The sequence below is a fragment of the Capricornis sumatraensis genome, chromosome 6 (assembly GCF_032405125.1).
Source record: "Capricornis sumatraensis isolate serow.1 chromosome 6, serow.2, whole genome shotgun sequence".
Taxonomy (NCBI): domain Eukaryota; kingdom Metazoa; phylum Chordata; class Mammalia; order Artiodactyla; family Bovidae; genus Capricornis; species Capricornis sumatraensis.
The window spans coordinates 16,065,715-16,594,428 of NC_091074.1; the positions used below are offsets into that span (position 1 = coordinate 16,065,715).

Here is a 528,714-nt window from a genome sequence, read left to right on the forward strand (position 1 = left end):
GCTGAGAGTTTGTTTTTTGATCCCTATTTAATCAGTCCCTGGGTCGGGAAGATCCCCCGGAGGAGGGCATGGCAAACCACTCCAGGATTCTTGCCTGAAGAATCCCATGGACAGAGGAGCCTGGTGGGCTACAGTCCACGGGATCACAAAGAGTCAGACACGACTGAGTGACTAACACTTTGACTTTCACTTGAGTCACTCACACTCACACTCAAACCCTGACTGAAGGGGTTCAGGGAGCAGGGGTGGCGCACTCAGGGAGGGCATGACAGCTCTGCACCCTCCCCACGCCCTGCCTCGTGCGTCTCCTCCACCGGGCTGATCCTCCTTAGGTGTTTTATCAGGTTATCGCCTAAAGGCCTCCCCGTCCTGGATGGCGCCAAGCGTGCCGTCGTACAGGTCCCAGACTCTGGGGACAGACCTGGAGGACTTCGCCTGGGCTCCCTCTCCTTTTCCTGGATGTTCCCGTCTCTTGCCCACATGCCCCGATCCCAGCCCTTCATCACCTGCCTCACCTCCTGCTGCAGGGCTCTCCCCGGTCCAGATCCCTCAGACTGGTGGTGGCTGGGTTCTCCTAAGACCCACAGTCCCCTTCATATGGGGTTCCTCAGCTGCGCCTGCAGCTCAGGCTCTGCACTATGCCAGCTGCTACAGGACGTGGGAGGGGGTTTATCCCCCTTTTCTAAGGGATCCTGGTGCCTTGATTCCTGCAGCATTAAAGGTAAGTCAGGTGTTTCCAGGCAGTGGAGTTGGACAGAGAATCAGCAGAAGGCCAAAGCATTCCTTGTAGATCAGCTGGTGAAGAATCTGCCTGCAACGCAGGAGACCCCGGTTCAATTCCTGGATCAGGAAGATCTCCTGGAGAAGGGATAGACTACCCACTCCAGTATTCATGGGCTTCCCCGGCACAGATGATAAAGAATCCACCTGCAATGCTGGAGACCTGGGTTTCATCCCTGGGTTGGGAAGATCTCCTGGAGAAGGGCATGGCCACCCACTCCCATTCCAGTGTTCTTGCCTGGAGAATCCCCATGGACAAAGGAGCCCGGCAGGTTGCAGTCCATGGGGTCGCAAAGAGTTGGACACGACTGAGCAACAAAGCACACAAAGGTGAAAACGCTCAGTGAGCAGTAACCGGACCGACAGGTTTCCAGATGGCTGCATGGGTGAGAGCCCAGCAACCTGTCACCAGAGCAGGAAGAAACACATCCCGTTTCCGGGTCTCTGCTGCTCCTGGCTTCAAGCAGGGGTGAGCTTCCGGGGCTCTGAATGTGTCCTTTTCATCCTGCCTGTGTCAGGTTCCAGGAAAGGAGAAAGCGAAATGCCATCCTTGGGTCTTTCCCTCAGAGTTCTCCTGGCTTCATGGGGAGGCAGGCGAGCATCCAGACTTCACGAGAACTAATAACAGGGCACCTGTCCTGCCACAGGCACTGTTTTTTCCCCCCTTTAATTAATCAATTAATCTAGCTGTGCTACGTTTTAGCTGCAGCACTCGGGATCTTCAGTTGAGGCATCGGGGATCTGGTTCCCTGACCAGAGATGGACAGCCCCTGCACTGGGAACATGGAGTCTTAGCCGCTAGACCACTAGAGAAGTCCCAGGCCCATCATTTTTAGCAAATGCTTTTATCTGTGCGAGGTTTCCCTGATAGCTCAGTTGGTAAAGAATCCACCTGCAATGCAGGAGACCCTGGTTCGATTCCTGGGTCAGAAGGGATAGGCTACCCACTCCAGTATTCTTGGGCTTCCCTCGTGCTGCAGCCAGCACAGCATGTAGGGATCGAGAGTGGTTGATGCAGTTTGAGGGGGAAAAAAAAAACAAACAAACTAGAGACAGAATTAAAGTTTTAAAGATAGGACCAGGGGACTCAAGACCTCTTGGATCAAGAGCCCTGTTCCTCAGAGCCACATCACTTTTATTTAGTGTCTTGGTAAGCAGAGAGTATCTGTTGTGCTAAAATGAAGTCAGCCTCCTGTGTCCCCAGTCACGTCTCCCATTTTATTGATTCAGTTCAGTTCAGTAGCTCAGTTGTGTCTAACTCTTTGTGATCCCATGGACTGCAGCACGCCAGGCCTCCCTGTCCATCACCAACTCTGGAGTTGACTCAAGCTCATGTCCATTGAGTTGGTGATGCCATCCAACCATCTCATCCTCTATCATGCCCTTCTCCTGCCTTCAATCTTTCCCAGCATCAGGGTCCTTTCAAATGAGTCAGTTCTTCACATCAGGTGGCTAAAGTATTGTAGTTTTAGCTTCAACGTCAGTGTTTCCAAGGAATATGCGGGACTGATTTCCTTTAGGATGGACTGGTTGGATCTCTTTGCAATCCAAGGGACTCTCAAGAGTCTTCTCCAACACCACAGTTCAAAAGTATCAATTCTTTGCCACTCAGCTTTCTTTAGACCAACTCTCACATCTATACAAGACTACTGGAAAAACCATAGGTTTAACTAGACGGAGCTTTGCTGGCAAAGTAATGTCGCTGCTTTTTAATATGCTGTCTAGGCTGATCATAACTTTTCTTCCAAGGAGCAAGTGTCTTTTAATTTCATGGCTGCAATCACCATCTGCAATGATTTTCAGTTCAGTTCAGTTCAGTTGCTCAGTTGTGTCCGACTCTTTGCGACCCCATGAATCGCAGCACGCCAGGCCTCCCTTTCCATCACCAACTCCTGGAGTTCACTCAGACTCGCGTCCATCAAGTCAGTGATGCCATCCAGCCATCTCATCCTCTGTCGTCCCCTTCTCCTCCTGTCCCCAATCCCTCCCAGCATCAGAGTCTTTTCCAATGAGTCAACTCTTCACATGAGTTGGCCAAAGTACTGGAGTTTCAGCTTTAGGGAAATCCCAGAGCTGATCTCCTTCAGAGTGTGCCGGGGTCCAGCCCCAGTGGATCCAGGGTGATTCGAAGGTGGGGACGGCATCGGCGTCTTTGGAAAAATACATATTTAATTACAGATATAGAGAGAGATTAGAAACGGATAGTGTAGTAGGAAGATTAGTGGAGAAAAGAGGCTGAATAACTTGGTCTACGTGGAATAGCATCCACGCTCCAGATGGGAATCCAGCCAGCAAAACGAGGAGCAAGAAAGAACGACATGGGGGAATCAGTCTTTCCGGAAACTGATCCGATTTATTTTTGGGTTTGCTTATATACCTTTTGTTACATATAGGGATGAATACAGAGTCACGAGGGGGTCAGCAGTCCTGACCTTTATCAAAATCAGGTGCTTTACATAAAAAGGTCTTAGGGATTTTATGATCCTTTCTTTCTGATAACCAAAAACTCATTTCTTCCAAAGGTGTTTTTTCTTAAACCAGGCACCACCCTTCAAATAAAGTTACATTCCTATAGGGTGAGGGTGTAGTGAGTTACAATCAAGAAAGGAATTTATTTAACCCAAGGTTAACATGATTAATCTTAAAGGTTAATACTTATTTCTCCTATATGCTAGTTATATTCATTATAAGGGCAGGGAACATGGAGATTTAGCAGCAAACATCAGCCCAACAAATGAAAATCCTTTCACCAATGTTCCCCTTAAGATCTATTTAGTCTTAAGATAGTGATAAAGTTACATTTTTACATAGCAAGGACACAGTGATTTATAACAAAGCACAGTGATCTATTACAAAAGAGAAAATCCATTAACTCAAAAAGTCTAGTATTGCTAACCTTAAAAACCACTATATTTCCTTTTCTATATTCCAAATACATTGATTAATATATTACCAGGTGCCTAAGGATATGGAGGCCTGGCGGCAATCATTGACTCAACAAGAAAAGGCCCTATGCTAATTAAGACTCTCAAAATACTCCAAAACTCTCTGTGCTGTTTATGGTTGAGAGGTAGTAAACAATCATGTGGCAGGAGTATGGATAATCCTGTCACACAAGCTAGTCTGCCAGCAGAGAGGTTTGACCTGAGACATCCTTGTCCCACCCAGAGCAGGGAATTAGCAGCAATTATTGACACAACAAATGAAAAACCCTTCACCAATATAATTCCTAACCAACCCACTATACTAATAATTTCTAACTCCCCAAAAGAATTTGCCTTTAGTAAGTCTAAAACATCTCTTGTCTCTCAGGTTGGGAGGCTGTAAACAATCACATGTGGCCGGACGAACCTATACAGGTGGGCTAGATAACCTTCAGAGGAGTCCGTAAGCTGAAACACTCTTGTCACGCCCAAGAATTTTTATTGCCTTGGAGCTGCAGGTTTACTCCTTCTCCGAGAGAAACGGTTATGGGGGAGAGCCCCCCGTAAAGTCAGAGGTGTAGGTGAGAGCATAAAACAGACTCTGGTTTGGGGGTTAGATGCTCGGGAACAGGGGGTTTCCTGAGGCTTGATCACGCCTTTGCGTATGCCAAGCCTCCTTCCTCATGACCTTTGCCATGGGCGGAGTTCCTCATGCTGGCCCCCGGCAAGAATGGACTGGTTGGATCTCCTTGCAGTCCAAGGGACTCTCAAGAGTCTTCTCCAACACCACAGTTCAAAAGCCTCAATTCTTCGGTGCCCAGCTTTCTTTACAGTCCAACTTTCACATCCATACATGACCGCTGGAAAAACCATAGCCTTGACTAGATGGACCTTTGTTGGCAAAGTAATGTCTCTGCTTTTCAACATGCTATCTAGGTTGGTCATAACTTTTCTTCCAAGGAGTAAGCGTCTTTTAATTTCATGGCTGCAGTCACCATCTGCAGTGATTTTGGAGACCCCCAAAATAAAGTCTGACACTGTTTCCACTGTTTAGCCCCCAAAATAAAGTCTGACACTGTTTCCACTGTTTAGCCCCCCAAAATAAAGTCTGTCACTGTTTCCACTGTTTCCCCATCTATTTTCTATGAAGTGATGGGACCAGATGCCATAATCTTAGTTTTCTGAATGTTGAATTTTAAGCCAACTTTTTCACTCTCCTCTTTCACTTTCATCAATAGGCTCTTTAGTTCCTCTTCACTTTTTGCCATAAAGGGTGGTGTCATCTGCATGTCTGAGGTTATTGATATTTCTCCTGGCAATCTTGATTCCAGCTTGTGTTTCATCCAGTCTGGCATTTCTCATGATGTACTCTGCATAGAAGTTAAGTAAGCAGGGGGACAATATTCAGCCTTGACAATATACTCCTTTCCTGATTTGGAACCAGTCTGTTGTTCCATGTCCAGTTCTAACTCTTGCTTCTTGAACTGCATACAGATTTCGCAGGAGGCAGGTCGGGTGGTCTGGTTTCCCATCTCTTGAATAATTTTCCACAGTTTGCTGTCATCCACACAGTCAAAGGCTTTGGCATAGTCAATAAAGCAGAAGTAGAGGTCTTTCTGGAACTCTCTTGCTTTCTCAATGATGCAACGGATGTTGGTAATTTGATCTCTGGTTATTGATTACTCTAAACTATCTTTGTTATTTTCTTGTACAAGGGCTATCACCTAGCTGGAGGTCATAGACCCACATATGCCTTGGGAAAACATCTTAATGTGTGCACAAGCAGTGTTATGAACTTGTGCTGACCCAGAGTTCCAAGGTCCACACTATGTTTTTCTTTAGCTTAGCAGGGAATGACAACCCCAACTGATCAACCCAATGTGCTTTTATCTGGGTTATGCTGTATTGCAATTATTTTGCTTTTATTCTTTTCCCATGGTGATTTTCTCATGGCTTAGCCAGAGCAACAGGCGGCTGACTATTAACCCCTGTACCCTTGTGGCTCACCTGGTAAAGAATCCACCTGCAATGTGGGAGACCTGGGTTCAACCCCTGGTTTGAAAGATCCCCTGGAGAAGGGAATGGCTACCCACTCCAGTACTCTGGGCTGGAAAATTCCTTGGACTGTATAGTCCATGGGGTTGCAAAGAGTTGGACATGACTGAGCAACTTTCACTTTTCACTTTATCTGTGCATATGAGAATTCCTTTGTTCTATTAACCTAGGAAAGGCCTTCCCTGGTGGCTCAGTGATTAAAAAAAAAAAAAAAAGTCGCCTGCAATGCAGGAGACACAGTTTCCATCCCTGGGTCAGGAAGATCCCCTGGAAGAGGAAATGGCAACCCACTCCAGTATTTTTGTCTGGGAGATCCCATGGACCGGATGGAGGAGCCTGGTGGGCTACAGTCCACGGTGTGGCAAAAGAGTCACAACTTAACAACAGTAACCCAGGAACTTCTGAAAGAGTACCTTGGATCAGGAAAAAAAAGATAGTAATTATGCACCCAACTTTTAAGTGAAAAGGGGGAGAAATGCTAAAATCAGTGTTTTAAAATTTCTACTGGGGATAGGAGGGATATAAGTGATATATGTTTTTAATTATGAAGTCAATCTGGGTTCCCTGATATTTGTTGTGAAAAATGATATTAAATAGCAAAACAGAAACACTCACTGAGTATTATTATTATTTATCAATGCAAAGAAATCTTCCCAGGGAGTTGTAAACCATCTTTAAACAGAAGTGTTGAAAACAGTTTGCATACAATTATACAAAATTCAGTATGAACAGGGACATTTTTTTAATCTTTTACTAAAACAGAAAGATTCTTAAAAATCATTTCTCCCCTTCAAACAGAATCCCATCTGTTTCAAGACTGAATAAATACATCAGCACAGCAGTTCATTTCCAGAGTTTATTTCCAAACATTGCAAAATTAGTATCAAAGCATATGGAAGATACTTAGCAAAAGTTTCCCCCACTCCCAAACTCAGTGACTTAAGGAGAAAACTAGAAATTGTCAAACTGTTGCAATATATATATTCTACCTCTTTCACTGACTGGAAATGTGCAATTCAGCTTTGTATAGTCCTCAGAATCCCAGAGACAGAGGAGCCTGGTGGGCTTCCGTCTATGGGGTTGCACAGAGTCAGACACGACTGACGCGACTTAGCAGCAGCAACAGCAGCAGCAAGACAACCAAATAGTTTTGCTTTAATATGAATGTGCTGAGTAATTTTAAGCAAAATATTTTTTCATTAAGGTATTTCGATAATGGTTTATTTAAAGGAGGAGAAGGACTGGAAATATTGATTCATCTTTCATTAGAGCCTTAATGTCTCACCAGTGAAGTGAGGAAACCCTGCCAGGCCCCCCTCTGATGAGCAAAAACTACACAAGAGAAGGAAAGTGTGGGCGGGGAGGGAGGCGGCCTCTGAGAAAGGGTGGTCCCTGAGCACAGTTGTGGGGTTGTGGCCGTTTCGTTTTTTGGAATTTTTGTTGGAGTATAGTTGACTTACAATGTTGTGTTAATTTCAGGTATACAGCAAAGTGAATCAGTTATACATATATATATATATTCACTCTTTTTAAGGTTCTTTTCCATATAGGTCATTACAGAGTACTGAGTAGGGTTCCCTGTGCTGAACTGTAGGTCCTTATTAATTACCTACTTTATGTATAGCGGTGTGCATATGTCAATCCCAAGCTCCCAGTTTATCCCTCCTCCTCTTATCCCCCAGTTGGTTTTCTTATACCCCGTAAATTACATGTTTACAGATATGCTTTCAAACATACCCAATGTTACTTTTTCAGGAAATGTTTAACTATGGTCTTGTTTCTAGTCCCCTGACTGAAGCCGCAGCCTTGGAAGTCAGGAAGCTGCAGCCAGGCTCATGCTATTTCTCACAGGTGAGGAAGTGGAGACTCAAGACAGGAAGTGACTCGGGCAAGATCCACAACCTCAGGCAAAGCGACGGCCAGAATTCATTTCTCCTCCAGGTGCAAAGCTTTTCCCCCAAATCAAACACCCCTCTAAAATCAGATTTTCACATTTTGTACTTATTTGGAAGACTTGTGGATTTCCAGTGTAGCAGACAGGCTCATGTTCAAGTGTCATGAAGAAAAGAAGGGAAACAATTAAAGTGTCACTGCCTATTTGCTAGGTGATCGGTCTCCTTTAGGTCCTTGGATTACGAATCCTGCAGACCTAGCACTCGGCAGGCTTCAGTGCACTAGGGGACAGGGGAGGGGGCAGAGCATAGACCCCCCTCCCCACAATGGGCAAGTGAGCATCTCTGAACAGCAGGTGAATGCCCCTGTAGAGTGATGATGGGAACACAGGCCTCCTTCCTTTTCCATCTTCCATTTCCATTTAAGTGTTTGTTTGGTTCTTAGTTACTAAGTCACGTCCACCTCTTACAGCCTGAGGTACTGCAGCCCGCCAGGCTCCTCTGGCCATGGGATTTCCCAGGACAGAATTTCCTAGGAAGAATACCGGAGTGGGTTGTCATTTCCTTCTCCATGGGATTTTCTAGGGATTGACTCAGGGAGCAAACCCATGTCTCCTGCATTGCAGGCAGATTGTTTATTGCTGAGCTACCTGAGAAGCCCTTCAGAGGATTAGTGGAGCTCTTTTGAAAGCTCATCTAAGAGTGCATAGAAGGGCTGTTGTAAGGAAGTCCTCTTTAGAAAATCATGTTTGGAATTGGTCTAAATTTGGGGGCCCAGTGCCGGAAGAGAATAACCCATGGTCCTCTGAGATTCACATCTCCAACAACTGAGTCCACCTGAAGGCATGGAGCCCCCAAACCTGCACATTTAGACAAGCTTCAGGAGAGCCTGACGTGGCAGGTAAGGGATCAAAGTCCCAGTCACTACCCCCTAGCTCACCAGCAGGAAGGCAATCAAAGTGAGAGATGTTCCCCTTGACAGTCAGATCATCTCTGATCTTCTTAGCTTTCTACCGGTAGTGTGTCTTCACGGAGAAGGCAGTGGCACCCCACGCCAGTGCTCTTCCTGGAAAATCCCACGGACGGAGGAGCCTGGTGGGCTGCAGTCCACGGGGTCGCTAAGAGTCGGACACGACTGAGTGACTTCACTTTCATGCATTGGAGAAGGAAATGGCAACCCACTCCAGTGTCCTTGCCTGGAGAATCCCAGGGACAGAGGAGCCTGGTGGGCCGCCATCTATGGGGTCACACAGAGTCGGACACGACTGAAGCGACTTAGCAGCAGCAGCAGCAGCAGTGTATCTTCTTAGGGAAAAATAAATTGGAAGTGATCATTTTTGACAGGTTAAAATCTCTTGAACATTGTGAACACGGGATTAACACACAGACAATTTTTTAGGCTCTGATGGGATAGTAAAGAATTCTTTTAAATTGGGAGATTATCTTTGATGGTCTTTAAAAAGTAATCTTTGGTCTTGGTCAAGGGAATGATGGAGTCTTAGGAGTGATATTTAAATTAAGTTTAATTTAATACAAATGTCACATATCTTCCCAGAAGTGGTCACTTCATCTTAATTAAGGAAACGGAAATGATTGTGACTTAAGTCTTCATTCTGTGATGTGGACAAGTTTAGGCAAACAGCAAAGATTCAGAAGGGCTACCACCAAACCTACAGCATCGAGAAGACGCTAAAGCCAAGTCATTTCTCCATGTGGCAGTTCAATATGAGCTGCGAAAATTCAATCCAATTAGTCCTTCAGCCCCACATCATCTAGACTCCTTGGGGTCTGGAACCTCAGGGTTGTTATAGCTTTCCCTGGACAGCCACCCAGGACTCACGAGCTCTTCCTCTGGCCCCTTCAGTTAGCCTGGGCAACTCTGCTCTCAGAACCGTGGAAGTTCAACATCGTTGTCACCAGCTCCGGGAGGTCAAAATCGTGCTTCCATCCCCAGTCCTTCCGAGCGTTGCTATCATCAAAGTTCATTGGCCAGCTATCCGCTAGGATAAGACATGGAAAAGAGCTTAAGTTATTCAGGCTGTAGGTTTGCAAAAGGGTCTAGAACACTTTAAATAAAGGCCAACATGCCATGAAAGAAACGTTCTCTTTGAAATCTCCCTTGAGCAGAGCAGAGCAGCAATTATGGGCACACACAGTCACCTTCTTAGACTAGAAGCCTCTATCTACTGCCAGGCACTGTGAGTTGTCACCTACTAGGAGAGTCCGCTGCAGACTTGTAAGGTGGGACTGCCATGTTCAGATGGCATGGCACTCACACAGGGGCACAGTCACAGCCTCTGAGAACCCAGGGCTGCTCTCATACTATGTCTGTTTGTTTGATATTTAAACTGGCAAGTGGTGAAATGCCGACAAGTTGTTTATTTGGACAGCTCTAGTCCACCCACTTTGGACATCATTTCCCAAAACTGTGCCATCTGCCAGCTCCGGTGCGACAGCAGCTCCTTCTTCCGAAGGTGTCGGGCCCCTGGGAAAGCCACTGTGCTCTTCTTCTCCTCCACGGTGTATGTCCTCGAGGACTCGCGCGGCGGACTGCAGCTGAACTTTGGTTCTGAGGTGGGTGCAGCGGTGTACCCACCTATGGCCTGTCGGACAGGATCCACGTTGTAGGCGACCTGGAGCTCTGGGATATGCTTGAGCACCTCCTGGGCCAGCTCCGCGGGGGTGAAGCTCATGGCGCTGATGTTGTAGGTTCTCATGGACAGGGACTCTGCTGGGGCCTCCATGACCTCCAGGGTGGCCCTGAGGCAGTCGTCAATGTACATCATTGGGAGCCTCGTGTCGGGTTTCAGGTTGCACTCAAATCTGCCATTCTTGACAGCTTCATGGAAAATCTGGACCGCATAGTCTGAAAGAGAAGCTTGTCTGAGGGTCATCTTATAACAAAAATTATGAGTGAGCCTCTTGGATTAAGGCAGTGGTTCCCAGATGTCTTAGTCTCAGAAACTCTCTGTGGGCTTAAAAATCACTGAGAGACCTCAAAAAGGTTTGATTAAGGTAAGTTATAGGAGCCTGGCGGGCTACAGTTCCTGGGGTTGCACAGAGTCAGACACAATGAGCAGCTGAGTACCTATACACACACAGCAGCAGCTACTGTATCAGAAATTAGCAACAACAACCATATCAGAAATTAACTGCGAACTTTAAAAAATATTTCTACACTTAAAAATGATAATAAGCCCACACATTCATATGTATGATATTACATGTGAAAGAACATAGATTCCAAGTAAGAGAGAATTTAGTGAGGAGAATGGTGTGTTTTCATTCTGAAAAACCTCTTTATTCCCTGGCTTAATAGGAAATAGTGAGCATCTCTGCTTCTGTGTTCAGCCTGCTATGCTACATACATCAGGCAGCCCGTGAGAAACTCCACAGTATACTTGAAAAGGATGGTGAAAAGGGCAAATAATATCTTAGTATTAATATGAAAATTGTTTTGACCTCCTGGATCCCTTGAGAGGGTCTGACTCAAGGATCCCCAGGGATTCCTAATGCCTTTCTGGAGAAGCACTGCATTAGGCAAATTTTTAAAAAGTAACCGGGACAGAGGAGCCTGGTGGGCTGCCGTCTAAGGGATTGCACAGAGTCGGACACGACTGAAGTGACTTAGCAGCAGCAGCAGCAAACCCAAAGGCTCTTTTAAAATCCCTTAAAAAAATTCCTCAAATTTCAGTTGAAGATATTCAAAGAAATGGAAAGAAAGCCCATGCTTCTGATTGAAAGAATTACAATAGTATTGTTAAAATGGCCATCCTACTCAAAAGCACTCTACAGATTTAATGTGATCCCTGTTAAATTACCTATGACATTTTTCACAGAACTAGAACAAGTAATTCTAAAATTCATATGGAACCACAAGAGACCCAGAATTGCCAAAGCAATCCTGAGGAAAAAGAACAAAGCTGGAGTACAAGCCTCTCAGACTTCAGACAATACTACAAAGCTATAGTAAAAATCCCTCGGACGTTGCCAAGTGTCTTTTATGTTACATCTCAGAACCCCTCATATGGGAAGGATCTCTGATGTGGAAGTTACTGAACATAATGCATACTCAAGTCCAAAATGATAACAATGTGGAAAACTGTATGGAGGTTCCTCAAAAAACTAAATATAGAGCTACCATATGACCCTGCAATTCCACTCCTGGGTACATATTCAGAGAAAAAGAAAACACTAATTTGAAAAGATACACTCAGTCCAACATTCACTGCAGCTTTACTTACTATAACTAAGACATGGAAGCAATGTAAATGTTCACCAACAGATGAATGGATAAAGATTTGGCTAATGTACACAACGGAGGACTACTCACTCATAGAAAAGAGCAAAATTTTGCAATTTACGACAACATGGATGAGCCTGGAAGGTAGTATGCTTAGTGAAATTACTCAGTTTGATTCTGGCACTGTGGGTGGTAAATTCCATTGGATTTACAGCATTGGTTGGGCTGCCCTGAACAAATTTAAGTCAATAGGGTTCAATGAGCTTCTCAGACGCACTTTTCAGAAAGGATGCGAAGACTCCAGCCAGCATATGGCTGAAATGACAGCAGATCCATCCCCATTGCACCAGGCAAATAGAAAGCTAATTTTACGTAAAAAAGGAATAAAACACAACTCTACCAGTTGTTCCTCCTCCAGGCTGGGAGTCAGCAGAAATGATTCCGGGATATCTCAGGCATCGGAAATCTAATCCATACCGGTAGTAATAATACTACGAGAAAGAGAAAACTTAACTTCAAAAAGAATCTTTTAAATCAGGTAGAGCAATGCAAAGAATTAACAGCCTTTTCCTCAAACATCTCCCCATACAGTCATCTTAAAATCCTCCTCGAGGAAATGAAGACCCGAGAACTGTCATTTTTCTTTAACAAATAACCCTGAAGTTTGTTATTGTCAAATAATCGCCATTCTGGTGATAACAATGTTAGACAACACAGTAAATAATAGATCAGCTGACAGTGGGGAGTTTCTGCCTTTCTTTGGAAGGAAGACCCTGCTCATTGTCCTGAACAAACCTCCATGATCCTGTCCTAGGAGGTAGTGCTGGGAGAGCACAGGGAAAGATGGTCACTGTGATACATCAGTTGAAGGGTCAGACACTGGCTAAAATGCCCTTTTATGGACATTTTAGTCAAGTAGTTAGGACTCTGCACTTTCAATGCTGAGAACCCAGGTTCAATCCCTGGTTGGAAAACTAAAATCCCATAAGCATAAGCTACGAGGCATGACAAAAAAAAGATGTGCTATACAAGTATAAAGACAAAGTGTATTAAAAAAGAAAACCAAAAGGACACTTGAAGTTATTTTAAAGTTAGCTCTAATAATAGTAATATCAGGAGCCTGGAAGAACAGTGCAAACAAGTAAGACGGGCAGCAAATGAAGGAGGGGTGCAACTCAGGGGGTATGCTTGAAGTGCTGAATGTTAGCACGGGCTGAGGATTCGGCTGGAGCTATGGCTACGGCCACCTGGCAAACCCAATCAGTCCCCGAGCATTTCTGGGGGCATGGATTGGAGGAGGGAGGAAGTCCTCTCCAAGGATGAATTAGCAGGTGTTTGAGACAAAAACAGAAAAGGAGACACTGAGTCACCTTGCCAAGCGATGCTTACCTCGCCCATAAGCTCAGCGTGGACCTTGGACACCCCATAGATGGTCCTGGGTCTCTGGATGCAGAGGTCAGGGGTTGGGTTCCGTGGAGAAGTAGGTCCGAACGCCCCGATGGTGCTTGGCACAAACAATCGCAGACCATGCTCTGCGGCAACGTCCAGGACATTGTGCAGTCCTGAAACAAGCAGCCATCATAACCTGGGAAACCTCTTCCCAAGGAACTGGGGAATCCGGCAAACAGGGCATCTGGGGCACGACCCAGAGACTCACCAGTGATGTTCACGGCTCTGGCCAGGGACACGTTTGCTTCCCCCACTGCGCTGAGCAGGGCGCTATAATGAAACAGCCAGGTGATGCGGTTGTTCACCACAATCTCCCGAAGATTCTTGTAATCCAGGATGTCGGAATAAATAAACGGGCCTGCGAGGAGCAGTGAATCAGGCAAGTGAAGGAGTTCAGGGGTTGAAAACTTCAACAGGTTTTCCCATTGATTTTGATTCCATTGCTACCAACTTGGTAACAACTATTCAGACACAACTCAGCATTTTTCTTATGCAGCATACAAAGCCCAACCCCCAGGTGATTCCCTGGTAGCTCAGATGGTAAAGAATCTGCCTGTAATGCAAGGGACCTGAATTGGATCCCTGGGTCGGGAAGAATCCCTGGAGAAGGGAATGGCTACCCACTCCGGTATTCTTGCCTGGAGAATCCCATGGACAGAGGAGCCTGGCGGGCTGCAGTCCACGGGGTCACAGAGTCGGACACGACTGGGCTACTAACACACACACTCCACGGTTAACACCTAAGTCTTACACAGGACTTATACCTGCCGAGCACCATTCTAAGGGCTTCCTGTACAGGAAATCCCCTACATAGGAGCGAGTGCATCCTGAGAGCACGTCCTAAGTCCCATTTGTTCATGTGTGTGTTAGTTGCTCAGTCGCATCCAACTCTTTGCAACCCCACGGACTGCAGCCCACCAGGCTTCTCTGTCCATGGAATTCTCCAGGCAAGAATACTGGAGTGGATTGCCATTCCCTTCTCCAGAGGAACTTCCAAACCCAGGGATAAGTCCAACAAAGTTAGCCTAGGTACCCAACTAACACAATCGGCTATATAGTACTATACTGCAATAGGTTTATAGAATTTTTAATGCAAATAATACATACATAAAAAACAAACAAAAAGTAAAACCTTTTTAATCTGACAGTCTAGCACCTTGAAAAGCACAATAGTACAGAACCACAGCTGGCATACAGAAGCTCGCATGCCATCTTTGAAAGTTTGCAGCTTGAAAGTAGGGGACTTACTGTATGTTTAACTCTCAAACAAACTTTGAGGTGAGTATTTTGTTGACGAGGAAACTGAGGCCAAGAGAGGTTAAGTAACTTGCCAGAATCAAACAGAATTAAGATTAAGAACTGGGATCAAAACCAGGCAGCTGGCTTGGGCTGATGCTGTTCACGCCAAACCGCAGGCACCTGGTGATTTCACTCGGCTTAAATAAGCTGCATATTTAAAAGGAATAGATAACATGGGTTTACAAAAGCCGAAAACCCACCGTGATATAAATAATCCACGAATTGTGGGTTCAACACGCTTGGTTAGGCTGGAGGTAGAGCCAGATTTCTGCAACGCCGACTTCCCCCACTTTCAGCACATTAACGCTCTTCCCTAAGGTGGACCACAAAAGACTGACACGGAACCAGGAAGGACTAGGAGATGTTATAAAGATATTTTTGATGAGGAAGTGATCTGGGAAGCCAGCGCCATCTTCCCTGGAGTGTCTTGAGGGATCCAGCTCTCCCAGACATCTTGTATTCAACCCAATGAAATGAGTTTTAATTTCTGACCTGACCTCTAGAACTTTAATTTCTTACGTTACTATTTTATGTAGGTTAGAGCAACAATAAGAATGCAAAGCACATATTTACCCAATAAAATATGTTCTCGGGAACGTCAAAAAAATAAAAAATACATAAAAACATCTTTCAGGTGGTAAACAATCCGACTATAGGAGTCTGAGGTCCGTGCGTGTGCACAGGTGTTTAAGTGCAAGCCCGTGCTGAAGTAGGAGGATTAATTTCTCCAGAACTTAAAGTTCCTTTTCCTCATTTCAGAACTTGATTTTTGTGTGCTTTCTCTCTGAGTTAAGTTCACTAAAAACTCTGAAAGGTAGGAATCCGAATTTTTATTCCACAGATATGGCTGCAGATTATTTCCAAAGATATTACTCCATGACTCTACATCAGGGTCTAATGAACTCCCCTGTCCTTGGGTCACCCGATCAAGCAGCGACTATGCCAAGGACATTTTACAGAACTAATGAGGGCAAGAACACGAAACTTTTTTTTCTTTTTTGGCCACACCCCCACAGCATGTGGAATCTTAGTTCCCTGATCAGGGATTGAACCCATGCCCCCTGCACTGGAAACATGGAGTCTTAACCACCTAATGACCAGGGAAATCCAAAAGCAGGAAACATTTTTAAGTAGCACGAGTGTGCCTCAGATACTCCTCCTCCTTTAATTCACAAGCCTGGTTATGAGCGATGATACGAATCCTACGGGCTGCCTCTCCGACTGCTCTGAGAGCCTCTTACCACTAAGGAAGACGTGTTCTGGGGGCTTCCGAATGTCAGACAGAATCACATTGTCCTTCCCGAATCGTTTCCTAAAGGGAAAATTAAACATACGAGACGGTATATTTGAGGACATACCAGGTCCTGTGAAAACCATCCTGCCCAGAGGAACTGCCATGTACTGCCTGGCCCCAAATCCCACCTTTATACGTGAGCCCTTCTTCCTCTCCATCCTCAACCAGCAACCCTGCGGTCCCAGCCACACTTGGGGCTGCATCTCCTGCTTACACCTTACCCCACCGTTGTCCATGCACCTGTCACCAATGTCCTCCCAGGGCCCCGGAGTCCTTCCCTCTTCCCCCCTGTTCTCCTCTCTTTTCCTTTTATCCCATTTTCTCTAAATCCCACCTTGTTCCTTTTCAGTTACTACATATTCTTCTCTCAGTCCCCAAACATCAAAAAACTGACTGACCCATTTGGAGGCAGGTCTTACTTTGCCCAACCTAGAATAGGCAGAGGGCAAAGGACCAGGACGGGGGACACTGAGTCAAGGACCTGAGGCAAAGCCTGTGATACTAAGAGGCACAATGAAATGCATTCCAAACAGTCATTTAGATATAATATCGTAAAAGACTCAGGAGCAAGAGGGGAGAGGACAGATTCAGTGGTTAAACAGGAGCAAAGAGAAACTTCACATACCCCCAAACTCAGATTTTAAATTTCAACTTTGAGAGCTCTTACCTCAGAAAGCTAGCAAGACCCACTCCAAGCTGGCCAAGACCCCCTGGATAAAGAAGAAAAAAATGAAACTTTAATTTAAATCAAACTAGTTCAATTATTCCCAGGATGTAATAACAGGATAAAACTCTACTGGTAATCTTAGCTAATTAGGTGAAGCCCCAGGATGGCCCGATGGAACTGAATCACCTTTTCCGAGCTAGGTCAGAGATCAGATCAGATGAGTTTCAGAGACAGAACATTCTCCAGCAGAGGAGTGGCTAAGGGAAAGTCAGGGAACAGGAAGAGAACAGTCACAGAAGAGCAAGAGCATCGCCCAGCCAGGAACTCACTAGCAGCTTTGGCTTTGTTATATGATGGGCTATGAAGCTTGTCTCCTACGGGTACCAGAACACTTAAAGTCACATGTAATCGTTTTTTTTTAAGGAAACTTTTTATTTTGTATTGGGGTATAGCTGATTAGCAATGTTGTGATAGTTCCAGGTGAGCAGCAAGGGGATTCAGCGATACATATACAAGTATCCATTCTCTCCCAAACTCCCCTCCCATCCAGGCTGCCACATGACATTGAGCTGAGTTCCATGTGTCATACAGTAGGTCCTTGTTGGTTATCCATTTTAAATACAGCAGTGTGTACACGTTGATCCCAAACTGTCCCTTCCCCTCATCCTTCCCACCCTACCTTTATAATCATAAGTTTGTTATCTAAGTCTGTGAGGCTGTTTCTTCCCACCCTACGCTTATAATCATAAGTTTGTTATCTAAGTTTATGAGTCTGTTTCTGTTTTGTAAATAAGTTTATTTGCAGATATAATAGTTGGATATCAACCTCTGGCGGGATTATCCAGAGCACCCTCCTCCATTAGACCTGCAGTGGAATAGGAATGGAGAAAGAAGGCAAAAACCAAGAAGTCACCCAAAAAAAGAGTAGATAACTGGGTGGGTGAGGAAGTGCTAAGAACATTAAACAAATGATTACAGCATCTTAATCTGCATGCTTACAAATGCCATTGGTGGACGGGGGAGAGCTGGGGGTCTAGGAACACATTTAGGGGGATACAACCCTAAATTCCATTTTGGGAGAAAGTGATCAGGCAGGAAGATGCAGGCCGTGGCATTTCCTGTGATCACGTGCAAGCAGGTGACTGAAACCAGCGCACTGGCAGTGACACTTGGAGGGTGCTTTGTTGGCGGCGGGAGGAAGGAATCAAAGACACGGACAAGACGCTGGGAGAGTCAGGGAGGGAGGTGCTAAGGGAGCCGACCTCACTTGAAACCCATTTACAGCAGAGGAGGAGGGGGTGGTGGTAGTGAGAGAAATATGCACACACTGAAGAATGTAAGATGGATAATGACGTGAAGTCAAGGCATGAAATTCTGGCAAATAGAAGACAATAAGAACGTGCTAATCAGTCAGCGGTGGGCTTGGGTCAGCTGCAAGGACTTGTGGGCAGACGGTCAAATGTGCAGTGAGCAGATGCCGAACTGGACGCTGGGTGGACACAAGGTGAGAGGGGTTGGCGAGCCAGTCTGTGGACAATGAGACCCAGGCTCCATGAGGTCATGGCGAGAAGTTCTCTGAGCCCCAGGCAGGCCCTGGCGATCTGCTCCGTCTCCAAGACACAAACATGCAGAAACTGCCTGGCTAGAGGAGCCTGGCCAAGGAAAGATGCGCCAGACTCCAGAGTCCACATTTTGTCCACACACCTTGGATCTTGAGCAGGGAAGGGGAACCAAGGCCCAGAGTAGCTTTTTCATCCCCAGGTTCCCAGGTCCTTTCTTCAGATGACAAAAGATTTGGGCAGGGAAACCAAGCCCTGTCAACAGTGACAAAATAAGCACCAGGGATTTGCACAATTCAGGAGGAAGCCAAGAGTAGATAGGGAGTTTCTGAAGAATACATGTTACCTGGTGGTATGTTAAGACATTCCAAAATCGAATATACAGCCACACACAAAGAAAATAATGAAGCCACAAAGGCGGGAGAAAGAAAAAAAAAAAAAAACCCAACCTGTAATTAAGACACGCTGCTGGTCTGCTTCCGAGAATGAAGTGGAGTGGAAGTTGGCATCCACTGGAATCTGCCGAGGAGAGGTGCCCAGAAGCCGACTGGGTAGGACAGAAGCCCGGCAGCCGCAGGCTGGGCTCTGCAGCATCCAGCAGGCAACCTGCCGCAACATCCGAACAACTGGCATGCTCTCTGTGACACACCTATAATGCAAAGGGAGCAGAGTTCAGAAAAGACACATGCATCCCAATGTTCATGCTTGGTTACTATTCAGAGTAACCGAGACATGGAAGCAATCCAAGAGTCCACCAACAGATGAACGGATAAAGAAGATGCGATTCATATATACAGCGGAATATTGCTCAGCCATCAGAAAGAATGGCCTCCTGGGCGGCGCTAGTAGTAAAGAAGCCACTTCCCACTGCCGCAGACTGAAGAGATGGAGGTCTGATCCCTGTATCAGGAATATCCCCGGGGAAGGGCACGGTGACCCACTCCAGTATTCTTGCCTAGAGAATTGACAGAGGACAGAGGAGCCTGGTGGGCTACAGTCCACAGCGTCGCACAGAGTCGGACACAACTGAAGCAACTCAGCGCTCAGAAGAGAATGGAACAATGCCAACTGCAGAAACATGGATGGACCTAGAGATTATCATACTATGTGAAGCCAGTCAGAAAAAGACAAATACTGTATGATATCATATGTGCAATCTAAAATATGATACAAAAACACATACCTACAAAACAAAAACAGATTCACAGATAGAACAGATTTGAAGTTGTCAAGGAAGAGCCGGTAGGGAAGGGAAGGAATGGGAGTTTGGGATTAGCATAGGAAAACATCTTACGGAAAAACAGGAATGAATTTTTTGGCCAATGTGATATTCTATATAGAATGGATAAACAACAAGCTCCTTCTGTATAGCAGGAACTATATTCAATATTTTGTGACAAATCATAATGAAAATGAGTGTGTATATATATATATATATATGTATGTATAACTGAGTTGCTTGCTATATCGCAGAAATTAACACATGCCTTGGAGAAGGAAACGGCAGCCCACTCCAGTGTTCTTGCCTGGAGAACCCCAGGGACGGGGGAGCCTGGTGGGCTGCCGTCTGTGGGGTCGCACAGAGTTGGACACGACTGAAGCAACTTAGCAGCAGCAGCAGCACATTATAAATCAACTATACTTCAATAAAATTTTAATAAACAAAAAAGCAGAGGTCAGCATGTAACTGCTTACCTTCCAGACCCCTCAAAACACAAACCATTTAACCATAACTAACACTAAGATCGCCAGCTCCCAAGCAAAGCCACGTCCTGGATTCATGAACCAAACTAAATAGGCTGCTGAGCGCGGCGACGGGGAGTCAATCTGGAGACGACCGTGAGCCCAGCCCCGTGAAGAGGGATACACGTTGCTCATGCAAAGTTCAGGCAAACAAAGGCTGGCTGAGATTCAGAACTGGAGCCACACAGTGCTACGACAACGGGCTCTAAAGTCGCCGTGGAGGTTACTGTGTACAGAGCCGTCCGTGCCAGGAACACCAAGTCACGGATCCAAGTGAAAGCCTGCAGTCTACCATCTGTCCACGTACCACTGAAGCGAAAATAGGTCCCGGACTAAATAACACAGCACCCTATGAAACTCAGATGTTAACATCCTTAACGTTATCTTAAGGAAGATCCAGACTAGAAAAGCAGATTGTTAAGGTAAAAAGATCCCCAGCAATACTGAGTAAGCCGTGACTAATTTCTGTTTCACGACCATCTCTTAAGAGGGGATAATTAGAAAGCCATTTTCTCCCCTCTTCCCAGATCATGTATATTTTATTGCAGTCCAGCTCTTCTTCCTCACCAGCTTTACCCAAGGTGAGCATGTCACAAGAGGGGATCAGAGTGCAGGGCTTACTCTACTGGTTCGAACAGCAACCTTCCTGCTCACCCGCCCCAAGGTCAGGTCTTTGCTCTCTGCACACTGCCCTGTGGCCTCCACCTCTGTCAGCTGTCAGATTTCCAATAGCACTGGTAGATGAAACTTCAGACAATGTATGTTAGTTTAGCAATGTGGACAATTCATGACTGAGTTGGTGCTTAGTCCACAACTATTACTAGCTAACATGTAAAGCTCAATACTGGCCACAGGCCCATGAACGCCCTCCTGCATTACAGCATTTAACCATTGCAACCACCACCCATCTCAGGGAACCCAGTTCTTAACCATCAAGCGGCACTACGGTCCCTATTATGGGATGGCTTTGATTAACAATGCATATACATTAAAAGCAAAACCCAAAAGCCCTCCACCCCTCTAAAGCATGTAGCTTTTCCAAGTCAAGATTATTGTCTTGCCATTTCCAAGTTTAGGTGAATGCTTTTAAGGTAGCAGCTCTTACATTTTCTGGTCTCAGAATTCCTTTTGCTGTTGTTCAAGTTGCTGTCATGTCCAACTCTTTGTGACCCATGCACTACAGCACACCAGGCTCCTCTGTCTAGTGTTAACATAAACGTATTTTATGAAAATATATTTTCCAAAACAAAAAACGTACTGATCTGAGTGCCACTGTTTTACATTTACTCATCTCTTTGATGTTTTCCTTAATAGAAAAACAACTGGATTTTTGCACCTGCTTCTAACTCAATCTGTTGCTTTGATGAAGTAAATGAAGAAAATCCAGACTCACAAAGCAAAGCAGTGAGGAAAAGGAAGCAGTATCTTAAAACCCTTCTCAGATAATTCTGGATACTCACCTTTGATATCCAGAACTCAACACATGCTAGTTTCTTTAAAAGTTAGCTGCAACACAGAATCTGATGACATTATCATGAAACTTTTGTACCTATAACATTAGAACCCACTTGTATATCTAATGCTTCAAACAGATCTTTTATTCCTGTATGATTTTACAATTCTATGCATTGGTCTTTTGGAAAATATTCGTTCAGTGAGTAATGCAGAACTTCTAACTGCCAACACACTTGACTGTACAATTGCTCGAAGTTATACTAGTTAATGTCACTGATCTCATCAGAAAATTCCTAAGTATTGAGAAGCTGTCAAGTACACAATGGTGGATACAAGTTAACCTGCAACAGATACCATTGGTTGTTTCCTTGACAGGTGCGCTAGGTTTATCTTTTTTTTTTTTTAAGAAAATGTTTGCCGATTATCCAGGTATGAATAATCATACTTTGTCAGTCATTCTTTCAGGTAAGACTAGTACTCTATGAAAAAAAAAAAACAAAGTGACCAGTTCAGCTCACAATTCAATCACAAAAAATGCTTAATCTCAAAATAACCATCATATTTCGATACACAACAAGTACATCCATTTACCACATGATACGCTAAAAAGATACATCTCAAGCCTCAAGGTTTAATAAAAATTAATCACTTTTTACTGTTTCATCAAGGGCATTCTTAAGTAAGGGGCTTCCCTGGTGGCTCAGTGGCAAAGAATCCGCCTGCCAATGCAGGAGACCCGGGTTGGATCCCTGGGTCGGAAGATCCCCGGGAGAAGGACATGCAGCCCACTCCAGTATTCTTGCCTGAGAATCCCATGGACAGAGGAGCCTGGTGGGCTACAGTCCACAGGATTGCAGAAAGAGTCAGACACAACTCAGGGACTAAACAGCAAGGGCAACAACAGGCCTTAAGTTTTCTACCTTTTATTTTTTTTACAGGAAAGCATATGGCAGTGAAGAATACCATGACTTCTTAGTACCAGGTGGTGCCACTGCCTTGATTCCTGCAAAGGGACCGGTACTTTTAGCCACTGTGGCTGGTGCACTGTCAGTGAAAATTCAACAGCTGCTCCAGGATAAACCATGAAATTAAAAAAAAATAATTCTATACCAAAGACTGGCACTATTTGTGTTTGCTGTCAAACATTCACTAAAAAGCTGGTCTTTGATGATTGGCTTGGCATTGATAGTGTATGAAAACAAACAGAACGGTAAGTCCAGCCATGACCATAGGAAGGCACATGCTCCTAGTGTCAGTTGTCATGTCTGCAGCTAAGTCTTTGACAAGTTACTGTCCCAGTGGCTGTGCTGAGGTTTTTCCATGCTTTTTCATCCAAACAAGGCTTTATTGTTTCTCCAGCCACTGCAATTTGATAATCTATCTTGTCATACTTCAACAGTTTTTTCTTTTCTAGTTTGGAAAGCTGTAATAAATAATGTTTGGCTTTTAAAGAGATCATCCTATCTACACTTCATTCATTCAGAACGGTTGGTCTCAGAATAATGCTATTGCCACCAAAATATTATTCAAAATGTTCTGTGGCGTCAGACACACAAGTTGAATTTCTAACATCTGTAAAACCTGAGGAAAGTGTTCATATTTTCATGTATTATTTAATTTTGTACATTTATCTGGGGAAAAATTCCTCTTTCCATGACTCAGAGGACTCTTGAGTCATTTCTCTTCAGCATTTATACACATAGATGGTATAACTTTGAGTTGAAAAAAATCAAGTCCTCTAAGCCAATGATGTATCCTTAAATAAAAAAATAAATTAAAATAAACTTTTTGTTATTTTTCCATATAGGCAAAGTCTTAACTTAGAATTTCAAAGCAATGACATATTGATATTAAAAGAAAATGGGCTCCAAAGATAATAGCAGAATAACAGCATGTAGCTAATAAAAATGCACAGAAGTGATAAGAAAAAATGGAGTTTATCTCTGAAAATGCATATATTTATACTTTAAGCCTGCTATCCTTAGAAGATTCTAGAAACACAAGAGTACACAAGCACACACCCCATTAGATCAGCAGAAAGGCTCATTACAAGCCATGTGGCCTCTAGAAGATTCCACCACATATCTGAGACAGAAACAATGAAAAAGGCAAAAAAATTTCTGAGTATTACTTTAAAAATAGCCTTGACCTCATGGACCTTACAAAGGTCTCAGGGAACCTCAGGGTTACCCCAGATTATACTTGAGAATAACTGTTCTAGAGTAAGGCTTGCTTTGGCAAGATAGTTATCAAACTTACAAATGGAAACCATCAAAGATGACTGGGGATCAGATGAAAGTCCATACACTTTCTCCCCTAAGCACTGTGCTTACTTTAATTCCAAAGGATGAAAGAGAAACAGGCCAACAGACTTTCCTCCTTAAATAACTGAGCGTCTCCCCAGCGCAAGCCTTGCTGGGGTGGTTGTTATACAAACCTTGCCATCTCTAGGCATCTACCTTTCTGCCCCAACCATAGCAGAGCTCAAGAAAGCAGTGGCATCATGAAGACAGCGAGAGAGACACAGGCTCTGAGCCCAGCTGGCTGTGATTGTTGGGACATGGAGCAACTGGTGAGGAATGGAGAGGAATAACACAGACCTCTAACTTGTGCATGAGCTTCCTGGAGGAGCAGATCAGGTAAGAAGACAAATGAGCTTGGTTTTGGACATGTTGGTTTTACGTGCCAGGGGCCAGTAAGGCTGCCTCTCCCAGGGAGCTGTGAGTCCCAATGAACCGTTCTTAAAGCATGTGAGAATTCAAACTCCATGTCAAACAGGCAGGCAGGAAAGAGAAGTATCAGGGGTTTGTCTACACCACAATAAACAGAATGTCCTCTGTTTTCAGAGAACATTACTTCCATTTCTTGGGGAAAAAAACCTGTAATTCAATTGTAATTTCTCTGGAGACAGATAATTCTATTTCAAAAATATTTAAAGAAACTCTAATTTGGAATATTGAAAACCAAGAAAATAGACCTTTTTTCTGAGGATGCATCATTGGTTTCCCTTAAGCTTGTGATCCTCCCAGATCTCTAGCTCACATCATTCTCAGCCACAGAGACAGTAAATAAAAATGTATTAGGTCATGTCTCCAGCACATTCATATGAAGCTACAAGCATCCAGCTCCCAACAGATGAATGGATAAGGAAAATGTGGTATGTCCACGTGATGGAATATTATTTAGCCTCGAAAAAGGAGATCCTGTCAAATGCTGCAACACGGATGAACCTGGAGGACATTATGCTGACTGAAAGAAGCTGGCCACAGAAGGCCAAATACAGTATGATCCCATCCATATGAGTGACATGAGTTATCTAGTCAAAAAGCATAGAAACAGGAAGTAGAAATTTAGTTGCCATGGGAGAAATGGAGAGGGGATACGAGTGCTTAATGAACAGGCACAGCTTTCATTTTGTAGGATAAAAAAAGTTTTAGAGATTCATTGTACAACACTGTGAATATACCTGACAGTACTGAATTGTACTCTTAAAAATGCTAAAAGGGTAAATTTTATGTAATATGATTAAAAACCATAATTTACCAAATTTTTAAAAATCCAGCCCCAAGAAATGGTCAGTGCATACATATATTACTGCGGAGCTAGAAACTTCACCCAGTGTAGATCAATGCTGCCTCAGAGACCCACGAAACCCCCAGCCAGTTCAAACACCCAAGCCCTTTTTCCCACCAATCCCCTTAAATGGTTCTTTGCTCTCTGCTTATAAACCTGCTGAAACCTAGCATTCTCATCCAGCCTTCAACCTTTCCTTCCAGTCTCAGGGGTCTCCAGAGTATTTATATTGCCCCAAACCCACATCCCCTGCCCCTCCTAGCAGGCCTTCTTGATCCACACTCAGTGAAACTGCTTTCACCAAAGGTCAGTCATTGCCCAGTTGACAATTTCCTGGCCCCAGGACCCTTTCCCAGGGCTGAACATGCCCATCTTCATCTCCCCTGAGTTCTCCCACCTCTCACTCTGATTTACGGATCAATAATGCCTGGAAAATCCCATGGATGGAGGAGCCTGGTGGGCTGCAGTCCATGGGGTTGCTAAGAGTCAGACACAACTGAGCGACTTCACTTTCACTTTTCATTTTCATGCATTGGAGAAGGAAATGGCAACCCACTCCAGTGTTCTTGCCTGGAGAATCCCAGGGACGGGGGAGCCTGGTGGGCTGCCGTTTCTGGGGTCGCACAGAGTTGGACACGAGTGAAGTGACTTAGCAGCAGCAGCAGCAGCAATGCTTATAACTGCTTATTTGCAAGGCAGTCTTGGCTTTATATCCTCCCGTTCATGAAATCATAAAAAATTCAGATAAATAAATGTGTCTTTTTTTTTTTTTTTTTTGGCTGCACCTTGTGGCATTCTGGATCTTAGTTCTCCCATCAAGGACTGAACCTGTGTCCTCGGCAGTGGAAACGGGGATGCTTACCAACTGGACCACCAGAGAAGTCCCCAAACGTGTACTCTTCACAGTAATGATCCAACGGGAAAATCTGGCACCTCAGCTACTGAGCGCTGAGGAAGTATCTGCTCTCCTGAACTCTTATTTAAGCCTCACAGTAACTCTGAAGCTGGGATCTTTTCTCCATTTTGCAGAATGAATTGACCCGCCCAAGGTCAGGCACATAATTAATTACCAAAGGGAAAGGGTATGTAAACCAGGTCCGCTGAGTTTCAAACAAACCCTCCTGCTAGCACCCCCACTCTTCCCTGCCAAGAGAAAACATCGGGTACCTAAGAGAGGGGACAAGAAGGACGCATCCTCGTGGTGGCGAAGGGGCCACCTTCCCCGCTGCTCCCCTCCCCTGCAGCTCGGCTTCTCCTCCTCCCCGCTCCCCAGGAGAAGAGTACCTACCAGCACCCGGGGTTCAAGGCCAGACACAGCCCTCCCTCCGGCGCGAGCCGGCATACACTACCTCGCCAACCTCAAGTTTCCCCATCCTTAGAAAGGGGACACCACATGCTGACAGAAGCAATTTATAAAAGCACTTAGCGAACTGCTAAAGACTCCATCAACCAGCTGGTAAAGTCTGGACTTAACGTGGGGATGATCTGAAAGCCAGGAAGGGTCGGGGGAAAAATCCTGGTGCTCTCAGCGTGAGCCATAGAAGGTCTCAGAGACAGTCTTGGCCCTGCGGAGCGGGCGCCCCGCACCTTCCCCTCAGTGCACACTGGCCTAGGAGAGGGAACCCCAAAAGCCGTGGAGACAAGGGCCGCTCGCGGATCTCCAGCCTTAGCCTCCCACTCTCCTATGGAAAAGTTGTGCGGGAGGAGGGGGCTCAACCTCCAGGGAAGACTGGATAAACCGGTTTTATGAGAAAAACCTCTCCTGGCAGAGGGTGCCCTTCCGAAACTTAGGAAGGGCCAGTAGCCGCCCCAGCCGATCGGAGCAGTACCCCGACCCTCCCTTGGCCTCCCAGTTCCGCAGCGACGGCCGGGGACCCGCGATCGCCCCGGGGAGCTCTGAGTCTGCGGCGCCCGGCCTTGTCACACCTATCGAACTAGTGGGGGGCAGGGGGGTCAGGCAATCCCGCGGCGTCAGCCTCCGTTTCAAAGAGGCTCAGTTCTCAGGATCAGCCGCGAGGGAACATCCAGTCCCACCGCACTGACCTTCCGAGGCAGCCGCCCAAAGATGCTGCGCCGCTGCGGCCCTGGAGACGCACGCGGCACGGAGACAGCGAGCAAAACAGAAAGCCCAGCTGGCCTTGGGCGCACCGCGCCTTTATCTTCTCTGCGCGCAAACCCGCCCCCAGACGCACCAATCTCCTTCTTCGGTCCTGGCAGCCTTACGTCAGCGTAGGGTTACCGCGAGGGAGGGCGCCGGTTGCCATGGTAACCGACTTGGCGGCGTGAGCCCCTCTCGCGGGTTCCGCCTCCCACCCTTCTTTAGGAGAAGTCGCGCACTGCCAGCCGAGCTTTCGAATCCGGCGAGCGGCGTCCCGGTTGCGGCAGAGCTAGACCGCAGGTCTTCGCGTCGGACTGTGCAGGTGAGGGTAGCTCAAGAGCCTCCCACCGCAAGGAACCTCGACCCTCCGGAGCCCCCGGGCACAAGCTCATTCCGGCGATTAGCGGAGGACTAAGGCAACCCACTCCAGTGGAGAATCCCAGGGATGGGGGAGCCTGGTGGGCTGCCGTCTCTGGGGTCGCACAGAGTCGGACACGACTGGAGCGGCTTAGCAGCAGCAGCAGGGGAAGAATGCGGGACGCAGAAAGGACTGGCGGAGTATATACCTGGGGACCAAGGTCAGGAGATACGGAAGGAAGGACCTTGAGCGACTCATTTCATCTTGGTTTCCCACGTGGGAAACTGATGCGAAATTGTATGACCTCCAAGGCCGCGGGACCAGCAGACTCAGCATCACCTAGGCGCTTGTTCAGTTCAGTGTGCGCATGTCTGTTCTTCCTGCTCACGGGGTGGGAAAAGCCTTCCTGGGAAGTATGTCACTCTCTACCTCTCTCTTTTCGGATTGATCAAAGGGATTGTAACCTCAAATGAGACACTTAAGTCGTCATTTATAATGTAAGCTGTACATTTGGGATCATGTCTATCTTTTATCTCTAGTGGCACAATGCCTAGCTCAATATAATATTTGTTGAAAAAAGAAATAGTTTTCCTTTTAGAATTTGGATTAGACTTTTGCTGTTTGGGGGCTTCCCTGGTGGGTCACTGGTAAAGATTCTGCCTGAAGTGCAGGTGACCCGGGTTCCATCCCTGGATTGGGAAGATTCCCTGGAAAAGGAAATGACAACCCACTCTGGTATTATTGCCTGGAGAATCCCATGGACAGAAGCCTGGCAGGCTATAGTCCATGGGGTTGCAAAGAGTCAGACACGACTGAAGCAACCTAGCACAACAACTTTGCTGTTTAGTATCTTACCTCTGATAATTTTTATTTTAATTCAGTTTATGGACTGACACTTAGCAGCATCCCCTGTGTATCATGGACTGTGCTTGTTGTTGAAGATGCAGGAGTCCTGTATAGGTTGCTGCCTAAATAGCAGGAAAACAACATTTCAGTTCAGTGGCTCAGTTGTGTCCAGCACTTTGTGACCCCATGGACTGTAGCATGCTAGGCCTCCTTGTCCGTCACCAGTTCCCAGAGTTTATTCAAACTCATGTGCATTGAGTCAGTGATACCATCCAACCATCTCATCCTCTGTCATCCCTTCAATCTTTCCCAGCATCAAGGTCTTTTCAAATGAGTCAATTCTTCGCATCAGGTGGCCAAAGTATTAAAGAGTTTCAGCTTCAGCATCAGTCCTTCCAATGAATATTCAGAACTGATTTCCTTTAGTATTAACTGGTTGGATCTCCTTGCTGCCCAAGGGACTCTCAAGAGTCTTCTCTAACACCACACTTCAAAAACATCCTTTCTTCAGTGCTCAGCTTTCTTTATAGTCCAACTCTCACATCCACACACGACTACTGGAAAAACCATAGCTTTAACTAGACGGACCTTTGTTGGCAAAATAATATCTCTGACTTTTAAAGTGCTGTCTAAGCTGGTCATAACTTTTCTTCCAAGGAGCAAGCGTCTTTTAATTTCATGGTTGCAATCACCATCTGCAGTGATTTTGGAGCTCAAAATAATAAAGTCTGTCACTGTTTCCACTGCTTCCCCATCTATTTTCCATGAAGTGATGGGACCAGATGCCATGATCTTAGTTTTCTGAATGTTGAGCTTTAAGCCAACTTTTTCACTGTCCTCTTTCACTTTCATCAAGAGGCTCTTTAGTTCTTCTTTGCTTTCTGCCATAAAGGGTGGTGTCATCTGCATATCTGAGGTTATTGATATTTCTCCCGGCAATGTTGATTCCAAATTGTGATTCATCCAGCCTGACATTTCTCATGATGTACTCCACATATAGATGGGGAAACAGTGGAAACAGTGTCAGACTTTATTTTCTGGGGCTCCAAAATCACTGCAGATGGTGACTGCAGCCATGAAATTAAAAGACACTTACTCCTTGGAAGAAAGGTTATGACCAACCTAGATAGCATGTTGAAAAGCAGAGACATTACTTTGCCAACAAAGGTCCATCTAGTCAAGGCTATGGTTTTTCCAGTGGTCATGTATGGATGTGAAAGTTGGACTGTGAAGAAAGCTGAGCGCTGAAGAATTGAGGCTTTTAAACTGTGGTGTTGGAGAAGACTCTTGAGAGTCCCTTGGACTGCAAGGAGATCTAACCAGTCCATTCTGAAGAAGATCAGCCCTGGGATTTCTTTGGAAGGAATGATGCTAAAGCTGAAACTCCAGTACTTTGGCCACCTCATGCAAAGTTGACTCATTGGAAAAGACTTTGATGCTGGGAGGGATTGAGGGTAGGAGGAGAAGGGGATGACAGAGGATCAGATGGCTGGATGGCATCACTGACTCGATGGACGTGAATCTGAGTGAACTCCGGGAGTTGGTGATGGACAGGGAGGCCTGGCATGCTGCGATTCATGGGGTCGAAAAGAGTCGGACACCACTGAGCGACTGAACTAAACTGACCGACTCTGCATATAAGTTAAATAAGCAGGGTGACAATATACAGCCTTGATGTAGCCTTTTCCTGATTTGGAACCAGTCTGCTGTTCCATGTCCAGTTCTAACTGTTGCTTCCTGACCTTGTTATAAATGCACATTTGAGGCTGCCTCTCAGATTTGCTGAGTCAGAACCACTGCGTTGGGGCTCTTGCGAGAACTGTGGTTTCACAAGCTCTCTAGATGGTGAGGATATGTGCTAAAGTTGAGAAGCACTGATCTGGGGCAGCGGTTCTCACTTTGCTGCAGATTAGAATCAGGGGGGAGTGATTGAAATAAATCAGTTACATTGTTGTGCGGAGGGGGAGGGGCACAGGATGTCCAGGCAGGAGTATTTTTTAAAGCTTCTTGAGTTAGCCCCACGTGCTGTCAAGGTGATAACCTCGGGTATACCCTAGAGGTATACCTCCCAGTGTGGCCCCTGGAGAATGCAGCCCCTAGCCAGGCCTACTGAATCTCAGTCTGCATTTGTAAGGGGCTTTCCGAGTAGTTTTTATGCATGTGAGGGTTTTGGAAAAACATCTGTGAGGCCTCCTCCAACATTAAGAATCTATGATTTTGTGAAGTATGTCTTTCTGTTTTACAGACTCTTAGAAGGCCCCATTTCTTCACCCTTTCCTCTTTGACATGATCTTCATTATGGGTCTTTAGTGCACTTGAATTTTGAAATTTTAATTAGATTTTGGCCTCTCGAGAGACCTAGGAGATTATCAAGGCCACTGTGCTTGTCTGTCAGAGGTGCTGCTCCTACTGCTGCTAAGTCACTTCACTCGTGTCCGACACTGTGCGACCCCACGGACTGCAGCCTACCAGGCTCCTCCGTCCATGGGATTTTCCAGGCAAGAGTACTGGAGTGGGGTGCCATTGCCTTCTCCATGTCAGAGGTGCAGCCCCACCTAAACCGGTAAAGAAATTCCCAAGAGACCAGGGGGACCCTAAAAACTGACTCAGCCACTGGATCACTGCCCTTTCTAATACACCGAATCATATCATGAGGAGTTACTTTTGGTTTTCCGCGAACGGTGTAGCGAGGTTGGAGATAATACTGAGCTTGCTTTGAGGGGGCTGGAGACAGGGATGTTTCAGAGTGGAGCAGCCCACTGAAGATGCTGCCAGTTTGGGAGGGGAAAGTGAGGAAGCGTACATTCAACCTTTGCTCCTGAGGACAGGGCAAGAAGAAAGGGTGATTCCCAGGGGACTGAAAGGTGAGTGGTTTCTGGGATGGGTGAAAAATGTTGTCTGCCATATCAGTCAATGAAAGATGTTGCAGTCACCAAGGCAGGTGCCCGGACTGTTCACCCTAAGGGGACCCAAGATGGCGAAAAGCAGGATGCTGGACCCAGATAGCTGAGGTGCAAATCAAAGGAATGATTTCAATGAACCCAGACTCTCGGATCTTCCCATACTTAGAATAGCACTAAATTTTTTAATTTGATGTTTGGCTTTTTTTTTTTCCAGATAAACAGTAGTCTTTTGATGTTCTGACTACTGAACTTCTATATACCCTGGCTTCTTTCTCCCTTACCTCTTTGGAGCAGCCCCTCTGAGCAATCCGAAGCTGCCTTCTGGGCTTAAGTCCTCAAAAATTCGCCAAATAAAACATGATTCTCAACTCTTAGGCTGTGCATTTCTTTTAGTCTACAGTTCTGATGACTATGAAAGGACCCAAACAGACTTCTCTCCTTCGCCTGAACTTGATGAGGACCTGGAGCTTGGTGCCAGCAGAGGCCTCTTGGGCCCATCCACCTCTTCAGAGACTCCAGAGGCATCTGGGTGTCTCCTCGTTCTTAAATCTCTTGTTATTGGCTGATGATCCTAAGTTTTATTCAGTGGTATTTAAATTCTCTGGAGGAGTCAGTTTCCCTTGAAACTTAGATTCAAGAAGAGGTACCTGGGTTGTCCTCAGAGAAAGACGCTGGGAAGATTTCTGCTCAGCTTAGACACCGAGAGGCTCATCCTCAGTTGAGAGACTGGGACGACTTTGCTCAACTGGAAGTCACTGGGCAGGGCTGGGCCGGGGAATGAAGTGGAAGACTGGCATCATTTGTCCTTGAATTGGTAGTTGGGATAGTTTGAATAGAGTTTGTTGAAATAAAAGTGATCTCAACAAACCAACCCTGGTATGGGAAACAAAGCTTTCAAAAGGAAAAGGAACGGTAGGTTCAGTTCAGTTCAGTCGCTCAGTCGTGTCCGACTCTTTGCAACCCCGTGAACCGCAGCACGCCAGGCCTCCCTGTCCATCGCCAAGTCCCTGAGTTCACTCAGACTCATGTCCATTGAGTCGGTGAGGCCATCCAACCATCTCATCCTCTGTCATGCCCTACTCCTCCTGCCTTCGATCTTTCCCAACATCAGGGTCTTTTCCAATGAGTCAGTTCTTTGCATCAGGTGGCCAAAGTATTGGAGTTTCAGCTTCAGCATCAGTCCTTCCAATGAATATTCAGGACTGATCTCCTTTAGCATGGACTGGTTGGATCTCCTTGCGGTCCAAGGGACTCTCAGGAGACTTCTCCAACACCACAGTTCAAAAGCATCCATTCTTTGGCGCTCAGCTTTCTTTATAGTCCAACTCTCACATCCACACATGGAGTATCCAGTCATAGAGTAGTCATCGATTATTGGGAATCCCTTTGGGGATTATCTGAGTTTTTCCCTCCACTCATTTTAGAAAATAGAAAACTGATGGAGTAAATTGTTCAAGGTCATAACTAAGATTACAACTCCATTCCTTTCCCTCCTTATCCAGTACTCTTTCTCTTGTACTATTTGTCATATATCAAAATTTTGTACTGATATGAGTGTTGGTGTGATACTTTCATTTATTAAAACGAGTAAGATGAAAGGGCAATAGTGAAACCATGTCAGAACTTCATTCATCAGTGTTGTGACTTTGCTGAATTAGGTAACAGTTTCTAAATACTGGAAAAACGATTCCTTAATTTTTTGTGCTATTTGTGGTGTAATGACTCAGACACGCATTCTCTTAGTAAGAATAAGACTCTTATTAAGTCTGATTCTCTTATTAACACAATCTCTGTCAACATCTGAACCAGAACTTGGCACACTTTTTCTGTGAAGGGCAAGAGAGTAACATGTTAGGCATGATGGGTCTCATATAGTCTGTGTCACGTTTTCTTCATTTGTTTCTATAACCCTTTTAAAATGTAACAACTCTTGATTTACAGCATCTGCTCATTTCCATGGTGTAAGTATTTAAACCACGACTGATCTCAGCCTACCAGCATGATGTCCCGCTGCATTTGGATTTGGCGAGAGATTGTACTGTGCCACACGGCAGTATTTCCTTAGGTAATATTTCCACCATAAAGGTAAGACTACAGTAACTAATCTCAAGAGCATACAGAGTAAAATAAAACATAGTAAAATACATAGGAAGTGGTGGATCTGGTTATTAACTACCTTTGTGATTTCATTTATTTAATTGTTAAGTTCATGTAATTTGATTTTTAATAATGCCTGTACTTAAGAAGCAGCTGACAAAATTCCTGGAAAGTTAACAGTCAGCTTCAGCCCTGGTAAGTTGGTTCAGACTGGCTTCAGCAATGGCAGTTGATGATGTTATTCCAAGGGAGGCTTCTAGCAGATGGGTTCACGCCATCATTGCTCTGTATTATAATAATACTCAAAATGGATTAGAGTTCTGAAATGTCAAGGTAGGATAGGTTTCATGTCTTTTCTGCTTTTTTTCAAAAAAGTTTAACTTGAAAGGAATTTCCAGTGTTAGAAAAATACTTTGTTGAACGGCTTCCTGGAGTTCTGAGAAAGGGCATGTTACTCTGGATCTTGAACTTAAACATAGAAGAGAGCTTTCTCATATTGCTCTAATGACTATGTAGTGATTCTATTTTGAGGTTTATTTTAAAACAAATCTGAACAGCCTGGTTACACAATCAGCCACTTGGTGTGGTAAAGATTAATTATCTGAATCCTGGCATTTTTTTTAAACTTGTGGTCAAATATGTAAACCATAAAATTCATCATTTTAAGCATTTTAAATGTACTCATAAAATATATTCTCGCTGTTGTGCAAACATTGCCACCATCTGTCTCCAGAAGTTTATTGTCCCAAAGTGAGACTCTGTATCCATTAAATAGTAAGTTCTCATCACGCCCCCCCTCCCAACACCCTGGCAACTATCATTCAACAACTTTCCGTCTCTCTGAATTTTGACCACTTTAGGTGTCTGCTATAAGTGGAATCATACATTATTTGTCCTTTTGTGACTTACTTCACTTAGCATGTTTTTAAGGTTTATCTGTATATGGCACATCAGAATTTCTTTCCTTTTTTTAAGAATGAGTAATATTCCATTATATGTGTCTGTCATATTTTATTTATCCATTTATTGATGGAAATTATGGTTGTTTCCACCTTTTAGCTCTTGTGAATAATGCTGTACTGTGAGAAGCCCCAAGTTTAGTTAGAAAAATCCACCCATGAACATGGATACTGTATGGCACCAGACAAAAATTCACTTATTGAAAGAATGTATATGGATATTTTTAGCTTACTGAGAGCCAGTTAGATATTCTAATAAGGCTTGGTTTGCAAACACTGTGGCATTCCTTCCATGTTTGAAAATGGAGCTATTTATTTTTTTTGTAAGATTTAAATACAATATGATCAATATCATAATGGCAGTCTAATCTCTGCTGTGAGCTTCCTCAGTGGCTCAGCGATAAATAATCCACCTGCCAATGCAGGAGACACAGATATCTGTTCGGTCCCTGGGTCAGGGAGATCCCCTGAAGAAGGAAATGGTAACCCACTTCAGTATTCCTGCCTGGGAAATCTCATGGACAGAGGAGCCTGGCAGGCTACAGTCCATGGAGGCACAAAGAGTCGGACCCAACTTAGCTATTAAACAATGTTTTGGTTATGTCTTTCTAAAATAGTTTCTCCAGATGTTTGGTTACTTGAGTTTTGCTAAGTTAAATTAAATGATGGGAATTCATTGAATTATCCAAGTCAGTTCAAGTAAGATAAAATACCTGAATGTTAATCGCTGCTGCTGCTGCTGAGTCACTTCGGTCGTGTCCGACTCTGTGTGACCCCATAGACGGCAGCCCACCAGGATGCCCTGTCCCTGAGATTCTCCAGGCAAGAACACTGGAGTGGGTTGCCATTTCCTTCTCCAAGGCATGAAAGTGAAAACTGAAAAGTGAAAGTGAAGTCGCTCAGTCCTGTCCGACTCTTAGCAACCCCATGGACTGTAGCCTACGAGGCTCCTCCGTCCATGGGATTTCCCAGGCAACAGTAGTGGAGTGGGGTGCCATTGCCTTCTCCGGGAAGACTTGCTAAACAAGTCTAAATTGACTTACCTTGTCTCCTTATGAGTGAGTGTGTGTGCTAAGTTGCTTCAGTTGTGTCTGACTCTGCAATGCTATGGACATTTGCTCCTTAGGAAGGGGAAACTAAAGATGTGGGGGTTTATTAGATACACATCTGGTACCACACTGAAGAAAGAAACTGTTGTTTGTTTCTAGAGGTTGTGGAATATTCCAATCAGGAAATGCTGGTATGGAGAAGGCTACAATTACTTGGTGCTTGGCAGTTTTTGCTAGAGATTAAGATTTTTAAGGATTAGAATTGTATATGTAATTGAAGCTACTAAAGATATTAATGGAAATATTTCATTATGGAAAGAAAATAGAATGTGGCATTTTCAGCAAAATAAGGTATGAAGAATGGAAAAACATTTTGTTAAGGGAAAACAATGACTGTGCCCTAGACTTAGGTGTGTGTTTGTTTTGGAGGTGGAAAAACAAACTAATAAGGATACAGAAAGTTGTGACTGGTTTGTAGAAGGAGAGCCCTATAAAGAAGCTTTGTAAATGGTCCAGCTGAGACTAGATTAAATTTAGTTAGAGAAGTGGATTTTGTTACAAAAGTAGGCTGATACAAGACTAGATTTTTGTCCCTCTCTAAGAGAACAAAGTTTTCTTGGAATAGAGCTTTTGGTAACAGATCATGAGTTTGTTTGCCTGTAAGACATTTGTATTTGCTTTTTGAAATCTTTTGTCACTGTAAGTGACTAAGTTGCTTCACAAGGACCTATGATCCTATTGGACCAAGTGTTTGAAAGCTATTTGGTATTTTTTGACAAACTGCCTGCCTGAATAGCAAACTGTAACTAAAGTTCTTCTGACCTCCAGCTCACTCTGGGATGCTTCAGAGGAACCCCGAACCCCGGGGGCAACTCAGAGAGGAAAATTAAAATAATTAGGCTTATTTGATATGTTAAATTACTTGAGAAGAATTGTCAATTGATTAGAGATAAACCTTATATTGTATGGAGAAATAACATTAATAGATATATTCTAAAATTTATATGGAATTCCTAAAAATGTGATATGTACTGGTATAATGTTATCAGTCATATTCCAGTTATCTTAAAATGTTGTATGTCACAGAAATATCCAAGTTTCTTGTCAATTGGCTTGTAATCAGATCTTTCACCATGCTATTTAAGTCTTTTGTGGTCTATAGACAATCACTGTTTTACTTTCTTTATAAAATGAAGATCTTCAAGAAAATTCAAAGAAGACTTCTTGATAAATGTTTCTGATAACTTACGACCATACTGCTGAACTGTGTGAGAAATTACAAAACTCTGATAGAAAACTTGACAGCTTCATCCAGATCAACAGGAATGAATTACATGGAACTGAATGAATTGATAAATATGATTTATAATTCTGTGATTTTTTTCTGAAATATACCAGCTTTTAATCTTTATTTTCCAGAAAAACCTTTACTCTTATGCTATGACTTACTACAAGTTGATAAATTGCCCCTTGGTAAACAAAGATGAAATGTATTTTTTTTTCTCTTTACCTGATCCTTCCAGAATTTGGCTTCTCCATCTGACTTGATGGTTTCTTGCAATCAGATTAGTTCTTATACTACCCATTATTTTAATTGGCTCTTTATTTTCAGTGTGTTTATGGTTTGTCTCTCTCTCTCTGCTGCCATATGACTTTATTAATGTTGCCCATCTGTATTACTCATATCCTGTCTGTTTTATAAGATTGTTGTCTCTTGCATTGCCCAATGTGTATCCAGGGCTCCAACAAAAGAGAGGTCATGATAGAGTTCATCATATATATAGCTGTACATAGAATCATTGTAATTGTGAAACTCTAGGTATGAGAAGAAGCAACAAGGGAGAACATTTCCTGAATCACAACAGACTAATCAGGCAATCTAGAGAATTTTAGATTATCAGTAAGGGCTGATCCAGAAAAGATCAGCACACCAGATGGCCTAGCAATAGAGTCTTCACCTGATTAGGAATAAAACTTCTTGGCACCACAGGACAAGATTGGTCATGAAATGCCTCTCAAATGTTAAGTTGAATTAATGACCAGTGTGAGGCGCCGTGGGTGAAAAGTATTGCCGTCCTCATCAATAAACAAAGGATGTTGGCAGCCACCAGCCCAGCAGCCGCAGCAGCCGCCTGGACTGTTCACCCTGCGGGGATTCAGGCTGCAGACAAGCAGGATGCTGGCCGCAGATGCTTAAGGGCCTAAGGAAGGAATGATTTCAGAGAGGCCAGACTCTGGCACCTTATCAAACATAGCAAGCCTCTACATTCATTAACTTGAGATGTTTCCTTTTCTTTAACAGTAATCTTTGATGTTCTGACTACCTAGTTTTGGGATTCCCTTGTGGCTCAGCTGGTAAAGAATCTGCCTGCACTGTGGGAGACCTGGGTTCAATCCCTGGCTTGGATCCCCTGGAGAAGGTAACGGCTACTCACTCCAGTATTCTGGCCTGGAGAATTCCATGGGCCGGATAGTCCATGGGGTCACAAAGAGTTGGAAATGACTGAGTGACTTTCACTTTCACTTTTAGGCTTCCCTGATAGCTCAGTTGGTACAGAATCTGCCTGCAGTGCAGGAGCCCCTGGTTAAATTCCTGGGTCGGGAAGATCTGCTGGAGAAGGGATAGGCTACCCACTCCAGTATTCTTGGGCTTCTCTAGTGGCTCAGCTAGTAAAGAATCCACCTGCAATGTGGGAGGATTTGATCCCTGGATTAGGAAGATCCCCTGGAGAAGGGAAAGGCTACCCACTCCAGTATTCTGGCTTGGAAAATTCCTTGGAGTATATAGTTCCGAGGGGTTGCAAAGAGTCAGACATGACTGAGCGACTTTCAGTTTGCTTCACCTAGTTATTGTTGCAAACTCCCTGTATCCTGGCTCTTCCTTTAACTCTTCAGCACAGTCCTGCATACCAATTTCCCGTTTTTAATTCTTTCCCATGACTTGCCCCTTTAAATTGTTGGAGGACAGGTACAACTTCAAGCCCAGGAGTCCTTGTGAATATGCTGCTGCCCAGAAGCCACAGTGTCAGGTCATTGGTGGGCCATATGGCTAGAAGGTGCAAGGATTTCTTGATGCCCAACTCTGATTTCTTCTGCAGCCAGAGCTTTAGTGGAAGTCCTGTTTAGGGGTTGTAAATGAGGGTGGAGCCATAAGAAACACCAAATGCCTGGGTCTCGTTTGGTCTGTTTCATCAGTGACTTTTTATCTGGAATGGGAGGGGCCTTGGTACAATATTGTGCGTCCAGAATCCTTATCTGTTTCACATATAGAGACAGCAACTCATCTTTCGATTCTGTTCTCATGGAGGTCATTACAGAGTGTTGAGAGAACTGGCCAGACGTGCTTGTCTATTAGCTGCTGTACATGTGACAGTTTGATACTGTTCATCTCAACGTCCTAATTGATTCCTGGCCTGCTTCATTCTCCGCTGGGAATCAGAAGCTTGGTTTTCCGTTGCTCAGTCTATTGGTTCTCTCCTGAACCAATGGACGGTGTGCACTTTTAGATACACGGGATTGCTTCTGACAGTGTTCTTTCTGATTCTGACTGACTTCTCTCAGGGGGATTATCTCTGGATTTAGCGATGTTCCTGTAGAGGGCATGCTCTCACTCTTCTGCACGGCTGTCACCCTCCGTCGTCTTCCTAGATGGCTTCTTTCTGCATTCATCTGTCCCTGGACGTTCCGTGTGCTGCCGTGTCCTCTGTGTCGTAAGTGGTGCTGCGCGGCCCACGTGGGTCATTTGTCTCTTTAAAAAGCTGGGTTTCTGCAAATATAGCCCTAGAGGTGGGTCTGCCCCCCAGGACCTTGTGTCTCACTTTTTCACGTGGAGCACACAGTTCTTGTGATGGGACGACGTCTGTTTCCAGTGCCGTGCTGGTTGCAGGTGTACAGCATCTTCCCCCATCTCCACCTACGTGTCTCTCCCTCTTGGCTTTCTTTGCCCGTGTAGGTTATTCCAGAGTGCCTGGTTCACCACCCTTGCTCTGCAGGAGGTCCCTGTTGAATCCCTGTTTTCTCTGTGTTAGTGGGTATGAGTTTCTCCCAGCTGTCTCCTCTATGCCCGCAGCCCCCCTTTTCCATTGTTGACAACCATCCATTTTGTGTTCTAAACCTGTGTCACTTTCGCTTTTGGAACGGTCGGTGGTGGGTGTGGATGTCTCTCCATCTCACCTATCAGTGATAGTGTGCTATGTTAGCGTTCGTCCTTCTGACCTCCCTGAGGTCACTGCTGGCTGCAGAAGTTCCTGTGGGTAGCATTATGTCCTTCCTTTGCCCCGCCGCGAGTCCCTCTTGTGTGTGCCTCACTTCTGTCTCCATTCATCTGGCCGTGCCCATCTGGTTTGCTTCCAATTTCGGGTTATTATAAACACTGCTGTGGTGCCCGCTGCGGTGCACGGGTCCTCTGGAATTCTTGTTTTCAAACCATACACTCTGAAGAGGGGGACTGCCCGATCACACGGCAGCTCATTGTCTGAATTTCTTTTAAAGGCCCTGCATCCCGTTGTCTTCCCCGCTACACCCTGGGAGGGTGCCCCCTCCCTTCACCTCTCTTGGCTTTTCTCGTCTGTTGATGTTCTGATGATGCCTGTTTCAGTGGGGCCTGGTGACCCCTCCTCCCAGTTTGCTTTGAATGTCTCTAATAAGTCGCCGTCCTGAACATCATTTTAGGTTTTTTTTCTTTTTTTCTTTAAATGGTGGGAATGGCAGTTGCCTGGTGACCATTTCTTCTTCCTACTTTCCCGTTTGTAACTCTTTTCCATGACTAATCCCTTGAAATGTTGGGAGGACAGGTATTATTTCAAGCTCAGTAGCCCCCCTGAATATTAAGTTCTGAGAATCAATAGTGTTCAGGTTGTTGTTGGGCCATGGGGCTAGAAGGCAGAAGGATTTCTTCATCCCTGGCTCTGGTTTCTAAAGCAGTCAGAGCCTCTGGAAGTCATGTTTTGGGACTGTGAAGGATGGTGTAATGTGCCAGACTGAACGCCGAATGCTTGGGTCTGGTTCCTGTTTTATGCCTTTTTCCCCCGCCAGAGTTGGAGTAACACTGGTATACGGTACTGTGGGACTCCAGAGTCTTTCTCAGTTTCAGAGTTCCATGAGACAGCTACTCAACTACTCACTGATTCTTTTCTCATGTATGTTATTCCTGAGTCTTGTCAGAATTGGCTTCGTGTCCATAGGTCCTGGTTGATTATCTATAGTATATGTCATAGTTCGTTTCTTCATCTCAACCAGCATAGTGGATCCCTCGGCCCCTTCATTCGCCTCTGTTAATCAGAAGTTTTTCTGTTTCTGTGTCTGTTTGTCATTTCCTGCATGTATTCACGATGTGCATTTCAGATTCATGGGATAGCTTATGATATTGTTCTTTAATTTTGACTGACTTCACTGGAAAAGGTCGGTTTTCATTCCAATCCCAAAGGCAATCCCAAAGAATGCTCAAACTACCGCACAATTGCACTCATCTCACACGCTAGTAAAGTAATGCTCAAAATTCTCCAAGCCAGGCTTCAGCAATACGTGAACCATGAACTTCCAGATGTTCAGGCTGGTTTTAGAAAAGGCAGAGGAACCAGAGATCAAATTGCCAACATCCGTTGGATAATCAAAAAAGCAAGAGAGTTCCAGAAAAACATCAACTTTTGCTTTATTGACTATGCCAAAGCCTTTGACTGTGTGGATCACAACAAACTGGAAAATTCTGAAAGAGATGGGAATACCAAAACACCTGAGCTACCTCTTGAGAAATCTGCATGCAGGTCAGGAAGCAACAGTTAGAACTGGACATGGAACAACAGACTGGTTCCAAATAGAGAAAGGAGTACATTAAGGCTGTCACCCTGCTTATTTAACTTATATGCAGAGTACATCATGAGAAATGCCAGGCTGGATGAAGCACAAGCTGGAATCAAGATTGCCAGGAGAAATATCAATAGCCTCAGATATGTAGATGATACCATTTGCATAGCAAAAAGTGAAGAACTAAAGAGCCTCTTGATGAAAGTGAAAGAGGAGAGTGAAAAAGTTGGCTTAAAACTCAACATTCAGAAAACTAAGATCATGGCATTGGGTCCCATCATTTCATGGCAAATAGATGGGGAAACAGTGGAAAAAGTGGCAGACTACTTTCTTGGGCTCCAAAATCACTGCAAATGGTGACTGGAGCCATGAAATAAAAAGACACTTACTCCTTGGAAGTAAAGTTATGACCAATGTAGACAGCATATTCAAAAGCAGAGACATTACTTTGCTAACAAAGATGCATCTAGTCAAAGCTATGGTTTTTCCAGTGGTCGTGTATGGATGTGAGAGTTGGACGATAAAGAAAGCTGAGCACTGAAGAACTGATGCTTTTGAACTGTGGTGTTGGAGAAGACTCTTGAGAGTCTCTTGCACTGCAAGGAGATCCAACCAGTCCATTCTAAAGGAAATCAGGCCTGAATATTCATTGGAAGGACTGGCGCTGAAGCTGAAAACTCCAATACTTTGGCTACCTGATGCAAAGAGCTGACTCATTTGAAAAGACCCTGACTGAAGATTGAAGGCGGGAGGAGAAGGGGCCAGCAGAGGATGAGGTGGTTGGATGGCATCACTGACTCAGTGGACATGAGTTTGGGTGAATTCCGGGAATTGGTGACGGACAGGGAGGCCTGGCGTGCTGCAGTCCATGGGGTCGCAGAATCGGACACGACTGAGTGACTGGACTGACTGACTGCACTTTGCATGATTAGCTGTGGGTATAATGGTGTTCCTGCTAGTGGCATTCTCTCGTTCTTCCTCATGGCTGCGTCGTTTTCCATCGTTCACAGATCACTTCCTGCCTCTGGACTCACCTGTCCGTGGACACTCTGAGTGCTGCCACATGCTGTTGTAAACGGTGCTGTCTGGGTTTCTCCGAGGACACTCTTTAAGAGGTGCGCCTGCCCAATCACCCTGTGGCTGAAAACTTTCACCTTTTCAGGGCCCTTCTCTACTGTTCTTCACAGTAGTTGTTACATCCCGCTGCGCCATAAATTAGTTCCCTTTTTCTCCACAGCCTCTCCACCATTTATTCTTTCCTTTTTTTTTTTTTTTTGTATTGACTTTTTGATGATGGCTTTTCATATGGAACCAGTTTATTCCTTTTCAAATGAAATTATCCTGTGTATGGATTCACGATATTGAGCATGTTTCATGGACGTTTTAAACTGTTAACAAGGAAACTAGCATTTACCAGTTGTAATTAGTTTCCAAGTCTTTTCCTTCTGCAAAAAATTATTTTTGATTAGTTGTATGAAAATTGTTTGACAGCAGGTATCATTTACAGTCTAGTAGTCCTTTTCGGACACGACTGAGCGACTTCGCTTTCACTTTTCACTTTCATGCATTGGAGAAGGAAATGGCAACCCACTCCAGTGTTCTTGCCTGGAGAATCCCAGGGACGGGGGAGCCTGGTGGGCTGCCGTCTATGGGGTCACACAGAGTCGGACACGACTGAGGTGACTTAGCAGCAGCAGCAGCAGCAGCAGCAGTCGTTTTGAATCAAAAGGAATAGGTTTTAGGTTCCTGTTGTTGGAAATGGCCACAAGATGGCAACATTTCTTCATGCACAACTCTGGTACTATGCTAACGAAAGCCTTAGGGTCAGTTTGACTATCTGATTCTACCTTAGGTTGAATATACCAGCTGGAACCACCGTCAGCTTACGTCTTATTACTTCTTCTTTTTTTTGATTTTTCATTTATTGTAGTACATTTGATTTACTGTTGTGGAGGTTGTAGGTAACCAGGGTCTCATTTAGTTATACACATATACATATCAGTTCAACTTTCGCCTTCTTTGCACATATAAGTTATTACACGGTATTAGGGTTACCTGCTTTCCTATATAGCTGTTGGTTCCTTGCTGACAGTGTTCTGTATCAGTGTGATACATTACTCCCAACCTCCCAATGTATCCCATCCTGCCTTCCCCTTTGGTAACCATGTCTTTCACTTTCATAGATTAGTGGATTGGAATCAATTTTTCCATTTCACATACAATTGATATATGATGTTTGTCTTTTTCTGACTTACCTCACTTAGTGCTGTACACCACATTGTTTCCCAATTCATAGGCTACTACAAATGGCATTCTTTCTTTTTCATGGCAGAACCCTATTATATTGTGGCAATGTGTCACTTCCTTATCCATTCATTTGTCGATGGACATTTGGTTTGCTTTTGTGTTTGGGTATTGTAAATAGTGCTATAGTGCATGCTTGGGTGCACTTGTTTTTGAATTCTTATTTTCTCCTCTTATTCTCTTAGGAATGTGCCTGTCTGATCATATGCGAGCTCTGTTTTCACCATTTAGACATTCTTTCATAATGTTCTCTATAGTGTTTGTTACCAATCACATCCCACCAGCATTATAGGAGGGTCCCCTTTTCTAAGCTCCCCACTATACCATTCACTGTCAGTAGCTGTTTATGGAGAAGGCAGTGGCACCCACCCCAGTGCTCTTGCCTGGAAAATCCCATGGACGGAGGAGCCTGGTGGGCTGTAGTCCATGGGGTCGCGAAGAGTCGGGCACAACTGAGCGACTTCACTTTCACTTTTCACTTTCATGCATTGGGGAAGGAAATGGCAACCCACTCCAGTGTTCTTGCCTGGAGAATCCCAGGGACGGGGGGAGCCTGGTGGGCTGACGTCTATGGGGTCGCAGAGAGTCGGGCACGACTGATGCGACTTAGCAGCAGCAGCAGCCTTTTTTATAATCGCTATTTTGACTGGTGTGAGGTGATATGTGTAATTTTCATTTTGCATGTCTCTAATAATTCACCATAACTGAGTGCCTTTCATGGAATTTCTTTTCACTACATACTGAATAAATATATTTTCAATATCTACTCCTACTTCTTAGGAGATACCTGTGAAGTTTAGGTGCAGGTCTACACATACCTGCAGATGTTTCACCAAAACAACAGTGACGGTACACACACTCTCTCTCTCACACACACACACACTCAAGGGTGTTCAAGCCTATGCTGACTTATGAAGTATTCCACCTGGGTGAACAGTATGTGGGAGATCACTGCACTATTTGCAACTTTTCTACTGATGTGAATTTTTTCACAACATAAAGTCCAGAAATATATGAACTGTCAAGTGTTAGTCGCTCCGTCGTGACCAACTCTTTGCGACCTCATGGACTGTAGGCCATCAGGTTCCTCTGTCTTTGGGATTCTCCAGGCAAGAATACTGGAGTGGGTTGCCATTCCCTTCTCCAGGTGATGTTCCTGACCCAGGAATCGAACCCAGGTCTCCCGCATTTCAGGCAGATTCTTTACCATCTGAGCTACCCATGTATATAGCAATTTTAATTAAGACACTGCAAAAACCTTTATAAATATTTGGGGAAACGTCAGCCTTTGAATGTATTCAAATTTTATTACCACTGTCTATAGATATTTAACACTAGCATTTGTGCAACAGTCCTCTTCGGCAGAGGAGGATCTTAACACACAAATCTTACACACTAAAAATAGCTGTACCATGTTCAACAAGACTGTTTTTTGATTCAGTAAACCAAGCTTGACAGAGCAGCCAATTCAAGAGAAATGATTCCAGGACATAAGTGAACTTACCACTTAAAGGAACATTACAGATTATACTAAAATGTTACACAGACTTAACGAAAGTTCGTCATTTTCTCCTCGACGCAGACAGGTTCACCATGTAGAAACCTGTACATCACAGCACTCGGAGGTTTTTGCAAAGCACACATTATAGGTACGTTTTCCATACAGTGCAATTTTTATTGTGTAAGACATGAGTAATAGTGCACTTAAATCCAACAGTCACATTCAAATATATCAAGAGTAAACTTCAAGTACCTGGTTATTGAAGAAATACATACTGTTATTATTTTTTTTAATAACTTGTGCAAGTACAAGATTTTCAGTGTAGATGGTAATAATGTATCTATAAGGATTCTAAACAAGAGAACGCGAGGAGTATTTGTCTAGAATAATCCACCTCTCTAAAAATATGTGCATTTGGAAAACTGAAGCAAACGTCTTGGGCTGACAGACACAGGCAGTGTTACACAACTTTTTACAATATGTATACTCACAGATGGTTAAAGAGAACTGCTCTACAAGACAGTGAGCTCTCATCAGGAACCATTTTCCAGGACAATGTAGCGGACCTACTGTTATCTTTCACTAATTAAACACAGACGACAGTTCTGCATTGTGGTTCAATTATAGGACATTAGTTTTTCTTTTCTTTTTTTTTGAGGGGATTTAGATATCAAGTTCAGACCTTCTAAAACCTAGCGCAGAGTTTCAGAAGGTCTCCTGGGGTTCTAGTAGAAGGGAAGAAAATGCTGTGGATGGTAGACTGTCAGGATTGAGTGAAAACAAGTCGTTTTTATTTCAGAAACCAAAAATTGGAAAATAACCCTTCCCTATGACCTGAGCGTAAATATGAGTGCAGCAACCAGTCTTCTACAGTTTTTTGTTGAGATGGTGAATTACACAAAAATACTACTTATAATAACTTAGTGTACATGCTCTGGGGGCGGGGGTGGGTGGGTGAAGTCTGTGTCATGTTTAAGAATAAGAAATGACTCATCTATGTTGCCCTGAGGTATAGGATAACCTGGATCAGATGGGCTGAATGACTTCATTCTCTGGAAGATTTCAAAGCTTCCAGAATAGAGGATTAACTATTCCAAATATTGCCCATTTGTTTTGGTCCAGGAAATACCTCTCTGATAAAGGGTGCTCGTAATAGACGTGTGTCGTTTTAATTCATAAAACCTGGACATGGGTAGGTCCCCAAACTGTGTCTCAGGTGAAGGTCTGACAGTAAGTGGGCCTGATGCCCTAGCTAGGACTGACCATTAAAGCAGCTACTCGTGAAACCAGAGAACTACAAGAGCTACGTCTTTCAGCGGTTTTCTTTGTAACGCAGCACAACATTCCTCTTGTTTTTCACTTCGAGTGACAATTACTGGTCAGATCTTTTCCAGGATACGGATTTTTTTTCTTCTTTAACTTAGGAAGGACTAAATCAAAGACTAATATCTCACTTAATTTCATCCTTTAAAATGAAAAGCAGTGACTTGTCTATCACCTCTACAAAATCAGGCTGTGGGGTTCAAAGAAAAGTTTTAAAATAAGATACATACGAAAGTATGTATGTATCTTAAATGATTATTGTCTTCCAAAGTTGTCCCCAAAATCACTTTAAAATCTTGCTTCAAAGGCCTAATATTTCTTAGGTTTAAAACAAGCTATAAAATTATCTTATTTCTATCAGGTTTTATAATTTCTGCTTATTTTCTTCCCATTTAATAAAATCAAAACAAAAAAAATGAAACAATTACTGACAAGTCTTAAACCACCCAAAAAGTTTCAGCATTTTGATATAACCAAACTGTTTCTTCTGATTAAAAAAAAAATTATGAATTTAAATCTAAAGATCCCTGTACTGCAGCAGTCCTTTCTATTAAAATATTCTTTGTGGGGGGCTTACTGTTTTGCACTCCAAAAATGGAAACCAGCCTTCACAATGAATAAATACAGAAGCTCCACGATGCACATGAACTTGATTATACGTCACTTAACGCCTGTATGGGGCAGTCTGCAGTCTCACTAATTGAGCCACTATTCTCTTCATTATGAAAGTTTTTAAAGCCGCCTTTATCAAAGACAGTTCTCCAAACTTAACCTTCAGTAAGTATCTTATTAATATATCCACTGTAATTATTCTTTTCATCCAAGGGATGAGTAATTTAATAGTATTACTAAAAACCCTCTTCAAAATTATATTGATAAAACACTTGTCTTTGTCAGAATTCTAAAGTTTGGAAAAACCTTAGTATTTACATTAATAGATGACCCCTTTGAAAGTGCACTGATACAAAAGTTTGCTTTTACTTCCTGTAAACAGAACTATAGTTTGGACAATCCCTAATTATAAATTAACACTAAAACACAAACTTGTCCAAACTGCTTATGATTGCTGTCTCAATAAGAGAAAGAAAAAGAAATGGAAACACTATGTTATCATCATACTCTGGCTCACATGTGAAATGTTCATCAGGAAGACAGGTATACGCTGATGGCATACAGGTTCTCCATGACCAAGCCTAAAAAAAAAAACGCCCTCTAATGTTTCCACCCACAGAAACCTCATGGCCAATGCCAACCAACATTACTACTGAGAGTGGCTTCTTTAAAAAAAAAAAAATCACTAAAAAGTCTCTCGTTTTCCTTAGGGGTCAGTTAACTGAGAAGAAAAAGGCTCCTTCTTCAATTTTGAGGATCCATTAAAAAAGCTAGAGTGTTTCCTTTTTAAAAAAATTAACAGAGACATTTCACACAGCACACAAATACCTATAGCAAGAAAGTACATCTTTGCTCCTTCCCTCATTAGCCTTTCTTTGAATGCCCCAAGATTCTTAACTATAATCAAGAAAACAGGCCAGGAGTAAAACTGAGCTTAGAGAAGAAAGACAAATTTACCAAAAAGAAAGCTCCAACTGTAGATTAGTTGTCTAGCCTTTTGCTCCCAGTCTGAGGAAATGGGGGAAAAGACGTCTTGGCAACTCTTTTGGAGACAGAAAGTATTTGCTGCTTTCTGCAGCTTCTGAATGTGGCCATAGATTTTGTTAGAGTTGATTTTGAAGAACTAAAATTTCAATTTGATACATAACTCTAAACCTGGGTTCAGTTTTGGTGTGTTTTACAATGAAATGGTTATATATAGATGGGATTGAAATGATATTAAAGATTACCCTTTAGCTGTCCTCTTAAGGGAGAACTACAATTCAAAGTATTTGTTAAAACGAGCAGTGCCACAAAGTAGAAATGCACATGGAAAGCACCTAATCACAAACTGTTAGAGTCACAGGCAAAAACCAGCCTAAGGCATAAAGTTGTCACTGCTTCTATAACACTGAAAACATTTCAAATTGGCTTCTGAAGTTTAAAGCATACCTGCATCATGTTCATAAACTTCCACTTAAATTATATTTGCCTAATGGACAAACCAGCAGAGTCGAGATAAATTTTCAAAAGGCTCAAGGGAGTAAGAAAATCTTAACCTTAGTATTAGTAAACTTAGAATATTTAAAAAGAAAACAATCAAGCACACTTCTGTACATAAACCAGTGCAGTAAGAACTTCAGACAAGGGCAGTGCATCTCTGGTTTAAGGTAACCGTATTTGTAGCTTAATTGTAACAAATGAACATCTATTTTAAATGATGGTTTAATGTTACATCCAGCATTTGACACATTTAAAATGTATGACCAAAACCCTGAAGAACCAGCTGGACACTACTGACACCTTATCAGTAACAAATTTCTCCTTTATTTCTAAATTGCACATACTTTTAGTGTCTACCGTTAAAATAAACTTAGTTCTTCTTAATGTAAATACCAGAGAACTTTAGCTGTTGCCCTTGTAAAAATAATTTACCTTGAATAAATATTCAGCTTTTGTTTTCTTGACAAACCAGAACGAGGACACGAATTCAGCTCTTGTCAGTCCAAAACTGTTTTAAAAGAAGAAGGGCTATTTTATGTGGCAAAGATATTGGAAATAGCATGTTAAACACAAAAGTCTTGGTTTACCAGCAATTTCAGGTTTGAAAAACATTTCTATATTTGGAGTGCTTAAAAAGTCTGATCCTTTTTTAAACTAACAAATATTCTCTAAAGAGAATAGTCATATCCTTCACTGGTCTGGAGCACTGTTTACAAAGTAGATGCAGAGAAAAGCTTACAATGAAATGGTGTATAACACAAATGGCATAAAATATATAGGTCACCTGTTTCACATAAAATGACTAGCACCTCCTTCCTGCTCCCAAAGTGGAGAGCCCCAACAGGCCACGTGTAACATGAGTAATTATAGTAAGTTTCATTCATAAAGTATTGAGGAGTCCATTACATTAGAAGGTTCTCACTTCTAAAGCCTTACGTTCAAGGCTGAACGTGTGACGGTGAACTGAGGGCAGAGGAGACAGAGGTGGGCTACCACTCTGCACGGTTCTGCAAGGGCTGCGGTGGGTAGGGTTCAGGGGCTCTCCTGCACCCCATCCTCAGTCTCCAGTTCTGCCAACTGCCTCCTAAGGAGATTTACTTTCGCTTGCAATTCCTTGTTGTATTCTATGATGTTAACCATTTCTTCATATGCTTCATCCAAATACTTGGAGGATCTGTTCCAGCGTAAAAAAATACCTATTGAATCCACGAAAGAAGAACAGAGGGAAAAAGATGCACACCATGGGTTAGCATTATACTTGTTGTGGTTAATACATAATCCCATGTCTTATCACCCTCTTCTTTTTTCACAATTCACATCTGTGTTTTATTATACTCTAAAATGTACAGCAATCTGAGGTACTGAAAGAGTACAGTTGAATAGTGTACAAGAAGTCACCATGTATGTGCCTGTTATTCAAAAAAACCCCATAACATTATGAAATAGATCAAAACGCAGTTCTGGTTATATTCAGGAATACAAACTAACCATTTACAATGCCATAAACGTCACAGTTTCACAATACGAATATTCTTTTTTTAAACAATCACAGAACTTTATCCAGACCTGTAAGACCTCCTATAGGTGTGGAATCATTTTCAGAGGGAGAGTGGCAGTTAGAGCAAAAGCAGGGCCACACAAATTGTTTAAAAAGCAGGAACTTCAGCTCTCTCTCTCCCTCTGTTTCTTAACAGACCGTCTTCCAATTCTGTAGGCAACTGCTTTTTCCCCCAGATAACATTAATTATCCTTTTATTATGGATAAAAAGACATTTTCTCCCGTACATACATATATGTTATTGATATCAGCTCAAAGTGATGGCTCAAACATATTCAAATCAGGAGGTACAAATACTTCCAGACTGCAGCATGCATGTACCAGTTAGCAACTAACTTACCAGTAGCTGGTACATTCACAAAGATTTTTATGAGTTATCAGAACACTTTCCATAAACCAAACTGCCATGCACCCTAGAGAGTCCCTCTGTATGTGTCCGGATACTACTTACATTCTTATCAAAGAAGGGAGATAGAAACAGAGACTAAAGGCCGACCTTGTTGACTTTTCTATTGCATGTATTTTTAAAATCCTGTTCAATACAGGAGTTACTTACTGTTAATGGTTAACTTCGGTGCAGATATAAACAGCAGAGAGACATTTAAGGCCACAGTGGTGGTGGTCTACAATCCATGTACTTACCATGAGAGTATTTTTATCCAACTTAGCACTTCATCCAGTTCTAAGCTGAGGAGGCACTAAACATACAGGGAAACCTTGTCCTTAATGGGGCAGCAGGAGCACATCCATGTAAGAAATCTTCTTTTATCACTGAATCCCTGAACTTTCGATGAGGTTTTGTAAAAACCAGATAAACTGTCCTTCAGGAGCCATCTGGCTCTCAAGTTTGCCTTTCCTCCCAAATAACTAGCTTCTCATTTCTGTTATTAAACATGACAGTGTCTTTTAGGTAAACTGTCTCAGAGTTCCTGAACAAGAAGTAGAGCTGTTGTCTCTCATTTAAGCGGTCACTTCTCCTGCACCTGTGACTGACTACACGAGTAAGGAGAAACAGTGAGCGGAGGCTCAGAGCCCCGGGAGGCTCTAAGGTTGAGGCCACTTTCCCACAGGGCCAAACATGGGACACCTCGACCGGTAAGATTAGAAGCATAGGCTGAGCGGGAAGGAGGCAGCTAATGACAGATATCCCATGCAGAACAAGCCAGGAGAGCTGACAGCCAGAGAGGTGACAGAGACAGGCTCCGTGTCAACCCCAGAAAGGAAGGCAACCCGAGCCCCCTCACACATAAAGTGGGCAGACAGTTCCCACAAAAGACTTGCCCTTGGGAGTCTCACACAGGAGAACACAGTAAAATAACGGACGTGGACGGTACTTGAGTTTACCAAACAGCTGCCATTCCTGTGTGTATGCCCTTGTTTAACATGAAGATGACTAAACATGTACTTGCTGCTGCTGCTGCTAAGTTGCTTCAGTCGTGTCTGACTCTCTGCAACCCCAGAGATGGCAGCCCACCAGGCTTCCCCATCCCTGGGATTCTCCAGGCAAGAACACTGGAGTGGGTTGCCATTTCCTTCTCCAATGCATGAAAGTGGAAAGTGAAAGTGAAGCTGCTCAGTCGTGTCCAACTCTTCGAGACCCCATGGACTGCAGCCTACCAGGCTCCTCTGTCCATGGGATTTTCCAGGCAAGAGTACTAGAGTGGGGGTGCCATTGCCTTCTCCAAAACCACCTTCAAATTGATTAAAAAGAAATTAAATGGTATGTTATACCCTTTGTGTAACGAATAGATAATATATTTTAGATAGGTTTTTGGTAATTTTTTAAAAAACAAGCTTTAGTATTTAAGGTATGTGAAGAACTGACTCATGGGAAAAGACTGACGCTGGGAAAGATTGAAGGCAGGAGAAGAAGGGGCAACAGAGTTGGATGAGATGGTTGGGTGGCATCACCAACTCAATGCACATGAGTTTGAGCAAGCTCCAGGAGTTGGTGATGGACAGGGAAGCCTGGCATGCTGCAGTCCATGGGGTTGCAATCAGACACTACTGAGCGACTGAACTGACTGCATTGAGTATTTAAGGAGATAAGCTTCAGAATCTGAAAGCAAGGCAGGTAAAAACTCTTCTTTAGACATGAAAATCAGGTCGGGATTATTCCACTTAAACAAGACATCTGCATCACCACCTTGATGGATGACATTATGTACATTTTATGGAATCTTACTAAAATGGACTAGCTCATTAACCCTTCAACAGCGTTTAACAGAAGAATCTGTCCTAAAGACTAGCTGATAAAGAGAACAGAAAGCATCTCCTCAGAGCTTACAGTTTATTCCTGTCCCAACTATCCATCACTTTCTTACACAGAAAGTAATATACTTTCCCTCACCCCCATTAGGATGACCTATCAAAGATGGGGGGAGAAACAGGAAATAAGTATCGACGAAGATGTGAAGAAACTGCAACCCTTGTCCACTGCTGATGGGGTTGTAAAATGGTATGAGTGTTATGGAAAACAGTATGGCTGTTCTTCAAAACATTGAACATAGAATTACTGTATGATCCAGCAATTCCAGCATCAAAAGCAGGGTCCTGAAGGGATATTTGCATGCCTGTGGACCAAAACGTAGAGGCAACCTAGGTGTCCTTTGACATATGAGTGAATAAGCCAAATGTATACACAATGAAAAATTACTCAGCCTTAAAAAGGAAATCCCATCACACGCTACTACATGGATAAGCCTTGAGCACAATAATTACGTTCAGTGAAAAATGCAGTCACAAAAGGACAAACACTGTTTGGATCCACTTAGATGAGGCAGCAGGAGTAAGCAGAGTGATGGTTGCCTGGGGCTGGACAGGAACTCTGAGAAGCTGCTGTTCAATGGGCAGAGTCGTCAAGTTACACGGCTGGACAGGGACTCTGAGAAGCTGCTGTTCAATGGGTAGAGTCGTCAAGTTACAGGAAGAAAAGTTCTGGAGACCTGTTTCACAACAATGTGATACACTTGACCATCTCTGTGTACAATTAAGTATTACGTTGGTAAATTTTGTGTTTTTATCACAATAAAAAGAAGTAATGTACCTTCTTATCTTGAGAAAATATCTGATATAAACAGCAGTATCCATTTACGCTTGTACCCACAGGCAGTCAAGAGAACATCCTGGACTATCAATAAAGGGTTTGCAAAGGATGCTTGACTTACCCTCCCACAGCTGAAGACTCTGTGGAGCAACAGAGGGCCAGATGACAAGGTTGTTGGCTTCAAAGAGAGGGTTGGTGAACTTACTCAGTTCACTGGGCCGGTTGACCCAGGACCACAGAGACATCGTTTTCTGCTGCAGCTTCAACTTACATCTGATCAAGAAAGAAAACTGCTGTTAAACCAATTAATGTATGATAACCACTATTAAATGCTGCTTCTATTAGGACCATTTCTTTTCTCTGTACATTGGAAGGCAGAACACAAGATTTTTTAGCAGAGGAACAAAATGCTGTCAAATTGAAATATTTGTCAGCATTTTTAACTGTCAACAATTAGCTTAACTGAAGAAACAGAAAATCTCAACAGACCTATAACGAGTAAATAAATCTGGCTCCGTATTGGATCTGTTTCTTTTACTTTAATTTTTGTATTCGATTCCTTTGGCCACAAGTTAATCACTAAAAAGATGCTGCTTATAGCTTGAGGCATACATAATGGCCCATCTCTGGGAACCCTGCCTCCATGTCTGAATGCTCAGCTAAAATATATTCGTTTTGCTCCCAGGAAACATCCTTACCAGGCTCACCAGTGAATGGCTGCAGAAAAGAAGTTAACACATCCCCTCCCAAATCTGACTGGAACCAGGAAACATTTCAAACAAGCCACTTTTTCCAACTTTGCCTCCTTAGCTCCCCCGCTTTGTTTTCTAAAAGTTCCCAGCATCCACACCCAGGCAAGACACTTCTTTGGGACACTAATACACCATCTTCCTGCTCTGTTGGCTTTTCTAATAAAGTTGCTAGTCTTTGCCCTGACAACTTGTCTCAGTTTATGGGCCTGTGGTGTGACAAGCAGTACAGTAAGACATTTCAACTTGAACAAGTTAATCCTATCTCAGCTCCATACTATCATCAAAGAAAACACTCAGAGCAAATACCCTTGGGATACAGAGCAGTATAAAATATAGACACACCAATTAGTCAAACTGATCAGGTGAATCGTGTGGCTTCAGTTAACTATCGCCAAAACACAATGAGAAAACTATGGTGACAGAATTTTCTAGAGCAAATAGTTCTAAATTTTCCCCCACAAGAATCTATAAGAAAATCTGATATTGAAATATTTGCCAATTCAGCTTTAAAGTAAAAAAGAAAGAAAAATGTCCTGCTTGAATTTTAAACTGGTAAAGACTCAGTGATTCCATTCTTTTGTGAAGACTGTTAATTGTTTACATTTATTAGTCAGCTACACGATGCCAGCTACCAGTCAAGAGACCAATCCTGTCTCTCACGCAGAGGAAGCCCTTAGATTGAACCCAAATGAGAAGATGACCAGTTAAGCATCTTTTAATGATCATTCTGATATGAATCTTCTAATTAAACCTATACACTTGATGGCATCTGGGTTATGAAGCGAGACTTGCACTCTGGGCCTGAGGACAGTTTCTTGGTATGAGAGACACAATCGAGAACAGGAGCAGGAAGACCTGTACTGTGGCCATACTTCTGGTGGCCAAATGGCTGGGTGTCCCTGGACGATCATTAACTTCTCTGGATATTACCTTTTTACTCTATGAAACTGCATGGAAGGTAGAATTAGATTACACAGTTAAGCTTCTTACAGGTGTCACATACTATGTTCTTATAAAAGGAAAGTAACATCTTAATGGTTGCTTAGTTTACTCCAAGCTTTTTAATCAGTGTGTGGACTCACTCTGATCTAACGGAACAAAATCTAGGACATGCTCCCATCTAGCACGTGACAGGCTCGTAATAAGCATGCAGCATCCGGACTCATACAGAAGGGCTCTCAGCCATGCTGACGGTGACCACCACCATCTTTTAAATATCGATAACGGTAACAGAAGCGAATCCTCGTCTCTTTTAGGAAATAACCAAAACGACTGAAAATGGCCCCCACGTGAACAGTGTACCCACCTTTCACTTTCATTGTTGCCCAGAAATGTTCCAAACTGTGAGGCATAGGCATGCTCAAAGAGCATGATGAGGAAATTCTCATTGAATTCAAAAGAACAAGGGAACTGACGAAGTATCTGCCACACACAGTCCAAGAAGAGAAGAAACACAGGTGACTCCCACTTCTGCTTGCTATTGCAGTAGGCTGACTGTGCGCAGCGCTGCTGGAATGGGTGACCAGCCTACGAGGGAAGGTGGAAAGGTGGCAGTCATATCCTAGTGAGACCACATTACGGCATGTTATTAACAGTTTCACACAGCTGCAACAAAACTGTTACACAGAACATCCTATGATTTGGGTGACAGATAGACAACCTTCCACTAAGGGAAAAGACAAGATTTCCAAATATCAGGCTGACCAAAAAGTTTGGAAAAACTCGAAATTTTTGGCCATCCCAGAACTTAACAAGGCTACACAGTTAGCCATAAGAGCTGTGGTTGTTCTTGGAATATCAAATAGAATAATGGACTTCTGTAATAATAAACATAATATAAATCTCACTAGGTTGGTGAAATCTGGAGCAAAGTCAAAGAACGTTAAGTTCTGCAGGTACAAAATAAAGGTCAGCTCTCCCCTTCTATCCAGCCAGAGTGCTGTAGCCTGGAGTAAGCTCCATAAACGTCACCACTACATAAAGATAAATACGGGTTTCTCATAGACAGATTTCATCAGGTCACTCCTGATATTAAGTCATCTTCAGAAAACTAAGATCATGGCATCTGGTCCCATCACTTCATGGCAAATAGATGGGGAAACAGTGGAAACTGTGACAGACTTTATTTTGTGGGGCTCCAAAATTACTGCAGATGGTGACTGCAGCCATGAAATTAAAAGATGCTTGCTCCTTGGAAGAAAAGTTATGACCAACCTAGACAGCATGACAAAAAGCAGAGACATTACTTTGCCAACAAAGGTCCATCTAGTCAAAGCTATGGTTTTCTCAGTAGTCACGTACGTCGAAGAATTGATGCTTTTGAACTGGGTGCTGGAGAAGACCCTTGAGAGTCCCTTGCACTGCAAGGAGATCCAACCAGTCCATCCTAAAGGAAATCAGTCCTAAATATTCATTGGGAGGACTGATGCTGAAGCTGAAACTCCAATAATTTGGCCACCTGATGGGAAGAACTGACTCATTTGAAAAGACCCTGATGCTGGGAAAGATTGAAGGCAGGAGGAGAAGGGGCCAACAGAGGATGAGATGATTGGATGGCATCACCGAGTCAATGGACATGAGTTTGAGTAAACTCTGGCAGTTGGCGATGGATAGGCAGGCCTGGTATACTGCAGTCCATGGGGTCACAAAGAGTCAGACAGGACTGAGCGACTGAACTGAACTGAACATATGAAAAGAAGTTACTGTCATGAAGACATCTGTAGGAATACTTTTATATTAGAGACAAAGCTCTCCTTAGTTTCCCTCTTCTCAACAAAAGAACTGAAGAGTCTGCCATCTACTGACCAAAGGAAAATTTCAAATCATTTGGCTCTCTGGCCTACCCAGAACCTGAGTATTGATGTTATCCCTGCAATTACATCCTTCTAGGTATTTCACAGACTTGTTTTATCTTTGGATCTTTAATGGCAGCCCACTCCAATATTCTTTCCTGGGAAATCCCGTAGACAGAGAAGCCTGGCAAGTGGCCTCAGTCCATGGGATCACAAAGAGTCGGACACGGATGAGCACACACAGAAATCATGCGCATTTGTTTGCTATGCTCACAAGGAATGTAGCTGTGTAAGATCACCATATACTTAGGATGGTCTGACTTAAAGGACCGCTGTCAGGGTGGGTGGATGTGGTAAACACAACAGCATTAACACATAATAAACATGGATTGTAACTGGAAGGGCTAGAAGAGAGAGAATTCTCCTTCCAAGTTATATCTAAACATTTGCTTTCAATCACAGTTATATACTAAGTGACACAGTGCACAAACATCTGAATTAATCTCTAGCTTGGAGGATTTCCGTCTATTTTACGAGACCTTTATTTTAGCTGCCCTTCAGCATCTCATAGGCCAGCACTGTGCTGTGTCCAAGGAGTAAAAGCTGCACTTGGCAAGGCTCTCTGAACTCAAAGACGTCACTGTACTTGGGTCTAGTTCGGGAAACAAAGCGTGACAAGAATGGATGAACTTTATCTGTGGAGGAAGTTAGGGTCCCAAAGACTCCATGAAGCGACAGTGAGCTGGGTCTTACAGGGTGAGAAGGGCTTCCGCCTGGCTGGGGGAGAAGGCAGGATGGGGCCAGGTGAGAAGACAGAAGGGATGAATTTTATCTGTGGAGGAAGTTAGGGTCCCAAAGACTCCATGAAGCGACAGTGAGCTGGGTCTCACAGGGTGAGAAGGGCTTCCGCCTGGCTGGGGGAGAAGGCATGATGGAGCCAGGTGAGAAGACAGGAAGCACTGAAGCACACGCTTCCTGCTTACAAGTCCCCACTCCTCCTCACACGCTGGTTTGTGTCTTTTACCTCTAAACAGACTAGGCTCTGTGAGACAAGACCGTGCTTTACACTCTTTGTGTTTCCCTGTAGGTAACAAGAGACAACTAACAAGCGTTTGCTAGGGGAATAAAGTGCCAAACGAACAATACGAGCAAAGAGGGAGACAAAAGTGGAGAGGCAGTAAAGATCCCAGACATTTACTAAGAGGAAGATAGAGGAGCTGTCCCCCAGAAAAGTGGACGTCTGAATCCATCAAAGTTTCATGTATCCATTCCCACAAACCAGGATCAAACATCAATTACGAGTAGCTCCTCTGTGCACAGAACAGCTTTTCTCACCTGCAGCCACTCTCTTTCTATTAAGGCCTCAAAGCCTCGGATGGTCCTGCTTCTTGGTTCCAAGATGATCTGGGCCAGGGAGGTAACCTGAAGTGTGGAATCAGTTCCTTCTGTTCCATGGACCAGTATGGATGCTCCTTCCCTGTAAGGAAAATCCAGAGAACTAATGGGACACTCCCAGCACTGTCAACTGACTGCTAATAATAAACATTTCTTGAGAGTAACAGTTGAAAGCCTTTTGCATTCTGCTCTGTCTGGTAGGTTCAGATCTAAATAAGGTACATGAAGAGAGCTTCCCTTGGGGAAAATATGGAAGCATGGTAAGTCCCAAATTTCACAGGGCAAGAGCTCTCTGAAACTTCCTTTCATTATTTTTCAGTTTAAGAAAATAGAAATTGTTAGATTCACAACTTAAGGATTTGTATAGAAAAAAATAGGTCCTTGAGTACTTAAAAAATCTGTGTCATGGATGACATGTGTATGTACATGAACAATTAAATGCCAGACTCTTCACATAAATGTCACAGATACTGAATGGCACTGACTATCTTATAAAATAATGTGAACATAAGATGGACTTCCCTGGTGGTTCAGTGGTAAAGAATCTGCCTGCCAAGGCAGGAGATGCAGGTTCAACCCTTGGGTCGGGAAGATCCCCTGGAGAAGGAAATGGCAACCCACCCCAGTATTCTCGCCTGGGAAATCCCACGAACAGAGGACTCTGGCACACTACAGTCCATGGGGTTGCAAAGGATTGGACATGACTTTAGCAACTAAACAACAACGAACATAAGTTACAGAACAGACACACATGGTGACCCGATACATAAACACAGGTCTGGACGGAAGCAAGCCTAGTTGGCAGGAGCTGCCCACACCAGAACCCTAGTACTTACCTGTCAAGACACTGCGCAGCCAGGCAGGCAGTTGTCAGAATCTCTTTGATGTGAGTCAGCCAGTTGGAGGCCTCCAGTTTACTGAGCCATCGGTCCATGTTTTGTGTTTGGTCATTACAAGATTCCACGAGTTTGATTAAGCTCTCCTGAAGAATGTGATACCTTTGAGAAATAAGAAAAAGTAAATAAGAAGAAAAAAAGATAACAGAAGACAGAACAATGAAGGAAGACACCAAATAAAAAACTCAGCCTCCAATATATCCAAGAGCAAGAGCAGCTCAAAATACTCTAAAAATATTTACCTTGCTATGTAATAATTTATAGGGTTTAGGATTATGAAACTAATATTTAAAATTATCTGACTGGGGAGAGCGTCAGAGCCGTGCACTTTGTGACCGGTCAGAGACAGCGCCCCTGACGTCAGCACCCTACTCCCATGGGCTCACTCTGGACCCCTATACTGTCAGCAGAGAACCCAAGGCCAGCTCAGATCGAATTATTAGTCCCAACTCCCACCCCTTCACCCTCCCAGAAGCAATTTTAAACCATTAACTGCAAGCATAAATGAGATGATACAGGTGGAGGAAACAAGATGTGGAAGTTAAGGGAGTATGGGGAAATTAAATGTCTAAGTATTTTTGACTTAGGAAAATGTAGTTGGTCTGTAGCATCTCTTTTCAGGAGGTTTGGTGACCACTGATCTAAAGCAGAAGAGATCTCACGTGATGAAATTTCAGAGCTAAGAGAGGAAAAAATGCTGTTCGACTAAAACTCACTTGTGAGCATCTACCACGAGTTTTCTGCTTATCTCACAGAACACAAGGGCAAGATACCCAGCCAGTTTTTGACTCAACCTAATATGAAGGCTCCTTTGAAAACTTGTGATCTTCCAACAGCTAAGAGCTCACCCACTCTGATTAGCTTCAAATAAGGGTCCATACTGTCTCCTGAATCTTTTACCTCTCAATGGACTTGTGAATCCGCCTCCACTGGGGATAATGAGCTTCTTGCTCAAAGCCGCCTCCTTTGGCTCTAGCCTGCTGAGCTACATTCAGAGGCCGAGTATCAATGATGTAGCCACGCTTTCCTGCCCTGAGGGTGGCATTTATCAGCTTCTCATCCTCTTTGCAGCGCCTCCCATTTGTGCCAGTGAGTGGCTGACCACTTCGCATAATAACCTGCAAGGATAACAGAGTCTAAAATTTAGTAATAGCTGCTTTCAAAGTTCCTGAAAACAGAAATGAATTAAGCTAGATTAAGAATGTCTCAAAAAACAGTTTTGTGTCATTTCAGAGATGAATTCAATCCTGAAACGAAGAAATATTTCTACGTATTAACAACAGTTTAAAAACAGTAAAACAAAAATAAGACTTGGCATTCTTTTTTTTTAAATTTATTTATTTTAATTGGAGGCTAATTACTTTACAATATTGTATTGGTTTTGCCATACATCAATACTAACGCATATATATGGAATTTAGAAAGACTTGGCATTCTTACATGATTTTTCTTCCCACTGTGTCAAAATACTTTCACATAATATAGTTCCTCTTTAAGATCAAATATTATAGTTCACTTAGTCAGTGAATTAGTCATCCGGTAGATCCAGGCCCGTAATTAAGACAATAATAATGGCCTAGACACCAGGAAACTTTTGCTTCAGCTACGTAAACTTAGGGTTGGCAGATTTTATCAAGAATTATAAAGAGAAAAGGAACCAGTGGTAAAATTAAAAAGGTTATACACTATTAAGCTTGCTTTGGGAATCATTTTCAATGTCTTGAAAGCTACTTGTTATCTATTCTTTATTCTCCAGTGGCTCTCTTTCAATATTCCAGGACTTAACCACTCATCTCCAAAGACCAACAACTATATACTAGGTTGGTCAGAAAGCTCCTTTGGGTTTTTCCATAAGATCTTAGTTATTTGATACTTTTCTCAAGAAGGCAACATCTATTATACTGATCTCTTCCCTGGTGAATGGTCTGGAATTATTTTAATCTCATCCCATAATATATACTGTTATCTTAACTACTTTGAAATTTAACATAAGGAAGGTCATCCAGAATGGCAAACTCTGACTGCATTTACCATGTAACTGAACAATAATATATTCTGAGTTGTTAAAATGCTTTATGGTGAACCCTAGTTGAAGAGAAATACTGCTCAGCAAACAAGATAGGTGACCTAATTAAAAAAAATCTCTTTATCCGAAATATCACAATTCAGAGGAAAAAGGAAAATAGCTATAACTTATTCACTAATTTACTACTGGATGCAAAATGAGAAGCAGAGTTTACTGACTGAGAGAAAACACGAGGAGAAAAATGAATTCAGAAAATATTTAGGAAACAAATACACAATGAACACCTGCCTATTCAATGGTCGACTCCTGTATTTACTTAAGTTGTGATTAATGATAATGTGTCACTCGCCTCCCTTTTGAAAATAAAAATGTCTGCAGTCTGGTGAGAATAATTAAAGTATCATAGGGCCTCCCCCGGTAGTCCAGTGGCTAGCACTCGGAGCATCCACTGCACAGGGTGCAGGTTCAGTCCCTGGTTGGGAGAATGGAGACCCCACGTGCTGCAAGGCACAGCCAGGGGTGTGGAAAAAACGTGTCAGATCATTATTTCAGTCAGAGAAGTTTGTTTGCTACCAAAGAGTGTCATTTTCAGTGTCAGATAACATTAGTTCCCTTTGTCCTGAGTCCTGAAGATAAGCGTTCCTGGGCTTTTCTAAGGCTAAGCAGCATTATGGAAAGAATTCAAAGTCATATCCTGATCACAGAAAACATTCTACTCCTGATTCCCGAAAGTTTAAACAGAAGTCAAATTCCTGGCAGGAGAGACTAATCACTTCAGTGAACAGGTACACAGAAAAGGTGAACAGTTCTAAGAACCTCAAACCAAATCTTCCAGTTGACCACGGAGCAGTATTTACTGTTCACTTACCATTCCATTCTTTTTATGGTAATAGCTGAGAACTGGGAAGCGGCCTCCATGGCGGAATGTGGCTACCTTCCGAAGTGCCTCATCGTCGACGGCTTTGGGGACTATGACAGCTGGAGGGTAAGAGGGGCACACAGCAAACTCCTTATTGACATAGCTTAACCTCCATTCACTGATCTGAAAGACACAAAATACTTTAAAGCTAAGCAGGTACCTCAATCTCAGAAAATAATCTAAAAACTTCTATTAAAGGAGCTTAGAGATTCATTTTCATACAATGAAGACACCATCTCACAGGAGTTTAATAGGAGGACACCTAGCCTTCCTTAAACACTTTCAGAAAACACGAGCTCCATTCTTCAGAGCCAGCTTCTTACAGGGCTAAGTATCACTAGCTCCTAAAAAGTTCCTCCTCGTATTGAGCAACATTTATTGCTCTGTGACTTCCTCTATTTTTTTTTAGCCATGATTTCCCTATTTCACAAGGCAGCCAATGGAATATATGAAAGATAGCTGATTCTCCTTTAGTCTTCTATTATCCAAACTAAATATGTTAATCATATTCATGAGCATCATCTCATTCATTCTTGTCTGGGCACCAGTGGTGCCCTTAAAGTACAGCGACAGGAACTGCAGCACTATAGCCGCAACTGCAGATAGTGCTTGACCAGAGCAGAATGGTGCTACTATCTACATCAAATCCCTTGCTCATTTCTGCTGTTTAACAAAGGAGGAAAAATGAGGAAAGACTGTTAACATCATTCTTCAAGCAATAACAGCTTACTACTGAGAAAGATTATACTTATGAGTCAGTGAAATAATTTCAGACTCAGCAAGCTAAGGATCAAAAGTACACACTATAAAACGATCAAACGACAACTTATTTCTAACATGAAAAATGAAAGCCACTTAAAGACTGTAAAAAGCTTTTTGCATGAAAGTTTGATCTTTTCCTGGAAGTCAGAGTCAGCCTAACATACTGGCCACGGGTCGTAGTATCAGGAGGATAAGCCAAAGCATGTCTAATACACTGTGCTCGTGGTCCTGCTCGGTTGTGTCTGACTCTCTGCAACCCTATGGACTACTGCCCGCCAAGTTCCTCTGTCCATGGAAGAGAGGAACCTGTCAAGGGTGGGGACTTCCTACTCCAGGGGCTCTTTCCAACCCTGGGATTGAACTTGAGTCTTCTATGTCTCCCGCACTGCAGGTGGATTCTTTACTGCTGAGCCACTGAGGAAGCCCCCTGATATACTGTAAATGTATTTGAAAAAACCTTTTAGAAGATGCAGTAACATTTTTAATTAAATGTTTTCACTGTTCAAACTTATGCACATTATTAATTTAAAAGATACTTTCTAAAAGAGTCAATAATTTTTCAAAAAAAAGAAATATCCCTAGTTTCTGGAAAGTTCTTCCTCATATTGAGGAAAATTTATTGCTCAGTAACTTCCTGTATTTTATTTTCTAACCATGATTTCAGTACAAGTTCCCTATTTCACACAGCAGCCTATGGAATATATGAAAGATAGCTGATTCTCCTTTAGTTTTCTATATCCAAATTAAATATATTAATTATTCTCATTCATTCTTATCTGGGTACCATTTACTTTATTAATGGTACTCAAAGTATAGCAATAAGAAGACTGCAATTCCAGATAATACTTAACCAGAACAGAATAATGCCACTATCTCCATCAAATCCCTTGCTCATTTCTGTTATTTAAAAAAGGAGAAAAAATGAGGAAAGCCTGTTAACAGCATTCTTAAAGCAATAACCGCTTAATACTAAGAAAGTATTCTGCTCATCTATCATCTAATTCTCCTTCCCCAGAGGAACCATTTTCAACTCGTAGATTTTTAATGATTTTGAGTGTTTTTACTGCTAGGCATTCCTTACTGGTTTCCTGCTCTAGAGAACGCCGTGGTTCTTCACTGACCTGCAACACCACTTGTGTCAAACCTCCTAGTAACTTTCCGCACACGGTGGGGCCTGCATCCGTCCCACTGGCCTAGCTGCAGTGAGTCTCCGGCTTTTAGAGTAAGCTTGGCATTCAGGAGGCCAAGTCTCCTATATCCTCTTCCCTCCTTCTTGTTCTTCAAGAGACTCTTGGTTTCCCTTGATCCTTTGCCCCTTTAATGTAACTTTCTATCAAATTCCATGTAAAATCCCACTGGGATTTTAGAAAGATGGCACTGACTATATAGACTGATTTGGAAACAATGACATCTTTATAATATCTAATTTCCTTGTCTCTGGGCATAGTATCCTTCCACTTTTAAATCTTAATTTTTTTCAATAAAGTTATAAAATTCTCTCAATGAACATCCTGCATATCTTTTCCTAGGAACCTTATTTTTTAATGCATTTTAGTTGTATGTCTTCAAATTTGTGTCTGGTGTAGAGAAATGCATACAGTTTCAAGATTCTTTCAGTTTCCTATGTACAGAAACATATAATCAACAACTAACAGCAATTTGTTTCTTCATTTCAATCCTTATACCTTTTATTTCCCTTCTTGACTTCCGCAGCTAGGTGTATGATGGTGAGCGAATCTTTGTCTCACTCTTGAACTTACAGGGAATAATGAAAGATTTGCGTTTTGTATGTTTTTACTTTTGTAGTTACCCTTTATTAGATTAAATAAATTCCCTTCAAATTCAACTCTGCTAAGAGCTTTTATCATGAACAAATGCTTAATTTATTCAAACTGTTTTTTCTCTTCTAATTTTGTCTTACCACATATGTAATTTGTCTTTTCTCTTTGGTTAATTTTGTGATATCTCTTTGCCTTACTGTTCGATAGCAGAAATCAGTATGTCTAAGACTTCCTTTTCATTGTCCCATGTGGTATTTCTGGGATACCTTAGTCTAAGGCTTTGTGACTTTCTGATTTTGAAGATGACAATCTCCACTAGCATGTATTTCAATGCTGCCTTTCTTACAACTTCTCTATTATCTTCTTGAATTTCCATTTACTAAATATTGAACCTTCTTCTTTTACCATCCATGCATGCATCTACCTTCTCTATCATTTTTTCCATCTTCCGTCTTTCTCTGTCCTGTTTGAGTATCTATATTCCAGATCACTAGATTATCATTTTTAGTTATCTCTAATCAGCTACTTAACCTTTACATCAAGTTGTTTTTTTCTCTTCTTTTAAGTCAACTTTACTGAGATTTTACTATTTTATATGAAAAATAAACTAGATCCATTTAGAGGACACGATTTTATGACTCTTGACGGCTGTACCCACTCATAAAACACCACCACAATCAACATAAACATTTCAATCATCTTTCGCAAAAATTCCTAGTACATTTTTACAGTCTATACCTCTCCATCCACACCCAATAGTAGGAATCACCATCTGCTTTCATTCACTTTTAGTGTTATACCTAAGAAATCTTTGCCTAGTCAGGGGTCATAAAGATTTTCTCCTGTACTTTCTTCAAGAAGTTTTACACTTTTAGCTCTTATGTTTTGGTCTATATTTTCAGTTATTTTTTGTGAAATAAAAGTTTAGATCTACCTTTTTTACATCCAATTGTTCCAATGCCATTAGTTGAAAAAACTATCCTTTATCTAGAGATTTGTCTCAGCACCTTTGGCAAAAACTGATCACAGAGGCAAGAGTTCTTTTTTAACCTTCTGTTCTGTTCCATGTATCACTATATTTATCCTTATGCAATATATCACATTTTCTCAAGACTGCAGCCTGAGAGTAAGTTTTGTAAATCGTTCAGATTTCTTTTTCCCCAAAGCTGTTGTGGCCATTCTAGTAACTTTGCAGTTTCATAAAAATTTCAGGATAATTTTGACAATTTCCACAAAGACACCTACTGGAATTTTGACAGGAAGCTGCACTGAATCGATAAACCAGCTTGGAGAGAATTAGCAAACTACACTCCACAACCCAAATCCAGTCCCTTACTTGTTTTGTAAATGCAGGCATACCTTGAAGACAGTGCTCACCTGGAAGACCACTGCAATGAAATGAACAGTCCCCTAAAGCGAGTCACACATTTTTTGCCTTCCCAATGCCTGTACAAGTTATGTTTACACTATACTATAGCTTATTATGTTTGCAACAGCATTATGTCTTTAAAATTTAAAAAGTACCTATCTTAATTTTAAATATTTTATTGTTAAAAAATGCTAACCATCATCTGAGCCTTTAGTGAGTCATAATCTTTCTGCTAGTGAAGGATTCAAAATATTGAGAATTACCAAAACACAAGAGCGATATGAAGTGACCAAAAGCTGTTGGAAAAAATGGCACTTAAAGACTTGCTCGACACAGGATTGCCACAAGCATTCAATCTGTGAACAAAATGCAATGTCTAGGAAATACAGTAAGATGAAACACAGTAATTCAGGTGTTCCTATAAAACACCTTTGGAACACAGCACCACTCACTCACTGACGTATTATGTTTTCATGATGCAACAGAGTGGAGTAACTGCAACAAAGACTGCATGCCCCACAAAGCCTAATATGTTCACTGCTGGGTCCCTTACAGAACTCCGTCCACTATTAACCATATGGTCTCCCAGTCCATGAACATATATCTCAATTTATTTAGATATCCTTTAACTTCTCTCAGCAATGTTTTGTATTTCTCAGTGTACAGATCCTGCCCTTTTCTTAACTTTCTTACCAAGTATTCTATTCGTTTTAAGACTGTGCTGTGCAGTGCTGAGTCGCTCAGTCGTGTCACTGACTCGTTCCTGAGCACTTATACCAAGCAATCTTGCTAAACTTACTAGTTCTAGTTATTTTATTGATTTCTGCTCTTATTTTTTTATTTTTTCATTCTTTGCTCATTTTTTCCCCCAGTTTCTTAAGCTGGAGCTTAAGTTGGTGAGCTTATTAGACCTTTTTTCCTATTTCATATCAGTGCTTTAACATCATGTCTCTCTAAACACTGCTTTAGCTGTAGTCTACAAATTTTGATATTATCATTCAGCTGAAAATATTTCCTAATTTCCAGTCGGATTTACAGACTATTTACAAGCATTTCCTTTAATCTAGAAAGACTCTGGGTATTCCTCAATACCTCGTGTGCTAGTCACTCAGTTGTGTCCGACTCTGTGACCCCACGGACTGTAGCTCGCCAGGTTTCTCAGTCCATGGACTTCTCCAGGCAAGAATACTGAAGTGGGTGGCCATTCCCTTCTCCAGGAGATCTTCCCAACCCAGGATCAAACCCGGATCTCCTGCATTGCAGGCAGACTCTTTTATCATCTGAGCCACCAGGACTAACTGATTTCTAATATAATTCCTCTGTGGTCAGAGATTATATTCTGTATGGTTTCAAGCCTCTGAAATTCATTTAACAGCCCAGCGTTTGTTCTCTCTTGGATAATGCCATGTGCTCTTGCACACTCTTTATTCTGCAGAAGTCGGGAGTAGTACTCAGTGAACATCAGATGGTGCTGTTCAGATTCTCTTTCTACTCATTCTGTTGTTTTATTTAGTCTAGTTGTTCTGTTACTTGCTGAGAAGGCAGTTTAAACAATCTACTGTGACCACAGAACTTTCTTTATTTTCATCAGTTTAGACTATAAAAATATATATCATTATATTGTCCTGATCAATTTTATCATTATGGAATGATCTCTTTATTTCATAATATTCTGTGTCTTGAAGTTTTTCATTTTAGTCTGAAATTAATAAAGCAACTTCTTTTTTATACTCATTATTTTCATGGCAAATTTTCTCCACCCATTAATTTTCAATCTGTCTCTTTATATTCTAAATGCATCTCTTCTAAAAAACTGCAGAGGGAGGAACACTCCCAGATTCATTCTACAAGGCCATCTGATACCAAAACCAGACGAAAAGAAAAATTACAGACCAAAATCACTGATGAACAGAGATGCAAAAATCTTCAACAAAATACTAGCAAACCAAACCCAACAACACATTAAAAGGATTATACACCATGATTAAGTGGGATTTATCCTAGGGATGCAAGGATTCTTCAATATATGCCAGTCAAACAATGTAAACAGAAGAATAAACCTTCTTGGCACATGATCGTCCCAACAGATGCAGAAAAGTCTTTCAACAAAATTCAACACCCATTTATGATTAAAAAAAAAAAAAAACTCTTCAGAAAGTAGGCATAGAGAGATCTACGTGCAACATAATAAAGGCCATATATGACAAACCCACAACAAATATTATTCTCAGTGGTGAAAACCAAAAGCATTTCCTCTAAGATCAGGAACAAGACAAGAGTGTCTACTCTTGCCACTGTTTTTCAACATAGTCTTGGAAGTCCCAGCCACAGCAATCAGAGAAGAAAAATAAAGGAATAAAAACTGGAAAAGAACAAGTAAACTGTCACTGTTTGCAGAAGACATGACACTATACATAGAAAATCCTAAAGAGGCCACCAGAAAACTACTAGAGCTAAGCAATGAATTTAGTAAAGTTGCAGGATATAAAATTAATGCACAAAAAGCTCTTGCATTCCTATACACTAACAATAAAAGATCAGAAAGAGAAATTAAGGAAATAATCCCATTTAACATTGCAACAAAAAGAATAAAATACCTAGGAATAACCTACCTAAGGAGGCAAAACACCCATATGCAGAAAACTATAAGATATTAATGAAAGAAATCAAAGATGACACAAACGGAGAGATATATACCATGTTCTTAGACTTCAAGAATCAATATTTTTAAAATGACTATACTACCCAAAGCAATCTAAAGATTCATTGTAATTCCTACCAAACTACCAATAGCATTTTTCACAGAACTACAGAAAGTTTTACAATTTGTATGGAAAGACAAAAGACCCTGAACAGCCAAAGCAATCTTGAGAAAGAAAAACGGAACTGGAGGAATCAGGCCTCCTGACATCAGTCTATACTACAAAGTTACAGTAATCAACAGGGTATGGTCCGGGCACAAAACCAGAAACATAAACCAGTGCAACTCCAGGGACGGAAAGCCCAGAGATAAACCTATGTGCATCTGGTCACCCGATTTATGACAAAGGAGGCAAGAATATACAATGGAGAAAAAACAGCCTCTTAAAAAAGTGGTGCTGGGAAAACTGGACAACTATGTGAAAAGAATGATATTAGAACACTACCTAATACCATTCGCAAAAATAAACTCAAAATGGATCAAAGACCTTAATGTAAGGCCAGACACTATAAAATTCTTCAAGGAAAATACAGGCACAACACTCTCTGACATAATTTGCAGCAGTATCTCTTTGGATTCATCTCTTACGGTAATGAAAATAAAAACAAAAGTAAACAAACGGCACCTAGTGAAACTTGGAAGTTTTTGCACAGCAAAGGAAACCATGAACAAGATGAAAAGACAGCCCTCAGAGTAGGAGAAAATATTTGCAAATGCAGCTCAATATAAAAAACAAACAAACAAACAAACAAAACAACCCAATCAAAAAATGGGCACAAGACCTAAATAGCTCTTTCTCCAAAGAAGACATACAGATGGCCAACCAACACATGAAAAGATACTCAACATCACGAGTTATCAGAGAAATACAAATCCAAATTACAGTGAGATATTACCTCTTACCTATCAGAATGGCCATCACCTATAAACGATGAGGAAGATATGGAGAAAAGGAAACCCTCCCGCACTGTTGCTGGAAATAGAAACTGGTACAGCTGCTATGGAGAACAACGTGACGGTTCCTTAAAAAACTGAAATAAACTACCATATGACCCAGAAATCCCACTGACTTCTTTCTCAGGTACTTATCCAGAGAAAACCGTAATTCAAAAAGACACATGTAGGTCCTCCCTGGTAGTCCAGTGGTGAAGAATCTGCTTACCAATGCAGGGGGCACAGATTTGACCCCTAGTCTGGGAAGACTCTATATGCCACAGGGCAACTGAACCCACGCGCCACATCTACTGAAGCCCCTGTGCCCTGGAGCCAGTAGGCCACAGCAAGAGAAGCTGCTGCAACGAGAAACCCACATGCTGCAACCAAGGAGTAGCCGCCACTCTCCACAACTAGAGAAAGCCCACACGCAGCAACAAAGACCCAGCACAGCCAGGAATAATTGATTTTTTAAAAAGACACGTTTACATTCACTGAAGCACTATTTACAATAGCCAGGACATGGAAGCAACCTAAATGGTCATCAACAAAGGAAAGGATAAAGAAGGCGTGATATGGCCCATCCCCTAGAGTAAAGGAAATAAAACCAAAAATAAGCATATGGGACCTAGTTAAATTTAAAAGCTTCTGCACAGCAAAAGAAACTGTAAACAATGTAAAGAGACAGCCCTCAGAATGGGAGAAAATAACTGCAAACAAAGCAACCAACAGACATTCATCTCTAAAATATACTGGCAGCTCAGTATCAGAAAAACAAACAACCCAATCAAAAAACAGGCAAAAGATCCAAACAGACATTCCTCTAAAGAAGACGTACAGACACCCAACAAACAAGAAAAGATGCTCAACACTGCTCATTATTAGAGAAATGCAAATCAAAACTACAGTGAGGTTATCAACCTTGCACCAGTCAGAGTGGCCATCATCAAAAAAATCCACAAACTACAAATGCTGGAGAAGATGTGGAGAAAAGGGAACCCCCTGGCACTCTCAGTGGGAATGTCAACTGATACAACCACTACAGAGAACAGTATGGAAATTCCTTTAAAAACTAGGAGTAAAAACTACCATATGACCCAGCAATCCCACTACTGGGCGTATACCCTGAGAAAACCATAATTCAAGACACGTACCCCAGTGTTCACTGCACACATTTACAGTCACCAGCCACTTAGATGTCCACTGACAGATGAAAGGATAAAGACGCTGTGATACATACATATATACATGTACACAATGGAATATCAGTCGTTAAAAGGGATGAATTTGAGTCAGCTGAAACAAGGTGGATGAACCGTGAGCCTGTTATATGCAAAGAGAAAATAACTGTAGTATGTTAATGTGTATAAATGGCATCTAGAAAAATGGCACTGATGAACTAACTTGCAGGGCAGGAATAGAAACATAGATGGTCTTGTGGATACAGAGGAGGAAACGAATCGAGAGAGCAGCACTGACATATACACACCACCACGTGCCAAAACAGCTGCTGGGGAGCTGCTCTGTAGCGCGGGGAGCCAAGCCCGGCGCTCTGTGGCACCCGCTCTGACAGCCTAGAGGGGTGGGATGCAGGGGGAGAGAGCCTCAAGAGGGAGCGGGGGCATACACACACGCCTGATTGGTGGTGCTGTATAGCAGAAACCAACACAATACGGTAAAGCAATTATCCTCCAATTAAAAAAAAATAAGTTTAAAAAAAAGAATGAATGTGCAAATAAACAAAGTTATCTTTATAACAACAGGCTCTCTAGAGTTTATAACTCATGCAAAAGTTATCTAGTTAGGCCCTTCTGAATACAGCCTCCAAATAAAAATAGGACGAGCTGAAAAAAGAAAAACAGCGGTACATATAGACAATGGAATATTACTCGGCTGTAAAAAGGAATGGAACTGGGTCACTGGACACTAAGAGGAGAGTGGGGGTAGGATGAACTGGGGGATTGGGGTTGACGTATACACACTACTGCTACTATGCAGAAAACAGATGACGAATGAGAACCTACTGTACAGCCCAGGGACCTTCCTCAGTGCTCTGCGGTGACGTAAGTGGGAAGGCTATCCAGAAAAGGGGACACGTACAAGAATGGCTGATGCACTTCGCGGTACAGCAGAAACTAACACAACATTGTAGAGAACCTATACTCCAACACAAATTATTCAAAAATAAGAACACAAACTGCATCTCTTTAAACAGCATATACTTCAGTCTTACTTTTTCTTTTTTTAGCTGCATCAACAGCTTGCAGAATCTCAGCCCTCTGATCAGGGATTGAACCCAGGCCCTCAGCAGTGAAAGCCTGGAATCTTAACTACTAGGCTACCAGGGAACTCCCTTGCTTTTTCCCTTTAATTCACTCTGACAATCTCTGTGTTTTAATTGGCGTGTTAAGCTCAGTAATAGTAACTATTGATATTGCTGGATTTCAGTAGAGCCTTTATTTTGTTTGCCCCTTCATTTTTTTATTGCTATTTCTTCTTTCCCACTTTCTTTTGAATTACTTTTTAGAACAGCATTTTAATATATTAACTTTAAATCATATCTCTTAACATTTTTAAGTGATTGCTCAGACCACCTTTCCTGCCTCCTGAGAAACCTATATACAGGTCAAGAAGCAACAGTTAGAACTGGACATGGAACAACAGAGTGGTTCCAAACTGGGAAAGGAATATGTCAAGGCTGTATATTGTCACCCTGTTTATTTAACTTATATGCAGAATACACTATGCAAAATGCCAGGCTGGATGAAGCACAAGCTGGCATCAAGATTGCCAGGAGAAATATCAATAACTTCAGATATGCAGATGACACCACCCTCATGACATAAAGCAAAGAACTAAAGTGCCTCTTGATGAAAGTGAAAACAAGAGAGTGAAGAAGCTGGCTTAAAAAATTCAACATTCAAAAAGCAAAGATCATGGCATCCAGTCCCATCACTTCATGGCAACCAGGTGGGGAAACAATGGAAAGAGTGTCAGACTTTATTTTCCTGGGCTCCAAAATCACTGCAGATGGTGACTGCCACCATGAAATTAAACGACGCTTGATCCTTGGAAGAAAAGCTATGATCAACCTAGACAGCATATTCAAAAGCAGAGATATTACTTTGCCAACAAAGGTCCGTCTAGTCAAAGCTTTGGTTTTTCCTGTAGTCATGTATGGATGTGAGAGTTGGACCATAAAGAAAGCTGAGAACCAAAATTGATGCTCTTGAACTTTGAGAAGACTCTTGAGAGTTCATTGGACTGCAAAGAGATCGAACCAGTCAATCCTAAAGGAAACAAACCCTGAATGTTCACCGGAAGGACTGATGCTGAAGCTGAAACTCCAATACTTTGGCCACCTGATGTGAAAAGCCGACTCACTAGAAAAGACCCTGATGCTGGGAAAGACTGAAGGTAGGAGGAGAAGGGGGCGACAGAGGATGAGATGGTTGGATGGCATCACACACTTGATGGACACGAGTTTGCGCAAGCTCCGGGAGTTGGTGATGGACAGGGACGCTTGGTGTGCTGCAGTCCATACGGTCGCATGGAGTTGGACACAACTGAGCCAATGAACTGAACTGACTCTGATTACTTTTACTGAACTGAAGTGACAAGGACAATGGTTCTCAACTAGGGGTGATTTTGCCTCGAGGAACATTTATTAATGAGTGGGGGTTGGAGAAGACCACTGCTGACATCTAGTGGTAGACCAGGGATACTGCCAAACACCCTACAATGCACAGGACAGCTTCTCACAACAAAGAATTATACAGCCCAAAGGTCAACAGTGCCAAGTTTGAGAAACTCTGCTCCAGGGATTATAATATATACTGTTAACTTAAACATTAGCCCATGTTACATAGTATGTAAAAATCCTGAAACTGTATAGGTCTATGTATCCATTCAGAGAGACAGGCATACCAGATCACCTGACTTGCCTCTTGAGAAACCTATATGCAGGTCAGGAAGCAACAGTTAGAACTGGACATGGAACAACAAACTGGTTTCAAATAGGAAAAGGAGTACGTCAAGGCTGTATATTGTCATCCTGCTTATTTAACTTATATGCAAAGTACATCATGAGAAACACTGGGCTGGAAGAAGCACAAGCTGGAATCAAGATTGCCAGGAGAAATATCAATAACCTCAGATATGCAGATGACACCACCCTTATGGCAGAAAATGAAGAACTAAAGAGCCTCTTGATGAAAGTGAAAGAGGAGAGTGAAAAAGTTAGCGTAAAACTCAACACTCAAAAAACTAAGATCATGGCATCCGGTCCCATCACTTCATGGGAAATAGATGGGCAAACAGTGCAAACAGTGGCTGACCTTATTTTTCTGGGCTCCAAAATCACTGCAGATGGTGATTGCAGCCATGAGATTAAAAGACATTTACTCCTTGGAAGGAAAGTTATGACCAACCTAGACAGCATATTAAAAAGCAGATACACTATTTTGCCAACAAAGGTCCGTCTAGTCAAGGCTATGGTTTTCCCAGTTATACGGATGTGAGAATTGGACTATAAAGAAAGCTGAGCACCGAAGAATTGATGCTTTTGAACTGTGGTGTTGGAGAAGACTCTTGAGAGTCCCTTGGACCGCAAGGATATCCAACCAGTCCATCCTGGGGGAGATCAGTCCTGGGTGTTCATTGGAAGGACTGATGTTGAAGCTGAAACTCCAATACTTTGGCTACCTGATGCAAAGTGCTGACTCATTGGAAAAGACCCTGATGCTGGGAAAGAATGAGGGCAGGAGGAGAAGGGGATGACAGAGGATGAGATGGCTGGATGGCATCATCGACTTGATGGACATGAGTTTGGGTGGACTCTGGGAGTTGGTGATGGTCAGGGAGGCCTGGCGTGCTGTGGTTCATGGGGTCACAAAGAGTCGGACATGAGTGAGCAACTGAACTGAACTGATCCATTCAGCCACCCCACACCCTTTTTTAATGACATAGTTTCTGTGTAACATTTCTACACATACCATAAACACCACAAAGGCAGTGCTATAGTTTTTGTTTTAAATAATCATACATATTTTAAAGACATTAAAAAGAAAAAATAGCTTGTTTATTTAATTATACCATTTCCAATATTCTTCCATTATTTTGAATATTCAGGTTTCCCTCTGGTATTATTTCCCTTTAGTCTGAATAACTTCTTTTAACATTTCTTATAGTGAAGGTCTCTTAGTGACAAGTTCTTGGTTTCTTTTTATCTGAAAATGTTGTCTCACCTTCTTCCTTGTAAGATATCTTCACCAGATACAGAATTCAGGGTTGATAGGCTTTTTACCTTTCAGCACTTTTTAATAAAAGTTTTGTTGGGACTTCCCTGGCGGTCCAGTGGTTAAGAATCTGCCCTGCGATGACGCAGGGGTCAAGGGTTTGATCCCTGGTCAGGGAAGAAGTTGCAGAGCAACTAAGCTGGACCACTGCAAGTACTTAGCCCACATGCCTTGGAGCCCACGCGCCATACCTCGAGAGCCTGTGGCCCACAGCAAAAGGCTGCACACAACGCAATAAAGGCCCCGTGTGCCGCAGCTAACACCGACACAGCTGAATAAACTCTTTAAAAATAAATAAAGTTTAAAACATAAAAGTTCTATCAAGTAGTCTCCATAAATTCCGATGAACAGTCCACAGTCGTCTGAATTATCTCTGTATGTAATGCGTTGTTATTAACTGGCAGCTTTCAAGATCTTCATTTGACCATTGTTCTTTGACAATTTGACTACCATGTGCCTAGCATGATTTTTCTCATACTCATCCTGTTTGGGGCTTGCTGAACTTTTTGGACTTATAAAATTGACCAAATTCTTAGCTTCTGAACATGATTTCTTTAAATATTTTTCCTACCTACTGTCTATTCGCTCCTGGATCTGTAATGACACACACGCTAGCCACACACACATTTTGCTCCACAGGTTTCTGAGGCTCTTTTTTCCATAATTTCTCATCTCCTTTATTTCTCCAAATAATTTCTATTGCTCTAGCTTCAATTTCACTGATTCTGTCCTGTCATCTCCTCTCTGCTATTTAACCAAGTGAGTATTTTATTTCAGATATATATTTTCAAAAAATGCTGAGAGGTTCATTTGACTCTTTTTAGCATTTCTATTTCTCTGTTAAGATTTCCTGTCTTGTCCCGCATTTGAAATATATTTACCTCTATGGAAAATAGAGCAATTTTAACAGCTGCTCTAAAGACCTTGAATGATCAAGCATTTCAGCATCTGGGGCGTCTTGGGACTGGTACTTGTTGACTGTCTTCCTTTCTTTTTTTGACAGTCTCTTTTTCATGAGAATGGGTCATAATATCCTGACTCAACTTTGGATTATATCCTATATTCACTGTGAATTTTATGTTGCAGAAAATCTGCATTCCATTAAACACCTTTGAAGAGTGTTTTATGCTGGGAGCCAGCGTGAGGAACCCTATCCGTGACAAGGTCATGCGGCAGACATCTGACGGGCAAGGCAAGTCAGATCTCAGAGTGTCCCCCTGGTATTTCCTAAGCATGTACCTACCTGCCAAATCAAAAATCTGCCAGCCTTTGTACTCTGCTTTTCCACTCTTCTGACACACTCTGGAAAAAGTCAACTCAGGGCTTTAGTCTTCTTCATTTGAAAGGGATGTTTCAGTTAAACCCCCTCTAATAACTCTCTAGCTTGCCTAACAGGTTCCCCGAACCTCTTACAGCTTGTGAATTGCTTACAGCCCCCCAACCACAAGAGGCACAAAGCTTAAAGCATCTTAAAGACACAGAGCCTCTTCTAAAGAGCTAAAAATCATAATGGTGACGGATTTCACTGTTGACTCGATTGCTGCCAGGCCTCCATATTCTTTATCTTTTAGGCAGCTGGGAGGATGTTAATCAATGTAAACGGGATATGGAAAAAGATATATAGTAGTTTTGATGTTAGCAACACTAGACTTTTGAGTTAATTACTTTTCTTTTGTTATAAATCACTGTACTCCTTTTACTTGTTATAAATTGCTGTATCTTTGCTATGTAAGAATGTAACTTTATTTAGTATTTTCTGAGAGTGGCACCAGACTTTGGGAAGATCAACACAAATAAGTCTTCTGGTTGACAAACCCTTATCAGAAAAAAAGGCTGTAAAATGTTAACTGGCCCTTTTGGCCGGAAGATGATGTAAATCACCTAAAGACTTGTGTATACAACTAGGTATACAGAGAGAAAAGCCTGGTTTTGATAAGAGTCTGGGCTGCTAACGATGCATAATTTTGTATTACCCATTGATCTCTATGTACAATCAAAAAGGTATAAAAGGCCTTTCTAGACAATAGAGGCCGGGCCAGTCGCTGGACTGCTTTCCCCCGTGTCTTCTCTTTACTCTAATTTCTGGCTGAATTCCCATCTGGGGCGTGGAGGCTCACCATGTCTACTTACTTGCCCTGGCTTCTAAGATCTGTATGAGAGGGAGCCCAAGGCGGGGCACCCTCCGATATTCAAACGGACGCCGGTGGCCTAACGTAGATGGTGCAAAATTCTTGTCTCGAGGTTTTACTGGCTTTCCACGTAAACCAAGTTATTCAGCCTCTTTTCTCCACTTAATTTTCCTACTACACTATTTCTTCCTAATCTAATCTTTTATTAATAAATAAATAAGTTTTTCCTCGCCCACGCCATCCCCGCTTCGAATTACCCTGGATCCACCGGGGCTGGACCCGGGCAGTTTTACAAGGAATTAGCTTGTTCAGACAAACCACAAACTTCGTAACATCTGAGATGCACGGCAACTCAGATCTTAGTTCTGACTGTCCCCGGTCTGCCCCAAGCAATGGTTCAAGAGTCAGCCAGAGATTCAGGATTCCATACAGAATCAAAGTTCCCCTCATGTGGCTCTCTGGTTCCTTCCACCAGAGAGAAAGTGGGCTTTCCATTAGATTGTTAGCTGTCCGGCACCATCAATGCCATTAACTGTGAGGACTTCAGGAGAAAGCCCCCAAAAAGGAGATTTACTCTGCCATTCACTTCCTCTAAGTTTCTCCTCCCCTCCCTCTAAAATATGCTGCTTTCTGTTCACTCACCAGAGCTTCAAGTTTTTCTGCTTTATTCATAGTTTATCACTGATATCTGCAGGAGATCTTGTCAGACAGGGGCTACTCAACCATTACCTTATCATCGTCTTTTTTGTATATAATTTCCAAAGTGGTCGACTGGGGAAGTACAGATATACTGTATATGTGCATTTCAGCAAAGTATCTGAAATAGTATTTTGTTATATCCTAGAATAAAAGTATGTTAAAAGGGGAGGAACTCTTACAGATCATTTGTCCAACACTGTGATTTTATAGACATGGAAACAAAGTCCCAGAAAGTCAAGCAGTCAACATTAATATCTGGGATGCAATGTAAACAATTTGAGAGAGAGTTTGAGTACTCTGTCTTCTCAATACCACCTATCTCTTTCGGATATAGCAGAGAAGTAGGGACTGGCTAATACTATTCATAAAGTTTTTTAGATGATCAAAAAACCTTCCTTAAGGAATACTGATGAAGTGATACATGTCTACCTGATGGTGGATTTCAGTGATATAGACTTATCATACCTTTGTCCTGTCCTGCACAAATGCACACATTCCTGTATTTATTGACTTGACAAATACCTCCTGCTTGCAAACCATGTACTAAGAATGCAGCAGGGAACAAGAATGGCCTGGTTCCCAGCCTCCTAAAGTTTGTATTCTAGCTCAGGAGACAATATACAATGACAAGAAGCTTTCACACTGGTGACCCCTCCTGCTTGAAACTTGCTCTTCCCTTGGCTTTTTCCTCCACTTGCCCTCACATGGTTAGTCCTCGGCCCCTACGGACAGATGTTTTCCCTCAGTAATCTCAACTTCTGCCTGTGATTCTCACAATGTACACAACGTATACACTGATGACTCTCAATTTTTCATTTTTAACAGATTTCTCAAGCTCTAAACTATCTCTTATACGTATTCAATGATGTGCACCACACAGGCCCTTCGAATTTGCCATCTTCAAAACTGAACCCAACTCACTCCCTGTCATGCCCATTTCTCTTTCTGTCTTTCCCATCTCAGCAGTAAAACCTAGACGCCACTGCCTGTTTTACCTCTCACCTCCAATGAGTGGGTTACCAACTCCTTTTAATTCCACTTCCTGAAACTTTCTGCACTATAACCCCTCTGTTATTGATCCAATCATTATTTCAGTAGCCTCCTAAGCAGTTTCCCAGCATTTTGCATCAGAATTGCTTTGCTCTAACATAAATCTAATAATGTCATTTCCTCTGTGTCTTCGTTAGTAATTTAATTCTGAAAGAGGCCAATGCAACTTTGGGCTACCTTAAAGTATCAGCAATAGTTCCAATCTACACTAAATGTTATGAGGACTATCTTTTATGAGAATTAGTGACAAACTGAAGGGCTTGCCAAGAAAAGCAATCAAGACAGGGTGTGGCCCTGAGTTCAGTGGTATGAGAAAAGGCTGAAGTAAATACTCATATTTAATCTATAGAAAAGAAAACTTAGTGGGGACATAACACTTCTTAATTTGAAGAACAATTCACCGTAGAGGAATAAGGCAACCTGAGTACCACAGGCCACATCAGAAACATGGGGCCTGAGTGCAGGGACGTCAGCTCAGCATCAGGAAGGTAACCGACTGGGACACTGTGTGACGCTGCAAATCCTCTTGCAGTAGAGACCGCAAGCAGAAGCTGGACACGTCATGGCTGCTGTCGGCACACAGGACTTCTGAACAGAACAGAAGACTGAGCTGAACGCTGGCTTGCTGAATGTAGACCTAGAGTGATTCGCGTATGGCACCTAACTACAAGATGAATGATTCACACTGACACTTTTTGGATAACCAGGAAAATCACCCAGACATCTCCCTTCCTGATCAAATTCGGACTGCTGTTTTCCACCTAGGAAGTAACTACGGATTCCTCTAAGGCAGCCGTCAGGTAATAGTCAGCTGATGTGAAAGAAAAGCATCGTGCATTTGAGAATGTTTACTATGTAGTTTTTAATGCTATAAAGACCTTGAAAATAAATGTAAACACAGGTAGCACAAGCTATATAAAAATACTCTATGCGCAAGAATATAAAATTCCCCTTCTTTTTTCACTTTGCTGCTATGGACGTCTTTGTTCTTTAAATTTCATGGCACCTGGTCCCTACTTGTCGATCCTCTCAGGACACATTTACAGAGGTATAGTAGAAAAAGTTAAAAAAAAATTTTTTTTTGGCAGACCTAAAGCATCTACTTATTGGACAACTCCAGGTTCTTTCTTAATGAGATACAGCCCATTTCTTTTTTGAGGTATCTGTATATTCTGGCCAGCCAAGAGTAAAGGGGAAGGCACACTCAATGCAAGACACAAATGTTTCTCTTTCGGTTCAATCAAAAAATCTTTGTAAGTAGAATCCCACTCAGGGATTGGTTCAAGATGGGACAGTAAGAGAACACACACTCAGCTCCTCCTGAGAGAGCACTGAAATCACAATTATTGAACAACCATCAGGAGGAGAACGCTGGAATCCACCAAAACAGATGCCCCATGTCCAAAGACAAAGAAGTACACTGGTCTTAGTAATCCAAATCATGAAATCACAAAAACTATCCCACAGAAAGAAATCGATATACATGGTTTTCTGATGCTCTCTGGGGTACACAGTCAGTTCAACAGACTTCTGGTGGGATGGCTCAGAACCTAACTACTATATATAAAACTGCTTCTATGGAACACTTTTAAAACATCCCCAAATTAAAACAGGTCAGGACTATCTTTATGAAGATCTTAATGCTTTACCAGCAAATCTACTAGAAGGAAAATTACTTAAGCTGTAGCACTGAGAACAATTATGCAAATCTTTGAATGGCAGAGGCTGCAGCGCTAATAGCTAATAGCTTCTTCTTTTACCTGTCAAAAGGAAGCGATCATTTTCACCAGTCAAGTGCTGTGTTATTTCTCATTACCCATTAATTCTCTCAAAAGTTACTCACAGCTGAAGAGTAGAGTTCAAACTCTTGCTCAGGAAGGAAAGAATGCCAGCCATCTTCTATCACTTCAAACATGGGCCGGTAAAAGAAAGGGTACATCAGAGTGATGGAGTCCAGGGTAGATAATGCCTAGGGGAAAAAAGAAGTAAAGAGAGAAAAAAGGAACGTGTCACAATTCCAAACATTTTCTAATTGCCAAATTGATATTCATCAAATATGGCCTAAAATGATGGACACCTAGTACATTTCTCTAACATTATATTTATCACTAGATACAATTATACCTTATTTTCAGCCTCTAACACGGTGTCTGGCACATAACACTCAATTAGCATTTGCTGAATGAGCAAAAGAACAAAACAATGTGCACACCTATCCTAGAAGAAAAATGAAAAAAACTTCTTCTTGAGACCATGTAATAAGGCCTAATGAAAAGGTCCAAATATTTCTGGGGATTAGAGAACAGGATGCAGTTAATCAGTAAGGCCTTGGCTCAAAATCCAGTTATTAACTACATATGTAAATTACTTAAAATCAGAGTTTCTGAGCAATTGTAAAAAAAGCTTAGTAGCCAAAGAATTTGTTGGACTCAAATTCCAGATGCCAGCGCCAACAGTGGTATTATGTAATGCGGCCACTCCATGCCTCAGCTGTCAACGGAGGAGATAACTTCACAGGGCAACGCCCAGGGCTGTTGAGGCATTAAGAGAATGTGTGCAGCAGGGCTAGAACAGCACGTGACACAGAGCAAACTCTAATTTCAGCTGCTGCATGCTCCACGTAGCCTCCATCAGTGTGAAACTCCCTCCATCCCTAGAGTGATCAGATGCCCTCACACCTTCATGCTACGCTAACCACTCTCAAACCGGGGCAGTAACTCCGTGGTCCCACAGTGAGCCTACAGGTCATCTGAAGTACAACGCCAAGGAATCCTGACTAGATGAGGAACTGAGAGATGGAACGTCCCCTGTCACCTGGCAGTTTCATCCTTCTGACAGGGGAGTGTTAGAAAGCATTTCTATGGCTAGAAAAACAAAGGCACGAAAATCAATCAGCACAATTCAAACTGCTGTAATTTTGGAGACACTCAGCTGGAGGGGTGCGAGGGGCCCAACATCATGCTAACACCCCCAAGCTCTCAGAGTAAAGCTACCTCTTTCTAAGTCACAGAAAGATCAGGTCAGTAGAACCTTTATTTAATTTTTAAATTTTATTATTTTACTACTTAAAAAATATTCTTTGCAATATTAAAAAATTTTTTTCAGCATTACTGCAGTATAAATTGATAAATAAAATGTAAAATATTTCTAACGTACAATGTGATGATTTGATACACAAACACACTGTAAAAGAGTTACCCCCTTGAGTTAATTAACACATCCATCACCTCACATATTTACCCTCTGTTGTTGCTTTTGAGAACATTTAAGTTCTACTCTCTTGGGAAATTTCAGTTACATAATATAGTGTTTTCAACTATAGTATATGTTATACATTAGATTCTCAGGTCTTATAACTGAACATCTGTAGCTTTTACCAGCCTCTCCCTATTTCACCCACCCCTAGTCCCAGGAAACCACTTTTCTACTCCCTGTTTCTGTGTGTTTCCCTCTTTTATTTTTGAGATTCCACATGTAAGTGATACCATGCAGTATCTGTCTTTCTCTGTCTGGCTTATTTCACTGTTTGTTCACACCATTGTTCATGCAGCTGTTTCAACTGGCAGGACTGCTTTCCTTTTGACGGCTGAATGATATTCCATTGTATGTGTGTACATGTGTGCACGCATTGCGTGTATAATTTTCTTTATTCATCCATCCATCAACAGACACTTAGGTTTTTATATTCTTTGAATATTATGAATAATGCTGCAATGAACATGGGAGCACAGATATCTCTTTAAAACAATCATTTTGTTTCCTTCAGATATACACCAAGAAGTGGGAATGCTGGATCAATGACAGATCCTTTTTTAATTTCTTGAGGAACCTCCATACTATATCAATAGTGATTGGTACAATTCTTATTTTAAATCCATGTTCACAAACATTCCAGCAGGCAATAAGCACTCAGACTTGTCATGATTACATTTCATGTACCTAGAGACAGAACTTTTCCTTTAAACACATTAATGCGCAAAGAAATAAAGTCATTTCAACCCTAAAATACAACCGAAACTACACAGAAAAAATGGTTCATCAGACTTCCTGCTATAGTTTAGAAAACTGAGCACTTGCCAGTTATTCTTCCAGTGGGATTCTACTTAGGGTAGCAGATTTTGAGTATATGAATTTTGATCACAAAGAATAGCTCAACTATGCTTTATAAGAATTCACTTATTACTACCAAATTACAACAAGCTGTATGGAGGGACAGAGGAAAACTGGATGCCAGGAAAAGGCTAGAGGCCAAGGGCACGGTGTGCATGTCCCATCCTGGGAAAACAATCAACGGAGCATTCATTTTCTAAGGCCACGTTACAAGAGTGGCTCAGAATTTGCGGCTGCTTCTCAGCCATAAGGGCTTCTCCATAGTCAGTCAGTTTCTACAGAGTTTTACATAATATTTAATATGTATAGCCAAATAAGCAACTGATTAGTGTCAAATGCTAACGAAGAAGCTAAGTAAATGCCATCAGAGTGGGGTAATAGGCTTTTTTGCCCTGTTTCTTCACCACAGGCAATTTCACCAATATCCACCGGCTATCTTACAAGTTATAAAAGGGATAAGGAAAAAAAAATGTGCATGGGTCAGTGAAAACCCAACCGCACAACTGAGAAAAAAAAAATAACACGCTCAGCTGAAGTGGGTGAGCGGCATTACCTGGCCCAAAGAGCGAGACAGCATTTCCCTTCAAGAGCCTAGAAGGTACAGTGCGATTCTCACTCATGCCAACAAATTCAGCCAAGTCAACATTCCTATGTTATTTCCAATGATGAATATGTAACACAAAGTGTTCGGCTCATCTTCTTGTTTCCATAAGAAAAATTTAGCAAAAAAGCAGAAAGAAAAATACTACATGCCATTTTCTCAGCACCATAACAGCTCCTCTATTTCTGGTCTTTTGTTTAGAAGCCAAAGGAAATCCTAGTTACAGGTTTGAGCCTTTCTGCCTCCCTTTAATAGTTAAGCCAAAGGCAGTTACTCTGCACACAAAGCCCGTATTAGGCACTAAAAGACAGAAGGAAAAACACCTCAATGTGTCTCTATAATTATCCAGAAAATACTATAAAGTTAACTGCTATAATTTAGTGGTAATGATTTAAAATAAAGCAATTTTAAAAATGAGTGTATACCAAGATAGTTGATTAAAGTGGGAAAGAAAATGGTGTGTCCCTTGGACTGCAAGGAGATCCAACCAGTCCATCCTAGAGGAGACCAGTCCTGGGTGTTCACTGGAAGGACTGATGTTAAAGCTGAAACTCCAATACTTTGGCCACCTCATGTGAAGAGCTGACTCATTTGAAAAGACACTGATGCTGGGAAAGATTGAGAGCAGGAGGAAAAAGGGACGACAGAGGATGAGATGGCTGGATGGCATCACTGACTCAATGGACATGGGTTTAGGTGGACTCCGGGAGTTGGTGATGGACAGGGAGGCCTGGAGTGCTGTGATTCCTGGGGTCACAAAGAGTCGGACACGACTGAGTGACTGAACTGAACTGATTCAATTTAAACACTAAATTACCCAAGTAAAATGTCTATTATTTGTAATCTGGACATATGTTCACTATCATTTCTATAAATATAAAATGAACACATCCTATCTCAAGCAAACATGATATATGGAAATTCAAATTTACTAAAAACAAACAAAAGACTACAATCATTGGTGATAATTACTTGCTTTACAAAAGAAGTAAGATTTTCAAAAAGTCTCAACATTTATAAACACACAATGGAATATTATTCAGCCTTAACAGGGAAGGAAATCCTGTCACATGCTACAACATAGATGAACCCAGAAGAATAAGTAACATTAATAACTGCTCTAAGTCAATAAAATCTTTTTACATTCCTGTAACAATGATTCAGGGTAAGGCTTTCATTCAGTCTTCCAGATTTGAGTCACAGAACATGACTCAAATGATATTTATCTAAAAAAGAAACATAAGAGTTACAGTGAATCAGAAAATAAAGTTCCTTCTTTTATCACATTTTATTTCCAAAACACTTACCTCAATGGAACTGGCTATATTCAAACATTCTTCCATTCCAGGAATATCCAACTGAATAATTCGAAAATCCTTACATTTTATGATGATGGTACCCAGTGGTCCCACAAATCTATAAAAAAAAAAAATCATAAATTATGCTTAAGGACATATATACTCCCAACTCAAAGTACATGATTACTTCTTCAAAAAGAGGTGGTTAGTCATAATTACCAGCTATACAGGCAGATCTCCTTTTATTGTACTCACTTCATTGAGCTTCCCAGATAGTGTGTGTTTTAAAGATTGAATGTTTGTTGCAACTCTGTGTCCAGCAAGTCTGTTGGCACCATTTTTCTAATAGCATTTGCTCACTTCTTCTCTGTGCACCACATTTTGGTAATTGTTACAATATTCCAAGCCTTATTATTGTTGTTGCTATTTTGTTATACTTGTTATGGTGCTTTGTCATCAGTGAACTTTGATATTACTACTGTAGCTGTTTTGCGGCACCAGTAACCATGCCCATATATGAGAGCAAATGTAACTGACAAATAAGTGCCTTCTGACTGCTTCACCAACTGGCTGTTTCCCCATCTCTCTCCCTCTCCTCAGGCCTCCCTATTTCCTTAAACACAACAATATTGAAATTAAGCCAATTAATAACTCTATAATGCCCTCTAAGAGCTCAAATGAAAGGAAGAGTCACACATCTCACTTTTATACCAAAAGCTAAAAAAGATTAAGCTTAGTAAGGAAGCCATGTCAGTTGAAATAGGCCAAAAGTTAGGCCACTTATGCCAAATAGTTAGCAAGTTGTAAATGCAAAGGAAAGTCCTCGAAGGAAATTAAAACTGCTACTCCAGTGAAAATAAGAATGATAAGAAAACAAAAAAAGCCTAAATGCTGATAGAAAGTTTTACGATCAATCACCCGTAACATTCCCTTAAGTCAAAGCCTAATCCAGAGCAAGGCCCTGATTCTAATTCTCTAAAGATGGAGACAGGAAAGAAACCTATGAAAGAAAAGTCTGAAGCAAGCAGAGGCTTGTTTGTGAGATTTAAGGAAAGAAGCTGTCTCCATCACATGAAAGGAAAGCAGCAAGTGCTGATGTAGAAGCAGCAGCAAGTTATCCAGATACAGTTAAGGTAATTCATGAAGGTGGCTGCATCAAACAACAGATTTTCAACGTAGACAAAAGAGCCTAGCGCTTTCCTAGTGGCTCAGTGGTAAAGAATCCAGCTGCCAATGCAGGAGACACGGGTTCGATGCCTGGTCCAGGAAGAGCCCACATGCTGTGAAGCAGCTAAGCCTATGCACAGCAACTACTGACCCCGTGCCCCAGAGCCCGGGAGCCACGAGTGCTGAGCTCCCGCGCCGCAATGACTGCAGCTCGTGCGCCCTAGAGCCTGTGCCCCACAGCAAGAGAAGTCGGCGCGATGAGAAGCCTGTGCACCGCAATGAAGAGAAGCCCCTGCTCCCCGCAACCAGAGAAAAGCGCAGCCCAGCAAGGAAGACCCAGCACAGCCAAAAATAAAACTTTTTTAAAAAGCAGCCTTATATTGGAAGAAGATGGCGTCTAGGACTTCAACAGCTAGAAAGAAGTCAACGCCAGGCTTCCAAGATTTTAAGGGCAGATACACTCTCTTCTGAGGGGATAATGTGGGAGGTGAATTAAAGCTGATGCCAATGCTCATTTACCATTTCCAAAGTCCGAGGGCCCTGAAAAATTGAATCTACTCTGCCTGTGCTCTATAAACGGAACGACAAAGCCGGGATGACGGCACATCTGTTTACAACAGGGTTTACTGAATACGTTAAGCTCTCTGTTGAGAGCCACTGTTCAGAAAGAAAGATTCTTTTCAAAACACTACTACTCACTGACAACGCACCTGGCCACCTCCTATCTGATGGAGACATACAATGACATACACATTGTTTTCATGCCGGTTAACACAGTGCCCCTTCTGGAGACTGTGGATCCGACTTGATTTTCAAATCTTATTACTTAAGAAATACATTTCATTAGACTATAGCTGCCATACATAGCGATTCTTCTAATGGAACTGGGCAAAGTAAATTGGAAACCTCTGGAAAGGACCCACCATTCTAGATGCCATTAAGAATATTCGTGCTTCACGGGAAGAGGTCAAAATATTAACATTAACAGGAGTTTGGAAGAAGTTGATTCTAACCCGTGGATGACGTTGAGGGGTTCAGGACTTCAGTGGAGGAAGTCACTGCAGATGTGGTGGAAACAGCAAGAGAAACAGAAGCCGCCCCTGAGGATGTCAGTGAGCTGCTGTGGCCTCATGATAAAACTCTAATGGGTAAGGAGTTGAACCAAGTGTTTTCCTGAAACGGAGTCTACCCCCAGTAAAGACTGTTGAGATGACAACAAGGAAATCTGAATATTACGTAAGGTTAGCTGATAAAGCAGCAAGAAGGTTTGAGAAGACTGACTCTAATTTTGAGGAAAGTTCTACTGTGGGGAAAAATGCTATCGAACAGCACTGCACGCTTCAAAGAGATTGTTCATGAAAGGAGAGAGTCAATCAATGTGGCAAATTACTCTCGTCTTATTTTAAGAAAGTGTCAGAGCCACCTCAACCTGCAGCACCCACCACTCTGATCAGTCAGGGCTCATCAGCATTAAGGCAAGACCCGCCACTGGCAAAAAGGTTACAACTCACTGAAGGCTCAGATGATCACTGGCATTTTGTTTAGCAATAAAGTATTTTTTAATTAAAATATAATTTTTTCAGATATAATGCTGTTGCACAGTTAACAGACTACAGTACAGTGTATCACAACTTTTATATGCATTGGGAAACCAAAATATTCACGTGATTTATTGAGCTGGTCTCCAGACCACCAAACATGCAACACCTCTGCTGCGTGGCTGCATTCAACGTCCTTCTCGCTTATTAGTTTAATGAAGGAAGAACCTCATGCCTCCATCATTAAAATTTGAGCCATGAATTACTTAAAATACATATATTAAAAATTTTTAATATATAAAGTCATTCACACTAGGCCAATTCATTTTGTGGAGATTATTAGGAGTCTTACTTCAAAGAATAAGAAAAATAAATCTGTAGTTCATGTATTGTTTGTATAGAGATATTTCTGAAGCATAGGAAAACTATTCTTTTTTTTTAATGTTGTTTTAACGAACTGATTTGGCTGTTTGACCTTGGTTGCAGCGCACAGGAACTTCCTTGTGTCACGCAGGACTTTCCATTGTGGCACACAGACTCTCTCGCTGTGGCTCATGGGCTTCGTTGCTCTGCAGCATGTGGGATCTTAGTTCCCTGACCAGGGATAGAACCTGCTTCCTTTGCATTGCAAAGCAGTTTCTTAACTACTGGACTACGAGGGAAGTCCCAGGAAAACTATTCATTTCAGATTTTACTTCCTTCCAAATTTGCAACAATTTGAAAAATAAATTTTTTTTTCCAGTCTTTAAAACCTATTAACTTGCAATATCTATTCTAAGTCAAGGAAAACTTCAGAGTAAATGCCATATCTAATCATAAATTTTGTTATCAGTAAGTTTTAAATAAATTTATTTTACCTTAGTTGGGATTTTTGTCTTCCTTTTCCTGTTGTTTTCTTTTGTCTACACTTTTTGATAATTCTGATTTTCCTTTTGCTTTGCCACCAATTGCCCCAATTCTGCCACATTAAAACTTGTGAATATGATTTCTTATACTGATCCAGAACTGGTAATTTTATTTATACTGTGCCTAATTTAGGAAGAAAACTACAGCTACTCTTCCTGAATTCTGCAAATACCCCCATGCCCAACATCACTGCACTGTGAATTTGGATAAGCGAAAGTTATCAACATGGGTCAAATCCTTGCAAAGAAAATTCCACCAGATATCCACAACTGATCAACACAGTGGAATGCCTCTTATAAAGTATATTTTGAAAATTCATATTCTTGTCACTTCCACTTCTGGCAAAGTTTGAATTTCAGGGACCATATTTACTGTAGTACCTGAAACAACCAAAACAAGGAGGCAAAATATAAGGAAGAACTGTTTTCAAGACGCTGAACATCAAACAACAATTTTCAAGACATCGAAGAAAGATCTCTGGGAGATGAGAAACAAGATGAGTCTGATGATTGCCCCAATGTACTGTTTTGAGATTTTCCAAGTTATAGTGTCGGGAGAGAAGATTTGGGTGGGGCTGATAGTCTGAGAAGACCATCTATATTAGGAAAGAAGGAAATTAATGAAGAAAATTTGGGTCTCAAATTAGTGACCTCAGATTCCACTATACTAGAAATATACCAGCAAGTTGAATCCAAAGCAGAAAATATTAAATAACAAAGATAAGAGAGGAAAAAATTGATGAAAGAGACAAGAGAAGATTGTAAGCAAAAACAAAGCGAAAATGACTGCTTCAAAAGATCATTTAAGAGTGATAATCTTTTCGCCAGACTGATCAGGAAAAAAGAAAGTCACAATCTAACAATGTCAGAAATGAGAGAGGTTACAATCACATAGACTCCACAGACACTAAAAAATACTAAGGGACTATTAGGAACAATTTTATGCCAATAAATTCACAACATAAATGATATGGACAAATTCCAAAGAAGACACAAACTACTAAAGATCATTCAAGAACAAATAACCTAGTTAATTCTTTATCTGATAAATAAACTGAAATTTTCATTAAAATGTTTCCCACAAAAAAAACTCCAGTCCTGGGTGGCTTCACTGATGAATTCCATAAAATATTTAAGGAAAAAATACTATCAAGTCAAGAGAGATTCTTCCAGAAAACTGAAGAAGAAAACTCAATTCACACCTAAACTCTGGCATTTTCCTAACACAAAAACCAAAGACATGACGAGACAACTACAGACCGACAGCCCTCATAAACTAGATGTAAAATTTCTAAACAAAACATTAGCAAGGTAAATCCAACAATACATAAAAGGATAATCACGAGTAACTGAGGTTCATTCCAGAAATGCATGGCAGTTATAACAAAGTAAGTTACTGTATTAAACTGAAAGAGAAAGACCATATGCTCATCTCAACAGATACAGAAAATGCATGACAAAATCCAACAGCCATTCAAGATTTTAAAATGAAACGAAACAACCCAACTCTCAGCCAACTAGAACAGAAGTGAACTTCTTCAACCTGAAAAACAGCATTTACCAAAAGCAACTCTGCCACTAAGAGTATACTTAATGGTAAAAGGCTGAATGCTTTCTCACTAACACCGGGAATGATACTAAGATCTCACTCTCACCACTTCTATTCAACACTGTGAAACCAGGGGCTTTCATGGTGGTCCAGTGGTTAAGAGTCTTCCCGGCAATGCAGGGGACACTAGTTCGATCCCCGGTCCGGGAAGATCGCGCGTGCTGTGGAACAACGAAGCCCGGGTACCACAACTAGTGAGCCATGCTCTACAGCCTGTGAGCCACGACGCGGAGCCCAAGTGCCACAGCGGCTGAAGCCCGAGCACTCCGGAGCCTCGCGCTCTGCAAAGAGAGAGGCCACCACGGTGAGGAGCCTGTGCACGGCACTGAAGAGTAGGCCCCTCTAGCTGCAACTAGAGGAAGCCCATGAGCAGCAACAAAGACTCAGGACGGCCAAATGTGTTTTTAAAAAAAGATTTTTTAAAATAAAAACACTGTACTACCAGTTACACCCAGTGCTACGGGGCAAAAAAACAAGATAAGTGGCATCTAGGTTGAAATGGAAGAAATTACACTGTTTTTAGTTGTAGATAACAACTGCCTATTTAGAAAATCTGAAGAAAATTATTTTTAAAAAAGCTATTCAAGTAAATGAATTTAGTAAAGCTGAAGGATACAAAAATATTCAAAAATCAATAGCTTGCATATCCACAGCAGGCTAGTAAGCAATTTATTTGCTCTCTAGAAACAAGCTGGCTTCCTGCCAAGAAGGAGACTCAAGATCAACCTCTGGGTCAGGAAGATCCCTTGGAGAAGGAAATGGCAACTCACTCCAGTATTCTTGCCTGGAGAATGTCATGGGCAGAGGAGCCTGGTGGGCTACCGTTCATGGGGTTGCAAGAGTGGGACACGACTAAACAATAACAAAGCAACAATAACAAAAGAAATTAGCTAACCTGGAGAGTGGCAAGCCCTAAGAGGACAATGTGTCATAAAATACAGAAGGTTAAAAACTTGACTAATACAAATAAGGAATAGGAAGTGGAAACTGTAAAAACACCACTTGCAACAGCATCAGAATATGGAAGACATAGGAGAACTCTAAGGAATGATGTAAAAGACCTAGAGTGAAAACTGTGACACGCCGCTGAAGAATATTGGAGGCCTAAGCAAGCAAATGGAGTAACAGACTTGTTCACAAGTCAGAATACTCAATATGAAGATGTCAGACGTTAGTTCTCACCAAGTTCATCTGTCAACAGATTCACCACAATCTGGATCAAAATCCCAACTGGCTGGGACTTCCCTAGTGATCCAGGGGTTAAGAATCTGCCTGTCAGTGCACGGGCGATGGGTTCAATCCTGGTCCAGGTAGATGCTCCCATGCCATGGAACAGCTAGGCCGGAGTGCCACAACTACTTAGGTGAACAGTAACCGCAGCCACGGAGTCAAAAGATGCTTGCTTCTTGGAAGGAAAGCTATGACAGACCTAGTCAACACATCAAACAGCAGAGACATCACTTTGCTGACAAAGGAACGTATACTCAAAGCTATGGTTTTTCTGATAGTCACATACAGATGCGACAGCTAGACCATAAAGAAGGCTGAGTACTAAAGAATTGGTGCTTTCAAACTGTGGTGCTGGAGAAGACTCTTGAGAGTCCTCTGGTGAGCAAGATCAATCCAGTCAATCCTAAAGGAAACCAGTCCTGAAATTCATTGGAAGGCCTGATGCTGAAGCTGAAGCACCAATACTTTGGCCACCTGTGATGTGAACACCTGACTCATTGGAAAAGTCTCTGATGCTGGGAAAGAATGAAGGCAAAAGGAGAAGGGGGTGATAAAGGATGAGATGGTTAGATAGCATCATCGACTCAATGCACATGAATTTGAGCAAACCCTGGGAGATACTGAAGGACAGGGGAGTCTGGCATGCTGCGGTGCATGGGGTCCCCAAGAGATGAACATGACTCAAGGACAGAACAACAGCAACACATTAAAGGATCATACACCATGCTCAAGTGAAGTTTATCCCAAGAATGCACGCATTCTTCAAAACACACCAATCAATCAATTTGACATACCATGTTAACAGATGAAAGAATAAAGATCATATGGTCGTTGCAACAGATCCAAAAAAAGCTTCTTGACAAAGTTTAACACCCATTTATGATAAGAACTCCAGAAAATGGGCACAGAGGGAACCGACCTCAACATAACAAAGACCATATATGACAAACCCACAGCAAACGTCATTCTCAATGGTGAAAAACAGAAATGAAAGCATTTTCCCTAAGATCAGGAGCAAGACAAGGATGTCCACTCTCACCACTTATTCAACCCAGTTTTAGAAGTCCTGGCTCCAGCAATCAGAGAAGAAAAAGAAATAAAAGGAACACAAATTGGAAAAGAAGAAGTAAAACTGTCACTGTTTGCAAATGACATGTTACTATCCACAGAAAATTCTAAAGATTCCACCAGAAAACTACTGGACCTCATCAATGAGTTTGATAGTTTCAAGATACAAAAGTAATGCACAGGGCTTCCCTGCTGGTCCAGTGGTTAGGGATCCGCCGGCATTGCAGGTACCGCAGGTTCAGTCCCCGGTCCGGGAAGATCCCATGGATTAAGGAGCAACTGAGCCTGTGCACACAACTACCAAGCCAGCCCCCTAGAGACCGCAAGCCACAACACTTGAGCCCATGAAGTGCATCAACCGAGCCCCACGAGCCTAGAGCTGAAGCTCCAAAGCAAGAGAGGCCACCGCGACGAGAAGCCCAAGCACTGCAGTTAGAGAGCCCACACGCAGCAACAGAGACCCAGGGCAGTCACAGACAGATGATGAACGCACGGCAAGTGAGAGTAAGGAAGCAATCCCATTCACCATCACAACAAAGGAGTGCAATACCCACGAATAAATCTGCCTAAGGAAAGAAAAGACCGGTGCTCAGAAAACCACAGAATACTGATGAAAGAAATGAAAGCGGACACAAACGGGTGAAAAAATATACCATGACTGATGCCGAAGAATTGATGCTTCTGAACTGTGATGTTGAAGACTCTGGCGAGTCCCTGCACTGCAAGGAGATCGAACCTGTCAATCCTGAAGGAAATCAGTCCTGAATATTCATTGGAAGGACTGACTGAAGCTGAAGCTGCAATACTTTGGCTACCTGATGCCAAGAACTGACCCATTATAAAAGACCCTGATGCTGGGAAAGATGGAGGGCAGAGGAGAAGGGGACGACAGAAGATGAGATGGCTGGATGGCATCACCGACTCAATGGACACGAGTTTGAGCAAGCTCTGGGAGTTGGTGATGGACAGGGAAGTCTGGCATGCTGCAGTCCATGGGGTCGCAAAGAGTTGGACTCAACTGAGCGACTGAACTGAACTGCTACTACCCAAAGCCATCTACAGATTCAATGCAATTTCTATCAAAATTAATGGCAGTCTTCAGAGAATTAGAACAAAAAATTTACAATCTGTAAGGAAACACAAAAGACCCCGAATAGCCAAAGCAAAGTTGAGAAAGGAAAACAAGAGGTGGAGGAATCAGGCTCTGCAATTTCAAACTACGTTACAAAGCTACAGTAATCAACAGTACAGTCCTGGCACAAAAACAGAAATATAGACCAATGGAACAAGATAGAAAGCCCAGCGATAAAGCCAAGCTCGTGTGATCACCCGATCTATAACAAAGGAGGCAAGAATATACAATGGAGAAAAAAACAGTCTCTTCAACAAGTGGTGCTGGGAAATCTGGACAGCAGGAATGACATTAGACCACTCCCTAACACCATACACAAAAATAACCTTAAAATGGATTAAAGACCTGAATGTAAGATCAGATACTACAAAACTCTTAGATGAAAACAGAAAAAAAATCACTCTGCCATAAATCACAGCGAGATCTTTTTTGACCCACCTTCTAGAATAATGAAAATAAAAACAAAAAATAAATAACTGAGACCTAATTAAACTTAAAAGCTTTGGCACAACAAAAGAAACCATAAACAAGAAGACAACCCTCAAAATGTGAGAAAGTTTTGCGAACAAAGCACTGACAAAGGATTAATCTCCTAATACACAGCTAATGGAGCACGCTCGCTCGCTCTCTCTCTCTCTCTACATATATATATGTATATATATATATATATATATATATATATATATATATATAAAATAATCCAATAAAAATGGGCAGAAGACCTAAACAGACATCTCTCCAAAGAAGACATACTGATAGCTAACAAACACAAGAAAAGATGTTCAACATCACTAATTCTTAGAGAAATAGAAATCAAAACTACAATAAGGTATCACAGCTCACATCAGCCAAAACAGCCATCTTCAAAAAAATCTACAAACAATAAATAATGCTGGAGAAGGTGTGGAGAAAAGGGGCGCCCTAACAGTGTTGGTGGGAATTGGCACAGCCACTGTGGAGAACAGTATGGAGGCTCCTTAAGAAACTGAAATACAGACCTACCATATGACCCAAGAATCCCACTATTAGGCGTGTACCCTGAGAAGAACATAGCCCAAGAAAACCTAAGTATCCCAAGGTTCGTGCAGGTGCAGCCCTGTTCACAACAGCCAGGACATGGAGGCAAACAGGATGGCCATCGAAAGATAAACGTATAAAGATGGTGTGGCGCAAATAAACAAGGGAGTGTTACGCAGCCAGGAGGTGGAATGGAACTGAGTCAGTTCTGTTAAGGTGGAGGAACCTAGAGCCTGTCACACAGAGTGACCCGAGTCAGAAACAGGAAAACACACATTGAATATTAATGCATATACAGGGAAACTGGAAAAATGGTACTGCTGGACCATCTGCAGGGCAGGGACAGAGGTGCAGATGGAGAATGGCCTTGTAGACACAGCCGGGAGGGGCAAAGGGGGACAAATTGAGAGAGTAGCACTGATGTATACATGCTCTCGTGTGTAAAACTAGCCAGCAGGAAGCTGCCCTGAAGCCCAGGGAGCGCAGCTCAGCGATGACCCTGGGTGGGCTGGGGGTGGGAGCGGAGGGGTGGAGAGGAGGGGTGGGGCGGAGGGGGGGGGAGGGGAGGGGGGAGGGAGGGTCCAACGGTGAGGGGGCACAGGAATACATATGGCTGACTCACACTGTACAGCAGAAACTAACACAACATTGTAAAGCAATTATATTCCAGTAAACAGAAAATAAATACAAAACAAACAACGAATAGTATTCACGCGGCGGAAGCCTCTGGTGGTCCAGGGTTAGGATGTCCTGCTTTCACTGCAGCAAGTGCAGGCTGAAGCCCCGGCTGGGGAACTGAGATCCTACCAGCTGCACTGCGTACCCAAAAATAAGTAAGTAAATTAAAACAGATTCATGAGGAAATGCAAATGACTTCAAATAACCAAAGCAACTACGAGTAAGAACGAAACTGGATCTCTAACACTGTCTAATTCAAAGATCCTTTAACATCGTGGCAGCAATGGCATCAAAGAGACCAACACAACAGAGAAGAAAGTCTAGAAAGATACTCACTTACATATGGACAAAGGAGTGCGAAGCAATTCACTGAAGAAAGGGCAGGCTTTCCAAGAAAGGGTGTCACAACACTGAGATAGCAATACGGAAAAAAGACTTTGGATCTTTATAAGAACCATACACAAAGCCAACTAAAAATGAACCATATATCCAAAACCCTAAAACTATACAGCTTCTAAAAGAAAACATGGGAGAAAACCTTTGTGACCTTTGGTTAGGCAAAGATTTCTTAGATAAGATATTATGAGCCTAGTCTACAAAAGAACTACAAATTGTATGTCTTTAGATGTTTAAAAGACACAGTTAAAGAGAATAAAAAGACAAACCACGGATTGAGAGAAAACATTTGTGAATCTTATATTTGATCAAGGACTTGTACCACGATACACTTAAAAACAAACAAAAACCTCATAACTCAGTAAAAGCAAAGGACTCTGGAAGACAGTGGAACCAGAAGAAGAAAGAATCTCTCTTCCCACCTGGGTAACAACTGCACTGCCAGAATCTCTCTGTGTAACTACTCTGGAACCCTCATGTCTATTAAACTTCCAGGGAGAGACTTGGATAATAAATTGCAGTTAGTTTTGGGTAAATTCAGCTCTTAATAAAAGAGCAGCTACCCATTCCCCAGCCCTAGCCCAGTGGCAGGCAGCTGTGCACGTGTTCCTAGAGCAACACTTTATAGGAGCCAAGACGGGAAGAGAGAGCCCTGTTCTTCAAACACCAGAGATCTGTGCTGTGGCCGCTGACTGCTGATTCTGATCACAGAGGTGCAGAGAGGCAGCCAGCCACTGTTGTTGAGATTTCTGCCGCTATCGTAAGCTGCCCCCACCTCCAATCGATGACTTCCAGTGGATTTAGACAGTCGGCTCACGCCTCACTTCTCTTCATTCTTCACTTCTCCTCTTTCAGGAACCAGACATTAAAGATCAGGACATTTGAAAACAACTGTACATTTAGGGAAAATTAAGAAGTAACTGTGACTGAACAAACCCAGGCTCAGCAAAGACCTGAGAAAATCTTAACTTTATACCTCAGGCTGATCCTTGGCATAGAGACATCCCATAACAGTCAAAAAAACAAAAACAAAAGAAACCCCCCCAAAACAAAAAACATCAAATCCCACGGAAGAGGGAAAATCTTATCTCCAGAGTCACCACATTATTAGGTTCAAATGTCCAGTGTTGAGCAGAGGAAAAAAAACCAAAATGCAGAGAAATAAGCAGAAGAGCACAGCCTGTTCAAAAGGTGACTATAAATCAACAGAAACTGTCTCTGAAAAAGACTTGATGGGAGATGATGTATTAGACAAAGACTAAAATAACAGTCTTAAAGATGCTCAAAAAGCTAAAGGAAAATGTGGGTAAAGTCAAGAATATAATGTGTGAACAAAACGGAAACATTGATAAAAGAGATAGAAAACCTAAAAGGAAACCAAAAAATTCTGGAGCTTAAAAATTTTAAGAACTGAAATGAAGAGTTCACATGAGGGATTCAAAAGCAGAGTCCCAAGAGGCAGGAGACAAAAATTAGCAAACTTGAAGATTAGAAGATAAGACAATGGAAATTATCAAGTGTGAAGAACAGAAAGAAAAAAGATTAAAGAAAGATGAACAGAAGCTAAGGGACCTATCAGATACCAACAGGCCGACCAACACACACAGTGGGCGTTACAGAGAGAAAAGACAGAGAAAAGGGCAGAGAGAACATCTGCAAAAACAATGGCTGAAAATTTCTCAAATCTGCTGAAAGCTGTGAATATGAACAAGAAGCTCAATGCAGTCCAAGTGAGATTAACTCAAAGAGACCCACAACAAGAACTCAAGAACTCTGGACCCAGAAGACAGGTGGCTGATATATTCAGTGTTAAAGGAAAAACTGTCAACTACATATCTGATAGCCTGCAAAACTGTCCTTCAAAAGTGAGGGAGAAATTAAGGCATTCCTAGATAAACAAAAGCTGAGGGAGTCTCTGAGCACTAGACTTGCTCTACAAGAAATGCTCATGGGAGTCCGGCAAAGGGAAATGAAAGGGCACTAGACAGTAGCTTGAAGCTGTATGAAGAAATAAGATTTCAAAAAGGTAAACACATGGGCCACTATAAAGGTAGTATTACTATAACTATGGCCTGTAACTGCATGTTTTATTTTATACATGATTTAAGAGACTAATAACTTTTTTAAGAAATAGATTATGCCCTCAGGCTCAAAGCATAAAGACATAATTTTATGACCTCCATGGAAAGGGATAGGGACAGAGCTATAAAGGAGTGGACTTTTTGTATTTTTTGAAGTGGTTGGTATAAATTCAAATTAAGAGTACTTTAACTGTAGGATGTTAAATTTAATCCCCATGGTAACCATAAAAAAAACAGCTACAGAATAAACACAGAAGTAAATGAAAAAATTTTAAACATTTCATTGCCATAAAATCAACTACACACCATAAAAGACATTAACGCAGGAGATGAGGGGCCGAAAAAGCTCTAAGGCATATACAGAACAAACAGCGCAATGGCAAACAATTAACCGAAATGCAAGAGGGTGAGACTCTTCAGTTAAAGGACAGATATTGACAGAGTGGACAGAAACATATGATCCAACTGTATACTCTCATAAGAGACACACTTGTGATCCAAAGACATAGACAAGCGAAATTGAAGGGATGGTGGAAAAAGATATTCCAAGCAAACAACAACCAAAAGACAGCAAGGAAAGACTTTACTAATGTTAGAAAAAATAGTTTATAAATCGAAAATGGTTATAAGAGACGAGGGACATTATCTACCAATAAAAGGTTCAACACAACAGGAAAGTATAACAATTATAAACATTCACACATCTAATGAAGATCAAATGTATGAAGCAAAGTCTGACAGAACTAAATGGAGTAGTTCTACAGTAATAGACACCTTAATGCCTCACGCACAATAATGGACAGAACAAACAGACAGATACAAGGGAACAGAGCACTTAATACAATAAGCTAACTTTCAACTAACTAGACCTAGCAGATATACACACGCTGCCCAACAGGACACACACACACAGAAAATTTTCCAGCACAGACTGTATATGAGGCCACAAAGCAAGTCTCAAGATATTTGCAAAGACAGATATGGCGGCTTTCCTGGCAGTCCAATGGTTAAGACTTTGCCCTTCCATTGCAGGGGGCATGGGTTCAATCCCTGGTCAGGACGGGGGTGGGGCTAAGATCCTGCATGCCACAGAGTGTGGTCAAAAAAAAGATAGACATTATACAAAGTGTCTTCTCTGACCATATGGGATGAAGTCAGAAATCAGTAACAAAACCCAAGCCTCAGTAAATTTCAGAAAACTGAAATCATATCAAGCATCTTTCCCAACCATAATCCTATGAGATTAGGTATCAACTACAGAAAAAAAAAAAAAAACCTGTAAAAAAAAAAAAAAAAAGACATATGGAGGCTAAACAATATCCCTGTAAATAACCAAGAGATCGCTGATGAAATCAAAGAGGAAACAAAGAAGTACTAAGAAACAAATGACAACAAAAACACAATGATCCAAAACCTATGGGCTGCAGAAAAAGCAGTTTTAAGAGGAAATTTTATAGAATACAACCCTACCTCAATAAAAATATCAAATAAACATCCTAGCTTTACACCTAAAGCAATTAGAAAAGGAAGAACCCTCCTCAAAAAAAAGTAGTAGGAAAGAAATCATGAAGATCATGGCAGAAATAAATGGAAAAGAAATGAAGAAAACAGCAAAGATCAATAAAACTGAAAGCTGTTTTTCTGAGAAGATAAACAAAATAGATAAACCATCAGCTAGACTCCTTAAGAAAAAAAGGAACGACTCCAATCAGTAAACTTAGAAATATGGAAAAGGAGCTTACAACTAACACTGCAAAATACAAAGAATCCTAAGAGACTGCTTTGAACAATTATGTGCCAATATGGACAACTTGGAAGAAATGTATAAATTCTTAGAAAAGTACAACCTTCTCAGACTGAACCAGAAAGAGAAAACACGAACAGATCAGTCATAAGCACTGAAATCAAAACTATGGTCAGGACTTCTCTGGTGGTCCAGGGGTTAAGACTCGCACTCCCAATGCAGGCAGCCAGGAGTTCGATCCCTTATCAAGAACTAGATCCCACATGCTGCAACCAAGACCCAATTGAGACAAATGAATAATTAAAAAAAAAAAAAAACTATGATCAAAAATCTTCCAACAAACAAAAGCACAAGGCCAGATTGCTTCCTAGGAGAATTCTCTTAATATCAAACATTCAAAGAAGAGCTAACACCTATTCTTAAACTGCAGACGAAAGAAAACTTCCAAACTCGTTCTAGGAGGCCACCATTCCCCTGATACAGAAACCAAAGATATCCCACACAAAAAAGAAAATTACAGGCCAATATCACTGAGGAACATAGATGCAAAAATCCTCAAACAGAATCCAACTAGCAAACAGACTCCAACATCACATTAAAAAGGATCATACACCATAATTAAGTGGGGTTTATCTCAGGGTTGCAAGGATTCTTCAATATACATGAATCAATCCACGTGACATACTATATTAACAAACTGAAAGATAAAAACCATGATAATATTTTGATAGATGCAGGGAAAGACAAAATTAAACACCCAGTTACGATTAAAACTCTCTAGAAAGTGGGCATGGAGGGAGTCTACCTCAACATAATCAAGGCCATATACAACAAACCCACAGCAAACAACTGGCTCAATGGTGAAAACCTGAAAGCATTTCCCCCTAAGATGAGGAAAGACACAAGAGTGTGGCTTCTTGCCACTATTATAACATGGTCTTGGAAGTCCTAGCCATGGCAATCAAAGAGAAAGAAATAAAAAGAACACAAACTGAAAAAGAAGACGTAAAACTGTCACTGTTTGCAAATGACATGATACTATACATAGAAAATCCTAAAGATGCCACCAGAAAACTATCAGAGCTAATCAATGAATTTAATGCAGTCACAGGATGCAAAATTAATACACAGAAATCCCTTGCATTCTTATGCACTAACAATGAAAGCTCACAAAGAGAAACTAAGGAAACAATCCCATTTATTATTGCAACAAAAAGAATAAAGTATCTAGGAATGAACCTACCTAGGGAGACAAAAGCCTGTACACAAAAAAGTATAAGACAATCGTGAACGAAATCAAAGACGACACACACAGATGGAGACACCGCCCGTGTCCTTGGACTAGAAGAATACTGTGAAAATAGCTATACTACCCAAGGCAATCTACACATCCAACTCCGTCACTATCAAACTACCAATGGCATTCGTCACAGATCCAGAACAGAAAACTTTACAGTCTGCATGGAAACCCTGAAGAGCCAAAGCGATCTTGAGAGAGAAGAACAGAGCTGCAGTAATCAAGCTTCCTGGCTTCAGACTATACTACAAAGCGATAGTAATCAACAGAGTACGGTAATAGCACAAAAACAGAAATATCAATGCAGAGAAATAGGCCCAGAGATAAACCCATGCACCTATGGGCACCTTATCTTTGACAAAGGAGGCAAAAATATACAACGGAGGAAAGAGCTTCTCTTCAATAAATGGTGTTGGGAAAACTGGACAGCTACATGTAAAAGAATGAAATGAAAACACTTTCTAAAACTCTACTCAGAAATAAAATCAAAATGGATTAAAGAACTAAATGTAAGGCCAGATACTATAAAACTCTTAGAGAAAAAAAAAAAAAGAACACTCTTTGACATAAATCACAGCACGATCCCCTTGACACACACCCTCTAGAGTAATGAAAGCAAAACCAATAAACAAATAGGATCTAATTACACTTAGAAGCTTTTGCACAGCTAACTGCTAAGTCGCTTCAGTCGTGTCAGACTCTGTGCGACCCCATAGACAGCAGCCCACCAGGCTCCCCCGTCCCTGCAATAGCCGGGACACAGAAGCAACCTAGATGTCCACCGACAGGTCAGTGCACAAAGAAGATGTGTACACATATGCAATGGAGTATTACTCAGCCGTAAAAAGGAATGAAATTGGGTCATCGTAGTGATGTGGATGAACCTAGAGTCTGCCATACTGAGTGGAATAGGTCAGAAAAGAGAAAAACAAATACTGCATATTAATGCATATATGCAGAATCTAGAAAAATGGTACCTATTTGCAGGGCAGGAATAGAGATGCTAATGTAGAGACTGAATTTTTGCACACAGCAGGGGGAAAGAAAGGGTGGGACAAACTGAAAGTACAACCGATATACGTGCACTGCCAGTGTAAAACAGACAGCTAGTAGAAAGCTGCCAAATAACACAAGGGGCTCAGCTCGGTGCGCTGCCAAGACCTAGAGGCGTAGGGTGGGGGCGGAGGAAGACTCTAGAGGGAGGGGGACACACAGATACTTAGAGCTGATTTATGTTGTTGTTCAGCAGTAATTAAGACAATATTGTAAAGCAATTATACTCCAAATAAAAACTCTCAAATTGTGAAAATTAATACATTTTTAAATAACCAACAGAGCAAAGAACAAATCACAAGGGAAATTATAAAGTACAGACAGAAATGTGAAAACAAAAACACAATATTACAAAACTTGTGGGATGCAGCGAAAGCTTTACATGTTACATATACATATATGCATAAAGCCCCTTGATGTATGAGAAAATCAGTCAAGGGTAGGCTGTTAGACAATGGTTTTAGGAAAACTGGCTTGCTGGATGGAGGAAAAAAACAAAGTTGGATTCTTATCACACTTGAAATGAATGTAGAATCAAAATGGATTAAAGATCTAAAAATGAAGGGTAAAACTATAAAGCTAATATGGAAGAAAATCTAGGAGAATATCCTAGTAATACTGCAATAAGGAAGGACTTAAGTAACACTTAAAAAGCACAAACCACAAAATATTGAAAGATTTTGCATTAAAATCAAAGACTTCTCTTTAACAAAGGGCACCACCCAAGAGTCAACAAATGGGTGAGATATATGGAGAAGATATTTGTAATGTCTAAGTGAAAAATTAATATCTACAAAATACCTAAGGAACTGGCCGGAAAAGAAAAAAAAAAACCAAAAAACCCAGTTTCTAAAAGCGGGCCAAGGAAATTCACAGGCAGTTCACAGAAAGGAGAAAAAAAATTAATGATTTGCTAACAAATCATTGCCCTTCTACAATCTATTTTCTGCCAGCAACCAGAATCATCTTCTAGAAGTCTATCAAATGCTACACTTTCAAGGTTTCAGCTCTCCAAGGCTCCCCATGAAAACCACCCCAGGGGGGCACATCAGGCCCTACCCAGCCCGGCCACTGCTGAAGTGTCTGCCGTCTCCCTGCGCGCACTGCCCCCCTGCCCCACTGGCCTCTCTCCTTCCTCCGGCACGCCAGCCATGGCCCTGTCTCAAGTCTCCGCATGCACACTCCACTGAGAAACACTTACTCACTGGTAACGAGAGAAGCACACTTAAAACAAGAGACACCATTTCCCAGGCACCACACTGGCAGAAAGCTGAAGGAGAACAATACCAAGCGTTGCTAGGAACACGGTAGAAATAAGAATCATGGTGGGAGGGGGCAAAGTGGAACAGGCATTTTGGAGAGTCATCTGGCGTTCTCTGTGAGGTGACCCGCGCATCGGCTTTCTGGCTGAGCCCACCCTAGGCACGGTCTCAGGGAAACTCAGCTGAAGACTAAAGGGACCTGAGTGAGGACGTTTACCAGAGCTGTTAGATTGTAGGGAGCTGGAGACTATCTAGAGGGTGGGATAAGTGAACCACTGGAGGCACTTTGCATGGTGGGCTACGTTCATGGGGTCACAAACAGTCAGACACAACTGAGCGACGAAGCCCAGCACAGCACAGGCACTCTGGAATCTAACACCGCGATCAGAAGCAGTGAGACAGACGCACATGCAGCAACATGAAGACAACTCGGAAAAAGAGTACTGAGTTAAAACGCTGACAAACGGAACAAGGTCTACGACAAGATAATCCTACTTCGGTAAATCAAACTCCCACGTGCACACGTGTGCACACCCACACACACCAGTGCTCTATAGTTTACAGTGATAGACACCCATCTGAGGGCGAGCTGCAGCACTGGACATAGTTGCCTGCAGTGCTTGAGGACAAAGCGCAAAGAGAGAAAATCAGGGCTGCAGACGACCAACAAAAGCAAAAAAGACTTTGCAATGAGCCAGTCGTGAAAACGGTGAGCCATCAACCGACGAGGAGTAACCCAACTTTCTACCATAAAAACAAAAGACATACTATAATGTGAACCTTGTGTACAACCTTGGCTGCGGAAGGGATTAAATAAAATTCTGTGAGCACTGTACACAAACATATTCTACGAGCACGTCAAACATTCAAATATACTGGATATGAGAGGGGCTTTCTTCCTCACGGGAAAACACTGAGGTTCGGGGAGGTCAAGCGGTTCGCCCAAGGACACCTAACTAATGAGAGGCAGGGCGGAAGGAGTCCGTTTCACTCCCGCTCTTCCTCTCACATCCCATTTACAAACTCACAGCAGCTAAAGCTTCGAAATACATCCAGGACTTCCCTGGTGGTTCAGTGGTTAAGAAGCGGCCTTCCACTGCAGGGGACACGGTTTCCATACCTGGTCTGGGAGGATTCCAAGCGCCACAGAGCAGCTAACCCTAAGCGCTGCAGCTGCTGAAGCCCCTGTGCCCGAGAGCCCACGCTCCACAACAGAAGCCACGGCGAGGAGGAGCCAGGGCTCCGCAACCAAGAGGAGCCCGTGGGCAACAGTGAAGACCCAGTACGGCCCAACATTAACAAATCAATTAAAATACCCCTCAAACCTGACCACGGTTGATCACACTACTTCTGCTTCCACTTATATGTCAGCATCATCTTTCACCTGAACTACCCAACTGTCTACCTGGGCCTTCTGCTTCCACTCTTGCCCTTCTCCCATCCGTTTTCTGCCAATGACCAGAGTCATCTTCTAGAAATCTATCAGCTCCTACACTTTCATGCTTTCAGCTCTGCAAGGCTTCCCATGAAAACCATCACAGTGGCATCTCAGCCCCCGCGTGATCTGGCCACTGCTGATCCCTGCAACCACAGTTTCTCTGGGCGCCCAGGGCCCCGTGCCCCATCCCGTGCTCACTGCCCTCCTGCCACACTGGCCTCTTTGTTCTCCCTCCCACAGGCCAGCCGCGCTCCTGTCTCAGGCCTCTGTATTTGCATTCCCTTTGGCTGGAGCTTGGCTGGAGCTTGGCTGGAACGCGCCTTCCTCTGATATTCAGTGCAGGCTTCCTCGCTTCATTAATTCAAAAGTCGCTCGTCCTCTCAAACATTCCTTCTAAACACACTGCCTCCAGGCACTCTCCATCCTCACATCTGACTTTTTTTCCTTCCTGGCACTTACTACCTGACGCTGTTACATATTTATTTGTTGACTTATTTGAATGTCCATCTCCTCCCCAGTATTCAAGCTCCTCATCTGTCTCAGCCACCACTGCATGTCCACAGCCCAGGCAGTGCTCACCATACAGAAGACACAAGGAAGTAACTCTTTTCTGAAAGCAACAACTCAACGAACGCAGATCTTACCACCTAGCTCACGCGCTTTCCATTACATCATGCTGCTTCCCAGGTAAAAGTGTGTGCAATCTGTCATCTCTCGAAGGATTAAAAGGTCCTTATCGGAAACTTTCATTTAAGCCCAACCAGGCCCAGCATGTGGTAAATGCTAGGTAAATATCAGATGACAAAACAGAAAACAAACCACAGGAAGAGATAAAAAAGAAAGAGAAGAGTTGACGGCACGGAGAAACTCTGATTTGTATTCTGTGTCCCCACTCTCCACTCAGTGGTTAAGTCTTTTATTTCCTAAGTGCCTATCTGCCCATGCCACAGATAGGAGCTTTGATGGAGATAAAAATTAACCAAATTCCTGCCCTGGCTTCAAGGAGCTAACACATACGTAACCACCAAAGCACAAATTTTACCAAATGTTTATGAGAGAGGTATAAAGAGCTATAGGATTTCAAGGGGAGGAGGGTTACTTTTAGCTGTGTGAAGCGAGTGGCAGACTGAAATGGTTACACTGAGTACCGATGGGTGAATAATGGCTGGATGATAGCCTATATACCTCCTGCAAGGCAAGACCTATATTTTATTCATCGCGCTGTCTGTAATGTTTCACAAAATGTCGGAAACATAAGGCATTCAATGAATGTTTAACAAATTTGGGAGGCGCAAGCATTCGAGGCAGAAGGAAGCGCGTCGGTAAACTACAGACGTGAGAGAATGCAGGACACGGATGAACCAAAACGAAAAGTGAGGACTGACTGGTCAAACGGGTTCAGGAAAGAGAATGGCAAGAACTGAACAGGGAAAAGTAGATTAGGGCTAGAACGAGGACTGCCATACACGACAGACTAAGGGGGCTGCCCTGGGGGCTCGGCTACAAAGAATCTGCCTGCCATGCAGGAGATGAGGGCTCCATCCCTGGGTCTTCAAGATCCCAGGAGAAGGAAACGGCAATCCACTCCAGTATTCTTGCCTGAGAAATCTCATGGACAGAAGAGCCTGGTGGGCTACAGTCCACGGGGTTGTAAGAGTCGGACTTGACTGAGTGACTAACCACCACCACCATAAAGGCAAAAAAGGCACACTGAAAACTTTTACACAGGAGGTGCTCTCAGGAGTCAAACGGGAGTCTGCTGCTTGAAAATAAATCTATCATCATTTTACTCATATTGTTTAACTTTTCCTATCAGAAATAATTTTCTTTTAAGGCATAACCACTTTGGGAATCTCCTCCACCTCCAAATTCTGCTACTGCTGCTGCTAAGTCGCTTCAGTCATGTCTGACTCTGTGCGACCCCATAGATGGCAGCCCACCAGGCTCCCCCATCCCTGGGATTCTCCAGGCAAGAACACTGGAGTGGGTTGCCATTGCCTTCTCCAATGCATGAAAGTGAAAAGTGAAAATGAAGTTGCTCAGTCGTTTCTGACTCTTCGCAACCCCATGGACTGCAGCCCACCAGGCTCCTCCGCCCATGAGATTTTCTAGGCAAGAGTACTGGAGTGGGGTGCCATTGCCTTCTCCAAAATTCTCCTGAGAACTAACCAAAAAAACTATTGTCATTCATTTATACTTTAGTCTAAGTTGGATGACCAAATTACCTTCTGGCTAAAGTACACAAAACCATTGGGGAAATGGTAATTTTGACTACAGATGAACTATAACTTTTAGCCTCCTGAGACACTACCCTGGAAAGAGAGCCTGGGGTGCAAAAAAAAAAAAGTCAATTAATGAATACCTTTGTTTAAGAGCCTATTCTGTTCTTTGCAAAAGCACAGACAGTAAAGAAAATAAAACACATTCTAATCTTCCAAAAGACGCTTACTCCCTGGAAGTAAAGTTATGACCAACCTAGGCAGCATATTAAAAAGCAGAGATGTTACTTTGCCAACAAAGGTCCGTCTAGTCAAGGCTAAGGTTTTTCCTGTGGTCATGTATGGATGTGAGAGTTGGACTGTGAAGAAAGCTGAGCGCCGAAGAATTGATGCTTTTGAACTGTGGTGTTGGAGAAGGCTCCTGAGAGTCCCTTGGACTGCAAGGAGATCCAATGAGTCCATCCTAAAGGAGATCAGTCCTGGGTGTTCATTGGAAGGCCTGATGTTGAAGCTGAATTGGAAAATACCCTGATGCTGGGAGGGATTGGGGGCAGGAGGAGAAGGGGACGACAGAGGATGAGATGGTTGGATGGCATCACCGACTCGATGGCCATGAGTTTGAGTGAACTCCGGGAGTTGGTGATGGACAGGGAGGCCTGGCATGCTGTGATTCATGGGGTCGCAAAGAGTTGGACACGACTGAGCGACTGAACTGAACTGAACTGAATCTTCCAAAATGGGAAGTCTTAAGTTGATGATCCAGAAGGAAAGAAACAAGGAGAAATATGATAAACTGAACATTTCCGAGAGGAGGGGAGAAGGGTTTGTGGAATTTAGACACTATATACTGAATTCTTTCAGTTTTCCTCAAAAGTTGCAAGTAAAGACTTTGTAATCACATTCACTCACTTCATGAACTATGATGGGCAATTAACATTCAAGGAATATGATGGTGCAAGGAAAAGAAATTTAAAATGAAAACGTTGCAAATTCACCCAAATAGTGTTATGTACCAAAAATGATAATCACAGTAACAGCCATACGGTAACCCAATCAGAATGAACGGAAACCCGGTATCTCAACTGGATGGTTTCAGCTTTCTAAAACTCAAACCCTCAGTCTAGGCCAGAGCGAGGGTCGTTCTGCTGACTGGTTGGGAGAGGGGACACAAGGAAAACGCTAGGACGGGTTTCCGCAGACAAGCATCTGAGTTGCGCGCAGAACTGGGGATGGACGGGACCAGCACTCACCGCTTGTCGATGGCGTCGATGTTTGAATGGAGAAGCCACAGCTCCTCTGTGTTGTCCTGCCGGGAGGAGAGGATCAGGTGGTGGCCAGTCAGACACAAGGTCCCCTCGACGGGCGGATAGAAAGGGCGGTGCAGCACCACATTGTCCACCCGAGGGGTCTTGATCAGCTCAGCAAATTCCATGTTCTCCAGCGGCCGGAGCCAGGGGACTGCGGAGTCCAGGAGGCGCAAAACGGCTCCACCGCTCCTGGGCTGGAGGCACTGATCCCGCGCCCAGCAGGCAGCAGGGGCGGGACCCGGGCTCGGAGGCCGCGCCCCGCCCCAGGCTGGGGTGGGCGCGGCGAGGCCTCTGGCCACTGTCACTGGCCCGGGGAAGGCCCGGGCTGGGCCAGGCTGGGCGCCTCTCCAGCACCTCTAAGTAATCTCAGGCCCAGGACTTGGGCAAAAAGAACGCTCTGCGACAGGCCCAGCCGCTGCCGCCTCCACCTTGAGATCTGGCTTCGGGTAGCCAGGCTGAGAGAAGGAGAAGGCCGCCCAGGGCCACTTTCCAAGTCCAAGACGCTATGCACTCCTGGCGGAAGTAGCTACTCACAGCGAGAACTTAAAGCAACTGCGGGCGGAAGCGACGAACTGAAAACAGGAAAGACGGGACAGTCCGACGCAGAAATTGGTCCCCACCTAGGTGCGAAGAGAATGTCTCCGGAAGCACAGCAGGAGTCGAATATTTGTGTTCCTAGCAGAAAAAGCTCTGCCTGCATGCCCTCTGCTGCGCCCGCTACTCTTACAAATATTCCATAAGAGAAAATGCAGGAGAAAAAGGAACGACGAGAGGAGGTCCCTGACCTGCCTGCCTGCACTTGAGCAGTTATCCCTATTCAGCGAGTGCGATTGCCGTAAATTTTGGCGATTTTCATCCTTTCGCCGTGAAGAGATAACATTTGGGATCGAGGCGGTGACTGTGACCACAAAGAAGGGACCAGATGGAAGGGAGGAGCCGGCTGGACTCGCACAATCACAGAGGGCGAGCGCAAACGTGCTGTGACCTTGAACAAGAAAGAGAAGCATACAAACGCTAGAAAACCTAGATAGAAATATACACAATCCTCAGAAAAGGGAGTAATCAATCCTCAATTCAGTTCAGTGGCTCATTCGCGACTGAACTGAACTGAACTGAGGTCAAGGATAAAGAAATACCATGGGGCTCACATTCAGGACGCCAGTTTCCAACCTACACTTTCAGTTCAGTTCAGTCACTCAGTCGTGTCTGACTCTTTGTGACCCCATGGACTGCAGCACACCAGGCTTCCCTGTCCATCACCAACTCATGGAGCTTACTCAAACTCATGTGCATTGAGTCGGTGATGCCATCCAACCATTTCATCCTCTGTCGTCCCCTTCTCCTGCCTTCAATCCTTCCCAGCATCAGGGTCTTTACAAATGACTCAGTTCTTTGGATTAGGTGGCCAAAGTATTGGAGTTTCAGTTTCAACATCAGTCCTCCCAATGAATATTCAGGACTGATTTCCTTTAGGATGGACTGGTTGGATCTCCTTGCAGTCCAAGGGACTCTCAAGAGTCTTCTCCAACACCACAGTTCAAAAGCATCAATTCTTCGGCGTTCAGCTTTCTTCACAGTCCAAATCTCACATCCATACATGACCACTGGAAAAACCATAGCCTTGACTAAATGGACCTTTGCTGGCAAAGTAACATCTCTGCTTTTTAACATGCTGTCTAGGTTGGTCATAACTTTTCTTCCAAGGAGCAAGCATCTTTTAATTTCATGGTTGCAGTCACTATCTGCAGTGATTTTAGAGCCCCCCGAAATAAAATCTGTCACTGTTTCTATTGTCTCCTCATCTATTTGCCATGAAGTGATGGGACTGGATGCCATGATCTTTGTGTAGTAAACTTACACTTTACTCATGCTCTTTTCAACCAAAGCACAGGAAGACAAGTTCTTCATCCCTCATGATTGCTGCTGCTGCTAAGCTGCTTCAGTCGTGTCCAACTCTGTGTGACCCCGTAGACGGCAGCCCATCAGGCTCTTCCGTCCCTCAGAACAGCAAATCAAAACTCCAATGAGGTTGCCCCTGCAACAGCAGTCAGAAGGGTCATCGTGAACAAGTCTCCAAGGAGAAAATGCTGGACACAGCCTGGAGCAAAGGGAACCCTCCTACACCATAGAGAGAAAAGTAAATTGGTAGAGCTGGATAGAGGGGAGTACAGAGGCTGGTTAATAAACCAAAAAGAATGCCATCAGACCATCTAGAGATACCACTGCTGAGCACAGGTCCTCTAGAAACCCAAACTGGAAAACATGCTTGCACAACAATGTTCATAGCACCACTGTTTACAAATGGCACACTGGGAAACCAACCAAATGTCTGGCAACAGATGAAAGGATAAACTCCAGGTATCAGCATACAATGCAATTATCATTCAGCTATGGAAATGAATGCCAAAGAAGCTAAAGTTGAACGGTTCTGTGAAGACCTACAAGATCTGCTAGAATTAACACCAAAAATAGATGTCCTTTTCATCTTAGGGGACTGGAATGCAAAAGTAGGAAATCAAGAGATGAGTAACAGGCAACATTGGCCTTGGAGTACAAAATGAAACAGGGCAAAGGCTAACAGAGTTTTACCAGGAAAACTCGCTGGTCATAGCAAACACCCTCTTCCAACAATACAAGGGACAACTCTACACATGGACATCAGCAGATGGTCAATACTGAAATCAGACTGATTATATTCCTTGCAGCTGAAGATGGAGAAGCTCCATACAGTCAGCAGAAGAAAGACCAGGAGCTGACTGTGGCTCAGATCATGAACTCACTGCAAAATTCAGGCTTAAATTGAAGAAAGTAGAAAAAACCACTAGGCCATTCAGGTATGACTTAAATAAAATCCCTTATGATTATACAGAGGAAGTGACAGATAGATTCAGGGGATTAGATCTGACAGAGTGCCTGATGAAATACAGACAGAGGTTCAAAAATTGTATAGGAGTCAGTAATCAAAACCATCTCCATGAAAAATAAAAGCAGAAAGGCAAAATGACTGTCTAAATGGGCCTTACAAATAGCTGAGAAGGGAGACTCAAAATGCAAAGGAGAAAAGGAAAGATATATCCATTTGAATGCAGAGCTCCAGAGTATAGCCAGAAGAGATAAGAAAGCCTTCTTAAATGAACAGTGCAAAGAAACAGAGGAAAAAAATATAGAATGGCAAAGACTAGAGATCTCTTCAAGAAAATGAGAGATACCAAGGGAACATTTAAAGCAAAAATGGGCATAATAAAGGACAGAAATGGTATGAACCTAACAGAAGCAGAAGATATTAAGAAGATGTGGCAAGAAGACACAGAAGGACTATATAAGAAAGGTCTTAATGCCCCAGATAACCGCAATGGTGTGATCACTCACCTAGAGCCAGACATCCTGGAGTGTGACTACAAGTATGCCGTAGGAAGCATCACTATGAACAAAGCTAGTGGAGGTGATGGAATTCTAGCTGAGCTATGTCAAATCCTAAAAGATGATACTGTGGAAGTGCTGCACTCAATATGCCAGCAAATTTGGAAAACTCAGCAGTGGCCACAGAACTGGAAAAATGTCAGTTTTCATTCCAATCTCAAAGAAGGGCAATGCCAAAGAATGTTCAAACTATCGCACAATTGCACTCATCTCACATGCCAGCAAAGTAATGCTCAAAATCCTTCAAGTTAGGCTTCAACAGTATGTGAACCAAGAATTTCCAGATATATAAGCTGGATTTACAAAAGGCAGAGGCATCAGAGATTAAATCATGAAAATCTGTTAGATCATAGGAAAAGCAAGAGAATTCCAGAGAAATACCTACTTCTGCTTTATTGACTATGTCAAAGCCTTTGACTGTGTAGATCACAACAAACTGTGGAAAATTCTTAAAGAGATGGCAATACCAGACCACTTTATCTGCCTCCTGTGAAACCTGTATGCAGATCAAGAAGCAACAGTTAGAACTGGACAAAGAACAATGAACTGGTTCAAAATTGAAAAGGAGTACATCAGAGCTGTATATTGACAACCTGCTTCTTTAATTTACAAGCAGACTATATCACGCAAAATGACAGTTGGGAAAAGCTAAAGCTGGAATCAAGATTGCTGGAAGAAATATCCATAATCTTAGATGACAACACTGTAGTGGCAGGAAGCTAAGAGGAAATAAAGAACCTCTCAATGAGGTCAAAAAGGAGAGTGAAAAAGCTGGCTTAAAATTCAACATTCAAAAAAATAAGATCATGGCATCAGGTCCCATCACTTCATGACAAATAGATGGGGGAAAAAAATGGAAACACAGACTGACTTTATTTTCTTGGGCTCCAAAATCACTGTGCACTGTGGCTGCAGCCATCAGGTTGAAAAGTGATTGCTCCTTGGAGAAAAAAAAAAGCAGTGGCAAACCTAGACAGCATATTAGAAAGCAGAGACATCACTTTATTGACAAAGGTCTGTAGAGTCAAAGCTATGTGTAGTCATGTATGGATGTATGGATGTACATGTACAGTAGTCATGTACGGATGTGAGAGTTAGACCATAAAGAAGGCTAAGCTTAGAAGAATTCATGTCTTGGAACTGTGGTGCAAGAGAAGACTCTAGAGAGGTCTTTGGACAATAAGGAGATCAAACCAGTCAATCCTAAAGGAAATCATCCCTGAATATTCATTGGAAGGACTGATGCTGAAGCTGAAGCTCCAATATTTCAGCCATCTAATGCGAAGAGCCAACTCACTGGAAAAGACCCTGATGGTGGGAAAGACTGTGGGCAGGAGGAAAAGAGGGTGAAAGAGGATGAAATGGTTAGATGGAATCACTGACTCAGTGGACATGAGTTTCAGCAAACTGCAGGAGATAGTGAAGGAAGCCTCGCGTGCTGCAGTCCAAGGGATTGCAAAGAGTCAGACAGGGCTGAACAAATACAACAACTGGCACAATTCAGTTTTTTTTTCACAACCCTCAAGCAGAGCTTCCACTAAACCTCTGACTTCAGAACATACCAGAACTGGGTAGGAAGAAATCCTTCCTCCTTCTAGACATATGGCTGGACAGCAACCTGAAAACTATTGCTCTGGGAACATCATATTCACAAGGACTGCTGGGTTGGAAATCATACCTGCCAAAAAAGCACCAATAAGGATGCTCACCAAGGCAAATATTACAGATGTGCAAATCAAGCTCTGACCAAAGGTCACCTGGACTACTCAAATGGCCATGAGCAGAATACTGACAGGAAAGAAAAGCTGAGTGAGGTCAAGGAAAGGGGCCCCTTCCCGGAGAGCTGGTGCAGAACAGGCATTAAGGACACTGCCATCAGGTGCCTTGGAAAATCAGAAAGCCAGCCACCCCACGCTCAGGCAGTCCTCCTCCACAGAGGACACAGTTTGAAAACCAGAGTTCCAAAAGATACAGGCACGCAAACGAGCACGGCAGCCTTGAGTACACTAACCAGGACAAGGAAGCATACCAAATGGCATGGACAGATGAATGGAGAAAGAGGTGCTGCCCCCAAAATATGGAATATGCCAGGGCCAGACAAAGGAAGGACCTGATCACATCCCTAGTAACCTATGTACGCAGAGATGACCTTAGTGCGTAAGTAAGAAAGACAAACCCTAACATCCTGTGATATCAGTTAGATGTGGCAAGGAGACACTGATACATAGTAACTTCTGGGTTTCAAAGGATGTCTACTCTCAAAGAATTTACATCCCAAGACATCGAAAACACAATTTCGCCAGACACCAGGAAGGCAAAAGACAAGTTCAACCAGTAAATCTTACTCCCACCTTTGAGAGTTTTAAAAGGCCTGTGATAACCTGCTCACACTCATGAATTCTAAGACACAATCCAAATGAAAAGTACAATGAGAGGGATCAACTTGCTCCAGTGTGAAGGCCCTCGTCAAAAAGTCTAGGGAGAGAAAATGAAAAAAAAAAAAAAAAGGCAGGAAAGAAGAAATGGTGGAGAGGCTGATTAGAAGAGGGGAAGCCTTTTATGTTGCATCTGGCACGTAAATGGTAGCAGCCACGGAAAGAACAGAAGAGGAATGCCCTGAAAAGGTGAAAACTCAGCAAGCAGGTGATGTGGCCCACCCAGCTCCAGGGGTATATTTGGAGAAACCCAGCTTTCAAAGAGACAAGTGACTCATGCGGGCACTGTGGCACCATTTACAACACAGGGGACATAGCCACGTGTAGCACACAGAACGTCCACAGACACACGAGTCCAGAAGGAAGTGATCTGCGAGCATGATGGAAAGTGACTCAGCCGCGAAGAAGAAGGAAAGAACGTCCTTTGCTGGAACATCGTTCTATCCAAGGGTAATCCTACTAAGTGAAGTCAGTCAGAATCGGAAAGAACCCTATCAAAGTCACCGCAAATATCTAAAAGTGCACATCACAAACTGATTCAGGAGAAAGCATTCAGACTGAGCAACGGAGAAACAAATTTCTGATTGCCAGAGGAGAATGAAGGAGGCCTGGGAGAAATTAGGACGTTGAGATGAACAAAGTCAAACTGTCACATACACAGGAGATACTCAACCAACACTTAGGCACACCTGGCCAGTTCTCTCAACTCTCTGTAATGACCTCCATGAGAACAGAATCCAAAGATGAGTAGCTATCTCTCCACGGAAAACTCCTAAGGACTCTGGAATCCTACAGGACACACAATATTGTATCAAGGCTCCTCCCATTCCGGATAAAAAGTAATCAAATGAAACAGACCAAATGAGACCCAGGCATTTGGTGTTTCTTACGGCACACTCCATCCTCACTTACAGCCCCTAAACGGGACTTCCACTAAAGCTCTGGCTGCAGAAGAAACCAGAGTTGGGCATCAAGAAACCCTTGCACCTTCTAGCCACATGGCCCAACAACGACCTGACACTGTGGCTTCTGGGCAGCAGCATATTCACCCGGACTCCTGGGCTTGAAATCGTTACCTGTCCTCCAACAATTTAAAGGGGCAGGTCATGGAAAAGAATATCAAACAGGGCAAACTCTGAAGGATCATGAGGCAAACACTACGACTCCAATAATGAAACAAAAAAGCACCCGAAATGATGCTCAGCGAGGCGAATATTAGACGTTTGCAAATCAGACTCTGACCAGGGATCAATTGGCCCCACTCAAAATGGCCACGAGCACAACATCGACAGACAAGAAAAGCTAAAAGTGAGGTCAAGGAAAGGGAACCCTCCCAGGGCACTAGTGGGGAACAGCCACTAAGGACACTAGTGTCAAGTGCCTTGACAAGTCCAAAAGCCAGCCGCCGTAGGAAGGGGCAGTCCCCCACCATATGGTATACAGTTTGAAAACCTGAATTCCAAAAGACACGCTCACCCAGATGGACATCGCCACCTTAGGTACACTAGCCGGGACACGGAAGCATACCAAATGGGCACGGATGGATGAATGGAGAGAGAGGTGAGGTACACAGAAGATGGAATATGGCCCAGCCAGGAAAAAGGAGGACCTGACCACATCCCCAGTAACCTATGCACCGAGAGATGGCCTTAGGGAGGGAGCAAGAAAGACAGGCCCTAACATCGTGTGGTACCTCTTAGATGTGGCGAGGAGACATTGATGCCCATGAAAGACTGCTTCACAGCAGTGAAATCCACATATGGATTGAGAACACAAACTGATGGTTGTCAGTGAAGGGAAAATGTAGCAGGAAGGGTCAAACTGATACCCACTAACACATACAAACTAGCCATTCAACCAGAACCTCTTGGAGAGCAAGACTGATGAACTCCACACTGTGTAATAACGTACATGAGAAAAGAACCAAAGATGAACAGACTTAAGTAGGTGGAGAACAGACAATGCTGTACACCTGCCACAAACACGGCTTTATAAACACACGGTACTCCAATAAAAAGCTGTATGTTCCATTTGGAGAAAATACAAAAATTAAGGAGACACACGTTCCTGGAGCCGCCTTCTGACAGAGGGCATCCTAATTCACAAGGAGAGAACAGGAATGTGTCTAAGTTTCTGCTTATCTTAGAAACAGGAGCAGGAATGGAAAGTGCTGCAGCCTAGCAGACATGCCCCCCAGTAGCAACCTTCAACCTATTGCTAAGTCTGTGCCCCAAGCACTTATGCTGAAGAAGCTGAAGTTGACTGGTTCTATGAAGACCTACAAGACCTTCTAGAACTGATACCAAAAAATAGATGTCCTTTTCATCATAGGGGATTGGAATGCAAAAGTAGGAAGTCAAGAGATACCTGGAGTAACAGGCAAGTTTGGCCTTGGAATACAAAATGAAGCAAGACAAAGGCTAACAGAGTTTTGCCAAGAGAATGCACTGGTCATAGCAAACACCCTCTTCCAACAAGAGTCGACTCTACACATGGATGTCACCAGATGGTCAATACCGAAGACAGACTGATTATGTTCTTTGCAGCCGAAATGGAGCTCTATACAGTCTGCAAAAACAAGACCAGGAGCTGACTGGGGCTTAGTTCATGAACTCCTTATTGCAAAATTCAAACCTAAATTGAAGAATGTAGGGAAAACCATTAGGCCATTCAGGTATGACCTAAATCAAATCCCTTTACAATTATACAATGGAAGATTAGATTCAAGTGATTAGATTCAAGGGATTAGATCTAATAGAGAGTCTGAAGAACTGTGGATGGACATCTGTAACATTGTATAGGAGGTGGTGATCAAAACCATCCCCAAGAAAAGGAAATGCAAAAAGGCAAAATGGTTGTCTGAGGAGGCCTTACAAAAAGCTGAGAAAATAAGAGAACTGAAAGACAAAGGAGAAAAGGAAAGAGATAACCATCTGAATGCAGAGTTCCAGAAAATAGCATGGAGAGATTAGAAAGCCTTCTTAAGTGAACAAGGTAAAGAAATAGAGGAAAGCAATAGAGTGGGAAAGACTAGAGATCTCTTCAAGAAAATAAGATACCAAGGGAACATTTCATGCACAGTTCAGTTCAGTTCAGTCGCTCAGTCGTGTCCGACTATTTGTGACCCCATGAATCGCAGCACGCCAGGTCTCCCTGTCCATCACCTACCCTCGGAGTTCATTCAGACTCACATCCATTGAGTCAGTGATGCCATCCAGCCATCTCATCCTCTGTCGTCCCCTTCTCCTCCTGCCCCCAATCCCTCCCAGCATCAGAGTCTTTTCCAATGAGTCAACTCTTCACATGAGGTGGCCAAAGTACTGGAGTTTCAGCTTTAGCATCATTCCTTCCAAAGAAATCCCAGGGCTGATATCCTTCAGAATGGACTGATTGGATCTCCTTGCAGACCAAGGGACTCTCAGGAGTCTTCTCCAACACCACAGTTCAAAAGCATCAATTCTTCGGCGCTCTGCCTTCTTCACAGTCCAACTCTCACGTCCATACATGACCACAGGAAAAAACCATAGCCTTGACTAGACGGACCTTAGTCGGCAAAGTAATGTCTCTGCTTTTGAATATGCTCTCTAGGTTGGTCATAACTTTCCTCCCAAGGAGTAAGCATCTTTTAATTTCATGGCTGCAATCACCATCTGCAGTGATTTTGGAGCCCACAAAAATAAAGTTTGACACTGTTTCCACTGTCTCCCCATCTATTTCCCATGAAGTGATGGGACCAGATGCCATGATCTTCGTTTTCTGAATGTTGAGCTTTAAGCCAACTTTTTCACTCTCCTCTTTCACTTTCATCAAGAGGCTTTTTAGTTCCTCTTCACTTTCTGCCATAAGGGTGGTGTCATCTGCATATCTGAGGTTATTGATATTTCTCCCGGCAATCTTGATTCCAGCTTGTGTTTCTTCCAGTCCAGCATTTCTCATGATGTACTCTGCATAGAAGTTAAATAAGCAGGGTGACAATATACAGCCTTGACGTACTCCTTTTCCTATTTGAAACCAGTCTGTTGTTCCATGTCCAGTTCTAACTGTAGCTTCCTGACCTGCATACAGATTTCTCAAGAGGCAGGTCAGGTGGTCTGGTATTCCCATCTCTTGAAGAATTTTCCACAGTTTATTGTGATCCACACAGTCAAAGGCTTTGGCATAGTCAATAAAGCAGAAATAGATGTTTTTCTGGAACTCTCTTGCTTTTTCCATGATCCAGCAGATGTTGGCAATTTGATCTCTGGTTCCTCTGCCTTTTCTAAAGCCAGCTTGAACATCAGGAAGTTCACCATTCACGTATTGCTGAAGTCTGGCTTGGAGAATTTTGAGCATTACTTTACTAGCATGTGAGATGAGTGCAATTGTGCAGTAGTTTGAGCATTCTTTGGCATTGTCTTTCTTAAGGATTGGAATGAAAACTGACCTTTTCCAGTCCTGTGGCCACTGCTGAGTTTTCCAAATTTGCTGACATAGTGAGTGCAGCACTTTCACAGCATCATCTTTCAGGATTTGAAATAGCTCAACTGGAATTTCATCACCTCCACTAGCTTTGTTGGTAGGGATTCTAAGTCCCACTTGACTTCATATTCCAGGATGTCTGGCTCCAGATGAGTGATCACACCGTCATGATTATCTTGGTCTTGAAGATCTTTTTTGTACAGTTCTTCTGTGTATTCTTGCCACCTCTTCTTAATATCTTCTGCTTCTGTTAGGTCCATACCATTTCTGTCCTTTATCAAGCCCATCTTTGCATGAAATGTTCCCTTGGTATCTCTAATTTTCTTGAAGAGATCTCTAGTCTTTCCCGTTCTGTTATTTTCCTCTATTTCTTTGCATTGATCGCTGATGGGCTCAATAAATGACAGAAACGGTATGGACCTAACAGAAGCAGAAGATATTTAGAAGAGGCAGCAAGAATACACAGAAAAACTGTACGAAAAAGATCATGACCCAGATAACCACGATGGTGTGATCACTCACCTAGAGCCAGACATCCTGGTATGTGAAGTCAAGTGGGCCTTAGGAAGCATCACTACGAACAAAGCTAGTGGAGGTGATGGAATTCCAGCTGAGCTATTTCAAATCCTAAAAGATGATGCTGTGAAAGTGCTGCAGTCCATGGGACCTGTCTTAGGGACTTCTGAACAACAACCACATGAACAGCAGACAGCAGCAGAGTTCAACAGTAATGAGAGAGGCTTTCATTCTATTAGAATAATTAAGTGAAGCTGTTGGTTAAACAAGTTATTACCCAAACTGCCTGGAAATAAGGGTCTCGGAGGATTCTAATACAAATAAGATGGTGTCATTTATAATGTAGTTATTACATTTATAATGTAAAACATCAACACCTCATAGATAATGTTATCATCATTTCATGTGATACTTGAAACATCTAGACATTATTCTACCAACTAGTCCACTAGCATGCATTAAGTGCCTACCTGCTTATCGCCACTGCGGAGAATGGAAACAATAGATCTGACATGGCCCTTGTCTGTGAAGAATAATGTCTGCTCTATGGAGGACAATGCAGCCTGCACAAGAAATGAAGAAAGCAAGACAGTCAGTGCTAAATTATGACATACGCTACAAAGAACGCCATTGATGAAAGAGTAAAGTTATATCTGTATTGTTTCATTTTTGTTTTACTTCTTTAAAGTAGATGAACATTATCAACCAACATTTACATGGCAACATGGTCATCTGTTAATTGCATGAAAATAAACAAAAGCATTTTGAGAGATTAATAGGCTATGAGGAATTTATTAAAAGCACATGTTAAAAAAGGAAAAAAATGATGCTTCCTTTAAAAACTGCATATGTTATATTTTTTATTATTGTTTGTAAATTGCTCCATATCTTTTCTATCAATAATATTCATAGAAGGAAAAAAATGAAGTACACATCTACGTTCCTGGCGTTGTGTTTCTCCATTCGGCATTGAGCAGTTAGTAGAAATGAAGATGGTCTGAAGACAGCAATGCTGGAAAGCGACAGCCAGAAGTAGTAGGAGCATCTCAGTGGCGTCATCCACTGACGATCAGCTATTCTCCACGTGCTCTGTAATTTTGTGTTGACTCTATGTGTCTGGAATGAGCTGATAACCTTGTGCTGTGTTTTTCCTGTGTTCTCCGACCGTTCTCCAAGCAAATCAGTCGCTAAGTTGTTGATGGCATCTTCTGGAAGCTCTTGAATTCCCCCACTTCTCTCCTTCCCCAGGGCAACTGCCCTAGTTTGTTACTTGACAGGAGAAGCGCTCAGCTGGTCTCCTTTCTTCCAGAGGAGTTCTCCTCCCATCTATTTTCCGCTTGGCAGCTGAAGCCCTCTCTGCTGGTCTAAATTTTTTTCTTGATTTGTTAAGTGCCTTCACAATTTCGTCCCTTAGGCAGCCATCAGCATTGCAGACCTCATCTCTCCTGTTTCTCTCCATCAACACACCCATCCCCCACCCTCATTCCTTGCAAATTTCACACCAACCATGTTTAAACAGCTCACTGTCAGCTCTTGAGACTTTTCACACCCAATTAGACCCTTGCTACCACGAGGAGGTATAGAACAGGGGCGAGCATAGCATTCCCTGAGAACTTCATTAGGAATTCTACTCCAGGGGCTTCCCTGGTGGCTCCGCAGGGAAAAATGTGACGGCCAAGGGACTGTCAAAAAAGTCTTCTCCAGCACCACAATTCAAAAGCATCAATTCTTTAATAAGGAAGAATAAATCTGACTCCGTATGAGATCTGTTTCCATCGCTTTTGCTACAAGAATGTTGCCTAGAGCCTGAAATATATCAGGACAGCCCCAGTCTCAAGGCTCTGACCTTTAAGGTGTAATAGTTTCCCGTTCATATAGAGATAAAAAGTTGGGGAACCAAGAACCGTTTGACTTGCCAGAGGTTTACAGGAACATTGTGAGCAGGCCTGTTGGGGCAGCTTCAAGAACAAAGGGTTCCAGCACCAAGAAGTATACAGCAAGCAACCATACACCCATCCTGTTTTAGTATAAGAGAAGGCTGGATTTTAACTCAGGAAAGATGGTTCTTTGAGACACTAGTTCACCATCACCTAGGTCTTCTGGCTTTTCTAATACAGTTGATATTCCTTGCCCCAGCAACTCATTTCTTGACTTATTGGCTTGTCATGAAGTCAGGAAAGAGTCGGACACCACTTAGCAACTGAACAATAACAAGAGGCCAGCGGTACAAGCTTGGACACAGGAGCACAGTGGCCTCGGCACAGACAGGCTGCATACACGACAGCCGAAAATGTCAAGAGTGAATATTCCCAAGAGCAAAGCAGAGCTGCATCAACTTTGGCAGATGTCACATCATGTCATTTCCACTGCCCTCTGTGGATCTTAAACAGTCCTAAAACCCACTCGGATTGGAGGGGAGAGGACACAGGCTCCATCTCTCAATAGGAGCAGTGTCAGAAAACGTCTGCTGCAGGGACCCAGCTGACTGGGAAACATACATGTATGAACTTCCCCTGCGCACATGCGCAGCTGGAGAGAGGAACAGAGAGAATACTTGGAAAGTCAGGATACTGAAAAAGAACTGTTCTACTCATAGCCATAATGAAGTGAACTAAGAATCTGCAATTACATACAATTGGCTGTAATTAAAAGAAAGAGACATGTCTAAAATAAAGGCATAATTAAGAAGTAGGAACATTTACTAGGTGGGACTGTCAACAATGCAAATTCAGTGATTACTGTCGGGTTTATTTTATTGTCACTGAACCTAAATTGGGATTGCTGTCCAATTACGTAGGGAGGAAAGCCTACTTTCAGCTCTTAAATCTACCCCTCCCTAGCCACCCATTTTTCTTTCCCCACACTATTTAGGGGAAGCTGTGTATACAATTTAAAATGTGACATATATCTTTTTTTACCTTTTTATTTTATATTGGAGGACAGCCTATTAACAATGTTGCAATAGTTTCAGGTGAACAGCAAGGGGATTCAGCCACACATATACATGTACCCATTCTCCCGCAAACTCCCCTCCCATCCAGGCTGCCACAAGGCATTCAGCAGGTTCCATGTGCTATACAGTAGGATGTTATTCGTTGTCCGTTTTCAATGCATCAGAGTGTACGTGTCCATCCCAAATCCCCTATCCCTTCCCCACGCTTTTCCTCCCTGGCAACCAAAAGTTCATTCTCTAAGTCTGTGAGTGACATATAGTTTTGTTTTCAACCCTTTATTTAACAGACTGTGACACCTGTCCAATTTCCCCTCTCATCATCCCTCGCTTTCTTTCCTTTGTCCTTCCTCCACCACCCTTTCCTTTCTCATCTTACTCTGCTCTTCTCGCCATCTTTTTTTTTCTCAGAGATGACCACCTTAAGAGGACCTACAAGTATCCCAAAGATGACTCAGTAATTGCAAGGAGAACAGCACGTCTCTGTACTGCAGAGAGCTGGTGATGGTCACGGTGACCACACGTTGACAGTGCCAACACACTGACATTCTGTGCCTCCCGATATGAGGCAAGGTCGGTCTCACAGCAGCACCTGGGATATGTTCTCGCCAGACACACTTACCCCAAATCTGGGCATGAGGAAAACATCAGACACATCCACAGGGTGGAATATACTACCAGGCAATTGACCTGGGCTCCCCTAAAAATTCAGTGCCACAGAAAACAAAAGGAAGAGGACATGCAGATTTGAAGAGGTGAAAGAGAAAGAACCACCAAATGCAAGGCTAAAAACTTGATTCAGTTCCTGATATAAACAAAGAGTGACTGCAACAAGACATTTTGTGGGGAATGTTGAATATGGATTGTATACTAGATGATATAATTGAGTCAATGTTAATGTTTTTCACACAGGATAATGGCAATGTGGTTGTGCAGGAAAATGTCCTTTTTCTCAAGAGACGCATACTGAAATATTTAAAGATGAAGTGTACATATACACACATGTGTGTACACACACACACACACACGAAGTGTGTACACACAGAGGATGAAAATATGGCAAATTATTGACAACTGGTTCATCTGGGTGAAGGGTTTAAAGATGTGCATACCATTCTTGCAACTTTTGTATACCTGGAAATTTTTTTCCAAGTTAAGGTTGAAAGAAAATCAAAATAAGAAAACAGTACCAGGGACTTGCCTGGCAGTCCAGCAGTTGAGATTCAACACTTCCACTGAAGCGGGCACAGGTTCAGCCCCTGGTCAGGGAACTAAGATCCCACATGCAGCACAGTGCAGCCAAAAAGTTAAAAAAAAAAAATCACAAAATATAATCCCATTATATTTTGACACAATATAATGGGCATTAATGCAATTTCTGGGAGTTTCCCTGGTGGCTCAGCAGTAAATAATCTGCCTGCTAAGCAAAGAGTAGGATACCACTTAGCAACTACACAACAAAAACAACAACAAATGCAAGTTCTGGCATTTGACAGCTAAACACAGAACACACTTGGAGATGCGGCTTAGCATGGCATGTTGTCTGGAGTGGCCTGGCCTGGCGATTCAATTTTAATATGAGCCTGGACCCAGGGAAGCATAATTGCTGACCTTTTTGAGGATGTCTGGATTCCTAAAGCTCACCAAAGACCAGAAGACTTGGCAATAGCTAACTGCTGCTGTGAACTTCATTGGTGCATTGTCGGGAGTTACTTGTAGGAATTCAGATATGAGTTGTTAAATCATACATTCATATTTAATGCAATCTCTTCATCAGTTAGAACTTCTCTCCATGTGACAATTCCAAATCCCCCAATCCACCAATCTTTCCTTTTCCTAACTCTCTCCCATGCTAAATCTGCCCTACTTGGGTAGACTGCAGGTCTCTGCCAGTCGGTTGGATGGCATCACCGACTTGATAAACATGAGTTTGAGCAAGCTCCAGGAGCTGGTGATAGACAGGGAAGCCTGGCATGCTGCAGTCCATGGGGTCGCAGAGTTGGACACAACTGAGCGACTGAACTGAACTGAACCAGCCTTACTCAGCATTACTTCCTTCCCTGCCCAGACCCCGTTCACTGGTCAATAATTTCCACCACACTCTTTAGCAGCCTTAACTCTACCTGCACGAAGGGAAGGACTGCATTTCCTTTACCCCTGTAGCTCCAGCCATGGGCATATAATAAATATTTGATAAATATACCTGAATGAAGTTGAATTTTCTAATCCAACTCTCTCATTTTATAGATGAAAAAATTAGGCTCAGAGATTTTAAATCATTGATCTAAAATCAAATGACAGATACTGTGGACTAAGTTTTTCATTTTTTCTCCTCCAGTTTTATTGAAATATAATTGACATACAGTAGTGTATCCTGGAGAAGGAAATGGTAACCCACTCCAGTATTCTTGCCTGGGAAATCCCAAGGACAGGGGAGCCTGGTGGGCTATAGTCCATGGGGTTATAAAGAGTCAGAAATGAGTGAGTGACTAAACAACAAATAACAGCACTATATAAGTTTAATTGTCCAAGAAAATGATTTGACTTACTTACATCATGAGACAATGACCACACAATAAGTTCAGTGAAACATCTATCATCTCACACAGATACAAAATAAAATAGAAAAAAATATTTTCCCTTGTGATGAGAATTCTTAGGATTTACTTTATTAGTGACTTTCTTTTTTTAAATTTAAATTTATTTATTTTAATTGGAGGCTAATTACTTTACAATATTGTATTGGTTTTGCCATACATCAACATGAATCTGCCACGGGTATACCCGTGTTCCCCATCCTGAACCCCCCTCCCACCTTCCTCCCCGTACCATCCCTCTGGGTCACCCCAGTGCACCAGCCCCAAGCATCCTGTATCCCGCATCAAACCTGGCTGGACTGGCCATCCGTTTCTTATATGATATTATACATGTTTCAATGCCATTCTCCCAAATCATCCCACCCTCTCCCTCTCCCACAGAGTCCAAAAGACTGTTCTATACATCTGTGTCTCTTTTGCTGTCTCACATACAGGGTTATCGTTACCATCTTTCTAAATTTCATATATATGCGTTAGTATACTGTATTGGTGTTTTTCTTTCTGGCTTACTTCACTCTGTATAATCGGCTCCAGTTTCATCCACCTCATTAGAATTGATTCAAATGTATTCTTTTTAATGGCTGAGTAATACTCCATTGTGTATATGTACCACAGCTTTCTTATCCATTCATCTGCTGATGGACATCTAGGTTGCTCCATGTCCTGGCTATTATAAACAGTGCTGCAATGAACATTGGGGTACATGTGTCTCTTTCAGTTCTAGTTTCCTTAGTGTATATGCCCAGCTGAAGGCAGTTCTATTTCCAGTTTTTTAAGGAATCTCCACACTGTTCTCCATAGTGGTTATACTAGTTTGCATTCCCACCAACAGTGTAAGAGGGTTCCCTTTTGTCCACACCCTCTCCAGCATTTATTTCTTGTAGACTTTTGGATCACAGTCATTCCAACTGGCGTGAAATGGTTCCTCATTGTGGTTTTGATTTGCATTTCTCTGATAAAGAGTGATGCTGAGCATCTTTTCATGTGTTTGTTAGCCAGCTGTATGTCTTCTTTGGAGAAATGTCTATTTAGTTCTTTGGCCCATTTTTTGATTGGGTCATTTATTTTTCTGGAATTGAGCGCAGGAGTTGCTTGTATATTTTTGAGATGAGTTGCTTGTCAGTTGCTTCATTTGCTATTATTTTCTCCCATTCTGAAGGCTGTCTTTTCACCTTGCTTATAGTTTCCTTTGTTGTATAGCAGCTTTTAAGTTTAATTAGGTCCCATTTGTTTATTTTTGCTTTTATTTCCAATATTCTGGGAGGTGGGTCATAGAGGATCCTGCTCTGATTTATGTCAGAGAGTGTTTTGCCTATGTTCTCCTCTAGGAGTTTTATAGTTTCTGGTCTTACATTTAGATCTTTAATCCATTTTGAGTTTATTTTTGTGTATGGTGTTAGAAAGTGTTCTAGTTTCATTCTTTTACAAGTGGTTGACCAGTTTTCCCAGCACCACTTGTTAAAGAGATTGTCTTTTCTCCATTGTATATTCTTGCCTCCTTTGTCAAAGATAAGGTATATATGACAAACCCATAGCAAACATTATCCTCAATGGTGAAAAATGGAAAGCATTTCCCCTAAAGTGAGGAACAAGACAAGGGTGCCCACTTTCACCACTACTATTCAACATGGTTTTGGAAGTTTTGGCCACAGCAATCAAAGCAGAAAAAGAAATAAAAGGAATCCAAAGTGGAAAAGAAGAGGTAAAACTCTCACTGTTTGCAGATGACATGATCCTCTACATAGAAAACCCTAAAGACTCCACCAGAAAATTACTAGAGCTAATCAATGAATATAGTAAAGTTGCAGGATATAAAATCAACACACAGAAATCCCTTGCATTCCTATACACTAATAATGAGAAAATAGAAATTAAGGAAACAATTCCATTCACCATTGCAATGAAAAGAATAAAATACTTAGGAATATATCTACCTAAAGAAATGAAAGACCTATATATAGAAAACTATAAAATGCTGGTGAAAGAAATCAGAGAGGACACTAACAGATGGAGAAATATACCAGGTTCATGGATCAGAAGAATCAATATAGTGAAAATGAGTATACTACCCAAAGCAATGTATAGATTTAATGCAATCCCTATCAAGCTACCAACGGTATTTCTCACAGAGCTAGAACAAATAATTTCACAATTTGTATGGAAATACAAAAACCCTCAAATAGCCAAAGCAATCTTGAGAAAGAAGAATGGAACTGTAGGAATAAACCTGCCTGACTTCAGGCTCTACTACAAAGCCACAGTCATCAAGACAGTACAGTACTGGCACAAAGACAGAAATATAGATCAATGGAACAAAATAGAAAGCCCAGAGATAAATCCACGCACCTATTAGTGACTTTCATATGTAATATACAGCAGTGTTAAATATATTTATCATGCTGTACATTGTATCTCAAGAACTTATTTATCTCATAACTGGGAGTTTATACCTTTTGACTATCTTCATAGAAGATAGTCCTTGCCACTGGTAACCACAAATCTGGTTTCTTTTTCTGTGACTTTGTTTGTTTGTTTTTGAAGTATAATTGGCCTACGACACTATGTTAATTCCTGTTACACAACACAGTGATTCAACATTTCTGTGCATTTCAAGATGATCACCACGATAAGCCCAGTTACTATCTGCCATCGTCAAAGTTCCTGCATAGTTACCGACTGCATTCCCTACACTGTATGTTTCACGCTTGTGACTCCTTCACTTTGCACCTGGAGGTTGGTACTTCCCTATCTCATGCCCCTGTTTCTTTCTCCCCAACACTGCTCCTCTCTGGCAGTCACCTCTTTGTCTGCTGTATTTACAACTCTTTTTCCTGTTTTGTTATGTTCGTTTTGTTTTTTAGATTCCACATATAAGTGAAATCATACAGTATTTGCCTTTCTCTGTATGACTTATTTCTCTAAGCATAAGTTGTTACAAATGGCAAAATTCCATTCTTTTTTTTTTTACAGTTAAGTAATATTCTATTTTGTGTGTACATGTGTATAAATACACACACACAGTGGGATATTACTCAACTGTAAAAAAGAGTGGAATTCTGGCATATATGTGTGTCTGTGTATATGTATTAATAAATACTACATCTTCTTTATTCATTCATCTGTTGATAGACAGTTATATTGCCCCTCTATATGTTGGCAATTGTAAATAATGCTGCAAAATCCATTTTTTAACCTTTTTTTTGTCAATGTTCTTTCTACTACCAATGCTTCCTTCGCCATCATTTATTTAGTCTAGCTTAATTTTTAATTTTTGAGATAAGATAAATGAGGAATAAGGAAAGAATGAAGAACCAGTTTGTCCTCAAATACAAACTAATGACCCAGGATTTGTCTCCATAGTCTGGTCTCTGGTCTATGTTTCCTCCAGCTCCTCATCCCCAGGGGAGTGGAGGTATATGTGACCAGACACCAGAAAGAAGTAGTAGTTCTCTCCTCTGTTTTTTTAGGCCACACTGTGTGGCATGTAGGATCTTATTTTCCCCACCAGGGATCAGCCCCATGCTCCTGCATCGGGAATTTGGAGTCTTGGCCACTAGACCACCAGGAAAGTCCTTTCTGCTGCATTTTTAATCAGTTCCTCCCTGGAAATAAGTCTCTAGCCCCATGATTCACTTTCATTTTTTCTCCTTGTTTTCTGTGTGCGTGCGTGCGTGCATGTGTGTCCCTCAGGTTTTTGCTTTTAAGGAGCAATGAACATCTGTTTTTCTCAGCTTTCAACTTGAGAACATCTCCTCTCCTAAGACTTAAGAGGACATTCTGTCATCATCAGTGTCAAAGATGAACAAATCAGACACTACTTAAAGTGTTAAGGGAAGATTTAACCAGTGATATACTACTGCAATGAGACTTCCCGGATGGCTGAGTCATAAAGAATCTGCCTGCAATGTAGGAGATGCGGGTTCAATCCATGGGTTCGGGAAGATCCCCTGTGGTAGGAAACGGCAACCCACTCCAGTATTCTTGCCTGGAGAATCCCATGGACAGAGGAACCTGGCGGGCTACAGTCCATGGGGTTGCAAGAGTTGGACATGACTTAGCAACTAAGCCACCACCCAAAGTGCTGCAATAGGTAAGAAGATCCAGAGTGAGCTGAACTTTATTTGTTCAAAGGTGACTTGATGTTTTAATGTATTAAAGGGAGAGTAAGATTATTTTCTTAATTTCTCTAATATTTCATTGTTAGTATATAGAAATACAAGAGATTTTTGTATACTTATTTGTATCCTACAACTTTACCAAACTCATTGATGAGCTCTAGTAGTTTTCTAGTGGCATCTTTAGGATTTTCTACGTATAGCATCATGTCATCTGTCAACAATGACAGTTTTACTTTCCCTTTGAATTCTAATCAGGCCCTCTGAGCCTTCTTCAACTAAGCCTCAGTGTTGGCCTCTAATAACTGCAAACTTTCATCACAAGTGACTTCCTCTGCCCATCTGTCCTTACCCCACCCATATTTGAAGTCTTGAATAACACTAACCTGATTTCTTTTTTTTTTATTTAATTTAACTATTTATTGATTGATTTGGCCACATCAGATCTTGGTTGTCACACAGAGGATCTTCAATTGCAGTATATGGGATTTAGTTCCCTGAAAGTTGCTCAATTGTGTCTGACTCTTTGTGACCCCACAGACTATACAGCCCATGGAATTCTCCAGGCCAGAATACTGGAGTGGGTAGCCTTCCCCTTCTCCAGGGAAGGGAGACAGTCCTTTCCCAACCCAGGGGTCGAACTCAGGTCTCCCGCATTGCAAGTGGATTCTTTACCTACTGAGCTATTAGGGACACCCCTAGTTCCCCAACCAGGGATCAAACCTATACCCCCATGCTCCGTGTATCACGAGCACGGAGTCTTAGCCACTGGACCACCAGGGAAGTCCCAACACTAACTTGATTTCTGACAGCTCAAGGCCACAGCCCTGAGATAACCCTATTCACCTTAAAGCTCTTGCCTAAAAAACCTCAAACCTAAAAAGAATTTAGTGTTTGTTCTACCTGAAACTTGATGACAGGCCCTGACCTGACTTTACAGAACATTTCCTAAAAAGGGCCTACAGTTGTGAATCCTTCCTCTGTCCCTTTGATATATATATGTATCTCCTACAACTAAGGAGTATCTTTCTCAAGGACCTGCAAGCCACTCATTTGAAATGCAATCCTCAGGAAGGAGAGGCCCCCATCTCTCAGTCTGTGGGGGGATAGGATACCATCCTAACTTGATAATTACCAACTAACAAACACAGAGACCTGATCACTGAACTGTGTCCCCCAAAATTTATGTTTTGAAGTTTTAAACCCCAGGACCTCAGAATGTGATTGTTTGTAGATGATTAAAGTTAAACAAAGTCTTTGAAAAGTGTTAGTTTCTCAGTCATGTCTGACTCTTTTTGACCCCATGGACTATAGCCCGCCAGGCTCCTCTGTGCATGGGACTTTGCAGGCAAGAATACTGGAATGGGTTGACATTTCCTCCTCTGGGGATCTTCCTAACCCAAGGATCGAACCCAGGTCTCCTGAATTGCAGGTGAAGTCTACAGTGGCCCTAACCCAATATGTCTAGAGCCTTTTTTTTTTCTTGTTTTCTTTTTTTGCTACATCCTACAGCATGTGGGACCTTAGGTTCCCCAATCAGGGATCAAACCCATGCCCCTGGCATTGGAAGTGCAGCGTCTTAACCACTGGACTGCCAGGAAGTCCCTAACATGGCTAAAGCCTTTACTGCTGCTGCTGCCTTTACTAGAAGAGAATAATTGGACACAGAGAGGCAAAGGGAGGGCCATGTGAAGACACAGGGAGAAGGCAGCTGTCTACAAGCCACAGAAGAGAGGCCTCAGGAGAAACCAACCCTTCTGACACTTGACCTTGGACTTCCAACCACCAGAACTATGGAAAAAATAACTACGTGTGGTCCTTTATTAAGTCAGTCCTAGAAGACTAATGTAGATGGTGTTTTTTATTAAAAAAAAAACACACACACACACAACAACAACCTGTATAACAACAAAGATTAAGAACTAATTGACAAAGGTCAACCAAGGGAGCGCTGGTCCTTCTCACTCCCCCATCTTGGTTCTTTAGGCGATGCTGTAGTATAAACTGGTTGAGGCATCCCCATTATACTATCCGTTCCTCAGCCCTTATTCCTTCTGCCTGTTCAGCTGGTCTCCTGTGGATGTTATTTCCCCCTCTCTTTCTTACCAAACTGCACTCTGAAAATGACTGCCCTCTGGTTAAAGTTGTACTATGACCTGGTGTTTACTTCTCCAAGACAACACTTCCTAGCATCCCTTTCCTTTGTTGGCATTCTTCATTCCAGAAAGAAAGTCATGAAACGACAACCTTGAGGATCACCAGAACCTATTCCAGAGCCACCCAACGCTGGTCCTAATGATCTCAGCTGGCCTCTGAGGAAAGAAGACAGCAAGACCACATCAGCCCTGATCCTTATCTCCCACCCTGAAACTATAAGACCCCTTCCTCATTCCCAGGAAGGAGGGCATGGTCTTGCAGGCCTGCCCAGGACCTGCTGGGACCCCCCCTTTGCTGCGCAAAGTGATAAAGCTCTTTTCAACGCCTTTCTCCATGCTTTCAAAGCTCTTTCTCCATGTTTCTGTTTGGCACCAGGGAACAGAGCCCAGGTTTTCAGCAACGATGACACAGGTCTCATCTGTCTAATGTTTGGGTCACAGCTCATCAGCTTGTTCTTATAGCCTCCCCATCTCAGTGGTAGCCTCATCCTGGACACAGTCTTCCATGTCTGTTTGCTGCAGGAGAATCACTAAAGGAGCCCGGGGAACATGGCCTAAGCAGAGCCTGGACCCCTAAGTCTGGATCACTTTACCAGAGGGCATTCCCTGGGGACAACTGTGTGGGCCAGGCTGTGGCCCACAGGCAGTCAGCTGCAAGAAGGAAGTGGAGCCCTGCCTCAACACTTACCACCTGTGTGAACTCCAGCAACTTACTGAGCCTCTCTGAGCTTCAGTTTCCAACCTATCCAATGAAGAACACAGACCTTCCAGAACTATCAAGAGGATTAAATAAAATCACATAATTATTTAAAATACATAAAAGTGGCCAGGGACTTTCCTGGTGGTCCCATCATGAAAACTGCACTTCCAATGCAGGGTGCACAGGTTCCATCCATGGTCGGGGGACTACGATCCCATATGCCGCCAGACGCAGCCACAAGTAAATAAAAATAAATAAAAGTGCCCGGTACAGGATGTGCTCCTGCTACATCTCAGCTATTAGCAAAATTAAAAGCAGGGCACTGTTGTTTGCAGTTCAGCTGGCACCTTCTCTTTTGATCCTAGCACTGTTCTCAGAAAACTTAAACGGTTTGTGATTGTGAGAAATATGGATCCCCTCCCCTTTAATGGATTCCAGGAAAGGGTGTTTTGATAGCCCACCTCCTCCAAGGTGACCTGTGCAGGTCCTCTAGGAAGGCAGGTCTGAGGTGCAGGATGACGGCCCTGCAGGCACAGACACTGCCCCCCTATTTTTTTTATTTCCCACATTGTACAGCATGTGTGATCTTAGTTCCTCAACCAGGGATCGAACCCACACTCCCTGCATCCTTGCATTGGGAGGGCAGAGTCTTAACCACTGGGCCACAGGGGACATCCCAAGACTGCTTTCTACACCCTGCTTTTTGACTGTTTTTGCTTGAGAGCTTCCTCCTGTGTGTCCTCATCCCCTCAGCATGACCTGTAGGAGGTGTTTCTTAAACTGTGGGGGACAAAACATTTACACTAGGATTTCCTGGGCTAAACCCTGGGCTCTTCCCAAAGCCTCCTGAATCAAAACCTCTGGAAGCCTAAGCTTGTTCCACAAGCTCCCCAGGCAATTCTGAAGTTATAGCATGTTCAGCACTCGGTGGTGCGTGTGTATGATGGTGAAGGTGGGGCAGTCACTGGATGAGCACGTACTGAGTGTCCGGCCCTGGCATGCTGTGTCTGTTTCCTGTGGCTGCTGTAATCCACTACCCCATACTTAGTGGCTTAAAACAACACACATGTAAGCAAGCAGAGTGGCACAGTGGAAGCATGCTGGGTCCACAGCCTAGAGGCCGATGGATTAAAACCATCCTCTGCTATTAGGTTTTTGCACTTGGTCCCTTTTTGCTAAACTTTCTTCCAACTAAGCTGCAAGCACAAAAGCCAAATCAATTTCTAGATCTTTCAGTGTGGTATAGATAGACAATAGAATGTTACTCAGCCATAAAAAAGAAAGAAATGTCATTTGCAGCAACATGGGTAGACCTGCAGATTATCATGCTAAGTGAAGTGAGAGACAGGAGTATCACAGGACATCACCTACATGTGGAATCTATAAAAATGATACAAATTAACTTATTTCAAAATGGAAACAGACTCACAGACTTAGAAAACAAGCTTATGATTTGAGGAAACTTTGAGGAAAGAAAAAAATTAGGAGTTTGGAGCTAACATGTACACAGTACCATATGTAAAAGGAAAAAAATAACCAGCAAGGACCTATTAAATAGCACAGGGAAGTCTACTCAATATTCTGTAATAGCCTAAATGGGAAAGGAATCTGTAAAAGAATAAATATGCATTTATGTATAATTAAATCACTTTGCTGTATACATGAAACAAACACAACATTGTAAGTCAACTATACTCCAATTTAAAGTAAACATGTTTTAAAAAGACAAATGCTGTATGATATCAGCAAGGTGGAGATAAATAAACATAGATGTCTTCTGAGTAGAGGGGCAGAAAACAAGAACAAGGATATCCAGGCTTCATTGTGTGGGCAGGGGCGGAGGTGGGTGCCAGGAGCCAGTGTGAGGAACTCTGCCTGTGCCACAGGTCATGAGGAAGGGGCTTCAGCATATGCAAAGGCGAGATCAAACCTCAGGAAACCCCCTGTTCCCGAGCATCTACCCCCAGAACCAGAGTCTGCCTACTTTACTGCTTCATGCTCTCACCTACATCTCTGACTTTACGGGGGGCTGTCCCCCACCACCTCTCTTGGAGAAGGAGTTAACCTACAGCTCCAGTTAATAAAAATTCCTGGGCGTGACAAGAGTGTTTCAACTTAAAAACGCCTCTGAAGGTTATCTAGCCTGCCTGAACAGGTTCGTCTGGCCACATGTGATTGTTTATAGCCTCCCAACCGTGAGAGGCATGAGATGCTTTAAACTTTCTAAATACAAATTCTTTTGAGAAGTTAGAAATTATTAGTATAGTGGGTTGGTTAAAAATTATACTGGTGAAGGGTTTTCATTTGTTGGGCCAATATTTGCTGCTAAGTCTCCATATTCCTTGACCTTATACACATTAATGAATATAACTAGCATATAGGAGAAATAAGTATTAACCTTTAAGATTAATCATGTTAAACCTTAGGCTAAGTAAATCCCCTTCTTAATTGTAACCCACTACACTCTCACCCTATAGGAATGCAACTTTATCTGGTACCTTTGGAGGGTGGCACCTAGTTTAAGAAAAAAATCACCCCTGGAAAAAATAAGTTTTCTGGTTGACTGACCGTTATCAGAAAAGGCCATAAAATGTCAGCAGGCCTCATGGCCAGAAGATGATGTAAAACCCCCAGACCTTTGTATACATTTACATGAAGCACCTGATTTTGACAAGGGTCAGGTCTGCTGACCCTGCGTGACTTTGTATTCATCCCTATGTATAACAAAAAGTATATAAGCAAACCTGAAAATAAAGAAAACAGGTCAGTTTCTGTAAAGACTGATTCCCCCGTGTCGTTCTTTCTTGTTCTCCGTTTTTCTGGCTGAATTCCCATCTGGAGTGTGGGTACTCGCCAAGCCTGCTAATTTTCCCTGGCTTCTAAGACCCACGCGAGAGGGAGCCCAAGGCGGGGCACCCTCTGCTATTCAAGTGGGCGCCGGTGGCCTACGTACTTGGTGCAAACCTCTTGTTTCGAGGTTTTATTGGTATCCCACGTAAACCAAGTTATTCAGCATCTTTTTCTCCACTAATTTTCCTACTACACTATTCTTTTCTAATCTCTCTTTCTGTTTCTAATTAAATGGCTTTGTCCTAGGATGCCGATTTCATCTCCGCTTCGAATTACCATGGATCCACTGGGGCTGGACCCTGGCAGAGGGGGGAAGAAAAAATAGAATACTTAATAGATGTAACTTAATTACAATATGTAGGTTGTAATAATGGAGAAGGCAATGGCACCCCACTCCAGCACTCTTGCCTGGAAAATCCCATGGATGGAGGAACCTTGTAGGCTGCAGTCCATGGGGTCGCTAAGAGTCAGACGCGATTGAGTGACTTCACTTTGACTTTTCACTTTCATGCATTGGAGAAGGAAATGGCAACCCACTCCAGTGTTCTTGCCTGGAGAATCACAGGGACGGGGGAGCCTGGTAGGCTGCCGTCTGTGGGGTCGCACAGAGTCGGACACGACTGAAGCGACTTAGCAGCAGCAGCAGCAGGTTGTAATAAAATCTGTCGCTGTTGTTGTTTAGTTGTTAAGTCCTGTCCTACTCTTTTGCAACCGCATAGACTATAGCCCACCAGGCTCCTCTGTCCATGGGATTTCCCAGGCAAGAATACTGAGTGGGTTGTTATTTCCTTCTCCAGAGGATCTTCCCAACCCAGAGATAGAACCCATGTCTCCTGTGTCTCCTCCATTGCAGGCAGATTCTTTACCACTGAGCCACCTGGGAAGTTCAGAAATTCAGTTGCTCAGTCGTGTCCAACTTTTTGTGACCCCATGAACTGCAGCATGTCAAGCTTCCCTGTCCATCACCAACTCCAAGCTTGCTCAAACTTATGTCCATCGAATCACTGATGCCATCCAACCATCTCATCCTCTGTCATCCCCTTCTCCTCCTGCCTTTAGTCTTTCCCAGCAGCAGGGTTTTTTCCAATGAGTCAGTTATTGGCATCAGGTGGCCAAGGTATTGGAATTTCAGCTTCAGCATCAGTCCTTCCAATGAATATTTAGGACTGATTTCCTTTAGGATTGCCTGGTTTGATTTCCTTACAGTCCAAGGGACTCTCAAGAGTCTTCTCCAACACCACAGTTCAAAAGCATTAATTCTTCAGTGCTCAGCTTTCTTCATAGTCCAACTCTCACATCCATACATGATTACTGGAAAAACCATAGCCTTGACTAGATGGACCTTTGTTGACAAACTAATATCTCTCCTTTTTAATATGCCATCTAGGTTGGTCATAGCTTTTCTTCCAAGGAGCAAGCATCTTTTGATTTCATGGCTGCAGTCACTGTTTGCAGTGATTTTGGAGCCCTCCAAAATAAAGTCTGACACTGTTTCCAATCTTTCCCCATCTATTTGCCATGAAGTGTAGGACTGGATGCCACAGTCTTAGTTTTTTGAAGTTAAGTTATAAGCCAACTTTTTCACTCTCCTCTTTCACTTTCATTAAGAGGCTCTTTAGTTCTTCTTTGGTTTCTGCCATAAGGGTGGTGTCATCTGCATATCCAAGGTTATTGATATTTCTCCTGGCAATCTTGATTCCAGTTTGTGCTTCATCCAGCCCGGCATTTCACATGATGTACTCTGCATAGAAGTTAAATAAGCAGGGTGACAATATACAGCCTTGACGTACTCCTTTCCCAATTTGGAACCAGTCTGTTGTTCCATATCTAGTTCTAACTGTTGCTTCCTAACATGCATACAGATTTCTCAAGAGGCAGGTCAGGTATTTCCATCTCTTGAAGAATATTCCATAGTTTATTGTGATTCACACATTCAAAGGCTTTGGCATAGTCAATAAAGCAGAAGTAGATGTTTTTCTGCAATTCTCTTGCCTTTTTGATGATCTAGCAGATGTTGGCAATTTGATCTCTGGTTCCTCTGCCTTTTCTAAAACCAGCTTGAACATCTGGAAGCTCACTGTTCATGTATTGCTGAAGCCTTGCTTGGAGAATTTTGAGCATTATTTTACTAGCGTGTGAGATGAGTGCAATTGTGCAGTAGATTGAGCATTCTTTGGCATTGCCTTTCTTAGGGATTGGAATGAAAACTGACATTTTCCAGTCCTGTGGGCATGGCTGAGTTTTCCATATTTGCTGGCATATTGAGTGTAACACTTTCACAGCATCATCTTTCAGGATTTGAAATAGCTCAACTGGAATTCCATCACCTCCACTAGCTTTGTTCGTAGTGATGCTTCCTAAGGCCCACTTGACTTCACATTCCAGGATGTCTGGTTCTAGGTGAGTGATCACACCATCATGATTATCCGAGTCATGAAGATCTTTTTTGTATAATTCTTCTGTCTTCTTGCCACCTCTTCTTAATATCTTCTGCTTCTGTTAGATCCATACCATTTCTGTCTTTTATCGAGCCCATCTTTGCATGAAATGTTCCCTTGGTATCTCTAATTTCCTTGAAGAGATCTCTAGTCTTTCCTATTTTATCATTTTCCTCTATTTCTTTGCACTGATCACTGAGGAAGGCTTTCTTATCTCTCTGTGCTATTCTTTGGAACTCTGCATTCAAATGGGTGTATTTTTTCCTTTCTCCTTTGCCTTTAGCTTCTTTTCTCAGCTATTTGTAAGGCCTCCCCAGACAACCATTTTGCCTTTTTGCATTTATTTTCTTGAGGATTGTTTCAATCACTGCCTCCTATAGAATGTCATGAAGCCACCTGGGAAGCACTGTAATAGAATCCTAAAAAAGTACTGAAAGCAAACTTTTCTATTCTAATCAAAGGGTAGGAAGGGCTTCCAAATTTGATTTTAACCTCTAAATGGAAGTTAGTCTTCATTTAGGGTTTTTCCCATTTCTAAAAATGCTGTGGATTATAATTTAAGTCTATAACAAAACAATCTATAAGTTCTAGAAAATGGCTTACTTTTATATTTACATATGTAATATTTTTATATAATTGATGAACTTCCCTGTAGCTCAGATGGTAAAGAATCTGCTTGCAATGCAGGAGACCTGGGTTTGATCCCTGGGTCAGGAAGATCCTCTGGAGAAGGGAATGGCCACCCACTCTAGTATTCTTGCCTGGAGAATCCTATGGACAGAGAAGTCTGGTGGGTTACAGTCCATGGGCTGGCAAAAGAGACACAACTGAGCAACTAAGCACACAGTACACATAAAATTTATAGTTCAAGAAATTAGAACAGTTCCTCAAACTTGGTAGGAATGGAATTTATTCTAAGTTCTGACTTTCTGTATTTAGATGGGGTTGCATTTACAAATCAGCTATTAACACACTCTTATTAGCAGCCTCAGATTACTTTTATCTGGACCCAAACTCAGTCCAAAATCCTAAAATCTACTCATCATCCTAATCCCCCATCTTTATTCAGGCCCCACCATTGTGGAAGAATCAGGAATAAAAACAGTGAAGAGTAAATAGATCCTCAGTCATGAAGCTCAGTGGGGAAAAGCTAGTGTAAGACAACTGAGGAAATGCAGTGAATAAAGCAGTATAGAAAAGGTCATTTTGAACCTTTTGTATCAATAGGAGTCAGGGCTGGGGTGGGTAGCAGACATTAATCAAACATATGAAAGCAATCTGTTAATTACTTAATATTTGCTTTTGTGCATCATTTTGTTCCTAAAGCTGAACTCCAAGTTCCCAACACATTCATTTAGTGCCCATTTTCTATTCTGCCTTTTCTTATGCTATTTGAATCTACAGAAAAGGTTTAACCTTGCTTCAAACTAATCACAATAATAAGATCTAGCTTAAATAAAGTTCTAAATGTAAAAAATAAAAACTCCCACAAAACTTTTGCTTTCTACATTACGTTATATGGCAGATTACAAACCCTAATAACGCTTTTGTGTAAAACACCTATAATTATCTATTTTTTTTAAAAGAAAATTTAAAACCCAACATACTACTAAATGCATAGCTGGCCTGGGAAAAAAGTAAAAGAAAACTCTCAAAGACCAAAAATTATGGAAATCATGAAGTCAGAAATGTGAGCAAGGCTATAGAAGCAGTTACCGTTCAAGGAAACTTTGGGGGCCTGGAGTTTCCATCTGCTAGTTTGCTTGAGGGGAAAGGAGATGAAGTCTTGCACCTATACAGGTGGTTAAGTCTACCATCTGGAAACCTTCATTATATGGGACCCTGAAAGCCACATTTCATTGAGTAATCCAGGGGGAAAAAAATCCCCTTTGGATTTTTCCCTTACTCTCTTAAGGAGATAGTAAGGAAACATCTCTCTTGACTTTAACTCTGGGTGATGGGGAGACAAATATATTTAAGAATTTGCACTTCACCCTCAGACAGGTTTAGGGCCAGAATGTATACTGTCTGAGAGTCTTGAGAACACCAAACTGATAATTTTAAAACATCCTTAATTGCTTGTATATCAGGTTCTGCACAAGCAAACGTGACTATTTGCTCAAGGAATGCCCTCAGACTCAAGTCAAAGAAGTGTCACAGGTGGGTTCCACCGGACACAGTCTCATAACGACAATTTATAAGACACAAGAGAGAACAAGCCACAATAGCAGGAGTTAGGAGGAAGAGGAGAGAAACATTCATGAAAGACTGAGGACACTGGAAAGGAAAGTAAATATTTTAATACGCTTGTAGAAATAAAAGGGAGATAGTGAAGGACAGGTAAGCCTGGTGCGCGGCAGTCCACGGGGTCACAAAGAGTCAGACATGACTAAACAACAATAACAAGAAATAAAAGGAGGTGCTAGAAGTGTGACTTTGGAATATCGAATAAGAAAGAATTTTGCAAGCTTGCAGGCAATAACTTGGATCTGCTACAATCTGTACATTTTACAGTTAGTACTAATCTTAACAATTAGTTCCTAGAAAATTGAGAGCATCTACTCAGTCGGCTACAAAGACACGCTGAGATCCGGCCAAAAAGTTTTATTTAATGCTTAGACCAATATAACATTTTATATGCAATCATCTTGGCAAACAACCTCATGTGAACAACCTAATTCTGCATTAAAAATCCTTCCTCCAAGATCCTCATGGAATCTGTTATTTGACTGTTGACTACATGTACTGTAAAATTTTGCCAGGGCTCAATTTTATTGCTCATTTGTTTTTAACATTTTTGGAGGTCCAACATAGATCATGCAGAGTACATCATGAGAAACACTGGGCTGGAAGAAACACAAGCTGGAATCAAGATTGCTGGGAGAAATATCAATAACCTCAGATATGCAGATGACACCACCCTTATGGCAGAAAGTGAAGAGGAACTAAAAAGCCTCTTGATGAAAGTGAAAGAGGAGAGTGAAAAAGTTGGCTTAAAGCTCAACATTCAGAAAACGAAGATCATGGCATCCGGTCCCATCACTCCATGGGAAATAGATGGAGAAACAGTGGAAACAGTGTCAGACTTTATTTTGGGGGGCTCCAAAATCACTGCAGATGGTGACTGCAGCCATGAAATTAAAAGACGCTTACTCCTGGGAAGAAAAGTTATGACCAACCTAGATAGCATATTCTAAAGCAGAGACATTACTTTGCCGACTAAGGTCCGTCTAGTCAAGGCTATGGTTTTTCCTGTGGTCATGTATCGATGTGAGAGTTGGACTGTGAAGAAGGCTGAGCACCGAAGAATTGATGCTTTTGAACTGTGGTGTTGGAGAAGACTCTTGAGAGACCCTTGGACTGCAAGGAGATCCAACCAGTCCATTCTGAAGGAGATCAACCCTGGGATTTCTTTGGAAGGAATGATGCTAAAGCTGAAACTCCAGTACTTTGGCCACCTCATGTGAAGAGTTGACTCATTGCAGAAGACTTTGATGCTGGGAGGGATTGGGGGCAGGAGGAGAAGGGGATGACCAAGGATGACATGCCTGGATGGCATCACTGACTCGATGGACATGAATCTGAGTGAACTCCTGGAGTTGGTAATGGACAGGGAGGCCTGGCATGCTGCGATTCATGGGGTCGCAAACAGTCGGACACGACTGAGCGACTGAACTGAACTGAACATAGATCACCCAGAGCTTGCCCCTCAATTCTGGACCAGGGGACATTTTAGAAACATGAAAAAGGTCTATGTGTCTATCTCTTGATCTTCTCACCTGAGAGGCCACTAATAACCAGAGTCCAAGTTGCTGCAATGATTGGGAACCACTGAGTTGTCACCGGTCAGAACCCCTACAAATGGTCATGAGATCGTCGAAGCTGGATGGTGAGCAGATGAGAATTCATCATATGCTGTTTCTACTTTTGTATGCATATGGAAATTTCCTTTAAAGACTGAAAACGAGGTTCTGCTATATCTACAGAACATGTCTCTCAACGATAGCAAACTGTACATTCTTCCCACATGCATATGAAATATTCTCCAGGATGGTGACTCAGAGGTTAAAGTGTCTGCCTGGAATGCAGGAGACCAGGGTTCGATCCTGGGTCAGGAAGATCCCCTGGAGAAGGAAATGGCAACCCACTCCAGTACTCTTGCCTGGGGAATCCCATGGAGGGAGGAGCCTGGTAGGCTACAGTCCATGGGGTCGCAAAGAGTCGGACATGACTGAGCACTTCACTTTCACTTTTCACCATAAGACAGACCTTAATAAACTTAAAATGACTGCATTAAACTAGTACATCCTCTGACCAAAATGGAATTAAATTAGAAATCAGTAATAGAAAGTAAGTTGGAAAATTCACATATATGTGAAAATTAAATAACACAGTCCTAAATAACCAATAGACCAAAGGAGAAATAAAAACAAAAATTTTTAAATATTTGGAGATGAATGAAAATGGAGATACAAAAACCAGAACTTATGCAGCTAAGGCAATGCCTACAGGAAAATATGTAGCTGTAAATGTCTATATGAACAAAGAATACCTGGAAGTCGGTTCATGTAATACACAATGTCAACAGAATAAAAAACAAGGGCCACATGATTAGCTCAATAGAGGCAGAAAAACTTTTTGATGAGCTCCGATACCCTTTCTCATTTAAAAACAACAACAAACAAAACCATGAAGCAAATACACAGAGAAATTTCTTCAAACTGAGAAAGGGCATTGGTGAAAAATCTACAGTTAACATCATACTTAATGGTTCTGAAAGGTAAAAAATAATACAAAATGCTTTTGCCACTTCTATTCAACATTGTACAAAAGGTTCCAGTAAGGCAATTAGGCAATAAAGCAAAATGTCATCCAGATTAGAAAGGAAGACATAAACTTATATCTATTTATACTTAACATCATCTTCTATAGATAAAATCCTGGAGAATTCATTTTAAAAAGCCCCACAACTGCCAGGGTCCAGCCCTGCTGGATCTAGGGAATTAGGAGGGGGGACGGAGTTTGCGTCTAAAAAAGGACTATTTAGTTAGAAAAGAGAGATTAGGAAAGAATAGTGTAGTAGGAAAATTAGTGGAGAATAGAGGCTGAATAACTTGGTTTATGCAGAAAGCTAATAAAGTCTCAAGACAAGAAACATGCACCACCTATGTAGGCCACCGGCTCCCACTTGAATAGTGGAGGGTGCCCCGCCTTGGGCTCCCTCTCGTGTGGGTATTAGAAGCCAGGGCAAGTAAGTAGACATGGTGAGCCTCCACGTTCCAGATGGGAATTCAGCCAGAAAATAAAAGGAGAAAAGACCACACGGGGGAAACCAGTCTTTCCAGTGACTGGTCCATCCTTTATTGTCTGGGAAAGCTTTTTATATTTTTGGTTATACATAGAGATCAGTGGATAACACAAAGTTATGCAGCGTCAGCAGCCCTGACTCTTATCAAGACCAGGCTTTCTCTCTGCATACCTAGCTGTATACACAAGTCTTAGGTGATTTACATCATCTTCTGGCCAGGATGCCTATTAGCATTTTATGGCCCTTTTCTGATAAGGGTCCGTCAACCAGAAAACTTATTTGCCTTAAAAGTGTTGTTCTTACTAAAGTCTGGTGCCACTCTCAGAAAGCACTAATTAAGGTTACATTCTTACATAGCAAGGACACAACAATTTATAACAAGGAAATAGGAGTACAGTGATTTATAACAAAGAGAAAGTTCATTAACTCAAAAGTCTAATGTTGCTAACATCATAACTACTATATTCCTTTTTCTATATCCCAATTACATTGATTAATATCCTCCAGGTGCCTAAAAGATAAAGAATATGGAGGCCTGGCAGCAATCATTGACTCAACAGTGAAACCCATCACCAGTATAATTCTTAGCTCTTTAGAAAAGGCTCTATGTCTTTAAGATGTTTTAAGCTGCGTGCCTCTCGTGGTTGAGGGGCTGTAAACAATCACAAGTTGTAAAAGTCTCTAACTGTCAGGCAAGTTAGAGAGCCATCAGAGGGATTTGAGCCGAGACACTCCTTTCATGTGCAGGAGACCAGTTGGAGCTCAAAGTTAACGTTTTCCAGAGAAAGGTGGTCGGGGATAGCCCCCTGAAATGTCAGAAGATTATAGTGTAGCAGACAGTAAACAGACAGATTTTGGTTTCGGGGTAGATGCTCAGGCAGAGGACCCCTTGAGACCTGACTCGCCTTGCCCCATCAGGTCTCTCCGCATGAACTTGTCATGGGTGGGATCTCCCGTACTGGCTCCCGGCACACAACTATTAGAACTAATAAGTTCACCAGGATTATAGGATACACAATCAACACACAAAAATTCTTCTGTTATTTCTATATGCTTTCCATGAACAATCTGAAAATAATTCCATTTACAAAAGTATAAAAAATAGGAATAAACAAAAGAAGTATAAAATTTATATTTTGAAATCTAGAAAATATTGTTCAAAGAAATTTTTAAAAATCTAAATAAATAGACATCTCATGTTCATGGACTGAGCGCTTCAATACTGTTAAAAAGACAACATTCCCCAAAGTGATCAGGTTCAACATAATCACTACTGAAATCCCAGTTAGGTTCTTTGCAGAAACTGACAACCTAGTTATAAATATACTGATAGATAAATGCATCCCATATAGTTATATGGAAATGTAAGGGACTCAACCAAAACAATCATGAAAAAGAACAAAACTGGAGGAATCACACTTCTTAAATTCAGATGCTACTGCAAAGCAGTGGTTATCCAGATAGCATGATATTGGTACAAGGATAGATATATGGATCAGTGGGGTAGAACTGAGAGTCCAAAAATAAACTTCAAGAGGGAGGGGACATATGTGTACCTATGGCAGACTCATGTTGATGTCTGGCAGAAATCAACACAATATTGTAAAGCAATTATCTTCCAATTAAAAATAAATTTTAAAACAAATAAATAAGCATGGCCATTCAGTTCAGTTCAGTTCAGTTCAGACGCTCAGTTGAGTCCAACTCTTTGCGACCCCATCAATCACAGCACACCAGGCCTCCCTGTCCATCACCATCTCCCAGAGTTCACTCAGACTCACGTCCATCAAGTCAGTGATGCCATCCAGCCATCTCATCCTCAGTCATCCCCTTCTCCTCCTGCCCCCTATCCCTCCCAGCATCAAAGTCTTTTCCAATGAGTCAACTCTTCACATGAGGTGGCCAAAGTACTGGAGTTTCAGCTTTAGCATCATTCCTTCCAAAGAAATCCCAGGGTTGATCTCCTTCAGAATGGACTGGTTGGTTCTCCTTGCAGTCCAAGGGACTCTCAAGAGTCTCACCACAGTTCAAAAGCATCAATTCTTTGGCACTCAGCCTTCTTCACAGTCCAACTCTCACATCCATACATAACCACAGGAAAAAACCATAGCCTTGACTAGACGGACCTTAGTCGGCAAAGTAATGTCTCTGCTTTTGAATATGCTATCTAGGTTGGTCATAACTTTTCTTTCAAGGAGTAAGCGTCTTTTAATTTCATGGCTGCAGTCACCATCTGCAGTGATTTTGGAGCCCACAAAAATAAAGTTTGACACTGTTTCCACTGTTTCCCCATCTATTTCCCGTGGAGTGATGGGACTGGATGCCATGATCTTCGTTTTCTGAATGTTGAGCTTTAAGCCAACTTTTTCACTCTCCTCTTTCACTTTCATCAAGAGGCTTTTTAGTTCCTCTTCACTTTCTGCCATAAGGGTGGTGTCATCTGCATATCTGAGGTTATTGATATTTCTCCTGGCAATCTTGATTCCAGCTTGTGCTTCTTCCAGTCCAGCGTTTCTCATGATGTACTCTGCATAGAAGTTAAATAAGCAGGGTGACAATATACAGCCTTGATGTACTCCTTTTCCTATTTGGAACCAGACTGTTGTTCCATGTCCAGTTCTAACTGTTGCTTCCTAACCTGCATACAGATTTCTCAAGAGGCAGGTCAGGTGGTCTGGTATTCCCATCTCTTGCAGAATTTTCCACAGTTTATTGTGATCCACACAGTCAAAGGCTTTGGCATAGTCAATAAAGCAGAAATAGATGTTTTTCTGGAACTCTCTTGCTTTTTCCATAATCCAGGGCATGTTGGCAATTTGATCTCTGGTTCCTCTGCCTTTTCTAAAACCAGCTCGAACATCTGGAAGTTCACAGTTCACATACTGCTGAAGCCTAGCTTGGAGAATTTTGAGCATTAATTTACTAGCGTGTGAGATGAGTGCAATTGTGCGGTAGTTTGAGCATTCTTTGGCATTGCCTTTGGGATTGGAATGAAAACTGACCTTTTCCTGTCCTATGGCCACTGCTGAGTTTTCCAAATTTGCTGGCATATTGAGTGTAGCACTTTCACACCATCATCTTTCAGGATTTGAAGAAGCTCAATAGGAATTCCATCACCTGCACTGGCTTTGTTCATAGTGATGCTTTCTAAGGCCCACTTGACTTCACATTCCAGGATGTCTGGTTCTAGATGAGTGATCACACCATCGTGGTTATCTGGGTCGTGAAGATCCTTTTTGTACAGTTCTTCTGTGTATTCTTGCCACCTCTTCTTAATATCTTCTGCTTCTGTTAGGTCCATACCACTTCTGTCCTTTATCGAGCCCATCTTCGCATGAAATGTTCCCTTGGTATCTCTAATTTTCTTGAAGAGATCTCTAGTCTTTCCTATTCTGTTATTTTCCTCTATTTCTTTGCATTGATCGCTGAAGAAGGCTTTCTTATCTCTTCTTGCTATTCTTTGGAACTCTGCATTCAGATGCTTATATCTTTCCTTTTCTCCTTGGCTTTTCGCTTCTCTTCTTTTCACAGCTATTTGTAAGGCTTCCCCAGACAGCCATTTTGCTTTTTTGCATTTCTTTTCCATGGGGATGGTCTTGATCCCTGTCTCCTGTACAATGTCATGAACCTCATTCCATAGTTCATCAGGCACTCTATCTATCAGATCTAGGCCCTTAAATCTATTTCTCACTTCTACTGTATAATCATAAGGGATTTGATTTAGGTCATACCTGAATGGTCTAGCAGTTTTCCCTACTTTCTTCAATTTAAGTCTGAATTTAGTAATAAGGAGTTCATGATCTGAGCCACAGTCAGCTCCTGGTCTTGTTTTTGTTGACTGTATAGAGCTTCTCCATCTTTGGCTGCAGAGAATATAATCAATCTGATTTCGGTGTTGACCATCTGGTGATGTCCATGTGTAGAGTCTTTTCTTGTGTTGTTGGAAGAGGGTGTTTGCTATGACCAGTGCATTCTCTTGGCAAAACTCTATTAGTCTTTGCCCTGCTTCATTCCGTATTCCAAGGCCAAATTGCCTGTTACTCCAGGTGTTTCTTGACTTCCTACTTTTGCATTCCAGTCCCCTATAATGAAAAGGACATCTTTTTTGGGTGTTAGTTTTAAAAGTGTGGCCATTATTATATAATAAATTTAAATGGAGTCACCTATAAAAGTATTGTGTCTGAAACAAGTATAATAATAGGCTGGCTTAAACTAACGGGTTTTGCGTGTATGGGAACAGCAGTCAAGATGGGAAAGGGGATGCCTGACCTTTACACAGACAGGCGTGATTAAGCAGGTGTTCAGGGGCTGGGCAATTGCAAAGAGCAGGACAAGGGTGAGTGAGATAAGCTCCAGTTCCTAGTATTGTAAGTCCTCACTTTCTGAGCTACGTGACCTACATGATCCAGACCTTGCAAGGAGCAAGCTGAGTTACAGAGGCAGAATGAGCAGGAGGTTATGTAAAGTTTTAACTTTTCCTCTTCAGCAGTGGGGGATGGTAATGACTCTGCCACCCCCTCCCCAATCTCAGTGATTAACTGAGATGACTTCCCAGTTTCCCTTTAGCAGCTTTCATGGCTGAGCAGAATCTAGTGAGGTTTGGGGAAAACATCAAGTCCACCATCTCCCCAGATTGCCAGCCTTCTGATTAAAGGTACCTCTCCTTTCTACCAACATCTGTGAGTATTGATTTTTAAGCAGCAAGCAGCAGGACCTGATCTGATAACAAAATGTCCAGAACAGAGAAATCTAGAGAGACAAAAAATGATTTTGGTGATTGCTTGGAGCTGGAGGTATAAGAGGACGTGAAGACAATAGCTAAAGGATGTGGAATTTCTTTTTTCAAAGAAAAGGTTTTTTTCAATGTAGATCATTCTTTTAAGTCTTTATTGAACTTGTTACAGTATTACTTTTATGTTCTGGTTTCTTTGCCCTGAGACATGTGGAATCTTAGCTTCCTGACAGGGGATCGAACTTGCACCCCCCAGCACTGGAAAGCAAAGTCTTAACCAATGAACTGCCAGGAAGTCCCTGCTGCTGCTGCTAAGTTGCTCAGTCCTGTCCGACTCTGTGTGACCCCATAAACAGCAGCCCACCAGGCTCCTCTGCCTCTGGGATTCTCCAGGCAAGAATACTGGAGTGGGTTGCCATTTCCCTCTCCAAGGGAAGTTCCAGGTGGTAAAAATATTCCAAAATTGATCATGGTGATGTTTGCAGAGCCCTTTAATATACTAAAACCTAGTGGTTTGTACAGTTTAAATGAGTGACTGTATGGTATGTGAACTATATCTCAACAAAACTCTTACAAGGAGACAGAGAGAGAGGGAGAAGCTGTTGGTAAAGGCAGAGATGCAAATTAATGTAGGGTTAATACTTAACCTGCATTAAGCCATGTTTCAGAGAATATGGTCTAAACTTGCATGTCCAGCAGAAATTTCAGGGATAATGGAAATAATCTGTGCTGTCCAATAGGGTAACCACTAACCACATGTGACTGCTGAGCAATGGAAACGTGGCTAGAGAGACTAAGGAATTAAATTTTCCAGATCTGTTGGTGTTTGCTTTATGGATTGTTCTGTTCTAAGGAAACAAACCATAATCCATAATGTGATGGAATTCCAGTTGAGCTATTTCAAATCCTGAAAGACGATGCTGTGAAAGTGCTGCACTCAATATGCCAGCAAATTTGGAAAACTCAGCAGTGGCCGCAGGACTGGAAAAGATCAGATTTCATTCCTATCCCTAAGAAAGGCAATGCCAAAGAATGCTCAAACTACCGCACAATTGTACTCATCTCACACGCTAGTAAAGTGACGCTTAAAATTCTCCAAGCCAGGCTTCAGCAATAAGTGAACCGTGAACTTCCAGATGTTCAAGCTGGTTTTAGAAAAGGCAGAGAAATCAGAGATCAAATTTCCAACATCTGCTGGATCATGGAAAAAGGAAAGGAGTTTCAGAAAAACATCTATTTCTGCTTTAGTGACCATGCCAAAGCCTTTGACTGTCTAGATCACAATAAACTGTGGAAAATTCTGCAAGAGATGGGAATACCAGACCACCTGACCTGCCTCTTGAGAAATCTGTATGCAAGTCAGGAAGCAACAGTTAGAACTGGACATGGAACAACAGACTGGTTCCAAATGGGAAAAGGAGTACATCAAGGCTGTATATTGTCACCCTGCTTATTTAACTTCTATGCAGAGTACATCATAAGAAACACTGGGTTGGAAGAAGCACAAGCTGGAATCAAGATTGCCAGGAGAAATTATCAATAACCTCAGATATGAAGATGACACCACCCTTATGGTAGAAAGTGAAGAACTAAAAAGCCTCTTGATGAAAGTGAAAGAGGAGAGTGAAAAAGTTGGCTTAAAGCTCAACATTCAGAAAACGAAGATCATGGCATCTGGTCCCATCACTTCATGGGAAATAGATGGGGAAACAGTGGAAACTGTGGCTGACTTTATTTTTCTGGGCTTCAAAATCATTGCAGATGGTGATTGCAGCCATGAAATTAAAAGACGCTTACTCCTTGGAAGGAAAGTTAAGACCTAGACATCATATTAAAAAGCAGAGACATTACTTTTTCAACAAAGGTCCATCTAATCAAGGCTATGGTTTTCCCAGTGGTCATGTATGGATGTGAGAGTTGGACTATAAAGAAAGCTGAGTGCCGAAGAATGGATGCTTTTGAATTGTGGTGTTGGAGAAGACTCTTGAGAGTCCCTTGGACTGCAAGCAGATCCAACCAGTCCATTCTAAAGGAGATCAGTCCTGGGTGTTCTTTGGAAGGACTGATGCTAAAGCTGAAACTCCAATACTTTGGCCACCTCATGCGAAGAGTTGACTCGTTGGAAAAGACTCTGATGCTGGGAGGGATTGGGGGCAGGGGATGACTGAGGATGAGATGGCTGGATGGCATCACCAACTCGATGGACATGGGTTTGGGTGGACTCCAGGAGTTGGTGATGGACAGAGAGGCCTGGCATGCTGCAGCCCATGGGGTCACAAAGAGTCAGACACGACCGAGCGACTGAACTGAACTGAAGGAAACAAATCTCTTACCAAAAGACAGAACAATACTCATGATTTTTACTCATTCATACACTATAGGAAAGATCTTACAACTAACCAGAAAAATGGAATCAGTGTATCAGTTGTCAAGGTCTTCTGAGGGATAACTTGGTAATTCATCTTCAGAAAGCTCTTAAATTTAAAGATGTGACAGCTCCTAAAGTCCAGAAGTTGCCTTAAGTCTCAGCAGGAACTGACAGCTACTCCCATTCTGCTTTCCGTGCCTCCTGCTATGGACTGAATGTGTCCCCCATATCTCCATGCTGTGTTCTAAGGCCCATTTTGATGGTGTTAGAAGGTGGGCCTTTGGAAGGTGATTAGGCTGTGAGGGTGAAGCCCTCAGAAATGGGATTAGTGCCCTTACAAGAGAGGCCCAGAGAGCTTCCAAGTTTCTTCCATCACATGAGGTCACAGCAAAAATGAACCTGGAGGTGGGCCCTCCCATGGCCAGACTACCACCCTGATCTTGGGCTTCCGGGACTGCGGGCAATAAACAAACCGTCTGCTATTTATAAGCCACCAAGTCTGTGGTATTTTGTTATAGCGGCCTGAAAGGACTAAGATACCCTGAGAAGGCAATTCCCCTCACCAACCACTCACTGTAACTGTGATAGGAAAATCAGGTTCTCATTCAGCCACACCCTTTCTCAAACAGGTCTTACACAGATGGGTCTCTGCTATCAACCAACACATACCCATTGGAAGCAGGCCTTGAATGGAAGATCAGGTGGTAACAGATAAACCTTTGTCATGAGTTAGGTGCTATTTTTAAACCTAATTAAGAGCCCTTAAATTAAAAAAAAATCTCCATTAATTTATGAAACCTATAATACTAGCCAATCCATGTTGTACCAGATGTGAGAAAAAATTACATCTCAATGCAGCTTCCAGAATGGTTCAAAAATGCACACAGGAATCACCAGGATAGCCTGTCTGCCCAGGGAGTTAGCAAATGCAGTTGGAAATTCAAATTCAATACAGTTCCTACTTTGATGATTTTTGGCAGTTAAAAAGAACATAAATAAACAGTGCTGCGATGAACATTGGGATACACGTGTCTCTTTCAACTCTGGTTTCCTTGGTGTGTATGCCCAGCAGTGGGATTGCTGGGTTGTATGGCAGTTCTATTTCCAGTTTTTTAAGGAATCTCCACACTGTTCTCCATAGTGGCTGTACTAGTTTGCATTCCCACCAACAGTGTAAGAGGGTTCCCTTTTCTCCACACCCTCTCCAGCATTTATTGCTTGTAGACTTTTGGATCGCAGCAATTCTGACTGGCGTGAAATGGTACCTCACTGTGGTTTTGATTTGCATTTCTCTGATAATGAGTGATGTTGAGCATCTTGTACCCCAATGTTCATCGCAGCACTGTTTATAACAGCCAGGACATGGAAGCAACCTAGATGTCCATTAGCACACGAATGGATAAGAAAGCTGTGGTACATATACACAATGGAATATTACTCAGCCATTAAAAAGAATACATTTGAATCAGTTCTAATGAGGTGGATGAAACTGGAGCCTATTATAAAAAGTAAGCCAAAAAGAAAACACCAATACAATATACTAATGCATATATAAGGAATTTAGAAAGATGGTAACAATAACCCTGTATGTGAGGCAGCAAAAGAGACACAGATGTATAGAACAGTCTTTTGGACTCTGTGGGAGAGGGCGAGGGTGGAATGATTTGGGAGAATGGCACTGAAACATGTATAATGTCATATGTGAAACGAATTGCCAGTCCAGGTTCGATGCATGATACACGATGCTCGGGGCTGGTGCACTGGGATGGTATGGGGAGGGAGGTGGGAGGGGGATTCAGGATGGGGAACACGTGTGCACCCATGGCGGATTCACGTTGATGTATGGCAAAACCAATACAATATTGTAAAGTAAAAAAAAATCAGAACATAAATAAGCAAGATAAAGAATCTTGAAGACTCCCCAAAGAGTAAAAAAGTTTAAAAATGATGCCAAAATACTTAATGCTTTAAACATGCTGGCCCTTTAAGAAAAACTCTTTAGCCATGAGAAATAAAATTTGTTTAATTAAAATTAAATTAAATTAAATAATTAAAGAAAATTCCAATTTGTTGGAGAGAGTCAAGTTGCAAATTATGTACTGCAACCACCTATATATACATGTATTTCAAATAGTTTAAAGAAATCAGTCTTCTAGAAACTGAAGCATCCAACTAACTCCCTTTTTGGAAAGGGACATTTCCAATACGAAGACTTAAATTTAACACAGTTATTAAAACATGGATTAAAAGGTATATTTTTACAAACCAATGTGCATATACTTAACATCTATAGCTATAAACTTAAAAATGGTTAACACAATTTAGGAAAAAAACATATATTACCCTAATGGTAAAAAAGGTATATACTATCCTAATTAGTAAAAAATTAAAACAATGTCTAAATAAATCCTTAATAAAAATATGAAAAGTACTTCTGCTTTCTAATACTAAACCAATTCTCTCTAAAAAGCTTTTGGATCAGAAAAGAAAATAAATGTAAGAGTTTAATAACAGCAGTTCCTTTTGATAAATTACAAGGAATAAATAAACGCAATTCAGCATTTGGTCAACAACTACTCAGATAATGGTTCCACAAACCCCGTATTCACATTTTAAGAGTTTTAATATTATTTAGTACAAGAAAGTTATATAAAAATCTATATTTCAAATTTACCTAATACTACTAATAAATTATGAATTTTGGTTTTTAAAAGTTATACATCTGATTTTATCATAATGTGAAATCTAATTTAAATATAACATCTTAGTTATGCAATTTTTATCCTACCACAAGCTTGACTGAATAGGATGTCCTAAATTTCTTATACTTGTCAGGTTATCATTACTTACATGGTGTATTTAAGACGGTAAATACAAGCCAGAGTATTTCATGAGAGTTACAAATAATGGCTTCATGCAAAACCCTGCAAGTTATGCAAACCAATGGACTCACCCCACCTTTTCTGCCTGGATAAGGTTTACAGTGTTGCATTTCCCATAAGTTTTTAATAATAACCATAATTATGTATTTTTTAATGTCAACAGATCTCTAATTGACCTGAGACCTTAAGTTCCAACTGAGGACACTGGGGAGTAATCTCTATGTATCTGGAAAATTCCCAAAGAAAAAATTTTTAATTTATAAGAAAAAAAAAACTAAGTTCATGTTCAGATGGTTTTGGCCTATGTATTCCTGCCATATAAACACATACATCTTTATGACATGCCCAAAGAAAGTAAAAATTATAAACATTGCTTAATAATGTTCTTGATAAGAGTTTCAAAGGGTTAAATAACTCTGGCCTTTAATCACTGTTTGGGTACAAGGCTGTTGGGAGCGAGGCATGGAGACACTCTGGGAGGAAGCTGTGATGGGCCCTGAAAGCCTGCAGACAGAGGTCTCTGCCACAGAGGGACAGCCCCTGTGCTGGACCAGTCCTGGGCCATCACAGGGGAGGGCGGTGCTTGTTAGGAGCAAGGTGTCCACCTGGAGCGCGGTACCCCACTCTTTGCATGAGTAAATGAACAATGCCTGGCTGATCCAGTGGTGGACTGTGAGCTGCCAGCCTCGCTGTGGTCCCCTGCGCTCCTCGGTGACAGGTGATGGCTGTGTGCTGTGCCTGCCGCATCCCCTGGAGTGTGCTCTGGCCTCTCTTAAGGTCTGCTGATGTTTGTACAGACTCAGTGTAGGTCTTGGATACTCCTCACTTTATGCAAATTCCTAATAGTGGTAATATTACCCTCAGGACTAGTTACTATAAAATATATTAGGTCAAGACAATGGACACTTCCTGTTTTTTGATACCTTTGCTTTTATCTTAATAAACTGATCATTTCTGTTTTTAAATTAATAGACTCTTTATCTCCCTCCTAACACTTTTACCCTACCCTCACCGACTCTGAAGTATCCCCTATTATTTACATCTTTCATTAGTGGGGTACATTTGTTGATCACCAATACTGAAGCATTGTTAACAACTAAATCCACAGTTTACATTAGTGTTCACTCTTAAGTCAGCTCAGTTCAGTCACTCTGTCGTGTCTGATTCTTTGTGACCCCACGGACTCCAGCACGCCAGACTTCCCTGTCCATCACCAACACCAAGCTTGCTCAAACTCATGTCCATGGAGTCAGTGATGCCATCCAACAATGTCATCCTCTGTCGTCCCCTTCTCCTCCTGCCTTCAATCTTTCCCAGTAGCAGGGTCTTTTCCAATGAGTCAGCTCTTCACATCTGGTAGACAAAGTATTAGAGCTTCAGCTTCAGCATCAGTCCTTCCAATAAGTATTCAAGACTGATTTCCTTTAGGATGGACTGGTTGGATCTCCTTGCAGTCCAAAGGACTCTCAAGAGTCTTCTCCAACATCACTTTCAAAAGCATCAATTCTTTGGCGCTCAGCTTTCTTTATAGTCCAAATTTCACATCCATACATGACCATTGGAAAAACCATAGCTTTGACTAGATGGACCTTTGCTGACAAAGTAATGTCTCTGCTTTTTAATATGCTGTCTAAGTTGGTCACAGGTTTTCTTCCAAGGAGCAAGCTTCTTTTAATTTCATGGCTGCAGTCACCATCCATAGTGATTTTGCAGCCCAAGAAAATAAAGCCTGTCACTGTTTCCACTGTTACCCCATCTATTTCCCATGAAGTGTGGGACTGGATGCCACAGTCTTAGTTTTTTGAATCTTACGTTTTAAGCCAACTTTTTCACTCTCCTCTTTCACTTTCATCAAGAGGCTCTTTAGTTCTTCGCTTTCTGCCATAAGGGTGGTGTCATCTGCATATCCGAGGTTATTGATATTTCTCCCAGCAATCTTGATTCCAGTTTGTGCTTCATCCAGCCTGGCGTTTCGCATGATGTACTCTGCATAGAAGTTAAATAAGCAGGGTGACAATATACAGCCTTGACATACTCCTTTTCCTATTTGGAACCAGTCTGTTGTTCCATGTCCAGTTCTAACTGTTGCTTCCTGACCTGCATACAGATTTCTCAAGAGGCAAGTCAGGTGGTCCGGTATTTACATTTCTTGAAGAATTTTCCACAGTTTGTTGTGATCTACACAGTCAAAGGCTTTGGCATAATCAATAAAGCAGAAATAGATGTTTTTCTGGAACTCTCTTGCTTTTTATATGTTGGCAATTTGATCTCTGGTTCTTCTGCCTTTTCTAAATCAAGCTTGAACATCTGGAAGTTCTTGGTTCATGTACTGTTGAAGAAAATTTGGAGAATTTTGAGTATTACTTTGCTACCATGTGAGATGAGTACAACTGTGTGATAGTTTGAACATTCTTTGGCATTGCTTTTCTTAGGGATTGGAATGAAAACTGACCTTTTCCAGTCCTGTGCCCACTGCTGAGTTTTCCAGATTTGTTGGTGTATTGAGTGCAGCACTTTCACAGCATCATCTTTTAGGATCTGAAGTAGCTCAACTGAAATTCCATTACCTCCACTACCTTTGTTCATAGAGACGCTTCCTAAGGCCCACTTAACTTCGCATTCCAGGATGTCTGGCTCTCGGTGAGTGATCATACCATCGTGGTTATCTGGGTCATGAAGATCTTTTCTGTATAGTTCTTCTGTGTATTTTTGCCACCTCTTCTTAATATCTTCTGCTTCTGTTAGGTCCCTACCATTTCTGTCCTTCACTGGACATATGTCCATCATTATTGTATTATACAGAATAGTTTCAGTGCCCTAGAAACTCCATTCCTCTAGTTTTTAGTTTAGTTTTAATTGCAGTTGAGAACTCTTTTTTTTTTGGAACTCCCACTATCTTTGGTTTTTCCCCAAATGGTTACTAGGTGGTGCCTAGACAATTGGTACACATACCCTGACTCTAGGAACATACACAGGTCAGGAAGGCAAGAATTAACACCTGGGGGCTTCCCTAGTGACTTAGTAAAGTATCTACCTGACAATGCAGGTTCGATCCCTGGATTGGAAAGATTCCCTTGGAGAAGGGACTGGCCACCCACTCCAGTATTCTCGCCTGGGAAATCCCATGGACAGAGGAAGCTGGCAGGTTACTCTGCATCCATGGGGTCACAGAGTATCAGACACGATTGAGCAACTAACACTTTCCCAAAAAAAAAAAAAAAACCAGTGTGGAAATCATATTAAATGTTCATTTATGTAAATACTGTCTCACCTCAACCAGCATAAGCCTAGAATGTCTATAAAGGTGTGACAAAGGCATCGAGCAGGGCTGCTGAGGCCATGTTAGTTAGGTTCCGTCTACTTATGGAATATGTCTTTTCAAGTCAGTGCATTTCACTGGGTGAAAGCACCCCCTTGTCGCAGGGCACCCCTTTATCCTGTTGCAAACACATTGGTACAGTATATTGTTCCTTTCATCCCGGAGAACACCTTCAGTGCAACCCACAGACATGCTTCTCTTTATGGAACAAGTTCTTTCCGCTGTCAGGCAGGCTGCAGGGCCAGTTTATAGCAGCAGTATTTATGACAGCTAAAAGGCAGAAGCAACCCAGTGCTTCTGATATAAACAAAAATATACTCAAAATGGCTTTAAGCCTTAAGCATAAGACAGAACACGATAGAACGCCTAGAACATAGACAAAACATCCTCTGACAAATCACGGCAATGTTTTCTTAGGTCAGTCTCACAAGGCAACAGAAACAAAAGCAAAAATGAACAAATGAGACTAATCAAACTTATGTTTTTCCACAAAGGAGATTATAAACAAAACAAAAAGAAAATTTACAGATTCAGAGGAATTATCAATATTTGCAAATGATGTGGCCAACAGGGCTTAATTTCTAAAATATACCAACAGTTCGTACAACTCGATAACAAAAGACAAACAGCCCAATCAAACAATGAGCATAAGATCTAAATAGACATTTCTTCAGAGACGACATACAGATGGCCAAGAGGCACATGAAAAGATGCTCATGGCCGGTAATTACTAGAGAAATGCAAATCAAAGCTACAATAGGGTACCACTTGCCACTGGTCAGAATGGCTGGTGAGGTTGGTTTTCTTCTCTGTGAAGCTGGAACTGGGGGAGTAGCAGTATCCGCCCTGTAAGATTTGGGGAGGAGGGGCGGAAAGGACGGGGAGTTACATGGCGACAGGGCTTCAGTTTTGCACGCTCAGAGTTCTGGAGATGGATGGTGGAGATGGATGCGCAAAAACTTGGATACACTTAATGCCACAACAGTGTACTCTTAAAGACAGTTCATTTGGCAAACTCTATGTTATACATATTTTACAATTTAAAATCATTTATAAAAACAAGAAGTGGGGGGATAAGGAGCTCATTTCTACACGGTGCCTGGAAACATACCCCTAGGCTGTCTGCCGTCCAGGGGGAGGTGGGGACTGGTGTTCATTTCACAGCATTAGCTGGTGAGGGTCAGACACTGGGCTTGCCCTCTGGGCTTCAGTTTCCTCACCCCAAGACTGAAGTCACTGTGAGAAGTAGAAATAGAGCATATACAACTGTTAGACATGGAGGCCCAGCCTCAACCGGCTTCCCTAGTGGCTCAGTGGTAAAGAATCCACCTGCCAAGGCAGGAGGCAGAGATTCGATCCCTGGGTTGGCAAGATTCCCTGGAGGGGGAAATGATAACCCTTGCCTAGAGACTCCCCATGGACAGAGGAGCCTGGTGGGCTCTAGTCCACAGAGCTGCAAAGAGTTGGACATGGCTTAGCAACTAAACATCAAACAATAACCACCCAGCCTTAGTAAACAGTAACAGTTGCTGCTAGCCTGGAAGCTACCAGGGAGCGGGGTTGACTCAGCCGCCAGGGACTGGCACCCCAGACTCAGTAGGGTGGTATCCAGATGCCCCTCATTTTGGGGGCTGGAACTCGGCTTCCAGGGCAAGCCAGAGGGGCAGAAATTTTGCAGCAATGCCAACAAGAAGGGACAGAATTGTGGTCAGTTTCTCTGGAGGGGTTAAAAACTCACCAAGTTCCAGTGGAGGGCAGGTCATGACATCTTGACTTATTTTTGAAGCACGTATTTAGATTTCACAAGAGGCATGGGGTCACAGCCAGAACGCACTCGCCGTGGGACTTTCAACTCGTCTCCCCGCCGCCCGATCCTTCCAGCTCCAGGCCTAAACTGCTGTTTGTCAGTTGCTCTGAGTTCTTCCCAAATAGGGCTGCCTTAAATGAAGGGGGCAGGATTAGGCCCGGGGAACGCGGCCTCCGTGGGCCTGAGGGTGGTCAGGGGCCAGAGGAGCATGCATCAGTGGCTGGCACAGCCCTCCCAAGTCTCTCCTTCTCTGAGACGCTTCCCCAGCCCAGCGCTGCTCCCTGCTTCTCTAAAGCAGTGTCCAGTTTCCTGATAGAAAAGCCTTCCTTCAATTTTTGAGTGGCTGTCAGCAGCTGGCCACCTCCCACAAAGGGAAAGTGAAAGTTGCTCAGTCATGTTTGACTCTTTGTGACCCCATGGACTATACAGTCCATGGAATTCTCCAGGCCAGAATACTGGAGTGGGTAGCCTTTCCCTTCTCCAGCGGATCTTCCCGACCCAGGAATCAAACCTGGGTCTCGTCCGTTGGAGGCAGATTCTTTACCAGCTGAGCTACCAGAGAATCCCCTCGACAGAGGGAGGTGGACAGCAAATTGTTTGAGATTTAAGACCCAGGCGGACCTATTATAATTAACACCTGGGGTGGATCATTTTTTAAGACATCCCTGTCTGTATACAACAGAATTAATTTTAGTAACAATCATGTAATATTTCATTATTCAAATTTAGAACAGAGTTCAGGTATGAACTAAATTTTCACTTGCCAATAGAAAATATTAGATCTCACAGTTCCGTATTTTACTGTGTAAAAATTTTTGTTGTTGTTGAGATACAATTGAATATAACTTTGTAGTCTGCGCTTCTTGGGTGGCGCAGTGGTAAAGAATCCTCCTGCTAACGCAGGAGACATAAGAGACTGGGGTTGGATCCCTGGTTCAGGAAGATTCCCTGGAGAAGGAAATAGCAACCTGTTCCCATATTCTTTCCTGGGAAATCCCATGGACAGAGGATCCCGGCAGGCTGTAGGCCGTGGGGTCACAAAGAGTCGGGCAGCACACACCTGTACTATGAGACAATCACCAGGATGAATTCGGTTACCTTCCATTACCACGCATGGTTACCATTTTTTCTCTTGTGAGGAGAACTTTTAAGATCTACTCTCTCAGCCACCTTCAAGCGTACAAAACAGTATTGTTAACAATAGCCACCATGTTAGACCTTACAGAACTTGTTTATTTTATAGCTGGAACTGTTTTAAATTTTACACACAATCAAAACCTCCAAGTTTACGGTATCATGTGGAATGCAAACGTGAAGTAACTCAAGGCCATGCCTTTGTGCAATGCCTGTTATCCCTGTGTTATCATGCGTTATTTTGAATTGGCTATTAAAACAGGTGTTGGAGACAGTTGCTGCTGCTGCTACTAAGTCGCTTCAGTCGTGTCCGACTCTGTACGACCCCATAGACAGCAGCCCACCAGGCTCCCCCATCCCTGGGATTCTCTAGGCAAGAATACTGGAGTGGGTTGCCATTTCCTTCACTGGAGACAGTTACTGGTCAATAATTAAATCCCAAGCTCCAGAGGACATCCAATGCTTAAGACTCTGTCCTTCTACTTTAGAGGGACCGAGTACCATCCCTGATCACCCAGGCGCAAGGTGTGGCCAAAAAACAAAAACGAAAGCCCGTCCGCCCTCCCTTCCCCTCCGCCACAAGCTTTCAACCTTTCTGTATCAAACGGAACTTACCCTGGACTGAAAATGCACGAAGCTGAACCCACCGAGCAGGAACTTCGGCACAACGGGGAGTTCTCTGGATAAACTTTCAGATAGAATACAATCATTAACGGATAAATGAGGAAATGTATTGTGTTGAAGCTTACGTATGTACTAATAAAACACCATCTCACCTGCCAGAAGTTGTTTAGAACTTGAAACAACGAGAGTTTGTTTGTTTGTTTTGGTGGAAGGGGGAGGATTTTATCACTGACATTATTTGGAATTACTGGCACAGGGTGATCTAAAAAAAATGAAGTGACTTTAGCCTGTATTATTGTGTTGAATTCTCCGCAAACAGAGCATCCCTTGCTGCTTGTACCAGAAAAGGCTGCTCCCCAGCTCTTCCCTTTGCAGCTGATTTTAAAAGGGGGCCTCGGGGCTGTGAGATTGCACATCTGACTTCAATTAAATGAATAGTTTCCAGTTGAGCGCTTTTATTTTAGGTATAGGACCTCCCAGTGAGGCAGGGGAAATGAATGGAAAGTCACCACATCCCATTTCTCAGATATCAGTGCTGAGGATTTTTAGAGTATGTTTTATAAATTGAGAACTTGGGAACAAGACAGGACAGCAGTTTTTTCAAGCTGCAGGACGGTGTTTGGCACGCCCTCTGGTGGAAAGATTGAAAATAGATCAGATCCTGTATAAATTTTAAAGTTAAGCTTAAACCTGTTGCGAAAAGTAGACTCACTGGAAAAGACTCTGATGCTGGGAAAGATTGAAGGCAAAAGGAGTGGGGTGCAGAGGATGAGATGGTTAGATAGCATCACCGACTCAATGAACATGAATTTGTGCAAACTCCAGGAGACAGTGGAGGACAGAAGAGCCTGTGGCAAAGAATCCAACATGACTTAGCAACTGAACAGTAGTATCTTTACATTGGTTATTAAGTGCCCTGCTCTGGCTACAGCTTTTACCTGTATTATCTCCTCCTTACAGCTGATTGTAAATTAGGCATCTGATTCCAGTTTTACCAATTATAGGACTAATTCAGAGAGGCCATGTAAATTAACCAGCACTAAGGCAATGGCACCCCACTCCAGTACTCTTGCCTGGAAAATCCCATGGACGGAGGAGCCTGGTAGGCTGCAGTCCATTGGGTCGCTGAGAGTTGGACGCAACTCAGTGACTTCACTTTCACTTTTCACTTTCATGCATTGGAGAAGGAAATGGCAACCCACTCCAGTGTTCTTGCTTGGAGAATCCCAGGGACGGAGGACCCTGGTGGGCTCCCGTCTATGGGGTCGCGCAGAGTTGGACACGACTGAAGCAACTTAGCAACACAGCTAACATGGAGAAGGTGATGGCACCCCACTCCAGTACTCCTGCCTGGAAAATCTCATGGACAGAGGAGCCTAGTAGGCTGCAGTCCATGGGGTCGCAAAGAGTCGGACACAACTGAGCAACTTCATTTTCACTTTTCACTTTCATGCATTGGAGAAGGAAATGGCAACCCACTCCAGTGTTCTTGCCTGGAGAATCCCAGGGAGGGGGGAGCCTGGTGGGCTGCCGTCGTCTATGGGGTCGCACAGAGTCGGACATGACTGAAGCGACTTAGCAGCAGCAGCAACACAGCTAACAAGTGGTAAAAGTATGGTTGAAACTAGTTTTGTCTCATTCCAGAGCCTGAGCCCTTACCCATCACGGACTGACTTGCTACCACCTACACAACTGAGAGCCTGGGGTCTTGAAGAGTGCCTACCCCAACCCGTGCTTCTAAAACTGTATGCTTGCACAATTGTGGTCATTTTGATGTTCACTTAAAGGTCGTGATTTGCTCCCAAAGAGTCACTGTGGCTTGGTTTGTCACTCTTCTATTTTCGTTGCTTTTACGTCTTAACGTGTTCTGGCCAGTTCGTGGTAATGGCCTTTTGTCCAGCAATAGTAACTCTCAGACTTCAAAGAACATTAGCAACATACCTCATCTCTGACGCCCTGGCCACCTCGGAGCCACAGAACTGAAGCAAGCTGGTTCTGGGAGTCGCTCGGGGTTATCCAATTTAGTGGATTCACAAGGTGTGCATCTTGAAAGTCCACGGAGAAATTTTTGGCTGTCACATGTTCGGAGGTGCTGGAAGTTCAGGACACTGGATGTTTATCATGCCCAGGACAGGTCACCCAGGAAGAGTTTACCCAGGCCCCATGAGACTTTCCAGCCTCCTGCCAGACATTGTGAGTTAGAACATCTGCTCCAGCCAGTGATGGGGCTTCAAGATTCGGGAGGCCTTTTCTGTCATTCACCCCTTCCACATCCCATGTTGCCACGAGGAGCTGTTTGGATGCTGTGCTTACACATAGGCCTGGATGATTCGCAAAGTCCTCCTTTCTCATTTTCCTCTGCAATTTATAATCTTGCTCAACGTCTTATCCCTACTTAAGATATTTTCCTCTTTCTCCAGCCGTGTTCAAATAAGTCAGCTCTGTTAATACTTAGCACTAACTTTTATCCCTTTGTCTAACTGTTCTTCAGCTTTCTCATTCTCTGTCTTTCTAGGAAATGGCTCCTAATCTTTGATTTTTTTTTTTTTTTTTACCACTCTGCAAGGCCTGTGGGATCTTAGTTCTCTGACTAGAGATTGAACCCAAGCCCTGGCAGTAAGAACAGTAAAAGTAAAAGTGAAGTCGCTCAGTCGTGTCCGACTCTTTGCGACCCCGTGGACTGCAGCCACCAGGCTCCTCAGTCCATGTGATTCTCCAAGCAAGAATACTGGAGTGAGGTGCCATTTCCTTCTCCAGGGGATCTTCCTGACCCAGGGATCGAACCCGGGTCTCCCGCATTGGAGGCAGACGCTTTAACCTCTGAGCCACCAGGGAAGCCCAAGTCTTAATCTCTGAACTGCCTGGGAATTATCATCTTTGACTTTTCTTAAATCTAAGCTTAGTCATTGTAAGTCAGGGCAATAAACCATTTCTTAATGTCTCACAATATAGTACTGTTTTAAAAATAGAGTGTATTAATACAAACTTTGAGGTATAGGAAGGCCAACAGGCCCAGAGATGAGTGCCATTGAATTGATTGTTACTCACAGTTCCCAAGAGGAGGGCTACCACACGGCATGGGGGAGGGGCACACAGGGAAGCATCAGTGTGGGCTAGGAGGCAGAGGAGCAAGGAGAAAATGAGGGCTAGTCTTCATCGTGGTTCCCACGGCAAAGCAGCGAGTGAGTCAGGGGAAGCGGGCTTAGGAGCTGGCCAGTGTGCACAGTTTCAGCGGCTCTGGGCACAGGGCTGTCCCTAGGGCTCTGGTTCTGGTGTGACTGGGAGAAGGGAACTGTGGTCTATCGGGAATGTGAGAGCCTGATAAAGGTGGCTGGATGGTGGGCTCTGGGCTGGTTGGTGTGAATTTTAAAATCCTGCTCTTAGGACTTCCCTGGCAGTCCAGTGGTTAGGGCTCTGAGCTTCCACTGCAGCAGACACGGGTTTGATCCCTGGTCAGGGAACTAACATCCTGCATGACTGTGGCATGGCCAAAAAAGAAAAAAAAAAAAACAGAAAACCCTGATCTTGGGCCAGTTGCTTACTATCTCTAGGAATAATATCTCCAGCAGCCCTGGGAGGTCCAGTCTCTCCAGGTGCAAGAATGCCCCAGATGCCAAAGCATCAGAATACAGACAACAAAAGATACATTTAGTACACTGCCCAAACTTTTACTGATTAAAATGCATATAATTTTGTTACAACCTATTCACTTGAATTTCCCACTTAGGTTACAGTTGGGCATCAGAGTGGTTTTTAAACATTATGTCTGTAGGTGGTTATAGCTATGATTTTCATTTTAGAACCACAAAGATGTTACCAATGTTTATTTCAAATCAGGAGGTAGGATCAAATGAGACTGGGAGCCACAGATGTTTTACAGATGAGGAAACCGAGGCCTGGGGACCCCAGGTGACTCTCCCACAGTGGGTTGTAAGAAGTGCTGGCTTCAGGCTCAATCTCCAGGATTCCCAGGACTTTCTTTGGCATTAAACAGCCTTGACTGGGGCTTCCCTGGTGGCTCGGATGGTAAGTAATCCACCTGCAGTGTGGGAGACCTGGGTTTGATCCCTGGGTTGGGAAGATCCCCTAGAGGAAGGCAAGGCAACCCACTCCAGTATTCTTGCCTGGAAAATTCCCATGGACAGAGGAGCCTGGTGGGCTGCAGCGCAAGGGGTCACAGAATCGGACACGACTAAGTGAATAACACAGCACAGCCTCAACTAAAAGCTCTGAATAGGCAGTGTGAACGTGCTCTGCAGATGCCCTCAGTGAACACTGAGGATAACTCTCTAGTGTGAAGGCCAGCTCTAAAAGTTACAGCGAAAATGTGCCAAAATAAAGTCGATATTTCGTTTCTTATAATCCTGGGGAGACAGAGCACCTGTGTTCCATCGGGTGTATCCTCTCTGCCTTTCTCTCACTTCCTCTTCTTCTGTGTTGGTCGAAGAGAAGCAGGGGTCCGCTCTGCCTTTCTGACCATCTTAACAGTGGGACTTCTCCATAGTCTTTCCTCACCAGCCAACAATGGGACCGTCATGGTCTCCCAAAGACTTCCCAGGTCTGTTGACACCCTATGCCAGCACTTCTCACATTTTCCTGCCAATTGTCTGGGGAGCCAGGAAAAATGCAGAGCTGCTGTTTCTAGCCTGTTCCTGGGCGAGGCTGAGGCCCCTCCCACGGGGTACACGTTCAGTAGAACAAGTCAGTAAGACTCTCACATGAGATCTGAGGGTAGTCCTCAAAGGCATCTGAAAAACTTGAAAAATACGGTTTTCCAGTCCCATTGAAGAGCTGTGCAGTCGTAATCTCTAAAGGCAGAGCCTGCAGTAAGACTTTTGATTTTTACTTTTACTTTCTGTTTTTTGGCCACGCCAGGCAGCATGCATGAACTTACTTCCTTGACTAGGGATCAAACCCGTGCCCTCTGCAGTGGAAACACAGTGCCCCAACCACTGAACCACCAGGGAAGTCCAAGGAATAAAAAATTTTAGAAACTCTCCAGATCACTCTGATAACTAACCAGGTTTGGTAACCCTCTCCCCTCAACCACCACCCTAAAATGTTGACCCAACATTTATGGATACTATGCAGACATTGTAACAATCTGAAATTGGCTTTGGAAGCAAGCACCTTGCAGGCTGCTGCAAACCTAGAGAGACTGTGATGTATTTCAGGTCAAATTTCAAGAACTGTACCTTCCCACGCAATTACAGGACCAAACCAGATGGGAAAATGGTCTAAAACAATCTTGTGATATTAATACCTTTATTTATACATCTCTTGAGATGATCAAAGTTGTTGCCAGAACCCAAATCGAAACATTCACTGCATTAGAATTTAAAAATTAGGGCACTGACGTGTATCTCGCCTGAGACTCATATTTGTATAATTATGAGTGGCCTGCATTTTCTTGGCTCCATCTCTGTCTTAAAGGCTGGACATTATCCTGCCCTCTGCCCACTCTTACAGAGGGCAATTCTTTTTTTTTTCATTCAGCAAACATTTATTGGGTTCTTACCTATCTGACCACTATTGTAGTAGTCCTGGAGATGAATGATAAATGAGGCACAGCCCTGGCTATGTGACTCTTGCAGCCTAGTGTAGGGCTTAACAAACTACAGCCCAAGGGACACATCCAGCCTGATTTTGTAAATAAAGTTTCATCGGAACAAAGTCATACCCACTTATCTACATGTTTTTTATGGCTGTTTAAAAAAAAAAAAAACTAGCTTTGCTGAGATATGGTTCACACACCACAAGATTCACCCTTTTAAACTTTACAATTCAGTGATTTTTCGTATGTTCACAGAGTTGTGCGACCATCAGAATTATTTAATTTTAGATCATTTTCAGCACCCTCAAAAGAAACTCTATGCTCTTCAGCAATCACCTACTCCTTCTCCTTCCCACCAGCCCCTGGAAACCATTCATAAACTTTATGCCTCTATTGATTTGCTTATTCTGGACATTTCATGTAAACTGAACCATAGAATACGCAGGCTTTTGTGCCTGGCTCTTTTTCACTCAGCATCATTTTCAAGGTTCATCCATGTCGCTCCAGTCAGTTCCTCTTTATATGGCTCTCTGGCAGCTTCTGCACTGTATATTAGCAGAGTTACATAGCTGGAACTGAGACTGTGTGGCCAGCAAAGCCTAAAATATTTGCCAACATTGATTACATTTTATCAAAGAGTTTGTGACCCACAGTCTAAGGTGAGGGGGGAAAGGCATTTTAGAATCTTAGAGTTGGAGAAAAGTTTATCAGCCATGTCTCCCTGACTCTGGAAACTTTATTAGCACCCATGCTGGCTATCTTAGTGTGTGGAAAGAACATCTGATAGTCTTTTCTTTTAATTATTTTTTATAGAGGGGATGTTGGTTTATAACATTCTATAAGCTTTATGCGGAAAACATCATGCCTTACTTCTGTGTACTCTACAGCTTGCTGCTGCTGCTGCTAAGTCGCTTCAGTCGTGTTCAACTCTGTGCGACCCCATAAATGGCAGCCCACCAGGCTCCCCCGTCCCTGGGATTCTCCAGGCAAGAACACTGGGCTTGGTTGCCATTTCTTTCTCCAATGCATGAAAGTGAAAAGTGAAAGTGAAGTCGCTCAGTCGTGTCCGACTCTTTGCGACCCCATGGACTGCAGCCCACCAGGCTCCTCTGTCCATGGGATTCTCCAGGCAAGAGTACTGGAGTGGGACTCTACAGCTTGCTCACCAGTAAATATCTAGTTTCTGTCCATCATGGAAGCAAATTCTTTTTTTTTTTTTTTTTTTTAAGTTACTTATCTATTTGGCTGCACTGGGTCTTAGTTGCTGCATGTGGGATCTAGTTCCCTGACCAGGGGTTGAATCGTGCCCCTGCATCGGGAGCCCGACGTCAGCCATTGGACCACCAGGGCAGCTCCATGGAGGGAAATTCTTAAAAGAGTCTCTTCCCCCATCTCCAGAGAAGGAGGAAGAGGGAAGAAAGGAGACAAGCAGTGGAGGATCTCCCCAAATGAGAATGCAGCTACAGACTGAATGTTTGTGCTCCCCTAAAATTCATATGTTGCAAGGCTAACTCCCAGTGTGCAGGTGATGGGGGCCTCTGGGGTTGATTAGATCAGGAAGGGTTGAGCCATTTTCCCTTCCTCAGCTTGAGAGATAATGTGGCTGTCTATGAGCCTGAAAGAGGTCCCTCACATCGAATTTGCTGGCACCGTGATCTTGGAATTCCCAGCCTCCACAACTGTAAGAAATAGATTTCTGTAGGTTATGAGCCACCCGGTCTCTGGTATTTTGTTACCACAGCCTGAATGGACTAAGACCAATGCCCTTCTGAGCTACAGAAACCCTTAAAAAATTGTTTTCCCAAAAGAGCACAGCAGAGAACCACAGTGATGGACTGTGCCCGCTACAGACAGAATTTACCCAAAATCCGACAAAGAAACAATGCTGCAACCCAAACGGGTGGGTTCAGACAGGTTTCAGGCTGCTGAGAAAACTTTGGAAATGCCTCTGTGGTGGAGACAAGTCGCTCCAAGGGCAGGGTCTTCCTTCCTGCCCAGCATGCCATGTAGTCGCAAGTGTATGATGTCTTCAGGCCCAAACTGCCCCAGAGCAGATGATAAATGAGTGTTCTCGGGGTGGGGGGGTGAGGGGTTGTTCCATGCTCCAGGCAGCAGCTGCTCAGGACTTCCAGTAGCCAGTCCTGCAAGAGCTTGATCCCAGGCTGCACCCGGTGGGACGGGGTCAGCTTCATCCACCCCGCCTCCCCAGCACCCAGCATGGCACTTGGCTTGTGGCAGCTACTCAATGAGCACGTGACTGATGGACTCACTTGAAGGTGAAATGCTTTTTTAGGTCTAGAAGTGCCTGTTGGGGGTCTGTGTGTGTTGGAAAAGAATCTCCAGACATGATGCAGAATGTGAGAAGAAGGAGACACGGTCAGAACAGCGGACTGGCTCAAGGTAGAGCTGGCTCCTTTTGTGGGCCAGTAGCCGATTTTTAGAGGCTCAAGACAGAGAATATTCCTACTGGAAGGGTGGCATTATGTGACGGGTTAGGATGTTACAGAGTGGGTAATAGGGTGGGCATTTTACCTAATACGGGGTCAGGGAACTGGCCAGTTTAGATGCCAAGGCTCACGGCAACAGTTGCTGTAGGGCTTGGTTAATTCTGAAGGTTTTATCCTGTGGTATAAGGTGGAACATTTTCTACATTTTTTCCTAAACTTTGATTCAGGCATCCTTTAAACAGAGAAGGAAATGGCAACCCACTCCAGTATTCCTGCCTGGAGAATCCCAGGGACGGGGGAGCCTGGTGGGGGCTGCCGTCTATGGGGTTGTACAGAGTCAGACACGACTGAAGTGACATAGCAGCAGCAGCAGCTGAAGGCTTTGCCTCTCAGTGTCTGAGAGCCAACTGTTTGGAAAAGACCCTCATGCTGGGAAAGACTGAAGGCAAAAGGGAAAGGAGGCGGCGGCAGAGGATGAAATGGTTCGACAGCATCACCAACTCAATGGACATGAGCAAACTCTGGGAGATAGTGGGGGACAGAGGAGGCTGGCATGCCGCAGTCCACGGGGTCGCAAAGAGGCAGATGCCACTTAGTGACTTAAGAACAACAAATCTGAGATCAGCTCCCACCGGCTGAGAGCCGCCCCATGCAGTCTGGTCTGAAAATTCAGCACTGAGGTCAGTGCTCCATATCTCATATCCAAGAAGGTGAAGGGTGTTGAGGGGATTGGAGATGCAGTTTTGAAGGACAAGAGCGTCCCAGGGCAGTGTTTACTGCAGATTCTGGGGCCTCCCTTCCTCGAAACTTCTTTCTATGCCCATTGAGAGCCTCACTATGCCTGGGAAGTGGGGATGGGCAGGGGAGGCGCTCCTCTTCCTGAAGGTGCCGCGGCGTTTGTGTGCTCCCAGGCGTTGAGTCTATCCAGGGAGCGGGTATGTGGGCCTGCCCCCCTCAGAAAGTCACTCAGGGAGGAATGTACTTATTTGAGTGAATGTTTCCCGCCCCGACTCCCCACCAGACAGAAAACCTCTTCCCAGCATGGAGAGTGCCAGGGGGCCAAGGCAGTGGCCGAAGCTCTACTCTCTGAGGTCAGAAGCCCAAGTGCTTCAGGGGAGACCCAGGCCACGTGGGTCTCCTCTCCACTCCCCCCAGCCTGGGGCAGGGAGGATGAGAAAAGCCACTCCCAGTGCCAGGGTGAGCGCTCCCTTCCTGTGGCCCTGAAGGTCTTTCAGGAACCACGAGTCAAATCCACGGACAGAAACCTAGGGGCAGAGCTGATCAGACCAGACCCAGACCAGAGAAGAAGCTCAAGACAGAGCAGGGACCCTGACTCACCTCCGGAGAAGTCCTCCTCTGATGAGCTCTCTTTACGGGTTAAGGCGAGGCTTGAGTCCCAGGGACCTGGGCCTGAGGGGAGGTGCCCCGAAGGGCAGGTATAGTGTTACCAGTTTAAAACGTTGGGAGGAGTCAGGGGAGGGAGTGGAGAGAGTGGGGGCGTGGAGGCTCTGTCTCTCCTTCCGGGATCCTCGACACACCCCCACTTGATGGAACCTCTCTCCCTCCCTTGGAGGAGTTCCACGTGGGGCCACACTTCTGTGGGGAAGAGGGGCTGATGGATTCCCTTCCAGCCATGTTCCTTTCTCCTCCCAGATGACACAGTTAAAAAGTGGAACATGTCCAAACAAGCAGACATGAGTTGAGATGAACATTGTCGTGAGGCTGGTGGAATAACCCATTGGTCAAATCTGCTTGAAACAGTTAAATCCAGACAAGCCCCTGGATGCCACTGCGTGGGATGTGCCCCCCTCTCAGCCCAGGTTCTGCCTCTTCCCTTCCACCTACCCCCACCCTCCAGGAAAGAGCCCAGGATGAGGACTGCTGTGTCAGATACTGCCCTGATCCTAGGACAACTATGAGAACTTGTCATGGGACTTCTCTGGTGGTCCCTTCCACTGCAGGCGGCACAGGTTCGATCCCTTGTCTTAGAACTAAGATCCTGCATGCCAGGCAGCGAGGCCAAAAAGTGAATAAAAATAAATTTACGTAAGCAACTTTAAAAGATACAGAAATAAATAAAAAAATTTAAAAAGCATGTGCCCTATTGGAACAATAAATCTTTTTGCTGGTTGTCAGTGGGTTTCTGATGAAGGCAGCTTGTCCCAGGGATTCACTGGCAGAATTTCTAGCATAAAGTATTAGGGGGAAAAGTGTTGTCTTTGGAAAATACAACCTAGAACTTTTCTGTCTCTCCCTGCCCTCGTCCCCAATTTCTAAAATATTCATTTATTTATTTGGCCCACTTGGGTCTTAGTGCGGCATGTGGGATCTAGCTCCCTGACCACCAGGGATTGAACTCAGACCCCTGCGCTAGGAGCCGAGTAGAAGCTACTGGACCACCATGGAGGTCCCACCCACCATCCCCAATTTTTAACACTGAGTTTTCTCTCTAGCTTCTGCTCCTTGCATCTACCTGGGATTTCCCCCTACGTGGCCCCTATCCTAACCTTTGGTTGCCAGCCTCCATTCAGATTCCAAGAGTCAGTAGTTTGGGGTCCAGGGTGTTTTTTCCTACCTGAGTGTTATTGTGGGAGTGGGGGTGGTGGTGTCAGGAGGCAGTGATGCCCAGAGGGCCCACCCACTTACCTCCTTAATTCCCCTGTCACCTCTCTTTCTCTTCTGGGGGCGGGGGTCACCAGCTGCTGCTGAGAAGCCTTTGGTCCAGTCAGAGGCCACTGAGGCTCACAGGGCTGCTAATAAGCACCCAGGATTTTCCACTCCGTGCTCCTCTGCCCCTCCCCCACCATGAATGAAGGAAAAGGCACACGTACACACATGTTATTAAAATGAACTGTTTATATTATCTCAGTTGAGTCAATACATTATAATGTATTAAAATGGAAAGGTACAAAATTGAAATAAATACTTTCTGATTCATGTATAAATCTTTTTTTTTGTCAAGATGATTTTTATCGTCAGTACATGTCACAAGAAAACATTTAAAATGACACTGAAACAATCATTTGAATCATGGTGCATGGAGGAAAAAGGTAAAGAAAACAACTTTTGGCTTGTTTTGGCATGAGACTTTGATACAATTTGGGTTCCCCAAGACCATGTGAAGGGTGATAAAATAGAAATGCTCAAAACCGACTTAAAAAAATAAACAGGCTTTACAAAAACCCTCTTTTTTTTTTTTTTTTTTTTGATGAACCCAGCCACTTCTCTACATGGTCTGCACTTACAGAAGATACATTCAGTATTGTCCACGGGAAGACAGCAACTGCCTTTCGTTTTAAAGAGCTCGGTGGAGGGGCTGAAGGGATGTGCTGCTGCTGAAGGCGGGGAAGGTGTGCAGGAGAACGGAGAGTCTAGACAGTCTTCAGGAACGGCTCTGAGAATGAGGAGGGGGTGGAGGGTCTCTGGAACAAGAGTTGGCGCAGAGAGAGGTGAGTTGTCCAGATCTGAAGCAGAGCAAATGTGCAGGGTGGAGACAGCGGTCCGTAGGGAACGTTTGGGCGGGGGCTGGGGTTTCGGGGTTCGGGGGGTGGGGTCTTCCTGCCTGAGCAGTACTGGGTTTCCCCTCAGCCTGGGAACATTTCTATCTCAGCAAGAGGCTCACCCAGTGCTTTGGGGACAAGGCTGGGGACTCTTCAGGCACAGCAGCGTGGGGGAGACCAGGACAGGTGTGGGCTCAGAAATGAACACCACGCAAGGGGCTTTCTCCTCTGGTTCTAATTGCTTGGTAGGTGGTTGTTAAGGCAATAAGGACTTTAGCAAACTAGAAATTAAGGGCAGCTAAATTCAGCCAGATGAAAGGTAAATAAAAGGTAAGAAAGTGTTAGTCACTCAGTCGTGTCCAACTCTTTGGGACCCCATGGACTGTGTAGCCCACCAGGCTCCTCTGTCCATAGAATTCTCCAGGCAGAATACTGGAGTGGGTTGCCATATCCTTCTCCAGGGGATCCTTCCAACCTGGAGATTGAACCCAGGTCTCCTGCATTGCAGGCAGATTCTTTAACGTCTGAGCCACAAGGGAAGCCCTAAGCAAAAGGCAAGGAGTCTCTTTCTCCTCAGCTACCTCCCTGCCCCAAGCACAGGAGGCCTCAGCTCCCAAAGCTCCGAGCATCCAGTGTGTGAAAGCCCAGGGTTTGGCCTTTGGAAGGCTCTGTGGACCAGGAGGCTCAGGCCTGGCTGGAGGCAACTTCTCTCCAGACTCTCTTTCCTGAAGTCCTTTCGGGAGGGCAGGCCTTCCGTGGTCACCCAGCCGGGGAGTGGAAAGTGGAAGCACCAAGGTTCGTGCAGAGTTAGGGCAAGTCCTTTGCTGTAGACTACCTGGCCGATCCCAACGGCCTTGAACTCTGAGTGTCCTGGAAAGCAAGGCCTGACGCTCAAATGCCCCAGTGAGACCCATGCTCTGCTAGAGGGCAGGACTAGCCCTTCAGGATTCAGAAATGTTTCCCCTACATCAGATGGAATGACAATTATGAAGTCCATGGGAGTTTGAGGTCCCAACAAGGGTTGTAAACTCATGGCTGGCTCCTCGGGGGTTTGAAGGAAGCGCCTTCGATCTGAATGCACTCACAGAGAAACATACAGAAGACTGAACAAAGCAGATGGAAGAACCTCTTCCTTTGCCCTTATTCTGGAGGGAAGGAACCAGACCTTGAAATACTATGCAAAACATAAACCTTAAGAGTTGCCTCCATTCTGGGCAGGCTGGCTGGCAAGATGCAGGATAATCTGACTGTGGAGGCTTAGAACTGAAGAACTGGCTCTCAGACAGTTTCTAAAAGGTACAGCAACTCACTCCAGCAAATGCAAGCTCAGTAAAGAAGCTAACCTTCCCTCCATCCTGTAGCACCAGGTTGCAGCCTAATGCCAGAGCTCGCCATGAGATGCCTGGGGCCTGAAGACGCAATGGCATGGACATGGTGGCAGTGATCTAATTACTCAGCCTCACCTCAAAACGGGGCATTCATGGGGAAATGACGTGCAGAAGGAGAAATGCCAATTGCAATGGTCAGCTCTCTGGGGACCAGTGTCCTGCCTGACTTTTCTCTGGTAGAAGTCACACTATTTTGGTTCTAAGAAAAATGGGTGACATTTCTTCCAGGAATCCAAGGATTATAATGACAAATTCATAATAAAACCAATGTGATCTCGAGATGTGGGGTGCCAGATGAAACAAGATTGGTCAAGAGTTGATTGCTGTTGAAGTCTACCGCTAGGTCTGAGGGACTTCATCGAACAATTTGATTTTCGTTTGTATTTAAATATATGTTTTGATTTTATTCACAGTATAAAACAAGGCCCCTTGGATGTTCTCTAACTTAACCTCTCATTTTACAGAGAGAACCCAGTGTCCAGAAACACAGGGGGTGTTCACGCAGCATTAAGATACATTGGTTGGACGTTTAGATTGTTTCCATGTCTTGGCTACTGTAAACAGTGTTGCAGTGAACGCTGGGGTGCATGCATCTTCTTGAATGATGGTTTTCTCCGGATGGGTGTATGCACAGGAGTGGGATTGTTGGGTCATATGGAAACTCTATTTTTAGTTTGTTAAGATACCGTTATACTGTTCTCCATAGTGGCTTTGCACCAACAGTTTAAAGAAATCCAAAAGTGCGGGGATATATGTATCTGCGTGGCTGATTCACTTTGCTGGACAGCAGAAAATAACACGACACTGTAAAGCAGTTAGACTCCATTAAATTTTTAAAGATATATTGATTGGATTCACATCCTTAAATCAATGCCACGTTCTTCAGCTCTGCTGTTACCATGTTGAAAAGCAGGTGGCTGTGTTTTTTTAATTTAAATCCTGCCTATTAGCCTAAGAGCCGTAACTGCCAGGTGCCCTTCTCCCATAAAGCTGTTAGGGGGTGCGTTCTCTGAAGGCTGTCTTCAGGCCCAGCATTTCTAAGGCGCTCGCTCTCCCCTAAGGTTCCAAGTGGCCACTTGAACATTTACAAGCAGCTGCTGTAGCTGCTGCTTCTCGGAGGAGCCACCACCAGGAAGGACACGGAATGTCCTTCCTGAACCCCTGGCCATGTGCAGTTTTCTCTGGAGCTTGATAGAGGGCCTGGTGGGGGAAGGGGGTATCACATTTCTGACCAGGGTAGGGGTATCAAAGGCTGGCATGGCAGCCTCTGAAAGGAATGCTGCTACTGCTGCTAAGTCGCGTCAGTCGTGTCCGACTCTGTGCGACCCCACGAATGGCAGCCCACCAGGCTCCCCCGTCCCTGGGATTCTCTAGGCAAGAACACTGGAGTGGGTTGCCATTTCCTTCTCCAATGCATGAAAGTAAAAAGTCAAAGTGAAGCCACTCAGTTGTGTCCAACTCTTGGCGACCCCATGGACTGCAGCCTACCAAGCTCCTCCATCCATGGAATTTTCCAGGCAAGAGTACTGGAGTGGGATGCCATTGCCTTCTCTACTGAAAGGAATAAATCCCTTCAAAAATCTTCAGTTCAGGTTCCTTGATCTCTTTAGAGAAATGGCACTGTAATCTAATTGGAATTAAAGATATGAATCCATTTGATAAGAAAAAGACTTTTAAGAACTAGAGGCTAAGACGAGGGAGGCTGAACATTGGACTTTCCTCACAGTGATGACATGAGTAGGGAATCAAGGGGCCTTGGTAGCAAGCCATAGACTAGTTTGAAAATTAAAATAGAAATGTTCTATGTACGTCCTTGTAAGCTTATGAGGACACACCACAAGGAGTATTTTCCCAAAGGAGAACAAGCCAAGTAAAACAGGCAGCTCCAAGGTCCCAAAAGGAGGAAGGTGAGGTGGGAAGTCCTGTACCGTGTTTACAAGAGTGACGCCCAGGGACGTTCTGGGTCCACCATTTTACACAAGGGAACCACGCTTCAGATTCTTGGGGTTCAGCTGAGAAAAAAGTTAGCAGAGAGGTGCACAGGGAAAGAAGAAAACAAGAAATTTATAGTAAGAATTATGAATACTTGCCTGGATGAAAAAGTGTGGCTTCCTGAAACAGCTAACAGAAACAATGGTATGTTCTAGGGAGATGAGATGCTATGGGTATGGAAGACCTCCAGGAAAGCTGACGTGGCTGAAGGAAAGATGGGGTGACGGGGTGGATGGACAGACCACTCCCATTATTTAGAAAAATCTGTTCTGGCAAGAAACTTAGTACATTTATAGATGTCAATTCTGCTGTTTCTTACTCTCATTGTTCCTCCTTGTCCTTCAAAATATAGGCAAGCAAGGCATCAGCTCCTTTTTTATTCCAAACCCTACCCTCTTAACTCGGTTTACAGACAGCCCGGTGGGGAGAGGGGCTGTGTGTTCACATTGACTGCAGTAACTGAGAAAACAGACTTCTTTTTTCTCTTCCCCGGAAACTTACATAGAACATGGTGGTTTGGGAAGTATCATCTGAATTTCACAAGTTAAAAGACGGTCTCTGAACTGCCGGTTACAGTCAGGAGAGGGGAGAGGAGCATGGTGGTTGGGGACCTGATGCAAATGTATAGCTGTGTTTCTTTGGGGAAATTACTTCCACTCTCCAGATTTGAGTTTTCTCATTTGCCATTACGTAGTCTCCCTTGACTCTGAGGAACTATAGCACGTGCCCCTCAAACCTAATTTTAAAAAGCCAATATATTTTGAAAAACATCCACGGCAATGGTCAGTAATGAGCTTCAGTGCCCACGGTCACAAATGTCCAGCAGGATGAACAAGGGAGGTTGAGCTCTTAGGTCTGCTCTCCGCAGAGCGGGAGCAGCAGCAGGTGCCCGCGTGCACCTCACCGGCTGGCAGAGCTGACATTTCGCTGCGAAGCCGAGAAGCCTGAAGGCCTCAGAGGACCAGCTGTGTCTCTGGGTTTGAGGAGGAAGGAAAAGCCCATCTGGAGACAGGTCCGCGAAACCAAACGTGCTGGAAACACTGGTGCTTCTAATAGCAATGTCGGTGGCACAACAATGCTGTGCATGTCGGTTCCTAGCAGTGGGGGTAAGGAGATAGCGCAAAGGAAAGTCCTTGTGCTCCCTGGGGAAAAGCAAGCCCGTGATTCTGACTCGAGTAGAGGAAACATAGGATTCCAGGGAAGAGAAAGTCAATTCCATTTGCCAGAGACATTTCCTCCCAGTCCCACCTCCTTCCAAGCTGGGGAGGAGCCCCTTCAAGAAAGAGAAGATTCTAGAAGCCAGGGTAATGTCAGACCAGGGGCTCGTGCCCTTTAAGACGTGACACGCCTTTCTCTTGAGCAAGCCCTGGTGTCCTGAGAAGGGCAGGGAGGCTGCCAGCACGGCCACGAGACTCCCTGCAGCGCCGTCTCTTATGATCCACTCTTGCTCTGAGCGCACTGAAGATTCAGGAAGGTAGAGTTGCCTCCCCCTCAAAAAGCATGTCCTCATCTTACATCTGGGGAAACTGAGGCACAGGAAGGGCACACAGTTTTCCTACAGCTCTCCTCCTGATCTAGTCACACACCTGGGAGGAAACCCCTGGGTCTCTCTCTCTGAGTCTTTTGCTATCTCCCCTTGCCTTTCTGCTTAATTCACATTTGAAGTCTATCTGCTTGTCTATCTATAATATATGTACTATTATGTATAAAATATAAATAATTTGTAGATTTCTGTCTAACTCCCTGTCCTTTTCTCCTCCTTTTTACATAACTAGGTTTAGCGGGGGAGGGTGGGAGGGCAGTGGAAATTGACGTTCCATGGCAAGGGAAAACCACAGTACTGCTCAGAGGAACAGCCTTCTAGAATGAGAGATGACAGCCTTTGTCTATGGGGTGGGGGGTTGCTTCAGGTCTGGACGGTACAGCAAATCAAATGGAACACAACTCAGCAGAAATCGACAATGGAGACATCTGTGCCAGACGACATGAACTTCCACAACCTGATTTTAAGGAACAGTAAATACAATAGAGATAGATAGATACACTATGCAGAATCTTGAGTCATAAAACAAGTTATAAATAGAATTATGCTAAATTAAAGACGGACATCGCAGGGAATAGTCTGGTCAACAACCAATCACCATTAGAATCAAAAAGTAAACCGGCCTTTTCACTGAGTACCTCCACGACGTTTCTCAATGCACTAAGTACATTTTAACCATGCAAAAATACACAAACATCTTAACTAGGTTTTGTGTTTTTTTTTTTGTAAAAAAAATCAAACACCAACGTTATGCATTTTTTTTGTTAATTATATTGGTTAAAGTAACAGCCAGTGGCTGCCAAGTATCAGATACATCATATACATAGTTTTATACAGAATCTGGACAACACAACATTACACATCAGAGAGAGAAAGAGAGAAAAAGAGAAAGAGATTATTGGTTCCTTTGTGGGTTTGTTGTTGTTGTTCAGTAAAAAAAATAAAGTAAGATATGAGAAGCAATGCTAAGAAGGAAAACACTTCAACAAGTTAGGAATACATAGGGAGAATTGCTAATAGAAGTACAGGAGGAGAAGAGTTCATAGTTAGGTCTGTGTCTAGAATTTTCTTCACTAAGAAGCAAAAGAGCACAACAGGTGTATTGGTTTGGAAAAGCAGAAAGAGCAATTAACATCATGCTGTCTGGTTTCCAGCACGTTTCCAGCAAGGAGAAAAAAAAAAACCATAATCACAAATTAATTTCACAAGTTTTGTTTTCAAAAATGTCCTCCCTTACCCAGGAAGCTGGGTAGTACAGGGGTGAGGGGAGCTCAGTTTTGAGAGTCCTTGGCAAAGGTTTGGCCAAAACAGTTGGCCTTAGATTAGCTGGAGATATGAGCTGTCTGTGGGAATTCACGTGATGGAATGCGACGTCGGCTCACTGGGTCCCCAGGCTCCCTGTGCCAGCCGGTGATCTGGCCGAGGGAGCACTCAACCCCCAGACAGGTCTGCTAGCCAGGCCCCAGTCCTGCCCCTGAAACATCTGTCGTCAGCACAATCCTAAGAATTCAACCTGGAAAGAAACAAGACCTTGAACACAAACTATGGAAGCACCACCGTGGTCACGGTGAGATACAAAAACGTGAGAATTTAGATGTAATCAAAAATACAAAATCAGTTTCAAGAAGATTTGCTTTTTGTTGTGTTTCGAAACCATTACAGTGCAAGGGTTTTCAAATTACAGTAAAAGTTATGTGTCTGCTTACAGTAACCAGAGTAAGTAGCTGATTTTGCTCTGCTGGAATCAGAGGTCCCTGATAAGTGAGGATGCACCAGTCTGAAAGCAACCCAGGACGAGAAATAGATGTCTCAACAGAAACTCAGGTCATGACGACGGTCTTCACCCCTTGGAACAGTAACAAAAGATGGTGTCCTTTGAACCACTCATTAGTATGAGTGTCTTCTTCCGTTGAAAATAATAATAATAATAAGTGGATGGTATTAAAATTCCAACCAGAAAAGGACTGGAAACCTGGGGCTGAAGGGTAGAGCGTCTGAAGGGGGTTTCTCACGTCACTGAGCTTTCCCATCATACTTAAAAGAATTGGTTTAGCACGAGCCTCTTTGGGCACTGCCGCTTTGTGCTTTGGCCTTTCATCCCAGGCTACTGGAAGAGGAGGAAGCACCACCTCATGGGGTCAAAGGAAACTGTGATGGAGGTCACGCCCTTGAGCCATCAAGAATCGCCTCCTAGGAAAGGACCATGGAACTGCGAAGCAAGGGCTGGGGTGGGGGTGGGGCGGGCAGCGACCAAGGAGCCCTTGTCTGGCCAAAGGGGCGGCCTCTGTCAAGCTCAGTCTCAGAGCCTCAGGTTCTGGGAAGGATGCAGAGGAAAGAGTCGAGAACCATACATCACACCTGAAAGGAAGAGCCACCCAGGGCGTGAAAGAGAGCCACTTCATGCAGCTCAATGAAGTGACAAGTGACAACCTTCCTGTTCACGCTGAGGGATGGAGAAGAGGGAAGGGTGATGCGGAATCAGGCGCTTCCATTCTAGAACTGACAGTCGGGATGGGTCAGGGGCAGGAAGGCGCCCTGGAGAGCCTCCAAGAGCCCTTATCTCTGTCCCAAGAGGCGGGGGCAGGCACTGGCAGCTGTGGGCACGGACCTCAGGCCAGAAGACTGCCGAGCCCCTCTCCCTCCCGCCCCTCTCAAGCCTCACCCTGAGTTCTTCTTAACTCAGTGGGGCAAACTCTCCCCAGGTCTGTTGAAATTAAAAGGGGATAATTATCGACAGCCATGGCGGGATCAGGGCCTGGGATCTGCCCATCCTCCGTTGGGGATTAGCAGCCCCGTCTCCCATCCCCTGGGACGTGACTGGGTGGTGGGATCCACCTGCCTCCCGTGAATGACCTGTGTAGGTGAGTGACGCCTTTACTCACACCTACACCTTGTGAAAAAGAAAAAGCACACGTTCCTCCATTCTGTTAGAAAGCGTCCCACCTTTGATATAGAATGTGAGGCGCCCAGGAAGAACACAATTAATGGTTGTAATCCGAGAGGAACTTCGGGCACAAATTCTGCTACATTCCTCGAGATGAAGAGACAGTTCTGTCAGACCCTGCAGGCTCAGCGCCCCCACACCACGCTGGCTGTGCTCCCCGGGGGGCGGTGGACCACCATGTTCAGCCAAAGCATGAGGCTTCCCCCAGCACGCGTCCCTGGCTTGTTCTGACCCCAGGGGCTGTGGCATCGGGCAGAGCCTGTGTGTGTATCCCTTGCTTTTGGCACAAGGTGCTCACAGGTCCTCACTGCTTTGCCTATAAAAGACCCTGCACTCCCTAGGCTCTCCAATCCCATTTCCTACCCAGCCTTCCCTGGGGGGTTTAGGGGCCCAACCTGACCTATTATCGCACAGCAGTTGCCTAGAGACATTCTTTGCGTTCTTCCCCCAGCTCTGAAAGGCCTGGCCTTCTGGGGCACAGAAGTGGTGGGACTCCAAACAAGCTGCCTGCTCATACCTCTGGGCGCCACTGAGGGGCTGGTCACTTCCAAGTCAACTTAGGTCTACAGGGACCGCAGACTGCAGGTCTCCCCTTCAAAGGAGGATTTTTAAAGGCGCGAGCTGCTTTGCCCAAATGGCCTCAGCCAATGCCCCTGTTCTTTTTGAGATGAACCCTGAAAGGCCTGCCTAGCTACATCTATTCTTGCCAAATGGTGTGTCTCTGATCTGGCAGTGGGTCATTAAAGTATCATTTGAGGATCGTTGATCACAGGTGTACTTACACGAGTGAAGGGACAGGATAGAGTTAGGGAATGAGATGATAGACAGAGTGGCTTAAATGCTGAAGAAATACTCCAAGATTCCTCTGGGCTGAGTTCCTGTGGGCAAACTCAGGCAAATGTGAAGCCTGGTGAAAATCTCCAGAACTGGGCTGCAATTACCCATTTTCAGTTCCTGAGACGGTTTAACACTGCTGACCATTAATTGTGGAGCTGCGCTGGCTGAAAGAGATTCCCAGGAATGCAGCCTCGGAGAACAGGCGCAGTCAGCCCAGGGACAGTGGTGAGGGAAGTGGGTTTGGTCAATAAGCTGACTGACCTCAATACAGCTGATTCTCCTCTTGTGACCAGCAGACGCTCTGGTCTGGTCTTTCCCCCAATACACTTAACCTGCTTAACATCAACAAGAGAGGGATCGGGGGATGCAGAATGTTTTTACCTTCAAGATACATGTTTTGAGTATGTTTATAAAGATGGTAGAAATTTGGCTTCCTCTTCTGAGCAAGAGAAAAATAGGGCTGAATGATTCAGGAGATGTTTACCTTCCTTTTAAGGACGATATCCCGGTTCTTAAGCTCATAAACATGAGGATGAGTTTAAAAAGGAGAAGCTAAGATATTTTTTCTCCTGGGTGTTTTTTTTAAGAAGTTCACAGTCTGGAGACAAGGAGCTTCATAGACATATGTTGAATGAGTTTGTGTGTTGATAACAGAATTCTGGGTTGAGAAGGGCCCTTAGGAAGTGTTGCTTTCATTTTGCAGGAAAGAGATTGTACTTTAGCTGGTTCAGTGGATTGGTGGTGATTTCAGCTGCCTTGTTACTGCAAATGGATTCTGGGGAGGTGGGACCCTGTTTGGAAGGAAGATGGGGCTGGAGGCAGCTCTCCTTGGCCCTGTGATGGAACAGCGCAGCTTCCTAAACAATCTGCGTCTCCATCACGGAAGTCCCTCCCGGCTGCTCTCACTCAGCCATGCTTAGAGCAAAGCACTGGATATAACAACTGGCACACTTACAGTGGTCCGGTTTGCTGAACTGAACTAGGAGATTAAGAAATTTAAAATAATTTAAACCCACTATTCCTCATCACTGTTAAACAATGAGGACTTTAAAAAAAAAAACTACCACCTATTGAATAATCTGTAGCTTTGAAATGAACTTACTTGGAGGTTAACATGTAATAGTTTAGAGATGGGCATCTGGTTAGTGGCGACTGCAACAGATATGCTATACCTGTACTTCAAAAACTCTTTTGATTATGCACCTCAAGATAAGTATCAGCATTCACCATGAAAACAGAACAGTGTACCCAAAAGAACCGTTGTTAAAAGGAATGAAATACAAATTCATCATTGGCCTAAAGGGGCATCATAAGAGTGAATGTCTTGCAGGGATCAGCCCAGGGTTTTGTATTTCATAGGAAACCTTGAAGGTTAGCTGACTGTGTCATGCCATTGTGCCTCCTTCTCCTCTTATCTCTTCCTAAGATGACAGCCTTCTCTCTTGTTCTCTACAACCCATGCACACATTCATAGCACACTGCTGAACCTATACTCTGTAAACCCAAAAACTCAGGATGGAGATATATGTCCGTGGACATGAAGAAATGATGGCTAAGAATAATAGCTCAGGGGGATGGGGTAGATATGTTGAGTTTTTGGTCTCTCCTCTCCTGGAGGTAAAGAGGTCTGCTATGGACTAAACATTTGTGTCCCCTGCCCCTGTCTCATGCCCAAATTCCATATGTTGAAATCCTAATTCCTGATGTGATGGTATTTGGAGGTAGAGCCCTTGACAGATAATTGGATTTAGATAAGGTCATGAGGGTGGGGCCCCTATGAATGAGGTTAGTGCCTTTATAAGAAGAAGAATGGACCAGAGCTCTCTCTGCCACATGAGGACACGCCTATCCCTTCTCTAAGGGATCTTCCTGACCCAGGAATCTAACCAGGGTCTCTTGCATTGCAGGCAGATTCTTTACCAACTGAGATATTAGGGGAGCACAGCAAGGAAGCAGCCACCTGCAAACTAGGAGGAGAGCTCTCACTGGACACCAAACCTATGACATCTTGATCCTAGACTTCCCAGCCTCCAGAACTAAGAGAAATAGATATGTGTTTTCAGGTCCCCTAGCTTATGTTACTTTGTTATAGAAGCCCAATCTAAGACAGTCCTTTCCTAAATTCCTTATCTGCATCCCATCTCAATCTCCAGATCAAGGCTAACATGACTGCAGGTGAAGCAACTTGTTTTCTTTCTCAAGCAATCTATCTTAGGGAAAGGGGAGTCTTCGCATTACTCTTCTCGATTTTTCTCTTCTTTCTGGTCAAGCCATTTTCCCTAAGACAGCACTGCTTTAGAGGAAGACTCCTGCTGATCTTGCAAGAGGTATCTGCTAAAAGTGGCAGTCAAGGGAACCAATATATTGGTGTCCACTGGGGGCTACTTTTTAGGGAAAGGAGAAGAAGAGTAGGGGACACATTGTGTTGAGGTCCTAAATCCAAGGTGTGATACCCATAGGGGTGCTCTGCAATCTTTCAGAAAGACCAGTGGAGGCAAAGAGCTGACAACACCCCCATCATCTTCTCTCCCTTAGAGCTCAAAGAGCTGTATCTGGACCCATCACTTTAAGGCTTACCCTTCAGCACTTGACATACAGGTTCTAGTTCTCTGTCCAGACTATTAATTACTTGAGGACAAATTCTACTCCAGTGCCTCGGCTCTTTTCTAGTTAAAGGATGAGTGAGTAAATAAGGAGACTAAGTTATGAATGAACAGGCTGGTCTTGAGTCAAGAGTCCTGAGCCCTTGGTTCTCAGGGAGGAGCTCTCCTTCTTATCAGGAGAGACTACTTCAGTTTTGACAGCTGACCTGAGGCAAAGCAGAGTTAGGACCAGGGTTCTCCAAGGTCTGTGGGGCAGTCTGTCTGGAAGCAGCAACTCTTTTTGAATACAGAGGGTTTCTTTTCCATATGTTGACTCAAGCTGATAACTGAGGGCCCCCTGCTCTTAGTCCATTTCACTCTGAGTTGTTTATACACAAGTCAAGCCATTCAGTCTGCTGCAGGCTGAGATAAATGTCCCATCATAGGTGGACCCTCAGAGTTCTATTAGGCAGCAGGAAGAAAAGAAGAAAGGTAAGATAATCCCACCAATTTACATGAGGGGTGCACGGCCATTCAGTCAAGACACCCGAGCCCACACCGTGGCTTGTCTTTCATTAATCAAGGGAAGTTGGGCAAATGATTCAAACCCCAATGTCTCTTTCCTCCTCTGTAAATTAAGGATCTACATTAAATTCCCCCAGATAATAAGAGCACAATTAACATATCCTTAAAAATGATTTGTGCGAAACAGCAGCCCACCTTTTTCTGAAAGGATACTGGACTGCTATGGTTAGGGACGCAGGCGGTCATCACCCTCCCCATTGTCAAGAGACTCCAGGCCATGGATTGGCAACAAAGACTTATTTTATGGAGGTTAAAGAGAGAATGACTAATGAACCAGGCAGACCTATACTCTGTAAACCCATACAATCAGGGGATTCCAATGAGAGGACCAAGCCTGTTTATTCTATTATCAGGGTCTAATGTTCAGAACAGCCACCCATGCATGTCCACTTAGACATGCTGAGATTCTGAGGTCTGTACCAAAGGCCAGGCCACTCTGATGGGGAAATGTGAATTCCAGGAAGGCTGGGAAGGGTCTTGTGCTTGCCAAGCTTCTTTGTACCTTGTCTCATCCAAAGTCTGAATGTGTGTTTTTTTCTTCTTCTCAGAACATAAAAGCATGCTAAAGAAACTGTGGGGCAATCTGTGTGTAGGGCTGAAGAAATTGGAGGCCACTGGGGAAAGGGTCAGACAAACCCTAATTTTTCTTGGCCTCCTTTTCATCAGTACTCTTTTCATGGCCTCTGGAAAGGCCCAGAACCACTGCACGAACTATAGAAGCAAGCGGGCGTTTCCTCCGATCCCAAAGACTCAGCCCCCTTTAGCATATGCTGAGCCCACAGCGACCAGCTCCTAGCTGCTACAGGGCGCACCCAAAGCTGGCAGAGGTCTAGTCACTCTGGGAGGCTGCAGGGGTCTTAAAATACCCTAGGATGTTGGACTGACCAGGGCTGAACCAAAACTTTTTAAGAAGCAGAGAGTGGGCTCTTTCGTGTCTCCTGGGCAGCTTTGAGCTTTCAGCAATCCCATGCAACTTTCAAGCCTTCCTGCCCTTTGGCTTTAAATCAGACTTGGAACGGTTGATGGACACCTTCTAATCCTCTGATTTGCCCTCACCTGCAGAGATGTGGGGCCCATAACCCTGTCACCACCACCTGATGACCTTATTCCTTCTGGCTTCCACTGCACTGAGAGGACCAGAGGAATGGGTTTTAGACACACCGAAGCTGCACGGAACTAGGCTTTGAGCCAAGCTGTGCACATGAACACACATGCGCACCCCTTGAGCCCCGCTTTGGAAACTCTGGAAAGCCTTCAAGGAGGGAGAGGGTTTAGCCGCAAGGGGACTCCACTCTCTGAATCACATTACCAATTGAAGAGAAACTGGCTGCAGTTTGAAGGACTCTTCTTTCAACGAGGCTTGGTGAATGTGAGCAGACAGTGGCATTGCTGGAAACTGTCGTGCTTTCTTATCAGAAGGCAGCCAACATCTCGCATGAAGCAATGATGTCACCCGACTGTAAGCAGGGTCAACCCAACTTATCTATCTTTACATAGGAGCCTTTGAATCCCAACTCAAAGGCCAGTCTTTTTGCAGCTTCCTCTTCTCGTTCTGATCGGAAGCGTGGCTTCTTGTGCAGGATGCCCCTAGCACTCTGCACGCCCTCAGGTAGGCCTGTCACTCTACCATGATCATTTATGTACATTTCTTGCCTCTCATACTTAATTCCTTGAGGTGTGTTTTCTCTTTAGCGCCCCTACCATTCTAGCCCTGCTGTCGACAGAGTAGGTGTTTGTTACATATTTGAGAGCCAGCTGACAAACCAAAACTGAAGCGGGAATACTGTCTGGCAGAAAAGCTGCAGCGAGGTGAAATAAGTTCATCATCCACCCACCTGGTCCTTGCAAGGGGCATAGCACATGGCAGACCTAATGGACCAAGATCAAGACGTCTCCACCACGGCTGTACCACACTTCAAACGCAGGGTAAGAGACATTCTTGCATCCTTTGCCACATCCCACTGAAATACACTTTCCACCTCTAATTTCAAAGTGACTTCAAAGTACCTCAGGCAAACATAGAAGTCATGCTTGCCTCAAAACAGGCCACCAGAAAGCAGCTAGAGATTCAGAAGTGGAGTCCAGGTTGGAGATTTCCCCAGAGGTTCAAGAGCAAGACACAACCGTGAGCAGGACTGAGAGCAACTCTATCTAGAATGATCACATCCCGGGACAGTGCCCTCTCCCTTCTCCAGGACAGAGAAGCGTCCAGACTGGTAACAGTGAAAGGGAACGCATAGCAGCCGCAGGTCAGTGCACATGCTTCCCACAACAACCCAATAACAACGGTCAAGGCCAAAGACTAACCCGCTGTGCAGAAAACACCTTTTTACAATGAGGTGAAGCTTAACTCCCTTCTCTCCATCCTCGTGCTCACTCTGTCATGCTGGAAATTCCCTCTCAACTAAGGGAGCTTTGCCTGTGGGCCAGGGGTGGGGCACCACATGGACCATATTGGCTGGTCTGGCTCAGAGGTCGTGTCACACCCTCTCCCAGGGTTACCTTTAGAGCCTGGTGCATTTGGGTTCTTTCTCTATAAGAAACAGATTAAACCTGGTGCCTAGGACCATGAACACGCCTACCTAAAATGCCTCTGCCCCAGCCACAGCAAGGAGTTCCTTCTGTTCACCCTGGAATCTCCTAGCTACCTGTATCCTGGTGGCGATTTGGAGGTGCAATGGGTCTGGTCATCCAGGAAAGGTGACACCAAGTGTGGAAATGCCCAGAACCTACATGGAGAGAGAAGTCAGCCCAGGATCCAGAGTTTGGAAGGGTCTCCAGCAAACAAGGTCTCCCCTATGGGAAAGTGAGGGGCTTGAGATGAGTGGAAAGACAGAACAAAGACAGGAGGGTGTGCAAGGCTCCGTAGTTAAATTTCTTTCAGCACTGGGTGAGCCGGAAGGTGGCGGTGCAGGAAAGGACCCCATAGAAACTCACCTACAGGTGGGCTCCTCTGAATCTACACCAGTTATGTCCCCCAAGGGAACAGGGAATAATTAGAATTGTGCTTTCTAGTACCTAAAAAACAAAGCAAAACACTTCTTAAACAATTATTTCAAAAGAAATTTTGGAATCTTGGGAAGCTCAGTGAGGTGGCAGATTCCTCAGAACCTAAAACCAACTTTGGAAGTCTATCGTCATTGTGCCTATGTGTGTGTTTTGTGTGTGGGTGTGTGGATATATCATTGATTTCCACTCACCTACTTAAGGTATATAGATAGATTGATAGATAAATATATATTTATCATTAGATTTTTTTCCCCTTCAAGTCAACACCAGTGTGTTCCATCTTCAGTACACATTTTATCTGCATTTTGATTTATACACAGACCATTATACCGTAAAAAGAGAGAAATAGCTGAGAACAGGCAAGGTATAATCTAGCCAGAGCTGTTGAAATGCCGGTTCGGCATTGTTAAGGAAAAAGGCAAACCTCCCCAAACACAAGTGAAAATGTCTGTTCTTAATACACACAAGCAATTCCTTATGATCATCAGAAGGAAAAAAAAAAAAAAGGAGGAAAACAGGACATAATATGAAATTGAATTGTAAGCATTTTTCTTTTTTTGTAGTCATTGCATGTGTTTCAAGGGAAAACATGGCATTTGTAGAAATTAGCTCCCCTACTTCGATTACAACTTTTCCCTAGCTCCCTGGAGCTGGGGAATTAAAAAAAAACAAACAAACATGTACAGAGTATCACTCAAGTATCATTTCAAAGGCTCTTTAACTTCCAGACCTTTCTTTATCCCATTGAAAACATATTTAATGAAGTTGAGAAATGTCTTCCATATTTTGGCAAAAGATACAGAAAAATACGAAGTTTCTAGGACTCATAACCTGAATTGCTTAGTTAAAAGAAAGTCATTGTGTTCAAATTACAGAAAAGGGGAGTCGATTGCAGATAATCCACCTTGAAATTTCTATTCAAGTTCCCTTCACCCTGTATTGTAATTGGTCAGGATTCTTCTGTAATTGGGTCTTTACGGCATCGCTGGCTTGTCGACTACAAACATTCCCAGGGTGCCATTCCTCTTAACACATGGTATAGAAGAGGATTTCACAAGGCTGGAGGAGATGTAAGGCTGGGCACAGGGTGGTTCACCACCAAACAGCACAACGCAAAGAAATCAACCTAGAGAAAACGGTGAAGTCGAAATGTCGAAAGCAACCGAGACGGATGAGAATGCTAGGGAGTTCGTGGGTACCGTATTCCATGCCAAGAGACTGAAATTAGAAACAGAAAGCTGGGACATAAACCAAAATTGAAAGCTTCAAAAAGTCAAAGCCAAACCAATGTTTCCTTTTTCCCCCTGCGCACGAACCTTTTACTCTAAACCCAATGGCATTAAGACCCATCATTTTATCTGGAAGATTCAAGTCTGCAGGGACACGTTTCTTCCATTTGATCACACGAGTCCACAGAAATAAAGCACCTTTGGAACCAAGAGTTGTTCAAGAATCCTAATGTCTTATTCAATGTGTCGAAAAAGCACAGTTAAAATAATTAGAAGAATTCATCAAATGACAAACGATAATATCGATTCCGGGTGAATCAGCAAAAGGGCTCCCAGGACAATTCACAACTAAGAGGACAGAGCACAATAAAAGGCTGTGACATTTCATGAATAGTCTGTGTTATAGCTTTGAACTTTATTGCAAAGCAAAAAATATATATTTATATATATATATATTTTTATCTACATTTCACCTCTGACATTGTACACAACACGAAAGCACAGGAAACCAAAAAACTCATAATGAGGTAGATACATAACACTTACAGATGAAGGAGACTAAAGAGTTTAAATTTGGCTTAATACTGTGGTCACCAATGTATGCATTTTCAACACAGCAGCAAGCGTGGATTCACAGGGCAAGAAGCCCAGTGATCTCAAACCCCAAAATAAGCCCCATTAAAAAAATACCTGTTTCAAAATGAAAAAAAAAAATTTTTTTTTAAAAGTCAGGGAATCATGTGTGTTCAATTACAAGCCCTGGTATAATAAAGAAAGTTTGTATTTTTGCTTTTGTGCCCAGGAAAAAATATATAATTATATAATATATCTCTCTATATAATTTTCACCTATGTAATTAGGAGTAACCTGTCCCACAGGGCTCTGCTCTGGATCCCTGCAGGTGGGGGTGGGGCAGCCTCGGGGGTGGGGCAGCCTCGGGGGTTCAGCGCCTAGGGGTTGACAGTATATGCACCCTTGCCTCTGCAGCCATTGCGCCGGGGACCGCTCGTCTCGGAGGGCCCTGGACACATGCCTGGAAATAGCTGGCAATCAATTCAGCTGTGACGTCTCCAGCATGACTTTACCTTCCGAGGATCCCCTGCTCTCCTAGTGGGTGAGGTCAAGAGCACCTACTGATTTGGGTTGCCGGGATCGTCCCTTTCCCTTCATCACTTCCCTGTACAGCCTTTCCAAAAGAGAGCTTAAAAGGCCACCGAGAAGGTCATCTTCAGCCTTGGTTTCTACTATACACGCATTTTGCACTGTAAAATGCACTGTCAGGCAGTGGTAGCTGATGAAAAAGCCAACTAGTCCTTGTCTGATGTCTTGGATGGGAGAAGGATGGAGTGAGCTAAGGGACCGGGAGAGAACACCTGGCTGGTGGAGGCAGACAGTGGGAGGACAGAGCCGTGAAACGACCAACCAAGAAAGGGTCGGCTCAGCCAAGTGCAGGCAGAGATCTCAGGGGCTCCAACCAGAAGGCGCGGGAGTAGCTCGGGCTCGTGGCTAGTGACTCTTAAGGCCCTGGAGACCCTAGAGGAAGCGCGGAGGAAGCAGGGCTCAGAGACGCCGACGGGGCAACAAGCGAGCTTGGATCAAGCTTCCAGGGACTACAGTAGGTATTTTGTCTCTGCTTGTGATCCTGCTTTGGATGGGATTTGTGTTGCTGGGAAATAGCTGGGAACGGGTCAGCTCAGGCAAGAGGGAAGACAGAGCGGTCCAAGAGGAATGCCTGTTGAGTCTGGGAGACTCAGGATTGGCGGAGGGAACAGGGTGGAAAGGCTGGTACCTGAACGATGGTGCTTCAGGGAAGCTTAAAGTCAGCCCGTGCAGGGCGGGACCCAGCCCTGCTCTCCAGGATGGGGGCGTTGCTGCACTGCCCCATCTGTCTGTGGACCCATCTTTCTCCTCTGCTGGACTGCAGATCCCCTAAGAGAGCACCTTTCCCCTCTGCCGCCCCAGTGCCTAGCACAGTGCCTGGCATGTGAAGAGCATCACCCAGGCAGGCTTGCATTTTTAGAAGATGCAAGGAGAGAATAGTTTGGGGAAGAAGGGAAGGGGCCACAATGTTGTAAGAACTTTAAAGACCCTATATTTTCTCCCCCAAGACCATAGGAACCAAGAAGATAGGAACCTACTCCTATCTTCTGAAGTACATCTCAAGGCAAGAGTCATGTTTGAATTTTGAACAAAAAAACATCGTCCCGAGAAGGAATAACACAGCGGCAGAACACAGAGCGAGAGGAACTAAAAACAGTTCATCTGAGGACGTGCAGAAACCAAGTCACAGCAAAGTGAGCAGCCATCTCCAGCCTGGAGCTGGGCTGTCGGGAGGGGACGAGGTCGATATATTTTAATTTTGCATCATTTCAGGAGACAAAGACAAGGTGAGCTTATGACCATCACTCTCAAGTGATTCCCAGTCTTGCTCCCCTAGGAGTTCCCGGGAAGCGGTGGTCGAGGGCTCACTAATCCAGGGACTAGGTCCTCCCTTCCCTCAGAGACGGGAAGCAGAAGAAATCAGCCTGCTGAGCAACAGACAGCTTCGGAGTCCTTACAGGAGGGAGCTGTCTGACTCCAGGCATTCAATAAGGAGTATTTTCCCTCGAGGGGAGGCCTTGAGGAAAGTCTGATACCATTTTGTCTATGACTGTGTGGACAAGCCATAATCAGGTGGCGTCTGAGTCCCCTCCAAACCCTGAGATTCCATTGTTCCTTTGTGCCCTGAAGAAGCCCCAGCTCTGCCCAAGGACTGGGTTGTTTTTTTTTTTCACAGTAGGTAACTGCTCTGACTACAGCAGGATTAAGGTTGTGCGTGTGTGGTGTGTATATGTGCACATGTGCGCCCAGGAGGCATCAAGCTGACATAACTAAACAAACATGTAAGTTAGGAGGCTGACCTACGTTTGTGCGGAAACAGGACCTAGGGCTCTTCTCTCCCCTCCCCAGCTTTCCCTACTCTGCCCTTTCCTGCCCAGGTGCTCCTCCTCTCTCATTTATCTTGTTTTCCTCCCTTAATCAGTTCACACAGTGAAAACCACTTTTTTCAGCCTAGTATTTCCACGCTGGTCATTTCATCCCTCAGCTTAGGAACTTACAGTGGCTCCCGACGCTCATCATCCCAAAAGCCAATGGATCGGTTTCAGTCGTCAAGACGTTCGTGACTGCATCTGCCTGCCTTGCTATTTTCGAACCTTTCTGGTTGGGACCCACAACGGTGGTCACCAGGCTTACTTCCATGTTTCAGAGACGAGGAAACCGAGGCTCGAGGAAGACAAGTGACCGGCCCAGGAAGCGGGGACAGGGAGACGATGTAGGTTCCCTGGCTGCCCACACCTACAAACACCGCTTCTCTCCGAATGCCAGGCTCGCACGGGGACTTGCCTGTCGAGAATCCTCCTCCTCTCTGCCCTGTCACAGCCAGGATCTTCAACAGCCTTCTCAGAATTTTCCCAGTGAAGGTTAAGTTTCTGATTCTGTCCTAATTCCTACTGGACCCTTAGAGAAATAACCCACTTGTCTGGAGATCACCTCTCCTTTCAAGATCGATCACACAAAACCAGCCACTACAAAACCCCACGAAAGGAGACGCAGAAGTTCTCAGGACACCAAAGCAGACACCATCTCTCCAAGAACTCACGTGGGAAACAGGCATCCTTTCCCACGTGGATACCCTGTTTCGTAAACTGTCATTAAACTCTTAGTCCTCTAAAACTCACTCTTCTCCTAGTCTCTAGGGCCATCTACAAGGAAACAAAAGTGCCAAGACAGCCTTGGTCCCAAGCTGTCCCTGCCAGGCACTCTTGGCTAGCTGGCCTCTGTGAACCATTGGGAAAGGGCACAAAGAGAAGCCTGGAAGACCAAGACCCAGGTCTGACCCCCAGATGGACCCATGGCTGGCCACAGGACCCTTGAGCTCCCCACGCCTCAGTTTCCTCATCTGTAAAATGGGGTGGGGTTCCTCATCTTGCCAAAGGTTTAGATGACATCACTGTTCGCAGGCACCAGGACACGGCCTTCCATACCGTTGGCCTCAGTTAGGGTGAGCTGCATCTGACGCCTCCAGCCCTCCGGGAAGGTTGATATCACCTGCCCACAGGTCACACTGATGGGACTTACTCTGACATCCTGAGACTCCAGGAATCCTAAATACTCTTTTCCTCTAAAGCAACTGTCCCCTTCCCCCACAAGAGGACACACAGCATCTCAGATGAGGCTCTTCCTCCACCACAGACAGGGCTCGGGGCTGCACCTGACTTCTCTGGCCAAGGCAAGAACTCTACATGTCTGGGGCCGGCACGGTCTCAGATACCAATCAGTGGCCACCATCCACCTGATGGAGGGTCAGCTCCTGCTCCACAGTGGGACTCATCCCCTGAGGGGGAAGACTCTCCTGGGCAAAGGTTCTTTGTGCTTCCAGTGAATCATTCCCTCTGAACAGGCACAATCACCGGGTGTAGATCTGTGGTGGAAACTCAGTGATGCCGCAGCCCTGGGAGGTAAGCATGTCCCTTCCCAGAGAGGCTGCTTCTCACAGCCCCAAAAGAGGCACTAGACACTCTGACCAGGCCATGGTGGAGGAACCACGGATGGAGTCCACTTTCCCTTGGCCCTGGTTCATTTGCCCTCACCTCTGAACATCACGGAAGACCCGGAGCCTCTGAGTCCTCCAGGCTGGCCCAGGGCCTGAGCTCAGATGAGCTGATGGAGAGGAGTGGGGTCGCAGGGTTCACAGGGTCCCACCAGCCCCTCAGTCACTTTTTAAGCAGGGCCAGGCGTTGAGAAATCTCCTGGTATCCTGGCATCCTGGCACTGATTCCCTAGATGTTTTCTGAGCTGTAGAGACGAGCTGGCTTCTAGGAAAGACTCCTAGGTCTGTGTCAGATAGGTCTGAAGGTCTTCAGAATGGTACTTCCAAGGGTAAAAGAACTCCTCTTCAGGAGGAAAAGAGAACTAATGAGTGATAAATTCCAGGGAGGGGTCTTAGCAGGAGTGAGCTATGGAACAGGACAGAATGCAAATGAACAGCACTTGAGTAAGATCCCCTGAGTCGCTAAGAGTCTGTGCAGGATGGGAAGGCAGGGAATGAGGCCAACAGGGAAAACGCATTCTTGTCAGAGGACCGACCTTTCTCATTCCAGAGGAATTCCATTCACGCTCCCACCAGCCACGGGGTGGAAGCAGGTTGTGCTGGAGCAGTTAGGCAGTGTCTGAATTTATCTTTTAAAAAGTGTCTCGGATGGCTCGGCCACCTTGTGCAGGATGTGTAAACTGTGTGCAAAACTCAGCCTTGTGCAGATAACCGGAGAAGTTGAGAAGCTGCCTTCTGCGTGCAGGGTTGCCCCTGCCTACATTGTGCTTTGTCTAACCTCAGGATTGCTCTTCTGCCCAGCAACTCCTCTGTTACAGCTTGTGAAGAAGGGCTCGGCCAAGATGGCTCCAGGGTGGTTTGTAAGTGAAACCTGGAACCGCTCATCTCCAGAGCTAAGGCTGTGTTGCAAATACCTCCAAGTGACATGCAACCAAGGGCTGACCTTTTCAGTGCTTCAGGGGTCAAGTTCTTGGAGACGTCCTTTCTGTCTGACTTTCGGACTGAAAGCAGAGGCAGTAACCCCACTCGGCGGCTGCCAAGGGAGGAGAGGGGGAGCAGGAAGCAGCGCAGAGGCAGGGCACTGGGCTTTGGCACTGGGTGGAGTGCGTCAAGTCGGTGGGAAGGGTGAGGCTGGCATAAAGCTGGGTAGGAAATACGAGTTCACCCTCTGGGGACAGGTTACTCCATATAGAGGCCCACAAATGAGGAAAGAAAAATCCCCGGATCAAATCCTTCCCAGAGTAGCTGGCTCCCTGCCGGGGTCTTTATTCAGGACCAGGGTGTAGGTGCTAATTTAGCTGCAGGTCCACAAACATCCCCACCCCTCCCCCACCCCCACCCCGAGGTCACATGCTCATTGTTCCACTTAAGCCAAATTTTTTTTCTTGCCTTAAGTCAACACATCCCCCAAACATCCTATAAAAGTTAGACTTTATCAAGAAAATAATTATTTTGAATAGATAAGAGGATGGAAAGCTTTTTTGTAAACATATAACCGAAATGTAAAAATACACATCAGTTCACTTACAGAACCAAACAGGGTTACATCGAATCATTGAAAAGGAAAGAAAAGGAAAGTGTTCTTGGGAGCTCTTAAATTTAGGAAAAGAATCACTGTAGCATGCTCACCTTGAACCAGAGGTTGGATATTGTGGTTCTGGTACAAAGAAAAATCTGTGCGGGAGATGGAGCGCGGAGGCGAAGGCGGGAGGGTTTGCATAGTTGTGAAAACAGTGGCTTCTCATCAAGGTGAACAAGTGCGTCGTCTGATAAAATAGCATTTGATTATTTTTTTTTTCTGTTCATGTCTGTTTACGGTATTTTTCTCTGTTCATCAGACATTTCATCCATGGAAGCATATATACAGTACACACACACGCATGCGGACACTAAACTCTGGAATTACACAGCCGTACTTAAAAGGACCCCACACCACTTGTTCCAGGCAAAGTTTCTGTATTTACTCATCTGCTTGTGCTACAGTCTAACCCTATTTCTTGTCAAAACTCATCTTTCTCTCTTTAGCGAGGGAAGGGGCAGGTGAGAATGGGGGCATCAAGGAAAGCACCAGAAATGGTTCTAGTCTCTTACTGATCTTCTGTGGAAATGCCTCATGTTTTGCTCAGGGGTTCACTACTTCCTAAGAGATGGGGGGAAACAACCGCCTCTTTCTTTGAGCTTTTTTGAGGTAAACATGATTTGTTAACATCTTAGGCAGCGGACGTTTACAGTGCTATCAAGAAACCTTAGAATAAGAGAAAACAACACCAAAATATAACATCAATGCTCCAAACAGTTAGAAAGCACGTCTGTGTTTTCATTGATTTCCCTGTCCTCACATTCAACCAAACTCCTTCTAATACCATATAGAACAGGACAGTAATAGACTTATTTCCTATACCATGCTAGGGATTCCTTATCCCATCCCACCAGAAACCTCTCTTGCTCACGTACTAACAGTTGCGAACCAACTGAAAATGAAAAGAAAGATGAACATACTTTATGCTTTTTCATTCTTTCTATCTGCCTCAAACATATATATATATGTGTATATATATATATATGATAGTTTACATTAATATAGGAAATAGTGAAGGTTTTCTAGTTACATTTTATACAGAATCACTGCATCTTATCTTTATTTTCTATTCTCTCTTTCTTTTTTTTTGGATAAACAATTGGCTATAACAATCTATAGTAAGGCTTCACAGAAAGAATTCTGCATGTTTTGTTTTTCTCTAAGAACCAAAGTTTATAAAATGAGGTTTGATTCTAGCACCTTATACAGTATTAGTGATGTTGTTCCCTTGGGAGAAATTAGCACTACCCAACCCTTTAGGTGAGGTCTATCAGTTACGCGGTTTTCAAAGGTATTGCCGAAGGGAGGACGTACAATTCGGTGGAGATGGACGAGCAGGCGGGGAAGAAAGCAAAACTTCAAGATAGCAACGTACAAACTAAGTCTTAAACACATGCCAAGTTGCTGTCTCCAAATTAATCATGATTTCATGTTCGAGGGCCATTGATGAATCCTCTGAAGTTACCCTTCCCCGTGAGGTAAGGAAATATGATGTCTATTTGAGATGGGGAGACTGAGTCTGGGAGCCATACCCAGAAACCGGTCTGGGTTAAGTCACAGAGTCAGAGACCCCCAACCTCTAGCCTTTTATTCCCAGTCCCCCATCCCCTTTGATGGGTGGGTCGAGATTTTGGAAAAGCAGCCTTTTGGCCACTGATGAGGAAGCAAAAGCAACAAAGAAATTTTGAAAATATCAGCACCAAAGGAAGTACAAAAAAGCAGCTGCTCTTGGCTCCCTTCGCAGACGTTTCATGTTTATGGAGACAGCGACTTTTACAAGAAAGGAGAAGACAACTCATCACTGGAAGTAACCTAGCTCATTTGTTGGCGTCCTTCCCAGAAGTCAAAACTCTCCCCCAGAGCTGTGAGTTCCCGTTGAGTAGTGTCTATTTTTGCAGAGGAGTAATCAACTCCCACCAAAGCTGCATCAGAACCTCAGTTATATAATTATTTAATGAGAGCGATATCTCTATCTCTTATCTATTTATATACGTATACATTAAGTCTTTTACTGCACTGGCACGCAATTCCAAGGAGAGGCCCTGACACTGCCGTTTGCTGCAAGTGGCTGCCTTGTCTGGAGAAACACAAGAAGCACCACAAGAAAAGGCACCACGGGGTTTCGAGAAGTTAAATAATTGTTTGTTGTCGCTGCCCTGACCTCGCCGTGGTGGGGCAACAGAAGAAGTCTTTCCTCTTTAGCAAGAACCCTGGAGCCAGTGATTCAAACAGGAGCCCAACCCACGAGCATCTACTCATTTCAACTCACCAGGGAGAGAGGGAAGAAAGAGCCTGATGCGGTTCCTTTTACGGACACGTCTTTTTGGCCCATAGGAAAGAAAAGCCTTTCCATTTTTAAAAAGAAAGTGAGGAGGTGGGGCAGGGGGAGGAGGGGACTGAGACACTGAAAACCGAGCTCTCCTAACGAAAGTGAGAATCGGAACAAAAATCTTAAGCTAAGGAGAGTCTTTTTATGGACATCTGTCTTTCTAATATGTTTCCTTGGTGGCAATGCATTAGCACACACACACACAAAAGAGAGATGAAATGAAGGAATGACATCCATAGGCACTGTTAGCCACAGATAGCACCGGCTCTAGATTAAATGAGGACAGAGAGATGTCCACACCTGTCCACAGAGCTGAGAACCATGAGTGTTGGCTTAGAATCTACATTAGAATTACTCCATCTTTATAGACTGGCCAAGAAAATTGGAAGTTGTTGGCCATTCAGAGCACCAAGAATGATGTGTGCCACTGGCAAACCAGAAAAGGAAAGGGGCAGATGGCAGAGTGCGTGGGAAATGGCATCTTAATTTTTATTAGTCACTTGCCGGCCTTGAAATAGCCCTCCCTGTGTTTCTCGTTCTAGGAGGGGAACCACACTCTCCATGGGGATGGGGAGCCTGTACTTGCCGCAGAAGGTCTGGACCTGACGCGGGGGCGGGCAGAGCCATCCTCACCAGCCACATTCTTTCTGTCATGCCTGGTCGGGGCTGGAAGAAGGGATGCCAACTGGTCATGCCGGTGTGACCTGCAAGACTTCTGGGACTTGCTGTTTAAGCCCATGATGACAGGATGGGGGATCCTGAGACTAAGATCAAAAGGCTTACTTGCAGGGACCCTTCTTTCCAAACCCTGGTCAATGCAACAACTCAGGAGGCTGCTCAGAGGGAGTCTGACACTGTAGTCTCAGTGACAGACTTATTTAAATTGAATTATTGCTTTTCCTTCTGGTTCCTTGAATTGGTTTTTTTTTTCCCCTTAAGTTGTTCAAGTTCTGATGTTTATCTATACCAAAAATGATACCCCCATTTCAGTGTGAGGAAAAATGAATTATTCCTACCATTTTTCAGCAATCTGTTCATCTACACCTACTTTGGGGTCGCGGCCAAGAGGGGCAAAAAAAGACTCTTGCCCGAAGAGACCTCTGTTTGCAGACAGCCCCCCTCTAGCATCTTCATGGGACAGAAAGAAGCCACCTGGACACCCCACCCTCCCCTGCCCCCAAGCCTCCATTCATCGTATTTTCAACCTACACGCCTCCTGCAGTAACAGACCTGAGTGTTCAGGAGACTGACTGCCCATAGTTTTAGGAGAATGGTCTCTGCCCATGTGTTCCTTCTAGGGGTTCCCAAAACTTCCTTCTTGATGGGAGATGCATTGCTGACCTCTGAGCCCACTGCCTCTCCACAGACCCAGAGCCACTGGTGTTCTGACCACAGTCCCCGCAACCCCAGCGAGGAGAGTTGGGATGGGTGAGTGCAGTGCGGTTCTGAGCCGCAGGGACCGGGAGGGCCAGGCCCCAGGCTTCCCAGCTCCTCCTGCCGCTGCCAACCAGAAGAGATGGCAGAGGGAAGGAAACCCACATCGGTCACTACTTCTGCTGCCTATATGAGACCATGGCAGCTAGAGTGCTGTTCTGTAGCTCTGGAGAAGGGGAATGTTGGCGGACCTGGCTCAGAGATCTCCCCTTACTGTCAGAGTCGAGTGCTCCCTCAGCTGGAGGGCCTCAGCATTTGCTCTGTGTCTCTATGCATTGAGTGCTAAGTCATCAGTCGTGTCCAGCTCTTTGCGACCCCATGACTATAGCCCACTAGGATCCTCTGTCCATGGGATTCTCCAGACAAGAACACTGGAGTGGGTTACCATGCCCTTCTCCAGGGGATCTTCCCACCCCAAGAATCAAACTTGCATCTCTTTCGTTTCCTGCATTGGCAGGCAGGTTCTTTTCCAGTGACACCTGGAAAGCCATCTACGGTATTGGGTTGTCCAAAAAAGTTCATTGGAGCTTTTTCCACGTTATCAAAATCTAAATGAACTTTTTGGGCCAACCCAATATTTATCATCCTGCCTTCCACTAGAGCGCTTTGACTTTCCAGCTGAGTCATCGTGGCCAGAGTGTGTTACAGCTGAAAAGAACATTTTGGAAACAAGCTGAAAAGAACATTTTGGAAACAAATAATTGGTCCAAGATCACACTGAAATCCAATGGGAAGTCTTTATCCTTAGGATGGGTGAATGCCATTCTCAGCCTTTACACTTTCCACGATTCAGTCAATGTCTTCCCTCCCTTGGTTCATCACCCATGGGCAAGGACTGTGTTGTGCGTACAATAGGTGCTCAGTTAATGAAATTAAATCAAGCTTTAAGAACTTCCTTTTGCATCCAAAGGGGCCCATTAATTAATGTAGCCTAGGTCACCTGCCAAAGGCATAAGGCCTTTCCCTGGCTTTGGCACAGGTTTCCCTTAAGCCTTTCCTGGACAGGTCAGGTGTAATGAAGGGCAAGGGCACCTCCTTAGCCCTCTCCCCACCTCTGGCTAAACCACTTTCCCACAGACCTACTCCGGAGAGATGGAGCTAGAAGTAGGCTCACTTATATTCCTTTAGGTTGAGAATTTGGTCAACAGCAAGGTGGCCGTAAACCACCGTGGGAGGTTCAGCTGATGGGCTTAATCCGCTGTCTAGAGATCACTGTTATTTTTGACATCAGCAAACTCAAGAATAAGAGAAGGTCTGGTCTGAAGTTTTGAAGCTATATTTACTCACACATCCACTTCTGGGAACATGGGGAACAGGATCAAGACGAGATACACACGGGAGAAGGGCGAGTCTCAGAAGGCTGACTAGAACTCCTGCAGCCAACTCCCACTGGAAACTGCCAGGTTCTACGACCTTCCTTTTATAAACGTGTGCCTGATCATTGGTCCAGTGGGGAGCCAATAGTTGGAATCTCCAAATGAATGGGGTTGATGACTCTGCTTAGATCCTCCAAGATACCTCCCAACCAGCTTCTCAGACACTGCTCACACTCAAGAGTAACCAAGAGAATATTTTGTTAGCCCTTTAGGGGAAATTACAAATTTTATGCCCTCTAAGCTTTGATTTACCTGAGAATTTAAAATAGTTCTGTTCTTTAAAGAGCCAGTTAGGAAGTCATCCGTTTCACTGGGGTTAAAAGGAGAACAATGACTGATAAAAAACTATCCAAGAGAAACTGAAAAAATGTTAAGAGAACGTCCTAGAAATTAACCATCATCTGAGGAAGAGAGACTGGATTCCAGCCTTCTGACCCTGCAGGCAGATGCACCTGGGAGAGCCAGTGACTGAGTGACCGTGGAAATGCCCCCCACATCCCTGCAGGGTGAGATCAGTGAGGCCAGAGATAGGACTGTGTGGCCTTTCCTGGGCAGACAATGGAGTTAGGGATGCCGAGAAGCTCTACCAGCTGGCAAACCACAGTGACTACTTGCAAATGCCGGGAAATGGCAGAAACTTGAAGGGACCCTATTTTTCTTTCTTCCTTTTGCCCTCTTTTTGCCCTTCTTTCTTTTTTCCTTCTTTCTTTCCTTTCTTCCCTTCCTCCTGCCTCTTCTCCCTCTCTCCTTTCCATTCCTTTCCTGCTCATATATTTTCTGCAGTTGTGTACATTTTTTGTTTGTTTGTTTTTAAAAAAGCCACCTGAGACCATCCATGGCTGTATTCCCATCTGCCAGGTCCCACCTCTGCATTTCCCTTCTTACACCCCAAGGAGGTGCTTTCCTGTGACACCCGTAGGAAACGGGCTTCCTGCTGATGGGTCTGGTCACAAGAGTCCATTCAGGGAAGAGATAACAGAACTATAATAGGCTGGGGACTGGCGCTGGGGCGAAAGGGACCCGAAAATGGGGGGAGGAAGGGTCCTGTGTGCTCCCGAGGCGGTAGTCTGCAGCAGCTGGCCACCTGCCACACCACCCAGGGTCGGGAGACGTCCACATGTGACAGGTCAGGGAGGGGACCCCAAAAGCTGCTCTTCTGGAGAGAGCTTGGAAAGTTTTCCAGGGGTCTTGTTGAGACCCGTGGTTCTCTCCCACCTGACAGGGGTCACAGAGGCAGCTCCTGTCTGGATCCCAAACATTCTCAGTTCACAGCTCCATCCCTCGCTTCCTGCGCAATTCCGGTCAGAGCAGAAACCTAAAAACAGGAAGCAGGGCAAGAGAGGTTTGTGACTCAAAGCACAAGTGCAGTATCTCTTCCCTCCAGGTAACCCCCTCAAAGTTCTCCTCCCCTCTGTGGAAGGACCCCTCCAGCATAACCAGACAGCCTGGCACTTTGGGTCGCGTGCATCCTGTCCCTTTTCTACACCATGCTCACCGGATTCTTCCCAGCTCTGTCCCCAGACTTGTGGCCATCTCTGCGTTGGGGAGGAATGTGGTAGCCCTGCTCTGAAGTCAGTTCTGCCTCCTAAAGGCGATTGATTGCCCTGAAATGTCTCTGTCTGTTAGAGTCACCAGGAAGGGAGTCACATTCCCCGAGTCCCTGTGGGCCTCACGAGGTAGCTTTATGCCATCTGCAGATACTCATACTGCCTGGCCAAACCCAGGGGTCTGAGTTTCCGTGGCCAGAGTCCCTGGCACCAAAGGACATCTAATGCTGCCTGGACTCCAAGCAGTAACTTCCTGTCTCCCCTGTCCCCCTGTGTGTCCCTCTCCTTCCTGCTCTGATGGCCACCACGCTAACAGTCAGAGTTTCCAGGCATGATCTACTTTCTAGAAAGCGGGGAGCTACTTAGTCAGCTGTGGCGCGAGTCTCTGGTTGTCCTGCGGACCTGCTTCCCGTCCCGGGGGGAAGAGATGCAGGAACATTATGGCTCAGGGGAGCCCAGCATGGCCCCGGCCAGGGAGAAACAAAAGTCCATCTAGGCGAGGTCTATTTCAAGTCCAGCAAGAGACCTAACATCAAAATACTTCATTTCAGCAACTTTTTAAGCCCTTTAAGAAAAAGATACACACAAATACATATGTGTTTGTGCACATGTGTGTGTGTATATATACAAAGACATACACATCTGTATATATGCACACACATGTTCCTGTGTCTAGATGTGTCTAAGCAGCTGATGATGTAGTTAGGTGATCATGGACTTAAATCAGTTTCCTCATTTTTGACCAATCCACCATAATCTCAAAATCTCAGATCACCTCCTAGCTTATGTGTCCTCTCTCTCTCTCTCAAGCATTTCATAATCACTATAATTCCAAACAGGTAAAAACGAAGCCCTCAGTAACTAGGAAGTTAGCCTCCCCTGTGAGATTGGAGGGGACCCTACCAAGCTATGAGTTATCATGTGCACAAAACTTTCTGCTATTTTGATGAGAAAATGCCCTAGACAGCCTAGGGGACAAGAAAACTTGTACTTTCCCTTGAGAGCTCAAGTTGGCCTCCAGAGTTATCAGCCCCTTTCTCCCCCACTCCCACCCCATTGCTCAAGTCTCCACTGGGACCCAGGGCCATGCCTTTTAAAGACATATGTATTTCAGTGAAGGAAGAAAGAGAGCCTGTCCTTAACCCCTGGCAGGCTGGGCCAGAGGAGAGGGTGGGGCACAGCTTGGAGTCCTGCAGGGTTGGCGGAAGCATGCAGCGATGCGGGCACATCCAGGCAAGGTGGGGGGAGAGCCCTGAAGGGACTGAGTTTCTGACCAGCAGCCCCACCCGGAATCTGTGTGTGCTTAAGGATGGGCTTCAGGGAAGGAAGGCCTCTGGACTCAATGCCAGGTTCGGGAGCTATCTCGAGTGCAGGCTAGAGAGGGGCACAGCAGTGGCCAAGGGTGATCTGAGGCTCAGCAGCATCACAGCTGCAACCTCTCATCCTCAGGGCCTGGGTTGGAAGGACAGGACCCTGACACCCTCTCTCCCCGGTACTACCTTGAGTTCCTGAAGGAACTCACATAGGGCCTCTGCATCCTGCGTCCATGGTGGAGGGGACCACTGTGGACTGCTGAGTGCCATGCCTTTTCTCAGCAACAAAAGAGCTACTTTTCAAACCATATAACCTTCCCTTTCTCTTTGTCCTCTTCCCTCTGAAAGGCAGAGAAAAGGCTTCTCTTCTTTCCCTAAAGACTGGCATCATCTAATACTTTCCAGAATAAGTGGTTTCACTCTGGTTCTGAGACACTGAGGATGCCCCCTCCGAGCTCTGAGAATGATCTTTCTGTGGCACAAAGATTTCAGAGGATTTAGGGAGACGGCCCAAGTAATACCAAAAGAGCACTCCCAACACTACGGAGGACCCAGGGCACTTCTGGAAGCTTCGAGGTGGGGCTTGGATTTCCAACCTGCTTAGCTCAGTTGGGAGGCTTTGGCTCTTTGTATAAACTAGTGAACCTTCGGCATGGCGCTGGAAAAATCATCTGAGATGGGCTATATTTTAGGCTACTTGATTCCTGGAGTGCATTTTGGAAAGGATGAACTCTGCACATGGAAAAACAAATGAGGGACTTAAAAAAGCTTCATCTTATGGGAGGCAGCTAAGGAACTGAAAATCCCCCCACCCTGGCACCACCAGCGAAACAAAAACCCAAAAGGCAGGTGCATGTCTGCTTTCTTTCCTAGTGAAGACCCTTGTTTGGAAAGCCAAGACTTGCCAGCAAACAACAGTGTACCAGACTCTCCAAGGACACAAACTAACCAGAGAGCACCCAGCTATTCCAACACAGCACAAGCAACCGTTCTCTGGGTCAGGAGAGAGGAGATGAAGGCGGTGGCAAACTGAAGCTGAGCCCGGAGCAATGGCAGAAAGAATGGAACCTCATCTGCTGGTCACAGGACACGCTCGCTGAGATCTGCCTTCATTTTCCCCCAAAGGAAGAAGAGTAATCAATTATTTGTTTGCTTCTCAGAAAAGCATTCTCTGATGGAACTCAAAAGGATTTAAAGCTCTCCCTTTTTGCCCAAATACCTGGGGAAAAAAAGGAGGGTAGCCTTTTGGGGGGCAGAAAGAGAACATCTCTCTTGGCCCATACTGAGAAAACGCTGTTATTCTGCCCTCTTATAATCGCTTTAAAATATCTGTTAATCAAAAAAGAGAAGAGGGACTGGATATCTTCCCCTCTCTCGGCAGCACCCAGCGTGGTCCCTGGCACACAGCAGGTGCTCGGTGAACGTTTAGAAGGATTTGAAATAGGAAGCAAACTTGACAACAGTGATATTTCTATCCTCAAAGTGCTTTCCTAGGCATTAATGACGATCCTCACAACACCCCTGTGAGGTAAGTAATACTCTTCTCACTTTACAGAAAAAAGAATTTGGCCCCAAGAGTGACTTCACTCAGGTCTGCAGAAGGATGGAGTCCTGGGTTGTTGTTACTGTTTTTTTTTTACTTCCAACGACGTGATCTGTTCATGAAAGCGTGCCTTTCCTGTCCGTAGACGCTTTCTCTGACCTTCTATTGGAACAATGACGCTTCAATACGTCACTCCCTAAAAAATCAATTTCCTCTATTTGAAAAGAACATGCCTTGGTATTTCTGCCCCAGAGCACATAGGAAGTAGTGATTAGACAGACCGGTGGCCACTGTTTTCTTTCCACGAATTTCTGGGAGCCCGCCTCTTCTTGATCATTCTTCCTACCCATCCACTGAGTCATTTTGTTCTTCCGAGGCTCCAATACTCATTCAAATGAGTATCATCCAAGTCCTCATTCAAATATGGCATCCAGTTCTTCCGCCGTCCATTCCCGTCAAAAGAGCAGTGCCGCTGAGAACGGGCGCCTCATGTTTTCCTTCCTCTGGTTAGCATCAGAAATACTTGTGGAAAGAAATAATTCCAGCACGATTTGGCCTATCCACAGAATGATCAGATATAAAATCAAACAGAAGTCATTACTGAATTCCAAACTGTGATCTGGTCCCTTGTGCTGTCAAAACAATAATATTACTTGAGAGCAGAGTCAGAGCAGGTGGGAAAGAGGTCTTGTCAGGGCTGACAAAGAGCAGGAAGATTTGCAGTAGCACCTGGGCCCGTAGGACAGGCTTGGGTGGTGCCTTTTTTTTTTTTTTTTTTCCGGTGAGAATTTTTATACCAGGATACAACCTGAACTCCAAGGAAAGGACCAGAACCAGAGCTAGGTTGACTGAGCTACAATGGGTGAGGCTTCTAGAATTTTCCTCTCCCAGAAGGTTCTCAGAGCCCATAGAAAATCTGTGTTGCAGCTGGTCCTCCTGGAGTCTGAGCGTCACTGCCCACTGCTCCCACCTGCCCTCACTCTGGTGTAGATCCTAAGAAGTACATGGAGGTTCTTAGGATGGGTTTATTTTCCTGCTCAAAGGGTATCTTTATAGTTGGATTGATAATAGTCACCCCATAGTAAAAAGAAAAGAAAAAAGAAAAAAAGGAAAGAAAAACTCAGGTAAACATTGCCAATTCAAATGATGAGGGGAAAAACTAGCCAGATTTGGATCAAAACTATTAGCGATATCCACCAACCCCTGTTTGTCTCTGAATCTTTGCCTGCAGGCTCCATTCAAAGCACACCAGGGAATGAGTAAAATCTGCCATTGGGACCCACATTTTGACTGAAGGGTTCCCCCCCCCAAAAAAAAAACGCAAAGTTTTGCTTCTGTATTCTGCAAAGAGGCAAAGAGAAGACCAGTCCATTTGATGAGATGAGCCTCAACGTTGAAAAAGATTATAAGGAAGAACAAAAGTGAGAGATATTTCCTAAAGCGCTTTCAACCACCTTAAAAACGATGTCCAAATCCTCTCCTAATTCACCCATTCTCTTCTCTGCCCAAAGCTCAGTGAACATCAGGTTTTCAAATGGATCCTTCCCACAATCTCCAATAATTTAGGAAAACTTAACATCAGGACATTTAGTTTTAGAATTACAAGCGGCTGGCTTGAGCCAGGGGACCCCCAGTCGCCTGACCAGAATACCATTGTGTGGGTTCACAGTGCTGGGAAGTATTTAAAAACTACAAGTTTGTGAGACTTCACCCTGTCCAGCTACGCTGCTCGTCCTGGGGGCTTCCAGGAGCTTCTGTTCCTGGACAACCTGTTACCTTTCTGCGGTTTCACTTCCCAAGTAACAAGACCGCCACTGGTCCTTATACAATGCCTTCGCTCCAGGCAATAATGACTGAATCCTCACAGCATCCCTGAGCAGGAGTGAAAGAAGCCGGCCTTCTTCCTCTCCACTTTACAGATGGAGAAACCAAGGCACCAAGAGGTGAAGTGAGTTATCCATGATCACAGTGGGGACCCTGAATCAGCCTGTGACATTTCCTGAACTTTCTGGGTCAAAAGATGAGCTTTTCTTGGAGGTCAATAGCTGAAACAAATCTCCCAGTCCCAGCCCGGCCTGAGGACCCCAGATCCACATGGAGGATGGAGAACCTGACCAAGGGGGGGTCATCCGCTAGGTGACCAGCTGTCTGTATCCACCATGTCAAATGGCCAAAGGCTGCTTCTAGAGAGAGGCTCACTGGATGACCACTTGGCACTGTATCCAAAGGAAATTATTCCTTTGTTTTTTGTTTGAGGATGGATTTTTAGGACTAGAACCTCCTGGATGAGCACAAGTGAGCTGACTGACTTCCATTTCTGGTTCAGGGGTCTTGTGATTGCTGTTAGGGTTTGGGAAGGGCAGGCATCTCCTATTGGGGTTTGCATATTGTTCTGCATTGGATGGGGGCAAACCAGGGCAGGGGCCCCTGAGGTCCTGCCTGCTCATTTCCGATTTGGTCTATTCTTAGCCCTTGACACAAGGGGCTGGCTGTGTGCAGGGGGAACCCCTACGGTGTCCGTCTGCTGCCCTCAGGAGCTGCCATTTATAGGACTCCCGACCTTTGGCTCCAGAACATACCTACCTCATCCTGCCAGCCACTGCACGGAAAGGTACAGGGAGGAAGAAGGCACAGCTCCTTTCCAGGAGGAGGGGAAGAAGCAGATGATGCCCAGCAGAGTCAAGTAAGGCAGACGGAGCCAGGTGGGCAGAGGAATAAAGCTGCAGGCAGATGAAGGCAGTGCCCTTGTCTTCTGATATTTGGCCAATAGCCTAAGATGCAGTGTTTTGAGCAAGAAATGAAACCTTTAAAATAGCTAAGGATGGGCAAAAAAGAGGCTTAGTCTGCCACTTTAGGAAATAAGACTAAGCATCATCTTTTTCCCAGGGAGGGGCTTTGAAAAAGATCTCTGAGTGGGCAGAGTGGCCTTTTCACAGGTTTTGAAACTGAGATAGGCACACACTGATTTAGGGTGCTCTGGGGCAGTCCTCTTATGAGCTTGTGGTTTTGTAGCCTGCAATAGGCTGACCACCACCATGTCCACGTCCAGGAGGCCGAGCTGTGAATGAGAACGGAACGTGGCTTATCCGGATGGAATGTCTGTTTCTATGCTGTGTGTGTGACTGTCATGTTTATATGTTGGTGGCCAGTGTCGGATGAGGAGATGGTGATCAGACTTTAACCTTGAGCAATCTCCCATCTTTGTCCATTTCACATATGTCTGGACTCTCGTAAAAAGCTCATGTTGATTTAGGTTCACTTCCTACAGGACACTTGTGTGTGCGTCACGAGGAAGGTGGCTGGACAGAGTCTAGAAACCAATCAACATTTGAGGACAAGATGAACAGAACTAACTGGTCCCTCTAAGGTAGGTCCAGCCCCCCGGGGGCTAAGTCTGCCCTCTGCAGCCCCCTCTTCCCCCTCATGCAGAGGTGCTCTCTCATCTCCCCTGAGCCCCTTGAGATTTTTCCAGGCCATTTTCTGGTCTACACTGGGAATCAGGAGAATTTCATTGCAATGAGCCTTCTTCCCTTCACACTCTCCAAATATAGATTTCCCCTTCCCCATGCCAAAGCTGGTGATGTTATTTTAATATTTTTCAGTTTGGCAAAGAAATCACAGATTTTAGTATTTTGATAAGAAAATCAAGTGAACGTGCACAAGGTCTTCCTGAAAACCACCACCCAGAGCTGTTGTCACTACACACCGGAGGCCTTGAAAGGGCTCCGTTTGAGTAAGAAGCCACTTCCCTTGGCAAAGACAATGCTATCACATGTGCCGAGGGACTGCTAGGGGACCCGCTCCCCAGCTGAGAGCTGGGAGCAGGAATATGACCAGCCTTCTTCAGTTTAGGACCTGACACCCTTTCTTCCAGCCCAAAGGCTCAGAGCTTGCACACTGCCGTCCTTTTCATCCCTATGTTCCTAGATAATGGAGAAAGAACATTTTGCTGCGGTCTGGGAGCATCAGGGTCCAGGGCTCATTAGAGCTCCCCCAACCTCCAGGAGCAAGGAGCAGAGCAGAAAGGGAAAAAGGAAGAAAGCTTCCTCCATCTGGCTTATCAACACAGTGAGTGGAGTCTCTGTGGGTGCATACAGGGCATCTATGCCCATTTAGAGGGCTGGACAAGATCAGCATCAAAAACCTCTTATTTGGCCCCTGTGACCCTGTGAGAGGGGGAGAAAGGAGAGGGAGAATGGAGAGAATGATGTCATTCGGTGCTTTTTAAGAACCCATAGGTTCTGATGCCTCCGGCGGGACATGCCATTTGGCTGGTGGAATCACCCTCAGGACCATGGACCAGACAGGTATTTGGATTCTTTCAAACCTCCCTGAGACTCAAAGGGGCTGTGGCTATTGAGGGGATGGGTTAGGCCCCAGGGTGTCTTACTAGATTTTGTGCCTGGGGAGTGGCGTGGGGGAGTTGTGGGGGAGAGAGAGGAGCCCCTGGGATATAAGGAAGTGTTGTCTCTCCCAAGAGAGAGGGAGCCTGGCTCCCACAGCGCCCCTGGTTCCCAGCCTGTTTAGACAAGGCTGACCCTGCAGAGCAAGGGGAACCTTCTGACGACAGAGTGGAAGAGTAGGTTGGAGAAATGAGAAACTCTGGGGCTGGGTAAGGCCAGTGGGGGCTCATCCGACGAATGTAAACCCTCTTAGTTCTCATTTTGGATCCCACAGGCCTGTGACAATGAGCTCCGAGGACATCACCTCGACTGAGGGGACCAAGGCTTCCTTTCTTGAAGGGGCCCAAGAAGAGGCGGAGCTACCGAGCAAGGGAGAAACAGAGCTTGAAGAAATGATGTTAACAAAACCAGCCCGATTTTAGAGCTGCCACCATATTTCTGAGAAGGGAAAGAAGGACTAAATTTTCTGCGGGGGAGCTGTGGGCAGATTTGATGGGGGATGCAATGAGGAAAGAGAGAGTTTCCGAGTTTATTCTTTAGCTCCCGGTACTGTGTGTTTATCTCCCCGGACCTAAATATTGAGCCTTGTTAATTAGTTTTCATTAGGAGCTCCTGGGCAAAAGGTGAGCGCAGGGATTAAAAAAAACAACAACAAACATCATAAAGCGTCCCCTTGGGGAGCAGCCCATGAGCTGGTGCCTCAGCGCCCGTAATGGTTTGTCGGGGGTCAAGTGGATTAACTGGGGTGGGATTCCGGGGGTGGGTTGAGGCCCTCACTTCTCACGGGAGTGACAAGACAGGGAAACTCTCTTTATGTTTCCCGGGCCCCCATGATGTTTACTTCTTTCTTGACTTCTTTTTCCTGTCTCTTTGCAAAACCAGACTTCCCTGTTACTGCTCACAAATGCGTATTTTCACCCTTAGGAAAGGCCGTGGCACGACAGAAGGCGTGGACCGTACTGACAGGGGAGCAGGCGCCCTCCTGTCTGAGTCCTGTGGAGCCCAGTCCAACCCCCGTGGAAAGAAAGGCTTCCCGAAACATCCTGTGGTCGTCCCCTCTGTTCCCAGTGGCTAAAGCACCCCGAGGGCCCTCCCTGAGTCACCCCAGCTTTGGGTGCTCCAGGTCAATGGACATCAGCAGTTTTCTCAGTTGCATGAAACACACACACGCATGCATACACACACACCCCACACACACAAGTGCGTACACACTGGATGTGTTTTAGTGAAATAAAGGTGGCAAATCAAAGTCTGTGATCACCTCGAAATGAAAAAGAGAAAGGAACTAAAGCTAAGAACGGATGAACAAGCCGAAGTGGCTGAGGTCCCAGAGGGATGCACCAGGGACAGCGTCAAGGACCGCTCTGGTGGCGGACATCCGAAGCGCTGAGGCAGACGAGAGCTGGGACCCCAAGCAAGCAGGGAGGATGCGGAGAGCCCCCTCAAATGGCCTCACCTCCTCTGGCCTCTGCAGAGTAAGCACTGAGCTAAGCCCTTGGTAGGGAAGCAGAATAGTAAAGAAAAGCACCTCTGACCAGACTGGAACTCCCAATCAACCAGCGAGGGGCCCAAGCCCTCGGGCAGGTGGGGACTGGCCAGGAGGGTCCTCCCGGGGGCTGGTGTGCTCTGTGCGGAGCGCTTCCTGGACCCTGCCGCGCCCTCCTGCCCCTCCTCTGCCCTCCTGCTTGCTGCCAGGGGGACCACAGGGGACACTTCGGGAAGGGAGGGGGCAGGACGGCACTGCAAATCTAGTAATCATCAAGGAAATCAGAGGAGTCTGAACAATTTATGAAGGATGTAGTTTTACAACCCAACTGACATTTAAAATTTGTGGGTTTTTTTTCTGTTTTTGTTTTTTTTTTTAACAGATTTAGATAAACAATGAAGGGAGGGAGGAGAAGCCTTTTTGAATAATATTTTTTAAAAAATCCACAAACATAAAAAAAAAAGGTCCTCAGTTTTTGAACTTCTCTTAAGAGTAGTTCAGTGTGAGGCCTTGCACCCTAAACAGTTATATCTGGAATTGAGAAAAAAATCACAGCTACACACAACAAAGACTAACAGTATTTTTACTTAAAAATATTGTGTGTGTATATATAGAGAGACTTGTATATATATATATATATATATCTTTTTTGTGGAGATTTTTTTCCTTTTGTGATTTTTTTCTTTTCCTTTTTTTGTTTTTAGTGCCCAAGTAGAGAGATGATGGGATTGAAACGATGCCCTAAAACAAAATATTCCTTACAGGAGCAATACTTTGAAAAATAACGTTTAAAAAATGATTTGAACATACTTTCAACACCTCAAGAAATTCAGCTTGGTACAATGAAAAAATAAATAATTGAATCAAACCTTCACCCGAATGACACGCCTTCTAAGACCCAGAGTATGCTGCTGCTGTGTCTTGCCGTCAGACAGAAACTCAAGATCAAGCCCCATCCCCTCCCCAGCTTCCCAGCCCCTTACACTTGACCTTAGCCATACCCAGAATCTCTCTTATATCGCTTTTTCTACATTTCTGGCAAGACCTTGCAGCAGACACACACACACGCACACACACAAACACACATAAACACACACACGCACACACACACATATGTGTGTGTGCGTGTGTGTGTGTACTGTGGGCACACACAGACACACACACACACATGCAACACACAGAATTCCCCACTCAACCCAGATGCACCAAGTGAGCTGAATAACTTTCAGCCAACCACAATGGTGAAAGACAGAAGCACCAAACAGTCTTTGAAATGGGTAGGTTATTACAATTAGATTTTTTTTTATGTTCTAATTTTCCTCTTGTGTTAACTATTTTTAAAAAGCACAAATGAAAAAAATGAATTCTTTCCAGATCAATTTAAGGCTTCCCACCAAATGGAAACAGAAGAGGCCTTACCCAATATCACATGTGATAAATGTATACCTTTCACGGCCTTAAAATGACAGAACAGATCATTTTTGCCAGTCACTGATTAAGTATTGTGCCTTTAAATTGATGTCGTTCTTTTTGCTACTATGCTGAGTTTTATTATTACTGATTCTCTTTGATGACGTATATGGAAATCTCCTTTAATTTGCTTTAGAATTTCCTATTCTTATCGAATTATTAGAGTGGCTTCTTTTTTTTTTTTCTGTTTTGCTTTTCACCAGGAAACAAATGTGATTCTTACTAGGTGAACACTGAAATGGCACCTAGTTGGCCTTCAAAGAGCTCTGCCAACCATCTGAGTTTCAGATGGCCTTCTGGCTCCTAGAAGGGTATGAGAAGTTGGGGGCAGGGACAGGAGGAGAGGGAGAGAAAGCAAAAAAGAGGGAGGGGTTTCAATGCTTTTGCTTTGGGTCAATTTGTTTTCTTCAACACAAATAATCAGATAGGAAGAATGATTGCTTTGAGTTTTATCCATCGGTTGTTTTTTTTGTTTGTTTCTAGATTGGTTTCATTTGATTGTTTAATCCTCCCTCTCCCGGTGCAAAAAATCACCAGAGAGTTTTGCATGAGAAAACGCGACAGTACTTAATGAAACTCAGCACCTAAGGGCATAAGGCAGTTGAAGGTTTTGTTTGTCTGTTTTGTTTTGTTTTGTTCTTTCAATCAGCACCAATCCCGGAAATGATCTACACTTGGTGTAAGGTATAAAACTGTGTGTGTTTTTTTTCTTTTGGAGTGGAGACAACTGCTCCTTTTCCACCCTATAAACCATAGTGTGGGATTTTTTTTTTTTTTCAATACTGTTACTTATGTGTAAAAAACAAAAGAAAGGTTTTCTTTTTGTTTTTACTTACAAAACATAGAGAATATCTTTGTATACATACAGCGACTGGAAAGAAAGCTTATCTGAAGGGGTTGTGACTTATTATTTTTTTTTTTTTGAGCATTGGTGGTGGTGGTGGTGGTGGTGGTGGTGTTCTGTGTTTTGGGGGAAGGGAGGGTTATATTTCTTGCAGGCGGCTTTACCGCAAACCACACTTCAGGTCCCCTTCTCAACTTGGGTCAGGATGCTCTCAGAGCGAAGACTCATACTGTAGCAGCTCATAAAGGAGCGGTCCGTCCCGATACCGGATGCCCACCGCGGTGGGCGTGACATACTGCAGAATGTTAATAGTCCTTCTCAACCTCCTGTCTACAAAATGAGCATCCCAAGCTGGGTATCTCTTTCTTGGCATGTCAATCTTAATGAGGGGCCCTTCTGGGAGGTAAGGACGCCCCGTCGGGGTAGCGGGCCCCATGGGTCTCACTTGGAACACGGGCAAGCAAGTGTCAGCCGTGAGGTCCTCCTGTTGTTCCGTTACGGCTCTGGTAGGCGTGACCTGGGCCCCCCGGTACCCAGGGGTCTGAGGCGCCATGGGCTCAACATCGGGGGGCAAAGGGATGCCCCAGAGCAGCTCGGCACAACAGGAGCTGGCAAAGATCTTAGCTCGCGGCCCCATGGGATGCAGCACGCCGTAGTACAACAGCATCATTGCAATCCCAGCCACAAAGCTAATAAAGACACAACACAGTGCTGGCACCGCAAAGAAGTCAGTGGTCTCTGGGTTTCTGTAAAAATACCAAAGGAACGTCAAGGCAGCATTCTCGGTCAAGACTATCGTATAATAGGCAAACATTCGATATCGAGTCCGCCCTTCCTTGACGTTAAACCAGCAGAAAATGTACACAATCCCTACCACCATGTTGAAGAGGATCTCCTCCCACTTGGACATGCAGAAGTCTGTTCCGCCATGGATGATCCAGAAGGCCATGGCACACCAGTGGACCACCACGAAGATCCCGAAGTAGAGCTGGAAGATGGAAGCAAAGAGGGCAAAAGAGATAACTCTGGATGAGATGGTGAAGAGGCGCCAGAAGAGGTGGACGAGGGCCCCTCTGTAGCTCATGCTCTTCTTGTCGTCCCTGGAGTCCCGCAGCAGCTTGTGATAGGAGGCTAGCACCCAAGCCAGGGACAGCAGGGAAGTCACAGAGCAGACACCTGCCGGAAAGACACAAACCCACACAGTCAAAACCGGGGACGTCCACTGCCAGGCACTGCAGGGCTGCCGGGCCAGGGAGACGCCCACACACACACACACGCACACACACGCACACGCACACGCACACGCACTGCAACCTAATGGAGGAGGGGAAAGCAGCAACGCATCAGGAACCAAGCTTGGAGGCCACGGCCGCTCGCTAAGCTGACAGCTTTTGTGAAACCGTGTCAATAACCCAGTCCAGAACCTCTGGAGATCCACAGCTGCAGGCGGACGCTGACGGGCTTTGCCAAGGGGTTGGGGAACCTGGACCGCCTGGCTGGCTCATCACCTCTGCTGTGGGTGGGACCGCATGTGTTTCCATTGCAAGAAATCATAAGCTCACCGCGGGGTCCATGTCCTTGTCACTAGCAGGCTGTGTTCTCAGAGGAGCCAGCGGAAGGGATTATGGGGTGTGAAGACCAAGAGCTTACTCGCTGCCCCAAGGTGCACAGCTCTCCTCTCAGAAGGTGCTTGAGTCACCCTTTGCCTTCTCATAAGCTCATCCAACACCCCAAGGAGCCCTCAAAAGGCTCTTCTCCCATTGAGCGTCTTCTCACCCGCTCCCCGTGCGTCCCTGGCGGCTCTGCTTGCCGATGCAGGAGACTTGAGTTCGATTCCTGGCTCAGGAAGATCCCCTGGAGGAGGGCATGGCTACCCACTCCAGTATTCTTGCCTGGGAAATCCCATGGACAGAGGAGCCTGGTGGGCTACAGTCTATGGGGCTGCAAAGAGTTGGTCACAACTGAGCAATTAAACAGCAACAACAGCTACACGCCCACTCCCTAAGGCCACTCTGATCAAGGACCAGGACAGCCTGTGTTTCTTGGGCTGCTTCCTCACTCACTCTTGGCCTCCCCATGGTGCTTGTTGCCTTCTCCCTCCAACCACTGCTCACGGCTCCTTAAAGCCTTGACGGTGAAGCCCGGTCCCTCTCTGCCTCCCTCCAGAGATGGGAGGGAGCAGGGTAACTCGGGTTTTGGGGATTCTTTGCCCCTCCCTAGCATGGTGAGCTCTCCAAGGCCTCTGCATGTTCTTCCCTCCAAGTTTCCTCAACAAGCAGGTGAGCGTGTCTGATCCCAAGTGATATTTGAATCCCTGTAGAGCAGCTTTATTTAGGGCGCTGCCTATCTGCTATTTGTAACTCAGTCAAACTGAACACATTAAACAGTGACCAGAGTCTCTCCAAATCCACCCACCAGCAGGCAACCATTAGTCCGACGTCATCATGAATCCCCTCTGGAGCAAGACTCCCCATCACGCCTCTGCTCCTCCAAGCATCATCTCAGTCTACCCAGCGCAGCTTTTGTTTTCCCTCTCTCCCCAAATTCCAGAACGAAATGCAGCTCAATTCAGCTGGAGTCCTGAATACTGCCCCTAGGGCCACATCTCCTAACCAGATCCGGCTCCCCCGCCCCAGAGCACGATTTCCACGATTTCCCTTCGGCGTTCTTCCAGGCTGGCATCAAAGCCACCTGGTCATTTTCTCTCTTCAGCTCCAAGGTCAGATCCAGAAGCCCTATTCTTAAGACTAAAGCAGCAGGCCCAGAACTCCAGCCTTCTGCTTGTTTTCCCCTCAGCCCCTGTTCACCTCTCCACTCCTCTCCCAACCTCAGTGAAGGATCAAAGTCCTTTGTCCCTTTACCCTCCCACCCTCCCCACACCCTCCCCTGCACGGGTTCTTCCTCTCCCAGCCCCCTCACCCCCTGTTTTCCAACATTTCTAGAAGCTGGGCTGGTTTGCAGCTTGCAGAACATCAGAGTCTGATAACAAAAACGATCTTGTTGGTGGAAGCAGAGAAAAAGCCTGAAAGGTTAACTATTACAATAAGTATGCATGGCTCTTCTGAGCATAACCAATGCGGAAAATAAACAGAAGAAATGATCCCAATTTCTCCATCGAAGCCAATGTTGAAAATGCCTGCCAATGCTTCTATCACTCTTCTGGAAAGTTCTGAACACAGTACTCATGTGTGTCCTGTTTGGCCTGTTGTCACGCAGAACATTTCCACCAGCCTCTCCTGAGGCCACGAGGTGTCTATGACCATGTCACAGTGGTCCCGCTAACCTTTGAGCCTCCTGCATGCCTGTCCTTTGGGAGTTGGGGCTGGGAGGGGGATGGGTCCCCTTGGGAGTCACATGACTTGGGCTGTTGGTTTCTGAAGGGCAGGCAACATGCCAGGCTTATTACCAGACACCGGAGCATCCTCAGAAAGCTTTGTGACGTCACCTCGCTTCCAGTGAACACTATCACTTTTTCTTGATACTAAAAGGGATGCATCTTGGGGGTGCTTCCACCCTCAGTGATCAAAGGGAAGTTCCGCAGCAGCTGCATGGGAAGAAGGCTTGATTTTCCTGTTCCTTCTAATAAAGCAAAATGTATTACTTCCCCTGTCCACAGAAAAGCATGAGTGCCGAGCTCATGAAATAAGAAAAGGCAGTTTAGCTTTTGCTGAAGCGCGGTCTAATCCAGTCTCTGAGTGTGCTCTCGAACAAACTTGGGATGCAGAAGCAGGACAGGCCCTCAGCTGTCACAGTCCTGATTTCATTGCTTGGCGTGTTGTGACGGTAGCCCCGTCCATGCCACATAACTAGCAAACCGGAATTGAAACGTCCACTGGCTGCATGTGGTGAAGCCACATCAATCCTCTGTCGTCAGTGTAGCTTCTGGGTCACCTACGCCGCTTCCAGATCTGTTCCTTCGGGTGGCCTCAGGGTGTTACAGAGACCACTCACCTCTGAGCCAAACTGTTTGCTGCCTCAGTCCACGGTCAGTGCTTCTGGAAGTCCTCTCTAGGATGCTGTGTTCCCCAAATGTCATAAGACATCACTGCTGAATTACGAGGAGAGGTTCGGGAGACGGTCACGTGCAGGACCGAGCGCTAGCACTCGCCTGGGGGTCTGCAGGTCTGCTGATGTCCGGCCCACATCTTACCTCTCTGCCTTGTTCATGTCCAACCTGGTGAAGCTGTAGATCACTAAACATTATATTATCAGTGGCTACACAGACCCCTCACTTCAACCCACTCACCCCACAGGAAACAGGCATCCTAGTGGAAAAAACACACCTATGATTCACTGAGCAGGAATCTTACTGAGAGGAACACTGTGACGTAGGTACTGGCTATGGGCTGCGTCTCCATCTCCTCCCCTCCCCCCAGAGTCTTAGGTTGAAGTCCTAACCCCCAGGAGTTTAGTATGTGACTGTATCCTGAGACAGGCCTTCAAAGGGGCACTGAATTTAACATGAGGTCATGGGGGCTGGCCCTGATCCAACACGACCTTATGAGAACAGATCACTTGGGCCCATGGAGATGCCAGGGGTGCGCTCATACAGAAGAAAGGCCACCCGAGGACACGGAAAGAAGATGGCCATTTCTATCAAGAAGTAGAATCGAGATTTAAACTCAGACTCTTTGGCCTTAAAAAGTAGCCACTGTACGGAGAGACTGTACTTCAGATTTGGTCTTAGAAGGGGCTGGGCGCCCTGGGAGTGAAGGATCTAAGCCTTTCTTGGAGAGTGGACAGGAAGTGTAGCACTCACGGGTATCTGAGAGAGGCCCCTGATAAAGGAGCTGAAAACCAAATCCAAGTTCTCCTCTACCTTCCTCAGGAAAGGAACATGCAAGCCACAAAGAAAGAGGCGACCACCAGAATTAGCTGAGATCACTCTTCTCCTGTTAAGTGATCAAAATTATCACTCTTCAAAGGCCTGACTCCCCTCTTGTTAGGTGATCTCTCTTCAAAGCTCTGACTCTCACTCTTCAAAGGCCTGACTCCCCTCTTGTTAACTGATCACTCTTCAAAGGCCTGATTCTCACTCTTCAGAGACCCGACTCTCACTCTTCAAAGGCCTGACTCCCCTCCTGTTAAGTGATCAAAATGATCACTCTTCAAAGGCCTGACTCCCTTCTTGTTAGGTGATCTCTCTTCAAAGCTCTGATTCTCACTCTTCAGAGACCTGACTCTCACTCTTCAAAGGCCTGACTCCCCTCCTGTTAAGTGATCACTCTTCAAAGGTCTGATTCTCACTCTTCAAAGGCCTGACTTGCCTCCTGTTAAGTGATCACTCTTCAAAGGTCTGATTCTCACTCTTCAAAGGCCTGACTCTCCTCCTGTTAAGTGATCACTCTTCAAAGGCCTGCCACGTATTTCATTACAGAGGGAGGGGGTGCAGGGCTTTCCCTCTGCAGTGGTTCACTTGGAAGATTTCTGTCTGGCCCGAGGTCAACCCCAAAGTCAGCATATGACCCTGGCCGAGACCCAAGCCCACACTGTGCTCAGGCTGGGTATGTTTATGATCCCTCCCACTTGCAGCTCCATCACCTTCTGCATTTCAAAGGTCAGGCTGGAGACTGCTGAACACTCCCCGTTCAGCCATGATGAGTTCCAGGCAGTGACCTTCATGTCTTGCTCGTTTTCCTGGTGCAGCCCACGAGGGGTGGGGGGTGGGGTGCGGCTGGCCCACTGGGAGACCTGAGTCCAGCCTCACCAGCTGGGAGGTCACTAAGTCAGGGCCTCCTGGGGGGCCACCCCCGGGGAAAGGCTTGGGTCTCAGGGCTCTGATCACCAGACTAAGCATCTAAGGTTTCTAGAAAGAGGACGTCTGTACCTCAAGACCAATGAAACGGAGCATGACGGGCACAAGTGTCAGTTGGACATCTTTGACTGGGGAGACCCTTAAACCCAGTACGGTCACCCTCGGGTGGCCGACACGATGTTTCGGCCAGAGTTAAGGCTTCGGTCCTTCTAAGGCCTGCGGGCCTCTCAAGACACCGCCTTGAGTTATGAGTGCACCCTGCCCAGTCCCCGCTCACACTCCTCAGCGCCCCCTTCTCCAATGGCCTCAAACCGAAGTTCCTGTCATGCTGCCAGGCCTTCGTCCTGGGCCCTACTCAGGACAGGCCCTGGCTGCTCTGAGTCACCTCCAGCTAGCTCCTCACATCCGCTCTGCCCCACGTGCGCCAGGCGCAGTCCCACCACAGGACACGTGCGCCAGCTCTGTCCAGCACCTGCATGGCCCTTTCCCAGGTCCCCAAGGGTCACTGCACGAAGGCTTTTACCAGAGCCTGCCTTCTCAGCCAGGCCATCGCCAGCCAGACACTGCAAACTGCAGCTCCCAGTACCTCCTCCCGCCTTCCAGCCCTTCAGTCCAGTTCAGTCGCTCAGTCGTGTTCGACTCTTTGCGACCCCATGGACTGCAGCATGCCAGGCTTCCCTGTCCATCACTAACTCCCAGAGCTTGCTCAAACTCGTGTCCATTGAGTTGGTGATGCCATCCAACCACCTTATCCTCTGTCATCCCCTTCTCCTCCTGCCTTCGATCTTTCCCAGCATCAGGGTCTTTTCTAAAGAGTCAGTTCTTCGCATCAGGTGGCTGAAGTATGGGAGCTTCACTTCCAGGCCGTACTTCCCACGTTAGTGTCATTCACCATCCCATACACTCTCTGACTCCTTCCCTTTTTCCTTAAGTATGTTCTCACCTTGATGCAGGTGAGCCCCTCAAGGGCAGGGCAGCAATTGGTCTGGTCCTTCTGAAACCATGTGCAAAATCGCAGGGGTATTTTGATTCTCAAAGGGGCTGATGGAGAAATGAGCCCACCAGCTGTCTCACCCTCCCACCATTATCCCTAAAAGCGGAAAAAGAGAACTCCCGGGGAGCTTCCATTTATGTGTGTGTCTTTCAGAAGAAAACCTTGAGGGCAGAAGGCAGAGGTGAGGAAGAATGATACCCACCAGGAGTTCCCAGTACAGCAGGCATTGTGCCAGACACTTTGCATAAATTATTCCCTTTAATCCTGACAATAATCCCCTGAAATGCTTACTGGTACCCCATTTTATAGGACAGGAAACCAAGGCGCCAGGAGGTAAAAGGATTTGTCTAGTTTTAAGGCTTGAAGCGTGTACTTGTATTCTGATGGTTCCTCTTTGGGGCCATGCTGATCCTGGAGGGACGACCCTTCTCAGGTTTAGCAAATTCCTAGAAACAGAAAACAAGAGGTGCTTTTCATATACAAACCAACCAGTCCAGAACTCACACCTCCTTCACTGGGCCCTGACACTCTGGGCCACTTTTAATGTGTCCTAAACACCTCAGGGCCAGGTACCAGACAATCAGGGACAGCCTTGGACCCCAGAGTTTTCTGATATTATTCAGACTAGCCTATCCCAAGCCCCCCAAGATGATGCTGGCCTCTTCTTGGGAATCTGTGACAAGTGATTTTTTTCAGTGACAGCTGTCTCCTGATCTATTGGCCTTGAAATGCCCAAACAATAACAAAATCTGTCTTTTAAAACTGCTACAACATCAGCAAACTGCTGGTGAGGGAGCTTCCAACCCAGTACCTCCAGCTCCAAAGGCCCCAGTGCCCTGGGCTTACAAGCTCCAGTAGCTCCCCTTCTCCCATGGACTCACATGCAAGCGCCCATTGACGGTGCCCAAGACCTCAGGGTCTATGCCCTGCTCCTGGCCCATGGTCTAGTGATATTAATCCACTCACAGAGGCAGGAGAGCACTGTGGTTCTGCCAGCTGGGTAAAGGCAGGCTTTAGAGATTCTAGAACAAATGTCAGCCACTCAGCTGGCCTGGCAGAAGCCTCATGAATGCCAGAATTCTGGTGGGCCTGGAGCACACTGTGAAGGAAGCCGTCTGCCATCACTGAAAAGTCCCGGTAAATCTACCCTCACTGAGGGGCAAACAGCTGACAAGACTCAAAGCTCTGATGCTCCCAGAATGATAGCTATTGAATTGTACACTTCAAATGAATGACTTGTGCAGTATACAAACTATATCTCAATAAAGCTGTTTAAATATATATATATATTTTTTTTTAACAAAGAAGAAGAAAAGATGCTCTGCTGACAAGACCTTGGGCAGGGCTGAGCTATGGATGCAATGAGGCATCATGCCCCATCCTCCCAGCCTCCTGGCTGCTCCCGAAACACTGGGGTCGCTTTCTTAGCTCAAGGCCTTGCGTTTGGCTGGCTCCCTCCCTGCTCTACATCTTTGCTCAGAGGTCCCCTTCCTGCTCCCTCACTGAACGCTGGACACAGCTCTGCTCCCCTGTGGCTCTCTTTCCAGCTTTAGAGCCCTCTTTACCATTTTCTAATACAGAAGACAAAATATTTGTTCTGTTCCTTGTCCACCTCTCTCTCCAAGACACATAAGCTCCATGAGCGCAGGGCTTCCTGTCTGTTTTATTACTCTTATCTGCCCCCAGCTCCTGGAACTATGCCTGGCACATAGTAGGTGCTTAGCAAACAGTTACTGAATAAGTGGTCACATAGTTACTGCTCAGGCTTCTGAACTGGCAGCTCTCAGAGCCTCCCCCTTGAAGCACCGCTGGTCAGCCTGCTCGATGTCCCTCTTGTTATAGCATTCGACGCACAAACATGCTCAGGTGGCCAACTGTTATTTCATCTGTGCTAACTGTTGTTGTTTAGTCGCTCTTTTGTGACCCCATGGACTGTAGCCCACCAGGCTCCTCTGTCCGTGGGATTTCCCAGGCAAGAATACTGGAGTGGGTTGCCATTTCCTCCTCTAGGGGATCTTTCTGAACCAGGGATGGAACCTCTGTCTCTTGTGCTTCCTGCACTGGGAGGCGGATTCTTTACGACTGTGCAGCCAATGAAATTGATTTACCCTGCCTTTCTCATAGCTTTGCTACTGCTTTAAGGACTCTTCCTCATATGTACATCCTGCACTTTCTTTTGCACTTAAAAAAACCAAAGAACTCTACTCTTTTTCTCTTGCTTGTTGTTAGGGGCAACCTCAGCCAAAAGTCCTCAGAATGGGATACAAAGTCAAGTTACACAGATGCACTGAAAGTGTCATGTCTCTGTTTAAAATCCTTGCAGATTCTGTTTAAGAGTGTAAGGTTTTAATGTTCTGTTTGATAAGAAGCCACTGGGAGCTGAAGCAGGGCTGTGAGCTGGAGTTCGTTGTTCAGGGAACTCTGTGTGTAGACAGCAAGCAAGTATCTGATGGGAGAGAGGAGGGGTGACTCCTCAGAAGGAGACAGAAACAGCTAGAGAGAGATCCTCCTCCAGGGAAGTGAGAGAGGCCGAGTCTGTGTTCTGGTGGCAGAAGGCAGGCATGCCCCTCTTCATCGCAGCTATCTGTGAAGATGCAAGGCAGCCAGGGGAAGCACACATCTTCCCCTTTATTATTCTAGGAGGCGAAGACACAGTCGTGGGATGAGCACCCTGAAGTCCAGACAGGAGGCTGGAAGATCTTTGTATCAATCTGGCCCGAAGCCCAGGAGTATCAGAGCCAGCAGCTAGCTCCAGCTCAGCACCGGGGCGGGGGTGGGGGGTGGGGGGGGGTGGGACAGTAGGTGGGGAGTCAGGGAGGAGGGGGCTACCCCTCCTAACCATCAGGGTTAGGCCAGGTGGTGGCCAACATCACATAGGATCGGGGCACCAAAACTCCCTATCACTGTGTGCAAGGCAATCCATTACCCGATGGTGTTTGACGCAGTGGAAATTCACAGGTTGGTGTAAAGCTCAGATCTGTCGCCTTCAGGCCATACAACCACATAATTGCCACCTTCTGGGCAGCAGCTTTACCCAAGTGCAAATGATCAAGTAACCGACTTTGGGGAGTCCCAGGTGGCTCAGACGTAAAGAATCCACCTGCCAATGCAGAGACCGTAGAAGACATGGGTTCGATCCCTGGGTTGGGAAGATCCCCTGGAGGGGGAAATGGCAATCCACTCCACTATTTATGCCTGGGAAATCCCATAGACAGAGGAGCCTGGTGAGCTACAGTCCCTGGAGTTGCCAAGAGTCTGACGCAGGCAATGTACCTCTGTACACTGAGCAACTGAGCATGGATGCAATCAACTTTTGTGACCCAGATCTGGAGGATAACAACCGATGTCCATACAAGCAGGACTGGAGAAAGCACTTTTCACATTAGATAAAAGAAATCTCCCAAGAGGAGAGAGGTGGTCATCTTTGATCATGGGGAGAGGAGGGCGAGCAGGGCCGGTTAACCAACCACACAGCTGGCCCTCCTTCCCCTGAGAAGGGGAACGTGGAAGACTGGTCCTCACGCAGAAGGGACAGCTGATCAGGAGAGGGAGCTGACGCCTCCTCCAACAGGCACAGGCAGGAACAGCAGAGAAAGCGGATGGACACCTGCATCTCTGTGGAGTTTCCTATCAGCTCTTGCAGGAAAAAGGAGCAAGCGTGAAGCGGGAGGGTTTCTGATAGAAGAGGAGCCAGCAAGTGAGCTTAAGAAAGAAAAAACCAGAAACTTCCAGTGGCCCAGTGGTTAAGACTCCGCACGCCCAGTGCAAGGGATCCAGGTTTGATCCCTGGTTGGGGAGCTAAGATCCTACATGATGCACAGGGGCAGCTCAAAAAAAAAAAAAAAGACGACGAAGAAAACTAATTAGGGAGGTTAACACCAAAGGGATGGAAAGACAGAGGCCTATTTAAGAGTTCAATGTTTGTCTAAAAGAAAACCAATGTTTAAGGATACCCACCGAAGGACAGGTGTGTTTGCAAACCCATTCCTGACACAGCATCTTGCCTATAGCAGAGCAGATGCCTGACACGTGGCAGGTGGGAGGCCGCGAACAACAGGTCACAGAGTCGTATAAGAAGGACACCACCTCAGTGGGGGCTCAATCCCAAAAGGCAGGCTCAGGCACTGTGTGGGTGAAGCGAGGGGCACTACCCCACCCCGGGCAAAAGCATCAGAAAACCCCCAAAGTCGGGAAAGGCGACAGAGCTGCTAACTCAACCCGATCCCCAGAGAGCATCTTTCATCTCAACATACCCCATCTCAGCCTCCTTCCATCACCACCTCCCCCAGGCCTGCTAGGTGTTGCTGATTTCTGCTCCAGAGTTGCCTGCCAATCCGTGCACTTGGCTTCCTCTTCCACGCACTCCAAGCCAATCGTTTCAGCCCTGGAGCCCCACAGCTGCCTCTAACAGGTGCTCTGGGCTCTTGGTTTCCTCCCTGCACACCAGGAAAGGGATCTTCTCTAAAAGCTAATCTGGCACCAATGCAGGAGACACGGGTTCAACCCCTGATTCCAGAAGATCCCGCACGCCCTGGAGCAACTAAGCTGTGAGCCACAGTTACTGAGCATGTGCTCCAGAGCCCAGGAGCTGCAACTACTGAAGTGCCTAGAGTCGGTGCTCTGAGATGAGAGAAGCCACTCTCCATAACTAGAAAAAAGCCCGGGGAGCAACGAAGTCTCATCTCAACCAAAAATACATAAAAAAATAAAATTAAAAAAGCTAATCTGGGACCTCCCCAGTGTTTTAGTGGCCAAGACTCTGCACTCCCAATGCAGGGGGCCCAGGGTCAATCCCGGTCAGGAAACTAGATCCCACATGCTGCAACTAAAATTCGTGCAGGCAAATAATTTTATTCTTTTTTAAACTAATCTGATCACATAGCTTTCTACATAACCCTTCCCACTGCAGTTGGTACACACCCAAGTTGTCAGGCCCACGCCTTCCTCTCCACCCTCCCTACATCACTCTCCTTCCCCTGACTGCTGACCCGCAGCCATGCTGAGTCCCGTCATATTCTAGAATCAGGCAGCCTTTTCCCACCCCAAGGCCTTTGTATATACAATTCCCTCTGCAGGGAAGGTTGTTTCTGCTCCTCCCATAGCTGGTTCCTCCTCATCGTTTATACTCAGGCTAAGTGTCAACTCTAGAGAAGCTTTCTCTGATGTGTGTGTGCTAAGTCGCTTCAGCTGTGTCTGACTCTGTGCAACCCCACGGACTGTAGCCCGCCAGGCTCCTCTGTCCATGGGATTCTCCGGGCAAGACTACTGGAGTGGGTTGCCATGCCCTTCTCCAGGGGATCTTCCTGACCCAGGGATCCAACCCATGTCTCTTATGTCTCCTGTCCTAGCAGGCGGGGTCTTTACCACTAGCGCCAGCTGGGAAGCCCAACCCTGCACAGATAAGCTCTCTGCACACCCCACCCCAGGTACTGCAGTCCTGGCATCATGTTTGTTTGCTTAAAGCATTTGCCACAATATGCTGGCTATCTAACTGCTCCTGTTATGTCTCCCAAGAGAGAGTGGAAGATTCATGAGGGCCTGGACCACCTCTGTTATGTTCCCTGTTACCCTCTGCAGGCAGTGTGGCGCCTGACTGAAAGCATCTTTGTGGACCGGAAGACTGTGTCATGTACCCGTAAGACACCCGCCAAAGTGCTGTAGACGGGCACGTGCAGTTCACTAGATCTTCACAACCACCCAGAGGAGTTATTATGTCCACTTTCCAGACGAAGAAGCCCAGTTAGGAGATCAACTTGTAAAGCCAGTACGTGGCGGAGATGGAATTTACACACAGCTCTGGTGGACTTTTCTCACCATGCGGGTACGCCTCCCCATCCCTGCCATAGCCAGGAAGACTCTCGAAGCTCCCAGCGGACACCAGGCTCATTACCAGTGAAAAATGGCATATGTTACCAGGTAAAATGTATAATCTTTATCTTCACTTAAATTTGACCGGAGACATCTAATTTAAGGAGGACTCCAAATGACCAAAACATTTAAACGAAAGTGAAGGTGAAAGTCGCTCAGTCATGTTCGATTCTTTGCGACCCCATGGACTATATAGTCCTTGGAATTCTCCAGGTCAAAATACTGGAGTGGGTAGCCTTTCCCTTCTCCAGGGGATATTCCCAACCCAGGGATTGAACCCAGGTCTCCCGCATTGCGGGTGGATTCTTTACCAGCTGAGCCACCAAGGAAGGCCTATAATGTCTGCATAATATCTGCATGATTTAATATTACCACTACGATTGTATTTTGAATTGATAAGCATCAAAGAATTGATGCTTTTGAATTGTGGTGCTAGAGAAGACTCCTGAGAGTCCCTTGGACTGAAAGGAAATCAAACCAGTCAATCCTAAAGGAAATCAACCCTGAATATTCATTGGAAGGACTGAAGCAGAAGCTGAAGCTCCAGTACTTTGGCCACCTGATGCGAAGAGCCAACTCACTGGGCAAGACCCTGATGGGGGGAAAGACTGAGGGCAGAAGAAGGGGACGACAGAGGATGAGATGGCTGGATGGCATCACTGACTCAATGAACACGAGTTTGAGGAAACGCTGGGAAAGAGTGAAGGATGGAGAAGCCTGCTGCGCTACAGTCCGTGGGGTCGTAAAGAGTCAGACACGACTGAGCGACTTAACAAAAACAACCAGTTTTATGGGTAAATTGGATATGAATCCATCTTTCAGGCTGACTACTGTAATGTTAACCCAGTTATAAAAGAGGAATCAAAGGTGGAGAGGTGGCATAAGGAGAAAAAGTGGAAGAGGCTGGTATCTGGCAAGATCCATGGAAGACTCACCTATTACAAAAACAGCAATCTACCTAAGCGTCTACTAGCATTAATCCTGCAAAGTGGACAGGTGTCACCAAAGGCCACCAGCTGGCCATGATGCCATTAGTAACGTGTGGTCCAATTCTACCGTCACCAACAACAAAATGGCCAGATGCTGCCTGAGGCCCTTGACATTCATCATGTCATAAATGTTCAGAACAACCCTCTGTGGTAAGTACCAATATTATCTCCATTTCAGAAATGAGAAAACTAAGGAACAGAGAGGCTCAGTACCTTGCCATAGGTCACACAGCTGTCAAGCAGCAGGGGGAGTCGCCCCGTCTTTCCAGGCTGCTGCCCTGCAAGAACGCACAGCGTCCACGTCACCAACAAGCCCCTTCCAAGTTCGCAGACTTGGCTGTCCTCTCCAGATGGTGTGGAGCAAGGGGGGGTCCCACTGGAGAGTGCCCTACAGGTGCCTGTGGACTTGGTGACACCCAGGGCCCACTGGAGCAGCTTGGGAAGCCAGGGGCCCAGAGGCAAGGACCCAGGAGGCCGCAGGCCCCAGTGGCCAGGGACCCTCTGCCCCAGCTCTCTTGCTACTGTGGATCATACACACTCACATCCTCTGGAGTCAGGAATCTCTGCACTGAGTCCCTTTAGCAACATCTCTGCTTGAATGCTTCCCATGACGGGAAGCTCACTACCTCCTGAGACAGTCTCTCTGTCTCTGGATGGCTCCCGCTGTTTGAAATGGCTCCATAACCATCTCCTGGTAGCTCCCTCCTGCTCTTTGGAACGACCATGGTTCCCCTACATCCCTTCAAATGCTGGGGTTCACACAGCCTTCATCTTCCCCAGGATGAAATGTCCCCAGTATCCCCCAAGCATCGTGATCTCCAGCCCCTCCTTACCCTGGACCTTTGCCCCAATCAGAACTCCAGCCCCACTGAAATAAGTTCTGACATGACTTGCAGGCTGGTCTCTGCCCTGACATCAGCAACCCAGGGTGACAGTGCGCTTTGACCAGAGGAGTCCCACCTAGAAAGGGCTTCTTGGGTAGCCGGGTGGCTCCCAAAGGCTTCCTGCTGCTGTAGAAACCAGTGGTGTCCAGACCAGCCCCTGGGCGCTTGGAGACTATCTGGAGCCGCAGGGGCCTGGAGTGGGGTCGGCGGGCAGGATACCCTGGGCTCTGGACCCCCACCCACCATCTACCTAGAACACAGCTGCTTCAGCCTCTTTTATAAAAGGGGCTTATTCATTTTGTAAACGCGTTTGAAGCACCACGGCTCAAGAATGTCTAAAACCGCTGATGCCGCGTGACACGATTTAGCCTCTTGGGCACGTGCTGTCTCCCTCATCCGGTGTGTGCAAATGCCGCGGCTCAGGCCAGCGCCAAGATAAGGGGCCTTTTCCCTGGGCTGGGAGACCCAGGCCCCCTGCTCTGCCGCTCCAGGGACACGGGAGACCGGGCTCTGCTCTGCGCACGTGAAGGCCGCGCAAGCGCACACGTGACGGCGGCGGTACGGGCGCGCACACGGGGGCGCAGAGATGCGGCGCCGGGGACTCGGGGATCCGACGGGCGACGCCCCTGGAGTGTGCGCGGAGGGCGGCCCCCAGCCCCGGGGCGGGGGTGGGGGGACTCACAGGGCAGCGTCTCGGCGCGGCTCTTCTGGATCATTATGCAGAGCTGTAGCACCAGTTGAGGGGCGCTTTCCAGGAAGGTCTCCAGGAGGCGCAGCATGTTAACGTCTGCATATTCGTACATCATAGCCCAGTAGAAGCGTCGCTGGTGTTCCTTCTGCCTCTGGCTCTGAATCCCCAGGTACATGGTGCGGATATACCTGCGAGAGACGGGACAGAACACACAGAGAGGCATGGGTTGGGCGGGGGTTCTGGAAGGGCCAGGCCCCTCCAGGGCAAACCAGCCGCCCCTCCTTGGTTCTGAGGTTTTCCAGGGGCTTGGACCAGCTCTAGCGGTTCTCCCAGGCCACGAATGAGGTACTGAGGCTTCAGGGTGGGGTGGGGTGGGGTCAGGCCGGGGAAGGGGGCCTGGGCAAGTTGTCCCCTCCCCCACCTCGGCTTGCTCATCTATACAGTGAGAAATGGAAGAGGGGGACCCAGCGGCCTTGCAGGCCTGCCAAGGAAGTACCGCAGGTGGGCTCGCTCAAGTCCAGGGTCCCAGGGGGAAAATTCCAGGAGGGCTTCCACCTCTCTGGAGGAGGAGGGAAAGGAATTAGCATTTATGAAATTCCTACTGAGGATCACTGGTGGGCTGCCCGGTGTGGCCTGGGTCCCAGGCGACAGGCAGAAGTAAACCCACGTGGGACAGGCAGGCAGGGCTCCCAGGCACAGGCTCCAGAGGTGGATGCGGGAGCCACCAGGAGCTGGCCGAGGCTGTTGGACCCCAAAACTCGTGTGTGCCCCGCTCCACGCTAGGGGGAGCCTACAGGGGCGCCTCCGTCGAGGTGTGGCCCAGGACTCAGCCACACAAACACATGGACCCCACTCCCTCCGGGAAGGCCACAGGGCCAGCGGGGCAGTGCCGGTGGAGGGCGTGGCTCTGGGGGCCTGGACTCACCACCCCAGCTCTGTGTCTTTGCTACTCTTCTTTGCCATAGGGGAGTTACAGCGTCATGAGGCTGACGGGGAGCTTGGGGAGATGATCCAAGTGCTGGCCGTGGGTCCAGGCCCGCGGAAGAAAGCCCCCATGCCCGCTGCAGTTCTCCCTAAACCATAGACGCTTTCTCCAAGCCACAACAAGGGGAGGATGGACGGCATCATCTAAGCCAGACTTGGGAAGATGCCCTGGAGAAGGAGATGGCAGCCCACTCCAGTACTCTTGCCTGGGAAATCCCATGGGCAGAGGAGCCTGGCGGGCTACAGTCCATAGGGTCACCAAGAGTCAGACACAACTGAAGCAACTTAGCACACACAGAAGCCAGACTCAGTCAGCAGCCTCTGGGGCCAAGCCCAGCCCAGAGGAGCTGGCAGCGCCAGGACCAAAGCAAGGTTCAGAAAGCACAGTGGGCCCCATTAGGATCAATCTGGGTCACAGATAACAGGACAGAATAACACGTGTGTTCCTGGCCATCCCCTGGGAATGTGTCTCGTAAACCACCAAGCCAGAATCACAGAGGTTGAGAGCGTGGCTGACCCCCTACATGGTCCCTGCTGTCCCCAGGCACCCCATCAGGGGCCCACTTAGGGGTCTGTCTCTATCGCCACTGCCAGCCTGGTCCCCGCCATCACCCCCTCTCTCTTGGATCAGAGCAGAAGCCTCCTAACTGGCCTCCTAGGGCCCACTCTCGCCCCCAGAACAACCCTCTCTCCGCCCAGCAGCCAAGGCACTTTGTCAAAATCACAGACGGCCCTCCCTGACTTCCCCTCATGCTCAGAAAAAAATCCCACCCCTCCCTCGGCTCCTGGGCCCTGCCGGCCCCCCAGCCCCATCGCTGGTTCTCTCCGTGACGTTCTCGTGTCTTGTCTATCTCTCATGGACACGTGAGCTTGTCTCTGTTCACACTCTCCCCCGGGGGGCCCTGTGGAAGAAGGAAGACTCCTGTCCCCCAGGGCCGAGTCCCCCCTGCAGGACAGCACTGTCACAGCACTGCAAAGGCAGGCCACTTGCCAGGTACACCGACTTTCTAAGAGGCTCCCAGAGAAGGGCTCTGTACCCCCCTCCTTGAAGCAACGGGAAAGGTGGGCACTGCCCAGGAATCTCACGTGGATTTCACAGCAGACCGTGCTTTGGAAGCAGAGGTGAGAAAGCCTACATTTGCAAAATAATACAAAACTACAGTGATGCTCCTATGTAAGTCCAAACTGGTGGGCCTCCTACCTACGGAAAAGACCTCGAAGAAGACCCATCAGGAGGGGCTGAGAGGGACGCCTTACTTCCTACATATACACTCCTTGCGGTGAGCGGAGAACAGCCCTGCAGGAAACTTCGGGGAGGGAGGCGCTGGAACAGGAATGGTGTCAGGCTGGAATGAACAGTGCACGGCTGCCAGCCCCACCGGGCACCACTGCGGGCCAGGCGTGTCCCGAAGGGCCTGTCATGCCCTGCGGGGCAGCTCTGGTTACCGTCACTTAACACCTGGCAGAACAGAAGCTCTGAAGCGAAGCAGGGCGTCGAATCCTCGTCTGCTCCAGGCTCTGTCGCTCACTGGCTGCGCCGCTTCCCATGAGTCACTGCCTCTCTCTCGGCCTCAGTCCGTAAGTTCCCAAAATCACCGGACCAGGGGGAGAGGCCAAGGGAAGGAGGGGGTGTCCGGGGGGTTGCTTGTTGAAGCTGACCTGGAAAGCTATGGGGCCACTGAGAGAGAGGGGCAGAGACTGAGAGACACAAGAGACGGCAACAGAGAGAGATGGAGACAGGTGGAGAGAGACAGGGAGAAAGAAACAGACCCGTGCACAGAGAGAAGGGAGACGGACAGAGAGCTCTGGAGGAGACAGAGAGAAAGGGACAGAGGAGAGGGAAGCTATGTCAGAACTGCGGGCCCGAAGGAGACCGACTAGACGGGGTGACCGTAGCAGTGGGCTGGGCGGGGGAGCCCGCTCTAAGGACGCATGGTCCCAAGCAGTTGGAAGGGGCTGGGGAGCCGGACTCCAGGACCCCGGGCGGCAGGGGCGGTTGGATCAGGTTGGAAGGTGGCCTGGGGAGACAGGGCAGGAGGGGTCGAGGGTGCCCTGGTGAAGGGGCTGAAGCAGGGCTTCGAGTCCAGAGGCTCCACAGGGCACCCAGAATAGCCATGTGGCCAGGAGAGCCTTGGTGCCCTGGGTCTCCCAGGTCGGATATGGTCTCTCTGCTCCTAAACTCCTCTCTACTCAGATGTGGTACCTGCAGCGCACAGTGCCGGGGGGCCACAGACTCCCTCAGGGGCCAGACCACAAAGCTCTACCTTCTCAGGCCTACTCTCGCAGACCACAGCCTCTACCTCCCCCAGCCTCACAAGGGGGCCCAATGGGGGAACGATCATGTCTCATAACCCAAGCCTATCTATGCATTCAGGTCCCCAGGCGAGGTCACACCAACACTCAGGTTCATGCAGGTCAGCCTCGCCAGGGCAAAGGGACCTCCTGCTCTGCCCTTCCGTGCCCCTGTTTCCCAAGCCACTAGCCCCTCTGTCCAGCACGGCCAGAGAAATGGAAGACAACGAGCCCAGAACACGTTGGTTCAACCATAACATCTGCCAGAGAAACCAAGCTTGCCTCTGTGGTAGCATCCCAAGATACGGGAGGAGATGAAGGTAGGAGTGGGCAGGACCGGAGCCACTCCCCACCCGTAAGCAGACAGATGCTTGAAGCCCAGTGTGCACTGGGGTCAAGTCTGAGACCAAAACTGGTTATCATGCCTCCTGGGACACCGGCTCACTTAGCCTGCCACCACATCAGAGTCCAGTTCAAAATTGCCAATCAAGGGCCTTCCACCCAATCCTCTGGATCCTGCACCCTCCTCTTCTGTCCTCAAGTCCCGGGGTCCCTGGTAGGCCTTAAAGAATCCAGAGTGGGGTCTTGATGACCTGTGGGGAAGCCCAGCCAGCAGCCTCTTCTTGCTAAGCTGTCAGCCCTGTGCAATGACAGCCGTGGCCCATGGCCACAAGGTGGCGCCAGACCCTAAGCCACGCAGGAAGGCTGCTCCTCCGCACCGTGATCTCACTCCCAGCCGGCAGCCTCCCAAGGCCTGCACCTTTCAATGCGGCAGCATGGGGTGCAAGGGGGCATCTGGCCAGGCCGGGGGGCAGTCCCAGAAATGCCATGTCCCCACGAGAAAGCATCTGCAGGAGACACAAGGTGGCTGCTGTTCCCTCCCCTTCTCCCTCTCCTTGGCAGGTGCCAGAAAGCTCACCTCCCCGAGAAAGGCGGTTTTGGCGGAAAAACATCCAACTCTCCTCCTCCTGACTGGCTTCCACCTGGATTCTGTGTCACCTGCTGTCACACTGTTTCTCTCCTAAGAACATTGGATCACGAAAGGCACGGATCTAAAGGCAGGCAGGCAGCCGTCCTTGTGGAGCGAGGACTCAGGAAGCCTGTGTCTGGTGTGAGGTCTGCAGGGCTGCTCGACCTTGGGCAGTTCACCCATCTCAGAGGGGCAGGCCGAAGGATCGCTAAGCCGAAGGATCCTTTTATTAACTCCATCTTTCTCTGGCTTCTCAGAGCCTAAAGAATGGCCAAGCCTCTTGACAAGTAACACCCAGTGTTTGTGTGGCGCTCATATGTGTCTGGCACTGCTGTGAGCATTTTGTATTTATTAACTTAACTTACTTAATCCTTGCAACAGATGTATAAGGTGGTTGCAATGTTATCCCCTCTTTAACAGATGGTAAACTGAAGTGCCAGGGTTACGAAATGTGCTTCGGTTTACCCAGCTCAGTAAGGGGTTGAGGAGGGCCTCAAGCCCCGACGTCTGCACGGGGGCCAGCAGTGCTTGGAGTTCCCACGCACACAGCTTTATGAGGTAGACCAGTTGTCTCCTTCCTTCTGACCTTAGTGCACCTTGCTTGCTTTTACTACAGTGGAAAACCATGGTTTGCTGCTAACACCTAGGTTCTTTTTCAGTTCTGTTCCTGGCTGTGTTGCACCTCCTACCCTCATGGAGCCTCGGTGTTCTTGCCTGTGCAATGCCTGGCCCAGAGGAGGACCCTAGGACATGGTGAATGGATGGATGCATGTTATCGTGGTCCCGTAGAGGGCCTCAGGGGACTCAGATGAGGCAGTGCCTGTGAGAACAGACGGGAGACCAGAGGCCAAGGATGGCACCTATTACTGACCCCCCACAAAGGGCTCTCCTCCTGTCTTCCCTTCAGCCCATTCTCCTTATTCCTCTTCCAAGGCTGTCTCCTCCCCTTACCTCATAAACCACAGACCTGTTTAAAGTTCCTTATGCCTCCAGGAGAACTCTCTAGTTCTCTGAGCACATTTTTACCTTTTATAGCGCACTCTGAAGGAGACATATCTGTCATCTTTTCCTCTTTGGTTCATCTGAGACTCAGAGAGGCTGAGTGATTTCCCTAAAGTCACACAGCAAGTCATGATTGAGGTCCATCAGAGGTCTTGGCCAAATTATGTTGCCCCACTGGCAGGTAGCTAAGGGAAGCTAGAAGCAGGAGGCTGAATAATTTCACCTGTCTGGACCTACAGTACCCTGCTGCTGCTTATGACACATTGTGAAGTCTCTATTGTGGAAGGCAACCCACCCTCAAAGTCCCAAACAGGGCTGAGTCTAGGTTTGGGGGGACCTGAAGCTTTGGGAATCTTTAAGAGAAAAAGTCTACTAAACACTGAAAGTAGAAATACGGGCAGCATCAATTCTGTACATTTTTCCCCCAGAAAAATAAGAGAAGAGAACACTTCTGTATTCACTTTATGAGGCCAGCATTACTCTATCAAAGTCAGACACGTACCACACAAGAAAATAAAACTACAGACAATATCTCTTATAAAAGTGAGAGTGTTAATCACTCAGTCATGTCCAGCTCTTTGCGAGCCCATGGACTATAGCCTGCCAGGCTCCTCTGTCCATGGAATTCTCCAAGCAAGAACACTGGAGTGGGTAGCCATTCCCTTCTCCAGGGGATCTTCCCAATCCAGGGACAGAACCTGGGTCTTGTTCATTGCAGGCAGATTCTTTACTGTCTGAGCCATCAAGGAAGCCCCATCCCTTATAAACACAGATGCAAATACCTTTAACGAAATGCTAGCAAATCAAATTCAGTGATATATAGAAAGAATAGTATTTGATAGCCAACTGGAGTATATTTGGGGAATGTAAGGCTTATTCTGTATTCAGAAATCAATTAATGCAATTAATGATGTTAACAGGTAAAACCACACACTACATTAACTGATGCAGAAAGAAAGCATTTGACAGAATTCAACATCCACTGATGATTTTTTTTAAAAATTCTCAGCAAACCAGAAATAGAAAAGAGCTTTCTTAACCTGACATAGATGAAGGACATCTATAAAAATTAATAGTTAATATCACACTTAATGATATAAAGACTGAAGATCTTAAGATCAGGAACAAGGCAGTAATGTCTACACTCACCATTTCTATTTAACATCATGCTAGAAGTCCTGGTCAGTACAGTAAGTCAGGGGAAAGAAATAAGATTATACAAAGTGCAAGGAAAGGGGCTTCCCTGACGGTCCAGCAGTTGAGAATCTGCCTTCCAATGCAGGGGACGCAGATTCGATCCCTGGTCAGGTAACTAAGATTCCACCTGCTGTGAGGCAGCTGAGCCACAACTATGACCTGACGCAGCCAAAAATAATCAATCAATTAAATTTTTTTTTAATTGCAAGGGAAGAAGTAAAACTGTCCCTATTTGTACATGATATGACTATCTGGATAAAATCCCCAGGAATAAAAAAAAAGGTTCGCAGAACTAATTAGCAAGTTTAGCAAAGTCTCATGATAGAGGGAGACGGAGGAAGGAGCCTGATGTGCTGCAGTCCACGGGGCTGCAAAGAGTCTGACCTGACTTGGCGACTGAACAGCAACATGATACAAGGTCACCGTATGAAAATGAATGTATTTCTATAGACTACTAATGAACAATTGGAAATTGAAATTAAAAATAAACACATGCTACTTAAACGAGTTCCCTTAGGGGAAGGCAGGACAGGGGAGGGGGATTAAGAGGGACAAACTATGAGGCGTTAAGTAAAAGTCACAGGGATGAACGCACACCACCAGAAATACTGTCAGTACGCCGTAGTAACTTTGCTCAGAGTATAATCTACAAAGACATCGGATTACTCTGCTGCACCCCTGAAACTAGTATACTACTGTAAGTGACTTATACATCAATTTAAAAAAACTTTTATATTTTTGTACTATTTAAACACAAGCAGCCCATGCCTCCGGGGGCATGTTGACCCTCGTCATGGGTGGGCGTGGAGCAGTCTCTCACAGGCACACGCACACACCAACACCACCACCACAAACGCTTCACACAAACACCACACACAGACACTCATGCACGCCGCACTCACAATGGGGACACACTGCTACGTGTGTACATGCTAACCACACGTGAAGGTCACGCACCCTCACGGCCACACGCTGTGTCCTATGCAGCAAGACACACATGCACACGCTGCCACGCACCCGAACACGCTGCACAAGCCCAGGCCCTCGCTTGTACAGACCCCTGTGGCCCATGACCCTATCCTGGTGTCAACAAGCTCCAACCTGGGATCCCTGAGGGGTGGGTCCTGCCTGCCCCCTGGCATCGCAGCTGGCTCAGAGGACGGACACAGAGGGGAAAAGGCTAAAGCACATCACTTCTGGGAATCTTCCACTTCTCCACTGGCAGCCGGGAATCGCCAGAGAGAGGGTGCTGCAGCCACTAGACAGGGGAGAGCGGAAGCAGGGCTGTCATCGTGGGAGGAGTCCTGCCCCCGACATCCAGGACAGACTGGGCCAGCTGCTACCTGCACACACCCCCGAGGTCACTGACACCTGAACTGCGCAGCCCTGGCCCTGCTCACACCTGTCCTGCTTCACCTCCACCTGAGCCTGGCAGATCGGGGAAGCCTGGCTTGCGGTCGCGGTGAAGGCGTTGAGAGCTGTCATGATGATGCCTGATCTGCCCTCCCGTCAGGCCCCTCCTTCTAGGCGGAGGGGTTCCTCCCCATGCGTCCTCTGCATCGCTGACTGCATCCCAGGGGCCCAGGGCCAGCTGGCTGTGCCCCCAAAGCATGGTGGGCAGTTTCAGGGTTCTGGGCTGCGTGGCGCTTGTGCAGGAACCTCGCTGGTCTGCGGTCTGTCACCTGCTCAGGATGGAAGCTGACCCGGGTCCCCAGGCGTTAACGGGGGCTCCAGGGCTGTGGTGTCAAAAAGGGGGTGCTCCCACCTGTAGGATACTGACTCCATGCCCAGGTGGGAACCCCTGAGAGTCTTCCCTGGGGCCCCAGGTCAGTACAGAGAAGAGTCCTTCAAGCTCTCCTAGGCCGTCACAGATCTGGGGGGCACCCAAGCTGTGGCAGACAGGATCGGGGTTCAGCCCGCCTGCCTAACCTCTGCCAGATACCGATACTCCCATTTTTACACATGAGGGAAATCGAGGCTAGCCTGGATCCAGTGACCCGGGGGCTCCCTCGTGGCTGTGCAGTGTGGCGTCCAACCTCCTGCCTCCGCCCCACCCCGCACACACGTGCTCCCCGCCCCTGGCCACACCTGCTGGCCTCCAGTCCCAGGCCTTCCCGGCATGGCTCGTCTCCGTGTCTTGGCTTCTGCTGTCCCCATCATCCCCCAAGGGCCCAGTTCTCCCCACGTGCCTCACTCCATGCCCAGGTCACAGCATTTCCCTTCCCCACCCCTGTTACGCTGGGTGCTCAGTACAGTAATAGCTCCTATTGGTGGGGTTCTTCCTGCATAACAGGCACAGTGTGGACCTTCTACACATATTGCATCATTTAACCTGAGAACGTCACGATCATCGGCAGATGAAGAGACCGAAGCGAGAGGAAGCCCCAGGCCGCGGCTGCCAGCCTCGTCCAAGCACTGGACTCCAGAGGCGGTGCTTCTAACCCAGAGACGCTACATCCTGCTGTTCCTTATCATGTCCCCTTCCCTCTCCTCCCACTTCACTTTCAATTCTATGAATGAGGTCATCTACTAGCCCCGTTTTATAGAATCAGAAAACTGAGGCTCAGGGGGGTTACATAGCACACCAGGTTGGAAAGTCAGATTTCAGCCTTGATTTGATTAGCGGCGCCACACGCCTGGTTTCCACTCCTAGAGGCCCCTCCCTGCTCACAGCCCATCCGTACTGGAGTCACAGACCCAGGGGCCTCTCCAGCTAGATCTTAACCCCGGGGTTAAGCTGCTGTACAGCCGCTGCCGCTACCCCACCACGGGAAGCATCCACGCAGAGGGTGCTACAGTGCATTTATCCCCTGCTCTGGTGGTCTCGTTTGATCAAAAGATGCCTGCAACACCACCTTCAAATTCATAACATACACGTTCCCCGAGGCAGATGGCCAGAGCGGGTGCGAGGAGAACAGTTAAAGCAGGAATGACCTGGGCTGCAGACAAGAGAGGACCTACCAACCAGCCTGGCAGGACAGCACTACGACAAGGCTGGTTCCTGCCCTCTCTGGACAGCTTCAGAGAGAAGCGAAGCTCCGGGGCTGTGCGGGGTCAGAGGCCCACAGCTCACAGAGCAGAGGGGCTGAAGCTGTCTTTCCAGTGTATCACAGGCACGGCGCGGTGCACCCAGGGCCCACCTGGGCATATACACATGGGTGTCCACACAGAAGTCCTAGCCGAGGACCCCCTCACACTGCCCAAACGCCGATGTGGGCGGCTCACGGGGCCCCTAAGCTGGCACACTGGGAAGAGTGTAGCAACACAGCCCCAGCTGAGGGCTCTGGGCCCTCTCTGAGTGTGAGGATGGATTCTGGAAACTTCCACTGCCTGGCTGGCCTGGAAGCCCCCCACCCCTCCATTCCCCCCACTCCGGCTGAGACGTCTTCAGTTCCCAGGGAAGGTGGAGGGGCCAGATGCCAGCTCAGCCCTGGGGAGCAGCGCATCAAATCGGAACTATTTTTAGCCCTGCTCTCCAGAGTCTAACATCAGCTGAGCAGTGGTGGCCGGCTTGGGGCACGCATCTAAGACAGCATGTCTTAGCGGGGGCCCAGGGAGATGATGGGGAAAAGCACCCCAAAGCTTCAGGGAAGGGAGGTGGCTGTACTGGGTGTCACCCAGTCATCTTCCTGGGTGTCAGGTGCTGGTGGCAAGGTGGCCTCAGCATCCCTCAGAGCATGGGTGTGAAGCGCCCCACCTGCCTCAATTCCCCACTGGCACAGGGGGGCCCGAGGGATTGCTTCTTTTCTGAGACTCTGCAAGACACCTGATTTAAAGAATCAAAACGCCTTTGCAAACATACATGTTGGAGGCACGCTCTCTGTTTCTCATCAGCTCCCAGAAGGACAGAGAGCCAAGTTTTGAGGTGTGGGTTTATCCCTGCACACCTGGTGCACGGCACACTGCTGGACGCCTGGTGGACATTCCGTGTTTGTTTCATGAATGAGTGAACCAACTGGTCAGCCTGTTAGTCAAATCCTTGCGCCCTGGGAAGTGTAAAGCGCAATCTACCTGGTCAGGTATAAGGAAAACCCCTCTCTTCTCCAAGCTCTGTGTCAGCTCAGAGTGTCCACAGGGGGCGTCCAGGAGCTACAGCCCAGAACAGAAGCTGGAGCCCTCTTCCCTGCTTTTCTCCGGCCTCCCCATCTGCCCCCAACTCGTCCTCAAGCTTCACTCTCTGGCTTGCTAAGTCCCCAGTCCTGAATGAACAAGGGACTGCCTTTCTTTCTTAAGCAAGTGAGCAAGCCCGTCGCTGGCCCCACCCAGCCTTGTGAGTCTCTGTGGGTCTCTGCTGGAAGCTGAAACCGCTGCTGTGCCCACCGTGGAAAGGCCGCTTCACTTTCATCAGGATGAGAACTGAAAACTCTGACGATGGCCTTCCAGCGCTTGCTTTGTCTGCCTCTTGCTGGAATGGATTTACTGGTCTGCACCCGAGCACTATGGGAGGAGGTTGGCCCTGCCCAGCGAAGGCCACGTTCAGAGTCCCTCACCACCTCAGCAGGGATCCACTGGCCCAAAGTAAAGTCACGTGCACTCTGGTATGAGCTCTGAGTCATGTGACCAACATATAAGCACGAGCCTGCCCAGGGCAACGGCACTGAGGGTCCCTGGGCCCGGGTAAGAGGACACGTCTGTGCCTTTGTCGGAAGCCTCGGGTGCAGGGTGAGGCCAGCACATCCCGGTGTCCCTTTTCTACCCCAGAGTGGTGGTGGTATTGTTCAGTCGCTCAGTTGTGTCCGACTGTGACCTCACGGACTGCAGCCCGCCAGGCTTCTCTGTCCTTCACCATTTCCCAGAGTTCACTCAAACTCAGGTCCATTGAGTCTATGATGCCATCCAACCATCTCATTCTCTGTCGTCCCCTTCTCCGCCTGCCCTCAATCTTTTTCAGCATCAAGGTCTTTTCCAGTGAGTCAGCTCTTCATATCAGGTGGCCAAAGTATTGGAGCTTCAGCATCAGTCCTTCCAATGAATATTCAGGGTTAACTTCCTTTAGGATTGACTGGTTGGGTCTCCTTGCAGTCCAAGGGACTCTCGAGAGTCTTCTCCAACACCACAGTTCGAAAGCATCAGTTCTTCAGTGCTCAGCCTTCTTTATAGCCCGACTCTGATCTGTACATAACTACTAGAAAAACCATAGCTTCGACCATATAACTTGTTTCCAAATCTCCACATCTGAGTGGACAGCAAGTGGACACCCCGTGTGGCAGGGTGATGATTGTGGTGTGGGCAGCAGTGACTTGGATGAAGCCACAGAGCCGGGGCAGCCCCTCAGTGTGTGGGCGGGGGGAGCTGGCTGCTTCCACCCGGGCTGGAGGAGGGGTGGGGCGAGACGCAGCATCTGACCTGGAGCTCAGATCACCTGCCAGGGAGGCGTTTCTGAGGTCACTGCCCCCCCCAGCCCCCCGTTTTCAGGCAGCAGCACCACTTCTCCGGCCCACGCCAGATGGGGTTTGAGAATAATAACGCACAATATAATGACGCTGGTGTCTCTCGCTGTGTGGGTACACTTTGTGACCCCTCTGACACACCTGACTTTTCCTCATCGCCTTCTTAAGGTCCCAGCAAGGTGGTCTGGACTCTCCCCTGAAGTCAGGGTGGAGAGCAGGGCTCCCCCAGCAGCACAGGGCACAGGCTGTATGAGCAGAGACAACCCCGGGCCCTGCCTCTTCCCGTGGCTCTGACCTCTTGCTCTCGTGGCCGGGAAGGTATATCACTCATGGAGCAGTTACCTGAGAGGTGTGCTGGAGGCTTCCCACGTGCCGGACACAGAGCCAGGCACGGTCCAGGCCCGAAGGAGCTCCTGTTCAACAGGGAGAGGAGAGGGCACTTAGTCAAGGGCCAAAGGCTATGGACTGCACGGCCCCCCAAAGCAGGAAGGGCTCTGGGTAAAGAAGAGGAAGTTCCCAACACAATGGGGGAAGCGGGGAAGGTTCCAGGAGGAGGTGAAGTCTGGGCAGAATCTCAGATACTCAAGGGACCAATTCTACAGGCCATAAGCCCCTTTTCCAATCCCGTCTGCCTTGACCCAGCAGGCGTGGGGCCAAGCTTATGGGTTCTTCATCGTGGCCCTCTCCTGAATCTGGTGAGAGATAACCCATGGGGCTGAAACTGGGAGGTTTCTGAGGTCAGGAGCTGGGTCATCCTCACCTTTCCATCCTCCCTAGCCCAGGAAAGAATGGATAGACGGATGGGTGGACTGACGGTCGAATGGATGAAGAGGGAGTGGCTGGGACCAGAGAGGGTCCGCATCAAGAGGGAGGAGCCGCTGTTGAGCAGGGGAGGGTGGGACTCCGCCCCCTCCAGCAGGTGGGCTGGGCCTGGTAGTGGGGGCGTTCCGCTTCACTTTCAGTCACTATTCCTTCTCCCTCCTGGTGGCTCAGACGGTAAAGCATCTGCCTATAATGCAGGAGACCTGGGTTCGATCCCTGGGTCAGGAAGATCCCCTGGAGAACGGCATGGCTACCCACTCCAGTATTTTTGCCTGGAGAATTCCATGGACAGAGGAGCCTGGCAGGCTACAGCCCACAGAGTCACAAACAGTCGGCCACGACTAAGCGACCAGCACGCCATCCCTTCTAAGGCCTGCTAAGAGGATGCCCCCTGAAGCCAGTGTGGCCCAGGGCACCCTCCCAGCCAGGCCTCAGGTGCCGCATCCCCCATGGGCTCCCGAGGCCCAGAGGCAGCAAGCGCTCCTCCGAGGAGCCAGTCAGAGCTGAGAGCACCCATCCCGGGCCAGCAGCCCTGGGCAGGGCAGAGGGTGGCTGCAGCAGGGCCCGGGACCCCAGGCCTTTCCTGTCCTCCCCGCTGGCCAGGCCCGAGACGGCCAGAATCGCATCAACACCTGCGGCCTCTCCTGCCATCCACACAAGGGGAACGGGGATCTCTGTGGAGCCTCTTGTGGCTTCCTGCACGGGCGAGTGGAGAAAGTGGCGCATCCACACAACCGTCTCTGGTCTAAGAGCGCGTGATAAGAGCGAAGAGCTTAGGAGCGTCCCTGGTGGCGCAGTGGTAAAGAATCTGCCTGGCAACGCAGGAGACGCGGGTTCGATCCCTGGTCTGGGAAGTTCCCACATGCCTCGGAACAACGAAGCCTCTGCACCTCAACTATTGAGCCTGTCCTCTCGAGCCCGGGAACTGCAACTACTGAAGCCTGCATGACCTGGAGTCTGTGCTCTGCAAGGGAAGCCACCACAATGCGAAGCCATGCACTGCAAAGAAGCGTAGCCCTCGCTCGGCGCAGCTAGAGACAAGCCTGCACGGCACCGAAGGCGCAGCACAGCCGAAAACGGAAGCGGAATAGAGAGCCTAGCCTTCCCCTCAGACACAGAAGGCTCAACTACTAATTCATACCTCAGCACACTCGGAACAGAATCTCAGCTACCAGAGCATATGACGCAGCTGGCCAGCACTGCAGACCCCCTGTTCACTGACTAAACCACCCGCCTCCCAAGGTCGTCCATGAGCAATTGCTGATCATTTTCTATAAGGCAGGCAGTTTGCTGGAAGTTTCTCATGGGCCATTGTAAGTAGCTATCATGCCTGCCCCATCAAGCAGGCACTATTACTGGGCTATTCTCTACATCAGCAACCTGAGGCTGGCCCAGAGATGGCACGCTATGTGCCCAAGGTCACACAGCAAGGATGGAGGAGCTGGGAGTCACACCTGGGACTGGCTGAGTCCCAGAATCTCAACAACATGTTTCCCTGTGAAGATGCCTTCAAAATCACAAAGTAAGTTAGTAAGTGTCAGTCGCTCAGTCATGCCCGACTTTTTGCAACCCCATGGACTGCAGCCCACCAGGCTCCTCTCTCCATGAGATTTTCCAGGCAAGGATACTGGAATGGGTTGCCATTTCCTTCTCCAGGGGATCTTCCTAACCCAGGGATTGAACCCGGGTCCCCTGCACTGCAGGCAGATTCTTTACCATCTGAGCTGCAAGGGAAACTCCTCAAAATCACAAAAAGCTACCCAATCGGAGCCCACCAACATCCCCAGGGACAGCTATGCCAGGCAGCTCCTTGTACCAGCTGCTCTGGAAGCCAGGAGAACACAGGATCTTAAGCCCACACCCTTAGAACTCATGTTTCAGACTGAGGTAGAGAATGACCGAAGGAGCAGATAATTATGCACCGTTATGCCCAGGGTGATAAGTGCCCGGTGTGAATAAAGCAGAGGGTAGAGATGGATGTATGTGTCCAGGTGGAGCTCAGGCCGGCGTGGAGCTAGGGGCTGAGCCATGAGGAAGGAGCAGACAGTCCACAGCTCAGGGACAGAAATGGACTTGAGCAGCGGTTGTGGGAATGCTGGGGACCTGCAGGCTGGGCAGGCATGTGGGGACAGGACGACCTGGGGCTCATCACAGAGGAACTTGGTTTTAGTCCCAAATAACAGGTATAGCGTCTTGTACACTGCACATCACATTGTTTCTTTCTGATCTTTGTGCCTTGGTCTCTCCGCTTCCTTACATGGGGCTGGGGTGTGAGGGGTGGCAAGTGACTGCCCATGGGTTTGGACTGCCCTAGTCCTTTCTATCACTGAATAATACTCCATTGCCTAGGTCCACTAAGTAAGGAAGTCTTAGTTGCTCAGGCATGTGCGACTCTTTGTGACCCCATGGTCTATAGTCCGCCAGGCTCCTCTGTCCATAGAATTCTCCAGGCAAGAATACTGGAGTGCTCAGCATCACTCATGATCAGAGAAACGCAAATCAAAACCACAGTGAGGTACCATCTTACGCCGGTCAGAATGGCTGCAATCCAGAAGTCTACAAACAATAAATGCTGGAGAGGGTGTGGAGAAAAGGGAGCCCTCTTACACTGTTGGTGGGAATGCAAACTAGTATAGCCACTATGGAGAACAGTGTGGAGATTCCTTAAAAATCTGGAAATAGAACTGCCATATGACCCAGCAATCCCACAGCTGGGCATACACACCAAGGAAACCAGAATTGAAAGAGACACATGTACCCCAATGTTCATCGCAGCACTGTTTACAATAGCCAGGACATGGAAGCAACCTAGATGTCCACCAGCAGATGAATGGATAAGAAAGCTGTGGTACATATACACAATGGAGTATTACTCAGCTGTTAAAAAGAATACATTTGAATCAGTTCTAATGAGGTGGATGAAACTGGAGCCTATTATACAGAGTGAGGTAAGTCAGAAAAAAAAACACCAATACGGTCTATTAATGCCTATATATGGAATTTAGAAAGATGGTAACAACGACCCTATACACAAGACAGCAAAAGAGACACAGATGTAAAGAACAGACTTTGGGACTCTGTGGGAGAGGGTGAGGGTGGGATGATTTGGGAGAATAGCATTGAAACGTGTATATTATCATGTGTGAAACAGACGACCTGTCCACGTTTGATTCATGAAATAGAGCGCTGAAAGCAGGTGCACTGGGACGACCCAGAGGGATGGGATGGGGACGGAGGCGGGGGAGTCCGGGATGGGGGACACATGTACACCCATGGCTGATTCATGTCAGTGTATGGCAAACACCACCATGGTATTGTAAAGTAATTCATCTTCAATTAAAATAAACAAATTAATTAAAAAAAAAAAAAGAATACTGGAGTGGGTTGCCATTCTCTTCTCCAGGGGATCTTCCTGACCCAGGGATTGAACCTGGGTCTCCTACATTGCAGGTGAATTCTTTGCATCTGAGCCACCAGTGTTTATTCATTTATTCATTGATGCCCATGTTTGGGTTGCTTTCACTTTTGGGGTTATTTTGAATTACGCTACTGTGAACGCTGGTGTGCCAATTTCTGTGCGGCCTTGTGTTTTCAGTTCTGCTGGGCACAGAGCTAGGGGTAGGACTGCTGGGCCACATAGTAACTCTAGGGTTAACTTTCCGCAGAACTGCCAGACTGTTGCCTAGCGCGGCTGCACCATTTCCAGGCCTGCTCTAATGTCTCCACGTCGTCGCCAACATTTGCTATTATCTGTCTTGAATGTTAGCCATCCTCATGGGGGTGCACTGGTATCTTGTGATTCTCGCTTGCACTTCCCTAATGACTAATGACGCTGAGCACCTTTTCATGTGCTTGCTTACTGGCCATTTGTATATCTTCTTTGGAAAAACGTTCCTTCAGATCTTTTGTAGTTTTGTTATTAATAATCGACTCACTCATCTCTTTATCACTGATTTGTAAAAGCTCCCTGTGCCACCTACACACTAGCCCCTTGCCAGATATGTGATGCGCGAGTATTTTCTCCCATTCCGTAGCTTATCTTTTCACCTTCGTCATGATGTCCTCCGAAGCATGAAAGGGTTTAGTTTCGATGGTGTCCAATTTGTCTATTTTTCCTTTTGTCGCTTGTGTGTTTGGTGTGATATCCAAGGAGGTTTTGCCTAACTTAAGGTCATGAAGATTTATTTCTGTGTCTTCCTCTGAGTGTATTAGAGTTTTGGCTCTTATGTTTAGGCCCGTGATCCATCAAAGTTGGTCTTTAGGTAAGATGTGAAGTGAGGCCCAAGTTCATTCCTCTGCTTGTGGAGGCCAGCTGGCCCAGCACCACTTGCGGTAAAGACTATTCTTTCCCCATTTAACTGTCTTCGCACAGGATTTGTTTCTGGACAGTTCTGTTCCAGTGACCTACCTGTTTATCTTTATGACACACCGCTGTCTTGATTGCTGTAGCTTTGTAGAAAAAGGCTGGAAACAGGAAGGGTAATTACCCCAGTTCTGTTCTTCTGTCTCGTGATTGCCTTTCTCTCTCTGCTTTCTAACATTTATTGAGTGGACATCTATGTCAGATGCAGGTCTAAGTGCACTGTGGGTATTAACTCACTTAATGTGACCTGTGAGGCAGGGTCTACCATAGTCCCATTTTACAGATGAAGAAACTGAGGCAGAAACTGCCTTTTACCCACTAAACTCCTGCACAGCAGTGCAGGCTGGTCTCTTGGGGGTTTCCAAGACTACCCTCTGAGATCACCGACTTGGTTCCCAGCTCCTCTTAGCCCCTGCAGCTGTGTTGCTCATAATCATACTGGAATACTGCCACCCTGCTTACAGGGAAGTCACTCCCAGAAATGTCTGCTTGGGACTCTGTTAGGGGCTAAACTGTGTTCCCCCAAAACCCGTATGGTGAGGGCCTAACCTCTCAGACTGAGTATCCTTGCAGATGAGATCTTTAAAGAGGTAATCAAAGTAAAATGAGGCTATAATCGTGGGCCCTGACCCAACATGACAGGTATCCTTATAAGAAGAGGGGATGAGAACACCCAGGTAGCACACAGGCTGGGGGGGTACCACGCAAGGACACAGCAGGAGGCGGCTACCGGACTGAACTGTGTCCCCCCACCCCGCCCCTAATTCCTATACTGAGGCCCCCACCCCACAGTGACAGCATCTGGAAGTGGGACAGTTATGGAGTGGCTGAGGTTAAATAAGGTCTCTAACCTGACGGGCCTGGAGACATCTCCCTCTCCCTCTGTGCACACCCAGACCAGACAGAGGGCCATGCGAGGACATGGGGACAAGGCGGCCACTTACAAGCCAGGAAGCAAGGCTTTGGCAGAAACTAACCCCGCCTGCACCTGATCTCAGACTCCCAGCCTCTAGAACTGTGAGAAGATACGTTTTTGTTGTTTAAGCCTCCAGTTGGCAGCACTTTGTTAGGAAGTCTTGGCAAACCAGCAGAGTCCTGGGCCTGTCCCTGGGGAAGAGGCATCTCTGTCTGTTCTTTCGGCTGACAGCTGCTGCCTGCTGCCAGGGCCAGGCCTCGTGGTCATCAGGCCAGGAAGCAGGTGGGTAGGTATAGTGAAAGTTGTTTAGGCATGTCCGACTCTCTGCGACCCCGTGGACTGTAGCCTGCCAGGCTCCTCTGTCCATGGGGTTCTCCAGGCAAGAATGCTGGAGTGGGTAGCCATTCCTTTCTCCAGGGAATCTGCCTGACCCAGGGATCGAATCCGGGCCTCCTGCATTGCAGGCAGATTCTTTATCATCTGAGCCTCCAGGGAGGCCAGTTCGGGTGCAGAGTGTGGGTCAAAGGGCTCTGAACCTGGAGGTTCAAATTCTGATTCCCTTTGACTTCATTCCTTTGACTTCAGCCAAAGGAGGTAACACATTCCATCTCATTTTGCAAGAATAACAGAAAGTTAGAAGTGGAATGGGCAGGAGTCCAACCAATTCCTTTACAAATGAAGGAAACTGAGGCTCCAGAGAGGAGCCTGGCTGTGATGATCCACCCCAGGTCTCCTGACTCCCAGCCTGTTGTTCCGCACCGTCTGCTGCCTTTGCTCATGGGGTCTCTTCTGGGGTGCTGCGGGGGTGGGGTGAGGGGAAGGGACAGACAGGAGAGCTGTCACAGCAGGACTCTCACAGTTTGCCTCGAGCTGGAAAGGAAATCAGCCTCACCTTCCTTAGTAGCCCGAGGCACAGACTCCCCCGTTCACCATCCCCCCTCGCATCCCCGGCGGTGGTCCTTTACCTGGCTCCATTCCCCAGTACTATCTGCACCGCCCGCCCTGGTGGATGGCAGGGATGGACGCTGGCAGCTTGTCACGCTTCTAGCCCTGCCTTGGTCTGTCTTCTCAGCCCTGGGGGGCCAGTTCCACCCTTCCTGCAAGGTAGAGCCTGACCCCACTCAGAGGAGGCATTCCCCAAGAAGGCAGAGAGCTCACCTGAAGGCGAGAGGGACACTGGGGCACAGCGATGCTCGGACTCCACCGGAAGAACACCTGGAGGTGCAGAGCCAGGCGGGCCCCAGGGGTGAAGGGTCTGCAGCCACGCAGGGGGCTGCCCAGAGAAAGCAGCGGACACCAAAGGAAGGGGCGGCGGTGGAGCTGACCCTCACAGCAAGGCGGCCGGCTGCCCCTCTGCTCCTCCTCAGTGGGGTGAGGGATTGAACTAGAATTTGGAATTAAACTGCCTTCAGCTTCTTGAGGACAGGTAAGGCCTCTCTTACCCATTCCTATCAGAAGGGAGACCCCCTTCCCTCCAGACAGGCCCTTCCATTCAGCTGGGCATCGTACGCCTGGAACAAGCTTCCAGCAGCAGACTTACGGTCCCCCGTGTGTCCCCCCACCTCACTCCCTCCCCTTGGCAGTGACAGGCTCCCCGGGACTGGGGGAGGAAGCGTTAACGTCTGGCGGGCTCCCAGGAGACAGACAGGCAGGCCCTGAGGTACCGATGCCGCAGTCAGTCACTGACAGGAAGAAGAGATGAGAGGGCTGTGGGACAGATGGAGGCTCCAACTGCCTGCCAGGAGCCACAGACTCCCGCTCCGAGGCCCCCTCTCCCTCTGTGCGGCGTGTTCTCATCCCTCCCTGATGTCCAGTCCCTCCAGTCATCAACCGGGGACCTTCACCCCAACCCAGGGAATGTCTCCTTCCCTCCTCCGAACCAGCCAAACTGGGGACCGAGGGAATCTGCTCAGATCTGAGTTGGTTGTGGTTGGTCCAGGAACTTGAACTAAACCAACTTAAGAGCTGACATGCGTGCTAAGTCACTTCAGTCGAGTCCGACTCTTTGTGACCCTACGGACTGCAGCCTGCCAGGCTCTTCTGTCCATGGGATTCTCCAGGCAAGAACACTGGAGTGGGTTGCTGCTGTGCCTTTCTTCAGGGGATCTTCCCAACTCAGGGATGAAACCAGTGTCTCCTGCATTGATAGGCAGTGTTCACCTGGTATGCCTAATCTCAGAATGACCCCCTAATATTATTATCCTTTTCTAAGCTGATTTTGTAACTGTTAAAAAAAGAAAAAAGCTATTATAGTTAGATTTGTAATTAAACATGGACATTTCCAAATGCACTAGGCCAAAACAAACTGGAGAAACCATAGTGATTTGTAGAATCCATTGGTCCAGGGATGTGCCGTGTGACCTTGGGTAAGTCCCTCGCCCTTTCTGGGCCTCAGTTTCCCTCATGTGCATCAGGCTGGAAGATCTAAATGGCTCTTAGCCCTGCTTATCTAATCCCCGAATCTCAAAATAGTCTCCAAATGGACTCTGCAAGCCCTCCGTGAAGTTCAGTACTCGGCCTGGATGATAACCAAGACAAGTCATCTGGAAAAGGAATGTTCTCTCTGTGCCATCTGTGAGGAGCGTGGGAGACAGGCCCGAACCCCGGGACTCAGGCAGCCTGCGGACTCTTTGGAGCCGGCACTAATGTAATTATGTGATTAGGACATTCACCTCGGTTTTCACTGTGCTCCATGTGGTTAAATCAAAAGTGACAATGAGCTGCCTGGTGGGTGACGCCATTCTCCCAGAAGGGCCCACGGAAAGTTATTCTAGGCGGGGTCATCCTCAGAGCTGGACATCCACTGGCAAGATGGGCAGTTTCGGAGGCATCTGTCACCTGGGAAGGAGTGTGCCTGCTGGTGTCAGGGTGGGAGTCACAGAAGTGTGGGTGGAAAGGGTTGGGGCCACCCTCTCCCCATTCTCCCATTTCCAGATGGAGAAGCAGGTGGGTCACTGGCTGACAGAGGCGGTGCCATTTCAGCTGTAATTCTCATCTTTGAACAGGCTGGCTCACTGCTTCTCTATCCCACCAGGAGGGAGGAGCTCAGCGGAGAAAGTGACACTGAGTCGGAGAGCCTCTGGAGAGGGCACAGGGCGAGACCTCAGGACTGATGACTGTCCCGGGGGGCAGCCGGGTCTGCGGTCAGCAGCCATGCCTGGGGGCAGTACTGCTTTGTGAAGTGGGTAACTCCTCCCGGGCAAAAGTCAGGTCTACGCTTCAAGAGGAAAACACAGCCTGAGAAGGGGGCCTGACCTCCCTGGAGGCTGGAGGACAGCCCTCTCCAGGGCTCCCGCAGCCAGAATTGGGGTGCTGATGCCCTGAATGCCCCTGCTTGCTCTGTGGCTCCTGCCTGTAGGCTCACGCAGGGATGGGCCCTCCAGGATGGCCGGAGGGCTCCTCAGGCGCCTCTCCTCCTTTCCTCCTCCCGCTCTGCAGTGAGCTTGGCGTGGAGGCTACAGAAATGACAGAGGAACTGGGTCTCTCTCTGCTGCCGCCAGTTCCCTGTGGCCTCGGGGCGGGGGGGTCAGGACCAATGGTTTGACACTATGGGGAGACTGGTTTGGCCCAATATCTCTGTCAGCTGGGACTGCTCTAACCAAATAAGAGGGCAGGCGCAGGACTTAAACAGCAGACAGGTGTCACTTCTCACAGTTCTAGAGGTGGAGAATATCCAGACCAAGGTGCCAGCAGTTCAGGTCTTGGTGAGGACTCCCCTCCTGGCTTGCAGATGGCCACCTTCCCGCTGTGTCCTCACACGAGTTCAGAGCTCATAACAGAGCTCTGGCCTCCTCTTCTTTTTTTAAATGAACCATTTTTTAAAGTCTTTACTGCATTTGTTACAACATCGCTTCTGTTTTGTGTCTTGGTTTTTTGGCCACAGGGCATGTGGGATCTGAGCTCCCAGACCAGGGATCGAACTCACGGCCCCTGCACTGGAAGGCGAAGTCTCAGCCACTGGACCACCAGGAAAGCCTCCTCCTCCTCCTCCTCTTATAACGGCACAAGGCCATCGCAGAGGCCCCACCCTCACGGCCTCACTTAAGTCTAGTTTACCTCCCAAATGTGGAGACTGTCACCTTAGGAGTTAAGGCTTCCACACGACTCCTGGGAGGACACAGCACTCAGTCCATACCACCCAGTTCAGAGAAGATAGGAGGAAATCACAGAGGAGTCAGCTATCCGTGGAGCTGGATGCTCGGTGTGCCTTCAGCAGGGATGGCTGGGAGGGGCCCCTTCCAAACAAATGGCTGGAGCCATGAGGGGTGAAGGGAACAGAATCCAACCTGTCCCTCGCTCTCATGTATGACCCTGAGCTTACAACAGCCCTGCGGAGTGAAGTGAAGCCCTTCTCACTTCATGCCCTGGCGCCCTGCTCGCCTCACCCTCAACCTGCCTGCAGTCCAGGCTGCCTCCCGACCGGCAATGCACGCAGGTCTCTTCCCAGGCAGGTGCAGTCTCTTCCCAGGCACGTGTGTACTGGTATAGTTTCCTCCAGGAGATCAAAGGAAGCCTCAAGCGCATTAACCTACGAATATCAGGCGGAGTTTGAGGCCTACCCTTGACAGCCAATCCCTGGGAAAGGAGGCATATGTTCCCAAAGGCAGAGGAGAAACAGATTAAAGTGAGAACTGAGGCCTTCCCTTTGATCAGGAGAGGAGAAGAGAAGAAAGCAAACTCAGGAATTTTCACTGTGGGTCAGACGGTCTGCCACTGAGCCGTGGTTGTCTGATTTGATCCCCAAATAGTCCAGCCAGAGAGGGTTGTTCTCCACTGACAGGCAAGGAAACAGACACTCAGAGGTGTGAAGGATTGGCGGCTCTGGCAGTAAAGAACTGCCTTCAAGGCAGGAGACGTGGGTTTGATCCTGGGGTCAAGAAGATCCCCCGGAGAAGGGAATGGCAACCCACTTCAGTATTCTTGCATGGTTAACTCCATGGACAGAGGAGCCACGGGGTCGCAAAGAGTCAGACACGACTGAGTGACTAACACACACAGAGGAAATCGGAACTTCAGGTCTGACATCGAAGCTGCCTCAAGTCCCAGGACCTGCATTGTCACTCTTCTCTCCCTCATGCGCTCCACCACTCACACCGTCATCAGCCAGTGCTCGACGGCCTGGGACACAGCATGATTTGTCCTAGGAGCTTGGGATACAGCTGGCATTCTAGTGGTGCGAGAGGAAGAAACACCTACACACACACACACACACACACACACACACACACACACAAACCAGTAAGTCTTTCCAAGAAAACAAAACGAGGGCCATGTGACACAGAGCGGCTGGGCATGCCCAGGTTGGACTGACCAGTAAGCAGGGCTCTCTGAGGACAGGACGTGCGTCCTGAGTACTGAGGTCCAGGGTTAGAATGCTGCAGGCAGAGGGCAGGGTAAGCGTCTGGGCCCCCAGAATGACTGAGGTGTGATGAGCAGGGGACAGCAAGTGCTATGACACCAGGTCGGAGAGGAAAGCAGAGGTGGCCTTCGAGCCCCCATAGGCAGGTGGAGTTTTCCCCAAATGCAAAGGGAAGCCTTTAGAAGGACAGGATTTAAACAGCAAAGTGGCAAGATCCAATCTACTAATTAAGAAGATGGTTCTGGCTTTTGTGCGCCCACCGGTGGGGAAGCTGGACACCACGGGGCTTCGGCCACATTCCCGAGAAGAGAGGGCAGTGGCCTGAGTGACAGTGGGCAGAGAGGACAGAAGTCATGACGGAGAACGGCTTTTAGGCCCAGAGCTCTGCAAGTCCCTACCTGCCTGGCCAGGACTGGCCAGGGACACAGGAGTGAGGGACGGGACTCACTGTGAGCCCGAACCTGGAACCCCTGACATGTGGAGGGAGAGGTGGGAAACCTCTGATGAGCTGAGTCAGTGAAGAAATCCAGGAGAATCTCAAGACTGTCCCTTCGGGCAGAACCTCCCACACAGACACCCACGCAGATGGAGGAGATGAAGGGCTCCAGCAGCCGTCATCGGCATCCTGGCCCAGGGGGCCGGGAAACAGGGGCAGGACCTTTGATTTGCCTCCTCTCAATTTTTAATGTGGGGAAGTGGGAGTATCGAGAGAAAGAAGGCAGGCCAGTGACCACGGCTGGAGCCTCCCCGCCCGCCAAGGGCCACAGGAACGCTTATTTCACTGACGATAAACTGGGGTATTTGCATGCGTCTGACACAGATGCCAGTCTAACTATGCACCACCTTTTTAGAGTAAAAGCTTTACCATTTTTTCCAGGGAGAGCGTTAAGCACCTTCTCCCTTAAGTACTGCTCTGACTGTGCTGTTCTCTGAAGCACAATGAAAGATCTTGGCTTAACCACCACTTTCACTTCTGATGGGGGGACTGGTGCCCAAGCGGGGAGCTGGGGGCGCCTCCTGAGAGCATGGAGGGGACTTATTTTCAATCTTCTCTAAGAGGTAAGAAAATGCAAACCATAAGTAGGCTTAAATGCTTTTTCTCCCAAAGCATAATATTACCATACAATGGAGAGGTTATTAAATCACATAATACGACTCAATTCTGTAACTTGCGTTGGGTGACCCTTCTCTACATCTCCCCCAGCCCAACCCCAACCCACTTCCTTGAGGGAGCTGGCCCCACCTCTGGATGCCCCAGCAAGCCAGTGTGTTGCGCTCTCACATGCCCGCTTTATCATTGCTGTTGTTTAGTGCTAAGTCATGTCCAATTCTTTGTGACCCCACGGACTGCATCAAGCCAGACTCCTCTGTCCTTCACTATCTCCCACAAGGTTGCTCAGATTCATGTCCATTGAGTCGGTGATGCTATCTAACCATCTCATCTTCTGCCGCCCCTTCTCCTTTTGCCTTTAACTTCCTCCAGCATTTCCCAGGCCCCAGACCCACAGTCTGGCAAGCTCTGGCCTTGTGGACAGCAGATCCCTGGGCCCTGTGGCTATCAGTCCACCCTAAGCCCTTCCTACAGTGGCTGGGCTGAGTTCTGACGCGGCTCCACCCAGTGGGCACGGCTCTGAGTCGGGTCTGTTCCCTGGATCTGCTCACCATAGAGGCAATAGGCTGCAACAGAAGGCGACACGTCTCCTGAGCACCTTGGTCCCCGAGGGCTCAAGGGCCCCCTAGACACTCCTACATGGGGAGCTGCTGGGCTCGCTGTGAATTTTCAGTGTGGATCAGAGGCACCTAGCACAGTGCCTCTTTAAGCAAATAATTTGCGAGGACTACAAGAATAGGGCGATCCTTCTGGCTTTCTGGTCATTTTACATGGTAATCGCAGGCACTCAGGGGCCCTGTGGGAGCTGTTCTGGATTACTCTCTTTCCAGAAGGAAAACCAAGACAGCAAACAGCTCACTCGAGACGTGGGGGAACTGAGGGCTTGGGGCCTGAAATCAGCATCTCTCCCAATCCAGCAGCTGCAGGGCGTTGCCGGGGCAACAGAAGGCTGTCTGACAGGATCTGACAATTTAACTCTTACTCTGCACAAAACACGAAAGTGAGAACAATTTAACAGATGTTCTTGCTTCCGACAGTTCACACGACGGAGAGAAGCTTCTGACGCATCTGCTCTGGGCCAAGTCAAGGCACTTCCCATTTCCAGGTGGTGCTGTCTCACACCCCCATAGATGCAGGCTGCCCGCTTCCTTAAACTGATTTCAGGATCTCCAAGAACTAGTCGTCCTCCAGGAAGCCAAGCTTGCCTTCCAGCCCAGGGGACTGAGGGGTCTGAGCTGGGAGCCTTTTCAAGTACAGCAATGCCAAGAGGTCTACAGTGGGGGCTCTCAAGCTTCAGAGTGCACCAGTATCACCTGGAGGATGAGGAGAGGGTTGCTAAGCTACAGATGGGAGGGGTTTCTGGACCCCATCCCCAGAGTTTCAGATTCACTGGGGCCAGACAATCTGCATTTCTAACAAGCTCCCAAAGGATGCTGCTGGTCCAGCGACCACTTTTGAGATGCTGGTCTGTATGACCTGGCCACTCAGGGCACCATTCTGTGCCAGCAGGGTGGGCATCAGCCAGGCATTTGTCAGGCATTCAAGTTCTCACGCCCTGCTCTCAGACCTCTGGGAGAGCATCTCTGGGGGCAGGGGCAGGGGTCTGGGTTTGAACTCACCCTCCAGGTGATTCTGATGCTCCTTGACATTTCAGAGGGGCTTTCCTGGTGACTCAGTAGTAAAGAACCCGTTTGCCATTGCAGGAGACATATGAGACACGGGTTCAGTGCCTGGGTCAGAAAGATCCCCTGGAGGAGAGCATGGCAACCCACTCCAGTGTTCTTGCCTGGAGAATCCCATCAACAGAGGAGCCTGGCGGGCTGCAGTCCCTAGGGCCACAAAGAGTCAAACACAACAGAGACTAACACACACGCTTATCATACACACACATACAACTTAAAAATAACTACACCAAGAGCCACACTCCGTAAGTCCCTAGGGAGAGCCCGGTAAATCTCTGGGAGCGATCTGCCTAAGTTTTTGCACGTGGAGTTTGCAGCAGTTAATTTGGTCATTTGCTAGAAGCTTTGCTCTTTCTCATTCCTTGAGAATGTACCTGATAGACGAGGCTTCAGGTTCGATTCTTCCAGGTCAGGAGGGTATTACTGCACATTGTGCAGAAGGGTTCCTTGAGAACACATATCACAGGAGCAGAGACCAAATCAATAGGAGCTGATGGGCCACCCATTCTGAAAGAATGAACTTGACCCATGATCTCAGCTAAGAATTTAAAGTAACCCAACGCTAACTGCCATGGGCGTCCCAGTGTCTCAGTGACCATCACCGAGTGTAAGAAAACCACGGCGGAGGAGTAAGGCACTACATTGAGCATTCCTCCCAGGACAGGCATGGAAATGTCCACTGCCCAGAAAGCCTGTGAAGCATCCCCTATGTTTAGAATCTGTGCCTGCCGGGCTCCACACTGCGAACAGAGGAAGGAGTGATATTACGCAAGCCTCAATGTACCAGACTTTCCACACACTTTCTCCTTCAATCTTCCCAATTGCCCTCTGAAACCTACTTTATCCCCACTTCACAGATGAAAAAACTGAGGCCCAGGGAGAGCAGAGGGCTGCTGGTAATTCTTCAGCACCACTTTGCGTTGGTATCATGAACAAGTGGCTTTCCAAATAGGCTTTCCTTTTTGGAGATATTACTACCATTCCTTTTTTTCCCCCCAACAAGTAGGAAATTGAAGTTCAGAGAGGTGAAGCTATTTGCTTAAGGTCACATAGTAAATGAATGATAAAGCCAAATTGGAAAACATATCTTTCTAACTGCCCAGTGAGGCCTCCCTTTGTGTCCCAGTTGCCTCTGCGAGACGGTGGGGCAGAAGAGACCTCCACCGGCAGCTAGCTGGGGCTCTGCAGATGCTAGCAGACTCTGATATCTCAGTCTTAAGAGAACAGCGTGCTGTATATTTCTAGCTTTAACAAATAAACCAAGAATTAGAGTGAAACATGTCTCCTTAGGCGCATGGAGGACTTTCTACTGGTAGAAAGATGGATGGACAGACAGGACAGTCACCCAGTGGGACCACTGCTGCCTGATTCTTTCCTGGGTTTCTCTTCAAAATAGCACTTGGGCAGCACAGCATGGGACCACCAGTTTGGCAGAAGTAGATATCCCAGGAGAGGTCAGAGTTCCTCTCTTTGGCCCTAAACCTGGACCACAGGCCCTGCCAGACTCTGGTCTTGAGGAAGCCCCAGCCACATCCTGGGCTCTGGCCTTGGCAGGAAAAAATTATTTCTTATTTCACTCCCATCTGCAGCTTTGGTGGGGGAGAGGTGCCAGGTGAATAGCTGCATCGCCACCTAGGGTGTCTAGAAAACAGTCTCACTTTCATCATCATTCCCACTTCTCCATCTTACCAGGAAATGTCACCTTCACGAGATTCTATTTCCTCTCCAAGAGCTGCCTCCCTAGAAAAAGGCTCCATCTGTACCAAGCAACAGGGGAAAAGAGCACAGAAATCAACGTCAGTACATCAGGGTCCGTGAGGGGAGGGGAGATGGTGTTTGTCCCCCAAAATTCACATGCTGAAGCCCTAGCCCCTTGCTGTTGTTCGGTAGGTAAGTTGTGTCTGACTCTTTGCAACCCCATGCATGCCAGGCTTCCTTGTCCTTCAAACTCACCATCTCCCAGAGTTTGCTCAAACACATGTCTATTGAGTCAGTGATGCCATCCAACCATTTGATCCTTGGCTACCCCCTTCTCCTCTTGCCCTTAATCTTCCCCAGCATCAAGATCTTTCCAATGAGTCAGCTCTTTGCATCAGGTGGCCAAAGTATTGGAGCTTCAGCATCAGTCCTTCCAATGAGTATTCAGGGTTGATTTCCTTTAGGATTGACTGGTTGGATCTCCTTGTTGTCCAAGGGACTCTCAAGAGTATTCTCCAACACCTCAGTTTGAAAATGTCAATTATTCAGTGCTCAGCTTTCTTCATGGTCCCAATGCGATGGTATTAAAAGGTGGGGCCTTTGAGAGGTGATTAGGTCAAGATGAGGTCAGGAGGCTGGGGTCCACATGATGCAATTAGCGTCCTTAAAAGAGAGGAAGAGAGCTCTCTTTCCTTCCCTGAACACACTGGAAGGGCTACGTAGAGGAAGAAGACGGCTGCCTGCAAGCCGGGAAGTGAGCCCTCACTGGGAACCCAATCTGCTGGCGCCTCGATCTTGAACATCCCAGCTCCCAGAACTGTGACAACTAACTCTCTGTTGCTTAAACCACCCAGTCTATGGTCTTCTGTTACAGCAGCCTGAGCTAAGACAGACGGGCCGTTATAGTTCAGTGTGTACAGAGTCTCCACGGAGAGGATGACAGAATCCTGGAGGTGTGTAGTGGTGACAGCAGAGAAGGTTAAGGGACTGAATGCCGCTGAACAACATGTGGTTAAGGCAGCACATCTTATGCCGACCTTGCCGCAGCTTACACGAGAAACATTTCAAAAGAACACTTGGGCTCAAAACTCACACTAGGCTGGGCGGCAGCCTAGCATCTCGGAGCCTCAGTTTCTTCCTCTGTCAAGCAGTCCCATGATGCCTGACCTTGGCAAGGCTCCCTCAGGTAGGCCAACAGCTACAGCGTACAGGGAGGAACTCGCAACCCAGGCAAAGAGTCCCTGGGCAGTCCCCACAGAGTCCTGTGGAGGGGGTGTGGCTGATACAACCCACACAGCTTCACGAAGAAGTCACAGACCGACCTGCTTCCCCGAGCAGGAAGGGCACAGTGGTGCCAGCTGCCCAGGAAAGAAAGCAGCTCTGGCAGATCCCCCACCTCTTGCAAAAGTGACATTCAGATAAAGCTACGCTGGCAAGCAGATACAAGAAGCAACAAATCCCCACCCTTCATGCCCTGAGTGGGCAGGACCCAGAGCCCTCCCCCTGGGGAATGAGCGATGTAGGAAAGGCATCTAACCTCCGTGACGGGGCTAGGATCAGGTGCTTCCCTGGTGGCTCAGGTGGTAAAGAATCTGCCTGCAAGGCAGGAGACCCAGGTTCGATCCCTGGGTCGGGAAGATCCCCTGGAAAAAGGAGCGGCAACCCACCCCAGTATTCTTGCCTGGAGAACCCCATGGATGGAGGAACCTGGTGGACTACAGCCCATGGGATCGCAAAGAGTCGGACACGACTGAGCAACTAACACACATCAGAACGCATGACAGGCCCTCGGCTCTGGACAGCTCCTATTTCGGCAGCTGACAGTGATACAGACTTTGGAGCAGACACTGTCACCTCCATCTCTCCAGCTTCCAGAGTTTTGCTCTCCTGGTTCCACATCTGAAACCCACTGACTCGAGCCTGCTTCCCATTCCATTAGAGGGAGTGATGGAGATGAAGGAGATTGGTCCCTTGTTCCCGTGTACCACCTGGGCCCCCAGGGATGTCCTGGGATGCCTATCCCTCCCCGCACCACCACTTAAACCATAACTTGCCTCAATTCAGAACAGATTTATAGGAGAGAACAGATTTACTGCCCGATATGCATATTTAATGACCTTCAAAGATAGTTCATAAATACACCATGCAATTTATTGGTATTTAATGTTATGCATTAATTAATAATTTTTTAAACCATCCAACATTTGCCAGTTTGAAAAACTTAATATGACATTCAATAACTCTTGTCAAAACTTAATAAATTTCCACGGATTTATACATCCTGGGGAATATACCCCATCTAAAACAAATTAAATAATGCATGTGATATGGTGGGGGGGCAGCGCAGGACAATTTATTAGAGCTTAATTTAATAGGAAATAGGGGTATTTTATGAGGTTCTTCTTAGAAACTCTTGTGCATTCTCTTCCAAAGACAGAGAGCAGCACATGGGCAGCCTGCTCACCATGGCCATGTCAGCTGCAGTGATAGCCTCTGACCCAAACACAGAAGGAAACGAGCTGCTCTTGCCCGGCCTTCCCAGCTCTGTCCTGGGCCCCCTCTCTTCTCTGCATTGCTTCCTGGCTTTGACAAAGGTGTTTATCCTGTGTCTCCATGGGTATGCCCACATCCACAGGCTGCTGGGGCTTCTCCACCCCTATCAGTGCCTCCGGCTCAGTGCGGCTGTGAGGCACTGGGCACCAGCTACCCTCCCTGGCCCCAGAGGTGGCTAGACAACTCTCCCCTGACCCCCCAAAGGCTGACGCACAGCCTTGTCCTGCCACTTTCTGCCTAGGAAATCAGCTGGCTCCGGTGGCTGTAGGACCTTCCCAGATGGTCCAGTGGTAAAGAATCTGCCTGCCGACGCAGGAGATGTGGGTTCTATCCCTGAGTCAGGAAGATCCCCTGGAGGAGGAAAGGGCAACCCACTCTAGTATTCTTGCCTGGAAAATTCCATGGACAGAGGAGCCTGGTAGCTACAGTCCATGGGGTCACATAGAGTCAGACACGACTAAGCATGCACCCACGTGGCCTACGGGCAAGGCCACACTTCTGAGCTGGACATTTCAGGCCTCCCAAACATCTCCCTGCCACCTTCCCAGCCACAGCTCTAAGTGACCCCATAAGAAGGTTCCCTCTAGGCAAATCCCTCTGCTGCCATGACCAGCGCTGGCTGGGCCTCCCACTGCCACACCCAGCCAGCTGACCTTTCCCTTGCCTGGAATTCCCACCATTCCCCTCCTCCTATTCAAGTCCTCCCTGAGTATCAGGGTTTAGCCCCATCTTCCACCTTCTCCCTGAAGCCTCTCTGAATCCCCAGCTGAATAAGAGCTAGTCCTCCCCTGAGGCCTCTGGGGGTCTCACGGCATGTCTAACCACCTCTCTTCCCACTCTCTCTCACCAGGAAGGGTGTCAGGAAGGACTGAGGCCCATTCACCCTGTCCCCCCACCCCTGCGGGGCCCAGTGGGGCTCAATACGCATTTGCTGAAGTAACACATAAAGAAAACCAACAAATGCTCCTTTGTATCTGCAGGAAAAGGAAGCAAGTTCCAGAGTCCTGGTGGCTCTGGGTACATTCAGTCCCCGCCAGCAGACGGCAGCCAGCACGTTCCAGGTTCCTGGGCGGCCCTGTCTGGAATCTGCCAGGGAGACGAGGCAGCAGCGTCACCACATCAGACCCAATCCCTCTGACATCTCCTCTCCTGCCAGCCACGTGCTGTGCAAAGGATCCTGTCTCTCTAGCCACCTTGAGACTGGAGGGACTAGAGTCATGGAGACTTCTGGGGAGCAGTAGGAACCTCTAAGCTGTTGCAGCAAAAAGGATCCCAAAAGTATGTTAATAGGGGAAAATGCCAGATACATGCAGCTATTTTTTTCAACTTTAAATTCCTACCCCATCTCCCCCCAAACCCTTGGTCATCTGCTACCATTCATCCACTGTCAGGTAGGCCCAGGTAAAAGGATGAATGAACAGAGAGAAAGCCACAGCTCATACACAGACACGGAGACAGACCTGTGTGCTCATGGATGTGGGTCTGACTGCACACACAGGGTGTAAATCAATTTTCTGAGAGTGAAATCATTAAGAGGTCCCACAGCAGGATTCAGCATGAGAGTTCCAGAACATCTACTTCTGCTTCACTGACTACACTAAAGCCTTTAACTGTGGATCACAGCAAACTATGGAAAAGGCTTAAAGAGATGAGAGTACCGGACCACTTTACCTGCCTCCTAAGAAACCTGTATGCGGGTCAAGAAGCAACAGTGAAACAGGCATGGAACAACTGACTGGTTCCAAACCGGTAAAGAAATATGACAAGGCTCTATATTGTAACCCTGCTTATTTAACTTCTATGCAGAGTGCATCATGTGAAATGCCAGATGGATGAATCACAAGCTGGAATCAAGATTGCTTGGAGAAATATCAATAATCTCAGATATGCAGGTGAAACCACTGTAATGGCAGAAAGTGAAGAGGAACTAAGAGACCCTTAATGAGAGTGAACGAGCGAAGTGGAAAAGCTGGCTTAAAACTCAGTTCAAAAAACTAAGATCATGGCTTCTGGTCCCATCACTTCATGGCAAATAGAAGGGGGAAAAGTGGAAGTAGTGACAGATTTTCTTTTCTTGGGCTCCAAAATCACTGCAGACAGTGACTGCAGCTATGAAATTAAAAGATGTTTGCTCCTTGGAAGGAAAGCTATTGTAAACCTAGACAGTATATTAAAAAGCAGAGACTTCACTTCGGTGACAAAGGTCCATAGAGTTAAAGCTATGGTTTTTCTAGTAATCATGTTCGGATGTGAGAGATGGACCATAAAGAAGGCTGAGTGCTGAAGAACTGATGCTTTCAAATTGTGGTGCCAGAGAAGACACTTGAGAGTTCCTTGGACTGAAAGGAGATCAAACCAGTCAATCCCAAATGGACTGAAAGGAGATCAAACCAGTAATCCCAAATGGACTGAAGGAGATCAAACCAGTCAATCCTAAATGGACTGAAAGGAGATGAAACCAGTCAATCCTAAAGGAAATCAACCCTGAATATTCATTGGAAGGATTGATGCTGAAGTTGAAACTCCAATACTTTAGCCACCTGATGCGCAGAGGAAACTCATTGGAAAAGATCCTGATGCTGGGAAAGATTGAGGGCAGGAGGAGACGGGAGAAGCAGAGAAAGAGATGGTTAGATAGCATCACTGACTCAATGGACACAAAATTGAGAGAACTCAGGGAGAAAGTGGGGGACAGAGGAGCCTGGCATGCTGCAGTTCATGGGGTCGCAGAGTTGGACATGACTGAGCAACTGAACAACAGCTGCAGGATCGATTCCACCCATTGTCCATGTGGTTTGGGATCCATGGCAGTACCGAAGTTGGCATGGGGTCTTCTGAACCAAAGCACCTCACAGAACCAGGAGACACAGGAGAGAAGGACCAACCAAGTAGAGAGGACATTTCCAAGACAGAGCCAGCAAGCCCTGGTGGCAGATCAGACACGAGGGTGAGGACAAGGCTTTGGGAAGGAATGAAGGAGTTTCAGGAAGTGCCCAGGTCCTGCTGAGCTTCACTGTCAGAGGGATGGGACAGAAGTAATTTAAGAACAAAAGAGAGTAGTTTAAAACAAAAAAAGTAGCTTAAGAACAAAAACCGTAAAGTCTGCACATGTGAACTCAACTCTTTATGACGTCCCTCCAACCAACTCTCTTCCAAAGGCAAATGGCGGTGGGTAAAATGGATACGGGGCAACAAAGCAAAGATAAATAAAAAGATACAGGGAAAACTGCAGTTTCCCTTTGATTTTTCCCAGTTGAAAATCACTGCCAAGAGAGCAGATGAACTGTTTACTTTTACAAGACAGGGAGTCTGGGGAGATGCACTTTGTGTCCCGGTTTCTCTAAGATGCCTTCGTACAATGAATGTGAAAGCCACAGGGACACCTGCTAGCCAGGTGCAGCCCCACCTGGAGAGACAGGACATGCGGTGCTTTTTATGAGCGACACCCCTCCCACTCTGCTGCTCCAGGACTCCACTCACGGCCACTAACCTGTGTTTGATCCACCCCCAAGGCCAAGAAGGAATTCTGGTGGCTGTGTTGCGACAAAGAGGAAAACACGGAAAATGTTCTCTTGGCTGTCCAGGTAGCCTTGAGGGAAAGGCCACAGCCCAGGAGAGATCCTTCCAGGGTCAGTTTCATGAGCTTATAAGGAAGGACTTGGGTGCAAGTGTAGGAAAGAATCAGCAGTTGCTTTGTGGCTGGAATTAGAGGGCCTGGCATTTCTCTTGTGGCTCAGCTGGTAAAGAATCCGCCTGCAATGTGGGAGACCTGGATTCGATCTCTAAGTTGGGGAGATCCCCTGGGGAAGGGAACGGCTACCCACTCCAGTATTCTGGCCTGGAGAATTCCATGGACTGTATAGTCCATGGGGTCGCAAAGAGTCGGACATGACTGATGACTCACTTTCATTTCTCTGAACCTCCACATGCTATGATCTTCACTTGCAGATGCTGAAGTGGCTGAGGGAGAGTGGAGTTTGGCACAAACACCAGAAGGTACTGGGAATGGGGAGTGACCCACGGACAAGCTGGGAAAAGAGCCCCTGGGGAGGGTTGGCACCACTGGGATCCCATCTCTGCTCCTTTCTCACTGTGTAACTTTGGGCAAGTCATTTAACTTCCCCGTTTTCTAATTTGTACAACAGGGGTACTTGCCAATTACCTTAGGGGTTCATAAGAATCAGATGAAAGATATATGAATTATGTCCTGCAACTTATAAATAATATTGTACAAATGTAAGCTCTGAGGTAGATCTGGAGAAGAAAACTAAGTAATAAAATAAACCTAATTCTAAATCAGTCCTAGCTGTTCACTGGAAGGACTGATGCTGAAGCTGAAACTCCAATACTTTGGCCACCTCATGCAAAGAGTTGACTCACTGGAAAAGACTCTGATGCTGGGGGGGGTTGGGGGCAGGAGGAGAAGGTGACAACAGAGGATGAGATGGTTGGATGGCATCACCAACTCAATGGACATGAGTTTGAGTAAACTCCGGGAGTTGGTGATGGACAGGGAGGCCTGGCGTGCTACATGGGGTCGCAAAGAGTTGGACACGACTGAGCGACTAAACTGAACTGAACTGAAGGAAAGTAAAAGCAGAATTAATTCAATAAAGAATTAATAAATCAACATTTTATTTTATAATTTTTTTTTTTTACCACATCATGTGGCTTGTGGGATCTCAGTTCCCAGGCCCTGAACAGTGAAAGTGTGGAGTTCTAAACACTGAACCATCAGGGAAGTTCCTCAATGATTTTTTAAATGAGTTGATACATAAATTTAAGAGCTGTTTCTTTGAGAAAAAGTAAAATAAATTGCTATCTATCACAATCAAGGAAAGAAGGGAAGAAAGCAAAGTGCACAAGATAAGAAATGGGGTGAAGAAACAATGACTTATTTGCTCCACGCTACACAGCTAAACCTGCAATCCTGAATGAAATGAACTATTTTATAGAGATGTACAAATTACCAAAACCAATCTTTAGAAAGATATAAGTAAAGAAAATAATGATCATAGAAAAAAGTTGTTAGAGAGTTGAACCCACTAAAAAAACTGAGCCCAATTAGTTTAACAGAAAATTCTATTTAATCCTGAAGAAATAGACAACCGCCCTGCAATTTAAACTATTCTGGAGCCCAGAAAAAGAAGGAAAGCTTACAAAATTTTTTATAAAGCCAGTAAAACACTGGCAACAAAACCTAAAAAAAACCACATAAATTAAAACTATAGACCAACTTTACTTAGAAATAGTATTGCAAACTCAAATAAGATATTCACAAACAGAATCCTTCAGGACAGTAAAAGACATATCTCAGACAAACAAGCTATGTATCCTGCAAACACAAGGATATGTTAAGAAGTCTACTACCATAACCTTCCATACTAATGGATCAAAAGAGAAAAATCATATGATCATCTCATAGACACTGAAAAAACACTTTATAAATTCAACAACCATTCTCAATCAAAATAAAACTCTTGCTTTCATCTTAAAATACAATAAAATACTTAACTTGCATACATGATCACACATACACACCTTCCTCAACTCAAAAGGCTGCTTCATGCCTATTTGGGAAACATTCGAAGTATCACAAGAATGCTTTGAAATGCCAAGAAATACAAATTTTTAGCATTGGTCTGAAGGTACCAGTGAACTCAAACTAGAGACAGAGAAAGAAAAAACTATAAAAACTAGAAAGGAGAAGGTAAAATTATTATTATTTTCAGGTGAAAACCCCAGAGAATTAAATGATAAGTAAAGGAATCCAACTGGGTTGTTAAGTACAGAATTAATAAGCAATAGTCATCAGCTTTCCAAATGAAAACAACCAGTGAACGAAAATGCTGTATAATAGTAACACAAAAGCTAAAATACACAGAGATATACTCACTGGGAAATACGTATGAAGAAAATATTAAAACTTAACAAATGGAAAGGCATTCTGTGTTCCTGACCAGGAAGTTCCAACATCACAAAGATTTAAAATTCTCCCTAAGTCAATCTGTAAATTTCACTTGACTCCAATAAAAATACTAACGGATATTTGCATAACTAGATGAGCAGGCTCTCAAATTCACATGGAAAAATGAACAAATAAGAATACTTAGGAAATTTCTGCAAAAACAGGAGTAATAGCAGACTAGTAATAAATGATTTTAAAAAAACATTACAGGGGACTTCCCTGGCTGTCCAACAGTTAAGACTTCGTCATTCAGTGTAGGAGGTGTGGGTTCTGGTCTGGGGAGCTAAAATCTCATATGCCTTGTGGCCAAAAAGCCAAAAACATTAAAAAAAAAAAAAAAGAAGCAATGTTGTAACAAATTCAAAAAAAGACTTTAAAAATGATATACATCAAAAAACTTTTTTTAATTACAAAGCTATATAATATTAATAGTTAAAACAGTGTAGCCCTGACAAGGAGAAGGAAATGGCAACCCACTCCAGTACTCTTGCCTGGAGAATCCCAGGGATGGCAGAGCCTGGTGGGCTGCAGTCTATGGGGTCGCACAGAGTCAGACAAGACTGAAGCGACTTAGCAGCAGCAGCAGCAGCAGCCTTGACAAGGTATAGTCAGATCTACTGAATAGAAAGGCCAGAAATAGACTGAAAAGCATATTGGAATATATAATAAACCTCAAAGGCAACATTTATTTCGAGTCAGTGGGGACAGGGAGGGATTACTCAGTAAGTGATGATCACACAGGTCTTTGCGTGTTAAGCAGCTCCAGTCGTGTCTGACTCTTTGCGACCCTACGGACCATAGCCCATCAGGCTCCTCTGTCCATGGGGATTCTCCAGGAGAGATGACTGGAGTGGGTTGCCATGCCCTCTTCCAGGGGATCTTTCCCACTCAGGGACGGAACCCGTGTCTCCTGTTGCTTTACACTGCAGACAGATTCTTTACCACTGAACTACCAGGGAAGCCCCACACAGATCTCTAGAACCCAAGAAAAGTGAAAGGTGGACACTGCTTCACAACATACACCAAGTAAATTTCAGATGGAGCAAACAGTTAAACATAAATGGAAACGGTTAGAATTAGGAAACTATTTTATAATCTCATCATTCAGACAGCCTTGCTAAGTACGACACTATGCCCTAACCCCATAAAAAGAATCTGCAGATGTGATTTTTAAGTAAATTTTTCCATGAAACAAAATACCATAAAATCAAGACAAATAATCGATTGGGAACAATTTCATAACTCACATTAAAGATAAAAGGACCACTATCATCTTTATATGTCAAGACTGTGGTATGATGGAGAAGTTTTAAAATACTTTTTTGCTACAAAGAGGTGGTAGAACTCTGATCAAAAGAGGGGAGGCTTTTGGGTTTTGAGCAAAAAGAGGAAGTGGAAGGCAATAGACCAGCAATCCACAACCATTTCGTGGAAGACAGGTTTTCCACAGGCCAGGGAGTGGGGTGTGGATGGTTTGGGGGTGATTCGAGCACGTTACATTTATTTTGTACTTTATTCCTATTATCCCATCAGCTCCACCTCAGACCATCAGGCATTAGATCCCAGAAGTAGGGGCCCCTGCAGTAGACGGTCAACAGTTAAGAGAAAAACCTTTAGGATTAGACACACTTAGGTTTAAATGGCAGCTGTACCACAGATAGGCTGGGTGATCATGGCCATTTTTGCTTGTAAATTCACCGATCTTCAGTTTTCTTATCTGTAAAGTAAGGATGTACATGCGTGTTAAGTAGCTTCAGCCGTGTCCCACTCTTTGCCACACCATGGACCGTGGCCTGCCAGGCTCCTCTGTCCATGGGATTCTCCAGGCAAGAACACTGGAGGGGGTTCTTGAACATTGAAGAGCCATTTCCTCCTCTAGGGGATCTTCCCGACCCAGGGATCAAACCTGTGTCTGCATTGGCAGGTGGGTTCTTTACCATTAGTGCCAGCTAGGAAGCCCCAAAGTAAGGATACTAAGATCTTTTCAACAGGTTTGCTTTAAGGATTAAACAAAATGTATGTGATTGGATTAGCTGCATGCAAGATATATAGCAATCTACAAATAGTACCTATGTATTAAGAAAGTAATGTTTAACCAGCTTCAAATCTTTTTAAGAAACTCCAAAACATGATAAACGCATCTATGTAGAGATGACCAATTAGGTGCCACAACACTATCTCCTGGAGAGGTGCCTTCTGCCCAAGAAATCTAAAATGGCATTGCTGGCTCATCAATTCACTCAGAGTCTCTCAATAATCCATTTGTTAAGAGCAGCATCAGCATCAACAATTTACAGTTGAGAAAATGGGGAAAGCCACCATTCCAGCTGTTCAGGCCCCAAACCTTGGAGTCAGACTTGAATTTTTTCTTTCATATCCATAACCAGTCTATTATTATTTTAGACTTTAAACATATATCCTGGAGAAGGCAATGGCACCCCACTCCAGTACTTTTGCCTGGAAAATCCCATGGACGGAGGAGCCTGGGAGGCTGCAGTCCATGGGGTCGCTAAGAGTCGGGCACGACTGAGTGACTTCACTTTCACTTTTCACTTTCATGCATTGGAGAAGGAAATGGCAACCCACTCCAGTGTTCTTGCCTGGAGAATCCCAGGGATGGGGGAGCCTGGTGGGCTGCCGTCTATGGGGTCACACAGAGTTGGACACGACTGAAGCGACTTAGCAGCAGCAGCAGCAAACATATATCCATATTTCAACCACTCCTTACTAGCCCTCATGTGACTGTTTTAATCCAATACCTTTCTCTTTCACCTGGATTGTTACCATGCAATAGATCTTCCCTGAAGGAAAAAAAAAATTGCTACTTTTGTTCCCATAGTCTATTCTTCACTGAAATGAGAAGGATCCTGTTAAAATGTGAATCATCTCATCTCTTTAATAATCGGCAGTGACTCCCCATGTCAGTGAGATCACAATCTAGAGATCTTCCTTCAAAATCCAAAGAACTTACTTCTGCACAGCAAAGGAAACCATCAACAAAATGAAAAGGCAACCTACAGAATGAGAGAAAATATTTTCAAATCCTGTATCTGATACAGGTTTAATATTCAAAGTACATAAAGAACCCACACAACAGCAAATAATAATAATAATAATAATCTGATTTAAAACTGAGCAGAGGAACTGAATAGACAATTTTAAAAAGAAGATATTCTAGTGGCCAAAAGGAATATGAAAAGATGCTCAGCATCACTGACTTGGCAGGCAAATGCAAATCAAAACCACAATGACCTCTTATACCATACCTGTTAGAATGACTATCATCAAAGACAATAATTAACAAGTGTTGGTGAGGATGTGGAGTAAAAGAAGCCATTGTGTACTATTGGTGGGAAAGTAGATTGGTACAGCCACTACGGAAAAACAGTATGGGAGTTTCTCAAAAATTAAAAATAGAACTACCATACAGTCCAGTGATCCCACTTCTGGATAGACTGTCTGCTGCTGCTGCTGCTGCTAAGTCACTTCAGTCGTGTCCGACTCTGCGACCCCATAGACGGCGGCCCACCAGGCTCTCCGGTCCCTGGGATTCTCCAGGAAAGAACACTGGAGTGGGTTGCCATTTCCTTCTCCAGTGCATGAAAGTGAAAAGTGAAAGTGAAGTCGCTCGGATAGACTGTCTAAAGAAGTGAAATCACTATCTCAAAGAGATATTTGCACCCACTCCATGTCATTGGAGCATTATTCACAATTGCCAAGATATGGAAACAGCCTAAGCGTCCATCAGCAAATACATGGATAACCAAAATGCAGGGACTGTATATAAAACACCATATTACGCGGCCATGAGACGAAAGAAAATTCTACCACTCGTGACAGCGTGCATAGAGCTTGAGGGCATTATGTTAAGTGAAATAAGCCAGTGTTGTTGCTGCTCACTCTCCGAGTCGTGTCTGACTCTTTGCGACCCCATGGACTGCAGCACGCCAGGCCTCCCTATCCCTCACCATTTCCTGGAGTTTGTCCAAGTTCAAGTCCAGCGCATCGGTGATACCATCCAGCCATCTCATCCTCTGACGCCTCTTCTCCTCTTGCCCTCAGTCTTTCCCAGCAGCAGGGACATTTGCAGTGAGTCGGCTGTTTGCATGGGTGAGCAAAATATTGGAGTTTCAGCTTCAGCATCAGTCCTTTTAGTACAGAAGGACTAGAAATAAGCCAGTACAGAAAGACAAATACTGCATGATCTCACTTATATGTGCAATCTTAAAAAATCAAAATAGAACTCATAGAAACAGAAAGTGGAATAGGTTGCCAGGAATTAGGGACTGGGAGAAACAGGGTGAATTTGGAAAAATGGTACAAACTTTCAGCTCAAGATCAATAAGGTCCGAGAATCTAATGTGCAATATGGTGACTAAAGTTTAAAAAAAAAAACAAAACCCAAAGTTTGCATTATGGTTCCCAAGACCCCTCCCCCATGATAGCAGCCCGATTTCCTCTCTGACGTCCTCTCCCTTGTCGGCTTCCCCCATCCAGCCTGAACCGCCTCCTTGCTGTTCCTCGAACATTCTAGGTGAGCTTCTGCCCCAGGGTCTTTGCAGGAACCTGCAACACTCTCTCCCCAGCATCTGTGTGTCCCACTCCTCACTACTCTCAGGCCTTTTTACTCAAGAACCCCTTTCTCTGGGTCACGTGTACATGAAGTTAATGATGCTCTCTTCTCTACTTTGGAGTGTATTTAAAATTTTCCATCCAAATATTAGTTAAGTCAGTTTCTTGCTGGAGTTTTCTCTGTCTAGCCCATCTAAAATTTTAGCACCCTCCCTCCAACAATATTTCACATCTGCATCCCCTGCTTTGATTTTTGCTCCTTGTTACTAACATTTTCTTTATTTATTTTATCTATTATCTGAATATAAGCGCCATGAGACCATGAGTTTTGAACCTGTTTTGTTTGCTATTATCTCTCCATTATTTAGCACAACTCCTGGCACACACACAAAAAGCTGCTCAATAAAGTCTTGCTGAATAAACAAGTAGGTGAATAGACCCCGTCATTCTCCCTAAGACATCCCGTGATGTGTAGCTGTGTGCTCAGTTGCTCAGTCGTGTCTGACTCTTTGAGGCCCCGTGGACTGTAGCCCACTAGGCTCCTCCTGCTATGTCATAGCATTTTCCAAGCAAGAATACTGGAGTGAGTTGCCATTTTTTACTCCAGGGGATCTTCTTGACCCAGGGATCGAACCAACACCCCCTCATCTCCTGCACTGGCAGGCGGACTCTTTACCACTAGACCACCTGGAAAGCCCCTAGTGATGAGGAATGGCGAATTCCTTTTGTTTGGTGAATCCTGGTCTCCTTTGGAACCTTCTGCTTTCCGTGCTTTGGAAATCCCCAGCAGGTCGTACAGACATTACGTAGACCTACAGGCACCAGTATCGCTTCCAGGAGAGCTGAGAGCCCCACTGCCATGTAAGCGTCACCCACAATCTGAAGGAGCAGGCCCCTAAGCTCTTCTGTTTCCCCATCACCTTTCTGCTTTTCCATGCAAGGTGCACACGGATCATGGGAGCTGAGGCGCAGACTGTATAGATGTCATTACACATTACACACAAAGGTTAAGGACTCTGGGCCTGTTCTGAGGCCCATCAGTACCTCAGAGCAAAGAGGTGGAGAATGGATCACAGCCATGGGAGCTGGCACCACCTGAGGACGCCAAAGGAAGAAAGAGGTCAGAGAGAGACTGGTCCCCATTCTTCTTCACGAAATAAACTTGCAAAGGAAAAAAAAAAAGTCATGGCTCTCTGAATTCAAGGTCTATAATCTGCCACAGGCCCTGCTGTGGACCTAAGGTGCAGAGTTACCCTTCTGACCAGTGATTGTGGAGTGTTTCCCAATGACAAGAAGTCACAGCATTCTAGGTCACTCACAGGAAGAGACAGAGGACAGCACCCCAGACATGAAGGACTGTCTTGACATTGGCAATGAGATTCAGCCCTGACAGTCACTGAGCACCACTGGGAACCAGCCACGTTCTTCTGTTGATTCCCTGCAACTAGTTGTATGAAGTATCAAGACAGACGAGGGGGTGCATCTACAGCCTAGTTAATGGGCATGGGCTCTGACGGTTATATTATACAGAGAGTGGGGTAATGTCCAGGAGAGCCGACATCAAGGTGAGAGCAATCACCTGGAGAACCCGGTAGTTAAACAGAAAGTGTGAGTGACTGACTCATCTGCTTGAATTAAGGGCAATGAACAGTGAGATAGCACCAAGGCTGACAGAAAGACTGTACATGGGTCAACGCTTTTCTTATCATTCCCTTGGTTGAACTGTTTGTGATAAAAACAAGACAGCCAGAGGGGTCATTATACAATGATTTACAGTTGGATATGAGAGTCAGCTGAAAGTCGGCTAAGCCGAAGTCTCAAACCATGTGAGACACGAGATCGCCAATACCTACACGAGATATAATTTTAAACACCAAATCCATTTCAGTAGTTGAAAGAAGTCATGAGGAAGGGAGAGGAGGCTAAAATAATAGCTCTTAATATAGTACAGTGGCTGGAAGAATAGGTTGAATCCTGGCTTTACTATCTGCTGGAACGGTACATTTAGTAGCTGGATAGGTAACATTTAGCAGTTGCTTGGGGCTTCCCTGGTGGCTCAGAGGGTAAAGAATCTGTCTGCAATGTGAGAGACCCCGGTTTGATCCCTGGGTTGGGAAGATCCCCTGCAGCAGTTGCTCAGCCTCTCCAAATTTTAGTCTTAAATTAATCACAAATGGGGCGATACAGGCACCTTGCAGAACCGAAGTTATGAAAATTAATGAGACCATGCACATAAAACATTTAGAATAGAATCTAGTACTATTATTATTGCTATTGAGAAAGTATTATTATTCATAACATTGTAATGATGTGGGGGGGGGAGGCAAAATACACATGCAAATATCCTATCTAGGTTGCAGACTATTAGAAAAAAAAAGTTTCCTTATAAATGGGAAGTTGTCTGGAAGAGATTATGTGAGACATGATCTAGCCAAATCAGTCCCTCCTTCCTGGTATCTTTTCACTAACTACTCTCTGTTACATGTGATGGCAACAGACAAAGTGTTATGATTCCGCCCTGATCAGTAGGTATCTATGTGATCAGATGGTCTGCAGAGAAGATCATGAACCAGAAAATCGGGTTCTGGTCACTTTTGCACCATGTGACCTACAGGAGGTTACCATGCTCTCCTAGAAAGCAATGGCGTTCCTTGTAAAATTCTGATTGAGATCATGATACTCCTCACCTCATAGAGGAGGCTATAAAAGGGACAGACCCATTTTATATAAACTTATTTATGTGTGTGTGTAAAGTTTCTGAAACAGCGTGGTATCTGGATGGGCAGTGGTTATGCTTGCAGTGATTTTCAATACAGTGTCAGCAAAGAATTGCTCCTGTACACAGGAGTCTCTATCTGGGGCTTTTAGTGTGGGCTGCTGCTGGCTGTGGTGCTGAAAAATCAGCTCTGTGCGCCCACCTTCCCCACCAAAGCTGTCCTTAGTCACAAGCCAGTATGGTTGGGAGATAGGATATGGAGCAGGATATTTCACTGTAGCTCTTCTTAAACCAATAGTATCAGGAGTTGCTGACCATGGTTCTGAAAAGCCTTCTCTGGTCCAGAGAGTTGCTGTCTGTGGTCACAACCCACTGTGGCTCAGACTTGTTCTCAGTGTTCAAAGATTTGCTCTAGCTGAAGTTGCCTTCCTGAGTTCCCTTGAGAGTTCTAGTTAGTTCTTCCTTGATCCTCTTGCTAACAGACTAGCCTGGGGGTCATGCTGATTCAGAGGAATCAAAGAAGCCAGTTCTATTTCAGGATTAATTTGGATGTTATCTGAACAAGATGAGTCTATCTTTTCTGGGTCCTCAGGATTGCTATGGGACTTCTCCGTTGGCTCAGCAGTAAAGAATCTGCCTGTCAATTCAGGAGACTCAGGTTTGATCCCTGGGTCGGGAAGATCCCCTGGAGGAGGCATGGCAACCCACTCCAGTATTCTTGCCTGGAGAATCCCATGGACAGAGGTGGGCTACAGTTCATGGGGTTCCAAAAGAGTCGGACATGACTTAGCAACTGAACAGCAAAAGCAAAGAAAAGGATTGCTACAGGTCTCAATTAGCAGCAAAACAGCTCAAATCAATATAAAAGCAGACTCTAGGGGGCCTTCTACACAAAGAATGGCCCAGGTTCCAGAAAGGTTCTCTACGGACTTGAATAAGCAGTCACTGAACCTCTGGACCCAGACCAAGAACCATGGTTTCCAGCCTAAATTTCATCAAAGGCAAAGTCGCAGGATTACTGTCTTCAGTAACTGATCTTCCATATCTCTCTCTGTTCACTCAACTTTCTTCATTCTGTGAAAGACAGCACTTTTTTTTTTTACTCCTGACTGTACATCTAGATTGGAATTGGTTCAAACACTGTTTTTCTCTGGTGAGTATATATATATGTATATATGGAAAAGCTTAGTGAAAAAAATGTGGGAAAATAGAACTGGGTAATTCCATTCTCCATTTAGATGCTGGCTCCACATTTCAGCTTCCTACTTATAAACAGGTGGTTAACAATGGATATCATGAGACAGCCATGTGATGCATCCAGCAGGAAGCACAGAGCTGGGCAGGAGTCCTACCCACAGGCCTTCACAGTCTAAATATCAAGCTCTGCACTCTTCAGGGAATGGAGATCTATAAATAGCTGAGTAGTGACATCATCTTCTTCCAGCCTGTTGTTGTTCAGCTATCAATTATGCTTTTTAAAGAGCTTACAAAAAAATTAATAGATGGTAGGAAATTCTACAGCATTGTTTAGCCATAAACACACACACACACACACATCCTGCAGGCCAACAGATTTTAGTGGCTACTTATTAGAATAAAAGGGCTTCCCTGATAGCTCAGTTGGTAAAGAATCCGCCTGCAATGCAAGAGACCCCAGCTGGATTCCTGGGTTGGGAAGATCCCCTGGAGAAGGGATAGGCTACCCACTCCAGTATTCTGGCCTGGAGAATTTTGTGGACTGTATGTATAGTTCATGGTGTCACAAAGAGTCAGACATGGCTGAGCAACTTTCACTTTGTATGCTTATTAGAATAAAGGCTTCATCTAACCCACTCCTTTGAATGTATGCTGGAGATCTTGAGTCTAACTAACCCCTAATGCCCTCTTCTTGTCTAAAGGGGCAGAGGGCTTCTCTCAATAATTCCTTGGCACTGTCTCTAAAAAAGGTCTCTATTTCTCTGAACAGTGAGAAACTTGAAACTTGGGTTCAACTTTGAGGGAGTAGCAGCCTGTGATCCTTTAAAATACATCTGAGACTTCCCTGGTGGTCCAGGGGCTAAGACTCCACGCTCCCAAGGCCAGGGGCCCACGTTTGATCCCTGGTCACAGAACTACATCCCACAAGCCACAACTCACAAAAACAACCAGTGTGCAAAGATCCAGCACAGCCAACTAAACAAACAAAGTATTTTAAAAATAACAATGAAATATAATAATATTAAAAAGTAAAATAAATCTGATGTGTTAATGGGAACTCTCACCCCTCTTGTTCATAAAGTGAGGTCCAGACAAGATATAAGGAGGAAGGACTTGGGGAGGAGAGCCTCAGCTTTCAGTTGACCTTGAACCGATTTCCCGACCTCCTCCATCTTGCTAACCAAGCAGCGACTGTGCATCAAACAAGTCAACTCTATATCTGGAGAGCAAGCCTCCGAAAGGGCAGGTGATGCTGTGACTGTCCCATGGGAGATGGAGAAGGGAGTGGTCCTTGGGGTATAACCTCTACAGCCTGGGCAGAGCATCACCAAATAGACACGGGTGACCTCAAGCCCCGCTCCACTAAATTCCTGCATGGTGCCACCCTTATGCTGACCTGAAGCCAAAAAGCCTCTTGGAAGGTCAGAGAATGTCACCTTTCCCCAGTGACCTTGGATTCTTACATTTCCTTTTTAAAAAACGGTGTCTCCGTTATAGGAGTAAGAGAAGAGGGTACGTGGGAAATCGAGAAAAGATTCTGTTTAAAAATGTATATGTGCGTGTATCTACATTTATATAAATAGCAACCGAAATGGAACGTGGAGGGGCCCGGGCTATTTTAAGGACGAGCTGCAGTCGTAAAGTAATCTCCTGAGTGATGCTACTTTCTGGCCGCGCGCCCTCGCGTCCAGGCGAGGCTGTGGTGCTTTTTATTCTAGTCACATTGAATGCCTCTTACGAATCCATCCATCTTAATCAGCACCTACCACTCGCGGCATCTCTGCAGTCAGGAAGCAGAGAAGCAGACGGCAGTGGGGGACGGACGGACGGGCTGCGAGGGCAGTGGCGAGAGGTGACGTCATGAAGGAAGGAAGAAGAAGGGGGTAGGGCAAAGAGCTGCTGGGGTGGGGCAGGAGGTGCAGGCCCAGCCACGGAGACCCCTCTGACTCCACCTCTCTCGCTGTGAATGGACCCTCCTTGGCAGGTGTGACTCAGCGAGGCGGGGGGGGGGGGGGGGGTGCTGAACGGTGAGGCGAGGGGGCAGGGCCTGCGTCTTCAGCAGGGGGCATATCGCAAAGCTCTGGCTCAAATAGCAGGTGCCCCTGCAATCGAAGCTCCTGATAAACGGGGTTGGAAGGGGGCGCAGAGGAGGAGAGAGGGCCAGTGGCTGGCCCTTGTATCTTCCCTCTGCTCTCTCCTCCCCAGCCTCGGCCTCATCCCCTCCCTTGCCTGGAGCCCTGCCATCATGGAGCAGTCCTTCCCCCAGCCCTCTTGACTCCTGACACATTCGAACCCCTGGCTCCTCCTCTGTGGTCACTCGGGAGGTACCCACTGGCGTTTCAATCACCCAAAAGCCAAGTTCTTCCAAAGAGCGTTGAGGGCTCCCCGGTCCACTCAGCCATAGCCACAGGAGCAGCCTCACCTGTACCTCACTCCACACCTGCAACCTCAGCCCACCTGCAAGCTGTCAGGGTGGGGTCTGGGGTGAATTCTGAGCTCTGCAAACCCCTGTGTTCACCCGGTCTGGGTCGGCCCTTGTCACGTGGCTGTAATACCACTTCGTATTTCACTCACTGCTGCAGCCGGAAACACTGGACACTGCGTGCTCCTTGGCTCGGCATCTGAAAGGCCTGCCAGGCCCTGGCTCTGAACTCATCCCCCAGCAGGGAGCTGAGGCCCCTCTAGAAACATTCTCTAGCTGAGGTCCCTCCAGTTGCATCCCTCTGTGATGCAACGTGGCCACCCGCCAACATCACCACGCCAGAGGCTCCAGGGAGACCAGCGCCATCGGACTCAAGCCCGGGCTCATCACATACCTCCAGACGCTGTCCTTTGGAGTGGCTGCGCTGCCCTCACGGGGCCAGCCCCTCAGGCCTGGAACCGAAGCGGGTGGCCACATTGCCTCACGGGTGCTTCTAGAGGGACCTCAGCTCCCAGATAGGGTTCGAGGTCCCAGCCAGGGCCTGACAGGCCTTTCAGGCGCCCAGCCAAGGAGCAAACAGTGTCCAGTGTTTCTGGCTGCAGCAGTGAGTGAAATACCGGGCGGGATTTTGGCCATATGACAGGCTGATCCAGACTGGGCGAACATAGGGGGATCACCCTAGTCTCCTGGAATCTGGTGCTTCCAGGCAGGGCTGGGAAGTCTTGAGAGGTTACACCTGTGTGTGCAACCACATTCACACACCATTTATCATATTACCCACAAATCTCACATTGGTTTGGCTCCAAGTGTTGGGATCTTTTTGACAACACCTCATCTCTTTGAGTCGGGCACGACTGAGCAACTTCACTTTCATTTTCACTTTCATGCATTGGCGAAGGAAATGGCAACCCACTCCAGTACTCTTGCCTGGAGAATCCCAGGGACAGAGGAGTCTAGTGGGCTGCCGTCTATGGGGTCGCACAGAGTCAGACGCGACTGAAGCGACTTAGCAGCAGCAGCAGCAGCAGCAGCATCTCTTTGCTGAACCTGGTTAGGTGAGGGCTGAGTGAACGTGATGGATCAATGAAAAAGGTGCGATTCACACTGGCCACGTGTCCTCCAGCAAGTCACCCTCGTGGGCCTCAGTTTCCTTACGTGCATGCTCACAGAGGGTGAACTATATCTACTCGAAAACCCCTTCAGGACTAAGTTTTGGGAGCCTAGGCTACAGATGCACAGAAATCTAAATGTAGAGAGAAATTTTAAAGGCGGCAATGGCTCAAAAATTAAGTGTTTTCTCTGGTCATCATTATCTGTTAGCAACTTCTCAGATCAATGACATTTTTCACGGATACTGACTAAAATATACCTTTGTAACTCACCATGACTCTCTCTGTTCTATTAAGAGGCTCTTCTAGGGGTGAGTGGATCAATGGGCACACCGCATTTTATTACATCTGGGTGCCCAAAGCTCCAGACGTCACGTTCCTATGTTGCCAGTGGTCCTGTCCTCTTCTGTCCACTCCTGACAATATTTTCGGATGACCTCCAGCTTAATTCGAGCAAAGGCTTTGAGCAGCTTTTCTACAGACGCTGCTTTTCTCTTAAATGTTCTCCACATACGGCGGAAGTTAAGTGTGAAGGAGCAGAGCGTGCCTCGATTCTGCTGAGAGCAAGAGATAACATTTTCCCCAACGACAGGTTTCCTTTGCAAGTTTCCTCCTTGGAAAAGAGTGAAACTTGAGACCCACCCATCCCTGTTTTCTTAGCTTTTTGTCTCCTGGTGGTGTCAACAGAAACGTGCAAATGTGGTTGAGTAAAGACAGCTCCTGTCCACGAGAAAAGGACTGGCCTTAGGGGAGGGGAAGCGAAATAAGCAAAGTCTTCCTCCACCAACTAGACAGCTGTGTGTGCATGTTTTGGTTTTTTGGCCCCAAGGTATGGGGGATCCTAGCTCCCTGACCAGGGATCGAAACTGTAGCCCCTGCACTAGAAGGCAAAGTCTTAACCACGGGGCTGCCAGGGAAGTCCCTCGTATTTTCTATTTTCACTTTATTAAAAATGATTCCACTCAACAAAAACTTAGGGGCATCCAGTATATGTCAGGCACCTTGCTTGGTCCTGGGACCACAACAAAGAGTGTGCCAGATACTGTTCTAAGCGTTTTGCCTGCTTTAGCTCCCTCCATCCTCACAACCTCCCCATGAAGCAACTACAGGGAGGTCAAGACAACGGAGCACAGATTAACCGGAAGCCAGAGAGCTAGTAAACAGAAGAGCCGGCGTGTGCACCCAGCGGCTGTGCTCTCAGCCACCTCCGAATATTGCAGACCTTGCTTTCTCCTTCTAGCCGGTGAAATGCCATTTGAAAAAATAACCAGGGGCTTTCCTGGAGGCTCAGTGGTAAAGAGTCTGCCTGCCAAAGCAGGGCACACAGATTCGATCCCTGATCCAGGAAGATCTCACATGCGGTGGAACAACTAAACCCGGGCACCGCGACTGCTGAGCCCGTGCTCTCGAGCCCAGGAGCTGCAACGGCTGAGCCCACGTGCCGCAGCTGCCGAAGCCCGAGCACCCAGCACCCATGCTCTGCAACGAGAGAAGCCACCACCATGGGGAAGCTGCACGCCGCCACGAGAGAGGAGCCCCCGCTCTCCACAACCAGGGAAAAGTCCATGCAGCTCTGAAGACCTACCACAGTCAAAAATAAATAAAATTACTAAAAAAAACCTAAGGCATTTCTTCTAATAGAATTTCTTCTTATGTAAGAGGAGACCATTCGGGGGGAGGGGATAGTACGTGCAACGGCCTGAGGACACGAACATCTGTAATGGGGCATGAAAATCCAGGAGTGTGTGGCTGGCTGAAGAATACTGGGTGGTGTGATGTTAACGGTATGTGTCAACTGACTGGGCCATGGGGTGCTGAGACATTTGCTCAAACATTATGCTGGGTGTGGCTGTGAGGGTGTTTCTGGATGGGATTAGCATCTCAATCAGTAGACAGGAGTAAAGCAGATTGCCCTCCCTAATGTGGGTGGGCTTCATCCAATTAGGTGAAGATCTGAATAGGACAAAAAGGCTGACCTTCCCTGAATGAGAGAAAACTCTTCCCACCTGACAGCCTTTGAGCTGGGATGATGACTTTTTCCTGCCTTCAGACTCTCACTGAAACATCAGCTCAGGTTTTGGGCCTGCTGGCCTCAGACTCAGACTGGGATTACACAGCAGCTCTCCTGGGTCTCCAGCTTGCCAGCTACAGACCATGGGGGCTCATCAGGCTCTGTGACTGTGTGTGTCAGTTCCTCATAATAAGTATCTCCTTGCCTCTGTCTCTATTTCTACTGGTTCTCTTTCTCTGGAGAACCCTGGTCAAGATGGGTGCGAAGTGCTGTGTGCCTAGTCACTCAGTCATGTCCGACTCTTTGCAACCCCATGGGCTGCAGCCTGCCAGGCTCCTCTGTCCATGGGGATTCTCCAGGCAAGAATATTGGAGTGGGTTGCTGTGCCCTCCTCTAGGGGATCTTCCCAACCCAGGGATCGAGCTCAGGTCTCCCACACTGCAGGCAGATTCTTTACCACTCAGCCACCAGGGAAGCCTGGGAGGTGCTGGGGGAAATGAAAACAAGAGGCAACCTGTGTTCAGATAAGGAAACGTGGCTGAGATCACAGAGGACCAGGAAATGGACAAAGCTGTCTCTTGTCCCTCCCAGAGAATTCCTGTTAAAACGAATGGCCAAGGTTTAGACTCTTAGAGCAGAAAGGTAGGCATGACCAGGGTGAGTAGGGGATGACTGGGGCTCAAGATGACGATAATCTAGTGTGCCACGAGGCATCTGTGCCCCCAGTCACAGGATCCAGATCTGGGGATGGAGGGGGATTTTTGTTGTTGTTCAGTTGCTAAGTCATGTCTGACTCTTTGCAACCCCATGGACTGCAGCATGCCAGGCTTCCCTGTCCTTCACCATCTCCATGAGCTTACTCAAATTCATGTCCATCGAGTCGGTGATGCCATCCAACCATCTCATCCTCTATTGTCCCCTGCTCCTGCATTCAATATTTCCTAGCATCAGGGTCTTTTCCAGTGAGTCAGCTCTTCGCATCAAGTGGCCAAAGTATTGAGTTTCAGCTTCAGCATCAGTCCTTCCAAAGAATATTCAGGACTGATTTCCTTTAGGATGGACTGGTTTGATCTCCTTGCAGTCTCTCAAGAGTCTTCTCCAACACCACAGTTCAAAAGCATCAATTCTTCAGCGTTAGAGAGGTCCTGATTCCCCTCACCCCCACCCCGCCCTGCCATTGATGGAAGAGAAGGCTGAGGTCAGGGAGGGGAGTGCAGGTCCGGGGTGACGCCTCTGTGCGTGACAGAGTGGGTGTCACAACTTCCCCCTAAAACCCAGTCTGGAGCTCACTCCCCAAATCGCCCATCCTCCCACCGGCCCAGCTGGCTCCACCTCAGACATGTCCAGGAAATCTGCCCCACAATACAAGGAGGAGAAAGACGAAGCGTGGCCACACACACACACATATGCCTTGGTTGTCGTTTTGAGCCTAATTGTTTTAACACCAGCTGTCAGGTCTGCAAAATTCTTCTCTGGTACCAGTGACCTGCAAGATCTAGAATAACAAGGATGTGTTTAAAAATAGTCTGGATTCCTAGAATTCAGTTCTCCTTCTCACTTGCCCTTCTCCATCTTGCTGACAGGCCTGGTAAGAACTCCACTTCAAATTTATGAGTACAAAGCCAAATGCTGTGATTCAGATTTATTAACAGCAGTAGAGAAAAGTGGTGGGCAAGACACAGGGACCCGAGCTCATTTTCAGCAAAGCAGGCTGGAAACTTTGGCAGACACTCAACCCCACACCCCAGCAGAGTCGCCTCTCCCAGTTCTCCAAGCTGGGGCACCCATTTATACCACTGCCCCCAATGGGGATCCAGTCCCCCCGGGCCCTCACAGATGAGCCAAGACCTGAGCACCCCTTGGTAGTGAGACCACAAGCTCCCTGCAGCCCAGACCCCCACAGACTCTGCTCTTTCTGCCACTGAGCAGCATGGCAGCAAAGTCTGAGAAGCAGACGATTTCAAGGTCAGGTCCTGCACAGCTGCCAACCAGCCAGGGGACGTGACGGTCAAATTCCTAAGTCTCGCACGGTCTCAGTTTCCCATCTGTAAAACCTGGCTCCCATGACTGTCCTAAGAATAAACATAAGGTACAAAGGTACCCCACACCCCACAACTGGCAGGTAACAGAAACCCTTTTCTTCCCCTTCCTAAGCCCAGCTGTCTCACTCTTTCAAACACATCTTGATAACAGTAAGTAAGGGGACTTTCAGTCAGCTCATGGCATCGCGTTTATGACATGGAGAACCTGGAGGCAAGTTCAATACCCAACGCTGAGGAAATGGCCAAATTATGATTCATCTCTTCTATGAAGTTATGTGCAAGCGTTCAAATTCTGTTTTATTGACATGAGAAAATGCTCAAAACATGATGTTAAGAGAAAAATCCAGTATGCAGATTGTATTTATAGTATGATCTCAGTAATGTGAATGAAAACACAAAAATAAAACTAGGCGAAATGTTGACAGATATTTCTGGGCTGAGGATTTATCAGTGAGAGCTTTCTCTTTATGCTTCTTTCTTTCCAGAACAAAAATGCTTGAAGAAATGAAGCGATGGCCACCAGATTTCTAATTTCAAAAGAGAAGAGTTGGGCCAACACAATGAGGGGCAAAGAGTCTCTTCCTGGACAACAAAATTTATTTAAAGTTCTGAATAAACGCTGTTTTACATATCTGACCCAACAGTGAGGCAGCCCAAGGAGATGGAGAAATGAGTCTTGTTCTGGACCTCTTTAGGTTGTGCATAAATGAGTTGAGGGGAAGCTTTTAAAGCAACTGACTCTCTTCCTGTGGATGGGGTAGGCATCAGTGTGTGTAGACAGAACCCATCAGTGTGTGTAGACGGAACCCATCAATGTGTGTAGATGGAACCCATCAGCGTGTGCAGATGGAGCCCCATCAGTCAGTCTCAGGACAGCTTGAGATACTCAGCTCCAGGCCAGCATGAAGTCAAGAGCATTGTCAAGAAGGCTTCTCCGGACCACAGGATTTAAGGTCAACTGGGAGAACTTTCATGTACTTATACACTGACAATTTAGAGAATTAAGAGAAATGTGAAAGAGGAAGTTGTCTAAATGCCCAGACCAAGAGCAGCTAACAGAGATGTCCATCTGTGAGGACAGCCAGAAAGTTCTATCCTTGGAGAAGCCTTGAGGAACACCTAACCCAACACACTCAAGTTACTGATGAAAAATACAGCCTGACAGAGGTGAAGTGATATTTCCCAGAGCTGCCAAGCCAAGAAGCGTGTTCGAATAACCTAGACAGCATACTAAAAAGCAGAGACATTGCTTTACTAACAAAGGTCCATCTAGTCAAAACTATGGTTTCTCCAGTGGTCATGTATGGATGTGAGAGCTGGGCCATAAAGAAAGCTGAGCACCAAAGAATTGATGCTTCTGAACTGTGGTGTTGGAGAAGACTCTTGAGAGTCCCACGGACTGCAAGGAGATCCAACCAGCCCATCCAAAAGGAGATCAGTCCTGAATATTCATTGGAAGGACTGATGCGGAAGCTGAAACTCTAATACTTTGGCCACCTGATGCAAAGAACAGACTCATTTGAAAAGACCCTGATGCTGGGAAAGATTGAAGGCGGGAGAAGAGGAGACAGAGGATGAGATGGTTGGATGACATCACCGACGCGATGGACATGAGTTTGAGTAGGCTCCGGGAGTTGGTGATGGATAGAGCAGACTGGCACGCTACAATCCATGGGTCGCAAAGAGGTGGACACGACTGAACGACTGAACTGAACTGAGAAGGTACAGGAACCAAGCCCCTGCACAGCCTTACTGCCCTGGCGCCCTCTAGTGACAAAAACGGTCATTGCAGCTAAGCAGTGTTGGGATTCTCCAGGCAAGAATTCTGGAATGGGTTGCCATACCCTCTTCCAGGGATCTTCCTGACCCAGGGATTGAACCCACATCTCTTATGTTTCCTGCATTGGCAGGCTGGTTCTTTACCACTAGAGTCACTTGGGAAGCCCATATGATTTGTACTTCATCACAATAAAAAACAATGAGACGGGTGTGCATTAATACAGAAATATGCGACAACATTCTGTTTAACGAAAAACATAATCTGTTATGTTAAACATACATATTTATGCTAGCACAAATATTAAAAAATATGAATCAAACTGTTAACAGTGATTATTTCTGAACCATGAGATGCCATTTTATTGTCTTCCTTTACATGCTTGTGTTTCTCGGTTTCTACGATGGACGTTGTAACTTACAATAAAACTGTTTTCAAAGATAGAAGGAAGAAAAATGTGGGAGACAGAGACTGATGGAATGATTGACTCACTAGGGAGTGGAGTGAGAAATGGGCTGGGGAGGAAACGAACAGAAGCAGGAGAGCCAGTGATGTGGCCTTTGCCGCAATGCATGAATGAATGAATCATTCATTCACACAGTGCCCACCGTGGGCAGCCCTGGCTTAGAGAAGAAGGCATCCGCCTGGGGACTACTGGGGCAGAAGGGGCCACAGTTTTCATTGCTCACTCCTTTCTTTGTATATTGGATGCTCTAAGACACATCAGTCACTGAAGACACAAGTATGACCAAGATACTTTATCTGTCCTCCCAGAATGGACTGTGATGGAAAATAAAATACATTCTATGATGTGAGAGAGAAAAATAAGCCACCAAGTGATACAGAGCAAGGCATCCGTGGGCGTACAGAGTGCTGGGAGACAGGAGCCGAGTAAAAGGGGACTTCTCTGCAAGCTGGCACCTGCAGACCCATGCTGGCCAGATCCAGAGGAGCAGAGTCTGGGGTTTCAATCAGAGGACACAGCATGTGTAAAGGCTCAGAGGTCACAGAGAGCCTGGCGCTTCACTATGACAGGAGCTATGGGATTTCTTCCCTTGAAGAACTTGCAGAACAAGCAGGCATTCCCGTCTGGGAGTTTTCAGTGGCTGCTTCTGCAGGTTAACCAGCAAGAAGCCATCTCCCTCTTCTCCCTTAGTTTACAGAAACTAATCTCTGTTCCAGCTGCAAAGTGGAGAAAGTAGGCTCTTCCTCCAACCCAGGGAATGAACATGATTGGTTTAAGTCAAGCAATTACTCCTGTTTCTCTTTTCTGGTGATTAGTGTAGAAGTGGACATATAACCAAATTCTGGCCAATGAACCCTAAGAAGAACCCTGCGAGGTGGCTTCCGGTTAGGGTTTTGCTCCTCAGCAAAATGAAGGAGCTGCTAAGGAACAAGTTCGTGTTTTATATCTGTTCCCTTAGATCTGTTCCCTGGGATGCTGCTCTGATCATGGGAGCTGTGGCAGCCACTTCATGTGCATGAGGGTCAGGCTAGGAGAGTTGCAGAGACAGGGGTCCAACACCCTAACATTTTCCAACTACTAAACAGTTCTTAGAAATGCCCATCTCTAGCATTCTGTTATGTAATATAATTAAATGCCTTTCTCAATAAGCTTCTGTTAGTTGGTTATTCTGCTCCTGCTGCTAAATGCATCTTAAGTAATATGCCAGCCTCAAGACCAGATGATAATATGAAGGTTTCTGTGGGTCTGGCAGTAAAGCCTGGGTCCCAGGGTTCATCTGATGCCTGGAGCCAGAACTTCCCTTCCATTAGGTCAGCCGTCCCCTGCAGCCTTTCACAGGCACCAAGACATAAAGCTGTTAACATTGTTGCCAGCCAGCTATCATCATCACTGCCATCAATAGTGATGAGCCGGGTGCAGGACAGATTCTACCAAACCCACAGAGGAAGGCGGGCTGGTGGAGTCAGCTCTTCTCTCCCCCAAACAAAGCACACTTGGTGAAAGAAGCAGGAAATGAAACCAAAGGAAAAACATCCACTCAGATCTCATCTGGTCGTTGTGGGTACAAGGGCGGCCACATCAGCACCAGGGACACCGCTGCCTTCCTCCCAGGCCCCCTTGCTCCTCTTCCCCAGAGGCAGAAGAGGTAACACTCAGGTGACTGCGGCAATGGGCAGGGCAGGATCCTGAGACCACAGGGGTGGGTGGCAGCGCTGGGGTGCGCAGGGCTCCGCTTGAGAGAGGAGAAGGAAGCACGCGTCCGCCTTCTTCAGGGACTGATGTTCACTTCTGACTGTGAGGTCCACCCAGGGAGCAGGACGACGCAGCTCTGCTCCAACCAGGTTCTGCCGTAGTTTAGCCAACCTCTCTTTCATTTCCTTCTCGTGTGCTTGCCCTGCTCAAACACCCTCCACGGCTCCTCCTTCTACAGCATCTAGCCCGACCTCTTCTGCCCGGTCCTCCACCACGTCCCCCACCATGCCAGCTTTGTCCCCTACTTGGCTCCAGTGTGTACCCAAGGCCAAAGGATGATGTGGGCTCTCAAGCAGGGGGGCCGACCGTGAAAACCCTGTGAGCTACATCAGGGGTCTCTTCAACTCCCTCTCTCAGAGAGCTGCCCTTCCCCACTTCCTGTCCAAGGCCCACAAGGGCTCCATGCCCGGCATAACACATCCATCTGGGCCCAGGTGCAGCTGCGAGCCCCAGAGAAGCCATGGGTCAAGCTGCTCAACTCATACCCCCAGATCCTAAGAATCCAATCCCGGCCTGGGGCTCTCTAAGCTGAGGGACACTGGCTTACCTCATGAAGACCTTCTAGCTCAAAAAGAGCAAAGGCCTGAAGGACTATCCCTCTTAAGCTGTAGTCTGAAGTTGTGTACAGCAGTCATACATGGATGTGAGAGCTGAGCCAGAAAGAAGGCTGAGCACTGAAGAACTATGCTTTCGAACTGTGCTGCTGGAGAAGACTCTTTTGAGCTCCTTGGACAGCAAGAGGATCAAACCAGTCAATCCTAAAGGAAATGAACCCTGAATATTCATTGGAAGGACTGATGCTGAAGCTCTAATCCTTTGGCCACCTGATGCAAAGAGGTGACTCCCTGGAAGACACTGATGCTGGGCAAATTGAAGGCAAAAGGGGAAGGAGGCGGCAGAGGATGAGATGGTTGGATGGCATCACTGACTCAATTCATGAATTTGAGCAAACTCCAGGAGATGGTCAAGGACAGGGGTGCCTGGCGTGCTGCAGTCCATGGGGTCGCAAAGAGTCTGGCATGACTGACCGACGGAACAACAGCAACAAAAGCTGTGCAAGGGGTTTGTTAGCACAGACGCAGAGTCAGGCCCCAGATCACACTCTCCCCAAAGTCAACAGACGTGGGCTGGTCCTGTTCTGTAGCTCCACGCTCAGTCACTACATTGTGTCTGACTCTTTTTCAACCCCATGGACTGTAGCCCACCAAGTTCCTCTGTCCATGGGATTCTCCAGGCAAGAATACTGGAGTGATGGCCAACACACACATAAAAAGGTGCTCAACATCGTTCATTATTAGAGAAGTGCAAATCAACACTATGATGAGGTATCACCTCACACCAGTCAGAATGGCCATCATTTAAAAATCTACGAACAATAATAGCTGGAGAGAGTGTGCAGAAAAGGGAGCCCTCTTGCACTGGTGGTGGAAATGTCAAGTGATATAGCCACTATGGAGAGCGGTACAGAGATTTCTTAAAAAACTAGACATAGAACTACCATATGACCCAACAATTCCAGTACTGGGCATATACCCTGAGGAAACCATAATTGAAAAAGACATAGGCACCCCAATGTTCAAGGCAGCACTTTTTACAATAGCCAGGACATGGAAGCAACCTAGATATCCATCGACAAATATGGATAAAGAAGTTGTGGTACATTTATATATGCAATGGAATATTAGCTATAAAAAAAGAATGCATTCAAGTCAGTGCTAATGAGATGGATTAACCTAGAGCCGATTATACAGAGTGAAGTAAGAAAGAGAAAGGCAAATATTGTATAAGTATGCATGCGTATGGAATCTCGAAAGATGGTGCTGATGGTCCTACTTTCAGGGAAGCAATGGGAACAGATTTGTGGGCACAGTAGGGGAAGGAGAGGGGGGGACAAACGGAGAGAATAGCAGGGAAACATATACGCTACCATATGTAAAATAGAGAGCACGTGTGAATTTGCTGTGTGACACCAGGATCTCAACCCAGAGCTCTGTGACAACCTCGAGGGGTGGGATGGGGTAGCAGATGGGAAGCGGGTTCAGGAGGGAGGGGACATAAGTATCCCTGTGGCTGACTCACGCCGATGTGTGGCAGAAATCAACACCATATTGTAAAGCAATTATCCTCCAATTAAAAAAAAATAGAAAAAAAAATTGGAGCGGGTTTCCATGCTCTCCTCTTGGAGCTTTTCCCAACCCAGGGATCGAACCCTTGTCTCTTATACCTTCTGCACTGACAGGCAGGTTCTTACCTCTAGGGCCACCTGGGAAGCCCCTCGGCCTCTGGCAAATCGCTCTAAGGGTAAATCAATCTCACTCCCGCCCCCCTCCACCTCTCTCTCTCTCTCTCAATGAAGAGACAGAGGGTCTGATGGAAATAGAAGGAGCTTTGGAATAAAACAGATTTGAGTTCAGAATTGGTTCCATTCATGCTACAAAATAGGGCTTCCCTATAGCTCAGTTGGTAAAGAATCCACTTGCAATGCAGGAGACCCTGGTTCGATTCCTGGGTTGGGAAGATCTGCTGAGAAGGGATAGGCTACCCCATCCAGTATTCTGGCCTGGAGAATTCCATGGACTATATAGCTTAACATTCTACAAAATGCCTGACCAGTGTTCCTCAAAACAGTCAAGGTCACCAAAAAAAAAAGTCTGAAAGGCAGCCAGTCTAAACAAGTCTAAGGAGACATGATGACTAAAAGCAACACCATGTCCTGGGTGGGATCATGGAAGAGAAAACGGATGTTAGGAAAAAAAAAAAGGTAACATGATAAGGTATGGATTTTGGTTAATAACCATGAATCAATACTGGTTCATAAACTGTGACAAATGTTCCACACTAACGTGAAGCGTTAACAATACGAGAAACGGGGTGTGGGATACATGGTAACTCTCAGTAACACCTCTGCAGTAATTCTGTAAATCTAAAACTAGTCTGAAATAAAATGTTTATTAAAAATATGATAATAATAACTGGTCCTGGGCACTTAATAGTGGTATAACTTTGGGGAAATGATTTCCCCTCTCTAAGCCTCAGTTCCACATTACAAAATGGGATAAAAATATCTATGTCGTGGGGATGATGGAGTACCTATAAAATGCTTTCACAATCTAAACTCATTAAACAATCCTTAAAATCCTAACCAAGAAATGTATTTGATTCACTGTTAGCAAGTAATCAACCCATATCTAAAATTTCCATTTTCCCCCAAAACGTCCTTTATAACTTTAGTTTTGGCCCAGTACCAAGGCTCACATATTCCATTATATTGTCCTTTAGTGTGAAACAGTGGCCCCCTCCTTCTCCCTTTTTTCTTCATGACACTGACACAAATTTAAACCAGATACTCCCAGGAGGTCAAAGAACAAAACCTGTCCACCGGAGTGGGAGGTGAACTCTGGCGTAAGCGATGTGGCCATTTGTCACTCATAATCCCGTTACGTCATGTCCTGCCTACCACATGCCGTGCATTCCGCTAAGGACATCATATGCATTGCCCCTATGATTCTCAGCCATCCTGTCAAATTAAGATGACTATCCCTATTTGACAGACGAGAAAACGGAGGCTAAGAACAATTAAGTGACTTGCCAAAGTCCTACAGCAGTCACTAGTAAAGCTGGAATTTGAACTCTGACTCAAAACTCATGTTCTTTCCCCAAAACCAAAACTATAGTCCTTTCAGGGCATGCATGTGAAGTTGTTCAGCCATGTTCAACTCTCTGAGACCCCGTGGACTGTAGCCCCCTGGGCTCCTCCATCCAGGGGATTCTCCAGGCAAGAATACTGGAGTGGGTTGCCGGGCCCTCCTCCAAGGGATCTTCCCCACCCAGGGGTCAAACCTGCGTCTCTTACGTCTCCTGCACCGGCAGCTGGGTTCTTTACCCCTCGCGCCACCTGTCCTTTTGTTAAGGGAAGCACACTGATTGAGACTGCCCACCATGGCCAGGCACCATAGTAACCATTTGCATGAGTTGTTTTATGACAGGAGATCCTGATAAGGAATATGGAACTAATAAGCCACCACCAACCGAAGAGTTCAGGAAAGGTCTAAAGGAGACACCACGTGTCCGTCTCCTTTCCAGAATCCCTCTCGCTAGCATCCATCTTGGCTGAGCGATGCTTGCGCCACCAGGAAAGACTCTGAATTAGAATGACTGGCCAAAGACCACCCGGAAACTAATCCCATCACCATAAAACCCGAGACTGCGAGCCACGCGGCAGAGCAGTTCTCCTGGGTTCCCTTACCCTACTGCTCTCCACCCGGGTGTCCTTTCCCAATAAAATCTCTTGCTTTGTCAGCACATGTGTCTCCGCGGACAATTCATTTCCGAGTGTTAGACAAGAGCGCAGTTTCGGGCCCTGGAAGGGGTCCGCCTTCCTGCAACACTTTCAGGGTGCTCCCGTTTACTGGGAGAGACTGGCATGGAAACAGGTTATTGCAACAATACAATGACGAAAGAGCCAATACTCAAGGAAGTGGAGGATGCCACAGGGACCAAGAGAAGGGAAGCAAGGAGTCTCAAGGGAGACCAGAGAGCCTTTTCAGGTGAGGGAGAGGGGGAGAGCCAGGTGGGGCTGTGGGGGAATTCTACCCTGCCGCCAGAGGGGAAGGGCCTTCGCCAGAGGGCACAGGTGCACGGTGGGCAAGACGAGAAAGCAGGTGGCACCAGGCTAAGGGTTCCTAAAGTCTTCATTCATGTTTCTATACGCTCACTCATTCATTCACTCACCAAATGTTTATGGGACTTCTAAATGCCAGGTCTGTCTGAGATGCTAAGGATACAGCAGAGAATAAGGGGACACAGCCCCCGGTCACATGGAATTCACAATCTAACCAAGAAGGAGGTAATAAATAAATAAGCGACATGGACGGTGGTAAGTGTAGGGAGAAGAATAAAGCAGAAAGTGAAAGTCGCTCAGTCATGTCTGACTCTTCACGACCCCATGGGCTGTAGCTGCCAGGCTTCTCTGTCCATGGGATTCTCCAAGCAAGAATACTGGAGTGGGTCGCCATAACCTCCTCCAGGGGATCTTCCTAACCCAGGTCTCCCGCATTGCAGACGGACTCTTTACCAGCTGAGCCACCAGGGAAACCCAAGAATACTGGAGTGGGTAGCCTATCCCTTCTCCAGCGGATCTTCCCAACCCAGGAATCGAACCAGGGTCTCCCGCACTGCAGGTGGATTCTTTACCAGCTGAGCTACCAGGGAGGTGACAGGGAATGGCTGGGGCCAGAGGGCTGCGATTTTCAAGAGACAGAAAGGCCTGGTTGAGATATTTGAGTAACGATCTGAAGGAGGCCGTGAGGAGGCTGGTGGTGAGGGTGGCAGGGGAAGAGCCCTGCAGGTGGAAGAAGCAGCCGAGGCAGGAAGGGAGGATGTGCCCAGCGGAGGGGGCTGCACTGGTGCCTGCTGGAGATACACACTCCTGCCAGAGGGCTCCGTCTGGCAGAGGCAGGCTCCAGACGGCAAAGGACTAACACTCAGACCAGCAGTTCGTCCCCACATTTACTGAGAGAGACACTTAATATGTGGCCCCCTTTTGTGATTTCACAGTGCCTAGACTTGGCCCCGAGTCTGTGTTGTTGATGGGAATCAGTGTGTGTGTGTGTGTGTGTGTGTGTGTGTGTGTGCTGTTGATGGGAACTAGTGTGTGTGTGTGTGTGTGTGCAAGCACGCGCACTTGTGTGCACTCAGTCACTAAGTTGAACCCGACTCTTTTGTGGCCCCACGGACTGCAGCCCGCCAGGTTCCTCTGTCCGTGGCATTCTCTAGGCAAGTGTGCCGGAGTGGGTGGCCATGATGGGAACCAATGCCATCCGTTCATCCAGAAGGAGAGCAAAAGGAGCAGTCCCCACCATATATATATGGAAACCAGTGCTTGTATCCACCTCTACAGATGCTCTACCCTTACTTTGCAGGATGAATTTAACAAAAACTGAAATGTACTGCAGAGGGGTTCCTTAAGTAGTAGGGATTTGCTATATGTCTGTGGTCTTCCCTGATAGCTTAGTGGGTAAAGAATCTGCCTGCAATGCAGGAGACCTGGGTTCAATCCCTGGGTCAGGAAGATCCCCTGGAGAAGGGAATGGCTACCCACTCCAGTACTCTTGCCTGGAGAATCTCAGAACAAAGGAATCTGATGGGCTACAGTCCAAAGAGTCGCAAAGAGTCAGACATGACTGAGCAACTACACGCATCTGAGGGCTGTAGAAGGACCTCTAGGGTCCCCCGTCCATGGCCCTGTCTTCCAGCCCATCTGTACCCAAGCCACTCATGTGGGGGCTCCCCACGAACCTCCTGCAGCATCGGCTCCAGTATCGGCTCTCCTCCTCCTCCAACAACCAGGCCTGCAGGACAGACCCAAATCCATCGCAGGCCACTGCATGGAACCTCAGCTTTGTCCACACACACCTTCTTCCCTCACACAGCAGACAGGCCTAAGAGGCCAGGAGGGATGTGTGAGGTTCTTCAGATCCATCATAATCTGAGTGCTTAAGGGCTCCCCAATGCCCTGTTTAGACAATCCCCATTTTCTAACAGCCGGTAAATACTCTGAGACCCGGTCAGCATTTTTAAAGGTCCTTAAATAGCTCATTTGCATAATCCATATTTTCAGAGCCCTAAAGCATTTGTCCTGCCTTCCTAATCTCAATCTTTATTGTACATGAGGGAGAAAGGGCTCCCCAGGAGGGTAGAAGCCCTTCATATCCCTTCTGGGAGGATTGATTCTTTTTTTTTTTTTTAATGACCACATTTTCAAAAGCAGGCACAGAGCTAACCACAAAAGGAAAACATTTAAAGGGAAGCTGTTAACCTGTGCAGGCTTGCAAATGTTCTTTGAAGGCAGGAAACCCTGCGGGCTCCTGAGGATGCTAATTACACACTGGCCCCTGCAAAGGCTTCTGTGAAAGCCGGAGCCCTCCCCCTGCCCAGACTGGTTCCCTCCTGGAGCCACGAAGAACGCAGGCTCGCCTGAACGTCTCTTTCAGGATCACCTTTCCAGTTTCCGTCTCAGCTCAAAGCCTTCCCTGTGGAAAGGAAAGGCAATTTGCCAGGAGAAATTTCGGTGTCAGGAAATTGGGGGCTGTTCACAACGAAACGGGGGGAAAGCCTTTGCCCAGTGAGTAACAGGAACATTTGATTCCTGCAGGAGAAAGCCGCAGGAGCTAGTAAGGAAAAGCCACCAGGAAGATGAATCCAGACAAGGAAGACCCCTGCTGCAGCCCCTCCACTCTCTTGGATGGAAATATGACCTGTCCTGTTGGGAAGGACCTCCAAAATCCAAAACGTCTACAACCGCAGTGAAACATGGACACCGCGTCCCTCTCCCTCCAGAATACCGAGCCAAAGAAACCAGGCCTTAGAAGGTACAGACTGTGTGGTTTTCTTCCTGCTGACCTTCTAGGACTGATAAAAGCAAACCTGCTACGATGAGAGAAGCTAGGTTTACCCTGGAATTGGGGCTGGACAGAAGACTTGGGGGGCGCTTCCAAGGTGCAGGTGAGAGCTTGATCCAGGTGCTGTTACCTGGGTGTGTCCACTCTGGAGATATGTACAAAGCAATATACCCTCTCTTTTCTTTTTTGAGGTTATCCAAATTGGCTTCCCTGGTGGCTCAGACTATAAAGAAGCTGCCTGCAATGCAGGAGACCCAGGTTCAATCCTTGGGTCAGGAAGATCCCCTAGAGAAGGGAATGGCAACCCACTGCAGTATTCTTGCCTGCAGAATCCCATGGACAGATGAGCCTGGTGGGCTACAGTCCATGGGGTCACGAAAAGTTGGACACGGCTAAGCAACTGACACACACACAGATCACCTTAGTTCCAGTTCCAACTCTCCTCCCTCCCACCCCCCTACTCCCTCACCCCTGGTTTCTCTTAGAACTACTCTCAGATCCCCTCCCAATAGATACACCTTTGTTCATCCAGGAGCCCAGCTACCTGTGAAAAGGGACACTCCCACTCTGTCTAGACTTCTGATTTAGGAAGGATGAGAGGTATTTATAGTAACGTAGACATCTCTAAATGGGTTGGAGGCTTCTTTGCCATTCTTTGCCCCTTAACTCCCAGACCTGGTAGAAATCCACTTTGGAGAGGGATGGCTAATGGGGGTGAGGAGTAGGAGTTAAGCACAAAAGCAGCTGGCAGAGAAACTCAGCCAGGTCTGCCAAAGAGGGATCTTTCCCTGTTGAGTGTCTTTGAAGCTGGGAATGGGCACTGGGCCAGGTGGCGCCCTGTTTCTCCAGCCTCCGGCAGACTGCAGGACTGGCTGAACTTGAGACCCACTGCCAAGCCCTCCAGGGACCGGCTGCTGCTCAGAACCAGACGGAGGGGGCAGAGAAAGCTGGGGAGGGGGTTGGGAAGGGAGATGAAGGGAATGACGAGGGAAAGGCGAGAAACGAAAGGAGGAAGAGGGCTATTTGATCTCCTCTGAGGGCCAGCAGGGCGCTAGTGGGTGGCAGTGCAACCCTGTAAACGACATGGCCTCTCTAAATCTCGGGCTGCTGAGGCGGCGGTAACTGGGGAGGGCAGAGGAACTCAGCAAATCCGTCACTAACATCCTGCTCCTCCCGCTGCCCCCACACAATCCCGCCCCAGCCCACTGACCTCGCCCCTGCACCCTCCATCCCCAGGGCACTGCTCCCGCCGCCTCCTGCACTCCACGCAGCCGGGCCAGCCCAGGGATGCGCGCCCAGGAGATGGGGCAAGGGCGGGAAGCTGCGCAGGGAGCCCGATTCCCCGGTGGGAGCTTCCTCCGCCCCCACCGCGTCCCCTTTGCCCCCTGCCCTCACCCCCGCCCCCTGCCCCGGATGGGAAGAGTCCGCGTTCCGAACCGCAAGTCAGCGCCGCGGCCGCGGGTGACGTCGCGCGCTCGGGCTGGCGACCCCGGGTGAGTGTGCGCCGGGGACGCGAGCACCCCGCTTGATCCCGAGCCCTCCGCCCCGGGAGCCCCGTGACCCTTCCTCCCGGCTCTTCTCGGCGCCGGTCGCCTTCGCCTGCTTCTCGCCCGGAGTCGCCAGCGCTGTCACCAAGGAAGCCTCAGTCCGCGCCCCGAGAGCGCCCCCCGAGGGCTGACTGCGGATGCGCCGAGCTCTTGGCGAGGGCGTCGCAAAGCCCCCGCCTCCCTGGTCTTGGCCATGGATGACATCATCCCCCTGGAGCCCTCGCCCCCGCGCCTGAGCTCCTCTGGTGCCGCCTCTCCTGCTCACCTCTGCTGGGAACCAGCTCATCGTTCCTACCCACCGGCTCATCTCTTCCCGAGTCCAGCCCGCAAGACCCAGAGCCTGGCCACCCTTCTCTTCCCTAGTTTTCCAGTTTCTTCCCAGCTTCCACCTCCTCTTAGATCCTCCAGCGCCCAAATGGTGAGCGAGTCACCTTTCAGATGACAGACTGGCAGATAGGGACATGGTCAATGGATGGGTTGATACACATAGATGATAGATAATTATATGATAGAGACGTATACATAGATGCCAGACAGCCAATAGAGACGGGTGTCTCTATAGACATATAGACAGATGATAGCAATAGATGGTAATGGATAGAACAGCAGAAGATCCATGGGCAGATGGAGAGAGATGAATGTACACTGAAGGGGCAGCCTAGGACCTCAGTCTGGCCAGGTCAGCACCCAGGCTTTCACAGCTTGCTTAACAAATGAAGCTGTAGCGTTCCAGCTGCACAAGCTGTGCAAACTGTAAAGAGCTCTGTGCCCCTTTCTAACTAACCACAACAGCAGTTTAGCCTGGAAGCCCAAGGTTCTGCTTGTCGGTGGTTTGGGCACAGCTCTGGTTCTGCCAGGCTTGCCTACTGACATCAGTACCCTAATTCATCCTTTCGGTCAACACGCATCCACTGAGCCTGTTGCAGCTGCACACTTGGGTCCTGTCACCCAAGACCAGCTGAGCATGTGTCTGCTCACGAGGGGCTGACCTTCTGGTGGGCGTCAGACCCCCCGACACACACATAGGTAAGTCCATGTGATAGGTGCCCTGGGAGAAGTCAAGAATGGAGAATTAGGAAGCATTGGAGGGAAAGCATTTGACCTGGGTCTTGAAGAGTGGGTTGGGAGTTTCCACAAATACACAAGGATGCACGCATAGCAGTGGAGACCTTGAGTGACAATTCCTGAGATGGGTGATGCTGGGTAGCAGATGGTGTTCAAGAGAAGAGGAGACGGTCGGTTGGTGCCAGGTTGAGAGGGGCCCTGACCACCAGCCTATTTGCTCGGTTACCGGGTGACACAGGGTAAACCCCCAGGCCCCTGGGCCAGAGCTTCAAACTGTGGACACAAGACAGTCTGAGAGTTCTCTACTGGAGAATCACTGGCTGTCACAGGGTTACAGGGCTGTCAGCAGGCCCGCCATCTGTCTGACTTAGATCCCCTCACCCTTATCCAGGCACAGCCTCCCTCTCAGGGTGACTCAGCTCCTGGCTCCTTCCTTTCCTGCCACCCGCTGAGACGTGCGACCAGTTACCATAGCGATCGCAAGGCTTTCGGTTCATACCTGAGACCTGGATGTCTAAATTGCTCCTGAAAGGAATGCCTGGGCACAGCTGCTCACCTGCAGAGGTGTGTGTCAGATGGCATCTCAGGGCTCTCCATCCCTGTGTGAACTCGGGGTGGGTGCAGCAGTAGGGACAGGGACAGGTGTCTCCACCATGGGGACTCTAGGCTGGTTCTTCTTTCCGAAAGATTCAGGTCTCCAGAGGGAGGGGGACAAAGCACCTGGAGGCAGCAGCTGAGACCAGGTCTTTCCACCATTCCAGGTCATGGCATACATGTGTACCCTTGGAGAATACACTTGGGGGAGATGCCCGCTTATTTGTCAGATGGTATCATTTTCATCAAAGGCTTCCCAGGTGGTTCAGTGGTAAAGAATTCTCTCACCAATGCAGGAGACACAGGAGATATGGGTTTGATCCCTAGGTTGGGGTAGATCCCCTGGAGAAGGAAATGGCAACCCACTCCAGTAATCTTGCCTGGAGAATTCTATGGACAGAGGAGCCTGGTGGGCTACAGTCCATGGGGTCCCAAAGAGTCAGACACAAATGAAGCAACTTAGCACAAACAAACAAACAAAAAATAAGAGACTGGGGCTACAAGAGTAGAGGGGCGGGACCCCTTACTCATGGACTTCTGGACCAATTGAAGGGCACTTCCTTCATCCCAGCTGTCTGAGCTGAGCTGCCTAAGGGGAGGTGGGCTGCTGGGCATTCTCTTGTGCAGATGGAGACAGGGCTCCCTGGCATCAGGGAGTGGAGGTAAGAGACCCAGGAAACAGGCTAGTAGAATGCCTGGCTGGTGCTCCCAACACACCCAGGCCCAGCCTCAGGGCATGGAACCCACCAAGTGGAGCAAGCAGTTAGCTGCAGGCTCCAGCCTTCAGGACACAGCTGGCCGAGGCTGTGGCGGCAGCCCCCAGAGACCCCAGCTGAGCCTACACACACAGCTCCCAGAGGGAAGGCTAACGTGGTTAATTGGTTCCAACCTTCAAGCTAAGAGCACCAGCATTGATTGGGCACCCAGGGGGCTCAGAAGCTAAGACCTCGGAGGATGCTTCACTTCCTTATAGGCTTGAGCCCAGCAAAGAGAAATATGATCAGAGGTCGTGGCGCTCACGTCCCAGCTGCGCTGAAGCATGGCAGAAAGGCGGTGGGTTATAAATAGTGGAGCAACCACTGACAAATCAATGGTGAGGAGGGAAGATGGCTCTCTTCTGCAAGGCGGGGCATGGCCACCTCTCCACGGAAGAGCCAGACCTGATCAGAGCAGCTGGGAGAAGACAGTGAGCCTCACGCCTGCTCCCCGCAGTCCTGGTCCCCTGGCCTGTCTCATAAGGGCATGCATCTGCCCTGACTTCCCCAACACAGGAACTTGCAGGGTGGGGAGAGCGGGAGGGCACTTGAAGCCAAGGCCTTGGCATTGAGCTTGGGCTCCCGGTGGAGGCGGGGATGAGCCCTGGTTAATGTAGTTTAAGGCAGGAAGGGGCACTCTGTGCCCCCACCCCCACCCTTCCCCTGTCACTCATCCATCCCCACCGGAACCTCAGCCACCACCCAGGCTTCCCAATCAGGTTGTTCAAGAATTAATCCAACAAGTAATTTGGGAAGGTCATGCACACACTGCTATATTTAAAATGGATAACCCACAAAAACCTGTTGTATAGCACATGGGACTCTGCTCAATGTTATGTGCCTGCCTGGATGGGAAGAGGGTTTGGGGGAGAATGGATACATGTATAGGTATGGCTGAGTCTCTTTACTGTTCATCTGAAATTATCACAACATTGTTAATTGGCTATACCCCAATATAAAATGTCTTTGGTGTTAAAAAATAATAAATTTAAAAAGATAACATCAAAAAAGAAAAGAGAATTAATCCAACTAGAAAGAACTCAGTTCCTACTCTGTACTTGCTGCTGCTGCTAAGTCGCTTCAGTCGTGTCCAACTCTGTGCAACCCCATAGCTGGCAGCCCACCAGGCTCCCCCGTCCCTGGGATCCTCCAGGCAAGAACACTGGAGTGGGTTGCCATTTCCTTCTCTAATGCATGAAAGTGAAAAGTCAAAGTGAAGTCGCTCAGTCGTGCCCAACTCTTAGTGACCCCATGGACTGCAGCCTACCAGGCTCCTCCATCCATGGGATTTTCCAGGCAAGAGTACTGGAGTGGGGTGTCATTGCCTTATCCGACTCTGTACCTGCTGCTGCTGCTGCTAAGTCACCTCAGTCGTGTCCAACTCTGTGCGACCCCAGAGATGGCAGCCCACCAGGCTCCCCAGTCCCTTGGATTCTCCAGGCAAGAACACTGGAGTGGGTTGCCATTTCCTTCTCCAATGCATGATAGTGAAAAGTGAAAGTGAAGTCGCTCAGTCGTGTCCGACTCCTAGCAACCCCATGGACTGCAGCCCACCAGGCTCCTCCGTCCATGGGATTTTCCAGGCAAGAGGACTGGAGTGGGGTGCCACTGCCTTCTCTGACTCTGTACCTAGCTCTGTGCTAAGGTCCTTGTGATCCACCCTGTAAAATGGAGGTGGTTCCACCTGTGCTTCCACAGGGTATTTGTGAGAATCAAACAAGAAAACAAATGCCATGTGCTTACAGCCTGTGAAGTGTTACAAGGCATGGTTTTGACAAGAAGAAGCCCTTTGGGTGCTTCCAAGAGAGGAATGTGCCAGCCCCTAAGGGACCCCTTCCCTTCCCTTGGTCCTTGCGATCTCAGTCAAGGAGCCGTTGGTTGGCATTTATGGGCCAATTTCTCAGGCCAACTTTGTACTTACTCCTAATAGAAGGATTTAGGATATATTTTAAAGACTCTTATAAAAGCATGCTTCTCCAGAAACTTGCTGTATGACCTTAAGCAGGTTGCTGGCCTCTCTGTGTGTCAAGTTTTCTTATCTGTATAATCTGTAAAACTAAGATCATGGCATCTGATCCATCTCTCCATGGCAAATAGATGGGAAAACAATAGAAACAGTGACAGACTTTATTTTCGGGGGCTCCAAAATCACTACAGATGGTGACTGCAGCCATGAAATTAAAAGACCCTTGCTCCTTGGAAGAAAAACTATGACCAACCTAGACAGCATATTAAAAAGCAGAGACACTACTTTGACGACAAAGGTCCATCTGGTCAAAGGTATGGTTTCTCCAGTAGTCATTTATTGATGTGAGAGTTGGACCATAAAGAAAGTTGAGTGCTGAAGAACTGACGCTTTTGAACTGTGGTGTTGGAGAAGTCTCTTGAGAGTCCCTTGCACTGCAAGGAGATCCAACCAGTCCATCCTAAAGGAAATCAGTCCTGAATATTCATTGGAAGGACTGATGCTGAAGCTGAAGCTCCAATACTTCGGCCACCTGATGCGAAGAGCTGACTCATTGGAAAAGACCCTGATGTTGGAATAGATTGAGGGCAGGAGGAGAAGGGGACGACAGAGAATGAGATGGTTGGATGGCACCAGTGACTCGATGAACATGAATCTGAGTAAACTCTGGGAGATGGTGACAGACAGGGAAGCGTGGCATGCTGCAGTCCATGGGGTTGCAAAGAGTCGGACACAACTGAACGACTGAACTGAACTGAAATGGGGATAATAAGATTAACTGAGAACTCCCCTGGTGGTGGTGGTGAAGACTCCGAAATGCCAATGCAGGTAGCATGGGTTTGATCCCTGGTCAGTTAACTAAGATCCCACATGCCGTGCAGCACAGCCAAAAGATTATTTTAAAAAAGTCCTGTCTTACAGGACTGCTGTGAAAATCTGGAGAGTTAGTGCACATGGAGTGCTTAGAGTAGCCGCTGGCTCACACTATGTAAAGGAGAGCTGCCTAGGACGATGCGATCCTGCTGGTGGGAAAGGAGGATTCAAGCTCACCTTTTATAAAGGATCCGGAGGAGCCCAGTGGACAAATGCTTGGCTTTAAGACACATCAAGCCCTGGTCTCCCCACACCTTAACCCATCTCTCTACAACAGCTTCCTTGGGGAGGAGACTCTCTTACAAACTCAGCCTGGAGACTCTTGAGTCCTAGGACACCGCAGACTCTCAGAAAAGACACAGCACCGCCTCCCAGGGGAAGGACAAGCAAATACAGAACCCATCTTTTCTCCTACAATCAGGTGGGTGAAAAGGTTGGATTTTGTTGTGATGGGGAAGGGAAGAACAAGGCATAGAATAAAGTGACAGACAGCTGGGAGCTCCTAGATGTGCAGCCTGTTGTTACATTCCATCAGATTAAAGATGCTCCTAGCACAGAAACCCACGGGCAGGGGCTCTGCCTCGTGTAAGTAATGGTTCCAATCATGACACAAACAGTACTCAGTAATAATTTACTTCTTCAGAGCCCGGCACTATTCACAGTAGCTCCTAGCCTTCTGCCCCCTCAAGCAGAGAACAGCCCTCAGCTCATAAACTCAGAGGAAGCTGCAACCAGGAACCCAAGGTCACATGGGATCCCCAAGGCTCCAAATCTATGGAGACTTTGTTGTCAAGAACATCAGAATTCATGACTGCTATACATGCTTGGTCCTGACATACTGTTAAGTTCCAAACAGCATCCAATCAGAGCCTCAGGTCTCCCCTCCCTGCTTTACTGCTCCATTCTATTATGCGAAGACTGAACCAGCTTCCAGAGATACCAATGTGATAAGGCAGAGTCCCTGCCTTCGAGGGCTTCCCAGGTCTTGCCAGTGGTAAAGAACCCACGTGCCAATGCAGGAGACGCAAGAGACATAGGTTCCATCCCTGGGTAGGGAAGATTCCCTTGAGGAGGTAATGGCAACCCACTCCAGTATTCTTGTCTGGAGAACTCCATGGACAGAGGAGCCTGGCGGGCTATAGTCCATGGGGTTGTAAGAAGTCGGACACAACTGAGCACGCACACTGCCTTCAAGGAGCTCTTATGGTAAGCCTATCTCCTTGAACTTGGCCTTGTTCTCTGCTGCTGCTGCTGCTGCTAAGTCGCCTCAGTCGTGTCCGACTCTGTGCGACCCCATAGATGGCAGCCCATCAGGCTCCTCCGTCCCTGGGATTCTCCAGGCAAGAACACTGGAGTGGGTTGCCATTTCCTTCTCCAATGCATGAAAGTTTAAAGTGAAAAGGAAGTCGCTCAGTCGTGTCCGACTCTTAGCGACCCCACGGACTGCAGCCCACCAGGCTCCTCCGTCCATGGGAGTTTCCAGGCAAGAGTACTGGAGTGGGTTGCCAGTGCCTTCTCCGGCCTTGTTCTCTACAGACCTCTTTCCTCCTGCCTGCCTTCTTCACCACCATCACCACCAGCTGGTACTGAAAAACTGCTGCTGTGTCCCAAGCAGCATTCACTTAACCCTTACCTCCCGCTGAAAAGGAACAAAGCCAAGAACCTTGAGGAGCCTACAGCCCACTGGGGAACTTTTCAAGAAATGTAACCAAAACAGCCGTTGCCCTGTCCAGGCAGTGTATCCAAGACAGACTGGTCCCTCTCCTAAAAGGAGTCCAACCCTTCTCTCCGTGTGACGATGCATGGAACAGACAGCAGGGGCCAAAAGCACCAGCAGCCCTCAAAAGGTCCTGCAGAGCAGCGCTCCCAGGAGCACTCCTGGGGAAGGCTTGCAGGCCGTGGCCGAGCTGGCCCACCTGCTTGGTCCCCGTGCCCATTACTAGCAGGAGCAGCGCGGTGCACTCCAGTATTCGTCCTCTGCATTCAAAGGGCCCAAACTGCTGCAGGTAAGCAGTGGCCACGGGGTCCCACTGGGTCCAAGGCAAGGTCCACCCCAAGTGCAAGAGCGATGAGGAGGGACTTACCTGATGGTCCAGCAGTTAAGAATCCGCCTTCCGATGCCGGGGATGCAGGTTAGATCCCTGGTCGGGAAACTAAAATCCCACATGCCCCAGGGCAACAAAGCCCACATGTTGCAACTGCTGAGCCCACTTGGTCTAGAGCCAGCATGCTACAACAGAAGTTCCCACATCCCAGTGCAGCCAAATTAATTAACTAATTTTTAAAAACGTGTTAAAAAAAAAAAAAAGAGTACAAGATGACATTAGACAAATCCCAGAAGTCAGGTCCTGGATGCAGCATATGGGACAAAGACTGAGCGTCAAAATGCCCACCTGAGTCCTCAATCAAGGGACGAGGTGGCCAGTGGGAGCAGAGAAGGATTCATATGCTTCCACCTGTTTTCTTCTCTCTTCCTTACAACACAACAAAGGTTGATTAGTCCCCTTTTACAGATGCAAAAACAGAGGCTCAAAGGGGTTCTGTGTCCCAAGGCTCCCCAATGGTTAAATGGAATAACCAAGACACATGGGTTTTTTTTTTTTTCTTAAATCCCTAAAGCCTGAGCTTTTTCAACTATGCCACGCACGTAGCCTACAAAAATAGAGCGATCATTTCCATTTCTATATTTTCTATTAATATTTAATTAATCAATATTTAATTCATCAGGCACCTCTTAAACATCCTCTGTGTCCTTGGGTCGCAGCTGGGGATCCCCAACCCACGGCTCCTGCCTCCCCAGGCCCCCGAGAAAGACACGCCCACCACCCCTCCTTTCCTCTCGCCGCGCAGCCGCCTCGGCGCTGACTGCGCAGCGCTCCCAGTTACCCCGCTGAGGCAACTTCAGCTCCAATTTGTTCAAACTCCAGACCAAAGGCTCAGACTCAGCCTCTGATGTGCTGAACAAAAACCAGAGACAGGAACCTGTCTCAATCAGTGAGTCAGGGCGGCGGTGAGAAAGTGCCGGGGCGGAGATGGCCGGCGCTGGGCTCTCGCAGTGTCCCCATTTCCCCAGGTCGTGCTGGCCCCACGGTCCTGCCCTGGACGCGGCCCGGGGTTCGGGGGGGGGACACTGCTCTCAGACCCAGCATGTGCTAGAATCACCTGCAGACCCCGACCCACCGCACTCTGCCCCGGAAGGGGCGTGGCTGGGGAGTCCCACAAGCAACCCGCCCCCGCCCTCCAGGCATGTGATACTCGTGGTCCCTTGGCTCTAGTTTGAAAGCAAAAGTCAGGGGTTCGAGGCTGGAGCAGGCGGAGTGGGGGCGGGGGGATGGGGGGGTAGGGGGGTGGAGTCGGGGTGTGTGTCACTGGTGGAGATTACTTTCCAAAGAGATGCTTTTTATCGTAAAATCTAAGATGGTCCCTTGAGGATGAGCGGTAGGAGAGGCTCTATCTAGAGTTGAAATCCACACCTACAGAAGATGTCCCCAGTCTCTTTCCGTTAGCATTTCCCCAAAGGCACCCTCTCCACAACAGAGCCTTCCTCCAGATAGGACTTTCTCCCCTGCATTGGGCAGCAAGGATGTCAAACCAATCAATCCTAAAAGAAATGATCTCTGAATATTCCTTGGAAAGGCTGGTGCTGAAGCAGAAGCTTCAATACTTTGGCCACCTGATGCGAAGAGCCGACTCATTGGAAAAGACCCTGATCCTGGGAAAGATTGAAGGCAGGACGAGAAGGGGATGACAGAGGACAAGATGGTTGGATGGCATCACTGACTCAATAGACATGAGTTCGAGCAAAGTCCGGCAGGTGGTGAAAGACAGGGAAGTCTGGAGTCCATGGGGTCGCAAAGAGTCAGGCACGACTGAGCCGCCGAATAACAACTGCATCACCTAAAGCTGCACCGCTCCCGTCCTGGGGCCAGCCTGTCACTCGAGGCCTTTCTTCATTACCGAGGCGCACTGTCTGTCCCCAGCAGAACGGGTAGAGTAGGTGGGAATATATTAGAGCTGCTGCTGCTGCTAAGTCGCTTCAGTCGTGTCCGACCCTGTGCGACCCCATAGACAGCAGCCCACCAGGCTCCCCCGTCCCTGGGATTCTCCAGGCAAGAACACTGGAGTGGGCTGCCATTTCTATACAGAAGGGAACTGAAAACCTTAGAGGAAGGGACTTCCCTGGTGGTCCACTGGGTAAGACTTCGCCTTCAATGCAGAGGGTATGGGTTCCATCCCTGGCAGACAAGCTAAGATCCCACATGTCTCGTGGCCAAAAAACCAAAACATAAAACAGAAGGCATATTGTAACAAATTCAATAAAGACTAGAGAAAAAGCTTTATAGGAAGAAGAGGGTGGGGAGAATCATGATTGCAGTTGAACCTAACACACCACACACATCATCACACATAGTCCTCTACCAAACACGTTTACACGTCTTAAAGTACGCATGAAATATCACCTACAGTGGATTTCCAATGCCCACCCTTTGCTCCATGGAACTGGTTTAGGAATTCCCTCTTCCAGAATTGTCATGAAATGTTGATAAATTATGTTTGCCTTGTTATAGACACTGTGTCTATTAGGAGAGGTGTGTGTGTGTGCGCGCATGTATCTGATTCTCTGTCCAAGTGTTTATCCCTTTTTCTGCTTTTGTGACTTTGGGTTGTTGATTCCTGTATCCTGCCTCCACTGGTCCTCCCTAGCATGTCTCTCTCTGGCTTCCTGTGGGTCTGGGCAACTGAAGGTACTGGGTGGGGGGGCGGGGAAATGCCCCCAAATGAGGGCTCTGACTTGAACAGAGAGAACACGGGGCTCCCAGGTTCTACAAGGCCTTTGAACTGATTGGAGTGTGTCATGTGGGGGTGAGGCAGAATTCATTTCATCAGAAGTTCAAATGCCTGGGACAGATTTCCAGACACTTTTGTTCCAGCTTCGTGTCCCAAACACACACCTATCTGCTGGAGCCCTGCGCTCCCCTCTGCCAGATCCATGTCTATGTGAATAAAAACTTCAATCCACTGGTTATGTTTGATGTCCCTGCTGCCTTTCAACACAGTTTTTACATAATCTGACTTTAGAGCCTTTTCTTTATAATATGCTTCTTTTCTAAAAAGGAACCGATACTTTGGTTGATGGAGTCGATCCAAAAAAAATGCTTATTGAAAACCTGCTTGCACCGGCTAGGAGCTAGACACTCAGGGGTGCAGGGAAGGGCTGGCAGGGAGATTGAGGGATGCACGAGACACATCTTTTCCCTCCAAGAAGCATAGAGTTGGGGCAGCATCAAGGGAGGTGGTGATTCACACAAACCAACTCAAACGCATGCCCGGCTCGGATGAACACTCCAAAAGAGGCGAACACACATTGCTTCAGGAACAAAAGCCTAATTGCTGTGTTTGCACGGGCCTGTGATTGCAACGTTGTGAATTCATGAGTTAGAATTAATGAACACACAATCATGGTGCATGAAATAAAGCTCTGGATCTAATAATGCTAACACACACTAGGTAGAGGGTGACCAGACGAGCGGTTAGCAGAGCTCCGGGCTGTGATGCCATGCAGGGAGGGAGGTAAACTGCCTCTGCTGATGAACCGTTGTGTTCTCCAGCATGGCAGCCTCTGGCTGCACGTGGCCAGTGAGCCCGGGAAAAGTGTCTGGTCCCAACTGAGATACATGCCCGCCAGGCTCCTCTGTCCATGAAATTTCCCAGGCAAGAATCCTGGAATGGGTTGTCGTTTCCTCTTCCAGGGGATCTTCCAGTCCAGGGATGGAACCTGCATCTCTTGTGTCTCCTGCACCGGCAGGCAGACGCTTTGCCACTGCACACCCCTACTAAACACACCAGATAGCAAAGACCTAGTCCAGGGACTTCCTGGCGGTCCAGTGGCTAAGACTCCACGCTCCCAATGCAGGGTGCCTGGGTTCAATCCCTGGTCAGGGAACAAGATCCCACATGCTGCAACTAGGAGTCTGCATGCTGCAATGAAGATCGAAGTTCCCGTGTGCTGCAGCTAAGACCTGGCGTGGCCAAGTCAATAAATATGAAAACAAACAAACCCAAAGATTTAGTCCCCCCCAAAAGTGGAATTGTCTCATGAACAAATGTTATGCTGATTCCATGTTTAAATGATCATTTTTTACACACTGAGTTAAATAAAACTTCATTTTACACCATTAGTCGCCCAATGGTGTGTGACTCTGAGACCCCATGGACTGTAGCCCACCAGGCTCCTCTGTCCGTGGGATTCTTCAGGCTTGGAGTGGGCTGCCATTCCCTTCTTCAAGGAATCTTCCCGACCCAGGTCTCTTGCACTGCCGGCAGATTCTTTACCATCTGAGCCATTCACTTCACCTACTTCTCTATTTTTTTGAATGTGACTACTAGAAAATGTAAACTCCCAAATACGGCTCGCATTTCAGGTCCATGTTATAATTGCTTGGCCAGCACAGACCTACGACATTCATATCCATTACATCATTTAATTCTCACCATGATTCTACAAAGTAGGCGTTAGCCCCATGTTAAAGCGAAACTAACCACGGCTCAGAGAAGTGGTGAACTGGCCCAGGTTGCTCCACCTAACTCACCTGGGTCAGTGGCCCACGGGCTCACCTGCTTCCTCACCTGCGCTGCAAGGCTCACCCTTCCCAGACATGCTGCAGTGAGAACAGACGGAGTGGATGGACTCGCCTTTCAGGTGGGGTCAGTCACCATTCTGTGAACCATCCTAAAAATAACCGCTCCATCCAATGCTCTCTGACCTCAAGGCCCAGGGTGACAGTCCTCGAGGCTGGGCCGGGAACCCCTTCTCCTGGGAGCTGCCCGCACACCCCGGCATCATGGTGCCCAGCGGCCATCAGCAGATGCTGGCCAAGCCCTCCGAGAGCCTAAGTGGCTCCTGAGGGCACCTCCCCCTCCCTCTTCTCTCTGTGCTGGATGCTGAAGTCTCTGGACAGTCAGTGCTCAAATAACCGCTTAATCAATTCACTGTTGAAATGAGGACTGCCTCTGCATAGCCACACTCCTTTTTACTGGTTTTCAAATAACCAGTTTATTTTTTAGAGCAGGTTTAGAGTAAAATTGAATGGAAGGTATAAGGGGTTCCCGTACAGTCCCTTGAGCTTCCCTGATGGCTCAGGTGGTAAACAATCCACCTACAACGCAAGTGGGTTCAAGCCCTGAGTTGGGAAGACTCCCTAGAGAAGGGCATGGCAACCCGCTCCAGTATTCTTGCCTGGAGAATTCCAAGGACAGAGGAGCCTGGCGGGCTACAGTCCATGGGGTTGCAAAGAGTCAGATATGCTTGAGTGACTTTCACTTTCTTTCTTTTATATAGTCCCTGCTCCCCGTACGCACAGCCTCCCCTGCCACCACCATCCCCCATCAGAGTGGTCTGTCTGTCACCACGGAAGAACCTATGTCATAGACACCCAATGCGTTCATGTGTATGCGCTCAGTCATGACCAGCTCTTTGTGACCCCATGGACTGCAGCCCGCCAGGCTCCTCTGTTCATGGGATTCTCCAGGCAAGAATACTGGAGTGGGTTGCCATTTCCTCCTCCAGGGGATCTTCCTGACCCGGGGATTGAACCCAAGTATCTTGGGTCTCCTGCACTGGTGGTTGGATTCTTTACCAACCATGCCACCTGGGAAGCCCAAAGTCCATAGTTGACATTACAGTTCACTCTTGGTGTGGTACACTCTGTGGGTTTGGACAAATGTACAATGACATGTATTCACCATCACAGCATCACACAGAATAGCTTCAGCACCCTAAAAATCCCCTGTGCTCCACCTATTCAACCTCCCTTCCTCCCAGCTTCTGGCAACCAGTGATCTTTTTACTGCCTGCATACTTTTACCTTTCCCGGAATATCATATAGTTGAAACCAAACAATACACAGCCTTTTCAGATTGACTTCTTTCAGTTCATAAGATGCTTTTAAGTTTCCTCCAGTCTTTTGGCAGCTTAATAGTGCATTTCTTTTTATTGCTGAATAATATTCCATTGTCTGGATGTACCACAAGTTATGTATCCATTCACCTGCTGAGAGACATTTGGTTGCTTCCAGGTTTTGCCAATAATGAATAAAGCTGCTATAAACAGCCATGTGTGGGTTTTTGTACGAACATAAGTTTTCAATTCCTTTGGGTAAATACCAAGGAGCACAGTTGCTAGATCGTATGGTGAGAATATATTTAGTTTTGTGAGAAACCGCCAAACTGTCCTCCAGAGTGGCTGCAGCATTTTGCACGCCTAGCAACAGCGAATGAGACCACAGCACCTCTGATGAACCGACACCATGTTTTCTGGTTTCGGGCAGGGGGAGCTCTTTCGTGCTCCCTGCCTCCTGGGGCCAGACCCAGCTACCCAGTCTTGCAGATGCTTCTGCAGGCTGCATCGAGCACTCAGTGTGCTAAGTAACTTTCCCCCCAATAATGATTATGCTAATACAAGCACTTAATAAGAGCTGGATAGCAGGCAAAGCTCCTCCCAGGCACCAGCCCACCAATCCTCACAGAAGCCCTGTGGGGCAGGGCGGGGTGGGGGGGGGCTGTCATTCTTTTCCTTTATGTAGACTGTAGAAACTGAGGCTCTGGCATGTCCAGTGGTTTGCCCAAGGTCACACCATTGGTCAGTATCAGTGGTGGGATTTGAACCCTCTGCAGATGACCCCTGGGGGATGTCCTTGGTACCTGTCTCTCCCTCTCAGCTGTGAGCTCCTTAAGGGCCGGGACAACACTCACTCACCTGAAATCACGCCTGTACCTGGGGCCTTCCCTGCAGCCATAAAACGATGCTGACTGAGGCCTCAGTGACCCTCCAGTCCTACGTTCATGGGCACTGCTCTTTCCTCTGCATGAGCTATCCCTAAGAATCCCATCCCGTTTCTCAGCCATTCCCTCCATGCCCCTTCCTCCCAGGCCCTGCACCCTCACAGCCCCAGTCTTGCTTCTGGGCTTTGACCCCTATGTCCTACACCGCCCGGACCTTGCGTGAGGACCTCCGACTCCCCTTAGGTCCCTGACCGTCCTTGGGGCTTCTCCCTTTAGAAGGCCTTCACCGCCCCATCATAGTCTCTGCTATGGGTTGAATGCTGGTGTTCCCCCACCCCACAAATTCATGTGCCGAACCCTAAATCACAATGTGGAGGTGGGTGACCGGGGGTGATTTGGGTTCCAGGAGGTCATGAGGGCCTTAGAAGGAGAAGGGACCAGAGCTCCCGTTCTCCATCACAGGAGGACACAGCTGGAAGGCAGCTGCCAGTGAACTGTTAATAAGAAGGTTCTCATTAGAACCCAGCTATATGATCTCCCTGACCTTGGACTTCTAGCTTCCAGAAACTAAGAGAAATATTTTTGTTACTTAATCCCCTCAGTCTATGGTTTTTATTAGATTAGCCCAAGAGGACTAAGATGTTCAGCATGTCAAGCAGAAGAAGTCATGGTCGCCCTTGCCAAGGCACCCACCTCTACATCCTCAGTGGGATTCCTGTTGCCCTCCTGCCCATCTGAAACCTGGGATTCTCTTAACCCCTCCCTCTTGCTCATATTTTTGTCTCTCAGTTTTTCCTTCAGATCTTCTCTTGGACTAATCCTTTCCTTTCTAGCCCTGCTGTGTCATGCTGGTTGGAACTATTTTCCATCCACTTTGGAACAACTGTTATAGTCTAACTGGTCTACTAGTCCGTCCTACACACAAATCTGCAATAATAATAACACTCTAGCCACACACACACATCACTCCACGACCTGCTATGGCTCCTGAGTGCTCACTGGATTAGGTCCATTCTTTATTCAACATTCACGCTCTGCAGTAATCCAGGTCCCCACCCCATGCCTGTCTCAGCTCACTCTGCACATGTCTCCACTCCAGCTCAGTCAGCTCCCTGTCTCTTTCCTGCCCAAGCGGGGCTCCTTTCTATCTCTGGGTGGCTCCTCATACTGTCCCCTGGCCTAAATGCCCTCGTTCCTATTCCCTTTCCATCTAGATACCAACACATCCTCCAGAATGGTCTGAAATCCAGCCACACCAGGACAACTGTCCCGGTAACATCAGTCTCACAGTTTTGGTCCTTCCAGACTGCCCAAATCAAGAACCCTGCGTGGGCATTGTTCTTTCTCCTGACACCTGATAGCTGGGGTCCCTTGTGTACCAACAGGGGATCTTACAGGGAGGTGTGTGTGTGTTAGTCACTCAGTCGTGTCCGATGCTCTGCGACCCCATGGCCTGTAGCCTGCCAGGCTCCTCTGTCCATGAAATTCTCCAGGCAAGAATACTGGAGTGGGTTGCCATTCCCTTCTCCAGCGGATCTTCCCAACCCAGGAATCAAACCTAGGTCTCCCGCATCGCAGGCAAATGCCACCAGGGACAAGGCACCGGAAAATCCTCAGACTGAGGACCCTGATCAACTCAAAGGTGAAAAATGATCCTAGTGACAACTCCCAGAAAAATGCAACCTTCCTCTTGAGAAATATAGCACATGTCTGAATGACAACCACCAGCAATGACCCCCTGCTGAGAATCTGAGGCCTTGCAAGTCAAGCACCGTTTCTGGTGGGTAGGCGGGTTGGGGGTATGGACAGACAACTCAGGGTTGGGGGTATGGACAGATAGGCAACCCAGTGAACATCCTTGTGCCTGTGAGGACAGGACCACACTCCCCTGGCCCGGCGTCCTGTTGGGCAGGAGGGAGCTGGCTCTGCTGGGTGTATCAGGAGACTCACGGCACAGTCTGCTAACCAGCCACAACTACAATCTCCAAGGTGTGGAAGGAAGGTGGGGACGATGTGACGTGAAACCTCCTACTTCAATGCCCTCATCCGAAAGCACCCAGATCTGGAGACCCGCCGGGGAACGCCTCCCTTCAGACCCACCATCCAGCACACGTCACCACCATTTAACAGATATGAGCTGGGCTTCCCTGGTGGCTCAGTGGTAAAGAATCCGCCTGCCAAAGCAGGAGACACGGGTTCGATTCCTGATCCAGGAAGATCCCACACGGTGCAGAGCAGCTAAGCCCATATGCCACAGCTACTGAGCCTGGGCTCTAGAGCCCAGGAATCGCAACTACTGAGCCCGAGTGCTGTAACTACGGAAGCTCATGCAACCAAGAGCCTCTGCTCTGCAACCAGGGAAGCGACCGCAATGAGAAGCCTGTGCACTGCAGTGAGAGAGCAGCCCCCGCTCTCCACAACTAGAGAAAAGGCCACGCAGCAAAGAAGACCAGCAGAGCCAAAAATAGATACAATCATTAAAAAAATAAGATAGGTATGACCCAAGTGCCAGGCCTACGGAAAAGCTCCAGGTGCTGTCTCATTTAATCGTTACAAGAAGACTATGAAGTAGGTGGTCTTGTTGCCATTTTAAAGACTAGCCAGTGGAGGTTCAGAGGGGTGGCATGGCCAGTACAAGCAGAGCTGGCACAGGGGGTGCAGAGCAGCCACCTCCCCAGCTCACGGTGACCCTCCCATCTCTCCAGCTGCCACGCCCCCACCACAGGGGTGGGCCCTGCCGGCCTTGAGGAGATGACCCTATCTACTGGACCGCAGGCAGACTGACTCAGGCTGGGCCAATCAGAGTCACTTCCCCAGATCCCTCCCTCTCACCAGAAGAGCACTTGACCCAAGCTGAGCCCTGAAGAACCTGACCCTGAGAGAGAAAAGCCGAGGGGGTGAGGGGAGGGAAGCGTCTGGGGCCCTTTGGGCTGCTCCCTCAGTCCATGGTGGTCCCCAGGCCCAGAGGCCCACGGGCGTCACATCTCATGGTGCTGTCCCACCTCCGCGCTGTGCTGGCTCCGTGGTTTCTCTTACGTCCAGAAGGTTGCTTGGCACTGAAGTCTGAGCACACAGCCCGGCAAAGACCAGCGCGGCCTGCTCAGCAAGTTAGTTCCATGGTGGAAAGGACCACTCTACTCCCACCATGGAGATAGGTCACAAGAACCAAACTGCAAGGCTATGAGGGTCCAGGAAGAGCCTAGAAACGAGCTTCAGGACATTTAGCAGCTGTCTGCCAGCACGGGAAGACCTCACAGACACACAGACACACAGACACAAACACACATACACACACACCCCCTCCCAAGGGAGTCACAGTGAGCTGGTCCAGGAAGAAGAGAGGGAAGAGAGAGGCAAGGCTCACACAGCCAACTCCAGGGCACCAGCAAGGACCCCGGTGGAAAGTTCATGCTCAAACTGAGTGCCACCTCCTCCCCCAACACCTCCCTCAATTCCCGGGCTCAGATGAACCTCTCATAGGGAACTGGGGCTTTATTCACCGTTCTTAGTCAATACAGCTCACTTCTTACTCAACGTTACAGTGAATACATATACGAATCTTCACCCCCTTCATTGTTTAGTCGCTCAGTCATGTCCGACTCTTTCGTGACCCCATGGACTGTAGCCCGCCAGGCTCCTCTGTCCATGGGATTCCCCAGGCAAGAATACTAGAGTGAGCTGTCACTTCCTTCTCCAGGGGATCTTCCCCACTGTGGGATCGAACCCGCATCTCCCGCATTGACAGGCGTGTTGTGCACCACTGAGCAACTCAGGAAGCCCCACTAGTCTGTGCGGAGGCAGAATCTGTGACTGACTCATTTTTGTAATCGCAAAGCCCCCAGACCCAGTCCCCAGCCTGTGGGAAGCAAGCGTGGCAGGATTTGTGTTGAATGAGTGCACACCAGGCGGGACCCCCATCCCGCCCGTGCCCTGCCATAGGGGTGTCCCCCCCCCCAGGGCTTCTGAGAGGGAGCTCCTCTGGGGGACGTGAGCCAGGGCTCGGCACCAGGTCTCTGCTAACTCCCGAGCTGCGGGATTCTGGTGCCCCTCTAGGAGAATCTTGCCTTTGCTCAACTAGTTTTTCCCTTTGCTTCCTTCACAACTTGGCACCAGACGTAGGGCTGAGAGCCAGATTAGCAACGAAAACTGTCAAGAAATATCTCCCCTCCAGAAAAAGCAAGGGAAAACAACATCTTGGTGGGTTTTTCCAGGGGAAGAAAAAGTGAAATAGTCTCTTTCTGCCTCCTCTGTGTTGGCCTAAAATGGCAGTTTTGCAGAGGGAAAACATATTTCTTCTGAGCAAAGCTGTTTGTGGTGCGAAAGATGGAGTGTGTGTGCTGAGCACAAAGACACAAATTGGCCTGAGGCTCAGCTACACAAGCTATTTTCACAGGAGTTTATGTGGGGGAGGGCGAGGTTGAAGAAAGGAAAAGTAAAATCTTTGTTTTGTGAAAATGAAAAGAAAAATGGGAGCCTGGATCAAATTCAAACTGGCATCTGATATGAAGGAGGCTTGTAATAGAGCCGTGCGGGTGAAAGAATGGGTACTAAGGGGAAGCCCCCGATGTGCCCACTCCAGACGCAGCCGGTCGGCTTGGCACCTGAGCTATCCATAGGCTCTGCTCCGGGGCACGGCCAGGCATCCCTCTGAACTCTGCCTCCTGCACTCTCAATGTGCCATATCACAGGGCACTTGAGAAAATTGAAGGGGGGGCTTCCTTGGTGGTCCAGTGGCTAAGACTCCCACGCTCCCAATGCAGGGGGCCCGAGTTCGATCCCTGGGCAGGAACTAGATACCATAGGCTGCAACTAAGAGTTCACACGTCACAACTAAAGATCCTGCTTGCTGCAACAAAGATCGAAGATCTCGAGTGTCGCAACTAAGACCTGGCACAGCCAAATCAATCAACCAATAATTTTTAAACATTGTGGTAAAAAACTACAATGAAGTATCACCCCACACCAATCACAGACCATCATTTTAGAAGTCCACAAATAATGCATGCTGGAAGGCGTGTGGAGAAAAGAGAGCCCTCTCACACTGTTGGTGGGAATGTAAATTGGTGTAGCCACTATGGAAACAGTATGGAGGTTTCTCAAAAAAAATATTAATAGAGCTACCATATAATCCAGCAATCCCTCTCCTGGGCATATATTTGGAAAAAAACTATAATTAGAAGATACATGCACCCCAAAGTTCACTGCTCCAGTATTTACAATAGCCAAGCCATGGGAGCCACCATGATGCCCAACGATAGATGAATGGGTAAAGAAGAGACAGTGTATATACACACAACAGAGCCCCACGCAGCCACACTGAGATGGAATGAATGAAACACTGTCATCTGCAGCTACACAGATGAACCTGGAGATTACCATACGAAGCGAAGTAAGTCAGAGAAAGACAAACACCATACGGTATCACTGAATGTAGAATCTAAAGTATGGTATCAGTGAACTTGTTTACAAAACAGAGTCACAGACATAGAAAACAAACTTGTGGTTCAGTTTAGTTCAGTCTCTCAGTTGTGTCCGACTCTCTGCGACCCCACAAATCGCAGCCTGTCAGGCCTCCCTGTCCATCACCATCTCCCGGAGTTCACTCAGACTCATGTCCATCGAGTCAGTGATGCCATCCAGCCATCTCATCCTCTGTCGTCCCCTTCTCCTCCTGCCCCCAATCCCTCCCAGCATCAGCGTCTTTTCCAATGATTCAACTCTTTGCATGAGGTGGCCAAAGTACTGGAGTTTCAGCTTTAGCATCATTCCCTCCAAAGAAATCCCAGGACTGATCTCCTTCAGAATGGACTGGTTGGATCTCCTTGCAGTCCAAGGGACTCTCAAGAGTCTTCTCCAACACCACAGTTCAAAAGCATCAATTCTTCAGTGCTCAGCCTTCTTCACAGTCCAACTCTCACATCCATACATGACCACAGGGAAAACCATAGCCTTGACTAGACGGACCTTAGTCAGCAAAGTAATGTCTCTGCTTTTGAATATGCTATCTAGGCTGGTCATAACTTTCCTTCCAAGGAGTAAGCGTCTTTTAATTTCATGGCTGTAGTCACCATCTGCAGTGATTTTGGAGCCCCCCAAAATAAAAGTCTGATATTGTTTCCACTGTTTCCCCATCTATTTCCCATGAAGTGATGGGACCAGATGCCATGATCTTCGTTTTCTGAATGTTGAGTTTAAGTAAAACTTTTCACCCTCCTCTTTCACTTTCGTGGTTACCAAAGAGGAAAGGCAGGGGAAGGATAAATTAGGAGTTTGGGATTAGCAGGTACAAAGTACTATACATATAACAGATGAACAACAAGGTCCTGCTGTCTAGCGCAGGGAACTATACTCAATAGCTTGTAATAATCTATAATAGAAAGACCATGAGAAAGAAATATATATACACATACATATGTCTGAATCACTCTGCGGTACACCAGAAACTAACACAATATTGTAAATCAACTATACTTCAATTAAAAGGAAAGCACCTGCCTCAAAGTCAACCTGGACCGGAGTTGCTCAAAGAGAGTCTGAGAACCACCTGCATCAGAAAGCTCTCTCTGCAGGTAAATTATGCAGATTCGCAGAGGGAGCCAGGACAAGACCCAGATCCTCCGATTCCAAGAGCTGGGTGCTTGTCACCCTAGGCTCACCTGTGTGACGTGCTGAGTGCCAACTGTCTGCAGACAACTGTCCAGAACCACAACCAAATGTGACAAGGTTCCCGCCTTCAGCAGGCACACGCCTGGGTGGAGGAGGAAAGGAGACTCTGGGAAAGTGGTGGGGCCAAGGCCAGGCAACAGAGGAGGGGGTGCGCTGGGGCTGGGTATGGAAGCCGGAGCCTGCAGGGTCTCAGAGGTGCAGGATGGCAGGTGCAGGAAAGGCACTATAACTGAGCTTTGGGGGGCGGGGACTGGGCCAAACAAAACAAAGGGCAGGACACTGAGGGCAGGGAGGACAGCATAAGCCAAGGCCAAAGGTAAAACATCGAGCACGTTTATGGAAAACAGGAAGAAACTCCAAGTGGGATGCAGCTGCAAGGGGCATGAGGCCAGGGAGCCAGAGACACGGGCCTCGTGCTGGGCTGGGCAGCCGGCTCTGACCTTGTAAGTCACAGGGAGCCCTGGGAGGCATCCGAGGAAGGGAGAGCTGTGCATCTTAGGAAGGTCAGCTCGACAGCCACTGAAAACTGGACAGAATAGGAGATGACCTGGGCCCCTATGGGTGCCAGCACCCAGGGAGGCTAGTGGCTGCGAGGTTCCCGGTGGGACAGCTGCAAGCTGCCAGGCCTGGCTATCCTCTTGCCTCCCCGCAGCCTCTTGTGTGAACGGGTCAGGTCAGAAGGGCATATGTGTGACACTGAATGGACATAGCACACTCACTGGCATATATGCCCCCAGCCCAGCCTTGCCTGTCCCCTTGCAGTGACAAATAACATGGGTTTCTCCTGGGGAGCACTGCTGATGTGCCGGCTCCCAGCTGGTGCTCCCAAGACTCCGAGCTTCAGACCCATACACACTTAGTAGGCAGCAGTGTGACCTAGTAGTCAGTCATGGATCCCCTCTGAACAGTCTACTGATCTGTCAAATGCGGACGGTTATACTTACCTTAACGAGCTGCCCTGAGATCGAGAGACAAAACAAGACACGTGCAGCCTAGGGCCCAGCTGCACCGTCTGGAGGCTGCTTGGATGATGATGGTGACAATGACAATGATGACGTGGCACCCACCGTCCGGCTCGCGCCATTGGCATCACCACCAGCGTCAGCTGTGCCATCGAGGCCGCTTCCCATGTGGGGGCAGCTCCCACTCCTCATCAGCCCACAGGAGCCAGGAGATCAAGACACCCACAGAGCTCGTTGCTTCAGGCCCTGAGGTGAGTACAACCCCAGGGGAGATGGAGCATCAGGCCGCATCTCAGCACCCACCCATGCTTGACCCCCAGAGGCAAGGGATCAAACGGGGTGAGCTGGTCTCTGTTGTTGCTGTTGCTTCATCACTCAGTCATGTCTGACTCTTTGCAACCCGTGGACCGAAGCCCACCAGGCTCCTTTGTCCATGGGATTTCCCAGGCAAGAATACTGGGGTGGGTTGCAACGCCCTCTTCCAGGGGCTCTTCTCCACTTAGGGATTGAACTCAAGTCTCCTGCACTGCAGATGGATTTTTTACTGTCTGAGTCACCAGTGAAGCCCCCTTATCCTCTAAGCCACATATTAAATTTGGATATCTCGGGCAGCCACTGAAAACTTTAACTTGGGGCACGTTCACCTGATATTTGTGCAGTGGGGCCCTGAAGCCCCTCGTGCTTGAACTCTTTGGAGCATGGCCACGGCTGTGTAGAGGTCTCAGGTGAGGACAGAGTCAGACATGCCCAGCCCTGTTAAAAGCAGCAGCCTGGGTGCTCAGACAGTTCCTGTGGACTGCATTCAGCAAACACGTGTATAAAAGCCTGTAACAGGCTAGGCATGAATGGCAGCCACGCAACCTCAGAAAAAGTACAATCCACCATCTCTCCTCATTCCATAGATAACGTTCATGCCTTTTGTGAGTTTTTGTATTGATTAGTATCCCATTCACAAGCACGAGAAGGAATGGACGTCAGAGATTCCACTATGAAAAGATAATTAAGCAAAACCCTCCATCATGTTACTGGATCTGTTTCACTCAAGAGGAAATAGCTCAACAATTATCAGTCGAGCTCTTAGAAAACGCTTACTATTTACAGCTGCAGATGTGAGCTGATGAGGATTTTCTTAAGACTGTGTTACACATACGCAAGACGGATATACTGAAATGCCAAGACTGATGTGTAAGCCTATTAACTATAATCCCTGATTTCAAATCTCTGCTTCACCACAATGGACCCATTTTTCTCATTTACTGATTTGATCGAAAGTGAATATTCTAAGTCTTACGTGCATGCTCAGTGCGTGCTCAGTGCATGCTGTTTGTGACCCCATGGACTGTAGCCCACCAGGCTCCTCTGTCCATGAGATTTCCCAGGCAAGAATACCGGAGTGGGTCGCTCTTACCTTCTGCAGGGGATCTTCCCGACGTCTTCTGCATCGGTGGGGGGATTCTTTACCACTGCACCACCAAAGAAGTCCAAGTCTTGAGGTAGGGGATCCATTTTTATGGGAACACATTCTTTGTATCTGTTTTGTATTTTGAGACTTTGTGTCAGATGTATTTTAAGAAAAAAAAATGCCTCTGCTTTCAAATGTTAGAAAATTACTACTTTAGGCCAACCCTCTCATTTTACAGGTTAGGGGTCTGCACCCCCAAGAGGTGGTGAGATTCAGCCAAGGTGATACAGGTACTGTAAAGTATAATTAAACAGGGACCAGGGAAACATTTGTTGTGCAGGGGACACTAAATAAATGGAGGGGGAAGGGAAGAGTACACTTCAGGGACACAGAGAAGTAATCTGAGCCATTTAATAAATTAAGCGGTTTTCATCCATCAGGGATTTGGAGGAATAACTAGCTTTGTTCAGTCTGGCCAGAGGGGGTCAGGTGGGCTTCTGTAGCTTAAGCTAACTGTAACTTAAGCTATGTTCATCCATCGTCCACCAGGAAAGCCCCCAAATCCGCAGCTCTCAGCTCACACACACCCTCTGCTCCAGGGAGGGGAGGCCGTTCAGATTTGGCCATGGTGACCAGTTCGGGGAGCCCAGAGCCCAGCTGGAGCCAGCAAGAGTTGAGAGACTTTGGGAGAAGAAGTGTGGAGCGTGGTAACTACCACAGAGGCCCAGAAAGGAAACGATCACCACTCGACCCCACTTTACCAAGGAAAAGCCAAGAGGAGGAAACGTGAAAAGGTATTCAAGTCACAGAAGCCCACTGCAGATCACACTTAGAGGCGGGCAAGAGAAAAGAGGCAGAGTGTGGGTCAAAAAGCAGAGGGGAGGACTTCCCTGGTTCCAGCGGTTTAAGAATCCACCTGCCAACGCAGGGGACACAGGTTCGATCCCTGGTCCAGAAAGATTCCCCACGCCAGGGGGCAACTACGCCTGTGTGCCACAACTACTGCAGCCCACTTGCCCTACAGCCCATGCGCTGCAACAAGAGAAGCTACTGCGGTGAGAAGCTCTCGTACTGCAACAAGAGAGCAGCCCTCACTGGCTGGAACTAGAGAGAGCCTGTGAGCAACAGCAAAGGCGCAGTGCAGCCAGAAAAGAAAAAAGCAGGTGGAGGCACCACTGACGGAGTGAGATTGAGGACCTGGGGGCAACAAGAAGTGAGTGGCCAGTGTGTCTGGGTGGAAGCACTGCAGCCTTGAGGGCCCTGCAACCATCACGACCAGGTCAAGTCCACCCTCCCCTTTCACCAGACACCCCCTGTGCAGGGGAACAAGCAACTTAGGGGCTGGAAGAACGTTAAGGGACCTCTGTGTGCCTCTGTCCTTTACAGATGAGGACAATGGAACCCAAATGGACATGGCTTCAGCCAACAAAGCGCTTGGAGCAGAGACCAGCCCACCATCCCCGGCAAGCAGGAGGAAGGAGACTGCTGGATGAGTGGAGGAGCGGTCACCTCGACGAGCATGTGGGCCAGCTCCTATCTGGACTCACCCCTTCCCCTGTGTAGCCCCCAGCGGGTGCTTGAAGCCTTGTTTACTGAATGAGCCAGTGATCGTTCCAGGCCCTCCCTGTGCGTGAGCTCCCACTCGGCAAGCTCACACCCAAGTCCACGGAATGCAAGAAAGCTGCTCTCCAAAGAGCCAAAGGACATCAGGCCGTTAGCTGAACAAGCTCCCCATTCACTCCTTAAAAGCATTACTTGCTAACTGCTGATGCACTGAATTATTCATGCCCCGACAGCTGGGGTTTCCCACCTTTCAACAACCACTGACCTCTTCCATCCTCGCTCCAGCCAGCCAGCCACCTCCCTTGGTTTAGGGAGCTGAGGAAGTATGAAGAAACGTAACCCCGGGCAATTCCTTAGAAAGGCCAATGCTTTGCAACAAGAAGCCCAGGGCGGGCAGTGGGCAGAAAATAAGAGATCCCACTTTCCACTGCCTTCCTCAGAAACAAACCCCTGCCTGCCTCCTTCCCTTCCTCCCTTCTTCCTAGGCCCCCAACAGCCTCCTGTCTTCCTGTTTAATGGGTATCACTGGTTGGGGATGTCGCTTTCTCACGGGGAAAACCAAACCTCAGAGTCTGGGGGCTTGAAGAGGCCTCCTAGATTCAGGGGGCTGTGCTGGCCATGCAGACACATAAGGCATTTCTTGGATGTCTGTTCTGGTCTCTTTATGGACATCAGCACCTTCTGTACCCTCCACAAGTATCTGAGGCAGCGGTCCCTTCCCCAGTCAGGGTCCGAGTGTAAAGGCTGCTTAGAGACTAGGAAGCAGTTCAAGGTACAGAACCTCTCTATAATAAATTCTAGAAATGTGTTTCATGAGGATTTTATAAAAATGCGGGGAATGTTGATAACAGAATATTCAGGAGAAACAAGCAGAATAGAAAAGGGTAGGAAGAGCGTGATACCCACACAGCTTTTGAAAATCATGTCGACGGTGCGGATGTTAACAAAGCACAAGAGAGGAACGAGAGATGGAAGTCGATGACCTCCAAGTAGGAGGCTGTGTTCACTTAGAAATCGATGTTTGATTTCTTCCGAGTTTCATCCCAGGAGAACACACTGTTGCCACAGCCTGGGGGTGGGGGCGTGGTCCGGGCCCAGAGCCCTGGAGACTGGGAGGGGCTTGAGGGCCCAGGCTGGCGCAGGGAAACCCTGGGCCTCGTACCATTGCTAGAATAAGACATTAAAGATGGTTTTCATATACTCACACTGTTCCAAAATTTATATGTATACAAAGATATATGTTTATATATATATATACATACACACACATAAAAAAACTACATATATAAATACAAAATGATACATAGCTCAGACGGTAAAGAATCTGCTTGCAAAGAATCTGCTTGCAATGATCAAACCTGGGTTCAATCCCTGGGTTGGGAAGAGCCCCTGGAGAAGGAAATGGCAACCTACTCCAGGATTCTTGCCTGGAGAATGGATAGAAGAGCCTGGTGGGCTATAGTCCACGGGGTTGTAAACAGTTGGATACGACTAACACACACACACACACACACACACACACGTTCTATACATATGTGTGTATAAGGTCCTCCTGACACTCCCCCACCCAGGCCACAGCCACACTCCATCCCTCCAGATGCCCTTCATTTGCACAGAAGCAAAGATGAATACACGGTCTGATTTCCCCATCTTTTTGCCAACAGGAAGCACTGACCTGCACGCTGCCCCTTTCGCATCACCCCGCTCTGGCCATTTACACGGGGGCCCCTAGTGAGGCTCCTGTCCGGGCCCCTGCTACTGCAGACATGGGTCAGCCTCCCTGGGCACCACCAGCACTCAGGCCCCAAGGAAGCCCTACACATGACTTTCCCAGCCGGGTCTGCAGAACTCAGGGAAAGTGAGGGGGAGGGACCAGGGGCCCCATCAGCCCACCCTGGTGGAGCGTGGCCCGGCTCCCAAACTGCAATGCAGTGGTGGTCCCAGCCTGTGGGTCACGCTGCCAGGCCCCCAGGCACCGCAGTGCCCCTGCCAGCCTGGTAGACCAGGCCCACCCGAGGGGCTCCTTCTCAGGGAGAATCTCCATGGAGAGCCCGGACATGCTGGCTCCCCAGGGACTCCATGCATTACGAGAAGATAAAAGATTTAAGCCTACAAAACATAAAATGTTAACTTAATTATCATAAATAATACATGCCCAGGACTTTCCTGGTGGTCCAGTGGTTACAACTCCATGCTTCCACTGCAGGGGGCATGGTTTCATCCCTGGTCAGGAAACTAAGATCCCATATGCCACATGGCATGGCCTAAATAAATAAATGAAACACGCCCAGTGCATTTCTGCTGAAGAGGCGGGAAAAGAAAAAAGACAGACACTCTAAGCAGGAGGACTCACAGAGGGGATGAGGGTGAGAAACCAGGGTGGGCGAAGTCTCCCAGACAGGCCACAGTGGAAACCGGGAAAGCAACCTTCTTTCTCCCAGGTTGCCTGCCTCCTCCATGCAGCCTACCTTGATTTCTCACTTCTGCACCTACCTAAGGCTCTCTGGAAGTTCTGCCTTGGGGAGCCAAGTTTTGGTTATGGGCACCCTGGTCTCTTTGCCCACCATCTACAGAGCTCCTGGAGGCAGAGACTGGATCCTGTATACCTTTGAATATGTCCTCCTGTAGACAGAGTCAGCCCAGGAAACTTCTACCAAATGAATGAGCTGCCTCCCCCGTCCCAGTTCCAATGGCCTCTCTCCATCACCACAGCCAGCATGGAGTGTGCTCTGTGGCTTATTAAACATGTCTGCAAGTGTTCTCTCACATCACCCTCACACCAGCTCTGTCTCATAAGTAGACAGGGTGATGGTTTTCCCATTTTACAGGTGAGGAGACTGAGGCTGGGGAAGATGAGCAACACATTAGCTTTCTAATTTCAGCTCCAAAGATCTTTGGTTCTCCATACAAATATTTTATTTGTTCTTTCCATTACATTTTCCACCCTAAAATCCCTCTTACAAATATTAATTCTATCCATCTGGTTCTGACTGTACCAATAACTCCAGTAGGGGAGGAAGGGTAGGTACCCCATGCCAGCCCCTACCTCCTCTGGTCTGTGGGACTCATTATGCGGTTGGTTGTTTAGTCACTAAGTGGTGCCTGATTCTTTGCTACCCCATGGATTGTACTCGCGAGGCTCCTCTGTCCATGGAATTTTCCAGGCAAGAATACTGGTGTGGGTTGCCATTTCCTTCTCCAGGGGATCCTCCCAAGCCAGAGATCAAAGCAGGCGGATTCTTTACCACTGAGCCACCTGGGAAGCCCGTGGGGCTCATTAGAGAACTACTCAGAGAGACGCTGCGACGACTAAACCCTGGTGACTGGGAGTGTTAGACTAAGGAATTCATCTGGAGGGCTCAGCACTGCACAGGGGCTGCCCCAGCGGCTCCAGCAGCATCCTCATCATGCCCACAGGAAGGACTCTCCGGCTCTGGGAGACGGGGGCCTCCAGCAGACCCAGAAAGCAGGGCCCCTCCCTGCCAGGCTGGATCCCGGGGACATGCCCGGAAGGTTCTCAGGGGTCTTCACTGTGGCTCCACTGTCACCTGGCCTTCCCCAGCCAGGGCACACGCCCGCACACACAACTGTACCCCTCGACACTCACCGTCCCACCCGACCAGCTGCCCTCAGACCTGGGCTCTCCTGACACCAGGTGGAGGGCACAGCCCCCCAGAAGCGGAGAACATCAGGAGCTTTCCTGAAAACCTCTACAACTTCCAAAGATTTCCCGAGAGCCTCCTGTACCTCATAACTCAGATCAGCAAACCAGCAGGAACGGAGGTCAGATGACCTGCCAGCCTGTCTCTGGAGGAGGCAGGCGGCAGTACGCAAGACAGACGAGCCCATGGAAGCACAGTTTCAATGGCAGCGGACAGACAACTAGCCACTAAGCAAGTAATGAGATAGTTTCAGAGAGGGATGAGTGCCACGCAGGAGATAAAGCCCGGGGATGTGGCAGTAGCAGGGCAGAGCCAGCTTTAGGGTCGCCAAAGGCCAGGCCAGCACTGCAGGACCTCTGAGAAGAACCTGAGGAATATGTGAAAAATACGGATTCCTGGGACCAGCTCCTGAGCACTGGATTTTCTGGGTAGAACTGGGAAGTCTGCATTTTCCCAAGCATCCCAGGGGATGTGGATGAGGCCAGAGGTTTGGGAAGAACTTCTCCAGGCCTCTTCCAGGCTGAAGACTCCACGGGGACCAGGGCCCCTTTCTGGGTTCCTCTTGGACTCACTCAAGGCCCAAGGCCTTTAGGATTGGAACTACTCCTTGGTTTGTGAGACCCTGACTCCAGGCAGCACTCCTAGCCAGAAGTCTGGGCAGACCCTGGCCTCTGCTCGGTTCCTCTGTGGCAGAGTCCCCTGAACCTCCTACCTCATTTCCCCCAGCTCGGCTGCCCATCAGTGAATGAAGCAGGCCTTGGCTGGCTGCCCAGGCACACGGTGGAGGCGGTGGCTGCAGGCTTTTATCAATGGGATCAACAGGGCATCTGCCGGGACTGATGCGGGACAGGATCCTTGTGACGGTGCCCTGGCCAACATTTTGGAGGTCACCCTGCAGAAGTGGCTGGCCTTGGCGGCAGGAAGCTTTTCACAGGGAGGGTAAATGGCTCAGGGCTTTGGGGAGCTTGGAAGCCCTCCCTGGGATAGTCATACTGTTTGCTGGCTTGCCTCAAGGCAGCTTATTCTTGTGAAAGTCTTTTCTGGGGTTCTCCTGGCTAGAACAGACCCATTTGGCCTCATGAAATCGTCCCTCGGTTTCTCCCCCTGCCTTCACTTGGTTCTTATTTGGTGAGAAGCCAAAACCTCTATTTCTCAGGACAGGGTCAGACAGAGGGCTGGTGCCATGTGTCAGTCTGTTTATTTGCAGGAAGATCGATGCCTGAAGCAGAACCAAATCCTGGGAACACAACCTTGGGCCTGGGGCTGGCTATGGCTCCCCCGTCCCTTCCCCAGGCCTCTCTGCAGTGGCTGCAGAACAGCACTGTCCAGGGTCTGGAGACCGAAGCCTTGCAGGGGCCCCAGCTCTGCCAATGCCACCACTACCAATTCTGTACTGGGAAACCCGAGAGAAGGGGACTGAACAAGAGAGAAGGAAAGTAAGCAAGCCAGCCTTGACGCTCAGACCCACCTCTGCGAGGACACCTGTGCAGATGCTGGATGCCCCCACCTTCCCCAGGGACTCATGGGGGCAGCTCCAAGGGAAACACCTGGCCGATAAATCCCCAAGGGTGTGGCTAACACCATCCTCTAGTAACAGCTGAGAAATAAGAAAGAAAAAGAAAAGGTCAACCAGGGCTTTCCTGGTGGCTCAGTGGTGAGGACTCTGCCTGCCAACGCAGGGCACATGGGTTCGATCCCTGGTCCGGGAAGATCCCACGTGCAGTGGAGCAACTGAGCCCTCAGCTGTGCCATCCCTGTTGAGCTTGTGCTCTAGAGTCCACGAGCTCAAACTACTGAGCCCACATGTCCTGGAACCTGTGCTCCCCATAAGAGAAGCCACCGCGATGAGAAGCCACTCTTGTCAAAAGTCAGCACAGAACTTAGTCTTCCCAAGTCCAAGGATCAGCTCTCAGGACCCGTCTTACTTGGCCTGTATCAACCATCGGGCATCACTGTCTGTTGAAAGCCATTTTTCCCTTGGTGTCCAGACAGCCTTCTAGGCTTCTTCTAAGCTCACAGGCCACTCCTGGCCTCCCTGTAGCCTGCTCCACTCCCTGTCCTTCAGGAGCTGGAGAGCTCAGAGCTGAGCATGTGTCTCTCCCTAAATGGTCTCATCCACACTTCATGTTCAATATCACCCACACACTGGAAACTCCCAAACTTATGTCTCCATGTCTCATGTCTGCCCAAACGTCTTCATCCACTACTGCTGCTATGACAAAAATACATAGTTACTGTGGCTTATAAACAACAGAAATTTATTCTTCATGGTTCTGGAGGCTAGAAGACCAAAATCAGGGTGTCACCAGGGCCAGGTTCTGGTGAGGACCTCTTCTGGTTGCATCCTCATTTGGTAGAGAACAATGAGAGAAAGTTCTCTTCTAAGTGACTTTATAAGTGACCCTTATAAGGGCACTAATCCCATTCATGAAGGCTCCACCCTCATGACCTAAGCACCTCCTAATGCCAACCCACCCTGCTGGTGGGTAGGGTGCATGGTTGGCCTCATCTAATCCACTGAGGGCCCGGACAGAACAAAACAGCAGAGGAAGAGTGAATTCTCTCTCTCTGGTCGAGCTGGGACACCTGTCTTCTCCTGTCTTTGGACATTGCTGCTCCTGGGTCTCAAAGGCCTTCAGACTTGGACTGGATTATATACCACCAGCTTTCCTGGGACACTGGCTTGCAGATGGCAGACTGTAGGAGTCCTCAGACTTCAGAGGTGCATAAATCAATCCCTCACAATAAATCTTTCTCTATATCTATATCCTATTGGCTCAGTTCTCTGGCAAACCCTGACTAATATGCCCTCCTATAGTGAAAGGCCTCCATGGCTTCCTATTAACATTTAATGCAAAGTCTCAGTTCTCTTCACGGCCTGCCTCTCTATCCCTACAGGTCTCCCGTCCACTCTCTGCTCCAACCACACTGGCTTCTTTGCCAGTCCTCACATGTTCCAAGCATGTCCCCACTCTGGGACCTCAATATTTGCCGTCCCGCTGCCTGGAGGGCTCATCTCCAGACCGTCTCAGACCTCATGTGCCCTTCCCATCACTAAGGACACCGCTTAAATGTCACAGCTTAGATGTCTTCCCCTGACCTCCAGCCTCACAGGTGCTGTCCCCTTCCCTGACTTTTTTCTCCACAGCACTTATCATCATCCCAGATTAAATGATATACTGGGTTTATTCATGGGCTTCCCAGGGTGGTAAAGAATCCACCTGTCAATGCAGGAGACACAGGCTGAATCCATGTCAGGGGTCAGGAAGATCCCCTGGAGAAGGAAATGGCAACCCACTCCAGTATTCCTGCCTGGGAAATCCCACGGACAGAGGACCTGGCGGGCTATAGTCCATGGGGTCACAAAGAGGTGGACACGACTGAGTGACCGAGCAAACGAGCAAGTATTTGTTTATAGCCTTCCCCATGAGACCCCATGAAGGGGGAAACCCCTGTCTCGTTCACCACCGTAAGTGCTTACAGCGGACCCTGGCACACAGACGGTGCTTGATGAGTACTTGTCGAAGGAGGGAGTGGGTGGAGGGATGATACGCTGAGGGCATCTCTTTCAGCCTGTCCAGCTTTGCCGTCTCTCTGGTTTTCTCTACCTGCTCGCCCCGCCTGGAGTCACGGTTGGCTTTCTCTCTTCCCTTCTCCCCGTTTCCTGTCAGGATCACCTCACCTACTCGGGACTGGCCCAGAAGGAAAGCTTAGGGATCTCCATGAACCAGGCCGGCCCCAAGCAGGTATCACACAAACTCCTCACCTCTGAGTCCCGAATCACCGCAGGCGCCTTCTCTTCAGGAAGCCCTCTGGGTCCCCTGACGCTGCTGGGCTGGGCTGGAGACAAGAGCACTGCTGACGCCCTGCAAGCCTGATCAGCTGCCCATGCTCCGCGGCGCCCTTCCAGCCGCCCCTCAAACTCCTGGTCCAGGCGGAGCAGGCTGGAGAAAGCTGAGAGTGACCCGGTCCACCTCCTGGTCTCGAGTGAAGGAACTCGGCCCCCATGCAAAGCAGACTCTCCCCATCCGTCCACCCACTTTCCTTGCGTCTTCGCTTCCCAGAAGTTACAGCAAAGTCTAACTATTTAGCACGACTAGCTGCCTGTCCTGCAGAGCTCCCAACGGAAGGTGAATCACCAGGGCGGAGACTGGATGTGCCCTGCTCACCGCAGTATCCCGGCATCTGGCACTTAGTACGGGCCCCGTGATCAGCTCTTGAATTAATGAATGAAGAAGAGGGAAGTAAGCTGCCTGTGAACACGCTTCAGGGAACTAGAAGGTGACAAGAGGGAAGGGAAGCGAGAGGAATGCAGCGCCAGAGTACTCCGACTCCTCGGGGGAGAGCCTCAGAATAAAACCTCACGGACCAGGCAAGGACCCAAGCCCGGTTCCTGATTCCCGGGCAGCACGCTTCCCCTGCTTTCCACTCACGGCTTCAGGGTCCTGCTTTCAGCACTTGCACCAGCATCATCTGTATGTACCGAGCACCACGCAGGTGGCAGGGGTGGGGAGACACAGCAGGGCCCCCAACAAGGCCCTCACCCTCCCAGCCTGAGCGTCCTGGGGAAGGCAGATGGTGTGCTTGCCTCCCGTGTGCTCAGAGAGGTTATGTAACTTGCTCAGGGACACACAGCCCCACAGCAGCAGATGCCAGGTTTTGATCCATGCCTGCTTGCCTGCCCTGTGTGCAGCACAGCCACGGGCCTGCCCCCCCCTGCCCCCGGCCCCCGCACACACCTCCATCTCCTCCCGTTCTTACTCAGCCCCACGGTTCCTGCTCCCTGCACTTGCTGAATGAGCCAAGGTCGCGTCCACATGGCCAGAGTTGCGTGCTTTGTCCTCAAAACCGGCAAATCAAGAGGCAAACAGGTGTGGGACCCAGTGCCCCAGACAAGAACAGAAGGCAGGGCAGGAGGGAGAGACGGTGGAGGGAGCCAGAGAAGGCCTGGCAGAGGTGGGGCTGGGGCCCAAAGATGCAACCACTCAGGGAGGAACGCCCCCAAGTGAAAATGAACGAAGGTAACTGCCAGGGAAAGAGCTTCTGTTAAATGCCTTTGTTCCCATCACCTGTAACAGCAACAATGATGCCCGCGCATGCCTCTGTGCATGCGTGTACACACACATGCGTGTGCAGCTCCTCTGGTGCCAAGCCCTTCCTTGTACCCAGAGAGCCGCCAGCCTGACCGAGAGCTGCGGGGACAACTGGCCTGAGCTCTACTGAGAAGGGTGCCCTCTGCCCAACCAGAGCTTCCGGGGTGTGTGCACCACACCATCATCATCTGCCCTCTGGCCAGTTACCAGGGCCCTCAGCATCAGCCCCGCAGGGCTCAATTCTCACAGGCAGAATCATCACTTAGGTGTTCAGACTCAGAACAGCTTGGTGGCAGCGCTGCAGGGGCTTAACATCAGGGGTGGGCCTTGCAGAGGCATCTGGGGGCTGACGCCCACTAGCCTTTCCCCTGCCCCGCCGTGCCTGGGGTAGGCGCAGTGTGTCCTCTTGGATAAGCCACTTCCCTCTCAGAGAAGTGTTCTTTTTAGTTCTCAGCTCTTTAGTTCTCCTCAGCTCTAAAGAAGGGAGGGCAAGCATTGGGAGGCGGGGTCATTTGGTTTCTAAGTAACCTCAAGCTCTCCAGCACTGAACGCTTCACACCCTTCTAACAGTCGCTGTCCCCGTGGACCTAGGCAGACCCGTCAATCACAGGCAGGGATCAACCCCATCCTCCTGCAAGCTGGCCCTGGGGACCTGGACCTTGGCCTCGTTCCCAGACGGTGCAGGGGAGTGGCCAGCAGCAGGACCGCACTCATCCCCAGGCCCCTGCTCCCCTTCCTGGCTCCTGTGGGCTCCCACAAACAGAGGAGCTCCAACCGGCCCCTGGGCAGGCAGGAATTTATCAATGACTCCTTCTCTCTGGGACAGCTGTCACTGATCGGCTCTGTGTCTAGCCTTCTGTTCCTGAGAATCCCCACGGGGACCAAGATTCGCCTTGGGGATAAAAATAAAAACACCCCCAGTCCACAAAATCTCACTTTCCTGCTTTCTAACAAACACACCACAACCCAGGAGAAAGGAGGAACCTCACCCCACCTAAGCAGGGAGTGGGGTGAGATATTCTCTAGCTCCTTCAGCTCTCTAGAATTCAGGGATTTAGAGTGTCCTCAAACATATACAAACATGCACACATGGGCAAGCTCCAGCAGGAACACGGGAAAGCAAAAGAGCTGCTGGACCGCTGTGCTACAAAGGTGGAGTCATGCAGTGCTTTCCCTTCTTTAGCGCTAATGTTGTAATATTACTGTTCCATGAGAAATGAAATAGGATGGGAAGAGTGAACAGGGAATCCAAGGGTCCAAGTTCCAAGAAGACAGGCTGTCATGATTCCTGGGTAGGTAGCACCCAGCAATGATGTCTTAAAAATCAACGTCTTTTAGTGAAGTTAGCAGCTAAAGGGAATGAAACTTCCTTCCACAGGGAGGAAGGCACCACGAGGGGAGCCATATCCTCCTTCTTCCACTAGACACTGCGCTTCCAAGTGCAGCAACATACAGGCTTCCAAGTGCTTGGTCCAAGGTAAGCAACATACGGGCAGTGAAGGCTGAGCAGGGTCAGAGAACGAGAAACACAGCTCAAGGAATTACATCTTAACTGCTGACTCCCCACTGACGACCCCTAGAAGTCATGAGGCCTGAGTGTGAAGCTGTGAGCCCCGGGAAAAAATGTTACCCATGTACAGGTGTTCAGGTTGCACACTGCCCAAGCATGTAATGTCTTGGGGTGGGATGTTTATTTCACAAACATATACCAAGTTATCTGAGAGTATGTGACTCTGGGTCTCCTAGCTGAGTCCCATAGCAGTAAGAGAGAGAGCCCTTCTACATACATCCATATACATCATTCATTTGTACACGCCCATGTTCCGGCACTGTATCCCAACTATGTTCTGGGAGGGACCTGAAGCCACTGCCTTCTCCTGCCTGCCCCCTCAGGAAGCCCAATTCCTGTTCCCTCTGAGAGAACAACATGGAACAGTTCCTCACCTTGGTGGTGGGTGGGAAGAAGTGAGGGGCGTGCAATGGATAAGGCATGATGAGGCTGGCCTGTGTGTGAAGCCAGAGGTGGGGGCTGGATCACCTTGTACCTAATTAAAAGAGTTATTCAAGGCAGGGCCCGTTTTCTAATTCATGCAAAGGCCCTAAGGGCTAGCAGAGGCCTGGGTGGGAGTCAGGCCTGTGTGCTCCTCTATAAAAGGAGAAAGCCAGAGGGCCACCGAGGGGCACAGGCAGCGCTTCTGCTTGGAGGTGGGTAGGAGGAGGGCTCACCATCCCTGAGAGCTCCAAGCCTGCCTCGAGGCCGCACCCTGGAGCCACAGCTCTCCACCTGAGCTCTGCTCTGGGCTTAGTCGGTAACCTTCCAGGGAGGTAATTCCTCTGTTAAAAATAGAAGGAGGCCTCCTGCAGATCTCATCAAACTTGGGGAACACAGAACCAAGCCGAGCCTGATTGCTATTCTCAGGAGATTGCCTGCTTTTTATTTATGCGTTTACTGGGAAGCTCTTTATTTACATTGTCGTAATTTACATCTCCCATGTTGTAATTTACATCTCCCACAAGCTCCTCGGTTCCCCAGATCCCTTCCGCTCTAGACGATGCTCAGCTACCAAGATGCTCCCGACTGCCAGCGGCTCATAAGGCTCTTCTGAGAACTGCTGAGTAAATATTCCCTGAGTTTACTGGAAAGCGGTGAAAGAGGGGATGGGCGTTTCTTTACAAATAACTGGGCTCACGGCTGGGAGACGGGCAGCTCCCTCAAAGGTGATTCCGCAGAGAGAACAATGCTCATAAAAGCGCTTCTCACAGTCAGAGTCAGATCCAGCTGTCCTGTGATGGGGCGTCGGGACCACTAAGTTCCAGAACCCAAGTGGTCCACAAAAGCAGCCACATCGTGCAGCAAGGAATACCTCTGCTTATGTGGGGGAAACCTGACGATTACGCCTGCTCCTCAAAACCTGCTAGCCTTTCTCAGTGTAAAAGGGAGCTGTGAACCCCCTTTTACACGTACCTCCAGCCTCCTGTGTCTACCTTCCTGCCCCTCTCACCATCCCCGGCTCCATGCAGGTGATCAGCAGGGAGGAGGAAGCTTTCTGTGCTCCTCATCACCCCTCTTGGCTCACCCCCAGCCTCACCTCTCCCAGCCCAGCCTGGCCCAATCCAGCCAAGGAGGCCACAGGCAAGGTAGCTGCCCCCAACTCGGGTGCCGCCTTTTGCCCAGATTTGGGGTCTCATCCTTGGCTGCCCGGTTCCCCTCCTCTGTTCTCCCCGTTCCATGGCCACGGTCTCCCCACTGCCTGGCTCCACCTGCTTCAAGCCCGGAAGGAGGATCTCAAGCCCCACGCTGTTCTGTTCGGAAGCCTCAGTCAGCATCCCGAGACCCAGCGCATTCTCAAAAGCACTTGCCTCCTGCTCTTGGTGACTCCATGTGACCTGGTTTCCACCCAAGTGAAATGATAAACAAAAGTCATGTCAATTCCCCTGCATGGCATCTCCTGTCCTGGCCCTCTCTTCTCCCCTGCCTTGTCTTTATCACATTATTCACTACCTCACTCACAACGCAGGTTACTTATTTTTCATATTCTCCATCTCCCCCACACACCACAACAGCAGCTGTATGAGACAAGAAGCTACGTCTGTTCCGTTCACTGCGGTGGACCGCACAGGCCCTGCCGCACAGTAGGGGCTTGAGCCCTGCGTGACGAATGAGCGCGTGAACACGCAGCGAGAAGCGACCTGTGACCAGCAAGCTCCTCTCTTTACACGCACCATCTCATCCCTGTGACAATGCTATGGGGTAGGAGCTTCTATTCTCTTCATGTCACACAGGAGAGAACGTTCAATGAAATTCCAAGTCACAGAGCCTGCAGGGTGGTGAAGAAGCCTGACATCGCTTTGTTCAGCATGATGGCTCCCAAGTTCGGAGGGATGAAGCAGGAACTGGGCCCCTGACCCCAATGCCCAAGCTCTTAGACATCACTCTCTGCTTCGGAGCCCCCCTCCCCATACACCACCCACCCTCTGACCCTCTTCCCCTCCTAATACTCAGTCCCCACCTTGCTCATCCTTCAAGGCCCATTTCCTCCATGAAGTGCTCCCAGGTCCCTACAGCTGGGCCTTGAGCTTCTTCATAATTTTCAAAAATTGTATGAGTTTTCAACATCTACTTCCTACAACAGAATGGTGAGTTCTTGGGGACACAATGCGTGGATCTGAATCACAGCCCAGAACACACACAGCATTCTACAGATAATGGACGTACAAGAAACACTTGTCAAATGAACGAAGTGAAAGAAAATACCTTTAAAATTACTTTGTCTGGGATGACTGAACCATAACGAAAGCAGTGCTTAATATATTTTCAAAAGAGCAACATACACAGATGAATGGATAAAATATATATGAAATTTTTCATATACCTGACACTTTTTCACAACTTTCACATATTAAAGTTCACTCTTCTTTACACGTTACTAAATAAGTTCTTAAGGATATTTAAGGAAGCATTACTATGCACAAAGCTAGTGGAGGTGATGGAATTCCAGTTGAGCTCTTTCAAATCCTGAAAGATAATGCTGTGAAAGTGCTGTACTCAATATGGCAGCAAATTTGGAAAACTCAGCAGTGGCCACAGGACTGGAAAAGGGCAGTTTTCATTCCAATCCCAAAGAAAGGCAATGCCGAAGAATGCTCAAACTACCTCACAACTGCACTCATCTCACACGCTAGTAAAGTAATGCTCAAAATTCTCCACGCCAGGCTTCAACAGTACGTGAACCATGAACTTCCAGATGTTCAAATTAGATTTAGAAAAGGCAGAGAAACCAGAGATCAAATTGCCAATATCCATTGGATCATGGAAAAAGTGAGAGAATTCCAGGAAAACATCTACTTCTGCTTCATTGACTATGCCAAAGCCTTTGACTGGGTGGATCTCAATCAACTGTGGAAAATTCTGAAAGAGATAGGAATACCAGACCACCTGACCTGCCTCTTGAGAAATCTGTATGCAGGTCAGGAAGCAACAGTTAGAACTGGAACAACTGACTGCTTCCAAATAGGAAAAGGAGTATGTCAAGGCTGTATATTGTCACCCTGCTTATTTAACTTATATGCAGAGTACCTCATGAGAAATGCTGGGCTGGAAGAAGCACAAGCTGGAATCAAGATTTCTGGGAGAAATATCAATAACCTCAGATATGCAGATGACACTACCCTTATGGCAGAAAGCAAAGAAGAACTAAAGAGCCTCTTGATGAAAGTGAAAGAGGAGAGTGAAAAAGCTGACTTAAAGCTCAACATTCAGAAAATTAAGATCATGGCATCTGGTCCCATCACTTCATGGCAAACAGACGGGAAACAGTGGAAACAGTGAGAGACTTTATTTTGGGGGGTTCCAAAATCACTGCAGATGGTGACTGCAGCCATGAAACAGAGATGTTATGGGGAGGGAGGTGGGAGGGGGTTTCATGTTTGGGAACACATGTAAGAATTAAAGATTTTAAAATTTAATAAAAAAAAAAAAAAAAAAAAAAAAGACACTTGCTCCTTGGAAGAAAAGTTATGACCAACCTAGAAAGTATATTAAAAAGCAGAGACATTACTTTGCCAACAAAGGTCCATCTAGTCAAAGCTATGGTTTTTCCAGTAGTCATGTATGGATGTGAGAGTTGGACTATAAAGAAAGCTGAGTGCAGAAGAATTGATGTTTTTGAACTGTGGTGTTGGAGAAGACTCTTGAGAGTCCCTTGGACTGCAAGGAGATCCAATCAGTCCATCCTAAAGGAGATCAGTCCTGGGTGTTCACTGGAAGGACTGATGCTGAAGCTGAAACTCCAATACTTTGGCCACCTGGTGCAAAGAGTTGACTCATTGGAAAAGACCCTGATGCTGGGAAAGATTGAAGGTGGGAGGAGAAGGGGATGACAGAGGATGAGATGGTTGGATGGCATCACCGACTCAATGGACATGAGTCTGAGTGAACTCCAGGAGATGGTGATGGACAGGGAGGCCTGGTGTGCTGCAGTGCATGGGGTCGCAAAGAGTCAGACACGACTGAGTGGCTGAACTGAATGACTGACTGAAGGATATTTATACAGCAGTTTGTAACTATTGCCATGCATGACACTGTTCCTTTCAGTATTCCAACCCTAACCCATACTACCTAATGGTCGGGTTGAAATACTGATATTCCTCTTCAAGATCCAAGCATTTCTCTTAAACTCTTATCTTGGAAATCAATGTAAATAACTTCTATCTTGACCAATAGCAAAAAAGTTGCTTTGAGCCGATTTTTGAACATTGTTTGGCCGATTGATATGGGGGGGAAGCAGTGGATGAAACGGGTGGAGGTGGTCAATAAAGGAAAAAAACATGTTGGTACCTGGGTCTTGTCAAATGCTAGTTGCCTTAATTCTGAAAGATCATCTTTATTCCCCTTCCTCGTTTTATCCCTATGTACCCTTCTAGACTATTTCAAGACTGAAAGCTCCTTGAGAGCAAGGAGTATGGTTTCCTCATTCAATTTTTGTTCCACCAGCAGGAAGCATATCTTTCAGTCAAATTGTACCACGAATCTTTAAACATGGAGAAAGAGTAAATATTCTGCAACATAGGAATGTTGATTTTGAAAGGAATGTCTGTCTACTTCAGGACATTTAGAAAACAGATGGGATTCATTGGATCTCATCACCCTGAGAGGGGCACTAACATGTGGATGACCCAGCACCTCGCATTCTGACTTAGCCTCTGGGCTAGAGAGATGGGTGGGTAAGGCTGCCTGGCGGGCAGACCAGCCTGGCACCTCCATAGCAGACACCAGGAGGTCCTGAGAACACCTGGCTTCCCACAGAGCTCAGTGCCAGAGAGGAATTCTGGTACTTGGAGGTGTAAGAAGCAAAGAAGATGTGAACATCATCACAGGAGGCTATCACACATCATCACTGTATTAAAATACAGAATATTGGAGGACATCCCTGGTGGTCTGGTGGCTAGGAATCCACCTAGTTCAATCCCTGCTCTGGGAAGATTCTTCCCCATTCCGTGGGGCAGCTAAGGCCGTGTGCTTCAACTACTGAAGCCCACGCAGCCTAGAGTCTGTGCCCCACAACAAGAGGAGCCGCTATGATGAGACGTCCACACGCCGCAAGGAAGAGCAGCCCCCACTCACCCCAACTAGAGAAAGTCTGCACGCACCCAGAGAGACAGAGAGGGAGATGAGTGAAAGGATGTTTAAAAGCAATAGAATGGATAACACAAAAGGCGGTCAAAAAAAAAATAAATGAATCTTTTAGGTAAAAAATATATAGTGTATTGGAAAATGTGAGTTTCCAATAGAACAGAGACACAGGCCATTAAAAAGACAGTCTGTTACTCACAGATCCAATAGGAGGGCCACTGTGGGGACCACTAGGGTCAGCCAGGAGGCAGAAGGAGAGGGGAGGAGCTGTGGCAAGGGGCTGTGTTGTGGTTTCTGCAGGGAAGACGAGCAAGGCAGGGTAAGCAAGCTCAGGATCAGCCAGCCAATATTTCATGGGGTGTGGGGTTCAGGGCTGTCCCCAGTTATCTAGTGTACCTGGCCCTGGGGTGGTCGGGGAAGGGGGGCAGTGGCGTGGAACACGAGGACCAGATAAAAGAGGCAGAAGTGGTCGGGGTTGTATTTGCAAAGCGCGTCGGCAGGTGTCATTGTTGTGGTTTATGAGTCACGTCTGACTCTGTGACCCCACGGCCTGTATCCCACCAGGCTCCTCTGTCCATGGGATTCTCCAGGCAAGAATACTGGAGTGGGTTGCCATTTCCTTCTCCAGGGGAGCTTCCCCACCCAGGAATCAAACCTGGGTCTCCCACACTGGCAGGCGGATTCTTTACCACTGAGCCGCCAGAGAAGCCCAGTGGCAGGTGAGCTCCACACCCCCTCTATGAACTGGCTACCCCTGGGAGGGGCAGTCCCTCCATGGTTAGCTAGGCCCCAGAAGTCAGAGCATCAGAATACAGACAATTACCGGCAAGAATCCAGCCTTTCACGGGGGACACACTCTCTGGCTCAAGGAGCCAAGTCACGAGACGTGAGCCTCCGGGTCACACCAAGCCGAGGGCTCACTCTCCTCCAAGAAAATGCTCCTCCACCCTCGCTGGGTCTCCCGTCCAGGGTCAAGACTGGGCTGGTTCACAGGCCACGCCTGGGAGGACAGAGCAATGAGAGACTCGCCTTGCTCAGCGGTGAGTGACAAGCCGAGTCCATCACAGGCTAGTGCTCCTAATGATGGCCAGCTGGGTGGCAGAGTCTAAGGCGCCTTCCTGGAGCTTCAGACTGTCAAGTAGAGGGAGCCTGGGAGTGCGTCTAGCTGAGTCCATCACTTTTCAGAAGAGGAGAATGGCTTTCAGAAGCAGGGTGAAAGTCTAGATGCCTTGCTAACTCTCACTGTGCTTTCTCTGCTTTTCACTGTGCTTTCTCTGCTTTTCACTGTGCTTTCTCCGCTTTTCACTGTGCTTTCTCTGCTTTTTCTGTGCTTTCTCTGCTTTTCACTGTGCTTTCTCTGCTTTTCACTGTGCTTTCTCTGCTTTTCACTGTGCTTTCTCCGCTTTTCACTGTGCTTTCTCCGCTTTTCACTGTGCTTTCTCTGCTTTTTCTGTGCTTTCTCTGCTTTTCACTGTGCTTTCTCTGCTTTTCACTGTGCTTTCTCTGCTTTTCACTGTGCTTTCTCCGCTTTTCACTGTGCTTTCTCTGCTTTTTCTGTGCCCCTCCCCACTCCTGCCACCCTGAGTGATGCAACAGGGGGTGAGGGTGAAGTTGCTCAGTGGTGTCCAACTCTTTTCCACCCCATGGACTGTAGCCTACCAGCCTCCTCCATCCATGGGATTCTCCAGGCAAGAATACTGGAGTGGCTTACCATTTCCTTCTCCAGGGGATCTTCCCAACCCAGGGATCAAACCCGGGTCTCCCGCATTCCAGGCAGACGCTTTAACCTCTGAGCCAGGGGACCAGGGGAGCCTAGAAAATTGCTATTTTATTAATACCAGTATGGTTGCCCACATCGTCATCATCTTCCTGATTTTCACGTGAGTGGTAAAACCCCACTCCTTTGTCTCTGACGCAGTGATAAGGAAGCGCTGACAGCCCCCAAACCCAGACGGAGACTGGATTCTTAAAAAATCAGGTCAGGCAGCCAGGATCCGTGGGGTTCCACTGGTCTTAAGCTCTGATTAAAGCCTGCATCTCAATGAGCAGAGCTTCAGGTCTCAGAGCGGGAGGAAAGAAGAGGGCTCAAAGGCAAGGGAAACTGAGGCCACACAGGCCCCAAGGCCAGCAGGCTATGGCTGGACCAGAGAGGGGGAGGCAGGGCTGGGTGGAAGTGTCGGGAAGCATAATTAGCTTTTTTTTTTTTAATTGGAGTATAATTGCTTTCCAATGTTGTGTTGGTTTCTGCCATACATCAACACGAATCAGCTCTCCGTATACATATACCCCTCCCTCGTGGACCTTCCTCCCAGTCACCCCTCCACCCCAGCCCTCTAGGCCATCACAGAGCACCGAGCTGAGCCCCCTGTGCTGTGCAGTAGCCCCCACCCCCGTCTGGTTACATGTGCTAGTGTATTGCTGTGGCTCTTCAGTCACTGAGTCATGTCTGACTCTTTGCGACCCCAAGGACTGCAGCACACCAGGCTTCCCTGTCCTTCACCATCTCCCAGAGTTTGGTCAAACTCATGTGCCTTGAGTCAATGATGCCACACAACCGTCTCATCCTCTGTCGCTCCTTCTCCTCATGGCTTCAATCTTTCCCAGCATCAGGGTCTTTTCCAATGAGTCGGCTATTCGCATCAGGTAGCCAAAGTATTGGAGCTTCAGCTTCAGCATCAGTCCTTCCGATAAACATTCAGGGTTGATTTCCTATAGGATTTACTGGTTTGATCTTGCTGTCCAAGGGACTCGTGTGTGTGTGTGTGTGTGTGTGTGTGTGTAAACATTCAGGGCTGATTTCCTATAGGATTTACTGGTTTGATCTTGCTGTCCAAGGGACTCGTGCGTGTGTGTGTGTGTGTGTGTGTGTGTGTGTGTGTGTGTACAGTATGACTCTCTCAACTCCTTCTACCCTCTCCTTCCTGAGGCTCATCTTTTTATCAGAACTGTTCTACAACCAGGCTTTGAACTTCCAAACTTCTCCATCTTTGCACTGGGTGCCCTCTCTGCCCATCCCACAACACCCCATCATCTGGTAAACCCCTCCCCAGCTCTCAGATCCTGTGGAATTGTGCCCTCCTCTGTGAAGTCCTTTGTATCCCACCCCCCACCCCCCAACTAGCTCCGATGGAGAACCCACTGTGCCCTCCCCAGTGAGGTGTTATTAAAAACAACTGTTGTGAGCAACTAGCTCATGCCAGTCACTTGGCACACTTTGTCCCTAACTGGCGCACGTTCCCTGCAAGCATTAGTACTGCCACTTTACAGACAAGGAAAGTGAGGCTCAGAGAGGTGAAGGGACCTGCTCAGATCCCTTCAGCCAGCAAGTGAGGCAGAAACTGGACCCCACCTAGTTTTGCTTGAATCCCATGCCCAGTGTCTATCCTAGTGGCCAAACTGCCTGCTCAGCTTTCTAGCTGGACACTAAGATCTCTGAAGGCAGAGACCCTGATTCATAATGTTTGAAAACATCAGAGCTCAAAAAATGTTGATGGATGAATAGACAAATGAATGGATGCATGGACTGCTAGAGTCTCCCACTTGAATGCAAGACCACTGTACACGTGTAGATTTCATACCAGACCAAAGGTCACACTCTAGTCCTTATATCCGCAAGACTGGGAGGAAGATTCAGAAGGGTGGTAGGTTAGGGTGAGAGCTGAGCTGCTGTATCAAAGACAGCCCAAAAGATAATTGTTCAAATAAAATATGATTTGGATTCTCTTGCATGTGTGAATCCAGGTATATAGGCAGCTCTATTCCAAGAGGTTCTATCAGAACGTAAAACAGTGTCACCTGCCTGGAAAACAGTCTGGTCCCTAAAAGTAAAACCTACAGTAACACGTGGACCCAGCAACTCCCCTCCAAGTGCGGTACTGAAGAGAATGGGTAATACAGGTCCACAGAAGACTCATATGGGCTGTTCACAGAAACATTATTTATAACAGCCCAAAGGTCCATCAACTGATGAACGGACAGGGCTTCTCTGGAGGCTCAGCGGTAGAGAATCCACTTGCCAACGCAGGAGACGTGGGTTCCATCCTTGGTCTGGGAGGATCCCACATGTCTCAGGGCAACTAAGTCCATTCACCACAGCTACTGAGCCCATGCTCTAGAACCCGGGAGCTGCTGATACTGAGCCCCCGTGCCACAGCTACGGAAGCCTGGCCACCCTGGAGTCTGTGCTCCGCAACAAGAGAAGCCACTGCAATGAGAAGACCGCTCACCACAACTAGAGAAAAGCCTGCGCAGCAACGAAGACCCAGTCAATAAGCAAATAAAACTATTTTTAAAAATTGACAAATGGATAAACAAAGTTTAGTGTATGCGTGCAGTGAAAATATTATTCAGCCATAAAAAGGAATGAAGTACTGATACAGCATGGATAAAACTTGAAAATATTACGCTAAGTGAAAGAAGCCGTTCATAGAGGAACATGTACTCGGTGATTCTCTTTATCTGAGATGTCCATAACAGGCAAATTCATTGAGACAGAATTCCCAGTCGTCAGGGCCTGGAGGAGGGAAGCAAAGGAGAGTGACTACTAATGAGGAAAAGGTCTCTTCGGGGGTGGTGGAAATGTTCTGGAATTAGTAGTAAAACCACTAAGTTGTCCGCTGAAAATGTTTTTTATTTTACAAAATAAAAAGAAGTCAGCGTATCAAGACACAGGCTAATGGGTCAGCTGTGCCCTTCTCAACCCATGGCTTCCAAGGTTGCTATACATCTCCTTGGACACACCATGACAGGCTGGCAAATGTGGTCAAGCTGAGCAGCCAGCCACGTGCCTAGAAAGAAGAGGATAGATTCTGACAGGACTAGGCAAGATAAGAATCTTTGCCCCCAATGGCCACTTAAACAGTAATCAACTCTCATCTAGTTATTTACTCTGCATTGCAGGCAGATTCTTTACCATCTGAGCCACCAAGGAAACCCATTTACTCTGCAGATATTCATAATACCCGCTGGCATTTATACAACGCCAGGCCCTGATTTAGGTACCCTGTGTGCATCATCTCAATTGACATTAAACCTTTATGACATATATTATTACCCCTACTTGAAGGTGGGGGAGGTTGAGGCACAGAGCATTACATAATCTGCTCAGGCACCTTCTATGGAGCAGAGTCAGGAGTTGAACCCAGAACCACGATCACAGAGCTGTTTCTTACTCAGTATCCAGGAATGGTGAGACAGGGAGTGCAGCCTGGTAGGATTCATGGGTACTGGCCATTCATATGTTTGCTCTCCTGGTCACATTGGTCTGCTCTCACTGGGGGAACCTAAGGCACAGATACTTAAGAGCTCAGCGAACTCCTTCAGAGAGCAACAGCTTACTCAGTGCTCTTAACCTTTGGTGGCATCAGCCTCATCTACAGAGTCTTTGAAGGCCTGTCTTTCAGCAGGCTCAGAGTCAGGGAACGGCATGTTTCCAAGCTCCTGCAGGTGGTCAGACATAGGTCAGGTCTGAGAGTCTGAGAAACACTGGCAAAGCCGACCATCAGCCAAGGTTTGCTCACACAGTCAGGGCATTCTCCAGGGTGAAGCCCCTGGGTCTAATTTACCACACTGGACCCTCTCGTGAGGGTCATCATCCCCATTTTACTGCTGATGAAGCAGAGGCCCAGAGAGAGGGCTGGGGCCCCAGGCTACTCTTTCTGCCTGCTTGTCATCCACGACTCCAGACCAGCTGTGACCCTCTTCAGGGACACACGGCTCTGTGATCTGCCTCAGACAAGGAGCCCCAGGAGATCCAGACCTCTGTCCATGGGTCCCCTAGAGATCCCCTTCCTCCAGCTGTGTAATGACTCACCCTGCACCTGACACCTCCGCGACCTCTGGATCTCAAGCCTTCACCAGGAGTCACCTGAAGGATGGCTAAAGATACCTATTGCAAAGTCGGGCCAGGATGGCTCTGACTTGAGAGGTCTAGGGTATGGCCTGGAAATTGAATTTTTATCGGACACTCTGGGGCCAGCCTTGTTGCGGAACTACCTTTGGCGTCTTCTAGTTCAATCCCCTCATTTTGTGGGGTGAAAACCCAGACCCAGAAGGGTCTTGCCCTGTGCATCAAATCCTTGCTGTACTGTGGTTAGTCGCTCAGTCATGTGCAACTCTTTGTGACCCCGTAGACTGCAGCCCACCCGGCTCCTCTGTCCATGGGGATTTCCCAGGCAAGCATACTGGAGTGGGTTGCCGTGCCCCCCTCCAGGGGATCTTCCCAACGCAGAGACTGAACCCAGGCCTCCCGCAATGCAGGAAGATTCTTTACCATCTGAGCCACCAGGGCAGCCTAAGAGTACTGGAGGGGGAAGGGAAGCCTATTCCTTCTCCAGGGGGTCTTCCTGACCCAGGAATTGAACCGGGGTCTCCTGCATTGCAGGCAGATTCCTGGTAGCTTAAGCTACCAAGGAAGCCAGCATCAGACCCTTACTGGCTCCCTACTGCTCGTAGGTACAAGCCTAGCTCCTCCCAAGCTACTTCTTTCTCTTTAGGGTCTCATTTCAAACGATCCGAAAGCTCCCCTACCTCCATCTGGCACGGTTCTTCCCTATTCGCCTCCCACTTCGCCTAACTGCTGCCCCTTCTCTCAGCCGCACAGCACCTCCTCCAGGCAGCCTTCCTGGATCCTTTAAATGGCAGGTTAGAGTTCTCTGGTCTCCCAGAGAACTGTGTCTGTGAACTCCACCCTGGCCCTCCTCACGCTGAACTGCAAGGGCCTGTTTACTTCTCCATCTCCCTTCAAGGTTGTGAAGGCGGGGACCAGCTTGGTCCCTGCATGTTATACTGTAGATCTTTGTTGAATTAATGAACGAACAGACGAACATGAAATAAACAAGGAGCATCCCACAGGCCCCGGCTCAAGGTGGGATGGTGTCCCTTGGACCTCGAGCACTGGGCGGCGCCGCCGGCCCGGCGCATTGGCGTGGCAGCGAGAGGGAGGGACCGCGCGGGCGGGCGGGCAGCTGCGGAACCATCTGCTACGCGGGCGGCGGCGCCCGCCCCAGTGTTTGTTTACAAACCAGGCTCTGCGTGCAAGAGAAACAAGGCTCTTCTTCCAGGCGCGTGGCGGCCGCTGCCAGCCCGGGAGGAGGGGCCGTCGGGGGCCAGGGGTTGGAGACGTAGGCAGGGACCGGTACGCGGAGGGCGCAGCCAGCCTGTCCGCTCCGCCTTCCACGTGTCCGCTCCTGCCGGCGCCCCAACCCACCCGCAAAGGCTCGAGGTCCAGGCCCTCCACCCCCACAACCTATCCAGACCATGGGAACAACATGGTTGTAAGAGCGCGTCGAGGATTAAAGGAGGTGATGCTCACAGTGGCATTTTATTAAGCTATTGCAGTGTCACTGAGTGATGCGATGGGGGTGAAGCATTTCACAAAATGGCTCTCTAGTCGGAGTTCTCCCCTAACTCAGGAATCCCGTTCAGACAGTCCCAGGTGCAGATGATACCGCTCTGATTAAAATTCATTCAGGAAAGGAAAAAATTCACTCTGAAAAATAAAACCATTCTAATATAAGTGCATGTCTGGGGTTCCAATTTTGGCTATGGTATGATATGGTATGGTGTGGTATGGTATGGAATGGTATGATATGGTGGCTGCCATTTCCCTCAGCAGCCACAAGCCCTAGGGGGAGCTCAGAGTTTGGGGAGGGTAGCAGGGGGTGATTCAAGAGGAGAACCCCCGGCAAACTCCCCTCCTAAGTACAGATCATGGCTTTGGGGGGTGGTGGCTGAGAGCCAGGCTTTAGAAGGACAGCTCAGTTCAGTTCAGTCGCTCAGTTATGTCTGACTCTTTGCGACCCCATGAATTGCAGCACACCAGGCTTCTCTTTCCTTCACCATCTCCAGGAGTTTGCTCAAACTCATGTCCATTGTGTCAGTAATGCCATCCAGCCATCTCCTCCTCTGTCGTCCCCTTCTCCTCCTGCCTTCAGTCTTTCCCAGCAAGATGGACAGCTATGGGAGGACAATTTGTCAGCCCCCTGCTGCAAAGTTTTCCCTCCTCCCCTTCTCCCTGCCTCTACTGCAGACCTTCCCCCAACACTGTCTGTGGCTAGACACCGTGCATCTTCTGCGAGCCTACGAGGCCTCCATTGCACCAAAACTGGGCATGAGTTGGGGATGTTCCCATATGCTCTCCAAAGGTAGAGGTACAAAGTGCTTGCCCTGGATTTTCCAGTACCCAGGGGCTTGCTTCCGTATGATTACTGGTTTGTTTGTGGTTTTTCTGTTACAAATTGAAGAGGTACCAAAGTGATGACAAAGAGGAGATCACACCTTCTGTCCACAAAGGGACTCACATTCTAGAAGGGGGCGATAGAAAAAGCAGGAGCTACCACTATTCACTGTCTCCTTACCCAGTGCCCACTGCTAAGTTTGGTGCTTCTCTGGCAATGCATTCAATAAATACTTATTGTGCCGTGTACTGGGCCCTGAGGATAGAGCCAAGAACAAGTCTTGCAGTCAAGAAGAAACATTTAAAAATAATTCCAATGACAATACATATGCCATAAGGGAATATCTCTTTTAATCCTGACAGCAATCTACTAACAACTCTGAATGGTAAATATGACTATCCCCATTTTATAGATATGGAAATAAGAGCTCAAAGAGGAGAAAGCCTGTCCCCAGTCTCCAAGCTGGGGTTTGGAGTCAAGTCCAAAGTCATGTTCTGACTGCAATGGCCACCTAGTGGAGGGGTGGAAATGGCCAGTTTCCTGCTTCCTGACGGGAATAGTTGGGTTATAGCCGCATCTTCAAAGAGTGGGTAGTGAAAACTCTTCACTAAGGCTAAAGCAGGACAGAGTCCACTTGGAGAGTCCATTTAAAAAATTCTGAACCAGTAAAAATGTGACTAGGAGCCACCATCTGACAAACCCATCTGGCAGACACCCATGCCCATCGCACCCACCCCCAGGTCTGGTGAAGAGGTGCCCCTCCCCACCCCACTCTGTGAAAATCCACTCATTAGTTCACTCATTCAACACACTCTGAAAGACTGTCCTGCCTGGAGAACTCCAACCCCAGCTGGAAAGATGGAGACATATCCCACACAAGGATACTAAGGCTGGAGGAGCCCTGTCCATGGTGCTGAAGGATCCAAAGAAGAGGATGGAGGGTTAAAATTCCAGTGCCCTCTGGTCGGGGGCAGGTGTCTGAGGGCAGAGTGGGCCCATTCAATCTCCTTGGCCAATAGACTGAGGAGGAGGGGGGCTGGGAAGAAAAAGAGGGAGCGGGGAGGACAGCTGTCTGCCGGTGGAGCAGGGACTTAACCTGAGGCTGTTAAAATGATTCCTGAATCGGTGTGCATGGGTCAGGCAAGGACACGGCCAGCATTCGATGCTGCTGCTCTTAGCTCCCTGGCCTGTGTCCCTCAGCTGCACTTGGCCCTCTGAAGAGCAGGCAGGAATTGTAACAGGGTGAAACCAGGACAGCAGCGGGCTAAGACATCCAGGGGAAAGCAATCTCAAAACACAGGATTTTGCAGCATGAACAGTCTGGGATGACCAGGATGCTGAGAAACCAGACCTGACAGCAGACAGCAAGTCAGAGTGGATCTGGAGGTGAGACAGGGCGGGAGGAGAGGCTGTCTTCACTGCCTCACCTGCGTCCTCAGGTACTCTTGCCCAGGCTCACCTGGCGGGGGTCTTCTCGCTGGAGAGGCACTCTGTCCAGGGCATACGAGGTGCTTGCCACTGGCTGGGAGGTGAGTTTCAGGGAGCAATGTCAACTAGTACCCCAGGAAATGGGGAGCCAAGGCCAGAGGGTGAGGAAAGGCTTCTGGGCTTCTTGAGAGATCCAAGGCACGAACCTGTGATCTCAAAGCCAAATGTCCACAGGCAGAATCAGATATCCAGTGAGGTTGATGTCTTGACTTCCAGGTTCCTTCACTTAGCCTCACTCTCCCTCAATCCCCCAGTAAGAATTTATAAATCACATGTGCAGAGCCCAAGATCACTGGCTTCATGAGTCAGGAGGTATCTCACCAACAGCACCTCTTCTCTGCGTGCTTGGTAGAGCGTAGGACCCAAACAAACTGGGGATCGAGCAACTGAGAAAATGCACTATAGATTCTTTAAGGCAATTTTGCTGAGTCCTTAAAAAAAGCAAAGGATCCCACAGAAATAAAACATAATTTTCTCTAATGAGAGCTGATCTTAAAGTTTGAATTTCATATATCTTATGGAACAAATCTTTTTTTTTAATACAATGTCATAAGCAGCTAAGCATTTACCAAAAACAGTTCTTTCTTCCTAGGCAAGCAGTCAGACTGCATTTCCCAGAATGCTTTAGCAATCAGTGTGGTCACATGACTGAGTTCCAGCCAATGGGATGTTGCATGGAGGTGAGCATCCCTTCCAGGTCTGGCCCATAAAACTCTCCCATGTGTAGTTGTCCGTTGTCTTTTCCCACACACTGGCTAGAAATGAAGGACTCTGGTACCCATTAAGACGGAAGATGGGGTAGTCGGGGGGCCTGAATCACCCCATGGAAGGCTGCCCACGAATTACCCCACTGTCATCCTATGTGGACAAGAAATAAATTTAAATCCTGTTAAGCCACCGACACTGTCATCTCACGACTACGGCATCCAACATTAGCCTAGCTAACAAAGCACTTACTACATGCATAGAGTATGGCGAGCCAGGCAGGGGCGGGGGATGAGTGAGTCAGAGTGATGTTTGAATATGTGGGGAAGGGACCATACCAGAAGCAGCCCCAGAGACACCTGGCTCAGTGAACATTTTTGGAAGCTCCCCCACCTTCCACCTGTCCCCAGCTGCAAAGTGGACCCGGCCACAGATAGTCACTAATCACCTCTCCTCTACTCTCCCCCTTAGTGGCTGTTACGCCAGATATCAGGGCTGAGCTGCTGTCCCCATTCTTTTTCAATTAGAGATTAGTGAATGCATCTCTTTCTCTTCAAACTTTTACCTTAAGCTAATAATTTCCCTTAAGATCTACTGAACTTGCCGTTGGGTCTGACAAAAAGCTTACTGAGTGCCTTGCTCCAACCCACAATTTCGCTCAACCTTCTAAAAGTTCCCTTTTATATCAATGCCCGTCAACCCTTCCATTTACTGTGTTCTGGGTTATAGCTCTTTCACGCTTCGCTTCCCTGCATGGCCTCATCACGTCCTCCAGTCTCCTCTGCTCTGCTGTTTCCTGTTTCTTTTCCAATAAACGGTTTCCTTCATCTTTACTGTATTTCCTCCCTGCCCAGCATCCTCACAACCTCATTAACTCTCTGAGACACATTCCCTCCCGATTAATCTGCCAACTGAGAGAGGAAAGTTAGTTTCCCTCTTGATCCCTGTGCATCCCTGTTGAAACGTGGATAGTTATTAAAAACTTAGTTGGCCATCGTCCTTCCTACTCTCCTACCTGCTGAGGTGGTGACCAACCGTCTTCTGATCTCTTAAGTCTGAATTTCTCATCAGACGAAGGGGAGGAAAAAACTCTTCGTCTTTCAGGAAAGGAAACATAACAAATTGCAGGAAGAAACTACATTGCTTGGTCAAAAGCACAGTTCAACAATCATCATGATTTGTCCTCGACTTTCACCTCTTTAAACATTTCATTTTCTGCCATCTTAAGAAAAACACATCAACTTCTATCGAATCTCCTTCCATATTTCAAATACTTGCATCCTCCACCCTTTCATTCCTTTCTTTCTCCAGGTATTTATACTTCTTCTGCTTTCAAAGAGATAGATCCCAAGAAGGCATATAAGTAATGAAGTAACTTTTAAAAATATAAATCAGGAATTTAGGAAGAGGCAATATAATTTAATAAAAATTAAGGAAGAGGTAAGATCTATGGATCTGTGTACCTTAGGATTCTTACTGTCATTGGACAGAAAACTGAACCCTAAACTTTGATGCAAGTAGAGTTGATGACAAGGCAGAATGATCTTTATCACACCTGTGTGATAAAGATCACAATGGTTAATGTTAGGAAGCATACTGTACATGACTGTATTATTTCTCACTCGTGTAATAAAGGCTTGGAAGTACTTTAAAACTATTTCTTTACTTCCTGCCTACTTGCTAAAAAGGTATGACACAGCATAAAACAAAAATCATTATTATTAAAATAAAGACAAGAAACATGCTAAGTGGGGATATACAGGTGGAAGGAGGAATAATTATAACTTACTTTTTAAAATCTAGACTCGAGAGAATGAACACAACCTGTGCACAGAACTTAGCTCGAAGCCTCCCAGCAACCATGGCAAGGATGGAAACATGAGGAGACCACGGCAGTGGATTGTTCCTACCTACAGTTACAGAAAGGATCACCTCCTAACTATGAGCTATGACAGGAAGTTGTCTCATGTGTCTTGTCACCTCCCTTAATCTTAAGAATTTTCCAAGTTAATCTTTAACCCCTTCATCTTAATCTTTAGAAAGAATTTTCCAAGGTTTTTTTTTTTTTTTTTAAATCACATAATCCTCAAATGTCTTGGTGTACTCCACTGTCCAGTGGCTTTTTGTCTCCAATGTGACAAAAGAATGGTTTATGTTCATATGGGAGAAAAAATGGTAGTGTCTTCCTAATGCCGTAGAAATGGTGGGAAGCAGGGAAATTGGAGGTTGAAAAGAGTCTGGGTACAAGAAGCAGATACTGAGCTGGTTTTAGGAGAGGGGCCAGGGACAGAGGGCTGTCCGGGATGCAAGTCCTGCCCAGATCCCTCCACACTGCCCCTGGGATGCTGGGCACAGGGACAGTGGGCCATACCTACCAGGCAACAGCAAGTGGGCATGGAGGTGGATGCTGGAGGCAGAAGCACCATACCTGTGCTCAAAGATGTGAACTGTGCCAGGAGCAGCCTGCTAGGATCGCTGCCTTGTGCCACAAGAATCTGTGATTGGTACGGTCTGAAGTCAGGGTCCTGCTGGTATTTTCCTGAGAAGGGTAATCATTCACCAGCTGTGTGACTGATATCCAGTAACTTTCCTGGAATTCCCGCCCCTATGGAATTCTTGCACATGTGCACCATTTGAGTATCGGGATTCCCTCCTGGTGAGCAACACCCAAGGGCTGTAATGAACTCTGGAGGCTGTGTTTAAACAAATGGGCTACCACATGCTGGCTGAGAGCCAGGCACGTGCTAGGTACTGTATTGGATCTGAAGGGTCAGAAGGGTTATTCAGAGACACATCCTGCCCATAAAGACCCACAGTCAAACAAAGGGGCAGAGCCCTGGAAAGGAAGGACTGCTGAAGAAGAGAGGAAATAAGACATGCCTCAAGGTGACTGCAGTCCCCTAACTACCCCCAATCCGTGGACACTCTGTGAAAACACCCCAGTCCATCTGGAGCAGCCCACATGTAGTCTTTCTCTCTAACATATGCACCAATCAATATTGAAGATGAATTAAACTGATGAAAATCAATCCCAAAGCCAGCTTTTCTTTCCAGACCAAAGAGTTCCATCAATAATAGAGAATTAAAAGATGCCAGTAAATCCTGAGGCCTGTGTTGTACAGAGTTCAATCACAGGTTGTGAAAATAGATTAAGAAGTCAAAACCCTTGTCAAGAAGCTGTTCTGCTGGCCCTTGGCAGATGTAGGGGGCCCCTGACTGGACCTCAGTTCAGTTCAGTTCAGTTGCTCAGTCGTGTCTGATTCTTTGCGACCCCATGAATTGCAGCACACCAGGCCTCCCTGTCCATCACCAACTCCCGGAGTACACTCAGACTCGTGTCCATCGAGTCAGTGATGCCATCCAGCCATCTCATCCTCTGTCATCCCCTTATCCTCCTGCCTCCAGTCCCTCCCAGCATCAGAGTCTTTTCCAATGAGTCAACTCTTCGCATGAGGTGGCCAAAGTACTGGAGTTTCAGCTTTAGCATCATTCCTTCCAAAGAAATCCCAGGGCTGATCTCCTTCAGAATGGACTGGTTGGATCTCCTTGCAGTCCAAGGGACTCTCAAGAGTCTCCTCCAACACCACAGTTCAAAAGCATCAATTCTTGGGTGCTCAGCTTTCTTCACAGTCCAACTCTCACATCCATACATGACCACTGGAAAAACCATAGCCTTGACTAGACGGACTTTTGTTGGCAGAGTAATGTCTCTGCTTTTGAATATGCTATCTAGATTGGTCATAACTTTTCTTCCAAGGAGTAAGCATCTTTTAATTTCATGGCTGCAGTCACCATCTGCAGTGATTTTGGAGCCCCCAAAAAATAAAGTCTGACACTGTTTCTACTGTTCCCCATCTATTTCCCATAAAGTGATGGGACCAAATGCCATGATCTTCGTTTTCTGAATGTTGAGCTTTAAGCCAACTTTTTCACTCTCCTCTTTCACTTTCATCAAGAGGCTTTTGAGTTCCTCTTCACTTTCTGCCATAAGGGTGGTGTCATCTGCATATCTGAGGTTATTGATATTTCTCCCGGCAATCTTGACTTCAGCTTATGTTTCTTCCAGCCCAGCGTTTCTCATGATGTACTCTGCATAGAAGTTAAATAAGCAGGGTGACAATATACAGCCCTGACATACTCCTTTTCCTATTTGGAACCAGTCTGTTGTTCCATGTCCAGTTCTAACTGTTGCTTCCTGACCTGCATACAGATTTCTCAAGAGGCAGGTCAGGTGGTCTGGTATTCCCATCTCTTGAAGAATTTTCCACAGTTTATTGTGGTCCACACAGTCAAAGGCTTTGGCATAGTCAATAAAGCAGAAATAGATGTTTTTCTGGAACTTCTTGCTTTTTCAATGATCCAGCAGATGTTGGCAATTTGATCTCTGGTTCCTCTGCCTTTTTTTAAAACCAGCTTGAACATCTGGAAGTTCACAGTTCATGTATTGCTGAAGCCTGGCTTGGAGAATTTTGAGCATTACTTTACCAGTGTGTGAGATGAGTGCAATGGTGCGGTAGTTTGAGCATTCTTTGGCATTGCCTTTCTTTGGGATTGAATGAAAACTGACCTTTTCCAGTCCTGTGGCCACTGCTGAGTTTTCCAAATTTGCTGGCATATTGAGTGCAGCACTTTCACAGCATCATCTTTCAGGATTTGAAACAGCTCCACTGGAATGCCATCACCTCCACTAGCTTTGTTCGTAGTGATGCTTCCTAAGGCCCACTTGACTTCACATTCCAGGATGTCTGGCTCTAGGTGAGTGATCACAGCATCATGATTATCTGGGTCGTGAAGATCTTTTATGTACAGTTCTTCTGTGTATTCTTGCCACCTCTTCGTAATATCTTCTGCTTCTGTTCGGTGCATACCATTTCTGCCCTTTATCGAGCCCATCTTTGCATGAGATGTTCCCTGGCGTCTCTACTCTCGGGGTCAGTGTGAAGCTACAGGCCCTGAGCTAGAGAGCCCAGTCCACGGTCACCAGGGGCTGCTCCCATGTAGGCAGCCTGGGCTCTATGGCCCTGTTCAGAGGCCTGGAATCCAGGCAGTAGGTTCTGGAACCTGCCAGGAGACAAGCCAGCAACACGAAGAAAACGCAGTGGTCTCTTTGGCTGTTTGAAGAAAATAATTGGAAGGGAACACAAAAACTGCTGAAACCCAGGTTTGGGTGACACTATGGAAGGTTACAAATTTTAGACACTTAAGGCATTTGAGCAAGGACTTCCCTGGTGGCTCAGATGGTAAAGCGTCTGTCTACAACGCGGGAGACCTGGGTTCGATCCCTGCGTCGGGAAGATTCCCTGGAGAAGGAAATGGCAACCCACTCCAGTATTCTTGCCTAGAAAATCCCATGGACAAAGGGGCCTGGTGCAGGCTACTGTCCATGGGCTTGCAAAGAGTCGGACACGACTGAGCGACTTCACTTTCTTTCACAAGGCATTTGAGCAGGAAGTTGAGACTTAAAAGAGGCAGGCTTCCCTACTCGTGGGGAACAGGGAGCCCAGATACTTTCTCCAAGCCCTGCCTCTGAGGTTCATGGCTATAGCCACAGGTCCGCTCTGCACCAGCTGCAGCAGACACAGAGAGAATGGAGCCAGGGCGCTCTGAGCTCCGGTCAGCAGAAGCTACACGCTTTCTCTCAACTCTGGTCTCCCCAAGCTCGGTGACACCCACACAGCCTGTGGCCCACTGTCAGTTGTCAGATACAACACCTGAGATCCATCCCGCAGCACTCCCCAGCCCCGTCTGGCGGATAGAGCTTCCGACCTCATGATTCATTCATGCATTCATCTACTCAATCAATCAATTCCCCAGGCCCTGGCTGGATACCAGACACTATGCTGGATGTGGAGGATGGATAAAGCAATGCCGGTGATTCCTGACTCACAGGCCCTGCCCTGGAGAATACAGTCTAGACCCTCATTCGCTCAGCAAATATTCTCTGAGCACGTGCTATGTCCCAGAGCTCCGCTGGGCATGCAAGGGCATGGCTCCGGACGTTCATGATCCAGTGAAAGATGGGCAGAAAGATGGCAAAGTGCATGCAATACCTGGGGTGAGCCTTGAGGCCCGGGCCCCCGAGGAGAAATCGCCAAGTGGAGGCTGCATGCCAGGCCCCAGTGAAGTGATAATGCACTGTTCTGGAATGAAGTTCTAACGCTGGAGCATCTGTAGGCAGTCGCCATCTGGAAGCAGGTTAAGAACAGTGCTGAGACCCAAGATGAAGGAGGAACGGTGTGCCCTCTGATGTACTGAAGCCCTCATCCTCAACGTGACTGTATCTGGAGGTGGGGGCCTTTGCAGAGGTACTTAAGGTTAAACCAGGTAGAGGGTGATAACCCACAATGACCAGTGTCCTTATAAAAAGGAGACACCAGGGAAAGGCCGTGTGAGGATACATCGAGGTGACCACCTACAGGCCAAGCAGGGAGATCTCACTGGAAACCAAGCCAGCTGACACCTCGATCTTGGACTGCCAGCCTCCAGACATTTGAGACAATTGAAGTCTGTTGTTTAAGCAGTCTAGTCTGTATTGGTTATGACAGCTCAAGTAGAGATGATAGGATATTACCAGGCCTGAGTCACTTCTCTGTTCAAAATCCTATGACTCTCTGCCCCTCCCTTCCCCTCTGTGCCCATCCACACTGGTTCTCTCTCCATTCCCATTACACGGCCTGCTCCCACCTAGCACAGCAGTGTCCACCAGAATCATAATGTTAGCCATCAATTTGAGCCACAGATGTAACTGTTTTCATACATATGTAATTTAAACATATTTCACAAATATAAATTTAAATTTTCTAATAGCCACATTTAAATAGTTTTATTTTTAATATTTATTTGGCTGCATTGCGCCTTAGTTGCAGCATGTGGGATCTTTGTTGAGAGGCAGGTTTCATCACTCCACAGCATGTGGGATCTTAGTTCCCCGACCAGGGATCAAACCCATGTCCTCTGCACTGCAAGGCGAATTCTTAACCACTGGACCACCAGGGAAGTCCCTAAATAGCTGTTCTTTTTAGAAGATGAAATTAATTTCACTTAACTCAATATACCAAATACTATCATTTTGATATGTAATCAATATAGAAGTTATTTATGAGCTATTTCATATTCCTGAATTTCATTAGAAGCCATTGGAATCTGGTATGTATCTGACACTTAGCGTACATCTCAATTTGGACTGGTCAAGTTTCAAGGGCTCAACAGTCACCCAGGGGCAGTGGCTGCCATGCTAGAAAGTACAGGCCTTGGAGTGTTCTTCCTCCAGACTCCACAAGCTCACTCCATCACCTCCTTCAGATGTCACCTTCCTATGAGGCCCACGCTGACCACTCTACTGAATAACACCCTCATCCCCATCTTAATCCATTCAGGCTGCTATAACAGAACTCCACAGATTGAGTGGTTTACAAACCACAGACATTTATTTCTCACAGTTGCGGAGGTTGGAGTCCAAGATCAAGGTGCTGGCAGATTTGATGTCTGGTGAGCCCCGCTTCCTGGTTCATAGATGGTCGTCTTTTCGCTGTAACCTCTCATGGAGGAACGGGTGAGGGTCTCTTTCATAGAGGTGCTAATCCCATTAATGGGGGCTCCATCCTCATGACCTAATCATTTTCTAAACCTCCAAATATCGCCCTCTTGGGGGTTAGCATTTCAATGTATGAATCTGAGTGAGGTGAACACAAACAGTCTAACCCAGGGCGGTTGTGGGGCTACATGATGACTCCACACAAAAGCATTCTGCAAAGCACCCAGCTTGTCCTGAGTGCTTTATCAGTGTTAGTTTCTTGTATTAAGTGCTATTAGTACTATTGCATGCTAGATCACTTCAGTGGTGTCCTCCGCTTTGCAACCCCTTGGACCTCTATCAGGCTCCTCTGTCCATGAGGATTCTCCAGGCAACAATATTGGAATGGGTTGCTATGCCTTTTTCCAGAGGATTTTCCTGACCCAGGGATCACACCCGTGTCTCATTATTTAGAAGCAAACTGCTTCTCTGCCAAGTTCCATAAAACCCTGTATAACTGAGAAACTGGACTTTGGACGTACATGTCCCCCGCTTGAGTCCTGACACCAGTACTCGCTTTCTGTGATCTTAGAAGTCCCTTACCCTAAGCCCCACTGTTATCATCTGTTAGGCAGAGTAACAGCCTGGGGTTTCAGGAGAATCAAACAAGAAAGCAACTGTGAAAGAAGAAACAGTTGTGAACTACAATCCCTCATCCACAACCCCAAATCCAAAAACAACTTCAAACACCAAAGCTTTTTCATAAATCTTGGCAGTGAGATCTGCCCCCAGCCAACAGAAGGCTACTTATAAGCTCTACGTGTGTGCACATTCTTAGGCTTTGCTGCAGAAATATCACAGGTTTGGTTGTGAGAGGCTGCCTGGAACTTTACACTCAGAGGCACGTGATACACACACATGCACCATGTCACCGTTGGAAAACCCCAAAACTGAATTCTAAATGTGAATGGCCCCTAGGTAAGGGACTGCAGAGCCGGCCATATAAACTCGTCATCCTTATCCTCACTGCATGCCAGGAAGAGGGTACAGGAGGAAGGTGGGCAGCCCTGGGGGGTGAGGACCCAGCCCATCCTGTGCACTGGGTGGGGCCCTGAGGAGGAGGTGACCTTCCAGACCCAGTTCTCGTCGGGTCACCTTTGGCTGAAGCCTCTAGAACAGCCAAGGAAAGAGCCCAAGGCTGTTTTTCCCCCAGCCCCCTCCATAAAGTAGAAACCCTTCACCATCTTCCCAGCTCCAGAGCGAATCTGGGCACAGATTCCGGTCCCCATGGCAACCGCTCCAATCTGTGTCAGCACGAGTGCGTAGTCTGCTGCTGCTAAAATTACAGGAGGGGGGACCCCTCACACACACAGCCTTCTCTGCTCAGAATCAGGACCCTGGGGGATTCATAGGAGAGAAGCTGAGCTTGGGAGCAGCCTCGGCATCCAAGCACCCTGGCCCGAGCCAGGCTGGGGGTTCAGGGGTGAGATTTGGGTGGGCAGAGGGGCAGGAGTGAGGCGAGCACTTACCCCCTACTCGGAAGGGCCTCACTGTTGACCTTGATCTTGACCCAGGGCCACTCCAGACAGCAGCGGTGCTGAAGTTCTCTGGGGAAAGGTATTCTACAACCTCCCTCGGTACCTGATTCTAGGATTTCTTGAGTCTCTGCTCAGCAGACTGGGAAAACAGACCTATTTTTAAATTTTCATTTGGAAGGATAAAGTAAGGGAGGGAATTCCAGAGGGAACGCAGAGCTGACACTGACTTTATTTCTTACTCTGCACCCAGAGCTTTTATCGACATCATCAACTTCCATTGGCACCGAGAGCCCATGGATTGCTGTCCCCACTTGACAGAAGAGGAAAAGCGGCCCAGAGATCTTCCAACAGCCCACACCTGCCCCTGCCTACAAGCTCAGATTCTGTTGTGTGCTCCTTCCACCAGAAACACCCCCAACGAGCCATCTGCGTGGGGGTCTCCGTGGCCCCAGTGGTCCCCTCATGGCCTGGCAGCTCCCTGCCCTGTGACAGCCCCCTAGCCAGCACTGTTGTTGCAGTCAGCAGTGTGTGTTTCTCAGCCTCCACCCCCAAGACCCTGGAATGGAGTTTCATACTAGAGGAAGTCAGATACCTGAACACACGCTAGGGCGGGATGTCAGCTGGGGCTCCGACAGTGACCCAGAACCCCGGCACACCACGCCAGCCGCCGAGCCCCTCTGCATCTGTCCCTCACTTACTGCCCAGCACCCGCCCCTGCTGCCAGGTCCAAGAGCTGCCCTGACTTCCCGCCCTAAGAATCTCCCCAGCCTCAGGTCCTCTGTGCTCCTATGCTCTTTCTGGACATGCTTCTGGGCTCACTCCAAGCTGGCTCCTCCTTTCCATCAGCTGGCACCCACCTTCTCTAACAAAGAACCCCACCTTGGTGTCTTGTGACATAGCCCCAGCTCATTCTCCTCCAGCAATGTGGGCCCCCTCGTGAAACACTCAGGGGTGCTCATGACTGATGGGTGCAGAGTCACCCAGCCTCTCTGGCTCTGGGTCCCCTGTGCCTGACACAGGCCACCCCCACAGGAGAGGGGGGCACAGGCTGTTCCCAGTGGCAATCCAGGAAGGTACTAGCCATTAAGAGTCCATCCAGAGGTTCCTGGCATACCAACGATGCCGAGAGAGGAAGGGGAGCCCGTTTAGCCAGCCCCACAGTGGGAAGCCCAGAGTGATCCCATTCAACCCCCCAGGCAAACATCCTCTCCTGAGGGGGCCCCATCCCCATGGGCAGTCTATTCCAACCAAGCTCTGCTGATGGGCAAGGTAGAGGGACCCCTGGGCAAGGCAGAGAAACAGGGCACCAGTGGACCTCAAAACCCCAACCATTCTGCAGCCCGAAGTCTGCTCCCCTGGGGCAGGAAGTAGGACCCACGGGTCGATCTCCAGCCACCACTCACAGGGAGAGAACTTCTACTCTCCTGCAGAGAAAAAAGTAACCTCTGGGGAGACGCCCAGCGTGGACAGCCATGTGTGGGCAGCGTCTCCTCGCTAGTCGGCAACAGTAGGAGGAAAGGGGAGGGGGTGCAACATACGTTATCAGCAGGAGAAAAAATGGAGAAATTCTGGCGCATCACCAAACATATGGAACAATGGAATAAATACAGGCTTTACCAATAAGGAAGCAGATCTGTATTTCTGCCTGGAGATTCATCCACAGCGAGAAAAGCAAGTTGAAGATGGTATGGCTCCTATTATGTTATTTTTGTGAAATAAAATCTGTGTTCTATATATGAGTTTGACTAAGTATGAAGAGTCTGGTTGTCCCCTGGTTGGGGGGGTGATGTTGGAGCAGGAAGAGGGGCAAGGACAAAAGGGGAGGGTGTAGGTTTACTTTATAACATGTCTTTGAATTTTGTTACAAAGACAAAGTAATAAAAATAAATTTTGTAATATAAAACCAACGGAGGTAAAAAAAAAATCCAAAAGGTACCTGAATTACCCCCAAAGGAGAGCACACATACTTCCTCAAACGGGCAATACCCTGAACTGTTTCCAGAGAAACACAGCACATCAAAAAGCAAGAAAAAAAATGCACTTGTTAATTGACATATTTTTTTGTTCTTTGCCTAATTAGAAGAGCCCAACCTCGCCAGTCATTTTTGTCCCCGTAATAAGCCAGCTTTCGAGTGAACTAACAAAAAGAGGTCTCTTCTCACACTATTTGTCCAAGCTCCAGCGTATGCCCAATCAGAGATGTGTCTCTTTATAAAACAGGACAGATTTTAGGAGGAAGGTAAAGAAAGAGGCAAAAAGAAATCAGAACACGTCAAAAGAGATATCGCTTACAATTCCACTGACCTGATTATAGGGCTCATTTTAGCAGTTTAACTATTTATCTATTTCTCCAGGTAGAATGCGATCATCGAAACCTGGGAGACAGAGCGGCAGTGCCCGCCGCTGGGGCGAGTCTGTCCCCAGCTTGATGTGCTGGGGACGAGCTGGCCAGGACTCCCTGGCTGCTCCCCAGAGCCATCCACACAACCCACTTCTGTCCAGCTGGCCGGCCAAGAAGTCTCTGCTGTGTGCTGGCTGGTGCCAGGAAATAATTTGGAGGAGGAGACAGACAGCCCCTGCCCCTCGAAAGCACATAATCGAGTCAGAAACAGACCCAGAGGGAATGCCAGGAGACCAGAGTGTGGCTGATCTCCACCATTTACGCCAGCCTCTCAGGCACTGTTGGCCCATTTGTGCTGCTGACCTCTTTGGGAAGGAGAGTGGAGCTATTATCATCTCCATTTACACAGGATGAAACAAAGGCCCACTGAATAAGATGGGTGTAATAAAACGACCAAAAGTATAGGACACATCAATGGTAAATAATCATGAAGGAAACTCAGGGGCCTGTAATGATTAGGGCCAAAGCCCTCCAGGGCAAAACTTTTGGTAAAGCTAAAACCATTAGATATGCAGATAATACCACTCTAATGGCAGAAAGTGAAGAAGAACTAAAGAGCCTCTTGTTGAGGGTGAAAAAGGAGAGGAAAAAGCTGCCTTGAACTCAACATTCAAAAAAAATAAGATCATGGCATCTGGTCCCATCACTTCATGGCAAATAGATGGGAAAACAATGGAAACAGTGACAGCCTTTATTTTCTTGGGCTCCGAAATCACTGCAGATGGTGCCTGCAGCCATGAAATTAAAAGACCTTTGCTCCTTGGAAGGAAAGCTATGACAAATCTAGACAGCATATTAAAAAGCAAAGACATCACTTTGCTAACAAAGGTCCGTCTAGTCAAAGCTATGGTTTTTCCAGTAGTCATACATGGATGTGAGAGTTGGACAGTAAAGAGGGCTGAGCACCAAAGAGTGGATGCTTTCAAATTGTGGTGCTGGAGAAGACACTTGAGAGTCCCTTGGACAGCAAGGAGATCCAACCAGTCCATCCTAAAGGAAATCAACCCTGAATACTCATTGGAAGGACTGAAGCTGAAGCTCTAATCCTTTGGCCACCTGATGCAATGAGCCAACTCATTGGAAAATGCCCTGATTCTGGGAAAAGACTGAGGGCAAGAGGAGAAGGAGGTGACAGAGGATGAGATGGTTAGACAGCATCACCAACTCAATGAACGTGAATTTGAGCAAACTCTGGAAAATAGTGGAGGACAGAGGAGCCTGGCATGCTATAATCCATAGGGTCGCAGAGAGTCAGACAATTTAGTGACTGAGAAACAACAACAAAAACAATCAGTTTAGGTAAAAGTAATGCAAGGAACCCCTAGGGGACTAGGAGAGGTAGCCCCTGCTTTCTAGGCTATCTGCCTGAAAATGGCACAGGTTTCATGCACAGAAGACCAAATTCTGAGAAAGCCGAGGATTCCTGAGAAAATCGAAGGTGCCAGAGAAACTCAGAAGACGGACTGTACCTTTAGCATGACTTCAGCTTCCTAATGCATTCATGACTCAAATGGAATAAATCTATTCCTGCAGAAGCAGAGTTACACAGTTCTCTGTGATCCAATGTCAAATAGGTTATCCTTTGATTAAGGTCTTAGCATGGATGAGAGTTTTATTGAAATGGTTTCCATTATCTGCACAGCAGTTCATCACAAATGTTATCTGGCCCAGTGTATTTCAAATATGATTTGATCACACAATGAAATTGTGGGCATTTAAGGCATTTTAATTGAGAAATTAAATGCATCTGCCTCGCTTCCTCTCCTGGGGCTGATTCATCCCAGGAATTCCCACGGCAGAGGCTCAGATGAGCCCTCGGAGGTAACTTGGCTCAGCCTGGATTCTCCCTCCTTTCCCCACGGCTCTCCACCCTGAGTTCTTTCTGACCGTCAAGTTGAAAGGGAACCTTATAATCAAAGAAGATGTAAATAAGAATAAGCCCTGCCGGCTTAATGGGGAGAGAGGACAGCTTTTATGTGCATTAATTAGTAGGGGGGTTACTTTGCAATAGTTCATTAGGAATCAATGCCAGTCCCGCTGTTTTCCCCAGTGTCACTCCAGGCTGCAGCCTCACTGCCTCAGTCAAAGGCGGCGCAGAGAGCACGCACTCCTGGTCCTCTGAGGCTTGATGGGGCACCAACAGGTCAGAGAGGCTGTGCACAGTGTGGGACACCCACTTGAGGCTGCTGCTGTCTGCCTGCCCTCTCTGCTAAGCCCTGGCAGCAGGCCTGGAGCACGGCGGCATGGGCTCTGTTGAGGGACCACTTCTTCTATCACAGAACATGCCACCACTTGGCCGGGAGCAATGCGCCAGGTGTAGGAAATCTGAGGACAGGATTTCTGTCCCAAATACAGACTCTCTGTGACCCCATGGACTGTGGCCCGCCAGGCTCCTCTGTCCATGGAATTCTCCAGGCAAGAGTACTGGGGTGGGCAGCCATTCTCTGTACTAGGGGATCTTCCCTACTCAGGGGTCAAACCTAGGTCTCCTGCATTGCAGGCAGATTCTTTACCCTCTGAGCCACCAGGGAAGCCCTTTCTTGCTTTCCTTTTTTTCCTGCTCCAAGCACAGGAAAGGTGGTCCAACCCTGCCTCTGGGGGGGGGAGTCTGGAAAGCCCGGCTTCACTCTCCGTAAGATATCACTGACAACCTGGAGTCCAGAACATCTCACCAAGTTGGGGTGGGGCTCAAACCATAATGTGCAATCTGTCCACACCATGCTGTAAGGCAGGAGCAAGAGTTGGGCAAAGTTGGAAGGGATGTAGTTCAAACAGCCTGTGAATCTCAAAATCTGAGCTGAAATAATGTGGGTTCACCCTGCAACCTGGGACAAGGGTGAAGTAGGAGCCTCTGCTCCAAGAGTGGCCCCTGAAGCCTCCCTTCTTCCCTTGGCACCCTGCCCTTCCTCAGTCCCTCTGAGACACCCTGCCCAGATATGACGAAGCCCAGGAAGTAGTGCACACACCCTGCTTTCCTGACCAGGGACTGGGCTGTGCTGCGATTCTGCTATCTCTGGGTTCAAGGACTGAAAAGGAGCTAAAGAGTCCATGAAAGGATAAGAGGGGGTCCCTGGGGTTGACCTTCCCACAAAAGAGAGTGGGGGGAAGTGAGCAAAGCCTGCTGGCCCCCGACTTTTTCTACAAAGTTGGGGGCCAGGAGTGGGGTGGAAATGACATCTCTGGGTTCCTCCCTGGAATGCACACACTACCACTGCACAAAGACCAGCCACTGCAGAAACAGGCCCCTCTTGGGACCTCCCTCTTGTAGACTTGGGGGAGTCCAGCTGCCTCCAAGAGTTGGAGGGGGCCCTGCGCCCTGCCACTATCATCGCTGTGAGGAGACCTGGGTACAGCTCGCGGGTGGGGGGATGGGGGGGTCACGGTGCTCTCCCCACCCTCCTCCTCCTCCAGCAATCTGGCTGTGAGTTGTCTGCCCCTCCTCCAGGGGTCCCTGGGCTCCCAGGCCTGAACTGCCATCACCTCTCATACGATCTTTGGGATTTGATGGGGCACAGCATCCTAGGCAGTGCATTAAAAAGCAGAGGCATCACTTTGCCCACAGAGGTCTGTCTAGTCAAAGCTACAGGTTTTCCAGTAGTCATGTATGGACTTGAGAGTTGGACCATAAAGAAGGCTGAGCGTTGAAGAATTGATGCTTTCCAACTGTGGTGTTAGACAAAACTCTTGAGTCCCTTGGACAGCAAGGACTGTCCAAACCAGTCAATCCCCAAAGAAATCAGTCCTGAATATTCACTGGAAGGACTGATGCTGAGGCTGAAGCTCCAATATTTTGGCCACCTGTTGCAAAAAGCCAACTCATTGGAAAAGACCCTGATGCTGGAAAATATTGAAGGCAAGAGAAGGGGACAACAGAGGATGAGACGGCTGGATGGCATCACTGACTTGATGGATATGAGTTTGAGCAAACTCCAGGAGACGGCGAAAGACAGGAAAGCCTGGCATGCTGCCGTCCATGGGGTCACAAAGAGTCGGACACAACTGAGCGACTGAACAAGCATCCTCACTGGGGTCCTGGCTTTATTTATGCTTTTTTACTGCACTCCCGGGTGGGGTCTCCCCAAGCCTGGGTCAAAACTTTTCCTTCCAACCTGTGTGCGCTTCCCCTTCAAGGTCTAGCGATGTTTCTACCAGGTAAGAGGGCGAGGAACTCATTCAAAGCAAAAAAGCCACATGCACCAAGATGCCCACGCCTGCATCAGACATCAACATTAAGAATCTGAAAACAACCTAAGGGGCCAAACAAGAAGGGAATGTTTAGTTTCAGTGAGAGCTCTGCCAAACTGTCACAAAAGTAATTCTGAAAGGCACATAACCATAAGGGGAGGTGATTTGTATTATATTAATTAAGAAGGGGAACACAGAATGGTATGCCTACTATGATTACAACTACATATTTTAAATTTTTGCCAAGAAATGCAGAAATACGTATGTATATGTTTCAAAGTTTTTGAGGTAGGAAAATAAAGTTTTTTTTGCTGTTAAAAAAAAAAAACTCCTTTAGGTAAACAGAAAATGGGGATTCTAGAAAAGTGTTTGTATCTTATAAGTGAAAATTCATTGCCTGGGTTTTCTTGATTCCTTGAATAACGTTAACTTGAATATTGTTATTTATTAAAAAAACTCATTTAGTAACATTTTTACAACAAATAACATCAAAAGAAAAGAACCTGGTGCAAAGGGGGACCTCTGTGGGGCCCCAAGTCCAGTCTCCGTGGTCACCACATGGCCCACCTTTAGTCCCCTGAACCTCAGCTTCCACACCTACACTGAGTAATTAGTCACAGAGTGCAACTGCCAGCGTATCTTCCAGTTCTGATCTTCTACGGTCTTGTCTGCCCACAAACAAGTGTTCTGTTGTCGTTTAGACGCTCAGTCATGTCCGACTCTTTGCAGCTCCGTGGACTGCAGCCCGCCAGGCTCTCCTGTCCGTGGGACTTCCTAGGCAAGAATACTGGAATGGGTCGTCATTTTCTTCTCCAGGGGCTCTTCCTGACTCAGGGATCGAACCTGTGTCTCCTGCTTGGCAGGCGGATGCTTCACCACTGGGACACCTGAGAAGCCCAAAACAGCGCTTACTGACCTAACTAAACTATGGCTTCGACCATCGGTATTTACCAAAGTCACAGAGTTGGAAATCTGGCCAGAACACCATCTGTGTGCTCTGTGTCCTCAAGAGCTCAGAATAATTTGGCACGTATGATTTCAGCCGTGCTCGACTTTGCACCAATAGAAGCTACGATCTTGCCTCAAGGCTGGATCACTTAGCACTCCCCGGAATTTAGGGGAGTTTAAAAATAAAACTCTCCTGCTTCTGAGAACTGTACTGTTTATCACAGAGCAGATCCTGACTGGGGGGTGGGGGGAGGGCAGAGAAAATATTTATTCTGAAAGTACTTTCTGTTTACATAGCACCTCACGCTAATGAAACATCTACCCGATCTTAATGATGAGAGGAAGGGGTAAATTTAGAACTCCACCCACCAGCCTGGCGTATTTCTGATTCAGTCCAAATCTGTTTGAGATAAGTTACCAGACTTCACCAGCTTTCAGAGTTAATGTGTGGGATCTATTTTTTCCCTTTTACAAAGAGGCACTTGCCAGTAACGGCTTCCCTATTTCCCAAGATTCAGAGAAGATTCTTTTCTGTCAGTGCTGGGCCAGCTGCCAGCTTCAAGGGAAGGGGTGGTTACTCACACTGTAGATGGGAAAGAACTCTCACATCCTTTGTCTTGCTCGTCAATTTACAATCGGTCAGCTCCTAAGGAAACACTGGCCTAGGCCAGTGAAATAAACTACCTGCCTGATACTGGACTCCAGGCGATGTTCATCACCCATCTACAAGGCAAGTTCCAACCTCCTTTGCCTAAGAAATAAGCTGTTGGGGTCTGGTGCCCCCAGCTGCGCCCCTGAACTCTTTCTCACCCCCCAGCTCTGTCTCTTCGGGACTGGCCTCACCGCCCCACCCACGCCATCCTCTGCCCCATGGTCACCTCCTTCTCTTCCTTTCCAGCTTTCCTGACCCTCGGGCAATGCCCTGCCATCCTGACACCCCAGAGCAGCTTGCATGAAGCTCTCTGAGCATCAGCACTTCATGATCCCACAACCCTTACAAATTATCCTCCGTGCCCTGCCTCCCCATGCCATGTGAGGCATTTAAGGGCAAGGAGCATGTCTTCCCATCTCCATAGCCCTGGCAACAAGCAAAGTTCCACAGGTGTTCATGGCACGCCTGTCCCGGGTGCCAGGTGCCGGGCATCACTGCCTCAACCCCTGTGTAGGGACCAAGGCTGGGAAGAGCACCTGAGCACATGCGTGTTAGATGTGAAAGTTGTGTGTGTGTGATGACTGCATGAATCCTCAAACCAATCCCACGAGAGAAGCTAGTTTTTCTCATTTTATAGAATGATAATGGCCAGGGGCCAAAAAGTGGAGCGAACAATGATTGGAAGCAGGGTAGGACGGATAATGACCCAGCACCACAGTACCCAGGAAAGAAGCTGCCAGAGGTCGGGCTGCTGGTAACCCCTCTTTTCTGGAGAGAGGTCAGCCGTGGAATCAAACTGCCCTGGGGCACCCACCCAAGACCTCTCCTCAAAGACTCTCACCCCTGGGCTGCTGGTGTGGGCCTGGGAACAACAAGGACTTCCACTCTGACTTCTCCCACCCGCTTACCACCTCAGCTCACACTGTCTCTCCAGAGGAAGCCCTGAAGTGGGCAAGCTGACTCTGCTCTCACGGCTCTGTGCTGACACCAGCACCCCGCCCCCAGAGCTCGTCTGCCCTGGGTCGCTGGTTCTCCTGTGGGCCGGCATTCCGTACATCAGCAGGACTGGTGTTACCCTCCCTGGGATTTACAGCTCTTCGGTATCAGCACCCCATGAGGGGCTGTGGGGCTGCACCTGCACCTCACCCCAAACGGACCAGGTCAGGATGTCTGCAGTGGGGCCCCAGGAGGATCGGCAGGTGGGGAACCGGGAACGTGTGCAGGTGGGGACCCCGGGCTTCACAAACTCCCCAGGGGGTCCTCCTGCTTACTGAAGTCTGAGCATCACCAACGGGAGGGACCAAGTCTCCAGGTGGGCCTGGCTCCCCTGGAGGATAGTCTCCATACAACTCATGGCACGCAGCTGCTCACATTCCCTCAGGGGAAGATTCAGGAGCAGAAGCCAAATGTGCTTTCTAAGAAAAGAAAAACAAGTGGAATGCACCTCCCTAACCCAGACTTGCACTAATGCACGGCTTCGGTGGTTATTTATAAACGTTTGCTTAAACATGAAGAAGGTATTTGAGAAAGCTAATCACACTACAGGTAAACCCAGAGGTTGAACTGGGTTGACCCGTGGAATATTCTGGAAGTCTGAGCACTAATGAGCCGGAGCTGCAGATACAGTCGGGCGCACAGTAGGTGCTCAGGCAGTGCTAGTTTTTAACTGTCGTTATCAGTAACTGTCAGCCTTCAGCAGGGGTGGGCATCACACGTGGAGGTGCTCATCAGAACAGCGTCCAGTCACTTTATTAGCCCTGTCGTTGAAAAGGATCCTAACGCGATGAAGACACTGTATCCTGCTCGGCCCACACAAAGGCAGCCTGAGACTTCACACCTCTGAGATGCTGGAACGAGGAAAAAGCTTTCAGTGGCAGCAAATGGAGCTGCGCACACTGGAAAGCCGCGTGCGGGCGGAGGTTAAATGACTTACCTCAGCTACAGAGTAAATCCCCAGCGGAGGCGGGAATATAATCCAGGTCTCCGATGTCCCACTCTGATAGTATCTCCTTTCTAGATCCTGCTGCCTCCTCGGTGAAAGGGGAGACTTCAAACAAAAAGTCAGTGCAGGGGTCTGCTCTGCTACTAACAGATGCAGTGGTGTGGCGGCGGCCTGCATTCTCTGAGAAGGTTTAACGCCAGAAATATCTGAAACAGAACAAAGGCCTCCGAGGTCACTTGGCCAGGGATGGGTCCCACAGGGATGGGTCCTGCCCTTCTTAGCGATCTCAGAGGTCTGCCTTCGCTCACTCGGGGCTGGAGGGTGGATGAATGGAACCCGTTCACCCCGAGCCCCGCCTCCACCCAACACACGGGGCTTCTCCTCTGTCCTGTCCTCGCCGCCCTCTGTTCCAGGGTCTGAAAGTCTTTCTCCACAGTGTGCCTCTCTTCCTCCTTCCAAATCTTGTAAAAATCATAGCTTGGGGCTGTGCTGTTTAAACACTGCTAAATCTCCCCTCTGAGAAAGCGTGCAAGAGTGGTCTCCAGGAAGAACACTCCGGGCTGCCAGTGTTGGTGAACCACCCATATCCTTCCTCCCCTCCTTCTGGTGAGCAGAACTCTGATCTTGATGGTGTTCCTCCGCACAGGGAAAGTGGGGCAGCTCTCAAGTTCCGGGGTGAATTCTAATGTGCCTGCATCAATCTTAGAATCCCATCCCTCCTGGGATTAACTTTAGGCAGAGTAACAAGGTAGATGCCCACCAAAGAAACACGCAGAGGCACACCGTGGGAAGCATATGAAGGTCTCCTCCTTCTTAAGGAGAGACATGTGTAGCGACTTCCCTTGTTCAGCAGTTAAGACTTCACATTGCCAGTGTAGAGGGTACAGGTTCGATCCCTGGTTGGGGAACTAAGATCGCAGGTGCCAAGTGACGCAGTCAAAAGATTAAAAAAGAGAGATGTGGAAAGAGACCTTCTCTTCTTCCTCTGGACACGTCATAGCGCAAAATTACACTGGGATCAGTGAAAATCATTCTGTAAGGACAGTGGGACCCAGTCTGATGTTCTGAGGATGACAGAGCATTAAGATGGGAGAAGCCTGGCTCTCTGATGTCATTTTGAGCTACTGAATTAACCAGCCTGCAACCCACTCCAGTACTCTTGCCTGGAAAATCCCATGGACGGAGGAGCCTGGTAGGCTGCAGTCCATGAGGTCCCTAAGAGTCAGACAGGACTCAGCGACTTCACTTTCACTTTTCACTTTCATGCACTGGAGAAGGAAATGGCAACCCACTCCAGTGTTCTTCCCTGGAGAATCCCAGGGATGGGGGAGCCTGGTAGGAAGCCATCTATGGGGTCGCACGACTGAAGCGACTCAGCAGCAGCAGCGGCGGCAGAGTCACATTACCTAATGACTTCTTAAATGACATGATAAATTTTCCTTATTACACAGGCTACTACTTTGAAGTGCATTTTCTGTGCCTGTAGCCAAAAGCACCCTAACTGATCAGCAATCTCTCTTCTCAATATGGCCTTTGCATTGAATTGAGGAAACACAGTACAACTAACACCAACTTTCACACTCCATAGAGGACCAACACACTCCATAGAGGACCAACACACTACACATTAGTGTAAGTGTTTAACATTTTAGAAATGTTTCCTGCATGACTGGTTCCATCCCTGGGTCAGGAAGATCCCCTGGAGAAGGGAATAGCTACCCACTCCAGTATTCTTGCCTGGAGGATCCCTGGGACAGAGCAGTCTGGTGAGGTACAGCCCATGGAGTTGCCAAGAGATGGACATGACTGAGCAACTTAACACGCACACCTGCAAGGCTGCAATGTAACCCACAGCCCTCCTTCTCTCAAACCTAAATCCACGGTGAAATCTTTTACATTAAACCAGAGGAAACAGCCCCATGCTAAGTAGGAAAGGGTTTCATGATGATTATGGCTCTAGGGAAAGAACAGTCACGAAGTGCCACTTAGTTTATCAGCAGAAGCCGGCAGGCTGCCTGGGACAGGGAGAAGCAGAAATATTAACCAAAGACGTGCTCCTTTTACTGGGTTATTGTTTAAATTCAGGAAAACACAAAACATTTTTGCTTGAAGTTTGATAGTCTAGAAGTCAAACCAAGACTTTCAGACAAAAGGAACGTGACAAACAATGTCTCTGTGGGCTCCGATGTGAGGAGGGGTCAGGAGAAAGCAGCACCGATTCAGGAGCAGGTACAGACCTGGAATTCCTTTCCTCCTCCTTGTATCTGAGTTCCTGATAATGGGGGAAAGTGGAAACAGGCTTGCCCTGCTACTCAAAGAAACTGGGACCCAGTACAAAGCCCCTCAAGCCAGAAAATGGAGCTCAGGTTTGCAGGAGGAGGGTAAGGGGTGGGTGACTCTCAAATCTGCCCTCTGGAGATTACCCCTGGGCTACTGGGAGGAAGTGCTTTCTGCCAACCCAGCCGGGAGCTCCCCATATGTTTTCTGGACTCCCACAGCATTTATTACCTGGACTTCACACAGGTGGCTCCACAAATACAGCTCTGCCCTGTAGTTTTAAACAAAGACAGTTCACAGAGATGCCAGTGAAGAACGATGCACTGGGCTTGCTGAAGCAACAGGGTGAGCCGAGACCAGGGAGGGGCACTGGGCCGCATGGGGCCAGCACCGTGCTGGGGTCCCCAGGAGCCTGGGTGCCAGCCTTGGCTCCGCCCACCCCATCCACGGGACCACCTGGACATCTGTAAATGAGAGAGGCCCTACATCCTATTCCAGCTCAACACTCCATGAGATTTTTTTTCCTCTTGGCCATATCCTTGTTGGCCACTCATTCAACAGCTGCTGTATCTATAAGAGCTCACTCAGCACTGAGCACTCGGGGACACAGGCAGAATGAGATGAGGTCCCTGCCCCATTCAGCGGGAAATGCCATCTGGCCCAGGTGGTAGGAGGAGCGGGCACCATCCAGGTTTTGGGGCGGGGTGGGAGGGAGCGTCAGGAAAGGCTTTCTGGAGGATATCATGCCCAGATATGAGAGGAGTAGGAATCAGGCAGAGGAAAGGCTGGGGCTGTCTAACCCTGCCTGCAAGTGCCAAGAAATGCCGACATGTCCACTAAGAAGCTTGGAGAGCAGCGTTTACAGTGCAGAACCTAGAAACACCTATGTGACTGACCACGATCAACCAAGAGAAGCCCTGTTTCCGTTTCCTGAGAAGCACGGCCTCTCAAGAAAGACAAGCCTGGCTTTGAATCCCGGCTCCAGCACCTACTTCGTGTGTGATTTCAGGCAAGTGAGCTTCTCTAAGTCTCCGCTTCCTCATCTTAAAAATGGAATTCATAGCTGTTTCACGGAGTCAGGAAGATGAACAGGGATGACCACAGGAAACTGTCTAGCCACACAAGGGCCACTGAGGGCCACGGACGGAGATCAATAAATGGGAGCAGTTGTCATCACGCCTGTCTCCCCCTTGGCTGTTAGATGCGCTGCTGTGGTTGTGGGGGTGCGCAGTTGCAGGGACATTATTTTTGAGGAGGCACTCGATATTACTGGGGGTGGAGACCGGATGGCTGGTCCTACTGTTCTGGCTCCAATCATGCCTCCTTCACCCCCGGCCCTCCTTCAAATCCCACCTAAACTGGAACATGTGGCAGTGGCAGGGCTTCGAGGGCTACCGGACAAGACTCAGATTTACGGACAGATCCAACCCCTCCAATTAAGATCTTGACATAGAATAACTTCATTTCATGAAAGGACCACTCTAATTTCAAAGCAAAAGAAAAAAAAATATATATATATATAAATCTGTTTTTAAAGGACTATTGCCTCAAGACAGATGCAAGTGCAAAAAGACCATATGCAGATGAGAAGATGACAGCCAACATCTGCATCTGGCAATACTTTGGTGACAAAATAATTAAGTGGCTCTTGCACTTAATGCAAGGGAAGCCCTTCATAACGGAGCCTCTGCCTTTGTCTTATGTTCCATCTAAGCATGACTCCTTGTGAAAGGATGCTGAAGGCCGCTGAAGGAGGAGGGGGCCGGGACATGTGGCGTGGGCACCAGTCCCCGCTCTCCCACACTGCAGCTACGGGACCTCCACGTCCTCGTCCGGGCAGCACGGGGACCACGGAGCTGCCTGCTGAGAACTCAGCTGGGACGCGTGTTCAGCTCTGAAGAGCAAGGTGCTCTGCTGTAACCAGCACTACTCCCAGGATAAGACCGGAGTGGCTGGCTCAGCGCCGGATGTCTTGTCACCTGTGCCATTCCACGGAGTCCTCACAATGTCCTGGGAAGGGAAGCATCCTTGGGCCCATTGTACAGAGGAAGTGAGGGGTCTCCGCCATATCACACAGCCTCTGTGCGGGGCGGGCGGGGCGGCTGCACTGGGGAAAGAAGGCTAGGACAGCACAGGAGAAAATGCCCAATGCGTTGGCTGGTGATACAGTTCAACTCTCATCCATCTAAACAGAATAACAAACCAAAATGGAAAAAAAAAAAAAAAAAAAAGCCCCAGCTCCCTGAAAAAGCAGCATTGGGACTACAGACTGCATCTCTGTCTTACGAGCAGGGCTGGTATGACTCTGAACCAATTTTATCCTGCCTGGTAAACTACCACCCCATGTGCTCTTCCTGCCACGCTGCTCCACCCCCTGGGGCCTCGGATTTAATCACAGTCCTGCAACGAAAGGCTGGGCCTGGGCCTCCGCCCAGCCTGAGGGAGTATCACTTGACTGAGGGGCCTTACGAGTCTTTCGGAAGTTTAAATACTACTCCTGCCTATGAGATCCTTCCACTCAGTCAACTGTGGCCACTAACCATCCAGCAACCAGCTCCCGTGAGTTCACTCAAGCTGGCTGCAAATCCATCACTTTCAGCTTTTAAGCCCCAGCTGCATACACAACAGTGGCCTTTTAAACACGTGGTGAAGAGTGCACCTACTACTCCTGTTCACACTCCTTAGAGTCAAGACTGGCTCTTTCTAGAATCTAAGACACCATCTCTGTCCCACCTTTAGACCTCTCTGTTGGGTCAAACTGGTGAATGGAACACCTGGGAGGCCCAGGACAGACAGGGACACGGTCAGAAGGCAGAGGAGCAAGGTGGCGGGGTGCGGCCAGGGAGACTCGAGACAATGCCAAGACAGAGCCAGGGTAGGAGGGGCTCGGGCAAGTGGAGGGGCGCCAGGGCAGCCGGGGGCTGGGTTGCCTGGGTCTCCAGGGGCTCCGTCCCAACTCACAGAACCCAGAGGCAGAGAACACAAACTTCTGAGTGTTAGAAAGGTCACAGATTCCATTTCAACAGCAATCTTGACTGTGCTTTAAGGTAACCCAGGAAGTGAGGGGCGCGTGTATTAGTGAGAAGCCCGCAGTCATTTAGGAACATCAAGCACCCTCTGCAGTACACCCCCTACTGCCAGCGCCAGCCTAGTCCTGGCCCGACAGTCTCTGTACCCTGCAAGGCAGGGCTAAGTTGACACTGGTTCTGTTACAAACTCACGTTTACCTCTCTGGCCAATAAAACAGACATGCCAAAGCTCAGAACACAGAGGAAACCAATGAACTTTTTTCCTCATTTTGGGGTGTCATATTCAATATGGTGACCTCAGGACTTGATCAAAGTCTGTGACTGAAAAGCAACCCCTACTGGCTCTTAGGCATCCAGCAGCCCTCTCCTCACTGGTTGGGCCCCTAGTGTCCGTGTAAGCAATCTCGGGAGCAGGGGGTGGCCACTGCCCACCCTGGAAGTGGAGAGCTCCATTCAGTTCCTGCGCTGGGAGCACGACCGGAGGGGAGGTGGCGGTGGAAGGGGGCACAAGACACAGTCTCAGCCAATCAGATGTGCTGAGCAGGCCGCAGGGCACCTGGAGGCTCCAGGGTCATGCCCGAAACTTTGATGAGCCTGTTCCTGCTGGGGTGGCTGTGCCTCTGCTGCTCCCCCGTGCACCCATCATCCGTCATCGGTCTGCTGTCCAATCCATACTCAGGCACCTAAATGCTCCCTAAACCTTTGCACTCGCTCTTCCCACTGTCTCCCCACTCAGACAGCCAGAGGTGGATCCCACCGTTCGTGGCTCCGGAGGACAAATGAGCCATTCACAATGATCGTAAAGGCAACTGACCAGCATTCTGGAGGTTAGGGCTCCGATAATGTCAGGACTCAAACCAAACTGCAGCAGACCCACTGCCAGCAGATCCTGAACCCCACAAAGAGGGTCGGGGCTGCTCCCTGGGAACCCAGCCCTCTCACTACGTTCAGACAACACAGTGTTTAATCCCACAGTGATGGCATCGACGGTGAGAAATGATGAGCTCCCCGTCACTGAAAAGATGCAGACACACAAGGCAGAGAAGAGACATCTTCCTGGAACGAGCAAAGTCCTCGAAAGACTCCTTTCAATCCTCAGTTTCAAAGAGCATCCCCGGGTAAGGAATAACCACAGACACAACCAGCCAGCCTGTGACTGGTTGTTGGAAACAGGAAGTTAGCCAGTGTGGTTGGAAACCATCTCCTGGGAGTGCACCGGAAAAGAAGGGGTGTGAGGGAAGCCGGGAGCATTCAGAATTCACTGACACCTGTTTTGAAAATGTGCGAAGAAAATTCCATTCAGTGTCAGGTCAGGAAGATTGCGGGCTCACACCTCATAGAATTGTGGTATCAGAAGACAACTTCAGCTTACACATAATAGAGATGTTGTTAAATACCTATTTGAGCCAAAACAATTGTTTTAACAGAAATCCAATCTGACATAAAATGATAATTCTGACCCAGATCCCTTTGCAAAAGAATAAATCTCTCAAAACCAGTCTTACACGACCAAGCATTAAACAAGCTGTTTCATTACAATTGGTTTCAGATCACGATGCCAGCACCAGTTCTTTGACCCACACCTCATGCAGCCTTGTCTTCTTACTAATTTTCTGTGGCACCATCTTCCTTCTCTAACTTCACGCCAAGACCCTAGAGAGGTGAGATCACATCGGGTGCCCCAGAGTCAGGTTCTCAGTGAATATGGAGGCAGAAAGACTGAGGGGAGAATGTCCCCCCTTCCTTCAGCCAACAGATGGAAGTGAGGACGGGATACGCACACTAAAACCAATGAGCTGAAGATGCTGAATACGTGGATTCGGGTGAGGATGTTTAAATCATAATGCTAACGCTGCTTTTAGCGTTTTGAACGTACAACCTGAAATTTATTTCTTCAAGCATATTTAATGAGCTCCTACAAGTGCAAAACACTAAAAATGAATAGGCCCATCCCATTCATTGGTGCGTAATCTGACAAAATAAAGTGTAATATGATAAACACCATTTTAGAGGTTCAAGGTATTTAGGGATTTTTAAGGAAGTTGTGATTACTTATGGCAGAGTAAACCGGAGTAGGCTGTATGTGCTGTGCACACAGGAGAGGCTCAATAAATGGATGACTAGGTGAGTGGATGGATGAATGGATAGACGGAAGTGGGTGGATGGATGGCTGGAGGTGGTGGATTGAGAAATGGGTGGATAGATGGACAGATCCCACAGATTGCCAAGCCTGGTGGGCTACGGTCCATGGAGTCGCAAAGAATCGGACACGCCTTAGTGACTGGGCATGCATGCACCCGACACCCAGCACAACACAGAGGCCACAGAGAGCATCAGAGAGACATTTGCTGAATGAAGGAGAACTGCTAGACTGTGACGGCCCTCACCCAGGCCCGCACTCTCTATGGTTCAGCATTTTGTGGCCCTTAGCAAAGTAAGTAAATGACTCCGCTGGGGTCAAAGGTACAACTCCATTCTACAGTTAAGTGTACAAACATTCATACTAAGAGGGATAAACAAAGACTATAAATACCCTTAAACCACTGTAGGTCGTGTTCTGCTGCCAAATGAACTAGTGCCAAAGTTAAGAAAACAGGTTCATGTTTTGCAATGTGGAATTGCAGATAAGGGATTGTGAGCCCACAACACTGCTTTGTAAGCTTTTCTGACTACAATGCAGAGTAAGAAATACAGTTTCCACTGAAACTCACTACACACACACACACACAAATATATCAAACTGAAACAAATGTTTTGTTAAATGATACTTCCTTACAGTATGTGAGGCACTTTGATGTTTTCTGTTTTTATTCTCTTTATTTTTAGAATTCTGTGCTCTACTCAGTTGCTCAGGTGTTCGACTCTGGGACACCACAGACTGTAGCCCACCAGGCTCCTCTGTCCATGGCGATTCTCCAGGCAAGAATACTGGAGTGGGTTGCCATGCCCTCCTCCAGGGGATCTTCCCAACCCAGGGATCAAACCCAGATCTCTGATGTTCGCAAGCAGACTTCTTTACCATCTGAGCCTTGAGGGAAGCCCGAGCATACTGGAGTGGGTAGCCTATCCCTCCTCCAGGGGAGCTTCCCAACCCAATATGATCTTTTCTTCTCCTTGTGATGCACTCAAATCTGATTGAAGCATTTTCTACATGAAAATGATATTAAAAATTGTATACTTCAGGCCACACCTCTCTGTTTTGATTTTTCATAAGTAATAAACGAATCATCTGTAACAAAATTTAGCAGTTTATACTTCAGAGTCTTTATATTGCTTCTTTTTGTTGGAGGCATATATAATTTCTCTAACTGATCAAGGGAATGCAAACACAGAGAGAGACCTCTCCTTGGAACCCTCCATCTCCTGCCCCTAACCCTGAAATACCTTTCTTCTAGTCACCCAGAGCAGTGAACAGCTTGGGGGATGGTGGCACCACGTTTAATGGGGTAGTTGCCGGCTGCCAGACCCAGGACTTCAATTACCATCTAGTCCTTCTTACAGCCCTATGAGGCACACCACCATCATTTCTGCTGTTTCCAAGCCTCTGAAATGCCAAGGCTGGTCCACGCCTTCCTCTCATCTTTTATGGGTGGAACGGCTGCTCCTTAGAATTCAGGATGCTACTTATGGGGTGGACAGTAAAAAAAAAACATAGATTGATCTGTAGGCAAAAAATACAGGTTGATTTGCTTTCCTTATAAAACCTTTTAATGAGACAACTCCAGGCTACAGAAACAGAAGTGTACTTTCAATGTTTACTAGTGAGCATAGTTCAAATATGTTCAGAGACATAGAGCTAGCCATTTTTGGTTCGACTTTCTTTTCCCAAATTGTAATTACTTTCCCCAAATTTGCAAGGCCTACACTCCATTTCAAATGAGATACTGCCATATATCATAGAGTAATAAAAAGTGAAAGTGGAAGTGTTACTCGCTCAGTCATGTTTGACTCTTTGCGACCCCATGGACTGTAGCCCGCCAGGCCCCTGTCCATGGAATTCTCCTGCAAAGATACTGTAGTGGGTTGCCATTTCCTTCACCAAGAGTAATGAATCTTGGTTCAAATAAACATACAAATGTGAAGTATCACACTCATAATTTGTAAGTATTTTGTACCTTCTGATATATTCTAGATAGTCTTCAAAGAGGCTGCATTCTACATATTTATCAAATATACTACATTTGTAAATATTTTATCTCTTCCAATTATTTTTTCAAAAAAACACAGTCCACTTGCCATAGTGTAATGCAAGCATGCACGTCAGCCACCAAGCTTGGAAATAATCACAGCAATGTCCACTAAACACGGACTTGGGAGAGTGGTGCCTCTAGAGGCCCATCGCACATACGCAGGGGGCTCCCCAGTACTCTGCTCTGAGTCCCCTGAGCAGAAGCACTCTGATCTTCCTAGTTAACAAGCAGTAAAGGGTAAGACAAAATACCCATTCTGTTAATAAAATGTAATGCTCAAAGCAAGCAGAATTAAAAACAAAATTACGCATAACTTGGCTCTGCTCTGGACTTAGGGAAGTTTCTTTCTTATTTTTTTTTAGCCACACCATGTAGCAAGTGGGATCTTAGTTCCCCAAGCAGGGATTGAACCCATACCCCGTCTACTGGGAACATGGAGCCTTAGCCACTGGACTGCCAGGGAAGGCCTGGTAGTTTTTTTTTAAAGCTTCAGATTCAGTGGCTCTGGGGTGTGACTCAGGCACCTGTACATTTTTAAAAGCCTTCACAGGTGATTGTGATGTACACACTTGGTTAAAACTAGCTCACAGGTAGGTAGTTGGTGGCTGTAGTTTCCTTGAAACGCTTGCTGCCAAGCCCTAATTCCACTGTCTTCCAATTAAGTCTACAATTAAAACTAATTTCAATCATCTCATTTCAGGACTATGAAGACATTTTTAAGTATAAATGCAGAAGCAAGCATAAAAAACTGAAAAATTTGACTAAGTAAAAGTACAACATTTTCTAAATGTCAAAAATACTATAGACAAAGTTAAATGAGGGGAAATATGTGTACAAGTGCCAAAAGTAAAGACAGAGCTTCCAGGGATTATGTGTGAAACAGACAGCTAGTGGGAAGCTGCCGTATAGTACAGGGGGCTCAGCTCGGTGCTCTGTGATGGGGGAGATGGGGGGATGGGGTAGGGAGGAGGGAGGTCCAAGAGGGAGGGATTCATGCATACAGACGGCTGGTTCACTCCATTGTACAGCAGAGACTAATGTGACTGTAAAGCAATTCAATTCCAATAAAAACATCTTAAAAAAAAAAACTGAGAAAAATGTGCCAAGAACCTAAGAGGCATTTTATGAAAGAAAAAAGTGTAAGAAATTTAATCTTAATGAAAAGCAAATATATAAAGGTAAAAACAAGGGACACCTTGTTAAAACTGTCAAAGAGGCAAAGTTTAAAAGCAAGGCCCCCAAATAGCCAGAGTGAGGTGTGTATATATATATATATGACTACCATTCTGGAGCAGGCTTTGTTCATATTTATCAAAAGGCATCAATCATCCAACAAACTGTGGAAAATTTTTAAAGAGATGGGAATACCAGACCACCATTATCTGTCTCCTGAGAAACCTGTATGCAGGTCAAGAAGCAACAATTAGAATTGGACATGGAACTACAAACTGGTTCAAAACTGGGAAAGGAGTACGTTAAGGCTGCATATTGTCACCCTGCTTATTTAACTTCTATGCAGAGTACATCATGCTAAATGCTGGGCTGGATGAAGCACAAGCTGGAATCAAGATTGCTGGGAGAAGTATCAATAACCTCAGATATGCAGATGACACCACCCTAATGGGAGAAAGTGAAGAGGAACTAAAGAGCCTCTTGAGGAAAGTGAAAGAGGAGAGTGAAAAAGCTGGCTTAAAACTCGACATTCAAAAAAACAAAGATCATGGCATCTGTTCCCATCACTTCATTCTATTTGAATGGGGAAACAATGGAAACTGACAGATTTCATTTTCTAGGGCTCTAAAATCACTGTGAACAAGTGACTGCAGCCATTAAATTACAAGATGCTTGCTCCTTGGAAGAAAAGCTATGACAAACCTAGACAGTGTATTAAAAAGCAGAGACATCATTTTGCGAGAAAGCTTTGTCTAGTTTTGACTTTTTATGGCTTTTTCCAGTAATCATGTATGGATATGAGAGGTGGACCATAAAGAAGGTTGAATGCCAAATAACTGATGCTTTCGAATTGTGGTGCTGGAGAAGACTCTTGAGAGTCCCTTGGACAGTAAAAAGATCAAACCAATTAATCCTAAAGGAAATCAACCCTGAATAATCACTGGAAGGACTGATGCTAAAGGTGATGCTCCAATCCTTTGGCTATCTGATGCGAATGGCTGACTCATTGGAAAAGACACTGAGAATGGGGAAGATTGACGGCAGAAGGGGGGTGGGCGACACAGGACGAGATGGCTGGATGGCGCCACTGGAGCAAACTCTGGTAGACAGTGAAGGACAGGGAAGCCTTGTGTGTTGTAGTTCATGGGGTTGCAGAGTTGGACACAGCTCAGCGACTAAACAACTATATCAATCTATTGAATGCATTAATCCATTAAAGCGTTTTCTGAAGGCACAGTCACCTTCCAACTAGGGGGTTGTTAGCACCATGGCTGCAAGGGATCACTCAGGCCGAGGAGCTGGAGGCAGGAACAACTTGCTGGCGAAGCTGACCCCGCCTGGAGACCCAGCCCCAAAGTCCGCTCCTCTAAGGCAGCTGGGGCTTTTTTCACATCTTCGGCTTTCTTCCAGATTCTTTACATGCTCCCAAGTTTCTTCACAACTCCCTAGCTAGGTGCAGTAGTGGGGGATTCATTCGTTCACTCCTTCAAATATTACGTATTTACTGAGCATCTAATCCATGTCAAGTGTTGTTCCAGGCTTTGAAGAAACATCCAGGAACAAAACAAAGACCTTGTCCTCCCTGAGCTTATGGTTTAGTGGAGGAGACAAATCTTTCCTGTTAGGGTGTGATGGTTGCAAGAGGAAATAAAGGAACTAACATCAGAGATGCTGCTTTGCACAGGCTGGTCAGAGAGGGCCTCTCTGATGAGACAATTTACAGAGAGCTAACTGAAGCAAGGTGGGGAGCCCTGTAAGCCCCTGGGGGTGCATTCCAGGCAAGAGGAACAGTGAGTGCAAGGGCCCTAAGGCAGAAAGGAATGGGAATTACCACTGGGGCTGGCCAATGAGCAGAAGAGGTGGCATAGCTATGGTTTCTCCTGAAAAGGAAGTGAAAGTGTTAGATGCTCAGTTGGGTTGACTCTTTGTGACCCCATGGACTAGTCTGCCAGGGTCCTCTGTCCATGGGATTTTCCAGACAAGAGTACTGGAGTGGGTTGCCACTCCCTTCTCCAGGGGATCTTCCCAACCCAGGGATCAAACCTGGATCTCCTGCATTGCAGGCAGATTCTTTACCCTCTGAGCCACCGTGGTTTCTAAATGGCACCCATCTTTAAAAAGAGGGAACAGACCTTAGGACCTGAACCTAAGTCAAGCCTCCCACGTAACAGGGCACGGAGTCTTGGGCTTCTTGAGTTCTGCTCACTGTGTCTAGTACACAATGGCTCGATCTAGGAACCATCTAGAGGCCCTAAGGATGGAACGTGGCTGGGAAGGATGGCATGTATAGAACACTCCCTGAGTAACCCAACTAGACCACCTCCAGAGGAACTATTTCCCTGAAGGAACAATAAAGCAGTAACACACTTAATGCTCATAAAGCCTTGCTACTCTGAGAAATAGATCAGGGTTCTGCCACAGGATGTTCCGCTTCTCAGAAGAGCGTGCTGTCTCTCTGATCTGCCTAATGAGAAAAGTGAATCATGGAATCTGGGCAGTTTCATGGGAGGAAGCGAGAAAGTTCTGAGCTTGGCTACCATATGGGAGAGGCACTTACATACCGAGGGCTTCTGCGGACAGCGGGGCTGGGAACCAGGCTTCTGAAAGCGGCTACAGACGCAGAGACGTGAAACATGGTCCCCTAACCGCCCAAAGCGGAAGCCACCACGCTCAACCACGAGCCACTGTTCTCAGGAAGGCCTGAAGACATAATCCGCCGCTGGGACGCACAGGAAAGTGCGCAAACACGCAAAGGCACGCACACACGCACTTGGGTACATACGCACAGGCGCGCCTGCAAACATCCACAAACCTGCACCCGCGCCTGCGTGCACGTGCGCGCGCAGCTCCCAAGAAACGTCTCACGGCGCTAAATCCCGGTATCATGTTATCTCAGTTGTAAGGATCCCAGTTTTCGGAATTGCCCCTAATTTATAACAAGGAGATGATTGGGTAAGTTGCAGACACTACAGAGGGATATTCACTGAGATTTATAAGGGTGAAAACGGAAAAGAACCTGAATAATGAAAACTGTAAACCACTAAATTTCCCGCAATAGAGTGTTGGTTGTATCTGCACGGAGCATCTCTTACAAAGCATGCTGTTAGCGAATATCAATACTATATACTGCTGAGAATGAAGAAGTCTAAACTGAAGGTGATCAGGATATTAACAGTAGTGAGATGGTGAACTCTGCGTTTTTTGTGTGCCAGTTAAAATTTTTACAAATCATATCCTTTTTATGAGAAAAAAAAGTTATTGCATTTTGGAAACATAGGTATTGAGAGATGGAAGGGAGGAAATTACTAGCCACCTTCTTTTCCATTCCCCAAGAGCCAATGAGTCTTTGCTGTACTCGATGGAAACGCTCTCCTGGGAGAAGCCCAAAAGGACAGCAGTGCTCCCCTGTTGCCTGTTGAACCAAACCCCTACTCCTTGCATGGCATTTGGGTTCCTCCACGACCTGTCTCATTCTCACCCGCCTTGAGTATGACCTTGATCAGCCTGGCCTGTCCTTCTAACCCCCTTTCAAAGTAGATGGCGCCTAGGCCCCCTTCTACAAGCCCATCCTTCATTAGCGGACCCTCCCTTCTCTTTTGAGACTGCCATGCAGTGCAGCTTGTTAGGACCTTGCCCATCGCCACAAATGATGTCATGGAGATACCATCTGGGCTGGACCCTGGGAAAGAAAATTCTTGGCAGGAGGAGCGACAATGGCAGAAATCAGGAAGAATGTGCACAGCTGTTCTCAGATGCAGTGCAAGCCTCTAACATAGATCAAGGAGTGGCAAGAAAAGCCATCCACAGCTGTTGGAAATGTTTCAGTATTTTCTTTCTCCCTTCAGATAAACCTGTTTTTTCAGCTCCCATTACTGCGGTCATCTTTCTCAAATCACACTTTTCTGGGAGGAGACCTCTGATCTCCCTATTTGAAAACTGACACCTGCCCCTCCATCCCTCACCAGGGTCCTGGGCACATTCTGGCTCTTTTCTGTTTATCCCACAGTGCGATCCTTCACTTGTGTCTGTTTGCCTTTGCCAGAATGTAAACACTGCTTTGTGTGTTGTTCCCCAAGAACCCAGAAGACCGCCCAGGACAGGGTAAGCATCCATCTGTATAGTGCAGGAATGAATAATTTACTTAACTGCCATGGCACCCCACTCCAGTGCTCTTGCCTGGAAAATCCCATGGACGGAGGAGCCTGGTGGGCTGCAGTCCATGGGGTCACTACGAGTCGGAGACAACTGAGCGACTTCACTTTCACTTTTCACTTTCATGCACTAGAGAAGGAAATTGCAACCCACTCCAGTGTTCTCGCCTGGAGAATCCCAGGGACAGGGGAGCCTGGTGGGCTGCCGTCTATGGGGTCACAGAGTCAGACACGACTGAAGCAACTTAGCAGCAGCAGCAGCATGTCCCGCTGTACGGTGCATCTCAAGATCCTCCACGGAATAGTTTTAGGGAGAAATGATTTTGCTGGAGATTCCCACCTTTTCAGGTGGGGAGAAACAGAAAGCAAGGGTGGCAATTGTTGAAAAACATGGTCGTTTCATTCACTCGGCAGTCAAAAGATGAAGAAACTCTGCCCACTTGTTTGCTGGCTGGGCACCAGGGTATCCAGGGCTTAGATATTTCATTTGTGAGAATTCAAGTCTCCATCAACAAGAGGAAGATGAGGATGAAAACAGAACCACAAGAGGCAAGAGTGCCTCAGCTCCAATATGTTCAGCCATAAAAACCAACAGTAACTATACCCGAGTCCAGTATTTGTTGCACTTTAAGAACTTTTACTCAGCCCTGTGCCAATTCCCTTCTATCACCTCTTAAGTCTTGATCTAAATCTTAAATCCTTAAAGTGGCCAGCAACTTAAGATCTGTAGGGGCAGGAGACCAAGAATGAAAAGATAGTAATGTGGAAGCCTGGATGGGAGGGCGAGTTGAGGGGACAATGGATACATGTGTATGTATGGATGAGTCCTTTTGCTGTTCACTTAAAACTATCTCAACATTGTTAATTGGTTGTATCCCAATACAAAAGTTGTGTGTGTGTTTTTTTTTTTTGATGACCCACAGAGATGTTATGGGAAGGGAGGTGGGAGGGGGGTTCATGTTTGGGAACACATGTAAGAATTAAAGATTTTAAAATTAAAAAATAAATAAATAAAAATTAAAAAAAAAAAAAAAAGAAAATAATATAGTGCTTAACCAGATAGACCCAACTGCATTCTGCTACAGCAGTGGTATTGTTGACATAATTGATTTTGTTATTACAGTGTTATATAAACATAGCTTCCTTTAGAAGTGCCATCCTAAAAAAATAAAAAAGAATGGAAAGAGAAAGGGCTGTTACAAGGTTTTCATATGCTACTCAGACCAAATTTATCATTTTTTTTGAAATCAGAATTTAGGACTTGGAAGATGAAATTTTAGATCTGCAGCTGATGGCTTTTTTTTTTTAAGAGGAAATGACTGAATTAACTCTACTTTTAAATCTCAATTTAAACATTAAAAAATCTTGAGGCAAGGAGAAACTACAATTTGCTACAATGACTTTCTGAAAAGATGTTATAAAACAAGCAAACAGGAACTGCTTACCAGGTAGATGTGAAAGCCACACTCCATCACCTGCCTTAAACTTCCTGAAGTCCAGCGGTGGTCCTCAGCCCCAACACCCGGCGACGGGCGGGGGTAGTCCTACTGAATCAGGCCCAAGAAGTACTGGGGAAGGCCGCGACTGAGATCCAGAAACCAACCATTCACTAAAAATGATAATCCCTCCCTTTTCAAAGTGAGAAAAACTAGCCTACAACAATGTGAATATTTTTGTATTTCATAACAGATCCTGCAAAGGGGGCTTTTAAAATTGCACAACTCACTCTGTGGTATGTTGGGTTGGCCAAAAGTTCATTCGGATTTCCTATAACAGGGTATGGGAAAAACCGAATGAACTTTTGGCCAACCCAATAGTTTTTCTAAGGTCAAAATGGGGCCCAGAGAAGCCTCAAGCCTCTGAGAGCAACTCGGGAGCTAAAGAAAATCCTAATTCCCAAGGGAAAGTTCCTGAGGTATTATCTGACTAAAAACATTACTTGGTTTGGAGTAAGACTGAGATGTGAGGGAGAGGAAAAAAACTAAATTCCCTGCATATAACTGTGTTATCAAAGGCCCATAATAAGAAATTTGTGCTTTCTCTTGCCAATTCAAAATTGCAAACCTACCACAAAATCTTGGGTCATATTTTAGGTGAAACGATTTCCATCAATTATGCTTTCTCTGCTACAAAATTACAGATGCTCAAAATATTTAATCCAAAATTTTAATGGGAAAGTAGTGCCTTCCAGTATTGAAAAACTTAAAACCCTTGCTGATTGTTTTCTACCCTTGGGAAAGGATGCACGACACAGAGGAAATGGAGTCCAAAATCTCTCTCAAACCCATTTTATTTGGTAATTTCATTCTTGCTTTCAAGTCCCAGTGAATACAGAAAGCAGGTGTCTGCCTCACTAATCATAGCCCTGGGTTTAATAACTCAAAGTTGGGTCTCCTAAGATAAAGTCTCTAAGGAAAACACTTAATGTAGAATATGACAAGCTTTCCCTAATGAGCAATTCAGTGAGAATTTTGCAGCATCCCTGGAGACAAAAGGAGGTACTTTGGAGTATTGTAAACCACGGCTAGAGATCACGGCCTCCCTCTGAACTTGCCCACAAGCACCTGTTCAGGAAGGATACTGATCGTCTCAAAGCTGTCAAAGGGAGAAATCTCAGTATCTTTCTTGGAAATTCACTCCTAGACACATTTTACATATGTCACTTAGCACAGTGGCAAGCACGTAAGTAGATGAAATACAACACTGGCGTTACGTAGCTTGTACTTTTCTGGAAATGGATGAAGGTGATCACCCTGCCACGCAAACACGTCCTGGGTTCCTTCCTCAGTTTCTCCTTCTTCCAGATTCTTTTGTCTGGTTTTTCTGGAGATAAATCGGTAAAAAAATGTAGTCTAGTCACACAAGACTATTCAATCTTGAACCCTGATATTAGAGATAAGCAGAAATAGAAATAAAACAAATTATAACCACTGCATAGATCCTAGTCATTTATTAGTGTAGAATTTTCTGCAGGTTGGTGACCATTTTACAGGTTGAAAAAATTAACTTCAAGGCAGCATAAACAATTTCCTCAAAGTCGGTATTGTAGCAGATCTTTGTGTTTGTTATCAATTCATTTTCACACAAAACTACTGGAAATGTGTTTGGGACATCTCAAGTCAACCACTGGCTGAAACGGGATACGAGCCGTCCTTTTAGCTGCTAACCGTAATGAGGTGTGGCAGTTTGAGATGATGACGCCCACTGCACAGCAATGCTGAAGTTAATTATCTACACCTTCCCAAACTGTCCTGACACCCTAATCACACTGTTCTGTGAGTTACGGGCTGTGGAATAAGCAACTGGGACCCTAATGTGCTAACGCTGCACAGAATACTGGAATTAACAGCCCAAGCAGCAGCCGCTCCCAGCCTTTTGATTTCACAGACCACTATAAAAATCGCTTAAACTAACTCAGGATGGCAAGCTTTTTATTTTTACCAAATAAGGGCACAGAGTAGACCATTTTTTTAACTGAAAATATATTTTGAGGTCGTTATACCGTCTCTTCTTTTTCCCATTTTGCCTCAGATCAACACCCTTCTGCTGGTCATTCAGCAACGGTGGGCTGAGACTTCTAGCACCAAGCCTAACCTTGCCCTTAGGGTCCACAGGTCACAGCTTACGCACACTGACCCACCGCACAGTCGATTCCAGACAGGGCTCTTTCCTTATCCCTTCAAACTACAAATCCCACCTTCACCCCACTCCTACTGACTCACTGCCACTGTTAACTTGGATCCACCCCACTCCTACCAACTCCCTGCCACTGTTAACTTGGAGAGAGAAAGTTCACAAACCCCTAATTGAGGCCATGGCATTTACAGATCCTTTTGTTCCTTTCCTTTCACTTTCACATGTTTTATTTAACAAAAGTATTACTAAAAGCTCCTTCAGGGGGCAAAGCTACTTTATTTGGACAAAATTTGCTACATATACAGAAAAACTTGAGATGTATTTCCAGTCAGCCCAATCCCAAGCATTTGGTAATTACAGCCAAAAGTTTGGAAACTCTTACTGGAGACATGACCCTGTTTACAATATTTTTATTTTATGTGGAAAACACACACACACACGAGCAGCTTCTACTAATATCTGTAGATTCTATGAGAAGTGAAAATAGCTTCATGCTATAAAAGTTTACTCAAAAACAATTTCAAACTATTGGGCTTTAAATAATGAGACAATTTAATTTTATTAGAATAACAGTCAGAATATTATATTCAGTATATACTCTTCTACACAAAACACATTTTCACATGTTTCTGAAAGCTGCTTGTAAAAAAAAATGTTTAGAGGTACCATCTATCACATTTTGAAAATGCCCGGGTACTTTGGTAGTATCTTCTAAGCATTATGTTAATTTGTGTATTTTTTTAAAGTAAGACAAAGCTGGATGGTCAATGCAGGTTTGTGTAGGTTAACCTAAAATCTGGCATATTCTTTGGCAGAGCTTATTGATGTTGTTTTCTCGGCACCTGATTTGTTTTACTAGCATCCGGGGGAAACGTATGGATCTCCTCTAACTTTCTCACTAACTCATGGCTCCGGGAACCAGCAAGCTGACAGAGAGTCAGACTGCTCGCCCTGTGCCTGAGGCGAGATGAGGTTCGTTCCCGGCTCTCAGGAGGACTGAGGGAGAGTGGACAGCCACACCTGACTGAGCACAATCAGAGACGCCTGCCAACACCGCAGCTCAGACGCTCTCTTTAAGACACTAGGGACTCTACAGGCAGGTCTTAGATAGCCAAGAGTGCTAAGTCTTCCCCACAAGAACATGCAGGGAGGGAGATGGAAATACAAGGACGCAAGGAGACTCCTTCAGAGTAAAGCAACAGGAGCCTCCCGGTGCAGGCGGAACAAAGCGTGACAAGAGCGAAGAAGTCTGGACGGTGTGGTTATACAGTTCTATCCTGACCTAAGACAAAGGGGCGGAAACCGGGCTCTGTTTAGAAGAGTTGAAAAGGAAATGGAATAAAATTACCCAGGAAGGAGAAGTGGAACAGACTTAACAGATCTGATCAATTCTGCAATCCTTTATACTCAATGCTTTCCCCACATTTAGGTCAAGAGTTCAGAAACGAAAGGACCGCGACCAAGCATCAGGGCACAGATGAACTCAGGCTCTTCCGTGAGGGCAGGTGAAATTGAGGGGCACATATTGTAAAATCCAAACACTATATTCCAAAAGGAACACAGAAACACCTTTGAATGCATGACATCTAACTTTAGTCAGGGTGAAAGGGCCAGGCTCCCTCCACCAGTGTGAACGATCAAGAGTCAGCTGTCCTGGGGGCAATGTTTCAGAGGCTAGAGTTGTGCTTTTCTTAGTCAAGATACATTTCATCTGCCTACAAGTCCAGTTCACAGAAGACATTCAAATTATGTTCCACGTACAAAAGCAGTGAAGTCTAAGGTGTTTCCAGTGTGCTGCGCTGTGATACGATCTTCCATCTTTCTACTCATCCCAAAATTACTTTCTTCAGATTTCTTATTTTTCAAGGATGACCTTCTCAGTGGAGTTGTATTTTGCAGAAAAGTCCCAATGTACACTGTAATGAGCAGTTGGTCTGAGATTCCAAAATGGAGATGAGAGCTACTGAAAATGGGATTTTTTTCAAAACACACTGCTAACTTAAGATAAATCCAAGTATTCTGAGTCAAAACATAAACTGAAGGCAGTTTTCTCTAAAGTTATAAATAGGTTAATAAAATGCAGAAATAATCATACACTCAAGAAAACCTGCAAGGAATAAAGAACAAAGTATCTGGGAATCTCAACGATTTTCCTGAAAGTGTGCTACAAATTTCAGAGTCACAAATAACAGAATCCCACATTTCTAGTCACTGTGTTCATTTGAAGTACACATTTCATTTGTACTATGAATGTGATATCCTAAAACATGAGAAAAAGTCACATGTAGGTAGAAAATCTTTATAATAATTAAAAATTTTAGAGGAAACATGCTCATTTTTAAAAACAAAACATTAATATTCAATTTACTATGAAATAAATGCCCCTAAGCCAGCAGGAGGTAGGTACTACCTAGGAGGGCCGTCCCACACCTACTGCCTCAGGCCCTGTTCTTACCATCTGCACCTTTTCGGCAGCGCTTTGCAGAAAGTTTTTTCACCATGACGTCACAAATCTCTGGACTTGTGGCTTCAAGAGTTCAGCGTGTAAGGCGGTAAGTATCCTTCAGGATCTGGAGCTCCATTCAAAGGTGACAGACAACTACTGATGGGGAGTGACAACAAAGCCGGAACAGGGCAGGTGTAAAATGAAGATGGTCTTTAAGAGCAGGGCTTCCTGGATGACAGCCAACCTCTACACTCAGAAACCGTAGTTTTGCTGTTGAAACGATCCAAAGCTTTCTTCTGGTTTTCCAAACAGGGTCTAAAACTTCCGGAATACAGACAGCTGTCGTTTGAGGCTCACTGTCTTGTGTGTGCTGCTGTGTACCGACTTTCCCCAAGTATCTAATCAACCTTAGGTAACTGAGTCAGTCTCTGAAGCCTCACAGTGATGTGCAAGGCTGTGGCATGCAGTGAGCCAAGCAGGTACAGACCTTCCCATGGGACATACACACGAGAAATGCTACTGTCGTACAACTGAGGCCAACATGAAACAAATTTAGGTTTTATTTAAAAGTTTCTAGAAGGTAACCATCAAATACTGATTCTATTCATGCCATCAACCCTCCACTATGTTCAGAATTCTACAGTATTTCCTGAAGTTATACAACAGGGACAAAAGACCCATTTTTATGGTATTTTCTCTAATATTTAAGATATTTTGAATTACGCTAATCCTTGAGCCACATGCCCGTTCATAACACACCAGAATGAAATCAAACTCATTACTAGGAAACACACTTGTACTTTCCAGTATCACCTGCCACTATCTTTAAAATAATAGTATGCCAGTGTGAACTACCCAAATTAACATCAGAATACCTACTCTTCAAGGGATTTCCCATACTATCTCATAATCTCCAGGAAACTAATTCCCTGCCTTCAAGCATCTTAGCTTAGTTATATAAGAGCTTACCCCTCCCCTCATCCCCACCATCATCTTTATTCTTAGGCTCTTAAGTTTTTCCCTCTCTTGGGTCTCTTTCATTTGTATTCACAGTGTTCAGAATCTAAGAAGGTCTTTAAAATATTCATTCCAGTAGGGACCAAGTCTTTTCCTGGCTAATTCCTTTGGGATATATCAAATGCCTAGGCCCAGTCAATACTGTGGCTAGTATTGGCTAAGAGGAAACACTTCTATTGACAAAAGTATCACAGAAGGACCGTTTTTTTTTAAAAGTCAGTTGTAATGGGAAAGCAGCTAAATAGGCAATACATATTTAGGTTAAAATGTAACTTGATTTTTAAAAAATTCTGATTTTTTCATTGTGCCATTTATTAAATATATATCAGCCAATTCCTATTAAACCAAGCAAAGCAAGGGGAAGGAGGATGCAGTTACAGTATATCTTACATAGTTTATCAGGTTCTACATGCCTTCTGACAGAAGCGTTACCAAAAGTTCTGTTCTACCAATTTCTGTATTGCTGGATTATCTAATAATAAAAAAACTTGGAATAAATAATTAACACCCTACTGAGCTAGCACTCAGTCTCTAAAGTTCCTTGACTTCTCCTCATCCTTTCCCTTTAATCTTTTTTCAATTGCTCTGAATAAGCTCTTAAAAACAAACCTTTCCCCAGTTTTGGTCAAAAGAAAAGGGAGGCAATCATATTTGACCATCAATATAACTACCCATCCCAGAATGCTTAAATCTTTTAATCCCAGCAGGAACAGGCCAGAGAGGACAACCACCAGTCATGGCACTCCAGTCACCCAAAGAACGCCTGATCCTCCTATCAAACGCCAGTTCTCCATCCATCCCTTTGGTTGAGAATGCCCTAGTTCACACTCTGGGTCTACTTCAGAGTAGCCCTCAGTTTTAAAACAGTGCACGTGGAATACAGGCAGCTTTCCCTTTTTAAGAGAAATAGTCCTTCTTGGAGAGCCAAGTCTTGTTCCTTCCCCTCTTCATTTGCACAGCCTGTTTCATGGCCATTTTCCTTTCCTAATTCATTCATTCAACAACAGGGAGAGAGAAGCAGGCGAAACCGAGCGGCTCCTTTCCCTCCTTATGGGCACTTCCATCCCACAGGATGATGTCTAATTTGAAAACTGGCAGCATTTTGCCACTGGTGTATCTGGATATACCAGGCAGAATTTGCATATCCTGCTATGACCATGCTGAGGCCATTTCCAGGTTGAAGTTTTGTAATTACTACCTTTGGGACTATCGCCTGACAATTATTTCATCTTTCTCCTCCTGATCGAGAATCACCTCTGACTAAGGAAGCGACACTGCATGAGGTAGACAGAAAGACAAAAAAGCTGATCAAATTGGCATGGGAAGATTATATAAACTGCCTGGGAAAATACACAGTCCATAGAAACCTGCGAATCTTCACAAGATAGCTGTCTCCAGAGTATGACATTGATACCAACAGCTGAGAATTTGAGACATGCATGCTAACTTAGAAATACAAAATTATAAAGCCTATTCTTCTGCATGTTTTATTAAATCTATTGATTTACCTAGTAAGTCATTATATATACAAAAACAACAATTTCCAGAGTTCCTAAATATTTCCAACATATTCAACTTAGGGATCCAAGATTCTGAACATGCCATCACCAAAAAAAATTGCAAACCTAAAAAACAAAAAGGAAAAAAAATTAAACAATGTCAAAAGGAAAAGATTTTCTTAGAAAAGGTCAGCATTTTATAATTTTCAAAATGACATTTTAAAGTTAATGGTTTTTCCCCCATTTACAGTTGTAAGTTTTTAAAGTCTAACATCAAAGTTCTCCTTAATAACAAGGCTGTTTACTTACAATAAAATAAATACTAAACTATACTCATACATGTTACCTATGTAAATATTTACTGGGTCAAAATACCTTCATATTTACAGTTTGAAAATATAAAGTGGTACTGGTTTTGGCTTTCTTTTTTAAGCTATCATTAAGGTAACAAACATTCAGATGCATAAATGAGATTTCTTATCTCTTTCTTACGTGACTCACCTTGAGAAACTATGTTTTAGCCACTTAACAGTGGTTAACGTCTTTGTGCTTCTACTACTAGCTTTTAGCACGTGAAATAAGAAAGATGACCTTCAAAGTTCTTGTAAACTCAAAAAGGGTCCATCTATATAGGATTTATTTGAAAAAGAAAAACAACTTTGTTTTGGAACATATAAGACATGGTTATTTTAAACCAGTAATTCTCATAAAAACATATGAAAATGAACTACAGGAACAGTTCTCTTAATTACAGGTTTAAAAACCATGCTATTTAGACCAGCCTATTTAATGATTCCATAGAAAATTGAAAGTTCGGAGTTCACATTTCCAAAAGAAGAGGAAAACAACAAATTAGGAAACAAAATAAAACAAGGAAACAACCTATTGTATACTGCTTTTCTTGAGAACAAGGCTAGGCTGAATTATTTAAGTATAAATTGAGCTCACAGATATTAAGTTATTGCACTCTGGATTAGCCAAAACAATGCCTGGATTTACGTAACATGTAAATAAGTTTATCATCACAGAAGGTCATATAACATGAAATAGAAGAATATATTTTATAAATTTTAGGTCATTCTCAACATCTGAGAAAATACTATCCATAAAATACTATTTGTGATACTATTTGGAGGACAATGCTGTTTGTAGGGAACTTAGGTGCTGTTTAGAACTATACTATAACTGAGTCTCTAGAAGAAAACATGAAAATAAACATGACTGTAGAAAATAATTCTTAATGCTGTCAGTAGTTTAAAATTTGCCCTCTGTATTACTCTCTGGAATAGAATGACAATTTCATTTTCTCAGCATCTCATCAGTTAAACAAACTGATGTATAATTTATTTAGACTAAATGTAAGTAAATTTATAATATTATTTTTGCTATTAATGGCATTACATGCAGTAGAGGAAATGAAATACCATAAAGAACCACTTACTCTGAAAAAGTAGCTAAGTATAAGATCTGAATTTGAGCAAAGAATCTGCTGAGATTCCATTCTGGGGGGTTCTGGGAGGATCAGGTCTAGGAATTGTCTGCTATGTCAAAACATTCAACAGGACATGGTCCATCGGGATAAACTTTATAAAGAGAGCCTCTACACCCCCCTAAAAATGTTTTACTATAATAGAGTGCTGCTATCATAAAATATATTTTGAACTAAGATACATGCAATAATAAGAGCAGAGTTAACTCATGGAACTAACCCTGTTAATGGGCACTTCACATTTAAAAATACCGAGAACACACACATACATAAAACATCAAATTTCTTTATGACAGAAAAACCTGTGGCAAGAAACTTTACTATCTAGTCTGAAAAGCTTGTTCAGTCCATAGTTCCTTTTGAGAGCAAACTATATTGGATTTCAAAGGGGGGAAAATTATTTCAATCTGCAAATACCTAACAGTCTGAGGTGCTTTCCTGTAATAAACATTTTGCTGCTACTTAAGCAGCTCAGAAGATCTCAGTTTTTGAAGAGTATGTTTAACCAACTCTACAAGGTTTAATTGACATATAGTTTTACATAATTACTCTTTTTGGTATTAAACACTTGGACCAGTTTCGTTAGGGTGCCAGCGTGTTGTGTAACATCTCTCGTTCACAACTTACAAAAAAAATTAAGCTTATAAAGAAAGGAATTGGGGTAGGAGAGGAGACACAGAAAAACATGAAGGCCTCTCTTTGTCTCAGGCTTTGCCATTACCATTCTGTCTGCAGTGGTTTCAGGACGAGGCGATCGCACACCGTCTAGTCAGAAATCAGATGACCTCAAAACAACCTCATTTCAGTCTTAGGCCTCATGTCTTTCGTTTAGAGCTAAAAACAAAAATACATGTGAATGAACAAAAGGTCATGAAATGAAATCTCTAACATGACACTGAAATGTAAAATATTAGAAGCCATTATTAACCTCAGAAAAATGAATATGTACACATTTCCATCCAGAGTATCGTAACCTTCCTTAGAATGAGAGGGTACCCTTCTTACCCTGTCAGCTGCTAGGTATGACAATAATGACAATTTAACTCCAAGGTGGTTCAACAGAGCCAGAGTAGTACTTTATTCATTCATCTTCTGAGATTATGAAATGTTTGTTTATTTCTCACAGAGTTAAATGTAACAATGTCATTAATGAAGCTAATGATGTTAGACAGCAACTAAGCTCTTCTTTATACACATAAACCAAGGCAAGAAAGAAAAGTGTAACAATGAACCAGAAGAATGGTCTGGCCCTAAGAAACACATTTTTGTGTATTGTAAGAACTCCTCATTCCAACAGTGAAGTAGATGGAAATTAACCTGTTTCTACAATCAAAGTAAGTGCTCACTCATTCAACAAACACTGAACGTCCTAAGCGTTGAAAGCCAAATCCTAAAGATGAGAGATGGCTCCAAACCTCAGTGAGTGGGATCCTAGCCTTTTATTTCCTAACTTTTTGTCTTAGGTCTGGGTTATAATGCGAAGAGGACAGAAAATAAGGACTGCTCTGTTTCCACGAGAGGAGGAAGGCAGTATGTATCAGGGACAACAGAATGAGACAGTAGGGCTGGAAACAAAACCCACTGAGAAGCACAGCGCTCACGATGCAAGTGAATGTCAGTCACCAGCTGGTCTCTTTTTAATTTTGACTTTTTTGGCTGTGCTGGTCTTTGCGGCTGCAGGTGGGCTTTCTCTAGCTGTGGTGAGTGGGGGCTATGCTCTCATTGTGGTGTGAGAGCGTCTCACTGCGGTTGCTTCTCTTGTCACTGAGCGCGGGCTCAAGCTCGTGTGGCACACAGGCTCAGTAGCTGCGGTGCTTCACAGCGTGTGCGATCTTCCCAGACTGGGGATCAAACCAGCGCCCCTTACACTGCAAGGCAGATTCTTAACCACTGTACCACCAGGGAAGCCCTGGTCTCTCTTTTAGTGTGAAGCTTGTGTTTTCAAAACCCTACATTAATCCTGAAAATTAGTTCTCTTTCATTCGTACAGCCTCAGTGGTTTCAACAAGTGTAAACATTTCAGACTATTTTGTAAGGTTAAACGAGCCAAGAAGCTTTCAAAATCACTTACTATAAGAGTACTTCATTCACCTGAAGCCACAATTTAAAACTCAGAAATTCTGTAGCCAAAGTTCCACTAAAAGAGATGGCCTTAACTATAGTGTAATAAAAATGAGTATCTTATAAATTTTTATGCCATTCATAAATATCTGCTAAGTAAAATACATGAATTACCACTAGAGTCTACACGTTGTTTAATGTTTTGCATTTCTCTGCTTGATCTATACCAATGAAATTCTTTAATTGTATATGAATATGGTACCTTACCAAAAAATATCAAAACATATACATATGGTTCAATTTAAACTCTATGTTTGTCTTAAACCAGGGGTCATAAACACATCTGAATTAGCTTATCTTCTTAATTTTTTATGTGAAGTCCAACTAAATTTAGTATCTAGACAAGTGTTACAAAGTTAAATGGTTTGACTTTGAAGTTTCTAGGTCTCAGAACCATCCTTTAATAAACTGTAATTTATACTTAAATATTTAGAATAAAGAAGAAAAGAACTGTTTTGAGTCATATCTAGATTTAGGGTATGATTTGCCTCAAGTGAAAGTATTAAAAACAAATTCAATAAGCTTTGAAGATCATTTTCCCATGGATGTTCATAAGATGATTCTGTAAGCTTTTTATTTTGATGCATTAAAATTTTCATCAAGGAAAACTGCATGCCAGTCTTCTTTGTAAGCAGTCAGTGCTGCCTCCTTTATCACGTATGTCATAGATTCCTGTTTTCCGTTGCAATAAATTTCAAAGAAAACATAAATAATCGATAGATGCACACTTTTTTCTATGAGCCTTAAACACTTACCTAAAAATCTCAAATTTGTGTCTTACATCAACAAAGAGAACTCACAGTTCTTCTCAACTCGTATTTGCTAGCATTCTTTGGCAAAAATAAAAAAGTAGCTGCCTCTTCAAAACTCATATCTTTCCCTTGAGTAACTTTTAGCCTCATGCATACTATGTTCACAGCTTCAGTCACAGTATGTTTTGTCATACAAATTACAGCTCTATCATATTCCCTGAACCAATTCATCCCACCCAGAAAATGCAACAACAAACGTCTGACACTATTTTTCAAATTCTACAATTTTCACTGCTCCCACTTTGGTCAAGGCCTTTAATGATAAACCAATGAGATTTCAATACTCAGAAGACATGTTTTACAGCTAATTAAGGCAAGTAATTTTATACTCAGTTTTAAATTATACTAATCATAAAACTCCATTTGTCACTTCAAGACTCCTATATTGAGGTCTCCTGTTTAATAAAATCAAAGTGTTCTATTAAGTTAATTATAAATTTCAACAAACCATAGAATCAAACTTCTATAAAAACAATGCCTATCTGTTTAAGTGTATCCAATGAAATATACATTCTCATGAAGAATCAGTCCCTTAGTCTAGATGTTACTGTAAGTGCCATATATTTATCAGTCAGAAAACCTCAAATTCAAGTATTCTATGAGAAGATGGGAAACTGTTCCAAAAAACGATGTTGAGACAACTGCTAGCCATTTGGAAAACTTATGGCTAAATCCTTACCTCATTCCTTTACAAAACAAATTCCAGGTATACCACAATAAAGTTAAAACATGAGACTATAAAAATACTTGAAGAAAAAAATTATTTAATAAATTTTGAAATACAGGAAGGACTTTATGATTTTTTTAATTGTAGAAGTCAAAAAGAAGTCACAATTGATTTTATAAAAGACAAATCAAACAAAAAAATCAATTATAAACAAAAACAAACAATAAACCAAGGTAAATATCTGCATCAAATATTAATATGCACAGTCTTGACAAATTGCTAAGAAAAAGACAATTCACTGGAAAATGGGCAATGACTACAGACAATTCACTGAAAAATAAAAATGACCTATAAACATGAAAACATCTTCAAACACTCATAACTTAAGAAACGTAAATTAAAACAACATACTAACAGATGAGCAATGACGATCAAGAATTGGGGGGATGGGGTGCTCAGCTATACCACCAGGAGAGGTGTAAACTGATACCAAATGTTGGTGGAACAATGCAATATCTATAAAAACGTAGAAACCTACATGTTTTTGACCCACAAATTTGACTTCTAGGACCAGGATTCTTTATATTTCTTCTTTCATGTAAGCAAAAATATTTGTACAAGGAGACTATAATGACAATGTTACAGCTTTACCATTACCCTACAATGATGAAAGGAAAATCCGGAAAATCATCCTAATGTCTGTCAAAAGGAAGTGGTTAAAAAAATTTATGTTTCATTTCATCTAGCTGAGGAAAGGTGTCCTATGGTTTCACCAACTATCTGAAACAACAGCAGTCCTATAAAACCTTTCATATGCCAAAATGGAATAAAGCAAAGAAGCAACTAACTTAGGACACATCCTGCTAACAGATGCACAAAATAAATCGAGATAAGCACAGATGCTCACATAGTTCAAAGCTATGGAAGCTAGATACCAAGATGCTGAGTGTGGTTCCTGGGGAAGGACTTTAGTGGGGCCACTTTCACTGACTGGGGTGCACATTGCCTCTGTAACAGCCAGCTGGAAAACAGACACCGAAGGCTATTTTGGCTTTTTGCTTTTTTCATAAAAGCAAAAATCCTCCTTGGAATTCTTACGGTTAGAGAAAATAGGGACTAAAGTAGGGCTTTCTTTAAAATGAAGTAGAATAAAGAGAATTTTCAAAAAGCAGGGGATACCAGTATCAGAAAGTGCATAAATGACACCACTAAACAGATGGATACACAATATCATTCATTTAAAAAATAATTTTTAAAAAGCATGCAAGAGTGTGAGTAAAAAAAGGTAAAAAACATGAAAATTATGAAAAGCTATCCAAGAAACTGTCAAAACATGTAAGAATTGGGGGAAGGGCTTTCTACTTATTACTTTATAACTACTGCATGTAATTTTTGTTATATATGTAATTACTGTTAATAACTAAAATGTTTTTCAAGGATGCTTTGCTATTTCAGCATTTCAAGACTATGGATTGATTTCTCAAAATGGATGAGAATCGACAGCCTTGAGTCATGTCTGACGAGCCATCCTCTGAACATGAGGATGTTTGAGGACCATAGGGGCACTCAGTGGTCACCCCGATATAAACTGTCACCAGTGGCCCTGGGCACTGTGCTTCTTGAAGCTGGCCACCACTAGCTTCTTCATGCTCCTAAATCAGCACCTGCAGGCAAAGTACACTCTCACTCTTATAAACCAGGGGCAGGTTGCAAGGTTTTGAGTTTACGTTTAAGTGCCTAATGGGCTATCCAATAATAGCCCAGCATGTGCCTCAAAGTCAGTCATCACTTGTTTACCATACCCTCTATCCTAGAGACAGGGCCAGTCCAATGAGGGTGTTGTTGCTAGAGATGTCTCCAGCGATTGTAGTTGCCAAACCCAACTCCTTCAAATGACAATCTTGACATTCGATATGATACCCACTAAGACAGACAATACATGGAACTGGCCAGGCTTCCCAGTAAAATGCTGCTGAAGAAAATCAGTCTCCTAGGAAGGAGGGAAAAAGGAACAAAATAGGCTCCAAAGGAAAAAAAATCTGTCCATTTAAAAATGGTCTTAACTCTATAAACCTTTTCACGTTTATCCCAAATCAGCACTAAGCAGAGACAGAACTTCTGAATTATTCAGCAGGACAGGGAGGAATATCTCCTCCCCTGGCACGACTAGATGTTGGTACTTGCAGGAGCCCTTCACCCTCTAAAGTTTATGACAAATGGACCTGATGATTACAATGCACCATTTCTCACTGGGAGCCATGGTGCGTAACCACTGGCATGTACACAATTTTGAACATTTTCAACCTGCATTTTTCTTCAGTTATTAGGCCACTATAATTGAAAGTGCTGTGGGACTTATCAGCATATTAATTAATGCTAATTAATTTACCTGAGCCCTTATTGATATATTATAATAAATTCCAAACCCTTCTCTCTCTCCTGTATAAGGGTACACAGGGATCTCTTTTCTAAGGCTAACTCTTCCCTTATCACACAGTCCCTGTGGAATTTTATTCCATGAATGAGTCACTCCTTCATTTACATCTTCCGTGTTCTCTCCAATGGTTCCTTTCCTTTTGTCCACAGAAACTTTCAGATTTCCTGATCCAGAGCTAATCCACAATCCATTTCCTTGAAGACATCACTGAGTTTAGCGAACGTCCTTCTTCCTCTTTGTGGCAGATATCCTGCCACGTTTGTAGAGGGATCTACATTTGTTCATCCACTCTTTTCTGAAAAGTGAGTGCGTGCCAGAGCGTGGGGACACACATCAGCACGGCGCCCCGGGAGCTTATGGCTCCACTGCACAGGCAGCAAATACAGTTTACTGCCAAGTACTCCTAAGGCCTCACCTACAGCCTCCCTGCATGCTCCTAACAGGCAGCATCTCCTCTCTTCAACTGACAATTCAGGTTCTGAAATGACTTCTACCCTGAGCTTAAGAGCATGAGCTGTCACTGATTTTTCTATCTTCCACTTCTCTCAGTATTTAGCTTAATGTTTTCTATATAGTAGGTATTCAAAATGGGCACAGTGGACAAATCAGGATGGAGGAAAACAGACTGATAACGAAGCTAATCACCAGAGTAAAAGCAAGCACGCATGTTTAATAATATTCCCTATTAGTAGGCATATCTCAAACTGCCTTATGGATTTCTCCTATTTTCTCTCATAATGATGAAACATATGCCAACTCAAACAAGAAATGTCTTTAAACAAATGCCCTGATACAATCTGATCACTATGTGAACACAAGGTTCAGATTACGCTGTAATTCATTTGTGCTTACCACAGTAGCTGTGGGTGGCAGTGGTCTAGTTTTCCCATATTGAAACTATTAAAATTAGGTAATAGACATCCAGGTAAACCCTACATTTAACTGAAAAAAAATGATTACTCTGTTAAAAATAATACAAGCCAATGACAGCCCATACTAACTGGCCATTATATCCTGCAAGTTATTGGATGTCTGCTACCCTTTACCTGTAGGTGTGTATGAGGCTGTTTGAAACTCTGCAGAATACTGCTGTTCTTCCCATTGTTCATAGTTTTAGCAAATGCTAAACATCAATGTCCACCATGTGTATCGATTTTAGCAGCAAATTAACATACTTATATTCTAGTAAATGAAAATAAGCATCGAGTATTTTCACCTTATTTTGGTAGGTTAAACATTTAAGGGTTCTGACTACATTCCACTAGAACTATTAGAACAAATCTAGAAAGATATTTAAGAGTTATTTTAGAAAATAATATATTCATTGAACATAAGCTGTAGATATCTTAGCTCTTCTCAGGCCTTTTTTTTTTAAATTGGAGTATAATTGCTTTACAACGTTGTGTTAGTTTCTGCTAAACAACAATATAAATCAGCCATGTGAATACAAATATCCCCTCCCCCTTGAGCCTCCCTCCTACCCCTCCATCCCACCCCTCTAGGTCATTACAGAGCACTCTTCGGACTTCCAATAAATTTTATCTTCTGATAACTAACACTTCACATTTTTTTAAAATGATACAGTACAAAACTCTACACTTGGTTATGCTATATCTCACCTGACTTTTGGCCTATTTTTCCAAACTATCCAGATGTTGAAATTATCTTAATTCTGAAAACTGATATACTTGCCTCTTTCCTGCTTTTCAATCACAGAAATTCAGTTCAGCAAAGCTCATTCATATTTGCTTCTCAGCTTTGCACAAGCAGGGCTATGATACCTGGAGAAAACATCTTATGTTCCACAAGCCTTCTGGGGTTGTATTACCTAGCTGAATTCCAAGATCCAGAACTAATCCTCTGAGGGTCTGCAAAAATAATCAGTTAAAGGTATCCAGTAGAGTCATCTCCCAGGGATGGACTGATTTCAATGGACGTAACTAATACCAAAATACCAGTTCAGCAGTGAAGAGTTACAAGAGCCAACAGAATCAAGAGAAATGAGAGCCTTCTGGTCAGTGTGTCCTCATACACCCATGTCCACAAGCAAACCATATTGGAAACCAATATATAATCAAAGGGAATCAGACAACTGAATCATTTGTTCACTGAACTCTTTCCATGTAGACATGCACACAGGAAGCTAAATTATAATCAGGCATTTGTTCAGGGAGCACAGAAATCTAAGCAAAAGAATCCATTATCTAACATATTTTAAAACATCAGGGTAAACAGTCCCTGGTATCACTCTCTACCACAGGATTATTACTCTAGTAAAATTGAGTTTTCATTCCAATCCCAAAGAAAGGCAATGCCAAAGACTGCTCAAACTACTGCACAATTGCACTCATCTCACACACTAGTAAAGTAATGCTTAAAATTCTCCAAGCCAGGCTTCAGCAACATGTGAACCGTGAACTTCCAGATGTTCAAGCTGGTTTTAGAAAAGGCAGAGGAACCAGAGATCAAATTGCCAACATCCACTGCATCATTGAAAAAGCAAGAGAGTTCCAGAAAACACCTATTTTTGCTTTATTGACTATACCAAAGGCTTTCACTGTGTGGATCACAATAAACTGTGGAAAATTCTGAAAGGGATGGGAATACCAGACCTCCTGACCTGCTCCTTAAGAAATCTGTAGGCATGTCAGGAAGCAAAAGTTTGAACTGGACATGGAACAACTGACAGGTTCCAAATAGGAAAAGGAGTACGTCAAGGTTGTACATTGTCACCCTGCTTATTTAACTTCTATGCAGAGTACATCATGAGAAACGTTAGGCTGAACGAAGCACAAGCTGGAATCAAGACTGCTGGGAGAAATATCAACGACCTCAGATATGCAGATGACACCACCCTTATGGCAGAAAGTGAAGAGGAACTAAAAAGCCTCTTGATGAAAGTGAAAGAGGAGAGTGAAAAATTGGCTTAAAGCTCAACATTCAGAAAACAAAGATCATGGCATCTGGTCCCCTCACTTCATGGCAAATAGATGGGGAAACAGTGGAAACAGCGTTAGATTTTATTTTTCTGGGCTCCAAAATCACTGCAGATGGGTGACTGCACCCATGAAATTAAAAGATGCTTACTCCTTGGAAGGAAAGTTATGACCAACCTGGACAGCATATTAAAAAGCAAAGACATCACTTTACCAACAAAGGTTTGTCTAGTCAAGGCTATGGTTTTTCCAGTGGTCATGTATGCATGTGAGAGTTGGACTATAAACAAAGCTGAGTGCAGAAGAGTTGATGCTTTTGAACGGTGGTGTTGGAGAAGACTCTTGAGAGTCCCTTGGACTGCAAGGAGATCCAACCAGTCCATCCTACAGGAGATGAGTCCTAGGTATTCATTGGAAGGACTGATGTTCAAGCTGAAACTCCAATACTTTGGCCGCCTGATGTGAAGAGCTGACTCATTGGAAAAGACCCTGATGCTGGGAAAGATTGAGGGCAGGAGGAGACGGGGACAATGGCATCACTGAATCAATGGACATGGGTTTGGGTGGACTCCAGGAGTTGCTAATGAACAGGGAGGCCTGGCGTGCTGCAGTTCATGGGGTCACAAAGAGTCGGACATGACTGAGCGACTGAACTGAACTGAACTGAAAACTGAGTACTAAATGAGGGTGCTCTGGTATTCGAATTAACAGTATAAAAACCTGCCTGTATTACTTGACTGACCAACTCCGTTCCTGACAGTGCCACTTCTTACCTAGATACAATATACCGCACCAGGCTATGATCAAGTTCGGCTGGCCTGCAGGTTAGTCTGCCCTACAGCCTCTGTAGTCATGCTCATACAGCTCAAAGCCGACTCCTGCTTCTGCAGGCTCTGGGGGAGCTTCTGGAGACCGCATCACATGCGTTGGCAGGCTCAGGGTCCCTTCCTCCATCTTCAAGGTAGGCATCAGCAGCAGCGCAGATCTTCAGATCCCTCTGACTCTGACCCTCCTGCCCCCTCCTTTCACTTGTCAGGCCCCCTGAGATTATATACCCCACCCTAGATAATCCAGGATAATCACACCATCTCCAAATCCTTAATCACATCCACAAAGTCCCTTCTGCATTGTGACTTAACATACTTATAGTTTCTGGGGCTTAGGATGTGACACCATTGGAGGATCATGATTCAGCCTACAAAGAGTTACTGCACATATACTATAGTCTTACCACTGATTCTATGTTACCCATTTTAAATTTGGTGAAAAAGTTCAATTTATCTGGAAACTTCAAAACAATTAACTAAGGAGGACATGGCTATTTCCATGCATAGTTTATACTAAAATCAGACTTCAGTTTTCTATTTCAGTTTTTACACAAGATGAGTGATGTCTGATTTACCAATGGGGGAAAGAAGAAAATATCAGTTAAGCAATCATTAAACACTTAACCCTGTACCAATTAATATGGGACCAATTAGCCAGAATGAAGTTAATATATAAGACAGATCTAAATGTTTTATTGAATCTGTCCTATTAAAAATGGGATATACGCAAAGGATGGAAACAAACTACTGGGTTTATTAATCATACTCTAATTACCAAACAAGTGCAACCTTTCAACCATCTCAATTTTAAGCGTCCTATTCACCCACCACCTCATCGTCCAGAGCAGTCGTCCTGACTATTGCTTACCTCCTGGAGATGCCCGCTCCAACAATTCCTCAACCATAGCGGATCCTTCAACTCACTGATCCTACCACTTTTTGTTATTCCTCCCCTGTCCTGATCCTCACATCCCAGTCTCACAGCCCACCACCCCCTATGGATACATTCTTGTGCCTTGCGCCTCTCATCTCATGGTACCACAACCAGCAAAAACCCAACATTCATATCCAACTTTTTGCCTACCAGTTTAACACGGCAGCCCAAGAGCAGTTTAACACGGCAGGAGGAAAATCTCCACCACTAACTTCAAAGAGCCGCTTTCAGCCACCCCCTAATCAAACTACATTTCCTCAATCCACTGATTTTCCACTTTCCCAGATAATTATTTCACACTCTCACCCTCTGTAACCCTGAAGACCTTTCTTCCCCAGTCCTCACTTTAAGCTGATAACCGTTACTTCCTGTTTCGCTCAGCAAACAGAAACCAACAGATGCATGGGATCTCACCTCATCCTGTACCCCCTGACTTGCAGCTTACCCATATACGCTCCTCTCCTCCACTGGTCTGGATTAACGGGCATTTCCTCATTGCAGTCTTTGACTTTTTCCCTTCTTTTAAAAAACTCCAGGCTGCAGCTCTAGCTCTAGCTCCCCTCCACTCCTGGTTCATCACCTTTTCTCTCTGTGGAGCGTGTTTATGACCAGACAAAAAGCTGGAATTTTCCCCATTACACATACCTATCCAGTCATCTTTCTCCCTTCTTCTCCTGGGCTTCCCTTGTGGCTCAGCTGGTAAAGAATCCGCCTGCAATGTGTGAGACCTGCGCTTGATCCCTGGGTTGGGAAGATCCCCTGGAGAAGGGAATGGCAACCCACTCCAGTATTCTGGCCTGGAGAATTCCATGGACTGTATGGATAGTTCATAGGGTCACAAAGAGTCGGACACGACTGAACGACTCTCACTCTCCTTAGCCCACACACCAGTTGCTCACCCACAACATACCACAGAAACCTCTCATCAAGGCCATCAGTAATCCTTCAGCTCAGTTCAGCTTACGTGCTCAGTTGTGTCCAACTCTTTGCGACCCCATGGACTGCAGCACGCCAGGCCTCCCTGTCCATCACCAACTCCCAGAGTTTACCCAAACTCATGTCCATCAAGTAGGTGACGCCATCCAGCCATCTCATCCTCTGTCATCGTCTTCTCCTCCTGCTTTCAATCTTTTCAAGCATCAAGGTCTCTTTCAATGACAGTTCTTCGCATCAGGTGGCCAAAGTATTGGAGTTTCAGCTTCAACATCAGTCCTTCCAATGAATATTCAGGACTGATTTCCTTTAGGATTGACTGGTTTCATCTCCTCACAGTCCAAGGGACTCTCAAGAGTCTTCTCAAACAACACAGTTCAAAACCATCAATTCTTCGGTGTTCAGCTTTCTTTATAGTCCAACTCTCATATCCATACATGACTACCGGAGAAACCTTTGTTGGCAAAGTAATGTCTCTGCTTTTTAATATGCTGTCTAGGTTCATCATTAACTTTTCTTCCAAGGAGCAAGTGTCTTTTAATTTCATGGCTGCAGTCACCATCTGCAGTGGTTTCGGAGCCCAAGAAAATAAAGTCTGCCACGGTTTCCATTGTTTCCCCATCTATTTGCCATGAAGTGATGGGACCAGTAGCCATGATCTTAGTTTTCTGAATGTTGAGTTTTAAGCCAACTTTTTCACTCTCCTCTTTCACTTTCATCAAAGGCTCTTAAGTTCCTCTTCGCTTTTTGCAATAAGGGTAGTAGCATCTGCATACCTGAGGTTACTGATATTTCTCCCTGCAGTCTTGATTCCAGTTTGTGTTTCATCCAGCCCAGTATTTCACCTGATGTACTCTGCATATAAGTTAAATAAGCAGGGTGACAATATACAGCCTTGACGTACTCCTTTTCCTATTTGGAACCAGTCTGTTGTTCCATGTCTGCTCCTAACTGTTCCTTCTTGACCTGCATACATATTTCTCAGGAGGCAGGTCAGGTCATTCTTCCATCTCTTGAAGAATTTCCAGTTTGTTGCAATCCACACAGTCAATGGCTTTTGCATAATCAATAAAACATAAGTAGATGCTTTTCTGGAATTCTCTTGTTTTTTCACTGATCCAGCGGATGTTGGCAATTTGATCTCTGGCTCACTGCCTTTTCTAAATCCACCTTGAACATCTGGAATTTATTGGATCATGTACTGCTGAAGCCTGGCTTCAAGAATTTCGAGCATTACTTTGCTAGCATGTGAGATGAGTGCAATTGTGAGGTAGTTTGAACGTTTTTTGGGATTGAGATGAAGACTAACTTTTCCAGTCCTGTGGCCACTGCTGAGTTTTCCCAATTTGCTGACATATTATTGAGTGTGGCACTTTCACAGCATCATCTTTCAGGATTTGAAATAACTCAACTGGAATTCCATCACCTCCACTAGCTTTGTTTGTAGTGATGGTTCCTAAGGACCACTTGACTTTGCATTCCAGGATGTCTGGTTCTAGGTGAATGATCACACCATCATGGTTATCTGGGTCATGAAGATCTTTTCTGTATAGTTCTTCTGTGTATTCTTGCCACCTCTTCTTAATATCTTCTGCTTCTGTTAGGTCCATACTATTTCTGTCCTTTATTTTGCCAATATTTTCATGCAATGTTCCCTTGGTATCTCTAATTTTCTTGAAGAGATCTCTAGTCTTTCCCATTCTATTGTTTTCCTCTATTTCTTTGCATTGATCGCTGAGGAAGGCTTTCTTGTCTCTCCTTGCTATTCTTTGAACTCTGCATTCAAATGGGTAAATCTTTCCTTTCCTCCTTTGCTTTTCCCTTCTCTTCTTTTCTCAGCTATCTGTAAGGCCTCCTCAGACAACCATTTTGCCTTTTTTGTGTTTTTCTTGGTGATGGTCTTGATCACTGCCTCCTGTACAGTGTCACAAACCTCCTTCCATAGTTCTTCAGGCACTCTATCATACCTAATCCCTTTAATCTATTTGTCACTTCCACTGTATAAATTGTAAGGGATTTGATGTAGGTCATACCGGAATGGTCTAGTGGTTTTCCCTACTTTCTTCAATTTAAGTCTGAATTTGGCAATAAGGAGCTCATGATCTGAGCCATAGTCAGCTCCCAGTAATCCTTACATGACTAAATTTAACAGCCGATTCTTGGTCTTCATATTACTTAACCAAGATGGTGAATCGTTTTCCATGAACACTTCCCACACTTGACTTTCAAGACACCAGAGTATTCCTGTTTTCCTTTCACCCTACTGGCCAGGCCTTCTCACTACTCATTGCCGGATTCTTCTCGCCCAGTTCAGTTCAGTCGCTCAGTTGTGTCCAACTCTTTGGGAACCCATGGACTGCAGCACTCCAGGCTATCTCCCAGAATTTGCTCAAACCCATGTCCATTGAATCAGTGATGACACCCAGCCATCTCATTCTCTATCACACCCCTTCTCCTCCTGCCCTCAATCTTTCCCAGCATCAGGGTCTTTTCCAATGAGTCACCTCTTTGCATCAGGTGACCAAAGTATTGGAGCCTCAGCTTCAGCTCAGTCCTTCCAATGAATATTCAGCGTTATTTCCTTTAGGATTGACTGGTTTGATCCCCTTACTGTCCAAGAGACTCTCAAAGAGTCTTCTCCAGCACCACAATTTGAAAGCACCAATTCTTCAGCACTGAGCCTTCTTTATGGTCCAACTCTCACATGCATACATGACATAACCCTAAAAGTTAGAGGTGACCCAGGGTTCAGGCCTTCCTGTCTATATTCCCTTGGGAAAGTCACTCACCCTCAGGATTTAAACCACCAAATTGTGCTGACAACTCCAAATTTTACATTCAAGCCTGGATCAGAGCCCTGAACTGCTGCTATCTCCTAGATTATAACTACCTACTCAACAGCCTCTCTTAAGTGTCAAGCAGGTACCTCTGCAAGTCCCAAACCATTATTTCTGATTTCCCTTTAAGCCTGATCCTCAGAGTCTTTCTCAGCTCAGTATATAGCAACTTTACCTCATCCAAAACCTGACAACATTTTTTTCCTCATATCCACCACTGTATCCATCAGTACACCCAATTAGCTCTACCTTCAAAATAGATACAGAATCTAAACACTTACCAGCTCCAGTGATACCATCTTGAGCCAAGCCACTGCTAACCCATCTATTTCCAACTTTGTCCCCCTGTATTAATACAGGCTATGTTTATATTTGTGTTTGTATCTCCCCAAAATTACGCTGAAACCCTAACACCAAAAAGTGACAGGATCAGTAGATGGGGGCTCTTGGTATGTGATCAGGTCTTCAGGCCCTCATGAATGGAATTAGTGCACTCCAGGGAGCTCCCTTGTCTCTTCCATCATGTGAGGACACAAGGGAAAAGCTTCCACTATGAAACAGGAGTCTATGCCCCGACCAGGAACGCTGAAGAAGCTGAAACTGAATGGTTCTATGAAGGCCTACAAGACCTTTTAGAACTAACACCCAAAAAAGATGTCTTTTACATTATAGGGGACTGGAATGCAAAAGTAGGAAGTCAGGAAACACCTGGAGTAACAGGCAAATTTGGCCTTGGAGTACGGAATGAAGCAGGGCAACGGGGCGAAGGCTAATAGAGTTTTGCCAAGAGAATGCACTGGTCATAGCCAACACCCTCTTCCACAACACAAGAGAAGACTCTACACATGGACCTCACCAGATGGTCACCACCGAAATCAGACTGATTCTATTCTTTGCAGCCAAAGATGGAGAAGCTCTATACAGTCAACAAAAACAAGACCAGGAGCTGACTGTGGCTCAGATCATGAACTCTTTTACTGCCAAATTCAGACTTAAATTGAACAAAATGGGGAAAAACACTAGACCATTCTGGTATGACCAAAATCAAATCCCTTTTGCTTATACAGTGGAAGTGAGAAATAGATTTTAGGGACTAGATCTGATAGACAGAGTACCTGATGAACTATGGACTGAGGTTTGTGACACTGTAAAGGAGACAGGGATCAAGACCACCCCCAAGAAAAAGGAATGCAAAAAAGCAAAATGGCTGTCTGAGGAGGCCTTACAAATAGCTGTGAAAAGAAAAGAAGTGAAAAGCAAAGGAGAAAAGGAAAGATATACCCATTTGAATGCAGAGTTCCAAAGAATACCAAGGAGAGACTTTTTTCAGAAAGCCTTCCTAAGCGATCAATGCAAAGAAATAGAGGAAAACAATAGAATGGGAAAGACTAGAGATCTCTTCAAGAAAATTAGAGATACCAAGGGAACATTTCATGCAAAGATGGGCTCAATAAAGAACAGAAATGGTAGGGACCTAACAGAAGCAGAAGATATTAAGAAGAGGTGGCAAGAATACACAGAAGAACTATACAAAAAAGATGTTCATGACCCTGATAAACATGATGGTGTGATCACTCACCTAGAGCCAGACATCCTGGAATGTGAAGTCAAGTGGGCCTTAGGAAGCATCACTACAAACAAAGCTAGTGGAGGTGATGGAATTCCAGTTGAGTTATTTCAAATCCTGAAAGCTCATGCTGTGAAAGTGCTATACTCAATATGCCAGCAAATTTGGAAAACTCAGCAGTGGCCACAGGACTGGAAAACGGCAGTTTTCATTCCAATCCCAAAGAAAGGCAATGCCAAAGAATGCTCAAACTACTGCACAATTGCACTTATCTCACAGGCTAGTAAAGTAATGCTCAAAATTCTCTGAGCCAGGCTTCAACAGTATGTGAACCATGAACTCCCAGACGTTCAAGCTGGTTTTAGAAAAGGCAGAGGAACCAGAGATCAAATTGCCAACATCCGCTGGATCATGGAAAAAGCAAGAGTTCCAGAAAAACATCCATTTCTGCTTTACTGACTATGCCAAAGCCTTTGACTGTATAGATAACAATACACTGTGGAAAATTCTGAGAGAGATGGGAATACCAGACCACCTAACCTGCCTCTTGAGAAACCTATATGCAGGTCAGGAAGCAACAGTTAGAACTGGACATGGAACAACTGATGGGTTCCAAATAGGAAAAGGTGTACGTCAAGGCTGTATATTGTCACCCTGCTTATTTAACTTATATGCAGAGTACATCATGAGAAATGCTGGACTGGAAGAAACACAAGCTGGAATCAAGATTGCCAAGAGAAATATCGATAACCCTCAGCTATGCAGATGACACTACCTTTATGGCAGAAAGTGAAGAAGAACTAAAGAGCCTCTTGATGAAAGTGAAAGAGGAGAGTGAAAAAGTTGGCTTAAAGCTCAACATTCAGAAAACGAAGATCATGGCATCCAGTCCCGTCACTTCATGGCAAATAGATGGGGAAACAGTGGCTGACTTATTTTTGAGGACTCCAGAATCACCGCAGATGGTGATTACATCCATGAAATTAAAAGACACTTACACCTTGGAAGGAAAGTTATGACCAACCTAGACAGCATATTAAAAAGCAGAGACACTACTTTGACGACAAAGGTCCGCCTAGTCAAGGCTATGGTTTTTCCAGTGGTCATGTATGGATGTGAGAGTTGGACTGTGAAGAAAGCTGAGCACTGAAGAATTGATGCTTTTGAACTGTGGTGTTAGAGAAGACTCTTGAGAGTCCCTTGGACTGCAAGGAGATCCAACCAGTCCATCCTAAAGGAGATCAGTCCTGGGTGTTCATTGGAAGGACTGATGTTGAAGCTGAAACTCCAATACTTTGGCCACCTGATGTGAAGAGCTGAGTCATTTGAAAGGACCCTGATGCTGGCTGGGAAGGATTGAGGGCAAGAGGGGAAGGGGATGACAGAGGATGAGATGGTTGGATGGCATCACTGACTCAATGGGCATGAGTTTGACTAAACTCTGGGAGTTGGTGATGGATAGGGAGGCCTGGCGTGCTACAGTTCATGGGGTTGCAAAGAGTCAGACACGACTGAGCAACTGAACTGAACTGATGAACCTTGAAGAGGACCTTCATCAAAACAGAACCATGCTGGCGCCTTAACCTTGTACGTCCAGCCTCCAGAACTGTAACAAATACATTCCTGTTGTTCATAAGCCAGTTTGTGGTGCTTTGTCACAGCAGCCCCAACAGACTGAAACAACACAGCAGCCAGAATTTATTTTGAAATTAAGGTGCATGGTTGCCCCATCCGCTTTCTCTAAAAAAAAAAAAAAAAATGAAATCCATGTATAGTGAAATTAGGCAGATTTCATATCAACGACCCAAATAAGGATTCAAAATACTTCCAATTTGAACTATTATGAACAAAGCTGTTATAAGCGTTCTTATACAAATCTCTCCAAGGACATTAGGCTTGGCTTCTTGGGTAAATACCTAGGAGCATTAAATGCTTTGACATAGATTAAAAACACGTACATGCATGTTCACGGCAGCATTATTCAGTATTTCTACCAAAATGCAGAAACAGCTCAAATGTCCATCAACAGATAAATGTTTAACGAAAAGGTGGCAAATCCATACAATGGAATAGAATTTAGGCATAAAAAAGAATGAAACAATGCTGCAATGTGGATGAACCTTGAGAACATTGTTAAGGGAAAGAAAACACACAAAAAGATCACATTTGTATAAAACATTCAGAAGAAGTAAATTCATAGAGACAGTGAAAACTGATGTCTGTCAGGGGCTGGGGGATGGAAGTGATTGCTTAATGGGTACAGGTTTTCCTTCAGGGTGATGAAAAAGTTCTGGAACTGGCAGACGCAATGGTTGCTCAATATTGCTGAATGTACTACATGCTGCTGAACTGTTCTCTGAAATGGTTAATTTTAGGTGAATTTCACCCCCCCCCCCAAAAAAAAAAACACCGCACACACAGGATTTTATTTTACACCATTTGAAACAGAAGGCCTCTGAGGGAGTGTGGATAACACAAAATCTTGTGTCAACACCACTGTATACTGGTGAGCTGGGTCATTCCACTAAACCACGTGGTCTGGAGCAAGTCTCTTCAACTCTGCAGACTTCGGGGGTTTCTTTTCCATGTATGAAAAGAAGACCCTTAACTGGGCTGTTGTGAGGATCAACTGAGATAATGACAATAAAAATACTTAGCAAAGTGCTGCTGCTGCTGCTAAGTCGCTTTAGTCGTGTCCAACTCTGTGCGACCCCATAGACGGCAGCCCACCAGGCTTCCCCATCCCTGGGATTCTCCAGGCAAGAACACTGGAGTGGGTTGCCATTTCCTTTTCCAATGTGTGAAAGTGAAAAGTGAAAGTGAAGTCGCTCAGTCGTGTCCAACTCTTTGCAACCCCATGGACTGCAGCCCACCAGGCTCCTCTGTCCATGGGATTTTCCAGGCGAGAGCACTGGAGTGGGGTGTCATTGCCTTCTCCTAGGCATAAAAAAATTAACCATCTTTTATATTAGCACAATAGGAAATATGCTCAGACTGGAAGGCCAAGGATGAAAACAAATATCAGGGTGGCAGCTGAGAACATTTTGAATCATTAGTCTTGTAAAGATGGACAGAGGAGGATCCAGACCAGGACACAGCAGCCAGCTGTCCTCCTCTGGCCTCTATGAGGACCTAACTCATCAAGAGTCATGGTTAAGACTAGCCCTGCTGCTCCGGTCGATGATTTGGCACTACGCTCAAGACTGACTTGAAAGCGCTGCTGTTCTGAGAAGGGCTGAAGAAAGATTACTGGAGGTAAAAGAGGCCACTTTACCGAAGCTCTAAGCTTAGGATCCCCAAGTACTCAGGAGATGAAACAGGGAGCGAGACAACTATTAAGCCATCTCAAAGTTTAATCCCAATTAACATGGGATGACAAACTCGAGTTTGACTCTAAGAATTTGTTTGCATCAAGGAAAAGCACTAACATATACAACTAGCCATCCAGAAGAAGCACTGACTAGATTTAACATGTTTAAATTTAAATGTTCTTAAAACTCAATATGCAACAGCAACACAAATTAACAAAATAACCAAGAAAAATTACTATCACTTAAGCATCTCTATGGCAGGTAGTATGCAACATAGTTTACAAATATTATCTGCAGTCTTCACAACATCCAAGCAGGACCCCATGATGCCAAGCAACTTGGGTGGAATCAAACTAACCAGAGGCACTTCTGAGACCTGACCTTGGGGGCGCTGACTTCAAAGCTCCATCAGCTACACCTTCCTTCCTCTCAGCCCTGAAAGAACTTCTAGGCTCATAAGTCCTCCTCGTTTCTAAACTCAACTGAGTGCAACTTCAGAAGGTATATGACTATTCAAAGGTCAGTCAGAGAAAAATCAGATTACAACATTGGGGAGCCTTAGCAGACAGAGTGAAGGGATTAATTTTAGAATGGAGTCACATCAATTGTGCTTGGTTGAAATACAACTGCTGGTTCACAGTAGTCTGGGCATTAGGTCACAATCAGAGCCTGTCTCAGGGGAGGCTTAGAGAGCTAAGTTACTGCAGGAAGACGGAGCCCACACCTAGAATAGTGTGGGCTCTGCAGATGCCCAGGAGCCTCAGACAAGTAAATAAATAAATACAGAAACACTAGAGCTCTAGTCACTTTAAGATTTAATTAAGGGGGCTCATGGGTCAATTGCCTAATGTAGCTGCTTTTTGTCTTCTTTCACATACCCTGCTCTCAATTCAAAAGAAAGGAAAAGACAGGCTATAAATAAAGATCTCCTCAAGCATGCAGGCAGAAAAAGCAATCCCCACAAGGAAGAAAAGGAGTCAGGCTGGCCTCAGACTTTTGCACAGTCACATCCCACGCCAGAAGGCAACAGAGCAACACCTCACTCATTCCAAGAAGAAAACAGAACCGGGAACATTAAAACCTCCCATCCAGGAGCTCCTCCGAAGCTAAGGGTCACAGGCAGTCTGCCACACAAAGCGCAGGGAGCCCAGCAGCCATGAGTGAATATTTCCGTCACCTTCCTGCGCTAAAAGCCAAACAACTCCTGTGCTCTTTCTCAAGGGTTTCAACACCCACACTGATGAGCCATCCCAGCCTTTGAGTCAGCCCTTCCACACCGACCCTAGCCCCCCACTGCTGGGGTCCGTGCATAGTCCCCATCACTGACAACTGCACTCCTTCCAAAATCACTTTTTAAACATACCAATGCCCCCAGTCTCATGAAGGACCCCTACTGACCACTTTTAATGCTAACTGTTACTCCATTTATTCATTCAGCATTCATAAAATGCTCACTATGTGCCAGGACTCTGCGAGATGTTTAAGACAGAGATGGGGGTGGAGGGAAGGGACCAAGCACCAGGTCTGCTCTCCTGAAGCTAACTCTCAACGTGGCAGGCAGACCACAAGCAAACCAGGAACACTTGAGTGGCATGAAGGTAAGATGAAATGGGGAGGGAGACGTCAGCAGACTACAGGGACAGAAGTTGTTGCAAGGTCATCAGGCTGGATCTAAGTTTCATTGATGCAGAGAAGTGATGAGGAAGAGAGATATACCAAAAGAAATAGATATATCAGCACTAGTCTCATAGTAGAACTTAAGGTAAAGAAAGCAATAAACAGGACAGAAAGGACTATTTCATAATAAAGTAACTACCCACTAAAAAGACAGAAATAATATGTTTTCTGTATCCACCACCAACAGCTCTGATAAAAATATCACAAAACTTGGCAAATTCACTGAGGGAGGCTTTAACAAATCTTGGTGCAGTAGGGTTGTGTTAACAAAATACCAATGGGTATTTCTGATCAATGGGCAGCTTATAAGCAACAGAAATTTATTCCTCACAGCTTTGGAGGCTGGAAGTCAGAAATCCGGGTGCCAGCACTTTCAGGTGAGGACCTTCTTCCCAGGGGCAGACCTTGCATACCCATACAGCAGAAGGGGCCAAAGAAGCTTGCCAGTGTCTCTTTTACAGGGGCACTAATCCCACTCAGGGAAGGTTTGCCCTCAGGACCTAATCACCTCCTAATACCATCACCTTGGGGGCTACAGATTTCTATGTAAGAAATCAAAATATGAAGCAGGTAAAAAACAAGGACAAAGCATTTGAAAGACTCATTAATAAGCTACATTATATATAATATAAAATGTATATATACACACATTTTTATATATAAATTAAAAGACAACACACATTCTTTCCAAATATATATTTGAATATACACAAATACTAATCACACATTATTAGACCATGAAGAAAATCTCAACACAGTCCAAAAGAAAAACCGACACAAGCCAAACCTGCTAGCCAAACTGCAAGGGAACTGGAAATTAACAACCAAAAGCTAAAGACAGATATTTACTTGCAAATGTAAAATGTCCTTTTCCTAATTCAAGAGGATCTAAAACTGGGTATTTTTAACTAATTAGGAATGAACAGTGTAAAGATGACTATAGACTAAATACAGTGAAATGTAGTCAAAGCCACAATGTAGGCAGGTTATCTTTCAGGAGCTTAATATACAGTCAACATACGAAGTAATTCAAAAATATCATTACGTGAGATTTCTCTTCTTGCCAGCCTTGCTCTGTGAGGTAGTAATACACATAGGTAAATTTGGGAGCGGGCTCCGTCCCACCCCTCAAGCACTGTGCAGGGAGGGCTGCAAGCAAGGAACTCTGGCTGCAACGCCAGCTTTGCCACTACATAACCAGCCACGTGCCCTGCATGGGCTATCCAAATGCTTTGCGTCTCCATTTCTGCGGCTATAATGTTAGGAGGATGGGATAAATTACACATCTCTAAGGTTCCTTCTGATTTTCAGAATCAAATCCCTCTAAATGCAGAAGCTCTTTGAGTTAACCTATTTGAAAGCAAGTTCCTGCGTCAGGCACGTTCCCCTGCTCTACAGGAGACGGCACACCACACATTAACCTTTCCTTAACGACAGTCACCCGAGTATTTTCTATAGTACCTGTGCTTTAAAACAGACACCACAATTCAGAAGTGAGAATAAGATAAATTCCTGCTTTCAAGGAGCACTTCCTTTTCATGTGCCAAATGATTTCTCAATTTAGTAAGACAGGTTATTTTGGGGATGGAGGGAGGAAGAAAGAGAAAGAGTCTCTCCTTTTTCTGGAAAATACTGGTGTTAAAAACTAAAAAGGTTTATCGCTGCAAAATTAGGTATTTCAGTGATTTTTAAAGTCCCCTGATGGGACTTTTAAAAAAGAATCTGATCATCAAACGTTTCTTGAGTAGTTCATCCTCGACTTTAAATGTTACCAAGCATAGAGATCTGCTTTCCACTTCCACAGGAAGACCACTAGATGCCCAAACCATCTCTTGTTCAAGACTTAATAACTGATTCTAGGAACTAAACGACTGGTGGCTCAGTGGTAAAGAATCCACCTGACAATGTAGGAGATGCAGGTTTGATCCCTGGGCCAGGAAGATCCCTGGAGAAGGAAACGGCAGCCCACTCCAGCACTCTTGCCTGAGAAATCCCATGGACAGAGGAGCCTGGCAAACAAAAGTCCATGAGGTCGCGAAAGAATCAGACACCACTCAGCGACTAAACAAAAACAAGCTCACAAGACACAGCCAACCATAAAATGCCATTTTTAGAAAGATTACAAACTCAGCGCCCCCAGCCCTGCAGCAGGCCACTGCCATCGCACGCCTCCGCCAGAGACTTCTGGACACTCAGATGAACAAGCACAGTCTATGAGACATAAAAGGGAAGCCCGCAATACCCAGCACTGTTTCTTCACTGAGGACACGCTCACTTGTGGGAAACTGAGAAGACCCTACAAGTGCAGGGACATAAGAGATGATGCAGCTGAGAACTAGATGGCGGAGGAGTCGGCGGACGTAGAGCACACCTCTCTCCAAGGATGCATCAGGAATACACCTTCAGACACGGAAGGGCATGCAGAACACCAGCTGAGAACGGACAGGAGAACCTGACCAGCGGAAAGGAATATACAGAACCGCGCAAAACTCGGCAGGATGAAGGAACTACAGGGGAAAACAGGAGTGTTACTAGGACTGGGCCTGCCCTCAGCAGTGGGGGAACTGAAGCAGGGGTCCAGTCCCCACACTGGGGCAACTGTCTGAGTCAGGGAGAAACATTTAAGGCCGAGAGTGAAACAGCTGATCTGTGGCAGCCTAAATGGAATGAGAATCAGGCAGTCCTCACTGCAGCCATACACACCCTGGACAGGGACCTGCATCCCTACAAGGTGCAGCGGCTAGGAGCTGAACCTTAGGGATCGTGGAGCAATCCCAAGACGAGGCTGCTGTTGACTGTGGGGAGACGGACCAAGCGGATGTGAGGGAGGAGACTGTGGTGGGAAATGCCTGTGGAGGAAAGCCAGGCAGCCATGGAAGCAAGGCAATCCTGCTGAGTCACGGGTAGGGGCTGGAGCCATCACCACAGCCTCTCCCTCCCCACATGCCAGCATCAGCAGCTGAACAAGAGAGAGGCTGGGCTGTGAAGCACCTGATGCACCAAACTACAGACTAGGACCCCACCCAGGGTGCCCGTTTAAGTGACTGATGTGCTGAACTACAGACTAGGACCCCACCCAGGATGCCCGTTTAAGTGACTGATGTGCTGAACTACAGAGTAGGACCCCACCCAGGGTGCCCCTTTAAGTGCCTGACACGCCAATCTACAGAGAAGGGCCCCAGGTAAGGAAGCCTTCTAAGTGCCTGAAGAGGAAGAGCTATGGAGAAAGACTAGCCAAAAAGGCCGTCGCATGACCAGCTACAAGAGGCTCAAAAAAAGACTCTGATAGGGCCATAACTCCTGCAGTTGAGGAGTCCCATGTCCCTGTACACCTGGCATCGCCAGGGTCCCCACAACCCAAGCAGCTGTGCCACCTTCACGCTCAGCTCTCACTGGGGCAGAGCTGTCACAGGCAAAAAAGAAAGTCTTGCGTCTATGGACGCAGGATTGCTTCAGTTGTGTCCAACTCTTTGTGACCCTGTGGACTGTGGCCTGCCAGGCTTCTCTGTCAGGGGGGTTCTCCAGGCAAGAATACTGGAGCGTATTGGGCAGTACTGGTTGCCGTACCCTTCTGCTGCTGCTGCTGCTGCTGCTGCTGCTAAGTCGCTTCAGTCGTGTCCGACTCTCTGCAACCCCATAGACGGCAGCCCACCAGGCTCCCCCGTCCCTGGGATTCTCCAGGCAAGAACACTGGAGTGGGATGCCGTTGCCTTCTCCAGCCATGCCCTTCTAGAGCACTGCATTTCCTGCTGCCCTAGCTGCCAACTCACCTGGTGCTGCCAGAACCCCTGCGACCCAAGCAGCTGCACCACCTCTGCACCTGGCCCTCACAGGGGCAAACCCAAGTCCTCCAGGGCAGCCTCAGGAGCAAACCCCAGTGGAGGACCCAAAGGCAGTGTGGCTAAGGAAGAAGACCCAAAACCTTCCCACCAGCTGTACAAGCTGCAGATTAAATCCAGACGATCAACCAGGCAGACTCTGTGTCTACAGAAGACATAAAAGGACACGGAGCACTCCCACAAAAGAAAAAGCACTGGTTGTGACAGCTGTGGACACTGGAGGCAAGAACACACAGGAGCAGGACCGGATTAGGATCTGAGCTGCCCCCACAGCAGGCCCAGAGGCCAGCATAGTGTCGGAGGGCCTCCTAGGGAGGTGAGGAGGCCTGAGACTCCCAGCGAGGGAAAGGACACTGGCAGCAGTGACTCGAGAAACATTTACTATTCTTATGTTTTGACTGGTTCTGTAGTTTCTTCTGGACATTTTTTTTTCTTTAGTTCTTCTCCCAACCCCAAATCTGTTGTAGTTGTCGATTTTATTGGCACTGTGAAATCTAATTAAGCTTTTGAGGTTTTGTTTTTTTTTTTCAAGCACACTATTTCTCGTTGTTACAAACCTTTGCCTCTGTTGTCTTTGGCAGTTCTGTGGAGTTTTTTTCTTCCCTCTTCTTTTTTTTTTTTAATTTCTAATTTTAATTCTTAATTTTTAAAACATTATTTTTTCTATATTTATTCCTTTGTTTGCTTTTCCTACTGTTCTTTCCCCCTTGCAGTTAATCTTTAACGTTATATATATCTTCTTTATCTACTTTTATTTAACTTTGCATATCTATTCTTTCTTTTCTTTCTTTCCTTTCCTCTCATTTGTTAGTTTTGTTTTCATTGCTTTATTCCCCACTTGGCACCTTGCTTTAGTTTTGTTTTCCAGTTTGTGTTATAGTTACTTTTGTTCTTAACTGGTAGATATAATTTTTGGTTTCCTTTATTCGCCAGGTCAATCTATTGTACTTTATTTTTGTTGGACTGTTTTGATTTTGCTTATGGATGTATATTATATATTCCATTATTTTAATTATCATTTGCCTGATTTTGTAACTGCCATCTGTTTGGAGTTCATCTTTGGTTTCTCGTTATTGGGTATGTGTTTTAATCTCACTTAACGCCATAACTAACCACTTGTGGAATATTCCTTCCTGACCAGAGATCAAGTCCTAAGCCTTTGGAGTGGGAGCACTGACTCCAAGACCCTAGACTACCAGAGAACTAACCCTAGGGAGTATCAAATAGTGAGAACTCACACAAAGCAAACCACTTGAATACAAGACTCGGCATCACCCAACCACCAGTAGCACCCTGTGCAGGACACCTCATCTAAACAACATACAAAACAAATACAAACCCAATCATCAGCAAACAGGATTACCACCTCACTCAGCCTCTCCCGTAAGAGGAAAAACACAAAAAACTCAGCATAAATCTCACCCTATACGAAGCTTACACAAACTACTGCACCAATCTTAAGGGGGGAGAAACCAAAAGGAAGAAAGAATTCAACCCTGAAGCCTGGGAAAAGGAGACCTCAGTAAGTTTTTTAAAAAAAGAAAAGGCAGAGAAATCCCACACAGATAAAAGAACAAGCTAGAGACACAGAAGTCCAAATAAATGAAGAGGAAGTAGGCAAACTTCTGGAAAAAGAATTCAGAATAATGACAGTAAAGATGATCAAAAACCTTGAAAATAAAATGGAGGAAATGCAAGGATTAACAAAGACCTAGAAGATTTAAAAGAATAAACATACACAGACAAACAACACAATTACTGAAATTAAAAATACTCTAGAAGGAATCGATAGCAGAATATCTGAAGCAGAAGAACAAATCAGTGAGTTGGAAGATAAAATGGTGGAAATACCTTATGAAGAGCAGAATAAAGTAAAAAAAATGAAAAGAACTGAGTATAGTCTCAGAGACCTTTGGGACAATATCAAACGCACCAAAATTCGAATTACAGGGGTCCCAGAAGAAGAGAAAAAGAAAGGGTATGAGAAAATTTTTGAAGAGATTATAGTCGAAAATTTCCCCAACATGGAAAAGGAAATAGTCAATCAAATCCAAAAGGTGCAAAGAGTCCCATACAGGATAAACCCAAGGAGAAACACGCCAAGACACATACTAATCAATCTAACAACAATTAAACACAAAGAAAGAATATTAAAAGCAGCAAGGGAAAAGCAACAAGTAATATCAGAGAAGAGAAAGAAATAAAAGGAGTCCAGATCGGAAAAGAAGTAAAGCTCTCACTGTTTGCAGATGACATGATACTGTACACGCTGCTAAGTCGCTTCAGTCGTCTCTGACTCTGTGCGACCCCATATATGGCAGCCCACCAGGCTCCCCCGTCCCTGGGATTCTCCAGGCAAGAACACTGGAGTGGGCTGCCATTTCCTTCTCCAATGCATGAAAGTGAAAAGTCAAAGTGAAGTCACTCAGTGCTTTCCAACTCTTCACGACCCCATGGACTGTAGCCCACCAGGCTCCTCCATCCAAGGGATTTTTCAGGCAAGAGTACTGGAGTGGGGTGCCATTGCCTTCTCCAGATACTATACACAGAAAATCCTAAAGATACTATCAGAAAATTACTAGAGCTAATCAGTGAATTTAGCAAAGTCACAGGATACAAAATCAATACACAGAAATCACTTGCATTTCTATATACTAACAATGAAAAATAAGAAAGAGAAATTAAGGAGTCAATCCTATTCACCACTGCAACAAAAAGAATAAAATATCTAGGAATACCTAAGGAGACAAAAGAATTGTACACAGAAAATTATAAGACACTGATGAAAGAAATCAAAGACGACACAAACAGATGGAGAGATATTCCATGATCCTGGGTAGGAAGAATCAATATTGGGAAAATGACTATACTACCAAATGCAATCTACAGATTCAACGCGATCCCTATCAAACTACCAAAGGCATTTTTCACAGAACTAGAATAAAAAATTTCACAATTCATATAGAAACACAAAAGACCCTGAACAGCCAAAGCAGTGTTGAAAAAGAAGAATGGAGTTGGAGGAATCAATCTTCCTGACTTCAGATTATACTACAAAGCTACAGTCATCAAGACAGTACGGTACTGGCACAAATACAGAAATTTAGACCAATGGAACAAGATAGAAAGCCCAGAAATAAACCCATGCACCTATGGGTACCTTATTTTTGACAAAGGAGGCAAGAATATACAATGGGGCAAAGACAGCCTCTTCAGTAAGTGGTGCTGGGAAAACTGGACAGCTACATGTTAAAGAATGAAATTAAAACACTTCCTAACACCATACACAAAGATGAACTCAAAATGGATTAAAGACCTAAATATAAGGCCAGAAACTAGAAAACTCAGAGGAAAACACAGGCAGAACACTCGATGACATAAATCAAAGCAAGATCCTCTACGACCCACTCCTAGAGTAAAGGAAATGAAAACAAAAGTAAACAAGTGGGGCCTGATTAAACTTAAAAGCTTTTGCACAGCAAAGGAAACTATAAGCAAGGTGAAAAGACAACCCTCAGAATGGGAGAAAATGATAGCAAATGAAACAACTGACAAAGGATTAATTTCCAAAATATACAAGCAGCTGATACAACTCAATACCAGAAAAACAAACAACCCAATCAAAAAGTGGGAAAAAGACCTAAACAGACATTTCTCCAAAGAAGACATACAGATCGCTAACAAACACATTGCTCATTGTTAGAGAAATGCAAATCAAAACTACAATGAGATATCATCTCACACCAGTCAGAATGGCCATCATTGAAAAGTCTACAAACAATAAATGCTGGAGAGGGTGTGGAGAAACCCTCTTGCATTGTTGGTGGGAATGTAAACTGATACAACCACTATGGAAGATGGTATGGAGATTCCTTAAAAAACTAGGAATAAAAGCACCATATGACCCAGCAATCCCACTCCTAGGTATATACCCTGAGAAAGCCAAAATTGAAAAAGACCCATGTATCCCATTGTTCACTGCAGCACTCTTTAGCTAGAACATGGAAGCAATCCAGATGTCCATCAACAAATGAATGGATAAAGAAGTTGTAATACATATACACAATGGAATATTACCCAACCATCAAAAGGAAGGCATCTGAGTCAGTTCTGATGAGATGGATGAACCTAGAGCCTATTATACAGAGTGAAGTAAGTCAGAAAGAGAAAGATAAATATTGTATACTTATGCACATATACGGAATCTGGAAAAAATGGTACTAAAGAATTTATTTGCAGGGCAGCAAAGGAGAAATAGACATAGAGAATAGACTTACGGACACGGGGAGCGGTCAGGAGAGGGTAAGATGTATGGAGAGAGTAACACGGGAACTTACATTACATATATAAAACAGACAACCAATGGAAATTTGCTATATGTTTCAAGAAACTCAAACAGCTGCTCTGTATCAACCTAGAAGGGTGGGGTGGGGAGGAAGATGAGAGGAAGGTTCAAAAGGGAGGGGATATATGTATACCTATGGCTGATTCACATTGAGATTTGACAGAAAACAAGAAATTCTGTAAAGCAATTATCCTTCAATGAAAAAAGTAAATTTTTAAAAAATTACATACATTTAATGTCAAATGCCATAAAACTAAATCACAGTATCTTAATTCAACCAGAATTTTAATTCACCCTAAATTTATTTTTGGATTTTGCATTTGTACCTAGTTTTAAAAATCGAAGTGAAAAGGACAAGGAAGTAAGACAAAGAGGAATATTTCCTATCCAGCCAAAGCTAACTGTCTCAAAGCAAGATCCTCATCTTTCTGCCAGTTCACAATAAATGTGAGAAAACAATTGAATCTTCACTTGAAAAAAATCTCATCTATTTGATAACAGCAGATAAGGAAAAGAATATTTGAGGTACAAAGCTCAAGTGTCAATCTAAATTCTTGTGCCAGATTGCATGGAGAAGTCCCTGATCACACTTTGTACATGAAAGGTCTGACAATAAAGTAGTAAAATCAATTCTTCAAAGCCACAAGAAAAGAAATCTCATTACATATTCAAAACATATACTTCTAGAAAGACAAGTCAGTCACTTTCAGTTTTGGAACTAGGCTAGCATTTAGCATTTAAGTAAAAATAATGAGCAGCTGGTTTCATTTTTTTGTTGTTACTGTTGAAATACAGTTGATTTACAATGTAGTGTTAGTTGTAGGTGTACAGCAAAGTGATTCAGTTACATATATTTTTTCAGGTTATTTTCCACTATAGGTTATTGCAAGATATTGGACATAGCTCAGTGTGCTGCACAGTAAATCCTCACCGCTTACCTCTTTTATGCCCAGTAGTTTGTTACTGTTGGATGGCTTCATTTTTTAATTTATTTTTGGGTTGCTGTTAAACTGTTATCTCTGTTTAAAATTTATTTATTTTTAATGCTTCCAAAATGATATATTTTTGAGCAAATAGTTAAAAATTCAGTTCCAAAAACAAAAATCAACCCCACAGCAAATTTTGCAATTTGGTATCTCTCAGGCTCACAAAGTGCTAGAGAGAAGTTCCTCAAAGAACATTGGTTGAGTAAGTGAAAAGTTAGAGAGGTATATTCAAAAGCTACCAGCAATTCATGGGATCAAAGAAACAGGCAGTCACTCAGTCGTGTACAACTTCTTGCAACCCCATGGACTGCAGCCAGGCTCCTGTGTCCATGGGATTTCCCAGGCAAGAATACTGGAGTCGGTTATCATTCTGTTCTCCAGGGGATCTTTCCAACCCAGGGATCGAACTTGGGTCTCTGGCATTGTGGGCAGATTCTTTACCGTCTGAGCCACCAGATAGAAACTCATGGGAAAGGGAAACAAATAAACAGATGACCAACATGATACGTAATTAAAACTATGCTCAGAAATTACCTTCTACCAACCACACTGGCAAAAATTCAAAACAATCTGTTGGTGATGCTGTGGAGAAATAAGCACCTTCTTGCACTGCTGGTGGGAGTTCAAACTGACACGGCTTTTACGGAGGGCAATGTGACAGCAGCTATCAAAACTGCACAGGCATACGCTCTTGGTGACACGGGTAGCAAACTTGTAGAGACTTACGCTACAGATATGCTGATACATTAACACATGTGTGAAGGTTAGAGGTGTATGCGCATGCATGCATGTGTGGTATACATATATGCTTACCACAGTACAGCAGCACCAGCCAAAGAGTTCAAAAAATGTCACTGTCCATCATAAAAGGTATGATATGCTACTGCTTATGGCAAAAAATAAATACACTTCAACAGCAATACATTTATAAACGTGTGTGTGTGCACACATATATAAAAGGACAGGCAAACAACACTGGCTGACTCAGGCACAGAGAACCAGTGGCTGAGGGACGAGGATGACAGGCAGACTGTGTATCTTTGAAGGTATTTTATACCACTAAACCACTCAGAAATAATTTTTAAATATTATCTTTAGTTAGATCATGAAATGTATGTTTCTAAGGAATTTTCTCGTCTCATATCATAAATTCAAAAGAAAACCTCAATAAAATGTTTTCCATCAATTCTGTTTTAATTACTATTAAGACTCACTTCTTTGTATTATCTTTCAAGTAAATTTCAACTCCTAAAACCACACACACATTTCCACATGGAAATCTAAAGAGGCATAATCCTGATTAAAAACCTAAAGAAAGAGAAAGAAGGTATACTTACCCTGTCTATATAAAAACTACAGAGAAAGGCTGAGAGCTGTAAAGCTATACAAAATGCAAGCTGCTCACTGAGTGGAACCTGAACACGTAACACTCAATACAACATCAAGTCTTTGGAATTTTTTTTTTCATTGAAATTATAGCTACAAATAAGGATTACCAGAGCAAAAAAGAAGAGAAAGGATCTCTGAAACAGAGTACTCAATTACATTGTTGTTGTTCAGTCGCTTAGTTCTGTCCAACTCTTTGCGACCCCATGAACTGTAGCATGCCAGGCTTCCCTGCCCTTCACTATCTCCCAGCACGCCAGGATTCCCTGTCCTTCACCATCTCCCAGAATTTGCTCAGTCTCATGTCCATTGAGTCAGTGATGCCATCCATCTTATTCTCTGTTGCTTCTTTCTCCTTTAGGCCTCAATCTTTCCCACCAGCATCAGGGCATCTTTCCCACCAGCATCCAATAAGCCAGCTCTTTGCATTAGGTGGCCAAAGTACTGAAGCTTCAGCATCAATCCTCCCAATGAATATTCAGGGTTGATTTCCTTTAGCATTGACTTGTTTGATCTCTTTGCTATTCACAGGATTCTCAAGTGTCTTCTCCAGCACCACTGTATGTAACTAGCATAATTTCCTAGCACTACTGACCTAGAGCCATATTTTCTGTAACATTTGGGCCTGAAACTTCAGAGTTTCTGGGCCCACCACCAGAGATTCTGGTTCAAGTATGGGGTGGGCTCAATAATTTGCATTCCTAACAAGTACCAGTGAAGTACCTGGCTGCTATGCCAGGACCACACTTTGAAAAGCACTCACCAAATGATTCCAAATAATTTCTTTTCTATAAAGAAAACTGAGTGCAGAAGAATCGATGTTTTTGAACTGTGATGTTGGAGAAGATTCTTGAGAGTCCCTTGGACTGCAAGGAGATCCAACCAGTCCATTGTAAAGGAAATCAGTCCTGAATATTCACTGGAAGGACTGATGCTGAAGCTGAAACTCCAATACTCTGGCCACTGATGCGAAGAGTTGACTCACTGGAAAAGACCCTGATGCTGGGAAAGATTGAAGGTGGGAGGAGAAGGGGATGATAGAGGATAAGATGGTTGGATGCATCACCTACTCGATGGACATGAGTTTGAGCAATCTCTGGGAGCTGGTGATGGACAGGGAAGTCTGGTATGCTGCAATCCATGGGGTCACAAAGAGTCGGACGCAACTGAGCGACTGAACAGAACCAAATAATCTATTACAGACACTAAATGTTTTCAAAATCAAAGTCAGTGCATCACAGCCACAGGTGGTGGTTCTAAGAGGCTCTATCTAAGCAACTTTATTCTATAGTCTTAATAATCACCTCTCAACTAAACCTCTTATTCAGACTGCTCTGTCTTACCTGCTAACCACCTATTTTCTTTTTTTGGATGCAATCTTTTTTTTTTTAATTTTATTTTTTTTAATTTTTTTTATTATCTTTAGATTTATTTATTTATTTATTTAAATTTTAAAATCTTTAATTCTTACATGTGTTCCCAAACATGAACCCCCCTCCCACCTCCCTCCCCATAACATCTCAGTGGGTCATCCCCATGCACCCCTCCTGTGTACATGTGCTTTTTATTAGTTTTGGCCATTTACATTTTTCCACCTGTAATGTGATGTGTCCTCATCTCCAGCCCCGAAAAAAAAAACTTCCAGGGGAAATGCCCAAAATATAAGCGCCAGGTATAGAAGTCTGCTTGGGTCAAGTCAAACAGATTCAAGTCAAAAAGAAGGGTTATAAGAAAATTTACACACTTCTGAGATTTAAAAAACTGTCTGTAAGGAAAATAAGGAAAAATTTCATATGACATCTAGTGTTATACTGAAGAGAAATACTGAACAGCAAGTTACACTGCAAACATATGAACATAATTGGCTTTAAACACAAGCACACAGGGAGAGGGTGCAAATGGGTACCAGGACTGGAATTTAAATGCACATTTACTGAAAGCTTTATTGCTTTTAGGCATCAGAACTAAAGTATTATCACTGTTATGTTTATAACCAGCCAGAATCAGATTTTGACAGATCTACAGAAATGTGGTACCAGCTTCATACAAAACGCCTCCTTGTGAGAGGCAAACTGAAGGTGGACAGGAGCGATAAATCATCATTCTGAACCCTAGCGCTAAGCACAGATCTTTAGGCAAAATGTCCTTCAGGTTCCCTTCCTGGAGAAGGGGCAAGAACTGAGGATCCCAGTTTTGCTTTGTGAAAGTGCAAGGCAGAGCAGACCCCAAGGAAAGAATGGAGCCAAGAACTCTCCAGGGAGATCTGGAAAGGAACAAATACTAATATATTCAAGTCTAAGACTTAGCAAAGACCTGACTCCTGGAAGAACTGTGTGCAGAAGAACAGACCAACCTTTGCTGGGAAAAGCATCACTAGCAGGGCTTTTAAAGTCCTCCTTCAGAAACAGGGAGGCAGCTCAAACACTTTGTGCAAACTCCCACCGCTCCCAGTAGCCTGGTTCCTTTTAAAACCTATGTTTATTTCCCAAGAACACATCAAGATCTCCCAACCACCCTACACCCAAAACAGAATTAACTCGGTGCCTGCCATTACACCACAGACCCAATCAGATCATGTCACCTCCTGTTTTAAAACCTAGCAATGACTTCCCCTCACTAACAGAATGAAGTCTAAACACTTTACTTGCTTATGAATGAGGTCATTCACTGGTGTGCTGCAATTTATGGGGTGGCAAAGAGTCTGACATGACAGCAACTGAACAACGAGGTCATTCATGACCTGGCTTCCTACCTTTGACCCTGATCTTCCATCAAAAAGCCTCATCCTCCAGTCACCTGTATTTCCTCAAAAGCATCCTTTGGGCTCATACTTATATAAAAAGACATAAATCTCTCCATATTCCTCTCTGATATTTCTGAAACCTGGGCAGGGCAGCAGCAGCAGCAAAGAGCCACCATTCCACCATGGAGCTTTCTCAAGAGCTATATGCAGTGAGATGTCGACTGAAATGATGTTTTAATTCTTCCAAGAAACCAATATATACTAGATAATAAAACCGAAAAACAACAACAATGGCAAAGACTACCGGGGGAACAAGGCCAATGGAAATCTTTCTTCATTCCCGTATTCTAACCAGAACAGTAAGGAGATGTTCTCTTTCAAACCGAGACAGTGGCCCTCACATCTCAAGGATACATAAGGGTCTCCTTAAAGTCATTATCTGAGTCATTATCTGGGGTAGTAGGTTCTCTACGGCCCAACTCTAGGGGAAGGTCACACAAACTGCCACCATATGTCAGCACCTCCTAGTTTTCTGGAAAAAAAAGGAGAGTGGGGAGAAAGTCTAAAATCTGCTCTTCTGGGTCAAATGGAATAAGGAAGAGAATACTTCTGCTAAATGGAAAAATACCATATGAGCAATGTATTTAAGAAGCACAAGCAGGGAGATTTTGCTGAACTGAAATAAAAGTAAGAAGACAGGTTAGTTCTGAATCTTTTCAGTCTTTTTTTCCTCTTTATCATCTCCTCTTAAATTTCAGGCTTTCTGAATTATACAAGAGTCCTAAGAACTTTAGAATCAAGACAAACAAATAAACACTGGAACAAAACTGACAAATCAAACATACCCCCAAATTAAGACTTAAGTCCAAAATCATATTTCTTGCAACCACTCTCCCCTGACCCACAGTAAATGCCCTAAGCCCACTCTCTCTAACTGCCCTACCTGAAGCAGGCATCAACCCCTTTTCCTCTCTGAAGACAGAAGAGCAGTAAGGTAGGGTCTTCTCCTCAATGTGCTCAATGTAAACGACATTCTTAAAACACGTGCCTCTACCTTAGAAGATGACTGATTACCTGCTAAAACTCTGCCCTTAAAATCCACTCCAGAAAGACTGATATGAATGCAGGGATCACAGGGAGATCCTACAGGTACTTCCAACAGGGAATCATCTATACTTGGGATATATCTCATGTCACAATATTGGCAGGTACAGCTTTCCCATCACTTTCTCTGATTAGTATAAATAATCAAGGATTACAATCAGAATTTATTTTATTTGAGGAACAGAACACTGATTATGAATCTAATATAGGAAAAGAAACTATATTTTTCAGGAAAGTTTCCACTGTTAAAAAGAGCCAGAACAACGTTCAGGAAGAAGAGCATTTGAAGACTTAAGAGTAAGTGGCTTCAAGACTAATTTTTAAAGTTACAGTAATCAAGAGAACATGATATTGGCATTAAGATACACAAAAAGATCAATGGCACAAAACAGAGCTCAGACATAGAATCACACATTCATGCGCAATTGATTTTCAGCAAACGTGCAGAGGCCATTCAGTAAAAAATAACTTGTCAACAAATGAACTAAAATAACTGAATGCTACTGGAGATCAGTGGAGAAATAACTCCAGAAAGAATGAAGGCATGTTCAGTTCAGTTCAGTTCAGTCGCACAGTTGTGTCCGACTCTTTGCGACCCCATGAATCGCAACACGCCAGGCCTCCCTGTCCATCACCAACTCCCGGAGTTCACTCAGACTCACTTCCATCGAGTCCGTGATGCCATCCAGCCATCTCATCCTCTGTCATCCCCGTCTCCTCCTGCCCCCAATCCCTCCCAGCATCAGAGTCTTCTCCAATGAGTCAACTCTTCGCATGAGGTGGCCAAAGTACTGGAGCTTCAACTTTAGCATGATTCCTTCCAAAGAAATCCCAGGGTTGATCTCCTTCAGAATGGACTGGTTGGATCTCCTTGTAGTCCAAGGGACGCTCAAGAGTCTTCTCTAACACCATAGTTCAAAAGCATCAATTCTTTGGCGCTCAGCCTTCTTCACAGTCCAACTCTCATATCCATACATGATCACAGGAAAAACCATAGCCTTGATTAGATGGACCTTAGTCGGCAAAGTAATGTCTCTGCTTTTGAATGTGCTAACTAGGTTGGTCATAACTTTTCTTCAAGGAGTAAGCGTCTTTTACTTTCACGGCTGCAGTTACCATCTGCAGTGATTTTGGAGCCCAAAAAATAAAGTCTGACACTGTTTCCACTGTTTCCCCATCTATTTCCCATGAAGTGATGGGACTGGATGCCATGATCTTCGTTTTCTGAATGTTGAGCTTTAAGCCAACTTTTTCGCTCTCCTCTTTCACTTTCATCAAGAGGCTTTTGAGTTCCTCTTCACTTTCTGCCATAAGGGTGGTGTCATCTGCATATCTAAGGTTATTGGTATTTCTCCCGGAAATCTTGATTCCAGCTTGTGCTTCTTCCAGTCCAGCCTTTCTCATAATGTACTCTGCATAGAAGTTAAATAAACAGGGTGACAATATACAGCCTTGACGTACTCCTTTTCCTATTTGGAACCAGTCTGTTGTTCCACGTCCAGTTCTAACTGTTGCTTCCTGACCTGCATACAGATTTCTCAAGAGGCAGGTCAGGTGGTCTGGTAATCCCATCTCTTTCAGAATTTTCCACAGTTTATTCTGATCCAGACAGTCTAAGGCTTTGGCATAGTCAAGAAAGCAGAAATAGATGTCTTTCTGGAACTCTCTTGCTTTTTCCATGATCCAGCGGATGTTGGCAATTTGATCTCTGGTTCCTCTGCCTTTTCGAAAACCAGCTTGAACATCAGGGAGTTCACGGTTCACGTATTACTGAAGCCTGGCTTGGAGAATTTTGAGCATTACTTTACTAGCATGTGAGATGAGTGCAATTGTGCAGTAGTTTGAGCATTCTTTGGCATTGCCTTTCTTTGGGACTGGAATGAAAACTGCCCTTTTCCAGTCCTGTGGCCACTGCTGAGTTTTCCAAATTTGCTGGCATATTGAGTGCACCACTTTCACAGCATCATCTTTCAGGATTTGAAAGAGCTCCACTGGAATTCCATCACCTCCACTAGCTTTCTTTGTAGTGATGCTTTCTAAGGCCCACTTGACTTCACATTCCAAGATGTCTGGCTCTAGATGAGTGATCACATCATCATGATTATCTGGGTCGTGAAGATCTGTTTTGTATAGTTCTTCTGTGTATTCTTGCCACCTCTTCTTAATATCTTCTGCTTCTGTTAGGTCCATACCGTTTCTGTCCTTTATTGAGCCCATCTCTGCATGAAATGTTCCCTTGGTATCTCTATTTTCTTGAAGAGATCTCTAGTCTTTCCCATTCTGTTCTTTTCCTCTATTTCTTTGCATTGATCGCTGAAGAAGGCTTTCTTATCTCTTCTTGCTATTCTTTGGAACTCAGCATTCAGATGCTTATATCTTTCCTTTTCTCCTTTGCTTTTTGCTTCTCTTCTTTTCACAGCTATTTGTAAGACAGCCATTTTGCTTTTTTGCTTTTCTTTTCCATGGGGATGGTCTTGATCCCTGTCTCCTGTACAATGTCACGAATCTCATTCCATAGTTCATCAGGCACTGTATCTATCAGATCGAGGCCCTTAAATCTATTTCTCACTTCCACTGTATAATCATAAGGGATTTGATTTAGGTCATACCTGAATGGTCCAGCGGTTTTCCCTATTTTTCTCAATTTGAGTCTGAATTTGGTAATAAGGAGTTCATGATCTGAGCCACAGTCAGCTCCTGGTCTTGTTTTTGTTGACTCTATAGAAGTTTCTCCAGCTTCTCTTGGCTGCAAAGAATAGAATCAATCTGATTTCAGTGTTGACCATCTGGTGATGTCCATGTGTAGTCTTCTCTTGTGTGTTGGAAGAGGGTGTTTGCTATGACCAGTGCATTTTCTAGGCAAAACTCTATTAGTCTTTGCCCTGAACAATACCCAATTGTGGATGTGACTGGTGATAGAAGCAAATCCAATGCTTAAAGAGCAATACTGCACAGGAAACTGGAATGTCAGGTCCATGAATCAAGGCAAATTGGAAGTGGTAAAACAAGAGATGGCAAGAGTGAACATCAACATTCTAGGAATCAGCAAACTAAAATGGACTGGAATGGGTGAATTTAACTCAGATGACCATTATATCTACTACTGTGGGCAGGAATCCCTCAGAAGAAATGGAGTAGCCATCATGGTCAACAAAAGAGTCTGAAATGTAGTACTTGGATGCAATCTCAAAAACGACAGAATGATCTCTGTTCGTCTCCAAGGCAAACCATTCAATATCACAGTTATCCAAGTCTATGCCCCAACCAGTAACACTGAAGAAGCTGAAGTTGAACGGTTTTATGAAGACCTACAGACCTTTTAGAACTAACACCCAAAGAAAATGTCCTTTTCATTATAGGGGACTGGAATGCAAAAGTAGGAAGTCAAGAAACACCTGGAATAACAGGCAAATTTGGCCTTGGAATGCAGAATGAAGCAGGGCAAAGACTAACAGAGTTTTGCCAAGAAAATGCACTGGTCATAGCAAACACCCTCTTCCAACAACACAAGAGAAGACTCTACACATGGACATCACCAGATGGCCAACACCAAAATCAGACTGATTCTATTCTTTGCAGCCAAAGATGGAGAAGCTCTATACAGTCAACAAAAACAAGACCAGGAGCTGACTGTGGCTCAGATCATGAACTCCTTATTACCAAATTCAGACTCAAATTGAAGAAAGTAGGGAAAACCGCTAGACCATTCATGTATGACCTAAATCAAATCCCTTATGATTATACAGTGGAAGTGAGAAATAGATTTAAGGGCCTAGATCTGATAGATACAGTGCCTGATGAACTACAGAATGAGGTTCGTGACATTGTACAGGAGACAGGGATCAAGACCATCCCCATGGAAAAGAAAAGCAAAAAAGCAAAATGGCTGTCTTACAAATAGCTGTGAAAAGAAGAGAAGCAAAAAGCAAAGGAGAAAAGGAAAGATATAAGCATCTGAATGCTGAGTTCCAAAGAATAGCAAGAAGAGATAAGAAAGCCTTCTTCAGCGATCAATGCAAAGAAATAGAGGAAAAGAACAGAATGGGAAAGACTAGAGATCTCTTCAAGAAAATAGAGATACCAAGGGAACATTTCATGCAGAGATGGGCTCAATAAAGGACAGAAACGGTATGGACCTAACAGAAGCAGAAGATATTAAGAAGAGGTGGCAAGAATACACAGAAGAACTATACAAAACAGATCTTCACGACCCAGATAATCATGATGATGTGATCACTCATCTAGAGCCAGACATCTTGGAATGTGAAGTCAAGTGGGCCTTAGAAAGCATCACTACAAAGAAAGCTAGTGGAGGTGATGGAATTCCAGTGGAGCTCTTTCAAATCCTGAAAGATGATGCTGTGAAAGTGGTGCACTCAATATGCCAGCAAATTTGGAAAACTCAGCAGTGGCCACAGGACTGGAAAAGGGCAGTTTTCATTCCAGTCCCAAAGAAAGGCAATGCCAAAGAATGCTCAAACTACTGCACAATTGCACTCATCTCACATGCTAGTAAAGTAATGCTCAAAATTCTCCAAGCCAGGCTTCAGTAATACATGAACCGTGAACTCCCTGATGTTCAAGCTGGTTTTCGAAAAGGCAGAGGAACCAGAGATCAAATTGCCAACATCCGCTGGATCATGGAAAAAGCAAGAGAGTTCCAGAAAGACATCTATTTCTGCTTTCTTGACTATGCCAAAGCCTTAGACTGTCTGGATCAGAATAAACTGTGGAAAATTCTGAAAGAGATGGGATTACCAGACCACCTGACCTGCCTCTTGAGAAATCTGTATGCAGGTCAGGAAGCAACAGTTAGAACTGGGCATGGAACAACAGACTGGTTCCAAATAGGAAAAGGAGTACGTCAAGGCTGTATATTGTCACCCTGTTTATTTAACTTCTATGCAGAGTACATTATGAGAAAGGCTGGACTGGAAGAAGCACAAGCTGGAATCGAGATTTCCAGGAGAAATACCAATAACCTCAGATATGCAGATGACACCACCCTTATGGCAGAAAGTGAAGAGGAACTCAAAAGCCTCTTGATGAAAGTGAAAGAGGAGAGCGAAAAAGTTGGCTTAAAGCTCAACATTCAGAAAACGAAGATCATGGCATCCAGTCCCATCACTTCATGGGAAATAGATGGGGAAACAGTGGAAACAGTGTCAGACTTTATTTTTTGGGCTCCAAAATCACTGCAGATGGTAACTGCAGCCATGAAAGTAAAAGACGCTTACTCCTTGAAGAAAAGTTATGACCAACCTAGTTAGCACATTCAAAAGCAGAGACATTACTTTGCCGACTAAGGTCCGTCTAGTCAAGGCTATGGTTTTTCCTGTGGTCATGTATGGATGTGAGAGTTGGACTGTGAAGAAGGCTGAGCGCCAAAGAATTGATGCTTTTGAACTATGGTGTTGGAGAAGACTCTTGAGCGTCCCTTGGACTACAAGGAGATCCAACCAGTCCATTCTGAAGGAGATCAACCCTGGGATTTCTTTGGAAGGAATCATGCTAAAGTTGAAGCTCCAGTACTTTGGCCACCTCATGCGAAGAGTTGACTCTGGAGAAGACTCTGATGCTGGGAGGGATTGGGGGCAGGAGGAGAAGGGGACAACAGAGGATAAGATGGCTGGATGGCATCATGCACTCGATGGACATGAGTCTGAGTGAACTCTGGGAGATGGTGATGGACAGAGAGGCCTGGCGTGCTGCGATTCATGGGGTTGCAAAGAGTCGGACACGACTCAGCAACTGAACTGAACTGAACTGAATAAACAAACAAACAAAAAAAACACATACCTGATCTATACTCCATATAATATACCCCCAAAAGGCCACAAAGTGGATCATATCATATACCTAGATGTAACTCATAAAACCGTAAAACTTCTAGAACACAAAAGAAAATCTTTGTGTACCTGGGTTTGTCAAAGACATCTAAAATACAACACCAGAAGCACAATTCATAAAAGAATAAATTAATAAAACAGATTTCATCAAAATTTAAAACTTCTGCTCGTTAGAAGATATTGTTACAAGACAAACCAGAGACTGGCAGAAAATATGTTCAAAGCATGTATGTGATAAAGAACTTGTATCCAAAATAAACATTTTTCAGTACTCAACAGTAAGAAACCAAACAGTCCCAATCTAAAAATGAGCAGGAAATTTTAACAGATAACTTGCCAAATACGATATATGGATGGCAATAAGCAGATGAAAATATGCTCAACAATATTAGTCATTTAGAGAAATGCCAACAGATACCAAGATGCATCTCTTTAGTTCAGCTCAGTTCAGCCACTCAGTCATGTCTGACTCTCTGCAACCCCATGGACTGTAGCACACCAGGCTTCCCAACTCCTGCAGAATGCTCAAACCCATGTCCATTGACTCGGTGATGCATCCAACCATCTCATCATCTGTCGTCCCCTTCTCCTCCTGCCTTCAATCTTTCCCAAGATCAGGGTCTTTTCCAGTGAGTCAGTTCCTCGCATCAGATGGCCAAAGTACTGGGGCTTTAGCTTCAGTCCTTCCAATGAATATCAGGACTGATTTCCTTTAGGATTGACTGGTTTGATCTTGCTGACCAAGGGACTCTCAAGTCATCTTCAACACCACAGTTCAAAAGCATCAATTCTTTGGTGCTCAGCTTTCTTCTCACATTCATACAAGACTCCTGGAAAAACCACAGCTTTGACTAGATAGACATGTGTCAGAAAAGTAATGTCTCTGCTTTTCAATATGCTATCTAGGTTGGTCATAACTTTTCTTCCAAGGAGTAAGTGTCTTTTAATTTCATGGCTGCAATCACCATCTGCAGTGATTTTGGAGCCCCCCAAAAATAAAGTCTGACACTGATTCCACTGTTTCCCCATCTATTTCCCATGAAGGGATGGGAACAGATACCATGATCTTACTTTTTTTGAATACTGAGTTTTAAGCCAACTTTTTCACTCTCCTCTTTCACTTTCATCAAGAAGCTCTTTAGTTCCTCTTTGCTTTTTGCCTTTAGGGTGGTATCATCCACATATCTGAGGTTATTGATATTTCTCCCTGCAGTCTTGAGTCCAGCTTGTGTTTCATCCAGCCCAGCATTTTGCATGATGTACTCTGCATATTAAGTTAAATAAGCAAGGTGACAATATATAGCCTTGATGTACTCCTTTCCCAATTTGGAACCAGTCTGTTATTCCATCTTGGTTTTAACTGTTGCTTCTTGACCTGCATACAGATTTCAGGAGGCAGATTAGGTGGTCTGGCATTCCCATCTATTGAAGAATTCTCCAGTTTTTTGTGATCCACAGAAAGGCTAAAATCACAACTGACCCCACTCAACAAGTGTTGGTCTGAACTGTGTGCCCCAAACTTTATAGGCTCAAGCCCTAACCCCCCGTACCTCAGAATATCTGGGTCTTTAAAGATGATTAAACTAAAACCAAGTTAGAGGGAGCCGTAATCCAATCAGACCCTACAAGAAGAGGAGACTTAGACACAAAACAAGACTGCAAAGAAAAGACTGTGTGAAGAGGCAAGAGCAGAGCAGCAGCCATTCACAAACAAGGAAGACGGCCTCAGGAGGCAGCAGCTCTGCCAGCACCTGGACCTCGGACTCCCACCCTCAGGAACCACAAGGAAATTCATTTCTGTTGCTTAAGCCCCTCAGTCTACCATGTTTGGTTACGGTAGCCCTAGCAAACTGACTCAGCAAGGGTCTGAAGCAACAGTAAATAACTCTGATGCAGCTCATGGAAATGCCAAATAGTAAAACCACTTTGGAAAACAATAACAATGTCTTAAAACCTTAAACATATACCTCCCATTTGATCTAGCCATTCCACAACTAGGTACTTACCACCTAAAGAAAAAGCCCAAAGACTTGTACACAAATGTTCACGGCATATTTATCTGTAATAGCGCCAAACTGGCAACAACCCAAGTATACATTAACAGGTGAATGGATAGACAAACTAGTGTCTCTGCAAGGGAATAATTCTGGCCAAGAAAAGGAATGAACTATTAATACTCCCAACAGCATGGCTGAGTCTAAAAATAATTATGATGAGTTAAAAAGAAAAAAAAGAGGACATAGTATATAATTTCATTAACATAAAATTCTAGAAAAGGTATACCAATCTGTAGTGAAAAAGCAGATGAGAAGTTGCCTGGGGAAGGGATAATACGGGGCTATAAAGGCGCACAAGGAAACTTTGAACAGTGATACGTATGTTGGTTATCTTAATTGTGACTCTCAAGGGTGATACACAGTTCAAAACATACCAAATTATAAGCTTCAAATGTGCATAGTTTTATGTAAGCCAATTATATTTCAATGAAACTTAAAAATCTAAATATGCGCATATTACATATAATACCACAAAGGAAAAACAGACATAAAATCATCCATGAATAAAAGTTACTAATAAATTTATTTCAGGCCATGACAGCTGGAGTAAGTAAAAAGTTAAGAATACAGAAAAAATTAAGCTGAGACACACAGGCACATACTCATATCTATGCACTCACATGTAACTCTACATCATAAAAAGACAACTATTCTTCTATTCCAGGAGTCACAACACCACACAGAGAGTGAAATATTAGACCAGTAGAGAATATCTTAACAAATTACAGAAAGAAGAAATAACTCAAACATTCTAATCATGATAAAATTAACCTGGAGATTTATGACAACAGCAAAGCCAACCAAAAATCCACAAACCTACCAGAATTTAAAATACTCTCTCATAAATAAATGTTAGACCAAAGGGGAAATCAAACACATAATTATAGATTATCTCAAAAATTATAATTAAACTTAAAACAGTGTCAGAATCTACAGTTCACTACCAAATCTTTAATAAGAGAAACTTCACAGTTTAAAGATCTATGTTACTAAATAAGTATGAAATAAATTAATAAGTATACAGATGAAGAAGTCAGAAAAACAAAACGAAACGAAACATGAATCTAGGAAAGCAGAGAAGGGGAATTACGAACGCCATCAAGTGAAATCCACACACAAAAAGGGCTGTGTCTTAGAGATAAAGTGCAATGTAACCTGCAAGTCACTAATCAGCCTGCTCAAAAGCTAAAGAGAGGTCATAAATAAATACACATAACTAAAAATGAGAAAAAGAAAAGTGAAAAAAATCATAGGTGACTCATTTCTTAACTCAATGCTGACTATGAGAATAAGGTCCAATGAATAAAGAGTCAGCAAAACTGATTCAAAGAATAATAACCATAAAAGGTTAATATCTTGCATGGAACAGAGAAAGCAAAAAAGCTACATTCCAAATATCAAATCCAGGTATTTCATGCATGATCTGTTACACAGTCAAGGAATAGGATGTTCTAAAGCTATTTATAGTGTTCCCACGAACAGATGAAAGAAAAATTCCCAATTCCTTTTAAAAAAGGAGAATAATAAGACACACAAATACACACACATACCACACATGAAAAGGCATGTTAATTTAACTTATTAAAACTGAGGAATATCCAAATAAATTAATATCAATAGAAAAAATACAGCTAAACATTAAAGAAATAATATACCTTAGCAAGGTTTGTATTCCAATTAGAAAATTTAGAAATATCATATTCAGACTTTCAAAAACTCATAACAATGAGGTATCCACTTAGTAAGAAATGTGCATGATCTGTATAAAGAACCCATATCCCTCAACTGGGGAACATAAAAGAAGCCTCAAATTAACTGGGAAATGTCTTGTTTTGAATTGGAAGACTCAATATTGCAAGCTGCCAATTCACTTCAAAGTAACTTACAAATCAGTACATTCTAAATAAAATTTCAACATATTTTGTAAACTTCAAAGTGATCCTAAAGTTCACCTTGACTGAAAAGGTAAGACTGACCAGAAAATTCTGAAAAAAGAAAGCTATCAGCTATAAAACCAAACATAAAAGTATACTAACACTGCATGGAGTTTTATATACCCAGTAGACTAAAATAAACAATACTAGGAATTAACAAGGATGTAAAGCAAAATGCTACTAGAAGTACAAATTATAAAGAGAAACCATCACTTTACAAAAATGTTTGTCAGTATCTACTAAAACTGATCATAAGACAATGTGCAGAAAGAAAAAACGAAATAAAAAGCCAAATAATAATAATAAAAATAACATGACAGAAAGCTAAAGTAAACACAAAAGTATTAAAACCAACAAAGAAACTTTACTCTTAGAAACATACCCAATAGAGATGTGTACATATGTTCATCAAAAGACAAGGGCAAATATGTTCATAGTAGCATTATTCCTAATATCCAAAAACCAAGACAATCCAAATGCCCATGAATATTAGTACAGATAAGCAAATTTTTTTCTATGTTACGTGTATTTTATTTTTATATTTTTTTTCTATTTTAAATTTTTATTTTTACTTTATTTTGCTTTACAATACTGTATTGGTTTTGCTATACATTGACATGAATCCGTCACGGGTGTACATGAGTTCCCAATCCTGAACCCCCCTCCCACCTCCCACCCTGTATCATCTCTCTGGATCTTCCCCGTGCACCAGCCCCAAGCATCCTGTATCCTGTATCGAACATAGACTGGCGATTCGTTTCTTACATGATAGTACACATGTTTCAATGCCATTCTCCCAAATCATCCCACCCTCTCCCTCTCCCACAGAGTCCAAAAGTCCGTTCTAAACATCTGTGTCTTTTGCTGTCTCGCATACAGGGTCATCATTACCATCAGATAAGCAAATTATATACTCAGACAATGGAACACTATACAGCAAGGCAAAAGAGCCATCTGCAATTATACCCAACAACACAGCTGAATCTCAAAAACAACGCTGAGCTAAAGAAGTCACACACCAAGGAATCTGTATGATTCTATATGGAACCATTCATACAAAATTTTCACACAGATTAAAAAATTCATATTTATCTGAGCGGCATGAAAGAGGAAAACAAGAATCTTCTGGCCAGGCCCATGGTTTCATCCTGAGCCCCCAACCACTGGTATCTGCTTCTCCAGTCTTCATATGACATATTCCCTGGAACTGTGCTCATTTAATAAGCTTATTTTGTTACTCAAAACGAGTCTGCTTGGCTTGGATATGGTAACCTCAGCCTATTTTGCTTTGGTCTTCCAAATTTTAAATGGCACTGTTTAACATTTGGGCAGATTGAATTCCCTGCCTTAGGAGTTAATTAAGGGTCAAATAAATAATCCAGAGAGGAGGTCAGATATGTTTAAAACTGAAAAGAAAGTCTGTTTTCAAATCAGTAAGGCCAAAAGACTATATAATTTGAATATTAAAGTTTCATTAAAAATTAAAATGAACAAGGGATACCCCCACCCCAGAGTGGGGAAAAATGATTAGTTTTCAAAATAGCCTTGTACTGTCTTTAGGATACAGATCCGCAGTGTAATTCAGGATCCTTAAATGAGATTCAAGAACTATATACACTGAACAAAGCTTTACACTTAGAAGAGGCGCCTGCTATTGGTTTTACACAAGGATCCAGTTTTTCACCTATTTCAGATCTCTCAAAATAGTTCATTACTGAATTCTCAAAAAGCACCCACCATCACCCCAGGCAGACTATGATCACACAAGGCTAACTGGCCTCCCCATATTTGCTCAAACCTCTCATCAACCCCTGTTCCCCTCCGCTCCACTCCTGAGTGATCTTCCCCAATATTTAAAAAGAGAATCTGATCTTTGCCCAGCAATGGCTTTCTGGAGCCTTTAGGATAAAGTCAAAAGCCTTACATTACAAGACCCTTACCAGTGGGCCTAGTCACCACATCCTGCACTCCTCCTGCTTACACACACTTCTGCAGGACCACCCTCTCCACAGGCACACTCCCTTCCTCAGTGTGCCCACTGCCTCATACATCCTTCCCCAACTCTTCCGTCAGATTCTACTCATCTCTTTGCTGCAGATTTCAGAATACTAAAAAGGTCTCTGCTGTTGAATATGAGGTAATAAGCACCTACATATACCCACATCGGATAACAGCATCAACTACTCTTGTTTAATTTGTTTCCACTAGCAAACATCCTCTTCCAACAACACAGGAGAAGACTCTACACATGGACATCACCAGATGGTCAACACCAAAATCAGACTGATTCTATTCTTTGCAGCTAAAGATGGAGAAGCTCTATACAGTCAGCAAAAACAAGACCAGGAGCTGACTGTGGCTCAGATCATGAACTCCTTATTACCAAATTCAGACTCAAATTGAAAAAAATAGGGAAAACCGCTGGACCATGCAGGTATGACCTAAATCAAATGCCTTATGATTATACAGTGGAAGTGAGAAATAGATTTAAGGGCCTCGATCTGATAGATACAGTGCCTGATGAACTATGGAATGAGCTTCGTGACAATGTACAGGAGAAAGGGATCAAGACCATCCCCAAGGAAAAGAAATGCAAAAAAGCAAAATGGCTCTCTGGGGAGGCCTTACAAATAGCTGAGACAAGAGAGGTGAAAAACAGAGGAGAAAAGGAAAGATATAAGCCTCTGAATGCAGAGTTCCAAAGAATAGCAAGAAGAGATAAGAAAACCTTCTTCAGCGATCAATGCAAAGAAATAGAGGAAAAGAACAGAATGGGAAAGACTAGAGATCTCTTCAAGAAAATTAGAGATACCAAGGGAACATTTCATGCAAAGATGGGCTCGATAAAGGACAGAAATGGTATGGACCTAACAGAAGCAGAAGATATTAAGAAGAGGTGGAAAGAATACATGTAAGAACTATACAAAAAAGATCTTCACAACCCAGATAATCATGATGATGTGATCACTCATCTAGAGCCAGACATCTTGGAACGTGAAGTCAAGTGGGCCTTAGAAAGCATCACTATGAACAAAGCTAGTGGAGGTGATGGAATTCCAGTGGAGCTAATTCAAATCCTGAAAGATGATGCTGTGAAAGTGCTGCACTCAATATGTCAGCAAATTTGGAAAACTCAGCAGTGGCCACAGGACTGGAAAAGGGCAGTTTTCATTCCAATCCCAAAGAAAGGCAATGCCAAAGAATGCTCAAACTACCGCACATTTGCACTGATCTCACACGCTAGTAAAGTAATGCTCAAAATGCTCCAAGCCAGGCTTCAGCAATACATGAACCGTGAACTTCCTGATGTTCAAGCTGGTTTTCGAAAAGGCAGAGGAACCAGAGATCAAATTGCCAACATCCGCTGGATCATGGAAAAAGCAAGAGAGTTCCAGAAAAACATCTATTTCTGCTTTATTGACTATGCCAAAGCCTTAGACTGTCTGGATCAGAATAAACTGTAGAAAATTCTGAAAGAGATGGGAATACGAAACCACCTGACCTGACTCTTGAGAAATCTGTATTCAGGTCAGGAAGCAACAGTTAGAACTGGACATGGAACAACAGACTGGTTCCAAATAGGAAAAGGAGTACGTCAAGGCTGTATATTGTCACCCTGCTTATTTAACTTCTATGCAGAGTACATCATCAGAAACGTTGGGCTGGAAGAAACACAAGCTGGAATCAAGATTGCCGGGAGAACTATCAATAACCTCAGATATGCAGATGACACCACCCTTATGGCAGAAAACATTCAGAAAACGAAGATCATGGCATCTGGTCCTATCACTTCATGGGAAATAGATGGGGAAACAGTGGAAACAGTGTCAGACTTTATTTTCAAGGGCTCCAAAATCACTGCAGATGGTGACTGCAGCCATGAAATTAAAAGACGCTTACTCCTTGGAGGAAAAGTTATGATCAACCTAGACAGCATATTCAAAAGCAGAGACATTACTTTGCTGACTAAGGTCCGTCTAGTCAAGGCTATGGTTTTTCCTGTGGTCATGTATGGATGTGAGAGTTGGACTGTGAAGAAGGCTGAGCACCGAAGAATTGATGCTTTTGAACTGTGGTGTTGGAGAAGACTCTTGAGGGTCCCTTGGACTGTGGGGAGATCCAACCAGTCCATTCTGAAGGAGATCAGCCCTGGGATTTCTTTGGAAGGAATGATGCTAACACTGAAACTCCAGAACTTTGGCCACCTCATGGGAAGAGTTGACTCATTGGAAAAGACTCTGATGCTGGAAGAGATTGCGGGCAGGAGGAGAAGGGGACGACAGACGATGAGATGGCTGGATGGCATCACGGACTCGATGGACATGAGTCTGAGTGAACTCCAGGAGTTGGTGATGGACAGGGAGGCCTGGCGTGCTGCAACTCATGGGGTCGCAAAGAGTCGGACACGACTGAGCGACTGACTGAACTGAACTGAGACTGGAAGCCTGACCCAGAAACCATGACTTTCTTATCCTCTGCTATATACACGGTGCTTCTGCACATATTGCTGACTGAATGAGTCTAGAAGCACGATATCTACTGATCTTACAGCCTTCAGTTAATTATTAGTACAAATGATATAACCTGATCAAAATTTGTCTTCAAACATTCCTCACACCGTTATTTATCATTAAAATACTACACAGGTTTTCAACAATAAAACCAGTACACAAGGTTTGTATATTTATATATATTAAATGAATAGATCAAACACATATATAAAATATATATATATATATATATTTAAAGAGCGTATGTTTTTTCAGTAAGGATTCAGAGCAAAGAGAATATTAACGCAAGAGTAATGGCTGCCTAATGAAGTTCCATTTTAATTTCTAAAGTCAATTAACACCATGCCCAAAGGGCATTATAACAATGACCAAAACCCTCCTTTTTTTAAGCACAGGGTCAAGTCTATGTTCAAACACGTGCTAAATTTTAAAGCTTTATTTAGGAATAATTTTCCTCGTAAGAGGGTGATTCTTTTATTAATAGTATCCATCAGATAAGAAATTAGCGATTAACACTATGGCCTAACTTAAAAGAAAGAAAAGAGGTCACGATAAAAATTAATCCTCTTCACAGTTTACAGTTAAAATTATCTATGAACGCCCAGTAAGGACTACTAAGTGTAGAACCATCTGAATTCACTTCTAAACGAGAAACTAAAACGGTAAAATACCACAGACCCTAACTTCACTTGCCCCATACCCTGAAAAGAAATGAAGAGTGTCTGATCTGGGCAAAGCCTGCAGCCACAAGCAGGAGAAAGAACTGTTGAAATTCTCTCTTTATATTTATTTTTGATCCTTTCATATATCTATCCTGTATCCTTAACGACCTCAACTCAGTTCATCAAGAGCATGAACTCTGATACATTCTCCTATCACCAGAACTTAGCAAAGACCTTAAACATATTTATAAAAGGAATTAAATATGCACGATGAAACAGCAGCCCTAAGACTCAAGGTCGGGCCACAGCCCCAATTTACCCATAAGCCAACTGAAAGTCTTACACAAGCCTGGTAATTCTAAATACAATGTACAGGAGCCACTCATTATATACTAGATTATTTCCTCATTCTTTTCTGATGCAAAGTATCAATTCCTTGTTGGATCAACCGTCCCACCTTTTTAGTAGGTTTATTTCAATTACCCTCTTTCCATCACTACTGGGTCCTTCCTTTTATTTAAATACATGCAAGTCTGCCCCAACTTGAATAAACTTCTCTGAACACCACAATCTCTTCCAGTTTTCTCCTGCCTCAAGTTCCTTCATATCCAAAAGTCTTGAGAAAGTGGTCAACATCTCTTCACCTGCTGCTGCTGCTGCTGCTGCTGCTGCTGCTACTGCTAAGTCCCTTCAGTCGTGTCCGACTCTGTGCGACCCCACAGATGGCAGCCCACCAGGCTCCCCTGTCCCTGGGATTCTCCAGGCAAGAACACTGGAGTGGGCTGCCATTTCCTTCACTGTTTAATTATACATGCAAGTGAAGTAGTAAATTACAGAGCCATGAAACTAAAGATGAAAATAATTTGCAGGCAAAATCATTATAGTCATTTAAACATTTCAAAACTTGAGAAAGCTACTCAATCCTCTTGGGGACACCTTCTCTTACCACTCCAATTTTATATCTGGCCCACCTCCCACTTCAGCTATACCATGGCAAGACCTAAATCCTCACCATGCCTTTTTGAATAGGTCTTATTCCTTGTGTTCCCTCTGCTTAGAATGTTTTTCCAACCTTTAGTTGATTTAACTCTCTCATTCTTCAAGGCCAAATTTAAATGGCATGGCCTCTCCAGAACTTGCCCTAGCGTTTCACCCAAAATAAAACTACTCCTTTATCTATGTTCTCAAAACACTAAACTCAAATTTCCCTGACAGCAGGCAACACATATTTTATTTTCTTGCCTGTCTCCTTGGTTGAACTGAATTATTGAAAGGCAGAGACAATCTTAAATGAAGTCAAAGACCTGTGAAACCCCTAAAGTCTATAGCAATTATCAGTTTTTCAAACAGGCATGTGACTCCAAAGAATTGAAAAATATAGCCCCCTAAATCACCACGGTACCTGTTAGGGACCCATTAAGTGCCTATTAAATTGTCATCAATATACTTGCAAAATGACTGCACAGTGATGAATCTAAATATTTACTTTGGGGGAGAGAAGGAACAAACCTTGCTGTAGAATTTTAAGTAACATGTTGTCAATGCCCCTCCAGGAGGTGGAGCTTAGACCCCTCACACACATGTGCTCACAGTCCTGGAGGGTGGGCCACTTAGTGACGTGCTTCCAAAGAAGAGAATGGCAAAAGAGAAAGAGACTAACTTTAAAGTGAAGAAAGCTGGTAAACACCACCTCACCCTAGTGATGAAGACCTCATCCAAGACGTCATGGAGGCATCATGAGCCCCTTGACAGCAATGTATCAAGAAGGGCATTTTACCCCTTCTTGACAAAAATCTAGTATTCTTTCCCAAAATCCATGACCTCAGTATAACCATGAAAACAACCACTGGACAAATCCAAACTGAGTAGCGTTCTACAAAATGCCTGACCAGCACTCCCCAAAACTGTCAGGGTCAGGAAAAAAAGGAAATACTCCAACTGTCACAGCCCAGAGGAGGCCAAGGAGGTGTGACAACCAAATGCAGTTTGGCTCCCTGGACTGGGTCCTGGAACGAGAAGACACAAACAGGAAAACTGGTGATGTTCAAATGAAGACTTTGGAGTCTAGCTAATAGTAACGTATCAGTGTTGGCATCCTGGTTTGGACAAATGTACCATGATAATGTAAGATGCTAACAATGGAGGAACTCTCTATGCTGTCTTTACAACTTATCTGCAAACACAAAATTTTTCAAAAATGAAAAAAAAAGTTTATTTTTAAAAGTCTAGTTTCATCTAGTTATAAAACTTCTCAGATTCAGTTTCCAAACTTCAAAGAATCATTAGCTTACAGATCAGTTGTCCAATCTCCATTAAGTTATATTAGACATGCCATAAAGGGTATTTTACTCAAACCAAAGCAAAAATCTTGTCAATTATAATTAAGAAAATTATAAATTACAACTTACAAGTTTGCAATTGGCATCTATTTCTTGGTAATGAAGCTCCAAATGTGTAATTAGTGACTTTTAAAATTTGAACCATTCAACTCCCTACATTCAAGCACTGTAATGTGCTACCATGCAATGAGATGGGGACAAACAGACCAACAGGCGATAATAAACAGTTAGGTGCCACGACAGGGGGACACGGGGTGCAATGGGGGCAGAGAGCCGGAGCATCGGGCTGTCTGAAGGAGAGTAAGATGGAAGGATCAAGAAAAATGAAAAATGTGGAAGGAGATCCAGGATGGGAAGCATCTGTCAAGAGGTGGCGGGTTGAGTGTATCAGGTAGAGGGAACAGCCTACAAGTGAGAGGACATGGCCAGTCCTTCCGTACAGCTAGAGCCTGAAGCGCTGAGCAGCGCACGGCAAGAAATGAGGCAGCGCAGTTTTCACTCTGCTTTTGGAAGTTGTGCCTAGAAGCTTGCTCCACTCTGGAGCAGCTAAAAACCCTTGTGTTTAGTTCACTATTTGCCATAAAGACTGGCCAACAGAACTGCCCTTATGAAGATAAGTAGCCTCCACACCATCATATTCAACAACAACAAAAACTTAAGTGTTTAACCATAGGACTCTGTGCTCGATCCTTTCCACACAATGTTCTTTCTCCCCAGTAGGTACAAAACGACATGGAAGGCAAGTTTATAAAATGCATAGGTGGCAAAAAGTAAGCAGACATTGCAAACACAATGCCTTAAGTTCTACACGTATGTTCAAATGCAAATTACAAACAGGCAGAGATGAAGGAGGAGAAGGCAATGATACCCTACTCCAGTACTCTTGCCTGGAAAATCCCATGGACGGAGGAGCCTGGTGAGCTTCAGTCCATGGGGTCGCTAAGAGTCGGACACAACTGAGCAACTTCACTTTCATGCATTGAAGAAGGAAATGGCAACCCACTCCAATGATCTTGCCTGGAGAATCCCAGGGACAGCAGAGCCTGGTGGGCTGCTGATTGTAGGGTCACACAGAGTCGGACATGACTGAAGCAACTTAGCAGCAGCAGAGATGAAGGAAGGAGGGAATGGAGGGAGAGAATTCCCACCACATTAACCCCACCATACTGACACAAGCCAAAAATATAAACTGAAACCTCTCAAGGGCTCCCCTTCCTGCAACATATTCAGCCCCAAACGACAGTAGAACATACAGTTAAAAGTATCAGCTGTGAGGCCAAACTGCAGGGTTTTGAAGCCCAGCTCTACCATTTCCTGACTCCATGACGCCTGGCAAATTCCTTAGCCTCTCTGTGCCTCGGTTTCCTGCCTCGTGAAATGTGGATGTTACCAGATCCTATCTAATGAATGAGTCTGATGTTTAAAGTAGCATTCATAGCGTACTTAGTACGCTATGAACTATCACTGTCAGCTATTATTAATGCGCACTAATACTACTGGAAGGGTGTTTTCTCTCCTCACTCAAGAAAGCATGTCAGAGAATAACGACCATCTTCTTGTAATCTACTTGATCCACTCCATATGATTTACAAAAGTCATTCTCAAGTCTTCAGCTCAGTCGCTCAGTTGTGTCCAGCTCTTTGCGACCCGATGGACTGCAGCACGCCAGGCCTCCTTGTCCACCAACTCCCAGAGTTTACTCAAACTCATGTCCATTGAGTCAGTAATGCCATCCAACCATCTCATCCTCTGTCATCCCCTTCTCCTCCTGCCTTCAATCTTTCCCAGCATCAGGGTCTTTTCAAATGAGTCAGCTCTTCGCATGAGGTGGCCAAAGTATTAGAGCTTCAGCTTTAGCATCAATCTTTCCAATGAACACTCAGGACTGATCTCCTTTAGGATGGACTGGTTGGATCTCCTGGCAGTCCAACACTCTTCTCCAACATCACAGTTCAAAAGCATCAATTCTTCGGCGCTCAGCTTTCTTCACAGTCCAACTCTCACATCCATACATGACTACTGGAAAAACCATAGCCTTGACTAGACGGACCTTTGTTGGCAAAGCAATGTCTTTGCTCTTTAATATGCTGTCTAGGTTGGTCATAACTTTTCTTCCAAGGAGCAAGTGTCTTAATTTCATGGCTGCAGTCACTATCTGCAGTGATTTTAGAGCCCCAAAAAATAACATCTGACACTGTTTCCACTGTTTCCCCATCTATTTCCCATGAAGTGATGGGACCAGATGCCATGATCTTCGTTTTCTGAATGTTGAGCTTTAAGCCAACTTTTTGACTCTCCTCTTTTCATCAAGAGGCTTTTTAGTTCCTCTGCACTTTCTGCCATAAAGGTGGTGCCATCTGCATATAGCTTACTACTACTAATAAATTCTGTACAACTTACAGTAACAACCACATTTTGGTGTGTCAGAACATCTAGGAGAAATGCCGGTCTATGTGACAGAAATGGACAGCAGCTCACCTCACACTGCCCCACACACCTCATCTCTTGCTAACAGAACACTGGCTTTGTCTGGATACCCGTTTGGCCACACACTTTAAGGGAAGACTGAGCTCATCTCCAGCAGCACGGGCATCGCCCACAAACTTCTGAAGAAAGCAAACCCCCAGTCCCTGATTCAAAGTACTAGATCAAAAACTCTAGAGGTAAGGGCCACCAATCTGTGTTTTAACAAGTTTTCCAGGTCATTCTGGTGCACACAGTCTGAGAATCATTGACTAAGAACCACTGAGCTAATAATGGTAATTCCCCCTAATCTTGTCAGTGACTGGTGCAGGAATGGGCATATGACAACTCTGACCTAGAAAGAGTACTTCTGGAAATTTTGCTTATTCTTAAAAATGAACACAAAAAAGGGATCTTCTCTCTTCCTGCCTCTAGATGTTGCTGACTGGAGAGCTGATGCTTATAACTGCTGCAGCCATCTTGTAACAGAGGATAAGCCAAGTCTTCCTGCCATACTGGATCCCTGGTATAATCAAGGTGAAATAATAACCAACTGTGAATCTACACTTCCATGAGACCTCCTGCTATTTGCGATATCATGTTTCATCAAATATACAGCAATGATAGAAACCATCCTTATTTTATAAGTTACCAAGGAAGGAGGATGCTGGCAACTGCACTGACAAGTTATTCACCTAAATGTTTAAAATGTCTCAATATCAGGAATGTTCAGATATGAAGAAAAGGTACATCTCCCAACTGGAAACAGTAAATTTGTTACTGTTTAACCCTCTTACTGAGAAGGGGTTTTCTACTGCTTGTCCTTTAGTCACTAAGTCGTGTCTGACTCTTACAACCCCACGGACCATAGCCTACCAGGATTCTTCCATCCACAGGATCTTCCAGGCAAGAATACTAGAGTGGGTTGCCATTTCCTTCTCTAGGGGGTCACTAAGTCGTGTCTGACTCTTGCAACCCCATGGACCATAGCCTACCATGATTCTTCCACCCACAGGATTTTTCAGGCAAGAATACTACAGTGGGTTGCCATTTCCTTCTCTAGGGGGTCACTAAGTCGTGTCTGACTCTTGCAACCCCATGGACCATAGCCTACCAGGATTCTTCCATCCACAGGATTTTCCAGGCAAGAATACTAGAGTGGGTTGCCATTTCCTTCTCTAGGGGATCTTCTCAACCCAGGGATCAAACCTGCATCTCCTGCACCGGCAGGTGGATTCTGAACCACTAAGCCACCAGAGAAGCTCTTCTGTTGCTTTCTGCTTTAAAGAAACAAAAATCTTAATCAATTCTTTGAAAGGATATTGGTTTCAATTCTGGGTCTTCACTAAGACACAGACTACAAAAGATAAGCAAGGATAATGGTGAGGAATCTTGAAATATAAAGTAAGACAAAGGAAAATATTTAGACTGAAAAAAGGAAGTTTAGAAGAGGCCATTATAACTGGCCTCAAATATCTGAAGGGCTGGAGTAATAAAAGGGGATTAGACTTTATCTAGCTCCAGATAAAGCTGAGAAAGGCAAATTTTAACCTAAAGAATGAAATCTACCAATGGAAGAGTTGTCTTAAAAAAATGGTTCATGCGTTCCAGCAGACACATAACGATCACTTCAAAATCATACCAAAGGTATGATTCATGTACTTGAGAACATAGATCTGATTATCTCCAAGAATCCTTTCAACTTTAAGATTCTAAAATATTTGAATACAGCAAAGGTAAGAAGACTCATTAAAACATACAATCGAATCAAAATTCTCAATAGGACGTGATCTCAGCAGAGTGCCTAGGAGAAATTAACTTTAAGAAATCAAGGTATCTTTGACGAGTGAAACCCACAGCCCACACAGAGTTATGACTGCAGCAGCTCTAAGCCTCAAATCAGCAAGCAACAGCGATCTACAGGCTATAAGAAAGAAGGTCCCTTCTTAATTATAAAAAACAAAGACTTTCAAAGATCTACCTACCTCTAATCTAAACTCCTGTGGCTGGGATTTAAAGCTAACTCTCTACCATCACTACCTACCCACCTGGATACAGCTTCCAGTCCATAAGTCTAATCAATCCACATCCCAAAACTAGCCAGAATCCTCCTCTCCCCCATCCCAGACTAATCACTGTCAGTGCCTTTGTTCATGATATCCCAACAAACCTAGGATGTCACTAACCATTTGCCCACCTGAAATCAGAAAACCTTGAGAAGTGCAACCAAAATATCCAGTCCCACAGCTAGGATGAACACCATGATTCTTCGGCCAGTAAGCGCTGACAACTACCACAATGCACGGCACAGTCCTCCCTCTATACTGAGACTGCACTTACTCAAGAGGGCAAGATTGAGTGCTTGGTGTTCTCTCAGATGCTTTTATTTTTCCAGTTATAAATGTAAACACATTCGGGGGCCCCCACAGTTCTTTACAATGTTGGGAGCATTTTAAGCCCTTAATAAATCTAATTAATTAGTCAATCACTTTAAAAGCTATCACAAATCTTTTAAGAGTTTAATACCTAATATATAATGGTAAAATATTTATTAAACTATATCAGCAACTCAAAATTTTGGTCGACATAACTAACAAAGAAGGAAAAATAAAGAATAAAAGGCCTCTGTAAAGGAGAACTGCACTTAGTTATCCAGGGCATGGCAAATACATGAAGCTGAACGAGAAAAAGAAAGCAGGAGGAGTTCAATGGAAGGATCAACGTCACCCTACTCCACAGAATGTCATATCTGGAGAATAGTTTAACTCCATCACATTTTATATTTTAAAAACAGTGACCCAGAAAAATAAATGATAATCTCAAGGTGTTGGTTTATTTTATTTTTTTTTTTTTAAAAAAGCTCATTTAAAATTTTCCAAGACAGAACTTTCCTAATTGTAAAATGAAACTAAAAAAGAAAGCCTTCAGAATGTTTTAAAAGAATGAACAGAGAAACAAATCCAAGAGTTAAGGGTATAAAAAGTTGAGGGAAGGAGGGGAAAGCAGATAATGCACACTGGCTGTACTAAATAGGAATATATATGCTACCACAGAGTAAATCCAGGAAAAAGTCTTCTTTTCCTAGTCCACAAGATGCTCTGAACTCACTGAATCTTTACGGCCTTAATTTTGTAAATGATGAATGAAGATTTACCAACGTCACAACCTAGAGTGCTCCTAACCAACTGTGGAAGAGGAAAAAAGATCTTAATTTTTTATTACAATCATGTTTTACCTCAAATTTCATTTTAAGTCAGCTAGCTGGCACCCCACTCCAGTACTCTTGCCTGGAAAATCCCATGGACGGAGGAGCCTGGTAGGCTGCAGTCCATGGGGTCGCTGAGAGTTGGACACGACTGAGCGACTTCACTTTCACGCGTTGGAGAAGGAAATGGCAACCCACTCCAGTGTTCTTGCCTGGAGAATCCCAGGGATGGGGGAGCCTGATGGGCTGCTGTCTATGGGGTCGCACAGAGTCGGACACGACTGAAGCAACTTAGCAGCAGCAGCAGCAGCAGCTAAACTAGAATCTAAAAATGATTTGATACTGACACTGTGACAGTGAAAAAGTACAGTACATACTTTGTTCTCCAAAAACGACAAAAAATAAACTCACTTTTTTTGGCTTGTTTTTGGCTTATTTAAAAGTATGACCTTAGACTTTCTAAAATGTTTAAGACATTACTTATTACCAAAGGCCTATTGATTAACCCAGTGGGGCACTGAACTTCAAAGTTTTAAGACGGTCTGTCTGGCTGATATTTGGGATCCATAAAAAGAACTCTGTAATGAACCACAAACCACTATCCATTTACTCAGATGTCACATCCAATGGCTAAGACCTAGCAGAACTGCGTAGGACAAGCATTTGAGACCTCACATTTTCGTGTACTGATCAGTGATCCATTCTCAGTCGAGCTAACCTTTCTAGACCATCACTTCAGGGAAAGAGGAAACAGCTGTTCTTTAAAGAGATGGTTTAGAGCACCATCTTTAACGGTTTAAAGGATCGATTTGTTCCCCCTTTCATGAAAGCAAGGAAAACAGAACCCTTTACTAATACCATATCATACCAAAACCAAGTGATTACAGGCTAAAATTATTTTCTAATAAAATCAGACCATTTATGATGATCACAAATCAACCAATAATTGTTAGAAAACATTAATTCATACTCTGTGTGGGTCCAGTTCTAATAATTACCACTTTATCAAACTTTTTAAAAAATTCAGTTGCATGTGACGTATAAGCACTCCACAGCATTTATTACCCAGGACAAGGTATTACCAAGCTTATTTCCATATGCACTTAATTCTAATAAATAATTACTGTTGCAGGAAAAACTCTTCAGAGAGTTTGTCTTTTGATGTTTCCACTGTCAGATTTTCTGCATTCTCAAAAGAGCTCAAAAAATCCACCCACATCTGCGAGTACCATGCCTGAACCTGGTCACACAGCTATGTTCTGCATTTGCTAGAGACAGACATCCATGATAAAACTGAATCCCATAATAAAACCTGAGGGTGAAACTCTAGAGAAAAGAATCCTGAGTAACAAAATACATCCTGAATCTGGTAGAAGTACTTACTTAGCTAGCATAAAATACGTGTCTGTTTTGCTGTCTGCGGGGTCTGTTGCTGTTCTCAGTGTCTCACGCCACCACAACCGCTTCTGTAGTGCTTACCCTGGGCTGGGCGCCGCCGCAGCACCTCAGACATATTAACTCACTAATTTTCCCTATGTCACTCATTTCACAGCTGAGAAACTGAGGCAGAGCTGAGTTCACGGACATGCCCAAGGTACCCATAGTCACAGCGCTACGTGAAAGCTTTAAATTTTGCTTCTTTCTAAATCTTCTCTGCTGTCCCTGGCCCCATCCTCTCCCTTCCTCAGCCCAGCCATCCTGGTAAGTTACAGCCGCAGTGCTTCTGAACGGTAACGTGAAAAGAAGCGTCTGGAGCAGTCGCTCTCATCTTCGCCCCACCCTCACTCTTCCCTCTACAGTGGGAAGAAGGACTGTGACCAGGCCAGCACTACTACGTCCTACTTGCTTCCCTACTGAGTTGGCCTATTCACAGCCAGAAAGCCAATCATCCCACAGGCTTCTGCTTCAACTCAGGTACGGGAGTGAGGTTTGAAAGTGCCTCAAGCAGAGCCAACAGCCCTCTGATCCTTCACAGTATCAGCCCCTGCAATTGTGTGTCATAGCAGCCATGCTGGAAAGAGGTCAATTACTCTAGGCACCCGCTAGACTTTTGCCTTTTCTCCGCCCCTGGGGTTCACGCTCTGTTCCCAGCACTCACTCAGAGCTGCCGTTAGCCTTTTCCCCTCGGCTTTGCTGCTCCTACGTTTATGGTATTCTAGTCTTCTCCCCTATGGATTCCTGTGGGGAAAATGAAAGGTCTGAGAGGAAAGGTAAAAATAATGAAATGAACGTTCAGGAGTCCTGTTTCAAGTCACTGTTTTACCAGGTATATGGCTTAGTTCCTTTCAGATAAACCAAGCATTAATACATAAGGAATAAATGGCTCGAGTACAGTAAATAAATATACACATCGACGCCATAACAGTCAAGGCCTCTCATTCTTAGGAGTCCCCCTTTTCTTCTATCCACTAGTTTCCAACTACATCAACTACATTGCTCTTCTCTAATCACATACTCAGCTATTTCACAAAATCCACTCGTCAGACATGAAATATCACAAAGAACATCAGACCTGGACACGGGCGAGGTGGCTCCTAGTACACCACCATCACTTATTCATGAAGCATTTCAAAGTCATTAAGGTTTCATTTACCTTTCCAATGAGGGGTTCAAAGGAGAAAACGTGTCACCAAAGAACGGAAGGTGTCAAAAAGGGTTAACACACACCTTCAGTCCAAGAAAACCCCCTGAAGCAACAGCAAGTCCCCCAACCTTTTCCTTGGTAACTACTCTTTTAATCTGAGAAGTGCAGATTTACTAATTCCCATGGTTTTGTGGTGAATCTGAACCGAATTATGTTTCGAGTTGAAGCCTGGACAAGCAAGGTGAGGGGCAATGAGGTACAGCGAAAGATGGCACACTGTCTACGGTCACAGCAGATTCGGGCTCACTTGGCACAAACTGTAACCTATTAGCACTTGCTTTCTATTTTTGCCCCAACTGAGTCTTCAGAATAAAGGTTATGTGTCAACTCCTAGGTCACGGTCCTGAAAAAATTAACAATGAGTTCCAATCCAGTATTAACATAAGTGAACAGGGACAAAAGTAGCCGAAGAACAGCACAAAAACATTACATATTCTTGCATCCAAGGGCCTCAAATTTTTGTCCAAATGGTCACTAAAATTGGTCGTGTATAATGCTAGAATTTGTCTTCTCCTGAATACACTCTGTGTTATACTGTCTCATGTTACATAAGAGGACAGTAAGGTCTTAAAAAGCCACATGCGGTGGACACTGTCTAATGTTTTGCCAAATGATGCCAACTTTCCATATTTGCAAACTGATTATAATGACACTATCCATCAACTAGATAAAAAAGAACCATTCTAACTATACTTCAGTTTTGCCAGTAAATGCATAACTGTAAAACAATAAATCAAATCACATTTACCACTGTCTTGGGTTATCTCAGAAGTGCATTTACACAGAGTGGACAATAATCCAAAAATGTGGCGTTAAGCTATAAGGCACCAAACCTTATTAAAATCTTATGTTTTATTCATTTATTTTTATTATTAATTGATATTTGTTAATATATTTACTTAACCTAATATTAGATAGGAAAAATATTGACACTACTACTTAGTCAATAACGATACTGAAAACAGCATAACAGAACCGTGACGACTGCCAGGAAAATAAGCAAGCCGATTAAATAGGTGAAGGCCTTGAACCGCTATTTCCCCAAAGTAGACAAACGAATAGCCAACAAGCACGCTCAGCATTATCTGCCATTAGGGAGATGTAAAGCAAAACCACAATGAGATACCTTCACACCTACCAGGATGAATGCAATGTAAAAAAACAAGGAAAGTAACATGTGTTGGGGAACATGTAGAGAAACTGGAACACTTGTTCATCAGCTGCTGATGAAAACAGCTGGCAGTTTTAACTCAAAATGTTAAACACAGAATTATCATACAATCCTGCAATTCCACACCTATACGTACACCCAAGAGTGAGAGACGGGACTCAAACAGATATCTGTATACCAGTGTTCACAGCAGTTTTATTCGCAAAAGCCAAACATGGAAACAATCCAAATGCCCACCAAACTATGAACAGATAAAGAAAATGCTGTATGTATCTGTAGGACAGAATATTTTCCAGTTTTAAAAAGGAATGAAGTTCTGATACATGCTGCAAGATAAATGAACCTATGAAACATGCTAAGTGAAATAAGCCAGACACAAAAGGATCCGTGTATGATCCCACCTGTAGGAAGTATTAGATCCTGACAACAGAAAGCCGAACAGAGGCAACAAGCGGCTTGGGAAGGAGGCAATGGGGAATTAGTGTTGAACTGGCACAGAATTTCTGTCTGGGAAGATTAAAAAGTTCTGGAGATGGATGGTGATGATTATTATCAGTTCAGCTCAGTTCAGTCGCTCAGTCATGTCCGACTCTTTGCGACCTCATGGACTGCAACATGCCAGGCCTCCTTGTTCATCACCAACTCCCGGAGTCTACTCAAACTCATGTTCATCGAGTCGGTGATGCCATCCAGCCATCTCATCCTCTGTCATCCCCTTCTCCTCCTGCCCCCAATCCCTCCCAGCATCAGGGTCTTTTCCAATGAGTCAACTCTTGGCATCAGGTGGCCAAAGTATTGGAGTTTCAGCTTTAGCATCAGTACTTCCAATGAACAACCAGGAGTGATCTCCTTTAGGATGGACTGGTTGGATCCCCTTGCAGTCCAAGGGACTCTCAAGAGTCTTCTCTAACACCACACCTCAAAAGCATCAATTCTTCAGTGCTCAGCCTTCTTCACAGTCCAACTCTCACATCCATACATGACTACTGGAAAAACCATAGCCTTGACTAGACGGACCTTTGTTGGCAAAGTAATGTCTCTGCCTTTGAATATGCTGTCTAGGTTGGTCATAACTTTCCTTCCAAGGAGTAAATGTCTTTTAGTTTCATGCCTGCAGTCACCATCAGCAGTGATTTTGGAGCCCCAAAAAATAAAGTCTGACACTGTTTCCACTGTCTCCCCATCTATTTTCCCATGAAGTGATAGGACCAGTTGCCATGATCTTCGTTTTCTGAATGTTGAGCTTTAAGCCAACTTTTTCACTCTCCTTTTTCACTTCCGTCAAGAGGCTTTTAGTTCCTCTTCATAATGATTATTATACAACATTGTAAATGTACTTAATGTCACCGAACTGCACACTTAAAAGCTGGTTAAAATGATACATTTCGCTATGCATATTTTACCACAATGATAAAAATCTTAAATGTTAAAATGGTATATTTTATGCTAAATATTTTACCACTATAAATATTTTTTCAGTACAGAAACAAAGAGGAAGGAAAAAATAAAAGTCCATGTGATCTCACAGGCATAGGAAATAACATTACTCCTGTACAGTCATGAAAATGAACACTGCAACTTCTAGCTGCATCTGATGTTAGCTCTGGGTCAGCAATGAGTACCCCAGGAGAGCCTTTAACGAAGATGACTTAAACAAGGTCCTGATTATCAGATAATGTCTCATACTAAACAAAAAATAAATTACAGTGCTAACTTGCAACCCTACTCAGCACCTCAAAATGTTAAACACAGAATCATTACAGGACTCAGCAAGTCCACTCCAAGGTATATGTCCAACAGAAATATAAACACAGCTCACACAAAAGCCTGCACATGAATTTTAGCAGCACTGTTAACAGTCAGACAGTAGGAACAACCCAAATGGATAAACAAAATGTAGTATTACCAATACAGCTGGATTTTATTCAGCCATAAACAGCAATGAAGCACTGATACAGGCTGCCCATGGATGAACCCTGAAACATTATGTAAAAGTCAAAGCAGCCAATCAGAAACGACTACATGTTGTATGATTCCACTTAAAGGAGATGTCCAGAAGAGGCGACTACTCTACAGAGGTTGCTGATTCCCAGGAGATGCAGGCAAGAGGCAAGGAGGAATGACTACAGTGGGTTCAGGGTTCCCTTCTGGAGGGATGAAAATGTTCTAAAAGTAGATTGCAGTGGTTGTGAATATACTAAAAACACAGAATTATACGCGTTAAATGGGTAAATTTTATGATGTCAATTATGTCTTCAGCTGCTAAAAATAATTGCGGCCTGTCCACATTCTGATCATCCCAAGTGCTAAAGCAGAATCTCAGAAAGGAAAACAAGAGCATCTGAACACAAAGTACACTGAACTCATTTTTTAGGTCTTCGCAAGGTTAGAAAAGATCCTTAGATTTAAATAATTAAAATGATGTTCTATCACCCACTACAATGGTTACTCGAACCTAAGGATTTAGGTAAGCAACGATGAAGTATTGACTCTTTACTGGTTTAGAAATTACAGCAGAAACGAAAGGCAAAACATTTTCTTCTTTTTACATACATTGTTCTTGAGTTCCTGAAGCCTGTTTTATCGTAAATGTCACAGGCTTTGCCAGATGAGGGGACAGAATGACATGAAGAAGAAAGGATTTGCTGGAGTTGTTGTTCAGTTGCTAAGTCGTGTCCAACCCTCTGTCACCCCGTGGACTGCAGTCTGCCGGGCTCCCCTGTCCAAAACTATCTCCTGACGTTCGCTTAAATGCATGTCCATTGAGTCACTGATGCTATCCAACCATCTCATCCTCTGCCCCACACTTCTCCTTTTACCTTCAATCTTTCCCAGCATTAGGCTCTTTTCCAGTGAGCTGGCTCTTTGCATCAGGTGGTGAAAGTATTGGAACTTCAGTATCAGTCCTTCTAATGAATATTCAAGGTTGATTTCCTTTAGGACTGACTGGCTGGATCTCCTTGCAGTCCAAGGGACTCTCAAGAAGCCTTCTCCAGCACCGCAATTCGAAAGCATCAATTTCTCAGTGCTCAGCCTTCCTTATGGTCCAACTGTCACATCCGTACATGACTACTGGAGAAAACACAGTTTTGACTTTATGGACCTTTGTCAGCAAAGAGATATTTCTGCTTTTCAATATGCTGTCTAAGGTTTTCCCTCCAAGGAGCACGCATCTTTTAATTTCAAGACTGTAGTCACTGTTTGTAATGATTTTGGAGCCCATGAAGAGGAAACATGTCACTGCTTCCACTTTTCCCCCTTCTATTTGCCATGAAGTAAAGGGACAGATGCCAGGATCTTAGTTTTTTTTTGAATGTTGAGTTTCAAGCCAGCTTTCTCACTCTCCTCTTTCATCCTCATCCAGAGGCTCTTTAGGTCCTCTTCACTTTCTGCCATTACGGTGGTATCATCTGCATATCTGAGGCTGTTGGTATTTCTTCCGGCAATTTTAATTCCAGCTTGTGATTTATCCAGCCCAGCATTCCGCATGATATACTCTGCATAGAAGTTAATTAAGTAGGATGACTATATACAGCCCTGTTGTACTCATTTCCCAATTTGACACCAGTCAATTGTTCCACGTCTGGTTCTAACTGTTGCTTCTTGACTGGCATACAGGTTTCTTAGGACACAGGTAAGGTGGTGCAGTACTCCCATCTCTTGAAGAATTTTCCAGTTTGCTGTGATCCACACAGTTAAAGACTTTAGCATAGTCAATGAAGCAGGTTTTGGGGGGTTTGTTTGTTTTTTTAATTCTCTTGCTTTCTCTATGATCCAACAAATGTTGACAGTTTGATTGGTGGTTCCTCTGCCTTTTCTAAACCCAGTTTGTTCATCTGGAAGTGCTCAGCTGACACACTGCTAACGCCTAGCTTGAAGGATTTTGAGCACAATCTTTAATAGCATGTGAAATGAGCCCAATTGTACAGTAGTTTGAGCATTCTTTGGCATTGCCCTTCTTTGAGACTGGAATGAAAACGGACATTTTCCAGTCCTGTGGCCATTGCTCAGTTTTCCAAATCTGCTGTCATATTGAGTGCAGCACTTAGACAGCATTATCTTTTAGGATTTTATAAATATCTCAGCAGGAATTCCATCACCTCCACTAGCTTTGTTAGCAGTAATGCTTCCTAAGACTTACCTGAATTCACACTCCAGGATATCTGGCTCTAGGTGAGTTATCACATGACTGTGGTTATCCGGGTCATTAAGATCTTTTTTGTACAGTTCCTCTGTGTATTCTCGTCCTTTATCATGCCCATCCTTCTATGAAATACTCCCTTGATAGCTCCAATTTTCTTGAAGAGATCTCTAGTCTTTCCCATTCTACTGTTTTCCTCTATTTCTTGGCATTGTTCATTTAAAAAGGCCTTATTTCTCCTTGCTATTGTCTGAAACTCTGCATTCAGCTGGGTATATCTTTTCCCTCTCTCCCTTTCCTTTCACTTCTCTTCTTTCCTCAGCTATTTGTAAAGCCTCCTCAGACAACCACTTTGTTTTCTTGCATTTCTTTTTCTTTGGGATGGTTTTGGTCACTACCTCCTGTACAATGTTACAAACCTCTGTCCACAGTTCTTCAGGCACTCTGTCTACCAGATCTAATCCCCTGAATCTATTTGTCACCTCCACTGTATAATAAGGGATTTAGGTCATACCTGAATGCCCCAGTGGTTTTCCCTACTTTCTGCAATTTAAGCCTGAATTTTGCTATAAGCAACTCATGATCTGAGCCACAGTCAGCTCCAGGTTTTGTAATCACTGATTATACAGAGCTTCTCCACCTATGCCTGCAAAGAACATAATCAATCTTATTTTGATACTGACCATTCGGTTATGTCCATGTGCAGAGTCCTTTCTTGTGTTGTTGGAGGAGTGTTTGCTATGACCAGTGTGTTCTCTTGACAAAACTCCATTAGCCTTTGCTGCACTTCATTTTGTACTCCAAGAGCAAACTTGCCTGTTACTCCAGGTATCTCCTGATTTCCTACTTTTGCATTCCAATCCCCTATGATGAAAAGGACACCTTTTCCTGGTGTTAGTTCTAGAAGAGCTTGTAGATCTTCCAACAGAACCAGTCAACTTCAGCTTCTTCAGCATTAGTGGTGGGGCATAGACTTGGATTACTGTGATGTTGAATAGTTTGCCTTCAAAACAAACCGAGATCATTCTGTCGTTTTTGACACCGCACCCAAGAACTGCATTTCAGACTCTGGTTGACTATGAGGGCTACTCTATTTCTTCTGAGGGATTCTTGCCCACAGTAGGAGATGTAACGGTCATCTGAATTAAATTTGCCCATAGTTCACTGTTTCCTAGAACGTCAATGTTCACTCTTGCCATCTCCTGTTTGACCACAAACAATTTACCTTGATTCATGGACCTAATATCCCAGGTTCCTATGCAATAGTGTTCTTTACAGCACTGCACTTTACTTTCACCAGGAGACACATCCATATCTGAGTGCCATTTCTGCTTTGGCCCAGCTGCTTCATTCTTTCTGGAGCTATTAGTAACTGCCTTCTGCTCTTCCCCATAACATACTGAACACCTTCCGACGAAGGGGGCTCATCTTCCAGGGTCCTATCTTTTTGCCTTTTCACACTGTTCATGGGGTTCTCACGGCAAGAATACTGGAGTGCTTTGGCATTCCCTCCTCAAGTGTGTGGGGGACTGACCGTGAAGGGTTAAGTCTTGGGAGCTGCTCAGCAGGTATGCAGAGCCTTAGGCATTGTCCTAAGCTCCCTGTCCCGCCACCCTTAGAGGGGAGCTGCGGGGGACTGCCGGTGAAGGGTTAAGTTTTGGGAGCTGCTCGGCAGGTATGCAGAGTCTTAGGCATTGTTCCTAAGCTCCCTGTCCCGCCACCCTTGAAGAGTTTTTTTACAGCCCTTAAGGTCAGGGTGTCCTGCAACATGTCATGGAAGATAGATTACTTATTATACTCTATACACAATGGTAAGGGTCTAGTGATTGTATCCTGAAGTTAAAAAATAATCCTGTACATGTCTTAAGTCACGTACATTATCCTATAAATATTATAGCCTAATAAAGAAAGGCATCAGCCATCAGCAATTTGTGGTCTGATCCTCTCAACCCCATCTTTTGTCTCTCTCTTATTTTTCTTAGCAGGGACGCTCCGTTCTCTCCCTGTGCAGGTGCAACTCTTGCTTGTGCTGGCCGCGGCAAAGTGGACCACGTTTCATCAGAGCTCTCCACTATGACCTGTCTGTCTTGTGTTGCCCCGCATGGGCTGGCTCATAGCTTCACTGAGTTACGTAAGCCCCCTCACCAAGATAAGGCTGTGATCCATGAAGGAGTATGGAGTATGGGCCACCAAAGAAACCAACTGTACACAGAGCATCTCAGAACAAAAACGGTCAATAGGAATTCTGCTCGTGCTAGAATTAGGGGCGTGCAAACACACATAAATGTGCACACACACATGCACACAGCTAATTCAAAAACTGACTGAGAGGGAAAAATCAGCCCAGGAGAGGTTGCCTGTTTCACTGCTAATTACCAGAGGTTAAGAGCAACATCCCTCAAAATACCATCCCTTCACTAAGGCACAGACTTTAGGTCTGTTTACCCATCTTCAGGGGGGTTTTCCCTACACATTTTGTATCCACACAAGTACACTTTCTCAACAATAACTTCTCAAGGCATTCACGTGAGTGTCACAGTGGCACTGACCTCTGACACATTCATGCCTGCCTCCCCCTCATATAAAACAAGTCTGGTTTACTATAACAGGGGATGATTAACGCATAAAGGAGGGTGAGCTCACACACACACACACCTTTTTTTCTGAACCGCAGTAGAAGCTTCCACATAAATCAGTTCTAAACTGCAAAGCTTTTCTTTTCCTGTACTCCATGGTTATCTCCAGATACGTTTGCCTACTCAGCAGGAGCAAAAGCCAGAAAGCATGCAGGCCCAAAGAAAAACATCAAGAATACAACACTACAGAAGACTCATGGGGAAAAACATTTACTTTAACAAGCGAAACCAGAAGGGGATTCCTGCAAGTCTTTGCATCAGTGGGATTGTTTCAAGTCACAGATTTAATTAATTATACCAACTTTCTTATCTGCTATTTAAGTCACTAATGTATCTACAATTTCCATTTGCCTCATTTAGGGACCAAAAGGCATGATTTTAAAATATAACGGCTTCCAGAGAACAGGTGTGTGTTTCCAAAAGACGGTGTAACCCTGGGAATGTGATTCTGGGGCCAGACTGGCTAAATTCAAGCCTGTCACTAAGCCATCTGATGCTGGGCAACTCCCTCCTCTGTGCTTCCGTTTCCATGTCTGTAAACTGGGGACAACAGCACTGGTCTCACAGGAGAGCTGCACGGACTCAGTAAGACGTACATGCAGTGCTCAAAGCCTTGCCCCCAGGAGACGCTCAACCTGAGGCAGCCGTTATGACGGCGGTTACTCCAAACATGAGTAAGTTCCTGGCTGATGACTCTTCCTGCCCATGTCCCTGTTGAGGCAGAATTTTCCTTTATTCAACCCACCTCCACCAGTCCCTGTGGCCCCCACAGAACTAATATCTGATTGCTCTTATCAATAGCCATCAATGTGGTTATGACACAACCACAATTCAGTTCTGTATGAATTCCACTCAAGTATCATTCTGATATTCAGTTAGCTGATGGGACATAGAAAAAAACACTTGGGGGAGGGGTGAGTGTGGCACCTTTCTGCTGTTAGTGATCTGGGATGAGGGCAGCTCTTTTTTTACATACATCAGTATTTTTGTCTGACTTGTTTACAATGTATTTATTTGTCTAAAATCTTCTAAGCTTCAATAAACACTAGAAAAAACATCTGCTTTCATTAAAACTACTATTGGCCAGGTGCAATTCCAAATATTTCTATAAATTCTATCCTACGTATAGTTCTTCCTAAGGATCTAAGAGAACAAAATTAATTACAGCTGTCAATTATTTCCTCTTACTGAATGAAAAATGAAAAGAGGACCTGAAATTGCATTAGGAACACATGTAGAGACTCCAGACATCTCCTCTCTACAAGTAAGCCACTCCTCTCTCTACCAGATGGCAAGTGACACTCCAACAAAACCCACATATTTAAAACAAGTGTAGAAATGTTTATTGTACATTCCTTTCCAAAGCAGCTGCTCAAGAGAATGTACTTGTGCAGCAGTAAGGAAATCAAAGAGTATGTCCAACTAATGAAATCTTTTACGCGCTGAGCACTGCACAGACTCCAACACTGGTAGCTGCCAGCTGCTGCCTAAATACTATTTTCCAACATCCTCTGAAGGCTAGTAGTTACTCAAATAGATTTTTAAAAGAAAATGAATGCAAAATATTGTAATTATTAGAAGATTATTATAATCAGACATTCTGTTCTTTCCTTTGATTCAAAGAACAAAGTGGCTGTGACTGTAGCAAAGAACGCACATGCCTTCCTTTGGTGGCTCATTACTCAAGGGAGAGGCTGCACTGACTTCCGCTGTAGAGACCCTAACTTGAGACTCCTCCAAGTCCAGCTCCCACCTAAGGTCCCCTGACAAGCCCTACAGCTCTCTTCAGTAATTCTTTCCTCAAGACACTGGGAAGCAAAAGGGAAATGACAACCAAAGGACCTTTTCACCTTCTCAAATACCCCTAAGCCACATTCTGGATAGGAGAATATTTAACCAAAGTCCCAACATAATTTGCAATTATCAGGATCCCTCTTACTCCTATACAAAATACAGGAGGGAAAAAAGGCAGATCTACAGCGAGGTCTAGTCCTCAGATCACTACTGGAGTAAATACTAAAAAAAAAAAATTAATTCTGATTATCTACTTGAAAACCATTATTTCAGTCTGAAAGCAATTTAAGATTTTTAACCCCTGTTCACTATGCTTCCCTCTCCTATCAAACCAATGACACCGCAGCATCATCATCACTATACCTCCACAGTCTGTCAACAGCATCAACAGGGCTACTCAGCATGTTTTGTGATCTTTTCCTGACTGTACAAAGAGAGTGATCCAAGAACAAAAAGACAGTTGTGTGAGTTTATCCTTAAAGATTCAGAAGGAGGCTGATATGCATTCAAAGCTGGACAAAGTAATACTAACTTCTGACTTCCAAGAGAGACTGCCTCACGCATGATTCTTTGAGTATAAAATAAATGACCTTGTAAAACTCACTTTACAAGTTCCCAACTTGAGTGCCAAGTGTTTCCAAATTGAGATTATCATCACTGTCCTACACGATTAGCATCTTTAAAGCACTTTTACGAGTTATCTGTCTTCAAAAACCGGAATAATCTCACAACGGAAGTAAACCTGAGAAATGACCTAGTCCAACTGACCAACATAGGCCTATATCCTGCTGTGGCGCTTATAATCGTGTAAGATTGGTATACAGGTACCATCATTTTCATTTACAGAACCAGAAACTGAAGTTGGCTGAGCAAATGGCCTACTGTAAAAGATTAGCAAGGATTGACTACATTTACTATGTCAAGAATAAACTCCCCCCAAAGAAAATGTAAGCATATTATTGACACTTCAAAAGGCAAAAAACGGTTTCAAATAGACCAGTAAACTGGTGTTTTTATTATAATATCTCTTTATGTCTGAAACAAATGCATATACTTAAAAAAATTACGTTGAGTTAAATTTCATATTAGACTATCTTCCAAAGCATTAACGTACTGCCCCACAGTACCTCCTGCCACCCAAAATCCAAGGGTATTGAAAACTCCGGGTGAGAAGGCAGATGAGGTGTACCTGAGGCACACAGACCCGCAGCACTGCACCCACGGGGACCCAGACCCACAGCAGCCAGTGCACCGTACCGAGCTGCGAGCGTCTTTCTCCGAGAAAACCCCCACTCTAGGTCAGAACGAGAGACCTCCTCTGGCGGTCTTCCTGGTTACTATTCTTAGTTCCACACTGGGCAAAGTCTGGCGCCACTGGCAGCAAGATGTCACTGCTGGCAGCACGGCGGACTCCAGCTGCTCCACTGACAGCCGCTTTCAGTGCGGCCAAGACTACGAGAAGATGGAGAGGGCGACTCCCACAGAGCAAGCACGCCACGTGTGCCAGACGCTCTGCAGCGTCGACTCATCCAAGCCCTGAATAACCCTACCTGGGAGGCAGAGTTCTCACTCCACTTGGGGGCAAACCAAGGCTTTGAGAACTCGGCAATCTGTTCCAAGCCTAAGCCTACAGAACTACAAAACTTGAGGAAAATGCACTATCTGTAGGGAGCCCCACCATATTTCCACTTGTTACAGTATGAAGTTAGGTGGAGGCGGTGGTTGCTCAGTCGTGTCTGACTCTGCGACCCCATGGACTGCAGCACGCCAGGCTTCCCAGTCCTTCACCATCTCCCAGAGCTTGCTCAAACTCATGTGCATTAAGTTGGTGATGCCATCCAACCATCTCGCCCTCTGTCATTCCCTTCTCCTCCTGCCCTCAATCTTTCCCATTATCAGGGTCTTTTTCTAATGAGTTGGCTCTTCACATCAGGTGGCCAAAGTATTTGAGCTTCAGCTTCAACATCAGTCCTTCCAATGAATATTCAGGGTTGATTTCCTTTAGGATTGACTGGTTTGATCTCCTTGCAGTCCAAGGGACTCTCAAGAGTCTTCTCCAGGATCACAGTTTAAAAGCATCAATTCTTCAGTGCTCAGCCTTCTTTATGGTCCAACTCTCACATCCATACATGACTACTGGGAAAACCACAGTTTTGACTCTAAGGAAGTTAGGTGGAACAGGTTGTGTAACATCTTCTAGCCCAGCTCAAAGACCCTGCTTATCCTACAGTGAAGCTCTAGGTTTACCTCTTTCATAACCTTCATTCTAGTCTGTTTTCATAACCACATCTTTCTTGCTGGAAAGGTTACTACTATACCCAAACTGCCTTCATTTTAGTCAGACTGACATCGGGACAACCACTAACGAGAATTTCCAAATCTGCAATGCTAAAGAAAAAATCATGGATGTTATGGGTTGCACTGTGTCTCTCAAAGACATGTGAAGTCCTAACCCCCAGGATACCAGATTGAGCTCTTATTTAGAAACAGGGTAAGTTGCAGAGGTAATAAATGAAGATGGGGTCCTACCAGAGGAGGCTGGGCCTTAGTCCAACATGACTGGTGTAAGAAAAGGAAAATTGGGACAGAGACACAGAGAGAAGGATTCCACGTGACATCAGAGGCAGATAACGAAGCTCTGCAGCTGCAAGCCAAGGAAGGCCATGGACTGACGGCCATCACCAAAAGCTAGGAGGTGGCAAGGAAGGACTCTACCAAGGGACTCGGAGAGAACATGGCCCTTCTGGCACCTTGGTTTTAGACTCCCAGTCTTCAGAACTGTGAGAGTAAATCTCTGTAGCCGTAAGCCACCCCATTTACGCTATTCTGCCACAAGAGCCTTAGGAGGAAGCTAATACAGTGGGCTAATGCGGCTTGGCAGTGGCAGTGGCAATGTACATTGCAAGACCTCTCTGACATACAAAGCCTGAAGTCTGAGGTCCTTCTTAACTGGAAGCAACACAGCACTGAGCCCGTTACCCCTGGTCTTATAACAGAGGCCAGAGACGACTACAGCACAGAGGGCCCAGTACCAGAGGCCAGGTGGGAGCCAGGTCTTCCAGCCAACAGGCAGCAGCAGCAAACTGTCCTATGGGGAGAGAGGTTCTCCTAGAGAACACCACCACCGGCAAAAGTTACCAAAAACAGACCACAGGTACATTGGCCAGTCACATCCGGTAACCTCACATGCTCAACAATGCATCAGCCTGCTCCAATCTTTTGAAAAATTGACTGCTCTGCGGTCAACCTGCAGCAACCTCAGGAATTAATACTAATATTATGAAACTCTGAAAATTACAAATGGGCCCCCAAAATCACTGTATTAAAGTCTTACTTATGTGGCTTCAGGTGGTCATGAGGCAGTTCTGAAAGAGTACAAGTTGAATTCCAATCAAAAAGGAACTTTCTTATACATACACATAAAAGCTGACGAAAACAGGATATGAAATATCCCAAACCATGGAGAAATCACTTTGAAAAATACCAAGTTTTTAAGAAGAACACCTGATAGCTCTAAAAAAAAAAAAAAAGAAGAAGAAGAAGAAGAAGAAATGGGCAAGGAGCTTAGATCAAACCAAAAACTTCTAGTTTTACGGTAATTTTGGCTATAAATAGAACTAAGACAAATACTTAAAGATATCTGATAAAGAACCAGGTAACCACGTAAACTCTTCCTCTGCTCTTTAATTCTCCATTTTTCTTTTCTTTTTTTTTTACTGGTTTGGGTTCTGCCTGAGACTATTAAGAGTCCAGTGGCCCACAGAACAGGCATCTAGCTAGGGAAGATCTAAGTCGGACAGTTGAACTACAAGTTGACAGATGCTTCCTCTATGAAAAGCAAGTAACTGATTATTAATTTACTAATTCCTACCTGGACTTTAGCCACCATTCACAGAGAACAGACTAAACTAAACATCTACATACCTTCAGTTTGTCTAATGTTTCCAAGGCAAAAAATTAAAATCACTAACATTTCCAAGGCAAGAAATTAAAATCACTACCTGAAACAACCAGACCCTGGCAACTGTCATTGGCAACCCTCCCCACCCCCATCACGAGTCGGCTAAGGTTGTTTTCAAGGTTCCATTAGAGACTAGGTTGCACGGAGACAAACAGTATAAGGGATGAGAATGGTTTGGTTAAATAAGGAGTGTTGTAAGACTGTTTCATTATGCAAACAGAGTAGCAAGATAACGAGGTAATGAAATACAGGGCTAGAAAAGCGTTCTGGAACCACAGACCTCATAGTTTATGTTTCAAAGTTTGGGGTACCTTCTGTGAACAAAGAGAGATCACTGAAGGTCTTTGATCTGGTGACAGGTTCAGAGAATTAAGATCTGTCAGTGTTATTAGAAGAGAGTATATAATGGCTGGTTAACATCTATCTTGGCTGAGGGGATTTTAAAGAATGGTTGCACAGTTAAACCATTTGTATGCAGTATTTTCTTTATCAACTGAAGGGTGGTGAACTTTTTATCCATCAGAAGTTTACACATGCATGACAATATTTCATAATAACATTTTTTTTCCTAAAAAAACTCATATAAACATTTAGATTTCTTTTTGGTGCCACATAATATGTTTTGACTTTTAGACAAGAATGTATGTCAAAAGGGAGAAGGCAATGGCACCCCACTCCAGTACTCTTGCCTGGAAAATCCCATGGATGGAGGAACCTGGTAGGCTGCAGTCCATGGGGTCGCTAAGAGTCGGACACGATTGAGCGACTTCACTTTCACTTTTCACTTTCATGCATTGGAGAAGGAAATGGCAACACACTCCAGTGTTCTTGCCTAGAGAATCCCAGGGACGGGGGAGCCTGGTAGGCTGCTGTCTATGGTGTCGCACAGAGTCGGACACGACTGAAGCAACTTAGCAGCAGCAGCGGTATGTCAAAAGACTGCCTGCCAGGGCATCCAAAGCCAGTGCTCTGGGACAACCCAGAGGGATGGGGTGGGGAGGGAGGCGGGAGCGGGGCTCAGGATGGGGGGACACATATGCACCCATGGCTGATTCATGTCGATGTACGGCAAGAGCCATCACAACACTGTAAAGTAATTATCCTCTAATTAAAATAAATAAATTTAAAAACATAAAACAGAAGCAATATTGTAACAAATTCAATGAAGACTTAAAAAAAAAATAAGAGTGCCCGTCAAATCTATTCTTGAATATGGACAACTCACTTTTTATACAAGTATTTATCAATATGTAAATAAATTACAAAGTGACTATAGTTTTCTTCCTGGCTTCACTTACAATGAAAACAAACATTTAATAGATACGTATTTCTAACTGCTTTAACAATATCACATCCTTAGTTGAAGAATTTACTTTGAACACCTAAGCAAAGCATATTTCTACATGTAGAAAGAGGGTTTGATAAGAGTCAAATAAAGGAAGAAAATTTGGTCTGATAAGAACGTTATCAAAGCCGGGTACAATTTTCAGGTAGAAAAAGCTGTTAATATCTAACATTTAGTAAGTGTATCAAAGCATTATTCTCAGACTTTACATGTATTAACTCTTCATTCTTAAAACAACCGTGTAAGGTAGTAAAATCCTCCTCCTCAAAGCTGTTCTGGATCTTTCTACCCCAAATAAGCACTATCTTACCTACGCGGCTGCTGCTGCTAAGTCACTTCAGTTGTGTCCGACTATGTGCGACCCCATCCATAGACGGCAGCCCACGAGGCTCCGCCGTTCCTGGGATTCTCCAGGCAAGAACACTGGAGTGGGTAAGGAAACCCAAAAGCAGAGAGGCTAGATAAGGATCCAAGCTAACAGCTAGTAGGGCAGGCTGGAGACTAAGCACTCAGGCTCCAGAAGACGCGCTCTGAGGGCCTCGGCTCCCTCGGCCCTCCTCAGCAGCGTGTCTCGTCACCAGGCCAGGCGGTAGGAGAGGGACCTTGGATGTCAGACACCACCCATCCTTTACTGGCGTCATCTCAGATTTAATAACACTGGGTTGTCGTTTTCAAAGCTGAGACCCTGGGTATCACTGTGGTGACCAACACCAGGACTTTTTAACCTAACAGCGGCAGAAGCAGATGAGACCAATTTCAGAACATTATTTTTTTAGGTAACACAATTGAGGCCGGTTCCCAGCTGGACACTGTGACCAGGACACTGGTAAGAGGTATGCCCTGATCCCCGTGGATTGGCTGTGGGGAAATAATTAGTGTTGCTTTTGCTTTTTAAACTGACAACAGTACTGGGCAAGGAAGAGAAAACGATATTGTCTGTTCCTTGGTTTTCTGTGTTTAAGCTGTGAGCAGGACTGTGAAGAAATAAAACTATCTGAAGGGTTTGTCTGCTGATTTTTTTCAAATTTTCATAAAATACACGTGACATAAAATTTACTATCGTAACCATTCTTCAGTGTACAGCTAGTTCAGCGGCACTGAGCACATCCACACTGCTGCGCGACCACCAGCAGTACCCATCCACAGAACTCTTTCACGTTCCCCAACTGAAACTGCATCACTCGCCATTCCCCACCCCCCGCCCCCGGCAGCCACCATTCTTTCTGCTTCTCTATGAGGCTGGCTGCTCTAGGTAACTCCTAAAAGTAGAATTAAAGAGTATTTGTCCTTTTTTTTTTTTTTAAACTGGCTTATGTCACCCAGCATCAAATTCATCCAACGCTGTATCATGTGTCAGAATATGCATCCTTTTTAAGGCTCAATAATATTCCATTATACATATATGTCACATTTTGTTTATCCGTTCATCTATCCATGGACAGGGAGGCTGCTTCCATTTCTTGACTATTATGAACAATGCTGTTATGAACATGTGGTACCAACATCTCTTCACGTCCCCATTTTCAGTGCTTTAGTGTATACACTCACAAGTCAACTTGCCAGACCATATATATATGTATTTTGAAAAATCACCATTCTTCTCTCACAAGGTCTACATAATTTTACGTTACCAGCAACAGTGCACAGAGGTCCCAATTTCTCTACAACCTCACCAATACTTGTTATACTGGTTTTCTGACCAGAGCCATCTTTTTCTTTAAATTCTAGTACAGATGATTTACAGTATCATGCTAGTTTCAAATGTAGTTAGGAGTCTTCTAATGAGTATGAAGTATTATTTACTGGATTTTTAAAAACATTATTATTCAAAGCTGTATCTACATCAGCCAAGATGAAATTTAGTGATTCATTTTTTCTTTGGTCTCGAGAAGAAGTCCTACAATCTGTGTTGATTAATATTGCTACAGTGTCACTAGGAACATTTCAGAGAGTGCACCCACATGGGCTTATGAACTGAAAACTGAAAAGGCTTGTGAATAAGGTTGTAAACATAGTGTACAGCATTTCAACATTTGCAGCAGTGTTAAGTTCTGGAATCCCTGGATGTAACAGTATTTGCTTTGATCAAGCTCAGAAAGGGTCACCCAGAGGCTTCTCACAACACTAGGGAGTCAGGCCTGCTTGGAGACTGGGCAGTGTCCTCTGGACACAACTGATGCAACTTTGGGAGTAAAAGACTCAGCCAGCACCAGGTAATATAAGTAATAATTAAAAGTATTAAAGGCTGTATTAATAAGATCAACCAGGCAAAAAACTTTATCTCAAATAGTGTGTATTTGACCTGTAACACCATACAGCTTCAATTAAAGATTTCAGTGTCTGGATTTTACTCTAATTATAATTTGCAGTTTTCTCTCTCAAGCACAATAGTCTAAGAAGATATTATGTATTACCTATACAGGTCACAGATTTTGGCTTTGTAAGAAAAAAAAGATCCTCATCCAGACCCTGGTACAGTCTCAACTGGTGGTGATATTATGTAGAGAAACTATAATTATTAAATAACCTCTAAATAAAGACATGTATTTATTATTTTAATGCTTTAGTAACCTAATTTTTAAAAGCCAATTAAGAATACCAGGAAATGTAACCTAAGTCATATTTGAAATAAACAAGTATCTTAAAACAAGTTGACTGTTAAACCTTCACTAGTAAACTAACAGGTCTCTATCTTTTAAATATTTTCTGAATTCCAGAAAGAATTATAAAACATATCAACATGTTATGATGAAAATTTTCAGTTTCATTTTTGTATTATATCATATTTAGATGCTTTAACACCTTTATAAGGAATTTTTAGATAATTTTAATCTATTCCCAGTGGTTATTAACACACAAAAGAAGTAAAATCCAATTAGTTTTAGTAATATATAAGTTTTAGTGTAAATTTCTTAGGTCTGAATTTTGCACACATATTTAGGTTATATTTTTGGTGGCCTGTATAACTAACAGATAAAAACAAGGAGTGACTTTTGAGAGCAGTTATTTGGAGAACAGCAATCAACAAGTTCCCTAAGTATGGGATATGGTTTTGTTAAAGTTACAACAACTTATCAAGATTCTAAAGTGTCCTAAACACATATTTAAGACCTGAAACACTGACAAGGCACAGGTACAGAGTACTTTACTTTTAAGTACTTTTTATCTAGTCTGTGAAGGTCATTTTAATCTCAGTGAAGTTTCTTCTAAAGAAAAATTACTTAAAACTCTAGTTGTATATTTTAGTTTGGTGTATTTAGCACAGATCACACAAAATTATTAAACACAGTTGCTACCTTTAAAAGCTAATCTAAATTGTTACTTGTCTTACCTGCCAGTTAAAATAGAGTTGATCTATTTTTTTATGACCCTCAGGCTAAAAACGGTTTTAACATTTTTAAGAGTAAAATAAGGCACCTGACATGGCTAACAAATCCTAAAATATTAAATTAAAATATAAATCAAAGTTTTAAAAGTAACTGTCTCTTTTATTCTCCAAGTAACAGCAATTTACATTACAGACACACACACGCACACACAGCCTCCTTTACCCTAATTTGTAGGGTGTCTGATCTAAGTACAGGCTTCTTTCCTTTTCACCCTCTGGTCACCAAAACCACAGGCTCCCTCCTCTGCTGCACAAAGCTGTTCCCCAGCAGGACCACATTCCCAGGTTTTCTTTTACGTGGGCATGGTCACAGGGCTGTTCTCCCTATGGGATGTTATTAGCATCAGTGATGTGAGTCGCTTCAAGTCAGGGCACTTAAGAAACAGTTATGCTTTCTCCATATTCTCTTTCTCTGGCTGAATGATGAGGGAGTAGAGTCCCTAAAGAAAGCCAAGCCAACCATAACTGCCCACTGCAGGCAATGCGTTTCTCATGTTGAGCCATGGAGATGTTTATTATATTACAGTTACTTAAGAAAAACAATGCAATATCAACATACACATCATCTGTTTGCTGCCTTTCAAATTTAGCTAACTTCTACTTAATGTGGAAGTTCTCCCAATCCTAAAACAAAACAAAACAACCCTTTGAAAACAGACTGTTTATATTGCTGAAAGCAGTCTGTCTGTTTTACCCATCAGTCTTTATCTTGACAGCTGGCTACTGCTGCTCTTTTTTCCCATTTACTGTATGCGCAGATGACTTTTCATTTAAAACCTCACTATAACTACATTTCAAATGATTCGAAACTTAAAGGCACTCCTGCTTCATACATGTAACTCAAGTGCTAATTCAGCACTGAGACATGAGCTCATTCCATTCAGTGACTCTGTTACAGGGCAGAAATGAGTAAGCTGATTCAAAGAGCCCCTCTTCACTTCTTTATTGTATATAAAGGCCAACAAAACATGAGAAGGAGAATAAATTTCACTTAACCTTGACACACTGTAGGATCTCCAAAACTAGAACTTTCCAAAACAACAGAACCTGGACAACTCCAAACTCTGCATCTTGACACCATCACAGATTCAAAAGCATGTCAGTTATGCCACAACACATGCTTCTGTAACATGAAGTCTTTCACACGTGACTGGCAAAGTGGGAACGACAGCGGTGCAATGGGGAAACAGTGCTGGTTTCTAAGTGATCCTTCCCAGCATGCTCATGTCTCAAAGCTATCAAGGACAAGATTTTTCACAAATAATAAAGACTCAGCGGGGGGATTGGTGGGCTGGGGGGGGGGGGGCGCGAGGGGGAACCGGTGAGATTCTTACCAAAGCACCTTCCTTTAGTACAAGCGGCGGAGGCTGATTTAACATCTTCCGTATCTGTTGCACTCTGCACTGCCTGGTGATGTTGTGGGCACATGTGAAGGCTAAACCCTGGACCAGAGGCTTTATTTTGGTGAAAACTGGCCTCCAATAGAAGCTAATACCTACAAGAATCTACAGATCAAAGAAGGAAAAACATGTCCCAGGATAAAAGAAGGTCTTGAACCATCTGGATATGAAGCTGTGCACAAACGTCCCCAGTGCTACAATGCTTATATTTTTATTTGGATTGTCATTGTTTTTGTTAGTGCTCTGGTTAAAAAGTCACATGGTTTTAAGCAGTCTAGCCTTAATCTTATTTCCCACACAGTCCTGTAAGCTTTATTGTTTGATCTGACAGAAGGAGAGGGTTTTCAGGAATATCACATTATGGTAGATATGATTGTACCACGAACTGAGACAGTAAACTGCAAATGCCAAACAGGCAGAGTGACACATTCCAACCTTACAGGGCCCCATTCAAAATCTTGTAAAACGTCTGATGAATACCGTCTTATTTAATCCTAGACCACTATACATTGAAAACTACCTCAAAATTATGTGGTCCCTACTGAATAGTGGAAATAACAAATATGACCCACAAATGGCACAAAGATGTTCCAATTCTCTGTTTTTCCAAATTTATATTATAGTTAGTTGCTTTTAACTTCAGCTGCATTTTGAATTTGCAAATTAGAGCAGTAAGCCCTTAATGTAGCTTCTCTTTTCTTCCAACCCCAAAACATGCCATTACCCACTAGGTTTAAGCAAAACCACTTGGGACTGCTTAAATTTTGAATATATAACTCATTTATTGGAAGGCATAACCAGCTTTGATGAAAACTGCCTTACAGAAGGCAAAATGACAGTATCCTGAACATACCAGGCTATGTATAACTACTATTTAGTTCACTACTCAAAAAGCTGTATTCCTTAAAACCAAGCAAAATGACAGGTTTGGAGTTCTCTTCTTTTTTATCCAGAATCCCAGAGAACACAACCAGTGAACACTGGGGTTGCCCCGACATCCCGTGCCCCTCTCTGCCAGCTACTGGCCCTCCTGGGGTTTCTGGTCCTGAGCGTCCCAGTTACCAGGAGCTTGGGTTTTCCCACCACTACCACAGCACCTTTCGAGACGGAGCTCAAAGGGAAGCTACCTCGGTGTGTGCAGATTTTAGGGGCCCTGCTGATCCCTGTACCAGTATCTTACCAGCAGGGACGAGCACAGTTAGAGACTGCACAACCCCTTCCTGGCCCTCCTCGAGGCACTCCTGCCTGCGAGTCCATCACACCAAATGTTAGGTCATTTTTCTCCTCTGCTCCCTTCATTCCTGTCTCTAATGACACCTACGTAACACCTATTAGGATACTTCTCCCCTTTCATTCACCACTTTCTTTTTAGGAAGCCTACCCTCGGCACCAATTTCAACAAATATAACATTTCTGAAAATCTGAGACATGAAATTCACTCTGGATTGAATATCAATTTTCCCAACATAATAAAATGCCTCTAACCTGGCACTTCTGGAGCACCAACAGTGATCATTCGTCCTAATAATGACCTTGAAGTACTTCAAACTTCCAAAGAAGCTTCTGAATCAAAAGAATATTCAATTATATGCCGAACAGTTTTAATGTGAAATGCTTTGACAGTATTCTCAATTTTAAGTATAACTGGTATGCCACAGCATATGGGAAATATACCCACTGGATTAATATACATGTTCACCAACCGTTCCAGCTTAGAGTAAGGTATGCCTAGAGATTGCTTAAATACTGGTTGCATTAAAATCATCATCAGAGCTTTGTTTATTCATTCCACCCCTCCATATATCTGATACACCTAGTGCTCAAGTTTACAAGAAAAAAAAACTTCCAAGTGATTCTAATGTAAACTCCTTCTCCTTGAGAACTACTGCTGTAAATATTGATAGAAATCAGCGTATGCGAAAGTGAAAGTGGCTCAGTGGTGTTCGGCTCTTTGCGACCTCATGGACTACACAGTCCATGGAATTCTCCAAGCCAGAATACTAGAGTGGGTAACCTTATCCTTCTCCAGGGGATCTTCCCAACCCAAGGATCAAACCCAGGTCTCCTGCACAGCAGGCAGATTCTTTACCAGCTGAGCACAAGGGAAGCTCAGAAATCAGCCAACAGATATGTGATTTTCATCCCTGCACTGCTTGGGGAACATTCTGAAAACACAGGCTTTTTAACTATATAGATTCCAAGACCCATCCCAGACCTACTAGGTCATAACCTCCTACGGCAAAACCCAAATATCTGACTCTCCAGGTGATCCTGACACAAAGTCAAGGTCTGAAAACAACTGCTTTATAACCTTAAGAAAAGAGCTACTATTCCTGGTGTTTATAACAGGTAGACAGAGAATCTACATATGGGTATATCTTCTCAGGAGAGTTTAACACTTAGATTAGAAATCAGAGGTCTCCAAGAACCTCAGCATGGACATCCAGAGACCCCAGTGGTTCAAGAATATCATTCCATTCCTCCACTTTCAATAAGCCAGAACAGCAAAGCCTCAAAGTAAAACAAAGTTTTTAGTGAGAAGAGTCTCCTGATCATTACAAGAAAAACAGGATGTAGAAACTGCATATATTTTGCCATCAGTGAGATCTGCTTCAAAACTTTCCTCCACCAGTTACCAGTGACTTATTAGTTTACTCAATCTCTCTAAACCCATTTCTTCACCTGTAAAATGGGCACAAAAACCTTAACAGAAAGTTAAATGAGACAATATTTATAAAACCAGGATTTCTACATGCCATCTCCACTCTCCTTTGAGTCATACACTCTACCCTGTTCTATATGCTTCTATCAGCCCTTACCTGGGGTTACTGCTATTCCAGACAAGAGAGCACACGACACAGATTCCAATTTTGTTCCTCCAAAACTAACATGAAGCATAAACTCTGTCTACTGACAACCAGCTGAAAACCCACCAGTGCCTAGATACACAGCAACTTCAGGATGGAACTGTTTCCTTCCTTACCTCTCAGGTTCTGATTCCAGTACAGCAACAGCTCTCCAACTTTAGAGAGGTAAGAAGGGCTGGGGAGCTCATATAAAGTACAAACCCCACCTCCCACCAGCGAAGTCATAATTGAGTCAGGCAAGGACAGCAAAAATACACATTCCCAGGCTTCCCCGGAGGTCCAGCGGTTAAGACTCCAAAATCCCAATGGGGAGCGGGGTGTGGGAAGGGGTTAACGAGTTTGGTCTCTTGTCAGGGACTAGGATCCCACAGGTATCACAATGCAGTACCCCCCCCCAAAAAAATTACACATTCCTTGGTCCAACTCCCTAAGGTTCTGATTCTTTAAGCCCATAATAGACCCACAAATCTGCATTTTAACAAGTCCCAGGCCTACCCTAACACAAGAGGTTCTCTGACCACCCTGAGAAACACAGCCAAGGAAAGAGAGCAGACCATGCATATGTCCACAAGGGTTTGGGGGTCTAATTCCCTGCCAGCTCTGTTTCTCACTGGGCTTTCCAAACCATGGATTTGGTATCTTCCTCACCTTTGCCATCTTTCTTCATGTGAGCAGTATGTATTTAAGACAGAATGAAAAGGGGGCATAAGGGGAAAGAGAAACTTCTTATTTCATGTACCTACGATTCTTCGGGAGCATCTAAGCCAGAGTAAACAGTAACTATCAACTCTTCCTCCCTTCCAAGGGTGCTGTGAAGAAAACTGATGTGTTTACTTTTCTGTGAACTGAATATTCAAATCTCTTCCTGGAAATGAGTTGATGAACATACAATCCACACTCTGTAAATTCATGACCAAGATAAAACAGAAATAGCGTCCTCACAACTAAAAAGGAAAACAACCAAAATACTGCATTCAAAACAAAAGTTACTTTAAAAACCACTTGTTCAATATTTCATGATGAAACCAATATACATAAAGGACACATTCTGTTAGCAATATGCAAAATTTTACCTTTAGGATACTGTCGTTTTGCTTTAAAGTATATTAAAATAATGCAGTATACCAAGATCAACAGATTTAGCCACATTAGACATGCAGAAAATAAAAATTTAAGGTTGAATTTTATGTACAAATGTATTACTGTCATAATAATAGTCACTGAATCCTTCAAGCGAATCTTATCTTTTCCCCAAGTTCAACTTAAAGTACCTATACCTTAATCTAATAAAATACAAGACACAAAAAGATTCACTTAGAATCATTTCCAAAAATCGCTTACAACTAACAAAAAAAAAACAAAAAAAAAGTTTTGATTTTTTTTTAACAAACACTAACTTTTCAAAGTTAGAGAATACATATCAAACAATAAATTGTGGTAGGTGACTTTAAGGTTCTTCTCAATTAGAAATCAATCTTGGTAATCAATTCAGAAAAACTTCAAAAATGTCTGTTAGACATATACATCACTTTAGCTAAACCTAACAGTAAAATATGTTAAACAGAAGATTATAAAAGGACACTTTAATTTTAGCTGAAATTGCAAATTCCACAAAAGCTGCTAATAAACCAGGGAAACAAGTATCGGCTATAAATTTTAACCTTAGCCAGCAATATATTAATATATATAATGCTTCTATAGGTAACAAAGTGATTACATGCAATGAAAATTTTTAAATTAACTCAAAATAAATGATACTACTTCAAAGCAGTTCCTGGGAAATCCACACTTTAAAATATTTTAATTGTTCAAACTAGGGTCTGAAATTTCTTGTTTAAAACTTCAGAGTGCTAATACCTATAGCATAATGGAGTCCCAAATGGAGGGACCTGAAAAATCAATGAACTTGACTCTCTATTTGATTAACAGGAGGAAACAGTCCAGAGTTTTTGGTATCTTGCAGAATGATAGACCTGGTTCCTTAACTCTAATGTTCCCTTTATATTATTGCTGTGTCCTGCGGAGTTTTTTTTCCTTCTTCTTTTCTGAGTATCTCCAACAGGGATAAATAGTGGATTGTCTTTAGGCAAAAATCAAGTCAGTGAACTTTCTAAATGAGGCTACATTTTCATGAGTTTTTGAAAGAAATGAATGCTTTCAGAGCCAAATAAGAAATTCCGAATTTCTGGGTAGAAGAAACAAGGTGCAGAGAGTATCACAAGGAGTAAACTAAAGTTTTAACCACAATGGTGTCTGCAGAAAGCACACTGTAAATCAAACCAGCCCATGGCGAAAACAGCAACAACGGACACATTTTCTTTCTTTTTGCATCCCACCTAATTTTTGCAATGGCTTCCCAGGTGGCTCAGCAGTAAAGAACCCGCCTGCCAAGGCAGGAGACACACAAGAGATGGGTTCAGCCCCTAGGTCAGGATGATCCCCTGGAGGAGGAACTGGCAAGTCCACTCCGGTATTTCTTCTCGCCTGGAAAATCCCAGGGACAGAGGAGCCTGGTGGGCTACAGTGCATGGGTCACAAACAGTCGGACATGACTGAGGGATTGAGCGTGCAAACATAATCATTTCAGTACTCCAGAATCTATCCATTGCATAACCCTAACTAACTGACCTTATGGAAGCTTGCAAAATCAAAGCAAATGATGTTAAAAGGCAGAAATGAACTGCCCATGATTTATGACACGTGCCTACTAGGTTTCAGGCAATATGAATTTGGTGTTTTGTTTCTGGATCATTCTGAAAATACTATCCTTCCTTCATTACTGCTTACAATTTTACTAAAAGTGTGCCATTTTTTCATCGCCTTCCTGTGGAAATTCACCATAGATGTCTAGTTTGTTCTGTTTCTGTTCACTCGAAAACAAGAAATGATCTTCTCTCCTAATACTCTCCTTTAGGTACATAGCTCTTTGTCCAAATATAACTCCTTCACTCTCACAACTAATCATGTATTTCTATGATTTTTCAAATGGCGAGAGGAGGAAGACAATAACAAGATGGGACTGTCTTTGTTAAATTTGTCCCTTTTTTCTTGATGGTATCAAAGCTTCTTGCCCACTGAAAGATTATAAATTATCCTACATTTTCTTTTAGTGCTTTTATAATTTAATATTTCATATTTTTACTTTTAATTCTTTTAGAATTTTTGTTTATGTAAAGCAGAGAGCAATTTCCCCCCAAGTAGGTAGTCAATTGACTATCACTTGCTAAATAATCTTCTTCTCCTTTCACTGATTAGAAATGCCACCTTCACTATCTACTAAATTCCCACAAACCTGTCAATTTCTGTTCATTCTGCTTCAACACCTATTTGCTGTATTCCTCTGCCAGTGGCACATTGATCCAATTATTGACACTATACTGCATTCACTTTTTGACAGAGGAACATTTTTCTTTTTCAAGATTTTTTTTTTTACTATATACATGCATCATTTTCTCAGATCAATTTTTCTCGGGTTTCCCATCCAAAAAAAAAAAAAAAAACCCACTGAGTTTCTTCTGAACTGGAATTCCATTAAATATATATACACAAAAATGAGGGGAAAAGATTCTTATAATATTGAGATTCCCATCCAGTAATACACAGATACTATATAAAGCCCCCCTACACACACACAGACATAGACACAAACTCAATCTTTTATGACTAGTAAAATACTGACTAGTATTCTGGTCCCATATGAATGGTTTTCCTTGTTTGTAAAATAACATTTCCATTCCTAAATCACAACACTTTAGAACTACAGGGACATTAGAGACCCCTTAGTCCAACACCTCTTGTAACCCCAGTCATGTTTACCTCAAGTCTACTTAGGAGAATCATTTCAAAATTAATTTCCCTTTAACATGCAACACAATCATAAAAGTGCCATTTGAATCACATTAAAAGGCAAAGAAGTGGGCCACAATACTAAAGAATGCCTTGAGTTTAGGAATCCCTTTAGAGTGAGATCCATACTTAGGGTCAAAGAAAAAAACCCTGAGTATGATAACTGCATACACTTGAGACAATCCCAAGTACTGTGTTGACACACTCATGTTTCCAAGGTTAAAGTTGTTTTGTGATGGTATTGTCCAGGAACCAAGTTTCACAGTATCAAAGCATTCCATTCCCAATTGTTCCAACATATTAAGAACACAAATCCAATAACAATCTCCAAATGGAATAAACCTGAAACCCAATTCTCAAAGTGCTTCTCAAGTCTGGCTGACCATCTGATTACCTGTGGAACTTCTAAAAACAAGACTGCTTGGGTCTCACCTTGGGATTCTTCCTCAGCAGGTCCAGCAATGCTCAGGCATTTTATTTTATTTTTATGTTGTAGTAGGTTCCATTCTCAGCCTGAACTAAGAACCGCTAAGAGTCAGACACAACTGAGTGACTTCACTTTCACTTTTCACTTTCATGCGTTGGAGAAGGAAATGGCAACCTACTCCAGTGTTCTTGCCTGGAGAATCCCAGCCTGGTGGGCTGCCGTCTATGGGGTCGCACAGAGTCTGACACAACTGAAGCGACTTAGCAGCAGCAGCAGCATTCTAAAATATTCAACAAGAACAAACCTCCACAATTTTCCAAGTATCCCTACACTGGGGGGGTAAGGGGGAGTGGATAATTTATAGAAGCATCTTCACCAATATTTACGGCTGATTACAGAGAGCTATGTCCCTATGTTATATCACAGTCTTGAAGCAAAAAGAAAGCTAAAATAAAGCTTTAGATTGTTCACAGGTTGATGACCCCATTATGGTAGGTGAACCATTTTTTCCTTTTTTTGTGTCCCTTGAAGGCAACCCTTTACTTCACCTCATCTCCCAAGGTAAAGAACAGCTGATGTTCACTTTTAAAGTGGCAGAAAGAATTAATACTTTAAGAAAAATCTTTAAAACATACCCATAAAAATAAGTACATAAAAAGAAAAATTAATGACTGGGTTGCAACATCATGACATTCCATGACACTTTAGTCAAAGAAACTGTGCTCCTTGACTGCAGTGAACTACCAGCACACCAAGCACTCTCTGAAAGTAGCACAAAAGCAAAGAAAGGCTGATACACTGAAGGAAAAAACTTAACACACAAAAATGCAATATGCAAACCTGTTCCTAAGCTGTAACCTTCCAAGAAAATGATCTCACTTTCTAATAACAACACACTGTACTAAACTGTGAAGCCTGGTATAACTCCTGTTCCTGCTATGAGTGACTCACAGACCTGCTATCCCTGGGAAAAACACCTGAAAAATAGAGCACATAAAGCTAGACAGAAAGTTCCACGTTAAGTAATTCGTGATGGGAAAGCATGCATTAAACAGACTTTAATCACAAGGTGCATGAAACAAGTCATCCTACAGGTAACTATCCTTCCATGCTCCAACTTTGGCCCAACCAAAAACATTTTTTGGCAGTCTAGGGAGTCATCTGATGAAAGAGATATCAAGTGTTTTCCATCTTTCCATCTTGACAGGAAAGGCAACATGCATAGAAATTCACCACTTTACTGTCAAAAGAAACTAATTTTTCTTAAATAAGCACTTTAAGCTTATTTAAGCACTTATGCGTTGGTCCAAGCAAGAGTCAAATAATTTTACATTAAAAAAAAAAAGCAAGTGAAGAGACAAGTTTCATGGTTTAATGCAATCAGTTTTGACAACCTCACCAACATCTTTTCCTGGGAATGTAGCCCAAATCAAATTCTTAGATCTTAACCTTTAAGTCACATGACCATATGAAGTACATAAAATTTAAGCAGCAAACATGACTCAGAGAACAACTGTAACCCAAGAGATCTGCAGAAAAGCTGAGATGATGTATGTTTACAAACAATGACAAGCTTGCCAAGAGATTAAAAGCTAAAAAATAAACACCTTTCTCCAGAGCTTTTACTTATGAATGATTTCCATGCAAGCCACGTGCCTAGCATGTGTTAAAGAAAGACCCTGCTCCTGGAGTATTTCACGCAAAACAAGAAAAAAAAAAAAAAAATCCTTCCTCAGTTAAGTATTCCAATTGAAATATAGTAGTAATACATTAGAATAAATAACTTAGCTGAATTAGCATGTCTTTTAGTATCAACTTTTTAAAACATTCAGACATATATCCTATCTTGAAAAAAAAACAAAAAACTCAGACATAGTAAATCACAGATACCTTTCAAAAAAAGGTCAACAACCTGAACTTTTACTCTGTCAAATACAATTAAGGTTTAGGTAAATGGGCCAGGTTGGGGGAATTATTCTGCCTAAAAAATTTGTGAAACAGAACTCCAATCTTAGTATGTCCCAAAAGCTTACTACTAAGAAATACCTAGGATGGATTACATTAGAAACAATCTTCTCAGGAATCTGAACCTGACACCAAGGTTTTGATTGCCCGCATCTGCATGTCTAAGGCCTGGAGAGAGAGGTAACAAGCCTACTTATTAATTACATGCTGTTAAACTTTACTACTATTTCAAAAACCTTTCCGTATACTTTTTGTCTCTCTTACCTTCATTCCTTTGCATGTCACCAACCTGCAGGAACCAAAAATAGTATCCCCCATATCAAACATACTCTTCGATTCAGTACAGATTGGGATGTTTTCAGAGCTAGACTTCCAATTTAAAACATATTTCAAAATTTTCCTTAACGCCCGAATTTGGCTCATAATAGCTAAAAGTTAATCACCTTCCCTCCCCAACTCCGCTAATTTTCCCTCCTCTTCCTATAAACCTATCAGCAGGAAACAAATTATCTGCAGACAAGGCTGGGGAAAAAGGTTGCTTGTTCAACCTAGGAACACAAGACTAGGAAAACCACTCACAAGATCAGGAAAACTCCAATCCTGAATTTGCATGTAAATTCTGCAAGACAAAAGTCTCACACTGTCTTTCGTGATTCGACTTAATTCAATTCCATGCTTTCTGAAACGTTTGTATTTAAAATTCTGAACAACGACCTAGACAATTCAAAAGACAACGTACTTTATTTCAGTTAACCTAGGTACATCTAAGTAAACTGAAAAATCTGAGCACCTAAAATCTCCTCCTAGGCATAGGTGCCTGAGCAATCTAGGCAAAATGTCTTCTCACAGAAGCAGTGTACCTGAAGAGCTTCCTATAATTTCTCTTCAGGAAGGTTTTTTCCTCTTGCAAACACTCTCATCCACAACTCAGTGTTTCCAAAATACACTCAAACTGATTCAAGTTGGAGGACGCAGATTTACCAAGGTTTTTATAAGATCATTTCCTTAACCAGTTAACGCTGTCAAAAAAAAAAAGGGGGGGGCCGGGGGTGGGATCTTCAAGTGGTTTTTGAAGGATTTACCTGGCACACGGGAAATGTACAAGAGGGGAAAAGTCCCCAAAGCCAAGCTTGGGTCTTGTGTAAACATAAATCACCTGCGTACTGCCCTGGCTACCAAAAACAACATTCCACCAGAATGTGTATCCAGATGGCTAAGTGATTTTCTGGAAGTGAGAATTAAAAACGCTTACACCCATCACATACTATACAATTTTACCTGTTACTAAGAAAAGGGCACGTCTAATTCAGCCAAAAAACAAAAAAAGTCATTTTTCCTTCAAGGAGAGCAGCAGTTTGTAGTCATTTGCAAGGGACGAGATTGCAGGAAAAGAGGAGGGGGCGTGGAATGGAGGGGGACCAAAAGAAGAGCCAGCCAGGGGGTTTGCACAGGGCCCCCACACAGGCCACTGCGGAGAGAAGACGGGGAAAAGAGGGGAGGATGTCTCACCGGGGGACAAAACCGAGTGCAAACTGGCTGGAAAAAGGAAGGTTCCCCCCCAGGAGACGAGCTGGGGTGCAGATAAAAAGCGCTAGCGGCTGGTTACCTTGGGACACAGGGCAAAGGGACCCCGGGAATATGAGAGGTCTACGGAGATAAGAGGGGAGAGAAAGGGCGAGGCAGGGTCTCCGCTAAGTGCGAACCAGGGATGGAGACAAACAGCCGGACTTGGGCCTCCCTGGGCCAAAAGGCGTGGCCAGGGATCCAGACCGAACGATGATCCTCTTGAGACGCCAGGGAAAGTGCGAGGCAAAGCCCTCCTTGAAGACCCCCGGGCCAAGGCCCGTCCGAGGAGCCCACCTGCGGGGCACCTAAGGGGCAGCGCGCACTCTGGAGGGCTCGGCCTCGCCCGCGGGGCCCTCTGCAGGGCTGGCTGGCCAGGCCCCCGCCCCCACCCCCGCAGTGCTCTTACCTCCACACCTGCCCCATCTGCAGCAGGTGGATGACCGACTGCCAGATCCACACGGAGAGGCGGCAGAGGCGCTGCGCCCCCGGCGTGGCCGAGGGCCCCACGCCGTGGCCGTAGCCGGCCCCCATCATGGGGGGGCCCCGGCTGCTGAGCCCCTCCACGGCGCCCAGCCCGCCGCCCGTGTAGTCCTGCACGAACCAGCGGAAGCTCAGGCTCTGCACCAGCAGCGACGGCACCAGCACGAAGGAGAGGGTCAGCCCGAAGTAGCCGTAGTCCCCCTTGCGGTAGTAGTCGAGGGCCAGCCACAGGTCGGTGCCCACGTCCCCGAAGAAGACCAGTAGCGCCAGCACGATCCACAGGCAGTCGAGCCACGGCCGCTCCACCTGCGGCGGCTGCGGCCGCTCGGCCGAGGGCGTCGGGGGTTGGCGACCGGCGGCCGCGGGCGGCTGCAGCGGCTGGTCCCCCCCGTCGGCGGCGGCGGCGCTGCGGCGCGGCTTCTTGCCCAGGAGGGAGCGCAGGCAGGCGGAGCGGCAGCCCCAGTAGCACGAGGAGGTGTTGCAGCAGTGGCAGATGTGCAGCGAGCTGCTCTCGCCGGGCTCGCTGCCGTCGCCGCCGCCGCCGCAGCCGCCTCCCCCGGGCTCCCCGTCCTCCTCGCCGCCGCTGCCCACCGCCTCGTCCAGGTTGTGCAGCTGGGCGAAGCCCACCCCCACGCCACCGCCATCGGATTTCGCCGCCATCTTGACTCTCTTCCCAGCTCCGGAGGTTGGGGGGGAGGGACGGGTTGGGGGGGGTAAGAAGGCAGGGAACGGGGAGGGGGGGGGAACGAATGGAGAGGAAGGGGGGCGGGGAGGAAGCGGGGGAGCAAACGAACGAGGGGGGAGTGGGCCAGGGAACCCCCTCCGCTTCCGGGTAGTTGGCGTCACTTCCGGGCGAGCCCCCCAATCGCACGGCGCCCGCAGCTCCCCAGCCCTACCCTCCCGGCCAAGATGGCCGCCCTCCTGTGCCTCAGCTGCTTGGCGGGGGACCGGGGGGTTCACCCCGCCAGGGCTCCCCTTCCCCTCTTCCGTTGACCCCGAAACCCATCAGGTTGACCCCTCGGCGTTTCTGAATCCCGCTGGGCCGAGTAAGGCGGTCCAAAGTGATCCCTGGAGGGGGCAGTGCCAGACGTTTTGGGGTCCCCTTCCTCAGCGTCGCAGCTCTCAGCTTTCCTCCTGGAGAAACGCCCCCTAACACCCTCCCGGCTGCTGGCGGAGGGGCGGGACCTCTGAGGGAAGGGGCGGAGCTAGTGCAAAGCAGGTGATTACGTGTCACTTCCGGGAGATGGGATGACCTCATTGTGTAGTTAGACAACCCACCCCCCATCAAAATGGCTGTGTCTCACCTCTTTGGCTGTTTCCCCCCCCCCCTTTTTGATGTTTTTCTTTTAAATTTATCTCCTGCTCTTTTCTTATTTTGAGGGTCTTTAGAAATTGTATATCAGTTTAGATTCCCACTCACAACTTATTGATTCTCACTTCCACATAGACAACTCCCTCCTCTTTTACCTCTGTTGACCCCCTGACTTTTTTGTCTCTGATAACTTCCATCTTTTGCAATAAACTTTCTACCATTCCCTTAAGAAAAGTGCAGGCAAAATCCAGTTAAAAATCAGCTTAATTGTATCTTTAAAAGTAGAGCATAGAGACTGGATTGGCATATTGTGACCTTGAGTGTATTTTCTTCACCATTAAAACGTGTTTCTACCAACTTTTTTAAAAAGTATGCAGTTTTTTCAATTCTGTGACCTTAATTTGGAAAATTCAAAACTAGCCAGGATTTAAGCTGTGTCAATTACTTGTTCAAGGTTTTGGATGTGTGAAAATTGCCTCCTAGAATTTTTGGGGGTGCTAAGCCTCTGTCAATAAATATGGCTTTAAATAAGTGAAAATATTATCAATGTGCTAAATCATTAAAATAGGTGCAGGGTACAGTACTTAATCTTAACAATTTACAAAAGTGAAGCAGCACTGAATGGACTTGAATTACAATGATCTTCTAGTGAAAGTATGTTTGAAGCCAGATAGAGCAAGCTACATGGTCACAGTTGTTACTGGTCTGGTGAAAGGAACATTTTGGAGTTACAAGAAAAAAAATTTCTAACCGTGAATTTTCTCCTTGACCTCTCAGATTTTTGTGCTGATTTTTCTGATTCTATCTACATGTCCCTTCAGAAAAACCTAATGATGCCAATAGTTTTCTTCGGAATATAGAGAACAAACTATATTTGTCCTCAAGGGAATATTTGTCTGACACTGAGGTTTTGTGGAAGAAAGATACCTTTGAAATTTTCAGTACCCTTATTTTGGGATATACTGTTTAACACCAAAGTTCCTACTTAAGTTTTGGAGGTGACAGAGCAAGGAGAGGATTCCGTATTTTAGTACACAATTTTCCATGAGTATTTATGCCAAGGTAAAACCTGTAAGGACTTTACAGAAAGTACTCATAGAGAATTTTTACATCTGCCATTTGGGGAGGACAGGGGTAGGGGAGAAGTAATACAAGATCTGCTTTTGGAAACAAGTCTCGTAAGGTTATCCTTTTATTTCACACTATGATTTAAGCCTCCTTGTTCCTAGGGGAGTAAAACTTATAGACAATGGGTAAGGATTATTTCTGCATATAGCTGAGATTTTGTTTCTTTACTGAATTTGAATTAATAATACCTTTAAAAGATGGCATAGGTATAGAGTAGGACTACCCAGGTTTGGATCCCAGTTCCACTAAAATAATACATGGATAATGTGAGCAAGATAACTATCCTCCTTAAACCCCAGTTTCCTCCATTATATAATGAGAATGTAACAGTGCCCTCTTTGAAAAGTTGTTGGGCAGTTTAAAGATGGTAATCTATTTAAAGCTCTCAACACAATATACCTGATGAGTAGCAAGCATTGGATGAATGGTAACTATTTGTTATGTTCGCATAGGCCAACGTATAGTTACTTAAATTCTATGACCCAGTAGATTTGGTATGTCTAAAATGAAAACATTTTCAGATGCTGCTAGGAAATAGATGCAATTTGTTTTTAAATGTGTTTTCTCTATTTGAGCCTGTGAGGCTGTGAAATGAGATACAAAAGCAAGCAGCAATGACATACTTATGATTTCTATTTCTCTGTGCCCTGGAAGAATATCATCTACTAGTGAAATTAGCTAAGTAAATTACGTTCACTATATCAGGCTGACAAATAGGACTAAGTCAAAAGGCTTTATCAGAGTTGAAGTTTCAAGTAGATATTTAAAGATTCACAGACTGTCAAGGGATTTCAACTTTACATTTGCTGTTTCAACAATTTTATCATTCTGCCTTCTTTGGAGGGGATACTATGTAGAACCCAGGAGGTTCTAAAATTAAAATCAGCGATAAGAAACTTATCACGAAGACTCACTAAAAGGTTAACATAAATTTGGACTGTGCTGTGAATGGTACTTTTTTATGTAGAACTTTGGGGCAGTTAGTTGTCCAAGCAAATCCAACAGTCTGCACAGTGCTGAACACATAGTGAGCACTCAATAAATATTGGTTAAATGAGTAAATTATTTTTCAGATAACTGAAATTTACTCTTTCAAGTGCTTCCCATTGTATTATTTTACATTTTAAGATGTAAATCTTCATAAAACTCAATTGATATATTACAACGATACCTCAATTCTTTAGTAAACAAGAGATGGGGAAGGAAATAAAAGAAATGTATTGTCCACTGGTCTGTTTTCCTACCAGCATAACAGTTAACCCTTTCCTGATGACTTGACCTTAAGGCAGCCTTATGCTAAGAGGCTCTGACTATTTGTGGACTTACCAAGGAGCCACCCTACTACTGGTCACTTTTATTGTTATTGTTGTTTCTGAATAATTTTTTAAGTTCTACTTTTCATCCTTCAGTTAGTTAACAAGTGTAGCCCTGTTCTTTCCACTCTGATATAGTCTGGGAAACCAAACCACAAAGGGTGTTGGAATAACACATGAAAAATAGTAAATAGATTTTTAGAGACTCTTCTATAAGTAAAGTAAGGCAGATAGAATATATAGAAATTGTGACATATGTTTTGGGCTGTTCAGAGAGAAATCTGGGGATTTTTATCCCAACTCTCTTATTTTCAGAAAGGCACAGAGGGGAAAGTTAGTGTTGAATGCTAGTGTGTATCAGTCACTGTCCCAAACGCAATTCCATTTAATCTCACAACAGTCCAAAATGGCATGGGCATTGGTATTACCATTTTAATAGTCTAGAAGGCAGCCTTGAATCAGCCTAATGACATCCAGAATCACACCTGTGGGAGGTAGGGTAGCCTAGATTAGAATCCAAAACCTATTAATAAATTACTTGAAAGTGAAAGTCACTCAGTCATGTCCAACTCTTTGCAACCCCATGGACTATACAGTCCATGGAATTCTCCAGGCCAGAATACTGGAGTGAGTAGCTGTCCCCTTCTCCAGGGGATCTTCCCAACCCGGAGGATCTTCCCAACCCAGGGATCAAACCCAGGTCTTCAACATTGTGGGCAAATTCTTTACCAGCTGAGCCACCAGGGAACCCCAAGAATACTGGAGTGGGGAGCCTATCTCTTCTCCAGCAGATCTTCTTGACCCAGGAATCAAACTGGGGTCTCCTGCATTGCAGGGGGATTCTTTACTCACTCTACTGTTTCCCTGGGCCAGGCAGTGTTTGGGCCCTCAAAATGAAGTCAGTGTTACTGTATTAGTCACTGGAGGTTCTCTGTTACATTGCTGAGACCTCTCTAGGAGACAGGACACTTGAATTCCAACATGAGAATTTGCCCTACAGAAGTATTCCAGAGAAGCTTCTTCATACGTGCTTCACAAGATTTTCCTAATTGGAGACTGGGTAAAGCCTCACAACCAGTAGGCAGATGTCATCCTTATCAATTCTATTCCCTGTATCGTGTTGTCTTCTATAGAAATAGGACTTCTTTGAGCACTGCAGAGTGAGTGCAGAGAACCCATTATCCTGAGAAGCTTCATATCTATGTTTGTAGTTAACTGAAATTTTAACGAGCTCGCGTACATTCCTGCTGGTGTTACAAAATGGTACAATCTCTATGGAAGGCACATCTGTACTTTTGGATAATAATTCAATGGAAGAGTATTTTGTAAGTGTTTCTATCTCAAGAACTCTGACATCTGTGAATTGACTTAAATACTTCTTCAGCGACCTTATATTTTTATCCACTATGTTGTCTAAATAAGAATAATGAGTTCCATGAGTTAATGCCCCATAGAGCAGAGGACAGTATAAGTTCATCATACATATCCTTGTTGTGTTCAGTCATGTCCAACTCTTTGCAACCCTAAGGACTGTAGCCCGCCAGGCTCCTCTATCCATGGAATTTTCCAGGCAAGGATACTGGAGGGGGTTGCCATTTCCTTCTCCAGAGGACTTCCTGACCTGGGATTCAACTCATGTCTCCTGTATCAGCAGGTGGATTCTTTACCACTGTGCCACCTGGGAAGCCATACACACCCTTAACTTATGTGAAATCAAGTATTCATGCTCCACTAAAGGAAAACGAAGAGCAAGTAATCAATCAGAATCATGTGGGCCATTTCAGAGAAGAAGCCTATAGCCTATGCTGCCCCCAGGTTGAGTGTGAGATGGGAAATGGAAATATGCTATTTTCATTCATTCATAGACCTTTCATTCCAGTCATATGATTGTCTCACCAGGCCAAGTATGAGTCTAGACTTTAAAGATTTATATATGTCCTGCAACATGGCCCCTGAATGCAAGCCAGGTCTCTTCTGTGGTCTTCAACCAAAGGTACAAGACTTGATCTGATACTGGAAGAAAATATGGCTGGGTTGGTCTTTTTGGCAAACTGATAATGATGTCTTCAAAACAAAGAAAAATTTGAGCATACACAGCTTTTATGCTCAGTGCTAACTGCAGAGGCTAACCATTACCAACAGTACCCCCAAGTAATATGTAACCCCACAGTTGTGTCTCTTTCAAGTTTTAGACATATTTCCTGATTGTAGCATTTCAGTATGTGACAGACAATAAGTTAAGTCTAATTTAATTTAGCAAGTGTTTATTGAAAACCTACAATGTATCTCATTTCCTTCAGTGAAAAGAAATAGATGTAATTTCTACAAACTGCTGTCCATTGAAGATGGAAAATAGACACCTACAAACATCAGTTAACAAAGCAGCATTATGAATAAGTCATGAAGTGATGCATAAATTCATAAAACGTATTAATTAAAGAGTACAATAAAGGATATTAATTTACCAACAAATATTGAAGTGCCTGGTTCATGTCAAACACCCTCCAAGGCACTGAGAACAAAACAGGCCTGGGTCTGGCCCCCATAGAGCTTACAGTTTCGTAGAAGTGACAGAGAATAAGTAACTGAATAATTCTAAAGATGAAAAGGACAAGAGAATATTTATAAAAGCTTTAAGAAATACCCAATGGGTGGAGTTTTGCTTGTTTTTGTTTTAGCAGAGAACTTTCTTAAATGTAAGAGATCAGGATGCGAATTCTAAGGTGGCATTTGAGATTGAAGGGTGAGGAGGGACCAGTCTTTGCTGTCCATGTGGTGGGGGATGAGACTGGTGTTGAAAAATGCCTTCCAGATGAAGAAAACCATCTTGTCAGGGCCTGAGCTATGACCTGCTTGGCCTGCTGGAGAAACTGACATGAGGCCAGCATGCAGGTACCTAGCATTGCGAAGGGGAGAGTGGATCTAAGGAAGACCGTGTGATACAGAGTTTCAGCCTTGCAAGATGAATTCTGGAGATGGATGGTGGTGATGGTTGCTCAGCAGTGTGAATGTACTGCATACTACTGAGCTGTGCACTTAACCATGATTATGATGGTAAATTTTAAAGAGATTTAGGGGCTTCCCTGGTGGCTCAGACAGTAAAGAATCTGCCTGCAATGTGGGAGACCTGGGTGCAGTCCTTGGGTTAGGAAGATCCACTGGTGAACAGAACAGCCACCCACTCCAGTATTCTGGCCTAGAGAAGTCCATGGACAGAGGAGCCTGGCAGGCTACAGTCTGTGGGGTTGCAAAGAGTCAGATACAACTGAGTGACTTTTGCTTTTGCATTAAAGAGGAGATATATGTATACGTAAAGTGAATTCATTTTGCTGTACAATAGAAACTAATACAATGTTGTAAAGGAACTATGCTGCTGCTGCTGCTAAGTCACTTCAGTCGTGTCCGACTCTGTGTGACCCCAAAGACAGCAGCCCGTGAGGCTCCCCTGTCCCTGGGATTCTCCAGGCAAGAACACTGGAGTGGGTTGCCATTTCCTTCTCCAATGCATGAAAGTGAAAAGTGAAAGTGAAGTCGCTCAGTCATGTCCAACTCTTAGCGACCCCATGGACTGCAGCCTACCAGGCTCTCCATCCATGGGATTTTCCAGGCAACAGTACTGGAGTGGGGTGCCATTGCCCTCTCCCAAAAGAACTGTACTCCAATAAAAATTAATCTGGGGGCTTCCCTGGTGACTCAATGGTAAAGAATCTGACTGCCAATGCAGGAGAAACAGGTTCAATCACTGGACTGGGTGGTGGAGCAGGCGGCGGGGCAACTACGCCCTTGGACCACAACTATTGACCCTGTGCCTAGAGCTCAGAAGCCGCAACTACTGAGCCCTCATGCTGAAACCTCTAAAGCCTGTGTGCCACAGAGCCCATGTCCTCCAGCAAGAAAAGCCCCCACACAACTAGAGCGCAGCCCCCAGCTCTCCCCAACCAGAGGAAAAGCCTGTGCAGCAACGAAGACCCACCACAGCTAAAAAGAGACAAACAAAAATGTTTTTAAATTAATTTTTTTAAAAAAACTGCAGGAAAAGAAAAACCTTCTCAACAAATTAAGAATGAGAAAAAAACTTCCTCAAACTGAGAAAGGTATCTTTAAGAAATACCTAGAGCTAACAACATATTTTAGAGTGAACAATGAAAACTTCTTCCTTAAGGTTGGAAACAAGCAAAGACGTCTGCTCTCACCATGTCCGTTCAGTACTGAACTGGAGGTTTTAGCCAATGCAATAATATAGGGGAGAAATTTTGAATTGAAGGCATACAGATTGGAAAAGGAAGTGAAGTTCTCTTTATTTGGAAAATTTATTGGATTGTCTGTTAGAAAATCCCAAGAGTCTATAAACATGAAACTGGACCTAATATACTAATTTAACAGTATTTAATGATACAAGGCCAATATAAAAAAATCAATTTATTTTCATGTACTAGCAAAGAAAAATTAGAAAATAAAATTATTGGAGAAAAAAGATGGTAAATCTTATGTGTATTTTACCACACTTGAATGATTAGTTGGGGGGAAAGAAACTGTAAGATTGAAGAAGGAGACATTTAAATCACACTAGAGAATTTTGTTTTATTTGAAGCATTAATTTCATGGTACAGGCAACACTAACAAAAGGATTAGAGGAAGTGGAGGATAACAACGGGAAGATTAAAAGAAAGTGTTGTGGGGGGAGGGAAAATTAATCCCAAAAGTTGTGGCAATGGACAAGGAGGACCTAGATAAAAGTTGGTGTGAGGCAGGGTTCCAGTTATCAGGCCAACCAAGGACAAAGGATCAGGCTGGAGAGGAAAGATGGAAGAGGGGTAGGGAGACTAGAAAGTTAGGCTTGATGCAAGAGGCAGGGGCGCTCTTGTTATCAGCGTAGCGGGACAAAGTGCAAAACTGAGTGATCAAGTGCTCAAGAGCTTGGGGCAATCAGGAAGGAGAAAGAGGAAATTAGTAGTGGATGGAGTCATGGGGAAAAGGTATAGGGGGAGTGGGGACTCTGCTACATGTAGGTTCCATCAGATCTCAACCTTCATCCTTCCAGACTGTGGGTTCCAGTCTTTTCAGTTCAGTTCAGTTCAGTCCAGTTGCTCAGTCGTGTCCAACTCTTTGCAACCCCATGAATCGCAGCACGCCAGGCCTCCCTGTCCATCACCATCTCCCGGAGTTCACTCAGACTCATGTCCATAGAGTCCGTGATGCCATCCAGCCATCTCATCCTCTGTCGTCCCCTTCTCCTCCTGCCCCCAATCCCTCCCAGCATCAGAGTCTTTTCCAATGAGTCAACTCTTCGCATGAGGTGACCAAAGTACTGGAGTTTCAGCTTCAGCATCATTCCTTCCAAAGAAATCTCAGGGCTGATCTCCTTCAGAATGGACTGGTTGGATCTCCGTGCAGTCCAAGGGACTCTCAAGAGTCTTCTCCAACACCACACTTCAAAAGCATCAATTCTTCGGTGCTCAGCCTTCTTCACAGTCCAACTCTCACATCCATACACGACCACTGGAAAAGCCATAGCCTTGACTAGACGGACCTTAATCGGCAAAGTAATGTCTCTGCTTTTGAATATACTATCTAGGTTGGTCATAACTTTTCTTCCAAGGAGTAAGCGTCTTTTAATTTCATGGCTGCAGTCACCATCTGCAGTGATTTTGGAGCCCCCCCAAATAAAGTCTGACACTGTTTCCACTGTTTCCCCATCTATTTCCCATTTTCAGTCAACCTTATACAAAAGCCCCTCTATCCTGCTGACAGACTCTATCTGATGGGTATATATTGGATACCTACAGTCTGTTCTAAAGTGATTGATTGTAAGCACTCTGAGAACAAGTAATGATATAAACATCCTTGACCTCAAGCCAATTACAATCTTCTGTGTGAGTCTGAACGTGGGAGGAAGGGAGTGTCATATATTTCCAAATGATAATTAAATTATGCCTTTCTCTGGCTCTTCCTTTTTAAAGAAATAAAAGTTTGGGGGGGGGGTGGCTTGTTTTGTTTGGGATGTGTTTTTTGGGGATCAAAAAGGTCAGCTTTGTGTTTAAACCCCAGCTCTGTCATTAGCTATAGCAGTGGTCCCAACCTTTTGGCACCAGGGTCGGGTTTCATGAAAGACAATTGTTCCATGGACTGGGAGATAGGAAGCATGGTTTGGGGATGATTTAATTGCATGACATTTGTTATGGGCTTTATTTCTAACCTAATGCTGCCGCTGATCTGACGGGTGGAACTTGTTCTTGGCCCAGAGCTTGGGGACCCCTGAGTTGAAGCAAGGTACTTTCTTATTCAAGCCTCAGTTCCTCAGCCATAAAAATAGGGAGAATAAAATTTACCTCATAGTGTGGTTTGTGCTGGTTTATGGAAATAGCCTGTGTATAATGTACTTTGATGCTGGGAGGGATTGGGGGCAGGAGGAGAAGGGGACGACAGAGGATGAGATTGGCTGGATGGCATCACTGACTCGATGGACGTGAGTCTGGGTGAATTCCAGGAGTTGGTGATGGACAGGGAGGCCTGGCATGCTGCGATTCATGGGGTCGCAAAGAGTTGGACACGACTGAGCGACTGCACTGAACTGAACTGAACTGAATGTACCTGCTGTGGAGTATTAATACATGTTGCTGGCCCTCCCCTGCTTCATGTAGCCAGATCTTAATGTCTTCTCTGGTTCCCAAGCTCCTGGTCCATTGATTTTTTAAATCACATTTCCTCTGGTTTTCCAGCACTGTGAGGTTAAGTACTGTCAAGTTTCTTGTGGACTTTGCCTTTCATACTAGAAACTGGGTGATAGAACCAAGAGTCACACGGCCCCAAGTCTGAATTCCCAGCCCAGCCCGTTACTGTGTTCACCTAGGCAAGTCACTTCCACTCCCAGATCTACTTTCCTGATGGATAAAACAGTAAGCATGCCAATGCCTGAGGGACAGTCGATGCTAAGTGAATAATATTAGTCCTCCCCTAGTCACCGGCCCCCGCCCCGGCACTTGTTTTCTATTGAGGCTGCTGTAACAAATTACCACAAACTTAGTGGCTTAAACCAACACAGATTTATTACCTCACAGTTTTGAAAGTCACAAGTCCAGAGTGGGTCTCAGTGGGTGTCGTTGGGTTAGCAGGGTTGCGTTTCTTCTGGAGGCTCTGGGGAGAGACCATGTCCTTGCTTTTTTGAGATCCAGAGGCTCCTTGTGTTCCTCAGCTCCTATCCCTCCTCCATATTCAAAACCAGCAATCACGTCACCTCTATAAAGTGTTAGTCACTCAGTCGTGTCTGACTCTTTGTGACCCCATAGGCTGTAGCCCACCAGGCTCCTCCATCAGCGGCATTCTCCAGGCAAGAATCCTCTAGACTGGGTAGCCATTACCTTCTCCAGGGGATCTTCCCAACCCAGGGATCAAACCTGGGACTCCTGCATTGTAGGCGGATTCTCTACCATCTGAGCCACCAGGGAAGCCCAAAACCACTCAATTGTCTCCTTAAAATGTTTTTTATTTTAAAAAAATGAAAAAGAAGTCATCCTGTTATGACTCTCTCACAGACTCCAAGGCCAGAATGAACTTTAAGAGTGTTGTGTGTACAGTTCTTATGTTACAGATGCAGAAGGCGAAGTGGACCATACAAGACATTTAAGGTCACACTTGATCACATCAATTCAAAGATTAGGACTTAAGATTTCCTGATGTTCAGGCCAGAACTCTTTCTACTACACAATGTGGACTATACCTTACAAAGTTCTTCAGATTTTTCAGCTTCCAATATCTGATGTCTCCTCTTTCCTTTCTATTTCCTAATGACAAGAATAGTGGACTTAAAGATTATAAGCACACAAAGTAGGTGTGAGTTCCAGGGACACCCTTTGCCAAATCTACATCTTCAGACAAATCCAGATTGAATCTCAATTCTCATGTAGCATAAGAATATTAGCATCTGCCCCACCTTCCTCTGAGGCTTGCTGTGAGAAGCTCTCTTGTAGGTTTAGTGGATGCTTTTTAAATCATAAAGAGATGTAAAATACATAAGGAATGACTTTTATACAAATTGAGACCCCTACCTAATCACCATGACTTTATTCTCTTGCATTCCCACCAAGCCTGCTTACCATCCCCGGACTAAGAAACCTAAAATCCTATCACAGTATTGTGAAAACATGTAATAGCTCACTATTTACTATAGTACCAAACCCACCTGCACCCCATAGTTTTCAGATCTTCCATAATTTTGTTCCCAACCTACATAGTCAAAATCTTCAATGTTGGACAGAACACAACCGTATCAGGAAAATTTTCTCATTTTCCAGACATACCTGGCTCATTCCTGCGCTCAGGCTTCTGATCTTGTTGGTTTCCATTCACAAAATCTATTTACCTCCTCTTTGTCTATCATTCAGGTCAAACATTCAAATCAATAAATGTAATGAAGGTCTATGAATATGAAGAAGGTGTCACACTATCAATGGCTCAAAATCACTCTCATCTTTCAATACCTGTTTCAGATCTCACCTTCTTCAGTAAAATACGTCCTTGATTATTCCAACACAGAATGATATCTTCCTCCTCTGAAATGCTGTGGCATTTAAAATTTCAACCACAGATCTTAATTTATCTATCAGTTCAGTTCCGTTCAGTCGCTCTATATGTAGTCTTAAATTCTCTAATTTTGTGTAATGATTAAAAAGAGAAATGTCTGACGCAGGATACAGCATGCTTGGGGTTGGTGCATGGGGATGACCCACTGAGATGTTATGGGGAGGGAGGTGGGAGGGGGGCTCATGTTTGGGAACACATGTAAGAATTAAAGATTTTAAAATTTAAAAAAAAATAAAAAATAAATAAATAAAAAGAGAAATAGAAGGCTTTGCTGGTAGCTCAGTGGTAAAGAATCTGTCTGCCATTGCAGGAAACATGGGTTCAATCACTGGTCCGGGAAGATCCCACATGCCTCAAAACAACTAAGCCCATGTGCATAGCTACTGATCTACGGTCCATAAGCTGCAACTACTGACCCCATGTACCACAACTACTAAAGCCTGTGTGCCTAAAGCATGCTCTGCAACAACAGAAACCACTGTAATGAGAAGCCCCCACACAGCAATGAACAGTAGCCCCCAGTTACTGCACCTGGAGAAAGACTGCACAAAGTGAAGCCACAAATAAATAAAACTTTAAAAAAAAGAAAGAAAGAAATAGAGCAGTAAGGAGCCATCATTGCATCCAATCTCATTTGAAATAAGAACAATCTGAGACCCGTTTGGTCAAGCAATGTTTATTGAGTACTTACTATGTTTTAGGGCATCACAGGCGGCTTAGTGGGTAAAGAATCTGCCTCCAATGCAGGTGACGCAAGAGACATGGGTTTGATCCCTGGGTCAGGAAGATCCTCTGGAGGAGGGAATGGCAGCTCACTCCAGGATTCTTGCCTAGAGAATCCCATGGACAAAGAGGCCTGGGGGGCTATAGTCCATGGGGTGGCAAAGAGTTAGATATGACTGAAGTGACTGAGCATGCATGCATACCATGTATTAAGCACTTTGCCCAAGGAAATCTAGTGGTGAACAAAGCGAAGGCTCCAGAACTCCCATAAAAGGGGATGGACGTGTGTCAAGTTGCAGACATAACAGATGCAGAGGCGGCGACAGGAAGGAGCTCCGTGGCTCATTAAACTGTCCAGTGTGTCTACAGCATCAGAGGCAGGGAGATGCCCACTCCAGGACTCTTGCCTGGAGAATCCCATGGACGGAGGAGCCTGGTGGGCTGCAGTCCACGGGGTCGCTAAGAGTCGGACACGACTGAGCGACTTCCCTTTCACTTTTCACTTTCATGCATTGGAGAAGGAAATGGCAACCCACTCCAGTGTTCTTGCCTGGAGAATCCCAGGGACGGGGGAGCCCGGTGGGCTGCCATCTACGGGGTCACACAGAGTCGGACACGACTGAAGCGACAGCAGCAGCAGCAGCAGGGAGATGCGTGAAGGGAAAGGAAGATGGTGAGTGTAGACTGGGACCAATTTGGAAAATCATCAGTGGCTTTGATTCAGAGAAATGACAAAATTAAGTTTTTGTTTTAGACAAACAGCTTTGATGAAAGTGTAGAAGTTAGAGCAGACGCTAACAACATGTGGATATCCTAAGGTGACTAATTCTTTGGCAGCCCTATAAACCAGGATTTTTTTGGCTCAACATTTATTAGTGCAGATGGGGAGAAACTAATATTCTTTTTGATAAAAATCATATACAGAAATGGATGAAATATTCCTAGTCCAAACAAAATCATGCTGGGAAAGACTGAGGGCAGGAGGAGAAGGGGGTGACAGAGGATGAGATGGTTGGATGGCATCATTGACTTAATGGACATGAATTTGAGCAAACTCCAAGACGGTGAAGGACAGGAGAGCCTGGAGGACTACAGTCCATGGGGTCACAAAAAGCTGGACACAACTGAGTGACTGAATAACAACAAAGCAGAATCAATTGTCCTTTAAAAAACTGGAAAATGTTACTCCTTTTATGCAGTCCTCTTGTATTCATCAGTTCTATTTTATGATTTTCTAAGCTAAAGAACTTTTGGGGCGCACATTAAAGGATTTAAATTTTAGATACTAAAATAACTCACTCCTTCCAAATAGTCAGCACTATGCAACACATTATTTGGTTTTAAAATTTCAGCAGAATGCCAACTTTCAGTTAATTATAATCACATGAAATCTTTGCAAAGAGACTTTAAAAATGTGTATATATATATATATATATATAATATATATATAAATATATATATATGCCTGGATTTTTTTCCTACTCCAGATCATTGTCTACCTAGGCATATGTTGTGGACACCTCCTGGCCTTCAAAGATTTGTCTCCTAGTGTTCACACCTTTGTAGTCCCCTCCCTTTGAATGTGGACAGGAACTATGTGGCTGGCTTCTAACCTGTGGAATGTGGCAGAAGTGACATGATGTCAGTCTCCTGGATGTAAGAATCCATCATGTAAGACTCCATCTCGGCAGCCTGAAGCTGGAGCCTCCCCCTGTGGGCTGGATGTGGCAAGGTGACCTCCAATGTGGGGGAACAACTTCCCACCAGCAAGAAGCTAGGGCCTTCAGTGATAAAACCACAAGAAAAGAAACAATTTCTGCCAGAAACCTGACTTTGGCAGCAGACTCTTCCTCTGTCGAGACTCCATATGAGAACACTGCCCAGTCCAACCTTGATCACAGCCATATGAGAGCTGAGCAGAGGACCAAGTCAAACTGTGCCTGAACTCCTGCCCCAAGAAACTGCAAGACAATAAATGTGTGTGGTTTTAAACTTGCTTGGTGTGTGGTTATTTGTTATGGAACAAAAGAAAACTAATACAGCATCTAGACAGAAGCAATTCACATTTTACTGGCTATTTAGAATTGTATAAAAATTTAATTAATTGGTACCACATTTCTAGTTGGTTCAAATATTTCCCTTTCTAATACACTGAATCCCCCCACCCACACCTGCCCTACTGGCCTGCCCCATGATCCAGATACAGTTTCAACCCTGGGTGAAGGGACTTCTCTGGTGGTCCAGTGGCTAAGATTCCGAGTTCCCAGTGCAGAGGGTCTGGGTTCAATCCCTGTTCAGGGAACTAGATCCCACCTGCTGCTACTAAGCGTTCTCATGCAGCAGTGAAGATCAAAGGTCCCATGTGCTGCAACTAACACCTGGTACAGCCAAATTACCTAGATAATTAAAAAACCGGGGTGAGGAGAGACAGGTAAAGGGGCTGGCATTGCGGTCTAAAGCCATCTCAGACCCGGGCCTCAGCAGTGGAATCTGGAAGAAGAAAAGGAGACAGATGCAAGAAACAACTCAGTCTTATTTTATATATACAGTATAGGTGGTTTATATATAACTAATCTATCCATCTATCTAGATAGATAGATAGTAAAGAATCTGGCTGCAATGCAGGTGATGCAGGAAACATTGGTTCTATCCCTGGGTTGGGAAGATTCCCCAGAGAAGGGCATGACAGCCCACGCCAGTATTCTTGGCTGGAGAATCCCGACAGAGGAACCCGGTGGACTACAGTCCATGGGGTCACAAAGAGTTGGACATGACTGAGCAAGCAAAAGAAAGAGATTTTTTTGGCCATGCTGCACAGCATGTGGGATCTTAGTTCCCCTTCAAGGGACGGAACCCACACCCCCTGCATTGGAAGCATGGAGACTTACTTAAGCACTGGCCCACCAGGCACATCCTTATTAGTCAGCATTAGCCTGAGCAACCAAAGTATTGTACAGTCATAACTGATGCTCATGGCAATGGTCCTAAGGCAGGACTGGTGGACATCAAAGAAACACTAAGTAAAATACAGAAGCTTTAACAGTATTTTTAACATTCTGGTTCTTGAGAGGTAGGTTCACAGCTATTCATTTATTATTATGTTTAATAATTTAGTTTGTGTTAGTCAATCAGTCGTGTCCAACTCGTTTGCGACTCCATGCACTGCAACCTGCCAGACTCCTCTGTCCATGGAAGTCTCCAGGCAAGAATACTGGAGTGGTTAGACATTCTCTTCCTCAGGGGAAACCTGGGTCTCCCGCATTGCAGGCAGGTTCTTTACCATTTGAGCCACCAGGGAAGCCCAGCTTTTCTGTATATATAAGTGCATGTTAAAAAATATGAATAAATCTTAAGATCAGCCTAATGTACTTCTTAATTGTTAACCTGTTTCTCTTACCTACCATAATAGGACTGTGCCATTTGAAAGAGTGGGATATCAGTTAAACACAAACTCTGCTAACCAGAAGATCACACTCCCTGAGGACATAATTCATTGAGATGGTTTTTGTTTCCCATCTTTTATAGCATAGGTATAATGAGAAAAAGAAAAGAATACAAAGCAAAACAAACCAGGATGAGAAGGCAGAAAAGGAAAAACCAACTGAGAAATTCCTTTTTATGTCGCTAAAAAAGGAAAGGAGGAAAATCTGAGATGAAAAAAAGCAGATTTAGGTGGGAGGAGCAGACAGAAGAGAGAAAACGCAGCATTGTACATAACAGAGACAGAAATAATTTACACACCGTATGCAAATCAGGTACTGTGAGGCTGAGCCAAGCACAGAGTGGGCTTCCACGCCCACTCACAAGATCTTTAAGACACAGCTTGAGACGCAGCAACTCCTGAGGAATAGACGCAGCAGGTGTCAGCAGCCTGCTCTGCTAGGTAGAGCAGAGAGCTTCTTCATTTTCAACCAATCTTCATGGCACAGAGAACAGGACATAAGATTGAGACACAGCCCTATCCTCCAGGGTCCTTCGGATTAGGGAGGGGTCAGGAGAGAGACAGAACAAAACTCTCTAAATCAGGGATCCAAAGAGCTGAATTGAGCAGAGGGATGTGTTCTATTGGGCAGCGACAGTGAGTGTGTGTGTGTATGTGTGTGTGAATCTAAACGCATCCTCCATTCTGACCCAGTTCCCATCCTTCTACAAAGTCTTACCATGACAACTCACACATTTCCTCCTCTGCTTGGTCCTGGGAGGTATTTGAGTTTGTGGCCCTTTTATACAGTGCTTCCCTGGTGACTCAAACAGTAAAGAATCTGCCTGCAATGTAGGAGACCAGGGTTTGATCCCTGGGCCGAGAAGATCCCCTGGAGATAGGAATGGCTACCCACTCCAGTATTCTTGCCTGGAAAATCCCATGGACAGAGGAGCCTGGCGGGCTAGTCTATAGCGTCACAGGGTCTGACAGGACTGAGTGACTAACACCCTGTTACATAAGTAAACACGTGTGATTCTTGAGTTTCCATGCTTCTTCCATCACCTTTGTGCATCATAATGGCTAACATGGTGAGATTCCCAACTAGATCAAACAAGTCATTTTCAAAGTAGCAGATGCCACCTCCAGCTTCTGTGTTTCTCTCTGCTAACACTGTGTTTCTTTGGTTCCCAGAACTATGCATTAGACTGATAGTTTTAAAGATTTTTGAACAAAAATCCCTGAATCCTTTTCTTGATCTGTTTGTTAGAGAATTATTTTCTGCCGAGGCACATCACTGGCCTGGCCTCCTTGCTCCCCAATTAATTCTTAGTTTGTCTATTGAATTACACTTGCCATCTGCTGATAAAAATCACAAAATCTCCAAGCATTTTCCATGGTTCTCACTATTTACTGCTGGTTTGCCTTTCATCAGCTGAATCAGCTGCAAACTTGGAGATTTAGTTCTTTCTTCCAAGTCTGCAGGCAAGAATACTGGAGTGGGTGGCCATTCCCTCCCCCATGAGATCTTCCCAAATAAGGGATCACACCTGGGTCTTCTGCATCTCCCCCTTGAACACTTAACACAAAATTCACTCTAACCAAGCTTTCTGGGAACAAAAACAGAGGTGGGAAATGTACCAGGTGATTTCAAGCAACCTGACAATGGGTCATAAAATAATTGTTCTAAGAGAGATACATTAAAAAGGTGAATAACAAATAGTATATCAGTTCAGGGCAGTCGCTCAGTCATGTCTGACTCTTTACGGCCCCATGAATTGCAGCACACCAGGCCTCGCTGTCCATCACCAACTCCCGGAGTTCACTCAAACTCACATCCATCGAGTCGGTAATGCCATCCAGCCATCTCATCCTCTGTCGTCCCCTTCTCCTCCTGCCCCCAATCCCTCCCAGCATCAGAGTCTTTTCCAATGAGTCAACTCTTCACATGAGGTGGCCAAAGTACTGGAGTTTCAGCTTTAGAATCATTTCTTCCAAAGAACACCCAGGACTGATCTCCTTTAGAATGGACTGGTTGGATCTCCTTGCAGTCCAAGGGACTTTCAAGAGTCTTCCCCAACACCACAGTTCAAAAGCATCAATTCTTCGGCGTTCAGCTTTCTTCACAGTCCAACTCTCACATCCATATATGACCACAGGAAAAACCACAGCCTTGACTAGACAGACCTTAGTCGGCAAAGTAATGTCTCTGCTTTTGAATATACTATCTAGGTTGGTCATAACTTTCCTTCCAAGGAGTAAGCGTCTTTTAATTTCATGGCTGCAGTCACCATCTGCAGTGATTTTGGAGCCCCCCAAAATAAAGTCTGGCACTGTGTCCACTGTTTCCCCATCTATTTCCCATGAAGTGCTGGGACCAGATGCCATGATCTTCGTTTTCTGAATGTTGAGCTTTAAGTCAACTTTTTCACTCCCCTCTTTCACTTTCATCAAGAGGCTTTTTAGTCCCTCTTCACTTTCTGCCATAAGGGTGGTGTCATCTGCATATCTGAGGTTACTGATATTTCTTCCAGCAATCTTTATTCCAGCTTGTGCTTCTTCCAGCTCAGCGTTTCTCATGATGTACTCTGCATAGAAGTTAAATAAGCAGGGTGACAATATACAGCCTTGACGTACTTCTTCTATTTGAAACCAGTCTGTTGTTCCACGTCCAGTTCTAACTGTTGCTTCCTGACCTGCATACAGATTTCTCAAGAGGCAGGTCAGATGGTCTGGTATTCCCATCTCTTTCAGAATTTTCCACAGTTTATTGTGATCCACACAGTCAAAGGCTTTGGCATAGTCAATAAAGCAGAAATAGATGTTTTTCTGGAACTCTCTTGCTTTTTCCATGATCCAGCAGATGTTGGCAATTTGATCTCTGGTTCCTCTGCCTTTTCTAAAACCAGCTTGAACATCTGGAAGTTCACGGTTCACATATTGCTGAAGCCTGGCTTGGAGAATTTTGAGCATTACTTTACTGGCGTGTGAGATGAGTGCAAATGTGCGGTAGTTTGAGCATTCTTTGGCATTGCCTTTCTTTGGGATTGGAATGAAAACTGCCCTTTTCCAGTCCTGTGGCCACTGCTGAGTTTTCCAAATTCTCTGGCATATTGAGTGTAGCACTTTCACAGCATCATCTTTCAGGATTTGAAAGAGCTCCACTGGGATTCCATCACCTCCACTAGCTTTGTTCATAGTGATGCTTTCTAAGGCCCACTTGACTTCACATTCCAGGATGTCTGACTCTAGCTGAGTGATCACACCATCATGATTATCTTGGTCTTGAAGATCTTTTTTGTATAGTTCTTCTGTGTATTCTTCCCACCTCTTCTTAATATCTTCTGCTTCTGTTAGGATCATACCATTTCTGTCCTTTATCAAGCCCATCTTTGCATGAAATGTTCCCTTGGTATCTCTAATTTTCTTGAAGAGATCTCTAGTCTTTCCCATTCTATTGTTTTCCTCTATTTCTTTGCATTGGTCACTGAGGAAGGCTTTCTTATCTCTCCTTGCTATTCTTTGGAATTCTGCATTCAGATGCTTATATCTTTCCTTTTCTCCTTTGATTTTCACTTCTCTTCTTTTCACAGATATTTGTAAGGCCCCCTCAGACAGCCATTTTGCTTTTTTGCATTTCTTTTCCGTGGGGATGGTCTTGATCCCTGTCTCCTGTACAATGTCATGAACCTCTGTCCATAGTTCATCAGGCACACATTCTATCAGATTTAATTCCTAAAATCTATTTCTCACTTCCACTGTATAATCATAAGGGATTTGATTTAGGTCATACTTGAATGGTCTAGTGGTTTTCCCTACTTTCTTCAATTTCAGTTTGAATTTAACAATAAGGAGTTCATGATCTGAGCCACAGTCAGCTCCCTGTCTTGTTTTTGCTGACTGTATAGAGCTTCTCCATCTTTGGCTGCAAATAATAGAATCAATCTGATTTCGGTGTTGACCATCTGGTGATGTCCATGTGTAGAGTCTTCTCTTGTGTTGTTCGAAGAGGATGTTTGTTATGACCAGTGCGTTCTCTTGGCAAAACTCTATTAGCCTTTGCCCTGCTTCATTCCGTATACCAAGCCCAAATTTGCCTGTTACTCCAGATGTTTCTTGACTTCCTACTTTTGCTTTCCAGTCCCCTATAATGAAAAGGACATCTTTTTGTGTGTGTTAGTTCTAAAAGGTCTTGTAGGTCTTCATAGAACCATTCAACTTCAGCTTCTTCAGTGTTACTGGTTGGGGCATAGAATTGGATTACTGTGATATTGAATGGTTTGCCTTGGAAAGGAACAGAGATCGTTCTATCATTTTTGAGATTGCATCCAAGTACTGCATTTCGGACTCTTCTGTTGACCATGATGGCTACTCCATTTCTTCTAAGGGATTCCTGCCCACAGTGGTAGATATAATGGTCATCTGGGTTAAATTCACCCGTTCCAGTCCATTTTAGTTTGCTGATCCCTAGAATGTTGACATTCACTCTTGCCATCTCCTGTTTGACCACTTCCAATTTGTATATAAATAAAAACAAATCCCTCAAAATATAATGTAGCCAAATCAATATGGAAAAAATAGTGCAACTACTAAGCTTGAATCCTAGGGCTCAAGGTTAGGTGTGGAAGAAATAAGATACTGTTTTAGTATTCATTAAACAATTGAATTTCTATTCTAACTGCTAATCCTATCACAGACTACAGGGGGCCACAAAGAGTTGGACTGAGCTACTTCACTTCAATCCTATCAGCAGGTTCTTAGCTGCCATCACCCTTATCTGATAGACAGAGTGCCTGAAGAACTATGGACAGAGGTTCATGACTTAGTACAAGATGTAGGGATCAAGACCATCCCCAAGAAAAAAAAATGAAAAGAGGCAAAATGGTTGTCTGAGGAGGCCTTACAGACAGCTATGAAAAGAGAAGTGAAAGGCAAAGGAGGAAAGGAAAGATAAACCTATTTGAATGCAGAGTTCCAAAGAATAGCAAGGAGAGATAAGAAAGCCTTCCTCAATGATCAGTGTAAAGAAATAAAGGAAAACAATAGAATGAGAAAGACTAGAGATCTCTTCAAGAAAATTAGAGATACCAAGGGAACATTTCATGCAAAGATGGACACAATAAAGGACAGAAACAGTAGCTAACAGAAGCAGAAGATACTAAGAAGAGGTGGCAAGAACACACAGAAAAACCATACAAGAAAGATCTTCATGACCCAGATAACCGCGATGGTGCGATCACTCACCTGGAGCTGGACATCCTAGAATGTGAAGTCAAGTGGGCCTTAGGAAGCATCACTATGAACAAAGCTAGTGGAGGTGATGGAATTCCAGTTAAGCTATTTCAAATCCTAAAAGATGATGCTGTGAAAGTGCTGCACTCAATATGCCAGCAAATTTGGAAAACTCGGCAGTGGCCACAGGACTGGAAAAGGGCAGTTTTCATTCCAATCCCAAAGAAAGGCAATGCCAAAGAATGCTCAAACTACCGCACAATTGCACTCATCTCACACGCCAGTAAAGTAATGCTCAAAATTCTCCAAGCCAGGCTTCAGCAATACGTGAACCGTGAACTTCCAGATGTTCAAGCTGGTTTTAGAAAAGGCAGAGGAACCAGAGATCAAATTGCCAACATCTGCTGGATCATGGAAAAAGCAAGAGAGTTCCAGAAAAACATCTATTTCTGCTTTATTGACTATGCCAAAGCCTTTGACTGTGTGGATCACAATAAACTGTGGAAAATTCTGAAAGAGATGGGAATACCAGACCATCTGACCTGCCTCTTGGGAAATCTGTATGCAGGTCAAGAGCAACAGTTACAGCTGGACGTGGAACAATAGACTGGTTTCAAATCAGGAAAGGAGTACGTCGAGGCCGCATACTGTCACCCTGCTTATTTAACTTATATGCAGAGTACATCATGAGACATGCTGGACTGGATGAAGCACACGCTGGAATCAAGATTGCCGGGAGAAATATCAATAACCTCAGATATGCAGATGATACCAACCTTATGGCAGAAAGCAAAGAAGATAAAGAGCCTATTGATGAAAGCGAAAATGAAAAAGCTGACTTAAAACTCAACATTCAGAAAACTAAGATCATGGCATCTGGCCCCATCACTTCCCATGTGATGGGACCACTTCTGGTCCTATATCATTTCCCATATTTCCCATGGCAAATAGATGGGGAAACAGTGGAAACAGTGGCAGACTTTATTTTGGGGGGCTCCAAAATCACTGCAGATGGTGATTGCAGCCACGAAATCAAAAGGTGCTTGCACCTTGGAAGAAAAGTTATGGCCAACCTAGACAGCTTATTAAAAAGCAGAGATATTACTTTGCCAACAAAGGGCCGTCTAGTGAAAGTTATGGTTTTTTTCCAGTAATCATGTATAGATGTGAGAATTGGACTATAAAGGAAGCTGAGCACTGAAGAATTGATGCTTTTGAACTGTGGTAATGGAGAAGACTCTTGGGAGTCCCTTTGACAACAAGGAGTCCAGCTAGTTCATCCTAAGGGAAATCAGTCCTGAATATTCACTGGAAGGACTCATGCTGAAGCTGAAACTCCAGTACTTTGGCCACCTGATGTGAAGAACTGACTCATTTGAAAAGACCCTGATGCTGGGAAAGATTGAAGGTGGGAGGAGAAGCAGACGATAGAGTATGAGATTGTTGAATGGCATTACTGACTCAATGGACATGAGTTTAAGTAAAGTCTGGGAGTTGGTGATGGACAGGGAGGCCCGGCATACTGCAGTCCATGGGATCGCAAAGAGTTGGACATAACTGAGTGACTGAACTGAACTGATTAATTGCTAAAACAAACATTTCAAATATAAAAGGGATATTTGCTATCTTGCAGCATGTGATCTCATTCTACGTACAGCTCCCTTTCTAAAGAGGGTTAAACATTTTAATGGGTGAAATTATGAAGATTCTATATTCATAGAATTACTCTTCCTTATCTCTGGTCAAGAAAGGCTGGGTACTCTCAGTCCAACTGCTTTCAAGCAGGGTTGGGGCATCATGATGGGTCCACAAGCCTAGACTCCCTCATGTACATGGTCCCACATCCCAAACACATCTTGCACCCCTCCCCATCACCCCCAGCTAATGACAGAGGGAACTCTGCTATTCCAGCACTGCAGTCTTGCTTCTGTAGTCCAAACAGGAACTTTTCCTTTTTGATTTTGGAACCCTCTCTCAGACTGTCATCCTTAATGAATTAGGCTTTTTGAAACTCAAGCCTGGAGATCTGATAGACACTTTCTACTTCCTGCCTGCCTCTGCTTTTCCCTAAGGTGATGAAGGATCTGCTGGAATCAAAAGATACAAAAAAATGTAGAAAAAATTAGGATTTTCAATTACTATTTAGTTGCATATAACTAATACACGTGTCCATGGGTATTTGTACTTTTTCTAATTCCAGTGTTCTAAGAGTTCTGTTTAGTGTTTTGTAATTGTATGAATTTTTTTTCAATCAAGAATGACAGGGTCTTATACAAAGGGAATATATTGTAAATAAATATCATAACAAGTATTTATTGAGGACCTGTGTTAAACTTTACACTGGGCTCCCATGAAATATTTCTGAACCCAGGGGTATAAAACTCAAAGATGACTCAAACTCCAACACATCATCATCAATGTATCTGAATGTTCCTCTTTTGAAACATTTTTTTCCTGATTGAAAAAATGGGATACATGCTCTTGGTTAAAAAAGTGAAAAACACAGAGTGAAAATCATCTGTAATCCAACCACTCGGATTGGCCCATCGAGTTTCAGATCCCTCTTATACCTTTAGACAGTCTTTATAACTAGTTGTTGGTCATTTGTTTATCCATCAATGTTGTGTTAGCTGTTTACTACGGGTAAGGAAGGGCTTCCCCAGTGGCCCATTGGGTAAAGAATCTGCCTGCAGTGCAGGAGAAACAGGGGATGAGGTTTAGTTCTTGAGGCGAAAAGATCACCTGGAGAAGGAAATGGCAATCAACTCCAGTATTCTTGCTTGGGAAATCCCACGGACAGAGGAGCCTGGTGGGCTATAGTCCATGGCGTCCCAAAAGAATCGGACATGACTTAGTGACTAAAATAATGGGCAGTAAGAGCAAGGACTCAGAGCAAGGACTCTGAAGCAAGGCTGCCTGGGTTTGAATCCTGACTCAACACCCACATTTTACCTGTGTGACCTTGGACAAGTTTCTTAGCCCCTCTGAGCCACAATATCTTCAACTATACGATGGGGATGACAACTACCTTGACATAGGATGTTGTAGGAATGAAATCAGTTACTACATGTAAACTCTTAGAACAACATGCTGTACCACACGATAAATACTCACTATCACTTCATTTTAATTGTGAAGTGTCATGCTCCAGACGTCCAAAGACACACGCATAAACACACTTTGTCTTCTAATCCTCACCAAAAATCATTTTACTATCAAAGGTATGGGTCAATTTGTTGATGAAGAGGAGGCAGACAACCCAGAAAACAGTTGATTGCAGGCTCTAGCCAACAAACTTTAAAATAATAACTCACGTGACTGCTGCATAGTTATGAATTTGTTGTTGTTTAGTCACTCACACGTGTCCAACTCTTTGTGACCCCACGGACTGTAGCCCACCATGCTCTTCTGTCCATGGGATTTTCCAGGCAAGAACACCGGAGTGGGTTGCCATTTAGATTGACTGGTTTAAAACCAACTACCTCCAGAGAAGCTTTTCCCAAAGGAAAGAGGACTTAGTTTCCCTTTCTCTCCCTTTATCTTGGGAATAAAGAAATGCAGAGCCCCAAGGAGAGCTAACTGGAAGATTATAAGTTCACTTGGGAATGGGTTTTACAACTCATTGCCTCCCAAGACATCCAAGATTCACTCTCCATCTTTCATCCCTACTTGTTTCACCAGAGTTATCCAAGTGGTAGGAAATATGTCCACTGTGGTTCTCACATTTCACATCTTCCAGTTTGTGCCGCTAGAGAAATGCTAATTGACCTCTTTTGTTCTGAGGCCAAAAATCCTAGATAAAGGACTCTTTGGCTCTGCTTCTGGGTGCCCTCTCCTGGGTCAATCAATCATGGCTGGGGCAGAAGGCTGAGTGAGTCAGGGAAGAACTTACAGGGTAAACCACAGAAAGGTTAGGTTCCCAAGAGAAGGGAAAATCCCATAAAAGTCCAGAACAAACAGATTTATCATTTATACTTGTGGCTGGTTGCCCTACTGATAAGGACATCCATCTTTGGTATGCCCTATTATAGAAAGAAATAATAAAACATACCTTTAACTTACTTAAATGTGCTTGCTATTGCAACCTAACTGACTTTTCAAATGTTTAATCCAACCTCCTACGAGTGTGAGTTCTGAAGTGAAGGTTAGCATTTCCCAAAGAAAGCAGAGTTAATACAGCTGCTCTCTCTCTAGAGGCATAGAAATAAGAACTCGGCTTTCATGGTCTGTGCATTTGAAAATGTCTGATTCAGGATAAAAAGTCTGTGAAAGTGATTTTGTGGCCTAAAACAAAAAGAGCTGGGAAGGGAAGTATCCAGAGTAAGAAGGGTTTTGTTTATGTTTTCATTTATTTGCTCACCAGAGACAGGGAAACTCACCTCAATTAAGAACTTGCTCTGTACCAGGCTTTGGCCCATGGGTTTAACATGCATTATTATTTAATTTTTACCACCCTCCTGAAGACAAGAAATTATCCCCATTTTGCCCAGGAGGAAACTTAGCTGCAGAGAAGTTGAGAGTGGTTTCCCCAAGTTAACAGCCAATAAGTAGTGAAGCTGGGATTTTAAGGGATTTTAATTCGAGTTCCTCTGTACACTGATTGCAAGAGTTCTTGCTCTTTGCCTCGTACTCAGCAAAGTGGCATGAAAAGAGAATCGATCTGAGGTGGGGTAAGAAATGGGGTGGGGTCCTTACTGTGTGCTCAGTCATGTCTGACTCTTAGTGACCCCATGGACTGTAGCCCGGTGGGCTCCTCTGTCCATGGAATTTTCCCAGCAAGAATACTGGAGTGGGTTGACATTTCCTCCTCCAGGGGACCATCCCGACCCAGGGATGAAACCCGCCTCTCCTGTGTCTCCTGCATTGGCAGGAGCATTCTTTACCCCTCAGCCACCTGGGAAGCCCAGAATCCTTAGTACCACATGAGTGAACTTTCAACATTGAAAACACAAAATATGAAGTTAATGAATTACACCTTAGGTACTTCAATTTATTTAAGAAAATTATCAGAATCACCTGTACTATCCAATGCAAAAAGGAAGACATTGCATGGAAAAGGAACAAAACGTAGCAGTGAGTGAAAAGGGAACATGTAACTATTTGTGTGTCTATTCAACAGCTCAGAAAGTTTGTTGTTGCTTATTTTTAAAATGAAGTTCAGGAGTAGGTTATGATATAAAGAATTACAGGATCCCTTTCAGTTCAGTTCAGTCACTCAGTCGTGTCCGACTCTTTGCAACCCCATGAACCGCAGCACCCCAGGCCTCCCTGTCCATCACCAACTCCCAGAGTTCATCCAAACCCATGTCCATTGAGTCGGTGATGCCATTCAGCCACCTCATCCTCTGTCGTCCCCTTCTCCTCCTGCCCTCAATCTTTCCCAGAATCAGGGTCTTTTCCAGTTAGTCAGCTCTTTGTATCAGGTGGCCAAAGTACTGGAGTTTCAGCTTCAACATCAATTCTTCCAATGAACACCCAGGACTGATCTCCTTTAGGATGGACTGGTTGGATCTCCTTGCAGTCCAAGGGACTTTCAAGAGTCTTCTCCAACACCACAGTTCAAAAGCATCAATTCTTCAGCGTTCAGCTTTCTTCACAGTCCAACTCTCACATCCATACATGACCACAGGAAAAACCATAGCCTTGACTAGACGGACCTTAGTCGGCAAAGTAATGTCTCTGCTTTTGAATATGCTATCTAGGTTGGTCATAACTTTCCTTCCAAGGAGTAAGTGTCTTTTAATTTCTTGGCTGCAATCACCATCTACAGTGATTTTGAAGCCCCAAAAAATAAAGTCTGACACTATTTCAACTGTTTCCCCATCTATTTCTGATGAAGTGATGGAAGCAGATACCATGATCTTCGTTTTCTGAATGTTGAGCTTTAAGCCAACTTTTTCACTCTCCTCTTTCACTTTCATCAAGAGGCTCTTTATTTCTTCTTCACTTTCTGCCATAAGGGTGGTGTCATCTGCATATCTGAGGTTATTGATATTTCTCCCTTAGGATATGACAAAAAAAAAAAAAAACTTTTTTCAGGTCTAAAACACTGGTATGGGTTAAGTCAGGAAGATTCCTTGCAGGCTAGAATTTTCATATTTTGGTGTCTATTATTATCAAGGTACTTCAAAGTTTTAAGATAGTTAGATGAAAATGCAAAATCATCCTCATTGTTATCAGTGCTCTTACTTAAAATTTTAAAAATATAAATATAAACCATATGGAACTTAATAGTTTTTGACTCAGTTAATACTTGTGAAGCGTCTGTAATTCTGAAAGGATTCTTGAGGGCAATGTTCTATTAAAATATTAAATAAAAATATTTATTAAAACATCTTATTAAAGCACCTTGTTCTTCCTAGAGTCTGTCATTCAGACTGAATAAGTCAGAAAGAGAAAAACAAATGTTGTGTATTAACCCATATGTATGGAATCTAGAAAAATAGTACAGATGAACCGATTTGGAAGGCAGGAACTGAGACGCAGTTGCAGAGAATGGACTTGCAGGGGCAGAAGGGGAGCGGGAGAGTCGGGCAGACTGGAAGAGCGGCACTGACATATATGCAGTACCGTGTGTCGGACAGCCAGTGGGGAGCTGCTGTATTGCCCAGGGAGCTCAGCAGGGTGCTCTGTGATGGTCTAAAGGCAGGGAGGGGGCGGCAGTGGGAGGCTCAAGAGGGAGGGGATATATGTATACATAGGGTTAATTCACGTTGTTGTACAGCAGAAACTAACACAACATTGTAAAGCAATTATACCCCAATAATAAAACTTAAACAGAAAACAGTTATCTTCTTTTCCAACAGGAAACAGGAATGAAGTAGTTAATCCCTCATGTTAAATAATTGCTTCAGCAGGCTCTATCGATTTTTTCAGTTCCTGCTTTAAAATCTCAAAACAATAACATGTAATAGAAATATCACTTTCTCCATCATGGGAAGGTAAATTACCAGTCACCACCGCCTCTGCAGTAAGTCAGGTGCTACTGAAACGCATCGCACGATGCGAGGCTTTGCTTTGAGCATCACTCTAAGGGTAGAGCCATCTGGGATCCACTCTTATTCAGCCTCCAGCTGTGCCCTCTGCCCCTCTGGGTACCACGTTCACTATGTAAAAATAATCTTGTTACCTCCTTATACCTTAAAGTTACTGGGCAGATGAGATGGAACCAAGGACTGACTGCCTTATTCATCTCTGTCCCCCACCCCCACCCAGGGGGCTTGGTCCGTGATGGATATTCAGTGGGTGTTCAATGAATACTTGAGGGGTGCACTGAAGGAGGAAATCCATCTGAGTCTAAAACTAAAATTAAGCATCTGTAAACCTCAGGTCCTCAGCGTTCCCACCCACCATTAGACTTTTACTGCCATCTGGAAACTGTGTACTTTGTATTAACAAATAGGATTCACAGAAGGGGAAGAAAGAAAAAAAAGCCCACAATCCAAGAACAAAGGTATAAAAGTCAACTTAGTTGAAAGGTTTTGAAAAAGGTGAAATATGAACTTTCATTCATCAACTTTTAAATTTCAAAACAGAAATAGAATTATTCTGTAAAAGCAATGAAGAATTAAAATAAAACTTCAGTGTAATGTTAAGGTCACTTGGTATTCTTGCCTGGGAAATCCCAGGGACAGAGAAGCCTGGCGGGCTGTAAAGAGTCTGACAGGACAGAGCGACTGAAAAACAATAAGGAAGACAGGGAAAGCCATAGAAAAGCGAAGACTTAATATGCACATAGCCCTCCCCTCACCCTGGGACAAAGATCAGTCTCATTGTCTAAGAATGACTTTGGAATGGCTGCCTGTATGTGTCTCCAAATACAAATGTGTTGCATGAAATTGTTATCAAAAGTTGGGGCAGAGGGGTTAAATTCCTCATTTGAAAGGACTGGCAATCTTGAAATCACTTCTAATCTTCAGAGGACAGGGAAGGGAGAAAAATCTCACACTTTGGTACTTTGAAAGAGAAGTGGGCCCTGACACTTTTCATTCTACTAACAAAGAATAATTTCACGGAGAATAATGACATTCATCTCCGTGGTTATCAAGCATATTACTTTCCAAGACTCGATGACCATTGCTTTATCACAACTATAGGCAAAAACGAGAATCCCATGAACAGTATGATAAGGCAAAAACATGACACAGAAAGAGGAACTCCCCAGGTTGGTAGGTGCCCAATATGCTACTGGGGAAGAGTGGAGAAATAACTCCAAAAAGAATGAAGAGATGGAGCCAAAGTGAAAACAGTGCCCAGTTGTGGATGTGACTGGAGATGGAAATGAAGTCTGATGCTGTAAAGAACAATATTGCATAGGAACCTGGGATGTTAGGTCCATGAATCAAGGTAAATTGGAAGGGGACGAAGAGGAGGTGGCAAGAGTGAACATCAACATCTCTGAAATCAGTGAACTAAAATGGACCGGAATGGGTTAATTTAATTCAGATGACCATTATATCTATTACTGTGGGCAAGAATCCCTTAGAAGAAATGAAGTAGCCCTCATAGTCAACAATAGAGTCCAAAATACAGTACTTGGGTGCAGTGTCAAAAACAACAGAATGATCTCTGTTTCCAAGGCAAACCACTCAATATCACAGAAACCCAAGTCTATGCCCCAATCATTAATGCCAAAGAAGCCGAAGTTGTATGGTTCTATGAAGACCTACAAGATCTTGTAGAACAAACACCCCCCCAAGAGATATCCGTTTCATCATAGAGGACTGGAATGCAAAAGTAGGAAGTCAAGAGATACCTGGAGTAACAGGCAAGTTTGGCCTTGGAGTACAAAATGAAGCAGGGCAAAGGCTAACAGAATTTTGCCAAGAGAATGCATTCTTCATAGCAAACACCCTCTTCCAACACAAGAGATGACTCTATGCATAGACATCACCAATGGCCAATACCAAAATCAAATTGATTATATTCTTTGCCGCTGAAGATGGAGAAGCTCTATACAGTCAGAAAAAACAAGAATGGGAGCTGACTGTGGCTCAGATCATGAACTCCTCATTGCCAAATTCAGACTTAAATTGAAGAAAGTAGGAAAAACCACTAGTTCTTCAGGTACAACCTGAATCAAATCCCTTATGGTTATACAGTGGAAGTGACAAATAGATTCAAGGGATTAGATCTGACAGAGTGCCTGAAGAACTATGGACAGAGGTTCATGACACTGTACAAGAGGCAGTGATTAAGACCATCCCCAAGAAAAAGAAGTGCAAAAAGGCAGAATGGTTGTCTGAGGAGGCCTTACAAATGGCTGAGAAAAGAGAAGCTAAAGGCAAAGGAGAAAAGGAAAGATACACCCATCTGAATGCAGAGTTCCAAAGAATAGCAAGGAGAGATAAGAAAGCCTTCCTCAGCAATCAATCCAAAGAAATAGAAGAAAACAATAGAATGGGAAAGACTAGAGATCTCTTCAAGAAAATTAGAGATACCAAGGGAATATTTCATGCAAAGATGGGCACAATAATGGACAGAAACGGTATGGACCTAACAGAAGCAGAAGATATTAAAAAGAGATGGCAAGAATACACAGAAAATACAAAAAAAGATCTTCATGATCCAGGTAATCACAATGGTGTGATCACTCAGCTAGAGCCAGACATCCTGGAATGTGAAGTCAAGTAGGCCTTAGAAAGCATCACTAGAAACAAAGCTAGCGGAGGTGATGGAATTTCAGTTGAGCTATTTCAGATCCTGGAAGATGATGCTGTGAAAGTGCTGCACTCAGTATGCCAGAGAATTTGGGAAACTCAGCAGTGGCCACAGGACTGGAAAAGGTCAGTCTTCATTCCAATCCCAAAGAAAGGCAATGCCAAACAATGTTCAAACTACCACACAATTGCACTCATCTCACATGCTAGTAAAGTAATGCTCAAAATTCTCCAAGCCAGGCTTCAACAGTACGTGAACCAAGAACTTCCAGATGTTCCAGCTGGATTTAGAAAAGACAGAGGAAACAGAGGTCAACTTGCCAACATCCACCTGATCATCAAAAAAGCAAGAGAGCTCCAGAAAAACATCTACTTCTGCTTTCTTGACTATGCCAAAGCCTTTGACTGTGTGGATCACAATAAACTGTGGAAAATTCTGAAAGAGATGGGAATACCAGACCACTTGACCTGCCTCCTGAGAAACCTGTATGCAGGTCAAGAAGCAACAGTTAGAACTGGACATGGAACAACAGACTGGTTCCAAATCAGGAAAGGAGTACATCAAGGCTGTATACTGTCACCCTGCTTATTTAACTTATATGCAGAGAACATCATGTGAAATGCCGAGCTGGATGAAGCACATGCTGGAATAAAGATTTCTGGGAGAAATATCAATAACCTCAGATAAGCAGATGACACCACCCTTATGGCAGAAAGTGAAGAGGAACTAAAGAGCTTCTTGATGAAAGTGAAAGAGGAGAGTGAAAAAGCTGACTTAAAACTCAACATTCAAAAAACTGAGATCATGGCATCTGGTCCCATCACTTCACGGCAAATAGATGGGGAAACAATGGACACCGTGACAGACTTTATTTTGGGGGCTCCAAAATCACTGCAGATGGTTACTGTAGCCATGAAATCAAAAGACACTTGCTCCTTGGAAGAAAAGCTATGACCAACCTAGACAGCATATCAAAAAGCAGAGACATTACTTTGCCAACAAAGGTCCACCTAGTCAAAACTATGGCTTTTCCAGTGGTCATGTATGGATGCGAGAGTTGGACCATAAAGAATGCTGAGTGCTGTCAAGCGAGTGTATGTTCCTTGGTTCTTTGTCTCGTCACAACAAAGATTTGGAGCGACAGACATTAAAGGCCTCGGCACGTCACAGCTCTCGGGTCTTGGACAAACCGTGTAATAGCTCTTAGGCAAATCAGTGTTACCGCTCTATTTTATTTAGAAGATAGCAGGAGAATCCATCCTTGAAGCGTGAGGGCATGCCAACCCATAGACTTGAAGAGAAGAGAGTGGAGGAGCACGTGGGGGAGGGAGAGAGAGGGAGAGAGAGAGAGGGAGAGAGAGAGAGGGAGAGAGGGGGAGAGAGAGAGAGAGGAGAGAGAGAGGGAGAGAGAGGGGGAGAGAGAGGGGGAGAGAGAGGGGGAGAGAGAGGGAGAGAGAGGGAGAAAGGGAGAGAGAGAGGGGGAGGGGGGAGAGAGGGAGAGAGAGAGGGGGAGAGAGGGAGGGGAGAGAGAGCGGGGAGAGAGAGGGAGAGAGAGAGGGACAGAGGGGGGGAGAGAGAGGGGGGAGAGAGAGAGAGGGAGAGAGGGGGAGAGAGGGAGAGAGGGGGAGAGAGGGAGAGAGAGGGCGGGAGAGAGGGAGAGGGGGAGAGAGAGGGAGAGAGAGAGGGACAGAGAGAGAGGGAGAGAGCGAGAAAGGGCACGTGCACACGGGGGAGAAAGAGAGAGAAAGCGCTTCGCTCCCCCTTCTATATGTTTTTCCTCCCCCTGGGCCTGCCCTGTGCAAACTGGGCTTAGCCAGGGGTGCTGTCTGTTCTACCTGAAGTCTTCACTCTGGTCCTCAGTCCTTCCTTTGACCTGCCTTGTTTTTTCGCCACCGCCATTTTGGACTCCTTTTCCCTCTTCTACCTACCTAACAGCACCAAAGAATTGATGCTTTTGAACTGCGGTGTTGGAGAAGATTCTTGAGAGTCCCTTGAACTGCAAGGAGATTAATCCAGTCAATCCTGAAGGAAACCAGTCCTGAATACTCATTGGAAGGACTGATGCTGAAGCTGAAACTTCAGTACTTTGGCCACCTGATGTGAAGAACTGACTCACTGAAAAGACCCTGATGCTGAGAAAGAGTTAAGGCAGAAGGAGAAGGGGGTGATAGTGGATGAGATGGTTAGATGGCATCACTGACTCAAAGGATATGAGTTTGAGTAAGCTTCAGGAATTGGTGTTGGACAGGGAAGCCTCGCATGCTATAGTTCATGGGGTTGCCAAGAGTTGGACACGACTGGGCAACTGAACTGAACTGATAGGCAAAAATGGGTGTCATAGTCCAAAGAAATTAAGACAAAGTTAGAAATCCTTCGGTTCTCACCCTCTGTAATTGTTACAAAACAGGTCTCTGTAATCATTCTTCTAAAAAATATTCTCTCTTAGTACTTTCAGGATGATCTTGCTAGAAAACGTCTACTCCTTCCTCGAAGGCTGAGGTAGCCTTCAGCTCCACTGGCCATTCTTAGTCCCAGGTGCACTAGAATCACCTGAGGAGCTTTTAAGAAATCCTACTAGGCTTCTCAGATGGTGCTAGTGGTGAAGGATTCCTGTGTTGGGAAGATCCCCTGGAGCAGGGCATGGCAACCCACCCCAGTATTCTTGCCTGGAGAATCCCATGGACAGAGTAGCCTGCTGGGCTATGGTCCATAGGGTCGCAAAGAGTCAGAGGCAACTGAACACACAATGCCCATGTCCCACCCTGCAGAGTCTGAATTTACTGTTTTTTTTAATGTGCAGTCAGGGATGAAAATAACTCATCCTTCACTTTGTGTGACCCTCCTCTTCTCTATGCGGGATGAATCATTCCTTCACTCACATTTCCAGAGCTTTCCCTATACACCTCCATCATATCACACAGCACAGCACAGTGCAGTTCTGGTTCGCCACCTGGGCACTCCATTGTTAGACCTCAGTTCTCCTGAGACTGGGGTCTCATTCTCATCCTTTTTGTGTCCCACCTGGAGAGCCTTTCCTGATCACACACCCAACTCCCGGAAAGTCTACTGGGCATCTTGAGAGATACATATGAGAGCGGGGTGGGTGTAGAGAACGCGGGTTCTGTCATTTCAGTGGCTGTTTAGGTGACTGGTTGTCGGCCTCCAATGTGGTTTCCTGCACTCCAGGCACTGCCCTAAAGGCCAGCGTGACGTCTGCATTCTGTCACAAAGCCTCACACCTCTCCCTCCCGGACATTGCCCAGTGCACACCTATCTTCCCCTTCTGTCTGGCTTCATAAGTCTTCAGAATCGTCTCCCGCAAGCATTTTTCTTCTGTCACATCCTTTCTTTGAAACCGACTCAGGTTTCTAATGATTCCTTGAGTCAAATCTAAACTCATCATGGACTTTGAGGTTTTTCCACTAATTTATCCAAGTGCCCTCTCTTTGCACCACCCTGAATTTCATCGTATCTTCAGAATGGAAAGTAGTGAAAATGTTGGTCACTCACTCAGTCAGTCAGTCGTGTCCACCTCTTTGTGACCCCATGGACTATAGCCCGCAAGCCCCCTCTGTCCATGGGATTTCCCAGGAAAGAATACTGGAGTGGGTTGCCATTTCCTTTTCCAGAGGATCTTCCCAACCCAGGGATCAAACCTGGGTCTCCTGCATTGCAGGCAGATTCTTTACCATCTGAGCCACCAGGGAACCCCATTAGCAAAGTACTATCTTCCCACGTGCCTCTGGAACCCACTATATTCCCTTCTTCCACAAGACAAAAAGGTTCTGCTCCCTTCCACCAACATATACCACAGTTTCCTTATGCAAAAAACAAAACAAAACAAAATTTGTTTAAAAATCACTACTTAAACGTCTATAAAGTCTCTCCTCATCACTTCTATTACTTAAAAAAAAATCACTGGGTATGTGTCTTAGTCATTTTTCTTGGTGTGTTTTGCTTTTTATTTTGGTATATTTCGTTTTTTGTTTGTTTGCTTGGTAGAACAAAAACAAAAACAAAAAAGGGACTTGAAACCAGAACACTGTACTAGCTGTTTTGGTCAGACTTTTCAGCTCAGACAGTCTGGTTGCTCTTACCTATGACACAGAGGCAATTGTGATCAGGTTTATCTGCTTACCTGAATTCAGTGTTGTAGGATCACAGAAGATAAATGCATCGAAAGTGCTTTGTGAGCTCTAAACTGCTTTACAAATACATGATAGTTATTATTACTGTGATGATTTTCTGCAACCCAACTTTGTGCTAGTACTTAAACACACAGCCCTCCACCAGTGAAATACTCCCTTGGAAGCATTTTAAGTTGTTTGGCAAAGAAGATCCCAGAACATTTCTAAGGTTTATCTTCATGGCATTATTATGCTAATGTTATTTGTTTAGTTCCATGTTTCCAGCAAGCTTTCACAAGTTCTGAATGTGCCCCTTCAAAAAACCAAGTTTAAAAGCTAGCTGCTGAAGCCACGTGAAACCACAGCAAGGTACCATATGGAGACCAGGGTCTCCCGGGAAGACAAGTGCGCTGGAGGACAAAGAATCCAGAATAGGTACTCTGCTCTCCTTGGCTCTTTCTCAGCAGTCGTCCTGCTTCTGAAACAACTCGGGAGCCCCCAAAGAAAAACACCACATGGAGTAGCCAGCCTCCCACTTCCATCATTCCTTCAGCTCTGCCTAAGTGAGTCACAGTAATATTTGGAATTGGCAAAGCAACTTCTTTCCAGGGCGATCACAGCACTAAGACGTTCCCTCATTAATGCTCACAGCTCTCCTGTGGAGGAGGTGGGTGGCGAGCAATTTCAAATCCTTTTCTTCTTTACCTACCAAAGAGTCTTTGCTTTCAATAGCTGACACGAATGAGTGAACCATTTTGGTTATAAGATTATGATCCGCCCATCACCCCCCATTAACGCTATTCAAACAACCTTTGTCCGTCTTCAAATCTGTGCAGCCAAGTGTGTGGCAGAGTATAAAAAGAACATGAAGCCTGTGCTGGGTGTCTGTGTGTGACTGGGCATTAGACACCATGTCCTTTGTCTGGCTTTGGAAAACTCCCACAGGATAAATAGGATTAAACATGACACTTTTCTTTCTCAGGAAGCCTCCTAAGTCTCACCCCTTTTCACAACCTCTTATCCCCTGACACAGCACCCTAGCTCTCTGCTCTGTCCATCATGCCGGACACCCAGAAATGTCTCTGTGTGCCTCACCCTCTTGCGCTATCAGGCAAGGATTAATTTCTTCCATGATATAAGAGAGAGCAAATAAGCCAGAAGTCAAAACGACCAAACTCTGGGCATCCCTGGGCTCCTCATTTCTGAATCCATGCTGGAGGCTCAGAGCCATCACACTGCTCGTCTCAGAGTTTCCTCAGAGTCAGGGGTCCCCGAATTCCAGGATCCAACGCCTGATGATCTGAGGTGGAGCTGATGTAATAATAGTGGAAATAAACTGCACAATAAGTGTAATGCACGTGAATTATCCTTAAACCATCCCCCACTTCCGTCCGTGGAAAAACTGTCACCCACAAAAACAATACCTGGCACCGAAAAGGTTGGGGATCGCTGCTCCCAAGACACCCATCTGGGTCACACTCGGAGCAGGCGCTACACCATATGCTCCAGGCTCCACTACAGCTTCCCCTCTGCTACATAACTGGGTCTACCAATGGAAAGTTTAAAGGTCACCACACGGGAGAACAGACGCGGAGACAGAGCTCGTACTGGGCACGCATTCACTAGTGATGCACGCCAAGCCCCGTGGTAGGTTCTGTCCTCGCAGTGCATGGTTGTGGTAGCCTCGACAGGAGGTACTGACATCTTTGTTTCGTATTTCGTGCAAAATCCCAGTGGCTTGACACGACAAAGATTTAGCTCTCATTTCTGAAACCTGTCCATCAAACCTCTGCAGCACACGGTCCCTCAGGTATCCAGGTAATGGAGGCGCTGACATTTGGTAGCTGCACTGTCTGGACCCTTTGGCCATATCAGTCACCGCGGCAGCATAGGAAAGCCTGGGAGGGTCACGTGGGCTTGTCATTGCTTTGGTAGAATCACTTGTGGTTCTATCCCATTGGTTAATTACTCCCATGGCCCCACCTAACTCAGGCAACGAGGCAGGGAGATGCGTGAAAGCAGATGGAATGTTCTGTGAGTAGCTGTGGTCACGCCAGGGTAGCACAAACACAAATGCCAAAAGCTATACTTCTGTATCTTTTAAATGCATGATCCCACTGCAGGGCTGTTCCATACCCGATTCATCTGGGCCTCTACTGAAATTGTTTTCCATCAATTAACTTTCTTTGAACACTTCTTGCATGCAGGGCCTTGTAGGTGGGGGACCAAGAGGATGTTTACAGATTCAGAGGGAAAGACAGACATGTTCACAAATAAATGTCCTTTTAATAAAAGGCAGATTTTGATGAATGGAACAAGAAAGCTACCAAGTGCTTTGGGGCTGCAGAGGAAGCAATCACTTCCTGCCAAGGTGCTAGGAAAGGACTTAGAGGGGATTTAGCCATTTCAACGGAACTTTTTAAAGGCTGGTCAGCATTTCCCAACAGGTAAGGAAGAGGAGGGGCCAAGGCCTTCTGGCGGCAAAGCTCAGAAGGTGGTAGAAGCACAACCAGTCTTCTGCCGTGTGACTTAGGAGAGGGTTCTCCGGTGCAGCAGTGGTAAAGAACCCGCCTGCCAATGCAGGAGACGTAGGAGACGTGCATTTGATCCCTGGGTTGGGAAGATCCCCTGGAGAAGGGCATGGCAACCCACCCCAGTATTCTTGCCTGGAGAATCCCCCGGACTGAGGAGCCTGGTGGGTTACAGTCCATGGGGTCGCAAAGAGTTGGGCGTGACTGAAGAGACTTAGCACACACACCAGAGGAGAAGGCGGAAGAGCTGGGGCCAGAAAATATTTTGGATTCAGACAAGAGGGCCATGAGACCCATGCTTGAGACCATAGGCATTTTGGAGAGAGGAGGGAACCATCCACAGAGGGTCTCTGAGCATGGGGGTGTCATGGTGAGATTCATCGAGATGCTCCTAGAGACAGCAGCCACCAGGGTATAAACTAATGATTTTTTTCCTCTTCCTCCCTTTGGGACCTCCTAGTCTCCATGAACATATTTTCCTTCTACCCTGGGGTTTATAATCAAACATGAATTTAATCTGCCTAAACACACATACCACAGAAGCAAAGTTTCCATTTTATTCAAAGAAGACTGTAATCAGGCATTCATACTCCTTTAGCTCTTTGGGTGATTCTTTTTATCCTCTTTGAAATAAACATTCTTGTAAACTAGTGTAACCTCAGGGATTTCCCTGGAAGTCCAGTGGTTAAGATTTCGCCTCCTAATGCAGGGGGCGTGGATTCCATCCCTGGTCCAGAAATTACTGTCCCATATGCTGCGGAGTGCAGCCAAAATTTTTTTAAAAATAGTGCAACCTCAGAATAAATATTAAGGGATTGAGCCTCACACTGTAGTCTGGCTCTCTCTGTTGAATTCAGCTGTGCTGAGTTTGGACCCCTGTTAGGTCTAAAGTCCAGCTCACCATCTATTTGCTGTATGCTTTTGCCAAGTTACTTAGCCTCTCTGGGCTTTTGTTTTTTTTGACGAGGTAGGAAATAATCGGTGCTTCCCTGATGGTTCAGATGGTAAATAACCTGCCTGCAATGTGGGAGACCTGAGTTCAGTCTCTGGGTCGGGAAGATCCCCTGGGGAAGGAACTGGGAACCCGCTCCAGTATTCTTGACTGGATGATCCCATGGACAGAGACATGGTGGTTTCGAGTCCATGGGGTGGCAAAGGGTTGCACACGACTGAACGACTAACGCACACACAGAAGGAACAATTATTTGCTGCTTCCTGGAACCAATATGGATGAAGCACGTTCCACAGGCCAGGAAATGTGTAGGTGGCCTTAGTAAGAGCGTTCTGTCTTTTTCTGAAGAAAGGAGGCAGGAGGGAATGGAATAGGTGTTAATTGCACAGCTACATCCGCTTGAGGTTGCACACGTGCTGTCAGTGACTCCCAACATGATCCCCATGAGGGAGGTATTTTCCCTGTTCTGCAATGAAGACACTAAGGGACACCCACGGTAACTTGCCCAGTCCGGCTGGTGAGTGAAGATCCAGGTTGGGAGACCAAGGTCCACGCCAGCTTTACCCACCAAGACTTGAGGCACTGGGAGGCACTTGTGTTTCTTCCACAGCGTTTTTCTCCTCAAGGCTGCCCCAGGCCTCTTGGCATCCACGTAACACCCCTTGGATCTCCTGACATGCTTTTCCGAATTATTCAGCTGTGATGGATCAATCCACAGTTTTGAGCCCCAGGCTGCCTCTCCAGCCCCCAGGTTCCCCTCTCCCACCCGGCCAGACTTGCTGCTCCCATGGGCGTCCTTGTCTCTGGAAGATTCCTGTGAGTCACCATTTGGTCACTCCCTCTTAATTGCTCACAATTACTCAAGTTCCTAGTCTTATAATAAGCAAGGAAGAGGGTAGCATTTTCTAAGACATATGTGTTTAGTGTTGCTGGCAGATTTGTAAACTTATTACTGCCTCTACATACCATATAATTAAGATTGAATTACCCAAGGCTTTAAAATAGTGCCTGCCGCTATTGTGCTGCTGAAAATGTTAAAGAAAAGATCTCTGCCTTAAGGAAAAAATATGCAGCTCACCTCTCCTCCCTCTTCTTTGAAATTCTCATTCTCTTTAGGGCTATGGGACTGAGTTTAGCAGGCCTGAGGCAGAGCGCTCGCTAAGCTGAAATGCTTTGCTTGTGGAAATGCTGCCCCATCAGAAGAAAAGGGGCACATTCTAAGATATATGCTGCGGCCCCTTCTGGACGCCACCTGCAGTGCCAGGCAGGGGGACTAACAGGAGGGTGGAGGGGAATTCACACAAAGGCAGAGGCTCACATGTGGCCCGTGTCTTGGTGTGCGTGCATGCTGAGTCGGTTTGTTTGTGTCCGACTCTTTGCAACCCTATGGACTGCAGCCCACCAGGCTCCTCCGTCCATGCGATTCTCCAGGCGAGAATACTGGAGTGGGTTGCCATGTCCTCCTCCAGGGGATCTTACTGATCCAGGGATTGAACCCGCTTCTCATGTCTCCTGCATTGGCAGGTGGGTTCTGTACCGTTAGTGCTACCTGGGAAGTCCCATGTCTTGATGAGACTAGACCAAAAATGTCTCGAGGCTTATACTTAAGAAGAAGAGTGGAGCACATCTGTGTAGGTTACCAATACTTGATACCCTGGAGAAACAGATAAACACGAGTAACTGCACCATGGGAGCCTGGAGAGAAAGACGGGACAGAAAAGGACTAATCTGGGCACATGTATGAAGTGCCCACTGCAAGAAGAAGACTCTAGGGCTCATCCCTGTCCTTGGAGCATCAAGTGGGAGAGGCAGACAGAAAGGCAAGCACAAGACTCCAGTGCAGCACAAAAAAGACACAGGTTCGATCCCCGAGTAGGGAAGATCCCCTAGAGAAGGAAATGGCAACCTGCTCCAGTATTCTTGCCTGGAAAAATCCCATGGACAGAGGAGCCTGGTGGGCTACAGTCCATGGGGTGGCAAAGAGTTGAACACAACTTAGAATGCACCAGGTAACGCTGTTGAGGTGCAGGAGGCGCCTTGCAGTAAACCAGGTAAACAGGATCCAGGTGAACAAGAGACCAAGGCAGTGGTGGTAAGAATGTAGAAAAGGCAACAGACGAAGAAAGCATCTGGGTGAAATCGCTCTGTACCTCTTTCGTAACGTTTTCCCACTTTTGAAAATGTCTCATCCCCTTCCTGAGTTGTGTCCCTGACGTCTTAGGGGCAGAGATCTCATTTCGCCTCAGGCTCTTGCACGGTCCCTGAACCCAGATGGAGCTCAGGTGAGGGATGGCTGAGTAATTTCACACTGTCTCCCTCAAAACCAGTCCTGGGGCCCAGGGGTGGGGGTGAAACTGTGAGGAGTCCTCCCAGGGGAGGGAGCTAGGGAGGCGTGATCCCAGGAGCCCAGACCTCCGAGGACACCCTGCCAAAGAGTCAGAGGAGAGGAGATCAAAGCAAAGTGGGAAAGGGGAAGGCAGGGGCTGAAGAAGGAAGAAGAGAGAGGAAATGGAGGGGGTCAGGGAAGAGCCAGGAGGGGAGAAGAGAGGAAGGAAGAAAAAGAGGAGTTTAGGGAGGGTGGATGGATTTGAGAACGAAGTCCGTTCTCTCCTGAATCCTAGGACTTCCGGCTCCGCAGGGAGTCGCTCCTGCTGCTCCTGGTCTTGCCATCCTGGGGTAGAGGGGCCCCTGGTCACACCTGAACACCCACAGGATGCCCCCTGCAGGCCCACAAGGCCCTGTCTGCATCCCCTGGGATGCCAGCACCAGCGCTGCACAATGAAGCCCCGTTCCCACCCGCACCCTCTGGCTCTATCATTGTCGTGAGTTGGTCAAAAAGTTCATTCAGGTTTTCCCTAAGACGGAATGGAAAAACTGGAACGAACTTTTGCCCAACCCAATACACAGCCTCCATGGTCTATAAGCTGTCTGAGCAGTATTTAGGAAGAATAATGTCATCCTGGTGAAGAACATGGGCTCGGAGTTGAGCTCATATGCTTGCTCTGCCACCTGCTGGCCCCTGGAACAGTGCCGATCATACGGTGGTGCAGAAATGAATGAGTCAGTGAATGGCTGAGTACTTGCTGTGACATCTGGAGCAAGTGAATGATTCTGAGCCTCAGTTTTCCCACCTGTGAAATGGGGATAATAATACTACCTATTACATAGGGTTGCTGGGATAGTGAACCGCTATGTATAAGACCAGTTGCTCTTGGGCAGTGGAAACAGGCTGGTTGCGTGAGGGGGAGGAGTCCCATAGCATTTCCACAGCCACCACGGCATTGCTTCTCAGCACGGTGCTGAAACCACCTTTTTCAAAACCATCTGGGAGAAGGGCTGAGTGTAACATGACAGAAAGGGAGATTTTTTGGCTTTATTCCAAACCTACTAAAGGACTCTTTAAAAGTGAAGCCTTAAACCCTGTATTTCCACAAGCTCTCCAAGTGATTGCCAGTCAACTCACGCTAATGTTTTAAGAGCTCTGTATTCAGGTTTCCCTTTATAAAATAAAATACAGAGTCAACACATGAACATAACCATTCATAGCTGAGGACATCAGGCCACAGGGTGGACCTCTCTAGAGTCAAATTTATATATAATGAAAGACTGGAAGTTCTCTAATGGAGTAATAATCACGGGCTCCTAACACCTGGCACCAGATTTCCTCTCCGAGAGGAAACTCTTTGATAAGCCTGTTGGCCCTGGACACTTATATCCAGGGGGCATCAAAAACATAAAACCCAGAAAACAAAACAGAAAAGCAATCGCTAAAACTGTTCTGCATTTAAAACAGATAAGGGAGACAGACAGCAAGAAGGAATGGAAGGCAGGGCTGCAGAGAGAAACGAGGACGGAGGCTAGCCGTGGCTGAGAAACAACTCAGAAGAACTGGGCTATGTAAACTTGAATTTCAAACTATTTACATTGTTTTAACTTAAAACCCCTGTCTTCCCAAATGCACGGCAAGGGCTCCCACACCTAAAAAGCTAAAGTGCAGGTACATCTGTGTCCTTTCCCCAGCAAAGTACTGTGTCAGAAAAATAGGACAGCCTTTAGGCAGGGTTTGGTCACTGTGCGTGTGTGTGGGGGTCACTCAGTCACGTCTGACTCCTTGTGACCCCCGGACTGTAGCCCCCCAGGCTCATCTGTCCATGGAATTTTCCAGGCAAGAATACTGGAGTGGGCTGCCGTGGCCATTGGCTGCCCTTTCCTCCTCCTCCTCTCGCCTGTCTCTCGACTCGAATGAACCGCCAGATCTTGTCAAAGGAGTATTCCTGGTGGCTCAGATGGTAAAGAATCTGCCTGCCATGCAGGAGGCTCAGGTTCGATCCCTGGGTGGGGAAGATGCCCTGAGAAAGAATGGCTGCCCACTCCAGTATTCCTGCCTGGAGAATTCCACGGACAGAGAAGACTGGCTGGCTATAGCGCATAGGGTCGCAAAGAATGGGACAGTGAGTACCTAGATCATTATATAGTTTTTAACGTAGAACCCTACATCTGGTTGATAGACATTTTTTTTTAGATTTTTTAATGTGGGGCATTTTTAAAGTCTTTATTGAGTTTGTTACAATATTGCTTCTGTCTTATGTTTTGGTTTTTTGGCCACAAGGCCTGTGGATCTTAGCTCCCCAACCAGGGATAGCACCCATACCCTGAGTATTAGAAGGTGAAGTCTTAACCACTGGACCACCAGGAATATAAGATAAATTTACCTATCATGTTATCTGAAGATAATACCAGTGGTCTTTCTTCCTTTCCAGTCCCTACGCCTACTTCCCCCTTGCCTTATTGCATGGCCTACAGATGCCAGGACAATGTTGAGTGGAAGGGATGATAGTGGATAATCTCACCTGGCTCCTCATTTGTAGAGGGTAGTTTCCAAAAAACTGGGGGACTTACACTGTCAGTATTAAGACCTATTGAAATATGTAATAGTTAAGACACATATGGTGTTCATTCAAGCACAGACAAGAAGACCACTGGAACAGATTAGAGTGTCCAGAGATAATCTCATTTATGTATGGTTACCTGGACTACAATAAAGGCATTTTAGTGGATATTGAAGCAGACTGGAGAAAAATGATCTTTTTCCTTTTTAAAATTTTATTTTGATTGATTGATTGGTATAGTTGACTTACAAAGTTGCATTAGTTTAAGGTATACAACACAGTGATCCAGTTATATATAGCTTATATAACTGAAAGCAAGTGTGCATGCTGCTTCAGTCTGGTCCAACTCTTTCCGACCCTATGGATTGTATCTGACCGGGCTCCTCTGTCCATGGAATTCTCCAGGCAAGAATACTAGATCCAGGCAAGATCTTCCTGACCCAGGGATGGAACCTACGGCTCTTACATCTCCTGCATTGGCAGGCAAGTTCTTTCCCACTGGGAAGCTCTTCAATAGATCGTGCTGGATCAACTCGATATTCACATGGGAGAAAATTAATCATGACTTTTACACCAAATGAAACAACCATCTCCAATGGATCACATACCCAAACATGAAAAGTAAAACAACACAGAGTTTAGGGAGGCAGAACATTTTCATGGAGATAAAGATTTGAAGGAGATAAAGATTTTAAAAACAAGATGCAGAAAACAATAGCCATGAAGGGAAAAAAATAGATAAATTAGATTATATTAAAATTAAGAACTGTTCATTAAACATCACCATTGAGAGTCAAACGTGACCCACAGAATGAGGGAAGACATTTGTAATATATGCCAAACACAAATTCTTATCTAGAATATATAGAAAAAAATCCTACAAACCTACAAGGAAAAGGAATACCACTCAATAGAAAAATGGACAAAAGATGTGAACAGTCACTTCAAAAGGACATCTAAATGACCTATAAGCCCATGAGAAGGGGCTACACTTCATTCGTCATCAGGGAAATACAAATTAAAACCAAAATGAGATGCCATCCCATCCCAACCAGAACGGCTAAAATGAAAAAGACAGAACATATTAAGTAGATGTAGAACTGAAACGCTCAGACTGTCGACAGGAATATCTATTTGTACAACCACTTTCAAAACTGCTTCACAGAATCTATAAAGCTGAATGTGTATATAAGCTATGGTCCAGCATTTCTACTCCTCGGTGTAAGCTCCACATAAAAATGTATACCAGTTCAGTTCAGTTCATTTCAGTTGCTCAGTCGTGTCCGACTCTTTACAACCCCATGAACTGCAGCACACCAGGCCTCCCTGTCCATCACCATCTCCTGGAGTTCACTCAAACTCATGTCCATCGACTTGGTGATGCCATCCAGCCATCTCATCCTCTGTCATCCCCTTCTCCTCCTGCCCCCAATCCCTCCCAGCATCAGAGTCTTTTCCAATGAATCAACTCTTCGCATGAGGTGGCCAAAGTACTGGAGTTTCAGCTTTAGCATCATTCCTTCCAAAGAAATCCCAGGGTTGATCTCCTTCAGAATGGACTGGTTGGATCTCCTTGCAGTCCAAGGGACTCTCAAGAGTCTCCTCCAACACCACAGTTCAAAAGCATCAATTCTTTGGTGCTCTGCCTTCTTCACAGTCCAACTCTCACATCCATACATGACCGCAGGAAAAACCATAGTCTTGACTAGATGGACCTTAGTCAGCAAAGTAATGTTTCTGCTTTTGAATATGCTATCTAGGTTGGTCATAACTTTCCTTCCAAGGAGTAAGTGTCTTTTAATTTCATGGCTGCAGTCACCATCTGCAGTGATTTTGGAGCCCTCAAAAATAAAGTCTGACACTGTTTCTACTGTTTCCCCATCTATTTCCCATGAAGTGATGGGACCAGATGCCATGATCTTCGTTTTCTGAATGTTGAGCTTTAAGCCAACTTTTTTGCTCTCCTCTTTTACTTTCATCAAGAGGCTTTTTAGCTTCTCTTCACTTTCTGCCATAAGGGCGGGGCACAAGAATGTTCCTAACAGCACAAGTCATAGTAGCCAAACACTGGAACCCAGTAGAATAGGTATTTTACTCTAGGGACTACTTTATGATGATGAGAATGAACAAATACAGCCGTATAACGCTAGAAACTCTCTAGAGCGTACAGTTGAGTAAAAAGAAGCCACACATAAATGAGTACATATTGTATGATTTCAATTACAGGAACAATGTATATCCGATCTCTAGCACTAACTTATCTTGCATAATTGAAATTTTTTACATGTTAATTAACAACTTATTTCCTCTTCCCCCAGACATCTACCTTTATATTTTCTGCTTCTATGTGTTTGACTGTTTTATTTGTATTTATTTATTTGGCCACACCGCTTGGTTTATGGGATCTTAGTTCCCTGACCAGCGATCAAACCCAGGCCCTCAGCAGTGAGAGCTCGGATCTCCAACCAGTGGACCACCAGGGAATTCCCCAGTTTGACTATTTCAGAAACTTAATATAAGTGGAATTCTGTATATTTTTTAAAATCCCTAGAGCTGGCTGTATAGTCATGTTGAGGACATCTGGCACAGTACTTTGCTCCTACCCACAGTATGCTGCTGCTAAGTTGCTTCAGTCACGTCCGACTCTGTGCGACCCCATAGACGGCAGCCCACCAGGCTCTGCCATCCCTGGGATTCTCCAGGCAAGAACACTGGAGTGGGCTGCCATTTCTTTTCCCGAGGGGTTCTCCCCGACTCAGGGGTCAAACCCAGGTCTCCTGAACTGCAGGCAGACTCTCTTTACCATCTGAGCCACCAGGGAAGCCCAGGAGAGGGTGAGGGTACTGCAATGATCCAGGCAGGAGAAGGCAAGGGCTTGACTAGGACAAAGACCATGGGGATGGAGAGGCAGGAATGGGCAAGGACCAGAGTAGGAAGATTCCCCTCTGTCTCCTGTAAAATGGTTGGGGAAAGAAAGATGAGTAAGAGCTATGTTATACAAGTAATATTCTCTTTTCAAATTTTCTTTCCTGGTGCCAGAAAAAGACAGAAAAGCAAAAAGAGAAAGAGGGGGTGGGATTCTGGAACGAAAGGTAGCCCATATGCTAATGTCACTGGGGAAATGGAACCAGCTCACAACTTCCTTCTATTATGTTACGTGAAAATACATTTTCAGCTGAAAGGAATTATTTTAAAACACGGGTGTGAAATAAATGAGCACATGAGACCATGTTGTCCACAAGGCCTCAGCAGAATGTTTTCCTTAGATAGCAGCCTCGGGCTAACACTGCCAGCTTTCTGCAGTCCCAGCAAGAATCTGTGCTTTGGTCACTCAGGAATTTGTAAAAAGGAAAAAAAAAAAAACAAAAAAACCCTCTGCTTATTGAAAAAATATCTCTGAATCTCCATGGCTGGCAGGTGCTTGAGATGGTTGAGTAGATGTCTTCTTGAAGCACCCAAAGTCAGATATGTACGTTGGGAAGCACACTTGTGCCAGCTCAATGCTGTTGTCCTGGAGGAAATATTCTAGACATTAAACAAGAGGGTTCTATGCCTCTCCTCCCTGACTTCTCTTCTGCAGAATATGAGCCCAGGTGAGTGGCTGTTCACTGGCACTTGGGAGGGTCTTAGCTAACTCCACCTATTTGGTCACCTCTGAGCAAGACTGAAGCCAGCTAACAAAGGGTCCCTGTGCAGCTTCTGGAGCCCTCGACAAGTCTCGTGAGCTTTCCTGGTATTAGTCCTATATCCTGGATGCCTGTCCCCCTAGACTCCCTCTCTTTTGTGGCAGCTACCTGTCACCTCTCCTTGTCTATCAAGCTCCTTCCCCCATGATGATGGTGATGGTGTAGTTGCTAAGTTGTGTCCAGTTCTTGCAGCCCCAGGGACTGTAGCCTGCTAGGTTCCTTTGTCCGTGGAATTCCCCAGGCAAGAATAATGGAGAGGGCTGCCATTTCCTCCTTGAGGGGATCTCCCCAAGCCAGGGATCAAACCCATATCTCCTGAATCTCCTGCACTGGCAGACAGATTCTTTACCACTGAGCCAGCAGGGAAGCTGCTCAAGCTGACTATACCACCTGATCCCCCTTCCCTTTGACAAGCGGACGGCACCTCTCCCTCCAGGAGAAAAGGAAGAAAAAGGACAGACGCACATCCCTACTCTGCGTGAGGTTTTGTTTGGAGCAGCCCCATACGAGGATGGATTAGGAACGTGGCCATCTGCAAGCCAGGAAGAGTGTTCTCATGCAGACCTGTAGTGGCCAACATCTTGACCAGGGGCTTCCAGGCTCCAGAACTGAGAAAATATATCTCTGCAGCTTAAATCCCACAGTCTGTGACATTTTGTGATGGAAAGTTGATAGACTAATAGAGGGGCTTTCCCAAAGGGAGTTCCTTCTGTTGCTTGCTTGGCGTTTGGTGGGGCCTCTGTGACCCAGTGGTCAGTGACCCCTCATTTGGGTAAGCACAGCCAGCCTGGCTCTACCTCCTGATGCCTGTCCCTCCAGAGGTGGACATGGAGCCATTCCTCAAGGAGACCATCCTCACTGATAGTGATAGAGGGAAGAATAAGACCCACCCCAACCAGCAGACTGGTATTGGGTAGACAGCGCCAACAACTGAGGGGAGGAGGGGCTAAGATTAACCCTACTAACAAGCCGGGGAGTTAGCGTGTCAGTTTCCGGCTTGCTGGCAGAAGACACAAGACTTCTGGGTCAGAGACAAAGGATGCTATTACTTGGAGCAACAGCGGTACCCAGGGTACCAGCCTGCCCCCCGACCCCAGTTCCGAGCAGGTGATGTGATAGGAACCAGCTATCTGCACAGGCATAGCTGGCTTCACAGGGAAGAAGCTTTGTGAACCCAGCTGTTTCCAGTGGGCTGGAGGCTGGTCTGAATTTTGCTCCACGGGGAGGCATCATCTCTCTCACATTAGATAGCAAACACCTGGCCTTGGCTGCAAAGGACCACACCCCTATCTCTGCAGGCAGTTCGCCATACCAGCACCCTGGTAGGACACACCATGTCCTATAGACTCCAGTGGCTCTGCCGCGCTGATCCAGCCCTGCCTGGGCCTGACACCTACACAGCTTCCGTTAGCAGCACTATTTCTGAACCACAGTAGATACTCTTTCTTAAGTGAACAATGCAGAGAAATAGAGGAAAACAATCTCTTCCAGAATTTAGAGATACCAGGGGAATATTTCATGCAAAAATGGGCACAATAAAGGACAGAAATGGTAAGGGCCTCACAGAAGCAGAAGAGATTAAGAAGAGGAGGCAAGAATACACAGAAGAATTGTACAAAAAAAAGGTCTTAATGACCCAGATAACCAAGATGGTGTGGTCACTCACCTAGAGCCGGACATCCTTGAATGTGAAGTCTAGTGGGTCTCAGGAAGCATTAGTACATACAAACCTAGTGGAGGTGATGGGATTCCAACTGAGCTATTTCAACTCCTAAAAGTCGATGCTGTTAAAGTGCTGTGCTCAATAGGCCAGATACTCCTAGATAGTGGAAACTGCCCTGGAACCTACACTTGAACATACGTGGGTCTGACATCTTGCAACTTCACAATGTGTCTGTTTTTAAACTGTGGGCTTTTATTATGATTCAGGTATGGTAAGGCTAAGAGGTCAAGAGAAGACTCACACTGAAATAATAGTTTATGACTCACATTTCTCAAGAGGAGGGAGCACATGGAGCTAAGGGGAGCTGCATGGGGAAGCACTAGGGTTGGTCGGGATGCAGCTGGAGAAAGGGGAAGCTGTGGTTTACATGAGGAGAAGCAGGCTGGGGTGGGCTAGTCTGAATAATTTTGGGGGTCACAGGGCTGTCCCTAGTTGTCTGGTACCTGGGTCTGGGGTGATTAGGACAAGGAGACAGTGGCCCAGAGTGTCAGAGCCCAATAAAGGAGGTGGTCTGGGAAGTGGGCTGGACGGGTTGGTTTGCACAGGAAAGGAAAGCGCCTAGCCAAGTGGTTCTGTAACCCACTTGGAGCATGTTCCCATGGGGCCTTGGCAGATTGGGGGTGTGTGGGAACTTCCCCCACATTCTCTGCTTTAGCTCCTCTCTGACCAACCTAGACAGCATATTAAAAAGCAGAGATATTACTTTCCCAACAAAGGTCCATCTAGTCCAGGCTATGGTTTTTCCAGTGGTCATGTATGGATGTGAGAGCTGGACTATGAAGAAAGCTGAGAGCCAAAGAATTGATGCTTTTGAGCTGTGGTGTTGGAGTCTCTTGTACTGCAAGGAGATCCAACCAGTCCATCCTAAAGAGATCAGTCCTGGGTGTTCATTGGAAGGACTGATGTTGAAGCTGAAACTCCAATACTTTGGCCACCTGATGTGAAGAGCTCACTCATTGGAAAAGACCCTGATGCAGGGAAAGATTGAGGGCAGGAGGAGAAGGGGACGACAGAGGATGAGATGGTTGGATGGCATCACCGACTCAATGGGCATGAGTTTGGGTAAACTCCAGGAGTTGGTAATGGACAGGGAGGCCTGGCGTGCTGCAGTTCATGGAGTCACAAAGAGTGGGACACGACTGAGCGACTGAACTGAACTGAAGTACCTAGATAAAAGTATTTGATGCACACTTCCTGAGCTGTTTGGCAGACATAAAAAAAAAGACAAAAAACAAAAACAAAAACAAAAACCTCTCCGTATCCAACAAAAAGAGGACATTAACTACCTGGCGACCAGGACAAAGCCCCAGGCTTTCTGGAGCCTAACGATTGATACTGTCCAACCCTGGGACACTGACCTGTTACCTCACCATCAGCCAATCAGAAAATTGTGCATAAGCTGATCGCAGACCCTGCAATACCGCCCCCCAATCCCCACACCTGGCTTTAAAAGTGCTTTGCCAAAACTTCAGGGAACTTGGGGCTCTTTTAGGGCCACTTTGCACGGCCCTGCAATAAACCTTCCTCTATACCAAACCCCAACATTTCAGTCTGTTTGGCCTCACTGTGCGTCAGTCACATGAACTCGTATTAACAGTTTTCTCCATCCATGAACTGGGTCAGCAAGGCCCCAGATGTTAAAACATTGGAATAAAAAGACATACTTCAGACAAAGTCAAATAAAGGCAATGCCTCATTCTGAAGGCAACTCCAGAAGAATGTGGAAATGAGGCAGTGTATCAGCTAAGGCACTGAGCAGCCCTATACCAAGGTCACAGGATGAAAATCTCCAGAATTAACCAAGTCCCACAGTAACAGGGGACGAGATGGTTGGATGGCATCACCGACTCAATGGACACGAGTCTGAGCAAACTCCCGAGAGGACAGGGACGCATAGCGTATGGCAGTCCATGGGGTCACAATGAATCAGACACAATTTAGTGACTGAACAATTTTGTAACTGTTGCCATGAGCCTCTGGATCTAAATCGGCCAGTTTC

The 528,714-nt window shown here is 45.3% G+C and overlaps 3 protein-coding genes across 3 annotated transcripts; all 3 read right to left on the bottom strand.

Moving 5' to 3' along the window:
- Positions 1-9,179: 9,179 nt before the first annotated feature.
- On the bottom strand, positions 9,180-27,039 carry LOC138081056 (L-threonine 3-dehydrogenase, mitochondrial). The gene is made up of 9 exons (XM_068974093.1): positions 26,977-27,039; positions 18,612-18,811; positions 16,604-16,646; positions 15,884-15,954; positions 13,552-13,701; positions 13,284-13,456; positions 12,295-12,385; positions 10,248-10,517; positions 9,180-9,651 (listed from the first exon to the last, which is right to left on the bottom strand). The coding sequence occupies exons 2-9, from the start codon at positions 18,793-18,795 to the stop codon at positions 9,512-9,514; spliced, it is 1,122 nt and encodes a 373-aa protein (XP_068830194.1). The 5' UTR covers positions 18,796-18,811; positions 26,977-27,039; the 3' UTR covers positions 9,180-9,511.
- Positions 27,040-49,281: 22,242 nt separating this feature from the next.
- Positions 49,282-107,647, bottom strand: MTMR9 (myotubularin related protein 9). The gene is made up of 10 exons (XM_068974503.1): positions 107,466-107,647; positions 84,391-84,499; positions 80,216-80,341; positions 61,601-61,774; positions 59,607-59,824; positions 58,647-58,808; positions 57,751-57,892; positions 54,930-55,150; positions 52,993-53,144; positions 49,282-49,463 (listed from the first exon to the last, which is right to left on the bottom strand). The coding sequence occupies exons 1-10, from the start codon at positions 107,645-107,647 to the stop codon at positions 49,300-49,302; spliced, it is 1,650 nt and encodes a 549-aa protein (XP_068830604.1). The 3' UTR covers positions 49,282-49,299.
- A 102,420-nt stretch (positions 107,648-210,067) lies between these two features.
- Positions 210,068-478,098, bottom strand: XKR6 (XK related 6). The gene is made up of 3 exons (XM_068974709.1): positions 477,365-478,098; positions 225,029-225,225; positions 210,068-211,032 (listed from the first exon to the last, which is right to left on the bottom strand). The coding sequence occupies exons 1-3, from the start codon at positions 478,096-478,098 to the stop codon at positions 210,068-210,070; spliced, it is 1,896 nt and encodes a 631-aa protein (XP_068830810.1).
- Positions 478,099-528,714: the final 50,616 nt, after the last annotated feature.

Bases quoted from the DNA above. Each gene is read 5' to 3' on its own strand.
- LOC138081056 (XM_068974093.1), bottom strand. From the start codon at position 18,795: ATGCCAGTTGTTCGGATGTTGCGGCAGGTTGCCTGCTGGATGCTGCAG. The intron at 16,647-18,611 runs GTTGGGTTTTTT...TTCTTTATCCAG, and splicing joins GCAGCGTGTCTTAATTACAG to GGGGTCTTGGCCAGCTTGGA. The intron at 9,652-10,247 runs GTGGGTACACCG...GTCTTATCCTAG, and splicing joins TCCTGTCCGACAGGCCATAG to CGGATAGCTGGCCAATGAAC.
- MTMR9 (XM_068974503.1), bottom strand. From the start codon at position 107,647: ATGGAATTTGCTGAGCTGATCAAGACCCCTCGGGTGGACAATGTGGTG. The intron at 59,825-61,600 runs GTAAGTGAACAG...TTATCCTTGCAG, and splicing joins ACCATAAAAAGAATGGAATG to GTTATTATGCGAAGTGGTCA. The intron at 55,151-57,750 runs GTGAGAAAAGCT...CTTCCCTCGTAG, and splicing joins TAGAAAGAGAGTGGCTGCAG to GCTGGTCACCCATTCCAGCA.
- XKR6 (XM_068974709.1), bottom strand. From the start codon at position 478,098: ATGGCGGCGAAATCCGATGGCGGTGGCGTGGGGGTGGGCTTCGCCCAG. The intron at 225,226-477,364 runs GTAAGAGCACTG...CGTCTCTCGCAG, and splicing joins CAGATGGGGCAGGTGTGGAG to GTATATCCGCACCATGTACC. The intron at 211,033-225,028 runs GTGAGTCCCCCC...TCTTTCCGGCAG, and splicing joins CCGCGCCGAGACGCTGCCCT to GTGTCTGCTCTGTGACTTCC.